This window comes from Panthera onca, chromosome A2 (assembly GCF_046562875.1).
Source record: "Panthera onca isolate mPanOnc1 chromosome A2, mPanOnc1 haplotype 2, whole genome shotgun sequence".
NCBI classification, from domain to species: domain Eukaryota; kingdom Metazoa; phylum Chordata; class Mammalia; order Carnivora; family Felidae; genus Panthera; species Panthera onca.
This window is the reverse complement of record NC_138340.1, coordinates 41,428,651-42,005,366: the sequence shown is the minus strand read 5'-3', so window position 1 is coordinate 42,005,366 and position 576,716 is coordinate 41,428,651. Positions and strand designations below refer to the sequence as shown.

Sequence of the window (576,716 nt, the reverse complement as noted above, 5' to 3'; positions counted from 1 at the left end):
TCCAAGATCATTACTCACTTTAAAATATCAAGACTGAGGGGTGCCTGGGTGGCTCAGTCAGTTAAGTATCTGACTCTTGATTTTGGCTCAGGTCTTGATTTCAAGGGTTGTGAATTCAAGCTCCATGTTGGGCTCTGCACTGAGTGTGGAACTTGCTTAAGATTTTCTCTCTCCCTCTCTCCCTACCCCTCCCTCACTCACGTGTGCTCTTGCTATCTGTCAAATAAAAAGATAAAATAAAACAAAACGGCAAGAGGGAATCCATTCTTTTAAGACTGCTGCTAATTTCTGATGTGAATTTCAGTCAATCAGTCAAATATTGCTCTCTGCATCTATTAAAGAAGACTATAAATTCTGGTACTTTCCAGTGGATCAAAGACATCGACAGCTCATGATTTTGTGTCCTGAAGGTTGAAGCTGCCCCTTGAGGTAGGCAGGATATGCAGAATGACAGCTGGTGATCCAGACAAAAACTGCAGATGGTTTGACCCTTCATGGTACATTTTTTCAAAAATCAAATTGCTTTACTTTCCAAGATTTATTTGCAAACAGGTTTCACATCAGCACTCAGAATTCTGTTTTTTCTTTAAAAATTGGAAAAACCCTGGTGTACATTCCATATGTCAATACTCACCAGGGCTTGAGAAGGAGCTGCTACCTTTCTACTGGGCATCTGACCTCCAGTCCCCACTCTGCCTTATGGTCCTCCACCTTGGCCATTTCACTCACTTTCATTGCCCGGCTGGCTCCTATAGCCATTCAGACTTGCAACTTGGGTTAAAAACAGAAATTAATATCAGATTATCAAAAACAGTAGAGAACTACTTAACATTACTTTATGAAAACTATAGGAAGCAGTATTTGTGAGAGAAATCTGTATATTTAAATAGAAATAGAGACACATGCACATGCAAATTTAGGCCAAATAATACATGATATTAAAATAAAATATGTTAATATATTCTGAAGCAATGGCACATTTGCCACCTTAAGTTGAATGTTATTTTTACTTTAAAAGCATTATGTGAAGTGATAAAAGAGTCATAAATTTAAAATTTGTTTGGGTGGAACATTAATGAACTTCATAAAATGTAAAATAATACAAAGGACTGAATATTTTAGAAGTTTTTTTTTTTTAATGTTCTTTTATGGAGACATACTTACTCTTTCCTGAAGTTCAAAATAATTTTACTAACATTTTTTTTTTAATCTGAAAATATTATTTAGAGGGTTTCAGTTAAAAAAAAAGATAAAATTATTAGAACAACAGATGTCTGTTAGTGCATTTCATGGGTGTTGTCACAATAAAAGAGGTTAAAAGACAAATTAATCATATGTTTCCCCTTCAAGAGAAGTACACTTGCATGAGTTACTATAGCAACTACATATGATTCCAACTATTAGCTTTCTTATTGCAGGGGAAAAAAATCAATAACAAGTTAGATTACTTAAGATAACATATAGCTTTGGAAGGTACCTATTTATTTACCCAATATTATTACAAAATCTGCTTTACTCTGAAAAACCAAAGGCAAACACTTTTTTTTTTTTTTTAATGAGTGTGCCAGAAGGGAAGCAAGTGTTAGCAAAACCAGCCAAGTGCCCTCCTCTTAATGTTTCCAACACGTGTCTGGACTAATTATGTGTAAAATATAATCCACTCTGGCCAGTTGTGCCTGCTGTAATTGTGCATGTTGTACTCGTAAAAATCTACCACTAACCTTTTCAATTTTCTTTAAAATTAAAATAGCAGTTAACTTTCTTTTACTTCCACTAAATGTTTATGCCTTGGATTTTCCAAAACTGGGTTAGCATACTAAAATATGAATCAATGAGGGCTTCCCCACCCCCGACCCCAGAAAGCCTGTCAAATATAATGTTATTTATCCTTTGGGATTTATCGAAACAATTGCTTGATCCACACTACACTCAGCAACAGATGTGACTCTTGTGGCTTTTTTTTGTGTTCTCTTTAATTTTTGTCTCACAGATTCGAATGTTTTGTTTTACAACAGAGCAAACAGAGGTTTAGTGGTAGTTGCAGGGGAGCGGCAGAAAACAGAGGCCCAGTTCTAGGGAATAAGAACATTCTCATCGCTTCAAATTAACTTTAATCTATTCACTTCTTATGGCCTCTGACTGTACAGGGTAAGATCTCAGTGTCCCACATACGGTTATCTTTGTTTTGAAAACGAATTGTATGATTGAAAAATACTTTCCACTTTTTATTCCAACCTTATTCATCTTATTAGTCCGAAATATGTTGGGATCTTGTTCATAAGGGGGAAAAAAGGGCCAAACACTGCCTGTAATACTCTTATTCCCTCTTTCCCTCAAAGCAGAGAATCAAAATCAAATAACTTATTTGGTTTTTTGTTTGTTTGTTTGTTTGTAGCCGAAAGACTGAAATAAAAATGAAGCTGTATGGTATCTGCTGGCCAGAAGGGTTGGTTTTATCCTACACACTGAAAATGGGTCTCATGCTTTAGATGTGAAAAGAAATTATTATATTTTTATCTCAGTTCCCTGGTTCCACTCATTGAACAATAGCATAAGGAATTTTGCTTGACATGTCAAAAATTTCACTCTGATTTCAGCCTAGAACTAGTAGAGTGCAAGACATAAAGGTAAAGCACAAGAATGTGTTATAATTCTCTGAATACTCATATCTGAAAAAGCTGGGGCTATTTGTATTATTTTTCTCAGGTAGATGAAGGTAAGATATTGAAGGAAATCAGAAATGTTATTCCACAATAGGCCACTCTGGCATACTGATTTTCTGAATTAAACGCACTTAAGAAACAGCAGGGGCAAAAAGACACTCTGGTCCCTCCTTCTTCTTCCTGAAAGCAGGAGATAAAACTCCCACATGAAGAGTACTCTTCTTGTAGCAGGAAGAAAGAAGACATTCTTACCAACCCAGAAACATCAACAAAGGAAGCTGCACCAAACATTACTTCATTAGTTTCCTACCATATATTTACCTACAGTTTGCCACCCTTGAAAGCCAGACACTGCTTTCTTTTGTCGTGTCATTTCTCTGCAAATTTATTGTTCTTTGTGAAGAGGCTATATAAGATGGAATTGTAAGTTGCCGTTTTGAGTTACTCGCTTTAGGTTTCTCCCATGTGATGTATGCTGTGTGCCTTAATAAACTGTTTATCTTTTGCTATTCTGTCTTTTTGTTACAGGGTTCTTAGCCGAGAACTAAGAAGGGTAGAGGGAAAATTACTTTTCCTCTTCCCCTGTATATAAATAGCCCAATTGGATCCCATTTTAGCCAAGTGTTAAATAATCTCATCTACTCTCATATATTTGGATTCCCTTTAAATAGAAACACAACTGGAGTGGACTATTAGAGATTGAAGAAGCTGTCCTATAATGACTCCTATTATAAGTAAAAAAAACAAAAAACAAAAAACTGATCAATTCAGAATATATCCCAGCTATCCCATTTATTTCCATTGGCTTCATAATCACCTTAATTTCTACCTTACCAGTATACTCCCCAATCTCTTATTTATCCATAATCTTTTCTTCACTGAAACTCAATGGAAAAAAATAATCAAAATAATTCTTACCAACTAATCTAGACACATTTCAACAATGGCTTCTGCTGTATGATAGTTCTACAAATAAGAAAGTCAACAATACTACATCTAATTTGGAGATTAAGTATGAATGGACAAGTACTGCATTCATATCTCCATATGAGACTTTCACTATTGTGAATTTGCTGTTACTAGATCAGTCAAGCAGCATTTGGCTGGATCTGGGTCTCACTCTCTGGGAGCCTGATCCTCTTATAGCAGCTTCCAATGGATAATGATAATCAAAACACATCAGCACCTTGCATCCTTTTCTACATGTCCAAACCATTTCCTTAAATACAGTCAGCGTCTCCTCGTTTTCTCATAGACATAGAAGACTTCCAATTAGTTCTGCTGGCAGCAAATATTATATAGTGTATTACTGCTAAAGTTGAATACCTCACTGCAGGTGTTTTACCAAGGGCTGACATAAGCACCGAGGAGCAGAGAATCTGATCATGCTTATTTAACAAGTTAGCCTTATGTTAACTTTTGGTTACCGTATCATTTTCCAGATGGCAATATTCTTTCTCTGAATGGGTGGTTGATTTGCCTTACGTAACATAGCTATTTTGAGACAAAGATCTCCCTTAATCTAACTGATTTTCCCTTCAGGAGATTAAAATCCCTACCATTAACTTGAAGACTATAGTTTTTCAAGTGGGGCAAGTATTTGGATTTGTCCAGTCTATTCTACATAGGCAGCAAGCACTAGGCTGATTCCCAAAGTAGCCTCCAAGACGTGATAAACTCTATTGCACCATGCCCCAAACCCATGAGTTGACTTCATCTAGTGACACAGAAATCATATCAAATACATTTTTTAATGTGATTGTTTAAAAAATTTCATTGTGTGTTTAAGGGAATTTAAATCCCATTGTGTTCCATTCATTAATCATACATCCTCCAAGTAGTTATGATCATTTTCAAACCCATCACCTTTCATGATTGTTTGTTTAGAGCAATGAATATGGCCATCATCTTCTTGGTTTTGGGTAGAGTTGGAGAAAAGTATGCCCAAATAGCTTGGGACACTTATTCATCTTATTCAAGATGAAACAATACAAAAAATGAAATCAGATGACCAAATTGGAGTATTTAGGATTTTTTTTTGTCACAAGGAATGTTAGTTTTTATTTCTCCTTCTATCTTAAAGTCCCAGAAATTAGTTTCTTGATATTAAACTTTTTTATTGTAAGGAATAGAAAAAAATCACAAAATGAGTATATGCAATAGCTATTCACCTAAATTACACAGATTTTCACTCTTCTCATTTATTCTCTTCAATTAGTAAGTGAGGATAAAACGTAATGTCATTTATCCATGATCCACACATGATATTTGATACATAACCACTTTAATTTGTATATAAAGAGGCAACATATAACATGTTCCAGAGAGTAAAATTAGTATTTTAAAAAGAATTTGCAGAAACATAGTCCCTAAAATCTTGGTTCCTGTTTAGATGTCCCAAACCACGTCCCTCATTCATCATCATCTCTCTCACCCAACTTCTTCTCTCTTGCCTTCCTAATGTTACTTCATGTATATTCTCTAGAAAAGTTATAACTGAAACGCTGTCTTCCACATGGAAGCACAAATAATCAAAGGTTTTAAAAGTAGTGATTATCTTATGACTAGATTTTTTTAATCAAAAAGTTTACTGAATGAAATACTGTGACATAAGAGGTACTTCTATTTCAATCTGCAACCCAATGATAATTAAATAGATTTTTTGATATAATTACTGCAAACAAAACTTACCTGTAGCTAATTATTTAATAGCTGTATTTCAGGCTGTTGATATTAACAAAAAAAGAAATACTGATCTGAATTTTAAAACTTTAATGACCAATGTCAAGCTTCTGAAAAGTAAAGGGGATTATTCGTCTTGACTATTATAACACTGTTAAAAGTTGAATTTTGAAAATAATACAGTGCCAAGTTCAAAAATAGAGGTGATCCATTTATTAAAAAAATTTTTTTGAGAAATTTTGAGGCTACTTTTAAATGCAGCTCCTTCTACTTCTGTTTTTTCTCGCCTTTTCAAATCAATGGCTCACAAGTTAGCTTATCTTGAATTTTTATATTTAAAAAAGAAATACTTGTTTATATACAATAATTCTGCTTTTGATTCTTCTGTTATCTTTCACTATACATTTATCAAGGTTAATTTTTTTGCATCAATTGATTTGAACATTTTCATTAGCATTCACCATTTCAAAACATTACACTGAGAAAAAATGCCCTGTGTCATGAATCCAGAAACTTCTTTGAATGGTAACAATTTGAACAGATGAGAAAACTTGAAAGCAGTTATCCAAATATACCAATTTCCAGCTATGCAATGACAATTTAATCTTCTGGCAAAAATTAATTTGATGTTTCTATAGAAACAACCTGGTGATCACCTTCCTTTCTTCCCGGATGCACAAATACAGTTGTATAATACATTGACCTGGGACACACTTTAATGTGCATAAAAAGCAGCTGGTATTTTCCTTAAGGGGGAGAAGAAGAATAAAAGAAAAACAGAAAAGGCAAGACTTTCAAAAAATATCTGTTCACACATTAACTGCATTTTTTAATCCCTCATAAAACTGCATATATTGAAAACTGAACACATATTTTGGGGACAGTATTTTTTAGGAAGTTCAAAGATCTTGCGGACTAAGACTACTCCAGTCACAGGGTAAGAAAAAACACTTTGGAATGAAGGTGCTTACTATTTTGCAGGGAGGCAAATGGCTACAATTTTAGAATCTTAGTCTCTGAACTTGAGCCTAAACCCATAATTCCAGAGAAGATAACTGCATATTTCTGGGTATGCATTTTCCTTGCATCTTTTTGGGCTAGAATTTGGTTTCTCACCCTCAGCACTGCTACTATTTGGGGCCAGATAATTCTTTCTTGTAGGAGCTGTTCTGTGCATTGCAGCATGTTTAGCGCCATCCCTGGCCTTGACCCACTGAATGCCAGGGGCGCCTCCCATCCACCTTTGTAACAACCCACAATGTCTCCAGATATTGCCAATATCCTATGGCAGACAGGAGCACATTTGCTTCCAGTTGAGAAGCTCTGATATGAAAGGAGGAAAAATTAACAGTCCTTAACAAAAAGAAGAAAGAAAAACCTAGAAATTATAGCCATAACACATGCCTTAATTTAGGTTCTCCCAGAAGACTGTGATATAAGGGTTTGAGGAAATGTAGTTCATTTGGGAGGTGGTGCCAGAAACTGCCAGTAGAGGAAGAGGAAAGCGAGACAGGGAAGGGAAAGAGGCAGTAGAGATTAGTTAATGAACACAATACTGCTGTGTGCCACTGGGAAGACCTCTGGGAGATTGTGCAGAACCTTACCTGAGAGGTAAGAGACATGAGGTATTTATTTACCTATTCCCTTCCCTAATCACTACCCCCTACTGGCTACTCCCAGGTCACTGATTTTCTAACACTTTAAGCCTGCTTCAAGGGGAAGAGTGCCAGAGAAAGCCTTCAGGAAGAGTGACAGGTGTTTGTAGCAGGAAGCTTTTGGTATCTACAGCAGGGGTTCTCAAAGTGTGGTCACTGGACCAGTAGCATTGGCATTACCTGAAAATTTAATGGGAATACAAATTATCAAGCAGCACCCAAGACGTAAAACAGAAACTCTGGGGTTAGGGCCTAGGTGTTTCTGATGCACACTCAGGAATGTGAACCACTGGTCTAGCTCAGTGGTTCTCAACCAGAAACAATCAGGCAACTTCTAGAGATACTTTTGTGGTTGTTTTAACTGGGAGGAGGAGGCAACTATCGGCATCTGATGGTTGAGGCTAGCGATCTGGCTATACATCCTGTAACGTATAGAAGAGCCTCCCACAACAAAGATTGAGCCTGCCCCAAATGTCAATAGTGCCAAGGTTGACAAAGCCTGAGGATGAAAAGTGATAAGGAAATAAAGGCCGGGCATCAACAGCGTCTCCCATATGATAAGTTTCACTCTTTTGTGTGTTTGTTTCATTTTCTTCCAAGTGCATATTGCAAACCTTAATAAACATCCACTTAATCGGTCTAGTTTTTCTGTACACACTGCCGTTACCCTTACATTTTTTCACTCTGGATAAAGCTCAGTTACCCTTCCTTTCTCCTCTCTTTGACTATTCTCCTTGGATGTCCTTTTCCTTACCTTTTCTTGCTGTACACAGCTAACGTTGCTGTCACCATCCCAATGCCTCCTGTCACATTTACCAGTGATTTCTAACCTAAGGGCTCCCTCGGAAATGCAGATTCTTTTCCCTGTGAGCACAACAGTGTCTTGTTCTCAATCTGCTCAGTTCCCATCTCCCTTAAACCTCAGAAAGGGCATAAAGGTTAACACCCCTCTCTAATTTTCATTCCTCATTTTAGTTGAATAAAGTTGTCATTGAAATATTCTGGTAGTGTCTAACTTCCTAACAAAGCATCTTAAAAGCGTCATAGTAAGTAACATGCCTTGGGATTTACTTCAGGCTAGCACGCTTGTTTAGAATGCAGAGAACACCCACATCATGAATGTGTTGTCCTCATGTTACTGTAAAAAAAAATAATCAGGATTCATTCTGTTTTAAGCAATGCATGCCAAGTATTTTACAAAATGTGATACGCAGAATTTTACACCCCGCCCCACAACTCTGCTCCTTGGTGTTACCTCCGAGACTATGTTACATGGCAAAATGTACTTGGCAGATGTGATGAAGGTTAATAATGATTTGACCCTAAAGAAGCCATAGTAGCCTGGACTATACAGGTAAGCCCTATATAATAACACAAGCTCTAACAAGCAGACACAGAAAAGAGTGTCAGGTAGAGTCTGCAGAAGGGAAGACAAAGAGATGCCCAGCACCAGAAAGGTTCAATGTATTGTTTATTATGGCTTTGAAGATGGACAGAGCATGAACCAGGACATGAAGGTGGCCTTTAGAGGCTGAGGATCTTGCAGCCAATAGCCAGTAAGCAAATGAGGACTTCAATCCTACAACTACACAGAACAAGTCTAGCAGCACCCTAAATGAGCCCAGAAACAGATTCTTGCCCCACCTCCCCAGATAAGAGCCCAGGTGGGCCTACACTTGACACCTTAATTTCAGCCTGTGGGACCCTAAACTGACCATGCCATTGAGCCTGCCTAAACTTCTGACTTATAGAAGTGAATGGATAAGAAAACGGGTGTTGTACTAAGATACCAAGTTTGCAGTAATTTGTTGTAGGAATTGAAAGTTATGGGGCGCCTGGGTGGCTCAGTCGGTTGAGCGTCCGACTTCGGCTCAGGTCACGATCTCGCGGTCTGTGAGTTCGAGCCCCGCGTCGGGCTCTGGGCTGATGGCTCAGAGCCTGGAGCCTGCTTCCGATTCTGTGTCTCCCTCTCTCTGACCCTCCCCCGTTCAGGCTCTGTCTCTCTCTGTCTCAAAAATAAATAAACTTAAAAAAAAAAAATTTAAAAAACTCTGACCCTTCCCCGTTCAGGCTCTGTCTCTCTCTGTCTCAAAAATAAATAAACTTAAAAAAAAAAAAAAATTTAAAAAAAAAAAAAGAAAGTTAATGCAAAACGGTAATTCCCTTTCTGCTTATGGCAACACTATAAGGTAAAGTCTTCTATTTCCATATTGAGAAAACAGAGGCTCAGAAATACTGCATTTATTGATCAAGATTGAAAAGTCGATAATTCAGAGCGTTGGGTCAGAATAAAGATCTGCTCGCCACCGAAGACCACAGCCTTACCAACTCCTCAAATTTTACCTTCAAAAGGCAAGCTATCAGAGTTGAGAACAACTTGTTTTAATTTATTGGTTTATCTGGTGGTGATTCCTAATGGGTTTGAACAATTGAATTACTCACACTAAAATCAGATAAGTGTAGTAAGGAAAAAAAATAATCCAGAAGTTGCACAGGCAACAGCATAAATGACTTTCATTCAGTTTTGGTTTACTAAATATTATCTAAGACTGATCTGGATAATATGGTCATAAAATAAAGTATGTCACCCATTTGAAAGAAGCATAAACAGAACACTATGGTCCATTAAATTTTTTTTTTTCATTTCTCTTAGTACAAAAGAAGTATTATAGTAGACTTATGGAATGGGTTCTTCCATTCTTTCCCCAACCCTTTCAAACCTAACACTAGACAAATTCTTTTGAAAGCAACATTCTTAGTACAAAGTCAACATTAAAGACCTCCCTCCAAAGGCACTTTTAAAAATGGAGCACTTGTCCTAACATTATGCAATGTTTGAAGATCTTTTCTTCATTTTTCAGGTTCTTATTTAAATCCTCAGTGATGCACAGCAGGTTTCGTGAGGCTTTTAGTATAAATACAATTGTACTTAATTCAGTGAGAGAAACTTGAAAGTGAACACATTAAGCACTACATATTTTTATTTCACATATAATGCCTAGAGAAAAGCAAAGGCTACCAAAAGAGGTTAAAAAAATGAAGATGAATAAATAAAATATGTTCACGACAGGATAACAATCTGGGACCAGCTGCTGCTGAACAAACATTTATTATTACCATCCATCTGAGGTTTGTTTCACAGAAAACAGAATTTCCAGAAAGACGGCGAACAGGAAATGTGTATCTGATAATCAAATATGCAAAGCTCCCACCTCCTAAGGATAATTGTTTTCCAGAGAAAGGCTTGAACCTATTTAAGTAACATATAAATAACTCAAAGCCTGCATGGGGATAAGAGGAACAGAGTTCAGGTCTGTACACAAGCAGACCAAGAAATAAGTTCTATATTATTTTTGGCAGAGAAACCTGTTAATTAACTTTAGAGTCTCCCTAGCTTGTCCTAAGCTTGAAAATAATTTTGGGTGGGGAGGGGAGGAGTTGAATGGTTTGGAGATCTGATGTTTCTCAGAATCTGTACTGCCACCCCCTTGGACTGAGCCATTTCCATCTCTCAACCAGAATGCTACAGAGCCTGCGAGGGGGGCTCCTGATTCCACCCTCGCAATGTATCAGTCAGAGAAATCCAGTTAGAATGGAAGTCAAATGTAAGGAGGTTATTCCTCCTCTCAAAACCCTGCATTGGATCCCCATTTCATTCAGAGCATAAGTCTTCACATGTCTATGTCTTCAAACATGCCATGATTTGTCCCATCTTGCACACCCCTTGCCAACTTGACTTCAGTCCCTACTATTCCCCCTTTAATCTCACTCTACCCCAGTCTCCTTGGTCCTTTTGTTACTCCTCAAACAAGTCAAGCAAGCTTCTCCATTAAAGTCTTTGCACCTGCTATTTCTACTTCCTGAAAAACTCCTCCTTCACACCTCAGGATTCTTTGTTCAAGTGTTTGAATTTCTTACAGCCACCTTCCCTCACAGACTGCAGATTGTGTTCTACCACTTGATCCCTCTTATACACACTCAATTGCTATTGGCTCTGGTACTGCATAGCCAAATATGAAACAACCCTGATACATAATGACATCCAAATTATGTTGGTTCAGTTTCCTGGCATTCAATTTGTTGGAAAAAAAAAAAAAAAAGAAGAAGAAGAAATGAGATTCCAGGAGTGTCTTGTCTGAAGTTATCTGTCCTATGGCAATTGATCATTGCTCTGTCCTTGTCTTGACCTGAATTTCAGTATAACAGAACCAGCACCCTCTCCCTCTGTAGCCCATCACATTACATTGTGCTTAGTAAGTCACCACAAGACTTTTCTCTTCCAAGTCCAAAGCATGAATACGTTCTCTAACTTTTCCCCAAACTTGCAATTGTTATCTTCTCTTGGTGCCTGGATGCCTCTTAGGAATATGATGAGAGCAGTTGACCCTCTTCAAAGATAAAAATACATTGACACGCACACCATATTTTGCACATAGTTTCAGGGGCTTCATGAAATACTGGATAAGAACTCTCCTGATAGCATTGGCTAGGAGGTAGGTTTTCAGGAGAGATTCAGCTAAAGTGGCCCTCACAGCTTGCATTATTCTTACCCTCTAAAGCTATAGCCCAGAATTCCAAGTCTATGGGCAACAATCTCTGAGCAATTCAATCCAATCTATCTTTCCTATTCCCACTTTCCATGTTTCTAGTCAGGATTAAGAAAACTCACATGAATTTTCCTTGTTGTCTCCTGACTCTTCCCATTCTCTCAACTTGACTTTGATTCCATTCTTTAAAAAAAAAAAAGTTATTTCTTTATTTTGAAAAAGAGAAAGAGTGTGCAAGCACGCGCACAAGAGAGCATGTACACGAGTAGGACTGGGTCAGAGAGAGGGAGAGAGAGAATTCTAAGCAGGCTCTACACTGTCAGTGCAGAGCCCCATCTGGGGCTTGAACCCACAGAACTGTGAGATCATGACCTGAGATGAAATCAACAGCCAGATACTTCAACGACTGAGCCGAGCCACCAGGTGCCCCATGACTCCATTCTTAAATTTGCAAGTCCCTGCTACTGTATTTCAGCCAGTGTACCAATATTTACAGATACATATTCAAAGGTATGTCCTTTACTCAAAATACATGGTTTTCCAAAATATGTAAATAGTGAGGCAGTGGCTATTCATCACAGATGGTTACTTTTCTTCTAATATTCAATGGGATCTGTATTTTCTGCACTAAACTTCCTAATAATATATATACTGGATTTGCTTTTAACAAGACCACATAGGGGCGCCTGGGTGGCTCAGTCGGTTAAGTGTCTGACTTGGGCTCAGGTCATGATCTCGCGGTTCATGGGTTCGAGCCCACATTGGGCTCTGTGCTGACAGCTCAGAGCCTGGAGCCTGCTTCAGATTCTGTCTCCCTCTCTCTCTGCTCCTCCCCCACTCATGCTCTGTCTCTGTCTCTCTCTCTTAAAAATAAACATTAAAAAAATTGTTTAAAAAAAAACCAAAAAACAAAACAAGACCACATATAGGACCTGAGATCGGCCACTACTTAGGATTGACAAGTAAATCATATATATGTACTATTGGTGTGTGTAAAGCACATGACCACAAAAAAAGGATACATTTTTAGATTCCTAAGATACATCTGTAACAGTTACTACCTGTGCTATACCCATATTCCCACTCTTAAGACAACTACAAGCCCCTACATTTCTTTCTGAGGAAATTTTCTGTCTACTAGAGCCTATTTTGTAACATGCATCATAGACCAGAATTCTTGGAGAATCAACCCCTCAATCAATAACTCGTAAGACCTCGTGTACAAATACATGAGTATACTTGTTCCCTCTTCCTGGAAGGCTCTTCTTCCAGATGTCTGCATGGCTTACTACTTCCCCTCCTTTGGGACTCCGCTCAACTGTGAACATGGAAAATGAGGCATTTTTAAATAAAAAGATTTAAGTTGCATACCCTCACCGACAGCACTGCCTCCTGATTTTTTTCTTCCTTTATTTTCCTGCTAAACTCATCACCATGCAATATACTATACATTTTATATGTATTTTGTTAATTTTCTACTCTGAAATGTAAGGTGCATGAGGATGGGGTCTCGGTTTCGTTTCCTGCTGTCTTTCCAATGCTTAAGCTCAGGTACTGGCACACTGTAGGCAGTCTGATGACTCTACAAATATTTACTGACTTCCTTCTAGTTCTATTCTTTATGAATCAGATGCCCCAGAGGGAGATTCTGATTTAACGCTGAGTTAGGTGGAGAGTTAGGTGGGCTCAGCACTTGGGCTGGGTGGCTGTGTGTTGGTAGGACAGTACCTTCCTGGTCGGAGCTCAGGCAGCAGACACCTTCGGGATTGTAACGAGTTTTGAGAATCGTTCCTAGAAGCTCAAAATAGAGTTTGTTTCTTCAGTCTTCCCAATGATCCTACCACCTATTTAATCCCGTAATGAATCCCTTCATGATGAATCTGTGAAGAAAGGATTCCATTGCCCTCAAATGAGAACCTTGGCGAATAAAGCGTGATAACACTAGAAGAAAATCATGCAGTCATTTGCCATTCCCTTTAATGAGTTGTCCTATTTATCAATTAGACTAATAACTGATATCTCAAGAGTGCTTGCTTCTGTAAAAATGTATCATTGGATGCAGGGAATTTCTGCTTCCAGCACCCCTAGGCTATAAATGTATTACTTTAAGAAAAGTGCACTAAGTTATTAAAACATTTATTCCCCCAAAGTCAGTAATTTACTTGCTTGTGCTGGATAGTCGAATTCTCATCCGTGCACAGCACTGTTTAGTTAGTCCTAAATATCACGTCCCTGCATTTCTGTATCAGTTAACTATTGCTGCCTAAGCCACAACCATGGAATCTTAGCGGTGACCGTAAGCGATCTGTCATACATATGAGGGTCCATTGACTGGTAGTTGGCTGATCTAGAGAGAGACCATCTGAATGACTCTAAAAGAAGCTGTAGGTCTGGCTAATCTTGACTACTCTGTCAGGTCTGCTCCATGTGGCAGCGGCCGATGGCAGGGACAGATCTCTTCATACGATTGGAGAGGATCCTTTAGAAATGCACAAGTCTTAAAAAGGTCTAGCCTCAGAACTGCCACTGCCACTTGTCTACCTTCCTATGGGTAAAGGCCACTGTTCCAGCCATAGGGTCAAGAAGTGGAAGGGCTACCATCCCATCTACTTGTGGAAGATTCTGACAAGTTTCTGGCAAGGCTTATTAGGAGATTCAGAGCCATCAGGAACCAGTTCTAACTGTATTGTTATTTTTAATATATTAATAATTTAATTTTATTTATATTTATGAGAGACAGAGAGAGAGAGAGAGAGAGCCCACGAGCAGGGGAGGGGCAGAAGGAGAGGGAGAGAGAACGAATCTTAAGCTGAACATGGAGCCTGACTCAGAACTCGATCTCACAAGCATGAGATCATGGCCTGAGCTGAAATCAAGAGTCGAATGCTTCACTGACTGAGCCACCCAGGGTGCCCCCCATTGTTATTATTAATTTTAAATAATTAAGGAGATACATTCTATAGCTTTTGTTTGAAAAAATTACCCATCAAAATTCACATAATGGTTTTCGAGCTTAGGTTTTATAAATCATTTGCATGTATTTTATAAGGAAGTGGATGGAAATTCCTGAATACCACCCGAGAGTTCATTTCCCTTTTCTTTAATGAATGAATACCTTTACCCAGCATGTAGGTTGAGTTGAATTCTGAGTCTTTCACTTTCAGGAAGGCACAGAAGATGACCATAAATTTATAAAATGTGACATTTTAATCAAACCCCAAGCTGTTGGCTAATTACATTTCACTGCACTTAAAGTAAAAACAGGAGATGTCAGGTTGGTGTAGAGATGAGCACAAAATTGCCCTTAGTACTTCACTGATCATTATGAATACCACAGTATCAAATTACCCAGAAAGGAGAGAGTAGTAAATCCTTCTAAAAGTCATATTTCCAATTTTCTTTTCAATTTCATTTTGGAGTAAATTTGGACACAGGTTTATTCAAAAGCTGACATTTTCTTTCAGTACATCTTTTCTGTACAAAAATATGTATAATAGATCTACTAGAAGCATTGGAGACCATTAAGCTACAGAAGCATGAAATCAACTAGAAATTATTATTTTAATTCTATGCACTTGTGCATAACAGGATGAACACTGTGCCAAATAAACTTTCATCAGGACTCTACCTAGTATTCTACATGCTAATGGGGCTTGAAGTTTAGAATACAGATGTGTGGCGATACAGCCAGGGAAATGAACTCAAAATCAAGAGATTCGTTGCCTGTCTCCAGAGAATTATCAGCGACAGAACTAACAACTGAGGTAAAACATACACCACCCCTCTACTGTCACTTGGCTTTTCTCTTTGGTCAGGTAACTGAACTAATCTGACCTGGTTTTCTAAGGACCTAACATGTGAAATACTTAAAAGAAATTGCTGTTCTACAGAGAGATTTCCCCTCGCAAAAAGAAACTACTGGTAAACACTATATCCAAACACAAAATAGGTAATAAGTAAAAACTGGCCTTTCTTGCTGCTCAAGGAAGCAATAACTGAGGTTTTTGACATCACTTCACTCTACATTTTTTTTTTCCACAAGGTAAGATCACTTTCTAATGAGCTACTGGCTGATATGAGTATCAGTTTAAAGTAGAGGATAGTGACAAGGAGCCACGTTATTATGTATTTTGTCACTTTGGTGTCTCCTGGAAGGAGGAGGGTCAGTGTAGATAGCAAGGAGAATTGATACTCAAGTAAAAGCACTGTGGCACTTACCAGAAAGCACGTTGTGTGAAAAGCAGGACATGTTTACCTTCTTTAGACTTATATCACATTTGGAAATGAAAAACAGCACAGGACTAGAAAGGGCTTCAGAAGGTATATTTTTTTATTCTAAGGCTAGACCACAAAGAGACAAGCAAGGAAGTGATTAAGACTTGAACTGCAATTCTGTGATTTCCTCTCCTACATTCTGGAAAGCCCTTGGTTTAAAGAAATCAGGGTATTTTATGTTGCTTATTGACTGAAACTCTCAGAAAAACTGCATTTTTGATACCCCTCCATTCTGTACTTAAATTCTGGTCGTAAAGGAAATGAATGAAGAATTTAAAATTATGAGATGATTGTTATTTATCTTTTTTTTTCTTGCCAACATGGGGATTCAACTTACCTCCTTCTTAGGGATATTCGCTAGACAGACAGACATACGGATAGATATGCATCTTTAAAAATATTGCAGTCAATAATTTTTAAAGTGTTTATTTATTTTTGAGATAGAGAGCGAGTATGGGTGGGGGGCGGGGCAGAGAGAGCAGGGAGAGAACATCCCAAACAGGCTCTGTTCTGTCAGTGCAGAGCCTGATGCGGGGTTCGATTTCAGGAACCATGAGATCATGACCTGAGTCAAAATCAAGAGTCGAATGCTTAACAGACTGAGCCACACAGGTGCCCTGTAATCAATAATTTTGATGAAGAAAAACCATTATTATTTCTTTAATCCAACAATAGTTCTTAGAATGGTCAAAATATGTTCGAAAAAAGACAACAACCTAAGAATTCATGCATCTCCCACCTCAGGTTATTCAAGATTATAGGGATTTTTCCAAAGACATACTTCTTGGTAAGACTTTTTTTTTTCTGAATAATTATATTTAGACAAATAAGATCTCACAATGATATGATTTCAGGTCCTTTAGAAACAATGTTCAATGACCTTCTGCCTTATTTTTCAGCGTTTCAACTATCAATTCACAGCAGGAGCAGTAGATTAAAATTAGACTCCTATAAATTTTGCCAAACAACAACAAAAGGATGTGCAATCATACTGTTACTGATGGCATGCTTTCTGGAGTTACCACAGAATTGAATTGAAACATGTGGGATACGCTACGCTGAATATAAAAATGATTCTAAATAATAAGCTTTTCCAAAGTAGTAACACAAGTCTATGAAGGTAAATCTCTTGAACTACAATTCTGGAGAATTAAATCACATCGTTCCAAAATATCATTACAAACACTATAGCAAAATGAGCTTTTACATTCATATCCTTGAATTCACCAATTAAACATTTATTTTTTCCCCCTGAAATGTATATAAATTGTGTAGGTTTGTTTGTCTTAAGATGAAGTGTGTCAAACTAGGATTTATAAACTTCTTTCAGTTTTAGCTTTCTGTCCAATTGTTACAAAAATATGGTGCTTATATTTTGTTCACTCAAATTTATTTATAATGCAATTCATTATGTACTTGAAGCTACCTAAATCGTGCTAAAGATTTTCAAATGCCTGATCTAAAATGGAAATTACATTCAGAGACACAAGAGAAAATTACTATTATATACATATGGTTTACTAAGCTAAGAAAACTCAATAACCAAAACCCTCAGATACATCCTGGAAACTCAATGTGTCAAATACCAGGGTAGGTTTCTATGTCTATTTGCAAATAAATGACATGAATCACAGTTAATCCTTGCTGTAATGCCTGCATTCTTCATCAGTTATTAAAAAGCTAGGGAGACAACTAGAGGCAGCAGTGAAAAGGGCCTGGAATTATTTGGAAGAGATATTCCATGCTATAGCCTTAGGATAAAGGCTGAATTATAAATGAACCTGAGAAACTTTGTAAGGTACTGTCTGTAAGCCCCATGCTGTGCAGTATGCCTGTGCAAAGGAAAATCCCCTTTGAAGAGATTAGAAGAGGTGGATGGTATGTGATCACAGCAGCCAAGATGATGTGTGACTCTTGCCTAGCTTAAAGTGGATTAGCAAGACTTAAAAGATGGAAAATTGTTTTGTGTGAAGCTCTCCATGCTTTCGGAAACATAAATGAAATCACAGTCCTATGAACTTAAATCTGATTTCTATTGGTTCAATATGATGAAAATCCCCTTCTAAAAGTATAAACAAAAAAGAAATTGTGGCTTGCCAATATTCACATCGGCTAATAATTGTAACAGATTTGAAAACAATTTCCTAGGATTTTTGTTTTTATGCACTTCGAGTTCATCCACGTAGATGTCACTTTATGTGTTCTGAGAGCTAGGGCAATGAAATAGAACACTGAGTAAGAAATAAAATAATCTGATACTGTTCCCAGCTAGCCACTGACTATCTGGATGACCTTGGAATAAACACTTAACCTTTCTTAGCTTTTGTATTCTTATCTATAAAATAGGAGAATGTGCACCCCATAGCCCTTACGATTTGGCCGGGTATATATCCATTATACTGTGATTTTGAAAGAGCTTGAAATGCAGTGAAGTATTCTTTAAGCTTTAGGCATTACTATTATTCACCTCTTTGGTTGTAACTACTGATAACAACATCTACCATTATCACGTAATAAACCTATGAATCAAAGTATTCTTTTTCTGAAAACTGTCTGATTCCATAACAAAACCAGAAAGGCCAAGGATGAAAGACAGAAGAGATCACTGGGGTGTGCGAATGTTGTTTTATTCCCCTTTTCCACCAGCAAAATTTATCATCCTATCTCAACAGAAAATTTAGGCTGCCTGTAAACGATCAGACCTCACTTCATTTTTCACACACACACACACACACACACACACACACACACACACACAAAAGTAAAGCTAGAGTGCATGCTTAGTGGTGACCCATGGACTATAGGTCTTTTGACAAGAAATAAACTGTCTTAACAAGGCAAGAGAGCCTACCAGGGGCATTTGTCTTTCCTTTTCTATTGGCCTCCAGATGTCTAGCATTTGATGCTCTCTTGCTTGCCAATCTTGACCAAGAGCAAGATACTTTTCAGCAAACTATCAAAGTCATTAAGATTACAAAAATGATTCAACCATCTTTTTTTAACCTCTTTTTCTTCATTGGCTTTTGACAGGTACTTCGAGAAAGAAATATTTCAGACCTCTTGACATTTTTGTGAAAAATAAAGAGGTCGACTGACCAAGTACTAGGACACTTTGGTAAAGGTTAATCTCAGCTTTTAGAATTTGGGGATTTTGGAAAACAGCAGCTGGTCTGTTCTGTTACCATGCTACCAGCCATCGTGTTTCAATGTAGAAGAAGAATCTCCCCTTAACAAAACTCAAAAAAAAAAAAAATAACAAAACAAAATACACCACAAAAGAAGTTTAGTGGCTTAGACAGAAGTTAGAAATTATGAGAAAAAAAATGCACACCCTCAACCACTGATATTTTTGTGAAATTGTACACTTTTGACCGGGTTCAGACTTGTACCTTAGGTATTTGTACCAGTTGCAAAGTGGAAACTATTAAGAATTCATATATTCAAAATGGAGATAATGATCCTCAGGTAAGTATGCCATTAAAATCTTGGCAAAAAAAATAATACAAACTGATGAAGTTTTGGGATGATGGTGGGTGGTCTGGAGCTGAAGGCCAAGAAAGAATTCTCAAAGACATCTTTGGTGCAGAAAAGGGATGTTATTGGAGCATGGGACAGGACCCGTGGGCAGAAGAACTGCACTGGGGTCATGACGGGTAACTCATTATATACCAGGTTGGGAAGGTTGGGAAGGGGTCAGGGATAGGCTAAGTCTGTAAGATATTTTAGAAGCAAGGTTTCCAGGACCTTGAGGGACTAGCTGTTGGGAGTGAAACACCATTTATTACTGTTTAGTAAAATCTCAGTCATGACACCCTTCAGATGTATATTGGGGGGCCATGAGCTTGGCACATGATTGATGGCATATATCTTGGGGCAGTTGAGATAGAGGGAGTAGACTTACAGGATTCTTGAGGTTGGGATAATGTTAAAGTAAGGGTTTCTTTTGCCCCCAGCAAAGTGTCATCATTGAGGCAGCTGAGCTCGTAGAGGGAGGTCACTCTTCCTGTTTCAAGGACTTGTCAGTGGACTATAGGCAGTAAAAGAATTTAATTTTTCATTTGCCTTAGTTTCCCACATGCCATGGCAAGCACTTAAACACCTTTCCTTTGTTATTGGGTAGCCAGGAGTGTCTGAGGAATCCACCTGGGGTGGTGCCAGCCTGTATTTTGCCCTCAGCTTGCCCCACGCTCCTTCATTACAAACCACATTGATCCTTTTCATTGACTATCTCGATTAGTAATTTAATCCGGAAAATTTTGTGTCCATTTTTGTGGATTAACAGAGGTTGAAGCTGACTCCCAAAAGTCTAAATCCAAACATTACTCAGGCTATAATAGAATATATCACGATGAAACAAGTTGGCCATTTTTGCCAACCAGAAAATAACTTAAAGTTATAATACTACAAACACATTTACAACATATTAAGTGCAAAAATATGAGACCATAATAAAAAAGCAGAGTTATAGAATGTACAAATGATACATGATATTCATGAAAAATTACAGTAATAGCATATTATAAAATGCATATTATAGTTATATTATAATTATATAATTATATATACTGGACTCAAATCCATCCACAATTACTGAGTAACTGCTGGAAATCCCACATCTTCAATGAAAAAAGTCAAAATAATATGTAAGTTGAAGTTTTTGTAGTACATATATATTTTTTTAAGTTTCTTTATTTTTGAGAGAGAGAGAGAGCTCACAAGCAGGGGAGGTTCAGAGAGAAAGGGGGACCCAGTATCCCAAGCAGGCTCTGTGATGAGAGCAGAGAGCCCAATGTGGGACTCGAACCCACGAACTGTGAAATCATGACCTGAGCTGAAGTCGGACGCTCAACCAACTGAACCACCCAGGCACCCCGTGCAGTGGATATTTAAGTGATGTCCAGCAATTCAAATAATATCTATCACTAGGCCTATCACCCATAAATCAGGTTGAAGGCCTTTGTTCAAACTGTTGAGAAGGCAGCAATCTCTTTTTTAAAACAAATTTGCCCTCAAGAGGACAGAAGCCTGTTTTAAGGACCATGTGACTCTGATAATAATTTAGCAGGTGTGAAAACTAAGAAACCAGGTAACAATGATATCCTTACAGCACTTGGTTTCAGCCATGCCAGCAGATAGGAATTCTATTCTTGGGTTTCTACTTTAGATGAGTCAAATAAATTAACTTTTTATATCTATGATAGTCTGCATTGTGAGAGGATCCTGAATTTCCTCAAAACATGAAGATTATGTTGAAGAATTCTTCACTAACAAGCACTGGTTAAAATGGAATGGATCAGTCAGTTAAGTGTCCGACTTTGGCTCAGGTCATGAGCTCATGGTTCGGTAAGTTCAAGCCTCGCATCAGGCTCTATGCTGATGGCTCAGAGTCTGGGGCCTGCTTCAGATTCTGTGTCTTCCTCTCTCTCTGTCCTTCCCCTACTCATGCTCTGTCTCTCTCTCTCTCAGAAATAAATAAACATTAAAAACTTATAAAAATTGAATGGATAAATGTAGTAAGTTGCTGTTGCCAATGCCATAAAATAAACAAATAAATATGTTCTTGGGAGCAAATCTAAGATGATGTGAAGACAAATAATGTAACAGGGCAGCAACAGCTTAGGTACAACATATTGTTATTAGAATAGAGGCAAAAGAAAATGCAAAACTATTTTGCAAAAGAAAAGCAATGGAGGGGCACCTGTGGTGGCTCAGTCGGTTAAGCGTCTGACTCTTGGTTTCTGTTCGGGTCATGATCTCACGGTTTGTGACTACGAGCCCACATCAAACTCTGTGCTAACAGTGCAGAGCCTGCTTGGGATTCTCTCTCTCTCTCTGCCCCTCCCCTGCTCACACTCTTTCTCTCTCAAAATAAATAAGTTAAAAACTATTTTAAAAAGATTAAAAAAAAGAAAAGCAATGGATGGTGGGAAGAAACATATTCATAATGATTGATTTCCACTTTTAGGGTTAAACATTTCATCTTTGTAGCAGAAGAGAATGGAACTAAAAGGGAAAAATACAAGGAGTAAATATGAGAGCTGGCAAGAGTGAAACTTCCAGTCAAAATGATGTGTGCCATTTTAATGTTATGTTAAAAATATTCAAATATAATCAACCTGTAGGCTAGCTCCAGATGGAGAGAACAGAACCGATCACACTGTAAGATATTTTCTGCTTTGCTCCCAAGCATCTTGCTCGGAGTTGAGGAATCTCAGAATGTCACTGAGGACAGACGGTCGGCCAGCAAGTTTTCAGGTGAAGTTGTCAGATACGGATTATATCCTGTGCCACTGCAGACTAAATCTGACTCAGAAAAAAAAAAAAAAAAAGAAAAAAAAGTTTCTCACCAAGATTAATAAGCTCTGAATTTAGAAATTCATAAATACACTCACTTCAAACAGTATTCACTGCATTTTGCCACATCCATCCACATTTTGTCTTCTAGCTCTTATTCTGATGTCTGATATTTCATTGGTGTCCCATGGCAAACCTCAGAAACCCTGATTTCTTGGATGGTTGTAAACCAGGTAGGGAAAACAGTTATGATTCACTCTTCCCACTCCATTAGAACCATGCTTTACCAAAAGCTAAAAGAGACTAGAGATGTGAAATCACGTTCACTAAACAGAAACGAAGTCGATTCGTTAGGAAAAAAGAGAAAAATAATTATAAGTAAATGAAAGATGTTATCCAGATGGACATCCAAAAGCTCTTCTGCCTCAAAATGAAAAATCTTTGCACTCTTGGAAATAAACTCTAATTCTGTTCATCATGATTACCATATTATGGTTTATATAGTCTTACAGTGCACTGATTACTACCTGGCAATGCTTTCAGTATTTCACACAGGGTAACATTTTACGTCCTCACAACAACCCTGTGAAGGAAGTACCATTATTATTTCCAGTTTGAAAAAGGGGAAGGTGACTTAGAGAGGGGTGATATAGCATGTCAATGGTCACATGGCTGTATTCCTGGTTCCATAGCTGAACAGCTGTACCATCACTCCAAAGTACCAAAAAATACTCATGCAATTGGTCTCCTGGGCTCTGTGAATAGAACTGAAATGTTTTATTCAGGCTAAGTCCATGTTGCACATACCCAGTCACCTTGATGGTACTAACCTGAATATATCTTTTGGGGTCTGAATTATTTAAAAAAGAAAGAAAGAAAGAAAGAAAGAAAGAAAGAAAGAAAGAAAGAAAGAAAGAAAGAAAGGAAGAAAGAAAGAACATAAATGTTAGAGGACAGTGCACCATATATTGAATGCTAGCAAGTTAATTAAAATTAATATCTGTAACATCATTTATACGTGAAGGTTTTTGTTTATGTTTGTCTTTTTCCTTCTCTCATTAGTACCAGCCCCATTGAGCTTCGGAATGCATCTCATTGTTTTTGCAAATTACAGCCCTCGTCTATTATGAAATCACTCACTGTGTTAAAAGAAAAAGACACATTCTCCAAAAAAGTTCATACTCAGAGTGGAGGTTATGGGCAACTAAAAATCACATATCTCCTAACCTATCCAGGATACAAACCCTGACAACGTTTTGAGTTGCCTTTATTTCTACCAGGTAAATCCCATTACCTACACAGACATAAATATGTGGACTTAATACATGCAATGAAATACTCAGTTCCAAGCAAAAGAACTGCCTTTTTGCATGATATTTAACAGTAAGCTGATAAATGAGTCGTAAACATCACTTAAATTTCAGAATTTTATGATTGAAGCTGACCCCTCCCATCTCCAAAAGCCACTAGACGAATCTCATACCTGCATAAGGTTATATGTCGTTATGCAGGCATTGAATTATCAACTACATGCTCGTTTAACATGAATGTGTACTTGATGCTTGAAGAAGCTCTCTTTCATTCATTCAGTTAGCATTTCCTGACTGCCTACTATGTGTCTGGTCTCATCCAGGGACTGGTGATAATAGTTGAGAGCACAGCAGATGCACCCAGGACACTATCAACCCACAATTAAACAAGAGAATAATCCCCACAAGTAGAGGCTGTGTAAAATGTTATGAAGTTGTAGTGGGTTGAATAGTGTCCCCTCAAAATTCATGTCCATCTGGAACCTATGAATTTGATCTTATTTGGAAATAGGGTCTTTGTGCCTAATCAAGGGCACCTAATCTAATTACACTGGATGCGGGTGGATGAGGGTGTGCCCCAAATCCACCATTACTGTCAATCGTATAAAAAGAAAGTAATTTGAATACAGAGATACAGACACATAGGGAAGACGCCCATGCAAGACACGGGCACAGATCTCAGTGACTTTTCCACCAGCCAAGGACTATCTAAGATTGCCCAGAGCCACCAAAAGTGCTATGGCCACCAGGAAGAGGCAAGGAAGGATCCATCCCGGGAGCCTTGAGAGAGAACATGGCCCTGCCATCACCTCTATTTGAGAGTTGTAGGTTCCAGAACTGTGAGAGTATAAAACAGGTGTTTTGAGCAACCAGTTTGTGGTACCTGTTACAGTAGTCATGGAAAACAGAAGGCATGAAGGAGATGAACAGATATGCATAACAAAAAACAATGTGGCAAGAGCTGTTAGGAGCAAGTATTCAGGGAAAGCACATCTATGAGAGGGTGATTTCTAAGGAAACAACTGAGGTATAATCAGCATTGTGATGGAGACAGGAGGAAAGCATACCAATCACAGAGAATAGCACGAACAAAGGGCCAGAATCAGAAAAGAGCCAGAGGGAGGAGCTTAAAGGAAAGCAGTAGGGTAGAAGCAGAGACAAAGAGATGGACCAGGGGATCGAGATCCATGAAAAGAAGAGGCAGAGAAAGGGAATATGGTATGATAGGGGAAGATAGGATTCAGGAGGCAGAAAGGGAAAGGCTAGGGCTTCTGAGGGGGGAAACACATATTTTAAAACATTTCTTCTGGGAAAGTCTGACCTTGAGCAAACTCTATCACAGGTAAAGTTCCTCTTGAGAATGTGACAGACACCATCTACGCCCCCTTAGGTTTCCCTCAGGAATGTGACAAAAGACCTGACTAAAAATGACTGGATTGTAAAACGTATGACCCACACAGAAAGGTATGGCCAGAGACCACCACTTATACGATGGAAGCGAGCCTATCAAAAAGGAATGACTCGCATGTAGTTACCTACCCAACAAGGGTGCAACCTGAGAAGGACCCAGCAGCCAGCAAAACCCTGTAAAACAGAATCCCTTGCCTATTGTCGTGGGCATTCACTTTCAAATGACCCCTCTCTGTAAAGAGAACTTTCATACTATTCTTATTTTCTGATCTTAAACTCTAATAAACTTTTGCCTGCTGCTCATTTTATTTTGTGCCCATCTCTATTCTTGGAAGCAGCGAGACAGTGAACACTGGGTATTTAGGTAAGGAATCCTCCAACAATGCAACAGATGATACCAACTATTTCCTAGTCTCAAGAAGAATCCATGCTAGTGTGGAGCAAACCCACATATTAATAGTTGTAATTCATGGTAGGCAATAATAAACACCCTAAGGAATGTACAAGATTCAGAGAGAGAAAGCAATTATTTCCTTCTGTGAGATTAGTAGGAGATTCGCTGACAAAGTACCATTTGTTCTGGGTTTTAAACACACAAATAAAATGTGCATATTGTTTTAGGTCTGATTTCCTAAAAGCAAAGCCTGAGAGGGGGATTCTCATGCAAGAAATTCATTAAAGGGAGCGCTCTCTAGAGAAAAGGAGAATCTAAGTGAGAATGTGGTTTCAAGTGATGGCTAGCTTTAGTCTGCTCTCACAGAAAGCAAGGAAATAGGAATCACACAGGAAATCTCTTTTGCCCCGCAGCTAATAGCTGGGCTGTGTATCTCTGCTCTAAGTAGTCTTTGGCTCCAGATCAATTGGGAGGCTTTGTCCCCAAGCTACTTGCCTGAGAGTAGCTTCTATTACCCATGGGCAATTCTGTGAATAAGAATGTGAATGGAATCCTTTGGCATATACTCCTCTAAAAGGGATCCTACAGATGTGAGCAGGGCAAAAGGTCATGAGCTAGAAATATGAAGACAGGAGCTGGTTTTATAATTATTCCAGGAGGAAAAATAATAAGGGCCAAGACTCTCCTATGCAAACTGTCTCCAGATAACTGAAGTCACATGATGAGTAAGAAGGGACTGGCCAACACTATTAGGTATTTACCCAAAGGATACAAAAATACTAATTCAAAGGGATACATGTACCCCGATGTTTATAACAGCATTATCAACAATAGCCAAATTATAGAAAGAGCCCAAATGTCTATTGACTGATGAATGGATAAAGAAGATGTGGCATGCATACACACACACACACACACACACACACACACACACACACACACACAAAATGGAACATTACTTGGCCATAAAAAAGAATGAAACCTTGCAATTTGCAAAATGTGGATGGAGCTAGAGAGTACTATGCTAAGCAAAATAACTCAGAGAAAGACAAACACCATATGATTTCACTCATATGTGGAATTAAAGAAATAAAGCAGATGAACAGGGAAAATAAAGACAGGGGAACCAAGAAACAGACTCTTAACTACAGAGAACAAACTGAGGGTTACTGAAGGGGAGGTGGGCAGGGGGATGGGTTAAATGAATGTTGGGTATCAAGGAGGGCACTTGTAATGAGCACTGGGTGTTGTATAGAAGCAATGAATCACTAAATTCTACACCTGAAACTAATAACACATTGCATGTTAACTAACTGGAATTTAAGTAAAAACTTGAAAAAAAATTAAAAGAAATAAAAAAAAAACAAAAACAAGGGACCAGCCAGACCCAGAATGGGGGTCTCTGGAGATAATCTTGACTAACTTTCTTTTTAAATTTTTTTTAATGTTTATTTATTTTTGAGACAATGCAAGAGACAGAGTGCAAGCAGCGGAGGGGCAGACAGAGGGAGACACAGAATCCGAAGCGGGATCCAGGCTCCAAGCTGTCAGACCAGAGCCCAGAGCCCCGACGCAGGGCTCAAACTCACGAACCGTGAGATCATGACCTGAGCCGAAGTCCGACGCTAAACCGACTGAGCCACTAAGGCACCCCTCTACTGGTTTTCTTAATCTCTCCTTCACTGTTGCTACATTCAACTTCTTCTAAAAGGATAACAGGAGAAAAGGGAAGAAAAGCTTTCCCCTTTCGTTTAACGTCTCAGAATGAAGTAAATCGATGACAAGAATTTTTAAGTTTTAACGTTGAGAACAGATGCTGGATCAAATAACATAGTGGTCATTTCCAGACAAAATATCTACAATAAGCAAAAGAAGGCAGGGCACACTGTCCCTTTGTTTTGCCTCTGTCCCGAGAGGCAGATGGATGATTAGTTATCCCATCCCTTAAGAATTCCAATACCTATCTCGATTTCCCTTCAATAAATTCTTGAATTCATGAATTCCCTTCAGTAAATTTTGTTCCTTTAACTTGTGGCCACTGAAATTTATTTATCACCCAGCAGATATCATCAATCCCAGGAAACTAAGTTAAAGCAAAGTAAAAATCATTTCACTGAAGTGTTTTGCCAGAACAAAAATCTGAGTAACCCTATTCCTTATATGAAACCAAGCCTGTAATATAATGAAATGCAAATAATGCCATTGTGTTTAAAGATGTTAGCTTCCTAACTTATTTTGTTTTTAATATTTATTCATTTCTGAGGGACAGAGAGACATTGTGAGCAAGGGAAGAGTACAGGGAGGGAGACACAGAATCTGAAGCAGGCTCCAGGCTCTGAGCTGTCAGCACAGAGCCCGACGTGGGGCTCAAACCCACGAACCGTGAGACCATGACCTGAGCCGAAGTCAGATGCTCAGACAACTGAGCCACCCAAGTGCCCCATAGCTTCCTAATTTATTAGCATAGTCAAGGAAATAATAAAATAATTTTTCAGAAGAATATATCCTATATATGTGTACACATATAGTAGAATATATGATATATTCTATTAGCAATGATAGGATGATAGGGCTAGGTCAATTTTTAGAGATAACGACAGAAATATGTTGATTCTCAGCATGAATACCAGTTGTGCATTAAACCCAAGGGGACTTCTGGGTTTAGAGTAATAGCAAATTGGAGGAATATCAGAATTAGGAGATTTGTTTCCTAAAGTCACATTAACTGTTATTGCCTTCAATGTCCGCAGGGCATTGTCTGTAACTATTTTGTCGCATGTGATTTTTTTCCTATCTAATGGGAGGAAACTCTCGACTGAATAGCCAGCTACTATTATCTTTGCATTTATATCACCCACTGATCATTGTGCTATAACTGTTAGCAGTTTTCACCTCCTAATAAATCATTTATGGTTATTTTTTAATACAAGCAGTTATAAATGACTACTTACAGTTAAAAACCTAACTCATTATTTTAGTCTATTTTAGAATATTCTCTGGGATAAAAAACATGATTGACTGTAATGTTAGTGCTAACAAATCTTTTGCTAATGGAACAGTTTTATCAGGTCTGTGTCTTTTTATGCTCCTACCCATACATTTCAAAAATCGTTTGTAGATATCATGGAGATTTTAAGTAGTTTGCTTTAGTTGTAAAAATTATTGAGGAGTATTAACTATATATTTTACATATTTTAAATGTTTCCTTATAAAAATTATTTGGTGGGAGTACATAACATTTATATAATGAGAACTTTACAGACAAAGTACTTGGCCTGAAAATTAGCCTATTAATTCTATAACAGGCTATTGAAATAAGGAAATGTGGTAAATTACATTGAATCATTATTTAAATATGTAATTTATGGGGCGCCTGGGTGGCTCAGTTGGTTAAGCGTCCAACTTCGGCTCAGGTCATGATCTCACAGCCCGCGAGTTCAAGCCCCGTGTCGGACTCTGTGGTGACAGCTCAGAGCCTGGAGCCTGCTTCAGATTCTGTGTCTCCCTCTCTCTCTGCCCCTCCCCTGCTCATGCTCTGTCTCTCTCTGTCTCAAAAATAAATTAAAAAAAATTAAAAAAAATTAAAAATAAATAAATAAATATGTAATTTATTTTATAATTCTGTTCATAAAATGCAGTAGCCATAATCAGATAAATATTATCTTTCATTTTTAGAGAAATATTGGGTTTATTTTATAATTTTCCCCATATTTTTAAAGATCTTTCCCCCCTCTGGAAATTCAATTCTTGATGAACTAAAAATTACATTATTTCCCTAAAATTCATATGTGGCCTAGACATGTAAACATTTATAATGCAAGGACCCATGTCTCAGTCAATACTAGAAAACCTTTAATAAACAGAGCTATGCAAAAACGTTTTCAGTTAAATTCTTATTTTAAACAAATATTAATGGGTTTATTGAGCATCTTTGTTGAGAGGCAGAATAACAGTTAACATATCAAAGTTAAAACCCTCCATTTCAATTCAGTTGAGTGCTCTGTCACTTATTTACACCTTCTTCAAGCCATTTTATGTTCCAAACTTCAGCATCGTCATTCATAAGGTGATGAAAACAATAGTATCAAGTGTACATGGTTGTTATGGAGATCAAATGAGGTATTGGATTTTTTTTTTTTGAACGTTTTTTATTTATTTTTGGGACAGAGAGAGACAGAGCATGAATGGGGGAGGGGCAGAGAGAGAGGGAGACACAGAATCGGAAAGAGGCTCCAGGCTCCGAGCCATCAGCCCAGAGCCTGACGCGGGGCTCGAACTCACGGACCGCGAGATTGTGACCTGGCTGAAGTCGGACGCTTAACTGACTGTGCCACCCAGGCGCCCTGAGGTATTGGATTTTATATAAGGTATCTGGCCTAGTGTCTGGCACAGAGTAAGTGCTCATTTAATGTCAGCTACTATTACAGACTTTAGCCAGTGTCTAAGTGCAGAACAATGAAAACATTTGTCTCATTAGTTAATAATCAGAAGGATGTACATAATTTAATGCCTCAAAAATACAAACTATCATTTTCTAGTAAAGACAAGGTAAAAAAGTGAAAATGATTCAAAATTTAAAGAAGCTACTGTGTCAGAAATGACAACTTATTCACTTTTCAAAGATCGATCCTTCCATCTCATATAATCTTCCTGATGAAATTACTTTTGTAACTCCAGAAATATCCTGGCATACCTTAAATAAAACCTGTTTTCTCACATTCATCTATTATATTAGGACTTGAAGTTATTCATAATCGTTGAATTTATAGATCCAACTTTTTAGCAGAGTATAATATAGAAAATGAACAAATTGGGGGTGGCTCAGTGGCTCAGTTGGTTGAGTGTCCGACTCTTGGTTTCAGCTCAGGTCATGATCTCATGGTTCAGGAGTTCAAGCCCTGTATCACATTCACTGGTGATGGTGTGGAACCTGCTTGGGATTTTCTCTCTCTCTCCCTCTCTCTCTACCCTTCCCCTGCTTGCTCTCTCTCAAAAAAAATAAATTAACTTAAAAAAATCTTAAAAAAAAAAACCCAAAACGGACAAATTGGTGAATGTTCCATTCACTGACTTTACTAGAGTGAATGCTCCCATATAACTACCAGTAAGATTTAGAAAGAATTTTACCAGCACCCCAGTAGCTCCTATCACACCACTTCCTAGTCAGTAGCTCCTAAAATTAATTACTATTCTGCCTCCTACTGACAACATTTCATTTCTCGTATTTTTCAAATTTATGAAAGTGAAAGCACAAAGTGTCTATCTTTTGTTACTGGCTTTACTTGCTTACTAGTTTGTTGGTGAGATTCATCTACTTTATTGTCTTCATTTTCATTGTGGATAGTATTCACTGAATGAATGCATCCTGATTTATTTATTCATTCCGTTCCTGATGCAAATTTGAGTTGTTTTCTGAATTTAGTTATTATGATAATGATGCTATGAACATTGCTATGCATATTTTCTAGGATATTTACGTATGCACTTCTGTTAGGTTTATACCTAGGAGTGGAATTCCTAAGTCAGAGGGTCTCAGGGAATTCCTGAGTCCAATTGCATTTATTTAGCTTAAACAAATACTGCCAAAACGAATCTATGTTAATGGAAATGGGACTTCGTGATTACCCATTTTACAGATGGGAAATCAGTGGTCTGTGTGGTTAAGGGACTTGTCAATGGGTCTAAGAAGTACCAATCAAAAGTGTGGGGATAAAAGAAGATCAGGGCACCTGGGTGGCTCAGTCAGTTAAGTGTCTCACTCTTGATTTCAGCTCAGGTCATGGTCTCACAGTTTGTGAGTTCAAGCCCTGTGTCAGGCTTCACGCTGACAGTGCAGAGCCTGCTTGGGATTCTCTCTCTCCCTCTGCCCCTCTCCTACTCTCTCTCTCTCTATCTTGAAATAAAATAAAATAAAATAAAATAAAATAAAATAAAATAAATCCAGTATGTGCCCAGCATGTGCAGTGTTTGAGATAAAATGGCAAGAGAAAGGAGCCATGATCTCTGTTTTCACAGAACACAAAATCTAGTACATGAGACCAATACAAAACAAAAAGTCAAAATGATTGAGTGTATAATTATAAGAGTCAAGTGCTCTGAATAAAAGGAACATGATCCTAAGACACCATATGACTGTATCACAGCTTCTAAACCAGTAGTTCAAAGAAGTCTTCCCTCAGGAAGCAAGGTGAAGCTACTATTCAAGGAATAAATAATAGTTAAGTGGAAAAAGAGGCAGCAGAGGGCCTTCTAGACATAAGAAACAGTATTTGCACAGAATACATGGTGGTGAGGAGAATGGCTTTTATATGAAGACCTGGGAAGGGGGTGGTAGCGTGGGTCTGTAAAGATAGGTAGCAATGAGGACATACTTGGCCTTCAGTCATTGCTAAGGATTTGGGATTGTTTCCTAAGAATAAGATGTTATGTAAAGGCTTTAATGTGGGGATGAGGAAAGGTACAGAAAAGATCATGCTGTCTGCCATGTAGAGAGTAGACCGCACAAGGGTAGCATGAATGTAGTTGCATAATCACAGAAGAGTTGATGCCATTTTCAACAAAGGTGATGGCAGTGGAGATGATAGGGAGCTGGTTGTTACATGAAAGGTAGTGAGTGAAATCAATGGCACTTGGAAATGGATTAGGTGGGGGCCATGTTAATAAAGAACATGTCAAAGATGACTACTGGGCTTCTGGTTGGCTCACCCAAATAGGTAACTAACTGGTTAATTCTGTGAATAAAATCATTCTAGCTGTTGATATAGCTAAATCTAATGTAGCTTTTGGGAGGAAAAGAAAAACTACATTTAAATGCTGAAATTAAATCCAAGAACAAATTGAACTGTATGTCTTTTGTCACCTTCAGAAATGCTGATTCTACTGACATGGCCCCAGATGCTGCCAGCTCTTTTCCATTCTTGGCATCCATCTCAAGTTTTCAGTCTTTTCAAAGACTATTGATTGTGGATGTCAGCATGAACCATATTTTTGGAGGTGTTTAATGATAACATCTGTTTTATGTGCATATGAAATAGATCAATGATAATCACCCACTCACTATCTACTGATCAACTTGAATGCTATTGAGATATCATTATGAATTTCTTCTCATTTCATTTCCTATCATTACACACACTCTATAAATTTGTTCTGGGTTTGGTTTATTATCATAAACCTAATGAAAACATTTCATCTACATGAGCTGTCACAGAGATGTCTATGAGTGTTTTGTTTCAATATAACAGTAAGGAAGAAGTGTTTAACTACATATATCTTCATAACCAAAAATGTCTCTAAATCATACATCTGCAATTTGGGATGCATTTAGTACACACCTTGTCATATTTAAGCTGTGAGTGATTCATGCATTGTTCTAGTTGGAAACTATGTTTTGGATGACTAAAGACTGCTTTTAAAAAGCTACAAATTCTTAAGAAAAGAAGAGTTAAACATATATTTTTACTTCCCTTTCCCTAACTCCTTTTTGCCTTTGTTAATGAATTCTGTGTATCACTGCCAGATTAATTTTTCTAAAAATACATGTTTCATCACGCCATCGAATTACTTAAGGACAAAAGATGCTTCCGTATTACACACTGCATGAAACTGCTTCATAATTAAGGTCGTCCATCAACTTTTCTTACCCAAAAAGCAATACTTTGTTTCTTTCCACTTCTTAGCAGGCTGGCTCTACCAGGTTCGACCAAATTTCTTCAGGTTCCCTTGCTTCTTTGAAGTCCGAACTTTTGTGCGTTGCCCCCTCCCATTTCCACCAGCTCCTAAAAATTCCATAACCTCTGTAAATACTACCTATTCATCAAAGCTAAGATTAAACCCAAACTCTTACATCAAACATCCATCATTATCCTAGCTCACAGTGTTTCATTTCTTAGTTACCTTGATTACATATTTAATTAATGCTACTTGGCTTAAGCAATTAAATAATTGGTTTGCAGCACAACATTTTCACCATTAATAGATACTATATATTCTCTAAAGGAAGGGACCTTTTCTTATGTATTTATATACCTGTATCACAATACTGCCATAGGCTCTCATTAGACAGATGGTCAATTGATTATTGATTGATCAGAATTCTCCAAGCTGTTAAACACAGTTCTGCAATTTGGGGACATTATTATTTTCAAGGTTATAAGAACTCTAGGGGATAGAAGACATTCCATTTATGTTGTCTAATCTTTCCTTGTATTTCTGACTTTAATTCTGTACCAACTGGAGAGAAACTTAAAATGAAAGTAACTGAACCATTTAGAAATTCAAAGTTATTGAAAGAAGAAGCTGCAGAGATTAGTCACACTCTTACTGCAATTCTGAAGAAGCATACGGCTAAATATTTCCTTATGAAGTTTGCTCATTGAACTCTGCAGCCTAATATAAGCACCACAAATGCACATCAAGATGTCATCCAACAATTACCATTAACAATAATAGGAATATGTACAACTCAAACGCTACAGAACTGAATATCAATTTAGCAATGTGTTTATATAAATAGGTATGATGCACATCTTATAAAGTACTTATATGTTACTGATACCAAGATATACATGAGATACCTATTTATATAATATATTCATTAATTTGTCCAATAATTATATATTGGGCACCTGCAATGTGACAAGAAATATAGTAGTTGCTAGAGATTCAATAGTGACCAAGAAAGAAGCTTAGTGTTCAGGTGTGCAGAAAGAGAAATAGGAAAGAAATAAATACAAAAATGATAAATCTGGATTATTTCATTTATAGGAAGTAAACAAGTGTCATCATAGAAAACGACAGGCCAAAAGAAAGAAAGAAAGAAAGAAAGAAAGAAAGAAAGAAAGAAAGAAAGAAAGGGAAAGAAAAGAGAAGAAAAGAAAAGAAAGAAAATGACAAGCATAGTGCACTGAAAATCCTCTCTGAGGAAATGAAATTAACTTGATCCCTGCAGGATGAGAAGGAGCTGGCCATGCAGAGACCCCTTTTAGTATTTTCCTTACTATGTCAGTAAGAGTTATGGTGAGACACAAAACAAAAATTTTATTTTGTAGGATAATAACCTGCTCTTATCCCCAAACAAAGCCTGTTAAGCAAGATGATTAAGTTATATGAGCAGCTGATTATTTGGTGTTTCTCAAAGTAATTATAGAAATCAGTATTAAGAAGGACTATAAGAATTTAAGAGCAAGATATACATCATTATGCCTCATACTTTTCTTTTTCTACTTAAACCTCTGGTTCTTCCTCAGTACTTTCCAATTCCTTTTGGCATGCACCTTATTTTTCTTAAAAAATAAAAAAAAATGGTGTAATAATTAAAGGATCACACTAAAGTACAGTAACATTTATAAAACATAACGGGGCTTGGAGTGCAGGCATTTGTATTTTGGTTTAATCTTTATCATTCAATGGCTGTTGGGTCTCAAAAACTGACATTAAACTCATCCATGATCCGTAACGAGCTTGATCCTCTGAAGTTTTCCATCCTCACTCCTGAAGACCTTAGGATTTCAGATGTCTCAAGGACCACCCATTTGGGAAGGGGAAAGAAGATAAGAGGGATATTGGAGCGGGAAGAGCTGTATGTCTCCCTCTCCCACTTTAATAAGGTAAGTTCTGATATTACATATGTTATATGTTGGGATATTGAGTGAGATTTAATTGGAAGAACACAGTCTATGCATAAAACAACTTTGTAAACGTTGGACTACTTGATCTGAGAAATCCATTTCCAAAGAGCATTTTAAGAAACCATGCCCTTCAAAACTAAGACTAAAATGATCATTTTCTTAAGATGAAATAAATGAACTGGAATGATAAGATCCAGGTGTTCTAATATGGTTCAATCTCTAGCTTAATCATTTGAGTTAAATCATTAGTTTGACTTACTTTGAAATGAATCAGACCCCTTAATCTGAAAAAGAGGAGGATTAAAGGTAGGGAAGGTTCAATGCACAAATGTTTGTATCTGCAAACCAAGTTATACTTCCCATAGGCCATGTGTGTGCCACATACCGGCTACTTCCAGCAACAATTATGTCTCCATCTTGGCCACCCCAGGCTTCCCTCATGCCATTACCATCTTCAGCCACATCCTCAGAACTCAGCATTGACCTGGCTGACCCTAAACAAAGTTGAAACTTGAGTTTTCACTTTGCCATTTCCATTCCCACATTTTAAAGCCTCACTCAAATGAACTGTATGGTTACTTGTGTGACATTAATAAAGGCAGATAAAAAATGCGATTAAAATTTTAAAACAATAGATTTGCCCATCATTCCTTCCCCAAACATGTAGCATATCTTATTCCTATAATGAATGAAGTCTGATGACCAAGTTGTACACAGACTGCATGGGAATCCACTTCTTCTCAGGTATATTATAGCAAAAAAAAAAAGAGATCATTGTGGTTATTTCTGGCTGGTGAGTTTCTGCCAGAAATAATGGAAACAATTTGGAAGGAAACCATTCCATAGCAATAATTCATTTTCAGCAATATTAAAAATATATGTACATATTTCAAATAAACTACGTGTGAAAAAAAAAAGAAAAGATCTAATAAAGCTTTTGAAATAAAGCCAGGTTCATACAAGGTATGTGCTGTGAAGAGTGTCTTATTGTTATACAACATTGAAAAAGGAGAGAATAAGATAGATAGTAAAGAAAATAGAAGCTGTTTATCTTTAAAAATTGAATTACTAAAAATGTTTTGTGCCAATTTATTCTGTGGAAAATATAGAGAAGGTGCCTTTTTCTCTCCACCTCAGGTGATAAAATGTTCATCTGAAAAACCAGAAATGTTTTCATATTTCATATGAGCCCTTAAGAAACATCCTTTCTTCAAAGAATTTTTTCCCAGTTGGCTTTAATTAAGTTTAGAATAGTGTACCTAGAAACTAAAAACTGAATGCAAATCAAATTACTGTCTAGACCAACAAGTTCTAATATTTCCCCTTACAGCTATATCCCACTTTCAATGTGTTCATGAAAAGTTTCTCCTAAATCAAATTTCTGATAATCAATCACACTTTAAATGTACTAGAATTTGTTATTTAAAGGACTCTCCCAGAGTGAACTCCAGATGTAATGATCCTTGGAGGTAATACACAATCTTCAACAGCTCTCACTATTATATAAATATGCCTTCACACTTAACAAATCTGCTTAAAGTCGGAGCAATTGAACAAAACAAGTGCTCCAATATCTTACAGTGTGATCTAGGTAGATACTGTCAGTTAAAATTTTAAGAGGTGTATTCACCCCCACCTCCTACACCATCCTCCACAAAACTGTCCAGAAGGATATGCTGCCAGTGCCCCCCAGCCAAAGCACGTCACTATTGTGGCTGTAGTTGAACAAGTTGGGTTTATCAGCGGTGGCAGTGAGGGATGACATTCATCATGGGTAATCACAGGACGGCTCAGTCAGAGGGTATAAGAAAGGACTTGTTAGAGAATTTGGGATTGTGTGAAGTGATTTGAGGAAGAGTTCAACAAAGTAGGGCTTTGCTCTGGATTGCCTACTCTCAGGAAGCGGGGGTAATTCTATGTGCTAATTCTTATCTAAAAGAAGGGAAAGCTAGATTAGTTAGCTGTAACCAGCAAAAAAGCAGCACTTGTATCAGATGGGAGAGGGGGTGTTTGGTATACGATGGTATGGATGATGTCCATGTTTATTTTGTGTTCAGACAAGATTACAGAGTGGTCTTATTCTTGTCTTAATCCATCATGCTCATAGACTTGCCTTGTCTGGCACTGATGTTCTGTGAGATTGCTAATGTTCCACAACGGAATAGTGAAGTCTGACCGTGAGTATCAGGCCAGCTTATAGTAATACCAAGTTCTGGCTAATACTCTGCCAGGCCAAATACTGAATGTCAGGGGCCACTTTTCTCTTCCTCACTACAAAAGTATTCAAACTCTGGCATAGCATTTTATGGTTTCCCACAGTGTCATATTTAAGTCACCATCTTCTTTCTCATTGCCAAGTAGTATTCCATTGTATATATAAACCACATCTTCTTTATCCATTCATCAGTTGATGGACTTTTAGGCTCTTTCCATAATGAAATCTGGCCACTTGTAGCAACATGGATGGAACTGAAGGGTATTATGCTAAGTGAAATAACAGTCAGAGAAAGACAGATACCATATGTTTTCACTCATGGGTGGATCTTGAGAAACTTAACAAAAGACCACGGGGGAGGGGAAGGAGAAAAAAAAAGTTACAGAGAGGGAGGGAGGCAAACCATAATAGACTCTTAAATACAGAGAACAAACTGAGGGTTGATGGGAGGTGGGGTAGAGGGCAAAGTGGGTGATGGGCACTGAGGAGAGCACTTGTTGGGGTGAGAACTGGGTGTTATATGGAAAACAATATGACAATAAATTATATTAAATAAATAAATAATCACTAAGCCTTTGTGTTTAGTGAACCCGAGTAGTCCAACTATCAGTAGACTTCCAATGGTTTTTAAGACATTGATTCAATAAATCTGAACTCATGCTATGCATAAAGTGTCCATATGCTGTTGATTTTCCAGGACATTGTGATTTCAAAAGTTTTGCATCTGGTTTGGCCTACATGCCTCATTTCAATTTGTAGCCTATAATTTATAGGACTCTACCTGTGTTGACATTATAGACACCTTAATTCACAAATTATCAAAAACTTCATTATCAAAAGCCTATTGCTTTTAATGTGCACTCTGATGTCCAAATTTAACCAACCAGTTGCTAAGTGTAAAATGCCACATTATTTACTCAATATTTGTTTATTAAATGACTGTTTTATTGTTTATTGAGTACTATAAAGTATGTACTATTCCAAACATTTTATGTAAAAGCTAATTAAAGCTCTGAGCAGCCAAGACACCCCAATTTCAGAAATTAACATTGTGGTTTAGACACATTGTCTGCGGCCCCAGGTGAAGAGATATGAGAGTGACAGATTTGAACCAGATAGTCTGATTCTTAAACTCATGCCCTTGAGCACCATGAGATACTGGGCTATGTAATCTGGGAAAAATGAAATATTCTGATAACTCATCTCTTAATTCCAATATAAATGTTTACATACAATGTTGTAAGAAACAGACACAACATATAAACTATTTACAGAAAAGATGAAGAATATTTGAAACTGTCTACTTAAAGATCTTTCTAAAGCAAAGAATTGACATAAATTGATACATTTTGAAGGTATGTATAATTTTGACCGGGGAAAGACGGTGGAAGCAAAATTTGACTTGGAGAATGAGATGTCATGAAAAAAGAAATCATTTCTTTTAGGGAACCCAGCATTATTTAATATGTTAGCTAGAGTTGGAAGGGAAAAATATAGGTGGGATGAAGGGTTAAAAAGATAGCAGAAGATACTACATAGCAATTGTTTAAATTTTCTCTATAAGAGTGTAATGCTTTCGTGTTGTATTCTTTTAAGTAATTTAAAAAAAAATTAGAGAGAAAGAGTGCACAAGCATGGACTAGGGGCAGAAAGAGAGAGAGAGAGAGAGACAGAGACAGAGAGAGAGAGGGAGGGAGAGAGAAAGAGAATCTTAAGCAGGCTCTACACTCAGCACAGAGCCTCACACAGGGCTCGATCCCATGACCCTAGGATGATGACCTGACCGAAATCAAAACTCCAATGCTCAACCGAATGAACCACCAAAGTGTCCCTGTTGTTTTAATCAAAAGACAAGATTTTATTTTAATCAAAAGACAGATGATAAAAGAAGTGTATTAAGAAGATTAAACTCATTTTTCTACAGATCAAATTTTACTTAGCACAACAAATATTTATGTAGTTGGTATTAAATTTCAAATATTTCACATGGAGCAATCAGCTCTAGAAGTTTCCACCATAGATGACAGCCCTGGCCAAAAGGCCAAATAGCCCATGAGAGAACTAAATGAAAGAAGATCCACTTTCTGAGTCAAAACAAACAAAACACAGCCTAATGTGAGAACAAGGCGTTCTCAAAGTGTGGTCCCTGGGCCAGCAGCATCAGCAGCACTTAGGAACTTGACAGAAAAGCAAATTAACAGGCCCCACCACAGACCTCCTGAATCAGAAACTCTGGTGATGGAGTGCAGTTCAACCTGTTTTAAACAGCACTTTAGGTGATTTAAATGTACACAAGGCTTTGAGAATGTCTGCGTTAGACATTGCTACTCCAATTATGATCACTATCAGTGTGGCACAGGCACCACCTTGGAGCTTATTATGAATACAGATTTCCAGAACCCACTCATGGTGTACAATGTCAGAAGTGACCTATTCACCAACTCCTCCAGGAAACCCATAGGTATGTTAACCCTTGAGAACCACTGACCCAAAAAGTATACTAGCAAATATGTTTTCTGGATTCTTTTCTGTCTTGTGTGGAGGGACCTTTCTACATAGGTCATGGTAGGTAACAAATCAGGGTTGTTTCACTGCACTCCCTAGACCACTTGTATACCTTCATTTCTTTCCCTTCTCTGTACCTGAAGTCCAGCCAAATAGTCCAGTATCAAGCTCCACGTGCCTACTTCAGGAAAGAAGTACCAAGTCTACATTCTTCTGCCGAATATAAATGTAAAATATTAGTCTTTATGTCTCACTACTTGATCAGTATGTAATCATAATGATTCCTGGTTATAGGAATAATTATAATCATTCCTGGTTATAGACTCATATCACTGCTTTTTATTATTTAAAAAATACTGATCAGTCCCCTCCCCACTCTACACACACATACTGAATTAAATTTTTGGCAAATGACCCAGCAGTATATATTATTAGAGATACCGCAGTGAAAAACCTACACCATTTAAAGTTTTTACAAAATGTATTCTGATTGCAAAACTCAATCTCAAAGTAATTCAGTTTTGTTTCCAAATGCAATGTAATGTTTTTTTTTTTTTTTTTTTTTCTCCTTTAGACCTCCTTTGGCATTCTACAAAACATTCCACCATGGACCCCCATCCATATTTTGTTTAGAAGCTCTCACCCTTGGCTGACCGATCTGTCAATAGTCTAAATAATCTTTGGCTGGATTTTGTTATTTGTTGTCTCCTAACCATACTTACTTTAAAGAAGATTATTTTCACTCTTCAGTAGTTGACTTTTCAGAATGAATTCCTCTATCCTATTATTTAAAAAAAAAAGTCCACAACAACCTTCCCTTCCTAATTAGTCTTTCTAAACTTTGTACTACATTTTTGAGAGGCCAATTAATCTTAGTACATCCTGTGTATCCTACTTTAAAATAGTACTTAAGTAGGTGATCTCTAAATTACTTACCCTAACTTAATTTCCCTGAATTTTCACTTTTTTCCTCAGATTTTTTAAAAATTTAAAACAATTTTTATTGAGGTATAATTGACACACATTATCTTAGTTTCAGGTGTACAAAATAAGGATTCATTATTTTATATATATATATATATATATATATATATATATATATATATATAGTAACATGATCAACACAGTTATGTCCAATTGACTTCTATCACTATATAAAATTACAATTTTTTTCTTGTGATGAGAACTTTTAAGTATTATTCACTACAGTTACTATGCTGTACATTACATCCTCTTGTTTATTTTATAAGTAGAAGTTTGTACATTTTGATCCCCTTCATCTCTTTCTCCCACCCCCTACACCCCACCTCTGGCAACCATCGATATTTTCTCAGTATCTCCAGAATAGGCTATTTCTCTGTCTGACGTATTTTTCACTTACCATCATGTCTTCAAGATCCATCCATGTCACAAGTGGCAAGATTTAATTATTTTATGGCTGAATAATATTCTATTGTATATATAAACCACATCTTTTTTATTCATTCATCCATCAGAGGACACTTGGGTGGTTTCCATATCTTGGCTATTGTAAATAATGCTTCAATAAACCTGGAAGTGCATATATCTTCTTGAGTAACTGTTTTTTTGTTCTCCTCAAATAAATGCCCAGAAATGGAATTGCTGGATCATATGGTAGTTCTATTTTGAATTTTTTAACAAATTTGTCTCAGTCTAAAAGTTAACCATTAAGAGAGGCATTCAGGAAAAAAAAAAGAGAAGCTTTTGAATAAGTAAGTCCTTTTCTTCAAATTACAAGTAACTCTGAGAAATTTATAGACAAATTGTTATTCATATTTTTTTACATAAATATGTAAAGAAGCACTTTTCCTAACCTCTTCAGAGAACCAAAGAAATTCGGAATTTAGATGTTTTGATAAAAATGGAAAACTACTGTAACTCCTTTCCATTACCTGCATTTATAATATTTTAATGACATTAACAGTTGGCATTTCTCCATTCTGGAACCTTGATGAGAATTTTTCTTAAGACTTTCCATGTCTGAACCCAGCTAGATTTAGTCACTTAGAAATTTCAAGCCAGGCACCTATGTTACTGAATTTATCTACATAGTACATCTGAACGCAAGAGCATCAAGCACTGAAACACCAGAATATCATATTAGAGAACTCAAGAGAGAGAGAACAGAATGACATTTTATTTAGTGGTTTAGTCTAGGAAAGAAAACAGGAGACAGAGGGAGACTAGTGATGATTATTTCCAACCAGATGTAGTAGGATCTTCATTTCTCCTGCTCCAAGGGGCAAAAACCATATGATAATATGTTGATTACACAATGGGTAGGATTTCGTCATTGGAAGTTAGACTGATGAGGTTAAAAGTTCTGTTCAAACTAAGACTTTGGGAAATGGTCTGGAAACACAGACAGTGCTTGGTTTAGAATGTAATTATTCTAGGCCATTTTGACGCTCATTCAAATATTCATCAGGTGCCAAGCATCATACTCGATGCCAGTGATGCACCAGGGAAACAAGAGACAAAGTGTCTGTCCTTTTGAAAACTATTTTACAGTACCCCCGCAACACACTCTACAGAGATAAACATATAAATTAACACAGTAAGTACAGACTGTGACAAAAGCCATGAAAAAAAATAGTTTAGCAAAAGAGAAAAGTCAAGCCCATCTTAGTAATAATATTTAAACTTTAACTTAGATGGTTACATCATGGGTTAATGAAGTAACAGGTAACTTCTCCTACTCCTGTTTTTACATTTTTGCTTATTTTTCACTTTCAACTTTGCTCTCAAGTACAGATCATTACCACTGAGGTGATTTCATAGGAGAGTATAAAGAAATCAATGTAAATAAGTCTTTATTATTGAAAAGAAAAAAGCAATTTAGGTATTAGATCTGCCGAAAATTTGTTTGATTTAGAGTATCAGCAACCTCTAATGCAGCACAAATATGTATCATAGAGCCATGATATATGGCCTTCTCAGAACATTCTGTTTCTTGTTCTAGAAATCCTTGCTGTTCCTGGCAGAGAACTTATACTGATAATAGTTGTATTTATTTTCAGTTTCTTGAAGAATTCATTCCATGGAATACGAAGCAAATGGTTTAACACATCTTTATATGATCTTAAAAATAATACTTGCATCCAAAGTATAAAGACAACTAAACAAATTCCATATCACAAAGTAGCACAGGTAATTTAGTTGAATAAAGCAGAGGCGAATGGATAAATCCCTCTTTAATAAGGTTCACAAATCCTTCACTTAAACAGGGGAGAAGAATGGAAACAGAGCAAGAAGAAAACCACATGTTTCTCACCAGCACACAGAAGCTACTGTGAAATTGATTAAATGGGGGATTTAGATCTACAAAAACAAGATTCAACAACAAAAACACCATCACCACCACCACCAACAAAACACAAGATTCAACCAGAAAATCTCTCGTATTACTTTAAATAAAAGCCGATAGGATAAGGTGGGATTGTCCCATGAGTCAACCTAAGCCAACAGCTTAAGTTTAAACATCCATCATGAAATAATGTGTATTTAGAATTGTGCTTTTTATCATGAAGCATGTTAACCTACATCTTCAAAAACTCCATAGAGTTTCCCTGTGTTAGCAACTTATAAGTATTAAGGGTTTTGTTTTATTTTGAAATTTCATGAGCAACTTGGGCTTTTTTTTTTTTTTTGGAGAATAAGTGGTATCAAAAGACACTGTTGACTTAAATTCTCATTATTCACGCATCTGAATAGTTATTTACCTCCCACAACAGATCTAGATGAAAGAATAAAAAACTTGAGGCTAATCCATGTATCTTAACTATATAAGCTGAACCTTGTTGTCTCAATTTATTTTACATTCCAATATTCTTCCCGCCAAAATGAGTGTAAATTAGGATCAAAAACATTTTTATCTAAGAAACTGTGTCCTTTTAACTGTATCCTTCTAACTGAAATATTTGATTCCAAATCAATTCACTGTTTATTCAACTAGATTTCTTTCTCTTCATTGTAAGCACATAATATAATTTTCATAGAAAGTTATTTTTTTAATTCCTTACTTTATTCCAATTTATCAGTATTTATAAAAGTCTTGTTGATTTTTTTTTACACTATTGTGTATTACTTCTCATCAGAGAATAATTTTCTCATTTATGGGACACTAAAAATGTTCAGTGATATTTATTTAAAAAACATTACATTAAGATATGTTTAATTGCCTTGCTGTAACCCAAAATTTTTCCCTAGAAGATAAATGCATTCAGGTCTGTCCTCTTATATTCATGATAAGCAGGATGAATTTCTATGATTAAAACAACTGCCTTCCAACTGAGGCATCCCTACATTAATTTTTATTATTATTATTATTTAAAAATTTTTTAAATGTTTATTCGTTTTTGAAAGACAGATAGAGCACAAGCAGGGATGGTATGGAGAGAGAGGGGGACACAGAATCTGAAGCAGGCTCCAGGCTCTGAGCCATCAGCACAGAGCCCGACATGGGGCTCAAATTCACAAACTGCGAGATCATGACCTGAGCTGAAGTCAGACACTCAACCGACTGAGCCACCCAGGTGCCCCCATTCCTACATTAATTTAAATAATGTATGGATATAATAATTTATCTTGCCTATCTTAATTTTTAATTAAAACAAATAACAATGTTCACTTCTGACCCAAAGGGCACATCCCTCAACAGATATAGGGAATGTGAATTTTACTATGGTAGCTAAGGAAAGAAATAATCCGTGATGAAATAATACATTTCTAAACACTAAGCCAACAAGACACATGCACCCCAATGTCTGTAGCAGCATTATTTACAATAGCCAAATTATGGAAGCCGCCCAAGTGTCCATTGACAGATGGACAGATTTTTTACAGATTCATGAAAAAGAATGAAATATTGCCATTTGCAATGATGTGAAAGGAGCTCAAGAATGTTATGCTAAGTGAAGTCAGTCAGTCAGAAAAAGACAAATACCATATGATTTCACTCATATATGGAATTTAAGAAACAAAACAAATATGCAAAGGGAAAAAAAGAGAGAAAAGCAAACCAAGAAACAGACTCTTAACTATAGAGAACAAACTGATGGTTACCAGAGGGGAGGTGGGTGGGGGGGATGGGTGAAATAGGTGATGCGGATTAAGAACTAAACTTGTCCTGGTGAGCACCAGGTGATAAGATGAAATTATTGAATCAATATAGTAACCCTGAAACTAATTTAATACTGTATAGTAACTATATTGAAATTAATGGGAAAAAAATAATTTCTAAATGTAAAGATTCAAACTTATTATACTTTTTAGTTTCACGTGGAATGAAGTTTCATTTATCTTGTCACACAAAAGGAAGGCAGGGAGCCTGGGTGGCTCAGTTGGTTGGTTAAACAACCAGCTCTTGATTTCAGCCCAGGTCATGATCTCACAGTTGGGGAGCTTGAACCCCACATCAGGCTCTACACTGAAAGTGTGAAGCCTGCTTGGGATTCTCTCTCTCTCTCTCTCTCTCAAAATAAGTAAAAAAAAAATGTTTTTTAAACTATTTTAAAAAAAGGAAGGAAGGAAGGATGGCAGGCAGTCAGACAAGCAGGTTTCCACATAGTCTGTACGGAAAGTAGAAATGTTTTCAGAGAGACAAAATCTTGATAGGAAACTACTATGCAGTGTTTCTCAACACGTGATATACGTATTATTTAGGCTGAACATGAATATTTTCATTTTAATACTTATTATAGAAGCCTATTAGAAAAATATCACTAGAAAATCAAACTCATAATTAATGTTTATTGCTGCTTAGGGTAAAACAAGAATTATTTAAATAAAAAGATGAGTCGCATTAGGAAGTTATTGAATAAATGATAGTTCAGTTGATATGGAAACAATCTATGAGGATAGCCCACAGGAGAGAGGGAAGATGGCGGCATAGGAGGACGCTGGGCTCACCGCGCATCCTGCTGATCACTTAGATTCCACCTACACCTGCCTAACTAACCCAGAAAACCGCCAGAGGATTAGCAGAACGGAGTCTCCGGAGCCAAGCGCAGACGAGAGGCCCATGGAAGAGGGTAGTAAGGGCGGCGAGGCGGTGCGCGCTCCACGGACTGGTGGAAGGGAGCCGGGGTGGAGGGGCGGCTCACCGGCCAAGCAGAGCCCCGAGTCTGGCAGGCAAAAGTGGAGGGGCCAGACGGACTGTGTTCCGACAGCAAGCGCGACTTAGTGTCTGGGAGGTCATAAGTTAACAGCTCTGCTCAGAAAGCGGGAAGGCTAGAGGACAAAGGGAGGGAGAGCTGCTGAGCCCCCGGACGACAGAGCTCAGTTTGGTGGGGAACAAAGGCGCTCGCCAGTGCCATCTCCCCTGCCCATCCCCCAGACAAAATCCTAAAGGGAACCAGTTCCTGCCAGGGAACTTGCTCTCTCCAAGCAAACACCCAACTCTTTGCTTCTGCAGAGCCAACCTCCGGCAGCGGATCTGACTCCCTCCGGCTGCCACAGGGCCCCTCCTGAAGTGGATCACCTAAGGAGAAGCGAGCTAAGCCTGCCCCTCCTGCCCCCGTGCACCTTGCCTACCCACCCCAGCTAATACGCCAGATCCCCAGCAACACAAGCCTGGCAGTGTGCAAGTAGCCCAGACGGGCCACGCCACCCCACAGTGAATCCCGCCCCTAGGAGAGGGGAAGAGAAGGCACACACCAGTCTGACTGTGGCCCCAGCGGTGGGCTGGGGGCAGACATCAGGTCGGACTGCGGCCCCGCCCACCAACTCCAGGTATACACCACAGCACAGGGGAAGTGCCCTGCAGGTCCTCACCACTCCAGGGACTATCCAAAATGACCAAACGGAAGAATTCCCCTCAGAAGAATCTCCAGGAAATAACAACAGCTAATGAACTGATCAAAAAGGATTTAAATAATATAACAGAAAGTGAATTTAGAATAATAGTCATAAAATTAATCGCTGGGCTTGAAAACAGTATAGAGGACAGCAGAGAATCTCTTGCCACAGAGATCAAGGGACTAAGGAACAGTCACGAGGAGCTGAAAAGCGCTTTGAACGAAATGCAAAACAAAATGGAAACGACGACAGCTCGGATTGAAGAGGCAGAGGAGAGAATAGGTGAACTAGAAGATAAAGTTATGGAAAAAGAGGAAGCTGAGAGAAAGAGAGATAAAAAAAAATCCAGGAGTATGAGGGGAAAATTAGAGAACTAAGTGATACACTAAAAAGAAATAATATACGCATGATTGGTATCCCAGAGGAGGAAGAGAGAGGGAAAGGTGCTGAAGGGGTACTTGAAGAAATTATAGCTGAGAACTTCCCTGAACTGGGGAAGGAAAAAGGCATTGAAATCCAAGAGGCACAGAGAACTCCCTTCAGACGTAACTTGAATCGATCTTCTGCACGACATATCATAGTGAAACTGGCAAAATACAAGGATAAAGAGAAAATTCTGAAAGCAGCAAGGGATAAACGTGCCCTCACATAGAAAGGGAGACCTATAAGACTCGTGACTGATCTCTCTTTTGAAACCTGGCAGGCCAGAAAGGCTTGGCACGATATCTTCAGTGTCCTAAACAGAAAAAATATGCAGCCGAGAATCCTTTATCCAGCAAGTCTGTCATTTAGAATAGAAGGAGAGATAAAGGTCTTCCCAAACAAACAAAAACTGAAGGAATTTGTCACCACGAAACCAGCCCTACAAGATCCTAAGGGGGATCCTGTGAGACAAAGTACCAGAGACATCACTACAAGCATAAAACATACAGACATCACAATGACTCTAAACCCGTATCTTTCTATAATAACACTGAATGTAAATGGATTAAATGCGCCAACCAAAAGACATAGGCTATCAGAATGGATAAAGAAACAAGACCCATCTATTTGCTGTCTACAAGAGACTCATTTTAGATCTGAGGACACCTTTAGATTGAGAGTGAGGGGATGGAGAACTATTCATCATGCTACTGGAAGCCAAAAGAAAGCTGGAGTAGCCATACTTATATCAGACAAACTAGACTTTAAGTTAAAGGCTGTAACAAGAGATGAAGAAGGGCATTATATAATAATTACAGGGTCTATCCATCAGGAAGAGCTAACAATTATAAATGTCTATGCGCCGAATACCGGAGCCCCCAAATATATAAAACAATTACTCATAAACATAAGCAACCTTATTGATAAGTATGTGGTAATTGCAGGGGACTTTAACACCCCACTTACAGAAATGGATAGATCACCTAGACACACGGTCAATAAAGAAACAAGGGCCCTGAATGATACATTGGATCAGATGGACTTGACAGATATATTTAGAACTCTGCATCCCAAAGCAACAGAATATACTTTCTTCTCGAGTGCACATGGAACATTCTCCAAGATAGATCATATACTGGGTCACAAAACAGCCCTTCATAAGTTTACAAGAATTGAAATTATACCATGCATCCTTTCAGACCACAATGCTATGAAGCTTGAAATCAACCACAGGAAAAAGTCTGGAAAACCTCCAAAAGCATGGAGGTTAAAGAACACCCTACTAACGAATGAGTGGGTCAACCAGGCAATTAGAGAAGAAATTAAAACATATATGGAAACAAACGAAAATGAAAATACAACAATCCAAACGCTTTGGGACGCAGCGAAGGCAGTCCTGAGAGGAAAATACATTGCAATCCAGGCCTATCTCAAGAAACAAGAAAAATCCCAAATACAAAATCTAACAGCACACCTAAAGGAAATAGAACAGCAAAGGCAGCCTAAACCCAGCAGAAGAAGAGAAATCATAAAGATGAGAGCAGAAATAAACAATATAGAATCTAAAAAAACTGTAGAGCAGATCAACGAAACCAAGAGTTGGTTTTTGGAAAAAATAAACAAAATTGACAAACCTCTAGCCAGGCTTCTCAAAAAGAAAAAGGAGATGACCCAAATAGATAAAATCATGAATGAAAATGGAATTATTACAACCACTCCCTCAGAGATACAAACAATTATCAGGGAATACTATGAAAAATTATATGCCAACAAATTGGACAACCTGGAAGAAATGGACAAATTCCTAAACACCCACACTCTTCCAAAACTCAATCAGGAGGAAATAGAAAGCTTGAACAGACCCATAACCAGCGAAGACATTGAATCGGTTATCAAAAATCTCCCGACAAATAAGAGTCCAGGACCAGATGGCTTCCCAGGGGAGTTCTACCAGACGTTTAAAGCAGAGATAATACCTATCCTTCTCAAGCTATTCCAAGAAATAGAAAGGGAAGGAAAACTTCCAGACTTATTCTATGAAGCCAGTATTACTTTGATTCCTAAACCAGACAGAGACCCAGTAAAAAAAGAGAACTACAGGCCAATATCCCTGATGAATATGGATGCAAAAATTCTCAATAAGATACTAGCAAATCGAATTCAATGGCATATAAAAAGAATTATTCACCATGATCAAGTGGGATTCATTCCTGGGATGCAGGGCTGGTTCAATATTCGCAAATCAATCAACGTGATACATCACATTAACAACAAAAAAGAGAAGAACCATATGATCCTGTCAATCGATGCAGAAAAGGCCTTTGACAAAATCCAGCACCCTTTCTTAATAAAAACCCTTGAGAAAGTCGGGATAGAAGGAACATACTTAAAGATCATAAAAGCCATTTATGAAAAGCCCACAGCTAACATCATCCTCAATGGGGAAAAACTGAGAGCTTTTTCCCTGAGATCAGGAACACGACAGGGATGCCCACTCTCACCGCTGTTGTTTAACACAGTGCTGGAAGTTCTAGCATCAGCAATCAGACAACAAAAGGAAATCAAAGGCATCAAAATTGGCAAAGATGAAGTCAAGCTTTCGCTTTTTGCAGATGACATGATATTATACATGGAAAATCCGATAGACTCCACCAAAAGTCTGCTAGAACTGATACATGAATTCAGCAAAGTTGCAGGATACAAAATCAATGTACAGAAATCAGTTGCATTCTTATACACTAACAATGAAGCAACAGAAAGACAAAGAAACTGATCCCATTCACAATTGCACCAAGAAGCATAAAATACCTAGGAATAAATCTAACCAAAGATGTAAAAGATCTGTATGCTGAAAACTATAGAAAGCTTATGCAGGTAATTGAAGAAGATATAAAGAAATGGAAAGACATTCCCTGCTCATGGATTGGAAGAATAAATATTGTCAAAATGTCAATACTACCCACAGCTATCTACACATTCAATGCAATCCCTATCAAAATTGCACCAGCATTCTTCTCGAAACTAGAACAAGCAATCCTAAAATTCATATGGAACCACAAAAGGCCCCGAATAGCCAAAGTAATTTTGAAGAAGAAGACCAAAGCAGGAGGCATCACAATCCCAGACTTTAGCCTCTACTACAAAGCTGTCATCATCAAGACAGCATGGTATTGGCACAAAAACAGACACAGAGACCAATGGAATAGAATAGAAACCCCAGAACTAGACCCACAAACGTATGGCCAACTCATCTTTGACAAAGCAGGAAAGAACATCCAATGGAAAAAAGACAGTCTCTTTAACAAATGGTGCTGGGAGAACTGGACAGCAACATGCAGAAGGTTGAAACTGACCACTTTCTCACACCATTCACAAAAATCAACTGAAAATGGATAAAGGACCTGAATGTGAGACAGGAAACCATCAAAACCTTAGAGGAGAAAGCAGGAAAAGACCTCTCTGACCCCAGCCGTAAAAATCTCTTACTCGACACATCCCCAAAGGCAAGGGAATTAAAAGCAAAAGTGAATTACTGGGACCTTATGAAGATAAAAAGCTTCTGCACAGCAAAGGAAACAACCAACAAAACTAAAAGGCAACCAACGGAATGGGAAAACATATTTGCAAATGACATATCGGACAAAGGGCTAGTATCCAAAGTCTATAAAGAGCTCACCAAACTCCACACCTGAAAAACAAATAACGCAGTGAAGAAATGGGCAGAAAACATGAATAGACACTTCTCTAAAGAAGACATCCGGATGGCCAACAGGCACATGAAAAGATGCTCAACGTCGCTCCTTATCAGGGAAATACAAATCAAAACCACACTCAGATATCACCTCACGCCAGTCAGAGTGGCCAAAATGAACAAATCAGGAGACTATAGATGCTGGAGAGGATGTGGAGAAACGGGAACCCTCTTGCACTGTCGGTGGGAATGCAAATTGGTGCAGCCGCTCTGGAAAGCAGTGTGGAGGTTCCTCAGAAAATTAAAAATAGACCTACCCTATGACCCAGCAATAGCACTGCTAGGAATTTATCCAAGGGATACAGGAGTACTGATGCATAGGGGCACTTGTACCCCAATGTTTATAGCAGCACTCTCAACAATAGCCAAATTGTGGAAAGAGCCTAAATGTCCATCAACTGATGAATGGATAAAGAAATTGTGGTTTATATACACAATGGAATACTACGTGGCAATGAGAAAAAATGAAATATGGCCTTTTGTAGCAACGTGGATGGAACTGGAGAGTGTGATGCTAAGTGAAATAAGCCATACAGAGAAAGACAGATACCATATGGTTTCACTCTTATGTGGATCCTGAGAAACGTAACAGAAACCCATGGGGGAGGGGAAGGAAAAAAAAAAAGAGGTTAGAGTGGGAGAGAGCCAAAGCATAAGAGACTGTTAAAAACTGAGAACAAACTGAGGGTTGATGGGGGGTGGGAGGGAGGGGAGGGTGGGTGATGGGTATTGAGGAGGGCACCTTTTGGGATGAGCACTGGGTGTTGTATGGAAACCAATTTGACAATAAATTTCATATATTAAAAAAAAAAAAAAAAAGATAGCCCACAAATGACTAAGGTTTAAAAACCTCACCATAAGTCTGTCATTCAGAATTGGGATGAGTAAACTGGAAAGGTTATCAAAGAGGAGATAATAAAACTATGTTTAAATAGTTACCTTACTGATTCCATAGACTTGAACTCAAGATTGATGGGAAGAACCTGCACGGTGCATGTTTCTACTCAACAGAAAGACAGAGTTGCTATGAGTCAAATATTGTCAGAAGATAAAATGTGCTGATTCCCATTCCTTGTCTCCCCTGGAATTTATGAACAGTCCTGGCATACATTCAACAGAGATGTGTAGATGGGAGTTCAACAACTGGAAAGTTATTGGACTCACATCATTTCCCAACCCAGAAACTTTGTGCTAAAAACATAAATACACTATTAACTCTTTTTTCTACATTTGTTAGGGATAATGAAAGCAAAAGTAATTTAAATGCATAGAACTTTATTATCTGGTAAACTCAACCTTCATAAAAATATAAAGTGGAAACACAGATTTGAGTTTTACGTTGCTTGCACTATTCATGTTCTGTCTCCGAGGGAAACTTTGAGAGTCTGCACAACTCTTGTCGTTTAAGACGAGTCTTCCATGATGGGATTTCTGACTCAAACAGGTACTAAACTTATCAAATTATACTGTTCATACTACAAGAATCCATCTTCATTTTTGGTAACTTAATTATATGCTTTCTTACATTGTCATTCAAGAATTTTACACATGTAGCCTTTGTTCATTGGAGATTTGGGTGCAACAAGTAACAAAAACCCAACAAAGAGTGGCTAAAACCAGAACTATGGTTATTTTAGTTCACAGGAAATCTGGAAATAGGAAGTTAAAGGTTAGTTCAAAAGTTTGATGAAGTCATCAATAACTTAGACTCTTTCCATTTACCCATGTTCTTTGACACACTGACTTTTGTTTTGTTTTGTTTTGTTTGTCTTAGGCTTATTGCCTTATAGTTGCAAGCTACAGGCATCACTATTCAAAATCAGAAGGCAGTGGGGGGACAGGACTTTCTCCTCCTTGGCCTATGTCTTCTTCTCAGGAAATAAAAGTTGTGTTTGAAGGCCCCAGAAGAGTTCTGACATTTTATGGGCCAGAAAAGGTTTACACTCCTGTAAGTGATGTTGAAAAAGTTATAGATGGCAAATAGGAAAGGCAGACACTGGAGTTAGCTTAGATCAGTTGTTATTTAACCCAATATTTGATACACTGCTCTTTCTCTAAAAAGCTGTGGTTATGATAGCAAGAAAGAATGGTAGAACTGTTGGATCAGCAATAAATCAGGTCTATCACATAAAACTTAAAAAATGAACTGAAATATATATATGTGAATATATATATCACATAAAACTGAAAAAAAAGTTAACTTCAACCAAGATACTTAAAAAAATCAATTTAAATTAAAAAATGAGTATCAAGAAAGTTGATAACTCTATCCATTTTTCCATCAATAATCCCATCTATCTACCTATCAATTTATATTCATTTTTGGAGAAGGGGACATATTTATTTTTAGGGGGGAAGGGAGTTTCAGCAAACAAACAAAAGGATGAAAGAACAAACAAAAACATTTGCAATGAGATGCAACTGATGATTCGTCAATCGATGGTGCGTCAAGAGCGTCAAGATGGTACGTCAAGAGCGAGGTCTAAATTTTAAGACTAGGTGACTGGAACATTCATGAAGATAGAAAGAAATGGGGGAAATAGAGGAAATTCCTCCAAATTTATAAAGGTACATTTTATATATTAAATATTTAAAACTCACAAACTTTAACTTCTGTATGTGGATGTTTGCTTTGAATTTTAAATTAAACACTAGTTAGACTCGCAAATTATGACAGGCATAAAATACATCAATTTTCTATTAATCATTCTTTACACTCTTTGCTTTTATTCAACCTTGTCTAATCTGCTCATAATTACAGTCAATGATGTTTTTAATAATTTCAAATATTGCATTTTTTAGTTCTGGGATTTCTAATTAATTCATCTTGGTAATTTTAATTCCTTTCCTGAAAATCTCAGGCCTTCACCCATTATGTCCATCTGTTCCTGTACATTATTTAACACAAGTAATTATAAAACCTTTGTACATCTGAGTCACCACTGGATCTGTTTCTACTGAGTATTCTTCTCTTGAATATGGTAACTTCCTGAATTTTTCATAAGTATAATACTTTTTTCAATATTATTAAATTGAAAATTGAAGATAATACTTTGTAGAGATGATAGACTTTGTTAGATTTCTCAGAATAATTTTTGTCTATCGTGCATGTATACTATTTGTGGATCACTTAAATACTGTGAAATGTTTTAGTGAGCCTTGTTAGGGCCAGGCTAATTTGACTTTGCCCTTGATCCTCAGTCATGGCCTTTACTGTAACTTTTATTCCTAACATGTATCCCTTTCTAAGTTTTCTACAGAAAGCAAAGTTTTTATGAAGCCCCTCCAATTAGGCAGGACATCAACACAAAACTTATTCCCCAATGTGGAAGCAGATGAAATTTCTTCTCATATTTAAGTCTTCTATCTGTTACTTTCCCCACACAACTTTAGAAAGTCCCTCAGGAAAAACCGATTAAATGTGGATCTCTCTGAGCTTACTTCTTTCCTTTCAATGATTCTATTTATTCTTATTTTTTCCTGTTTCTGGTGTCTCTTGAATGCTTTCAAACAAATTTTTTCTTAAGATTTTGTCTAGAATTCATAATTACTTCAATAAGAGAGTAGATAGGCTAGTAGAAGCCCATTTTGTTTTCAGATGTGATAATGTGTTGTGGTTATATTTAAAGAAGAGGTACATTCTTTAACTTCAACAGCCATATATTTAAATATTTATAAAGGAAATGCATATGTCTGGGATTTGCTTCAAAGTATTACCAAAACAGTGGAAGTAGATGAGGGAGTTGATAGGGAAAAATTAGCCATTGTTTGATGACTCTTGGTTTTGGTGATTGGTAGATAAGTATTAATTATTCTGCTTCCTATATGTAGCATCAAAATTGATTAATAATTATTTAAAAATTCTATCTACCATGTGAAGGCCGATCTCAAGGGATAACTTAAGGAACAGAAGTAGTAACAAGTACAGAGCAGAAAAAGGGCAGTTCTTCACACAATAAAGTCATTCATCGAACAGGTATTAGTAAATTTTAAAAAATACACATACAGATACACATGGAAACATATACACACTTAAATAAAACCTCCATAGGTACCTATACATATGCACACACAAAGTATTTCTTTTTTTCTGTATGTTTAACATTATTACAATATTTACAAAGTTGTAAATATACAAGTGCTTTGTGTGTTACATGTTTAGATATATTTGTATTATCGCTTGAAGTTGGTACTCAAGAGTCAATATCAAAGAGAAAAAGAAAATAAACGTAAATCTATGTTTTAGGTTGACGAATGTTAGATAAAAACTTTTTTGTATGAAAACGGTATTGACCAGAAAGCCATGTTGATTGTTCTTTAATGTGCTGAACAATTTTAAATAATTCTTTAGATACGTCAAACATAGTCATAAAATTTACATTAAATTTTGGTGTTCCTTTTTATTTGTTTGTTTTTGCCTTTTCAAGATCTTGGACATTGTCAGAAAGAATTAAAACACAATAATAAGCTGAGAATTAGGGAGTAGATGAGCTTTAGTCATTTAATTCTACCACAGTGACAAATGTCTAAAAAATAGTTTTTAAAATACTGAAAATAGAATCCAAGCATACATAGCACAGTAAAATATAAGTTATAGAATATTAACTACAGAAGACAAAAGTTTCTTTTGTTTTAAATTTTTTTAAATGTTTATTTTTAAGATAGAGAGAGCACATAGAGAGAGCTCTAGGCTCCGAGTTGTCAGTGCAGAGCCCGACATGGGGCTCAAACTCACAGATGGTGAGATCATGACCTGAGCCAAAGTCAGACACTCAATCCACTAAGCCACCCAGGTTCCCCAGAAGACAAAAGTTTCTAAGGTCTAAATAGTTCAGTCAAAATATCTGGCTGTCAACTCAAAGATAAATCAGGACCATAGATTGGCAGGTTATTGTGTTTTTTGTTTTGTTTTGTTTTGTTTTGTTTTAATGGCAAAACACTAATAAGTGTAAATATACTTAGCATTCTTTATCTGCAAATGGCAGAACTTCATTGGAAATAAGAAGGCGTTTTGAGGGAGAATATGGAGTAATTCACAAGTTTGAAAGATAAAAGGCGTAATCAGGGCTCAATAATTTCAAGAACTACATTAAGATCTACAAAATAGGAACCAGTAGACTTTCTCAGAGCAAGATGGAGTACCTGAGTTGGCAATCTCACCAACACTGCAAGAAATGAGAAGGAACAGTTTCCTAAAGGCAGAGATGAAGTAACCAGAAGAAAGTGAAATGAATGTGGGTAGGAAAAACCATTAGGGACCAATATCAGTGTTCCAAGAAAACAGGAACAATTTTGCTAAGACGGCATTAAAAACAAACAAACAAAAATACAATTTTACTTTAAAGATACCAACAGTAGAGCAAAATATGCACCAGCATATTCATAAAAGGGACAGATAGAAAATGCCCACATATCAGCCAGTGGAAATAGATTTTTTCCTTCAGCTTCAACTGCAGCAACTGGTTGAATGACTCAGTAGGGTAATAGGAAACTGGCAACATGGAGACTCATGCAAAGAAGAGAGGATTCTATTCAACTCTACAAAGCAAAAAAACCAGATTTGTCACACTTTTGAACTACAAACTGAGATTACTTTCCTTTAACAATCTTAGAATCATTTTTCTTTGCAAGTACTCAAAGTCAAGGCCAAAATATCCATTCATTTCATTTGGGGAGGGGAGTGGTGGTGGTGGTAATCTGGCCATGAATAAAGGGGCTCGTTAAAATCCTTCAATTAGGTCAAAGAGGGTGCTTCATGTTTTCTCCTGTAAAATTTTGATGGTTTTCTGTCTCACACTTAGCATTTCATGCATCTTGTATTTCTTTCTGTCTATTGTGTAAGAAAATGGCTGTTTCATTCTTTTGCATGTTGCTGTCCAGTTCTCCCAGCACCATTCACTAAAGAGACTTTTTTTCCATTGGATACTCTTTCCTGCTTTGTCGAAGATTAGCTGGCCACATATTTGTGGGTGAATTTTTGGGTTTGTTTTTGTTTGACCTATGACACAACAACTTCTTACTTGACATGTATCTGGAGGCAAGGGAAATAAAAGCAAAATGAAGTATTGGGACCTCATTAAGATAAAAAGCTTCTGCACAGCAAAGGAAAAATGAACAAAACTAAAAGGCAATCGATAGAATGGGAGAAGGTATTGCAAATTACATATTGGATAAAGGGATAGTATCCAAAATCTATAAAGAACTTACCAAACTCAATACCCAAAAAGAAATAATCCAGTGAAGAAATGGGCAGAAGACATGAAAAGATATTTTTCCAAAGAAGACATCCAGATGGCTAACAGACACATGAAAAGATGCTCAACATCACTCATCATCAGGAAAGTACAAATGAAAACTACAAGGAAATACCACTTGACACCTGTAAGAATGGCTAAAATTAACAACTCAGGAAACAACACATGTTGGCAGGATGTGGTGAAAGGGTAACACTTTTGCACTGTTCGTGGGAATGCAAAGTGTTACAGCCACTCAAGGAAAACAGTACGGAGGAGGTTCCTCAAAAAATTAAAAATAGAACTACTCTATGGCCCAGCAATTGCACTACTGGGAATTTATCCAAAAGATACAAACATGCTGATCCAATGGGGCACATGTACCCCAATGTTTATAGCAGCACTATCAACAATAGCCAAATTATGAAAAGAGTGCAAATGTCCATCAACTGATGAAGGATAAAGAAGATGTGGTGTATACATATAATGGAATATTATGCAGTGGTGAAAAAGAATGAAATCTTGCCATTTGCAACAACATGAATGGAACCAGAATATATTATGCTAAGCGAAATAAGTGAGTCAGAGAAAGACAGGTATCATATGATTTTGCTCATATGTGTAATGTGAGAAACAGAACAGATGAACATAGAGGAAGCGAAGGAAAAATAATATAAAAACAGAGAGGGAGGCAAACCATCAGAGAACAAATTGAGGGTTGCTGGAGGGGAGGTGGGTGGGAGGATGGGTTGAATGGGTGATGGGCATTAAGGAGGGTACTTTTCAGGATGAGCACTGGGTATCATACATAAGGGATGAATCACTGGGTTCTACTTCTGAAGCCAAGACTACACTGTATGTTAACTAACTTGAATTCAAATTAAAAAAAGAAGCAATAAATATAAAAAAAATTAATTAAATATACCAGAAATCAATTTGAGTTAGCTTACAGAAATATAATGGGATCTTATTATGAAGACTCAAAGTGTTTTCCATTTTCCAAGGGTGAGGATATAGTAAGGTCACAGAAAAAGATGGAAACTGGGAAAGGAAAGGTATCTGGAACATAGGAATTATTTTACTCTCTGCACAACTACCCATTCTTCTTTGCTTCTGATTGATAAATAAGGGCTGCATGATAGCAGTTTTGGAAAGAGAATACGTCTGGCCCGGTTTGAGACAGTAACATTCTAAGATGAAATCAAATGAGTCCAGGAAAGTAGTCTTTTATTTCAAAACTAACTGTAGCATCCCATTCCTATAGGTAAAAGTGTTCATAAATGGATTGTAATGAGCCTGGAAGGTGTTGTAAAAGTTACCTTGTTCGGTGGATAGAAGCTGTGAAAATTCAAGCCAGTTTTGCATGTATGTATCTTCTTCATTCTTTTTTAAACAGACAGAAACTTGTGATCTTTATCACAAGTTGAAAAGAGTGAGATAAGGAATGAGAGCCTGACTGGGGAGTTCACCAAAGAGAATTGCTTTTAAGAACAGCGGGACCACAGTTGCCTTGTAGCCAAGAACAAGAAGGTTGGTCACTGAATGTGAAGCTCAGAGATATAGCCAGACTTCAGGGTGGATCTGTAACACCAGCAACTATTGAGGTGGGACTAACTCATCAAGACTGAGCTAAGAGACCAGACCCCAGGGTCACCACTGATCCAAGAGACCAGACCCCAAGGTCACCACCGATCCAAGAGATTGGACCCCAATGTCTTTGACTAGGTGGTGGAAGAGCTGGCTGCCTAGGAATACAGCTCAACTAACTGCACCCCAGGGACACCACCAGTGAGCACACAAATACCAGATAAGTCACCATGAAAAGAAATCCTTAGTAAGTAAACCCCAGACAGCTTTTCCTCCACGAAACACAGGGAAGACCTTTCACTTACATCCAGGTGCCATCTTGGGAAAGGCTGCAGCAGGTGTGAGGGTGAGTAGTGGGGAGATGAAGCATCCCTAAAAGGAACTTGACCACTAGCCTCATAAATATTCAACAGAGAGGGTCTCCTTAGACCTGGAAGGTGCTGTTAAACTGGAAGGTACTCAGCTCTTGCTGATAAATAGCATGCCTCTTCCCACTGCCTTGAAGGATAACAATCTATGAAAAGTTTAGTTCAGTTACATAAAATAATTTGGCTATAAATTTTTGGGCACACCTGAGCATATGTACACTTTTACAACCCAGCTACATTGATAAAAGCCTAACAACTTGGATCCAAATTACAAAAAGTAAACATAATATTTTAAAAAGGAGGAATGAAACAAGAATGGTAAAGGATATGAAGATGTCATGGCAAACATAAATATCTGCAGTGGGAGACACAGGAGTGTCATAAGAGAAACAGCTGAGTCACATCTCACTGAGTCAGGTGAGATGAAAATGAAGAGCAGTCAAATTTTCTTGTAAAAATCCTTGGGAAGGCAACTGTGGTGTTCCTGTATCATCTCTCAATAAGGAGAATTAAGGATGTCGTACAAAGTCCTAACACTTTAGCTGCTAGAATCCCTAGTCCACAAACGATCAAAGACATTAAAAAGCACTCAATTTCCATACTAAATATCTTGAGAGAAAAAAATTTAATGACAAAATTTGCATTTTTTTTTGCATTTGATAGAATGTGGCCACAAGTGACTAATTATATTTCTAATTTTCTTTAGTTTTTAGGATCCTGCCTATTCAGGAATTGTTGCAAATAGATAAAACACATTACAAAATTATTTTTAATTTAAAAATCTAGTACAAATATTAAGTTTACAGTTAAAACAGTTGAATTCATGTAGACATTTAATTCAATATTGACTTTTTAATTTTTCAACTGACTGTATTTTGAGGTCAATAAATTTTAATTCAAGGGTTATTTTCAGAAGGCTCCGAAAAAATCCAAAGCTTAAAAACAGCTTGCTTCAAAGATAAATCAGCATTGAACCCAATGGAGGAAACATAAGAAATAAGAATAATAACAACCACCAATATCACCCTATCACAGTTTTTCAGTTGAACACTTTATGGGCAATTTAGTTAAGTTTGAGAGCCATATAGTAAAATACAGATATAGATATATTTATAACCCTATATATATCTATATCTATATTATCTTTATCTCTCTCTTTCTCCCCCCATATGTAAGTATGTATGTATGTATGTATGTATGTATGTATGTATGTATGTATATCTCTTAAATACTCAAATTAAATACAACAGAGTGAATAGTCAAACTAAGCTACACATGTAGGAAACCTGATCACCATAAGAACAACAGATACCCTACATCTCAGCCTACTTTGTGCTATACACTTATTGACTGAAATGGTAGGCAGAATCAGCTTCATAATTTACATGTTTTTCTTCAGCTTCTCTCTGTTGATTTCTCTTCTCTCCTCCATGACTCCCCATTGTATGCAATATAGTTTGGTCTGGGAATCCAACTTGAAATCTGAGGAGCTACAGGAAAGTCAGGGGAGAGCACACTCAAGTGGGGGATGTCAAGGATAATTCATAAAGAGGAGACCTTTTGAGGGTGGCATTAAAGGAAAAGTACCATTTTAACAATACTTTTTTTCAGGAGCACTGGCATTCTTGGTGATAAAAGAGCATAAACAATGGAATAAAAGCGGCAAAGGTTGGGCAGTTTTGAAGAGTAGCGAGATCAGAGTATGCTCAGGAAAACAGCAGGAAATAAGGTTGGAAAAAAGAGATCACAACATAACACAGACGTTTTTTTTCCTAGCATTATTCCCTACCATTTAGAGGTGTGTGAAAGACAAATGTTTTCATTGCCTCTCCTGCTGCCTTTAAACAACTTCTGAGTTTCTACCTTAAAGTCTGATGATTTTATTAAGGCTAGTAATTACTACTTGCTGCATTTCACATTCCACACTGCCTTGCCTTCAAAGTTGCCTAATTAATACGAAGTCTCATTTCCACATGCCTTGTGCTACTCATTTGATGGTGTTTGCTGTAGTATTCCTTGCACCTTGCAACAGTGATGCTGGGAAGAAGGAAAGGAGAGAAGGAGCGGTCACTGTCAGATGCACTAAAAACTAAAATCTGAAGACCAGGTGCATACCATCAGCTGTAAATACCTCTTCAATGACAGCCGAAGGAGTTCAACCTTTACCCTTTCTACATAATCTTTCGTACTTTCTGTCAAAGCAGTGTTAGTCTGCTGATGAGTGCTAACCGGTAGGGAAGGTAAGACCAGCATTCCTTTGCAAAGCTTTAGATTGTGAATCCTGGGATGGAGCCGCTCAGACGGAAAGGCCCGTTTCCATGGCAACGGGAGCAGTTCCTATTGTTTCAGTTTGTCACTCATCACAGTGATGTTTGCCTTGGGAGACTGTGCTAAGCATTTGTAGCTGCATTTTGTTGTGGATTCAAGAGATCGGATGAAAATGCTGCTATGGTTACCGGGGTTTTTGTCTTAGGGGAGATCCTAGAATAAAGTAATCTCTCTGCTTCCAAAAGAAATTTTAAATAACTAGTAGTGGAATAAAAAGAACAGTTGTGATAACTAACTCCCTTCTGGGACAATGGCAACAAAGTCTCACTTCCTTGTATGTGTCTATGTGTGTATGCACGCTTATGGTGATGGGGTGGTAGGAAGTGAGAGGTGGGAAAGGTTAAGATTAGAACAAGAAATAGAACATAAAATGATCATTTACCATTCCTTTTCAAAACAAGAATAGAAAAGAGAATGGCTTAAAAAATGGACAGTAAATATTCACATTCAAGGAATTTCTTTTATCAGTCTCTATATAACTGAATCCAAATGAATTTCTCCCAACACTTATAAAAATAATTCATTTCCCAGCCAGACCATGACCCCTTCCCTAGCAATGATCACTCAGGATGATGAAGGAATATATGAAAACTGAAAACCTTTGAGTTAGCAACACTTTAGAGATTTTATTTGCTTCTTGTTTCACTCTTCATTCATGGGTTTCGAGATTGAAGCAAAGAAATAGCCTTTGACAATTACAGAAAAGGCCACAACCAATATTGTCCTCTTTTTTTCCAATTATATAGTTACTATTATACCTCTAGCAAATCAGACCACTACAAACATGATGACCATTGGCATAATTTATTTTATAGAGAATTATTAAAAATAAAATTATAACACAGAGATGGACACTGTTATTTTATAATTTGATTTTGATTTTATAATTCCATCTCAGGATTTCTCTTATATTGGATTCTGCAATGTGATAAGGATTTCATCAGGTGCATTACTTGTGTTGTTTCACTAAAATTTTTTAAGGAAATTATTATTATTTCTATTTTCAGAGAGACTACAGCTAGTGGGCAGAACTATTTGACATTAGGCATTGAGTCACACTACTTCATCTATCCAAGGATAGAATAGTCTCATTTTTTAAAATGTTTATTTTTCAGAGAGAGAGAGAGGGGAGGGGGAAGGGTAGAGAGAGAGGGAGACGCAGAATCCAAAGCAGGCTCCAGGCTCCCAGCTGTCAGCAGAGAGCCCGATGTGGGGCTCGAACTCATGAACTACAAGATCATGACCTGAGCTGAAGTTGGATGTTTAAGCAATTGAGCCACTCAGGTGCCCTAAAATATTCTCATTTTTTAATTCACCCCAAATCAGAACCCCACTATAAGTACACCCTTATTATTTCCTGAGCCTGAGAGACCTGTGAATTATCAAGAAGTTGTCAATAGCTCCACAGTATTTTAAATGTCTATAAATAGTGATGATTTCCCACTTCATTTGTGGACCTTGGTAAATCATTTGTGTCTATATAGTTATAATACATTCTTTCAATCTTAGCAAACATTGAATCAGGAACTAACTATTCTGTGACGATTTAAAAGGTTATGAATATATGATATGTATTGTTTTCACAAAGTATTTTTTTTGGGAAATATAGCATAAGATATTTAACTAGATTTAATTTTTTGTCTAAAAATTGAATGGATGCAGCCAAGGTTGATGGGGTACGAAATAGAAGGAAGACATCTGGAGGAGACACCAGTTCTGCCCATAGGGCAAGAACAGGTTGTTCACCCCAATAAAATGGGAAGTTGGTTTTACCTCTCTAGGGACCTACATAACAGTGTAGATTCTCCACAAGTTGTATCTCTAAATTCTTATACTGAGATTAAGTAGTATGGATATGTAAGAAAATCCAGCTTTTCTTCTTTTTTCTTTTCCTACATTTTGGTCACATTGCAATAAAAATACTTTTTAAATGCTATTTTTCTTCGATAAACATTTGCACTATTTCATTTAAATTTCACTAAAAACTTTTAAAGGAATTGTTATTATTTCTATTTTTTCTATAACAATAATTATTATTATTATTCCTATAATAAATATGTTCAGAGCTTTTAAAAGAACTTAGCTTGAAATTCAAGGCCACTTTGTCAGATGTAGTCAAAGAATATACAGTACAGGAGTCATACTAATTGCAGGTGTTGAGGAAACAATTCCATCCTGAATAGACCTATTTTATTTAAAGAAACTTAGTGCATGTTTGTGCACGTATATGTGTGTTCATAATCGTATATGTATGTAAATATATACATAGCTAATACAAAATTTTCAGATTTAACCAGAAGCATAATGAAAGCCTGCATTAGTGCCTGGTGCATAAATAGCATTCTGCAGCTATGCTTTGAATGCATGAATGAATGACTGTCAAGAAAAAAGGATGAATATTGCTTGACTGCCTTAGTTAAAATGGAAAGTTATTACAGGGCTTAACTCAGAGTTTTAATATTTTCATGATCATTTTTCTTTATTGTATTTCTCATTTACTTAATATTCTAGTTGCTCATACATTTTATGGTTAAAAGGTAATTATTTTGTTATAAACAAGCAGTACTCAAGATCTATTTTATGCTTTGCATACATACATTATTGAGGTTGGCAAATTATTTACTCTCTGCTTTCTATCCAGTGCCACCCACTTGCAACATTCATAGATTTTTTTTCTTTCATGTGAGAATTATTTATGAAGGCTTCTCTATGCACTGTGTTGGGTATTGATGGAGGAGAGATGGACTGGCCATACATACATCTGTGAACGTTCACCCAGAGTGTTGTGATTAAAGGTCAGTGTGTTTTAAATTATCTTAATGGATGAATATATTAAGATTAATCAAAAGTAAATGCCTGCTTAAAAGAAATCAGTGCAGGGGTGCCTGGGTGGCTCAGTCAGTTGAGTATCCAACTCTCCCTTTCAGCTCAGGTCATGATCCCAGGGTCGTAGGATCAAATCCCTTGTCCCAGTCCATGCTGAGCATGGAGCCTGCTTAGAATTCTCTCTCTCTCTCTCTCTCTCTCTCTCTCTCTCTCTCTCCCCCTGCCCCTCTCCCCTTCTTGTGCCATCTCTCTCTCTAAAACAAAATGGAAAAATTAATTAAATAGCCCTACTTGTAGTTTCCAGGAGTAAACTTGTGTCATCTGACTACCCACAAACCTGTACTGAGCATCAGTTATGTGAGTGAGGCTTTACTGTGGAGAACAGAGACATGAATCATAGACTATCTTCCAGAACATGCACTGTTCCATAACCTGTCCAGTGTTCCACAGTTTTGGCTCTTGATATTCCATCACCTTGGCAGAACATTGTTCTCTTGTTTCTCTGTTTGATATTTACTCTACCTTCAAGACCCAACTCAAAATACGTCCGTGTGAAGTTTTTCATGGCAGTTTGGTCTCCAAAAAAAAAGGTATATGATACCTTTCTCTTTATTTCCATAGCAATCCAACTACAACTCAATCATGGAAGAGACCAGGTTGGTATTTAAAAAATTTTTTGATAATTTAAAAAACATATGCAGTTATAAGAAATAACACAGAGAAATCCCATGAGCTCTTTACTCAGTTTCCTTCAATGGCAAAGTCTTACAACATCACAACTAGACTATTTACACTGACACAGTCAAAATACAGAATATCTTTATCAACAAAAGGATGCCTTATACATACAACCACATCTGTATCCAGCTCATGTCTTCAATCTCTACCACACTCCATTTCTACAATTTTGTCATTCAACTGTGTTATATAAATGGATATATAGGGGAGCCTGGGTGGCTATATAGGATATATAGGGGAGCATAGGTGGCTCAGTCGTTTAAGCGTCGGACTTCGGCTCAGGTCATGATCTCATGGTTTGTGGGTTGGAACCCTGCATCAGGCTCTGTGCTAACAGCTCAGAGTCTGAAGCCTGCTTGGGATTCTGTGTCTCTAATCTCTCTGCCCCTCCCCCACTCATGCTCTATCTCTCTCTCAAAAATAAACACTAAAAAATTGATATATAACATCATATATATAATATATAAGCAATTATACAAGTATGAAACTACATATATACAGTATACAAGCATATAATCAATTACATTATTATTATATATAATATGCTATTATATGTCTATATAACTTAGTATATAATCTATATATCTATAACATATTATTATATACGTATAATAAATACATATATAGATAATATATAAACGGATATATTAAATGGATAATAAAGTATATAATCTTTAGGGATTGTGTTTTAACTAACCATGATTCTCTGGAAAGTCATCCAGGTTGTGGGTATACCAATAATATGGCTGTACCACTGTTTGTTTAATCATTCACCTGTTGAAAGACATCTGGGCTATTTCCAATTTTTGACTACTAGGAATAAAACTGCTATAAACACTCATGTACAGGTTTTTGTGTAAAACTAAATTTCATTCCTCTGGAATAAATGTTCAAGAGTACACTTGCTGGGTCATATGGTAATTACATTTATGTATTTAAGAACCTGCCAAGTTGTTTTCTAGAGTGGCCATATCATGTTGCATCCCCACTAGCCATGCATGACTGCTCCAGTTCATGTGCATTCTTCTCGGCATTTGGTATTGACACAATTGTTTATTCTTTAGTCATTCGGCTAACAACAACAACAACAACAACAAACAACGTACAAAGATTATCACAATACAATATAAGAAATGCTAAGGTAGCATTTTCAATAAAGACAGGGTTCAAAGAAAACATGTAGAAAAAACTTCTAATCCAATCTTGGGTGGGGATTTAAAGAAGCCTACCAGGAGAAGAAGTTAATTAGGTGGAATAAAGGATGAATATCATCCATTCAGGAGAAAAGATGAAGGAAAACTTTTGCAAGAGGAGTCCTATGTGCCAAACTCAGGGATAAGAAGTAGCACCAGGCAAACTAGGAAAATGCAAATAGCTTGCTATGGTAGCAGGCGATGAGGAATTCGCTGAGAAAAAGATGGGAAGGTAAGAAGAAATCAAATAACAAAGTACCTTGCATGACTTGTTGAGACTTGGCTTTCATCCAGATGGTAAAGGCTTGACACAGAAATGATGGTCTCATTTTGAAACACACCTACTTCTTCCCACTTGGCACCATCTTAATATAGACAGTTAATGCGTGAGCAGGAAAAGAAAACCCAAGGAGACAGAGGAGGAATGGTCAATTCAGTAGATGAATCCTCTGTAGGCAGAAAGCTGAAGGACAGATACCCACTGCAATGGGAAGCCGGTGAGGGGTTCAGAGTAGGGGTCAGCAAACTACCCCTGTGAGCCAAATCCAGCCCACTACCTGCCACTGTAAATAATGCATTACTGGAACACAGCCACATTTATTCATTTATATATTGTCTGTGAGCGTTTTTACAGATGATAGCAGAGTTGAGTAGTTGAGACAGACACCATCTATCCCACAAAACCAAAAATGTTTACTGTCTGGTCCTTTACAGAAAATGTTTTCTGATCCTTTGTTTAAAGCAAAGGAAAAGCTGATCATGAAAAGGATAAAGTGTCCAAGTGTCCTCTGGATTTATCAGAAAGTAGGTTTTTGGCGACTTGGAAAGCAGTTTTCAGTGAAACAGTTGGTGCTAAGTATGAAGAATGGGATTAAAGGAAATGTAGAGAGTAAATGCAGCCAACTCTTCCAAGATATATTCACCTTCCCACCACCAACTCACCCCTGCTCCAATCTCCACCACTAGAATGTATCATCTCTAGGGGCACTTGGGTGGCTCCATTGGTTAAGCCTCTGACTTCAGATCAGGTCATGACCTCAGGGCTCCTAGGTTTGAGCACCAGGTTGGGCTCGGTGCTGACAGCTCAGAGCCTGGAGCCTGCTTCGGATTCTGTGTCTCCCTCTCTCTCTGCCCCTCCTCCCACTTGCACTCTCTCTCTCTCTCTCAAAAATAAACATTTAAAAAAATGAAAAACAAAAAGAATGTATTATCTCCATTCACAGATGCAGAAACAGTGATTCAGAGATTTTTAACAATTTGGCCAAAGTTGCACAGCAAGTAGACAGGGATCAGAACTGGAAACTAATTCTATTTAATCAATATCACATACTTTCTGCTAGATCATATTTTTCCCTAAAATTTAAGACTCAGGAAATTGTCTTAGATTCTAAAACTTATGAACTTATTAGGCAAAGTATTCTTGTAGCGAAAATGACATTTTGAAACCTCATACGTTATCCCTGCCAATGGGTACACTAATGGAGCGAGATCATTTGATAACTATGTTCAATTAATCCAAAATCATTCCCTCTCCAAATGTAAAGGATTCTTACTCCCCAGACCCTTCTAATTTCCTGAAACTGCCTACTCAGAGTAAGTTTTGTAGACATAATGGAGTTCACTTTCAACAGCATCTGTTCTAAAATATTTTGCACAGCAAAGACAATGAATAAATGCAATCTTTTAAATTAATAGCTATTAAGGGAACAATAATAACAACAATAACAATAGGGGGAGGGAGACATTCCTAAAGAAAGGAACAGAGACACTTGGTAGACATTAATCTCACTATCCTATTAAGCTTAAATGAAAAACCTGAATAAAAGGATAGGAACATGTTTTACTAATATGTAATTGATTACTTCCCAAATTCATAGGTTAGTATTATTTTTTTAATTTCTTTTTTGAGAGTGAGAAAGACAGAGTGCAAGCAGGGGAGGGGCAGAGAGAGAGGGAGACACAGAATCTGAAGCAGGCTCCAGGCTCCATGCTGTCAGTACAGAGCCTGACACGGGCCTCGAACTCACAAACCACGAGATGATGTCCTGAGCCCAAGTAGGCCGCATAACTGACTGAGCCACCCAGGTGCCTCTCCTAGGTTAGTATTAAATGAGACATTGGATTCACTTTTTCCTCAGTTCTTTGTTGATTTTCTGACCAACAATTTCATGTAACATTAGCAGGGCAGAGGAAGAGGGTTGTTATCATACATGTCACCATTCATTAGAAATCATCTTAACGTTGGGGCACCTGCGTGGCTCAGTCAGTTAAACATCTGACTTCGGCTCAGGTCACGATCTCACGGTTCATGAGTTTGAGTCCCGTGTCGGGCTCTGTGTTAATGGCTCAGAGCCGGGAGCCTGCTTCGGATTCTGTATCTCCTTCTCTCTCTGTCCCTCCCCAGCCTGCACTCTGTCTCTCATAAATAAATGTTAAAAAAAATTTAAAAAAAGGAAGAATTCACCTTAATGCAATAATACTCGGTATAGTTTTGCCCCTCTTTGTCCCAATGTCTAGGGATGTCTGGCTATGTGTGGAGAGATTTTTGGTTGTTACAACCTGGGACAGAGAAAAGTGCTACTAGCATCTAATGGGCAGAGGCCAAGAGGTGCCATTGTACATCCCACAGTACACAGGACAGTCCCCTACACCAAAGAATCTTCTGATCTAGAATGCCACTAGTGCCCACGTTGAAGAATTCTGCTTCAAAGGAACACCATGTGGCACATTGGTATTCCAGTCAATGACACAGTCACCAAAATTCCCAACATACTAATTCTACATGGGCAACCTTTATTTGCAAAGTCATGAAGTATAATTCTTAAACTAGCCTATCCAATTATTAAAGTTGGATGGGGCAGCCCAAAAAATAAAAATTAAATAGGGATGACTGAAAGAAAAAGATAGTATTATATCAGTATTACCAAATATGATGTCCAATAAAAACTGGCCTCTGCTTCAAAGATAGCATTACATACATGTGTGACTGTGTGCAAATACCCTTTATACCAGCAGCTAGGAAACACAAAAAAACAGTATAATAAAAATACCTATATGAGGCATGTTGCCAATTTATCCACAAAGAATAAACGTGTGATCTTAAAGGTATTTGTTAGACAAGCTGCAGCTGTGTATAACTAATACCTAACTGCTCATCTAGAACATATTATCTATCAGGCAGAACAAAGGTGGGTAATTTGCTATGATCTACTGAGATGATTAACCAAATTACTGCATAAAAATACACTTAGCTCATATTATAGTTATGACATAAAACCAGTCAAACCACAGAGTACTCAGAGTTAATGGTGATTTCACCTAACTTTCCTTATGGGTTTTAGAAAATACACTCCAAGGGAATAAATCAAAGGTATTATAAAAACATCAACTCAAAACTGAAAATTGACATCTGAATTTTTCTAGAACTACCATAAAGATTTCAATAAAGTTCGGTACTCAAAAACTGTAACATGGGAAAATGCCAATAATAATTTTAAACATGAATTAAATTTGCTATTGCATTGGTTACTATTATAAAACAAATTACATACAGATATTAGTGTGTAATTTAATTTGAACAGAAATTTACCTTCTTGGATCTTAATAAAAACTCTACAAAAAGGAAATGGAGAAAAATCTTCTGATAGCTGAATTTGTCATCAAGTGAGCACCAGAAATACATTCTGGTAAACTGGACCATTGCTTTCAATTTTTCGTCCTTGTCCTATATAAGAATTATATATCCTATGTCCTTTGTCATATGACTTCTCACTAATAGAGTATATTTCTTCACTCAATTGATGTTGGGTTTAGGCACATGACTTGCTTTGTCCAATAGTATGTGGGGTAAAGTGACAGTCCTAGATACAGGCTGAAGCCATAAAAGGCATTTCATAATTCTGCTCATATTTTTTGTTTTTATGTCACTTACCACTGAGAGATATGTCTCATATAGCTATTAACTCACTAAAGACATGTAGAGCTGACCCACAGACTTGAAAACCAAAAAAATATATTTGTTGTTATAAGCCAATGAAATTTTTGAGGTTGTTTGTTAGGCAGCAAAAACTGACTATTACATTTACTATAGACTTTCCTAGCAATGTCTCTACTATGGATGTTTGATACTTACCTTCCCCGAATTTGTCTCCCTAATTTTCAGTTGGACACCCATCTTTAGTCCACATAGTCTAGTAAGAAGTGCTGGGGTGAACATGATTTGATATGCATCATGGATGCATGACTTTAGAAGGGCCAATGAGAATACATTTCAGAACTTTTGGAAGATCTACCAAAAAATAATCTCACTGTTTTCTCCTAGTATTTTACTAAAAGAATGGGAAGTTTAGGCTCCTGCAGACATCTTGCCCACATAAAGAGAAGCCCAGAATTACCAAGAGTTAACTGAACAAAGTTGAAAGTAGAGTCAAGAGACAGAGACACAAATTTTAATGATGTGGCCCAGTTCCTGGGCCCAATTACACCTGAAGAAAAATCTAGCTTTGGATTTTTTTTCTTTGTATATGTTTATAATTTCTTATTCCTTGAATTATTAACCTTGGACCACGGAGAGATTCTTAATGAATACATTATCTCTGATTTCAATTTAAAGGACAGGAAATAGAGAAAATATATTGTTTTAAATGCAAGTTTCTTTTATTCAAAGTGAAATAGTCAGCAATTCTGCAATGTGTATAGAAAGAAGAATTCACTGTAGAAAGAGAACAATTATACAAGCTTCTGCAAAATAGATGCCTAAATCTTCTTCCATTCATATAATTTTCTTGTAAAAGTGAGTATCATTATGACATAATTATAGCTTATCCAAATCCCAACATGAAATTAACATTTCAAAGACATAACAGAATTAAAACATTTTCCTACAGGACAAAATATTTTATCAATTTAGACTAAATTTGCAATCTTCCAAACTTCACAGGAAATAAAACAGACTATCTAAAACTCTACTAAAATTAAAATGAACGAGTTTAATCCCAGTTTTATAAATAAGACACAAAAGTACCTCTGATAACAGGGAAAGTGTGTCTGTCCTGAGTTCAAGTCTGCATTAAACTATTTTTCCCGGTAAGACAGGCAAAGTATTTGTTCTGTAATTGAGTAAAAGAACCTCTTATTTCTATCACTTAATCAGGCTGCCTCAGACTCACTTAAAATTTCCCTTGGTGGGTCACCTGGGTCGTTTAGTCAGTTAGTGTCTGACTTTGGCTCAGGTCATGATCCCACAGTTCATGAGCTTGAGCCCTGCATGGGGCTCTGTGCTGTCAGTGAGGAGCCCAGTTAGGATCCTCTGTCTCCCTTTCTCTCTGCCACTCCCTTACTCTCTCTCTCTCTCTCTCTCTCTCTCTCAAAAATAAATAAACATTAAAAAAAAAAAGTTTCCCTTGGTGACCATCAGTAAGGTATACACATTGCCTAAAATGGCTAAGTGTTTGATAAGTAAATTATCAGATGTTAATATTTCATTTCTGGTTGCTTAGATACCACCTACATTTTAGGAAATAATATTCTATTTCTGTAACTGTAAATGAGATACATACTATTTTATATAATTTGTAACACACTGAAAGGTACAAAGAAGATAAAAGCCAGCCATGTTCTAATCACAGGGTATTTAGTCCTGTTAGTATGTTAATGTATTTCTCTTTAGAATTTATTTCTAGAATTATATTGTTTATACTATTGTGTGCCTTTTGTATACTTACTATATTTGAATATTTTCCTATGATAATCATTTGTTAAAAACAATTTTAGGGGAGCCTGGGTGGCTCAGTCATTTGGGCATTCGATTTCGGCTCAGGTCATGATCTCAACAGTCTGTGAGTTCAAGCCCCACGTTGGGCTCTGCACTGACAGCTCAGAGCCTGGAGCCTGTCTTCGATTCTGTGTCTACCCCTCTCTCTCTGTCCTTCCCCCACTCATGCTGTCTCTCTCTCTCTCCCTCTCTCAAACAAACAAACAAATAAAAACAATTTTTAAAAACCTCACATCTCACTTTAGGAGCCAAATTCTGACAGTAATCTTCATGAACTGCATCTTCTCATTATCTATCCGACCCAACTATCCCCCTTCTTTAACTTGACACTGGTCAAAACAGACTCTGCACTTCCTCCAACATGCCATGATGGCCCAACCTTAGTGCCTTTCTACTTATTGTCCCTTTCACCGGGAATGCTTTCCCTCCTCATGTGCATGGCACATTCCACCACCTCCTCCAAATGGCAAATCTCCGTGAGAGGCACCATGGCCCACCAGGTGACTATGGTCATAGTTTCTGGAGTCAAAATTCACATACTAGCTGGTGACCCTGGGGAAGCTGCTGAATCTCTCTGTGCTTTGGGGAACAATACCTACCTCATGGGCCTGCTGTGAGAATTAAATACATCATATTGCAAAACCTTCCTTACCAGCATTCTCAGTGTTCAAGCCAGCTCTTCCTTCTAATGTCACTCTTTCCACAGTCCATGTGACATCTGAGAGTATACTCTACTACTTACTGGTTTGTATTGTCATGACAAATGACTGATGTATCATGTGTATTGTGTAATGTCTTATCTCCTCTCACCAAAGTTCTATAGATGTAAAGGTTCTCACCTTGAGGATCACCTCAAACAAAACTGTGCTCAAAAACAAAACAAACAAAAAGTTAACACTAATATAGAACCTACAAAGCCATCACTATCCTAAGCTTCTTACAACCTATTTTTTAACTAATTAATTAATTAATTAAATTTAGGTAGTCTCCATGCCCAATGTGGGGCTTGAACTCACAACCTTGAGATCAAGAGTCATATGCTTTACTGACTGAGCCAGCCAGGCACCCCCTAAGCTTCTTAAATAAAGTAATCATTTGTTTCTTGACATAACCCTTGGAATAGGAATTGTTATCATTATTATCTCAATTTTATAGATAAGAAAACTGAGGCATTCAAACACTTAAGCAATCCTCCCCACTAGTGATGCCACTAAGTGGTGAGAGAGGATTTGACCCTAGGCAGTCTGGCTTCAGAGAGAAGGCTCTTGACCACTATGTAATGCTTCTAATGAACATGCAATGATGAGATGTGCTGAATAAATTAAAGAACGACACAGCATCATATTAACAGGATCAAGTTTCTTTCCTGTGCCTGACCTCCTTCTGAAATAAAGGTAAATTTTAGTCCCTCCAAGACACAGCTTCTTCTAATCAGAGGAATGTAGGCAAGAAAGTAGAATAGTAAGGCTTTTATTTCTCATCTCTCCTTCAGCAAGAGAGGAAGAATACCTTCCTTCTGGCTGGGTATCCTAGTATGTTTTCGGGTTTTTTTTCCCCCTTTCATTCCTTCTATCACCTTCACTTGGCTTCCAGCTTCACAGTGATTTGCATCCCTAAAGCAAATGACCTTTGCTAGCCAATATGTGTGTGTGTGTGTGTGTTTGTCTTTTACATATTATAGCACAGCTTGTTAGTATACTATTAATAGCAGCAGTTTTCAAGCAATTACATCATAGTTTTAGTCAATTCACCAGAATACTTTTCTTCCCACTCCATATATATTGCATCCTAATATAATTTCTCTTATTGAAATAAGTTGTTTGCTGAATGCATTATGAAACTCCACAAGGATGTATTATGAAAGCAATACTTCCTAACTGTGCTCAGCTCTGCTCTGGCTTTGCTCAAATAGTCGTGGGGGTAGGAGAAGGGCTCCTCCTTTAATCTTGAAAGGGTGTGAATAAATCAATGTTCACGCCCTTTTCATCAAAAGGAGACTAAAATACACTTACACTTCACTGTCCTCTAGGACTACCCAGAACACGATTTCTCAAAATAGCACCCACAGAAAACATCTGCATCAGAAATAACTTGAATGCTTGATAAAAATGAGGACTATTATTTCCCATCTTAAATTTTTTTTTACTGAATTGAAATTTCACAAGGCAGGACAAAGGAATTTTCACTTTTAACAAGTACCCCCAAGTAATTTTATGTGTGTATTAATATGTATTAAACAGTATTACTCAACAAATAAATGTGCCATTTCTTACGCTGATTTCTGGGAATATAATGATGAACAGAAAAAGACAAAATCCCTGTCCTCATGGAATATCAGCTTAGCGGGGAGACAGATATTAGTAAATGACCACACAAAGGCACAGAGAATCTCTACTAGAATAAGGGCTATGAAGGGGAGAAAAATCCAAACATGGATGCTTGGCCTTGCCAGGAATTTCAAGGAAAGTGTCTCTGAAATGAAACCGCAAGCTGTACAAGTTAACTCAGGAAGAGGAGAGAGGGATTATGTTCCAGAGAGTAGGAAAGTGATGTCCTAAATCATGCAACAGAAGGAGCATGGAGAGAGAAGGACGGGCACAGGAAGCCCAGGGTGATGCTAGCAACTGGAGGGGCAGATTGGGAGAAGAAGCAAGATTGGTGACATGTGACCCCACACCAAGCCTGTAGACCAGCTCTGCCTATACTTAATACTAATTCAATGGGATCCCCTTAGAGGGCTGATGTGGGGAGAGGACACTGGCAGGGTGAGAGCTGAAATTATTCTTATTGACCCTAGAACTGTGCAGTCCAACAGGATAACCACCAGCCATATGAGGCTGTTTAAATGTACATGGAATAAAGTGAAAACCTCAATTCCTCTTTCACACTGACTTCATTTCAAGTGCTTAATAGTCACATGTGGCTGGTAACCACCTATCAGACAGCACAGATACAGAATATTCATGGTCGTGGAAAGTTCTAACAGCAATGCTGCACAGAGGTGGTCTGCAGACCCCAGCATGGTAACCATCCTTTGAGAGCTGGTTAGAAATGCACAATGTCATGTCCTGCTGTGCATGGTAAGATGATTCTTAGGTGACCTATATGCATATTACAGTTTGAGGACTATAATTCTGAAGGGTAACTGACCATTTAATGAAATCCTATTAAAAATCTGAGGCTTTGGATGGGGTGAAAATCACAGATAAACTTCTAATATAGAGGATAGTGGTTAAAGAGATGTTAATATTGCCAAATAAGCGACAAGCGTGAGCCCCAGTTTCACAGGATCTCTACCAGACCTTTTAGGAACTTGGTGAAATATACACACCAAATGCTTTACATTTGGGGAAAGAAGATTGTCTTACAGTTCTTTCCAAATGTGATTTTGAGGTGTTCCCCCACTGCCCTCCCTTCCCATCCACTCCCCTGTATCATCGCTCTCTAATGCCTCACTGTTGTGTGTAGGACGGCTACATTTCATACGAATAGAATCCAGGCTGTGACACAAAAAGCTTAATTTTCTTTTTAGGGTTCCCGGTGGAAGACTATAATATGTGAAATGTTATTTGTTAGATCGTTAAAAGAAACTAATGAACTCGCTGGCTTCCTGAAATTGTATTCTATTTTTCAGGAGTATGGTTGCCTATTTATTTTTAACTGTACTATTATCATATAAATAGATCAACTTGTGGTTGTTACCGATTTCAGACACGCACTCCACTCCACTTTTATTGCACCGTCTGTTCCGTGACAAAATACCTGAGGAAACTCACCAAAATGCCAAACTTGTAAACAAAGCATTACCACATATGTGAGGATGCAAAAAACTTCCAAATAGCTTGTCTATGCTGAGGGTTAATTTTGAGCTAGAAAACAGCTGTAACAGCAACATGATAATAATCTTAAAATCAACACTTATGTGTAATAAACACTTATCACGATGGACTGAATTTCTGTTGTCCCCCAAAAGTTCACACGTTGAAGCCCTGACCTCCAACATGGTAATATTTGCAGACAGGGCCTTTGGGAAGTAAAAAAGTTTAGATTAAGTCATGAACAGGGACAGATTCTCTCCTTGACCAAACTTTAGTCTCTGTGAAAACACAGAGGAAAAGTCCATGTAAGGACACAGTGAGGCGAGGTGAGAATGAGTGTCGGTTTTCCAGGAATACCTTTCTCACCAACAACTGAATTTACCGACACCTTGATCTTGGACTTCTAGGCCTCCAGAACTGACAGAAGTAATTTTCTGTTGTTTTACACACCATTGATAGTAGCCTGAGCAGACTAAGACACCAGATCTAACAGACTCAGATACTAGACCTGAGCAGACTAAGATACTAGCCCAGAGCCACAAACCTCACAGATTATCTCATTTATACTTACTTACATTACTAGGCAAAAGTGATAAATATTAGAAATGCTTTACAAATGAGGAAACTGAGGCTCACAGAGATTAAGTAACTTCAAGGTCACTCTGTAATTATTCCAAAGTCATCTCATATTTCCCTTTAATTCAAATCCAAAGAAAACCCATGTAAACTTTTAAGCAATGTATGGGTAAAATACACCAGCTAGAGAGTGAACCAAAGCATGGACAATGTTGCTAACAATTCTTGACAGCTGTATTAAAGTACTACCTGCATTTAAACATATGCTATTATTTTATGGATATAATTAGACTGTGTGTACAAAACAAATATATCTGTGGTTGTTTCTGGTTTTTAATCTGAGAAATCATACTCCTTTGGATTCATGCAGCACAGACAAGATGGCCTACTAAACATATAAATGCAACTCAAAAGGAAACTCTTGTATGGATAGGAAACCTGAATCCTAATCCTTTTTCATAACTAATTTTGCGACCTTGGGCAGGTCACTTAATCTCTTAGGACAAAATGTTCTCTTGTCAAAGGGGGGGCTGGTCTTGAATATCCCCCCCCACCAGGGTTAACACTCTGATTTTGTGTTCTCAAAGAAAGCCTTATCAAGAACTCCATTATCTCAGCTGACAAAAAATAAAATGTTTGATCTTTATAACAGATGTAAGTCTTGCTGTGGGATTACTTTGAATTTTGATCTATAGGGTCAAAACTATAAAAGAATTAAAAAAAAAAAACAGAGAAAAAGAGAGAGACCAGAAAGAGACAGAGAGACAGAGGGAGAGAGAAAGAGAACCAGAGGTAGAGTAAGGGGGAGAGAGGAAAGGATGGAAGGAGAGAAGGAGGAAGGGAAGAAGGAAGAACAAAAAAATATAGAAAAAAAGATCAACCATATTATGCTGTTCTACTAAAAAGAAAAAAAAAATTCAGACATTGTTTAGCTGATAAAATCTGCACTGCTAGGAAATGTAAAATAATCAATTGTACTGGCCAGGTCTCATTCAGTTGCAAGTGACAGAAACTCATCTCAAAGTGCATAAAGCAAAAACAACAATAAATTTATTGATTTACATAGATGAAAAAGTTCATGGGTGTGTATGGCTTTAGGCAAATATCTCTGCCAGCAACTCTAGGCTTACATACTCTCTCACTTTGTCTTTCTAATAAAAGCCCCAGAATTAAATCTCCTTGGCAAAAAAGGGGTCATGTGCCCATATTTAAATCAGTCCTATGGTCAAAGAAGGTCATATGCCTATTCTTTGAACCAAAGATGAGGGCAGATTCACTCTTAGTTACCTAGAAACCACAAGAAAAATTCTACCTGGATTTTACCATAAGAATGGAGAATTGATAGCTGGCAAGCAAAAAACAGTAGTCATCAGTCTTACCAAGAAAGATATTAACAGTACTGGAAAAATAATGATATGTGACTGGGGTGCCTGGGTGGCTCAGTCGGTTGACTGTCTGACTTTGGCTCAGGTCATGATCTCACAGTTCATGGGCTGGAAACCCGTGTCAGGTTCTGTGCTGACAGCTCAGAGCTTGGAGCCTGCTTTGGATTCTGTGTCTCCCTCTCTCTCTCTGCCTCGCCCCCACTCATGCTGTTTCTCTCTCTCTCAAAAATAATAAACATTAATTTGTTTAATTAAAAAAATGATGATATGTGAGTTGTTTCCCCAACTGACTAAAGACAATATAATTATACAGGCATACCTTGGAAATACTGTGGGTTCAGTTCTAGACCACCGCAATAAAGTAAATATGGCAATAAGGCAAGGTAAATATTTTTTTGATTTCCCAGTGCATATAAAAGTAATGTTTACACTATATTGTATTCTATTAAGTGAGCAAGAGCATTATGTTAAAAAATGTGCATAACCTAACTAAAAATATTGCTAAAGAATGCTAACCATCATCTGATTTTTTAGCAAGTCATAATCTTCTTGCTGCTAGGTCTTTACTTGATGTGATAGCACTGACTAATCAGGATGGGGGTTGCTGAATGTTGGGGTGGCTATGGCAATTTCTAATAACAAGACTACAGTAAACTCTGCTGCATTGATTGACTGTCCCTTTCACAATTTCTACGTAGTATGCAATGCTGTTTGATAGCATTTTACCCACAGTAGAACTTCTTTTGAAATTGAAGTCAAACCTCTCAAACCCTCTCTGCTTTATCAGCGAAGTTTATGTAATATTCTATGCATACTATGAAATACTCTTTGTTGTCATTTCAACAAGCTTCACAGCGTCTTCACCAAGGGTAGATTCCTTCTCAAGAAACCATTTCCTTTGCTCATCTATAAGAAGCAACTCCTCATCGGTTAAAATTTTATCATGAGAGCAATTCAATCCCATCTTCAGGCTCCACTTCTAATTCTACTGCTCTTGCTATTTCCACCACTTCTGCAGTTACTTCCTCCACTGAAGTCCCAAATCCCTCAAAGTCATCCATGAGGGTTGGAAACAACTTCCAAACTCCTGTCCATGTTGTTATTTACACCTCTTCTCATGAATCATGGATGCTCTTAATTCTATCCAGAATGGTGAATCCTTTCCAGAAGGTTTTCAATTTACTTTGTCCAAATCTATCAGAAAAATCACTCTCTATGGCACCTACAGCCTTACAAAATGTATTTCTTAAATAATACGACTTGAAATTTGAAATGACTTCTCGACTCATGGGTTCCAGAATGGATGCTGTGTTGGCAGGTATGAAAACAACATAAATTCCATCATACATCAGAGCTCTTGGGTGGCCAGGTGCATTGTCAGTGAGCAGTAATAATTTGAAAGGCATCTTTTTTTCTGAGCAGTAGGTCTTAACACTGCACTTAAAATAGTCAGTAAACCATCTGGTAAATAGATGTGCTATCATCCAGGCTTTGTTGTTCCATTTATAGAGCACAGGCAGAGGAGGCTTTGCATAGTTCTTAAGGGCCTTAGGATTTTCAGATGGGTAAATGAGCATTGGCTTCATTTGCATTATCTCCTAACCAGGGAGTCAGCTTGTCTTTTGAAACTTTGAAGCCAGGCACTGACTTCTCCTACCCACAAAAGTCCTAGATGGCATCTTCTAGTCCTAGTCCTATCTACCCACAAAAGTCCTAGATGGCATCTTCTTTCAATAGAAGGTTATTTTGTCTACATTGAACTTCTGTTCTTTAGTGTAGCCACCTTCATTAATTATCTCAGCTAGATCTTCTAGAGAACTTGCTTCAGCTTCTACATCAGTACTTGCTGTTTCACTTGTACTTTAAAGTCATAAAGATGGCTTCTTTCTTTCAACCTCAAGAACCAACCTCTCCTAGAGTCAAGCTTTTCTCCTGTTACTTCCTCACCTCTCTCAACCTTCAGAGAACTGAAGAGAATTAGGGCCTTGCTCTGGATTAAACTTTGGCTTAAGGCAACCTTGTGGATGGTTTGATCTTCTAACCAAACCATAAACTTTCTCCATATCAGCAAAAAGGCTGTTTTGCTTTCTTATCATTTGGGTGTTCACTGGAGTGAACATATTTTTAAATGTTTATTAACTTTTGAGAGAGAGAGACAGAGAGTACAAACAGGGGAGGGACAGAGACAGAGAGGGAGACACAGAATCTGAAGCACAGAGCTGTCAGCATAGAGCCTGATGCAAGGCTCAAATCCATGAACCATGAGGTCATGACCTGAGCCGAAGTTGGACGCCCAAATGACTGAGCCACCCAGGTGCCCCTGGAATGAACATTTTAAATTTCTTTCAAGAACTTTTCCTTTGCATTCACAACTTGGCTAGCTTTTGGCCTATCTCAGCTTTCGACATTCATTCATCACTAAGCTTAGTCATTTCTACCTTTTGATTTAAAGTGAGAGATGTGTGATTCTTCCTTTCACCTGAACAGTTAGAGGCCACTGTAGCATTATTAACTGACCTAATTTCAATATTGTTGTGTCTCAGACAATATGGATGCCTAGGGAGAGGGAGAGAGATGGGGTAAGCGCTGGTTGGTGGAGCAGTCAGAACACATACAACATTTTTATCAATTTGCCATTTCATACAGAGGTGGTTCATGGTGCCCCAAACAATCACAACAGTGACACCAAAGATCATTTATCACAGATGACAAATATAGTGAAAATTGGTAAAAGTTTGAAATATTGAAATAATTACCATAATATGACATGTAGGCATAGAGTGAGCAAATGCTATTGGAAAATGGTGCCAAGAGACTAGCTTGTTGCAGGGTTGGCACAAACATTCAATGTGTAAGAAATGCAGTATCTACAAAGCACAAAAAAGTGAAGCACAATACAAGGAGGTATGCCTGTAGTTGTAAATTACTGAGCATTCCTTATATGCCCCAAATTGTGCCAAATGCTTTACACACATTTCCTAATTCATCTTACACACAGATGAAGAAATAGAAGCTCAAAAAACTTATGTCACTTGCACAGAATCCCAAAAACTCGTAGGAGGCAGAGCTAAAATACAATATGGGTTTATCTCATTTCCCAGTTCATGATCATAGGAGTCTTAGCTATATGCTATTTTTCTGAGAACAAATTTGATATCTTATTTTCAGAAAGTAAAAAAAAAAAAAATGCAAGTTTTGAGTAAAATAACTTCACAGTGTGGCTTCAAAAAAGAAAGATTTTTTTTGTAAGAACAAGAGTACAATCGAATATGGTTTATTAATAATGTCCAAAATGGATGTGTGACATCATCAGTATCATGCTGTTTTAAATAATTCAGTTACCTTACTTCCAAAGTACATGGTCGAAAAATAATTTTCAGAAAATATGTGCATATGTATATACATATATATGTGTGTGTGTGTGTATACACATATACATAATCAGAATTCAACAGAATTCAATGCACACAAAAGAGTTATTAACAATCAGAATATGTAAACCTCTGAAAACCATCTGCAACTTTCATTTCAGAAATACTAGTTATATCAGTTACTAGTGATATTCCGAATTATTTCAAGCCATGCAGCTCAGGATACTGGGACACCACTAACCAGTCATTTGAAAATTGACTGTTCATATCACCCATAACCACCAACTTCTACAGCTAGTCATTGAGTTAGCACAATGGCACAACTCTGAGCTAAATGATTTTCTATAACAAGGTTGACAAATGGTGGCCTATGGGTCAAACCAGCCTGCTACCTGTTTTTGTAAATAAAGTTTTATTGGAACACAGCCATGATCACTGATTTACATATTGCCTATGACTTTGCACTACAATGGCAGAGTTTAACAGCTGCTCCGAGGGACCTTCTGCCCTCAGGGGTCGAAAATATTTATTATGCAGTTTTTTGAAGAAAAAGGTTGGCAAGCTCTGTTCTAGAATTGCATACGTGTTGCAAGGAGGTCTTGAATTTTAAATTTTTTCTTTTAACGTTTATTTATTTTTGGGACAGAGAGAGACAGAGCATGAACGGGGGAGGGGCAGAGAGAGAGGAAGACACAGAATTGGAAGCAGGCTCCAGGGTCTGAGCCATCAGCCCAGAGCCTGACGAGGGGCTCGAACTCACAGACCGCGAGATGGTGACCTGAGCTGAAGTTGGACGCTTAACCGACTGAGCCACCCAGGTGCCCCGGAGGTCTTGAATTTTAAAGAGAAACTCCAAAAACACCAATTTTTTGCCTCTTTTCTAAATCATAGGGAAGGAAGCTAATAGTTTATGAATACAGACTGAATTTCTAATGCTATAAAAAGAACATGATATCACACCTCAAACCACACTTTGAAAATGAGGTAATGAACTGCTTACCAGGCCAGCTGCTTCTGAACAATTGAGAGTTCACCTGGATGCCTGGAGGGTCCTCTCCTGCTTTTACTCCTTTAAATTCTGGTGTTATTCTGCCCTTAAAAAAGGAGTTAATGAGGTGGAATCTTTTCATTTGTGCTCTTTAGGATGCTGTCATTTAGGAGCTATGACATGAACTTTCTTTTCTAAAAGTTCCTTGAAACCTTCTAAACCTTAAAACCTTCTGTAATGGTTTCCCTTTCATTGGTTTCTACAAACCATGTCTTGTTTCCTTCCCACTAAATCATGATGACCCTACAGTCATATATGAATTAGACATGTTCAACCCTTAATAGGTATTCACAGCATCATGTGGCTACTGAGGGACTTTGCTTACCCACATGTCCTTTGAAAGATTAACTAGGCACTTGGCCTTCATTGGTCTGTACTTGGAATTATTGCATTTCATCTGTTCTTCTTTAGCAGCTTGGGCTCTGGATGACCCACTTCAGGTAAGGAGGGTATTTGCTTAACATTACAGCATATTGTATTTTCCTTGATTCTGAATTAAATTCTAGGGCTAATGCTTGGGTTTTCTATACACAGACTGGTAACTCCAATCTTATTTGATTGGATGGAAAGAAGGTATATTGGATGTGAAATTCTTGTCTTGATCCTTTATCCTCAAGTCTAGACTGCACATGGAATCCCTGATCAAATTTCTAGAAGTTACATGCCAGTGACCTATTAGACATTAGGGTATACCACTGAGAAATATTTCCAATGGTCGGGCATTAGAAATGCTGGATATATTTCACTTGTGCTATTTAAATAAACGAGTCATGTTTCATTGTGCACCATAATGTGTCACTGTGGCCACACAAGCTTTAGATTTTTCAGATTTTCAACAAATTCTTGAGTGAAGACATGAATGTGAACACACACAAGAAATATTCACCCCAAGCCAGGACAGAATATATCCCTCTCAAAGAAAGAACACATTTCTGGTTGTAAAGAGACCATATGGCTACCAAGAAGCAAAACAAACAACAACCCTTAGAATATTTTTAAATCAGCACAGGAAAACTGTTGACAAGGAAAATAGGATTGCAATGTGAGTGAGAAAATCAGAACTCTTGAGTTAAGATCATACTGAAGGACAACTCATTCACTGCTCCAGGCTGTTCCACTTAAAGGGGGCAGTTGCCCCTCCCCCCATGCCCCAGAGTCCATATACTCCCAAAAGAGCCTTCATATCTGTAAATTCCCCTTCTGGAATGCCAATTCTACATACTTGAACTCCTGAAATGCAAATGGAAAGCCTTCCACTAACTCTATGGTTACATACATTTTGATATGACTGTCTTAAAGCTTGTTTGAAAATACATTGCGTGTGTTCACTGTATGCTTTTTCCCTATCAAACATTCATCCAAGGTGAAGACCTTGTCACCAAGAGGTGGTTATCTGTTCCAGGAGTCAGTACATGCCTAACAAACCAGTTGGAGTCAAGGTCCCCAGGTCTTTTTCTCTACAACTCCTAGAAAAGATGTATCCTCCTTCCACTGAAAATGCCCAGCTGCTCCCAGGTAAGCCTGGAAAGATAGGCATACTGGCTCCAGAAAGGCAGACTCTGTCTGACAATGAAGTCAGCACAGACAGCAGAGCTAGGAGACTGGAAAGATGAATCCCAAATACCATCATTTGAGTCCAAGAGTGAAGTGCTCTCTAAAGAAAGAACTGGTGTTGCTTGAGTTACCTAAGTCACTTTCTGTGTAAGCTGCTTAGAGATGTCACGTGTAGAATAGGCACAGATACAAGGTACTTTTTTTTTAGTGATCAAAAAATAATAAACTCTGATATGTTTATATCAGAATTTTAAAGACATGTGCTACTTGACAGGAAAATGTTGATATGTGAGGAGGGAAGAGGAAGAAGAGTCCGTAGGTCTGAATGGAATGCAGAGTGACCAGGCACACTGAAAGGAGAGGGTGGTGGGCTATGATGGGAGGAGCATTTCAAAAGGGAAGTGAGCAGACATGGAAGACAAGCTTTTCATGTACTTGACCACTATGTCTGAGGCTAGGAATGATTTAGCAAAATGGGAGATCTACAGTTTCATGTAGGACTGAAGCTAAAATATCCCAGCAAAAATATATCCCCATTGATATTATCTCTGTCATGAGCCAGAGGGTTTGATATGTTAATATTTATTTCATATTTTTGACTTATTAACAAATTCTCTACCATAGATACCAGCTCAGAACTTTGCAGCTACTACTGAGCCACTTATGGCCCCAGTCTCTAAAGATGAACCTGTGGGTCCTGAGGTGGCCAAACCCTGGAATAAGTCATTATCATCTATGAAAAGCTATGAACAGCAATGGTGGGAATCTTAACAGTCATGTGTGTTTTGTTCAAGTCATTTTATCTCCCTGCTACTGTCTCCTCATCTGCAAAAGGGAATAGAATATGGAGATAATATAGAGATTTATACTGGAATATTACACTCAATTTAAAATAATACATGAAAACTGTCTATTTAGCACCATACTATGGAAGGTACTAATTAAATTATAGCTGCTTTATTTTCTATAAACAAATTTTACATTTGTTTGCTGATCACATTTGCATTTGTCTGTAAAGGCACATACTTAAGACTGAAATTATTTTCCCCAAACAGAATGTATCCATGGAAGTATCTTATAAAAGGAAAAGCTTTGACTTTTCAGAAAGCTGTATTATTGGCATTGTTGAAATACTGGACTTAGAGGAGAAAGATGCATGGAATGATGTATATATCTAATTATTCCATCCTCTTAATCAGGTAATTTGTTTATTACAAGGCAATTATTCACACTGGAATTACTAGATGATGCCAGAGAATAAAATTGGGTTTCAACAATAATTTGAGGCTATAGTGTTTTTTATGAGGAAATAATATGCATAAATAAAACAGATTAATAATCTACTTAAATTATTACTTCTTTTACGGTCTGTTTATGTCCCAGTTTCAAAAATATATACGTTAATCATGCTACTCAGCAGTGCAATCATTAAAGGTCAGCATACTTTTATAAAAGCTGAAAGGGTCTAACGGACTTGGCAAAAAGTATTAGCCTCACCAGAAAGCTAGCATTTAGGAGTCAATGGAAAACCCAAGAAGTTGTGAAAGCAAATATAGAAAGAAGTGCCTATGCATAAAATATTCAGCAAGATAATAAGGTAATATGACACTGGTGAACTGTAAAAAGGGTATTTCAGAGTGCAGATGGGAGAGAAGAACAACAAATATTTCAACGGCCTTAAGATTTCTGACTTTATTCTGGTATGAATACAGTAAAAACCAATGAAGAACAAAACTGAACAAAGGTATGAAAGAGATACTTGTGTTTTTTTCTGTTAGTGGAAATGGAGACTAAACGTAAAATCATTGCTTCTTGTTGATCTCTCCTCCTCCTCTTTACTCCAAACCCACATCACAGCCTAGGCTCTCCCTTCTGACGTTCATAATTCACTTGCTAAAACTGAAATAAAACATGCAAACAGAAAAATGCAGAGCAATTTACAATTATTTTTGACACTTATATACATAGACTCACGCGGTATGTGTTCTTTCTTTTTGAGTTTAATTTACAAAATATAATGGTTTTGAGATTTTTTTTTTTTTTTTTTTTTTTTTTTGCCTATTGTTACATACAATGTAGTTTTCACTGCTGGATGGGTATATACCATACAAATTTTAATATTAAAGTAATACTGTTATAAACTGCCTTGACCAGCCTTTTCCACTCTTCTTTTTTTAATATATCCAGGAGTGGAATTTCTGGGCCAAAGCTTTGTGCACCTTTCCCTTTAAGTTTCCAGACTAGTTGTACCAATTTACCTTACTACTTGCACTGCTTGGCTGTTCCCATGGGTCCATAACTCCCTCAGTATTTAAGATGAGCATGTTTATTTGTTTTTTTCTTAATTTTAGCCATTTTTACATTAATGACATCTCATTAGGTTCCTTTTTTTTTTTACTAACATATAATATACATGCAATAAAACATACAGGTATCAAATGTTCAGTTTGATGGGCTTTGATAAGTTTATTCACCCATGTAACTACTATCCATTCACCCATGTAACTACTATCCAGAATTGGGTACTACTATCCAAAGTGAAATACCCTAAATACATTTCTATCACCCCAAAATCACTCTCTTGCCTTTTCCATTCAATCCCATGCTCCCCCACCTAAAGTATTACTGTTCTAATTTCTATCACAGTAGTCCTCTTCTTGGATTTCAAATAAATGAAATCCTACAGAATATAATCATCTATGCATGGTTTCTTTTGTTCAAAATTGTGTGTTTAACACTGCATCTATAAGATTCATTATGACATGGATTGTATCAGTACTGTTCATTTCCTTTTTATTGTCAAGAAATAGTCCACTGTATGAGTATACTACAAGGTGTTTATTCCATTCTCCTGGGCATGAGCATCTGAGTTGTTTCAAATTAGGGGCTATTTGATGAGGCTGTAAAAAACAATTTTATAAATATTTTTATTGGACATGTGTTTTTATTTATCTTGTGTAAATGCCTAAAATGGAGTTCCTGGGCTGTGGGATAAAATGTCTGTTTAACTGTATAAGAAACTGCAAAACATGTATTTGTATAATTTTATATTCCCATCAGCATTTATGAAAGTTAATTGTTCTACATCCTTACCAACAAGTATTCTTATTTCTCTTAATTGTTTTCCATTCTAGCAGGTGTAAAATGGTTTGTAATTGTGTTTTTTCTTAATTTTTTAAATTGAATTACAGCTGATATATCATTGTGGTTTTCACTAGTATTTCTCTGATGATTAGTATACAGCCTTTTTTTTTTTACACATTTGTGCTTATTGGTCATTTTTGAAAAACATTTATTATTTATTTAATACATTAACAACTTTGTCTCCCTCACTACCTATAACTGGGATTTCATCTTATTTCGATCCTGAATAATGAAACAATGACAAAACTAATCATAATAAGCTACTTCAAAAAGAGAAGCTAACACAACTCATTTTCTTTTAACAGGCACAATATAAACATATGCCCTCTAGAATGCACAATGCTTTAGTCACTAAGAAATTCAAGGGGTTATTGAAGCATGCAGGCAAGACCAGGGTGTGGTAAAAGAGCAGTTGAGATGCTGTGCAACTGTTTAAGAGTTTTCGACACTGCATCTTTCTGCCACTAGGTGAATCCTGACACGGGGAAGATTTTAGCTACTGCCGAAGGGAGACACAGTAACTGCTAAGTTGACTTAGGGGCTGCACACAGGAATCAATAGCCAGAAAAGTACTAAACATGGCTGACTTTATCCTCTGTGTCCATTTGGCACAGCAAGTGGCAGTGTCTCTACAATGGTGATGCAGCCCCTGGAAGTGGCTTTCAACACTTTGTCCATAAGGGCTTTGATTCCTTGGGCAAAAGCTTCCCATTCGAATACACCCAGAGGTCCACTGCACACAATCTGCTTAGCCCCAGCAACTGCCTCTCAGGACCACCTTCCAAGCCCATTCAGCCAGCAAGTATGCCAGAGGTCACCGTGCTTGGCTAGTCCTAGCATTCTCATCAAACTTGTCAGCAGTGACAAAGCCAACATGCAAGGTAATCTTCACACTGTTCTTCCCAGCTTTGGACATCAGGTCTTTGATGATCTTGGCTCCCTCATCATCAAAGTAGAAACGTGCCATTGTCCATGTCGTTGAGCACCTTAAGGAAGGTAAAAGCCATTCCAACACCAATAAACATCTCCTTGACTTTGTTCACCATATTATTGATCCATTGGGTCTTGTCTGTAACTTTAGGTCCACCCAGGATGGCAGGGAAGGGTTGCTGGGCTCTCCAAGGCCTTGGTAAAGTAGTTCAGTTTCTTCTTCATCAAGAAATTTCCAGCATTCTGTGGCAGACTAAATCCCACCATTCAACTGTGGGCTTGGTGACCAGTGCCAAAAGCATCATTGACATAGACATCCCCTAGCTTGGAAAGTGAAACTCAGAAGGCTTCTATTTTGGCTGGCTCAGCTTTAGCCTTGTTCCCAGAAATATCTTTTGCCTTCCCTTAGTCCTTCACATGAAAGGGAAGGTTCTGCAGCAAGATGACAGACCCAGAAGAAGGATCAGCACAAGCTTTCTCCATTTCCAGGCTCATACAGTCCTTCAAGAACAAAATCTCAGCTCAGCAGAGATTTGAATTCTATAGCAACTGGCTCCAAAGAGTATTTGTCAGGCATGGACAAACCATCAGACCAGCCCAGATGGCTCATAAGAACAAGTGACTTGGCTCCATTGTCCAAGCAGAATTTGATGTTTGAGATGGCACCCTTGATTCTCTGGTTGTTTGTTATCTGATTGTTCTTCACAGGTATATTGAAGTCCATTCTCATGATGACCCACTTCCCCTCTATGTCCAGCTTGTCCAGAGTCTGCTTGTTAGAAAGCAACATCTTGGCAATACAACAGCAGCAAGGTTGAGAGCTTAAATAACACTGTCATTCTTATATCATCTTTTGCAAAGTGTTTTTTCAAAAGTTTTACCCTTTTTATTGGATTATTTGTCTTCATAAGATTGATTTGTGGAATTCTTTATATATTTTAGATAAAAGCCATTTGTCAGATTTATGCATATAAATATTTGTAGTGTGTGGCTTCTATATTCATTTTCTTAATGATTTCTTTTGATAGAAGTTTTCTCTTTAATATTGATATAGCTCAAATTATCAATTTTTATAATGACTGGTGGGTTTTTTTGTTTAATAAATCTTTGCCTACTCAAGGTGACAAAGACAATTTCCTATCTTTTCCTCTAGAAGATTTATGGTGGTAGATTTTATATTTAAGCCTTTGATACATCTTGAATTAGTTTAACGTTGGTGTGTGGAGTGTCATATAGAATTGATCCAGCACTATCTGTTTAAAGAGACTTCTTTTGAATGGTTTTAAGTTAGCACCTTGGCTGAAAATAAGTTGACTATATAATTTATATCTGTATCTACATCTATATTTAGACTCTGTTTGGTTCTACTGATTTGTCATTCCTTATACCCATAATATAGTCTTAATGTAGCTTTATTGCAGTTTTAAAAGAATTACGAATTTAAAAGAATGTTTTTCCATTTTGTTCATTTTAAAACTCCCTTTGTTAATTCCATTTTAATTTTAGAACAATTCATAAGTTTCCCTCAAAAAAACCTTCTGAGATTTTGACTAGGATTGAATGAATCTGTAGACCTCTGATTGCTTTTAAGATTTATTATTTATCTTTTGTTTTCAATAATTTTACTATAACATACCTCAGTATATTTATTTTGATTCTATGAGTTTTACAGAACTTCTCAAATCTCAGCCTTGAATTCTCTAATTAGTTTTTAATAATTCTCAGTCACAATCTTTGCAATGATTGCTTCTTCCTAATTAACTCTTCTCTAATTCTAAGACTTCAATTGAATATTTGTTAGATGTTTATACCATATTTTAATTGTCTATTACATTCTCCATATTTTTGGAGCTCCTTGCTCCAAACTGAGTTTGGACATTTTCTCTGATCTATCTTCTAACTCACTTATTCTTTCTTCAGCTACACTAAATCGGATGATTAAACTCAATTACTCAGTTTAATAACCTCTCAACTACAGGAGTCTTTTCTGTTTTAAAAAAAAAATTAACATTTATTTATTTTTGAGAGACAGAGAGAGACCGAGTGCAAGTAGGGGAGGGACAGAGAGAGAGGGAGACACAGAATCCAAAGTAGGTTCCAGGTTCTGAGCTCGAACCCATGAACTATGATATAGTGTCCTGAGCTAAAGTTTGACACTTAACCAACTGAGCCACGCAGGTGCCCCTCAACTACTAACATCTTAACTTGTTATTTTAAGTAACAGAATTCCCCATTGTCAAATTTTCCTCTTCTCTGTCAAAATATTCCATTTTGTCAATTTCTGAATATATTAACTAACTTAAAAGTTATGTACTATCCCTGTAATATGTGGTTATTCTCTTGATAAATCTTAATTGCCTGCTTTTTCTCTTGTTTTTTAGCCAATTCTTAATTTTCTGTGCCTGATTACTTTTTATTGTTTGCCAACATTATATATTAATAAATAGAAAATTTATATCAATCATTCAAAGATTTAGCTAATGCCATTGCCATCTTTTTTTCAGAGAGGAATTATTTCTGTTATCATCAAGCAGCTGGGTGCATCACCATAATCCAGTTAGGAATTCAGATTATTTTATTTTATTTTATTTTATTTTATTTTATTTTATTTTATCTTATTTTATTTATTTTTGAAAGAGAGAGGGAGAGAGAGAAGGCAGGGGAGGGGCAGAGAGAAAGGGAGACAAAGAATCCAAAGCAGGTTCCAGGCTCCAAAAATGTCAGTGCAAAGCCAGATGCCTGACCCAGGTCTTGAACTCATGTGCCATGAGATTATGACCTGAGTTTAACCAACTGAGCCACCCAGGTGCCCCAGGAATTGAGACGATTTTAAACTGGGCTTCAGTTATGAGAATTGGTCTAGTTCCCATTTCCTGTTACATATAAAATGTAACAACTTCAGATATCCACAGAAAACTTGGGTACTTACAAGAACTTTTAACTCCACGTTTTCCCCAGTATGTGAAAGTGTCAGTGTTTTGCTCAGTGCCTTATCCTCTCACCAATGATAAATTTTTTACCATTTATCATTATTTTTAATGGAAAAGGTGGTTCCAGACACTGAAATAAAGTTCCTTGGTGTTCCTCCTTTTGGGTTCTTGGTTCTTTCAGTTCTGAATGCATTGTAGTGTTTTTGGGTCTTAAAATAGATATTTAAAAACATATTTTCCTAAATTACTTAGCTGTTCTCAGCAAAAAGGCTGTTCTTAAATGTCCTAGATAGTCATTGCTAGAAAAATATTTTATCTCTCTTTAAAAGTAGATTTTTACAAGTTACTGAACCAGCTTTAAAAATATATATTAAAATATCATTCTCTCTGATAAATTTAGAATAGGCAAGGTTTTCCTTATTGAGATTCAGTTAATTTACATCTGGAATCTTTAGTTGGGATATGTCAATTTTTAACTGGTAATTATGGACATTGCTTGATGACAAGGCAGGTGTGACCCATAAGTGTAACTTACTGGGAATAAAACAGGATGCTATGATTACTTAATGCCTGGATTTACCCCTGAAATATATATGCACAATGTATGCCCAAACCAGCATAGCAAAGGCTGAAAAAAATGAGCTGAAATTTAAACCATTACCCATAAAAGATGAGACAGATCTTATAGTCTGAACATAACTGGACTGATTTCCTCCTACGACAAAGCCATCTACATCCCCATGAGGACTACAGTAGCCAGAGAATCTGTAAAACATAACATCAACAGTGACTAGGATAAAACCCAAAATTAACTGATAATTAATTCACTTTTAAGAAAAAAGACAACAGGTATGAAATCCAAGATGACCCAGATTTTGAAATTATCATGATAAGGACTTTACAGTAACTATTATAACTACTACTGTTATAACTTTTATAACAAATACATATAGAATGAATACAGAGATAGAAAATACCAGCATAGACACAAAAAATATAAAAAAAAACAACTAAATGAAGTTTTAAATCTTAAAAGTACAATATCCTAAAATAAAGTTTACTGGATGGGCTCAATAACAGAAGATATATAACAGAGGAAGGTGTCTACAAACTCAAAGATAGATCAATAAAAACTACTCAAACTCAAGAAAACAGAAAAAATAATATTGATTAAAAAATTAAACAAGACTTAGGCACATGTGAAACAATGATAAAATATCTAAAGTGAGTGGCATTGGATTTCCAGAAGAAGAAGATAAAAAGATTAGGGCACAAATAGATTTTTAAAAACAACATTTGGAAATATCCTAAATTTGATGGAAAACATAAACTTATAGCATCTGGAATCTCAGTAAATACTACAGGATAAATTCTAAGAAAATCATGCATAGATACATAGTAAGTAAACTGCAAAATACAAAGGTATTTCAAACAAAACTAAACACATTACACGGAGAAGGGTGATAATTTAAATACTACGGATTTCTCATCAAAAATTACCAAGAACATTTAGTATAATGACATTGGTAAAGTACTGACATGAAAAACAAAAAATAACTTTCAACCCAGATTATATATCCAACTAAAATATTTTCAAAAATAAAAGATAAATGAAAGCATCAAGGAAAATATCTCACATCAAGGAAAAATGAAGACAGTCTATTGCCAGTCAATCCAAACTACAAGAAAAAAAATTAGGAAAGTTCTTCAGGATGAAGGAAAATGAAATCGGAGGAAAAACTGAATCTCCAGGAATGAATGAAGAGACTGGGAAAATTGTAAGAGGATGTGTCCTGAAAAAATCCAACTGGCTGATTTTGATAGCTAGATACAAATATCAAAAAGTCTTACGTGAGATGTTTGCCCCTCATGATTGAGATTGGTCAAATGTGTTGTGTCACCGAGATGCTTCCTTTTAGAATAGAAAGACTCATTTCTCCAGTTGCCAGGGCTTGTTGGCTACTAAAGTATCACAGGTGAGATGTACTCAAGATATGCCCTCATTCAAGGGAAGCTGCCTCATCCACTATGTGCCTTTCCCACGGGTCACCCACATTCAATGACTGGTCTACATTGGGGTATAAAACCCCATCTGTCTTGTCTCCACTTGGGACAACCCTGACCTTTCAGCCCCTCAGCTCTCCACACAATCAGCTGATAGCCCTTGTTCTAATCACACCACATCTCTCTACATCATCTTATTTCATCACTCCCTTGTAGATGTGTTCCAAAGGGCCCTCCCCAACAAACTCTGTGCATGCAAATCTCTGATTCCAGTCTGTTTCCCAGGTAACTTGTCCTAAAGGAGTTTAACATATACAGAGGCCTTAGAAAGCTGAGTCCTTTGAAAAAACTATGAGGGTGAGGGGGCGAGGAAAGAACACACATCAGAGGAATTTTCAGCTGACGATAATCATTTACATTGTTTTTCTCAGTATGATTGGCTAAATAAAACACATTCACGGAACTGTGCTGAAAGGCAAATGATAGCGTTGAGACCTGCTTTCTATCAAGACTCCATCAACTCTAAGATACTGTATGGGATCAGTCTACTACCAGTCTAAAATGCCAAAGATTAAAATAAATAGAACACAAGTGGAAAATGAAACAAATGAGGCAATGTTCTCCTAAGCCATAAAGTGTGGAGAGAAGTAGGTGCTGAATTATTGTAAGGAGCCATAGTTATTCACTGGCATTTGCGGCAAACAGACCAAATCTTCTTTTAGAAGCAATGACAAATTTATGCTGAACAAAAAAATCTCGCTTTCTTTAGGTCAAGCACATTAAAACATACACTTCCCCTCTCTCTCTCTCTGACTCTAAAATGCTGAGGATAAAAAGTGTTTTTGGTTGAGCTTTTGCTTATCCTATTTCTACTGTTTGAAAAAAAAATTCCAGTCATTCTTAATAATCCCTTTCATTACGGAGCTAGGGTTGAGAGTACCCTATTGTATATAGTATCTCATTTATGTTTTTGTTATTGCCCACACAGTATGTGATCATTGTAGAATTAGTGAAAGATATAAAGAAGCAAAAATTGGATAGCATATTAGAGGTAATCCTAAATATCAAGATAAGCATTTCAGGAATCATGCTTTATGTTGCCTTCCTAGTATTTAGTCCTCCTAAAGAACATAATATTTTCCTTTGGGAACTTCCAAATCCTCATTCTCCAAATGCAGTGTAAGTGTGGATATGACTTACCTTACCCTTTACTTAAAAAAAATAAGGTGCTTATTCAGGCCTAAATAATCAAATCCTAAAACGATTGGTCCAGGGATAGTACATGCATAATGACAGGCCAATGAAGGATGGAGCATTGGAGGCAGCAATAAAAAAGGATTTTTTTTTCCTAGCTGGGGATGTTAATCTGGTAGGAAAAGTTTTTATGTATTGCCATCTTGGCCACCATATGTGGTAGTCCTTCCTGAAACTAAAGCTAACACAAGCAAAAGCAGAATAAAGCTAAAGCCTTAGAGCTCATGACATCTAAGCCTTTGAATTCAGTCATACCTGAATCTCTTTTGAACTTTTTTGTTTGTGTAAGCTAATACAGTCCCTTTTTTCTTAAGCCTACTTGAATTTTGTTTGCATTACTTACAACTGAAAGAGCTCCAATAATATATAACTGTTCCTACTGTTGATTATTTTCTTCTGACTGTATTTAAATAGATGTACACAGTTTAACAGATAGCAGGAAAACAACAAAATCAGGAAATATTTCATTTTCTATATATAAAACTATCCAGCCTAGCAGACAATGTAAATATTATTACTCATATTTTACAAAGCAAGGAATAAGGGACAAAATCAGATATTAAACTAGAACCCATGACTTGTTAACATTTGGTAATATAACATGACACTGTGCTTCAACCCTCTCTGTCTTAAAAATTTATTTCCAGGATATTAATAAAAATTACCTACATGTGAGAGTGAAAGAAGAAATTATGAGTTTATAAAAGATGATCAATCCTCAAAATTAGAGACCTAGAAAATAATGATATTGAAAAAAGAACCAGGACCTGCAAGAGTGTGGATACAGTTTGAAAACATCCATTTCTTCATTCAACATATGTGTGTCTCCTACCTTCTTCATGCCAGGGCTTGTGTCCGAACATGGGGGACACACTGTGATCAGATCCTAATTGGCCCCTGCCCTCACAGTGTCAGAGAAAGAGACAGAACATATCCAGGGTGTACACAAGTGATAAGAAAATTCCAATTCTGGCATGTACAAAGTAGGGGAGATATTTTGGTGCTGAATGTGTTCATAACAACGCGATTTGATGTAATGAGAGCCAAGGAATGCCCTTGAGTGAAATGATGCTTCAACTGAAATTCTGAGGATGAGGGTGCTTAAAAGGATGGGAAAATGGTCCAAACTGAGGCAACAGAATATATAAAGATCCTGTGAAGGTGGGAGGGTCTGTGAACAATACTTAAGACCACGAGATGCTCTGTGGATCTCATCTAGTTAGAGTAAATGGTACTATGGCTAAAGGTATAGCTGGTTTTGGTATTTTTCAAAACTGAGATTTCTAAGACTAGACGGTATTTGTTTAAAATGGACTTACTTTATTCTCTCCCAACACATAAGCAGACAAAGATTTTTTTCTACACAAATGAGCTTCCTATTGTTAAAAAAAAAATAAAACGTGGAGAAAGAGGTTGTTGCAGAAGAATATAAATGAGTTAACGTTCTTTTTTCTGCAATATGTAGCCTTTCTCTTGCTTCAATTTAAACTATTTTAAGACAATACCTTTTCTGTGCAAATCTTTCCTAAAATTATACAATTCAGAAGCTTAAGAGATCTTAAAAAATCTTCTAAAATCATCCTTCACTTTTAAGGATGGAGAAACTATACCCCCGCCCCCAGTGTGATTTGTACAAGGGCACCCAGTGAAAACGGCACAGGTGACTAGTTATTTCTCAGAAAACAATTTTTGCCAAACTAAATCCCAATTTCTATATCCAACCATTATCTTGTCAATCTTTTAATTCTTTCATTGACTCTCCAGTTTTCCCATATCTTTTTTAAGCTGCAGAGCTCAAACTATGTCACATAGTACCTGATGACAGCATGCTGAAATAAAACACAGTTATGTTAGATTCCTGCAGAGTTTTTCACATGATATATTTGTGCCTGAATGTTGAGTGCATTTGATAACCCTATCTGAATAACCTTATAAATTTCATACAGATATGGAAAATGCTCAGTCATAATACAACTATAATTGATTCTGTATATCAAGAGGTGTAGATTTTTCAAATAATCTATTTTTAAGAGTCAAAAGAATCCGCAAAGTACCTATGAAAAGAGATCATAGATAAAACAGCAACAAAGAAATGACACTTGTAACCACAGAGTGAAAACCATTGGTAATTACAGTAATTGTTGAAATGTTTCTTTGAAATAAGTTAAATATTTCACAATTGATTGTGTAATAATTAACAGATTTACTGAGAGCCTCAGAATTCACATTGGTTATAAGTTTATTCAACCACTTCCTCAGGCTATTAAATTATTTTCAGAATTAGTTTTAAGGTTTAAGTCTGCCTTGATTTTTGTCTGTCATCTTTCCTTTATTTTCTTTTTTGATAATGGAAGGGATTAAAAATTCCAAGCAATTAGAAATGGAACCATCCTCCATCTATGAAATAATTATGCCCAGAAAAAATACTGCTTTTGAATAAAGTATCACATAAGAGATAAAGTAACATAAAAAGCAAACTATTGCTTCTTCATTATTGTACAATTACTATATTTATTGGAATATAGGCCTAAAATAAAAATTAAAGAATGCATACAAATGTATAATGATGAGCAATCATCCTCCCAATTCCACAATTTATATCATCGTTGTTATTTTTATTCTTTTGTAACTTTGAACAATGTTTTTACAGCTCTATTTTTTTGTGCCATCACCCCTAGTTATTAACATGGCAGCTCGTTGAGGTAAGCCCTCTAATCCATGTTCTCCCCCTACTTTTCACCTTCTACCTTTTCTCAAGGATATGAATATTTTTAAGGTTAAAACTAACATTACATCCTATGTTCATAATCTTACCTGAGCTTTTGTATAGATTTATTAATAAAGCTGAAGAACAATAAGTTGTATAAACATTATTATGAATGTGTTCAGTTCATTTAAGGATTTTACAGATAAAGAACTTTCTACTTTACTGCTACAATGTTATGATCCCCAACTACCTCTGAGAATAATATTCCTAGGTAAACAGAACTGCTTTTCTTATACTCCTTTACTCCAAACCATGCCATCTATCAGTTTGCTTCATATTTGCTTAAATCATGACTTTTTTACACAAAATTTGATTTTGCCTGGCCATTGTAATTGCCTTTCCTTTTTCTTCCTGACCAAAAAACAAAACAACTACAAGCTTTGCCATAGCTCCAGTTTATCACACAAATATTGATAAAAATATCATATATAAGGTCTTTTCCTGCAAATACACAAATTCCAAAGTGCTCTAATCTGTTCCAATTTAAGATGAGAGTCACTTGGTCAAAAGCTATTAACCCACAACTTCTCAGCTCTCCTAAGTCACATCCATACTTTGTGGATCTCAAGAGCTTTGTTCCTTTGCTTTTCTTTCTTATTTTGCTAGTATATTTCAAGCAAACCCTATGCTGACAAACGGTAAATATTAAGAGTCTTGAATATTTTAAACGTTCTCAATTGACTGATATTTTGGATGATTATAGAATTCTAGATTCGATATAATTTTTTTTTCTCAGAACTTTAAAGGCATTGCTTCATTAACTTTTCTCATTCCATATTCTGATTCCTATCTCCCTTATTTGTACAGATCCTATCTTGTCTTTTGGTATTTTAAACTTAAGTTGTAGGATCTTCTTGTCATTAAAGATATCACATGTGACTATGTATAGCTCTTTCCACATTTATCAATGAACCCTTTCATTTTAAAGACCTAACTCCCTTCCTCTCTGGGAGATTTTTCTTGTGAAATTTATTTGACGATTCTCTCTTCTCTATTTTCTTAATTCTCCCTCTAGGACCATAATTCAGATGATTAATGTCCTTAATATTTCTGTTACTTCCCAAAGAAGCTACCTACACTCAAATAATTATCTCAAGTTCTGGCTCTAGGGGAAATCAAACCAAGACACCATGTAACACAGGGGTTCCTGGGTGGCTCAGCTGGCTAAGTGTTTGACTCTTGATTTCAGCTCAGGTCATAATCTCATGGTTTGTGAGTTTGAGCCCTGCATAGGACTCTGTGCACTGACCGTGGGGAGCCTGCTTGGGATTCTCCCTCTCCCCCTCTTTTTCTGCCTCTCCCCCATTCACACTCTGTCTCTCTCAAAATAAATAAATAAAAATTAAAAAAAAAGACACCATGTGGGGCGTCTGGATGGCACAATCAGTTAGGTGTCCAACTTTGGCTTAGGTCATGATCTCACGGCTTGTGAGTTGGAGCCCCATGTCAAGCTCCGTGCTGACAGCTCAGAGCCTGGAGCCTGCTTCAGATTCTGTGTCTCCTTCTCTGTCTGCCCCTTCCTCTCTTGTACTCTCTCTCTCTCACAAAAACAAATAAACATTAAAGATTTTTAATAAAAAAGACACCCTGTAATATAAAAACAGACTTTAAATTGTCTTTTATAATAAAATAGTAAATAAAATAAATAAAATTGGACAAGTGAGAATGAAGTATTTGTATGTTGGAATAATTATTTTTATTATTTCCACTTCATTCAAGTTTTCACCTGCAATTTTATGGTTTCTTTCATTTTTCTGAAAATTACTATCAGAAATCAAAGGAAAAAGATGAAAACGGCTGTATTACTTTTTTAAATAAAAAAAAGAGGGGCGCCTGGGTGGCTTGGTCGGTTAAGCGTCCGACTTCGGCTCAGGTCATGATCTCACGGACCATGAGTTCGAGCCCCGCGTCGGGCTCTGTGCTGACAGCTCAGAGCCTGGAGCCTGTTTCAGATTCTGTGTCTCCCTCTCTCTCTGCTCCTCACCTGTTCATGTTCTGTCTCTGTCTCAAAAATAAACAAACGTTAAAAAAAATTTAAAAAGAAATTAACCTATATTTTTCACAAATGTTTTAAGTAGTTCTAGGTTCTGATAGGGGAAGTGAAGCAAAAATAATATAAAAACAGAGAGGGAGATAAACCATAAGTGACTGTTAAGTACAGAGAACAAATTGAGGGTTGCTGGGGGGGGGGTGTTCGGTGGGGGGATGGGCTAAATGGGCAAGACACATTAAGGAGGACACTTACTTGGATGAGCACTGGGTGTTATATGTAAGTGATGAGTATTAAAAAAAAAAGGGCTACACAGAATTACCATTCTCTAATGTGCACACAAAAAATGAACTACCACCCTCTCAAAATAAAATAGCAGCAAAACAAAAATACAAACAAGAAAAAGGGGATAACCTAGCAGAATATGCTTGAACAACTTGTAGACAAGGGGGAAAAACACAGAAGGCTCTTTAGCAGATAATATTGGTGACAGGACAAAGGCCACTTGATTCCTAACACTGCTCTCATGCTTTAGCCCCTTTACTAATGAGTAAACAAAATCCCATGACTATTCACTATAAATTCTTTCCAAAATCTGGAATGAAGCAAGTGAGTGGACAGCCATTTGTTCTTTCTGTCCTGAGGAGTAATGAATCTAATGGTGGACATGAGGAAGAAAACAAAGAGAATGATTCAATCAGTTAAAGACTCCAGGGGTACATATCAGATGAGAAAAAGGTCCAAACCCAAGGGTAGTCCCGCCATGAGAAAAACATCCAATTAGATAGATGGAGATGTGCTTCAGGACTTCAGCCCAAATCTTCTCAGGGCACCTGGATGGCTCAGTCTTCTGACTCTTGATTTCCATGTAGGTCATGATCTCATGGTAGTGGGACTGAGACCTGCATCGGGCTCCGGACTGAGCATGGAGCCTCCTAGGGATTCTCTCTCTTCCTCTCTCTCTGCCCCTCCCCTGCTCACAGTCTCTATCAAAATAAATTAAAAAACAAACACTAAAAATTCTCCACTGAGTTCTCCTGACTCCCGTCACCTTCACATCCCTTATCCTACCGCTCCATCTCAATCTGCAGAAACATGGTTAAGATAACACAATCTCCAACTTTCATCTCCAGCTTGGAGGGGAACATAAACTAGATACTAGAGGAGAGGAGTCAAGATCCATTCACTCTAACTACGAGCAAAAGAATTTATGGACAGAATATCCTAAGCATAAACAATATGAAAGAAACATGGCAAGAAAGCAAATACACTACGAGAGAGCGAGAGAGAGCAAGAAAGAAAAAAAAAGAACGGAGGGAGGGAAGGATAGAGAAATAAAAACAGAGGGTAAGTATGACATAGTAGGAAAGTAAGTAACCTGATAGAGCAAAAATTAAAATCTCAACAAACAGAATGAAGTTCCTCACAAGTGCTTCACAAAAAGAGGACAAATTAATAAGAACACAAATTTAATAAAAGAGCATATACAACAACAATAAAATGACAGTATGAGATTAAAATCATATTCTCAGACCCCCCCAAGCAAACACTGAAAGGTAAAATGGTGTCATCATAGCAGAGCTAATCAATAAATTAAAAAATAGGAAGGAGCCAAATAGAAGCCATACAAAAAACTGGATTGTTGACATAAAAGGAACTGTTAAGGTAAGCAAAGTGAACACAAATGAAAAAGTCAAAAGGGCTTGAATTACAGTGACATTACTTAATAGGAAACTAAAGAAGTCAGCAAAGGAGATAGAAATATGGAAGAATTCTTTTTTTCTTTCAATGAAGAAAAACTACAAACTTAATAACCCATGATATTTCAGAGAAAGTTGATGCAGATACTTCACACTTAGAAATAGCTTAGTTAGCATCCCAAAGATTACAAGAAGAAGAAGAAGAAGAAGAAGAAGAAGAAGAAGAAGAAGAAAAGAAAGAGAGGAAGAAAGAAAGAAAGAAAGAAAGAAAGAAAGAAAGAAAGAAAGAAAGAAAAGAAAAGAATTCTTTAAGCACTGAGAGAGGAAAACAAACTAAATTATAATGGAGAAATATCAGGCAAGCTGGCTATCACATCTGTGGCAGGACTGGATGCCAGAAGATAAAAGAGCGACATCTACAAATGTTGAGCGAAAGCAAATATAAACCAAGAATATTATCTGCACTGTAAACATCATTCAGTTATTTACAACAAAAACAAAAACAGTTGTGGGTGAAAAAGAGACCTGTGGGAATACCTAAGTCTTTATTGTTCATGATAGGGAAATACAAGGTAAAGAATAGAATCCAACTACTAATGCATTTTATAATCTCTCCCTCTCTCTCTCTCTCTTTTATTTTAGAGAGAAGGATAGCACACAACAGGGGGAGAGTGGCTGGGAAGGGGGGAGAAAATGAGAGTGAGAGTGAGAGCGAGAGCGAGAGAGAGAGACAGAGAGAGAGAGAGAGAGAGATTCTTAAGCAGGCTCCATTCTCAGCACAGCCCAACACTGGACTTCATCGTACGACCCTGAGATCATGACCGGAGCTGAAATAGAGTCAAACACTGAACTGACTGAGCCACCCAGTTGCTCCTATAATCTCTTTTTTAAATCTAATGGATCATTTGTGAAATATTTCCGGTAATGAAAAACAAATTCTTTGGAATTAATTTATTTACTCAATTTTAAGAGAGGTTTTTATCTGCTATTAACTTTAAAATTAGTGCTCCTAAATTAAAAACAACAGTAATTGTATGCCTGCTTAATATCTATTTACCTTTCTACAGGTAAAATATTAAATGATAATCACCTAATGTTCTTAGTGGTGGGTAGAGTTTATAATGTAATTTATTGTCATTTTTATTTTGATCTTGCAATCACTGTATCATTGTTTAATTATTTAACTGTTTACACTCTGCAGGTATAATTTTAATAAAATCAATAAAGTTGTAAGTTCAGAGGCAGAAAGGAGCAAAAAAGGAGAAGAAGGAGAAATGAGGTAAAGAAAGAAAGCAAATAGCATGAGATCTCCAGAGCAATGGAAAATATGGATCATGTTTATTTTGTTACATGTATTTTTCTTAACTTTGTAAATATTCAGAATTTAGATAAAATAAAACATTTTTGAAACGCTCCTTTCGGCAGCTAATTGTTCCTACAATTAAGCTTCTAAATAGTTCATGAAATAGCTAAATGTTTTCAAAATATTGTGGAAGAGCCATTATGCTAACCTAACACAGCTAGGAAGGGGTTAGGAGAAAGAAAGGAGTGAAAGACGTTTTCCCCCCACTTTTTCATCACAAAATGTATTAATGGCTGATTGTATATTTATGAAATAGCAATGTCCAATGTCAGAGAGAAGTCAGTCTTCTCGTCTGCCCAAACTGATTCTACCTTGCGCTTGCCTCAGCTATGACCTGGAAACAAGTTCTCTCACTGGTTTCCACAAGAAATTTGAACATATTAATTTTCGTTCATAAATTTTATAGCCTTTACCAAGGTCTTAGAGTTACTAGATGTGCTCACATTACACTGCAACACATTTCATTTAGCAAGTATCTTTTTAACTTTTCAGGTCTCCAAGTTTCCTTCCTTCTACGCTTTTGGCACTAAGTTCTTTTTCTTTTCTTTTCTTTTTCTTTTTTTTTTTTTTTTTTTTTAAGTTTTTAAGTAGCTCTCCAGTTTTCCCAACAACATTTATTGAAGAGATTGTCTTTTTCCCATTAGATATTCTTTCCTGGTTTGTTGAAGATTAATTGGCCATACAGTTGTGGGTTCATTTCTGGGGTTTTGTATTCTGTTCTATTGATCTATGTATGTGTCTGTTTTTGTGCCAGTACCATAGCGTTTGATCACTACAGCTTTGTAATATAACTTTAAGTCTGGAGCTGTGATGCCTCCAGTTTTGCTTTTCTTTTTGAAGGTTGCTTTGGCTATTCTGGGTCTTTTGTGGTTCCATACAAATTTTAGGATTGTTTGTTCTAGCTCTGTGAAGAATGCTGTAGGTATTTGGATAGGGATTGAATTAAATGTGTGGATTGATTTGGGTAGTACAGACATTTTAACAATATTTTTTTCTTCCAATCCATGAGCATAAAATGTCTTTACATTTCTTTGTGTCCTCTTCAACTTCTTTCATCAGTGTTTTATAGTGTTTAGAGTACAGGTCTTAAACCTCTGTGGTTAGGTTTATTCTTAGGTATCATACTGTTTTTGGTGCAATTATAAATGGGGTAGATTCCTTAATTTCTCTTTCTGCAGCTTCATTACTGATGTATAAAAATGCAACAGATTTCTGTATGTTGATTATGTATCCTGTGATGTTAGTGAATTAGTGTATCAGTTCTAGCAGTGTTTTGGTGGAGTCTGTAGGGTTATCTATATAGAATATCATGCCATCTACAAGTAGTGAAAGTTTTACTTCTTCCTTGCTGATTTGGATGAATTTTTTTTTCTTTTTGTTGTCTGATAGCAGGTCTAAGACCTCCGGTACTATATTTAATAACAGTGGTGACAGCAGACATCCCTATCTTCCTCCTAACAGTAGAGCAAAAGTTCTCAGTTTTTCCCCATTGAGGATGATATTAGTGGTACATTTTTCACATATGGCCTTTATTACTTTGACATATGTCCCACCTATCTTCATTTTGTTCAGGGTTTTACTTTGTCAAATGATCACATGGTTCTTATCCTTTGAAATGATCATATGGTTCTTATCCTTCCTTTTATTAATGTGGTGTATCATGATACTTGATCTGCAAAATGACATATATGATGAAGGGTTAGTATCCAAAATACTACAAGTTTCGTATGAAACTTGTAAAACTTAATATCGAAAAATCAAATAATCCAATTACAAAATGGGCATAAGACATGAATAGACATTTTCCAAAGGAAGACATCCAGATGGCGAACAGATACACGAAAAGATACTCAACAGTACTGATCATCAGGGGAATACAAATCAAAACTACAGTCAGATATCACTTTACACCTGTCAGAATGGCTAATAGCAACAACACAAGGAATAACAGGTATTGATGAGGATGTGGAGAAAGGTGGACTCTCTTGTAGTGTTGGTGGAAATGCAAACTGGTTCAGCCACACTGGAAAACAGTATGGAGGATCCTCAAAAAGTTAAAAATAGAACTATTCTATGATAGAGCAATTGTACTACTAGGTATTTACCTAAAATATACAAAAATACTAATTCAATTAGGTACATGCACCTTTATAGCAGCATTATCTACAATACCCAAACTATGGAAACAGCCCAAGTGACCATCGACTGACAAATGGATAAAGAAGATGTTGTATGTATGTATGTATGTATGTATGTGTGTGTGTGTGTGTAGGTATATATATATATATATATATATATATATATATATATGTGTGTGTGTGTATATATATATATATATATATATATATATGTATATATGATGGAATATTACTCAGCAATAAATGAAAGCTTGCCATTTGCAGCGACATGGATGAAGCAAGAGAAATAAGTGAAATTGGTGAAATAAGTCAGACAAAGATGAATACCACATGATTTCATTCATATGTGGAATTCAAGAGAGAAAACAAATGAGCAAAGGAGAAAATAAGAAAGAGACAAATTAAGAAACAGACTCTTTTTTTTTGAGAGAGAAAGAGAGAGAGAGAGCATGAGTAGGGGAGGAGCAGAGAGAGAGAGGGAAAGAGAGAATCCCAAGGAAGTTCTGCACCATCAGTGCAGAGCCCAATTTGAGGTTCAAACTCACAAACCATGAGATCATGACCTGAATCAAAACCAAGAGTCAGATGCTTAACCGTCTGAGCCACCCAGGTGCCCTGAAATGGACTCTTAATTATAGAGAACAAATTGACAATTACCATAGGGGCAGGGGTGGTGTGATGGATTAAATAGGTGATGGGGATTAAGGAGTACACTTGTCATGATGAACACCAGGTGATGCCCGGAATTGTTGAATCACTATAACACTATATGCTAAATAAGTGGAGTTAAAATAAAAACATAATAATTCCACAGAAATCTCTGGTTCTAGATCCTTTCACTTATAAATTCTATTAAACATTTAGGATAGAAATAATACCAATCTTACATAACTCTTTCAAATTAAAAGCAAGAAGAAATAGTTCAACTTGATTTATGGGATTAGTATAACTGATATCAAAACTTGACAAAATAATGGTAGACTGTTTATCACTCATGATCATAAATACAAAATGCTTAAGGCAATACTAGTAAATAACACCTAACAATATATGAAAACATAATATATCATAAATATGTAGAATTTATTCCAAGAATACAAGGTTAATTTAACATCAGAAAATTAATCAATGTAAATAACACTGTTATCAGATAAAAGGAGAAAGCGAAACATAACATCATTATAATAATTGGAATGAAAAAACTTTTCAGGAAAATATAAATAGAAACATAAGTCTTGAATCTGATAAATAGCACTGATAAAAACCTTAAACCTCTACTTAAATGTGAAACATTGAAGGCTTTGTCCCTAACATAACAAAAAAAACAAGGATAACTTTTCTCACCACTTCTATTCAACATTGTACTAGGAGTCTAGCCACTAAAATAAAACAAGAAAAAGAAATAAAAAAGAAAGTCAACATTAAGATTTTTATTATTTATATATGATGTAATTTTGCATATAGAAAACACCAATAATGTTTTTTTAAATACTGGAATTAGTGACTTTAGCAAGGCAAAGTGATCTAAAGACAATAATCAAAATTCAATCATAGCTCTATATCTTATTAGTGAACAACTGGGAAATAAAATTTTAACATACCATTTGCATGTCTAAATACCAAATACCTAGACATAAATTAAGATCTCTACACTGCAAAACATTGTTGAGAAAAACCAAAGATGATCTAAATGAACAGAGAAATATACCATAGTATGGATTAAAACACACCACTTACTTTTCTCACCAAAACCAACAACTGGTTGAGCTGAATCCCAACCAAAATCATAATAGGATTTTTAAAGAAATTGACAAGCTGGTTCCAAAATTTATTATGAAATGCTAACAATACAAGATACCCAAAGCATCTTGAAAGAGAAGTACAATGTTGACTTTTACCAACAATTTCATGACTGTGTATGAAGATTTAGTAATGAAGATACTGTTCTACTAGTGTAAGTAAACAGATCAATGTAACAGAATACAGAGATACCCACACATATTTTGCCAAGTGACTATTGACAAAGCTCCAAATCCTTTCTGTAAGAAAAGGACAACTTGTTAATGAACACTGTTGGAAAAGATGGATATATGTAAGGAAAACAATGAACACTGATCGCTATCTTACACCCAAAATTAATTTAATTAGATCATTTAAAAAAAGAGAAGAATCATGAATTAATTATGAAATTTAGAGCCATAAAGTCTCTTGGAAGTATCTTTATGATCTCTAGGACACATAAAACACTAACCATGAAAGTCTTTTAAAATGGGGCACCTGGAGGGGCACCTGGATGGCTCAGTCGGTTGAGCATCCTACTCTTAATTTCGGCTCAGGTCATGATCTCAGGGTCGTGCGACCCAGCCTCACATCGAACTCCACACTGAGTGTGGGTCCTGCTTAAGATTCTTCTCTCATTCTCTCCCTCTGCCCTTCTCCCCCACACTCTCTCTTTCTCTCTAAAACAAACAAATTGTTTTTTAGAAATCCGTTTAAAATGGATAAATAGCACTTCATCAAAATAATACAATTAAGAAAATAGGGGCGCTTGAGGGGCTCAGTCAGTTAAGCGTCCAACTTTGGCTCAGGTCATGATCTCATGATTTGTGAGCCTCACGTCTGGCTCTGCGTTGGCAGCATGGAGCCTGGAGCCTGCTTCAGATTCTGTGCCTCCCCCTCTCTCTGCCCCTCCCCTGCTCATTCCCTGTCTCTCTCTGTTTCTCAATAGGAAATAAACGTTAAAAAAAATTTAAAAAGAAAATAAAAATGGAGGATACAGATTTACAGAAAATATCTCCAATATATACATCTGACAAGGGACTTATGTCCACAGTATGTATTTTTTAAACTGCTAGAAATCAATTATAAGAAGAAAAATAACAAACAAAAAAAACCGGTGCCTATGTCTGAATAGACACTTTACAACAGAAGATGTACAAATGTCCAGTAAACAAGTGAAAAAAATGGTCAACACCATCAGTCATCAAGCACATGTAAACCGAAACCTGAATTAGATTCCATTTTGTATACACTTAAATGGTTGGATTTAAAAGGCTGACAATAACAAATGTGGGTAAGCAGGTGGAGTAACAGAAGCTTTCATACACAGAAGCATAAAATATTACAACAACTTAAGATACACGTTTCTTATAAAGTATACCATACCTTATGACACAAAAACTCCACACTTAGATCTTCACTCAGCAGACATGAAGACACATCCAGAAATAATTTGCTGAAGAATGTTCTTAGCAGCCTTATTTATATATAATAGCTAAAAACTAAAAACAATCCAAATGTCTATCTTCAGAAGAATGGTATTCACAATGTGTAGCATATTCATAGAGTGGAATACTAGTCAACAATAAAAAGGAACAATGACTGATACATGCAGCAAAATGGAAGAATCGCAACATTATGTGGCATGATAGAGGCCAGACACAAAAGTATACATATTCTAATAAGTGATTTCTATGAAGTTGAAGAGCTGGCATCAATAATCTTTCATGAGAAAAATTAGACTGGGTGGCCTCAGTAAGGAAACCGACTAGAAAAGGGCAGGAGGATAATCATAAAGTTCTTTGCCTTGTTTTTGGGTGTATACAACTGTTAAATGCAGCAAAATTTGACATCTGTATCTTTCTTTTCTTGCATGTGAACTATAACTCACTTCTAAAATGTGAATGGGATTCTTTCACAGACATTTAAGAAGTGTTACTTTTTAAAATTCTATTATTAATTTTATTTACGCATACAGATTGGTCTTCCTCTTAAAAGCATTTTTAGTCCTTCAGTAACAATATGCCCTGACTGGAATAAAGTGCTATTATGATTCTGCCAGAGAGAAAATACCGTTATCATTGTGTCTCCTTAAATATTGTTATATGGATAGATGATTTTATAGAGGTGAAATTACCCATGTCTTTAGTACTAATTCTGACAGTCACAACAATACAAGTAATTGTATCTATCATTTCTTTAAGTGCTTGGGTAAGTATTAGGCACTTGATCTGTTATCTCTGGTAGTTCTTACAATGATCTTATTTTGGCAATGAGGAAAATAAGCTCAGAGCAGTTATATAACTTGTCCAGGGTCACATGGCACATAAGTCTGAGTTTTTGAAACCAATCTGACTGCACAGCCCTTGTTCTACTTTTTCTAACCAGTATACAACACTGGCACTTAACTGGACACTTGATATAATTCCTTTGATATAAAAATTTTCGTTGATTTTTTTAAATTGCTACAGATTAATCTATCAGTCAGTGTTTAATCAGAGATGAAAAATCACTAAGGCATACACACACACATGCACACACACCCACCCACTCACCCACACACACACATTTATACATACATATAACAATTATCCAGTATAAAATTATAGTAATACATTATAAAATTATATATGCATCTAACAATGATTATATATAATATTTATAATGGAAATTTATACAACAGAAATGATGTAATAACAATGATAATATCTCAAGGCATTTGACCTTACTTAATTGTGGAAGCTGGGTAAGCAAACTCCATAAGGCTGTCGTCTTGACGTCTGATGGAGACCGCTGGGAAAGGAAGATTGTAAAATGGGGGAAATCTAGCAAGCTGAGATCCACAAGCGTGAGCTGTAGCTCATGAGGACTGGTACTAGGTTGGCACAAATTCTTGCTGACTTTGATTTTGATGGTGTGGGTGTCCAGCAAAAGCCAGAACCCTTCATCACGGAGTTAAACCCACATAGATATAGCCCAGAGTAGGAGAAAGTGAAGGAGGAACCAGGGAGAAGGAAGAGCAGCTGTGGGCCCATCTGCTATTTCAGGATGAGAGCTGAAGGAGCAAATAAGTGACAATATGTCAAAATGGCTACTGCTTTACTTTTGCTCCTCAGCTTTCTAATAAGAACCTCCATTATGGCCCACATGAACTGGAAACATGCAAGAAATGGAATTCTGAGAGATGTGGTTTAGCTGAGCCAAGTTGACACATTATGAAGACACCATGAGCCATTTGCACATGAATGATGCCTATAATTAAGTCTACCCAATTAAAACATAGTGTAGAATTAAAGATGGCAACCTCAAGTGTCATATCCTGCTTCACTGTTGTTTAGCAGTGTGACCCTTGGACAAATTACTGGAATTCTCTGGGCCTGAGAATCATCATATAGAAACTGAAGATAATAACAGCACAATAATTAACACTTCTGTTATAAGAAAGAATATAAAAAAAAAAAAAAAACAACATCAACTTAGAACAGATCTTGGCACATGACAAGCAATCAGTAAACGTAACTATTGTTGGGGTGCCTGGGTGTCTCAGTCGGTTGAGCGTCTGACTTCAGCTCAGGTCATGATCTCACCTTTCATGAGTTGAACCCCCCCATTGGGCTCTGTGCTGACAGCATGGATCCTGCTTTGGATCCTGTCTCTCTCTCTCTCTCTCTCTGTCCCTCCTTAACTAGCCCTCTGTCTCAAAAATAAAATAAAAACATTAAAACAAAAACAAAAACTGGGGCACCTTGGTGGTTCAATTGGTTAAGCATCTGACTTCAACTCAGGTCAGGTCATGATCTCATGGTTTGTGTGTTCGAGCCCTGCATTAGTGTCTGCACTGACAGCTCAGAGACTGGAGTCTGCTTCGGATTCCGTCTCCCTCTCTCTCTGTCCCTCCACTGATCACTCTCTCACTCTTTCTCAAAAATAAACATTAAAAATATTTAAAAAATTAAAAAAAAAAACAAAAAGTAACTATTGTTAATACAGAATGAACAAAATCTCTCAAATCTCCCAAGTAGAATCTTATGTTTTACTTTAACTGATAAACTGAAAATAATTTACAGTGTCTTGTAATTGTGAACCTATAAACTTACAATAGAACATACCTTGGTAGACTTAGTTTATGCATGTAAATGTAAATATAATTACATGTGCTTACATGTATAAGTAAAAGTTCAGTTTGAAATAAGTATTTATAAAGTAAGTCACAGTGCTAATAAATCCCATTTAATAGAAGAATCTGTGTAAAATAGCCTATCACATGAATGCTGCTCTACAGGATCCATATTGAGAGCAGGGCTGTGTACTTTATATACATTACATTGCTATACAAGCAGAGTTTTCCTGATATCAGTCTACTTAATCACGTTCTATAACAAAAGCAGTTGGCTGTGGGATGATATATAGCATTTTAGACAAAGAAGGGTAAGAATACTCAGCTAAGTTACAGCTAAATTATTTAGTATTCTCTTTAAGAAATAGGAAAATGAATCACTTTTTTTTTATTATCTGCAGTCTGCATGTCCATTCACATCTGCAAGAAAAACCTACCTGATATTCCATGCAACCTAACTAAGCAAAAAATGCCTGTAATGGTTCATGAGAAACGGATATACCTTCATTTAACTATATCCAAATACATTTATCAATGCAGAAAATGCTAAGGACCCTTAAAAAAAAGCTAAGAAAAGTAAGGTGAGTTTAGCAAGAGCTCAAAATATAAGGTCAATATGCAAATAAATTATATCTCTGTGTCCTAAAAAATCAATTCAAAGTTTAGATATATATTTAAAAATTGCTATTTCTTGGGGACCCTAAAACTAAAATGCTCAGAAATAAATTTGGCAAGGCATGTTCAAGACGTGTATGCTGAAACTACAAAATACTGCTAAAAATAATTAGACAAAACCTAAATAAATGCAGAAGTGAACCATGTTCATGGATCGGAAGGCTACATATTATGATGTTGACTCTCTCCAATATGGTCTATAGATTCAACATTAAATCAATCAAAATCCCTTCAGGAATTGTGTAGAACTTAATAAATCAGTTCTAAATTTTATATGGAAATGTAAAAGCCACAGCTAAAGCAAATTTGAAAAATGAATAACAGAGGTGAAGGACTTGTGCTATGTGGTTATGAGGCTTACTACAGAGGTACAGTCCAGAAATAAGTCATTTGATTTTTCCCAAAGGTGACAAGGTAATTCATTTGGGAAAGAATAGTTTGACAAATGGTGTGGGAGCTACTGGATATCCATATACAAAAAAATTCAATCTTGATCCTTACCCTCGATGATAGACAAATATTAACTTCAAATGGACCATAAACTAAAATATTACAGGTGGAAACAGAACATTTCCAAAAGAAAACATAGTAGAAAGTATTTATGACCTTGGTTTAGGCAAATATTTCTTAGATTGGACATGCTAAGTCCAAACTATAAAGATAAAAATGGTAAATTAGATGTCATCAAAATTAAAATATGTTCTTCTTCTGAACACCTGGGTGGCTCAGTCGGTTAAGTGCCTGATTTCAGCTCAGGTCATGATCTCATAGTTTGTGGGTTCGAGCACCGTGTTGGGCTCTGTGCTGACAGCTTAGAACCTGGAGTCTGCTTCCGATTCTGTGTCTTCCGCTCTTTCTGTCCCTCCCTTGTTCTCTGCCTGTCATTTTCTCTCAAAAATAAATAAACATGAAAAAAATATGTTCTTCTTCAAAAGGCACTCTTTAAAAAGAAAAGACAGGGACACCTGGGTGACTCAGTCAGTTGAGTGTCCAACTCCTGATTCCACCTCAGGTCATGATCCCAGGGTCGTGGGATCCAACCCTGTGTTGAGCTCTGCCCTTAGTGTGGAGACTACTTAGGATTCTCTCCCTCTCTTCCTTTGCTACTCTCCCCCACTTCCATGCTCTCTCTCTCAAATAAAAATAAATTAAAAATAAATAAAAAGGAAAGACAAGCCACAGAATGGGAGAGGAAAAGAATTTATGCAAATCATAAATGATAAAAGCCTTGTATCTAGAATATAAAAAGATTCTTAAAACTCAGTAAGAAGACACATAACTCAATAAAATATAGGCAACAAACTTGAACACACAAACTAAATACAATTACAAATGGCATCTCAATATTCTCAACATTATTAGTCATTAGTGAAATTCAAAGGTGAAACCACAACGTAATACTCCTATACACCCACTCAATGGGCTAAAATTTTTAAAAGGATGACAGTATCAAATGTTGCTAAGAATATGGAGCCACAGGAACTCTCATGTGTTGCTGCTGGGAATGCTAAATGGTACAGCCCCTCTGCAAAACAGTCCGGCACTATATTAACATGTAAAATATGCATTTTCCTAATTACTAAGAATTTTACTCCTAGATATTTACCCAAGAGAAAATAAGATATATGTTAACACAAACACTTGTACATACTTTTTCACAGCAGCTTTGCTCTTAATAACGAAAAACAAAAGGAATCTGCCTCTCAAATGGTGAAAAGACATGTGTGTTACATGTATAAACATGCTGTCACTTGGAAATTCACTACAAGAAGTCGGATAAGTACTTGGTGTTAGTGCCCATGGAATACAGTAGAATGTTAAAAAGCATAGTCGTTTAGAGGGATAAACCTGAATTTGAATTTGTCATTATGCCCTTTACTGACTGAAACCCTGGCCTGCTCATTACTAGTGAAATAGAAATACTCCTGTACAGGGGCGCCTAGGTGGCTCAGTCGGTAAAGGGTCCAACTTCGGCTCAGGTCATGATCTCATGGTTTCAGTTCAAGCCCCGTGTCTAGCTCTGTGCTGACAGTTCGGAGCCTGAAGCCTGTTTCAGATTCTGTGTCTCCTTCTCTCTCTCTCTGCCCTTCCCCTGCTTGCGCGCTCTCTCTCTCAAAAATAAACAAACATTAAAAGTAGTACTCTTGTACCTACTTCATAAGTTTTTTATAGGGCAAGAAAAGTACATAGCCCATCATGAACATGAATATAGTAGATTAGCTGTTATTATAACTGTTATGAATATTAGTTGAATATTAGTTATTATAATTGTTATTGTCATTATTATTATATCTAAATAATTCCTGACAATGTATTTATTAAACACATTTCCATCACCATGAAACAATTTGGTGTTGTATAACATTTGTGAAAGCAGCCATTTCACTTGACCTGAAGACTATATATAAAGCTAAAAGTCAGAATAATTATTCATTACATAAATCTTTTAGATCTAAAGCTACCCAAACCTTCAATCCATCATTTGCCCAAAATTGCTAAATGTGAGGGAATCAAGAACTCTTTGTCAATGAACACTTTCTTTTCTGTTATAACTCTTGGTGATTCTATTATAAAAGAAGACAAATACTGTTTTAGAATTATATTTTCAGATGTATTTTAGCTCCCAGGTTACCGGTCTTTTTTTCTCAGATGTGTCAACTATGAAACACATTTGATCTTACAGCGAACTGAAGATAATGGGATAGAAATATACTGTAAATATCCTTACCCAATATTAAAAAGAATGATGATAGAGAGATGATAATGATGACGCTGATGATGAATATACATAGATCTTACTTTTCTTGATGTGAAAATCCTCACTTGGAAATCAAATCCAACAAACTAATATGTAATGCCTTCTTTTCATGCCTAAAATAATTTTCTCTTTCCTGAAATCTCTCACTTTGAGATTAGATCTATCAAAAAAGTCACTCTTGGTTTGGAAGCCTGAAAAACATTTTTCCATCAACCATAACCTAATCCATTTAGCTACATGAGTATTTGGTGAGAAACAGAGTTTCCCTCCCCTTCCTTGTTACCACAGGAATCAAACTCTATATTTCATTCCAACATGAATTTTTGTGATTTATACATTAAACATAGCCTTAAAAAAAATCCCAGATGTAGGATAAAGAGGGAATATAAATCTGTTTTACAGTTAGGAAAATACAAAAACAACTACCTCAAAACATCAAGTTAAGGACATTACAAAATTAAAGCAGTTGAGAAAATTAGTTATTTGTTATGGTAAGAAAAAGGTGGAAAATCTTGTCCTCTTCATCTCCTTACCATCACTTTCAATCCCATTCTACTAGAGCTAAACTAGGTATCTGGAATCCATATTTCACAATCTTGTTTGGGTTGAGGTGTATGAAGCCAGTTTTAGCACTCAAATATTAATATTTTCTTGGACAGTAAATTGATTAAATACTATCAGCCATTGATGAAGGCATGAGTTAATGAAGGATATACCATACTTACGGATGGCAAGACTTGGTACGATAAAATCTAAGTCTTTATTGACATTTACCTACAATTCTGATACAATCTCTCAATATCTCAGCAGATATTTATGAAAGAAATTGAGCATAGACTCCAAAATATGGTAATGCAAAGGCAAGGATAGCCAAGGACGTTGTTAAAAACAAAGACAAAGGGATTTTGGTACCAGATGGCAATACTTAAGATGACAATAATTAAGACAATGTGGTATTGGTACTAGGATATGCAAATACGCCAACAAAACAGAACAGATCTGATAATCAGATCCACACATATATGGTCACTTTATTCGTAACAAAGGTGAGAGTGCAATGCACTATAAAATAATAGCTTTTTTTAGGCTTACCTGGGTGGCTCAGTTGGAACTTGGCTCTGATCATGATCTCACAGTTCACTGACAGTGTGGAGCCTGCTTGGGATTCTGTTTCTCCCTGTCTCTGCCCCACCCCTGCTCTCTCTTTCTCTCTCAAAATAAATAAATAAACTTTAAATAATTGCCTTTTTAAAAGTGATTCTGGGTCTGGGGTATTCACGTGGAAAAAATAATTTGTGTTCCTTTCACAAAATACACACAAAATAACTATAGACCTAAACATGAAAACTAAAATAAAACTCATCTGTAAGATAACCAAAGGGTATATCCTCATGACTCCGGGTGGTCAGAGTTCCTTTAACAAGACACCAAAAGAACCTACCATAATTATGTTCAAACATCAATAAATTGGACTTCATGAAAGATAAAGATCTAATTTTGTAAACTTAAGGATGGATAATCTCCACAGTGAAAAAGCAAGCCACAAATTTACAAGTTGTATTTTCCATACATCTATCTGACATAAGATCTATATATGGAATGCATTCCTTCATATGGACACACACACGCACACTTGCATATATGAATATATGTGTATATGCATACATGTGTATATATACATGTATTTATATGTATATATATATATATATACATATAAATACATGGAAACAAATTAAAGATCAGCAAAATTTTTGAACTTTCACTATACATACATACGTGTAACGTATATATACATCGTATACATATATATGTATATACGTACATATATGTTACATGTATATGTATGTATATACATATAAATGAAAAGATGTTCAATTATTATCATCATCAAGAACATATAAATTAAAACCACAAGGTAATATGATTATACAGACCAAAGGCTAAAACAAAAAAGGCTAACAATACCATATGTTGTCTACTACGTAGAAAACCAAGAATTCTCATATGCTAATGGTATGGGTGTGAACTGGTATACTATTTTAGAAAGCTCTTTGCCACTATTTAATATATGCATACTCTATTACTTAGCAGTATGTCTTCTAGAAGAACATCCAACAAGAATGTGTCTATATGTAAAGGGAATCAAATGCATGAGAATGTTCAGAGCTGTATTATCAGAAATTACCAAAACCTGGAAACAAATGTAAATGCTCATGGACATTAGGCCACATAAATACAGTATTATCAAAAACTGGATACTTTTACAGCATTAAAAATACAAATTACAATTACATAATAATACAGACAAAACCCTAAGACATAATGTTTAGTCAAAGAATCAGACCAATCAACCAAAAATGTATAGTTCCATCTATGAAAAATTTTAAAACAGGCAAAACTCATCTTGTATATTAGAATACAAAGTAGTAGTTACATTTTGTGATGACAGAGAAAAACTATAAGGAAGTTTTTTGTGGTGCTGGTAATGTTCTAATTCCTGATCTGGATTTTGATAGCATGGGTATGTTCACTCTGGGAAAATAGTTAAGCTGAACACTAAGCCTTATTGCTCTATGTTAAGTTTATAAAATATGTAAAAAGAAAATAATCAAATTAAAAAAAATTAAAAGTGGTTACTTTAGGAATGGTATATTTTATTTTCATTTGGTATCATAATGATCTACCTGAATATGTTTTATCAGATGCAAGTTTTATTTTTATATTAAAATTCCTATGTACATTTAAAAATAGAACCTAAATACCATTTGTTTTCCATGACTGAGAAATCCACAATCATCTGACTTATCCTTACCCTCAGGGATCACTCTTTTGACAATGACAGTTGGACTACACATCCTTTTCCCCTTATTGATAAAGGGCTTATTGATAAAGGGCCAGACAACTAATACAAACAAGGGCCAAAGTCTGCATCCCATTGATGTGTAACAAACATGAAATTGAGAGTTCTGGTGTGAACACATGCATGCAGGAACAAAAAGTTGTCTACAGACATGAATGAACAAATTTTACCATGTTTTCTAAACATAACAAAATGTTATGTTATTGAAGAATCAATAGCTTTTCAGTTCCTGATTCTAGCCAGTCCTTGAGAAGTCCTGTCACATTTCTTGCCCTTGTGTTCAATAAAATGGCATCCTTATGCCCAAGTGATTAAGCATCTACTTTTGCTTACAAAAATATACATCAGATAATTTAACTGATACACTGGCACAGTCAAGAGGAAAGGCAAAGGACTGATAGATTTTGATGGAAGCATCAACGAATTTCAGAAAAAGTTCCTAAAAGTGGATTCAACTCCGTGAGAGAGCAGGGTTTGGTGAGGGAGTTAGGAAGCTTGACAGCAGAGGGTCTTCTGAAGGCACTGACAGTTAAGGAAAGGAAGAAGACCTAGAAGAGAGGACAAGAGATTGAAACGAGGGGCAGCAGTTATCTTCAAGTAAAAGCTCTCAATGCATCTAACACAATTACTCTTTTTACTATTAAATCAGTGGTGGTTACAAAAAATGACTGCTCAAGACTCATAAGTTAGTAACGACTTTAGTTGCTGACCATCATACAGTTGTCTGTATGTCTTGTCTTTTGGAAAAACTGAAGACCTGGCTATTTAAGCATATAGTATAAGAGCATGTACTAAAATATAAAAAAAATATAATTACATGCCAACATAAACAAATGCATAATTGCAAATAAAAAACTTAAAAGAGGGTATTCAGATGATCACAAATACAAAAATTATAAGCTAAGTAAGTCAATTCAAATGACCAACAAAAGTAAATCCAGGTCATAACATTATTAAGAAAAAAGTGAAAAAATGAATGAAAGAAAGAATAATCATTAGCTAAAATTTTAGAAATCCTGCAAAAACATTATACAAATTTATCAAACATTATATAAGTCAAAAATCAAATGTGACAATGAAATATGGACCTAGTTTGAAAGAATCAATGGCAGAAGTTCACTCTAGATCACTACTAGAGAATATAAAACTAGATAGATTTTTAGAAAAATGATAGCTAGCTAGAGACAATTGATATTATAAGACATAAAAACATTAGAAAAAGATCAGGTAAAGAAAGGCTGGAAACACAGTTAACAGCATTTGTATGGCAATAATTCCCAATATCCCAAGGGCCAGAAATCAAGGGATCAGTTAAGGAAAAATGGATTTAAAAACACAATGCAAGGTATTACAAAAACATGTAAATTTCAAATAGAATATTTTTTGTAGAACCAGTAGTGAGGACTAGGAAGATGGGGCAGGAGGCAGCATTGAGTGAAGGGCTCAGGCCAGGAGTCAAAGTCATCATTCCCCCAGGGTGTCCTTCAATCTTCTTAAAGCCCTTGACAGATTAAAAAATACATTAAAAAGGGGAATCTGGGTGGCTCAGCTGGTCAAGCATCCAACTTCAGCTCAGGTCATGATCTCACAGTTCCTGGGTTCGAGCCCTGCATCGGGCTCCGTGCTGACAGCACAGAGCCTGGGTCCTGCTTCGGATTCTGTTTCTCCCTCTGTCTCTCTGCTTCTCCCCGCTTGGGCGCTCTCTCTCTCTCTCTCTCTCAAAAATAACTAAATGAATAAACATTTAAAAAATACATTTAAAAGCAGGGAAGGCTTCATGATGTATTGCAATGGGTGGGGGGAGAAAGGGGTGGTGGGAGGACATGATTCAGACCTTTATGTGTCAGTGGACAAGTTATTTAGTGACAGAGTCTCATCAAAGCCTAAACCATCTGCAGCACACAAACATTTCCATCCTTTCATAAACGTGATGCTACTTGGTCTTTCCCAATGATAAGGGACTCGTAATTTTTTAACTCCTGTAGGTAGAAGTAGATCTAGCAGATTTGTCTTGAGATTCAAGATCATTAGGACTAGTGAGCTAGGGTGGGTAAGCTGGATTGCCAAAGTCAAGAAAAACAGGACTAACCTAGTGTAGATTATTTATGGAAGTCCCTTACCGTAAAATAGTCTCCTATTACTTTCTGTGGATTTAATACCTCTAGGTGTAGATTTACACCCACACAAAGGACAAAAATAACTGTGCAAATGAACAACAGAGAAAGATGGACTAAATTACTTAGAGCAGTAGTTCTCAAAGTGTGAACTGAGAACCAGCAGCATCAGTACCACCTAGAAACTTACTAGAAATGCAATCTGCTCACCTCCTTTGACCAAACCCATTTCCCTTCTGATATAATTTAGAGCCAAAATTGGGACACAACATTACATCAGATTTTGATTAAATGAAATCAGAATGCTCCCTGAATCACTGGCACCAATTTACCAAATTTCTCTACTTAACAACCAGAGTGAAATCTTATCTCTCTAAAAATATTTCTAATACAATAGAATTTATCATTATTGTACTATTTTAATTGTGAATAATAATTACAATCACAATTTACTGAGCAGTAGTTTAATATGTCATATTTACTTCCAAGTCATTATAATTTAGTATTGTCTTAGGGTAACCCAAGTACAGTTGTATGTGTATCAAAGGTACACAAACATTTCTTCTATTAATATGTACGTGTTTCCACATGAATTAGAAAAATACTGCTTCTCTTTATAGTTTTCTTTTTAAATAAAAAAATGTGAGTACATTCATAGAATTATGAACAGGTGATGTGAAAATAAGGTAATGACTAGGGAGGTATGTAGGGGGAAGTAATATTTGGGGGGAAATTGCTTTTTGCCATTCAGTCATCAAAATAGTGCCATGAAAAAGGTATTATCTCTGAGGATCAGAGAGTTTCTGTAACTTCCCCAAGACTCTATAGCTTACATGTCCAGAGGTAACATTTAAACCCAGGACTAGTATCCAAACTCATGTCTTCAATTTTATGTTACAACCTCTTCCACATTTCCAGTATTATGCTTCCAAAATATATAAATATATATGTACATATATATGAATATATAATTAAAATAATAGTTTACAACAGAATATTTTACTAACATTAGTTAGTTCTAATCACTCTATTCTGAACTATGTGAACAATATTTTGGATGTTCTCTCTTTATATTATATCATTATGTCAGAGTTAAACAGAAAGTCTCTTCATATTATAATTTACATTTCTAGAAATTGGGATTGTGTCTGCTTATTTGTATTATAAAAGAGAATGAGTATAAAGTAAAATGTGCAGACAGTGTTTGGTGATAATTAAGTATATGAATACATATATGTGTATTTATGTATTTACACACATGTACAAATACTTCAGCAGTAAGAGTTGCAGCAAAAATCCTTAAACACAAACATATTGGTAGTATATAGTACTCTGCTAAACAATCAAGAAATCATTTTAGATAGCATTTTCTTTGGGAGTGGGCAGTCTTTGCTGAACACATTGATTCCATTCATTGTAAATAAGGAGTGAAGTGCTGGATGGAGAAAATTATGTTTCCTGTCTGCAAGGAGTTTTCCATTATGAAAGAGTGAATAAAAACTTACAACACACAATTACAAGGAAACTGTGAGCATATGTATGCTTTAGGTGTGTATGTGTGTGCACATCTGTAATGTAGAAAAGTAAGAGTAAAGAAAAGAGGGGAGGAAAAATGAATAAATGTAAGAATTGAGATTCTCTATGGAAGTGCAATAACTCGCTCACACTGTAAGTGATTTAGTGATGTTGAATTCTGTGGCGAGCAAAGAGTAAGTAATTGGCATAGGGAACTTGGAGAGCAGACAAGGGACTTCGGGCTTTCATTACTTATTTATTGCATTTACTCATTTATTCAACAAATGCATAATGAATACCACTACAGTATGTGCAAAGTGAATTGGGAGGTGCCGGAATATAAATAAATCCATGTCTGGAGTAAAACAGAACAGATTGTAATGATAGGGAGATCTTTGGAGAAATACAAATGGTGGTGAGCTTGATTATAAATAAATATTTATATATATAAAGGAATTATAAATGAAGAAATATTTGTCCTCACAAAATAATGATGTCAATAACTATAAAATGAAAATAAATAAAAGACAGTGAGATATGCTACATGTTTCTAAGATGAGCCTTTGAAATCTCAAAAGGATATTGAAAGTAATTTTAACTGAAAAATGTTTTTCATACTCCTGAAAAAGCTTCTAGCTTTAGCTTTTAAGGTTACTTTTTCAGGAATGTCCTAAGTCATACATATTAAATTCACATTGTTTTCTTTTTCAAAGATAAATTAGCATTTATTTATACTTTCCTGGGATAAACCTCAGTTCATATCCTTATCCTAGAGAACATACAATCTTTCTAAGCATTTTGTGCCTTGTGGGTAAAGTGGTTATAAAAATAATACCTACCTTAACTGTTCTCTCATATGTGATTTCAGGTACAATTATAACAACAGCCATTAAAGACAGTGTAGAGTTTCAATAAAATAAAGTATGTAAATAGTCAAGCTCACTGCCTGGCACATAATTTGGGTTCCATAAATATCCATTAATTTATTGTTCCTGTTAACTTCAATCTATTTTTGTTAATTTTGAAAGTATGCTAAGAAATGTCGGGACTGAAAGCCATCCATTGCCAAGTAATTGAATAATTAAAAACAGTATTATGTGAATGTGCACAGAACTCCAACACCCACAAAATTAAGAAATTACTTTTAGGAATAAAATTGGCGGAGAATAAAGAAACGAACAAGTTCCTTAGAACTTATCCAATAAATCTCCATAAAGTTAAAGTTACTGTGCAATTCCATGGTGCCCCCGAATTTATGGCAGTTTACATTATGGAAATCCAGTGACATTGAAGCATAATTTAGAACTTTTGCTTCTGACTATGAAGGAGTAACTAGTATGAAACTTGCCCTCTTGCAATAAATAATTAGAAAACTTGACTGAAAACAGGAAACAATTATTTTGATACATTTGAACAAGAAGCAGTGAAGGACTGTGATCCTTGAGGGAAGAAAAATAAATGATACACCTTAAAATTGACACGACTTCCCATCTGAAGACAACTTCAGGACAACAGCATGAGAAGGAGGGCGCCAAGCGGAGAAAGAAGGTCTTGATATATTGAAGGGATAGTGATTAGACTTTAGGGAAGCTAAATCAGCTGTAAATTGGCAAATATAAATCAAAACCACATTGAGATACCACCTCACACTGCTCAGAGTGGCTAAAATGAACAAGTCAGGAAACAAAAGATGCTGGTGCAGACGTGGAGAAAGGGGAACTCTTGCACTGTTGGTGGGAATGCAAACTGGTGCAGCTGCTCTGGAAAACGATGTGGAGGTTCCTCAAAAAATTAAAAATAGAACTACCCTATGATCCAGCAATAGCCACTACTAGGAATTTATCCAAAGGATACAGGAGTGCTGATGCATAGAGGCACAGGTACCCCAACGTTTATAACAGCGCTTTCAACAATAGCCAAATTATGGAAAGAGCCTAAATGTCCATCAACTGATGAATGGATGAATGGTATATATAATGGTTTATATATACAATGCAATACTATTTAGCAATGAGAAAGAATGAAATCTGGCCATTTGCAGCAATGTGGATGGAATTGGAGGGTATTATTCTAAGTGAAATAAATCAGTCAGAGAAAGACAGATATCATATGTTTTCACTCATATGTGGAACTTAAGAAACTTAACAGAAGACCATGGAGGAAGGGAAGGGGAAAAACAGATTCAAACAGAGAAGGGGGCAAACCCATAAGAAACTCTTAAATACAGAGAACAAACTGAGGGTTGATGGGGAGGATGGGGGAGAGGAGAAAATGGTGATGGGCACTGAGGAGGACACTTGTTGGGATGAGCACTGAGTATTGTATGTAAGCGATGAATCATGGGAATCTACCCCCAAAACCAAGAGCACACTGTACACAATGTATGTTAGCTAACCTGACAATAAATTACATTTAAAAAAATTAGCTGTAATCTATGGGACAACGTACTGGATAGGAGGGAACCACAGTGAAAAAGGTCTCTAGCAGTCTTTATAGGAAGTTTCTTGAGTCTTCAGATAAATACTAGTTATCCCACTGTCAAAGGGAAATATTTTATTGGCTGAAGTAAAACAAAAATCGTTGGAAATTTATATGTAGAAACTTCCAGAACTCACATAGAATACAAAGACCTTGTTGAACACTGAGACAGAGTTAGAGCCTAATATTAAGATTAAACTCATCCTAATGTAAAGGTTACTACTGTAAATATGCTCTAACAAAGCATAAAAAGACGGCTTTTCAGAAGAAGTAATGGGAATGGGTTCATGAGCAAATAAATGAATGGTCTGACTAAACACACTTCTAGAACAGATGTGCAAGACAGTAGCATACATTTTAATTCATAATCACAAGGAAAACTAGTCAATAAAAATAAACTAAGAACTGGCGTAGATAATGGAAATAGCACAAAACGAATTTGAAATGGCAATCATAAATATCCTAAATATGCTCAAGCATTTAAACAAAAGCAAATGGAAGATATAAAAAAGAACCAAATGGAAATTCTGAAGGTGGAAAACACAATATTGCACATTTTAAATTCACAGGATGACTCACCATCAGACAAGATATTGAAGAAAAGATAAGTGGACTTGAAGTGAAAATGATAGAAATTACCCCCAATAAAAGCATGGGAAGATAAGATATTAAAAAATAAATGCACAAACTTCTGTTTCTAGTTCTGACATGTGAAGAGCTTAGAAGTCATCACTCTTATGCTTATAACAACAACAACAATAACAACAACAACAACAACAACAACAACAACAAAAGCTAAACAAACTGAAAATCAGTGAAGCTTCCTGGACCCATAAGTTAACCAAGCTTGAAGACAATCTGGAGAGAAAGGGAAATTAAACGAAATTATAGCCAGCATCTACCTATTTGGAAACGAAGACAAAACTGGTACAAAAACTTAAGTGGTAATTTTAAAGAATTGCTGGGGGCTCATTGTGGACTAGTGTGGAAATAAGCACTCCTGGGGCCTCAGTCAGGGAGTCCTGACACTTTAGGAGGCTTTACCAGGGTCCCAGCTGGGTTCTGATGGGTGAAGTTCAGAGAAAGAGCTTTTAATGGCTCTGGACAGAAAAAAGATTCATCACAGTGAAATATGCCCAGAGCATTCTACAAAACAAAGGTGTACTATCCAAGGCTGGAGATTTTGCTAGAGCCTTCTCTGAGCTGATAAAAGACCCTTTTGGCTCCCTCCAGTTTTCCTGTCTTCCTTAAGGTGTGTGTGTTAGGGTGACGGAAAGACCTTTACCACTGAAGAAACACTGGTGAAGGTCAAAGCCAAACCCAGAAACACAGGTCAACTAAAAGCAGATTTAATCATAAGATTATACAGTGCTTCCCCTTTCTCGTATATTACCACCACACTAACAGGCTCCACATAATAATGTGGATTACAGCTAAAAGAGCAGAGAGACACAGAGTGTCTCTGAGAGGGAATACTTAGGAAACTCAAAGTCAACAGAAGAGCCAAAAATGACACTAGAGGAATTTAAAGTCTCTGTCACCTACGGGTATAGCAAACACTAAATACAACCCAAGTCCTAGCCAAATGAACGTAAATCCTCACATTAAAAGCCTGTTTATCTTTTTTTTTTCAACTAAATAAGGTGATCAATGTTAACTAAACTTGCTATGGTAATCTTTACACAATACATATATCAAGTTATTTTTTCTGTACACCTTAAACTTATACAGTACTATATGTTAATTATACCTCAATAAAACAAACAAAAAATAAAGTGCTACATGTGAAAAATAAATATAAAAATAAAAGTCAGTATTTATTACTAATAGAACATATCCAGCTTTCAAGAAAAAAATTACAGGTACACTAAAAGGCAAGAAAAACACAGTCTGAAAGACAAAGTAAACAACAGAACCAGATTCAGACACGACCCAGATGTGAAATCTATCAGAAGATAAGTTTAAAATTTAAAGTAAGTATGATTAATTTCAGGGGCTTTAATGGAAACAGTGAACAACATGCAAGAACATACAAGACGGCGGGGGTAGGGGGATGTTTGCAAAAAAAAAAAAAAAAAAAAAAGAGAGAGAGGTAACAAACTCCAAAATTTGCCCCTACATAAAAATAACTAGAAAACTGGCAACATTAACCCTTTTCAGAACCTGAAAATGAACAAAAAGCCTGCAGCAATTCAAGGACTGCCTATAGAACTCACTGAATCTCAGTAAGGACAGCAAGTACCATGATAGTATAACTTACCCTATCCCCATCCACCACCACCATCCACTGACCCAGTTCTGTGCTCCAGTTCATCAGTAGCCTGGAAAGTAACAGCCTGCATTCTACCAGTGTCCAAGGGACCACAACTGATGTCATTTCCAAAGATTTGTCCTTAGTTTCTTTGTCTGGGGGACTTCTTAGAAGACTGGCTCAGAAAGGTCTGTTTCTTTCTGACTAACTCTAACGATAAAGCTATCCAGGGGACATTTGTGGAAAATATTTTCAGGAAAATGTTTTAGTCTTTGCTTCCCAGAGCAAAAGATAACAGTGGGAAAGACAAACAACAGACTAAGGCTGGGGGGATGTGGTGCTTTGAAAAAGAAGAGCCTTGAAAAGTTCTGTGACATTCCAGGGAATATAGAGACCAAATGCATGTTCAGGGTTAAAATCATGCTCAGAGAAGAACTGAGAAGGTCTAAGGTCTCATATCTGGATAACTTTCAGAATCTGGACAAACAGGAAGTGAGAGCTACGACAGAGTTGGAAACTTCTTGGCTAAGAGTTTGAGATGTACCCTAAACACATGGAGTAGATCTACAAAGACTAGAACATTCTTTGTTTCAGGTATTTAAAGAACTATCTGTCTAATCATCACCTGACTAATAACATTACAGAACAGATGTCAGGAGCCACAAACAGCAAAGAATACAGACTTTAAAAATTAGTTCAGAAAAGTCACTAAAACATAAAACACAAACAAGCAGTGATAACAAATTCTGTAGGAGGAGAAGAAACTATTCCAGAGTTACATTATAATATTCAAAATGTTGAGTTTTCAACAAAAACTTATGAGGCTTGAAGGGAATGAAAACATATGTCCCATACAAGGAGAAAAAAAATGAACAGAAAATGTCTCTGAAAAAATCCTGACATTGTAATTATGAGACAAAGAAGTTAAATCAGCTATTTTAAATATGTTCAAAGAACTAAGGAAATCACATCAAAAGAGCTGAAAGCATGGAGATTATATTTTACTAAATAGAAAATATCAATAAAACATTTAAATCATAAAAAGGAAACAACAGCAATTCTTGGAGTGAAAGTACAATAATTAAAATGAAAATTTACCAGAGGGGCTCAACAACAGATTTGAGCAGACCAAAGAAAGAATGAGCAAGAGTGAACATAGGTTGTTTGAAACTATCCAGTTGGAAGAATAAACAAAAAAAAAATTAAGATAAATGAACAGATCCAAAGAAACAACTGGGGCACAATCAAGTATATCTATATATCTATATATCTATATATCTATATATCTATATATCTATATATCAGCTATATCTATATCTATACCTATATCTATATCTACATCTATACAATAGGAATGACAGAAAAAAGAGAAGGGGAAAGAAAGAATACTTGAAGAAAGAATGGCCCCAAATTCCTAAATATGATGAGAATATTAATTTACTCCATCAACAGGTTCAACAAACCCCAAGTAGGATAAACTCAAAGCAATTCACACTGAAATACATTAAAATCAAACTGTCAAAAATCAAAGACAAAGACAGGATCTTGAAAACCATGAGAAGCAATTCATCCATAAAAAATATACTCAATAATTTTAACAAACGGTATCTCATCAGAAATCATGGAAGTCATAGCTCAGGGAGACTTTGTTCTCCCAGCTGTCAAAGGCAGAATTGTAGCCTGGATTTAAAAGATTAAATCAGTTCTGAACTTTGGTACCAGTGAATTCTATGGAACAAGTTTTAGGAATTCCTCTCTTGGGACTTGAGTCTACTCTGAACATGTCCTGTCTCCATCAGTAACCATTGGCACTCTGTGAAAGGAAATAGAGAAAGGCTGGATATCTCCCCAATTTCCATCAGCACCAGGTTGTCAGCTGGATCAGGTCTTCCTCCAAAACATCTTCCATAAGAAATAATGTTTAGTATTCCCTCCCTCCATCCTAGTGGTACCTGGTATTTCTTGATATTTCTATTGCCATTTGATCAAAGTCTATCTCATATCTGTAACAGAACAACATGGAGATCATGTATATAGCTATGTAAGTATATATAAACTCCAGTTTGTAGCACATCATTTTTCCTACCTCATTTAAAAAGCAATCACATAAATAAATACATACAAATCTATGTTGATGAGCGCACAATGTATAAAGATGAAATCTGCAACAACAACAGCTTAAAAGAAATGCCAGCTTAAAAGTTGGCATATATGAAAACTAGATTGTTTAAAATTAAGATGTTAGGGGTGCCTGGGTGGCTCAGTCGGTTGAGTGGCCGACTTCAGCTCGGGTAATGATCTCACGTTTCGCAGGTTCAAGCCCCCATCAGGCTCTGTGCTAACAGCTCAGAGCCTGGAGCCTGCTTCAGATTCTGTCTCCCTCTCTCCCTCCCCTGCTCACTCTCTGTTTCTCAAAAATAAATAAATGTTAAAATTTTAAATAAATAAATAAAATTAAGATGTTAATTATAATCTTTAGCAACCAATAAGAAAATAACTCAAAAAATATATAACACAAGAAAGGATCATAGCATTAAAATGGTACACTACTACTAAGTAACTATTCAATACAAAATAGGCAGTAGTGAAAGAACTGAGAAACAAAAACATACGGCATATAGAAAATAAATAAAAATATATCAGAAGTTCTTCCTTATCAGTAATTACATTAAATTTACATGGATTAAACTTACTGATTCAAAAGCAGAAGTGAAAAGAAAAGATATAAAATCATGGTCCAACTATATGCTCTACAAGACTCATTTCGGTTTCAAAACACAAATATGTTGGAAGTAAATGGATGGAAAGAATAGATATGCCATGCCAACGATAACCAAAAGAAAGTCAGAGTTGCTGTACTAATACCAAACAAAACAGACTCTAAAACAAAAATTATTAGGAGATAAAGAATGACATTATGTAATGATGAAAAGATTAAATCCATGAACACAATAAAATAATTACAAACATATATACACCTAGAAACAGAGTCTGAAAATACACAAAACAAAACTGACATAACTGAAGAGAGAAGTAGATAGTCCACTAAGAGTGGGGATTTCAATATCCCATTTCAAATAAGGGATAGAACGTCTGGAAAAAGATTAATAATGAAAAAGAGAACTTGAACAACATTATAAACCAGTTACACTTAGCAGACATCTACATTACATTCTACCCAACAAGAGGAGACTATGCATTTTTCTCAAGTGGTCATGGAACAGTCCCCATAATAAACTAACTACACGTTAAAATGACTTTCAATAAATTTAAAAAGACTGAAATCATACAGAGTTTTTTCTTTAACAAAATTTTAATGAAATCAAATACAATAACAACAAATTGGGGAAATTCACAAATATCTAAACATAAACACACTCTTAAATAACCAATAAATCAAGAAGAAATTAGGAAGGAAATTACAAAAAACTTTGAGATGAATAACAAGGAAAACACAACGTACCAGAACTTATGGGATTCAGAAAACGCCAAGCTCAGAGAGAAATTCATAGCTGCGTACTTCTGCATTAAAAAAGAAAAGAATCCCCCAAATAAAAACCAAACTGTACACCTTAAAGCACAAGCAAAAAGAAGACACTGAAATGCAAAGACAGCAGAATGACAAAATTATAAAGATCAGATTGGAGATTTTAAAAAACACAGATGATAAACAAAAATGTAATACATCATATTAACAGAATGGAAGAGAAAACCTGTGTGATCTCAATATATGGAGATAAAAGGTTTGACAAAATGCAAAACTTTTTCATGATAAAAACACTCAACAAACTGTGAATAGAACTTTCTCAATCTGATACAAGGCCACTATGAAAAACCCACAGTAAACATCATACTTGGATCAAAAACTAAAAGCTTTCCCACTAATATCAGGAGTCAACGATGTCTTTGTTTCTTTACTTCCACTCAAAATTGTAATAGAAATTGCAGACAAGAAAATTAGATACAATAAAAAACAAATCCATATTGGAAAAGAAGAAGTGAAGTTATCTATTTTCAAATGACATATATTCATATATAGACAACTCTAAAGAACTCGGAATAACTATCACAGCTAACGTAGTAAGTTCAGCAAATTTGCAGATACAAAGCCAATATAATACGGTGATTTTAGAATACCACTCAATATCCAAACTTGCCATAAAGATAAGAAACAAACTACATTTCAATCACAGGAATTTGTAGCTATCAATTATTGTAGCAGTCACAACTCCTTTCCTGAATGCCATGTCATAGACAAAGAGTAACAGAACATGGCAGCAGTGACACTGTGGAACTTCCATCACTAGTTGACAAAGTGCTGAGCAGCTGTTCACTACACTCTGGGGGAAGTCTGCTGCCATTAAGAGGTCTGATTATTCTGGGTCCACCATGCTGGAGAGGCCATGTGCATTCCCAGCTAACAGCCAGCATCTATTGCCAGCCAGCTGAGTGAGCCATGCTAGACACAGTCTAATTGAACCTGCTGATGACTGCAACCCAGCTCTGCCATCATCTATTAATTAAGTGCTTTATTTGCATCACTTTATGTAGTTTTTATGGACATCAATTGTCCCCTTCTCTGTTAACTAATTCACCCACACTCTAAAGTGAGTAAAGGGTAGAGAATTTGGTGTCTATATGACCTCAAGGCCCTCCCTGGAAGACTTTACGAGGTATAAAAAAATGACAGAGTTGGTGAGAACTCAAAATTTTGGGAAAAAATTGAGGGTATGTGCTTATTTCTGTGTTGGGTTATGGATTTTACAGTTAAGTCAGCAGGAGATGGTAGCTCATGCAGGCTTTTGAGAAGGAAAACACAGGAAATTATGTTCTGTTTTAAACAACTAAAAATTTATATAATATTTCAAAATATATCTAATACTGAAACACATGTGGTGATTATATAATCTATATAATCTGCCAAGGACAGCTGAAAAGTCAAGGACTTTAACTTAATACACATGACAATTAGCAGAAGTTCAAACTGTTCTTTGGTTTCTGACATTTAACTCTTGCCCTACAAAATGACCCTTTAAAGCTGAAAGTAACTCCCTGATGGCAGTGCCCAAATTGTCCATTTAGACCGATGGTTCTTGTAAAATACTGGGTACCAAAATCCTTTTGAAGTTAATGGCTTTAAAATATTGGCTATTAACCAGAATTCACATTTATCGCTGGTGGGAGTATAAAATGATACATTGCTTTAGGAGCAAGTCTAGCAGATTCTCAAAAAGTTAACTATACACAAACTATAGGCTCCAGCAATTTCATTTCTGAATATTTACCCCAAAGAAACAAAGCATACATGAATAAAAATGACTTGTACAAAATGACCCTAAGGACTTACTCATAATAGCCCCAAATTAGAAATAACCCAAATATCCATTAACAGGAGAATGGATAAACGAATTGTAATATAGTCGTGCAATTGAACATTATTCAGCAGTCAAAAAAAAAATGATTACCTATATGTGTATGAGGCTCACAAACACATTGATAAGCTAGGGAGACTAGACACAGAACACAGTTTGATTGTATTTATATGAAGTCCTGGAACAAGTCCTTTGTCCACAGACAAAACTAATCTATGATGAATGAAATAAGAACAGTGCATGCTTCTGTGGGGTGCAGTGGGACAGGTACTGACTGAGGAAGGTCATGAGAAGTTTCTGGAAAAATGGGAAAGTTCTGTTTCTAGATAGGAGTGTGGAATACATGTGTAGGCATTTGTCAAAACTCCCTGAACTTAAGATGTACCTTTTTCGTTTATATGTATTTTAAAAGTCTTAAAACATTTGCTAGAACATCGCTTTGTAATCAACAACTTTAAAAGTTTAACAACTGAAAGCCTTCTGGGATGAACGCTGGAGACAAACATTTTCCATTGGCCAACCAAATTTGGATCTGGACATAGTCTTACTTAGTAATGTTTGAAATATTTAAAAAATACTCAAGTGAAGATTAAGTTGCTGTGTGTGTGTGTGTGTGTGTGTGTGTGTGTGTGTGTGCACGCATACATCTATTCTGTAAATCCATTCATATCAAAATCTTTGAGTAATATCTGACATGATACCAAAGTACAAGTGTGAGCTCCCAATTGTGAAGTCCCAGTTGAACAGTGGGTACTAGGATGCTAGGAAGGATAAGGAGGAAGTATTACATATTGTTCAAACACTTCAAAAGAATACCTTAATTTACAAAAAAAAAATCATGATTTTTAAGAAAGAACTTTCTAATGTTTATAGCAAACAAATTATACATTTTTAGATTACTTAGCAATAGGATAATTATTTCTTCAGGCACACACATAATTCCACACCCACAGATGTAATGACCTGGAAAACTTTTAAATGATGTTGTCAGTTTTATTTTAGTTATATTTTCACTTCTTTGGGAATTAATTCTCAAAAGACTTTTCCTTTGGTTTTTAAATATACACAATGTGATACTTTCCTTACTGAACACAGAAAAATAATGTTTTCTACCTGAATATTTCTTTCAAGACAGGCATCTAGTATTTCAAAATCACTTTTATTAAACTATAGATTGCATATAATAAATGCAATTATTATATGTACACAGTTAGTGAGTTTGGGCAAAAGAATATGCCCATATAACTCCCATGAAATTCAAAATATAGCATATTCACTGCCCCAGAAAGTCCTGTGTATCCCTTACCATCTAATACCCAATACCCAGCCCTATTCAACCACACTTGTTTTTTGTCACTATAGATCAGGGAACTGAGTTTGCAATGTCCATAACACATTCTCCATTTTAATCCTGTTAAATGATTCAACTGATAAGAAGTAACTAGTATGCAATCCAGAAAAGATTTCCTTCTGCTTCATCTTTCCATGACAGTAGCCCCATCTATGTATACCCTGCTCTGTGCAGAAATGTGGTGAGGGAAAACAATGGCATCTGCATCAGAATACAGCATATGTTAGCATACCTGAACATTCCTTTCTCTGTTCACACTTCTTCAGCCTATGAAGTGGTACCTAAATATACCATACACCATAAACGTATATGCATTTTTCCAGAATGCACAAATAAAATAAGTTTTGTCTCCAGTCATTGGAAATATTCTTAATTCCTGTTGAGTTTGTTTAAGGGTGGTTGGTAAAGACTCAGGAGGTGATAGCAGAGTTAAGCTAATATTTAGTTGTTACATTTTAGGCAGAGAGATTTGCTTACAGCCTCACTAAAGACTCTTCAACAAACCAGACACATAAAAACCTAAGGTTCTTTTCACCAAGTCGGTTCTCAAAAGCAGCTAATACAGAATATAGACAAACAGTGGAAAGTTTCTTTCAAGTTTCTTCAAAAAATTCTGTCAGAATCTTGTTATACGATCCAAAAGGGATACATAACCAACTGATAATATGCGTACATCAACACCATCACTTGTACTGACTTAGTCATTCCCATTTTGAAAAGCCTCCTCATTTATTTCGTACTGAATTTGCATGGTCTGGGGAATCCCTCTCTGTTATCAAACATTTGTAATGAAAAAAATGTTCCCAGGTGAGTAAGCAAATAATAGTTACTGGCACAGGGCTACGACTTATGGTAGTGGAAGTTTTCCTGTGTACAACATTCTGCACAGATGATAATGTAGATGGTGACACTTAGAGTTGTGCAGTACACAAATGACACAACCACACATAGTGGCCCTATGCATATCCTTAGCATTTTGCAATAGAAAATGATCTACTAATGACTGCTGATTCTCCATTCCATTTTATAGGGGCTACTATGCACTAGATGCTACTATGCATTCATGGTTAGCAAAATTATAACTTTATGTAGAAATTGCATAGCACAAGAGAAATGAAGTATTATTCCATGAAACCTTCCAAAATATGATGCTGATACACTCATTGCCAAACCAACCTCTATGCAAGTAGGGATGATAATCTCCATGAACTGCATTGGCATAGCAAGACCTGGCTGATACAGCGAAAAAATTTCAAATACTAAGCCAGTCTCTACAGTTCTGGGATACTGTATGGCATTGTAAAGTAGCTTGATGTGCATGAAATATTGACAGCACTATAGACTTACCTGCTATTTTAGAGTTTTTGAGAAACAGCTTTTGTAGTCTGTGAGGTACATTTAATTATTCTTTTACTTGTGACATATGCATGCCCCCCTATTTCTACTGTAAACTCTTGAGCATATTTAATACCCTTTGCAGCATTCACCATAACTTCTAGAATCCCTCAATAAATTTTTGGATGACTAATTGAGACATGAATATGTACATATGTTTTAGTCTCCCATTGATTAAATGGCTCATTATCCCATTGTAACAGAAAAACGCATTAGTACAAAATGAATTATTATTAAATACGGCACAACACAAACTCACAAAACACTTCAACTCACTTTTATAAGGAGAAAAAGTTGAAGCATGTCAAAAGCATCTGCTGTATTCTGTATTTGACAACTGAATTATTAATAAAACAGACATTTCTCAAAAACTACGTCTCAAAGCCTATATTGTTTTTATTTTTGTGCATAGAGATAATAGCAGACATTATAATTTTTATTACTTTTAAGCATTAAAAATACCTCCAATATTTCCAAAATATCTTCCACATTAGCATCACACAGGGCTTACAACAGATTTTTTAAATATTGTGTTAAAATTAAAGTGGGTCATTTGTAGTCGTCATATGTAATAGATATTATCACTTGTCTGTAACTGAATCATGTTTCTGTATCATACGTTCTAGAAGATCAACTCATGTTTCTGCAAACTCATTTTAGACAGTAAGCTACCAGATAGTAAAAAATGAAATCTACTCTATACCATTTCATGTTTTCTCTCCAGCACAGTGGCAATATTCAGAAAAGCAAAACTTGAGGCTCCTGGCTGCATTCTGAAGGCTTCTGCACGTGTTACTAAGTTAGACTGCACACTGTAAAGGATGGATTATTCAATGAAATCTACAACAAGTACCTCTGGTTATCCAAAGTTTGCGTTACTCCACTTTACTTTTATGAAAGACTTACATCAGTACCTGTTTTTGCTCACTGATAGAAATCCAAAGGGAAGTTTTGCTTTTATAAAAGAAGGAAAATGAAAACAGCATTTGGCATTTGTTTTTGCAGTGAGCCTGTTATAGAGGCAGCGCATAACGTGAGCAGCTAGAGTGGCCTGGTTTAAGCTCCTTCCCTGGGAACTACACTCAGCACCTCAGCATCAGACCACCACAGCTCTGGCCTGTGTCTGGAACATGTGTGCTGTATCTCGTTTTATATGTGCATTTGTCCTAGTTATCAAAAAAAGCCTAACAGAGGTTATTTTTTGGGTCTAGGAATGCTTCAATTTTTTTCCATATAAATCAATGGTAATTTTCTTCTTTGCTTTAATACCATTTCAGCTTACAGAAGATTACATAGAAACACTCTGCTTTCAGATACCAGGGTAAACCTGTAAAAGTAAAGATCATGCTGTCCTTTCACTTGTGACTTTCATATGCAATCATGGCTTCTTCAGTAGATGCATCTGTAAATTCTTATTGGTTCCTACATTTCATGTCTAAATGCTGTAGTTACTCTGAAAATATATTTATAAGGTCTAACATTTTCAAGTGTTTACCATAGGCCAGGTATATTTAAGTATTTTATCTTACAATGCTTTTGGCAGTCCTATAATGTAAGTACCCAATCCATCCCATATTACAGATGAGGAAAATGAAGCTCAGGAATTTAAAGTCTTGCTTGTCCAATAGAGACCTGATCTAAGTTAGTGTAACTCCAGAGAAAACTCCTAGCTTTTATATCACACTATTCATTTGAAAGAGCCCACATATATCATTATATTATCTCTTGCTTTGTAAATATAACTGTTTTGGAATCGAGTAGAAGCTGTAAAGTCACAGCAAAAGAGAGACATAGGCTTGATTCACAAAATCCTTTCACATATCTTCACATGTAGAAATAGAGATGAAAATTCCAAAAAAAATTGTTTTAACTGAGAAATATACATAATGAGGAACAAAGCCACGTATCAGCAATTATACGATAGAGAACGATTACATAAAAGATGCCTGGGCCTGGTTACATGATTTGGCCAGAGCATAAGTCATCATGAAACTTAGGTCCTTATTATATCAGAGACTAATGGTAAAAACTCTAAGTTATGGGTTTTGTGATTACTTTGGTGATCTCATCCAAGTAAAGTGAGACGGTACAGAAATGTGTCAATTACACAGACATGTTAGACTTTCAAGAAAGAGCTTGCAATGCTATTTTTATCTTAGGCAGTCATGTAAATCATAATCTGTAATGACTAAACCCTGTCTTTGCAGGTAATGGTCAGATTTGGTTTGTTTAAATCTACTCATTAGCCATATTGTTGGCACAGCAGTCATAGACATTAGATCAGACACAAACTCTGGCAACAGCACATAGTGTCCTTCATAAAATATTGTTATGTATCCAAATGCCATGTTACATAAAATTGGCATAGAGAATTCGGGTTTTGGTAAGCTAATAAAATTGGTATCCAAAGGCTCTCATTTTCATTACAGGAACACTGTGTATATTCAGCACTTGGAAAGCCAGGCATGGCCAATGTTCTGAAATGGTTCCAATAAGAGAAGGAACAGAAAAGTCTACCAATAAATACAGCCAAGAAGAACTAAAGAAGAAATGTTAATCCAAGCAAAGACTTGCTCTTGTTGTCTAATAATAACTAACAGCCAAATATGAAATGTATGAAAGCCAAAAAGAGTCTGAAAAAAAGTGACAACATGAAAGAAACAAAAATGGAAGAAAGAAAAAGCAATGGACAAAATGTAAAGAAAACAATGGTTGTAAAAAAAGCCAGTAGTCGTGGCCAGTGGAGGTATAGAAAGGCTGCAAAAAATTACTTGAAAAAAAAAAGGAGGTCGAAGAGACAGCTTTAAGCAGAAAATACCAGTTGTAACTGTATTTTCATATGGTAACTAACTGCCCCCAAAAATCTGCCCCCAAAACTGTTTTTTTTTAATGTTTATTTATTTCTGAGACAGAGAGAGACAGAGCATGGGTGAGGGAGGGGCAGCGAGAGAGGGAAACACAGAATCTGAAGCAGACTCCAGGCTCTGAGCTGTCAGCACAGAGCCCGATTCGGGGCTCAAACTCACAAACCCTGAGATTGTGACCTGAGCCAAAGCTGGTTGCTCAACCGACTGAGCCACCCAGGCGTCCCCTCAAAACTGTTTCTTTATACAACTTCCATTAAGGAATCAATGTTTATAAAGATGACCCTGATTTTGGGGTCCTTTCAAGTAAAGTTGACTGTGTCATGTTTTTAAGGCACAACAGAATATAATACAATGAAAGAAAAAAAATTTCATCCAAGAGGATAAGATTTTAAATTATGCCAATTAAAAATAATATAAATTAAAAATAAAGTTATGCCAATTAAAGATACAATGCTCAGTTACCTAGAAGTTTCATTGTTCTCCAATTTCTGGTATACGTGGCATGTCATTAGAAGTAATACATCACACAACCATCAAAATGCTCAAGAAGAACACGGGCAACAACCTCTTTGACGTTGGCTATAGCAACTTCTTACTATAAATCTACAGAGGCAAGGGAAACAAAAGCAAAAATCAACTATTGAGACCTCATCCAGATAAAAGCCTTCTGCACAGCAAAGGAAAACAATCAACAAAGCTAAAAGGCAACCGTTGGAATAAGAGAAAATATTTGCAAATGAAATATCTGATAAAGGGATATAAAGGGATGTTTTTCAAAATCTATAAAGAATGTATTAAACTCAACATCCCCCCAAAACAAATAATCCAGTTAAGAAATGGGCAGAAGGCATGAATAGACATTTTTTTCCAAAGAAGACATCCAGATGGCCAACAGATACATGCTCAATATCATTCATCATCAGGGAAATACAAATCAAAACTACAATGAGATGTCACTTCATACCTGTCAGAATGGCTAAAGTTAACAACACAGGAAACAACAGATGTTGGTGAGAACGCAGAGAAAAGGAATCCCTCTTAAACCATTAGCAGGAATGCAAACTGGTGCAGCCACTCTGGAAAACAGTACGGAGATTCCTCAGAAAGTTAAAAATAGAACTATCCTACAACCCAGCAACTGCACCACTAAGTATTTACCCAAAGCATAAAAAATACAGATTCCAAGCGATGCATACACTCCATTGTTTATAGCAGCATTATGTACAACAGCCAAATTACAGAAATAATCCATATGTCCATCAAGCGATACATGGATAAAGAAGCTGTGGGACACGGACAAACACACACACACACACACACACACACACACACACACACACACACACACTGAAGTATTACTCACCCATAAAAAAGAACAAAATCTTGCCATTTGCAATGACGTGGATGGAGGTAGAGAATATTGTGCTAGGTGAAATACATGAGAGAAAAGACAAATACCATATGATTTCCCTCACATGTGGAATTTAAGAAAAAAACAGTAAAACATAGGGGAAAGGGAAAAAAAGAGAGAGGCAGGGAAACCATCAGAGAGACTCAACAATAGAGAACAAACTGAAGGTTGCTGGAAGGGAGGTGGGTGGGAGATGGGCTAGATGGGTGATGGGCATTAAGGAGGGCACTTGCTGGGATGAGCACTGGGTGTTATATGTAAGTGATGAACCACTAAATTCTATTCTTGAAATGAATATTACACTGTATGTTAACTAACTAGAACTGAAATAAAAACTTGAAAGACAAAAAAAAAGAGTAAACTGTAATGTAAACTATGGACTTTGATAACAACAATAAAGCAATGCAGGCCCATGGACCGTAACAAATGTACCACTCTGCTGTGGGATGTCAGTAGTGGAGGAGCATGGGAGCTCCTATACACGCATGGGAGCAGAGGATATACGGGAATTCTGCATTTTCCACCTAATTTTGCTATGAACCTAAAGCTTCTCTAAAAAATAAAGTCTATTCTAAAAAATTCAATGAAAAAAATAAAATAAAATTACTCTCAGGTTAAAAAAAAAAAAAAGAAAAAGAATACATCAGAGTATATAACCCCGTGGCTGAGATAAGGATCTTAGATTTTCACCAACATTCTCAAGTACAAACGGAAATTATGTAGCAAAAAAAAAAAAAAAAGAGAAAAGTCTACCAATAAGCTTAAGAAGAAATTCCATTGGGAATTTTAATGTTATTTTTACCATATAGTATGTAGACCATTTATTTTTTTAACAATATGTTTAACACTATAAGATACACAAATAATACTTTTATGTTTCTATAAATGACGTTTGCGCATAAAAATAAAATCGCATCACATTCTTGAAGCAAAAAAGTAACTGAAAGTCCAGTTTTTATCTGATTTTTAAAATAACTTATCCATCAACAGCTGTACTTTCTTCACAAGGCTTGCCAAAACTCTAAAGACAGAAACCACTGGGGATTCTTGGAGAAGTACCAGAAAGAATTCTTTCCTTTCCTGACACACCAAAATTTACAGCAAAACTCCCTCTGTTCCCTACCCTTTTGTTCTTAAGATAACAATATTGCTCACTCTGTGTGTGTGGTTTGGCACAGGGCAGAAGAGGGAGGAAGAGGGTAATAGGTGAGTTGCATAGACTGAAATGTGGCAGGTACCAAGCACTAGTTGAGGCATGCATTCAGTTCTTCACCTCCCCTTCTGCTGATCTCCAATGATGCCGTTAGACAATTGTGTTAAGTATCCTAATGACAGCGGTTGAAATATTTAAGTCTATCTGGCACACATAAAAGAGCAGTAGCTGTGCAAACATAATTGAAGTTACAGAGAAAATTTACATTATTGTTATAAATCAACTTGAATACTTTTTTTAAAAAAATCAAAATGGTAGACATGAAAAAACTCCAAAGCATGCTAAAATGCATGTTTAAAAAAGGTATCCTGGTCTTGGGAAACCTGACTGAACTACTCTGAATGACAAAAGGAGCTAATACACTTACTTATCTGATTCTCCTGCTGATAGCTTACAGGAATTATTTAGCTATTTGAAGGAAACCTTCCTTGTTTAATTGCAGCAGATGGTCTCTGTCTTTTTCACCTGCTGATCATGGAATGCTCATGATAAAATCCAAACAGATGATCTTTTCTGTGATGGCTTTTAAATATCAGAAACAGGTTCCCTCATTTGAAAATAATTGTTTTCACGAAAAGGGAAAATCTAGATATTGCTCAGACAGTTACTAGATTCCATAAAACCTAGGACACCATTAATTATAAGACAAACCAATAACTCATGTTCTACTAAAAAAAGTGAGAACATTGCCAACTTGACTGATTTTATATGCAAACTACCTGAAAGTTTTATTTTAAAATATTGCAGAGCTCTTTCAGACTGAGCTGACTTCTTTAATGTATCGCTCACATACTATTTCACACCCTTTCACATACTATCACACACTTTATGCAAGTTTTGAGTTGCTGATTTCTCGCCTTTACATAAGCAAACAATGAAATATTTCAGATTACAACCAGGATTCATATTTTTTCTTTAAGGGTTCACTAATGGTGCATTAATTGAAAGACCAACGGTAATGGTTTCCAACGAATGAAGTCCAAGTTTGTGCATTCACAGCTGGTGACAGCTTGCATTGTACTCGCCACCCCTTGACAATGAATGTTATATCCTTTTGATTAATTTATATGGCATTTTCAGACCCACTAAACACGTGACGATATGTGCATCTTAGGAGCAATAAAGTATGTAATTTGGGGAAATAAACCTAGAACTTATTTTGTATTTTTCAAATATATTTGCATATTCAACATGAATAATAGGAATTATTTTTTTTTTTTTTAATTTTTTTAACTTTTTTTTTTTTTAAATTTATTTTTGAGACAGAGAGAGACAGAGCATGAACTGGGGAGGAGCAGATAGGGAGGGAGACACAGAATCTGAAACAGGCTCCAGGCTCTGAGCTGTCAGCACAGAGCCCGACGCGGGGCTCGAACTCACGGACCATGAGATCATGACCTGAGCCGAAGTCGGACGCCCAACCGACCAAGCCACCCAGGCACCCCAGGAATTATTTTTTTAATTGCACCCCAAATTGCCCCAAATACGTCCCTTCACCAGGATATAAGTTTATTTGCCTAGAAGGGGGAAAACAGTCAAATACTGTCCACTATATAATTTACTTATTTATGATACTTAACCATTTATTTTCCACCTATCTCCCCCTACTACCATGTTAGCCTTATCAGAACAGGAATTTTGTCTGTTTTATTCACTGATACTTTTCTAGTGTTTCAAATAAGACCTGGTACATAGAAAGTACTCAATCCATATTTGTTGAAAAACGGATCACAGAGAATTTTGATGATTTATTCTTTATTGTGACAGCGTGACATGAGTACTTCTCTCCTTTTTTTCCCCTTTGTCATGGCTCTTGTCATATCATAGATTATGAGGGTTTGAATAAAACTGTGAGGTACTGAGGTCAGGAATGGTTTCTTACAGGTATCTTTATGAGTAGGCATTTACTCAGTGCCTCCCGTGGTGGCAGGCATACAGCAGGAGCTCAATAAGTATTTGGAGAATTCTAATCATTTAGCAAATTTTCATAGTTTGGTGAAGTGTTATGCTAAATAAAAATTAAAAGAAACCTGGCTAAAGTAATAGACTAGAGAAGGCAGTATTCATCAACAAAAGGAACATATTAAATATATAACTCTAGGAAAATATTCAATATCTATACTAAATTTTGAAATATTCTGGGAGTCCTTATCAGTCACTGAATAATCTAACTGCCATTGTTACTAATTTTGTACACACTGGATTTTTATACTATGAACTGTTAGGTAACCATGTATTATATTCAGAGATTCTTTTTTGTGATGTTAAATGGCAAGAATGCAAACACAATTTAAAAGGGTCATGGTACAGCTACGAATTAAACCTATTATTGAACAAGAATAATAAAAACATTAACTAAAACAACAGCTTCATGAATGAGTTTGGTCTAGCCAGAAAATTACGTTTCTCAGTGTTTGGGGCACCTGGGTGGTTCAGTCGGTTAATCCTCCGACTTCTGCTCAGGTCATGATCTCGAGGTTCATGAGTTCGAGCCCCAAATCTGGCTCTGTGCTGACAGCTTGGAGCCTGAAGCTGTGTCTCCCTGTTTCTCCACCCCTCCCCCACTTGTACTCTGTCTCCCTCTCCCAAAAATAAACATTATGTGTTTTCAGTGTTTAATGTTTATAGGCAGCATTACTTATGGAAATGAAATTATTACATTATAACTCTAAATATTCCTAAAAGATGTGGGACCCCTTTAGAAAATATCAGAAGAAACACCCACAATTTTCCCTGTCACACATTAAATCAATGTAACAGTCCGGGCTGAGACTAAAGAGCCCAATCTCCACAGTCACTGAGAAGGTAAGGTTAATCCCTCTCACACAGCTCATTCCTTGATTTGTGGTCTTTATTACATGACGCAAACAGCATCATATTGCAGAGTGAAAAGGGTGAGTTAAAATAAAACACACCAAATATATATGCTTGAAACTCTTTTGTAGATGAGATATTCAAACAGTATCTGGGAGGAAAGAAAGATAATACATTTGAGTGTGTATGTTTTATTCACTTAAAATAGGTAGCATATGGTTAAGGCTGGCATTTGGTTTGCCTAGAGGACTTGATCTTCAGGTACAGTTGCCATTAATACTGGAAAGAAATGCATTCAAGAACTCTAATTCTTCAAAGTGAAAGGAGATTAAATATATATATTTAAGCTGCATAATGTCAGTTTCAATTGAACTCCATCTTTAAAAATAAAGCAAACTCCTTCAGAATAGTGAAGTGTCTATGAGAATGTCCCTGCATCCAAAAAAGTTATTATTAATCATATTAAATAATAATGTTTAACAGCCATAGCTCCAGAAAAAAAAGTGTAAAAATTGACAAGTGGGCATTTCATTAGAACTTGTCAAAAATCTGCATTTAACTAAACATAATTATATACAATAGAGTGGAAATATGGTGTATAGAATAGACGCTCAGGTTACAAAATGTAAAACTTAAAATGTACAAGACTTGAGTTCCTGTAGTAAATATTTCTCTTAATGATGCAGCTAAGTTAAACTCATACTCAGTGGAGAAGCCACAAAGGATAAAACATCTTGGATTGCCTTTCATGGAACACCAGAAATTTAGAACATTGATTGAACTGTATAAATATTAAAGGTTCTTTGCCACCTCCTTAATGTTACAGCTTTATTCATTGTGAGGTGTAGAAAGTAAGAGGGAAGAATGAAATCAAGATAGCCTATATAAAAAACAGTAGTCAGATCTGGCAGTATATAAACTCACTGTAAAAATAAGCATAAGGGAAATTCATCAAGAGCTATACAGGAGAATACAAATGACCGATGGCTGGTTCAGTCAGGGATCACTGCAGGGAAACAAAACCATCCGTGTACTGAGCAGGTCTCAGGTAATCTATGACTTCTAAGTTGTTCAGCTCTCCTCTTCCAAAATACAATGCTCAGCCTCTCTATTCTGCCCACTGATAAGATTTCCTGAACTGAAAGGAACACCAAGAGAGAAATAAAAGTCATGCGTTCATGGTTCTCGAAGGCACGAGTTAAGTCCTAAGTTCATTCCCTGAAAATGAATTCATCCAGCCTCATGTGCCTCTCTTGTACTGTGCTTTGCCATAAACGCCTCACATCCATTTTTGATACTGCAAAGCAGCATATTTCATGAAATATGCGATAAGTTCACACATCTGAGATTAGAATTTGGCTGATTGTCCTTTCAAATGCTAAATAAAAACCAGGTTGATTGCTATAGCACTTTGTCACAGATACCAAACGGAATCCATATATCACAAATGGAACTAGGGCATACTCACGCCAGATTCGCTGTCTAAATATACAAATTAATTCTTCAAGAAATAGATTTCTGTAAAATACCAATAAAATGGGTGTCTTTCATAGTGTTAGAATCTCTTCTGTAACATAATTAGCATAAATTATTTGAAAAATAGTTCCAATGGCATGATCTAAATGTTCTAAATAACATTTTTAATGTTTTTAATAGTACCGAACTTTTCATCTGAAATCAACCTTGTATAAAATATTTATAAGATAACATGTAAAGTGTGTAAAAGTCTCTATCTCCTGTTCTTTCCCTTTGTTAACTCTCTACAGAGTGACATAAACAATAGCAGTGCATAAAATGTGAGATAGATGCTACTGTGCACAAAAATTACACTGCGTCTAATTAAACTTGGAAGAAAAAAATAAAATGAAAGACAATGCATTTATGGCATGACAGTAAATTGTTGTAGCAATCATGAAATCATTGATATTAACATTCTTCCCGAAATTAAATTTAAAATAAATTGAATGGTTGTCTTGGTAACTTTTTGGGGGGGGCGGTAATAGTTTTTTGAGAAGTTGACATACACAGTTCCTTTTTGTGTTCCAAGACTTAAAAAAGACTTGTAAGAACACGAAGAGTGGATTGATGTTCAAAATCTTAGCAGGCAAACTTTTCCTGTTCAAGATTTGTCAAATCAAAGAATATCACTAGAGTATCTGATATGCCTTTCTAGAAAAGTTATGACCTATCAGCAGTTATTCAAATAGGGTTGAAAGTGGTCTTTACCTGATTGGATAATATAAATCTTGAGATGATAGTAGAAAAACGATGGGGGAGGAGAAATAAATCCTTCAGATATCCCATAAATCATGTAAAAGAGCCTTCAGCTCCTATGTATCAGGGTTAAATTTATACATTTTAGCACACTTTAATATAATGTGTGGACAGAGATGAATATTGCATTGAGAGTTGATTTACATGAGTTTTAGAAGTTTCTATAAAACTAATTTTGTGTTTCCTTATAATTTAGTATCACACACCTATTTGGAATGAGTATTTAATGGGAAGCTTTAATTAATATTTAAATTATAAATGTAAACAAAATATGGAGACTTTCAAACAGTCACCATCTTCTGAATAAAATTTTGCCAGTTCTTTTGGGTTTAATATATTTTTCTAAAAATAAATCAAGAATTAATGTCAAGGTATTTCTGAAAGCAATACATCTATATGTCAAGGACAGTATGACATTCATTAATCCATAATCAAAGTAAAAATACAAAAGAGAACACACTATTTCTCATTTGGCATTAATTAGATTAATCAAGTACTTAGAAAGTAGTGGGGAAAAAATACTTAAACTGAAGCTAAACATCTGTTTGTCCAAGTTATGGATGAGGTTGGGTCAGACATACTGAAAGGCTTCAGGATTCTATGATTCTAAAGTATCAAAAGGATAATGATAAGGATCAAGGAGTACTGAGTCTCCAGAAAGAAAAGTTTAATAAAAACTCACTGTAAACAATCTTAAATATACAATTCCACACATGAACTATATCATGATGAAGTAGCTACTGTTCTTGCCTGCCATAATTGCTGGGCCTTACCCTGTCACACCAAAGGCTGCTTAATATGAACACCTGTGATTCTCTACCTAAAGTCTTTATCTAGCTGTGGAGTACACTTGCCCTGGGTGGAGGGCAAGCCGTAAGTACTTGAGAGTTAGGGCCCGTGAAAGCAGCTTTCAGCCAATGATGAAAGGGAGCTGGTGGATACATACCCTAGGATCCTCACACCTCGGCTGGGGGAACTTCGAGCTGTACTCTGTCTCCCAGGGTTCTCCAGTATGACAGCTCCAGTAAGTCACAGTGGTATATATCTTGATCATACTACACTATGGACTAGCTTACCCTTTTTCCCTGTCTCAATTCCCTGCTTCCTACTGCTATTCCAATGATCACCTCTCAAATTACTTGTGTAAGACGACCCTTTTGGGATGGCTTCTGGAGAAACCCAAATTCTGGGCACAAATTAACTCTAAAATGAATCAAATAACTTTATGTGTGATTAGTTAAGTGAGACTAATGTTGGGGAAATGTAGCAGCGTTTCTCAGCCTTGTCGCTTCTGACACGCTGACATGGACAGTTCTTTGTCGTGGACAAAGTGTACTGGACATTGTATGATTTTTAGCAGCATCCTAGCCTCTACTCACTAGATTCTCCATCCTGCTGTGACAACCAAAAATCTCTCTAGTCATTGAAAAATGGTGGTGGTGGGGGTCATCTCCCATTATCCCCTTTCAAGAACCACTAGATTATAGAAAAAAAAACTTCATTTAACAAGTTCAATAAAATTCACTCATTAAACTATCACATACAGAATATTATGTAACAGGCATTGTGTTAGTATTTACTAACACATGTGTTTAAAAAACACATGTAAGTTCCTGATTTCAGAGTTTATATTCTAGTCAGAGGAAAAGAATTAAAACCACCTATTACCTCACAGTGAGAAATTTTCCAAAATTCAGAGGCATTTTCCAACGGAGGCTATAGAATGAATAATTTCTTCCAAAATTATATGTATGTGTGTGTGTGTATGTGTGTGTGTAGATATATATTATATATCTATACATATATATTCATGGTGTGAGTGTATGTCTGCAAATTGTGTATGATTTTAATTCTGATGAGGCAAAAGACTGTTAATTTTCACAGTGTAAGTTCTGCATGGTGGGAGTGAAGGATGAGATATCTGCCCTTGGTTTTTGTTTCATGCCTTCTGTGCTGAAATACTGTGAGAGATTGAGCACATTTCGCTTTCTTTCACTATTGCAATTTTGTTCTTTTTCTTTCTTCCTTTCAGGAATATGGCGCATAACTTCTACCTACATTCTCCCCCAAGTTTTTTTTTGTTTTTGTTGTGGTTGTTGTTAAATAACATGCACGTTTCTGTTGAACAAGTTCAAATGATCATAACTGCAAAAATTCAAGAAGCACTGGCAGGTAAATTTTCTTACTTTTTAGTCCACTTTTCTCAGAATTGCTATAATATTTTCTCTCCTAGTCTCATGTAACTCCTTTTTTATGAGTCATATAAAGTTGTCATCACCATGACCTAGTATGACAGTTGTATGAGGCACACTGGGTTTCCCCAATATCTCTTTGTGCTTATCAGTCCTGCAGGTGTGGAAGGCCTTATCCTGGGATCACTTGAGTCTCTGTACCTGAGGGCTTCCTCTTCCCCTGTTGACCTGTGGATGGGACCTATGAAAAGTGACAACTGCAGCACATTAATGCCTCCATAGCAGCTCTAGGCCAATGACGGATTAAAGCTGGAAAATAACTATCCAAGCTTCTGACGTGTTTCCCACACTCTTTTCCAGAATTTTCCAGGGGTAGTGAGCCACTGTGTACCCTATTTCCCTTCCCTTCCCTTTCCTTTCTTTTACCGTCTCAATCCCTCACACCCCTACGATACTCTCTAGTGTCCATTCATCCTATGATACACTTTTGGATGGGTTGAAAGAAAGATCACCACTTTTTGGAGTTTATAATCTAATGTGAATGGTGGAAATCATTACTAATGTGCACATGATTATTAATGTATAAAATATCACTATTCTCTTAGACACTACATAGGATCTTCTGTTAAAGGGAGAGATGCAGGCTAGGGATATGAAATTACGGTATCGGCATACTTGCTCCATATTGATTGATTTTTTTTTTCTTCTTGCAGGGGTAGGAGAAGGTAATGCTATAACAGTATTAAATAATATCCTTTGGTATTTTACCTTTTAATGGCTTGATTATTTTTTAATGCCATACTGCTGTCTTGAAAGTCAGAGTTCTGATAATCAGTTCTCAGGGAAGCATGTAAGAAAAAAATGTAATTTGTTCAGCAGAGGCATAATCCTTACTCACACTCTGATCAGAAGAAAGCCACATCAGTACAGAATATCATCACACCGATCATTTCGATGACACACAGAAGCACCTGGTATATTTGGAGTGACTGCTTCTTTGTATGAACTCACAGCTGACATGAAGGTTAAAACACTGGTTGGTATACCAACAAGTAGAAAACATAATTTGGGCAGTTACAGCAGAGAACAACTGTGTACGTTTGAAGTAAAAGACTCATCAAAGTCCAGGCCTACTATTTAAAATTTCACAGTTGAATGTTTTCATTTTGTCCAGGTTTTCAAAACCCATATTGTATGTGATTTGCACGGTGCTATTTTGCTGTTTTCAAATCTATGCAAATACAGTGGTGGGTGTAATAAATTCTTAATACATAATTTTAAACCATTTTGTGCTCCTTTTAGCTAATGTGTTAAAAGATAAAATGTGCATATAAATGTGTTAGTGAGAAAGGTGCTGTTAAGTAAAGAAACATTCACTAAAGGAATAATGTTGCACTTGGGAGATAATAATTTCCAATATGCTTTCTTTCACTGAAAATAAATATTACATGACAGTACCGAATTGATGACAGTACCAAATATGCTGTTTTGAACTAATAAGTACTTTCTTTACATAAAGAAACGTGGTTTTAGAGCTGTAGTTTTTGTTCTGTTTTGTTTTCTTTCTTACTTTGTTTCTTTCTTGCCAAGGTACTTCTCAGAAGGATGTTAAGTGTATGAACTAAAACACAAGGGATTATAAAAGATACAAACGAAACAAAGTATTCTGAAATACAATTATCCAAATATTATTAGAACATATTTGTGACAGAGCAATGTATGCTCTTGAATTCCAGTAAGATAACACAATCTAGCAGTGGGTTTACAACAACTATAATTTCAAGGTAAAGATGAGCAATACTTCAAGACATCTGCAGAAAGGGTAATAGGACTACAAAATGTGTACCTTCTAGTAGCGATGGAGTATAGGTTCTAATACTGCTGTGGTTTGTTGCCTACATTCATAATTAAAGAACATGCTGGAAATAAAGATCCAATTTGTATATATTACTAATCAAATTCACAAACCTCCTAGGTTCTGTTTGAAAGTAATAATATGACCTTGGTTGACAGTGTTATGACAGTGTTAAAGAAACCTGACAGCAGTATATGACAGTGTTAAAGAACCCTGAGGAGGGGTGCCTGGGTGGCTCAGTCGGTTGAACGTCCGACTTCCGGTCAGGTCATGATCTCATGGTTCATGGGTTTGAGCCCATCATCGGGCTCTGTGCTGACAGCTCGGAGCCTGCAGCCTGATTCGGATTCTGTGTCTCCCTCTCTCTCTGCCCCTTCCCTGCTTGCACTCTGTCTCTCTCTCTCTCTCTCTCTCTCTCAAAAACAAACATTAAAAAAAAAGAACCCTGAAGATCTCTCTCAAAAACAAACATTAAAAAAAAAGAACCCTGAAGATCTGCTAACCCAAACTTGTTTTCACAAAGAAATGACTGGAAGAATCCACAAAATCAGTTTTCATTTTTTACATTAGTAATAATTCAAATGGAAATGCAAATCAATAAAAATTAATAAAACAGTCTAACAGCACAGGAGTTGTAAAGAATATGGTAAGCTGGAGCACAAAGGCTCTTTCTGAAAGAAATTGTATATGCATGCCAAAAAAAAAGTCTTAAAGTCCAAGTTGGGGCCACCAATTTGTGACCTCTGATAAAATGTGTAAAACCAAAAGACAGTTTTAAATATTTTATATTTTTGAAAGCTAGTAGCAAGTGTTATCTTCTGTCTTTATCACCCACCCATATCACTCTAGGTAAGCAGAAAATATTATCGCTGTTTCACAGGAGGAAAATAGATGAAGAACAATCTCTGTCACATATCCAGTTAGAAAACCTAGACATAATAGCCAGTATTCGACTTTCCTCTAGAGAATAAATAATTCCCGAGACCCTGTATTGGTAAGACATTTTTAGAAAAGAGAAGAGAAAAGAAAAGAAGAGAAGGGAAGAGATCAAATTTTGTGTAGAGTAGGAGCAAACAGTAAAACTTAACTTGCAAATGAATGCATAAGATAATAAGTCCCTGTGTGCTGAGTTGTCTACTCTGTGCATTGTGCTCAATTCCTGACTGGTATATATTCCTAGCCTTCATAACGATTCTGCAGAGTAGGCCTTGGCATCAATATGAGACACCCAGACTTGTATGAGACAAGAAAAGGAGTTCAATTATGGAAATCCCGAAGTGCTCACTGTCACCGTACAGGCAAAACATCATCATAACTGTTCTCTCTCACTCTTACTTCCATATGGGCCTAAGCTAAATCTTCTAAAACCAATGCTAAGACAGAAATAATAATTTAATCAGAATATTACTACCTCAGTTTTGGTAATTAAACATGCCACAAAACATTTTGGCCTCTGTATCTGTTGACTTTAACAATGTCAACTTGTACAGTACAGGTTAATTTTACCCAACGGATTTTTAAAATTGAAATTATGAAATCCATACTTTATGGAAGAGAGAAGCAAAAATATGGCAAAACTCAATTTCATACAAAATGTTTTATCATTATTTAGTCGATTGGAAATAAAATTAAAATTGATTTATCTAAGCATCAATATCAAGTAAGTATTAAAATATTTAATTCTCTTAATGCACTATTGGGAAACTTGATGCTATTTTCACTCTTTTACGGAAACAAATGTATATTGATAACATAGTTAATATATCATGTTGAATTGTCTTCACATTACATAGCTTTTCATTTTTTTTCAAATTTCAAATAGTTAAAATTAATGCTTTATTACATTCTATTGTCATTTAAATTCAAATTTTAATGATATATATTTTATTTGTGTTTGAAACTTCATAAATGAAAGTAGAAAACAAAATAAATTAATATTTACAAAGAAAACCCTGGGAAGTGTTAAATTTAAATGTTTATGTCACTGCAGATAAAAGTCATTTTTCTTTTATCTATACATCTTCTAATTTTCCACAAAAGCTTGTATTACTATCATAATAAAAATTAAGCTTGTGTTAAAAAAATATGTTAGAATTTCTTGCACACTTTCTTATTGTGCCCACAGAAAAATAATAATTTTTTTATTTTCCATAAATGGAAAAAAGTTGTGCAGGACAATGGACCAGGGTGAAAGTAACTGAGATTTCACACAACGTGGTAGAGAAAGGCCTCTGTGACAAGGTGACATCTGAGAAGCAACGGAACAAGAAATAGAGCCGTACAGGAAGCAGAGTGTTGGAAGAGGCACCTGGGTGAGAGAACAGAAGTTGTCAGAGAGGATGCATGCTTTCAAATAATATTTATCAGCACGTGTTATGTATGTATGTTATGTTTTTCACTGTTGTGAAAGTACCAAACAACCAAAAGGCATGATTCCTACCCTCCAGGAATTTTAACTTGAGTCAGGTGAGAAGTGTGAGAAACAGAAAAGAACTACAAAACAATTCAAAGTAATTTCTCTTATTTAAAAAACAGTCCATATCAATTAAAACGCATCATCTATTCCACTTAATTTAGGGTATTAAAGACAGATTTTATATTTAGATGATACTAAAGCTTGCAATATATTCTCCTATAATTAAAAGCCATTGGCTGTTTGCATTTAAGTCTTTTTTAATGAGTCAGGATTAAGAGTCTATGCTTTGTCCATAGTTTTAATTTTTAAAACTACATTATATTTCCTTCCATGGTAATACAAAAATAGATCCTCTAACCGTAAATTACTTTGGACAAATCTTTCAGCAAACTCTAAAACATCAAAGCAACAAAGATGCAGGAGATTTAACATTTACAAAATGTTCTTTGGATCTTTTCAGATACTGCCATTATCTCTAAATTTTTAAATGTATTCTTTTAATAAATATTTTGCTGTTTTGCATTATGATGCCATGGCACTCCAGTTAACTCGATACCTAGTCCTTTGTGTACGAACAGTTTCAATCATGTGCCAAATTTATTTCTGCTGCAAGTAAAGATCTATCCTTTTATGGACACATCTGTTAGATGGAACGTTTAGTTGATCAAAATGTATCCTGGAGAGCGGAATAGTATAATATTAAAGGGGCATGATGTCAAGCCAGTCCAGAAAAAGACCACATAAATATAAGACTAAAAAAGAACTTTGACTTGGGAGAAAGAAGAGAATAATTATTGGATTACTAAACATTTGTAAACCGATGGAATCAAAAGGTTAATAAACACCTTGTGGGAAATAAGTAGGTTCAATCCAGATCCCTTTCAAGTGGCTAACTGATACACTCAGGTGTCCCTCCAACAGGAAATAATTGAAAGTGTATTGACAACTATGGGATAAGCCTTTTGAATAAGATGTGTACAGTGAAAATCTATTAAGTTTCACATATTCATTCAACAAATACCTCAGGCATGAGGCTAGGAAAGACAATTATAAGTAGATTAGACATTATCTCTACCCTCAAAAGGCCTATAATTTAGTAAGGTTATAATCAAGGAAGAACATTATTATAAGAATGCTCACTTTAGCAGCACATACACTAAAACTGGAATGATAGAGAGAAGATTACTATGGTCCCTGAGCAGGGACAACAGGCAAATTTGTGAACTGTTCACTATTTTAAAAAACTTGGCTCTAAAAAAGTGTTATAGAAATTAATATGAAAAGGGCTTTGACATATATATATACATATATATATATATATATACACATACATATATATATATATATACACACACACATATATATATATATATATATATATATATATATATATACACACATACACATAACATGATGTAGGATGCATTTTATGCACTTCACAAGAAATCTGCTTTAATATAAATACACAGGTTAAAGGTCAAAGAATAGAAATAAATTTACCATCCAAACACTAATTAGAAAGGAAAATGTGAGGATGGCTATAATAAATAAGACTGGAAATAATACTTGTTGCTAAGGATGTGGAGAAACTGGAACCTTCATAGATTGTTGGAATGGAAAATGAGGCAGCTACTTTGGAAAACAGTGTAGCAATTTCTCATAAAGTTAAATACAGAGTCACCACATGACCCAGCCATTCCGTTCCTAAGTATATGCCAAACAGAAATGGAAACATTTGTACATGAAATGCACAAGTATATTAGTCATGAAGACCAAAAAGTGGAAACAGCCCAAAAGTCCACCAATAGATAAATGGATAAATCAATGTGGCATATCCAAATGGGGTAGGCAGAATAAAGGCCTCCAAATATGACCATGTCCTAATCCCTGGAACCTGTGAGTATGTTTCCTTACCTGGCAAAAGGGGCTTTCCAAAGATGTGCAAGTTAAGGGCTTTGAGACGGGAGGTTACCCTGAAAGATCAAGGTGTCCAGTGTAATCACAAAGCTCCTTAAAACTTGAGGAAGGAGACAGAAGAGTCAGTCACAGTATTCCATGTGAGAACTCCACCTGCTTTTGTTGGCTTTGAAAATGGAGAGAGAGAGAGGGCCATAAAGCAAGGACCAGGGGACATCTCTAAAAGATGGAACAAACAACGAAATGAATTCTCCTCAGCTTCCATACAGGAATGCAGCTTAGCCATCATCTTGATTTTAACAAAGTGAGGCTCGTACTGAATTTCTAATCTGTAGAACTGATAGACAATACATTTATGTTGATTCAGGCCACTAAGTCGGTTACATCAGCAATAGGAAATAAATATGTTATTCACTGGAATATCACCAAACTATGAAAATAAATAGGCATTGGTACCTGTTACACCATGGATGAAGATTGAAAACACTATGCTAAGTGAAACAAGCCAGTCACAAAGACCACATATTGTATGATTCTACTTACATGAAATGTCCAGAGTAAGCAAATTTATAGAAACAGAAAGTAGACTAGCGGTTGCTTGAAGTGAGTGTGGGGGTCTATCAGGGACAGGGGTCACTGCTAATAAATAAATACAGGGATTCTTTGGGTAAACAGAGCCTTCTCCAATTAGATTATGGTATTGGCTTCACAACCCTATGTGTGAATGAATATACTAAAAAAAGCACTTTAAATGGATGAGCTGTATGATGTCTGAATTACATCTAATACTGTTTTCAACACAGAAAACAAAATGAACATTGGAGTGACTCTATTTAATATTAAACAAAGTTGACTTCAGAACAAAAACATTACCAGAGGCAAAGAGGAACATTTTATAACAATAAATGGGGCAGGTTACCAAAAAAACACAGCCATCCCAACTGCTGCATCAACAGAGTTTCAAATTACATGAAGCAAAAACTGATTGAAAAATAAAAGTAGTCAAATCCAGAATTGTAGCTGAAGATTTCAAGTCTCCTGTCTACCTGCTAGGTCTGTTTGCTGAAAAGACCTGAAAGCAGTGAAACTCTAGTAGAAAAAAAAAAAAAAAAGCAAAAACAAAACCGAAAACAAACAAAAACAAAAAACACACACACCTAGCACTGAGATCTTGATTTCAAAATACCATCTCCAATAAAGGGAACCAGGGCTCCTTGAAAAAAATGGCTGATTCTGGAGCTGGGATATGAAAAGTAAAAGACAAACGTAGAGTGCCAGACTGCAAGAAAGCATTCAAAGATTCATGGGGACATATCAAAATGACACTGGAGTCAGCTTGAAAAGACTACCACTGGCCTAGTGTGAGATGGTAGAGGCAAATAAATCATTATAGTAATGAGTTACAACCCACATAACAAAATAGGAATCCATGAGTCCATACTAATAAAAATAAATGTGAGAAAGTATCTCTTTATGAAATACTTATTAATTATAAACAGTATCTCGTGAGAAAACTAAATGAATAGATAAGAAAGAAAAACCTTCCTTAGGACAGAATTACACTAATAAAGAGAGACAAAATAAATTAGAAAATCACTATTTGGCAACCACCATAGTAAGCGTTTTTCAGGCAAGGACCACAAATAGAGGTTAAAACTAGCAGGCAAGAGTCTAAAAGTATCTCTTTATGAAACACTTATTAATTATAAACAGTGAATTAATAACTTTATAGTAAAGAAAAATGGTAGTTGCCACCTTAGCCAAGTGACGTCAAAGTTAATAAATATCACCAGTAAGTGGCCCAACTTGACAACGTCTGCCTACTGGCAGGATGTGCTGAGGACACATCTGTGGTATTTCTGCCAACAATGCATGGCCTGAATCAAATCCTGAGGAAACATCAAACTGTGGGATTTTCAGAAAAATACTCAGCCTGTACTTTTCAAAAACATGATTGATGCAAACGACAAAGGAACGAGAAAATGTTGCAGAAAAGGCACATGAGAAAGACAGGAAAACTAAATGCAATGTGTGATCCTGGATTGGATCCTTGACCAGCGATAAATAAATAAATAAAAGCATGCTTTGACATTAAGGGCATTAATGAGACAATAAAATTTGAATAAGGACTACAGACTGAAATATTGTGTTAATATTGTCCTAGTATTAATTTCTAGATTTTCATAACTATCTGTGATTATGTAAGAAAATGTGTCTGTTTTGGGAGCACTGGGGTGACTCAGGCGGTTAAGTGTCTGACTCTTGATTTCAGCTCAAGTCATGATTTCACGGTCATGAAATCTAGGCTAGCGACAGGCTCCATATTGGGCATGGAGCCTGCTTAAGATTCTCTCTCCCTCTCCCTTTGCCCCTCCCCCTCACCCATGTGCATGCTCTCTCTCTCCAAATGAATGTTACTATTTTTAAGAAAGCCATGCTGGGGGCACCTGGATGGCTCAGTCGGTTAAGCCCCTGACTTCGGCTCGGGTCATGATCTCGAGGTCTGTGGGTTCAAGCCCTGTGTCGGGCTCTGTGCTGACAGCTCAGAGCCCGGAGCCTGCTTTGGATTCTGTGTCTCCCTCTCTCTCTCTCTGCCCCTCCCCCACTCACGCTTGCTCTCTTTCTCTCAAAAATAAACATCAAAAAAAAAAAAAAAAGAAAGAAAAACATGCTAAAGTATATACAGATTATAAAAGCTGTGGACAGGGAGCTGAAGAAGTGTATGAGAGGGACAACTAAACAAGCTTGGGACATGATGGAGAGATTCCCACAGGAACAGCTAACTTAACGGCATTTTACTTGTCTATCACTATTGTAACAAATTACCACAAACTTGATGGCTCCAAACAACCTAAATTTATTATCTTAAGTTTTGGAGATCAGAAGTCCAAAATGGGACTAAAATCAAGATGATATAAGGGCTGTGTTCCTTCTGGGGGCTTAGGGCAGAGTCCATATCCTTGCGTTTCTAATCCCTAGGGATCAGTCACTTTCATTGGCACTTGGCTCCAGACTTCCATCTTCAAAGTCAGCAATGGCTGGTTGACTCTTTCTCAAGTTGAATCACACTGACACTAACTCATCTTCTGTCTCCCGCTTTCAATTTTAAGGATGCTGGTGATTACTTTGAGCCCATCTTGAGGTCAGATGGTTACAATCTGAGTTCCATTTAGAATCTCAATTTCCCATTTGCCATATAACAATCGAGTTATAGGTTCCAGGGATTAAGGTGTGGAAATCTTTTGTTGGCCATTACTCTGCCCATCACAAAAAGCTTAGTTTTCCTTCAGTAGCAGGTATGATACTGTTACTTATTACAAAAAAAAAATGAGTAATATTGGCTTAGCAGTTAAGGAATGTATATGGTTTATGTAACTGTAAGTGCAAAAGAAGGAGCTGGACTTACGATAGGCTTGATAATTTCAAATGACTGGTTTCTGCCAATCTCTTTACTCTGCTGTTTTCAGCACTGATGTCACCCCTCTCATGATCCCAACATGGTAGTTAATAGATCTCATAGATACAAAATCATTCCTTCATATCAGTAGTAGAGAGGGTGTTTTTGTCCCAGAAACTTGAGCACACATCCAAAGGTTCACTTTGGTCAGATCAGATTAGAATTACATACCTTTCACTGCACCAATTCTGTGGCCAGAGGAATGGGAAATGGTAATTGGCTTAGGCTTGGTCCCAGGTCCCAGAGGTAGAATCCGTTTCCCCAGAACAAACAGGATCCCAAATGGAAAATTCTTGAGAAGAGAATAAGGAGGAAAGGACTGAGTGACAGATGTGATAAAATGTCTTTCTCTGTTTGACTTACTTCATTTAGCATAATATTCTCCAGGTTCATCCATGTTGTCACAAATGGCAAAATTTCATTAGTTTTTATGGCTGAGCAATATTCCATTGTATGGATATAACATCTCTTCACTATCTGTTTATCCATCAATGGACAATTATGTTGTTTTCAGCTTTTGGCTACTGTGAATCTATTTACTTTGAAGAATCCTCAAGTAATTGATCCATCCATACTGTTCAGGTTTTACAGTTGATTTTGGTGACAGAGATAGGAGGGCGTATTCTCACTCCATATTATCAACAACCAGAAACCGATGAGAAGTTTCATTTTAAAATCCAAGAAAGTGACTCGTTAGGAACATAATAGAAATTGTACTTTGGTGTTTGACTTGAAAGGTGGCATCCAGTCAAATGTGTCTCCCACTTGTACCACCAGCTAGAGCCTCTTTATCTAAATTAAAATATTTCCACCTATAGACATTCTGTTTGAAGATGCAGACAATCTTGGAAAGAGTAATACAAAAATTTTAATACAATTTTAGTCATTGATATCTTAAAATGACTTAGTTTATGGGTTCTTTCTTCTTTACAATTAGTTAAAAAGTAAGGCACTGAGAGGCTTATGAATAAATAGCAACTCAAGATACAAAAACTCCTGTCCTCTCCCTCTACTTACTACCTCCCATTATCCTTGAATAACATTGATTAACTTTATTTTATTTGAGATACTTACATATTACCACAAGAATCTTTGTGAAAAGGATATTTCTATCAATGGGAGTACCTTAATTCCAATCACCATGTTAGGGAACCCAGAGCAACTTTTAGATTCCTTTTAGGATTTATTTAAATTAGGCACAAAAAATAATTGTAAGCCAGAAATTTTCCACAAATGTTCCCTGATCATTCTGAATTGGAGATTACATTCATAGGACTGTGGAATTGACCATCCCAGTAAATGCAGTCTAGTTACTAGGGAGTAGTCAATCCAATTACCTTAGACTTAAGTAGTTTAAATTAAGCCTCTCCTGATGTGGGGAAGGTTTCAATTGCTAATAGGATAATTGCACCTGATTTCAAAGTACAGACTGTAGTTTTCTTTTTTTAAGAACTCATTTTTGGAAATAGAGCAGTTCCCTCAGTGGAAGGATGATTAAAAAAACAAAAACAAACAAAAAGAAAAACACCACCACCACAACTGACTTTTCCCTCAGCCTCAAATTTACTGCCACATCTCATACTGAAATAATAATAAGCAGACCTGTCTTTTTCCTTCTTTAACTTTTGTGTGTTCCCATACTGTCTTACTGTATTATGATTATATTAGCAATTAGAAAAGGAGGAATTAGTGCCACTTCTACACATTACCATCAACCTATTAATTTACATTGGAAATTCCCTCTACGCTTTGACATTCTGTGCTATTCTGTGTTGAGTCATCTGAGATTTGAGAGAGAACTCTAATTATCAAATTAATTCTGAAAGAAGGAAGCTTTTGCCCTTCCCATTTCTTCAGGTGAGACCTACTAACAGGTGTTCTTTTATGTTACACACATACCTCCGTTTTCCACTTTGGGGTGTGGAGGGACACATGACTTATCTGCTTTGTATGATGCAAATGGAAGTGAGCATTTGGAAAAATGGTCTCACGGATTGCTTTGTACTTACTTTCTTAACCTTTTAAATTTTAATAGAAAGTAACCTTTTCCTCAATTTATGTTTAATTAAATCTCTCCCACTCTTCAAAGAAAACCATTTTTTTGTTTCCATAAGGTAAACTTGAGGTTGCTATTGAACACTTCTCCTCCGTCAATAGCTCTTTAATATTCTTGTCTCATTCAGCAAATATGACAGATAAAGTTGCATTTATTGCGAGAATGCTTATTAATTCTGTGTTTATAGTGAAAATGACTATGTCTCAAAAAACAGCATTTTAGGGGCACCAGGATGGCTCAGCTGGTTAAGCGTCCCACTCGATTTCGACTCAGGTCATGACCTCAGCCTTCATGGGATCAAGCCCTGTGTCAGCTCTGCACTAACAGCATGGAGCCTGCTTGGGAATTTCTCTCTCTCTCTCTCTCTGGCCCTCCCCAGTTTATGCACTCGTGCACATACTTTCTCTCTCTCTCTCTCTCAAAATAATAAAACAAAATATATAATACTATAAATTTAATTTATTTTCAGGTTAAAAGTTTATATTTATTTAGATTTCATGTGAATATATACACTAGACTGTAGTTTAAGAGAGATAAAAGTAGTTTCACAGCAGTAACTTTTAAAAATGTGATACATTCATTTTCAACAGCATCTGCAATTTGGGTAAAAGACTGCAATGCAGGAAACCAAAGTTATTTGCTATGCTGGTTGAAACACTCCAGCTCTTTAAGGAATCACAATCTGCCTTTTATTTCAGATGTGTATCATTACAAAACTTGCACAACACACCTGCTTCTGCTCAGAAAATATTTCGATGATCTACAATTTTATTGGTGCTAAAATGTTAGAATATTTTTACTGCAATAAATACAATTATCTAATGGTATTCCTTCTAAAGAACAAAGCAGGTATCTAAATGTTCTTATGATTTGGGGCTAACAATACAAACCGAGCTACCATATCACATTTGTGATAACTATTCTTTAGTCCTCAGTAATTATTTCATGCCCTATGCCAAACTCTATGCTTTCATACTAACTTCTAATTAAAAATAATTAAGAAAATTTTAGGTATCTTTTGCTCTGCAATGGAAACAAATCTACCACATCAATTAGGTCATATGAAATGACTGATTCATTCAACAAATATTAACTGAGCTCCTACTGTGTCTCAAACTCTGTCCTAGGTGATTAAAATGTACCCATGAACAGTTCAAACAAATATCACTGTCCTTTTGAGGGTTATACTTTAACATGGGAATTAAATCCATGAGAAATATAATCAATAAGCAAATTACCTAGGGTAAAAGATGATGAGTACTATATATAAAAGAAAAAAGAAAGCAAAATGAGAGGACCAGGAGTTTGCAGTGGGGTGGGAGCAAATGTTTTGGGATAAAATAGATGGTCAGGATGGATGATTCAGGACAGACTTGAGGATGGTGACGAAGTTAGCCTTGTAGATTCTGGGGAAGGGCATTCCAGTCACAGAGATGGTTGAGAAAAAGCTAAGGAATAGCAGAGGAGGAAAAGAGACAGCATATTATTTAAGGACAAGCAAGGGAGAGAAACTGCAGATGCTTTGGGGAGTTCAAATGAGGAGGAGGGGGCTTGAATGCTGTGCATAAGTTGCAAACTCCCCTCATTTCAAGAGTCTTAGGACTACATGACTTTCAAAACCTCAGCTTTTAAAAAGTTCTCCATCGATCTTTGGTAATCAAATATTATAACTGATTACTTAGATCATGCTACATTATTGTTTAGCTTATTTAACAAAATAAAATTGGGTAAGACTTCATCATTAAAAATAATGAATCAAATACGTTCTGTCCCAGGGCGCCTGGGTGGCTCAGTTGGTTAAATGACTGACTTTGGCTCAGGTCATGATCTCACAGTCTGTGGGTTCGAGCCCCACGTCAGGCTCTGTGCTGACAGCTCAGAGTCTGAAGCCTGCTTCAGATTCTGTGTCTCCTCTCTCTCTCCCCTCTCCTACTTGTGCTCTGTCTCTGTCTCTGTCTGTCTCTCTCTCTCTCAAAAATAAATAAACATTAAAAAAATAAGAAAAGATACGTTCTGTCCCTATTTTTGTGTGGGTGTGGGGGTAGGGGGGAAGACCTCTGTCTGCAACAATCCTCCCATTTTGATTCCAACACCTTATTCTGACAGGTTGCTGCCCTGGATGAGAAGGCTCTGAAGGTAAGTCAATGTCTTTTGAGTTTTATAATTGAGAAGATGTTACCAAAAGTTGGATCCTAACATTAGCAATCATCATAGAAACAAACAGTACATCAGATGCCTTCCTCTCATTTCCACTGAAAAGAAAGGAAGGAAATCAGGAAAGAAGGAAGGTAGAGGGAAGAGTGTGGTGAGAATCCTATACGATAGTTGAACAAACCGGATATAAAACACAATATGGTCTAAAATTTTGACAAGTTTTGCGCACCATCTCAACACGGAAATCAGATCTACTGGGGAAAAAAAACATGAAATAAGCAACTGTAAAAACACATTTGCATCTCCCACAGTACAATTAAATGGTCACAGTGTACTGGAAACTATGCAGACATTAAGATGAAATGCCTCTGGCAATATTCAGGCAACAGAGGGAAGTTTAATTGGTGATACATTTAAAAAGCATAACACACCGAGCCTACCTGGTTCAAAGTAAAACCTTTTGTTTTCCAGTGCAGAAATGACCCAATCAGCTATTTGTTTCTTACCATAAATGTCAATATACTTCATAAAAAGCCAAGCTTACCCAGGTTAGTATAATTTGGGAGTTTAATAATTGTTAGTTCTCTTCATCAGGCCTAGGAAGAAATCTACTGACTGGATTTTAAAAATTTTATAAACCTCCAGATTGCAACCAGGGGTTCTATTATTTGAAAAGCATCAACATGGGGTGCCTGGGTGGCTCAGTCAGTTAAACAGCTGACTTCGGCTCGGGTCATGATCTCACGGTCTGTGAGTTCGAGCCCCGCGTCGGGCTCTGTGCTGACAGCTCAGAGCCTGGAGCCTGTTTCAGATTCTGTGTCTCCCTCTCTCTCTGCCCCTCCCTTGTTCATGCTCTGTCTCAAAAATAAATAAAATAAAATGTTAAAAAAAAGTGTCAACAAACTTGAATATACTTTGAATAATCTCAAGTTTGAAGTCCAACAGTGGGAACCTTTATTAAATTCCCTCATTAGTAATTTAGAAATAGGCATCAAGTTAAAATCAACTATTCTTGTTGAGTGTAACAAAACCACAAAACTAATCTGATGATAACAGTTGAGGTTCTCTCTTATAAAAATAAGGTATTTTATTGTATCTATATCATCTGTTTATGCATTTTTAAACCAAAGAGAAAATTGTTTAAATATTAACTAAGCTTCAACTTTGCTTTGGTCTCCAACATAATATTTAATTCTCAAGCAGTTAACTCCAAACCATGACAAGCTCGAAAAATTAGTAATTCTTATTACATATTATGACAATTTTAAAACATTGCAATAAATATTATCCTTCCAAGACACAGTAATTACAGGTTGACCAGACTGATTGCTAAGAATGTGATTCTCACCTCTACGACAGCAATGGGAAGTGTGTGCATAAATTAATATGGTTGTTTTACCGACTATTCTCAGTTTAATAATGGGGATAATTCTCTTCCTTTGAGCATCTACAATAAAGCACTGAACTTCTTTTATAGTAAACCCTGTGGTCCATAAAACCTTGTTATGAAAAGATGGTGTCAAATCCAGAAAAACACAATCAATAGAGTTTGCCTCTCTACATTGGCAATTATCTAGAGTTGGCATTTCTGTAATTTCCCTACACTCTTGGTCTCAACCAAATGAAATATGTTTTTCTTTAGAAGTTCAGTATAAATCATAAATAGAATCCACTAACAAGGAAAAGTATTCCAAGTAACTGACAACTATTATCTTCCCAGAGTAGAAATGAAGAAATGTTTGCCAAAACAGCTGATGTCACTTCCCCCTCCCTTTTTTTTTAAATCATAGAACCATGGTGTTTATAGTATTCTCTATTCCGTGATACTGATGTACCTCTGCAAATTTCACTATGAATCACATGCATTTAATAGGGATAGTGAAAAAATACAAAAGATATTTGTAGTCTTGAAATATCTGCAGAAAAGAGATATCTAGTCACATTCAGCACAGAAGTTAATACTTTCTCTTATCACCTTCTTTTCAACACAGATGTTTGCATATAGAAGAATGTGCGTGTGTGTGTGTGTGTGAGTGTGTGTTGACAAAACAAATGTTTTGTGGAGCTTGGAATATAAGGGAGATGAAGAAAATGAAAAAGATAACCTAATGGTAAGAAAAGAAAAGAAGGAAGTGTGATGCAGGCAGATATTAAATCTCGAGTCTACTAAAAAGTACAGTACAGAAGACTCAACTTTTGGAAATAAAACAACTTCTGGAACATTAAGAAGCCTAACATTTAATAAATGACTACCTTAATGCCTGCAATACAATCAGACATCCATTCCCTTCTCTGGAGACAGATGCTGCTCCCAACATATCTAGTTTATTTTATCCTAAAATTCTCAGCTCATCCAGCACTTTACCATTCCTTTTATAGCTGTTCGTTCCAGATTCTTCACGGGTATCACTTTCAGCAAATCTAATGAGATATTTTTGGGCATCTAACAGAGGTAGTCAATATAATCTTCTTAATCTTTGCACTCTCCATTTGAAATTTATGGCTAAAGAACATTATCTCAATACTTCATCCTACCCGTAGTTCTCAAAGACTGGGGGAGTGAAGTCACAAACGCAATGCCTCAATGTTTCAGCTTTTCCCTCTGAGTGTATAAAAGCACCAGTGGGCAATGCGGTCCTCTTCTGACTCATGATATCTAATTCCTTAGCCACATGAGTAGCTTACACCAGATATTATTAATAAAGGACCAAGTTTATATACATTTCAGTTAAGGTGTATATATAAAGGTATGTAGGAATATTTGCATACTAATGGTAGGGGTTTACAGACCATGCAGAGTTTATCACTGAAGTCCCAAGTCATCCATGTCCTTCAGGTTATGAACTCTGCGAGAAATCCTTAGGAGCACTTACTGCCTACTTCCGGTCCCATCAATCACCACACAGACCAGAAGCAGAGGCAGCTGTGCTGAGAGTTGCTTTTCACTTGTGTCTACAAGGAGATGAATTATGACTCCAGCACCTCCAAGAAATGGGACAGTGTTTTTGTTCAATAAGGTTTACCTTCCAGAAGTCAGTGGATAATATTTTCTCAGTGTTTTTTGTGTATGAGAACTTACACTTGGCATTTTGGGGAGAGGTCAAAAATAAAAATAAAAATAGAAACTCAGAGGTTTATTTTTCTAGGAACAAGCTCAAAGTATAATTGAGCACCAAAAATTCCTGTACTTCACACAAGTGAATAGTGTCTTTATAGACTGATGTGTAATAGAAAAGATTTGCACCTTTTAAATTGGGTTTATCATTGGAAAAATGTTTTGCTAAGCAAATAATCACCATTGAATTAGGAATTCCAAGGGGGAACCAAATACACATGGTACTCACCTTAAACAGACTCTTATTTTAAAATGCTGTGGTTTGTAGGGTGCCTGGGTGGCTCAGTCAGTTAAGCGTCTGACTCTTGGTTTTAGCTCAGATCATGATATCACAGTTTGTTGAGTTCGAGCCCCGCGTCGGGCTCTATGCTAACAGCACAGAGGGCTTGGGATTCTCTCTCTCCCTCTCTCCCTGCCCCTCCCCTGCTTGCTTGTGCTCTCTCTCTAAATAAATAAAGTAAAACAAAAAAAATTTTAATACAAATAAAATGCTATATCTGCAAAGCATGTTCTTTTGCTAATATGTTTCCTATATATAAACCTTTTTCTTTTCTTGCTACATTTGGTTGAATTGTTCTCCTCAGCTAGTTATAAAACACTACAATGCTTATGACAAAGTTGACACTTATCTACTGACTGAAGAATTGATGGCATGAGGCATACTTTGTATCCAAAATTTAAAACTACCCACCATGGGCTGGCCCAAGCAGTCTTGAAAGTCAAAACCAGACTGGTGTGATAAGAAGAACACTGAATCTGGAGTTCAAAGATGAGGTCTGCGTCCTGCCTACCAGTGACTACAGCTGTATGACCACGGGCAACTAACTTAACCTATCTGGGACTATTTCTCATTTTAAATTGCCTATAATTATACCTGCCCTATATAATGCACAAAGATATTTTGGAGCTCAAATTAAAGGATGAGCTAGATCTCCTGTCCCAGATATGAGGGAAAGAAAGAGAAGAATAACAAGTATAAGAGAGCAGATAAGGTAAGTTAGAAATCTTTTCCAAATGACTACTTTTATGTTGGCTAGAGACTACCAATGGAGGAAATGAAGGCCAGAGAATATTAAAAGGGGTCATCAAGGAAACATCATTAAAAATTTGTATCCTCTTTAACAAACTAATTTTGTTTCGTATATCTCCATTTTCTGATCTGCTTGATTGAGGGGAAAATGTGCTGCCTCTAAGATGTTACAGTTCTAGAATATAATTCTGCCCATTTTAAATAGTGTAACTAATTTCACCATATGCATGAGAAAGAATTTTAGCATATGATATGTAATCAGTTCACATTCTTGTACATTTCCTCTCTAGGAGTTTTGATCACTTTCAACACTTACATGAGTTCTCACTCTCCCCACCCCGACCAAGGTGATGACAATAGAGATACTGTCACCACATTAACAGATGTTGTACAGTGTGGACATTACTGAGCTAAATTCTTTGTATAGTTTTTGTTATCAAGATTCAGTAGTAACCTTGACTTTGGTATTTTTATTATTGAAGACTTGTATATGAAAAATGAGGCTTGCCCTTAAGTATCAGAACCTAGATTTTAATTTGTATGTGAACCCATGTCTTTCTGACCACAAAGCCCACATTTATTACTAAAAGCTACACAGTTTCTCATTGTATAAGATAATAAGCATTACAAAATAAAGTCAGGGAAGATAAAATCCATGCTCCTTAGAAGTTTACTATCTTGATGAGGAAATCAGGTGAATACACAAATTATAAAACAAAACCAAAAAAAAAGGTTAAAAGGAAAGTAATATAAGCTATTTTCATCCAGCTTTATTGAGATATAATTGACATACATTGTGTAAGTTTAAGGTGTAAAACTGTGATGATTTGATACATTTATTTTACTGCACAATGTTTACAATAAGGTTAGCTAATACATCCTTTCCTTCCCGTAATTACCATTTTGTTGCTGTTATGGGGAAAGCACCAAAGCTCCACTCTCATCACAACTTTCAAGTATGCAATACCATAGTATTACCTACAGTCACCATGCTGTGCATTAGATCCCTGGAACACAATCATCTCAAAACACCAAGTTTATATCCTCAGACCAGCATCTCCTCATTCCCCTCACCCCCAGCCCCTGCAACCACCATTTTACTCACTGATTCTGTGAGTTCAATGTTTTTATATTCCACATAAAAGTAAGATCTTACAATATTTTCCTTTCTATGTTTTAATTAACTCATTTAGCCTCAAGGTACATCAATGTTGATGCAAATGTCAGGATTTCCTTTTTTATGGCTGAATAATATTATATATACAATGAATATATATATATACATTATATATAATATTCTATTACATATACTTATGTATTACATTATATGATACATATGTGTTGTAATATAATGTTATATAATAAATCATGTTATATTATAATTTTGTATTATGTATTTTATACATTTTCTATTTTGTAATATAAGTATATGTAAATACTTAATTTTATATCATATAAATACATCCATATAATTTATATTACATTTTATATATTATATACCATTTATATATTTTATATTAATTATAGATAGGTATATATTCATTATATGTTACATATATAGGCTACATTTTAAGAGCTAATATTTAATGATTAATGATTTTTTTTTGTTTGCTTTTAAGTGTATTTACTCATTTTGAGAGAGACAGAGAGTGAGCACGTGCACAAGTAGGGGAGGGGCAGAAAGAAGGAGAGACAGAATCCCAAGCAGGCTCCATGCTATCAATGCAGAACCCAATGTGGGGCTGGAACTCCATGAACTGAGAGATCACGACCTGAGCCAAGATCAAGAGTCTGAAACTTAACCCACTGCACCACCCAGGTGCCCCTAACGATTATTTATACGATGCCTATAATAGGCATTCAACATTCCCCAACAATCTTATGAGATCTGTGTAACTGCCATAACGATTTTACTGATGGGGAGACTGAGGTGTCAGAAAGGTTATATAATTTGTCCTAAGTCGTAGTCCTTTATCTTTATTCCCTACCTTTAGGGAATATACAGCCTGTTTGGAGATATACACCCAGGCACTAAGACTCGGGGGACAGGACACCTGGGTGACTCAGCCAGTTAAGTGCCTGACCCTTGATTTCACCTCAGGTCATGATCTCACAGTGGTGAGATTGAGCCCCGGGTTGGGGTCCATGCTGGGCTTGGAGCTGGTTTAACATTTTCTCATTCTCTTTCTCTCTCTTCCCCTCCCCGACATGTGTGCGTGCATGCTCTCGCTCGCTCTCTCTCTCTCTCTCTCTCCCTCTCTCTCTTTTTAAAAAAATAAGAAAAGCCTGGGGGCATCTTGACAACTAATAAGAGTAGCACAAAATTCAAAGAAGAATAGAGAGTGTGAGCTAATGAATGTTCATTTACGGAGGCAGAAACATAAAAAGATTCATGATACATAAATATTTTTATATTTTCATTGTAACATTATGATATAATAAGAAACATATTTTGGTGTTAATTGCCAGTCCTGGCAAGAGCTCCTAACACTTTTGTAAAGTGTTCTTAAGTCATACAGGTGCTAAGAGCATCTTTTGTTATAATATTTGATCTTTGACCCCATTTGACCCAGAGCTCCGAAATCCCTTGGAATTTCCTTGGTGATAGCAGCACCTGTTGTTCTAATGAGGCAACTGTTTGTGGCTCCTGGATAGCTTCATCAGGGTGACTGGTCACCAGAAAGTCCAAGCCATAATCAGAAGACTGAAACTTTCAGTTTCATCCTCATGCTCGGGAGAGGAAGTAGGGCTGGAAGTTATAGTTAATCATCAATCATGCTTATGTGATGAAATCTCCAAAAAAACCCTGAGCTCAGGAGATCACATAGCTTTCACGATGGTGAATATATCCATGTTCTGGGATGGTGATGCCCCCCTCACCCCAGCTGCCTGGGGATAGAGGCTCCTATGCTTGGGACCCTTCCAGAACTCATTGCATGTACCTCTTCGTCTGGCTGTTTGTTTGTGTCCTTTAAAATATCCTTTGTAATAAATCAGCCATAATAAGTGACTTTCCTAGGGTTCTGTAGACTCCTGTAGCAAATTATCAAATATGAGGAGGGTATTGTGGGAACCTTCCATTTGTAGCCAAGTCAGACAGAAGTTGTGGGTGATCTGGGGATCCACCGCTTAGAAGTGGCATCTTAAGCAGGGGAGGGGGACAGTCTTGTGGTACTGAGCCCTTAACCTGTGGGGTCTGCCTTAACTATAGGCAATGTCAGAATTGCTAGGTGTGAAAAACCCATGCATCTGTGGTCAGAAATGTCAACAGTTTGCAGGTAAAGGAGAAACAGTGAGCTTTTCCTACAGGTGCATACACATGTATACTAACATGCCTCTATGTGTATATATAACTTGAGATTTTGACTTCTTATGTCGTTATTATCTATCCAAAATTCCTGAAGAGATGTCCAAGAAATCGATTGCTTTTGTCTGCCAAAATCTAAGTCTGGATTTTGGAGCAAGTAAATAGGAAATGAGTTAGACAACATGACTGTCACATGAAACCACTGCTCAGAGTGCCTGATCCTCCCACAAATACCAAATCACTGTCCAGACCTCCAGGCACTGCCACTTTATATAGGCATCATCAGGGCTATGATCTCTACCTCAACTTCAGGATTGAAGGTGAATGTCAACCAAGAAAGGAGAGGGAGCTGGTCCTAATCTGGAAGAATGTCAAGACCAAGTTTCAGAGGTTAAAATATTCAGTCATGCTATATTAAATTGAAGTTGCTGAAGCTTTACAAAAATGATCAAAATAAAAGAAAACTCAGAGAAGGACGGAGGGGGTGTGAACATGAACCTGAGCATTCACAGTGGCTGTGAGCACCAGACTGCAGTGTTATAGTTAGCACTTTTTAACAACATTAGAAATGAAGTTAGGTCCAGTTGAGTCCCAGAATATGCACATATAACATGAGCAAATTAAACCTGAAGAAGTCAGCAGAAAGAGGGAACCATTCCTTTATATTTGCCACCTGCACCCACCACTTTCAACCACCTCCCCCAGGTAAATCTCAGCCCCCCAATAATGCACATCAGTGAAGAGAAACAAAATGAGCTAGTGTTATGACTCTTAAACCTCTAACAATCCTGGTCCAAGTCACTGTGAGCTATTTAATGCTCACTTTCTAACTTAATCCTCAAAAAGACCACAACTCCTTTGTATGTATCTTCATATTCTCCATGATTCCAAAACTTCCATGTTAATACATCAATACTATGTATAAAAGTTAAGTAGACTGCCTTACAGTGCTATATCTGGATATGAGATCTAATACCTTCATTAGTTATATAATTTCCATGAATGCTGAACGTATCTAAGCAACAGTGGGGTGGTTGAACTAAAATAAATTAAGGATCCTTCCAAGCCTGTTTTTTTTGTGATGCTAATACAGAATATATGTATATACCCACACATACCTAAGAGAGGTTATTTTACTCTCCATTTATATACATTCTAATAGAAATGGAGTTTTACAGAAACAGATTGCATGTGTAGGGCATTTTATTTTTCCAAACTCCATTAACATGTGGTTCCTTTTATTCTTACTGTAGGAGGCAAATAATACAGGTATTACATGAGTTCTCCCTTAGAGACTTTTTCTTGTTCAGAAATGAGAGAAATGCCCATGTGTGCGAAATCCAATTTTCATATTCCTCTTTGAGAATATTCTGCCATTCTTATCTATGCTACTATCAGCAACCTTCAGATCTCAGTCACCTCTCTGTGACACATTAATCAAAGACAAAAAAAAGAAGAAGAAGCCACTCACAGGAGAGAAGACATGAAGATGGAACACGGGTGAAGTTAGAACAACAACAACAAACACTGGAAGTTTAATTCTGTGTCTGTACCCACAAGGCATAAGGTGAAATGATCAAACATTGGCCCTCTCCATGTGAGAGGTTAACCAAACTCAGTGCAATCCTGTGTCAAGGTGACCTTGACAAGACGGCAATACTTGGGGTCCAATCCAACCTTTCTTAACTGTTACATTCCTCAGTGGTTCAAGAAAGAAGATAATTAATAACTGCTAAGTACCTGAATGCCCTACACTGATTACCCCCATCAACACCAGCCAAGCCTCAATAAGTTCAGTAGTAATCTGTGCTTAAGGAACCTCTCCCTACAATCAAAAAAACTAAAAGCCAACTAACAGAATGGGAAAAGATATTTGCAAATGACATATCAAACAAAGGGCTAGTATCTAAAAATCTATAAAGAACTCACCAAACTCCACACCTGAAAAATAATCAACTGAAAAAATGGGCAGAAGACATGAATAGACACTTCTCCAAAGAAGACATCCAGATCGCCAACAGGCATATGAAAAGATGCTCAACGTCACTCCTCATCAGGGAAATACAAATCAAAACTACACTGAGATATCACCTCACGCCAGTCAGAGTGGCTAAAATGAACAAATCAAGAGACGATAGATGCTGGAGAGGATGTGGAGAAACAGGAGCCCTCTTGCACTGTTGGTGGGAATGCAAACTGGTGCAGCTGCTCCGGAAAACAGTGTGGAGGTTCCTCAAAAAATTAAAACTAGGTCTACCCTATGACCCAGCAACAGCACTGCTAGGAATTTACCCAAGGGATACAGGAGTGCTGATGCATGAGGGCACTTGTACCCCAAGTTTTATGGTAGCACTCTCAACAATAGCCAAACTATGGAAACAGCCTAAATGTCCATCAACTGATGAATGGATAAAGAAATTGTGGCTTATATACACAATGGAATACTACTTGGCAATAAGAAAGAATGAAATATGGCCTTTTGTAGCAACGTGGATGGAACTGGAGAGTGTTATGCTGAGTTAAATAAGTCATACAGAGAAAGACAGATACCATATGTTTTCACTCTTATGTGGATCTTGAGAAACTTAACAGAAGACCATGGGGGAGGGCAAGGGGGAAAACAAAACAACAGAGAGGGAGGGAGCCAAACCATAAGAGACTCTTAAAAACTGAAGGTTGATGGGGGGGGGGGGAAGTGGGTGATGGGCATTGAGGAGGGCACCTGTTGGGATGAGCACTGGGTGTTGTATGGAAACCAATTTGACAGTAAATTTCATATTAAAATAAGTAAGTAAATAAATAAGAAAAAAAAAAGAAACCTCTCCCTTATATCTCATAGTTTTTGTTAAGATAATTTGACATAATGGCTGGGAAGGTATTACTGTAAGTTACAGAGCATTCTATTACCCATTTTCAAAACTTGGGGAGTTGATTTGGTTACTGATACTAATACTGAGATCCAAATAATATTCATGTTTGCACTTCTGTTCATGCATGTGTTGCAAAGTTTCCCCTGGCTTTCAAAAGAAAAAAAAATGGACTCAGCAGACTAGTTACCCCTCAGTCACCTATTTTAACAAACCTGTCCTTTTAGGAATTCCAAGTGTTATATTTGAATTGTGGATTTGAGCAATACTGATTTCAAAAGCATTGATGAAAAGCAGTTCATGTTTTTTAATGAATTCAGTGGATTCAATGAATTGAATTGATTAATTTCAATGAATTATACCTTTTTCCTTTTCATAGACTTGGGCTTGCTTCTGAGAAATAACCTGAGGTTTGTTTCTAATTTGTGTCTAAATTACCGGTATATATGTTAACAAAAGAGACTATGAATATTAGCTTTTAAATATGTATATGAATACTCCTCATGGCAATTAGCAAAAAAAGAGCTAATTTTAGATGAATTAATCTTGAATAAACTAGATTCACAAAAAAAGTTTTATTATAAAGTAATTGGTTTCTACCAGAATCAAGGATCAAAGTTTTTTGATCACTCCAAAACTTTACAGTCCTATCTTTAATGCGCTCCAATTAAAAATAGTCTTTCGTTCCCAGAAAACTAAAGGAATGTGGTGTCAATGTTCTTCTGAGTATATCACCTGTCTTAACGATAATAAGACCCTTTGGAATTCTTGTCAAAAATTTTAATTATAAAATTCCTTCCTTAATGGCACTATATTTAATTTAAATTTCCATTTAGTAAATGTATCAATAGACTTATGTCCATGAATTATTATCTGATATAGATCTATTTAACTAGAAATTAAAAGATTATTTCTTTGTTTTGTTTTTGTTGTTGTTGTTTGGTTTTGTTTTTTGTTTTGTTTTGTTTTTTGAGAGAGAGAGAGAAAGAGAGAGAGAGAGAGACCCAGCACGAGCAGGGAGGGGCAGAGAGAGAGAGGGAGACACAGAATCCGAAGCAGGCTCCAGGCCCTGAGCTGTCAGCACAGAGCCTGACTTAGGGCTCGAACCACAAGATCATGACCTGAGTAAAAGGTGGACGCTTAACAGAATGAGCCACCCAGATGCCCCTGCTTCCCTCGGATAAGCACTTCCACTGATAAGTCCCATATCAACTTATCCATGTGATCCTGAATGTGATGTGTTACTGACACTTGGAAATGCATGATGGTGACATTCCTCCTGGGATTCAAATTGGAAGTAGACATGCATACAAGGTCAACTGTGATGTAAACATCAAAATGTATTCCTAGATCCCATCCCCTTAACTGACCCCATACCTGAACTAAGAATCACTTGCTATGTAATATGAATGGCCATAAACTGGGAGTTAGGAACATATTTTTACAACTTATTTACTGTGTGACCATGGATAAGTCACTTAGCCTTCCCTACCTCTATTTGTCTATCTACTGTTTGATGCTCCTTTTTTCTTAATATCTCACAGTCCTTATTTCCAATATTCTAATATTCAAATATCCTGATTTTGCCAGGGAAATTAACAAGTACTTTGGATAATTCTGATGCAGGTAGTACACTAGGTTTTCATTTTTAATTAATTTATAAATATTTTATTAATTTAATTAATTTATAAATTTCTAATTGCCTGTTCTTAGCTTCTTATAATTGGAATAACTTACATATAACTTGGAGGTGGCGGGGGGGGTCTGGCTTCTTGCTCTCAGTGTAATGCTTTTTGTATCAGTCCTTGATACAGGTAGATCATGCTCTTCAATCTTCCATTTGATTACATTTAAAGTCAGTTTCTTATAAACAGCACATAGTTGAATCTTGCCTTTGTATCCAGCCAGAGAATCTCTGATATACATTTTTTTGACACTTTATTAAGTCAGGTAGACACGTTCATTGTAAATAAAATTAGCATATTTAGATAAACATCAAAGTAAATCATATTCCCAAATGCAGTAATAGTAACTTAAGTCAAAGGGTTACTGTGATAGTTAAACAAGTGAACACAAGCATTAGGCAGTTATAATGCCTGGCCTAGAGCAAGCAAGAGCATATGTGAGTGTTAGCCACGATCCTTATCAGATACTTTGGTATATACCCTTTCGAATTCTCCTCCACCTGTTCCTCCCTCAGTATTTCCTAACCCAGTAAATGTCATCATTTCAATAGTTATTCACTTAATAGTTATTCATTTTCAATAGTTATTCAGACCTCCCTCATTCCTTCCCCTACCTCATGCAGAATCCAATATATTAGATAAACCTGGTGGACAATCTATGATTTTTAATTAGAGTGTTACCTCAAAATGTTTTTGAACCCAACAACAACAACAACAACAACAGATGAGGTCCCTGTAATCTAATTCTGATAAATGTATGAAAATATACCAAGACCACATCCACTGGCCTGTATACCATCCACCTTTTCTGACCACACTGACATATCAAATTAGTATTCTTGCCCATCAGGTGGTTACAAAGACAGCAGTAAAATGTTCATAAAAACAGGTGTTGGTTTTTGCATTATGGTGTCAAAGCTTCATTATGAAGTACAGGAACATAAAATCTTCAAAACATTTTTTAAAAAAGAGAAGAAATAGAAAGCATTTGTAAAACTGCAAAGTTTGTAAGCCAAATGAATAGATACAGTTGTCAAACTAAACTCCAAGGATTTTGTTTTAAAAGTATCCTTTAAAAGGAAAGATAAATTTTGTAATAAAGCAAGAGGTAAAAGACCTCATTGGGGGAAAAAAAATAAGTTACTACCAGTGGAACATATTTTTAACTAAGCGGAAAAGGTAATGGTTGGGTTAACACAATAGAAATGACTTTTGGGAAGTTCTGATAACAGACTCTATTTTTTAAGAGTCGTTATTAACTATCTACTAGAATTAGCGATTAATTATACATATAGGATTATGTTTAAATCCTTTGTCTAATATATTAAATCTTTAGTGTGAAAATGGAAATATTCCATTTTCTTTAGGAATGTCTAATTTACTAAGTAACAGCAGGAGGCTCTATTATCCAATATGTTCAGTAATATTTGCAAACTGTTTTTCTAAATCCTCAATATCTTTGGTTGTTATAAACAAAGAAAGCATTTGAAGGGGATTAGAAATATGTGAGTGAATTACCATTTAAATAAAGTTGATTCAGCCCAGAAGGGACAATAGAAAGGCTTTCAGTCTCAGTAAATCCACTTTAATGTCAGTAAACAAATGGCCCAAAGTAGTTTTATCTGGTTCTGACTGTAAAGGATGAAATGCAAGAGACAAGATTGGGAAAACAATCCTGCTGCCAGAAAGAAAGAAATGACTTCTACTGTGTGCCAGTGTGGTCTCAGCTCCCTAGTTCGGATGCTATCTGTTTATATAATCTCATAACTCCATTTATCCATCTATTTTAATGTATTTAAATGTAGCTTTCACACATGGCCTCAATTTCTTATTTAAATGGTCATAATTAACTAGTATTATAAATGACTATGATGGCACTTTAAATCACATCCATTAGAGATCAAAAATGTATTACTCATCTTAATGATTTAAATTCTAGCAAATGATGTTCACACTATTAATTGATTTGTATATTGGCAAAACCATGCAACACGTTTCCTTCAAATGTCCCCAAATATTTATTCACCTCTGCAGAAAGACAAGTTGAAATATATTTACTTTGAAATATGAAGGTTATGAGACTCAAGCTAAATATATATGCATAGGGGCGCCTGGGTGGCTGAGTCGGTTAGGCATCCAACTACAACTCAGGTCATGATCTCAGGGTCCATGAGTTCAAGCCCTGCGTCGGGCTCTGTGCTGACAGCTCAGAGCCTGGAGCCTGCTTCCGATTCTGTGTCTCCCTCTCTTTCTGTCCCTCCCCAACTCATGCTCTGTTTCTCTCTCTCTTTCTCAAATATAAACATTAAAAAATAAAAATAATATATATGCATATATAATAAAATTTACAGTTGACAGAATTACTGCAAGGATAGTTGATAATGGAAGTGCTAATAATACCAAGTTAGGCATATATATCAAATGACCCTTGGGGCGCCTGGGTGGCGCAGTCGGTTAAGCGTCCGACTTCAGCCAGGTCACGATCTCGCGGTCCGTGAGTTCGAGCCCCGCGTCAGGCTCTGGGCTGATGGCTCGGAGCCTGGAGCCTGTTTCCGATTCTGTGTCTCCCTCTCTCTCTGCCCCTCCCCCGTTCATGCTCTGTCTCTCTCTGCCCCAAAAATAAATAAAAAAAAGTTGAAAAAAAAAAAAAAAAATGACCCTTATAATGATGATGATAATACAACACCTAACATATACTTACTCCCAGCTCTCTACCAACTGCTGCGTGTACATTATCCCCATTAGTCTTCCTACTCTATAAAGTACTATTCTTATCATTCTGTTTCACAGTCAAATAAACTGAGGCCAAAAATAGTTAAATTACTCAAAGGAAACTGAAGAGTTGGGCTCAAACAGCCAGCCTCTAAAGCACATACTATACAATGTAGACACATGGCTATTAATATTGCCAGTACCTGGAACATGGTGAGATCTCAAAATTTACTTTGAACGATGAAAGGATTTTAAATAATTTAAAAGATAATTTTTTCCTCAAATTAATCTGGAATTCCTAAAGTGAGGGCTCCTAGATTAAGAGTAACTAATTATATTTAGGATAACTCCCAGGGGTTCTGCTACTTTCAGTGAATCACTGATTTTCAGAAAGAGAACTCTGCATTGTACAAATGGTGTTCTGTCTCTTTCTCTGTCGTAGATTTTTTTTCATGTGGGAATTATTTTAGATATCTATTTAGATATTTTAGATAACAGAAAAATTACAAAATAGTACAGAGAATACCTGTCTGTACACCCTTTATCCCGCTCCCCTTTGTCTTACAGAACTATAATGTACTTGACGAAAATAAGAAATCAACATTGGTCCAACACTGTTAACTTAATTACACGCATTATGTGGAGTTTATGATTTTTTTTTCATTAATGCCTTCTTTGTGCACTAGGTTCTAGTCTAGATATTGCATCAGACTTAGTCCTCTCTGATCAAGGACAGTCTTAATCTTTTTTTGGTTTGTTTGTTTGTTTTCCATGGCCTTGACATTTGTAACACACACTGATCAGGTATGTGGTAAAATGCCCCTCAGTTTTGGTTTATGGGATGTTTTCTCAGGATGAGGCTAGGGTTATGGATTTGGGTAAATAGTATCAGAGAGGTGAAGCTTCCGCTCATGATACATTATTGGTGGGTACATGATATCAACATGAGTTACCACGGAAGATGCTAACCTTGATCATTTGAGAAGGCTGCATTTCCCAGGTTTCTCAACTGTAAAATTATTCTCCTCCCCACCCCCCCATGTCCTATTCTTTGGAAGATATGAAGTCTGGCCATATTCAAGGAGAGGAGAATCACTTCCCCATTCCTGGAAGGGACAAAGTATCTACATACATTATTTGGTATTCCTCTGCAAGGAAAATGTGTCCTTTTAAAAGAATGCCACATTTACAGTTGAAAAAACAATGAATGAAAATTTTAAAATAAACAAAATAGGCAATCAGTACTGGTCATAAATTTATATAAATCTGATCCATCACCAGGGTCAGTTTAGAAATGTGGACTTGCCACCTCGGTGACCTTTTTCCATTATTTAGCCATCAAGCAGATTTTCTCCCTATAGCTCTCTGTCTCTAAGAATTTGGGAGGAACAGAAGGCCATCATCTTACCCTCAGCCACATTCTCCATGCCTTCTAAGATCAATCTTAAAGGAAAACCTTCTTAAAAGCCTTACATCCTTGGCAGGGGTAAGATGTCAAAAAGAAAGAAGGAAGCAAGGATAGGGCAAAGAAAGGAGACAGGCAAAGGATGGGTTCTCAGTTAAGTATACCTTTGCCGGATCCATGCACACTGTGAACATAAACTGCATCACAGAGATAAGTCACATTGAGGGGAGGTGGTGACCCTCAGTACCTCCAGATCAGTGATTCACTGTGTGACCTCCTTGGTGGCATGGCCTTTATCAGCTCAGGCAGTTCTTTGGAGAAGGGAGGCCAACTCTTTGGGGTAGTGAGCCATGAGTTGTCATCATTCACAGCCCCTGATGAATGCATATACTGGGTTGGAAAAGCAGGCTGTAGGTGGGGCAACATCAGCATCCAATACACTGCATGCCTTACTTTTCAATCCAAATGATGCGATATTTTTGGAGAATAAATTATGGTCTATGTACAAGTAATTATAATAGCTACCTTGTACATCTTTTATGTAACTGATGCATGGTTCAAAACTCAGGAAGAGATATGCATGATATACTACACATTACTAACAGCCTTCCTTTCCTTTGTCTGTTTTCTCATGAAATATAGATTTTAGTTTGGAGGATGGTTTATTTTTTCTCTTGCAGAACACAGGGAGAAACCTACTGTGAGTGAATACGGTCAAAGTAATAAGACAGAATTTTATAAAATAGATTAAGATTTAATTTTTTTCCAGGGGAAAAATCCTCCAAGGCAACCGGGTACATTTTTACAATCTCTGGATCTCTGGAGCACTAAGAACAAAACATAATTCTTTATGTGAAAAGCAAATGCCATGCTTTTCCTGTCTAAATGGCATGAAATTACCCTTATAAATAGGGTATCTGATAGCAAAAGGGAGTCAAGTTTGCTTAAACCGAGCATTCAAGATAGATGGCTTAGCATTAAAAGAATTCAGAAAGCAAGGTCTTCAAACAACCAGTGCATGAGCAACCCCCAGAGAATACCTTGTAACAGAAAAAATGTATAAAGATCTGTTGTGCAATAATAAATCAACCCTTTGGAGAAAACAGGAGGTGCCAGAGACTGTAACTGGGTCACACACAGAATATAAATCCTATCACTTCTGGGTTACTGGTTCAAATCCAGAAAATTCTACAACCCAGCGATGGGCAGAGGGTCTCAGAAGTCTTGCTGAGAGTAAAATGTTAAACAGCCCAACAAACCTGGAGTGACATTATCCATTTTAAAGAAGCATTTGTGCTCTTTTGAGCATGAAGAATAAAATTGATTTTAGAGTATAAAGGTGCTAACACCAACTAGCATTTATTTTAAAGTCTCCAAGGCCTGAAAGATAGAAAACATCCTGAAGTTTCAAATGAGTACCTAAATTTATGCCATAATTAACACTCTCCACAAATGTAGAGACCATGTCTGATGAGAGTTCTGTCCTTATGACCTACTTGAAGGCCAGAAATACAGAATATTTTCCAATATCTGCTGAGTGAAATAATGTGAGAACAAAGGAATGGAAGTAGATGAGGTAGCTATAAGCCATCATCCTTTTCCTCTGCCCCTGTAAATGTAAATAGCTCTGGTCCTCCGAAGGCCTTGGTCTCCATCCTGCCTCTGCTAATAGCTACCTCTGTGACCTTAATCAACAGCCTGAGCCCTATGGAGCCCTCTTGTTTCATCTGTAAGATAAGTTATTCAAAAAGAGATTAAAGGTCTTCAGGAAATCTGAGTTTCTATCACTTGTTCTTTAATTATTATCTTAGTGCCTACTAGGGGAAATGTAAAGAAATGATGAAGAATGGCATTCTGGTCACCAAATACTTGGATTGGAAACCAGAATGTTCAGACAGACACAATTTCAGTACCGTGGCTACTGCCTTTGAGCTTTATGATCTTAACCTGGCTGTTTAACCATCCTTTATTTGTACAACTCTGAGGTGATAAGGATTAAACAATTTAATAATGTAACACATTTAGCATAAAACGTGGCACACAGTCCATGTTTTCAACTATTGTTACAAGGGCTGCTGCTGTCAGAGGTTTAGAGAGTGTAGTGGTGCTCTTGCAAAGCATAATTGTTCTCCTTGCTTTCTTAAGACTGGCTACTTTTTTCTTTTAGCTTATCAAACTAAGAGTGTCATACAAAATCAATGTTCTGAGAGCCGAAACACATCATTTGGATACTGCCCTTAAGAAGAATTAGACAAAAGTAATGACACCAACTAGATTCTTGTCCACACCTTCTCTTTCTTCTTTTTTGTTCTCCTCTCTCTCTCTCTCTCTCTCTCTCTCTCTCTCTCTCTCTCTGACACACACACACACACACACACACACACACACGCACACACACAGAAAGTTTGGTAGCTTTTTGGATGGCGTGAACATTCCAGATCAAGCATAATGATTTTATGTCCAACAGTGTTCCCCTAGGGAAAAGAGAAGCCACAGATATTTTCCTGAAGAAAAAAAGTTAAGTATTACATGGTTCATAATGGTTGCTGTTACAGTAAAGGCCTATTGGTTTTTGGTGACTATTATTAGTACTATTTCTCCAAATATGCCTCGGTTTATGCTTCTAGACACATTGTCGGTATTTTAGTCAGGGTTTTTCAGGGAAACAGAACCAATACGATATATACATCTATAAATGTAGATACAGAGAAAAAGATTTATTATAAGGTACTGGCTGCCATAATTATGGAGGCTGAGAAGTCCCACAGTGCACCATCTGTAAGCTGGAGACCTGGGAAGGCTGGCCTTGTAGCCCTGAGGGCCAGAGAGCTGATGAGAGGTGAAGATTCCAGACTCCAAGAGCCTGAAAACCCAGAGCACCAAAGGGAAAAGATCAATCTCCCAGCTACGCAGCTAGGCAGAAAGTAAATTCAACTTTCCCTCTGACTTCCTGCTTTATTCAGGACCTCGATGGATTAGATGATGCCCTCCCACATTGGGAAAGTAATATGGTTCATTCAATCTACCAATTCGAAATCTCATCTCTTCTAAAAACCCTCACGTATATACCCAGAAATAATGCGTAACCAGTTCTCTGGGTATCCTTTGGCCCAGTCAGGTTGACACATCAAATTAACCATCACAGTAGGATTATATTTCCTGAACCTCTGGATACTAGGCAGGGCCATGAAATTTGGTGGGGCCATTACTATGTGCAGAAGTGATACATGTTGCTTCTCAGCTAAAGGATTTCACTGCCAGCCCAAGACCTCCCAGAGCTCTCTTTTCTTCTGTCGCAGTGATGAGCAACCAATCAGTACTGTCCACTAGAATTTTCTATAAAGATGGAAATGTTCTCTGCATAGCCACTAGCTACAGTACACGAGGCCACTGAGAATGTGACACATGGCTAACAGGACTGAAGAGCTATATTTTTATTTTACTGCAACTATTTTAAAGTTCATTTTAAAGTTAGATTTAAACACCTGGCTAAATGCTACTATATTGGATAGCATATATCTAGGTATAGACTGCTCTCAACCTGGGTCCTTGAGTGAGGATGATGGACAACAGAGCTACCCAGGCACTCAGCAATGGAAATGGGCTAAAAGTAAGAAATAAAACTTGTTGAAGTCACAACGACTTTGGGGTTATTTGTTAGCACAGGATAGTTTAGCCCTTTCTGACAGAGATGGGGTGTCTTCCAGCTCTTTAAATTGCTATAAACTAGGTGCCCTACCCATAGGGATAGACTCTTAGCAAATGTGTCACTAATAAGTGGTACTTCCCCTGGCTACAGCTAATTGGTCCAAAGGGAGACAACTCATCCAAGCTGGGCTAATGAGATGCTCTTTTTTGAAAATTTAAAGACAGACAGACTGAGAGCTGTTGGCAGCTAAATCATGAAAGAGCTCTTGAATTTCCCCTTTTCCTTGCCCTTTGTTGTCAATTTTTTTCTTTGCAATCAGTGAGGTAAGCCAGTAACTTTCTAACAGACTATGCTTTGTTGTCCCTAGAATAATAACGAATACCGAGGAATATAGATTGATACATCTGCAATGAGGAAGACAATCATTTGAAAATGTGACAACAGATCTGCTAATGTTTTTCAGAATATTAAGAAAGAAGAGGGGGTAGGATACCTGGCTGGCTCAGCAGGTTAAGCATCTGTCTCTTGGTTTCAGCTCAGGTCATGACCTCATAGTTCATAGGACTGACCCCTGAGTAGGACTTTGTGCTGACAGCGCAGAGCCCGCTTGGGATTCTCTCTCTCTGCCCCTCCCCTGCTCACACGTATGCTTTCACTCTCTCTCTATCTCTCAAAATAAATAAATTTAAAAAAAAAGAAAGAAGAGGGGAGTAGTAATTTATCAATGGTATTACAATTTCATGTCCTCTCTGATAAATTTATTCAAGAAATACATATTTAGGGTTTGTTATATCCCAGACTCTATGCTAGACACTGAGTATCTTGTGGAAAACAATATGTTGGTCCTCGTCTACAGGGCATAAATAAAATACAAATAGGTCTTAATACTCTGATGGAGTCCAGTGTCTTTCATTTCTAAACTCTGTGCATGAAGCCCCCATTGATGACTTTATTTGAGGTGACTTTATCACAGTCCAGGTGGATTTTCTGTGCTTAAGAAAATCCCAGCAAGTTTAGCTGAAGGTTGGGATTTGGAATTTGGTTATAAAAATGAAAATCTGCTAATATACCTTATCCTTACTAGTTTTCCCAGGCATTCATAAGTAATTAATTATTAATATCTGACAAAATCTGAATTGTGTGATTGCCTGATTAACACACCATCTAACCCCAGAAGTTAACAACACCACCACCACCATCAGAATAGTAACAGTATCATTAAGGTTTCCATGGCTTTCAGCCAGGCAGTATTCTAAGGGCTTGTGTATATCTGTCACTTTATCCTGACAAGAACCCTACAAGAATAGGTATTTTTGTCTCCATTGTGTAAATGAGAAACTTGGTCTGAGGCTAGTAGGAAGTATAACCAGAATCCAAGCTTCATTGTGTCTGACTTTGAAGCTTCTGTTTCTAATCTCTACCTAAACAAAACAAAACAACAAAAAAACCTTTATGGGAAGAATGAAAAGTAATCAACTACTATGGTCTCCAGAGCTCATGTTTGTTTGTTTGTTTGATCAGTTTAAGCACACTCAAAGCTCAAAAGTGGCTTTTGCTTTCTGTATGTTACCAGTGCTAGCTCAGTAAATATACATTAAAAAGTTAAAAATAAGTTTCAGGGGTAAGTACTATAGTATGTGGCACCCAGAAATGCACACAAATTTCATCTCAAGGATAGTAAATAGTGTCAATTTCTGTTGCCTTTAATAATGATCGACATGGTATTGTATTAAATATTAGTGAAGATAATTACTAATCTTTCTGAATACTCTCTATAAAAAATCATCCCTTAGAAAATAATAAACACATAATCCATTCTAAAGATTACAATGTAGAAAAATTATAATATGGAAAGTATTTTGCCCACATTACAAACAGCTAATCAAAACTTGGAAAATATTACTAACTAGACAAAATAAAGAATATTATATTTGGTAAATCAAATATAAAAGTGTCACTTGAAAAAATATTTATAAACTACAATAAAGTACGGCACCACTAATAGCACATGATGCCATTTTCTCAAAGATGAATTTAGAATCAATAAATACACTTGGTTTGAAGAAAATGAAACTTGTAGGAAGTAAATGGATAAATAAAAATAATTTTCATACCACTGATGAATATATGTCTGTAGGTACATATGTAAACATGTTTGAATTTGGAACGTTTTTCAAAAAACATTCTAAGAATTCATAATTATTCAATGGAAAAAAATTCATCAAAACTAGTTTCTTCTAAAAGCAGAATGGATATTGCATGATAATATATTTTTTATTATTACAACCTTGTATCTCAATATCTATTATAAGCACGTACAATAAATTCCATATACTTTCTTTCAATCAATTTACTTGAAAGCATCTATTCATAACTAATTTCAAAAACAAATCAATCTACTGCTAGTACATTTCTCTAATCAGATTTTATCCTACTTTAATAAGAATCAGCCTCAAACACTGTTTTTATCCTTTCCAAGCATCCCACCTCTTATCACTGCAACACTGCTATGATAAGGAGAGACTTCTAGAGAGAGGTAAAAACTCCTTAGTGACCAGAAACCTGCTTAAAATGTGATCAATCCCATGTAGGTAACATTTAGAAAAGTGTCAGTCTTGGTGGGACTAATCACACTGACAAGTCTTCGTACAGAATATATCAAATACAATATGCTTCCTTAGATGAAGATATTAACTTTTTAAAACACACATCTATATGGACAGTAGTCTAAACACAGTTCAGAAGGATGATGGATTTCTGAGAACACTCCTCAAACATGCTAACAAAAAAATGCTCTGCTCTAAGCCACCCTATTCATTACCACTGTACTCTCTCATTAAATTGCATCTGAAGTATTCAGAAGGGGACCATCCCAAAAAGTAAGAGAAAAGCATATGAAAATATTTCCAGAAAATAAAAATCCTCCGTCTAGTATACTGCACCAACGAGTTGCAGTATATTGCTGGAAAAAGAAGGGTTTGCATTTTTCTTTATGGCCATTCTTTAAATCTTATTCTAAAATATTGCTTAGCAGTGAAAACAAAAATGATTGCTCTTGTCATATATGTCCCACATAAAAAAGTTTACAACTATAACAAACACAGGTTGGCCTCTGCTATGGAACCAGCTAAGCGTGGAAATACAAATGCTGGGGAGAGGTGTCCATTTCAAGTCTTCTTCTGATGTTGAATTGTATAGATTGACTTCCATCTTGTTTATTTAGTTTTGCTTTGCTTTTTATCTTCTTAGTGTTTTCAGGTGAGTTTTGTTGTGACTTCGAATCTATTTTTTAAACACATTAAAAGAGGGAAGCTCAGAGGAGAAAGATTGACTTTCCTGAACGAAAAGGATTTCATCACCTGAAAGATTCCTTCACTTTTGAATCTGATCTAAAGAAACACTCCCTTCTGATGCTCCCCTAAAAAAGTGTGTGTGTGTGTGGGGGGGGGGGTTTGGGGGGTAAACACCAAAGCAAATTTAAGATGTTCCAAAGTAAGATACTCATTTTCTCATTTTATCTTTCAGTTCTCTTAACCATACTGAAGACCTGAACGTCTATATATTTGTTCCATGCTTTGGAATCGAAAGTGTTCCAAAATCTTATCTGAAATGTTAGAAGGCAGAAAAGCCAAATAACCTTCATGAGGTGGATTCATTTATTTTTCCATTATTGTTGCTTCCTTGATTCCAACTACTACACTTCCTCCCCCCACCAAAATTAGTTTCTCTCACAGACCCTCCCAACTTTTAAATTAATTCTAATTCTTATATTGGTCCTTTAACCAAATGCATTTTCTTTTTTTTTTCAACGTTTTTTTTTTTTTTTTTTTTTGGGGGGGCGGACAGAGAGAGAGACAGAGCATGAACGGGGGAGGGGCAGAGAGAGAGGGAGACACAGAATCGGAAACAGGCTCCAGGCTCCGAGCCATCAGCCCAGAGCCTGACGCGGGGCTCGAACTCACAGACCGCGAGATCGTGACCTGGCTGAAGTCGGACGCTTAACCGACTGCGCCACCCAGGCGCCCCCCAAATGCATTTTCTTAATGTTGAGACATACTCCTTTACTAGTAATGGAAGCTAGTTTTATTTAAATAATACCTCATACCGGATTACTGTTGGCAAAATTGATTCATATTGATTATGCCAACCCTGTGATTATTATTTATGAGTTACAGAGGAGGAAATTAAGACCTTGAGAGCCAAATGCATTTTTAAATGACATATACAGTTCAATTATCAGAAAAAAAATTATGGCTTAGTCTTTCAGTTGGCCTCTTCATCATCCCTTCCTTTGGGGAAACCATGCCCTCTCTCCCTATTTTAGAATAATCACTTTCAGTCATAACATTAGAGTGGACCCAATCTTCTCCTCCTAAACTAAGTGCAAGTGGTTCTGGGTTCTAATGTTAGACAGCCTGAATTAGAATCTGAGTTCCAACACTCACTAACTCAGGTAAATTACTTCTCTGTGACAGTCTTCACATCCCCCAAATGGGACAATAGCAAGACCCATCTCACAGAACTATTGTGATGATGAAGGTGTTAATTCATGCAGAGCACTTAGAACATAGTAGATACTTAACAAACTATTCTCAGTATTATCACTTTGATAATAACTGAGTTGCCAGCTATCATTTAGCTCTGCCAAATGGAAAAAAGCTTGTATTGATAATGAAGCCAAAATCAGACAAGTAGAGGCAACATAGGCAAAGAAAGTCTCATGACAGTATTTGAGCTCTTCTGGAGCCAGCGGACTTGAAGCATGCTTCTAGACTTCTAATGATGCAAACCAAGAAGACCACCCCCTTCTTTTCCTTTTTCTTTCTTTTTTTTTCTTCATAAGCTCCTTTGAGTTGTATGTTTTTATCTGTAACTGAAAAAGTCTTGACTAATACAAAGTGTAAATTTTCACACAGAATACGGGGTTTGTTTGTCACCCTTATAAAATATATTAACTAATTAATGACAAAAGGTTTTGTAGGATTCTCTGCCTAAACAGAGAGCCTGGGTATAAAATTATTCCCAGCTTTCCTTTAAATCAATGTAGGAAGAGAAGCTTCCATTAATGGAGTCACCCAGAAGCAAGAAGCCTCCAACAGGGTCACAATGTGGTTGTTTTTAAATTATGATTATTAAGCTAGATATAAAGGGCCCTGAGAAGTATCATGACCACTATTGAGTATTGAGCCCTACTTAAATGTCTATTTACCTAGTGAATCACATTATTATTCTGTATTTGTCTTGTGTTTTGTCACCAAAATTCCCATGATGGCATATCCTAAGATCTATACTTCATTAATCTATCTTCACTAGCTGTTATTTTCCCACAAGTTTCAGATTCATCTTTTTGTTGCTTATATATGAAGAGTGCATGCATGCCATATTCCCTGCATGTTTGAAAAGCTTTTCTGTGATCTTTTTAGAACTCCTATTTTATTTAATCTCAGAGAAATGTCAAGTCTAATAGGAACATATGATTCTTTTATAATTGTTTATAATGATTTTGTGTTTTTCATGATGAACTTAAAAACACGATGTATTTTGTAGCTGGATCCGGTCCTCTTATAACTTCTTAGTGTCATACATTTTATATCTTGGAGGAAACTTCCAAAAAATATGAATCATTTCTGTTTTCTAATCTGGTATTCACAGAGTCCAGAACCCTTTCCTCTGAGATTATGATTCAATGGATTTGGTGTGCAGCACAAGCACCTGCTTCTCATAAGCTCCTTGGATAATTCTAATACACCATATTGTGTATTAATGGATGGATGAGGAATCCAAGTCCTGGCCTGAGAAATTAAGAAATTTTCTTAAGAACTTAGAGTTAGTTTGAGCCAAAACTAAATTATAATTCAGTGTTGTAGTTGACAAATCAGGACTCTTTCTATGATTCCATACTGGTTGAATCTGGATAGTGGTATCTCTTATAGCCAGCAAGTCCTTCTAGAGGACTCCATTTTTAAGGAGGGGTGGGCAGTGAGGGAAAGAGAAAGGGTGGGAGTGAGGGAGAGAGGGAGAGAGATGAAGAGATGAAGGCAGGAAGGAAAGGAGGAAGGATGGAAGGACAGAAGGAAGGGAGGGACAGTATTGTTTTAATCTCTGGATTCCCCGAAGTCAGTTCCACCACTAAGCTTCACAAGACATTAATCAATAACTTCTCTCTCTCTCTCTCCCTCCCTCTCTTTTTCTTAAGGTAATTTGAGTTGGGTTTCTGTCACTAAAGAAAGTGCCCATATAACATATGCTCATTCTGAATGCTAAGTAGGGTAAAGACAGAACTCAAGTTGGAGGCACAGAATAGGTCAAGAATGGCATTATAATAGATCATCGTAATAGATCATGAATTGCAATAGGACATAGTACCAGCCAGGACACTGCATATGATACAGAAAAATGTAGGAATCCACAGAGCCAGCAAGAATGACCCTGTGTGCCAGATTTAAGCAGTGGCTCTTGGGTGAAGCATATACCCTCCTGTATCCATTTTTTAACTTTCTTCTGAGATATGGGCACATTAGGATCACACATGGTGATTAAAGTCAGCAGGTGGTCAGAGGCCTTGCAAGAATATCCGGGTCCTGAACAAGCCTAGAAAAGAGATGCTACATTTGGAGAGCGTGGAGATCATGAATCCGATTTTGTTCCTCTTTATATACCCAAGCCTTCCTGGCATTGTATCTTTGAAGCAGTGAGGTGTTCTTTTAAGTGCTAATGATAATATTCCTATCTGGGAGAAAATAGTCTTTGTCCAGGATCATTCCTGAATGCGCACATTACTTATGAAGATGAAATCTCCCGAGTTCTGGCTAGATGGCATTGAGATAGAAAAGACATGAAACAATTCTCTGCAAGAAATAAACTGGGTTTGGTGGGGGAGGGCTGAACCAGGAGAAGCAGAGAAGCAAAGAGACTGTGGGACAGAGAGAAAAACTGAAGGTGTGAGATACATGTCAGCAGGTGCTGGCCTCAGGAGAAAGGACAATGGGTTATATACCTCCGGTGCTACTGGAATGGCTTTTAAGAATGGAGATGACTGGTACTTAATTTCTATTCATTTCATAAATTTCTAATATATAAATGTCATTTGCTGGGTAGAACTGGGATGTAAACTCTCTAATTCCCACCCAGAAGGTCCCCTTTATGCTTGCCACTGAACGGCATGAGTCATGTTAGGAGTGTGGTCCCTGTTTCATCAATAATGCAGGGAGGACAGTACAAGTCTGCAGGTGCACGGCGAGACGGGGAGGCGCGGATGGACCAAGAAATCAGAGTGCAAGGTTACATGAAAGCATACGCTCCTTGGGATTCAGACTTCTTAGAGGGAATATTATACTTCCTAGGGACAGCAAGACAGGTTTGAACTAATTTTATTTGCATCTCAAAGGACAGAGTGAGTGACTTCAGTTGTTATCTGGGTTACCCTGGAACATAACTGGCGCTCAGGAGTTCTTCCCGAATGACCTACTTTTAAGTGGATACTTTGAAAGTTTGAAAACCTACTTGCTTTTGACAGTGAAGACTTGCCCAGAGTATTATGCATTCTGTCAGGCATTTCAACTGGCACTAAATGGCACTAAATGGCACTAAATGGTAGAGTCTGAAAGGCAGAAAAATGCCATTTTGCACTTATTGTATCGGGAAACTTTAAGAATAATAAAATTTATTTTGATTACCTAGTGTTGTCTGGGGAAAGAGAAAGGAGCGTGTTTATGAACTGGCATCGGTAAAAACTTTCTGGAGAGTGGTTCCATGAGATCAAAAGACAAGTATGAGTTCTGACTAAGAAATTCCGTTACTAGGAATCTGCTGTAAGGAAATGTTCAGAGCTAATAAGAGTGCAAAAATTACTACAATAATTAATGAGTTAAGTTTTTGCCATATCCGTACAAAAGTTAAATACACAGATATTCAAACAGCTTTTACAAGACTGTTTAATAACATGGGCAAATATTTTATATACTATGCTTAAAAAGTCATAATATATATTAGGACTTTTATAAACATGTATGTGTGAGTGTATGTATATACACGTGTGTATATGGATACACATATATGGACACATGTAGAAATTAGAAATATATAAATATGTACATATAACCTGAATTTAAAATATTTTATAGCATATATGAGCATACATCAAAGACTAGAAGCATATACCTGATAATTTGCACATTATTTATCTTCAAGTGATTTAATAGTGAGTGCCCTCTATATGTGTGCACATGTTTTGTGTTGTGATTTATGTATGACATATGTGTGCATGATAGCTTTACAATCAGAATCTTTCAGCATGTAATTTATAATATAATAAATCACTACTAAGTGGGGAGATAGCAGATTCCAAAAACCTGGGCTTAAGTTTAGGAGATAGTCCATTTTCTGATTTTGCAAAAAGCTTGGTAAGTCCAAGGCTCAGTGTCTTTATCTTTCTGTGCAAATGAAATACTGTATTTTGGCTTGATTTCTCTGTTATCATATGCACTTAAGTATGTTTTCATATCAAAGTAAGAAATTAAGGCATTCTGATTTTATAATATTCACAAAATATGGAAATATATAGATTTTAATGTAAGTATATCAACTCTCTCCAAACTTCTAACCCCTCAAGACATATACACATGTACACACACATACACATACACATGCATGCACACACATGTGCACACATATACACACACACACATGCATGCACATGCATACACACATATATATACACCCACCATCTCTTTTCTTCCTCTGAAGTAACATTATTAATAGGTATTAATTTACATATATGTGTAAATACAAAGTTAATTTAAAATAAAAATTGAAAAGCTCTATATTTTTTCTTGGCACTCAAAAAAATGTTGACTTATTTATTTTGAGAGAGAGCACACACATGTGTGAATGGGGAGAGGCAGAGGGCGAGAGGGAGAGAGAGAGACCCAAGCAGGTTCTGTGCTGTCAACACAGAGCCTGACATGGGGCTTGAACTCTTGAACTGCGACATCAGGACATGAGCCAACAAAGAGTCAGATGCTTAACCAGATAAGCCACCCAGGCACCCCTCTCCTTGATTTGCTATTTGAATTTTATGTTCTGGGCATTCTTCTGTGTCAGTATATAGAGGTCTATCTTATTGTAAAATGTCTGCATATTATTATATGGTATAGGTGCACTGAAATTTCTCCAGTCATCTCACTGTTGGACATTTTATTATCCCTATGCTCTGGAATCATTTATATAATGTAACAACATGTGGTTTTTTTTAATCATTTAAAGTACTTAGCTTACTTTAGCCTATGCATATTTTAGGAGCAAATTTGTGAAAGATTTTCCATTTATTCTTCAGATAGTCCTTTTACAGGCTTGCTACTGCTTGAGTCAATTAGACATATTTTGATGAGACTTTACCTCCTCATAATCAAAATAACTTCACATATAAGAGAACTCCATGTCTTAAGAGTTAAAAACATAAGGAACAAAAACAGGTCTCAATGATTTACTCTCTTGAAAAACATCAGGACGCTTTTACAGATTTTCAATGTAAAACTCCCCTCTGACTTCTGAATAAATTCTCTGATTCCTCAAGCTTTCAAATGCATTTGACTTCTTTCCAGGTACGTAGTAACAGTGGTTTCCTTTCTAACAGCCTTTTAAAAATGTGTTCATTTCATGAGTAAAGGTCCTTCCTCCACTATAATCTCAAAGGCAATCTGGAGAAGTTTTTTGGGTGTGTGGGTCCATGGGATAAGGTCATGTATATGTAGGGAAGGAAAAAGTTTTCCTTGATCCTCTTAGGGCTCTGGCTGGTCTGAAAATTAAACTGGCAAAATACATATTAAGAGGAAAAGAGGGAAAACACATATAAATTTATTTAATCTAAGTTTTATGTGACTGGGGAAAACAGACAATTTTTATGTAGGTTTGATGAGGAGTAAACATGGAGGAATACAACAGGTCAAAGATTATGAGGTAAGGAGTCAACTGGGGTTAACTTAGCAAAGCCTGTTACGACTTTTCTTGGCACCTCCTTGTCTTCGGAGATAAAGATGTTGTTTTCCTCTGGGTATAAGGGGGAGCACCTCTCACTTCAGAGTTTTCGGACTTGTTTTAAGGCAGCAAGGCAAGGGAGGTCAGAACGACCTTCCTACTTCTGCTGTTAAAACAAACTCCTTCAGCTTAACTAATTCCGTACGCCCAGGTGTGATAGTTTGGGGTAGAGTGTCCTGAACCTGTTCACATAAAAGAGAACTTGCAGTGTTAACAACTGGTCCACTGGCTTCTAATTCATGGTCATTCCCTACATTCCTCCTTCCATGCAAATCTTTAAAAAAATTTTTTTAAATGTTTATTTATTTTTGAGAGAGACAGAGAGAGAGCATGAGAGGCAGAGGGGCAGAGAGAGAAGGAGACACAGAATCTGAAGCAGGCTGCAGGCTCTGAGCTGTCACCACAGAGCCCAACGTGGGGCTCGAACTTACAGAGTGCAAGATCATGACTCGAGCCTAAGTAAGCGGCTTAACCGACTGAGCCACCCAGACACCCCAACATGCAAATCTTTAAGGAAGCAAGGTAAACCCTAGTCTTTTTTTCACCAAATTTCACAATTTCATATCCCTGGTCTTTTTTCAAAAAATATTGTTTAGACACTCAGGCATTTTGGTAATATAGCATTTATTTATTTTTAAATCTCTTTTATATCAATTTATGTTCCCTTTTCCCACCTGATTTTTATTTATGACTGTCTTTTCTACTTTTTCTAGCTCAGACCTGATATTCATTTTCACATGTACATACATTTTTTTTCCTATGTAGCAGTACAATTTAGATTCAACCATAAGGAATTTTTACTATTTATTGGATTATTTACCTACCAAAATCTCTAGTGACCAAGCTTCTAGATTCTATCTTTTTTTTTTTTTTTCTGGTACAGGTCCTTGAGTAACTTTTTCACATGTGATAAAATTCAGGGTCTTTCTATGACAAAAAATTTGGGGGGCACCTGGAGGGCTCAGTCGCTTAAGTGTCCAACTTCGGCTTGGGTCATGATCTCACAGTTCATGAATTCAAGCCCCGTGTTGGACTCCTTGCTGACAGCTCAGAGACTAAAGCCTGTTTCAGATTCTATCTTTCCCTCTCTCTCTGGACTTCCCCTACCCCCCCTCGTGTTCTGTTTCTACACATTAAAAAAATTTTTTTTTAATGTTTTTTAAATCATACATGTGAATCTCAGTTTGGCAGAGGGAATTCTGGATTTTCAATTAATTTCTTTTCATTGTTCTCTTACATTAATTGTTATTGAAAATAACCCTGACAACATTTAGATTTTCATTTCCTTTTAGGTAATTTGTTTTGTTTTGTTCTGTTTTTATTCCTCATTGCTTCTCTTTTTACTGTTTTTGTGTTTAATCCTTAAATTCTGGACTTTTGCCATGGTCGTTAAAAAATGGGTATTTTTTATTTCATCCATCCTGCTGGCTGCCCATTGAGGAATTTCTCCATCATTATTTTCCACTGTCCTTCCTTCATCTCACTGAAACTTCTAGATGTGTCCTCATATATCGATTACCTTCCTGTGCTTGCGGTCCATTTCTCTTGTCTTTTGTAGTACATTTTCAGAAAATTCCTGAGCTTCCTTTTCTGATTCTTTAAATTCCTCTGTATTTGTATCCATTCTATATCCGGCAAACATTTTCACTTTTATTATTAGTAATACTATTTACAGGATTTTCTTTTATTTATTTATTTATTTATTTATTTATTTATTTATAGAGAGAGAATGAGCTTGCACACACAAGAGTGGGGAGGGACAGAGGGAGAGGAAGAGAGAATTCAAAGCAGGCTCCACATCCAGCACAGAGCCCAGTGCCAGAGGCTTGATCCCATGAGCCTCGGATCATGACCTAAGCTGAAATCAGGAGTTGGGCGCTCAACATCCCCCCCACCCCCACCTACCCCCGCCATTCCTATCATCCTCTATTCCACGGCTTTTTTTGGGTGGTGTGAGTTCTCCTAAAATACGTAAAAATTGTGTTCTGACTATTCTACACTGAAATCTGAGCGGCTGATTATGATTACAAAAGCCTGCCCTCAACAATTTTAGGAGAAGAGAACATGTTTCTTGATGGGATGTACCAGTAGCTTGTGTGCTGCAGAGAGAATTCCTGTTCCTCCTGGGAATTATGAGCTGTCGGATCCATAAGCCCATTTCCAGCCTTGAACAACCAGCAGAGACTGAGGAAGGCCCAGGGACCCTAACCCAAACACCATAAAGGTATTTGCTCAGTTAGCCTCTCAAATAACCCCCCAATTTTCCTTCCTACTCCATTGACTTTAAACCTGAAGCACTCCTTATTCAGGCTTTAGAAAAAACTCACCTCTCTTATAAATTTTGCCCTTTTTTTCCTTTGTGTCTCTGTCAATTTGTATCTGTCCTCATGTTTCAGTAACATATAAAACTTATATATTTATATATGTGTGTGTATCTATACACACACACACACACACACATATATACATATATTTTCTAATTTAAAGAGAATTGGAACACAAGGGGGGTGTTAGAGACACATGCTCTTTTGTCCTCTGAATCTAGATTTCCAGTATTTTATGCATGTTTTTGCCCTTGGATTATTGCCAAGACTGCCTCGCTTATATCTATTTTAGAATGATAACAGTGGGTACATTTTTAAAACCATCACAATTCATTTCCAGTACCAGCAGCAACAGAAATAAATATATAATCTTGAAATATATAAAACATAGGCCTACATCTTCCTAGCAAGGTGCTTATGAGCATTAAATAGGGCAATGTATAAAATAACAGTATACAATAAAGAGTAAATATCATTATTAAAGTAATAACATTCATTTTTAGTTTCTAGAAAACATGAACCATGATTTTAATTCCCTATTTTATTAAGGTGGGCTCTCATATTCAACTGATGGATGAGTCACATCAACTGATGTGATTACCTTATCTACATCATATTTCATTTTAAATCATATAAATTATGAGAGAAATATCACATTTTATAGGCACACAAAAAGCACCTATTTTTAAGAATAACTAATCCATACCAGTTTAATTTTATTCTATACTTAAGAAGTATGAGATACTATTGTGGGCTGAGCTACAGTCCCCAAAACTCCTTTGTTGAAGCCCTAACTCCCTGTACCTCAGAATGAAACTACATTTGGAGATAAAGACTTTGAAGAGTTAATTAAGTTAAAATGAGATATTTAATGTGGGCACTAATTCAATATGATTGCTGCCTTTAGAAGAAGAGAAAGTTTAGACACGTACCCATGTATACGGAGGAAAGACCAAACAAGGACCCAGAGAGAAGGCAGCCGCCTACAAGCCAATGAGAAAGTGTCAAATGAAACCAAATCTTCCAACACCTTGATCTTGGGTTTCTAACATCTAGAACTCTGGGAAAAATAAATTTCTGTTTTTTAAGCAACCCAGTTTATGGTATTTTGTTATGACAGCCTTGGCAAACAAGTACGGATACCTTGCTGTGCTTTAGAACAATATCTTTTTAAAATCTCAAAACAGCACGACTGAAGCAGATGCATGAATCTGGCCCAGTTTAAAGACACAGTTACTCAAGTTTAAAGTTACCTACTCCAGAGGTAGTAACTCCCCAGGTAAGTAATGGAGCCAGGTTTGTCTGATACCCATCATCAGCAGTTTTAAATACCATGCTATGCTAAATGACTTTATAGAGCTTTCAGATGGTCAAACAAACACCATTTTGGCTTTTTAAAAAGAAAACTATGGGAAAGTACACACAAAATACACATAACATAAAATTTACCGCCTTAACCCTTTGTAAGGTTATACAATTCAGTAGTGTTATGTACATTTACACTCAAACCAATCTCTGGGAGTCTTTTCATCAAATGGAACCTCTATATAAAGAACAACTCTCTATCCCCCCTCTTCCAAGCCATTAGCAACCTCTATTCTACTTTTTGTCTCTATAAATTTGACCAGTTCAGGTATCTCATATGAGTGAAATCAAACAGTATTTATCTTTTTGTGACTGGTTTGTTTCACTCGGCATAACAGCCTCAAGATTCATCTATGCTGGTAGCATGTGTCAAAATTTCTTTCCTTTTTGAGGCTGAACAACAGTGCATTATATGTATATACATTCATTCATTCATTTGTCAGTGGACACTCGGGCTGCTTCCACCTCTTGGCTATTGTGAATAATGCTACTATTAACACTGACGTACAGATACCTCTTGGAGACCTGGCTTTCAATTACTCTGAGTATATATCTAGAAGTGAACCTGCTAGATTACATAGTAATTCTATTTTCAATTTATTGAGGAACCACCAATTTTTTGAGCTGCTTTCCATAGAAGGTGTACCATTTTATATTTCCACTGAGAGCATACAATAGTTCTAATGTCTTCATACCTTACCAATACCTGTTATTTTGGGGGTTATTTTAGAGTAATCATCCTAATATGTGTGAGATACCAATTTCACACTTTAAAAATTTTAATATTAACATAAGCTGACACTGACATCTAAAGTTTAAGAAACATAGTTAATAATAAAGACACAAATTTGACTTTAAAAGCAAACAGGGGCGCCTGGGTGGCTTGGTCGGTTGAGCGTCCGACTTCGGCTCAGGTCATGATCTCACGGTCTGTGAGTTCGAGCCCTGCATCAGGCTCTGTGCTGACAGCTCAGAGCCTGGAGCCTGTTTCAGATTCTGTGTCTCCCTCTCTCTCTGCCCCTCCCCCGTTCATGCTCTGTCTCTGTCTCAAAAATAAATAAATGTTAAAAAAAATTTAATAAAAAAAATAAAAGCAAACAACTCCCCCAAGAGTATGTCACATGTTTACCAGCAATTTTCTTTAAGTTACTGGGATTTAAGTCACTTTCATAGCAACAAGTGACATTTATATATATGTTCCCCTACTTACAATATTATTTTTTCTCCCATCACTCTTCACTATAAACCTATGGGAATATTACTCTGCTTAGGTTATAAATGAGGAAACTGACATTCCTCAATTGAAATAACTAATCCCATGGCCATGTTCATGACCAATGAACAGAGAAGCTACATTGTGACTCCAAGACCCCAAATGCAATTTATAGTCTTTTTCCATGACTCTGTGTTGTCATCCTCCTTATGTATTCTGACTTTAAAACATAAAATATTTCATTACAGTGCAATATGTGAAAGTAGACAGAAGAAACATCAATAGTAAAAAAAAAAAAAAAGGAAGAATATAAATTCTTTCCTTCATATGTGTGAAAACAAAATACCAAAAACGTACATATTTTGTCAGGTATTAATGTCAGGTATGACGCAAAGTACGAAAACAACAGATCTATACAAGTTTTCTTTTAAAAAGGTTGAAAGTATGTGATGCAGTAAGATGAATGCATTAAAAATATCAAAGATCCATAATCCATATGCTGTTACAATGTAAATTGAGGCGAAGATACCATATCTTTCAAGACTAATTATTATGGTTTAAATTTGGTGATTAATTCATTGTGTGTAGAATATATAGGCAAAATTGTCCTGCCATTTCCACAGAGGCATCTGAGTTTGGCCAATGATCGGTATATTACTTGGCTTTCTATCAATTACAGTAATAGGAACAAGATAGCAAGAAAATTCATTAAGCAAGTATTATATATCATTACAACAACCTGTGATCTGGGTATTATAGTCCTCATTTTGAAGGTGAGAAGATGAGGCTTAGATATTTGTCCATGCTCACAGATCAGGGACTAAAGAGTTAAGGTTACAGTCAACAGGTGCCTGTCCACAAACCTATGTTCTTCACCACTGCAAGAGGATGATTGAACTGTCATATAAATGCAACACGTGTCCCATCAGACTACCCAAGTTTTTCTTCAAATTGATAACTCCAAATGAAATTTTAAAAAGCTGTTATTAAATTCCCTGTCTTCTTGAATACATTTCAATGCAGATATTATTATGTCATTTGCTAGTTAGTACTGACAAATTCTAAATGGAGGAAAAAGTAATAATATAGATTCATTACCGAAAAAAAAAAGCCTAGTTGTGTGAATGTCATTAAAATAACTAGTTCATATAGGTCCCTAAACATTTGATTTCTTACAACTTTCAAAGTGCTATCTGCTGATAGGAGAAAAAAAAGTTGCTTCAAAACAAATATTCAAATTAGAAAATCAGGTGATTAATCAGAAGAGAGAGATTTTACATTACGTTAATGAAACAATGATCCTTTAGCGTGGCATCTTACCAAAAATCTGCTGCCCAATTCTACAAGTGGAATAAAGAAAAGGGTCTTGAATAGAAAAAAATATATTCTTGTGGAAGAAAAAGAAAAAAAAGCATAAGATCGACAGAAAAAGAAATAAAGGCAGATGGGAAGGAAATTAACCTTCAGGTTCACTGCAACATGATAAAGGAAGATAGAACTGAAAGTTGGATTCAACATTTAATGCCAGATTGTGAGGAAATATTCTAGCTATAAATGCTCTTAAGGTGATTTGTTACCAGTAATGAAATGATTATATTTAGACTTTAAGTTCGAGGTAGAATAAATCACTGTTTCACAGTTAATCAGGGAAATGCTCATTCATGTAAGATTTCACAAAGGGAGGTTCAAAACATCTCTTGTAAAATATTTAATAAGTACAGTCATGTAGAAGTTTAGTTTATTTTTAAAATAACTTATTGGCAATCTGGCTACAACACCTGTAATATTAAGGGATACATTTAAGAAACACGATGCTGGTCCTTTAGTCAACCTTCAAAAGAATCTTAAACAGAAGTGAGCGTTTTGGAAAAATTGAGCTCAACTACCATGATTTCATGTTCACAGGCAAACTGCTTCTTTCTAAATTCTTTCAAGTCAACCACTGTGAGAGCAGGATGTAAAGGGCTGATGTGGGCCAAATTGCAAAATTCCTCTCCTTTGGGTATGATAGAAGCACTTGTCCTACCAAAGCCCACCAAATATGCAGCTAGTGTGCTACAGCTTTCGTGTCCTTCCCCTGAAAAAGCTTTCTTATTCCCTGGGTTTGAGGAGGCACTCTTTTTGAGAGCATTTCCTGTGGCAATGACCTGAATAAATATACTCATTCCTGTGCAGTTTGAGTCTCAGAATTTTTGAGAGTTCAACACAAGTCATTAAACATGACAACTTTAAAAGACACACAATATCATAATCTCCAATCTATCACGTGAATGAAATAGACTTCTTAGATATCTCTATATTTTGATACATTATGTAAGAGGTAAAAACTATAGAGATCAAAGTATCTTAGAAAAAATGCATTTATGTAGAGATACATAAGCAAAATTGAGGAAGAGTCCTCAGGGAGCATGTAGCAAAACTCAACTGTTTATTTGTGTTTTGACATCATAAAGTCAAGATGAAAATCTACACCCATAGCATAGAAATTCTTTTTCCTAAAAATAATACATTATCGTCCCTCTATCAAAGCAATCAATATTTTGCACCTCTTCACAGATGGTAACCAAACACTAATAATATTCTCATATGTTCTTCCTCATTAAAAATCACACTAAAAATTAATGTGACTATATTCAGTCAAATCTCTAGCTTACACTCTTCAAAAGTCAAGTCCTATCTTTCTATTATTTCCCCGAAATTGTTGAGGAGTTAACAAACATATTTTCAGGTCAGGGACTTAATTTTCACGCTGCTTATAAGCTCATGTGACACTTTACTGTTCATGGATGCTGGCTAACACACAAGACTCCTGAGTCAGGGACAAATGACCTTATTACTCAAAGCACAGCAAGCAGCAAGAGCATCAACATATTTGTGCCAGTTACCTTTGCGACCAAGTCCTATGTGGGGTGATGTGTTGGGTGCTACACACACAGTGGGTTTGTGTCACAACTGAGAACACTTAGGTTGGGGGAATCCATCATTTTTATAGCGAATGGTAAGCAAGCCTGCTCAGTGTCCAGTCAAGATGTAACCTCATCTCTCAAGGTTGCTGGCTGAATAAATAACCCTGAGAAATGCTGGAGACTGGCTGTAAAAGCTAGTAGCCTTAGCATAGCCAGTAAGACATGAAGGAGAGCAGGAGACCCAAGGAGGACCACCTCTGTCTTTTCAAACACAGGTCAGATAATAAAGAAGAACCAAGGAAGGGAAAGAAAATCTTCCCGTTGGAAACAAGCCCAAGCCCTAGCCTCAAAAAGTCAGTTGATCTTCCCCACCTGCCCTGCTCACTGAACTCCAGCCCTCTGTGGACCTTGCACTATTTCTCGTTTTGTTTTTAAACTTCTTTCCCAACTCAGGGCCTTTGCGCGTGTTGTCATTTTCTCCCCATTACGCAGATGCTCATATCTTCAAACTCTGAAAGTCTCTTTCTCATCATTACATGTAACCTACCAGAGAATAATTCCTGATCTATTTATACTGGTTCCCCCATGTTTTTTCCATACCCCTTATTATTCTCTACCTTAGCAACCTCTTAATTTTCTTAAGAGGGCTTTTCAGAACATGCAATCAGTGAGCTTATTGGTCTTTGATTGATTGATTGATTGTGTGTGTGTGTCTATGTTTGTTGCCTTCACTGGTGTGTATGTTTCAAATTTGGAACAATTATGGCATCTTGCTCACCTTTGTATCTACAGCACCAGTGTTCTCTGGTCACACAGTAGATTCTCAACAAGTACTGAATAAATGAAAGACTAAACATAGGTTTTAATCTCTGTGCACGTTAGTAACAAAAATTACATTAATTAAACTTACAGAAAATAATCAAGGTAAAAAACACACTCTGCCTTCTTCAATGTTGTTTGGTGTAGAGAAGCAATGAAATGTCTGAGGTTCTTTGTAAAATGAATATTCTCCCATCCAGGTACTAACCAGGCCCTACCCTGCTTAGCTTCTGAGATCAGATGAGATTGGGTGTGTTCATGATAGTATGGTCGTAGACTAAAATGAATATTAAGAGTGGGATCTGGGTGGCTCAGTGGGTTAAGCATCCGACTCTTGATTTCGGCTTGGGTCATGATCTCACAGTTCATGGGAGATCTGCGCTGATAGCATAGAGCCTGCTTGGGATTCTGACTCCCTCTCTCTCTGCCTCTCCCCTGCTTGCTCTCTATCTCTCAAAACTAAATAAACTTAAAAAAAAAAAAAAAGATGAATGTTAAGAAATGTTACACAGCCTTTTCAAAGGAAAATGTTGTTCTGGGGTACATACTGACTTAGTATATTGCATTTAATTCCACTAAATCCATTTAAAGGGTTGCTAAATTTGACAATGAATGAGATCCAATATAGATTTGATTTTTCTCTTTTAAATAAAATATGGTAAAACTATCAGAATGGGATTAGTGAGTCCTGGGTTTTATACATCTCTTCCTAACTAGCTAGATGTGATCTTAGGCAAGTTAGTTAACCCCTTTAATTTTCACTTCCATCTTTTAACATGAAGTGGGTATCACCAGGCCTTGTATTGCTTTTTTTTTTTTACTTATTTCTTTCACATTTAGCATGTCAGTTACGATATGTTGTCTCACAATTTGTTCACCAAAGCCATCAGTGAAATGGCACACAACTAGCTAATTTTCCATATACTTACAGCATTTTTCCCCATAAAAATAATTACTTCAAAGTGAGTTCAAACATTAACATTATTTATTCTCATTCACTTGATATTACTATATGAGCTGTCTATTTTGTTCTGGGTTCAGTATTCAGTGTTGAGTACAAAACAATGAACAAAATTGGTATGGCCTCAGTTCCTTTAGGGAGATCTGGAAGTCCCACTGTGACCCCACACACATATCTGGACTGCAATGTAAAGTTACCCTTTGTCCACTTATAGCTGTACTTGGGTACATGGTACCACTGCAAGAAGCCACTGCTCTTAACAGCAGGATAAACAAATAAGTTACAGTATATGTCCAGGGGGTTCTCCTATACGACTTTAGACCTACATCAAGAATGACATTGTGGGGGCACCTGGGTGGCTCAGTGGTTAAGCGTCTGACTTCAGCTCAGGTCACGATCTCACAATTCGTGAGTTCGAGCCCCACATTGGGCTCTCTGCTGACAGCTCAGAGCCTGGAGCCTGCTTTGGATTCTGTGTCTCCCTTTCTGTCCTTTCCACCGTGTGCTCTCTCTCTCTCTCTCTCCATCTCTCTCTCTCTCAAAAATAAACATTAAAAACAAATTAAAAATAACTTAAAAAATAAAGAATGACACTGAGGGGTCGGCTGGGTGGTTTAGTCAGTTAAGCATCTGACTTTAGCTCATGTCATGATCTCAGGGTCCATGAGTTCAAGCCTTGTGTAGGTCTCCGTGCTACCAGGTCACAGTCTTGAGCCTGCTTTGGATTCTTTGTCTCTCTCTCTCTGCCTCTCCCCTGCTCTGCACTCTCTCTCTCTCTCTCTCTCAAAAATGAACAAACATTAGGAAATTAAAAAAAAAACAACAACAACAAAAGAATGACAGTGAGTTGCATACTGCATGAAGTCAATTTGCAGAATTTGGTATAAATTTCTCTCATCGGACTAAGAGTTTGAATCGTATGACACTGTCAGTTCAGTCAGTCAAAAATGGTTGGATATTGGCATTTTACAAGGTTCAACCATAAATCGATGTGCTCAAATGGAATAAAGTTGCTACTGACCTGTACTCTTGAAACTTACAAAATCCAGAGGAATAAGATCAGTCTTATACCTATATATCTCCTATTATATGACCCTAAATACATAAGGCTCATTTTTAAAGACAGAATAACGGTTTTGAAGAAGAAGACAGGAAAGATTTCAGAATACTGTTCTCAATTACTTGAAAATTGGATGAGAAATAGTATATATGATAAGAAATTTAGCCTATGAAACATGATAATGAAGATTAAAATCCATTTTAGAAAAAGGATTCAGAAAAAAGAAAAAAATATATATCTAGAATGACTTCCACCATTCCAACTAGGACCACCATAGCCTTTCAGATGCTTGGAAACAGAACTTCTGCCCTAACAACTTCAGAGCAGTAAAAGCCAGGTTTGTATTGTACCACGTATATTTTCATGGTTTCAGTCTTCATATAATAAAGATTATATTATTGGTTTTAAGTTAGTGAAGTACCTAAAATATTTTTTACTGAAACTACGTAATATCTAATTTGTTGGGTGGCTGACAGTTCTCTTACCTCATTCTTCAGCTCGCAGCAAAACAGCACCTGGCCCCAATGGTAATGTGTGACCCAAGCCTGATCCTTATTGGGTTGAACCATAAAAAAAAGAAGAAGAAGAAGAAGAAGAAGAAGAAGAAGAAGAAGAAGAAGAAGAAGAAGAAGAACCCGCCTATATTTGACCATTTTAAAAGCCCAGAAACAAGAATTACACAGGGTTTAATCTAATAGTTTTTCGACCCCAGGAAATTGGTCCAACAGGTGAATATGTGAGTCAGGGTGGAGCCAATCAGATGCCTTCCCCAGGTGACCATATAATGAGAGACTTGACACTTTGCTGGTTTCTTTTTTTCCCTTAATGTTTATTTATTTAGTTTGAGAGAGAGGGGGAGCACGCAAGTGGAGGAGGGGCAGAGAGAGAGGGAGAGAGAATCCGAAGCAGGCTCTGAGCTGTCACTGCAGAGCCCTATGCAGGGCCCAATCTCATGAACCATGAGATTATGACCTGAGCCGAAATCAAGAGCTGGATGGTCAACCAACTGAGTCATCCTCTTTGCTGTTTTCTAAACATGTGCTTCTAGCAGCTATAATCCTCACTGGAGGGCAAGAGATGTGCTGAGCTGCAGGAAGAGGCCCATAGAGACAGATGCCGAGATGGAAGACAGGTTCATACAGAATCTCGGAAACACGGAGTCTTCATTTTCAGTTCTTAAGACTACATATCTCTTCCTTTCATTCTGAGAATTCCTTTGTGTCTTTCCCTTCTACTTTCCTTCTATGTCCTAAATAAATTCCTTTTCTTACCTTGAGCTAGTTTGCATATTCTGTTACCTGTAACTGAAAGAATCTTGACTAATAAATACAAGAGTGGAAACGTTCATGGGAAAACATAACCAATTGCAAGTATAAAGATGAAACAGGGGCGCCTGGGTGGCTCAGTTGGTTAAGCATCCGACTCTTGGTTTCAGCTCAGGTTGTTATCTCTCGGTTTGTGGGTTAGAGCTCTGTGTCTGGCTCTGTGCTGATTCTCTTGGACTCTCTCTTTCCCACTCTCTCTGCCTCTCTTCCACTTGCACATGCTCTCTTTCTCAAAATTTAAAAAAAATGACAAAACAAACTCTAAGATCTTTATCTATACTGCAAGAAAATGGGTTGAGAGAGTCAACATAAAGGGTATTTTTGGATGGAATAGTTAGGGTTTTTCTTGCTAGGGAGAAAACTGCATCAGGGATCTGGGTCGGGGAGTATGAAGGTTAACCAACTCCATCCAAAATTGTGTTGAAAGGGCAAATATGTGACACAATTAATTAACTAATTAACTGAAATTAATTAAATAACTAATTAGATTAGTGCTAGCCTCTGAAAAAAAATCCTGACATTTAAAAAAATAAGTTCTTGGGGCGCCTGGGTGGCTCAGTCGGTTGAGCATCCACTTTGGTTCAGACCAGGATCTCACCATTCTTGAGTTGGAGCCCCGCATTGGACTCTATGCTAATGGCTCAGAGACTGGAGCCTGTTTCAGATTCCATGTTTCTCTCTCTGTCTCTGCCCCTCCCTGACTCGTGCTCTGTCTCTCTCTCTCTCAAAAATAAATAAACATTAAAAATTTTTTAAAAATAAGTTCTATAGCTAATTATTGTATTCAAGCTGAGCATAATCTGATGTAAAGGGGTAGAAATGAGAAGAGAAGATATTCTAGACAGGTTATAACTCATGAAGAAATGGATAAGAATGGCATTGTGAAGAACCCTTAGAGGCACAGGCTCTACCAAGACAGCATATGTTGTGAATCACAGAAGAGAAGGCTGGAAAGAAAGGCCAGATTATATGAAGTCTTCTCATAGCATCAGCCAGCAGAAAATACACCTAAACAAAATTTGTGGCTCTTTTTGCTGTATTCCCATCCATGGCACTATTCGGAAGGGCTATATTTACAAAAGTCGCGTATTTGTGCTCCCTATGCCAAAGTCTAGCAACAAAGATACTGAAATATAATTTTATTCATATTCATATTTTACATTTTGTTAAGTGTGTGGCTTTATGAAAAGAGAGAGAGAGGGAGGGAGAGATTTGGAGAGAGAAACAGATTGCAAAATCACAATTTACCATTTTGCCCTCAAGGTCCCTTCCTTGGAGGTAAACCATTCTATTTTTGATTTAACGTCTAAGGATACGTGTTTTACTTATCAAATGATGTCAGCCTGGCTTAGCCAAGTTCTACTAGATGTGATTCAGAGAGCAACAGACAAGGTCTGTGAAAGCCTGCTTCTGAACTTGTTACAAGTTGAGGAGAAAATTGAAGTCATAAAGATAATGATCGATAGATGTGCCACCATTTTAATTAAGAACACCAGGGTCTGTCAGATGTTTGGAAATAGAATTGATGACCGGAAAAATAACCTTGGATTAGAAAATATCAGGTTTGTGTTGCTCCAGAGGCTACTGAGACAGCCGTGTCTGCTGAAATATTTTTTTTCAACAGTGGATTATAAAAGTGTGGGAAATGGATGTCTGACCACTTTCAACATTATGGCACTCAGCATTAACTAGGACAGTCACACAGATGTTTCTACATGCACAGGTATAAGGCTTTAGAAATTAGACCTGTTTGATTCTAATATTCCTCCATTTAACGTATTTGTCATTCTATGTGATCATTCCACACTGATGAAACTTTTCACCTGTTAGGAGTAAGAGCTAGAGAATGCTTCTGAGATAGCTACTGTCTTCCATCGTATGAAAAGCATTATGAAATTCAGATTTATATTATGTTTGAATCTACCCTGAAGTCATTTTAGGCTGTCTTTGTCATTATGGGGAGGCCTTTAAATGAAAGTATATGCCAGTGGACACTGCCATTAGCATTCTTAGTAATTCACAGGAACAGGTTACACCATTTAAATTTACTTTTTAAACAATAAAATATTTGTTTCCTTATAATTCAAGTACTGCATAAGCCGACAACCTCTTTTGTGGAATACAGAACAGAAAATTACCAGCTTGTTCCTTTCTTAATGGAACATACTATTTAAATCTCATTTCTTCAGATACTTAATATTTCCTTTTTTTGATATTTTGGGTTCTTACCAACAAGATTTAACCTAAATATATTCCAAAATTCATCCACAGGGAAGGTGTGGGAGGGATTTTTCATATCTCAACATCCCCAAAATTATAAACTTGGATATTCTCAGGCTAATGTTCATGAATTCAAATTTTGTAATATATTGTTTATACAGCAGAGTTACAAAAACATATTCTCAAAATAATTGTGAAATGAAAGACTTTTATGAACCAAGTACTCTTCTAACCTAAGGTTTTCACTTCATATCCCAAACCACTTACTTCTCTGTATCTGCTGTAATTCTCTGTGTTTTTCCCCCAGCAGAGGGTGCAAAATATTAAACCTTGGAACTGCTGCATAAACTTGCATTAAAGTCATGCTCACTTACAAATAAAAAAAAAATATCCTTAACTGTTCATGGAGTTTGACTTGATTATGAGGAAAAAAGTTATTAAATAGCATTGCCTCTGTAAACAATCATGATTGTTAGTAGTTTTTAAGGAGGCAACTTCATTAGGGAGATTTGCAAAACCAGGGTCATAAAGACAATCTAGTCATGAAAGAGACTAACCTTAAATTTAGTAAGCATAGCACAGCAACATTTGGATATCCATAAATGTATACAGTTTATATTTTAAAGGCTGTAAGAAGACAACTCTATAAGCACCAACTCAAGAGATCTTCAAATATGATTTAAAATAGAATCATCCTTAGATATCTTGGGTACTGAACACAAATAAATCCTCGAACAGCAATAGCTAAATTAAACTGCCCAATTCTAGGATCACTATTTCTTTAACAAATCTTCTTTAAAACCTGAAATGGTGGAAGGAAATGGGGGCCACCATTTTCAACCCCTGCCTGTATCTTTGTCCTTTACCCCAAGAGTTTTTAATTCTTACAGACTCAAGGTGTACTTCCCACCCTATGACTTTAGGTTCAGCCATTAGGCTGGCTGGCTGGCTGGCTGGCTTGCTTGCTTGCTTGCTTGCTTGCTTGCTTTCTTTCCACCAACCTAATGCATACAAAGGCTTGAAATATGTTTATGTGGTAGGGCTTCCTCCCTTACACTTCTGCCATAGTACATAAAGAGTTTCTTCGGGTAGCTCACATACCCAAGAGTCAAAACACTTGGTACAGACTGACCCCAATATGTGGTAAGGAGCCACACCCAGCCAGACCCACCCTTGGAAGCACAACTATCCAGCTAAACACTGCTAGATTAGTCACACAACAGACACATAAGCATGAATAAATGATTGTTATTTTAAGCCACCATGTCTTGGGGCAATTTGTTATCAAACATTATCATGGTGATGGTTCACAATGATACCAGAATCCATCCTTACTTTAGAACATTTGTCTTGCATTCAATCCATTGTTCTTTCCACTTAGTAAATATGAAAAATAATTATAGAGCAAAAAATGATCTAGGCACTAGGGATATAATAATGAAAAAAAAATAGTTCTTGTCTTTTGAAGGGTTCACAGGAAAAGAAAGTACAGCAGGCACATAAACTAATAAATGCAATATGATAAAAAATATGTATCATAGAATGAAAGACATATCAAATGTAACTAAGAAGGGTGTTGGTGAGGACTATCTCTTAAAGGGAAACCCTTTATCGATTCACAGGAGCAAAGGCAGAGTGTGGATTTCATTACCAACCATCATTTAGACTCTGAAAACACACACAAGACACAGACATTTCTAATACAAATTCAGACTAAAAGATTCACGCCATTTCAACAAAAATGAATTGTATACCTACTTTGTGCACAGAATCCTTTGCTAGGCTCTTACTAGATACATAAATGAACAAAACATAGGTTCTGTCCAGGTGACAGTGACACTATTAAGGCTTAAGCAAGTACACCATAAAAAATATAAATATCCCATAGGCAAGGTATAAGAAGTCCTTGAACTCAAAAGGTTATTATCTAAGGCTTGCACACAACGACTCTAATTCAAGGCAGAAAATAACGAAGAGCTGGTGAGAAGTTCAGAACTTGCTATGAGGGTTTAGAGGAAGGTGGCATCTGGAATGTTTCAAAAAGGAGAGATAATCTTAAAGGTGTTTGGAACAGAGGGCCAGAGGCTGCTTCCCTTTTTTGAGGCTTCCAGGATATTAAAAAAATTTTTAATTCCAAAAGTAGGTTATAAAAGTTTGTGGTATTTTGTAATGTTTAATTTTTACCAAACTAGTGCCAATTAAATAAACCCTCAAAAGGAAAGAGTACATGTAAAACTTTATAAACTTACTTTGCAATCATATTAAAAGGTCAGCTTGAGGTGTTTCATGACTGTGAGATCCGAATTAAATGGCCCAGTTGATCCTCGCTGGGTCAGGGGCTGGTCAGAGAGCAGGCTGGGAATACGGTAGGCAGGGTAAGGAGAGTGTGGGAATGGATCTCATTCGGGTTGGAGTTTTGACTGTGAAATCATCTAAGATGATTTGCAGAAGCCCTCACCCTAATGTCTGCCGCAATGCTTGTACTGGTGTGTGCAGAGCTGATTAATGCTGATGGCCAATAATAAGAATAAAAATAACATATGCATCAGAAAGAAGGCACCCATTGTTGACTAAGAAGACTTAGATTGCTGTGTGCCTAATGTGAGAGCATAGGAAGACAATAAAAGTAACCTGATGTACCAAGATGGACAAATGTGATGAAGGCACAAGCCCTTTGGTCAGGTTTATCATGAAAAGTGGGACAAAACACCAAATCACTGCCGAATGAACAAAATGAGTTCTGCTGGATGAACAAAACAAACTCATGAAAGATGATTCAAACATGCCAGGGCAAATGAGAATATAAAAAACTTATTTCAGGGTATGAAGGTAGTTCTCCATTTTTGCATATGCTTTGGGTAGAGAGCTGACCATGGGTTATTCTTATCTCTGATTTCAAGCACAGGATGATAGTAGTAATTAGTATTATATTCTAAAAACTCTTGTTGAGAAATCACTATGTGCATTCTAATTTCTTATTACTAATTACTTATGTGCATTCATTCGTGTAACCCTCACAGCAATGATATGAGTGGGTACCATGACTATTCCCATTATAAAGCCAAGGAAATCAAGGCACCGAAAGATTAAGGATTGGTGGTCTTGCTCGAGAGCCTGGCTCTTAACTATTACAATGTACTGCTGCAAAACTATAAAGCTCAGGTACTAAAAAGACTCTCTGAGATAGAACCTAAGATTTTGAATTTCTAATAAGCTCCCACGTGATGCTAATGCTGAGGAGCAAGGTTCTGTAAGATATCACATTGTGCCTAAACTGCTTGCCCAGGTCTCCCCTGAGGCAATGACTAATGCAAACAGCCACAGGCTGGTCTTCAAGGATCCTTCTACACTAAGAAATTATCTTTGCATCTTGTGTTCAATTGGGGGATTCACTGCTTAGCAGAATCATACCCTTAAGAAATAGCCTTTGGCTAGGTTAGGAGGGGTAGACAACCGGCTAGCTGTATTGAGAAGTCTACTTGACCACTATACTGCAGTGAAGGTTTGAGGGTCTTAATTCAAATGGGAGGCTCCCAGTATAGGAACAATGATCTTGTCATCTGCACTCTTCAATGTTCAACATATGATTAAACCTATGTTGTACGCATAAGTAAACATCTCAGAGAGGCTGCAGCCACTAAAACTGTGGGGGCAACAGAGCTCCAATATCTAACAGAGCTCCAATATCTCCAAAGGCAACTGTTGTTGGTATGAGACTTCATTTCAAGACTAGATTTTGAACTCAGAACTAGGAGAAAAAATTGCTGACTATCAATGTGGCTGAGGGCATTCTCTCGGAAAAAGGTCTATAGCTCCTGAAACCATGGCTGAAACTCATAACCTCCAATTAGCCACAGAATCTACAGTGCCATCCCTCTGTGTGGTGGCTGATAAAGGCAAGGAGGTCTTGACAAAAGGTTTTTTTTACAGGGATAGAAAAGGATCGGACAAGAAATGCAGGCTGTGGCTTCTCATAGACCTATGTTGTAACTTCCCGTCCAGTATCAACCCTCAACTCATTTGTCAATAGGACTTTATTTCCCCTACACGTATCATAGTCCACGTTATTCTGGGGAGCTGACTCCATGCCTCGTTCCAAAGGTATAAATCACAGCATCACCTCCTCTGGTTTCAGAGATGGCTCAAGGAAAAGCGGGTTATCCAAGGTAGGCAACTGAGTACAATAAGACTTCAATCTGGAACTTGTGTTGGAACTGTTGGGGTTAAGAGCAGTCTCACGTGGAAAGATGTGAAGCTCGGAGGATGTAAGCCTGGAGCTTCTAGGCATCACTAATAGCAGAGAATGTGTTTGATACTGAATCCAACTAAAGAAAAGTAGAGGCAAGGAGACCAAGACAAAGTGAGTGTGGATGAGATGTTTTGAGGGTATGGATCTAGCTATGTCTAAAGCCAATGCTACTTCTGTATTTTTTCAGTTCCATAAACAACACATTTCCCTTTTAGTTTGGGTGTCTATTGTTTTGTCCCCAAAGCATCCTGACTCCAGTAGAGTCCTAATGAGAAGTAGAGTTTCTATTTAATTTAGTAGGCAAGTATCTTGAATTGAAGGTTGGGGGCGGGGTGGGTAGGGTGAGGAAGAAGTGACAGACTGTGAAATGAATTTGCTGTAAGTCAACCGCAATTTAGTTTTAAAAAAAAAAGTAAAGACAGAGAGATGAGTAGATGATAAGAGTGTTAAATGGATAAATGAGGAGATTCCCTATGGATTGACTCTGTATACATTAAAATTACTTAGAGGTCCTCTGAGTCTCTCTTACAGTTTCATCATGCATATGAGCGGAGTGTGTGAAGAGGGGAAGTAATTCATACAACCAGGGGTGTCCTGTTCATAGTGCATACCTACAAAATCGTTTTTAATTGCCTGGGTTTCAGAACAGAGAGAGGATCACATTTAAGACAGATTCTGAAAGACAACAGTGCTTTCCAAATATCTAATCTACAAAACATTGCAACAGATGCAGGAGGTTGGAGGCTTTGACAATTCTATTTAGCAAGCAGTAAAGGGAGAAATAAGGAAGAACAGACACATTTTCCCCTGCTCTCCCAGATTTAATGTCCAGAATACTTCCTGACTCATTGTAGCCCATATGCCTCTACCCACTTTATTTTTTAAGCCCAAATATTTTACTCTCAAATTGAGGGTAGTCGAACCAAGTGGTTTTCCAGTTTTCAGGATGAAATGTTCTACTACAAGCCAGAAACCATTTTAAAAATCACCTACCACCTTCCCATGAGTCCTGTAAGCAAACAGATGTGCTATACAGAGAAAATGCATGTATCTTTTTGCCGTCTGTGGCATCTGAACACACAGTTATCCAAGTAGAAGGGGGAAAATGCTATATTGGGAAAAAGAGGTCTTTAAAACAGATATTTATATTTAAAAATCTATATTTAATCTCAGTGGGGGAGAAAATAAATAAAACATGGAATATAACAGAAACATCTCTAAACTGAGATAATGTTCTCATAACACTACTCTTAGCCTTTTACAGACATGCTTCCTTTATTTTGCTTTTGGAAATGGGGTTTTGTTTTTGCATTGATGGATCTCAGTCAATGATGAGATTCCCTATGACTATTCATTACTTGTTACATACAGCTAAGTCTCTGGTGAGATGTGAATATTTATGAAGGCTGTTCCTTTTTTTGATTGGCTCTGATTCTGGTAGCCTTATTAAGAATAAGGCTTACACTAGATGTGCACTCCTGGTAAGCAGGGCAGCATACCAAATACAGGGTAGAGTTGCAGTGTTTTCAATAAAGAAAGCACCTGGGAGTATTAAAATTTGGAAGAGTATGTGTAGCCCCCAGGCTGCTTTCTTGTAATGTATGCCAGTTTTGAGATTCTGCCATTTCTTACTTAAAGTTAATGATCTAAATTTCAAATGCAAGAACCTTCTAGAAGGGAGTGGGGGGAAAAGTAAGTGAATGGGCAGATTTAGCCTCAAAGGACCTATCAATGAAAGAGCCAAGTGGCTAAGCACCCTATGGTCACTTTTTAAACATGTGGTATAAAACTTGTTCCCTAAGAAAATAATGAAAATAAATGACTACACTGATTCTAAAAATTAACTAAGTGCATATAAATGTATGCAGAAGAGGGAGGGTGTGACTGCATGTAAAATTATATTGTTCTCCAGTAAATATTAATTGCCCGTGGCTTGTTAGATTGGGGATCCAGAATAGATTGTGAGTACTTCCCAATAGTAAATGTATGACATGAATAAAAAAAAAAAAAAAAAAAAAAAAAGACACTCGGGGCACCTGGGTGGCTCAGTTGGTTAAGCACTGACCTTGGCTCAGGTCATGATTTCAAAGTTTGTGAGTTCAAGCCCCATGTCAGGCTCTGGGCTGACAGCGTGGAACCTGGAGCCTGCTTCGGGTTCTGTGTCTCCCTTTGTCTTTGTGTCTCTCTCACTTGCACTCTGTCTCTGTCTCTGTCTCTCTCTCAAAAATAAATAAACATTAAACAAAATTTAAAGAAAAGACACTGACAAAGGAAAAATCTGAAAACCTACTCATGGACACCATGCTTACTATTTCATATGAGAAAAAAATCTATTTTTAACCAGTCAAAATTAGGATAGAACAGCAAAAAAAGAGGACTATCTTTTTAATACATTTCAAGTAACTTATGAGATTGAAAGTCTTTAGCTATCACCCCAAAGCTTTCATATAAGTCCAAGACATCATATGCTAAAAAGGCAGAGCTAAATTTGAAAATTGTAATTATAGGCTCATATTGGCTTTGCCCAGGGCAACCAGCATTACCTATGTAGCTGTCCTCTTTTTGGTTTAATGCTATGCTGTGGCTGTCTGGAAAGCCTTGGTAATTTTATATTTGAACATGTGTTCTGTAAGTGAAATCCACTGGACAATAGGGTATGTGCATCAGCAGAGGATATATGTACAATCTGAATGTCTGACATGCACCATTCACCGAGCTCCATATGCACAGACTTCCAGCACACCCATTCTGCGTGGGAACTCAGTCAGACCCAAGCTGAGTAAAAAGCAAGCTGATTATGTCTACAACTGAGTAAGCAAGGTGCTGACAGCCCTGAGAGGCCACATTTTCCATTGTAATTAGAATTTTGCTTCAAATGCAGAAAGAGAGCAATGGCATTCTCAGAAATACTACCAAAGAACCTATGAAGTCTTTTCTTACATGTTACGACTTCCCTGTACTAGCCAACATGCATGTGAAAATTATGACAACGGAGGAGAGTGAATGCCAGGACAACCCATGTTGCCTTCTCCTTTCCTTCTTTCCTTCTTCATCAATGAGCCAAAAATAGAGTATGGGTAAAATGTATGCAAATCAGATTAAGTAACAACAGCTGAGTTAGCTTTGTCCAGTGTTTCTATTGTTGTGGGAAGAACAAAATACCTATGCTATGCATGTAGAAGCCACAGAATACAAACCGTAAATTCTGCATGTAAGTTAAAAGCTCTTATACATGCATTTGAAATTGACACCATACAACATAAAAAGACACGGTGAACTTCATGCTAAAAATTAACAATTTAAATTCTCCTTTACTTAGAACAACATTAACCAGCAAATATAAAACATCATCACAACTCAAGAGAGACAGACCATGGGAGAAAGAAAAAAGCGTTTATTGGTACACACACTTTTCCCCTTTGTTTTGAAAAAATGGTTCCACAGTTTTCACTTCACACCTGGAGCCACACACCATATAGTCAGTCAGCCATTAGCTGTGTATAAAATACTTTGGCTCTTAAAGCATAAGAGCTCTTTTCCTAGGCAATCACCTGGGTAATATTATTCCTCCACCTCCCTTTTATTATGTGTGTTTTTCCTGCTGGGGATCATGAGAATATAAAAGCCAGGAACAGCCCCAACGAAATGCGTTTGCCTGGTGGTCAAAAGAGAATTAGCCAAAAATATTAGTAATGCTTATTTCAAAGATTTAGCAATCTTTGACAAGAGAAGTTCGAAGGTTTCTCTCCCCCAGTGGTACTTCATCCATGTGACTTCCTAACCCCTAAATGTAAGTTATTTCTATTTTGAGTTTTTTAACTGTCAAAATAACACATCACTTGATAATTCTCCCAATGCTTTTATGATTGCATACCTGCATTTGTAGCTCTAGTTTCTGTTCACCGGGGTGTCAGACACACAACAGTCACTTTGGGGGTTCTAGCTTATAAACTTTCTAGACTGGCCCTGAAGTTTTGCACACATTCGAGCTATAACCAGAGTATCATCTCCATAAGAATATCATGTCACACTCATAGTTACTCAGTTATCTAAAATGGCTTATTGGGAAGAGAGTTGCTTTTGATTGCTAACTTTTGGCATCCATGACCAACTCATTCCTACACTTGTCTTTCCAGTGATTGTGGAAAACTGTGCTAACAGTTTGAAGATGGTTAAGCGTCACCTAAACTCTCCTTCAATCTCGCCTTTAAATAGGTTGGTTTTTAGGTTCATTTCATAATAAGTAAAGAAACAATAGAAGAGATGGTTTTATGGGAAAACATATTTGGGAACTTATTATCTGAGCCAAAAGATTCGAGAAAAAGGAGGCTCCCTCATCTTCTTTGTTTTTGACCTTAAAATGTTTTGGTTATACTGACTACATTCTGCAGCAAGTAGACTTGGTTAGAAAATATGAGAGTAATGTCACTCACACAGTATTTTACGGACCATGATAGAAGTGTGTAAGCAAGCAAATGCTTGGAATAGCAAATGGCAAAATCTAATACCTATAACTATAATGACCCAAAGAAATGTTTCATCAAAATAAGTGCTTAGAATTTTTCTGCCTGACTTAATGGCAGTGGTGGGGCATGAAGGAGGAAAAAGGAGGTAGCATATTTCTTCTGGCATAGCCCGTGAAAACGGCTATTAATTTAGAACCCACCCACTAATTCAACTCCATGGCTAAAGGAGATGAAAGGAGGAACCACATACTGCAAGCCAGCCTGGTCCTTGGCTTGACTAAGAAGTGCTGTATTTGTCTGCTAGTAATAAGTCACCACAAACTCAGTACCTTAAACAACAGAAATGTATTTGCTCACAGTTCTGGAAGCCAGATGTCCAAAATCAAGGTATCGGCAGGGTGGGTTCCTTCTCGGTGGCTCAGAGGCAGAGTCTATTCCACGACGCTCTTCTGACTTCTGGTGGCATGTGGAAATCCTTGGTGTTTTCTGGCTTGCTGCTGCACAGTGCTACTCTCAGTCTCCATTTCCACATGGCCACCTTCCTTCTGTATCTGTCTGTCTCTATGTCTTCACATAGAATCCCCCTGTCTCCACATGTCTGTATCCAAATTCCCCTCCTTATAAAAGCACAGCAGTCACTGAATTAGGGTTGATCCTAATCCGTTAAAACCTCATCTTAATTTAATTACATCTGCAAAGATCCTATTTCCAAATAAGGTCATGTTCACAGGTACCGGGGGGTAACACCTTCAGTACACCTTTTGGTGTGGGGGGGTGCTGGCTAACTTAACCCATGATTCTTCTCAAACTTTGCACATAGCTGAATCACAAGAGCATTTTTAAAAATACTGATGCCTGGGTACAAAACCCCAGAAATTCCAAACTAATGAGCATGAGGTACAGCCAGGGCATCTAGATTTTTCAAGTCCCCCAAGTGATTCAAATGTGCAGCAAAAGTCTCAGAACCACTAGGCTAAAAGATTCTAGTTATTAGTTTCTCAAAAGGATATTTTAGCATAACGAAGTATGTGTTTCAATGAGAAAAATCTCTTTTCCTTTAATCATTTTGACAAGAATGAAAAAAAAATATCAAAAGTACATGATCAAAATGAGTGACATGTAATCAAAAAGAATTTTAGAAACTTACCACTTGATGCATGTTCATTCCATGAACATTTTTAATGTGTATGGTGCGCTGGGCCATGGGAAAGGTCCCGAGGTAGGCATCAGAACCTGAGATATCAGCTGCTCACCCACCAACCTGTAGAGGAAGGAAAGGGTTCATGGTGTTTGGCTGGTTGTGACTAGGTACAGAAATGATTCCTTTCTCACAGTAGTGCTCAGTGACTAGCAAATAGGGGAAACAGATCTTATTTTTGTAGATCAAGTGGCCATCATGAGATATTCTACAATGACGACAGAATGGATCACTCTGTGTTAGTTTATATCTAAGGCTACTCATATTAATGGCTCACCAGATTATTACAGAAAAAGTATTTCAGTGGGGTAAACTGGATGAAATAGAAAACTACTTCTTATGTTGCCTTTTTCAGAGACTGAAAAACCCATTTGATATAGATGCCTATAAATGTTGTCAAATGTTATTTCATACTACTCTGTAGGCTCATAAGGATCTGATGGTAGCCGCTAAATCAACACAAACTTCTCCTTGCTTGTCTCTTAGCTGGCGCTACAATGTTTTCTATCTAGCACAGTAGTTCACCTCAACCTACTCTGTATCATTGTTATGGACTGAATGCTTGTGTTCAGCCAAAGAATTCACATGTTGAAATCCTATGCCTTAATGTGATGGTATTAAGGGGTAGAACCTTTGAGAGGTGCAGAGGTCATGAGGGTGGAGCCCTCCTGAAAGGAATCAGTGCCCTCTACAGGAAGAGACCAGACAGCCGGCTTGCACTCTCCTGCTCCCACATGAATACACACTCTCTCTTTGCTCTCTGCCATGTGAAGATACAACAAGATGCCATCTGTAAACAAGGAAGAGGACATTCACCAGAACCCAACCATGCTGGCACCTTGACCTCAGATTCGGAGCCTCCAGAAGTATAAAAAATAAATGTTTGTGGTTTAAGCCACCCAGTCCGTGGTAATTTGTTCTAGCAGCTAGAGGCAACTAAAAGAATCATTATTTTCATTCTTTATACTTCATACAAATACACTTTAAAAAAAATACTTAAAAATACAAGTTCCTTTATTCACAAAGGAACACTTTTTGTTTTTCATTCTCAAACTCCCCTGTGAAGCATTTTCTTTTGCCTCAAGTTTAGAAAATGCCCTTTATCTCAAACATATCAGCTAAGCTGTTTTTAGGTATGTAAAGAATTTCAAAGATACACATAGAGCAGAAGCCCACTTTTAATGTCAATAAATTTACCACTGTCAAAAAATTAGCATCATAATAGCAATGTGAACAGAATTAAAATATAAATATATAAATAATATTTTCTACATTTTAGCATATGAAAAAATCTTCATCTTTATTCCAAGAAATGTTGGCAGTCTTGGGGAAAGCATTTTAGATAGACTGATAAAATAATTATTAAAACCCATACTAAAGAAACAATGAAATAAAATCATGGAACGTAAACCCACTTTGAACAAAGTTCATATTTTCAGTGAAGTGACATGTATATAATAATTTCTTTTTTTTTAATGTTTATTTATTATTTTTGAAAGAGAGAGAGAACAAGAGAATGAATGGGGGAGGGGCAGAGAGTAGAGACAACAGAATCTGAAGCAGGCTCCAGGCTCTGAGCTGTCAGCACAGGGCCAGACACAGGGCTCAAACTCATGCACGTGAGATCATAGCCTGAGCCGAAGTGAGACACTTAACCAACTGAGCCACCCAGGCACCCCAATAATTTCTTTTTTAAAACATGATCATATTTAAATGGGAAAGACAGTGTTATTCTCATTTATACCTGAGGAAAAGAAAATAACATAAAGTTACCAAATTTGAAGCCTACATTGCTTTTGTATAGTCACATACATTAGGGAGTCTTTATATGCAGTTGTCTTTAGGGTGCTAGGTTATAGGTTTTCTTTTTTGAAATTTTTCTTTCTTTATTTTGTGTGTGAGAGAGACAGCACAAGCAGGGGAGAGGCAGAGAGAGAGGGAGAGAGAGGGAATCCCAAGCAGGCTCCATGATCAGCACAGAGTCCAACTTGGGGCTTCATCTCACAACCACGAGATCACAACCTGTGCTGATATCAAGAGTCGATGCTTGGTTGACTGAGCCACCGAGGTGCCCCTAGGTTTTCAATTTAAGAGCTGTGAACTTCAAACGGCCCCATTTTTTCACAGTTTGCAACAACCTCATCCCTACCAAAGTGCAATCGCTAAATTGCTAACTACGTTTGTGGACACCCTCTTCACCAACTTTCTTAACCTTGTCACTGTGTTACCATTTCAAATTTCCATGAAATCTACCTTCAAGAAACTGATGGAGAGGAGCCAAAGACTTCTGATCAGAAAGAGAAGAGGACAGGTAGCAGGCTCCCTTGCTCTACCTTCCCTGAACTGGAGAAAGTTACATAAACTTTATGTGCCTCAGTCTCTTCCTCTGTATGAGAAATTAATATTTATTGAGATTGTACTCGACTAGTCACTGTAAACCTAGAAGAAGTAAGTTGAATTCTATGGTTTCATAAGTAATTCTAAATACTGTTTTTAACTCCCATTAATTTATATCCCTAAAGTTTGGAATGTGCCAGCTGGCTTATATGTTCGCATGAAATTTCTGGACCATATCCTAGCTCGTCAAAGTCTAGTCTGGGGACCAGCAGCACTGGCATCTTCTCGGAGCTTGGTAGAAATGCACAGTTTTGGGCCTTACCCCAGGCCTGCTCAACCAGATTCTGCATTTGAATCAGATCCCCTGTAGCAGGCATTATTAAAGTGTGAGAAGGGCTGGACTAGATGGGTAACAAAATCTACTCAAACTTACAGGGATGTACACAGAGCAGAGGCTGGCATTCAACCCCTGGATTCAAAGCCAACTCCTGCTACCCATACCTCGCGCAATCTCCGAAGAAAGAGCTTCCAAATACATAACTTCACTTTTGTGTTTTAGTGCCTTCATCTATAAAAAGGTGGTAAAACAACAGTTATTCCACGGGGCTGTTGTGTGGGTTGCAAAGTACTGTGTATAAGCAATTAATACAGTGCCTGGCACATTGGAAGTCCTTTCAATCATTAAACATTTATGGTACACCTATCATGTATATGTCAGGTACGTGCCGGGGGCTGTGAACGCAGCAGTAAACAAAACAAAGTCCCTACTTTCGTGAAGCTTTCATTCTAGCGAGGGATTCTGGCAATACAAAACAGATGTTAAAAAAAAAAAAATGTCACATAGGGATATGTTCTGCGAAGTATAGAGAATGACAGCAGAGCCACTGTAGACAGGAAATTCAGCAAACTTCTTCAGAGGAGAAAACAAATGAGTAGGTACCTGAATTTGTTATGTTTGATTAGTATTCAGAGCTAAGTCCCAGGCACAGTGCTAAGCATTTTATATGCATTCAAGTTTCCAGAATCCTCCAATTTGACCCTCTCACCAGAAAAGTGGAGAATTTGCTTGAATAAGGATATTCACTACACAATGAGACATTTAAAGTGAAAATTTCATGAAAAGATTTTTTTGCTTGTCTTATCCAGTCATCGCAGCCATCTTATTTTTACTCTGGCTTGGATTCTGACAATGTATTAATACTTTTTAGTTTGACTGAAAGAACCCCCTGAAACACGCACCCCGGCACTAGAGATAACAATTCCATATGCTCAGCAGCATGATCGCTACATCTGGACATGAGCAAGAACTTTGTAATGGTAACGTGGCACTGTCCACAGGACCTGTCTTTCCACCCATGGAAACTGAAAGGCTCCACACCTCTTTTTATAGAAATAGGTATGTTTTAGTAACTTGGCTACATTCCAATTTATACTTTTACCCGAGAGTGTCAGGCTGTGGCTTTAGCAGATATTTTCCTTCTTTTTCTTTTGCTACACAATAAACAGGCAAACAAATAACTGTTATGTGGTGTCAGTGGCATGAAATGGCTTCTATATTCCAACACAGATGGGGTATCTTAATAATGGGAAGATGATCGCACACTTTAAAGTGCTTTGATATAAAAGGTGCCATATAAAAAGGAAGTTATTATTCTTAGTTATAATACCCTAAAAAAAGGATTTGCCATCTAAATGGCTGCTGAAACTTAACTGCAGAATTGCTTATAATGCTACAATCAGTTGAGGCCAAATTCAATAAAAACTCCATCCGGCATTCACACTGAGAAGACCCACATGTGCCTTTAATTTTTTTTTTTTTTAATTTCCTGGGCTTCCGGCCCAGAAATTGGATGGGAATTTTATTTAAACCTGCTCTTGTGTATCAACTTTTGGTAAATATCAGGTTTTCAGTTGACTCACATTATGCTTTACATTTTGAGCAAAGAGAGGAAATAAAATGATGCGTATCTCTCTAAATACATATATTTATACACCTCTTACCTGTTCTGCCAATGAAACTGTGGCTCACACTAAATGTTCATCATAACTCCTCCAAATTTAAGATGCCCCCCTTCTGCTGCAACCATAGATTAAAAAGTCCATTAAATCCCTTTCCAGTATTAATCAGTTTTCACCAGCATAGGGAATGTAATCTGAGTTTGGAAATGACTAATTATTTGGAGAGGGTGGTGAGGGGTTCAGCTTTAGATTTCTAATTTCGGAAGCTTCTTTCCCGTCTTCCCCCTGTCATTGTGCTGCCTGGGGCCACGTCCCCCTCCTTGATGAAAATGCTCTTTCCCTTCCCGCCGGACAGGGTATACACATATGCATTAGAAGGAAAATGCATTATAAGGCATCAACTTGAAAATATTAAGAAAAGAAGCACTCCTTTTGATGGATGTGGGCATGGCAGTAATTGCACCTGCTAGGTGCCAGGCATCAGCATAATTTGCATGTGAAATTTTCTCAGTTCCTTCCAGAATACACCAGTTCTACTCAATAAAACATTTTGTCACACTCGGGGGGGTTGCCAACATGTTCCCAGATTGCAAGCAAAAAGATTATTTACAGTAACCAATAACAACTGAAACGACCATAAACAACCTTTCCATACCTGTTCTATTTTTTTTTCTTTTCCTAAGTAGAGAGACTTTAAGGAGCCCAAATTTACTGCAATTTAATTCTGATGGGAAAAAGCACATTATTTTATTTATAGTAGCGTGCTGTATCTATCCTTGCCTCCCCCCTTTTCAAACATAAATAAAGCCAACTTTTGTTGCTGTTGTTTGTAATCCAGCCATGACTCTTAACAGGAAAAGTTTCTCGATAAAGTGAGAAGTTGGACAAAAATGGCCAACATCAGAGAAAGTGACCCAGTGTATTCCAGGACCCTAATGTGTGTTCATGGGGGGAGAGAAAATCACTGCTGAAGTAGTTTTGAGGGGAACCCTGTCCCGCTCAAGCCTTTGACGCAATTTCTTCTTGCCACCGAGAATAGTCAGTGCCCTGCCTGTGGGGATGATTGTAGGGAGCCCTGCCCTACACCTTACAGACCTGGGCTCTGCCTTTTGTTTTTTACCACCCTCCCCCCGCCCTTAACCAGAGTTTTCCCGGCAATTCGAATTCTATTCTGAATTGCAGGGGACCAGGCAGGTAAAAGAGCAAGAATGAGAAATAGTCAAAACAGTCATTTCCCTTAAACCCCCTCTCAGGTCTCTTTCACCCAGAGTAATGCCCTTGATGATGAGTTTTGTCCCCTGACAGGAGGAATCACCGGGAGAGAAGAGGAGACAGGGCTGGGAATTTGTTAGGCCTAATTAAACAAACATGACTAGAATTTTTTTTTTTTTTTTTTTTTTTTTTTTGTACCACAAAGGGAAAGTAAACTTATGATACCTTTTTAAAACAATGTCAAAGAATTATAAAATTCAGCCCCAATTACAGTTTTACTCACCAGGAGCATTGTTAAAACGGTATCCTAGGACATCCTTCTAGAAACTGTGCACACATAAGTATGCATACAGAGATGCGCAAGTGAGCACAAAAACTGTAACTATGTTTCCAGAACTAACTTTTCTCCTGACAAGACCTCTTGAAGGTCATTCTATGCCAATAGTAATACATGTACCTCCCTCTCTATAGATGCTGCTTTATATCCCAAAGTATCCCACTGTATTTTAATTAGACGCTCTGTTAATAACGGACAGGAAGGTTGTTTCCAAATGTTTATCACTCACAAGTAAAGCTCGCTGAACAACCTTTGCCCGGGCACTGGAAGGAAGTTTCCCCAATGAGAGGGCTTACGAATCCAGCAGGCTTTCACCGGAAGTCAAGGTGTTCTCACCAACCACTGCCTGCATGTACTTAGCCAGATGCAGGTAAGACCCACTTCACAGGGCCCTTGTCAGAACACAATTGTGATTATTCTTATAACTGACGCATTGAGGCCTTAGGCAAATTAATTTCCTCATCATTAAGTCAGGAGACAATAATAGATTCAGAGTCGCTCCGGAGACGCCGTGAACCAATTCCCTTAAATTGCGCTGTCCACTACCTGGTACACAGCGAAGCCTTAATAATTATCCGCCTTAATAGGACAGTGGCAAGCTCTGCGCACTTTCGGCAGCGCAGCTGTAGGAGGCTTTCCTAGAAGTGGAATTCCTACCTTTAACCCCGTGCTCCCCAGGCCCCAGCTGTGCGCGCACGAGGCCACCAAGCGGTGACAGGCTGACCGCCGCCCCATCCCGCGCCGCCGCCCAGGGCCCTGCGGAGGCCGGACGCACGTGGGCGCACGCGGCAGAGCGCAGGGAGACGCGGGCTCCTGGCCGGCGCGGGGGCGCGGGGGGCGCCGCCGGCGCTAGGCGCGGGACCCCGTTGGCTGCTCTGCCGCGCTTCCCGCCCCTCCCTCCCGCCCCTTCTCCCCTCCCTCCAGTGGCCGCGCTGGAGCCGGAGCCTGGGCGGCGGAGGCGCAGGCAGCGCTTGCTCGGCGCCGGCAGCAGCCACAGCAGCCTGGCGCGCGGCGGCGGCGGCGGCGGCGGCGGGCGGGCGCCGCAGGCTCGGCCAGGAACGGCGCGGACCGGGGAGCTGCGGCGGAGGCTCGCGCGGGCGCGCACGGCGGCCCCCCAGGCCCCGGAGAACGGCGGCCGGCGCACCGGCGGAGCGGGCGCCTCGTGCACTGCAGAAATCAGGTAAGTCTCAGAGTCCCGGCTCCTTGCGCCGGCCCCGGGCACTACGGTGAGCCACCTGCCCTGGCAAACTTTTCGCACTGGCTTCAAGGCTCCTAGCCCTAAAGTTTGTTTGCGGGGATGTGCCCCCGACGAGTGGAGAATAAGAGATGCGTCTCGGAGCAGATTTGCTCTGGGGAGATAATTTTTTTCTTCTTGCGCGAGGATTGGTTTCCAGGATGGGAACACTTTGCATCTCCAGCTCCAGCGTGGGGAGGTGCGAGGTGGGTCCCACTGGCTAGCCCTTAGCTCAGCGGATTTGGCTAGTGAAGTTGGAAAAAAAAAAAAAAAAAAGTTGTGAGATGCAAGGGTACTTAAGATGAATCCTAGGTTCGCGGTGCAGGGGGTGGAAATGTGATACAGCTTTTTGCCACAAACCTCTCCCTGCTCTCCAGCTCTGGGGAAACTCGGGCGGAGGATTCTTCGATTAGCGACCAAGTTTTCCAAGCCTCATTTTCTTTCCACTTTTCAATCTGCAGTCTTGGACAGAATCTTCTGCCGCGTGTATTTGCCAGGTTTTGTCTGGAATGGGCTATAGTCCAGCTTTCCTGAGCTCGGACCTGGTCTTGGCTGCTTTTCTCTTCTCTAAGGAGCCGTGCAAAGCTAACCAAGCGGCTAACAGACTACCAGGAACGGAAACCAGGAAGTGTCAACTGGGTACCCCAAGACACAGCACCATTAGAAAATTTTTTGACTGATTGAGATGAATGAACAGCTTATGGGCTGTGCTTGTGCAAAGCCCCGCACGACCCTCCAATCCGCCTGTCCTTCCCTGTACTGCATTTACTTATTGATGTACAACAAGGAGATGTGCCCAGAGGAATGATTTAGTAACAAAATGGTACCGGCTATGGTGAAGAGAGTCAGTTTCTGGTCCGAGCCAAAGAGAGGAGGACAGACAGCTCTGGGAAGGGGGTGGCCAGTTTGTTCACCTGAAATCATGATGTGAGGAAAACAGAGCTAGAGAAAGCAACGCAGGGAGGGGAGATGTGTGATGTTCAGGAGGGAGGTCAGAAACCCCAGCTCATATGGTGAGTAGGTAAATCCAGAAATAATTTAAAAATGATTGAGCAGGAATATATATATATATATATATATATATATATATCAGGAATATATATATATATATATATATATATATATATATATATATATATATTAAGTAGGAGGACTCTACAAGCTGTGGTTTCTGTTTACCCCCACAGAGATGAATATCACACGAGCTGAAAAAGAATCTTGATCTGTAAATAGATTAAAAAACAAGAATTAATCAGAACAATGAGTCAGAGCCCTACAGTGTTTGAAAGGAATAATTGCCTTTGGAAGAGCTATTATGTCTCAATACTGAAGTCAAATCTGTTACTTTTGCTTTGCTAGTTGTGTTTACTAACAGTAACATGGCTTTGGCTGCAATTACCTGACATCTGAGGTTGTGGTTTTAACCCTTGGTGGGCTGTGGTACCAGGGAGGAGGTTCTGTAGGTTAATACTCATATCCATTTGAGCAACATTTACGAAGTGCCTAATATGTGCCAGTCACTGATTGCAATGGGACAGGTTCTGGTAAATGTGGTTCATAGAAGATATCTGATAGGGTTCAGCCTTGCCAGTGGAAATATATTTGCTCAGAAATTAATGATCTTTGAGTGTTTGCTTCAAGTCAGTTGAGATTCAACATGTAGTTTGAGGACCCTCGAAATGATCACTATCCACCCGGGAGCTAGAGTGAATTGCTACACATTTTTGTTTCAGCTAAATGGTGAGGCTAAATGCATATGTGTGGCCCTCCTGTCTGAAGGTGGTATAACAGACACAGTGGCTAATTGATTTGTAGGGCAATAGATGCAGGCACTGGCTGCCTCAGACAATAACATTCACCTCCATGTTCTTCTCAATGTCTGGATATCAGTAATGTTAGCACAAAGACATGAAGGCATTAAGTCCATTCTCCAAGAGAACTCTCAACTTTTCAGCATCCTTCACAACCCACCCGGATAGCCTGATTATTCCTTAAAATGGCAGCAAAACATTTAATAGGACCAAAGTGCTGAGCAATTTCACTTGGAGCAAAGATTAGCTACGGACAGCAAGCTGTAGCCTTTCCATTGCTGATTTATGTTCAATTTTATCACTGTCACATTTCATATATGCCCAGTTATTACAAACTAATAGCCTCTTCGCTCTGCTAGCAAAATAAGCGTCCTTCTCTTTTATAAGTTCCTAACTCCTCACACATTCGGTATGCATCTTCTCTCTTTGTTTTTACTGCGTAATTTAAGTGTGAAACTTGAAGTTCTCATTAGCTCTTGAAATGTTTTGTGCCTAAATGGTATACAGATATAATTGCCCCTTTAAAGCTGCTAGTTCTGTATATCACTGTATTATGCACATGGCTGGTTCAGTGTTCTGTGTTTTTCTAGTCACCGGTTAGTAAGGTCTTAGCAGTAAAATAATGTTAACTCCTGGTATGGAGACAGTTAGATGGCAGGAGGATTAATTGATGCTGGCCATGTTTCCTTGCCATCTCTGATTCAATTACTGCCACCAGTTCACTTTCAAGCCTTTTGATCTTAGGGAGTTTGTCTCTTTGAAGGTGAGTTTTTCAGAGGTGCTCCTATGGTTTTAAAATGTATTTACGAGTCACTTAATGCTGGTAGACTAGTTCTTATGCTTGATAACACTGCCTGAGATACTATCCTTTTTGCAAAGATGTTTGACAGTAATTAGAGCATTGGGCTGGCCACAGGATAGTTGAAGACAGAACATTTCTTTGAAATTAAGGTGTAACAGATCTCAGTCTCAGATCTAATTTGTGTAAAAATTTCAGGAACAAATCAACTATGCTAAGTGGTTTTTGGTTTGTAGCACCACTCCCCCATTTATCTACTAAATATAGCGGAACATTTCTTTTGAAAATTTGCTGCAGGAGCAATCCTTCCCCTAGTCGAAACTTTGTATGCCAGGTTCCAATCCATGGTACATTTTTATTTCTCCCCTTTTATGTACATGTTATAAACAAGAAATAAGGGTTTGTAATAGAAGTGCTGGCAGAACTTTATGGCATCTCAAACAGCTCTGCTACTTGGAATGTAAATATTTGTAGAATCTTTACTGTGCAAGAAGCTGCCTTGCAAAAAGTGAGAAAAAATGACTCTTTTATTAAGTAGGATAAAATAATTCAGGAAGTATGCATATTCCTTATTGCAGACATATTGGCATTCTGAGTAATAGATTATATATGTTATAGCAATTCCATAGCCCTCTCTTAGATGCCTTTATAACTCAGATTGTAAATTTTCTGTGTTCTAAAACAGGAGAACAAATTTGTCCCATTTGTTTTTCTAACTTGCTTGACTTTGATTGCCTTTTAAATGTTCAGGGATGAAATCTGTAATTCAAAAACCACTTTGATTATATTGCTGATAAATGAAGCTGTCGGTATGCTATCTTTGGGAAAAAAGAGTGCTTGGGACCATTGCAATACTTCAAATACTCTTATTCTAGGGAATTAGTCCAACTCAGATCTTGTGCGTCCTTTCGATTGTGATATTTCTCAGATTTGTCCACTTCTGTCCATCTCCACTCACATGATTCTGTTTTATTCCAAATCACTATCTCCTCCCAAGGGAAAACTGTGCTGGTTTCTCTGCCTCCTCTTTTGCTTCCTCCCCCAAATCATTATCTGCATGCTAGTCAGGGCAATATTTTTTTCTTAAATGTAAGTTAAATTAATACTCCTCTCCTCAAAGCACTTAAATGATTTTATATTGCATTCAGAACTATTAAATATCTACAAAGCCATGTAGGATTTAAACATTACCCCTGTGTCCAACATCATCACATGCCATGCTTTGGGGAGAAAGAACTTCATAGGCTTCTCTCCATTGTCTGCAGTTTTGTTGACCTCCTTCCTATCTTAGGGTTTATTTTATCCCTTTGCCTGGTAGCCCATTCTATCCTTTACCCCCAAACACACACACACACACACACATACACACACACGCACACATGCACACCCCACATAGAGTTTGACAGCTGATCACACTTTTGGTCACAATATAAATATTTATTGAAAGAGTGCTCTCTAATCCCTCTGCTTGTCTCTTTTTGTCCATATCGCCCAAAGCGCTTATCATAACTTGAAACTATCTCATCTGATTCCTTGTTTACTATTCTGTAACCATCTTACAAACAGTCACCACATCTGTTTTACTTACTATTGCAAAGCAGCTTCTATCACAGGACGTGGCTCACAATGGAGTTTGATAAACCCATGGGAACTATGCTCTGGGGGTGCTGAGTTTATAACATGTGGCTGGAGCACCTCTGTGACCAGAGATCCTGTCTGTCATGTTCATATTCAGCAGAGGTCTGCAGCTGACTTTTACAGAGTGTTCTGTCACCTTGCTCTAAGATCTCTTAGAACTTTTGGATATCTGCTACTTCAAAGCCATTGTGTCAGAATGGGAATCATCATTTTTCCTCCCAAGCTGGTTGTAGCATAAGGTGATACTTTCTTTCATCTTTTCTCATTGTGGTCCTCAAGGCACATGGCACCAAGTGGTCTTCGGTACTGTCCTCTTTTGTCCCTGCAACCAGTCAACTGATTAAAAATACAAGAACTTTCATTCATGTGATTATCCACCAGCCAGGTTCCAAGCCCTTTACTGCCTTTGCAGTTCTTACCTAAAGTTCTTGCTAAATGCAGCAGATCAAGAAACCACCTTCTGCTCCTCTCCAGTCTTTCTGACACATGCTGCTGTATTATTCCATGAACCAGAAACCTTGTATCATTGGACACCCACAGCCTACAGAGAAAATGCCACTGATGGAGCCTGTCTGCATGAGACTTCTCTTTTCTCACCCATCCTTGAACTTCCAACTTAACAGAGCTTTTTAAAACTTTCTTGAAAACTCAGAATGTTGCTTTTGGCTTCAAGATTCCTGTACCCTTGGCTCTAACTCCAAGCCGCTCATTCACATACCAACTCATGTCCACCCTTAATTCACTGTTATTTTTGCCAGGAATGCTCTTTAATTCTAATCCTACTGTTTCTGGGAAGCCTTTAGTGTCCTCCAGATTAGGTTTGGAGGTGTGGCTTCCACTCTCAACTATGTTTTAAAATTTTCTTCTTTAGAGGGATAATGGATTTGAATTCAATTGATACTGTGCATTTGTTTAATATCTGTCTTTCCTGATAGTCTGTGCATGGAGCGGCACGGCATATTAGGGTTTTGGTGACTATTTGCACAATCAAAAAAGATGAGTTGATCTCTTTTATTCACGTGCAGTTATACTGTAGTTATTTATGTTATGGCTTCTTTTTATTGGACTTAAAATTTTTAGTGTATAATTTAAAGATTTTATTGTATTTTGCACAGTTTTGGGGTGGCAAACTATTAATTGACAACAGATGAATATCTTGATATGGTCTGAACTTAGAAAAATTCTGTGACAAACATATGCCCTAAGGGAGCATAAGCTTTGGTTGTCGGTACTGATGGCTGGTCCTTGATGCAAGGGTCTTAGTTTAGTGCAATGGGAGTAATTTTGGAATTCTCAAGATCCATTATTTATTAGAGTAAAACAATGAATATGAAAGAAATAACTAAATGCTTCACAACAAATCAAAAGTACATCTTCCTAAACTATCAAGAGCTACATAGTTATAAATGGGGGAAGACAGGCTTGTGGGCATTTAACAGTCTTACCAATTGTCCTTCAGTAGAAAGCCCCCTTGGGGCACCTGGGTGTCCCAGTCCATTAAGCATCCGACTCTTGATCTCAGCTCAGGTCTTGATCTCAGGATCATGAGTTCAAGCCCCGCAGTGGGGTCTGCACTGGGTGTGAAACCTACTTAAAAAAACACACACACACAGAAAGCCCCCTTATCCTTATAGAGATATTCCATATCTCTCTCACTGCTTCCCAACTAAGTGATCTTTCTAGAAACATTAACCGTTCTGTTGAAATAACGGGCATTCCTTGATCCTTTACAGGATTTTCTGAGTTATTTGTCGGTGATGAGACCTGGTGACTAATATTTTTAAACTTTTTATTTTAAAGCAACTACACTCATAGGGAGTTTCAAAAAATAGTACAGAGAGGTCTGTCTGTCCTTCACCCAGCTTCCTCCCACAGTGGTATTGTGTTTTGGCTAAAACCAGGGAATTGACATTCGTGTGCTACTGTTAACAAGACAACAGACCTTATGTAGTTATCAGCATCTTTTAAGCCAGACTACATGAGTGTGTGTAGCTCTGTGCACTTGTACCCCATGTATGCAATTGTGTAGCTAGGCTTTGAATTTAAAGAACAAACACCCTGATAGCTGCAGTTCCCATGTTAAACACACTCTGATGTAATATTTTTGCAAGTAGCTTCTAGGTTTCAAGTAGTCCACTTGGATGGACCTTTTCCCATGCAAATGTTTGTCCTGTTGCTCTTAAATATCATGAACTCATTCACCTTGGAGTTGCCTATATGTAAAAGTTGCCATGGAAACAGAAGTCTTGGCATTTTATAAAGCAGGATGTGACATTTGGGTGGTTCTCTGTGGTCATCAGCTTGGGAATCTGTGTTTACTTGCCATATGAGTTTTAAAAAGTTCTGCAGGTAAGTGTGTGTGTTTGTCAATGTAATCAGATTTGGACACGATTTTTATGCCACCAGGGCCACGATCTTACTGAATATTTCCTTACACTTTCTAGCACTAACAGACTCCTGGTCCATTTTTGTTCTTACATAGAAATAGTCACTCTTTAAAATAACTTAACATATTGCAGAAGATGGTAATGACCCTTTTCAGGCAATTAAAATCAACCCGAACAATATAGCTAGTGATCTAATCTGATGGCTGCTACTCACTTGGGCTGGCCGCTTCTGTGAATGTAAAGCAGCAGAAAGTTGCTGATTACCAATCGTTACCAATTGCAGTGAGTATTCTGAAGGCTCTGGAATACAGATAAGGCCCATTTATACCAAAGTCCGGCGTGTGCTACAGCAGACAGCACTGCTGTTACCACTGCCCATTCCCTTTGCCTACAAAAGTGTTTACGTTTATATATGCTAGGCAATTTGTCGTATTCTTCAACTATTCTTAGTGAAGCTTTTTTGTGTTGCTAAGAAAAACCATCCAAAACCTGTGTATCAGCTGGATAATTTTGAAGTTTGAATCTTGCAGGCCAAAGGTTTTCTCTCTTTCTCACTTTCTCCTACCATTAGAAAAAATGTTCTAATGTGCAATGGAAAGATATACATGTTTATGTTTAGTACTAATTTACTGGATTATTTCACCAATATTAAACAAAGATCACCCCTATGGAGTTGATTCTGTAGCACTTAGTGGCAATATTAGTTTTTAAAAAGAACAAAAGAATGTCTACAAATATATATATATATATATATATATATATATATATATATATATATATATATATGTGTGTGTGTATTTGGAAGGGTTTTATTTGAAACAAGCCACATATTCTGTGAAGATGCTTGTAAGTGGAAGGCGTATTTCCATATAATGGGAAATTCTGGAATATAGATGTTTCTCTTTTTAGTCAAATATTGCCATGATTGTCTGCTGCTATAAATGGTTTTGCATTATGACTTGCTTGGAAATATCTTCTGTCGTTTTTCTAGAAATTAGTCACAGGGTTTTCCTCCTGAATCATTATTTTTATTCTTCCATTTTATTATTAATAATCTGATTATGTCTTATTATTCCTGTTCCCGTCCCACTTTGACCACACATATGTAGACATTGACACACACACCACCAAAGTCATAGACTGGAATAAGGAATAGAATTAATACCAAATTATAAAATTCAGAAGGTAAGAAATACAAATGTTTTGTAAGCATTAACCAGAAGAGAATAAAATCAAATGAAGGGGAGGAATTTTAGATTGTATATCAGATTAATACACCATGTTATGTAAAGTTAGCCCATTTCTTCCTCCTCCTCTTTCTCAGATGAGTTCTTAGTTTCCTTCCCTTCTCTCAGGTTCTATTTTTGAATTGACTCTTCAGTACTGACCCCTAGTGGGTAAATGTTTTCAACTGTCTAATTGAAAAGATTACATCTATTTGGAGGGTTCTTTACAGGGGCAAGGAAGGTGGCTATAAACGTGATCAAACTCGGTCTTCAGAGAAAAATATTGGTAGAAAAAGAAAAAGCGCACATCAGCCCCTTGGGAGACTGTTTGCAAAGCTGGCTGCAACCATACCTTTCTTGGCACTTTGCGTACTTGCTCCTGTCTTCAAGCAAATAAATCAGTTTCTCTTCCCCTTGAATCTGGGCTGGCCTTTTGAATTTGAGCAATAAAAACAATGTAGCCAAAGTGGTGTTATTGGGAATTTTGAGCCTAAGCCTTAGGGTGATGGGGGCTTATGTTCTTGTTCTCTTACTGCCTTGAAACCTCCACATAAAGATGTCCAGGTTTGCCTTTTAGAGATTGAGAGGCCACCTAAAGACAGAGCCTACAGCCAATATTAGCTAATGGCCAGAATTGGTAGTCAGTCACACAAGACCATCAGTCCCAGTTAAGCCATTGGATGATTGACTTACATGAATGACATCAGGCAAAATTAGCAAACAAACCACAAAGCTGAACTCAGGTCAAATTCAGAATCATCAGCAAATAAGTTATGTTTAGGTTATTAAGTATTAGGGTAGTTTATGCAGCGGCAATACACACAAATACATGTTCATAATTTTAAAAAGCACGTTTAAAAAATGTAAGTAAAGGGGCTTCTAGGTGGCTTATTTAGTGAAGCTTGTACAGACCCTTGACTTTGGCTCAGGTCATGATCTCAAGGTTGTGAGATCAAGCCCTGTCTTGGGCTTCATGCTGAGCATTGAGCCTGCTTAAGATTCTCTCTCTTACTCTCTCTCTGCCCCACTTGCACATGTGCATATATGACACTTTTTCTCTATCAAAAAATGTAAGTACATATTTTTAAAATGTGAAGTCTAATTTCTTTTTGTTGTTTTATAAGTATATACATCAACTTTTCTTTGGTAAGAAATAATCCAAAAATTTCTTAGGCTTCGGAGGACAGATATTATTCACCTGCCTGAAAAGCTGTGGGTCAGAGTTGGGTCAGCATGGTTCTCTTCCATGCTATGGATTGACTGTGTCCCTGCTCCATGTGGCTTTTCATTTTGGGCTCCGGGCAGAAGTACAGCCACACAGTATATAGCATGGCATTCCATCCAGGTCTACCAGCGTAGGGCTTTAGACACCTACCCATGTCTGCTTGGTAGATAGGCTGCTAATAGCTCACAGGGGAACTTCCCTTTGCAGAGGGAACTGTCTCAGGCAAGGTTATGCTTCCTCTTAGGTGGTGTCCATGCCAATGAGAGGCTGCTGCCTGGGTACAAAAACCTGATCCCTTTGCTTTAATTTAGGACAATTCTGAAGCCTATACCAGCTCCAGAAAGCCCCTGAGGATCAACAGAGGCCTCATGTACAGTACTTTAAATTTCAGGATCCTCCTTTGCCTCATCATGCTTTTTTTTATACTTTTCTTTTGAGAGCATTCTTTTCTTTCGAGAGTATTCTTCAGTAGACCCTTCTCATCTCAGATTTTGTTTCTGGGGAACCCAGGTTAAGAAAGGCCCTTATCTGGTACACGTTCTCACAGCAGAAGGCAGAAACCCAAGAGGCTTACTTGAACTGTGAAGTTGCTTTTAAAACTTTTCCTAGGACTGGTCATATGTCAGGTTTTTTGTTTTTTTGTTTTTTGGGTTTTTTTTCCCACACTTTTTTTTTTTTTTTTTTTTTTTTTTTTTTGCCAGCCGTCATAGTAGAGCTGATAAAGGACAAAGAGGATAAGTGCATTTACGAATAATAATGTAATCCACCATAATCTACCTCTCTTAGTCTTCTACACACAAAATACACTTTCAGTCTCTTGTACACTAGTTATAATCAACCCTTCCACAAGAACTGTACCCCCAAATCTTATCTAATTATGAAATAAAGCTGAAAACCTAAGATTTATTTTAGTCACCACCTTCTGGCACAAGTGCAAAACGTTGAACCAAACTGTTCCCAACACATTAGAGCTTCTGCTGAGTCCTACCACAGGTTGATATACTATTGACAAACTACATGCCCAAGGTGAGGGGCAGAAACATATTTCGCATATAGATCTAGGGGTGAGGAAGGAATATTTGTGAATCAGAATGCAGTTCACTTATATGAATTAGCTATTAAGTGCAATAATCCTCTACAGAAACTAACCAGAAAACTTCAGTAACCTAAAATAAGAGAAATTTATATAGTTCTCACTTTTGTGAGAGACTGGGGTAGCTCTCCTGAACTCAGTTGGTCTTGCTTATGTTTTTATGGGTCAGCTAGGAGTTGGCAGAGCTTGGCTTGGGCAAGCTGGGTTTCTCTGCTCAAGCTTCACATCTGAATGGCTCAGATAATTCAGCATCTTATTCTGAGGCACAGGCTGAAGGAGAAATCCTTTGGTAGAAACTATTCTCATGCCAATTGCATAGGTACAAAAGGACAGATGGAATCATAAGAGATCTTGGTCACTCATGGATTATTATCACTTATGCTATCTTCTGTTGGCCATAATGAGAAACATGGCCAAACTCAAAGCCAAGGGTACGGAACTGTCCTCTGTCCATTTAATGGCAGCTATCGCAAAGTCACATGGCCAAGGGCATAGATACAGGAAAGGTGAAGAGTTGACGCCAGTAATGCAATCTGCTATAGCACCAAACCTCATCTCCTATCCATTAAGCGTTGTAAATGCCCTCTAGATTTTAGTTGCATTTCAAATTAAAAAACGGAAAATGTAAAATGTCATTTTATTGCTTATGAATGAATTATAACTCTCTAATTGCTGCCTAAGTGAAGGAGTCCTGTGTGAAGCTCAGTAATACTCAGAGGTGGAAAAGACAATGAAAGTTCTCAGAGCATGTACAGCCCAATCAGAAGAACCCATATGTACTTGGAAATCTAATGAATACTATTAGGAAGTTTTGCCCAGTGGTATGTGTATGCTTCTCAATTCAGGCAAACTCTGTCTGCCACTTAATGGTTTGTGACCTTGGGCACATTAATTGATTCTCCTAAGCCTCAGTTTCTTCATCTGTAAAGTTGGAATATCGGTCCTACCGTATAGATTTGTTGTAATAAATATGCGAGGTAAGGTGAGGCCCTTAAGACAACCCATAGTTCTCCTACTTGTTGCTTGTAGCACTTTTACTATTGATGTCTGTGTTATTCATTACATACATTTTATATATATTCATAGAATAGTGGAGGTATGGTATATGAAGAGAACTGAGAAGAATGAGAGGTAACTGGTAGAACTATCAAGCATGATTAGGGAAGGCTTTATATTAATCTATGACTGAGCTGAATCCTCAAGGGTCAAAAGTAAAAGCACAGTCTGTCTGCTTGATAAACATTGGACTGACCAGTTTTGGAACCAGTGAGTCATGTCCATGCTTGTTGTAGTTGAGAGTGTATTTAAGGACATACCTGGTGAGTTGTAAGTCGTGATATGGAAAACCATGATGTGGGCTGAGTGCAGGATACTCTTAGGGCATAGAGGCAGATCTGAGGCCATGCCCTGTTATAAATCTAAAGCTATAGGAGACTGGGGAGACTGGGAATAGATAAAAATCTCTGTAAAGAGCTTTTTTTTTGTACAAAAATTTTTAGAAAGCATAACATCTTAAAACACGTTTTGCCAATGAGGCCAAAAAGATTCATAGAATGCCTCAGGTCAAGTACAGGTTAGTGACCTAACCAGAAGTGGAATCCATATTTCCCATGTCTGCAAGTAGTACATTTTTCACTCTGGAACAGCCTCCACTTACAAGAAAAGTTTATATAACTGGAAATGGAAACTATTGCCTTATCCTCCATAATGATTGTGAGTGAACTTTTTTACTCATCTCAGACCCCAGGTGGACTCACTTTTCTGTCTCTATGTAGGCTCTCATCTCTAGGACTGAGATTGAGTTCACTTTTCAGAATCTTTTTCTGCTTCCCTATTAGCTTAACTCTCCCTCTTTCCCTATTTCCAAAGCTGGCCCTCATCAGCTCTTTTTATGCCATGGAGCCTTTGGTTGTCTCATTTTCCTGTTCCCTCATATGAAATCATTTATTTTTTCCCCTCTTTTCCTCCTTAATATAAAGAGAGGAACACAGAAACTGACAAAAACTATCTATCATAGGTGATTTCCTTACCACTGCTCCACATCAATAGCTGGAATCCTCTTAATGATTACCTTTACTTCTGTCAAAATCATACCCATCTTTTTTCAAGTTCAACTTAACCTCTCTCGCCTCTCATTAGCTCTAGTTAGCTTTATCCAAAGATGTAAATTTGCTTTATTGCTGTTCAGAAACTGTTGAGAATCACTCATTCATCCTTTCCTGGAGAAGGGTGTTTCTTTCCCATGCCATTGATGATGACATCATCATCAAGGTTTGATCGTTATCAAGCTTTGGCCAATGAAATGTGAACACTTCATGTTTAGTCACTTCCTACAGGGGCTTTCAGAGCCAGTACATGGTTCCTTGTGTTCTCATCTGTTTCTGAGGCCCTGAAAACCCATGTTGAAACGGAGTTTCCTGGAGTCTGGACCTGAGTGGCTGCCATGAAGAGAACCCTGTGTTGACCAGCAGTTGACATCAGACATGAGCACAAGATACACTTCATTGTCACCAGCCATGGAGTTTTCACATTGTTGGTTACTGCAGCATAACCCGGGCTATGCTGATGAGTAAACCACTCCTACCTGGATCTCTCAGAGCCTTTCAGCCCCAACACTTATAGAACTGACTTCATGATGGGGCGCCTGGGTGGCTCAGTCGGTTAAGCGTCCGACTTCGGCTCGGGTCACGATCTCGCGGTCCGTGAGTTTGAGCCCCGCGTCGGGCTCTGTGCTGACCCCTCGGAGCCTGGAGCCTGTTTCAGATTCTGTGTCTCCCTCTGTCCCTGACCCTCCCCCGTTCATGCTCTGTCTCTCTCTCTCTCAAAAATAAATAAACGTTAAAAAATTTTTTTTACTAAAAGAACTGATTTCATGAACATCCTTGCCAGCGTTTTGTTGGTACCAGTGTTCTCTACCTTCTCCCACCACCGGAAAACAATATCAGCATCACACCAATTGCTCAAACTGTAAACTTGGGATGTATTTTTGATCTCTTTGCAGCCCATATTGAATACCATGCAATTCTTGTCTTTACTACTTCCGAAATCTGCACTGACATTGCTCAGTTCTCTCTACCTTTAGTTCCAGTATCTTCACTTAAACCACTATCATCATTCTCCTTAATTAGTAAAAAAGCATCCAGTCTGGTTTCCTGCATTTGCTATCCATTCATGATTATTTTGAACCTATTTCCATTCTGCAGCCAGTGTATGATATGAAATGTAATATGAAACCCTCTTTCAGACCTTAAAGAATTTCAGTTGGCTTTAAGGTAAAGTTCAGATTATTTGACAGGGCTTACAGGGCCTCAATGATTTTACCTCTGTTGCCCTCCTGGCCTTATCATAGGGAACTCCAAGCTCTGTTCTCTGATTCTAGCAGTGAGGGATCTCTTCAGTTTCTTGGGTGAGTCTTTGCATGTGGTGTGACCTCTGAGTGTGTACACCTCCCCATAACCCCCATTCCTTCCACCCCACCACACACACGCATTCATACATATGCACTCACCCAGCAGCCTTTGCCTGGCTCACTCCTGCTCATCTTACAAGTCGCAAAGTAAGTGACACTTCCCGAACAGATGACAGTTTCTGCTTTACTTTTCCGTATCTGTCATCATCCTTATTACTGTATGTTTTCCAGATTGGGTAGTTTGAGGGCAGGAAACCTACCTTTCTTGACTACCTCTGTACCCCAGTGTCTGGCAGCAATTAGGCTCTCAAAGATATTGAACCAATTAGATAAAGACCACAAATAGCCTTCAAACCACTCATGATCTTTCCCTGTTTGAATTCTTGTAACTCTTTGTATAGCTTAGATTTTTCAGTACCATTTAATGTGGATTAATTATGTGCTAAGTGCTATGCTAACCACTCCATTTAATGCTTACAACAAATGAGCAATTCAGCCACTTTTCTTACGATATGCATCATGTTGCCTCAACATAGTTATTTCTAGATTTTTTTAAAATCTCCACACCTAGAATTTAACCCTTTGTTACGATAGCAGTTATACTCTATTATAATTGTCTTTTATTTTCCTGGAGACCCCTCTCAATTGTGAAATTTCTCTAAGTGTTGCCACCTGTGCCTGGCACATTACCTGTGTCTTTGTAAGCATTCCCTACATATTTAATGAATGAATAATCATACTTAAGCTCCCATTAAACACTTGGTATTAGTAGTATTAATTTTATCTATGTGCCTTACACTTAGGAAATGCCTCAGGAAGTATTTGTGGATTGATTCTTTTGTAGAATTAATATGAGTTGCTTGCTATACGAAGGAAGGAGTACAACTCTGGGAATCACACCGTACTTAATTCAATTATAAATCTGTTGGTTATTTATTGCTGGGTAACACCACTCCAAAATTTAGTTGTTTAAAACAGTCTTTGTTTATAGTTCTGTTTGAGTGCATTGGAAATTCTAACAGGCGTTTCAGAAACAGTACATCTTTTCTTGGAGCCATGTGGTGTTGCCTGGGGTGGCTTGCCTAGGCCTGGAGGATCCAAGATGCTTTCACTTACAAGTCTGCTGCCTCTTTGGGGTACCTGGAAATAGTAGGACCAGGATGGGTTGCCCTGTCTTATGTCATAATCATTTCAGTAATCCGGACTTGCTTTTCTTTCATATTTCAAAAGAGTGAAAGTGGAGGCTGTAAGGCCCTCATAGGTCTACGCCTGAGACTGGCAGAACATTACCTCTACTACATTCTGTTGGGTAAAGCATGTCGCAAAGCCACTCCAGAAACAAGACAAGGGGAAACAGGCTTTACCTAATGATGGGGAGAGGCAGCATGGACCTCATTAAGAGGAATTGTTGGCTCCCATCTTTACAGACACCTCCCACTTCAAGGAAACTACCTATGCATGTTCTAAAATTTCTTCTGGAAGTTTCCAAGACACCCTTAGTTGGTATGGGGAGTAGAAAGTTTGTGTTTTAGGATTTTATTATTTTTTAGGATTGCTAGAGTCATCTAATTTTTGTGATTAAGAAAAATAAGCAGAATTTAATCTTGGTGAGCAAAATTAGGATGAAAAGTGTCACCTTCAGAAGATGGCGTTTAATATTGTAACCTTGTTTTAATATGTACTCGTGCTATTTGGCTGCTTTTAAAGTGTGCATATGCAGAGTACAAATCCCCAAAAAAGAAACTCCACAGTCCTCAGTGGTACTAGATAGCAAGAAGTTTTCTTTCTCTATGAGTGCTGCTGTAACTTTATCTGTTTTTAAAAATAAGTGTGCTGATCAATGTCATGAATAATTAAGCGAAAGGAGTTGTGGGATTTGGGGCTGTTTTCTCTTTAGTGATTGTAAATTCCATTTCACAAAGCCACAGCTCAGTAGCTAGGAGGAACAAAGTCTGGGTTACTCCTTATTCATTAAAAAAATAATCATCTGCTTGATGCAATATCATTCTAGAAAGAGTTTTGCTTAGAGCGTAGAGAATTTTCACATACAGTATTAAATCATTTGGAGGGATTTATATATCTAATGAAATCATTGTCCTAAGGATAATGATAAACGCTTACTGAAATGGTTGTAAAGTGTGGTTTTCTGGTTCAGGACCAAACCTAGAATAAGTGATTTAGACAACCTTGTGTGCAATCAATGTACATTGACCAATCCCTGATGTCAGTCCTTTGAACTGTCTGAGCGAATGGAGCCCTCTTCCTCTCATTACGTGGCTGCCCTAGAATTCTGGTCGAATGAATGGATGGAGTGTTTAAATTGCCTCACTTCTCCTGGCAGTATGGTTAGGAGAATGGGGAGGACCTGAATTCCAGGGGCTACTTGGTTATACTTCCCTTGAAGACAAAAGGATTAACCCCAGGTCATTTGCTGTTCTCATCAGTATGCTGGCACATATTGATGCCATGTTGAAGACATTGGAACTTTGCCTCTTAGACAGTAGTGTCCCCTGATGATGGAATTATACCATTTCCAACCGGCAGGATCCAAGGTGCTCAAGTCAATTGGACTCTTATATGAACTGAGTTGCTCAGGGAATGGAATTCATTGATTTCAGTGTTGGTAACACACTGTGTTTTTGTTTCTTTATTTTGTTTCTGTATACATTGTTCAATACTTTTCTCAGGTAGGAAATACTGTTTGGAATATGTAACAGTGGTACAGTGTGTTTACTATAAGGGCAAGACTGGTGGAGCTGTGTACTAGCAGACAGCCCTGTAGTCTGGCCCTGTCACAGCAGGTGCACTAGCAAGTTACAACAGACCTGCTGCGTGCAGCCTGTTGAGAATCTGCCTGTACCTCTCATCTCGTGTTTGTCTTTCACTAAGCATGTAGCTAGGAGAATGGAACATTCCCTTTGGACTGTAATTTCTTCTCTCCCATGTTCCCTATGTCTTTTATCCCTCTGTGTCTACCATTCAAAGTGCCACGTCTCCTCCTCCACCTCTAGAGAAGGAATGGCCACTCTGTGCCAGGTTACTCTGGTTACTCCACTGTGCTGTGGCTTGATGTTGGGTAGGTAATGGAATACATATTTGGTATTTCTTTTCTACAGACCTTTTAAGTCAGTGACGTACCTCTTACTGTCAAGGTGGGCTTCCTCTCAGCAGATGCTAAAATAATACAAATAGCAGCTAATATCGATCCTATTCTTACAACAATTCCAACCAGTGAACAGGGTAAAGGTGAGGTTTTTATCCCCTCACTAAGATATATGTATAATATATATAGATGATATAGATATAGATGTAGACGTAGATACAGACACAGATAGAGAGAGAGTGTCTTGGAAAGTTAAACTGAGTGAGCTTCATTTTCCTTATCTGTAAAGTCAATTTGTCAGATTGAAAAACAAACCATTGCCGGCATAGAGACACTCGCTTTTTGGTAGTTGTTATTCTTCTCAAATAAGAATACCAGTATTTATTAGCATTAATGAAAAAATTTTCCCTTCCTGTGAACACTTAGACTTTATAACATCATTAGGAATTCTAGACTAGTATGTTTTTGGACATTTAAAGTCACATGTGATGATGTCCCTTCAATCTTCCATGTCTATTCCTTGTTCTTTGATGTTCAGTAGCAAATCACCTTTGCACCGTAAGTGGTTATGAAAGAGAAGAGAAAATGGAATTTCTATTCTTTCAACCACTTACATGTTTTGAAATTTTAGAGGAGATGACTCAGCAGGATCTGAGGTGAAACCATCAGAAAGCTAATGTATTATGTATATCAACCCCCCCAAAGCCATTAATTAGCCACAATGCATTTTATACTTATTGTCATAAATTGTTCTAAGTGAAAACAAATTTGCCAGACTATAAAACTCTCAGTTAGTTTTCTGGCCAGAATTTGTGACATCTAAAAAAATAAAAAATCAAAACCAAAAACCCTACACCTAATAATATGTATTAAGATATTGAGCCGGGGTGCCTGGGTGGCTCAGTCGGTTGAGCGTCCGACTTCGGCTCAGGTCATGATCTCACGGTCCGTGAGTTCGAGCCCCGCGTCGGGCTCTGGGCTGATGGCTCAGAGCCCGGAGCCTGCTTCCGATTCTGTGTCTCCCTCTCTCTCTGCCCCTCCCCCGTTCATGCTCTGTCTCTCTCTGTCTCAAAAATAAATAAACGTTAAAAAAAAATTAAAAAAAAAAAAAAGATATTGAGCCAATTTGCTTATTCATTTACATTTTAGGAAGCTAAGTTTATTTTATTTTATTTATTTTTTATTTTATAGAAAGAGAGAACAGGGGAGAGTGGCAGAGGGATTGAGAGAGAGAGAGAGAGAGAGATTGAGAGAGAGAGCGTGTCCAGAGAGGGTCTTAAGCAGGCTCCACACTCAGCACAGAGCCTCCCTCACACAGAACTTGATCCCATGATCCTGGGTTTATGACCTGAGTGGAAATTAAGTCAGATGTCCAACAGATTGAGCCACCCAGGGGCCCCTATTTTAAAGCTATATTTGTGCCTAAAACATAGTAGCCACTCAATTGTTGCTAGTTTTATGAAGTAATTAAAGGTAACAATCATCGATTCATAAAATTCCACATACTTTTTTTGCAACCTTACCAAAAAAGAGATTTTTTAGAGAGAACTTAGGATCCATGAGAAATATAAATCCAGAGTTGTGCTTTACGCTCCTTAAAAAACAAGTTTATTAAGAATACTGGAGGTCAGTCTTCAGTTGGATGTGACCCACAGTTATTTGCTGTGATGGAACATCCTAGTAAGAACCTGCTCTTTTGCACTCATTTTCGTTCAGTAAAACAAGACCCAGATGTCTCATAGCCAAGCCGTTTAGGATGGCCACATCCTGAAGGTTGAAGACTTAGAGAAAACATTTGTGTTACGTTAACTTTTTAAAGTAAGAATCATCAGATACAGTCGATGGATGGATATATATATATATATATATATGTGTGTATCATAGGTGTTATAAGTATATATGTATATATATACATTATACACATATAATGTATATGTATAGTGTAACATAACATATGTATAATGAGTGTGTGTGTGTGTGTGTATATATATATACATATATATATATGTATATATATATATATGTATATATATATAATGTAAGTTTCATTTTGGTTTTCTCTTTGTCCAGTAACATTTTGGAGTAGATGTGTTTTCCCCTGATTCTCAATTCCAGAGTAAAATCCCTGTCTGTGTGAATCAGCATATCTTTTCACAGTCTAAATGGAAATCAGTAAACAGTACTTGAGGTTTCTTCCTGTTGCCCTCCCTTACACCACTGAGCTTCTAGAAAAGGCGACCTGCACGTGCTCCTCTCGGTTTTCATTGCTTTCCTGTCTGCCTTCTGCTCTCACCGCTATGGAAGTGGCATTCCTGGTATCACAAGCATCTTATTTCTGGCAAGGCCAGTGGTTGTGTCTCTGTCCTTGTTGTTTTAAGCTCTCAGTGCTGTTCGCTACTTCTCCTCACCCGCACTTTACCTGTTTTGACTTTCCTACCACTGAACTTTTGGGTCTCCAAGCACTGCTCTGATGGACTTTTATCCTTCTCCCCTTACTCAATTGTAGATGTTTCCTGAGCTTCAGCTCTACACTGCCTTTTCTGTTTCCCCTCTTGCTCCCATCAGAGAGTGCATCTTCTCTGTAACTCTTAACTCCTGTCTCGATTGCTATTGTCAACCTTGGATTTTTCCTGTGCTGAGTCCCAAATAGTGCCATATCGCTGTCCACCATTTTCATCTGAATGTCTTGATGCTGATCTAAACTGGAAGGTGTCTGAACTTGAACTCCTCTTTCTCCCCACATGTGGCTTCTTCTCTCAAAGTTCACTATTTCTGTCTCAGGACCATCTATCTTCCCTGTCAGGGAAACCAGATCCCTTTGAGTGACCATTGATTCTTCCCTCACCTCCCAAACGCCATCACTTATCTATCATGCTGGAGTCTTCTTTGCATTGTTTCTCAGATGCATGTGCCCAGCTCTTCCCCCAGTTCAGGCCTTTATCACACCACCACCACCACACCTGCTGCCTCCCTGTTTTCTCTTCTCTTCAATCACCCCACATGGTACCATATTCATTATCTTTGAATGACCACCATCTCTACACCACGTGATCACTGCATAACTATAATACCTTCTTGCTGTTTGTGCAAAGATGTAAAAACAAACAAACAAAACAAAGCAAACAACAGCTCTTAACCTGGCATTCAAGGGTTTCTACATTTTGACAATAGTATGATTCTTTCAGTCAGTGGTTCTCAGACAGCTTGGGTGTAACTAATATTTCGCAATATTAGTTGATACACTGATGTGAAATTCATAGGTAATACAACAGAATTACATGATTTCAGAAGAGCCAACCTGAGGCCCTAAGTGTAATAAAAGGAGGAATATAAGAAAATTAAGTCATAATATAATCTGTTGTTTTAATCTACAAATAAATGCTTGCCTGGGACCATCCTAGAGAATACGATGTGGCTACCTGCTCTTGCCTGTACACCTGTAGTAATTAAGCTTGGATTGAAGAGAAACAAGACATTAGTCAACTAAACATTACAGTCACTTTTCTTCACCTTTAATATTTAAAATGAGAGCTAAGTGTGTATATGTGAATATATTCATAGAATCAATGTGAACATTGTGGCTCCAGTTGCAGACCAATCATCAGTGAGTCAGGTTGTCGACCAGATTCCTGTTAGGGGTGATGCCACTGGTGATGTGATTTTCTGACGTGGGGGACAACTTTGGGTGACATCTGAACAATTCAAATTCAGTTTTTCTTTAATTTGTGTAGGAGTTGCATTCTTCTTTATTAAGACTGCACAAACAACTCTTTTGAAGCTTGGATAATGATGAATAGGTTTTTCTCTTATCTTCTTGTTTGAAAGCCACATGGGGATCGCTTTGCAGGACATCTAGCCTCCATATCCTCTGCCCTCTAAAGACCCTGGTTCTCTCCAATGAGCAAATTAAAATGCCCCCAAATGTTTCCCAAAGTGTCTGCATAGTAGGACAGGTAGTCGCTCCAAAATCCACTGCTCTAAGTCCCGTAGTTATCACTACCTTTGTGCTATCGCTTTTACCCCTGTGTGCCCTTCTCATCCTAGGGAAAGTCTTTGCTCTCATCTGTTTGCTTCTGAGAATCAAGTCTATGCCTAAAACTTACACTGTGATCTTTCACCTGCTTAAAAGCATCCCATGGTAATTTAGCATCTGTATTATAGTTGTATATGTTTATTTTCTACACACACATATATAGCTTCTCCCTGTACTAGAAGGCCGAGTTTGGCTTGCAAATGTCAGATACCCATCTCAGACTCACTCAAGCCTCTATCCTTGGCTCCCTCTAAATGCATTGGTGCTCTATATCGAAAAGTCCAGGACAGATGCTATTAGGCAGAGTGAGATCCAGGATTTAGCGATAGTCATTGGCTAGCTCTCTGCCTGTATTTCCCTCTTTCCTTCTCTTTTGGCTCATGTATCTGTCAGACAGGCCAACTCCTCAAAATCACTATAGCTTAATACAATTAAAGCATACTTCCTGTTCATGCTACATATCCTGTGTAAGTGGCAGGTGGAATATGTTCATTGGAGTTACTCAGGGGCCCAGGTTGACAAAAGAACAATTGTGACATGTGCCTCTCTTTTGCAAATGATACGGAAAAAGGAACATGGCAAATTATGCCGTTGTCTTCAAGCTTCTGCCTGGAGGAGATACGAGTCACTTCTGTTCATATCTCATTGACCAAAACCAGTCAGATGGCCATGCCCATAATCAAGGGGGGGGGGGGGGGTGAAGTCCCCCTCTGTACCTGAGAAGAAAGGAAAACCATGGTATTTGTGAACAGATAAGCCCTGATATTGAACTCAGTTGGATTTCCTTTGTGTCATTATTATCCGTCTACACTGTCTCCATGCCCCACCCCTAGCTTTTCCCGAGTCTGTTCTTATGTTTTTAATGCTTTTTAATTCCTACATGGAAGAAGCAATCATTTTCTTCCTAATGGGTACCAAGTTCTGAAATTGATTTATTTTGGTCTGGTATGGGCCATGTGCTTATCCTTGGATCTTTGAAAGAACAAAGATAAGTCAGAAATATCCCACCTGAATTATTTGGAATGAGACTGTCTGAGAGGGGCAATTCATCAAAGTAAAATCAAGGCAACAGATGCTAGGTGAAGCTGAGACAATACTGCAGATACTCCTAAGCTTCCTAATTAGATAAACATTACTTGAGAAAAAAGGAGTAATAGCTTTGGGTTTTTTGTTTTTGTTTTTTGTACTTTGGGTTTTGGGGTTTTTGGTTTGTTTGTTTGCTTGTTTGTTTTGGTATGCCCCAGGTAGGGTTTGAAATAGCAGCACTTACAACAATAGCCAAATTATGGAAAGAGCTGAAATGTCCATCAACTGATGAACGGATAAAGAATTTGTGGTTTATATATACAATGGAATACTACTTGGCAATGAGAAAGAATGAAATACGGCCTTTTGTAGCAACATGGATGGAACTAGAGAGTGTTATGCTAAGTGAAATAAGTCATACAGAGAAGGACAGATACCATATGTTTTCACCCTTATGTAAATCCTGAGAAACTTAACAGAAGATCATGGGGGAGGGGAAGGAAAAAAAAAAAAAAGGTTAGAGAGAGAGGGAGCCAAAACATAAGAGACTCTTAAAAAACTGAGAAAAACTGAGTTGATGGGGGATGGGAGGGAGGGGAAAGTGGGCGATGGGCATTGAGGAAGGCACCTGTTGGGATGAGCACTGGGTGTTGTATGGAAACCAATTTGACAATAAATTTCATATTTAAAAATAAAATAAAATAGTGTCTTAACTTCAGTTATTACTTTATCCATTCATTAATTTATAATATTTTATTGTTAGTTAGCTTGTATATTTTATTATGCTATGTTCCTTCCAAGTACCTTGTGTATATGAATTGATGGAATTCCACAAATATACCATGAAGGAGATGCTGTTATTAACTTCTTTGATCTTCTGGGAAAGATGAGGTTGAAAAGGTGAAGTAACTCAACCAGCTTTCTACTAAGGATTTGAACACTCCAGGCCAGTTCTGTGATCCATCACTATATTTCTCAAGCAGTCATGTGATCTATTTTCTTCATACCTTTTACCTCAAACTGTGCATTATATCCTTCATTGTTAATGCAGGTTAAAATACAGAGAAGAGGTGTTAATTCATGAGATCCAGGGGAGTGTTTCCGGTAGTCAATCCAGAAAAGGAAGTTAATTGGGTATACGTATTTTAGCATTCTCCCTTCCGTCTCTCACTTTATTAATGGCTTTTATGTGTTTTCTTGATAAAATATCCATTACATGTTTGGTTGGAAACCTCCTCTATCACTATAAAGGAACAAATATTTTGATAAGTGGTTTTCTAAGATCTGGAATCTCTATAGAGAAATCATTGCCCGAGGCTACACACCCTACTTTGTTTGCTGTCTTGTCCTGTGCCTGCCAAAATGAGGATATTTTGCTTTTCTTTATAGTTTGAAGACCTCTAGCAGCTTGTCACAACTTCCAAAATATTTGAGGAAATGAAGTCTGAATGCCAAGACAGTAATTTTACCATTATCCCAGTGGGTTGGTATTCTGCCTGATAGATTGTAATTTTAACAAGGAAGTTACAAGAAAAGAATTTCATACTATGCCTCTGCAGAAAGGTGAGATAAGATAGAATGCAATTCCCATTTGTTCTTCTGTAGCTCATTTTGACAGCTAAGAAACCCTTAAATGGGCATGAATAGATCCCTTTTTAATCCCTGTATTTATCTGACATTAAAATTACATTTTTAGTTGTGTTTATTTGAAAGAGTAAAATCATTAGATTCTGTTAAGACAGCCATTTAGTATTTCAAGATGGTAGATAATAATGATTTTGCAGAGTTAATTATGTTTTAATTTTATAGTATGCCTTAAAATGCATGTATACTTAATATTTAATGATCAAGTTAGCATGATTTTTTTTAGTATGACCTACAAAAAGGACAGTATTACACCATAAGAGATTTTGAGTCAAATATAAATATAACTTTTATTTCAGTTTATTCTAGTAGAAAAGATGGTAAATTTTTTGTAGTGTTTTACTTGTCTAAAACCTGACTTCAAAATTAAAAAATCTAATGCAATTTAAACCCAGAAATGTCAGTAAATGATTAATTCTGTAGTTTGCAAGGACTTAATTCCCACAGTTGTTTTACAGAAAATCCATAGACTCTGGATTTATGAACCGTTATTCCTTAACATTAAAGTAATAGGAATTAGATATTCAAAGTTATATATTGATCATATATGAAAGCACTATGGGGTTTACAGCTTAATTTTTGATTCTCCCTGTCATTGTATCTTGGATTCATTTGCACAGACCTCACTTATAACTGGTACATGACTGACCCATCAAAATCACTAAGTCTAATGACTTTCCATGCATATGAAAATCACACCTATACTAATTTATTAAAGCTAGATATGCTACTTCCTACTTCTTTTTCCTTTCAAAGGATGATAAAAAGGTGGAAACAATCCTTGTGTTCATTACTGGACTGGTTAGATTAAAAAGGGACAAAGAAGTTCCCTCTTTCTTCCTTCTGGATTTTAGATTCTGTGTGAATATGTAACTCCTGATGGAAGACAACCATCTTGTAGTCATGAGAGGATGAGCCAATTTGCTGAGGCTGTCAGGATGGAAAGATGGAAAGAACCAGCATTCTTAATGATAAGGTTGAAGTCTGGGCTCTGCCATTTATCCACTTGTCATTCTTTGAGCATGGCATATCTCTAAGCTTTGGTTTCCTCAGCTGTCATATGAGAATAATAATATCCATTTCATAGGCATCCTATAAGGATCATATGTAATAATACTTTCAGAGCACATTGGTGATATAATGCCTCAGTTCATACCTTTTGAGAAAAAAGATTATAACGAACATGACATTTTCCTATATTTTATCCCATTTGAATGTCAACACCTATATGAGATGTCACATTTATTGTAAGAAATAAAATACAAAATTCATCATGATATAGAAAATACACTTGAGGACAATGCATATGATATATACTTGTTCAACCTAGCGAAATGTTTGTTGTAGTGATTACTGACTATTATCAGTATGTGGCTCACTATATTGTGATATTGCCAGACTATTTAGGTAAGAAGTAAGTACTATTTCCCCATTTTTTTTTCAGGTGAAAAAGCTGAGGCTTAGAAAAGATGACTACCTTGGTAAAAAAGTCACACAGACTTTCAGATAAAAACCAGGCATATGAGCCAGAAGTGGAAACTAGGATTGTCTGCAAAGCCTGTGATTAAAACAATTGTAATTAACTGTTTCTTACTGGACTCTAAATAAAGGATGAATGTGAAAAGTCAGCAGTAAAAATAGACAAAGCGATTCTGTGCTTCAGGTGTATAACCTTCTCTAACAGATTTTATTTTTAATTGAAGTAGACATAATAGACAACTAAATGCACAGATCTTATGTGTTCAGTTTGATGCATGTTGGCAATTGAATACATCCGGGTAGCTACAAAAAGGCACTCATAGCAAGATGTTGGTCATATGTACTCCCCCAGAAATTTTCCTTATAGCCATTTCTAGGCAATTCCATACACACCCCCCTCCCCAGTTCCCAAGATAGGAACTTGTTTTATTTCCTATTACAATAGAATTCTGCCTGTTCTCAGACTTCCTATAACTGGAAAAAAAAATACATATATATATATATATATATATATATATATATATATATATATATATACATATATATATATTTTAAAGTCTGGTTATTTTGTTCTACATCATATTTTTTTCAGATTTATTTAGGTGGTATTGCATCTAGCAGTATTTTTTTCAATGGCACTCAATTATAGGGACATACCACAAATTGTGTATTCATTTGTCTACTGAAGGACATTTGATTTGTTTTGCAGTCTTGGACTATTAGTCTTTGTCTTCTTAGATTGTCTGTTTGTCTATTTGGCCTCCATTGATTACAGGATCAAACTACTGGCCAAAGTCATTTGGCTTTGTGGCATAACCCATGCTCTGAATTATCTCCTTCATCTATGTCCGACATACTAAGCCAGGATTTCCCCTGCCCTAAATCAGTTCAGAACCACATACCACACAACTAGGCAGAGCTCCTGTGCCCCAGAGTCCTCCATGGTCATTCTAACTAGCCGTTTCTAAGCTGCTTATTTGGCCCACTCTTGCCTTTTGCCAACAAAAGTTGTGGCCTGTGCCTTCCTCTTGTTCCTACTTCTGCTTCGTTTCTAAAACTGCTGCCTCCCCACATGGCCCTGTGTGGCATGGTATACCCCCTTCTCTTGGGAAATGTAAGGACTAAGTCTTCTTTCAAAAAAATATATTTCAATGGCATTAACCTCTCTGTGATGTCACTCAGTCACCGCCATAAATTCCCACCAGTACAAATGAGACAGTTTAAATACAGATTATATAAACATTTGTGTATCATTTATTTTGTGGACATGTTTTTATGTCTCTGGGGGTAAATGCCTATGAGTAGAATTTCTCTGTCACAGGTTCTTCCCCACCCCCCCCACCCCCCCCCGCCAGCCCACACACGCACTTGTTAGTGGTTGTACCATTTTACATTCCCACCAGCAATGTTTGGGGATTCCTATTACTACCTTCTTTGCCAATATTTGTTCACGTTTATTTTAAACATTCTAGTAATTGAGAAAGTGTATCCTATTGTGGTTTTAATTTGCATGATGAATGCTGTGAAGCATCTTTTCATATGCTAATTTATCGTTTATATATTTTCTGGGAAGTGTTTGTTCAAACCTATTGCCCATTTTTGTAAAATTAAAAAAAATCTTTTCATCATTTTCATATATATTCAGCCTGTGTACTGCTAATATTTTTCCTAGACTGGCTTGTCTATTAATCTTAATGATAATATTTATGACAAAAAATTGTTAATTTTCAAGAAATCCAGCTATCACTTTATGAAATTGTTAATGTTTTGTGTGTCCTGCCCATGGTCATAAAAATATTCTTCTATGTGTTCTTATAGAAGCTTTATGGTTTGCTCTCTAACATTTAGATCTGTGACCCATGTCAAATAAATGTTTGTGAATAGAGTGACAGAGATTGAGGATTTTAGATATAGATATCCATTTTTGCAGTAACATATATTGAAAACAGCCCTACTCACCCATCCACATGAACTGCTTTGGTACTGTGGTTTAAAAAGGAAAAAAACATCAATCTAATTGGGGTGTGTTTTTGAATTCTGTTTTCTTCCATCAATCAATTTGTCTACCTATGCAAATTCAACACTGTCTTAATTTTTGTAGGTTGAAATCAGTTAGGGCAAGTCTTTTATATTTATTTTTGTTCTCATTCTTCTCCATCCTTTGCAATTTACATCCTATGTGAATTGTTGAATTATCTTATCTTTTTCTTCAAAAGGACTTGTTGGAATTTTAAAACGAATTGCTTTGAATCTCTAAGGCAGTTTAAAGAGAATGGACCTCTTAGCTGAATCATTCAATCAATAATTATTGCTTTTATTTAGGTCATCTTATTTATCTCAGCAATATTTGTGGTTTTCAGTCTAGGGGTATTGCACATATTTGTTAGATTTATTTATGGCTATTTGATGCTTTTTTATGCTATTGGAAGTATGGTTTATGAACTTTTTATTCTCCATTTTTTTACTGTTAGATTTAGAAATACAGTTCGTTTTAGTATATTGAATTTGTAGTCTGCAACATTGCTAATTCACATTGTAATCTAAGCAGGTTTTGGGTTTTTTTTTTTTTTTTTGTAGCTCTTATAGGGCTTTCTAATACATAATGATATTATTTATGAATAATGGGATTTACATTTTTTTTCCATGTGAATATGTTTTATTTCCTTTGCTCGACTCATTGCATTGTCTAGGATCTCTAGTACAGTGGTGAATACCTGTGGTGAGAGAGGACATCGGGCCTTCCTCATAAAAGTGGGAAAAGGTTTAATTTTACTCTTAAGAATGATCTTAGCTGTAGGTGTTGTTACTCTTCATGTTATTGAGAAAGCTCCTTTCTATCCCAAATTTGCTGACAATTTTATCATGAAGGCGATGAATGTTATCATATGCATTTTCTTCATCTATTGAGAATGTTTTTTCTCTTTGTTAATGTGGCATATGACACTAATCGGTGTTTTTGAAGGTTAAGCCAAACTTATATTCTGGGATAAACCCCATTTTTCATGACTTACTACCCTTTTTATACATTGGTGTGTTTGATTTGTTAATATTCTTTTTTTTTTTTTTTTTTTCAACGTTTTTTATTTATTTTTGGGACAGAGAGAGACAGAGCATGAACGGGGGAGGGGCAGAGAGAGAGGGAGACACAGAATCGGAAACAGGCTCCAGGCTCCGAGCCATCAGCCCAGAGCCTGACGCGGGGCTCGAACTCACGGACCGCGAGATCGTGACCTGGCTGAAGTCGGACGCTTAACCGACTGCGCCACCCAGGCGCCCCTGATTTGTTAATATTCTTAAGGATTTTGCACTTTTAGGATTTTAATGGATTTAATTTTTTTTTCACGAGAAAATATTGGTCTGTCATTTTGTTGTAATATTTGTCATATTTTTGATATAATGAAAATGCTAACCTCATGAAATCATTTAGGAAATATTCCTTCTTCCTCTATATTCTGAAACAGTTTGTGTAAAATTTGCTTTGTTTTCTTAACATTGGAATTCACCCATGAAGTCATCTGGCCTGAAGCTTTCTTTACAGGAACGGTTTTGATTGGAAGCTTTTTAAATAGGTATAGGGTTACTTTGATTTTCTACTTTACCTTGCATCAGCTGTTGTAGTTGTATTTTTGAAGGAGTTTGTCCTTTGTATCAAATGTACTGGATTTATTGGCATAAAGTTGTTTACAGTATCTTACTTATTCCTTATCTCCATTTTAATGTTTGGAGGATCTGATGTGATGTTGTTCTTTTCATGTCCTGTTGTTGGATTTTGTGTTTTCTCTTTTTCTTGTTCAGCACTGCTAGTGATTCATCAATTTTATTAGTATATTAAAAGTAACACTATTTTACTTTGTTAATTTCCCCTATCGGTCCTTTAAAACTTTTATTTATTTGTGCTTTTTTTGTATATTTCCTTTGTTGCATTTATGTCGAGCTTCATTTGCTTGCCTATGTTGCTTTTTAAAGCAGGGCCTCAGATCATTAATTTTAAACTTGTTTTCTTCTCCTTTAAGAGTTAAAACTCTACACTTCCAAGAACTGCTTTCTCTGCACTGCACAACTTTCATATGTTTTCACTGTTATGAACTTTTACACTTCCAAGAACTGCTTTCTCTGCACTGCACAATTTTGATATGTTATGTTTTCATTATTATTAATTTTAGCATATTTGTGTTTAATTTCTTCTTGAATCTGTGGGTTATTTAAGAAGTACGTTTTACTTAATATTTTTGGATTTATCAATTTTTTTAAGTTTATTTATTTATTTTGAGAGAGAGTGAGAGAGCACGTGTTTGCTCCAGAGGGGTGGGGAGAGAGAGTGGGAGGGAGAATTCCAAGAGGGCTCTGCACAAATAGTGTGGGGTCACACTCACGAGCAGTGAGATCATGTCACCGTGGGGTCTCCGTAGAGCTGGGACTCGTGAATTGTGAGATCATGACCTGAGTCAAAATCAAGAGTCAGATGCTTAACCAACTGAGCCACCCAGTCACCCCTATCAATTTGTTTTTTTATTAGTTTCTAGTTTAATACTTTTATTGTTAGAGGAGATAGTATTTATCATTTCAATTCTTTGATGATTTTAAAACTCATTTTAGAGAGCAACATCCGTCTATCTTTGAATGTCTCAGTGAATTTGAAAAGAATATGTGTTCTGATGTTAGATTAGTATTCTGTTAATGCCAGTTAGAACCAACTGGCTAATTCTTTGTTTCAAATTTTATGTGGCTCTACTGATTTTTTTTTTCCTGTCAGGTAAGAGGAGGCCTACATTTTCTATCCATAACTGCGAAAGTGCTTTTTAAAATCTTCAACTATTACTGTGTATTTTTCTGTTTGCCTCTTTGGTTTGTCAGTTTGTGCTTCCTATATTTTGAAACTCTGTTTGTTAGGTGTGTACACATTTAATATTGTTATCTTTACCTAATGATGTGATCCTTTCTATTATGATGGAATGCTCTTTTTATTCTTAGTAATATTCTTTGTCTTAAAGTCTACTTTGTCTTATTTTGGTATATAACACTAGCTTTCTTATGCTTAGAAAATGTATAAATGTGTTTTTTTGTTTCCTTTCAACCTATTACCTTAATTTAAAGTGTATTTCTTGTATGGAGTCTACAGTTGCTTTTTAAAAGAAATTTAGTCGAGGGGGGCAGGGTGGGTGCGTGCCTGGGTGGCTCAGTCAGGTAAGCATCCCAGTGATGCTGAAGATTGGTGAGTTCGAGCCCTGAGTTGGGTTCCGCCCTGGCAGCACGGAGCCTGCTTGGGATATTCTCTCTCTCTCTCTCTCTCTCTCTGCCTCTCTCCTTCTCACTTTGTCTTTCTTAAATGAATTAGTTTAAAAAAATTAGTCTGGTAGTCTTTGCCTCCTAATTGCAGCAAGTGCTTCCTAATATCTAATGTGATATTGATAGGTTTCAGTGTAAGCGTCATATATTGGTATACATGGGTTCATTCTTCACTCCAATTAAGGCAGAGGGCACATTCACAGGGTGTTTATTTTTGTTCTCAGTTTTATTGAAGTATAATTGATAAAAACAGAGTTTTTAGAATAAAGCCACTTAAAGGTTTTAAGTGTTTTGTAATTAGTGATTAAAACCCTGTAAATTTTGGCCCCTTCCCCAAGTCCTTTCCAAATCATAAGGAAAATGCAGTAAGTCATGAGGCCCTTTAACCTTCGTCTTTTTGGGAACATACCACTTTAGCCAACTCTAAATTCTAATAATTCCTGATTTCTTGACAGAATACTCTAAGGGATAATGAATGTGCTTGTAAATGAACTTGCAGAATGGGCTTGTAGAGAACAGACCTCTGTATGGAAGAGTAATCCTTTCATTTAACTCTAGGTGACCTGCTAGTACTTTACAGAACCTGATTTCATGTTAATTCATAAGTGGCTCAGTTGGTTAAATGTCCGCCTTTGGCTCAGGTCATGATCTCAGTTTGTGAGTTCAAGTCCTCGTGAGGCTCTGTTCTGTCAACTCAGAGCCTGGAGCCTGCTTCAGATTCTGTGTCTCCCTCTCTCTCTGCCCCTCCCCAACTCATGCTCTGTCTCTCTCAAAAACAAATAAACATTAAAAAAAATCATTAGTGGAAGTGATACCTTACATGAGAATCTTCTTAAGTTGTGTGTTACATGTAATTTTTTTACATTAGGCTTTTTTTTATTTGGGAATTAGTAAATAACTTTAACTTTACCTTATAAGGAATTGATATTTTCACTGTTTCATTTGCAAATTGATAAGGATTTCTCAGAAATTTGTTGTAATAAAAATATGGAATATTTAAAATAAATGCATCTTTTTTTTAAGTTTAAAATAAAACTTCCATCAGTTAGACATTCATTTCTTTTTTTCATTCAACGAATATGTATGGAACGCCTGCCTTATGCCAGGCACATTTCCAGATTCTGTGAACTGCATATGTGTGGGCAACATAATTAATATTAAAATATCTCACCATAGATTTCAGTCAGTGACAGTCATCACTGGCTCATGATAAAACTTTTGGCTAAAATTAATGGTAACAACATCTGACCCAAGCATTTAGCTTTTGCCAATATTATAATGATTATTTTTTTTGGAAATACTCAACCTTCTTTCGTTTTAAAGAAAGGTGATAGGTTGCAAATGGTACTAATCAAAAATGGAAATAGCTTTTCTCTTTTGGGTGAGTGAGAACATATGGATGTTACTGGGAAGGAGTGATTATGAATAATTTAGAATAACTGGAGATCTTGTGTGGTAGTAGAAATGAAATATGCATTGGTTAAATGAGAGAGACTATGCTATTTGGGTTTGAGGTCATTTCAGTAACATACACGTACTATAATTCCGCCCCCCCCCCCTTGAAAATATATAATAGAATAAGTAATGCTGTGAAGCCAATTGAAGAATGAAGCCAGATGCATTTTAATGCAATCACTTGGGAAGTTTGAATAGTCAGAAATCACAACTTCCAAGGGGGAAACTGCTGATACAACTTGGATTAATGATCTGTTTTAGTGAAGTATCTCTTCATCTTTATAGTGCATGGAAGCATTTGATACTCATTTGATATTAGTTTATCCATTCATCTAAAACATGTTGGGCATAATTCCCTGAACAGCATTTTCCCTAACTCCAGGTTGTAATGACTTGACTTTGTGTTCTGGGCGTAGTAACTGGATCTTTCTCCAGGGAGAGGTGTGCATTTTGTTTTCCTTCCTGAATGAAGCTTGAACACAGTAAACCCAGTGGAGGTGTTTGTTTACATTATTCTCAGGTATAGTAAGCAGACCTCTTACAAATTCACAGCGACTGCTCCTTAGTAGTAGAGATGGTCTGTAAGATTCTGTAAGAATTGGTGGTTAATTTGAGAAATAAGTAAAACAAACTGAAAAGTGGAGGGTTATAACTCATAAAATAAACACTCTGTTTTCAGTAGAGAAGTAGGATTTAAAGCTTTTAATTTTTTTTTAATGTACAGTTGTTTAAAAAGTACAAAAGAATACGTTTAATTTTTTCAAAATAGGAAAAAAAAATCATTAAACACCAGGGCAAGTGTTTTGTTTCCCTTTTACTTAGTATAAATTTAAAATTATTGTATGAGAAACACAAAAGCTTTTCCAAAGAATAGATACAATTTAAGGGCATTTTTAATAGAATAATGTATGATCACTCCGATTTTTATCTCAGCCATAAAAATAACCTCTTTTCTGGTTTACATATAAATGATTAATGTAATTTCAATTCTTATTGATTTATGAAATTATTTCCTCCTCGCTTGTGGCCAGATTAAGAATTTTTTTTCTCCACTCAAGAAATTGTATGTAGTCGGTTTTGGTTTTGGAAATGAATTTTTCTTGTTCCATTTTAACTAGATACATTATACATAATACTGATTTTTTTTTTCATTTTTAAATGAGAAGAAGCTACTGAGATTAGCTGTGTAACTTCTTTCATTTTATTGATGAGAACATTGGAAGTTTATTTGATATTCTCAAGATCACAGAACGGTGTTTGTTTTCACATAAATGCACGGTAGGATAATTTCTGAAGATATAAATCTGTATTATATTCATTTGTTCTCTCTCCCAGGAGAAAATTGAGACTCTTGGCTTAAGGGAATTTAAAAAGAAGAGGACAGGAATGTGGAAGGAGGGGGATGAGGGGATAAGAATAAGGAGATGGAATCTTGGCATTGCAAGGAGGCAGAGGTCTTGGGTGTTAAAAGGAATAGGTGCATTTTGAGGGAAGATGGCGGCGTAGGAGGACACGGGGCTCGCAGCGCGTCCTGCCGATCACTTAGATTCCACCTACACCTGCCTAAAGAACCCAGAAAACCGCCAGAGGATTAGCAGAAGGGAGTCTCCGGAGTCAAGCGCAGACCAGAGGCCCACGGAAGAGGGTAGGAAGGGCGGCGAGGCGGTGCGCGCTCCACGGACCGGCGGGAGGGAGCCGGGGCGGAGGGGCGGCTCGCCGGCCAAGCGGAGACCCCGAGTCTGGCTGGCAAAAGCCGAGGGGCCGGACGGACTGTGTTCCGACAGCAAGCGCGACTTAGCGTCTGGGAGGTCATAAGTGAACAGCTCTGCTCGGAAAGCTGGAAGGCTGGAGGACAAAGGGAGGGAGAGCTGCCGAGCCCCCGGACGGCAGAGCTCAGCTTGGCGGGGAACAAAGGCGCCAGCGCCATCTCCCCCGCCCATCCCCCAGCCAAAATTCCCAAAGGGAACCAGTTCCTGCCAGGGAACTTGCTCGCTCCGCGCAAACACCCAACTCTGTGCTTCTGCGGAGCCAAACCTCCGGCAGCGGATCTGACTCCCTCCCGCTGCCACAGGGCCCCTCCTGAAGTGGATCACCTAAGGAGAAGCGAGCTAAGCCTGCCCCTCCTGCCCCCGTGCACCTTGCCTACCCACCCCAGCTAATACGCCAGATCCCCAGCACCACAAGCCTGGCAGTGTGCAAGTAGCCCAGACGGGACACGCCACCCCACAGTGAATCCCGCCCCTAGGAGAGGGGAAGAGAAGGCACACACCAGTCTGACTGTGGCCCCAGCGGTGGGCTGGGGGCAGACATCGGGTCGGACTGCGGCCCCGCCCACTAACTCCAGTTATACACCACAGCACAGGGGAAGTGCCCTGCAGGTCCTCACCACGCCAGGGACTCTCCAAAATGACCAAACGGAAGAATTCCCCTCAGAAGAATCTCCAGGAAATAACAACAGCTAATGAGCTGATCAAAAAGGATTTAAATAATATAACAGAAAGTGAATTTAGAATAATAGTCATAAAATTAATCGCTGGGCTTGAAAACAGTATACAGGACAGCAGAGAATCTCTTGCCACAAAGATCGAGGGACTAAGGAACAGTCACGAAGAGTTGAAAAACGCTTTAAACGAATTGCAAAACAAAATGGAATCCACGATGGCTCGGCTTGAAGAGGCAGAGGAGAGAATAGGTGAACTACAAGATAAAGTTATGGAGAAAGAGGAAGCTGAAAGAAAGAGAGATAAAAAAATCCAGGAGTATGAGGGGAAAATTAGAGAACTAAGTGATACACTAAAAAAAAATAATATACGCATAATTGGTATCCCAGAGGAGGAAGAGAGAGGGAAGGGTGCTGAAGGGGTACTTGAACAAATTATAGCTGAGAACTTCCCTGAACTGGGGAAGGAAAAAGGCATTGAAATCCAAGAGGCACAGAGAACTCCCTTCAGACGTAACTTGAATCGATCTTCTGCACGACATATCATAGTGAAACTGGCAAAATACAAGGATAAAGAGAAAATTCTGAAAGCAGCAAGGGATAAACGTGCCCTCACATATAAAGGGAGACCTATAAGACTCGTGACTGATCTCTCCTTTGAAACTTGGCAGGCCAGAAAGGCTTGGCACGATATCTACAGTGTGCTAAACAGAAAAAATATGCAGCTGAGAATCCTTTATCCAGCAAGTCTGTCATTTAGAATAGAAGGAGAGATAAAGGTCTTCCCAAACAAACAAAAACTGAAGGAATTTGTCACCACGAAACCAGCCCTACAAGAGATCCTAAGGGGGATCCTGTGAGACAAAGTACCAGAGACATCACTACAAGCATAAAACATACAGACATCACAATGACTCTAAACCCATATCTTTCTATAATAACACTGAATGTAAATGGATTAAATGCGCCAACTAAAAGACATAGGGTATCAGAATGGATAAAAAAACAAGACCCATCTATTTGCTGTCTACAAGAGACTCATTTTAGATCTGAGGACACCTTTAGATTGAGAGTGAGGGGATGGAGAACTATTTATCATGCTCCTGGAAGCCAAAAGAAAGCTGGAGTAGCCATACTTATATCAGACAAACTAGACTTTAAATTAAAGGCTGTAACAAGAGATGAAGAAGGGCATTATATAATAATCACAGGGTCTATCCACCAGGAAGAGCTAACTATTATAAATGTCTATGCGCCAAATACCCAAGCCCCCAGATATATAAAACAATTACTCATAAACATAAGCAACCTCATTGATAAGAATGTGGTCATTGCAGGGGACTTTAACACCCCACTTACAGAAATGGATAGATCATCTAGACACACAGTCAATAAAGAAACAAGGGCCCTGAATGATACATTGGATCAGATGGACTTGACAGATATATTTAGAACTCTGCATCCCAAAGCAACAGAATATACTTTCTTCTCGAGTGCACATGGAACATTCTCCAAGATAGATCATATACTGGGTCACAAAACAGCCCTTCATAAGTTTACAAGAATTGAAATCATACCATGCATACTTTCAGACCACAATGCTATGAAGCTTGAAATCAACCACAGGAAAAAGTCTGGAAAACCTCCAAAAGCATGGAGGTTAAAGAACACCCTACTAACGAATGAGTGGGTCAACCAGGCAATTAGAGAAGAAATTAAAACATATATGGAAACAAACGAAAATGAAAATACAACAATCCAAACGCTTTGGGACGCAGCGAAGGCAGTCCTGAGAGGAAAATACATTGCAATCCAGGCCTATCTCAAGAAACAAGAAAAATCCCAAATACAAAATCTAACAGCACACCTAAAGGAAATAGAAGCAGAACAGCAAAGGCAGCCTAAACCCAGCAGAAGAAGAGAAATCATAAAGATCAGAGCAGAAATAAACAATATAGAATCTAAAAAAACTGTAGAGCAGATCAACGAAACCAAGAGTTGGTTTTTTGAAAAAATAAACAAAATTGACAAACCTCTAGCCAGGCTTCTCAAAAAGAAAAGGGAGATGACCCAAATAGATAAAATCATGAATGAAAATGGAATGATTACAACCAATCCCTCAGAGATACAAACAATTATCAGGGAATACCATGAAAAATTATATGCCAGCAAATTGGACAACCTGGAAGAAATGGACAAATTTCTAAACACCCACACTCTTCCAAAACTCAATCAGGAGGAAATAGAAAGCTTGAACAGACCCATAACCAGCGAAGAAATTGAATCGGTTATCAAAAATCTCCCAACAAATAAGAGTCCAGGACCAGATGGCTTCCCAGGGGAGTTCTACCAGACATTTAAAGCAGAGATAATACCTATCCTTCTCAAGCTATTCCAAGAAATAGAAAGGGAAGGAAAACTTCCAGACTCATTCTATGAAGCCAGTATTACTTTGATTCCTAAACCAGACAGAGACCCAGTAAAAAAAGAGAACTACAGGCCAATATCCCTGATGAATATGGATGCAAAAATTCTTAATAAGATACTAGCAAATCGAATTCAACAGCATATAAAAAGAATTATTCACCATGATCAAGTGGGATTCATTCCTGGGATGCAGGGCTGATTCAACATTCGCAAATCGATCAACGTGATACATCACATTAACAAAAAAAAAGAGAAGAACCATATGATCCTGTCAATCGATGCAGAAAAGGCCTTTGACAAAATCCAGCACCCTTTCTTAATAAAAACCCTTGAGAAAGTCGGGATAGAAGGAACATACTTAAAGATCATAAAGGCCATTTATGAAAAGCCCACAGCTAACATCATCCTCAACGGGGAAAAACTGAGAGCTTTTTCCCTGAGATCAGGAACACGACAGGGATGCCCACTGTCACCGCTGCTGTTTAATATAGTGCTGGAAGTTCTAGCATCAGCAATCAGACAACAAAAGGAAATCAAAGGCATCAAAATTGGCAAAGATGAAGTCAAGCTTTCGCTTTTTGCAGATGACATGATATTATACATGGAAAATCCGATAGACTCCACCAAAAGTCTGCTAGAACTGATACATGAATTCAGCAAAGTTGCAGGATACAAAATCAATGTGCAGAAATCAGTTGCATTCTTATACACTAACAATGAAGCAACAGAAAGACAAATGAAGAAACTGATCCCATTCACAATTGCACCAAGAAGCATAAAATACCTAGGAATAAATCTAACCAAAGATGTAAAAGATCTGTATGCTGAAAACTATAGAAAGCTTATGCAGGTAATTGAAGAAGATATAAAGAAATGGAAAGACATTCCCTGCTCATGGATTGGAAGAATAAATATTGTCAAAATGTCAATACTACCCAAAGCTATCTACACATTCAATGCAATCCCTATCAAAATTGCACCAGCATTCTTCTCGAAATTAGAACAAGCAATCCTAAAATTCATATGGAACCACAAAAGGCCCCGAATAGCCAAAGTAATTTTGAAGAAGAAGACCAAAGCAGGAGGCATCACAATCCCAGACTTTAGCCTCTACTACAAAGCTGTCATCATCAAGACAGCATGGTATTGGCATAAAAACAGACACATAGACCAATGGAATAGAATAGAAACCCCAGAACTAGACCCACAAACGTATGGCCAACTCATCTTTGACAAAGCAGGAAAGAACATCCAATGGAAAAAAGACAGTCTATTTAACAAATGGTGCTGGGAGAACTGGACAGCAACATGCAGAAGGTTGAAACTAGACCACTTTCTCACACCATTCACAAAAATAAACTCAAAATGGATAAAGGACCTGAATGTGAGACAGGAAACCATCAAAACCTTAGAGGAGAAAGCAGGAAAAGACCTCTCTGACCTCAGCCGTAGCAATCTCTTACTCGGCACATCCCCAAAGGCAAGGGAATTAAAAGCAAAAGTGAATTACTGGGACCTTATGAAGATAAAAAGCCTCTGCACAGCAAAGGAAACAACCAACAAAACTAAAAGGCAACCAACGGAATGGGAAAAGATATTTGCAAATGACACATCGGACAAAGGGCTAGTATCCAAAATCTATAAAGAGCTCATCAAACTCCACACCCGAAAAACAAATAACCCAGTGAAGAAATGGGCAGAAAACATGAATAGACACTTCTCTAAAGAAGACATCCGGATGGCCAACAGGCACATGAAAAGATGTTCAACGTCGCTCCTTATCAGGGAAATACAAATCAAAACCACACTCAGATACCACCTCACGCCAGTCAGAGTGGCCAAAATGAAGAAATCAGGAGACTATAGATGCTGGAGAGGATGTGGAGAAACAGGAACCCTCTTGCACTGTTGGTGGGAATGCAAATTGGTGCAGCCGCTCTGGAAAGCAGTGTGGAGGTTCCTCAGAAAATTAAAAATAGACCTACCCTATGACCCAGCAATAGCACTGCTAGGAATTTATCCAAGGGATACAGGAGTACTGATGCATAGGGGCACCTGTACCCCAATGTTTATAGCGGCACTCTCAACAATAGCCAAATTATGGAAAGAGCCTAAATGTCCATCAACTGATGAATGGATAAAGAAATTGTGGTTTATATACACAATGGAATACTATGTGGCAATGAGAAAAAATGAAATATGGCCTTTTGTAGCAACATGGATGGAACTGGAGAGTGTGATGCTAAGTGAAATAAGCCATACAGAGAAAGACAGATACCATATGGTTTCACTCTTATGTGGATCCTGAGAAACATAACAGAAACCCATGGGGGAGGGGAAGGAAAAAAAAAAAAAAAAAAAAGAGGTTAGAGTGGGAGAGAGCCAAAGCATTAGAGACTGTTAAAAACTGAAAACAAACTGAGGATTGATGGGGGGTTGGAGGGAGGGCAGGGTGGGTGATGGGTATTGAGGAGGGCACCTTTTGGGATGAGCACTGGGTGTTGTATGGAAACCAATTTGACAGTAAATTTCATATATTAAAAAATAAAATAAAAAAAAATAAAAAAAAAAAAAAAAAAAAAAAAAAAGAATAGGTGTATAAGCCAATGGAATAGAATAGAGAACCGAGAATTGAACCCACAAATATATGGCCAACTAATCTTTGACAAAGCAGGAAAGAATACACAATGTAAAAAAGACAGTCTTTTTAGCAAATGGTGTTGGGAGAACTGGACAGCAACATGAAGAAGCATGAAACTAGACCACTTTCTTACACCACATACAAAAATAAACTCAAAATAGATGAAAGACCTAAATGTGAGACAGGAAACCATCAAATCCCTAGAGGAGAAGGCAGGCAACAACCTCTTTAACCTCGACCGAAGCAATTTCTTGCTTGACACATCTCCAACAGCAAGGGAATTAGAAGCAGAAATGAATATTGGGACCTCATCAAGATGAAAAGCATCTGTCTTCACTGTAAAGGAAACAGTCAACAAAACTAAAAGGCAACTGACATAAAGGGAAAAGATATTTGCAAATGACATATCAGATAAAGGGTTAGTATCCAAAATCTATAAAGAACTTGCCAAACTCAACACCTGAAAAACAGATAATCTAGTGAAGAAATGGGCAGAAGACATGAATAGACACTTTTCTAAAGAAGACATCCAGATGAAGACAGACTCATGAAAAGATGCTCAACATCGCTCATCATCAGGGAAATACAAATCAAAACCACACTGAGATACAACCTCACACAAGTCAGAGTGGCTAAAATGAACAAATCAGGAAACTACAGATGCTGGCGAGGATGTGAAGAAAAGGGAACCCTCTTGCACTGTTAGTGGGAATGCAAACTGGTGCAGCTGCTTTGGAAAACCACATGGAGGTTCCTCAAAAAATTAAAAATAGAACTACCCTACAACCCATCAATAGCACTAGTAGGAGTTTATCCAAAGGATACAGGAGTGCTGATGCATAGGGGCACATGTACCCCAATGTTTGTAACAGTGCTTTCAACAGTAACCAAATTATGGAAAGAGCCTCAATGTCCATCAACTGATGAATGGATAAAGACGATGTGGTTTATATATATAATGGTACGCTACTTGGCACTGAGAAAGAATCAAATCATGCCATTTGCAGCAACGTGGATAGAACTGGAAGGTATTATGCTGAGTGAAATAAGTCAGTCAGAGAAGGACAGATATGATATGTTTTCACTCATATGTGGATCTTGAGAAACTGAACAGAAGACCATGGGGGAAGAATAGGGGAAAAAATAGTTACAAACAGAAAGGGAGGGAGGCAAATCATAAGAGACTCTTAAATGCAGTGAACAAACTGAGGGTGGATAGGAGTGTGGGGGAGAGGGGAAAATGGGTGATGGACATTGAGGAGGGCACTTGTTGGGATGAGCATTGGGTGTTGTATGTAAGCAATCAACCACGCGAATCTACCCCAAAAACTAAGCGTAACTTTACACACTGTATGTTAGCCAATGTGACAATAAATTATATTTAAAAAAAATAATAATAGGGGCGCCTGGGTGGCTCAGTCAGTTGAGCATCCGACTTCGGCTCAGGTCATGATCTCACAGTTTGTGGGTTCAAGCCCCGCATCAGGCTCTGTGCTGACTGCTTGCTCAGAGCCTGGAGCCTGCTTCAGATTCTGTCTCCTTCTCTCTCTGCCCCTCCCCCGCTCACGCTTTGTCTCACTCTGTTTCTCAAAAATAAATAAAATGTAAAAAAAAAAAAAAATTTTTTTTAAATAATAATAAAAGGAGCAGGTGTCTTTCGCCAAGACTTCACAGGTGATAGACTCTTCCAGGGTGAGGAGGTTTGTTTGGGTGGGAGTATGTGTGATGGAACTTGGGAAGTTGGGCTCTGAGTATCAGGATGGCTAACCCAGGAGATGTTTACCCCCTCAGGCTTACCTCTGAAAAAGTACAAGTGCAGGATTCCCAAGAACACTGTGGGCTGGGATAGTGGGTATCTTCTTAGTAATTCAGTGAATGCCCAGAAAGTGAACTAAGAAGCCTCCCAGAAAGATTTAACTTGCTCTAAGCCAGGGACACCAGAAAATGAAGGAGTATGAGGAAGAAGAAAGCCTGGCATTAAGGTCTTTCTCTGAATATCCTCCCATAAATCAAGGGACCACAAAAGACCTGACTACATAGTTTGAAACACTGTGTGTGTGTGTGTGTGTGTGTGTGTGTGTGTGTGTGTGTGTGTGTGTGTGTGTATACATGCGCATGTGCACGCGTGTTGGGGAGAGACTTAAGGGACAACAAATCACACTTGAATACCTCAAACATTATGTAATGACTTTATTTTAAATAGTAAATGCTTCCGAGAAAGCATGTATTTTTTCCATTTCAATGAGGAGTTTGCTCTCTAATATTGCATGTTCACTTTATCACCACAGTTTTAGTATTTTCAGTGATAAGATTGAGTATATGAAGGTAATGCAGATCCTTCACGAGATGTCTGGTAGAACTTATAACCTTAGATTTTTCCAAGAAACTTCCAGAATGGAAATTGTGGTTACCCAGTTTGTTAACATCCGATTCCAGAGGTGGCTGGTGCATTTTAATGATTCAAAACATACATCTGACACTGGGGAAAATAACAAGTTTGTTATGGGGAAATAACATAAATTCCATGGATGGATCTTTAACAGCAAACCTTAATGGCTTTGGTTTAGTTACCATGAAACATAAAGCAGGAATTTTAAAAGATTTCAGTCTTTAAAAAAAATTTTTTTAACATTTATTTATTTCTTGAGAGACGGAGAGAGACAGGGCATGAGCAGGAAAGGGGCAGAGAGAGAGAGAGTCACAGATTTGGAAGTAGGCTCCAGGCTCTGAGCTGTCAGCACAGAGCCCGATGCATGGCTTGAACTCAAACCGTGAGATCATGACCTGAGCCAGAGTTGGATGTTCAACCGACTGAGCCACCCAGGCATCCCAGATTTCAGTCTTTAAAACTGTTCTAAGCAGTTTTTATTTCTTGAAATATAATTTACATACCATATAATTCCCTTTGTTAAAGTGTTCAATTGACTAGGGTTTAGTGTATTCACAAGGTTGTGCAGCCATCACTACTGTCTAGTTCTAGAACATTTTACTCATCCTAAAAGAACCCTGCATCCATTAGCGGTCCCTCTCTATTCCCCCCACCCCCAGCCCCCACCAACGGTTAATCTACTTTCTGTCTTTATGGATTTCCATTTTCTGGGAATTCCATATAAATGGAATCATATGATAAGTGGCCTTTTGTGTCTGGTGGCTTTTACTTAACAAATATTTTTAAGGTTCATCCTTGTTGTAGCATGTATTAATACATTACAGCTTTTACTTCTGCATGATATTTCATTGTGTATATACGTGTGTATATACATCTACATATGTATTACACTTATTCATTCATCAGTTGACATTTGGATTATTTTCACTTTTTTGGCTATTATCAATGATACTCTTGAATATCAGTATACAGGATTTTATGTGAACAAGTGTATTGGATTTTCTTGGATATATAAATGGGAATAGAATTGATGACTCAAATGCTAACTCTGAGTTTAACTTTTTTTTTTAAATTTTTTTTAATGTTTATTTATTTTTGAAACAGAGAGAGACAGAGCATAAACGGGGGAGGGGCAGAGAGAGAGGGAGACACAGAACCGGAAGCAGGCTCCAGGCTCCGAGCCATCAGCCCAGAGCCCGACGCGGGGCTTGAACTCACGGACAGTGAGATCGCGACCTGAGCTGAAGTCGGACGCTTAACTGACTGAGCCACCCAGGCGCCCCTCTGAGTTTAACTTTTTAGGAAACTGCCAGATTGTTCTCCACAGAGTCTGTGTTGTTTTACATACCCATCGGCAATGCTAGAGAGTTCCATTTTCTCTATGTCCTTGCCAGCACTTGTTATTTTTCTTTCTTTTTTTTCTTTTCTTTCTTTATTGTAGCCATCCTTGTGGGTGCAGAGTGGTTATCTCATTGTGGTTTTGATTTGCATTTCTCCAGTGATCAGTTTTGTATGGTTTCACAAGCTTATTGACCATTTATATAACTTCTTTGGAGAAATGTCTGTTTAAATAGTTTGCCTATTTTTTATTTTGGTTATTTGTCTCTTTATTTAGTTGTAAGTATTCTTTATATATTCTGGGTACTAGACCTTTAACAAATACATAATTCACAAGTAATTTCTCTCATTGTGTTGTTTTTTTAATTTTCTTGGTAGTGTTTTTGACACATAGAAGATTTTTAATTTTGATGAAGTCCAGTTTATATATATTTTTCTTTTGTTGCTCATGTTTTAGGTATCATATCTTTAAAAACATGGTCTAATTCATGGTCACAAAGACTTACACCTGTCCTTCTAAGAGTTTTATAGCTATTGCTTTTACAAACAAGATTTTTTATCTGTTTTAATTTTTGTATTTGTTGTGAGCTAGGGATCCGAATGTATTCTTTTGCATGTGGATGGCCAGTTGTCCCCGCCCAATTTGTTGAAAAGACTATTCTTTCCAACCTCAATGAACTGTCATGATACCCTTGCCAGGAATCAGTTCTCCATGGATATATGAATTCATTCCTGGAATATCAGTATTATTCCATTTATCTATGTGTCTAACCTTATCCCAGTACCACCCTGTCTTGTCTACAGATTTATAGTGTGTTTTAAAATTGAGAAGTGTGAGTCCTCCTAATTTGTTCATTTACATTTTCAAGATTGGCTATTCTGGGTCCCTTGGATTTCTATATGAATTTTAGGATATTTTTCGATTTGTGCAAATAAGACAACTGTAACTTTGAAAGAATTCCACTGAATCTCATCAGTTTGGGCAGTGTTGCCATCTTACCAGCATTAAGTCTTCCAATATATGAACAAGTAATCACTTTGTATTTCTGTAGATCTTCTAGAATTTCTTTCAGCACTTTTAGGTAGTTTTCAGTGTACAAGTCTTATACTCCTTTTCTTAAATTTATTTCTAACTGTTTTCTTATTTTGGGATAATTTCATTAAATCTTACTATGTTATTTTTGATGCCATTATAAATAAATGTATTGTTCATTTTCAGATTGTGCATTTCCAATGTATAGAAATGCAACTGATTTTTCTCTCACAATCTGGTATCCTGCAACCATGCTGAGCTGGTTTATTGACTCTAATCGTTTTTTCTGTAGATTTCCTAGGGTTTTTCATGTCATCTGAAAATTCTAACCATTTTTATAAACTCACGAAAGAAAAGTAAAAATTGACATGATCCTTTCCTATCCATCCCATATATTTAAACCATTTGATCTTCAATTCATTGGTCATAGTAAATTATTTTTAAATAGATCTTCTATTTCATTCTAACTTAACATAGCTAGGAATTTGACACATTTGGGGAAGATAAGGGAATTTGACAAGTAAGGGAAGCTTTAGGCACAGAGAGATTAAGTGACTTTCCCAAGGTCACACAGCTAATAAGTGGTCAAGCCAGAGATTGAACTTGAGCATTCACTTTTCAAAGTCCAGGATCCTAACACTGTCCTATTCAAATTAGCAAAGACAAGAAATAAAATATTTCCTAGAGTACTCAACAACAATCATTAGTTGTATCTTTTCAGTTGTTTCTATATCACTGAATATTGAAACATGCATATATGTCTGTGTTTGTGTTTGAGTTATTTTTATATCAATATGGATTATGTATAAATATATCTATATTCTTTTTCAAAATGGGAAAATGTCCTGTCAATTTGAGAGCTGTTTTCATTTAACAGCAATTTTTGAATAATGGTAATATTAATAATAGGTAATATTTATTGACTAATTACTAAGTGTCAGGCACTCCTCTGGGGTCTTTATGTATATATTAATTTAAGCCTTACAACAATTCTGTGAAGCAGATGATTTATTATATCGAGATACAGTTTAAGAATCTTACTAAAGTCTTCGCTAACAGTCTTGGTAGGAGTCTTGCTAAAGTATCCATAGATCAAAAGCAACATATCTTAGACTCAATCCCACGCTCTCATCAAGGGTACCCCTGTGGAACTTCACTGCTACTTGACTCTTTTGAGCAATTTTTCAAGTTAAATAACATATCTCTGTACCAGACCTTTAATAGGAACATACTATTTCGGAAGTGGGTATACCATAATTTACTAATCAGTCCCTTACTGTTGAGTATTTGGGTTATGTATAACTTTAATGTGTCCTGGAACTTCAAAAACATTTTTGTGTAAAGGTAGACCATGAATTCTGAAATTTCATGTGGTTTGGCTTAGGCATTAAAAGCCCAAAACTCTCATTTATGCAGACATTTGTCTTCCACATTCAGAATACCGATGGTGATTGTGACTTTTCATAGGGATTCTGAAATACCCAATACAGAGAAAATGCATTGATCTTATTCTGTGACAGCCCCGTGTGTGGGAACCAGTGCTTATGATGGCTTGCGTGGTTGAAGAGCTTTTCCTTTCTTTAGCCTACCCATATCTCCTGCCATCCTCATGCATACTCTGCTGTGCCTGGCCCTTCCATCCTTTCTCCTAAGGCTCAGGGTGTCCTAGAATGTTGGGGCCAGGAGGATGCTCTTACATTCAGGTTGAGTAGGTCTTTTGCAGCTCACTGGAGTCCTGTTGACTCTTTCCACTGGTTTGGGTACAAAGCACACAGCTCTGGGCTGCAGGCATTGAGGCGAAGAGTCGTGTGTCCCTACTTGTCTTAAATGCACTCTCTCCAATCTGGTCTTAGCACTAACTGTATCCCAATATGGTGTTTTAAAGATGATTCTTAGAATCCCTCTGGGCACTCACATAGACCTACCTGGAAGGTAGATGAAGTCTTAGACCTTCTTACTTTTCTGGATTACAGGTATTCATCTATGTATGTGGGCAGTTTCCACTTGGCTGGGCTTCACCTGGCTTCTTCTAAAGCTTCTCACCCATTTCCAGGTTGTCTGCTGCAATAAATGGAGCAAAATAGAGGTATGTTATTATTCTTTTGGAAAGTAGAATTTTATAATTCTACTTACACAGGTAATTAATAGATATATCCTTTAATAAAACCCAAACAGTATAGGTAAGAGTCCCCAACATTTCAGAGACAAATTCAAGTGTTTCATCTGTGTGTTGTGGACCCTTTGTGATCCGCCCATACACACACATAGAAAATATAAGCTATTATTGTTTATTGTTTTATGTCAATGATATCACAGTGTGTAATTTTATATCATCCTTCTATCACTTTACTTCATGTTTTATTATAAATAGCTTAAACTTTTCCCTTTTAATATTTGAGTAGAGTTTCTTAGTGAAATATATCATAGTTTGATTATTCCCTTTCTGATAAGCACTCACATTAAATTTTTGTTATTACAGACAAACTGCAGTGAATATCATGGGCTATGCCTCCTCCTTCTTTTTTTTTTCCAATGTTTATTTATTTTTGAGACAGAGAGAGACAGAGCATGAACGACAGAGGGTCAGAGACAGAGGGAGACACAGAATCTGAAACAGGCTCCAGGCTCTGAGCTGTCAGCACAGAGCCCGATGCGGGGCTCGAACTCACAGACTGTGAGATCATGACCTGAGCTGAAGTTGGACGCTTAACCAAATGAGCCACCCAGGCGCCCCTCCTTCTTCTTTTTTAATAAAGTTTTTTTTAACATTTATTTATTTTTGAGAGAGAGTGTGAGCGGGGGAGGGGCAGGGAGAGAGAGAGAGAGAGACACACACACAGAATCTGAGGCAGGCTCCAGGCTCTGAGCTGTCAGCACAGAGCCCAATGTGGGGCTCGAACTCATGAGCTGCGAGATCATGAGGCAAGCTGAAGTCGGATGCTTAACCGACTAAGCCACCCAGGCATCCCAATGCCTCATTTTTCAAATGTGGCAAGATTTCTTCTACATTAGATATTCCTAAGTGCAGTTGTTGGTGTATCAGTAAATGCATTGTGCAAGGATAAGTACTTTTTAAACTTTGATGATTTCTAATTGCCTTCTACAGTAGCAACACTAGTTTTACTCCCTCTAGCAATACCAGAGAGTTCTCATTTGCCTACTCTCTACCAATGTTTGGTATTGTCAGGTTTTAAAATGTTTGTTAACCTGATGGGTGAAAAATAGTGTTTTCTTTTGACTTACCTGTCTCAGGAAACCCAGGGACCTGAAATATGTTATCTACACAAATTGGTAAACTTCATTGCAGATCTAAGTAAAGAGAGTAGAAGTGCGAGGCAAGTCCATATATTTTATTGAAAAGTAACTCAGAAACACAAAGAAACTGATGAAAAGTGCAATAGCTTGGAGCCCATGGCAGGTGGAAGGCAGACTGTGGGGTACTTAAGAAAGAGGTTAGCATGTGACCCAAAGCCACCACTGAGACATGTAATAGTATACCCTAATTGGTAGGTGGGAGTAGCTGCAGATGAGCCCAGAGCCAGAGGGAGCAAAGATGAACTTGGGCAACTAGTCATCAAACAAGAAGAAAGTTACAAAATATGGTAACGTGGTGTTCATAATTGGCATTAGTGAAAGAGAGAGCTGAGGTCTGTAAGTTTTGTTTCCTAGTTTCCAAGGATAAAATGACTTCTAATGCATTGCCTAAAGAAATGACAAGATTATTTTGATGAAAAGTATCAGTAAATATCTGATTTATACATTCCCCGTGGTAGGTTTTTTAGTATGTCTGAATAATAGCTTCCACTTTGTGATCAGACACAACAGGCACTTGGCTAAGGGCTTTTCATACAGTGTCCCATATAATCCTCATAACAACTCTATGAATGCAGAGAAAAGGATAATTCTTATATTACAGGTGAAGGAGCTGATGTTCTGAGAAGCCTTAGTGCCTTGTCCAGGGTTACACAAGCTACAAATGCCACTTCACCAATCGTTACCACTGAGCTGATCACCATTTTCATAAAAGTCTTTACCCCTTGCCAGTCACATTAGATTCTAGGAGTGTGGAGGGTGATGAAGCAAACCTCCTCAGGCAGTTTAAAGCTTTCCAGATCACTCAGTTTCCCACCCAGGATAAGAGCTGCTGATACTGATACAGGAGACGATAGGAGCATTGGCTAAAATATACTGATGCTTATTATGTACACTTATTATACACATTATATATATTAAATGGCTTTCAACCTACTCTTACTGCAGCCTACACTCAGAAATCTATTTTATATGACCAAGCACAAGTATACAAATATATGTAATTCAGAAATTATACTAAATGTAAAAAGCATTTTATCGGTGCAAATGTGACACACCATGTTTCTATGCTATTGTAGTCTATTCTTTATTATTTTAGAGATGCCTTAAACTCCAGTAGGAATAATTGCTCCATTATCTTATTCTCCAGGAAAAAGTGAAATCTAAAGGTTCAGTCCCCTTAGAAGTTAAATACCAAACACATTTACATTCATATGAATTAAAGTCTACCATCCAATTTCTTCTTTTTAAGTTACAATTTCAGAATCTTAAGAATCCCACCTCCATCCCCTCCTGTTTATTCTAAGCGATGCATTGGAAATTGGTGATCTTTCAGCCCTTGCAGCCTGGGGAATACCTCAAATTGACGCCAAGTCTCTTGTGTCCTTTGTTTTTAAAGAGTCAGAGACTTGGGGCGCTTGGGTGGCTCAGTCGGTTGGGCGTCCAACTTCAGCTCAGGTCACGATCTTGCGGTCCATGAGTTCGAGCCCCGCGTCGGGCTCTGACCTGATGGCTCAGAGCCTGGAGCCTGCTTCTGATTCTGTGTCTCCCTCTCTCTCTGCCCCTCCCCCGTTCATACTCTGTCTCTCTCTGTCTCAAAAATAAATAAACGTTAAAAAAAAATAAAGAGTCAGAGACTTAATAGGACACACAAGATTATCATACAACATTGGCTCCCCTACAACATTTTCTGAGTTAAAAAAAAAAATCCCATCTCTACAGGGAAGTCATCTCGGGCAGTGTTATGATTGCAGAGCCCAGCATTTAATGTTGCCAGAGAGCTAGTGCTCTACAACCAAGAAGGGCTGATAGACAGCATCTTGATTTCCACTTCATTGCCCAGTCCTCTGAATGAACAGAAATTCTGTGTCCTAGTAAGAAGTTAAATTTGACACTGTCCATTTGCTATATGTGGTGGAAACATCCACGTTTGCATAATGTTTCCCAACTTAGGGAATTGTATTCTAGACATTATTGTCGCTTGGTGAATATGGTAAGCAGGATTCTAAGGTGGTTGCACGATTCCCACCTTTAGCCTAGTGTTCATGCCTTGTATAATCTACTTGGATATTGGCAGCATCCTGTGACTATAATGAGATATCACTTTGGTGATATTGGTACATTATATAGCAAAAGAGAGAGTATCCAGGTGGCCCTGACTTAAGGAGGCAAGCCTTCTGAAAAGCAGAACATTTTTCTGGCTAGTTGCAGAGGGGTGGGAGGTAGACTGTTGAGCTTCCTTTGGCTCAGAAAGAAGCAAATGTCCAGGTTGTGAACTGCCTCCATTCACCATGTGACAAGGACCTTATTGCAAGCTCTGGGAGCTAAGAGGAGTCCTTGGCCAACAGCAAGATAAGAGGCATCTCAGTCCACCAACTTCAAGGAACCAAATTCTGCCAGCACCTGAGTCAACTTAGAAGAGGACCTTGAGTCTCAGGTGAGATTGCATCCTCAGCTGACACCTTGGATATCAGCCTGGTGAGACCCAGAGCAGAGGACAGAGCTGCTGCCCGGACTCCTGAACCATGGCAACTATGAGAGCATAACCCTTGTGTTGTTCAAGCATGTGGTAATCTGTTAGGCAGCAGGAGAAAATTAATATGTAATGTTAAAAAAATTTGCAATGATGGTGGTCCTTACATACTTAAGATATGTTACGTTTGTGTGTGTGTGTGTGTGTGTATATATATATATATATATACACATATATATGTATATATATATCTTACTGATGTGTGTGTATATATATATATATATATTAGTGAGATATACAGACATATATATGTGTGCATATATATATGTGTATATATATATGATATATATTTTTTTCCTCCAGTAAATATCTCTTCATTTCACTCAGTACAGCCCTGAGTGTGGTCTTTACCTCCTGATGGAGCTTCTCTTTTGATATTGGGCATTTTCTTTTCCTTTTTTTTTCTTAATTTTTAAAATGTTTATTTATTTTAAGAGAGAGAGATAGCGAACGGGGGAGGGGCAGAGAGAGAGGGAGACAGAGAATCCCAAACAGGCTCTTTACTGTCAGCACAGAGCCGGACATGGGGCTCAGACTCATGAACCTGAGATCATGGTCACAAGATCATGACCTGAGCTGAAATCAAGAGTCAGATGCTTAACTGACTGAATCACCTAGGTGCCCCTGATGTTGGGCGTTTTAAGTGCCATGTCTCAGTAGCTGCCTCACTGCCTGTCCCCCCGGGAAGGTTTCTCCCTTTTCCTCCCAACTGTTTGTGCTGCTGACTGGTTCTTAACCGGCCCCTGCACTTGTGGCTCTGTTAATGCTACTGAAAACTCTTTCCCAGGAACTTTGGAAGACCAATATTCTTTTGAATTCTGTTTATTTTTCTGGCATGTTCCCTCAGGGCCCAGATATTACCATTGTAAGATCGTACTTTTAAAGTCATCGATTTTGAGCTCTCCATTGTTGAGCCTGTGGACAAGCAAGATGAATTCAGCATATGTCTTACCACAGCTCTCTGCCTTTGGCCCAGAATACAGAATGACTTCTAGGGCTCTGGATGTAGTGCTACTTCCTGAGGCCCAGTACTGTAGTTCTGTGTAGCAAATGGAGAATTACTGTTAAAAGCAGCAAAATTTGTTTTGCGTACCAAAGCCTAAAAGGCCCATCAGTGCTGTCTTCCTGCCGTGTAATCTTGGTCTCCGTCTGGCCTGCCCGGGAACAGCAGCACCGCCTTAACCAGCTGGCCGGCCAGCACTTGCAGCTTAAAGCTGTGCACCTCATCTTGTCAGAGCTGTATCTGGCACCCTCCCGTTCGCTGCCATCTGCCTTGGGCTGTCCTGCGCTGGTACTTCTGCTGGAGGCCCACAGGTGGTGCTTAGTTCCTGCCTCTTTGGAGGGAGCTGCTCGCCTGAGGCAAAGCTCTGGTCCCTTATTCTTTGGTTGGATTCCCCTACAGCTGACCCTGAGGTGAGGACCTTTGTGCTAGTATTTTGTTTGAGGAAATGCTCTGAGGGGAGACTGGTAGGGAAGCAGGGGAGGAGGACGGGAAAAGGAAAGAAACTAAGGGGTGGGCAGACCAGGCAGAGTTCTGGCCAGGCCTGATCCTACAAGGAGCTCTGACATATAAATTACACCCAAAGTCTGTTCCGTCTTAAGGTCAAGGAGCTGGGCTTTCATCCTCCCATACCCTTAAGGCATTGGCTTTGTTCTGCCCCAAGGGATGTAATTCCCAGGTGTTCTCTCTTCTGCGCTTGCGAAGGTGATACAGCTCCAGTAATACCAAGGCAGGCCTTTAGAGGTTATAGGTAACAGGTATGAGTTTTCAGACGCAGCATACAGAAACCGGGAGTGAGGCATACAGAGCCTGTCCGAAGGATCCAAATGGATTTTGGTAGAATATTAACTGTATCACTAAATCCTCTGAATTCAAGATACTGTATGGCCCCAGGCTTGAAGCAAGCCCCTTTCGCAGAGCATGGCTTTTTAACCCTCCTGGCCTCATACAGGCTTTATTCCACCATCAGTGTTTGTTTGCCTACACACTGAAGTCCCACACTTGGCCATCAACATTCATTTCCTTTGGCCACACTCTGATGTCCAAGACTCTAAGCCACAGGTCTTTGTGTCATCAAAGCACCATGTGCTTCACCAACTTTCACATTTAGATGTATATTTCTCTTTTTTTAATTTTGTTTTTTACATGTATTTATTTTTGAGAGACAGACAGCACAAGTGGGGGAGGGGCAGAGAGTGGGCGAGACACAGAATCTGAAGCAGGCTCCAGGCTCTGTCAGCCCAGAGCCTGACGTGGGGCTTGAACTGATGAACTGTGAGATTATGACCTGAGCCGAAGTCGGATGCTTAACCGACTGAGTCACCCAGGTGCCCCAGATGTATATTTTATCGCAGTCCAAGGTAGCTCACCAGAGGTTGAAACCTTTGAGAGAGCCTCCAAGAAACACTGGGGAGCCCCCCATTGCCCTCTCACATTCTGAAAAACAGTGGAAAATAGAGAAGAGGCTGTAGAAGCCAAGTGATCACCTTTGTTACTGATGTAGGCCACATTGGAGAGCAGAGCTTTGGTTCTGTTGGCTAAGTTGAGTTGTTAAGGTTTCACCTTTGAATTAGCAGATGTATTTACATCTCATAGACAGAGATGGACTGGGGTAGGCCTCACCTCGCAAAACCTGTTCCAGAAGAGCAGAGAGTGAAGGAAGCATGGGAAAGGAAGGGAAGGAAACCAAGGGAAGGAAGCATGGAGTGAGCTGATTGTGTTCAGTTGGTTTCCAGCTCTACCAGGCAGTTAGATCATTCCACATCCCTGAGAGCAGAAGAGTAAGAAGGTGCCATATATTAAGTTAATGGGATCTTGTCCACATGGAAGGAGTGAAGGAATTGTTTTCCCTGAACACATATATGTGTGCTCACATTCATGTGCATACGTATAGACACAAAGTGCATAGATAATTTAGAGTCTGAATTAAGGTTTCTTTAAATACAGATGAAAACATTCCTATTTGCCTTCATTAAATCATTTAGGAATCTCTACTCAAATGTCACATAAATTTTTAAAACAGTTATTAAATGAATGAGTTTCTGTATTGGACAGCACTGGTATAATATTCTCAGCCTTTCAGAGAAAATTGATATTGATGACTTCTAACATGCTTAGGAATTTCTTACTCTTTTGGTTTAGAAAGTTTAAGGACTGTCAGTAGGCATAGTTTTTCAGAACAATCACCAAGTGTACTTCAATTAAGAAGTCCCGATTTATAGAGAGTGACCGAGAACTGTTCACATCTTGCTAACACAGATTTTCCATATTTATTTTTCATAGGTTACCCATTTTTCAAGGTATGGGATTTTAGTGAATTATAACCAACAGTGTATTGAGCCCTGCTAATTGCTCCCTCATTTGTATTCCCTTAGCTCTTGTGCATACTCCTAAAATTCCCACAGAATTATTTTTGTTTAGCTGTGTGTCTCCTTTGTTTATTTCTGAGCATCTTGAAAACATGTACCCAGAAGCATCATCAGGTTATCAGTAGAGGAAATGATCATTTGAAAAAAGGCCGCATCCTTTATCTTCTCAAGATTTGAAAAGGCAGGTGCCCCCTTCCCCCCAGTAGCTCAGTCACTGGGAAGATGCCATATTTGTAGTCACTGTGGTACTTAAGGTAATATGTATCACACAGCAGGAACTCAAACATGTTGAATTGATTTAGACTGTTTGATAATCATCTGTCAATGTTTCAGAAACCACTTTAGGGGTTGTGTTCATGAGGATGCCTGTGGCAGAGACATTGAATGCTCTGTAGTGTAGACTTTGTTTGCTTTTCCACATCCATTCTACAAGCCTGTCCAGCCCACTCTATACCCTTCTAGAAGATGCTGACTTCTATGGATTGCTCTTTTGGACTTTCTTCTTGCCTCTCAGCTCCCATTGTAATTTAATTCAGCCAGTGGATGGCAGGAGGTCAGAAGGTAAGAGGAGAGTGCAATCAGTAGTTATTACAGCAGCTGCTTCCATGTTGAGTTGACATAACTTGGCTGTGTTCCTCTCCTGGAGGTCACAGACTCTCTTACCAGGCCCCTTGTAAGCTAAAATCCCCTGTTCCAGTGCCTGGTAATCTCCTCTGTTATGGGTGGATTGTGTTCCCCCAAAAGATATGTTAATGTCCTACCCCCCTGTACTCATGAATGTGACTCTATTGAAAATAGGATCTCTGCAGACACAATCAAGTTAAGATGAGGTTGTACTGGATTAGGGTAAGCCTTCAAACCAAGGACTGGTGTTTGGTGTCTTTAAAAGGGCAGAGAGATTTGAAGACCAGAGGGGACACAGGGAAGAAGACCAAGTGAAGATGAACATGAGGATTGGAGGTGATGCTGCCACAAGCCAAAGAAGGCCATGGATTGCCAGCAACCACCAGAAGCCAGGAGAGACAAGGGAGGATTCTTCACTGAAGCCTTTGAAGGGAGCCTGGCCATGCCAACATCATCATTTTGGGTTTCTCTTTTCCAAAACACTCAGAGAATACATTTCTGTTATTTTAAGTCACCTGGTTTGTGATCATTTATTATGGCAGCCTTAGGAAACTAATATACCTGCCTTTGCCACTTTGGATATAAAAGTGGTAAGAACCCTCCGCTACGGCTAATTTTAGGATAATACATCATGATGATTTCCTTTAACTGTGTTCATACGTTTGTGAATAGTCCCTTTCTTACACTCTCCTGAATCATGCCATTAGACTGTGCTACCTTATTACCACCAGCACAACTGATTGACACACCCCATCTCCAGGCCTCTTGCCTTTCTTATCATTAAAGAAACCCTCACCCTTTACCATGATCTCTTAGTTTTGACAGGGCACTTGCCCACGAGGTTGACTGACATTTCCAGGCTCCTTTGCAGCTTACATGTGGCTCTATGGCTAATTTCAAATTGGTGGGATGTGAATGAAAATGATAGGTTCCTCTTCTGGGTTCTGTTCTGTGGTTAATTGAATAATAGTTCCTCAAATATGCCCATGTCCTACTCACTTAAACCCAAGAATATATTTGTTACCTTGAATGGCAAAAGGGACTTTCTATAGATGGTATGGTGGAATATCTACGTGGATCCCTTATAATCATGAGGATCCTTCCTTATCAGAGGGAGGCAGGAAGATCAGAGTCAGAGAAGATATGATGGTGAAGCAGCAGGTAGAGTGATGTTGGCTTTGAAGATGGAAAAAGGGGCCACAAGCCAAGGACTATAGGGAGCCTCTTGCAGTGAGTAAAGATAAGAGAACAAATTCCTAGAGCCTCCACAAGAAACACAGCTCTGCTGACCCCTTGCTTTTAACCTAAGAGATCCATTTTAGACTTGAGACCCCCAGAACTACAAGATAACATATTTGTGCTGTTTGAAGCCACAGAGTTTACAGAACCATTTATAATGGTAATAGCCAACGACTGCAAAAATGAAAATCACTCATACTCTGCTCAGTTTTTTTTTCCTTTTCCTCTGCATTGAAATGAAATGGTGGAAGGTAGGTTTGATCTTTCAGAGGAGGACTCTGGATTCCTGGGTGACTTCGTGGCACAGAGCTACTGAAGTCTAAATTATTACGTAGGAGTGAAATAAGCTTCTGTCTTATTTGGGGTGCTGGATGTGTTTCTCTGCATCAGTCTCTGCTCTAACAATCACATGTTATTGTTCTGCTCTGGCTGTATTTGTCAGGGTTCTTAATTTGCAAGCAACAGAAACTAACTCTCGTTGTTTAAGCAGAAAGGGAATTTATTTAGAGGATGCTGGATAAATCAAGAAGAAAATATCTAAAAGGGTAGAGAGCTGAGCCAAGAATTTACACAGCCGAGGACATCAAGCACATCATGGACCTCAGAGCTTGTATCATGTGTGCCACCACCGATGTAAGAGTGAGGTGTGGAAGTGTTGCTGTGTGTTCTGTGGAAAATGAGTGACATATCACCCCTGTCACCACGCTCCACTACGATGAATGCTGTGTGCTCTAAGCTCCCCATTCAAAGTCTGGGGTGAGTGTATTTGCTTGTCTGAGCCTAGGTCCTGTGCTATATCATAGAATCATAGCTGCAAGGGAGCCTGGGAAAATAGGTTTCTGGCAGTTGGAGGTCTGTTCTGGAGGATTCTGCCTCAGGCCTTCCAGGGAGTTTTCATATACAAGCAGCGAGGATGCCGACTGCCCAGAAAGAATGGGACAAGCCTGCTTCACCTATAATAGGAACGTTGGGCTTCCAAATCAGATTCTATTATTACTTAGCAAGAGCATTGTGGACCATGGCACTGGCAGGTGTAACCTTTCCAGTTGGCAATGATATATCAGTTTTTAGCTCCCATGATTTCAAGAGCTAATGTGGAAATTTTTTCCCCCATCGTGCTTATTGGGTTTCAAATGAAAAAGGTATTCTGAAGAGGGGAAATGAGAAAGCAAAACATCTGCGACTTGGCAACCGAAAGAAGCACTAAAGAGAGGTGGATTGAATAGCGGAATGCAGAGAAACAAATAGATGGTACCCGGCAGCTGAGTGGGTACGCTGTTGAATGCCATTCCCCCAGAAAAGGAACAGTGGGATGAGCCGTGATTGAGCTGCCTGATGCCGTGGAATGTCGAGCTAATCAGGCAGTCTAATTGACTGAACATCTGCAGCAGCTTTATCATTATTCTCAGATGAGCATTATCACTTTGCATGCCAGGGATGCCTTCATGTCTCTTAGCCTTTCTAATAGAAGCTCACTGTGGGGTTTACATTTCGACTGATTTTAATTGCACGGAAATTCAGGTGATCAGCTTTCAGGTCAAATACAGTACTTTTTTTTTTTTCTTTTGTCTGAACCTGCTTTGAAGGTAGGGGTTGGAAAAGTTGATGTGTCCAGGAGGGAGAGGTGCTTCCAATGGCTTGAATGAAAGCACTGTGGAATCATGTTAACAGAAAGCATCCAGCTAGAGTTCAGTGCTGAGCCGTGATAGCAGAGGGAGAAGCAGAGAAGGAAAAGACACGTGTGGCCAGTGTTTCCAAGTGCATAACAACTTTTATGGCTTTCCATCAACTCATCTTTGAGCAAAAGGATTTACCTTCATGGGCCCATCTTCAGTGTCTTGTTTTCCCTTTTGAGTTTATTACATGGATATAATTTGTGTTTATGTCTGAGCCCTAATTATTTTCAATAATCATTTTCTGGACACTGTTGCCATAGCATCGAATTCTTTGGCGAACAAAGAAAAAATCACCATGATGTGTGCACTTTTTCAAGTTTGTGAAGCACACAGCAAAATAAAGAATTAAAAAGGAGGAGAATAACACAACGTGAAACATTTAGGAAGGAAGGAAAAGAGTGTATTTGGGGAAGTTATGAAAATAAAACCAGATGCAACAAAAGCTGGTCTTAGTTTACTTTTACTTGAATCCGTGTAAGAAATGAATGTGTTTATTTTCACAGCTAGTCATATATGCTAGAACCCATTACCTTCACACACATTAACAATTTTGTTTCATTTGATTTGTTTTGTCAGTAATTTCTACTGGGAATGAGAATAAAAAATGATGTGGCTGGTGGAAGTGTGGGGAAAAGGCCAAGAGGCGTATAAGATCTCAGTCTCAAGGGTTTAGGTGAATTACTCTCCTGGATGAGTCAGATTTGTGAGAACAGCTTACTTCATAGCTCCTAGAAATGTTTTCTAAAGCTCTTGTGGGCCTGCAGTTTTGAATGCCAAATCCATTTCTACCTTTCTGATTTGTGAAGTATGTGGTCAGTAGAAATAAATAAACATAAACATAAACATAAATAAATAAATATATACACACACAGGTATATATTTATGTAAAAAAAAGATGATCATATGTTGTTTTGTTGTATAAGAAGGTATTTCCTTTTTTAAAAAATTATTTTAAAAATTCACTCATTTACAAAGAAGCTAGTGAGTTTTATCTAATGATAACATAATTGTAGAGGGCACTGAGGATATGATAACAGTACCTAATCCCTCTTTCATGAAGCTCCCATTTTAGTCAAAAGGAGGGAAGTGCTACACGTAAAGATAAATGTAATAGATTCAGGGAGTGATAATGGATATGAGCACCATACAACAAGGTTTTGTAATGAGGACAGGGAGGGAAGCAGGACACCCTGTAAGGGAGGCTTGTCCTAAGCAGAGACCAGAGGCATGGGAGGGAAAGCAAGCCCATGGGAGTTTGGGGCAGAGGGAAGATTTGCAGACTGACATTAGCAAGTGCGAAGGCCTTGAGGAGGGAATAAAGGTGACTTATTTGAAAGTGAGGATGAAGGCCAGTGGCTGGAATGCAGTGATAAAGCCCAAGAGTGGAAGAAGGGGAAGTTACAGGGAGATAGGCCAGAACACGTGGACCCTAGCCAGGAGCCGGATTTTATTTCAAGGACAATAGGAAGCCACTGGAAAGTTTCAAGCAGGGAATAAAAAGTGCTGAGCTAGGGTTTAAACATTGGGTACTGAGAGGGGAATGGTAAGGAGGGGAGAGCAAGAGGAGAACCAGAGAAGCTAATTAAATGTCAGTTTCAATAATCCTGTTGGGAGATTAGAGTCGTTTGGACTAAGGTGACAGCCTGGAAATGGAGAAGCATGGATAAATTATTTCTAATTTTTTTATAAATATGTGCATGCCTGAGTACATACACACATACGTGTATGTATACATGTAATTTATATATTTTATTTTATACATAAATTTTAAAAATTTGAGGTATTTATAGGCTAATACAGCATCTAATGCATATAAAATTAAATCTGCCTTCTGTTGAGGTTACCATCCCTAATAGCATCTTCCACAATAAGCAGTAAACCTTATCAGGCCATCAGTCAGCCTGCATTCAGGGCTCTATAGGTATTAGCTCATCTGGTCGTCAAAAGCTAGGTGTTACTATTAAATTCCTGTTTTAGAGGAGGAATTAATGTTTGAAAGAGTGCAGTGACATACCTGCTGGCATCTAGCCAGTGAATTCAGTGCTGACATTTGCACGCAGAGTCATCTGGCTTCAGAGGCTGAGTGGTGCTGACACTGTATATTGACATCATTGATGATCATCCAGTACATATGGGTGACTGTAAAAATAAAATGTTATTGAGTTGCCACCCTTTAGGTGAATGATACAAGATCTTACTTTCCCTAGAGATGCATATTCTGGGCTAAGGGAGTTATTTTGGATTTAGGGACATTACCAGTGCCCCAGTGTCTCAGACATTAGATTTCATGATAATTGGAATAGTTGACTCCGTGGTTCTGGCTGTGGGTCACTGAAATACCCTTTGGGAAGCCACTATTTCTGTATATTATTATATTAAGCAATTGCATAGTGTGATCAGGAAGCCATCTCAAGAAGAGAAAAACCGTTAAATAAAGTAGGAGGGTTGTACCTTTATTTCTTCTAAGGGGGCAAGGATTTTTTTCTTCTTTTTCTCCTTTGAGCAATGCACAAGCACTAAAATATTGCTCAGAGTTGCTATTTTTTTTTCAAATTTAGGTTGGTTGTGGGTGTCTTAGTTTATTTTAATCTTCTTTGCTTACCCTTCAATTCTGTGAGGACTGACTGGCAGCCACAAAGCTTCCTGCTGGTCGAGGTAGGCTGCATAAGTCACAAGGTACACAGCCACTGCCACATGCCAAAGCTCCTGAAGGATGAGGAGTCTTCTGAGCTGATGAGGAGCAAGGCTCTAATGAGGCCCCAAAGGAGCAGGGGTGGCCACTGCCTCCCCTTCATGGTGGAGGAATCATCAACATCTTAGGGACCGTTAATACCAAAAACCGCACTAGTGCAGATCATTTGGCTCCCTGCACCTAGAGTCTGTTTTTTGAACGAAAAGATAGCTTAGCAGCTTTTCATCTACTCTCTTCATTTTGCTGTTACAGAATCTGAGGTCCAGTGTAGACTGGGAAATTATGTATTTAAATCCATTTGTATCTATTTTTTTCCCTAGTAATTATTTTCATTATGAAAATGAGCTAATGTTTACTGAGGCTTTGTGTTTTTTACTTTTCTATGCCTTAGGTTATTTAGCTCTTAAGGCGACCCACAGGGTGAAGTTACTATTATTAACCCCATGTTATGGATAAAGAAAATTGGCTATAAGATGTTAAGTAATGTACCCAAGGTCAAAGAGACAGTAAATAGTGATCAAAGACTCAAATCCAAGTCCAATAGATCAAAGACTATGCGAATCAACTATGTGATACTCTTTTTTATTCTGTTTTAAAGTTTATTTATTTCGACAGAGAGACAGAGTGGGGGAGGGGCGGAGAGAGAGAAAATCCAAAGCAAGTGACACAGGGCTTGATCCTACCAAACATGAGATTATGACCTGAGCTGAAACCAAGGTCGGATGCTTAACCAACTGAGCCACCCAGGTGCCCCTGTTCTTTTTTTTATTCTTATAATGATACAGATCTGACTTTAAATATTCACAGGAGGGCTTTTCATGTCACAGGTCATAATATTTTTTAATTTTTTCAGTTTATATATTTTGAGAAAGAACAAGCAGGGGAGGGGCAGAGAGAGAGAGAGAGAGAGAGAGAGAATCCCAAGCAGGCTCTGCACTGTCAGCACAGAGCCCATATGGGGCTCAAACTCACGAACCATGAGATCATGACCTAAGCTGAAACCAAGAGTCAGACACTCAACTGACTGAGCCACCCAGACGCCCCACCGTGGGTCATCATTTTAAATACATGGCACAGGGATACATGGATTTGCTGCTAACAGTTCTTGACGAGTTGCAAAGATTTACTTCTAAAATTGGAAGGTGTCTAGATTGTCTTCCTTGGGGGAATGACTCTGAGACACAGAGGACCTATAGGGACTTTCTTTAGGAGTGTTCTCAGGGTCCAATCCTGTGAGAGAATAAGGGAAATAGGATTGAGTGGAGGGACAAGATCAACTGTAATCTAGTCACATCACATACCTCAGTCTATCCTGTGGAGAGATCTGGGCTGAGATGAACTTTAGAGGTTGCCTTTCCTTGAGGTGGGGGGCTAGGCCTTTATACACCATACAGAAAGCAGTGATTGCATGCAGGTTGTCCCTAGAGACGGAAGTACAGCTTTTAGTAAGGTGATTCTCTTTAGCTGAAGGCAGTTCCTGGAAAAGGATTCATCACCTATATTTTCAGCTGCTGGGGAAATGAATGCCTCATTGTTCAGGGAACTTCTACAGTCCACCCCTTGTATTGAACATAAACACTTGCTTTGTGTAGTAGGTTTTAGAAACATCTTCTGTAAGATTCTTCTGGGTCCCTCGGAGAAACTTATCAGGGGACAGTTAATAGGAGAAATACATTCTTCACCTCTGCATCTGGTTTTCAGGTGCAAAATTTGTATTTTATTATACAGATAATACATAAAAATACAGATAATATAAAAATAAATGTGTAGATAATGCCTCTCTCCTTTCGTATCCACTCTAGATTCTCCTTGGCAGACATTTCTTTTCCTTCTTTCTTTGGTGATCTTCTGGCATGAGGAATCTGAAATGACAAGATGGAGACTTTAAAGAGTGGGACTCTGTGTGTCAGGTCGAAATCTTTCCTCTCTAGAAGCAAAGATTCTTATATCCCCAGAATTTCAGTGAATGGAAAAGAGATGTTTTCTAAGTGAGGCAACAAGGGTCATAAGTGAAGCTGCTTCCACTTCTACCCCTTAATGTATGTATTCTACCTGTTAAGGACACATCTTCTTATATAATGGTCATTAACTTAGGGTGTATCCTGGAGGATGACACTCTTTCAGGGAGTCTTCTAGAAGCTGATGCCTCCCATGCCTGCAGAATGCCATGACGGTGCTGGAAGAACTGAGTATACACGTGCAGATGAAGTCAGACCTCCACCTCACACAGTGAAACACATTATTTTAAAATAGATCAAAGGCCTAACATAAGAGTTAAAACTATATAAAATATTTAGAAGAAAACTTGCTTGTCAATTTTCATGACTTTGGAATAGGCGGTAGTTTCTTAGATGTGACATCTCAGTGACCAAGAAAAGAGACATAAATGGTACTTCATCAGAATTATAAATGTTTGTGTTTTAGAGGATACCACAAAGAAAGTGTGAAAAGACAACCCACAGAACAGGATGAAATATTTGAAAACTGTTTACCTGATAAAAGACTTGTATCCAGAATGCCTGAAGAATTCATAGATTGGAACGACTCAAAAAAACTCAATTAAGAAATGAGCACAGGATTTGAATAGACATTTTTTAAATGCATACAAATGGCCAATAAACACCTGGTAACATTTTCAAGAAAATTAGAAGACATGCCACAGATGAGGAGAAAATATTTACAAAAAACCTAACTGATCAAAGACTATTATCCAAAACATATAAAGAACTCTTAAAATTCAACAATAAGAAAATGAACAATCTGTTGGAAAAATGAGCCAAAGATCTTAACAGACACCTCACCCAGGGAGATATACAGATGGTACATAAGTGTATAAAAAGATGTTCCAAATTATGTGTCATCAGGGAAATGCAAATGAAAATAACTGTGGAATACCACTGTACATGTATCAGAATGGCCAGAATCTGGGACACTGATAACAGCAAGTACTGGCAAGGTTGTGTAACAACATTAACTCTCATTTATTCCTGGTGGGAATGCCAAATGGTAGTCACCTTGGAAGATGGTTTGTCTGTTTATTACAAAAGTGAACATGCTTTTACTGTATGACCCAGCAGCTGCACTCCTTTGTATTTACCCAGAGGAGTTGAAACCTTACGCAAAAACTTACACGTAGATGTTTATGGCAGCTTTATTCATAGTTGCCAAAATGTGGAAGCAACTAAGATGTCCTTCAGTAGGTGAATGGAGAAATTGTGATATACAGAATCAATGGAATATTATTCAGCTCTAAAAAGCTCTAGGTGGCCTGGGTGGCTCGGTCAGTTGAGCATCCAACTTCAGCTCAAGTCATGATCTCACAGTTCATGGGTTCGAGGCCCACATCAGGCTCTGTGCTGACAGCTCAGAGCCTGGTGCCTGGATCAGATTCTCTGTGTCTCTCTCTCTGCCCCTTCCCTGCTTGTGCTCTGTCTCTGTCCCTGAAAAAATAAATAATCGTTAAAAATATTTTAAAGCTCCAAAAGAGCTATTTCATGTCATGAAAAGACATGGAGGAACTTTAAATGCATACTACTAAGTGACAAAAGCTGGTTGGAAAAGGATGTATGCTCTATGATTGTAAGATAGACATTCCAGGAAATACAAATGTATGGAGACAATGAAAAGATTTTAAGGGGATAAAGGGAAGAGACAGATGAATGGGCATAGCACAGAGAATTTTTTGAGCAGTGAAACTACTGTGTGCAATTCTATGATGGTGGATACCTGTCGTTAAATATTTGCCAAAGCCCGTAGAAAGTACAATCCCAAGTGTGAACCCCAAGGTAAACTATGGACTTTGAGTTATCATGGTGAGTCAGTGTAGGTTTATTGATTGTAACCAGTTGCCCTCTGGTGTGAGATGTTGATAGAGGGAGCGGCTGTGTGTGTGTGTGGAGGCAGAGGGTATATGGGAAATCTGTATTTTCTTCTCAGTGTTGCCGTGAACCTAAAACTTCTCTAAAAACTTAAGTCTGTAAAGGAAGGACACTGATGACTATAGTGCTTCGTCGGGCTGATGGCTTCTGGGTAGTATGAATTGTGTTAAGACAAGTGGCACATGTGCCAGCTGTTCCCACTGCTGCATCTCCATTACTGGAAAGTACCTTTTTTGATCCGATCTAGCGATATAGTCTGTGATCTCGTGTTAGATGATTTCAGTGCTGTGTAAGACCTGTAATGGTGCTTATTAAGACCTCTGGGCCAAAGAGGCAACTCTATAATAGAATATTCTATTCTATATAGAATTCTATATAGAATATAGAATATATATTATATATAGAATATATATTCTATAATATATATTCTATATATATTATATATAGATATATATATATATAGAATATATATTCTATAATATATATATCTATATATATTATATATAGATATATATATATACTATATATATATTATATAATATTATAATATAATATAATTATAATTATATAATATATATAGAATATAATATATATTCTATATATAGAATTCTATATTATATATAGAATATATATTCTATAATATATATTCCATATATAGAATACATAGAATATGTGGAATATAGATCAGTTTCTGTCCAGATGAATTACTGCACCTTCAAGGATGGAGGGAGTCTGATGTAATCAACATATTGCCAGCTTGCTTCTTGTTTGTGGGATGCAGCCATATTGGGGTCTCAATATTGGTCTCTTGATGGCAATTGGCATAGAGTTGGTGAGTGGGAGACCGTGCTTTTGAGCCCCATCCATGGCCTCCATCTCTGCTGCTGACCCATTTTGTATATCCATTGTGCCAGCACTGATAACTTGCTAATAACTGGTGAGCTCTTCCGCCTTACTAGGTGGTTATTGGGTGCCTCTCTGGGGTGTAATGCTTGCAAGACTAAGACCTTCACCTTTTGTGTCCACTCCTATATTTCTTTTTTCACGTTCTTGTTCCACAGGTCACTCTGTCCCCATGTACTACTCTTTCCCATTTTAGTTTTATAACCAACTAGCCACGCTATTAACCACTGCCTTTTACTCTGGGTATATTCTTACCTTGGGATGCTTCTCTTTTAACAGAAAATGGATGCTCTGCCCATTGTGAATATTTCCTTTCATCGCTGTCTTTGAGGGCCTTCTCTGATTGAAGATGTGGTTTATTTTTGACTTGCACACACATGCACAGCTGGCGAGTCTGGCCCTACTCATGCTTCATCCCAGAAATACCACTTCCATGTTATGATGGATTTCTGCTGTGCCTGCCTGACCATATGACTTGGTGGGGCTGACTAAACCAGGTTATGATAGGGAGTTATATCAGAATGGTTATATAATGTCCCATGATCAGGCATCTGTCTTTACCAGGGCCCAGTAGCTCTCCAGAAGCTATTTTTCAAATGATGTATAATTTTCCACTGCAGAAGGCATGTCCTTGCTCCAGGACCCTGAGGGGATATATTGTGATTCCCTTATTGGGACCTGCCAGAAACTTTATGGTACATTTACCCATCACTGATACTGCTAAAACCATAGCATCCACTAGGTTATATGGCCCTAAGAGAAGGGCCACTTGCTCTATTGTCCTGGTCTGGTGTAGTATTTTCTGGCTCTGGGCCCACTGGAAACTGGAAATTTCTGTATCATCTGAGTAACAGGTCATCAAATTGTTCACAAGAAGTAACCTAACTGGTGAGGTTGGTTTGACAATGCAGTAGTCTGTCCTTTACTTTGGTAGAAATGTCCTCACATGTTCCATATCACTGGACCTATAAAAATTTTTAAAAAGTTCAGCTATGAGGCCAACCATTGGATGTATGTAGGGTTTTCCTCCTGCTTTTTAGAATACTTGTATTATGTCAGGGCCTCTAGTATCCTTGCCATATGTTGCTCATTTGATCTGATTAACATGCTGTTATTAGTAGAATATGTTGTTCAGAATGTCCACATTGTTTAGGTCCCTTGAGACTATATTATGTCCATGGGTGGAAGAGTTATCCTATCCCTGGAGCAAGACCATAAATGTGTACAGTTGTCTATCCGCAGTGAATGCCCTAGAAAAATACAGAAAGCTCACAATTTGTATTATGAAGCCTACCTAGTTTTAATGTCAGAAGCTGTTATAATACATAAGGAAGAAATGACCAATATACGTGTGATTTTAGGAAAGATAATTCTAAGTAAAATATAAAATTTGAACTCAAATATTAGCAATTAGGATGTAGCACTGTATTAAGAGGATTACTCTGACCAAGGAAGGTTTATTTCAGGAATGTAAGACTATTTTACTGTGTCACCAGAATCAGCAGATTAGTTTAGAAAATACATATGATCATAATAAATACATACTGAAAACCATCTGATAAAGATCAGTTGCTATTCCTCATTTGATATGTAGATAAAATAGAAATAGAAAGTGTTTAGATAGGTAAAGGCTCTATACTATTAAAACTAACATGTATTAGTCTAAATGACCAACCACTGAGATTAAAATAAAAAAATATACAGGGATGTCTTTGATCACCATTATTTCCAAAAGCATGCTACAACCAAATCTACATGATTTGGCATAAGAAGAGGCAGATTGACATACAGGAATGTAGAATCTAGAAATATATCCTAGGATGTGTGAGAATTTAATATATACCAAAGGTGGCATTTCAATTTAGTGGTAAATAGATGATTCATTTAAGAAGTGGTGCTGGCACAAATGTCTATCCATCTGGAGTCAAGATGAGATTGGGCCCTTACCTTACAGTGTATATATTAAAATAAATTCTGTATGGGTGAAGGACTGAAATATGAAAATCTTAGGAGGACATTTGAGAAGCTATATATTTAATAGTGGGGAAAATATTCTTAAGATAGCAACCTGGTAAAAAAATAAAGAAAATGCAGGCATATTATCTGTGTAAAACTTAAAAACCATTTCTTAGAAAATAATAGCATGGAGAGAATCAGTAGAAAATACAGTGAAGAAAATTTGCAGGTAAAGGCCTAATATCCATAATATACAAAGATTTCTTACTGTTGACATTCGTTAGTTCTATTTCTATATCAATATCTCAATAGAAAAAGGAATAAAGAAATAAACAGGTAATTCATAGAAAAATAAAACCAAGGAGCTAGCAACTGTATAAAAGGAGGTTCAAAATTTGTGAATTCATAGCAAAAGTGAAAACGTGATGTCATTTGCTTGTCAGGTAGAAATATGAATTGTTTCGTCCTTTTAGTAATGTGTTCTGGTGCTATATATTATTTTAAAAATCATGTATATGTTTTCATTTCTGGGAGTCTATTCCATACAAGTGAAATTGTGTGTGTGTGTGTGTGTGTGTGTGTGTGTGTGTGTGTGCACGCGCACGTGAGAGAGAGAGAGAAAGAGAGAGAGGGAGAAAGAGTTTAGAAAAGATTGAGTACACTTCAATGCATCTGCTTATATTACATAGTTGACCCTGAGCAACCCAAAGGTCAGGGACGCTGAGCCCTCCCATGCAGTTAGAAATCCATCTGTAAATTGTGACACCTCCCCACCAAACTTAACTACTAATAGGGTTCTTGTGACCAGAAAACTTACTGATAGCACAGTTGATTAACGCATAGTTTTGTATGTCATATGTATTATGAACTGTATTCTTACAATAAGGTAAGCAAGAAAAAATATTAAGAAAGTTATATAAGAAAATACACATACAATACTAAACTGTTTTTATAAAAAAAATTGCATATAAGTGGACCTGCATAGTTCAAAACTCATAGTGTTCAAGGGTCAGTTGTATACCTGTTAAGATTGATGTGTTGGGGCGCCTGGGTGGCTCAGTCAGTTGATTGTCTGACTTCAGCTCAGGTCATGATCTTGCGGTTCACGAGTTCAAGCCCCGCATTGGGCTCTATGCTGACAGTTCACAGCCTAGAGCCTGCTTAGGATTCTGTGTCTCCCTTTCTCTCTGCCCCTCTCCTGCTCATGCTCAGTGTCTCTCTCTTTCTCTGTCTCAAAAATAAATAATAACATTGAAAAAAAAGATTGATGTATTAGAGCCATGCCAGTTGACTTGGAGAAAGTTTCACTGGGTATTACTGAATAATAATAGCAATTTTCAGGGAAAACTATGTAAATTTTGCAAATGGATGGCCAAACACTTTAGGTAGTTATATATTTGTGTATTAATATATATGTATGAATGTATATAGTTTAAATACCGTTAAAGTAATACAAATGGGGGAAGCTATGGAAGGATACCTGTTCCATTGGCTTGTTAACCTGGAATAAGTGGGTTGGGAATGGCAAGGTGATACGTATAGATGGGGAAGGGAGTAATGTGCAGAAGAGAGGTAGTGAAAGAAAAAATTGCACTAAATGAATAAAATTTAAATAAATAAAATGAAAGAAAACAGAGTAAGTGGAATTTAAAAATTATTTTGGATGCTTGTGAAGGTGATATTTATTGACTGTTTAAAGTGTTAAGAAATTAAACAAATCAAAGACTTCAAAAAGGTACTAATGTAGTTGAGTGATTAATAGCAGAGATTGGGACCAGTTCTCAACTCTGCCTTTTATCTCCTGACAATGGTACATAAAGTACAGGCTACTGTAATCAAGACAACTTTATTGATGTGATCTCAAGGTCACATTTAAAAAAATTATCAAGGGGGCCCTCAGTCAGTTAAGCATCCAGTTTAGCCTCAGGTCATGATCTCACGGTTTGAATCATAGGTTGTAACCACATATAAAGCTAAGCGTGCGCTGACTGAGCGGAGCCTGTTTGGGATTCTCCCTCTCTCCTGTCTCTCTGTCCCTCCCCCTCTCATGCTTCCACTCTCAAAATATATAAGAACTAAAAATAAATAAATAAAACATAAAAAAAAATTATTAAGGTACTTTTTAGTGGCAAATGGCACAACCCATTTATATCATTTGCATCTTATCACAGAATATCAAGAGTATACCTACGAAAGTAAGTTTCATACTTAAAAATTCTGTATGTTTTGTTAGGGAAGAGATCAAGAACTTGTCCTTGTAATAAAATTTAAGTAAAGGCCTTTCCCTTGACCTTAATGAATTTATTGTCTATGTTAAGGCAGCTACTGGATCTGAGAATATATAAGTAAAATGCTTACTTTAATGCTTGTGGATACGAGCACTTCAGACATAGTGGAATTTGAATGTGATAAAACTGATACCAAGTAGATTTAGTGTTATTAAAATATTAAGGGGAGTAGTGGGGATTCCAAAAGGGTAATTTTCACAAAGTCCTACAGGTTGAGTATGCGAGTGGTCAATTAGCATGTGTTCATTTGGAAAATTATTTTGAGAGGATTGAAGATTCTAAACAGGCATCCATCCCATCAGAGATTAGAGAAATTTTAAGGATAGCTTTCTACTTAGAAAAGTTTAAAGTAAACTATAGACATTTTAATTTCAGTTTGGGATAATAGCCACTAATTTCTGTGCATTGACTAGTGGATATTTGAAACAGTAGCCCTGCAGGGCACACATCCCAACCACTGCCTCCCAGGAACTTTTGTTGTATTGTATGTGTTGTTTTCTAATGATGTCAGTTTTTTGAAGGTCCCTTCTTGCATGCCTGGGAATTGTTTTTATAGGTTTTCCATCACTTCTCAACTGCATTGTACCAGGGAATCACCTAGGCTGTATGTATAAAATGTAGATTTCTTGATCTCACACTGATGCCGTGTGTTAATCCAAGGCATGGGCAGGGAGGGGGGACTTTATAATTGACTTTTTAAACAAGAAGCACAAGGATTCTGAAGGAGATGGTTAAGACCATGTTTTTCCAGAAGGATTAATACAGTCTTTATTTTAGAGTAGGAAATGGTCTATATTTAGTAATTTAAACCTTAGAAAGTTTATGTACTGGTAAATAACAGTTCTTAGATAAAATTAAGATGTGTATACATCATTAAATAATTTTGAGTACTCATAAAACTACATTGTAAATACTACTTAAAAGCCGAACTTTTTTACGTATGTTCAGTGAAGGGTTTGACAATACAATCTGAGGATGAATAAGGACTCCTTTAAACTTTAACGTTTCCCAAAGTCAGGCGTGTAATACTCTTAAACTGTTCAACATATATTGTTATATCATAAAAGTTGTGAATTCATATCATAATTTATTGAGAAGAAATTCTAATAATGCCTTTCCCCTTTCAATGCCAGCTTGACCTCCCATGTCAGTTCACCCAATTTATTTTCTGCCTGTGGTCTCTGATCAATATAGAAAAATCAGTCTGTGTTCTTTCTGACTCTTGCATTCCTGGAGTTTCTGATTAATTTATCCTCAATGACTGTACAAATTCCACCATTGCAAATTGAAAGTTTAACTTGAACTTGTCAGTCAAATATGATTAAAAACCACTTGCAAAGAAGTAGTAATTTTTTTTATGTGTTCTTTTTAGCAGTCTTTGTACTTGACCTTCATTTCCACTGGAAAAAACTCTTAATTTAACAACTTAGTTAGATGGTTACCAAATTGCTACTCTGTCCAATTTCTTTTCCTATTCTTATACTATCTCAGTTTTTCTACCCAGCTTTGGCATTTCTGTGATCTCAGAATAAAAGTGGGGGGCTCTGAGCCCTCCATGAAGTTAATCATGGAGTACTTATTTATAAGTGTGATTATATTAATGCTCATGTTTGTGCAGTTGCTATGATGAAACTGTCCTTAGTGTTTTTCTGGGAGCGAGGGAAGTATAAATTAATGTCTGTATGTAAACTATAAATGTTAATATCTTCTAGGTAAAATGAGAGAACAATATTGAACATATAATTGTGGTACGTTTTATGATACTCTAAATTACTTTGTATCATATGACTCAGAAAATAGCTTATACTAATTTATGTTTCTTCTGAATGCATATTTTTATCTTTCTGCATTCTTAATCTCAGAGTATTTTCACTCTAACCCCCTTTTGGGAGAAAAACTGTAAGTGTCGTAAGCAGCACATTACCTGGATCATTCCAAAGCCTTAGCTTGGCCATATCATTTGCGGAGTATTCTCAGATCTGTCACCAACAGAGATTGTCATTCCTAAGTAATAAATGATATGCTAGTTTTCAACCGTGTTTTTTTCTGGTCGTATTGTCTTCTAAAATGCCTGTGTATTCTCTCTCATCTTGATTATTTGTGTCTCAATTTTCCACTCATTCCATTTATTTTCTGCCTGTTGAATCCTTTGAAATTCAACACGTTTTGCTTTTTAACTGTTAGGTAAATTTGGGTAGCAGTCATTCTTATTCTTTAAAAGAAAAAAACCTGAGAATTTATTATTTTAATCAGTACTTTTTATGTTATAAAGAAAATGTAAAGTCATAAGGGAACCTTTTCAATTGTAAAAGTAGAAGAGAATAAATAAGATAAAAATTAGTGAATATTTTGAACAATATCGAAACGACATGCATGATTGATAAATTTACATTGTTACCTACAGTCAAGACCGTGTGATCACTGCTGAGTCATGTCAGATGGCAATCATTGTTTCTGAGTCATCGTGTTATGTCATATTACTTAGCGCATTTTAGCTGAGTAGTTAATAACTCACTTAGTGATTCTCAAATAGCTATTTGGATCAGAATTGCATTAAGAACTTTTTGAAACATGTACATTCCTAAGCCTCAGATTTTGCTTGGGTAGAGCAAAAACATGTGGACTTTGAAAAATCTCCCCACTAGTAATCCACTATTTTAATGGCCTGATTTATGTTGTTTCAGTTTTCCAAGTGGCCACTAGGTTAATTTTCTAAACTGCAAATTATTTACACACACTTTTTTTCTGAAGGCTTGGTTGCTTCTCATATTTATAGGATGAAATTCATGTTTTAGTGTTTGATTAATTCTCTCCTCACCCCAAACTAGGCTGAGAGATAGCCACAGGTATAGCCTTAATTCCTTGCGTCACACGCCAGCAATGGTGAAACTCATGAGACTCAAGTCACTGGCTTCTTCCTGTACCCGTGGCAGACCCCACCTAGCAGGAAGGCATGGATGGCACTGTTTCTAGCAGAAGTCAGACTTGGTCTTCCTTTTTCGCATCATTGTATAGTGGTGAGAGTGGACCAATGTGCCATCATATTCTACCTGAACTCTGTTCTAGTCTCCAACATTATAGAGTCTAGAAAAAAAAATCTGTAGTATTTGCTTTTAGAGTGAAACATTTCATGTGTACAAAAGAATGCATGTTTCATGTTCATACTGTATAAAGGACAATAAAGCCTCATGGGTCTTCTACACAACTTACAAAGTAGAAATTATCAGTGTCTTCTGAAGGCTGTTATGTTTTTCTGTATTCTGCCTCTCTCTTTATCTTATGGTGTGGCACCATTTGAATTTCTCATTTATCATTTTCCTGCTTTTTGTTTATTGTTGCTATGTATTCCTGTAACTCTATACAACTCTTTAAGTTTTAAGGTTTTTTTTCCTTGATTTCACGTAAAGTGTATACTCTATTCTTCTGAAGTGTGCTTTTTCATATAATGTATTTTTTAAAGTTTGTTTGTTTGTTTGTTTTAGGAGGGGAGGGACAGAGAGAGGGACAGACGGAATCTAAGCGAGCTATGTGTTGCCAATGCAGAGGCCGACACGGGGCTCAAACCCATGAACTGTGAGATCATGGGTCGGATGCCTAACTGAATAAGCCACCCAGGTGCCTCTAATTTAATATATCTTGAGATTTATTATGTGGATATGTAAAACTGTACTTTCATCAATTCTTTCTGCTTTGTAGTATTCCATTGACTGAATCCACCACAGATCATTTATCAACTCACTTTGACATTGATTTGAGGGACATCAGTTTGTTTTATGTTTTTGCTATTACCTGCAATGCTGCTAGGGTTATTTTTGGACACATTAAATGGTGTATGTGTGCAAGAGTTTTTCTTTTTTTTTTAAATCTTTTTTTTTTTTAAATTTTAGAAAGAGAGCTCACGCAATGCTGCTAGGGTTATTTTTGGACACATTAAATGGTGTATGTGTGCAAGAGTTTTTCTTTTTTTTTTTAATCTTTTTTTTTTTTTAATTTTAGAAAGAGAGCTCACACAAGTAGGGGGAGAGGGACAGAGGGAGAGGGAGAAAGAGAGAGAGAGAGAGAGAGAGAGAGAGAAAGAGAGAGAGAGAATCCCAAGCAGGCTCCATGCTCAGCAGAGAGCCTGACACAGGGCTCTAACCCACAACTCTGGGATCATGACCTGAGGTGAAATCAATATTGGACACTCAACCGACTGAACCACCCAGGTGCCCCAAGAGTTTTTCTAGTATATACACTGAGGAGAGAAATTTCTGTGCCTTCGTTTACCAAATGATACACATAGGAACCTATAGGCCAACAGTCAGGGTATAAAAATAATTTTCATTTCACTGACTTACCAGCACTCGATATTCTCTAAATTTTAAATATCCTGCCAATGATTTTATCTATATTGTGGAATTTTTGGTAATGTTTGATTTTTATTCTCTTTGATTTGTTATAATTTACACAGTGGGTTTGTTTTATTATTAAAATGAAAAGTATAGAATATTTTATGTTATTTATTATTTTATTTTATTTTAGAGAGAGTGAGTGAGAGCAGGGGAGAGGGACAGAGGGAGAGAGAAAGAGAATCTTAAGTAGATTCCAAGCCCAGCGTGGAGCCCAGTATGGGGCTCAATCCCACAACCCAAGGATCATGACCTGAGTTGAAACCAAGAGTTGGACATTCAACTGCCTGAGCCACCCAGGCACCCCTAGAATATTTTAAATAGAAAAATAGGGTATAGGACAATCTGTATATTATGACTATAAACATGTAAGTAACATGTACTGCCTTTTGTGTGTGTGTGTGTGTATGTGTGTGTGTATTTCAGTATATATATACACACATAAAATAGATGAACAATCACTTAATCATTATTGTTTGATTCATTCAGTGATGCCACTTGGCTGTATCATTTCTTCTTTGCATACTGGTGAACCTGGGATTAATGATGTAGTTGGGGCAGAAGGAAGGAGCAGGTCTTTAACAGGAGAGGTAGTGTGTAAGCAGGAGGAAGTAGAGCTGCTGAGATCTTCGCCAGCTGTGTCGCTTAATGAGCCATATGCAAATTGCTTTAACTCCCAAACTCAGATTCCTCAAAACTCAAACTCCGCCTCCTCAACCTGAGAGTAGTGCTTACCCTGTGTGTTTGAAGATTCATTGATAGAATCCACATGAAGAATGTGGCGCATAGTAAATGTACATCAAACTTCAGTGAGCATCTGCTTGGAGAAACAGGACATACGTAAAGAAAATATCAATAGAGGAAACATGCTAAGTGCCGAAGTTCAACCGATGCACCCTTTATAACCAAGTCAGTGTTCATGTAAACTCATATGGTAAAAAGAGAACCGTTAACTCTTAAGCAGTACATGAAAGGAATCCCACAAACTTGAGAATCTAAAACTGTTTCTTACTATCTGACTGTTCATACTTTTCCATATTCCCACACCCCTTTTATTGAAAGATGAGAAGAATCTGTTTCGGGAAAAAAGAAAGTGCAAACAAAAATAGAAACCATAGAGGAATTATAGTGTTTATGAAAACAGTGTTTGCCGAGCGACTGGCTTTTTATTTCAAGTATATGCTTCTTTGAACAGGGACGGCTGCCAGCTCTGAAAGAGGGAAGTGTTTTGCTAACTATGCACTTTTGCTAGTTCTTAGAGACATTGTCCCCTGGAGTGGTAACCTTGAAGAAGCCCAGCTTCCCTAATAGAATGTGCTGCATGACAGGTCACACAGGTCTAGATTTTATGTGAGCTGTTCTGGAAGGCTCTCTGCCAGGTCATTCTGTCACCTCTCCTCAGCAAATGGAGCCTCTTTCTGAACAAATACAACGTGGAAATGGGAAATAATGCCTTCATATTTAGACTCTAGTAAAGAACTTTTCTCTGTGTCAGCATGCTGTTTTATCCCACCTGCCGCAGCCACCCCATCCTTCTCTTCCTCAGAGGCTCAAAGGAGCAAGAAAAGTACAAACATGTCAGTGAACTCAAATGTACAAATAAGAAGAAATGGTAACCAGAGCCTAACAAAGCAGCACCAGAATTCCACACTAGAAATATCAGTATAGGGACTGCCTGGATGATATTGTATTAAATTGTTATTATTATTATTTTGTTGTTGTTCATCCCGGGAGGAATGGGTGTTTTAAACTGGTTAAGGGGCCCAGGAACATTCCAGGCAGTGGAAATAGAGCAGCCTGTGCCCTCAGGTTGCACTGGAGTGGACTCCAGACCCCTCGTCATAAGCACAGTGATGGCGGGCAGCTGACTTCCCTCAGCATCCATTTGCTTCCTTGTAGGTGGCAGGAATCATAGCCCTTCCCTCATAAGGCTCATGGGAGGATTAAATGAGCTCAGTGCCAAGCACGTGATAGTCAATAAAAGACCGGAATTACTATCAGCATTGGCTTTTTAGTACTTTAAGAGAAACATTTTTAGCACCAGTATTCGGCACTAAATACTTGTAATAAATCGAATTCTGAAATTTCTAAGTGACACTCCTGCCCCAAAGGGCACTTTAAATAGTTGACTCTCATCCCCCTTGTCCATCCTGTGCTAGACATGTACGTAGTCACGTATGTCAGGCCGTGTCCATGGTACACCATGTGCCGAGAGGAAAATGTCATGGCACGCATTGAAATCAGTGTGGGCTTTCTTCTTAAAATATTAGAAGACCATTTGTATGGCCCTATATAATGTGAAAAGCCCACCAAACTCCTTTCTTTTAAGGTAGCAATGGTGATATTCAAAATATTTATGAAGGAGCCTGGCGCTTCAGATCAGAATGGGCAAAGCTGTGCACAGTGGCAATGGCTGTGCAGTGTGCACCTGAACTAAGTATCAGCTGAGACTGTGGTGGGGACAGGGCTCGGATTGTGGCTACAAATCTTCAGAAATTTCCAGACCTTTAGTTACTAGTCCCCATAGAGCCAGCAGCTTTGTTTTTGATTTCTTTCCTCCGTTTCTGCCTTAGGGAAGAGCGTTTCACAAAAAACAAACAAACAAACAAACAAACAAACAAAAAAAAAAACCAAAACATAACATACCACCAACCAAGGAAGTGAATGTTCACACGTCCTTTGTACCATAAACCACTTAAGTCTTCAGAATGCCCAAATGATAATAAGTATTATCTTTTCACATATGCATGCTCTGAAAAAAATAGGTGGTCTCAAAATGAACATGAAGCAGGAAGATTTTTATTAGGATAAATTGGAATCCATCTTGTATGTTTCCCAGCACCACTTTTGCTACGTAAAATAATAGATGTCTGACCCTGAAGTAATTGGGCTCAGGAGGAATTCATGGGGAGAGAATTTCAAGTGAAGTTCAGTATTTCTCAGCTTCCTTAGCTTGTGATCAAACTTTAATCACTCTGCTTTCAAACTGTAAAATTAGTAGATTATGTAACCAAATAAAGAGCGTTCTTATTGCACCCACCAAAGTGTTTCACAAACAGTGACTAATCTGCACAAAATTCTCTCAACTAAGTATCACCCCGAGTTTGTATAAAAAGCTTTCCTGTGGTTGGGTGTTAGGGGTTGGAATGACAACCCATGAGCTCTTACTGTACAAGAAAGCCTGCTTCCTATAGTTTTATAATTCAATTTAAATTTGTTTGTTTGTTTGAAGTGGAAAACCCTCATTTTGCCTCCCCAGGTGTCCTGTGATATTGCCCAGACTCCTCACAGAGCCAGTGAATGGTGAAGTGGGTGATAATGAGCAGGGCTTGGAAGGATGGGGTGTAGATGGCTCATTCTTCCACCTTGTTTCTCCATGTGTCCCTGCCTGTGAGGCTGCCTGCCCCTGCTTCTGTCTTGGAATCTTTCCCAAGTCCACCTTTCTGGGAACTGTGGGTTCTTCTTCTCTTCAGGCTTACTGCCTCTCTGTGGACTTGAGACCCCCATGCCTCCCCAGCTGGAAAATACCTTTTTTATTCTTGAAGGAAATTCTTCCTTCTCTGTTAATATGTTTCTAGCTGAGGCTTTTGTTGAATCTTCTCAGTGGTTTCTTTGGAAACATCCTGTGCATTTGGGGAACAACTTGAACTTTCCATTCTGCCTCCTCCTTCCCTGTTAACAGGGGATCACAGAACCGACAAAAGAGGGAGATTCAGGGAAAATAAACCCAAACTAAACAGTTTAAAACAACCACAGAGAGGAAGACCCCTTTCCGTCTTGGTCCTGACAGCTAGGGCCGTAACTCGGAAGCTCCCTGTGTCCTGGCCCTTGGTTTCTCAGTGCATCAACGACCCTTCAGCAGAATTACTTTGGGAAGTTTAAAACAACAACAACAACAGTTCCGGGCCTGGTGCCTGGAAATTATGATGCAGTGGGACCAGGGGATCAGCGTTTTTGCAAAGCTCCCCCAGATGGTCTGATATGGAGCCAAGCGTGGCGACTGCTGCCCTAAATCTGATATTCATTAATTCAGCACATATTGTTTTGAGTGTCTGCTGCGAGCCCAGCACCAGGATAGGCTTTGGGGCATACAGTGGGGATGTGCACGGAAATGGCTAAGCAGAAAGCGTGCCCAGCAGAGTTTATCTGTATTTGAAAAAGAGGGGTTTTGTGGTTGTTGTTGTTGTTGTTGTTGTTATCCTTGTTGTTCTGTTGTTCCTGTATGACTGTATGTTCAGAAACCTCAAACTCTAGGCCTGCAGGCCACACCTTGTCTAAGGCAAGTTTTGTTAGATCAATTCTGTGTTAAAAAAAAAGAGTTGCCAACATGAAAACAAAAAGGTTAGCAGCTATTGTGTGGAAGTGAGAAGTAGCTGACCCTTTTCACTGCATGGGCTTTGGGCAGCCCCTCACCATCCCCATCTGGCACTTGTCACTAACTCCTCACGTCTGTCTGGTTCTTTAACATCCTCATCTTCTGAGTATATTCGGAAAACTGGAGTATGTATTCGCGAAAACTATCACTTGTTTTTGTTATTCTGGACTGTTAAGCCCTGGTGACGGGAACTCGATCTGGTTCTGTAAAATGAGATATAACCTCATATGTCCACATGGTGGACACTTTATTATCTTGAGGGTCTCGAGAAGCCAAAGGAAGCAGAATCTGTGCTTTGAACAAACCGGGAACCACAGAGTCCATTGTTAGAAGCTTCTTTATCATAAATGTGGGCAGGCAGATTTCTAGGTCGTCAAGAGGCAGCACTGGTGTTTAGAGTTGGACGTTTACTTATAAATCTGCATGTAGCTTTTTGGTAAATTCAGCTCCACCCCCTAAATCAGTCTGTGGGAAGATGGAAACATATTGGTTACTGTTGTGTGAACTGGAGTGTATCAGCCCTTAGTTGCACTTCATGGCCTTCATTAAGGTCTTCAAATTTTTCCTGCCAATAGTTACAAATGCTCTTCTGGTATTTCACATATGGTGTGCATAGAAAATGCTAATATTTGGATGGCATGCTGGGGTCCAGAGGAGAGGCTCCTTGTGGTCTGAGGCAGCCTGTGTACACAGAGCTGAGGTATCCCCCAGCGTGGGCACGGTCTTTGGGACCCTCTGATCTTTGGTTGCAAAGTTTTAGTTCTTTGACATCAGCTTTCATTAGTGGGTGGATGAGAGCCATTTCATTGAATAAAGTTGAATATCTTCTGCCTAACATATTTTCCCCTTTGACCCGTGGGGAAGATGTATCCTCTCCTTCATTGTCACACTCCCTCCACCCCCCATGAAAAGATAAAATGAAAAAATTTTCAAAGAAATGTTCTTTTTTATTTTTTTAAGTTTTTAATTTTAATTCCAGTTAACACACATTGTATCTTAGTTTCAAGTGTACAGTAAGGGAATTGTATTTCAGATTAGAAAAAACATTGACATGCTTCTAATACACAGTGTTGTGTATTTCTTCAGGAGCAAGAAAGTGATCAATTATGCTTTTCAAAATGTTTCAGCAGGAAAGTGCAATTTGGTCAGGGATTTCAAGATGAGCTACATCTAAATGGCAGACATATTTTGTTTGATCAACACAAATGTTTTGAAGTTGTGTGTTTAATTAGTTTGAAACGTTTGAAACACCAGTTTGAAACACCAGTTTGAAACGTTTGAAAACAGGGAGATCTCTTATAAAACTCTGTAGGTCCCGGCTCTTCCTAAAAATCAGATTGGCTGGCAGTCCTGGACTCACATTGCACCATGTGGACAGCCCCCAAGGCTGAGGTAAATGGGCACACATGCTCCTGTGCTCAGTCTACACCCCTCCTTATGTACATTCCAGATTATTCCATATGGGCAGTCAGTTTGAGGATCCTCCACCCACCGCCGCTATTGTGAGGTATGGGCTTTGTCTGAACCATTATTTATTTGTATGAAAACAAATAGGGGCGTGTTGTGATTGGGGAGGGTACCCAGGGTACTTTTCCTCTGTCTCCTCAGCCGAAATTGCTGTGGGGATAAATTCAAGCTGCTATCACAGTTTGCCTCAATTTAGATTTACACTTCTATGTTGATAGAGTGGATGTTTTATACACCTAGATATAGCCCCTAATAGGTGTGAATTCTAAGCAGACAACTATTCATAGCCACAATTAGCGTTTCCAAAAGGTGTCAAAATCACTGCTTTCATTGTGATAAAGCAACTTTAAAAAACACAGTTAAGCAGAACAAGTTTTTTTTTTAAGATGTAAGCAGTTAATGTCTCCTTAAAATGAGTTAGAGACCTCTGTTTGAGTGAGTATTTTGTCCTTGATTTCTCTCCAGTCAAGGTGTCAATTATGTTTAATTTATTTGAAATAATAGCAGTAACTATCATATCTTGAATACCAAGGAGTTGGCCCAGCATATAATCACAATCTTACTTAATTTTTACAATGAACCAATTATGTACATCTTTACCACCCCTGTTTTACAGATGAAACATTTGAGAGCAAAAGAGGTTTAAACAAATAACTTGCCTGCAGTTATACAATTGTGTGTGTATACACATATGTGTTTATGCCACATATTTATGTACATGTACACACAGTTAATGTACACATATTCTGTTTCTTCCACATCTCATGATTTTAAACTACTCTCGGGGCGCCTGGGTGGGTGACTCAGTCAGCTCAGTCATCCAGCTCTTGATTTCAGTTCAGGTCATGATCTCATGGTTCGAGATGGAGCCCCACTCTGGGCTCTGTACTGACAGCATGGAGCCTGCTTGGGATTATGTTTCTCTCTCTCTGTCTCTGTCTCTGTCTCTGTCTCTGTCTCTCTCTACCTCTATCCTGCTCGCATGCACCCTCTCTCGCTCTCTCTCTCTCTCTCCAAATACATAAATAAACTTAAACTATTCTTAACCACCATTCATAGTAAGAAATGCTAGTTCATTTCAGGGCTTAATATTTAATACATTGTACTTCCATAATATCATGGTACAAACCAGTCAGTACTAACCCTTATTAAATTCAGTACATTTTGATCATTTTTTCTTTCCTTCATTTGCCCCCAAACAAACACACAGACAAACAAAAAACCAATGCATAGCACCTTGAATGGAACATAACCTGAAGTTTGGGAAACACTGACTTAGAAGCTAGATATCAGGGAAGCCATTTTTGATGGAGCAGGTGAGAGAGACCTTGGGTGAGAGACACTTGGTAAAATGAGGCCACACTACAAAGGGATTTTCCTAGTAATAATTCATGTAGGCAAACATTTGTCTTTGTGTTCATATTTTACCTTACAGTAGAAAGATCTTTGCTTTATTTTCCACTAAAATGATTACTCGAAATTCTCTATTAAACATTTTATGGTGGTTCTTATGTATGCAAATTATACCTAAAATAGACAATAATAATCAAATGGGAGACAGGGTGAGTAGAGCTACAGACACAACAAAAATATCAGGGTATTGATACTGTTGAGGCTGGGTCATGAGTATACTGGAGTTCATTTATTTTGTTTACTTTGTATGTGATTAGAATTTTTTCTAATAAAAAGTTACTTTTACAAAGTAGGACCACCATGGTCTTCTGTTTTTTACTAAGGTTCATGGTTGAGAACGGACACATCAAGGTTGGATGTCTTTACTTTCCTCTGTAAAATATGAATAGTAAGTAGCCAGGCTGACAGAAACTGGTGGTTTTAGGGTCTTGTGATGCCAAACTTCTCTAAAGTTGGGTTTCTCAAATTGACACAGTTCACATTTCTGGGTGGGTAATTCTTTGTTTGTGGGGACTGTCCTGTGTATTGTAGAGTGTTTAGTGACTCCCTGACCCCTACCCTCGAGATGCCAGTAGCATATCTATAGTTTCCCTTTCTCAGTTGTGACAACCAAATACCTCCTCAGACATTGACAAGTGTCCATTGAAGGGCACAGTCTCCCCCAGTTGAGAACCACTGCCCTAGGGCCTGAACACATCACCTCACCTGATGTATATGCCTGGCTAACCTCTGATCAGAGATCTCAAGCTTCCAAGAACCACATTCTGCCCACGTCTCAGGCTAAACCAATTACAGATGAGGCAGAATAACAACAACTAGGGATAGATTTAAAAATACCAGACTTAGCTTAGGCCGGGTCATTTATGTGAAATTGGGCAAGTTAATTCACCTTTATCTATTTTAGTAACCTCATGTGTGAAATGGGGATGGTTACAGTACATGTGTTTATAAAGCACTTGGAGTCTTGCCTCACACACATTAAATAATGTGTGCTATTAATGTCTACATAGAACCCATTGCTGCCAACATGATGGTTTGGAAATCTGGGAGATGAAGAGGTCCCCCAAAGTGCTGTATTAGTGTCCTATTTAGTTATTAGTGTTTGTAAATGTTTCTGAGTGCTTTGAGAATGTTCACGTAGAATGCATAGTCAAATTTGCTCCCCAAGTAACCTGTGATGTAAAAGGAGGAAGTGTGCTGCAGTGCAGTTGGTTTTTAGAACTCCTTAAAATAGGGGCGCCTGGGTGGCTCAGTCGGTTAAGCTTCCGACTTCAGCTCAGGTCACGATCTCATGGTCTGTGAGTTCGAGCCCCTGCGTCGGGCTCTGGGCTGATGGCTCAGAGCCTGGAGCCTGCTTCCGATTCTGTGTCTCCCTCTCTCACTGCCCCTCCCCCGTTCATGCTCTGTCTCTCTCTGTCTCAAAAATAAATAAACGTTAAAAAAAATTTAAAAAAAAACTCCTTAAAATGGAGTGACTTCATTAGATCAAACCATACTTTCTATATGAATTTACCTATGAAAATAAAAATACAACCAGCCACAGGCAGACGGCATGCTGAGCACTTGGTCACTGGCCAGGCATCAGTGTTTCTGTGACTGGATATAAGGAGCCACAGAGCCCAGCCTGGGATACTCCAGAACAAGATGTCTCCATTCAAAAGTTCATCTTTTCTCTTTTAGACGTGGGACAGTGGTGAATCACTTCTCTTTCCTCTCCACTGTTGTACCTTCAGTCTTACTCATGTGATTTTGGCTGGGGCAGAATCAATACCATGCAAGCAAACTCCAGGAAGATTCTCTTCTCTGGAAAAACACACCTTATCCTTCCTATATTTCTTCCCCTCCATTTATAAATATGCTCAAGAACTTTGCAACTTAAAAGTAGCTTTCATTGACTCTCCATCGACCCTCCACCCATCTCCAACCACTATCCTGTCTCTCTCATTCTAAATTATTGAAAGAGTAGCTGATTCTTGCTGTGGCCACTTCCTTGCCCTCTCATTACACTTCTACTCTCCTCCTCAATGTGGCTGAAGCTTCCCAAGGACTCACTGAACCTGGCATGATAACATCACTGAGGGCACAGCCCCAAAGGCATCTTGAAGGTCTTGATTCACAGTATCTTGTTCATGCTGTCTCTTTCTCTTTCTTATTCTCATTCTTTCTCTCCCTATATGTGTATTTTTTAAAAATAGCTTTAGTGGGATAAAATGTACATACCACAAAATTCACTCATCTAAGTGTACAATTCAGTGAATTTTAGTAAGTTTACAGAGTTGTGCAACCATTACCATAACCCAATTTTAGAATACTTCATCTCCATAGAAAGAACTCTCCTGCCCACTTGCGGTCCCTGTGCATTCGTACTCCCAGCCCCAGGCAATCAGCGTTTTAAGTTTTTCTCCACTCCCTGGCAAAATTACACACTCGCCATGCCCTCTTTGCTTTCATAATGTGGTCCATCCATGGGTTGTACTCGGCCTCTCATGGTGATCCCTTTCTGGCTTTAAGGAATTCATCTTCCTCTGCTCACATCTTAAACATTGGGCTTCTTGATCCTTCTCTCTACCCCAGTGCTTTCTGGATTTCCGAGTCATTTCATTCCCTCCCATGAATCACTTACTGTGCTGGGCTTTGCCGACGTTATGGTGCTCTTCCATACCTGCCTCCTTCCTTGTCTGCTAGGTAAACCCTTTTTAATTCAAGAATTACATTGGATGCCACCTGTTGTAGGCTGTCCTGTGAAGTCTCCTCATTTCCTAACCGTTGGTCATACTTCTCCGTAACTGTACATTGAAGAGGTGTAGCTCATGAGCTCTGACCAGAAGGCAATCTTGTTGTCCACTTTGTCCCCTTAGATGCTTTCTGTGGAGCCCTCTCCTGCTCCTGGATGAAAACCCAGGTAGCCCCATCCCCTCTATTTTTGACGGTGCCTAAATATCAGACATAATCTCCGTCAAAAAATTAAAGTCCCCTGTCCCATGTAATAGTTAAAACTCAGAACTTGATTTGAAGACAAAACTAATCTCCCTCCAGTGCTTACCTGCTGCAGAGGGGAAGTCTGCAGTCCAAGAAAGATAGAATTCTTTGGCTTCCCCTTCACACCTGGCACCCCTAACTTGCTAATTCCAATTCAGTTTAGTGTTTTGAATGGGAAGAGAAGAGGCCAGCCCCTTTTACTTGATTGATTCCATTATAGTCGTTTGGGATTATGGCACTTCACACTTGCCAGGAATGCAGAACTGATATTTTCTTTCATGGGTTCATTAGAGATCCCCCCAACTTGGGGTATGTTTCCCCCTCTAATTGTGGTGATGGACTCCCACCCCTATCTGGTCACCTCCTACTTTCTCAGCCACCAGAAATCCAGAGGTACCCTTGCTTCCTTGTGGAAGGTGTCCTCCCTCCCAGCTCCCCAACCCCCCCAGCCCCCCGCAACCACCCAGGTGCTTCTCCTGCTTGGAATGTATGGCACTGCCTTTCCCCAGCTGCTCCCCAGTGTGTGTCTGGCTCGTAGGAGACGACATGCACTCTGTGCCCCTAACATCTTCTAAGATCCATTTCCTGTTCTGCTTCAGTCTGCCCTTACTCTTTAGTATGGTCCTAGACCGCTGCATCCCCCACAATGCGGTTCTGTGTCCTTAAAGCACAAACCCCGTAGGTTAAAAGAAGTACCTTTCTTCCTCCCTCCAAGGGGGTGGAACTTACCAGAATTCTCTTCAAGGAAACTTCTCAAATTCTTCACTCAGTCTCCAGAAACCTCTCATGCGAGGAAGGTCCTCAGAGCCAGACAAATGGTTTTGCAGTATCTCCTTTGAAAAATTGTTCTTCATTCTGTTCTGTTCTGGAACCTCCCTTTCATTTGGGATGTAACACCTGCTATATCTTGGTGACCCAAGGAACTTCACATGAACATCCTGTTGCAGACCCCTCTCCTCCAGTTCAGAATCTTTTGTTAAAATGTTTCTGGATCAGCATGCTTCTTGAGGGCAAAGATGATGTTTTAATTCCAAACGTCTTCTGTATGTGTGTACCTGATATGCTTGTAGGCCCTCAGTGACTGTTCTCTACCCAAAATTATGAGGGAAGGAATAGAATGGCTTTGCTGGGAGTGCAGACCTAGGGTTCCTGTTAAATGCTGCTTATATTCTAGCTGAAACACCCTTTCTAGCACTTTTTAACCCCCTTTTACCTCTTTCTCCTTGATTCTGGGCACCAAGAATTTTTTTGATTTTATTGACAATGAATACTTTTATTGATTCCAATAAAATCATTTACACATTTTTGACCTATTATCATGTTAGAAATGACTTTTTTGGGGGGCACCTGGGTGGCTCAGTCAGTTGGGTGTCCGACTTCAACTCAGGTCATGATCTTGCAGTTCTTGAGTTCAAGCCCTGAGTTGGGCTCTGCACTGACAGCTCAGAGCCTGGAGCCTGCTTCAGATTCTGTGTCTCCCTCTCTCTCTGCCCCTCACCTGCTTGCTCTCTGTTTCTCTCTCTGTCGGAAATGAATAAACATTAAAAAAATTTAAAAAAGAAAGAAATGATATTTTTCTTTGAAAAGTATTTGTTAATGTTTTATAATTATATGTTTTTGTATTGAGAAATCAATATATGTATGTACATTGAAGAAAATGTATAGAAATATATAAATATATAGTTATATATAAATAATATATATTATAAATTATATTTATATATAAAATAATGCAGAGTGAAAAGTATTTTATTCTTCTATTCCCTGTTCCCAAGTGAACAGTTTTCTCCCCAGAAATAGCTGCTCTCTTCAGTTCTCATATCCTTCGAAACTGTTCTCCGGGCTTACGAATGTATATAGATGTATGTTTTTTGTCCGCATACAAAAAGTATCAGACTTTTCACACACTGTTTTGCACTTTATGTTTGTGACTTTGTGTGTCTTTGAGATACCATGATTTAATCCCAGATACAGTTGATGAATTCTTCTTAATTCATACCTGCAACAGGGAGGGGGTGTTATCACAGTAAAATGCTTAAAATCAAGCAAAAGAGTTGTTTACTTAAATAGCCCAGTCCTTTCCCTTTATAGAAGAAATTTAATTTCTTAAAAATGTAATAAATTTTAATGCATTATCACTTATAAAACTAGCTTCAATTACCAATTCTATTAATACAGACTTTTAAAAACATACAAACCACCAGCTCCTACTTTCTGGTTCCCTAATGACTCCATTGCTTCATTCCATTTGACACCTAATATGTGAAAAAAAATATGTAGAAGATACCCAGCTTCTGGCATCATTTTTTAAAACAAATATCTTGACCCATCTGTGTCTCGCTTTATTTACCAAAAAAATGGGAGTGATATTATTGAGCCTCGTGGATCATTGTGAGGATGAAATGAGTAGATGTATGAAGCAGTGCCTGGCAAGTAACAAACACTCAATAAAAGGTTATGGTTATTATGTTACTATTCATTTTCCTTTCTGAAATTTTGAGAATTGTCTTTGTAGAAATCATTTCCATCATGTTGTTACTTAGCTATTTTAAAATTCTAAATAAATGTACGTGGCAAAGACTGTTGTTATACAGACATAGGAAAGGTGCATTGTTCCTCATCAACATGTCATGAGATCTGCAGTAATTTCCCATTTGATAAGAAGGAAAGAAAACTCATGTGACATGTATGATTATGAAAATTTGTCTTTGTACATTTTATTCCTGTTTAATTTGGAAAATCTCAAGGGTAAAAAGATGTCATAGAATTTGCTTATCGTCTAGTTTTCCTATTATTACTAAATGTGGTAGGGCCCAAAAACCTAAGTCCCTTAATTAGGGCAAGGTTCCTTTCAATAGAGGTATGAAACTAAAAAAAAAAAAAAATCCCAAAGAGCACCTTAGGTCTGACTGTATTATAAAAACATTAGATAGTGTTGATCTTTTTCAGGGATGAAGCTTCCACTAGAAAATCCACAATTTTGTTGAAACTTGGACTTGTTCCAAAACAATAAGTATTGTCCTGAACATACCACAGCGGTCAACATTGCATGCCAAGTAGTCACTCTTTGTTGGAGAGATGTTTGTAAAAGAGAGTGCCCTGGAAATACCCATGTTCTTTTGAGGCTTAACATCAAGCAAGAGAATTGAAGTAAGCCCTCTCTGGAGTATGCTTAAGAAGGGTTGACATTTTGTCTAATATTTTGAAGCAGGAAGTGGGTTGGCATGTTTTGGTGGCTGTGTCTTTTCTCCTCAGTGTGCATTTGACTGAAGCCAGTGGAACCAACTGAGAAATGGATTTGTAATTCTTCCTGACATATCGTCAGTGAAAATCTCTTTGAATTGAGGATAGAGAGATCTCTTCAAGTTGCCAGAGAAGATCTCTTTGAGTTGAGGACAGAGTAAAGGAGACTCTGATACCAGCACACGGCAGTTCACAGTGTTTTGGCAACATTTTTATATAGCTGACTCATGGACTCGATGTGTGCACAACGTGACTCCGATTCTCTTTCTGCCTGTGTACACCGATTGCTAAAAGGACCAAAAGAAAAAATTAACTGGATGGCAGAGATAACATGCCTCACTATAGCAAAACAGCTTCATAATTTCAGCTTCTTTGTCAAGCCTTCAGCAGTAGCCTTCTCAGAACATTTATATTTTTACAGATTTTTTTCTCATTTCAATCTGTATAATTTATATTTAATTCTATTTTGATAAGCTTCTATTAATTTCTCCATGACAAAAAAGCAAGAAATTAATCTCTAAATACATATACATTCATATGCATTTGTGTACGAATACATATGTGTGTGTGTGTATATATATATATATATATATATATATATATATATATATATATTCTATCTGTGTGAAAGAAATTATTTTCTATGTAATAAAGCAATTGTGTACAAAACAAAAGTTAGGTTATATCAGTCAGTGTGTATTTAGGGTAGTAAGGTGGGTGGATCCATAGGTTTGGCTTATTCTCGGAAGGGTCCTTAACCCACAACAGGTAATAAATCACTGTCGTGGTTGTTTTTTTGTTGTTTTGTTTTGTTTTGTTTTGTTTTCAGATTGTAGTCTAGTTCAAGAGAGAAGCCATAGTCAAAACAACCATGATGGAAGGTATTGGAAGTGTTGAGCTTGAAGGAATATCAGGTACTGTAGGGGTCCACAGGAGTGCAAGATGACTTCCAGCTGACATTTGCTGTGTTTGCTGATTGTGCGGTGTAAACGCAGAACTGCTGGTGTGAACTTAACATCAGACTGAGCACATTATTACGTCCCCTCTCCTTAGCTACTAAACATTTGTGAGCTGTAGGGAGGACGTTTGTGGAGTTGTCAAGAATCTGGGACTTGGAGCCCAGCATTCATGTAAATTGAATTCCCAGCCAGTTTGGTTCCAGCAGGAAAGAGGTTTGGTATGCAGAGTAGATCACAGCATTTCTGGAAGATGTGAAGATTATGAATGAACGAATGATAATGATTGTGAATGAAAACAAAGTGAGTAGACGATGCCTGATTTCTGATCTGGCAGGATGTGCAGTCTTATCAAGCCCTTAAACTTATTTATTAGTTGACTATCATAGTGTTATGGTTGCATTCCATGACAGTGATGTCACACAAATTCTGGAAGAATCAAAATACAAACTCCAAAGGCATCAAACTTTTATCCACTAATAATTGAGTATTTTACTACACAAGTCTCTAATCTGCTCAAAGGTGTTTTTTGGTTTTTTTGGGGGGAGTGGTTCATGGGGCTTGGAAACAATATGCACTCAATGAATGGACTTTGTTTCTCAGATGTCATAATTTGAGGGGTCTTTTTGCAGATGTGAGAGATATGCTAAGCAATCCTTCTAGACAAAATTGCTGTAGGGTTTGTCTCAATGAAAAAAAGAATGCTCATTTGGTGCCTATTACTCTGATACAAAAGAAGCCAGATCATTCTCACGCCTAAACTTCCACCACATAAAGAAACTTAACTCTGAGCATTTGCCAAGAGTACATTCAAAGTTGCTCATATACTTTTAATATTGTAAATATATATCAATATTTCATGATCTGCAATCTTAGTAGCAATTTCATAAGGTATATGACAAAAGCCACAAATGGCCTCTTCTTTTAGAGCAACCAGGAACAACTATTTAAAGCATTTTTGGTTTTGAGTCCAAGGTCTAGCATTTTTTAGCTCAGCTGACATTAAGAATAGATAGTACAGTTGTCAATATGTACTGAATTTGGGGGCTATTTAAAGATTGCCATGAGAAACGTGTTGTGAATATATTAAGCTGTTGCCCCCAGATGCAAATGCCTATTAGAGAAAATTCTAAAGGCTATCTATTTTTTCTTTGATTTAAAGCATTCCTTTACTAGTTGAATATTCCTGATATGGCAGATGACATTGTGATTTGTATTTGTCTTGCTTAAGTAGCTTCCTTTGTATTTATTTTAGCTTGGTGATTTCACAAGTGGGACAAGATTTTATATGTCCTTTCTCTCTGTAACAATACATGGCAATGATGAGAAGTCAGATCATGATTGTATTAATTACTCTCATTATTTATAAAGTTAATGCCCTACTTTAGCACTCATTAAAAATGGGCAACGTCATTTTTAAAAATAATGGTCCTGAATGATGTTTTATCTCCAAACCTTATACAGTGTATTTCTGTGTGTGTGTGTGTGTGTGTGTGTGTGTGTGTGTGTGCGCGCGCGCATATAAAAGAATATTAGGATATATGTTTTGCTTCTCTTACGTCAGATAGATTGCCTAATATTGCTCAGCCTCTGATTTCTATGAATTTGAAGGTAAGAATGAAACTGGCATGTTGCAAAATGTTTTCTTTTCATCCTTTTAAGCCTGATGCAGGCTACAATATGTCTGATTTGAATGTTTGCTACAAATCCTATCATGGCAATTACTGGTTAACACTGCACTGACTTTTCAAAGGGCTTTATCTTGATACTAATATTCTTAGCCAAGCAAAGAAGGTCTATAGCCAGGCATTATATATCTGCAGTCTCATTTTATACCACACTCAACCTGGCTGCCTGCATTTCATCTCATTAGCTTTCTTTTTGTTTTAACAACAAGCCATGAACCCTTAAGACCCAAGGCCTTTGCATATTCTATTCCTCATGTCCAGAGATGAGTGCCAAAATATGTAACCAGCAGTAGGGCATGGGCACTGACCAATCACAAGTGACATGGGCTAGAGCAGGATTCTGGAAGCCCCCTGCAGAGCCAGGTATTAACCCTTTAGGTTGTGGATCCAGGGTGTTGGGGTGGGGTTCTAGGGAAATTCTTGGGAGATGAGGTGATAGGTGATTGGACAAGGTCCAGAAAGTGACTACTCACCTGCCTCCTTACTATCTCAAAGCCATACCAGATATTTGTCTATAGCTGAAAAATCACAACTCTGATTATATAGTCTCTTCTTTTCTCATTTCTTCATAGGACCTTTCCCTGACCTTACTGAAGGGGGCCATGGTCATTGAGTCTTTCATACAAACTTCTACTTCTTCATTATACCTTTCATAGTGTCTTGTTTACAAATACTTTGTAATTATTTGAATCGTGTTTCACTCCCATTAGGTTATGGGCAGGAATTCCTGAGGGCAGGAATCATGGAATTATCTGACAACCCAGTCCCCACTGTGTCTTCCTTGAGAATTGAAATCCCAGCCTCTAATAGGTGCTCAATAAATATTTGTTGAATGAATGAGTTTACAAAAAAAGACTTTATAGAACTTCTTTGAACACATTTATACTTTTAAAATGCAACAGAGATGCATGTTACTTTGGGGATGTGATGTTGGGAAGATAACATTTTTTTTAAGTTACCATCTTTTTAATGCCTTTAAATACATTTTCCGGAAATGATTTTCAAACGGTGGCTAGATCCCAAGCTGTGACTTATCTTTTCGTTCTAGTAGAAATGCTTTCATTCACTTGATGTCCGGTACAAAGATTTAATCTCCTGAATTGAATTATTCATTGTTCTTAAAGCTCAGCAAGAAACATTAAAACTTAAAACTTGAAAGCTACTACTATATATACAGGATATTTGGAACATTGGAGCAACCAATGATGAATGAGCTACTGTCCTACCTTCAGAGAGTTATCAGTCTAGTAATTTTCTCCTTATCCGAATTACAAGTATTCAGAACATTTTATTTCTCCATTGCAATGTCAGAACAGAGGCCATTTATTTTGTTCGCTATATGGTATATAGCAAAGCCTCTCATATATATGTGGATTTTTTAAAACTCAACTTGGGGCTTAAACTCACAACCCTGAGATCAAGAGTTGCATGCTCTACTGACTGAGCCATCCAGGTGACCTTGGATGCTTTTTAATAATGATTATGTTGATGGTACTACAGGATGCTTTGCTAAAGTTTGTCTTTTTGTTTTCCTGAAAATTCCAACTACTTGTACTTTTTACGTCTGTTATTTTGTTATTACCAAATGCTTTCCAAGTTTGATTTAGTGTATAAACTGGATAGCTTTAACTCCTCAAAGGAAGAGATAGCAATTCAATTACTGTTATACTCCTCAAGCCCTTCCTGTTTTTAAGACTTACCCACTGTTTCCAGACTGTAATACATCTTGCAATCATTCCAAAACGTTTTATGAATCTTCGACACATCATGTATAATATTACTGCACTTCATGTTCCCACCTCTTTTGTGACTGTCATTCTATTTTATTTGAGAGTTTATTTCTTCCTTTTCTACTTTATGTGTGTGCACGTGCATGTGTACATGTGTGTGAGTTTGTGTAGTTTGTGTTACCTTCTCATTATTTCTGGACTACTTTCCTCATATGCATGATTATGGTGTTTATAGTTGTCAGTTATAAGTTACCTGTAATCTAGAATGATTTAAGTTATCATTCAAGTTAGTAACTGAAAACAATCATGGACACAAAATACACAACTGATTGAGAAGAAATAAAAGAAGGAAGGCTCGGTATCAGAAAGCCTTTGATCCAAGTAGGGAAACTCAACCACTGGAAATACTTGAGAAGTGTAATGATTGATGGGGACAGAACATGTATCTCCACTTGTATGCTTAAATTGTTGAGTAATTTCAACCATCAGTCTTTTGGGGTCTGATAGTATTGAAAATGGCTTCAAAAACTCTCAGGTTCATGTGCCTGCTGTGACAGACACTATGCCTTCCCCAGACATACTGTCTAGTTTTTTTATCATGTCAATGCACACACGACTTCCAGTTGTCACAATATACATTTCTTTACCTGAAGGCATGTTTTTAGCAGTGGAGCCATTATGCTCTCCCAGGGAGAGATTAGAAGTGTTGGGTAATTAATACTCCCTGAGGATAGCCTCCAAACAGTGACTAATGGGGACTGGTGTATAAGTACCCCAGCTCCCTTGTCTCTGGGCAAGGATAGCTCTGGGCAACTCCACGATAACTGTTGGATGACTCTGTGGTATCTATTCTGCCTGGGCTGGACCTCCAGAGTCATCCCCAGTGAGAGTAAGCTCTAGTCCTACACAAGGATCAGTGACTTTATTTCTTACCCTTTATTGGCTGCCTTCCTCCCCTGTCTCATTGCTTCATACCCTGACTCTTTTTGTCCTTCACCACCCAGGTAGATTGCTTGCACTTGAATTCATTTAGCAATGTTTGCATTAGGGGAACCCAAGACACAAGCAGTTGGTAGTAATGGGGCAAGTGAGAGATGGTCATAGATACCATGATACAGTAAGTTACTCACCTGCAGTTCTTAGAACAATTGTAATTCCACCTGTTTCATATTCCCATGGATCAAGTCATACTTAAATCCTGGCATTTTTGTTGTGTTTCCACCACTTACATCCCCCCCAAGAACATATATTAGATTACAAGTGCATCAGAATACCACTAGAGGAATGACTGATTTAATATTTTAAGTGTGTAACTTACAGGTTATCACATTTTCACTCATGGCATTGTTATTATTTGGACACACTTCATTCTGACTGAATACATCACAGTGCATGTCAGGATCCCATGATAAACCACCATTGTCTTAAGAAAGCTGACATTTTCTCTCTTGCTCAGCAACAAGTAATGTCGCTCAATTCATAGCAGCTGCTGAATCACAGTTGTACACCTTTTCTGCTAACGTGGATGATAGTCAAAGTCATTAATTCCCCTGTGTGGAACCAGCTGAGTGTCAGCAGTCCAGAAAAGATTCTCCAATTTTAGGTGTGCATATCTAGCTTACTTGATCATTAACCATAACATTAACTAGTGTCAAATGGTGACTGAAAGTGACACAGGGTATTCAGATAATTATTTTCTCTCAATCAGCACATTGAAGTTTATGAGAAATCAAGAAAGAAGAAAATCATTTCATTTGCAAGATTCTCAGACCAAACAATTTCCACCGTTCACATTTTTGGATCTGTTTTATGTAGCATATGTAATTAGGGGATTTCTGCAATTGTATCTGAAAAACAGGCTTAATTTGAGTATTGATAATGCTATTTATAATTTATATATCTTATTAGGGATTCAGAGACACTGCAAATGGTGCTTTAAGATGTTTGCTGATTTGACTCTTAGTTTCACCAAAATGTTATCATTAGAGAAAATGAGAAAAGTTAGAATTTTAGGGTAATATGTTATTTGTTCTAATTATTATCTATCAAAAGTTTTAATATTTAATATGTTAATATTTAATATTTTAGTATTGTGAACATCTATAATTCTGTGAAGCTGCTTCTATCTGCATATCCATTATATAAAGTGTTTTTAAAGTCTGTACACTTCATACATCTCTTTTGTATCAAAACAGATTCAGTTCATTTCAGAATTTTGAGTGACCATGATGAATATAGTTTTATGAAAAGAAGAAAATCTATTTTTAAAAGCAGTATGTTTTTTTTAAGCCTAACTTCTTTGTACATATATTTTACAGATTAAAGGATTTACCTGAAGACAAAGCATTGTGTTCATCAGAGACTGGACAAGAGTTACTCTTGCTTTTGGCAATTAAAGATGATGTTGTCATGGAAACACTTGATCCTGCTTTCATTCATTGGCTGCCTAGGAGGTAACAATAAGCTGTATTTTCTAAATTGAGGTTGGAACTCTACTTGAGTCCTATGTTAAATAATTTTTAAATGTTGAAGTAATACTCCACCAGTAGCAAAGAAAACAAATATTTTTCCCAGAAGGAAATTTTCATTCCTTCTGAAAATTGGATTCTCTTTCCGTCCCCCCCGTTTTTGCAAGACATTTTATCCTCATAGCAAATATAATGACACCTAAGAATATAGACCTACTGTAGTAGTATGATTGAAGAGCTAATCAGAATTTGAGAATGTTAATTCATGACTTTTTTCGCAAAAGGAGCTAAAATTTGTAATCTCTCATATACAAAGGAGAATATAAGTTTTAACGCCAGTATTTTCATATCTAATCTTAAAAACAATATGATTTTTACTTTAGCAAATAACTTATTTTAGGGATCAAAAATTAACATAGGCTACTTTTTTTTTAATTTTTGGGAAATTTAAAATCTAGAACAAAGTACAAAAATGGATAATCTCATGTTTATCATACAAAAGAATCTACTGTAAATTATTTGACCTTTCCTTTTTTTTAATTTTCCTTTTTTTTTTTATTTTCTAAGTTAGAGAAGGATTTTTTAAAATAGAGTGGTATATATACCACAATTAGTTTTTTTGGTTTCTTTTATCATTTTCCTTCTTTGCACCTATAAAGGTGCTAACCAGCACCTACAAAGTTGAAGGAATAGTGTAATGAATACACACATACGCACCATTTATATTTTCTGTATTTGAATATTGTGCCATTTTAATGTATTCTGTGCGTATGTGTATAAGTGTGTGTGTGTGTTTCCTTTATTTGGCTAACCCATTTGAAAATAAATTACAGGGGCCATCACCTCTTACCCCTAAAAAACATAGCACCCATCTCCTGAGAAGACAACCAATTTTCTACCTAAACACAGTTTCTTTATGATACCTAAAGAAACTAATTAAAAAAGCACGCTGTCATTTTTCCTTTCTAAGAAGACAAATTGGTGTGGAATGAGGCCAAATGCATTGTTTTTGGTTTTTGTTTTAATGTTTTTATTTATCTTTGAGACAGAGAGAGAGAGACAGAGCATGAGCAGGGGAGGGGCAGAGAAAGAGGGAGACACAGAATCTGAAGCGGGTTCCAGGCTCTGAGCTGTCAGCACAGAGCCTGATGCCGGGCTTGAACTCACAGACTGTGAGATCATGACCTGAGCTGAAGTCGGACGGTAAACCAACTGAGCCACCCAGGCGCCCCCAAATGCATTGTCAAATAAAACACGTGTTACTTGAAGACATGCATATATTGGAGTAGATTTTTGAGCTCTCATGTCAGACTTAAAACATTCTTCAAATAGTTAAATGAAAATCTATGGCAAAAAAATTCATAAATCAGAGATTATAAATTAAAACCTCTACCTTTTAAAGTAAAGTTTTTGGTTTTTCAAAGTGGGTGTTCCTTTTTAATGTCTCAGTCTTGTTTTTTTGTTTTGTTTCGTTTTTAAAACTTGTTTATTTATTAAGAGAGAGCAGGAGCATGGGTGGAGCAGAGAGAGAGGGAAAGAGAATCCCAAGCAGGCTCCACACTGTCAGCGAGAAGCCAGATAAGGGCTCCATCTCACGAAATGTGAGATCATGACCTGAGCTGTAATCAAGAGTCAGATTCTTAACCGACTGAGCCCCCCAGGTGCCCGTCAATCTTGCTTCCAAATCACTTTCTTTGACTGCTACTAATCTGCATTGAAGAACAAAGGACCAACTGTTTACAGATTTCTGCCTTTTCAAGTGATCATTGGAGAAAGATCAACACAGATATCCAGACTAAAATATTTTTTTTCTTGAATTCTTTTCTTCATTTACACAGTTTCAAATTTGAGTCCTGTTGTTGTAGAGGGACCAAATTGAAAGAGATTGTACTACAGCAATATTATTATTCACCACAGCAACTTTCATAGGGCAACCCTGAAATTTTCCAATTTTTTGAAATTTTCCAATTTTTTCCAATTTGCCAATTTTCCAGTTAATTTCCAATTAATTTTCCAAATAATTGAAAAGAAGAAGATACGCTCAGAAAGTGAAAGTGTAGCAACAGAAAATGAGATCAGTTTATCAGTGGTGTAAAATGTTAAGTTATAATTTTATATAGTGTTCAGGTTGTATGTATTGTTTCAGCATGTTTGAGAAATGTTTTACAAATTTTGTTTTTGCAAATTTATAGAAAAAGCAGTGTCTGTTTTGCTAAAATCTTAGGACTTCATAAAACAAGTTAAAGGTCAACTTGATTCTCTGGATAAAAAAGGTTTTATATTGATAAAAGTTTGTTGATAAAAAAAATTTAAGAGGGAGGCACCTGGGTGGCTCGGTCAGTTGTGTCTGACTCTGGATTTCAACTCAGATCATCATCTCACAGTTTGCGAGTTCAAATCCCACGTTAGGCTCCATGCTGACCGTGTGAAGCCTACTTGTGATTCTCTTTCTCTCTTTCTGCTCCTCCCCTGATATCTCTTTCTCCCTCTCCCTCTCCCAAAGTAAATAAACCTAAGAAAATTAAATAAAAATAAAAAGCTTTAAGGATTTTTAAGGAAGAATTATATTAATTGATATATGATACATTTATACAGAATGTTATTTAAAGAATTGATCATCTTTATAATTATGGAGAAGAATTGGGCTCTTACCAATTTTCTAAAGACTGTTGATTATATATAATACTTTACCTACTTTAGTACTCCTCTAGGATTTATATAAAGCTTACTTTAAAAGATTGGTTTGTGAGTGTGATATTCTGCTAACCAGTATGGGTCATCGTCTATGTTTTAAAGTTAAAAATCTGTTCATGATTTAGGGGCTACCTCGTAACAATGGCAAGTAAAAACCCACTGTGCAAATTTGCTTACTTAGAGTAGTGTTTAGCCAATGATATAAATCCAATAAATGCAGCAAATGCTTGATAATACGTGTTTGCTGTCTTCTCATATTTCAGCTTTTCATTATCCATTATTTTGTGCAGTTTTTCATTTCCTTCTATTGTTTTATCTCTGCATGTTTCCCCCACAACAAAGAGGCAAAAGTAATTTCTAGCCAGGACTTTTATTCTAGAATAAATTTGATTGATTTTCTTCTTCAAAAAAAAAAACAAACCACTAAGCTTCATTCATTCATTTTTTTAAATTTATTTATTTATTTTGAGAGAGAGAAGTGTGTGTGGGGGGAGCTCACATGAGTGGGATTGGTGCAGAGACAGAAAAGAGAGAAAAAGAATCCCAAGAAGGCTCTCTACACAGAGCCCTGCATGACGCTCAATCTCTGGAACTGTGAGATCATGACCTGAGCCAAAATCAAGAGGCAAGATGCGTAATGGACTTAGCCACCCCGATGCCCATAGGCTTCATTCATTCTTAAAGAAATACTTTTTTGGCATCTGTTTATTCAACCCATATTGTTTTCAGTGAGGAAAATGGACAGAGCTCTTTGTCCTTGGTGCTTACATTCTGGCATGTAACGGGGAAAATGCCATTGAATTAGAAGATGCTAGTGCACTGGGGAAGAAAAACAAAATATTGTGAGTGTGGGAGATTGAGATGTGGGTTGCCATTTTAAATAAGATCAGTCCTCCTCGAGAAGGTGATATTTGAACAAAGACATATAGGTGAACAAGTTGACCTTGTAGATATTTAGAGAAGAAAGCTCCAGGCAGAGTCAATAGCCCATGCAAAGGTTCTAACATATGACAAGCTGGGTGTTCTAGAAGCAACGGGAAAGCTGGCATGGTCAAACCAAGAGAGAAGCGGTAGGTGAGAGCCAAGGGGCCCTGTGGCAATGGATGCAGCAGAAAATAAAGCAATGGCTGACAATGAGTAAATGACAATATTTAGAGCTTTTGTCCTAAATGGCCCCTAGTAGACACAGTATGTTTGAGCAGAGAAATGATGTGATCTGACTTATCTTTTAAAAGGACCTTGCTAGATGCTGTGTTGTGGATTAATTGTAGAGGAGCAGAGACACTAGTTACAAGTTAATGTAATAATCAGGCAGGGGGTGATGGTGGCTGACTCCAGGCTGATAGCAGCTGGTCAAATTTGGGGTGTATTTTGGAGGTAGAATCATAAAGATTTGCTCGCAAAATAGATGTGGGTATGAGAGAAAAGGATGAGTCAAGGATGGACTCGAAGGCTCTCTGTCACCTTGTGTTTAGAGCAAATTATCTCTGTCCATATCCAGAAGTGTGCCTCATGGAAGGAATGAAGACCCAGCCCAAAGCACAGGTAACAGTTTTCCACTAAATAGTGGGTAACAAAAGTCAATGTAATGGATCATGACCACTGTTTTTTATTAAAGTAGGTAAATTAGAATTAAAAAGGGATGGAGTAGAATATATCAGCATGCACTGGTCATTCAGTAAATATTTTCTGCTGAACACTTCCAGACATTTGGAATACAGCAGTGAAACAAAACCAACAATACCCCAGTCCTCCTGGTGCCTTCCTTTTAATATATGTGTGTTGAGTCCTCATGTTACATATATTTCTTACTGAGTTGCTGTCAAAAATGTTTAAGAGCCAGAGACCTAAGTAGAAACGAAAGACAAAAGAGAACCCTCCAGCATTTTGAGAAGAAGCCAGAAAAGGAAGGAACATGAGGGTGAAGAAAAAATAGTAATGACAGCAAAGTTAATAATACTAACAATTTTTTAATGTTTATTTTTATTTTTGACAGAGAGAGAGACAAAGAGCAGGAGGGGGAAGGGCAGAGAGAAAGAGGGTGAACACAGAATCTGAAGCAGGCTCCAGACTCTGAGCTGTCAGCCCAGGGCTCAAACTCACGAACCACAAGATCATGACCTGAGCCAAAGTCCAATGCTTAACTGACTGAGCCACCCAGGTACCCCAGTAATACTAACAATATTAATAAATGGAACCTCATTCATTGAGGTGCTTTACTTAGCTCATCTAATTTACAAAAATACAATGAGATAGATATTATTTCTATCTTAGAGACAAGGAGAACAGTCTCTAAGTTTTTAAGTAACTTTCCTAATCTGTGTGGTTATATCAAGATTTTTATTGTCTTTGAAACCAAAGTGTAGTCCCCTAATCACTAGTATTTACTATTTCAATAATTTATTTTCTGGAATAAAGTCAGGGTATAGGCCGTGGAGTAGGAATCCTCAAGAGCTCAAGGAGATTGTTGTCTCACTACTGAATTACTTATTAGTTAATTGCTTAACTATAGGAGAAACTCTAGATGTTCACTGTCCAATGTGGAAGCCACTAGCCACATGTGACTAGTCCATATTGAGATGTACTGTAAGCACAAAATGGGCACACGAATTTTCCTACCTTGGTACCAAAACTTTTAAGATTTAAAAACATCTCAGTAGTTTTATATTGATTAGAGGTTGAGATGATAATATTTTAGATGTATTTCATAAAGTAAAAATATTAAAATTTCACGTGTTTCTTTTAACCTTTTTAAATGTGGCTCCTAGGAAATTTAAAATATGTGTGTTTTCCATTATATTATTTTGAACAGCACAACTCTAGACATTTATGAAATAGAAACCTGGCCATTTTGCAACTGTTTTTACCATGTAACTAGCCCAACAGGAAACCAAATGAATTAAGGAATTGGGATTTGTTGATTTCGTATGAAAAGTTGTAAATACTTCCTGAGAGTGTTTTGCCTACAAATACTGAATCCTTTGTAGGTTGAGTTCAGATTTCAAGTGTCGTAGCTTGGTGAATGTAGACAAGTCCTTAATGAATGCATTTGGAAATTCTAGACTTCACAGTCTATATTCTGTTGTGGTTTTAGTTTTAATTTCCTAGTGGGACTAGCTAAGTAAATATGTCTTTTGGAAAGAGAAATTTCCTTGGATAACTAAAATTATTGTCGATGCCTAGTTAAAACACCACCATGGAAAATACCGTATTTCTGTAAAAGTTCGAAGTTATTCTTATTTCATCAAATTGTTCTTCTAAAATTTTAGTGAACAACCAATACATTGGGATCTACTAATACTGTGTAATACCTAGAAATGAGTTGTGAAAGTAAGTAGCCAATAATCTAAGAAGAGAGGATGATCTTCAGGTGTCCTTGACCTTCTTTTCATGGATATTGTGGTAGTGTCTCCAACGTCTACTCTGTTCTGCAATCATGAAACAGCCATGAGATTTGGAAGAGATTGATACCCTGCAAATCTCCAAGATGGACCTGTCTCATTTGCCCCAATGATTAGCCTAAGCTACTGAGCTCATGGCAGTTTTTTTACCATAAGATTTTATGTTCGCACTTTGTGGAAAGTGCCCTATATCCTAGTGTGTCCAAGTGAGGAATCCTGAAATCCTGATTGCCGTAGGTGGCCATCCTGCAATCACTGGCGGGGGCGGGGGGGGGGAGGGGGGGACAAAAAAAAAGCCTGAGGGAAAAGCTGATTCTATGCATACAGATCAAACATAGCAGAAAGAACCAGCTCTTCAGTGATACTATACTTCCATGGCCCCACCCTGGCTTAAACAGCATAAAAAGCAGTAAATGCCCTCCTCCAACACATGTGCCCTCCCCAACCTGGCCCAGTCTTTATTCTGCAGAGCTACATTAACCCCTGAACTTCGTTTGCCTCTTCCAAGACCTATGAAGATAGCATATGTTTCTCATTGCATCCCGAAATCTGTTATAACTGAGAACATAGATCATGCTTTATGAGATGATTTAGATCATCTTGATTAAATAATTGATTTTTATTTATTTTTTTATTTTAGAGAGAGAGCTCATGAGCTGGGGAGAGGGGCAGAGGGAGAGAGAGAAAATCTTAAGCAGGCTCCATGCTCAGTGCAGAGCCTGATATGGGGCTTGATCCCATGACCCTGGGGTCATGACCTGAGCCAAAATCGACAGTTGGATGTTTAACCAACTGAGCTATCCAGGCGCCCTGATTAAATAATTTCTTAAAAACTGTTGATACTGTAATTAAGATGAAATGTATGATCACTAAACATGAGCCTTGGCTTCCTTTAACAGTACAGATTTAGTAATGGACAGCATCTACAAACAACAGCCGTACGTTTGGGCTGCGTTTGAAAATCATACGCTCTCCAATAGTTTGTGGGTAAAGGATACAATGTCTTCATGTGCCCCAATCACACATGCCATCCTGTTCTTTGTCACCTTAATGTGAATCACTTTCTGTGCCAGTCTTTCATCCCAATCGTGGTTAAGGAAAGCTTTAAAAGCAAAATAAACTTGTTAAGTCCCCCCTGAAATATTTTTCATTTGGTTTAATGATGCCACACTTGTAATCACTGAGAAAACGAGTTTGGTGTTGGATGTGGCACTTCAAGTAAACTGTTGCCATAATCTCAAATGACTGTCATTTCTTCTGCTGTGTTTGTGTGCAGTGTAGTATGATTTGATGGCACTGATACTGGTGAAATGGAGATGTTGCTGATCTCTGCTTATAAATCTTGACATCCTCCCTGTTTTCACCGATAAACTTATTTCAAATCATCCCTCTCAATTGCAGCACCCTAAATCTTGAATTGCTTTTCATTTATCCCATTTACATCTTGACAGTCTATCAGAGTTTGAATGTGGAAATCTGGAGAAAAACAAGGCAGGCATTGTTGGTGTATTTTGTTCTTATAACCGTGATCATTGATAATTCCACCTATTGGATTTTTGTAAGCTTGATGGTGAGTAAGAAAGAGTTTGGGGGACTTAAAAAATAATGTGTATTGGAAATGCTATTAGAGTTCAGTAAACACATAAGATTAAATAAAACCCACAATTTTATTTAGCTCTTAAAGTGGCTGTTGTCTCAAATGCATCTGTTGATTAGTTCACTGACTCCTAGAAATGCAGTGCTAACCAATTTAATTGACTGTTGCCTAAGTGATAAACTGTCTTAAAGTACTCATCACATAAAAGTGTTTCTAAGTACCCTTGTGCGTATTTTGTCTTTGCATGAGATATATGAGCAGAGCTAGATGGATTGGGCTCCTATGTAGGAGTACAGTCTTAACTCATGAATGATGGTGAACTTTGAGTATAAAACAAACACACGCATGCACAAACATACACATGTACATGCATGCATTTATACAAGGCACAACAAAGGGAAAATCTTGATATTCTGGTCAGAAATATTTATCTAACAAATATATCTATAAGCAAAGAGAAGGCAGTGTCTATGCTATGATAGAGGGTGCCCCTGAATTACACTTCCTTGTCATTCTTCCTAATTTTCACCATTTCCAGTACAGTTTTTCATGGTCAACCCGTCTTTATAATCTTTCACCCGAACTATCACCTTGGCCTTGCTACTCATCTCTTTGCCTTCTTTCCCTTCCTTTCTCTGGCGCATCCCACACCTTGCAGCCCAGATTATCTTTTTGAACGGCCATTTAGCGGGCATTTCCTGAGTGTTTTGTGTAAGGCATTGTGATAAGTGGTATAGAGGAAGGTAAGATGGATTGGGTTATTGCCTCTAGGAAGGAAAGGAGGCACATGTAAACAGTGAGAGAAGAAAAATGCTAAAGATTTAAGACACTATTTAAGAAAAGTGCTGGAAAAAGAGACTGGAATGGAAGTTCTAAGAAGAGAGAACTTAGAGAAACGAAGAAGGAAAAATATTCATGGGGAAGACTGTTTGAGATGGATCTTAAAATAATAATATTGAGAATGAACATGCATTGAGCACGTTGTACCAAGCATTGAGCTAAGGGCCTTGAGTGGATTATATTGTTTAATTCCTTCAGCAACCTCTGTGCCAAGTACTATTGTTATCACTATTTTATGAATGAGGGACCAATGGCTCTGACAAGTTAAGGAATTTTCTAAAATTCACATATCTAACAAGGGTTTGAGCTGGCATTTGAAAACCAGTCTGGAAGACAGCCCTTACTCCACAGCCCATGGATATAACCATTATGTTACAGTTGGACATGATGTAAGAGAATGGGGCAATGTCTAACTTAGTATGTTGAAACTGCATAGACTGGGTGACTTAAACAACAGAAATTTATTTCTCATAATTCTGCAGGCTGGGACATCCAAGGGCAAGGTGCCAGTTGATCCACTGCTGGTGAGCTCACTCTTCCTAGTTTGCTGACAGCTATCTTCTTGCTAGGTCCTTACATGGTAGGGAGATAGAGAGATTAAGCTCTCTGGTCTCTTCTTATAAGGACACTAATCTTATCATGAGTGCCCTGTCCTCCTGGCTTCATGTAATCTTCATTACCTCCCAAGGCCTTGTCATATCGGGGAATAGGGCTTCAACATATGAATTTTGGGGAGGACACAAACATTCAGCCCATAACGGGTAGGAAAGATTATTTAAGTCTGGAGAAAAGTGTAACATAGAATTGGATCCCGGTCATACATGGCAAGTATGTAATAGCTTTGATAATAATGACAATCAATGTATATTGAAATGTTCTTGCGTGTCAACCCCAGCTTAAGCAGTCTGTTTGTATTTAATTATTGCAGTGATCCTTTGAGCTAGGTATTATTACAAATATTATTACTTTATAGAAGGAAACCGAGGTACAGAGAGATTACTACCTTGCCTAAAGTCACATTCCATTATTAAGTGTAGCCACATTTCAAACCCAAGCCGTGTTTCTATAGATCTATGCCGTGCTGTGCAGAGTCATGTGCAACTATCGGGCACTTGAATTATGGCTAATCCAAACTGAGATTTGTGGGTTGTTTTTTTTTTAAGTTTTTGTTTATTTATTTTGAGAGAGAGATTGGGGTGGAGGGGCACAGAGAGGGGGAGAGAGAGAATCCCAAGGAGGCTCCTCACTGTTAGCACAGAGCCCAATGTGGGGCTTGAACCCATGAACCCTGAGATCATGACCTGAGACGAAACCAAACGTCGGACGCTTAACCAACTGAGCCACCCAGGTGCCCCAAACTAAGATTTAAGTGTGAAATACTAGATTTTAAAGACATATTTTGAAAAAAAGAATAGATGATATCCGATTAACAATATTTATATTGATTGAAATGTTGAAATATATTTGATAATATTGGGCTATATATAAAATGTGATTAAAATTAATTTTACCTGTTTCAGTTTCCTGTTTATTTCTAGACAATGTAAATTTTATGTCTCATTTTTTTGTGTGTGAGAACATTGAAGTTCTACTCCCTTAGCAAATTTCACTTATAGAATACATTATCAAGTATAGTCATACTTCCATTATAAATTAGATGTAGAGTCTGTGCCCTTAGCACAATTGAGAAGTGGTAGGGAAAAAATGAGGTTGGGGCTAGAAATTGTTAAGCAAGAAATGATGCCATCTTAGCTTTGCTGTGAGACCAGTGTCTCCAAAGGATGTTTGTAGGATACACTGGAAGGAAGAAAAACAAAAAGGAAAGATCTGCCTGTGGGTTATTGTAGTACATGAAGTGAGAGATAACTCATACCCAAACCAGGGTAGTTGGAATCACAAAGTAAAGACTAGAGATGAGAGAAATTACAGTCAGAATTGAAAGGGTATGATGAACAATTGGATAGTTCTACCTGGTGAAAGAGAAAAGATAGTGGAAGGGGACTCTCGAGGTTTCCAAATTGAGTGGGAAGATAATGAGACACTTAAAAGAAATAATAAACACAGAAGGAGTCAGGGATTTGGATGTGTTTTGAACATACTGAGTATGTTCAGTACTCAGTATGTTCTTTGAGATGCTCAAAGATTGTCAGGGTGGTATGAGCTGCAAGTCACAAGATGAGATCCCAGTGTGTGGGGGTGGGGGAGGGGTGGGCACATGGTATCCCAGCAGGAGATTCAGATGGTGAGGGGTGTTGATTGTGATAGCAACTGGTGAGACTGTCTAAGGATGATGGATGGAGAGTCAGACCAACCCCAAGGGCAAGTGTGAGGAGTAAGGAAAGACAGAATACAGCTGTGGAAGGACTTTCAAGTCAACAGGGTAAGGTGGAAACTGAGGAGTTATTTCAGGAAAAAGGAGGTGGAAGGAGATGGAACCTGCAGAAAAGCTGCTTTTTCTTGTGAACAGGAAGCCCTGAATTACCAGAGCGCAAACCTTTAAGGAAGAAATACTTGGCAAGAAGGAAGAAAAGACATTGATAACAGTAATCTTTGATAAAATGGATTTATTTGCATACATACACATACATGTATTTTTGCACATACACTCATATATTCCAGGCTATGCCCATCTTGTAAAAGAGAACAGTGTGGATTAGAACATTTGGGGCCCTTATCCCCAGTCACATGACCAATTACTGGTCCAATGGGTTCTTGATCTAGGTTGTCTGAATTTTCCCCTGTGAAGCTTTCACCTGCAGTAAGCCTTTTTTGAGTATGGTGTATTGTAGATCCTTTCAGAGAAAAGAACCAAATGGTTTCTCCTTGATACTGGGTAAGGGAGAATATTGATACTGATCAGTGTTTGGAAGACGTGACAGCCCAGGTACACATTGGAATGAGTTGCCTATTAAAACCATTTACATGCATTTGCCATTTTCTCCAGCTACGCTTAAGGTGAATAGCCTTAAGAGAATGGACAGAAACTGAAGTGTCCCAGGGAGGTTGGGCTACCGAAAGCAAAGTGGTTCTTTGAATACAGAGCTGTTCCTGAGTCAAAAAACTTCAGACTTAATTAGTATTACCTGTGCAGGAATTGCCTTAGTGTGCCAAGTGGCTTAGGGGATCAGAATCCCATTTGTTATTCAATGGGATTGATAATTGGTAAGTCGTAGTCCTGGCTTCTGTATTTATTTCTTTTGTCTTTCCTTCTTAAAAACTGTGCATTGCTGGGGTGCCTGGGTAGTTCAGTCAGTTACACGTCTGTCTCTATAGGTTTCAACCCCACGTTGAGATTGTCTCCATCTCTCTCTGCCCTTCCCCCACTCTCACATGTGTGCACGCTGTCTCTCAAAATAAACACGTAAGCAAAACAAAACAAAACAAAACTGTACATTGTTTTCCTGGGATGAATTGTGAACACGTACTAATGTTTATTGCTTCAAGTAACTTGCTGATTCATCTTACCTACTGCTGAGTGTTTGGGAGATTGGTTCCTTACACTGATGTGCATTTCCTTTATACTATATTTGTACCATCTTGGTAATCATTATATGAGTTTGATTAGATGGAAATACTCATCAGTGTGGAAATAGACTATTTCCTCACTATTACCAGTTGCCAGTCCGTGTCTTTGAGCTTGCATAAAAATATGGACCATAGCTACTTGGCTGTCCTTATTGGCAGGCACTGTGCAAGGTTTTGTTTTTTTTTAACATGTTTTTCTATAATTCTCACGTCAACTATGTAGTGTCCAGTTCTCCCACATTTTCTATCTTTTGTTTCCTCCAAGTTTTAAAACTTTTCTTTTTGCATGCTATGTCTTTGAGACACTCCAGCAGTGAAAAAGCCTGCAAGGATATTCCTTGAGGATCCCTTCCCTCACTTTCCAGGGCAACCTTCCATTGACTATGCATTCTTTCCGAGCCTTACCCACACCCCAACCCTGTCCCTACTTGTGTAAATTCAAAACTTGGACAAAAAATGTCCATTCACAGGGACCAGTTTGCATCCGTATTACTTTCAAAGCAAAACCCTAACTAAAAAACTGCAGAATATTTTAGTTTGAGAAATAGCAGGGTCTTTGTTCTTGTTTTGTCAGTGAGCCCTAGCTTGTCATGTGCTTTTTTTATCCCTCATGAATGAGATCTGCAGGTAAAATTTATGTTCACTTCTGCATGTTGCTTCCTTTGAACATCAGCTGACACTTTCAGTTCAGACAATGTTAGATGACAGAACCCCATGATTAGATATGCAACATCGGATGCTATTTTAGATAGAGATACTGTAAATTTCAAAGTACTTGATGAGAACAATATGCAGTAAGGAACAATCAAATTATGTATGCATCTTAACGTGTATCTGTGCATATAATTTGAAGAAACTTTGGGAGGAGATAGTTATTTTATGTTTTGTGATATGACTTTCATAGTTTAAAGCACTATCACATAATTGAACAGATTTTGGAGTTTTTATTTGCCAGCCACCATGGCAAGAAGAGGCTTGGCCCATTTTGCGAAATGTCCACTGCTGGCCAGTATTTTTTTTCTTTTTCCATAAGGTCAACTCCCAATGCCCACAAGGAACACCACATTAATTTCTTTAAGCAGTGTCAGTAAACACAAGGAGGCAAATGACTTACAGAAATGGGTGAGATGTTAGAATTCATTTGTCCATCTGTACACAACCATATAAATGAAAATGATTGAGCAACCTTTATATTAATTTTTTATCGTTAATCAAATCACTGATGCAACAAATGGAACCAATAATAACTGCCATTGCACTACAAATTCAATTGTGAAACTGTCCTTCTGATACTACTAATCATAAAATTCATGTTACATGGTTAAGATTAAGACACTAGCGATGATGAGGGGCACCTGGGTGGCTCAGTTGGCTCAGTGTCTGAATTCAACTCTGGTCATGATCTCTCAGTTTTTGAGCTCAAGCCCGACATCAGGCCCCCTGTTGTCAGCATAAGCCTGCTTCTGATCTATTCTCTTCCTCTCTCTTTGCCATTCCCCCACTCACGCTCTCTGTCTCCCTCTCTCAAAAATAAATAAATATTAAAAAAAAAAAAACTAGCAATAGTGAAATGTTTACACAACAGTCTGTTTTGAAAAATACCTACTGAGTGTAAAACAGTGTGCATCTTGGTCATGCTACGTTGTGGATATTTATTGATTAAAAAGAAGAAAAACAACAAACTTAATGTTGGAAAAAAAAAAAAAAAGACAAAAACTCCCCGTACTGCCAGCAGGCCATTAGATTTACCAAAATGCTTCCTCTTCCACCTTCTGTTTGGCAGCTGAGGAATTAAGCTCTTCTGTTGGTATTTGACTTACTACTTTCTCTTTGTATTATCCGGGCTTACTTTTCTTATTTTGGGGACTGCTGGAGACAAAACTAATATTCCCACCTGTCACTTAAACAGGAGGCAATTTGTTCCTTTTAACTAAAAGGGCAGTTGAAAAAAAAAGGAAAGGAGCATGCTCTCTATTCATTCAGGTAGGCCTGAGCCCCAGCTCGGGATGTGTGACCTTGGGAGCCTCTTGCACAGAAGAAACTGCTCTTTTCCTGGACTTACTGCATAGTGATCGAAGGCTCATCATCTGTTTGTGGAAGGTGGTTAGGAAAGAAACCTCAAGGACCAATTGTGGTGGTGTGTGACGGTGTGGTGACTCATGAATCCATATTCTCTGAACCTGTTACTCGATTCAGTTTTTTACCTGGACAGCATTATAGGATCTGCTGGTCTGAGAGAGTGAAACGTGAACACCGCTGTTTACATTGGCTCTTGTGACGTATTCATGGTTTCTTACAAGCATGTGAACATTATTTGCTCTTTCAGTCCTACGAGCAAGAAGGGTGATCAAGGTTGCCCTTGGCTGGACTTAAAGAACCCAGGCTAGTCTGAGGTCATGGGCTGCCCTTCTGACATTGTTTGGCATTGCCCATTGACATGCAGCCCTACTAAGTTTCAAGTAATATTCAAAGAATATATGAATACTGGGGGTAGTATTTCCCTGTTGCGGATTATTCATGGCAGAATTTCCTATGCCCTCTTGTTCTTAGAACGTATGCAGCAGAGAGGGCAGTCTGTATATGCCCCCCAGGGAGTTTTCAAGGCAGATAGCAATCTGCATGTGTTTTCATATCAGCCTTAAGTTTTTGAAGCAGAACTCCTGGATTTTTCATTTCCATATAAGGTTTTCATTAACAAGTGTTATTTTATAGGTTTTTAAAATACCTTCTGTAATTTTAAAAAAAAAACTTTTTTAACGTTTATTGATTTTTGAGAGACAGAGAGATAGAGCACGAGAGGGGGAGGAACAGAGAGAGAGGGAGACACAGAATCTGAAGCAGGCTCCATGCTCTGAGCGGTCAGTACAAAGCCCGATGTGGGGCTCGAATCTGGAAACTGTGAGATCACGACCTGGGCTGACGTCGAATGCTTCACTGAGTGAGCCACCTTGGCACCCCACCTTCCATGACTTTTTGAATAGAAAACAGAGCTTTTCATTCTCATGCTGTGAGTGTGTGTACAAATATGAATGACACATAAACTCAGACATATGTATAAAAAATACACGAAGAGGTCATAAACAGAACATATGTATGTGGATAATTATGAAGAAGAGGCTGTTAACCAATGTACTACATGGGTTTCTGAGTACCCATGCATCTTTCAGTTAAGGAATGATTATTTACTGTAGCATATACAATGCCACAAATGCCTTTTTTTTCTTTTTGCTTGATTACACAGCAAAGCAAATATAAAATACTCGGTGCTGTGGACATTATTCCTATTATGGGAGAAGAGAGAAAATAAACATTCAGCTAATGACAGTATAAAAGGAACTAATACTTTTTTATGCCTCCTGGGGTTTTTGAAAGCCCTTTGCTGGTTATTTTGTTAAGTTTCCCATTGCTACTACTTTGGCGGGTAATTATTTGAACACAGAAAGGAGGGTAAATACCTGTTAGAGAGTTGTCTCTCCATGAGAACTGATGTAGTAGGTGTTATAAAAATTTCTTTTTTTTCCGTCTTCTTTGGAGTTACCACCCCACATAGATTAATAAGGGCCTTTTGTCTTAGACATAATACTTGCAGTTATTTGCTCAAACCCGATAAGTGAACACAGGGGGCAGTGTTCAAAACTACCATGGAGATAAGGACAATTCCATTCCATTTTTCATGCCTTGTAGACGCTCTAATGAGTGAAGCCATTTATTAGACTAAGTTCTCGTAAATTTTTGTTCCTCAGTCAGATTAATTAAAAGTTTGATGCAAGGGCTAAGTAAAAATGGGCAATAATATCAAATTCCATTTACTGTACTACTGCTGCATTTAAAATATTGATTATCTTTGCATCAAAAACCCTATAATATTGATATCATTCCCATAACTCCGTGGCTCAGAAAGCTTAAATGTTTTGCCGAAAAAGGTAGATGGTAGTATTGAAGGGGAAAAAAAACATGTCTATCTCTATGCAAAGTCACTGTCTCCCCCAGCCCCACCCCCCAGTTAAACATATTCCTTCCTGAAGCAGGTGTTGGCAAACTTTCTCATGCAATATTCAGGTAGTAAATATTTTGGGCTTTGTGTACCATATGGTCTCTGACTATTGTGCTGTTATAATGTGAAAGCAGCCATAGACAGTACATAAATGAGTGAGCATGGCTGTCTTCCAATAAAACTTTATTGATGGACACAAACTTGAATTTCATATAATTTTCATGTGTCATGAAATATTATTCTTCTGATTTGTGGGCCATACAAAAACAGATGGCAGTCGAATTTGGCCTATGGGCATAGTTTATCGACCTCTGTCCTAAAGCATAAATACATTTTTTTAAGATTATTTTTTTTATCAAGGACTTATGTTATCATGTGCAAAGTATTTAGCAATGTGCTGTTAGAGAATAAAAAAGGGCACAGTTTCAGAAAAAAAGGAGACAACCTGTGCACAAAATACTTATTATACAGATGCTTTGGGAGAGTTATAATCCAATGCACTAAATTGAATTTCTGATAAAGTGGGATTAATTTTGACTGGAGTATCAAAAGATACTCTCTGTCTTGAAGGATAGGAGGCAAAGCATTCCAGGAAGAAGAATTGTGTAAATCAATTCAAGATAATTTAGTTGGTAAACAATTATGGGTGAATTCCTTGCTAACAACCTGATATGTCTTACTCCCGGTGGGGCTGCCTTCTGGGAAGACAGAATGTTGCTTTGTGTGGTAGTGCAGTTTGGGATTGCCATGGGAAGAAGCTCTGATTTTTTCTTAAGGTTAAATTTGACATTATACCTAATACTTTTGGACTTTTGAATGAGGCTATTTCAGGGACGTGTTTGTGTGTGTGTGTGTGTGTGTGTGTGTGTGTGTGTGTGTGTGTGTGTGTGTGTTTTCCTGAACATTTTATGATCTGAGTTTAATAATGTTGCAGGGTAGATTTGGCCCAGGAACCACCCGTGTATAGGTCTGTAAACCAAAATCCCCAAATATATGTAATGAGTTGCATCTATACATTTCATATAAGTAACGAATCTCAAATTTGAAAAGTCCTCGAAAGACAGTCTTGCTCAGGCCCTCTCTGAAAAGCAAGTGTGTTTTCTAAGTCAACCTCCCGTTCTGAGTTGAAGATACACAAGTGTGCAGCATGCGCAGGCAGCCAACAGGTGACAGATTCAAATCTGAGCATTGCATCCTAACCTTAGGAGATTTAGACAAAAGGAAGAAAGTAAGAGTTGTGTGTCAGTTATGTGAAGTAAATTCATGGTTCGCTTAAACGATTTATCCTGGACCTGAGGATATTTTGCAAAGGGAGTCATTTCATGGATAAGTAAGATGTATACAAATGCTGGCCTCTCTTGAAAGTAACTTTAAACAACTTCTTTTTTTTAATGTTTTTAATGTTTATTATTTATTTTTGAGGGAGACAGAGCAAGGGTGAGGGAGGGGCAGAGAGAGAGAGAGAGACAGGGAGACATAGAATCCAAGGCAGGTTCCAGGCTCTGAGCTGTCACCACAGAGACCTACATGGGGCTCAAACTCACAAACTGTGAGATCATGACTTGAGCCGAAGTCAGATGCTTAACTGACTGAGCCACGCAGGCGCGCCCCCTTTAAGCAACTTCTTTAGAAATCTGAGTAATGAAGCAGCCCATCAAAAGCTCAACTTTTTTTTTTTTTAATTTTCATAGCCTAGGCAGCTGTTACATTCAAATAAGTCATTGAAATCCAGAAATGGGGCTTTGCTTCACCACTCAGAAGTTATATAAGAGATGACTGGTAGAGTATTGCTTTTAGAAGTGCTCTGTATGTGTGGTTTTGCTAAAGCTACTCTTGTGTAGTATCAGTATTTTCAGTATTCAGGAGAGAGTGGATGAATTGTAGGTGGCCAACATCCTGCAAATTTCTCAAACAGAAATAGCCACCTAATGATGAGACGATATTTTTTAAGAGTCATAGATGCACTCATTCACTTAAAATATGAATCTATATTTTTATATGGTGAATTATTGCAGTTGGACACATACATTCCCATAGGAGATAGGGTGTTTGCTTAGAATTATCTTGAGAATGCCAAATTCCTTTTTTATTTGATCAGCATTAACATTTTGTAAATTAAAACAATTTGCAAAGAAGCATAAACACACACATGTTTCTATTCTGACACCGAGTTATCAAGTACAATATGATTGGCATGATTAGGAGGTAGAAATGTGTGTTGAATATATTCAGTGTCTTCCAAAGTTTCAAAACTGGGATAAGGGAAATGCGAGTGAAAAACAAGTCAAGGCAATATATAGGAGGATAGGGATATCATGATGAATAAAGTACACAAAAATCGTGCTAAGAATTCTGAATGGAGAAAGGTTACTAAGTGGCAATACTGAGTAAAAATGAATGAAGGAATTGAGTGATTTTCTTTAGACTTCCTGCATAACTGTGTCTTTTCATACATATCGCCAAATGCTTCTCTAGGATCATGGCACCAAAAGTGTATAGAGAGCGTTCATTTTAACTCATCCTCTGCAGCCCTGAGGATCATTTATATTTTGTGTTAGTTATTAAGGAAAGCATAACATAAAAATGAGTTTGATTTTTTTTTCTTTACCCAGAGCATTTAATATTCAGTTAGAATTCGGTGACTCTGTAGATGCAAAGTGTCTAGTACAGAGCCTGGTAATCAGTGTCTGTTTTACCTTCAGATGTTGATGTTTCAGACTGTGCATGTGTTTAATAAGTGTATGTAATGAGGGATTTTGCTCCATATTATACAGAACTAAGAAGCGGTGTTTTTCAAAATAACGTAAAATACGTGTTATTTGCCAAGGTTACCAGCAAAGCATAATAGTTTTTGCTCCCCTTTGCAAGACTACAGAGGATTTAGCAGTTCACAAGATTTAGGGAAGGCCCTCTTGTCATTTTTACATCTTGGGACCACAAATACTCTTTCCATTTTGAAAGTAGACAGTTCATTTCCTTCATTGGCAAAGTTGGTTTCATTCCTAAATGAAGGAAATTAAATAGCTTGCAATCATAACAATTCCCCCTGCCAAAAAAATAATCTGGGACCTTGATGGAAAGAGAGGCATGATTCTAGACCAGGGATTATCAAATTGTTATCAAAATCCCAGGGATAGGTGATGAGCTTAATATGGAAGCTTATGTCTGGCATTAACAAAAAAAGGAAAATATTTTAAAGCAGATGGGATAAAATAGAATTGAAAAACATGTTATGATCTAGAATGAAGTAAAGATCACTATTCTTTCAGGAGATTTTTTTTTATCAATTATATGTATGAGTACACATGCTGTGTCTACAATAAATCATGATGAAAAATAAAATTTAGTTGTGGGTAAATGATAAATTATGAGTAAATTTGAGAAATTATTTAGTTATTCAGATGGAGGCAGCACTGAGATTCTCCCCCACCTCAACCCCATAGTTCCAGACACAGTTTTGGCAATGGTCTTCCTCTGTCCTGTTTCCCTGCATCTCTATACCTACTGCACAACCCAACTTAATATCCCTTTGTGGTCTAGAAAGAAAAAAGCAGGATATACACAAACATTTGCAAACACTCAGCTAGCTTCTGCTTACCAAGGTATAGGCCAGAAACAATTATGCTCTAGTCTAATAAATGAGATTACACTGCAAAAATACTACAGAAAGCAATCACCAGCTAGTATTACTTCTTTTTGTTTTTTTTTTTTTGTTTTTGTTTTTATTTTTTAATATATGAAATTTACTGTCAAATTGGTTTCCATACAACACCCAGTGCTCATCCCAAAAGGTGCCCTCCTCAATACCCATCACCCACCCTGCCCTCCCTCCCACCCCCCATCAACCCTCAGTTTGTTCTCAGTTTTTAACAGTCTCTAATGCTTTGGCTCTCTCCCACTCTAACCTCTTTTTTTTTTTTTTTTTTTTTTTTTTCCTTCCCCTCCCCCATGGGTTTCTGTTACGTTTCTCAGGATCCACATAAGAGTGAAACCATATGGTATCTGTCTTTCTCTGTATGGCTTATTTCACTTAGCATCACACTCTCCAGTTCCATCCATGTTGCTACAAAAGGCCATATTTCATTTTTTCTCATTGCCACGTAGTATTCCATTGTGTATATAAACCACAATTTCTTTATCCATTCATCAGTTGATGGACATTTAGGCTCTTTCCATAATTTGGCTATTGTTGAGAGTGCCGCTATAAACATTGGGGTACAGGTGCCCCTATGCATCAGTACTCCTGTATCCCTTGGATAAATTCCTAGCAGTGCTATTGCTGGGTCATAGGGTAGGTCTATTTTTAATTTTCTGAGGAACCTCCACACTGCTTTCCAGAGCGGCTGCACCAATTTGCATTCCCACCAACAGTGCAAGAGGGTTCCTGTTTCTCCACATCCTCTCCAGCATCTATAGTCTCCTGATTTCTTCATTTTGGCCACTCTGACTGGCGTGAGGTGGTATCTGAGTGTGGTTTTGATTTCTATTTCCCTGATAAGGAGCGACGTTGAACATCTTTTCATGTGCCTGTTGGCCATCTGGATGTCTTCTTTAGAGAAGTGTCTATTCATGTTTTCTGCCCATTTCTTCACTGGGTTATTTGTTTTTCGGGTGTGGAGTTTGATGAGCTCTTTATAGATTTTGGATACTAGCCCTTTGTCCGATGTGTCATTTGCAAATATCTTTTCCCATTCCGTTGGTTGCCTTTTAGTTTTGTTGGTTGTTTCCTTTGCTGTGCAGAAGCTTTTTATCTTCATAAGGTCCCAGTAATTCACTTTTGCTTTTAATTCCCTTGCCTTTGGGGATGTGCCGAGTAAGAGATTGCTACGGCTGAGGTCAGAGAGGTCTTTTCCTGCTTTCTCCTCTAAGGTTTTGATGGTTTCCTGTCTCACATTCAGGTCCTTTATCCATTTTGAGTTTATTTTTGTGAATGGTGTGAGAAAGTTGTCTAGTTTCAACCTTCTGCATGTTGCGGTCCAGTTCTCCCAGCACCATTTGTTAAAGAGACTGTCTTTTTTCCATTGGATGTTCTTTCCTGCTTTGTCAAAGATGAGTTGGCCATACGTTTGTGGGTCTAGTTCTGGGGTTTCTATTCTATTCCATTGGTCTATGTGTCTGTTTTTATGCCAATACCATGCTGTCTTGATGATGACAGCTTTGTAGTAGAGGCTAAAGTCTGGGATTGTGATGCCTCCTGCTTTGGTCTTCTTCTTCAAAATTACTTTGGCTATTCGGGGCCTTTTGTGGTTCCATATGAATTTTAGGATTGCTTGTTCTAGTTTCGAGAAGAATGCTGGTGCAATTTTGATTGGGATTGCATTGAATGTGTAGATAGCTTTGGGTAGTATTGACATTTTGACAATATTTATTCTTCCAATCCATGAGCAGGGAATGTCTTTCCATTTCTTTATATCTTCTTCAATTACCTGCATAAGCTTTCTATAGTTTTCAGCATACAGATCTTTTACATCTTTGGTTAGATTTATTCCTAGGTATTTTATGCTTCTTGGTGCAATTGTGAATGGGATCAGTTTCTTCATTTGTCTTTCTGTTGCTTCATTGTTAGTGTATAAGAATGCAACTGATTTCTGCACGTTGATTTTGTATCCTGCAACTTTGCTGAATTCATGTATCAGTTCTAGCAGACTTTTGGTGGAGTCTATCGGATTTTCCATGTATAATATCATGTCATCTGCAAAAAGCGAAAGCTTGACTTCATCTTTGCCAATTTTGATGCCTTTGATTTCCTTTTGTTGTCTGATTGCTGATGCTAGAACTTCCAGCACTATATTAAACAGCAGCGGTGACAGTGGGCATCCCTGTCGTGTTCCTGATCTCAGGGAAAAAGCTCTCAGTTTTTCCCCGTTGAGGATGATGTTAGCTGTGGGCTTTTCATAAATGGCCTTTATGATCTTTAAGTATGTTCCTTCTATCCCGACTTTCTCAAGGGTTTTTATTAAGAAAGGGTGCTGGATTTTGTCAAAGGCCTTTTCTGCATCGATTGACAGGATCATATGGTTCTTCTCTTTTTTTTTGTTAATGTGATGTATCACGTTGATCGATTTGCGAATGTTGAACCAGCCCTGCATCCCAGGAATGAATCCCACTTGATCATGGTGAATAATTCTTTTTATATGCTGTTGAATTCGATTTGCTAGTATCTTATTAAGAATTTTTGCATCCATATTCATCAGGGATATTGGCCTGTAGTTCTCTTTTTTTACTGGGTCTCTGTCTGGTTTAGGAATCAAAGTAATACTGGCTTCATAGAATGAGTCTGGAAGTTTTCCTTCCCTTTCTATTTCTTGGAATAGCTTGAGAAGGATAGGTATTATCTCTGCTTTAAATATCTGGTAGAACTCCCCTGGGAAGCCATCTGGTCCTGGACTCTTATTTGTTGGGAGATTTTTGATAACCGATTCAATTTCTTCGCTGGTTATGGGTCTGTTCAAGCTTTCTATTTCCTCCTGATTGAGTTTTGGAAGAGTGTGGGTGTTTAGAAATTTGTCCATTTCTTCCAGGTTGTCCAATTTGCTGGCATATAATTTTTCATAGTATTCCCTGATAATTGTTTGTATCTCTGAGGGATTGGTTGTAATCATTCCATTTTCATTCATGATTTTATCTATTTGGGTCACCTCCCTTTTCTTTTTGAGAAGCCTGGCTAGAGGTTTGTCAATTTTGTTTATTTTTTCAAAAAACCAACTCTTGGTTTCGTTGATCTGCTCTACAGTTTTTTTAGATTCTATATTGTTTATTTCTGCTCTGATCTTTATGATTTCTCTTCTTCTGCTGGGTTTAGGCTGCCTTTGCTGTTCTGCTTCTATTTCCTTTAGGTGTGCTGTTAGATTTTGTATTTGGGATTTTTCTTGTTTCTTGAGATAGGCCTGGATTGCAATGTATTTTCCTCTCAGGACTGCCTTCGCTGCATCCCAGAGCGTTTGGATTGTTGTATTTTCATTTTCGTTTGTTTCCATGTATGTTTTAATTTCTTCTCTAATTGCCTGGTTGACCCACTCATTCGTTAGTAGGGTGTTCTTTAACCTCCATGCTTTTGGAGGTTTTCCAGACTTTTTCCTGTGGTTGATTTCAAGCTTCATAGCATTGTGGTCTGAAAGTATGCATGGTATAATTTCAATTCTTGTAAACTTATGAAGGGCTGTTTTGTGACCCAGTATATGATCTATCTTGGAGAATGTTCCATGTGCACTCGAGAAGAAAGTATATTCTGTTGCTTTGGGATGCAGAGTTCTAAATATATCTGTCAAGTCCATCTGATCCAATGTATCATTCAGGGCCCTTGTTTCTTTATTGACTGTGTGTCTAGATGATCTATCCATTTCTGTAAGTGGGGTGTTAAAGTCCCCTGCAATGACCACATTCTTATCAATAAGGTTGCTTATGTTTATGAGTAATTGTTTTATATATCTGGGGGCTCGGGTATTTGGCGCATAGACATTTATAATAGTTAGCTCTTCCTGGTGGATAGACCCTGTGATTATTATATAATGCCCTTCTTCATCTCTTGTTACAGCCTTTAATTTAAAGTCTAGTTTGTCTGATATAAGTATGGCTACTCCAGCTTTCTTTTGGCTTCCAGGAGCATGATAAATAGTTCTCCATCCCCTCACTCTCAATCTAAAGGTGTCCTCAGATCTAAAATGAGTCTCTTGTAGACAGCAAATAGATGGGTCTTGTTTTTTTATCCATTCTGATACCCTATGTCTTTTAGTTGGCGCATTTAATCCATTTACATTCAGTGTTATTATAGAAAGATACGGGTTTAGAGTCATTGTGATGTCTGTATGTTTTATGCTTGTAGTGATGTCTCTGGTACTTTGTCTCACAGGATCCCCCTTAGGATCTCTTGTAGGGCTGGTTTCGTGGTGACAAATTCCTTCAGTTTTTGTTTGTTTGGGAAGACCTTTATCTCTCCTTCTATTCTAAATGACAGACTTGCTGGATAAAGGATTCTCGGCTGCATATTTTTTCTGTTTAGCACACTGTAGATATCGTGCCAAGCCTTTCTGGCCTGCCAAGTTTCAAAGGAGAGATCAGTCACGAGTCTTATAGGTCTCCCTTTATATGTGAGGGCACGTTTATCCCTTGCTGCTTTCAGAATTTTCTCTTTATCCTTGTATTTTGCCAGTTTCACTATGATATGTCGTGCAGAAGATCGATTCAAGTTACGTCTGAAGGGAGTTCTCTGTGCCTCTTGGATTTCAATGCCTTTTTCCTTCCCCAGTTCAGGGAAGTTCTCAGCTATAATTTGTTCAAGTACCCCTTCAGCACCCTTCCCTCTCTCTTCCTCCTCTGGGATACCAATTATGCGTATATTATTTTTTTTTAGTGTATCACTTAGTTCTCTAATTTTTCCCTCATACTCCTGGATTTTTTTATCTCTCTTTCTTTCAGCTTCCTCTTTCTCCATAACTTTATCTTCTAGTTCACCTATTCTCTCCTCTGCCTCTTCAAGCCGAGCCATCGTGGATTCCATTTTGTTTTGCAATTCGTTTAAAGCGTTTTTCAACTCCTCGTGACTGTTCCTTAGTCCCTCGATCTTTGTGGCAAGAGATTCTCTGCTGTCCTGTATACTGTTTTCAAGCCCAGCGATTAATTTTATGACTATTATTCTAAATTCACTTTCTGTTATATTATTTAAATCCTTTCTGATCAGTTCATTAGCTGTTGTTATTTCCTGGAGATTCTTCTGAGGGGAATTCTTCCGTTTGGTCATTTTGGAGAGTCCCTGGCGTGGTGAGGACCTGCAGTGCACTTCCCCTGTGCTGTGGTGTATAACTGGTGTTAGTGGGCGGGGCCGCAGTCCGACCCGATGTCTGCCCCCAGCCCACTGCTGGGGCCACAGTCAGACTGGTGTGTGCCTTCTCTTCCCCTCTCCTAGGGGCGGGATTCACTGTGGGGTGGCGTGTCCCGTCTGGGCTACTTGCACGCTGCCAGGCTTGTGTTGCTGGGGATCTGGCGTATTAGCTGGGGTGGGTAGGCAAGGTGCACGGGGGCTAGAGGGGCAGGCTTAGCTCGCTTCTCCTTAGGTGATCCACTTCAGGAGGGGCCCTGTGGCAGCGGGAGGGAGTCAGATCCGCTGCCGGAGGTTTGGCTCCTCAGAAGCACAGAGTTGGGTGTTTGCGCGGAGCGAGCAAGTTCCCTGGCAGGAACTGGTTCCCTTTGGGATTTTGGCTGGGGGATGGGCGGGGGAGATGGCGCTGGCGTGCGCCTTTGTTCCCCGCCAAGCTGAGCTCTGCCGTCAGGGGGCTCAGCAGCTCTCCCTCCCTTTGTCCTCCAGCCTTCCCTCTTTCCGAGCAGAGCTGTTCACTTATGACCTCCCAGACGCTAAGTCGCGCTTGCTGTCGGAACACAGTCCGTCCAGCCCCTCCGCTTTTGCCAGCCAGACTCGGGGGCTCTGCTTGGCCGGCGAGCCGCCCCTCCGCCCCGGCTCCCTCCCGCCAGTCCGTGGAGCGCGCACCGCCTCGCCGCCCTTCCTACCCTCTTCCGTGGGCCTCTAGTCTGCGCTTGACTCCGGAGACTCCCTTCTGCTAATCCTCTGGCGGTTTTCTGGGTTCTTTAGGCAGGTGTAGGTGGAATCTAAGTGATCGGCAGGACGCGCTGTGAGCCCCGCGTCCTCCTACGCCGCCATCTTCCGGAACCCCCCCTAGTATTACTTCTTAATAGCTTCTCCATTACAACTGATTTATGATAGAAATTCTTTATTGTATAGTTATTTTTTTCATAGAAACAACAGCCTTGAACTGGAGTTCAGTTTGAACATTCTTTCTCAAATACATGAAGGGAATCATGCCTGAGTCCCATAAAGCCTTGACCCAATCTTTTTGGTAAAGAATAGAAACCACAAATACAATAATCTCTATTAAAACCTTTGAGGGAAGGATGCTAAAAAAATGTTTTTAAAGGAGTTGATTAATGAAGTCTTCAATTCAGTGTGATTGGCGAGAACCTTGTGAATTTGCATATGTCAGAGATGGTCCATGAAAATTGGTATAATAGAAAGTGGGGATGTAAGTGTTTTTCTTTTCAGACAAATGAGCCATGGATCATACACTCCTGGATGTATTGTGCACATTGAACACTGCATCTAACAATAGCACTGAACTTTTTGTTTGTCAGGTAGAGTTGCCATTAAACCATCTAGCGAGGAGAGTATAACTATGGGCTGAGGATTATGGAAGGATGTCAGGAAGGTTCTAAAACACTATAAGTAACACTCATATAGAAACAAAACATATTGTATGGAAACCAATTTGACAATAAACTTCATATATTGAAAAAAAAGAAACAAAACATAAATTTAAAGGAAGAAAGCCATAAAGCATTATGAAAGCATTTAGTATGCCAGGAAATTGGTTAACTATTTCATTTAGCAGTTCGGACAATTTAGGGAGGGCCCTCTTGTCATTTGTGCTTCTTGAGAGCACGAATACTCTTTGCATTTCGAAAGTAGACAGTTCTTTTCCTTCATTGGCAAATATCAGAAACACAGATATCAAATATAGGCACTGGCCTAAAAGTATCAAAGTAAAATGTTAGGCACCCTCCAAATAATCCCACATTCTCTTTTTTTACTCAACTATAATACAAATTGAATATTAATCCAGTGAAATAGATCATAACTTTCATCAAAGTATGTGATCGATGTGAAATATTTTAGAATATGAAAATTCTGAAATCCAGATATCTTAACCTTCAACATGACCAGAATGTACATATATGTTAATGAGCATGGGCATTCTTCTGGGTTTTTTAGACCAGTTGCAATGAGAGAAATATGTGGTTTTTGCTAAAGTTTTGTCATGTTTTGAAATAGTTCTGCCACTCCACAGAGAATTTTTTTATTGAACATTTATTTCTAGCACCTATAAAGCTTAAACAGTACTTTTCAGTTTTTAATTCTCTAATATTGAACACTGCTTCCCATGCAGTTTCTTCATTTCTGTTTATGGACAAAATGTGAAATACAAATTGTGAAAATAATTTAGTAAACCATTAATTTAGCAAATTAAATAATTTTATTGCTTTATATTCGTCTCTCCTATGCTCTCATACTCCAGGTGTCTGTCTACCATACTCCAGCCTTTTTCTTGTAATTTAATTGCTTGATAACATTTCCAGATGTGGGAAATGGATAAATTAGTTACTCCTGGTAAGCTTTTCCTTTTTCGTTTTCATCATAACTCTACTGTATTGGTGTTTCCCTTTTTTTCTAGCATGTCGGTCATAGTACATTCAGCTGCACATGACAAAAACCCTTTAGAGGTTCGTTTTTCTAACATTCAATGTTTGGACTTAGGCAGTTCATTTCGGTTCAGGAACTCAGCGATGTGAGGGCTCTGGATTAGCTTTTCTGTGGTATATGTATACTTCCTCTCATGGTGTCTAGATGGCCATAGGGATTCCCAGCATTACATCCTTCCTCACAATTTTCATATCAAAAAGGAAAGGAAGCAAGGTCAGCATTTCTTTCATTTTTGTTTCTTTGTTTCATTTTGTTTTCCTCAAAATCAGGATAGAGACTCTTTCCTAAAAGTTTTTAGCAGATTGTCCCTTATCTTTTGTTATAAGGTCGAATTATGTCCCCCTCAAAATTTGTGTGTCGATGTCCTCAGAACATGACTTTATTTGGTCATAGGGTCATTGCAGATGGGATTAGTTAAGATGAGGTTATTAAGGTAGGCCCTAATCTGTTATGACTGGTATCTTTCGAAAAAGGGAAAATTTGGACACATAAAGGGAAAATGACCTGAAGGGACAGAGGGAGAAGACAGCCATCTATAAGCCCAGGTGACAGGCTTGAAACAGAATCGTCCCTCATAGCCCTCAGAAGGAGCCAGTCCTGCCCATGCCTTGACTTGAAATTTCTAGCCTGCAGAACTATGAGACAGTAAATTTCTGTTGTTTAAACAAGCAAGCTTGTGGTACTTTGTTGTGGCCAACCTTGCAAACATATGTACCCCTCTTTGGCTGTTACTGGTCTCATACATAGCCCAATCTTCCTTGTCTGCCCTGCTCTCCAGTCAAGAACTACCAAGAGTTCAGGGTACGTAATTTATCTGGTGCTTTCTGTATCTCTGATGAAAGGCAGATTCTGAAGGCAAGGGAAAAAAATAGGTAAGAGATGTTGAGTAGACAGCCACCATTGTGCCACAGCTAGTTTTTGACATGCTGCATGGGTTAGACATTCAAATATTTGTTAAAGAAATGAATTATCTTAAGATTGGATTCTGTATCCTCCCTTGACTTGGGAATATAAATGGAATTTTATTTTTGTCATTTCTGTTTGGTTGGCATTTTCTAGCTTTAAGCCACCAATGCCAAAAAAAAAAAAAAAAAAAAAAAAAAGATAATGCCCCACTGCTATAAAATGTTTTCATCTTTTATTTGTTTTTTTCCTGTAGAATAGTAGGACCAAGATCTCATTTCATTGGTGACCTATAATTTTTACTTTCTCTGACCCAGGCTAGAGCTCATTCTGTTTGGTTTGGGTGCCTTGTAAGTACATTGGACTATTCCTTTCTAGCTCCTTGTCTTAAATTCTGCTTTAAATAGAAGGCCTCACTCTAGCTCCCTTTTGGGATTGACCCTCTTCATTTCTAAATATCTTTCTGTTTTTGCATCATGTAAATATGATATAAATAAGTGAGGGAAAATAGGATATGCTTTCCTTTTTTCTATAGGAATTTCAGAGATAACATTGTGGTCTTTTAGGAATTTCATTTCTTTTAGTAAAAGTAATGCAACTGCCTGGATCCTTTGTCTATTTCTCTATGTCAGTCTTCATAAAAACTGTATAGAGTATGACTATTAGGATTGATTGGCTGCAGTTTGATCTTTTAGGTGACATTACCTTAGGAACTTATAAAGCTGGTACTTACATTCAAAGGTAGTTATTTCAAGTAGCCTGTGGGTATTTGGGGGAAAAAATAACACCTCGTGATTGGGCTTTTGGACTGATTAGTCCTGTTCGGAAATGTTGTATGCCCTTTATTTTAGGCTGTAAACTTAACATGGAGCTTTGGAGCTAGGCTAGCATATCAAAAAAATGCTCCTGTCACAAAAAGTAAAGTTTAGCATCAATCTAAATGTTACATCGAATCCATTTAGCCAGGCAGGAGGCTTCCTTCTGTTCTCAGCCAAGCTTCTCTTTGCTGGTTATGAATATCCATGTGAATTGTCAAGGTTCTGTCCTTTTGAGGATCAAAATTCATTTTTGAAGAAAATGTGGGATAATTTCTTTTCGATGAGCAAAGACTTCAGAACCTATTCCTTTTAAGTTTATATTGCTGCCAAGAGACTACATTATATCCCAAGCAGCTCTCATCACCGGTTTCATTCTGGTGAAGCAAGACTGAGTGGCCTTTGTCTCTTTTCAGAGTATGAAACATGGACTGACCTGTCATGTTTGATTATGAATTTGTACTTACATTTTAGGAAGCTTTCAAATGGCTGCTAATGGTCTAAAAAGCCTTTAGGAGCCTTAAATTTCAGAAATGGTGGGTGTGCACCTCACAGGCTGGGAGCCCCACTGTTAGCAGAAAATATTGAAGTTGAAAAAGGAAGCTGATGGTTCGTTTTTGTCTTTGACCATATTTAGAACTGTGTGGTTTACTGGGAAGGGAAGCGCACCCAGAACATGAGCGCTAGGGTCTGATCACAGTCTCTCACAAAACAAAACAAGACAAAACAAAACAAAACAAACCTGTGTTGCCACGGTTAGGTTGTCTAATCACCCTGTGCCTCATTTTCTGCTGGAGAGACCAAACAACTATAAGGTGAGAACATAATCTCTGAAATTAAAATCTCAGCTTTGTCAATCACTAGCTATAAAAAAGCATCTGCCTTAGGGGCACCTCGGTGGCCCAGTCAGTTAAGTGTCCATCTTCAGCTCAGGTCATGGTTCTTGGGTTCGAGCCCCATGGCGGGCTCGGTGCTGACAGCTCAGAGCCTGGAGCCTGCTTCAGATTCTGTGTCTCCCTCTCTCACTCTGCCCCTCCCCTGTTCATACACACACACACACACACACACACACACACACACACGCCTGCACATACTCTCTCTCTCTCTCTCTCTCAAAAACAAATAAAATTAAAAAAATAAAAAGTATCTGCTTTATAGAGAGTTATTGTGAGAATTCCTTCATTCATCTTATTTATTCAACAGATTGATAGGGAATATCTCCCATGTTCTAGGAGTTGGGGATAGAGCAAAGGATTAGACCCAAATAGCAAGCACATATGCGAACATGTATGATGTTCACATATAGTGAGATACAGCAAGATGTGCTTTGATACCTCTGTGAAAGGTGGAAGTGAGAGGTGGGTGGATGGACAGTCACATGTAAGCTGAGAAGAGTTCTGAATGACAAAAGGAAATCAGAGTAACAAGGGAGGTGGTGGCTCAGCCCAGTGTGACAGCAGTCATCATTGTCTCAGAGGCAGAGACAAGACATTGGTGGCACAGGGTGCCAGTACGTCTGGACCTCATAGCACAGGAGATGGGGTCAAACGTAGCCTGGGAATAAGAGAGGCAAGGCTTATACTTTCCTTAGTACAGGGCCTGGCACATAAATATTAGCAAATTACCTATTGTGATCATTTTCCCAAAAGGGTCTCAGTATGAAAAGTTTTCTAGTTATTTAACACCTTCATTTAAAATTAATATGGGTCTCTAGAGAAGAATTAGATCACCATTTTGGGATATGACTTATGTTAGATGGTGATTGGATTGCATATTTGGGTTTTCGTTGTGGCCACTTATAGGAAATTATTAAAAACACCTCTTTTTATCTTTTTCATGGAAATCATTCCTTTCTTATCTCGAGCTAATTTTCCTTCTGTCAGCTTCTCTCCCCAATTTACCTGGAATTTTTAAATCTACACCATTATGTTACTATAGTATTGTTGTCAAGTGCTACATATGTTAAAGTTTTTCAGAAAAATAATGGCAATCCCATATCCTAAGTGAAATAAAGTGGCCACTCAAAGTAAATCAAGAGCTGTTCCACCAGAAAAAAAATGTTATGAAAAATCCACCACATTTGTAAATACTTACAAATAGGCATTAGAATTAGTTTCAGCTTCCCAAGACCATAAATTTGATTAATGAAGCTGATTATCTATTTATTTATTTATTTATTTTTATTTATTTTTATTTATTTATTTTTATGCAATAAACTTACTTGGGGGAAAAATTTAAGAAAATGACAACATTGGATCTTTTGGATTAGGGACATTAGTAGCTATTTCAAAATCCATTTCTTCTGAAAGTTCTCCTTTTCCACAAAGAAAAGTGAGATTTTTTACCTTGTGTGATTTTCCCCTCAGAGGTAAATAAAGTCTGGGGACTAGAAAGTATAGCAAGCTGCCTTTTTTTAATGTTAATTTTATTTTTAAGAGTGAGAGAGAAGTGTGAGGAGGGAGGGGCAGAAAGAGAAAGGGACAGATAATCTGAAGTGGGCTCTTTGCTGACAGTAGAGAGCTTGATGTGGGGCTCGAACTCACAAACCTTGAGACCATGACCTGAGTTGAACTCCAAGCCTAACCAACTAAGCCACTCAAGTACCCCAAGCAAGCTGCTTTCTTAAGCAGCTTGTGGTAGGTAGTATTAAGGGTTAATGGCATGTTGATTTTGCAGGGGAAAGGTGTTCAGAGTTAGCAGACTTTGAGGTTTGAGTGCACAGTCCCTAGACTACCTGCATTTCTAACATCAGCTGCAAGTTCTGGCTTTGATAATTTCCTAGGACTGACAGACATCACTGAAAGCTATTATACTGATAATTCTGACTTATTTTAGGGAAAGGATACACACTAAAATCAGCCAAATGAAGAGACACATCAGACAGTGTCTAGCACAACCCCAAATGCTAAGCTTTTGTTGTCCTCAGGATGAGTAAACCTCCTGACATTGATGTGTGGTAATACACAAGGACTATTGCCACCCAGGGAACCTTGCCAAGCCTCAGTGTCCAGAGTTTTTACTGGGGCTTCATTACATAGTTAGGACTGATGAAGGCACATGCAGTGGAGCTCAGTTGCTCAAGTTAGATCATACCCTGTGAATCAAATCTTTTACCTACAATTACACGGTTGATCTTTGTGATGTCGCCAGTCCCCATCCAAGACTATCAGCATGACTGGTCCCACTCTCAGATGTAATGTGGCCATCACCACCGTAAACAAAAGCATTTCTATCATGTATGACTTTGGTCACCTGCCAGAAGCTGAGAGCAATAGCCAGATGAAGGGCAAGGCTACATTCTTGGAGCAGAAGGCAACAGGCATCACTGCCTGGATTCTGAAATCAGATGTTCTAGAGTGTGTACATTCTGAAATGCAGTATGTGAACTTGCCCCTCGCTCCTGGCCACTTTTGGGCCCAGTGCTCCTCTTCTGTTCATTGGAAATCATTATCTCTGTGAAGATTAAAGAACGTGTAATGGCCACATAAGATTCACACACTGGCTTTCACTACTGCTGTTTTCATCATGTCAATGATTATTTACAGTATTATTTTATTATCCTCATAATTATGGTAAATCTTTGCTTCAGCAGGAATTCCTCCAATTTTACTGAGCTTTCCAAGATAGGAGAATGAAGAGTTTTCTTTTCTTTTTCCTGTGGATTCATTTGTTTTCAGAAATGCACTGGCAATGATTGTACAACTAAAGTAGCATAAGCATTTGTTGATGGCGTTATCTCGTTCCTTTTTAAATTCATAGCACAAAGACAGATGTGTGTGTGTGTGTGTGTCTTTGTGTGTGTGTAAATTCTCAGAAAGTACTCAAATTGCCTTAACTAAAGTAGAAAACCTTTTAAAAGATACTTGCTTAGGGTTGTAACCTTCTTTTAAATTGGCTGGTAATAAAATGGAAATACCACCAAATGTTGAGTTTTGGAGGTCAAAACAGAAAAATAATATTGTCAACATTCTGATTTGTATGTATGGCAGATTTTATGAGAAAGATCATACTCAAGTATTCAACTTATTTTGAACACAACTTTCATTTTGTAAAGACCCTTATGACAAAAAGAGCCCCTGTAATAGGATATGCATCAGTGAAAAGTTAGGTAGAGTTTATAATTTTAAAAGTAATTACTAGAGGGGTGTCTAGGTGGCTCAGTGGATTGAGCATCCAACTCTTGATTTCAGCTCAGGTCACAATCTCACAGTTTGTGGGATCAAGCCCCATGTCAGGCTCTGCACTGACAGTTTAGGGCTTGCCTGCCATTCTCTGTCTCCCTTGCTCTCTGCCCGACCCTCCCCCCCCCCACCCCCACTCGTGCATGTGTGCGTGTACACTCTCTCTCTCAAAAGTAAATAAACTTTAAAAAATATATTTAAAAAGATTAAGTAATTAGTACAGGCTTATTTATGCTTTTAAGGTTTTATTAATATAGCAGTGGTTTTCATACTAATGTTCATTCTGTCATACACGTTATTAGGCTGTTAACGGTGTAACTGAGCCTCATTGACAAAGTAATACCTGCAGAGCACGTATTGTAGACCAGGGAAGCAATCCCTGCTTTTTCTTCGTTTGCTTTAAAGAGCAGATACTGGTTGCTTATTTTTATTCTTCAGTTCTAGAATACCTTTTCCTTATTATGATTGCTTTTTGGATGTCTCCCACCCCTACAGGTGAGCTTCTCTTACAAGGTCCAGTGTTCATCAGAGAGCCCAGCAACAGCATTTTCCCTGTTGGTTCAGAGGATAAAAAAATAACTTTAAATTGTGAAGCGAGAGGCAACCCTTCACCTCATTACAGGTACAGTGGAAAGTTTGCAAATCCAAATTAAGAAATAACAATGTGGCCATTGTGATTTTGGGGTTTTTTTTTTGCTTCAATATATGTATGGCATCCATAAGAAATAATACATGAAACTGCAGTTGTATGCTATGTTCAGCAGTTCTGATACATAAACATTGGATCCATACTGTATATATTTGATTCATTATTCACTTTACAATGAGATTCCTTGTTTTAAAAAAGACGTAGCAGAATATCTTAAATAAACAATGCATTTTCACTGATTTATAGTGCAATTTAATTTATAAACTCATTAGTTTACGTGCACTTGTTGGGAACATATCCATGGTGGGGATAAAATCAAATGTTTCAAAGGTAGTTAGAAGTCATAGTTTTTAAAAAAGTTACTTTTTGGCTATTTGTACTTCTTTCTTTACCATTTTACTGACCATGTGTGTGAAGGTTCACTAAGTATAGGGGAATAAAGTACATTCTTACTAAAGTTATTTTCATTATTCTCAAAGAGAAATTATATTAGTTTAGTAGATTTTTTTTCATGTAAGAGTATGTATTTTTCAGATTACATGAATAATACTTGTTCACTGAAAACCGTCAAACATCACAGAAAGGTATAAGAGAAAAAAGTCTGAATTCCCATCCGCTTAAGATAAAAATATTAATATTTGGAGGTTGATGATGGATGATTTGGATGGGATGGGTATTTACTTTTTTTAAAAAAGCACAAGCTTAACTATTTTTACTGTTATGTGTGCTTAGGTGACCCAATTTAATGAAGAAATGAATTATTTATAAACAGCATATGCTGCTTTCATATAAGTGGCAATGAGAAAGTGCTCGAGGCACCTTGAGAACAACATGCTCTTTTGGATACTGTGAGCATTTGTCTCGAAAACTCTGTTTACAATATTAGTTTCTTGGCAAAACCTCCTCTGTAATCTGCAGAACAAGCATACTTCAGCCTGTGTTAATAAAATTCTAAGTGGTAAGAGTACTAATGCAGACCTTATAGAACTTCTATTGTTTTCTTAATCCATGTAAATAATAGAAGCCAACATTCATTGTTCAATTGGGTCAGCATCGGGTTAGAAGGTAGACCTTTGTATTTTTACATCTGGAAGTAACCTAAGTCAGTCTCTTTCAATAATATTCAAAGATATATTTATTGAGCACCTGCTGTGTACTTTCAACAGAATACACAATGATTCCAGGTTACTGGTCAGAATTGACAGAGGTGTAAAAAGTTTTCTCTCTGCCTCTTCCTCACGCTGTAGAAATAAGAAAAGTATAACATAAAGTTAAAAAAATACAAGAATCTGTATTTTATGAGTTAGTTCAATTAGTCAAACTTGAGCACATGTAACATCTGAAAATATTTTCTTCTTTGGGAGAAAGATGAACACATCAACTTTAATAAAAGACGTTATCCTAGAAACATTTTTTTGCCGGCATTTTCATTCATCTATTCATTTCTCCCTGAAACAGAAGATTATCCTTTTAGATATGACTGTAATATGATAAAGAATCCATATGAATGACTCATCTGTGGGCTGTTTCTCTGTTGTCAGTGAAGTTGTATTCCTAGCATTTATCTTATGAATAATTTGATGATAAATGTGTTCAGGGGAAAAAGATTTAGTCAGACAAGAGTGTTTTTCTAAATTAACAGTTTAATTGTATTTGTAAACTTTTATCAAGTAGCAAGAAGTCTTGAGGTCAGAAATCCAGAAATAGCCTGTTGTTGTGTTAATTTCTTTATATATCAGGTATTTATTGTAATGCCAGAGAGTGTCTTTAAACATACTGATGCCATGTGTAAAATGTTGATGAAGAGGTCCTGCCATTTACACAGTGCCTCTTAGGTTTTATGTTGTGGCCTGGGATGTGGTGTGTTCCAATTTAAGCAGAATCTGTACCTGAGACCAGGAGATATGCGACTTAAATTGATCCATCAGTTTTGTGTCTGATAAATGAAGAAATTTAACATGGTAGATATGGTTCTAAAATACTTGGTTTGTAGCCAGATTGAGCAGACACTTTCATTATAGCTCTAAAGATTCTCTAAAGTTAAGACTTGTAACCAGTATAAAATTCCACTTAAACTGAAGGTTTATAGTCACTAGAAGTCGAGACCTTGAAAAAAAGCATAAGGGAACCTCTTTACATTGTGAAAATACAAGGCTTTCCTGTAACAACAACTCCCCGTTATTCATGTTATCTGTGTAAGAGGTTATGCTGAAGGAATAAATGGGAGTATACAACCCTGTAGGCTGTAATTATGACCTTATCTACTTAGGCAACACCTTCAGTTATGACCTGATTTTTTTCTCCTATCTTTTGACTTCAATAGTCAATCATGGAATAGTTTGTAGAATTCTTTAAATATTTCAGGAGAAAATATGCTTGCTTGTTCTTATTTTTTAACTATCCTTTAGAAACTACAGATAAATGGTATAAATATGGAAAAGCACTGAAGTTGGGGATTTGCTTTTTGACATGACATCAGAGAAAGGATATATTTTTATAAGGGTTTATAAGGATAAGCAGTTAGATAGATGGATATCAAGGGGAAAATCAGTGGTTCATGTGAAATTTACAAGTTGAAGACAAATCCAACCCTGTTTCCCAAGATTTGAAATAAAGTTTAAGAGTCTGATAAAAGAATACCCTTTGAAAGCCCACAGCCTATCTTGTAGACTGGGGCAAATTTGTCTGATGAGAGATATATTCTTGGTTCTCCCATTGGGTAAAAAGAACTCTTAATTGGCCATATTAGATATCCAAAAGTTCAGAAACTCTCAAGAGAAATTACTTGTGTTAGGGTTTAATTGAGACTTTTATTCTTCTCCCCACCCCATCTCCCCACCTAAGCCCCAAAGCCTATATTTAAAGGTTAATTAGTATGTATTCTCATTGTAATTGCTGATGATGACAGAAGAGATTACCCTGAGGGAGTATTAGTAACTTTCTTAAGTGGGAGGGATTTTCCCTGACTTTTCGTAGGGTTATAAATGCCCATTATTTCACAGTTTGCTCACATGAAAGACCCCAGCTAAGTCACTTCTACGGATGCCATTCAGCCTTTAAAGGAACCACATGTTTGAGACAGACTGGGGCAGAATATGTAGATATCTAATGGCGACCAGGCAGGTAAAAAGCTCAAAGAGGTGGATGTGCCTTGAGAACATATAGATACATTGAGTAATGACTGGAAACTATCCAACATTCAGCCACAAGCCTTTTGAATGGTGACAACTGCTTCTCAGCACTAGCCAGTGATTACCATCCAGGTATCCTGGTCCAGTACAACAAAAGCTTTTCAAGAGATGTTTTAAAATTCAGGTGTTTTCTCTTTGGAATCTCTTGTAATGTAGGCCAAAGAAAATAAGTCTTAAAGTGAAATGTGGCCCACGTGGGTTTTATGTTTTCAACATTTATTCTAGCTTGAGACTTACGAGTTGTATTGTCCAATGTGGTAGCCAGTGGCCAAAAGTTGACCCGGGAGATTTAAATCAGTTACGTTAAAAATGTATTTCCTCAGTCAGAGCAGCTTTATTTCAAGTGCTGAGTAGACATGTGGGGCTAATAGTTACTGTATTGGAAGGAACCAAAGACCATTTTTATGCTTCCATAAACTTCTGTTGGATGGCTCTGCTCTAGACTGATCCTTGAATCCACAGCTTTTCTGTTTTTTTTGTTCTCCCAAAAAGGAAGTAACCACAACCTTATTGTCTTCCAGCTCTATATAATAAGTAAACTATGTTAATAAAGTACACTGTGAACAATATTGGATATACAAGTTATATGGACTAAGTATCTTTGCAAAATATCATCTCCCCTGGCCACGGTTTCTCCCTTTTAGGTATGGTTCCCTGTATTGGAATTTACTGAAAATCAACTAAATGCATTCAGTTTAAGGTAGAAGAGGAAAATAAGAACCACTAATTGCTGCTCACCATTTATTGAAAGAGTAAACTGTAAGGAAGAAAAATCTGAGTTTTCTTGTTGCCCATATATACACAGTCACACACACACACATATGTACACACACACCACGTATTACTGTACATGGTACCACATGTGGTAATACATATGGCTCCATATATGTACTACATTTGTATGCACTATATATGCTATATATATTCTACATGTAGAGCATGTATAATATTTTGATTGTATGCACTTTTTCCCTTACATTATCTTGTTGGCATGTAAGATCTGATGTCACTGTTATTTCACTTTTATGCTGCAAGACAAATAAGTGTTTTTGTTCCTCTAAGTTCTTTTGGCCTGGGGCACCTGGGTGGCAGCATAGCCACCGGTTGAGCATCCAACTTTGGCTCAGGTCATGATCTTGCGGTTCATGAGTTCGAGCCCCGTGTCAGGCTCTGTGCCGACAGCTCAGAGCCTGGAGCCTGCTTCAGATTCCTAGTCCCTCCTCTCCGCCCCACCCCTGCTTGTGCTGTGTCTGTCTCTGTCTTTCAAAAATGAATAAACATAAAAAAAAATTTTTTTTAATAAAAAATAAATTCTCTTGGCCCTTCGGGAGACAAAATCCTTTCTGCTGGATTAGTAGGCCTGATTCTCTGTGTTTATCTTCATGCTCAACAACTTTTAGCATCCCGACTTCTCCAGCTGATCAGTTCTGGTCCCCACACCTACAGTCAGCTGTATGAGCAATGACATGTTCTCATGGTTGGCATGATTGCTAACCATTAAAGAGTAAAGAATATCTATAGTGCCAGAGGGAAGTGGAGGTAGACAGCATCTCTTACAGAGCATTTTAAACTTGGCTATGTTACTGCCTCTCTCATGAAGCCTTCTTAATATCCGCTGTACTGGGGTCCATGCTCCAATGATATAGTGCCCATTTTACTCCATACCTACTTGTATGATAAAACTTACCAAAATGAAATGTGTGATTGTCTTGGTAGGATGTAACCCCCTTAAAGGTGAAGACGGTTTGTTCTTCACCCTCACCTTCCAAATGCCTAGCAAATAGTGCATGCTGAATTGGAGCATGAAAAAAAAAAAAATAGAATGAAGTTAATGGGGGAAAACAAAGCAAATTTGGGATTAGGTCATGTTTAGGAGCCAAGAATGTCATGAAGGATCAGACGGTTAGAAGTGGTCAATAGTACATTTTAGAGCGTATTCTTAAGTGTGGATCGATTCCTTTTTTGGGCTCCATTTTAAGACACATCGCCCATGAGGTGACAAAGCTGATTGCATGGAACACAAAGCTTACTTATATCCTCCCCTTAGCAGCTGGAAAAAGAAGGCATCCTTCCTACTAGTGTCATCAAAAGTTCTGAATAGTGTCAGAAAAAAACATGACATTTAAAAACTGCTAATAGTGTGAGCAATCAATATCCAAGAAAAATGTAGAAGTTAGATGTTACAGACAGAATTATAAAAAATAATTCACATCACATTTGGTGCTGTTCTTTCTTGTGTGTTTGCAGTGGAGTGAAAAGACAGGATAACACATAAGGACCAAAGCCAGGTTAAGTCAGTTGGGCCACATTCATATTCTTAACTAAGCACTGAGGCCAAGACAAGGATTGTTCTGAGTGGTCAGGTCAAGTCATGTGAGGAGTGGCCTCTTCAAAGGGAGTGAGGGAGCACTGCTACCAGAAAAAAGCAAAAACAGGTACAGAGAAAGCCGGAATGGCAAACCTCTTTTATTATTCTTGTACCAGTAATTTTAAGGCAATCAGTGATCAATTTGAATGAGGCTATAGCTATGTAAACTAAACAGTTGCTTTTAATCCCAGTGTTTTTTTCTTAAATATGTATGTTTAAAATTTATCTATGAGTGAGAAGAAATGGAAATCTATGTCATAAGACACATCTTAAAAACTTAATTTTTAAAAAACACAGCATTGCAATTTAACTCGTTTATATCTTTGGCAATTATTGCCGAAGCCTAACTAGTTATTTTTGGATAAAGTATTGAATATGCAAATTTAGACATTCATTCTTTCAAGGGCTGCAATTATTCTCATCACTTCAGTAAACATATTAACAAACATTGCATTTGAACACAAATGCATTTGCTTATTAACTTGAAAGCCACATCTAAAACCACAAATTGCTTCTGTGATTAAATTCCTAATTTTCCTGTCAGCCCCCAAATAAAGTATTGCCCGTTGATTTAACAAGTGTTTAGTGTGGGCTTATTTCCAAAACTTAGCCCCACTCCCTAAAGATTTCAGCAAATTATTTTGTTCTCTTCACTTTATGTTCCAGTCTAACGTGTGATGTTTTTTTTTTTTTACCAGCTTATTGTTTGTATTTCCGTTTTCCTGACCAGATTTTGTGTGATAGCATAGCTATCCTGAAGGACATTAGCTTTGTATAAACAACTGTGAGGTGAATTGTATCCAGGGATTATTTTGAAACTACCTGATGTCAGTCAGTTTAGTTAGTTTCACTTTTTAAAGGGTGACAGTCTCCAACCTTGTTATCAGGTTCTAGTGAAAGACCCGTTTTAGGGCTTGGTGCCTGAAATTATAGTGGCAAGATATGTCTATGATTATGTTCATGATTGTTGTTCATGCCATTGAGGTTTTGTGTAAGGGTTGCCATATCATCGAATAACTAGAATGGTAAGTAAATAAGAACTAATAAGTAAGTGAAAATAAATATGCATTCCTTCCTCATCTTTGAGATGTTTGTTACTAATGTGGCTGACCACAGGGAGGGACGACTATATGGAAGTTAGTTATGGCTAAGTTACTCCACTCAGGAAACTTCTATGAGACCCTACCATGCACCAGCTATTATGGCTGATGGTGGGAATTCAGCAGTGATTGAAACACTCATCAGGCATTGGAGGTCATGCTTTCAAAAGCACCTTTCAACTCTGAAAGTGTAGGCTTTTTGTACTGACTTAACTTCTTACATAAATTCATGTTTGCATGCACACACGCACACTCTTACACAGTTTGTTCTTTGTATTGGAAGGCAGTGATTCTTGTACCCTCAGTCACTGATGTTTTAGCATGTTTTCCAGAAGTAACAATTATAGTTTTCCTCATGAAAAAGCAGTAACTGCCAGTTGTAATAGCCCCTGTGTCAGGTACCTTTTGCTGTTATAGTCAAAATTCAAAACCTGTTGGCTCAACGGCATGCATGATGTTTTAAAGAAATTGTATTCAAAAAACGTTTACAGGGAAATTTGCCATAGACTCCCACCATTCTATTGTACAGGCTTGGCCCAACCTCCTTATCCCCACCTGCCCAGTGTTTCTCCAGTGAGGACATAACCAGCGCCCTGTTGTGTAGACAATGCAGACATGATTTTAGAAGTTGATAGATCAAATTCATGTTGTCTCAGCCTAGCAGAGTGCACAGCCCAGAACTTCTCATTCCAGCCCTCAGCTTCTACTCATTGGCCCAGAAAAAAATTCACAGATAACCTCCACACAAAGAAATGCGAGGGGATGAGAGCTCATTGCGTGAGAATGAGTAGATTTGTGAAATATGAATATTAGACCATTTCTCACTTGTGGATTCTAAAAGCAAATCCTAATTTGTGTAGAATGAGCATTTGAACACTGGAGGCTGGCAATGAACTTATAAGATCATTCAAGAGTGTTACAACATGATGATTATACAAAGGTGCTTAATCTTGTGACATTTACCACTGAGCTAAATCTACAAGGTTAGTCTGTTTCTAGAGCACAATGTAAATGTTATATGATTGAAATACTGGTATATGCAACCCCAAGAGCCACTGGGCTGTCTTTTCTTGCTCCAGATCACTGCATTAAGCCTTTTGGAATGGAATTTGGGTGCGCAAATGTTACTTTTATGAATTTTAAAGCAATTTTGATATTTCAGAAAGACTTTATTCTGAAACTTTAGAGTTTCTCATGAACTTCACACTTCATTCTTAAAAGTGGACATCTGCACCTTTTACAAATAATTGTGTATGTGCAAAACTAAAAGTCAGTATCTGCCTCTAAAAACTTCCCAAATTCATGGCCTCAATGTGCCACTCACCTGTCACACTTTATTACTATGTGTTGTTCTTGAACTCTAAGCAGTTGATTACAATTTACTGCAAAGAAAATTAGTCTAATTTGTAGATTTATTGGACACATACTTTGTAAAAGGAGTAAGTGTGTGTATGCCTTCAGTTTTCTTGAAGGTTTCTTATGCAGAAGAAAGTATCAGAAATATTTAGAAATCAGGCTTAAATATGAATATTTTGCATTGGGAACTTAAGTACACTATTTTCTCAGGATGTGATAATTTTTTGGAATTTCAGGCCCAGAGATTCCTTACACATTTCAGAGTTTAAATAAATACAGACCTTTTTAATTCACATACTTTCAGTAAGAGGAAAAATAATCAGTGTTTAACAAGATAACTGAGGACTTTTATATCATCTGGGGATGAAGTCCATTTAATAATAAATAGTGTTAAGAAGGAGGGAAATAATTGTATCACTTCGTTAAAAGAAAATTAACATTCTTTTGGGTATGTCTTAGCTCTGAAGAGTTTGGTGAAGCAAAGCACTTACTTTTGGCATAGCGGAAACATATTTAAAAGGGAGTAGATTTTGCCTTTTCACATAATGCAATAATCTAGGCATTCAGTCTATGTGATGAAGATCGAGCTAAAGAAAGTACGAAATATTTATGCATGAAAAAATCTTTTCCATTTTAGTTGTTTAGTCAAAGCTTTGGGAAGATAGCTTTCAGATCTTAGACACTTACTGATATAAAGTATTTTCCTACATACTTTATGATATCTTAAATCTTTCCAGCTACTAAGTAGGCAAGAAGAATTGCTTCTCCATATTTTTATTTATCTTTTCAATTTTCCACATAGCCACTGTACCTTTATTATTCATCAGCTAAACACAAAAACACAATTTTCAAATTAAGCCTTCAGACATGTTTAGTCAGGCCATAAAGATTCTAACTCTAGAGCTAAAATCCTCTTTTCCCCCAACAAAGTGTATTTTCTGGGTAACAAAAATACAAGTACCCTTTGTCATGAGAGTCTGTCGTTCAAAAGTGTATGAAATTAACTACATCTTTTCTGATTTGAGTTTAGAGTTTTTCCCAATGCAAGCATTAAGATGCTCAGAAGCTTACAAACCATTCATTGCTTAAAAATTCAACCCACCACATGGGGCATCTGGGTGGCTCAGTTGGTTAAGCATCCAACTTCAGCTCAGGTCATGATGTCACGGCTCATGAGTTCAAACCCACGTTGGGCTCTGTGCTGACAGCTCAGAGCCTGGAGCCTGCTTCCGATTCTGTGTCATCCTCTCTCTGCCCCTCCCCCACTCACACTTTGTCTCTCTCTCCTTCAAAAATAAGTAAAAATTAAAAAGAATTTCAACCCACCCACTTGTGATTTACTGTCATATTTATTCTCTGAAAGTCAAACCCAGCATGTGTAGGACTGTGTCTTCCATGTGGTTTGTCTGCATTTGTACCTGCCTGGAAACCATTGAAATGTGGGACTAAACTTATACATTTGTTCATTTCCTATGCTTCCATCATTAAAACTTTATTAGGTATTATTCAGATATAGAAAATGATATAAACACATAATCTAGTGTAATGATGAACACTCATAAAACCACTACTCAACTTAAGAAATAAAGACAGGGGCATGTAGGTGGCTCAGTTGGCTAAACATTAGCTTCCATTCAGGTCATGATCTCATGGTTTGTGAGTTCAAGACCCACGTTGGGCTTTGCTGTCATCATGGAGCCTGATTCAGATCTTCTGTCCCCTCTCTTTCTACCTCTTTCCTGATCTCTCTCTCTCAAAAATAAATAAACATTTAAAAAAAGAGAAAGAAAACCAAAAACCTAAATTTCCTCGTATTGCCCCCAAACATACCCCACTTTCTTTCCATGAGAGCTTTAAAATACCTTAAAGTGGAGGTTTTTCATTTTCACGTTTTAAAATATGTTTAGTGCATTGATACTACTTTATATGTTTTAAAACTTTACATAAATGGTATCAGACTGTATTTTGTGTACTTTCATTTGTGATAATATTCACATTTCATGTCTTTATTTGTTTTCAGAGCACGTAATATGTCCAAGTTAAATATTTTATGTACTAATATAACAATTTTTAGATGACACATGACATGAGTAAAGAACTCTGAGCTGGGATTCAAAAATGAGTACTACTTCTGGTCCAGTAATGAGTTATTTGGGAACAGCTGACATCTCAACTTTTTTATTGAAATCCTCATCTATAAAATGAGTATTAGATTACCCACATTCTCAGTTACAATGAGCAACTGAGATGATTGTTGTTATAATATACAAAAATTTATAGAATTGATAGTATAATTTTACTGTAACAATTAAGTCTTCCAGGAGGAAGACGGCTTAATTTATACAACAGATGTGTTCTTGAGACTGTGGGTTATTTCTGAGTTTTTCAAGGTGAAATCGACTTTGATGTGTCAAGTATTCTCCTCTTTTAAAAACTGTTTTTTCTGTTTAAAAACTCGTGTTTAAAAACCAGCATCTTTTTTCCTTTCTTATTTTGGCTTCCTATTGATAAATATGGCTCTGGGGTTAATGCCTTTACTGTTGCGGACCCCCTTGGTGGCATTTAGGGTCTTTTACTGCAGTGTGCCATTTAGGAAATAGCATTGTGATGGCTGAGAGGAGTGGAGAGTGCCTCAGGGATAGGTATTTACCCAGACAAATTGAAATGGATAGTTGAGCACTTATCCAATTAATTTATTAAATGTGCTCAGTCGGTCTGAATAAATCAAAAGAAGTGTGCTCTTTCCCCCCTTCATTGGCAGCATGAGATTGGCCTGAAGTACATGAGATAATTACCTCAACTTTCTACTTCCTATTTGCCTATGCAGACCCAGCCTAAATTTTCCCCCCAGTGAACAGATCATTCTTACCTCTTCAGAAAATCTTGAAAAATCCTTAACTTCTAGAGGCTATTCTGTTATGCTTTCTACTATACTTTAACCATTTGTTTCCCAGCTAAATAGCTGGGCCATGCTTCAATTCAGGTATGCCACCATGGAATAATATATTTATCGTCCTCATTTATGAAAGGTGATGTTTAAAGTAGATTTTATAATGTGGATTTTTTAAAAATTTAAAAAATTAAATTAAGAGGGGTAAGAGGGGAAAAATCTTGATATTTATTTTACAGATGGCAGCTGAATGGAAGTGATATTAATCCGAGTATGGAATATCGCTATAAGTTGAACGGAGGAAATCTTGTCGTTATTAACCCAAACAGAAACTGGGATACGGGAAGTTACCAGTGTTTTGCGACAAATTCACTTGGGACAATTGTCAGCAGAGAAGCTAAACTCCAGTTTGCATGTAAGTTTACATTTGCAACATCTAGCAAACCCAATATTTTAAAATATTTAACTGAGTTTGTGTGGTCATTTTGGATTTCAGAAACAATACGTGGATTTTATTAATTGGATAAATAGGTTGAGGAGACAATTCAGTATGATCTTTTGGATCTCTATGTACTGTACAAATCAGAGCTTAAAATGCGTGGGGGTGTGTTTTCCATTTTGCTGTTTTTGTAAGGATTCTGTTTAGGAATGGAAAAAAGAATCCAGTTAAGAATATGTTCATCAAGTAGCTACTCTGTCTGCTACTGCGTTTGAACTGAAAAGAAAATGAAGGAATTGTCAGACATGATCCTCGCTCTGGGAGAACATTGAAATTAGAGAAATTAGAGAAATTAGAGAATTATGTCTGAGAGATTTGAAAAGATTTAAGGAACCAAGACAATGAGAAGGAAAAGAATCTTATTGACCTCCCTTGTGGTTTTGCCCAGCTCACAGTGACCTTCAGGGCAACCCTCACTGAGGCAGGGCTCTGGAGGCCAGCTTTGTACCGTGTTAATTGGACCTGGGTGAACTTGTGGCCCAACCTGAGAAAAATCACAGCCTTTCTCCAGGGAATTCTGAATTGGGACCAGAGATCTCATTTAGTTTTTATCTTCCTGATAATATCTTGTGACTACTTTCTACTTTTTGCTTCTTTTAGTTTCTGTTCCTTTGCTTTAGCTGTATATTTTGTATGTAATGCATCTTAGGGTTACCTTGGTTGTAAGGTTTCTCTTAGTTCTTTACATATACCTCAGTAATTCTGAAATTGGAATGCATGTGTTCTTATAATGTGGTAGTATTGTCTCCCCACAGCCACAAGCCATTAAGAAATTGATGATGTGTCATTTAATGCATGGTTTATTCTGCAGCTTTCTGTTCTTTATAATGACAATGGTTGGTTTTGCTCCTGATACTATATTCTGCATGCTCTGTTTGCATACTTACTTGCTCTTTCCATTGTTTTCACTTTGTTATCTTCGATGAACAGTGTTTCTGGCTCTCTGATTTAAAGCTGTACCTTCCTGAGTACTTTGAAAGCTAGATTTTATATCATACAAATTTAAGTTTGCCTTGAAGTTTACCAATTAGTATTGTATATGTTCTTTTAATAGCCAGAATTTTAAATCTAAATTGTTTTTTCAGAGTTACTCCATTTTAAACAATAAGTTTCGTTCCTTTTTTCCCTTCCTGTATATTTTGCTGTCCTGGTGATTTCTGTGGTTATTGATTTAAATTGTTGTTCTGCCGTTTTCATAGAGGGGTGTGTGTGTGTGTGTGTGTGTGTGTGTGTGTGTGTGTGTATACACATACAGGGCAAGCATATATATTAGGCACTATGTATATATGCATGTATGTGTGTATATACTAAGTATACATATAATATTTTTCTCATGAATGATTTAATATGTGCATATTGTCTTTAACCAGAATTTTGCCAGAATCTATGAGGTATCAGTGTTTTTACCTAGTTTCAGTGCCCGCCATGAGACCTCTTCCCATTCTTGCATTTTTATTTTTTTAGTATCTCCATTTTTAAATATTTACTATTTAATAACTCACGTTTAAAAACGGAACTATGTATCATCATATTTTAAAATTTATTTTGAGAGTGCACGCATGTGTGAGGGGCAGAAAGAGAGGGAAAGAAAGCATCCCAAGCAGACTCCGTGCTATCAGCATAGAGCCTGATGCAGGGTGAACTGTGAGATCATGACCTGATTTGCAATCAAGAGTCTTGATGCATCACCAGGTGAGCCTCCCAGATGCCCCTGTTTCATCGTATTACATTTTAAAGAATGTCATTATTTTGACTTGAGTATGCAGATACCTTCTGGTTAGTACAAAAGTTGAATCCCCAAACTGCCAAAGAATTCCCATATGATGTCCTATTGTCTTATGGAGTTAGTGTTGCTGAACACAAGTCTGAGATCAGACTCACTTCCGTTTCTTGGGAGCTCACCACCATTTCCTTTTTTTGTTGCTTTTTTGTCTCACTTGGTTGCATATGTGATAATTTTTCTTCATCCCTTTAGTTAAAAACATGCATATTTCTAGCATACAGCAACGTTTAGCTCTTTTTAAAATTACTTTGCTTAGAATTTGAGTTATTATTATAATTGCATGTTTTGTACACAGTTTAGGAAATTTTCCTTCTTTTATATCTTTTAGTTTTATGTTTGATTTACTCATATTTAAAAGGCACTGATACTCTGTGTACTGGATTTTTTTTGTCCTATTTTTTGAAATACGTTTTACCTCAGGCTGTTCTTTCCTTTGAATTTCTGTTCGTCCTTCGATGAGGCCACATCTATTTGTTTGTATTCTTTTGAGGATATAGTCAGTTTTCTGAAATGCTCTTTTGGATCTACAGGCAGTGTTTGTTCCCACTTCCATTTGGTGTTTTCATTTTTATGCTTAATATTTTAAATATGCTCTAAAGCAAATTTTATCCAAACTCTGTTTTTATCAACAGATGCTACCAGTGGATTACCCTGACTCTGTTTGCTTTGCTACATGCAGAGGTCAGATTCTTTGCTCTGATCTATAGCAGAATGTACAATTCCCAGTCTAATTCCCTATTTCTAGGAGTCTTTCACCAAATATATTGTTCCCTTTATGCAGTGATATTTTTCTATTACAGATTTTTTAAAGATTTTTTTTCAGTCTATCCTTCATAGAGAGTATGGCTTGTTTGGAAATACTTCTGAAATTATATCATGCCTCTTCTAGTCTCCCTGTCCAGTACTTAACAGGCCAAGTGGGATAAAGTTGTTAAGTCTAGGATTTTATTTACCCTACTTACAAGCTAATAAGTTAGCCTGCTGCTGTTTCACTGATGATAGCAGAAGACACGATATTCCTGGATCAGTGACAGAGGGCTTTATTACTCACAGCTCAGCAAGCAACATGCCTCCTTACCCTCAAGTCCCACAGAGGTGTTAAGCTGTGGCTGGAAAGATGCTGCACACACAGCTGAGGAACACTGGGCTTAGAGACCCCACCTCTCTTATAGCAAGCAGTAAGCAACCTGCTTTTAATCCTAGAGAAAGCCATTACCTTATCCTTCCAGGCTGCTCTCTGCAGACACATCCTGAGAAAGACCTTTCAGCCTTGGCACACCCGGCAAAAACTTGCAGAGAAGCTAACAGCACATGGTTGATTGCCTCTCTCAAAAAGGGTTGTCAGTTTTTTGTTTGTTTGCTACGATCCTTGAGTTTTTCACTTGGGTGCACCCTATCAGGATACATGTGGTAACAGCCTCACATACATTCTTGTTCTGGTGCTTGTCATGAGTTGCTTAGCAGTGCTGGTGTACAGGGAGTCTTTGGTTTGCTTTGGTTTTGCAGTTTGAGGAGGGGACGGTTCATAAGTGTTTTTTGGAAATAGACAAGAAGGAATTTTGGGTATTCTTTGCCTAATGCCATGTTAGATTGGAAATGTAAAAGGTGCATTTTTAAAATGATATAGTTGAGATATAACTGGTATCTTTTGGTAAAGAGACCAAAGACAGTGGAAAAAACAGTGGAAAATATTTGCTAGATCAGAGATTTCAAACCACCAGTTTTAAAAAAGCCTCGCTTTGACTTGGTAGCCTTGAAAGGATGTGGTGCATTAACCGAAGATGGAATTAGGATCAAGACCCTTGTATTAGTAAGATGCTCATGACTTCAGGGCATTTTGACTGTCTTTGCTGTAGACAAATGGATGGTAACTGGGTTGTCACTGAGAAACATCCAAATTGTTCACTATATGTCTCCTCTCTCGATTATGTTTGCATGGTTAGTGATACTTTTTGTTTGTATTAGTTATGGAGAAAGTATTTAAAATGTGCTTCATGGATAAATGAATATATGAAAGGATAGTCAATGCACCACTTTTAACACTGGAGAAAATGCAAGGAAATGTTATCTTAATTTTCAAGTTGCTTCGAAATCGTGTTTGTAATAAAATGAAAATGAAAAAGGTCATTCTTAATTTAAGAGGTCTCCTTTTTGTAGCCATTCTTAACCCTTTCCAGTAGATTATTTGTGGAATAGTAAAAAAACTTCTGTGGAAGGGAAAAATTTTTAAAATGATGCAGTGTTTGAGTTATAGATTTCTCAGTTATTTGCTATTATGTGACATGTGTATAATCTTTGATACGTGTTTAATATATTTGAACATTTTTTCCAGATTCTTAATTCCAACCACAGCAGTTTAGGATAGCAACCCCAAACCCCCAAATATCTTTGCTTCATTAATACTCAGTTTTATTTGTCTTATTCCTGAATTTCTTATATTTCTTTATTACAATGTTTTTATTTTGGTCATTTTGTGGTGCATTATATTTTAATCATGAATTATGTTAGACATGCAAATAGTAGGGAGAAATTGGAAAGAATTTCAGTGTAGCCACCAGTTAAGATTTAAAGCATTTGAAGTTCAATTAAACCTACCTGCTAACTCACCCTGCTGACATTTCCTTCACTGGCTGCTCCTCTCAATAGTGATTCACTGCTGTAAATTAAGTGTGGTTTTTATCCTTAGAATGCACTTTGGTTTTTCTAAGCAGCAGGCGAAATTGTTGTACCTTTTTAATCTTTTAAACTTTTATATAGTGGCATCATACAGTATGCGTACATCTGCAACATTTTTGTCCCCTCAGCATTAGGTTTTGAGTGTCTGCTGCTCTACATCCTTGCCAGTGCTTGTTATTGGTCTGTTTTTTAATTTGTGCAAATCGGGTGAATATAAAATTGCGTTTCACTATGGTTTAATTTGCATTTCTGTGATTACAATGACGTTAAACTCCTTTTCTATATTTGGTTGATGTAGATTTTTTCTTTTTACTGTATGATAGCCTTTTTTTTTTTTTTTACAGTTCTTTGTATACTTTGGATTGATCATCTTTTTAGTGGCTAGTTGTTTTTTTCCTTGAGTCTGTCAAATGATGAACAGATGTTCTTACTTTTGAATTAAGGTATCCGTCTCTTTATAACCTGTGTTCTTTTACGAGTTGTTTAAAATTTTTTGTCCCTCATCCTTAAATGGTAAAGACATTCTCCTAAAGGTACTTATAAATGTTTAATGTTATGCTCTTTACATTAAGTATTTAATTATCTGGAATTGATTTTGTATATCATAGGAGGTGTAAGTACCCATTTATATTATTCCAATATGGGAAATCAACTTTAGCAGCCCAATTGATCGAAGAGTCCATTCTTAACCAACCCAAGTGCAACGTGTGGTCATTGTTTCTGGCTTCTTTGCGCTTTGTGTTTGGAGAATCGTATTATCGGCAAATAATGAGAATTTTTGTTGCCTTATCAACACTGCTCTTTCTCTAAGAGCCTAATAGAGTGTTAAATTAATAGTTTGATGGTAGATATTCCTATCTTGATCCTGATTTTATTTATTTACTTTTTTAATGTTTATTTTTGAGAGAGAGAGACACAGAGAGATAGAGAGAGACAGAGAATGAGAGGGGGAAGGGCAGAATGGGAGACACAGAATCCAAAGCAGGCTCCAGGCTCTGAGCTGTCTGCACAGAGCCTGATACAGAGCTCAAACTCATGAACCATGAGATCATGACCTGAACCGAATTCGGATACTAACGGACTGAACCACCCACGTGCCCCTTGATACTGATTTTAAAGAGAATAAATTAAGAGTAACATTGCATCATTTGATAGGACATTTTCTATGGATTTTGTAAATACTAATGCAGATCCTTTTCAGGTTAGTTTTTATTATGAATGTTTTATTCTTTTAAGAGCTTTTCCTACTTTTACTGAGATACTCCTTTTGTTTTTCTCCTTTAAACTATTAATGTAGTGAATATTTTTTAATATTAATCAAACTACTATTCCTGGGTTAGTTTCCTCTTGGCTTTTATGTAAGTTTTTTAAATACATGGATGCAAGTAGGTATTTGCCAACATTTTATTTTGCATTTTTACATATATATTCATATAGGAGATTTTCTTTTTATTTTCTCTTATACTGTCCTTTCTTTGGCTTTAGTATCAAAGTTATGTGCATCTCTAAAAATGAGCTGGAGAATATTTCTTATTTTTATATTCCCTAGAAGAATGTAAGAAAAATTGGAATTATATATTCCTTGAATAAGAAGTAGAACTTACAGGGGTGCCTGGGTGGCTCAGTCAGTTAAGCTTCCTACTTGGGCTAAGGTCATGATTCACACTTGGTGAGTTCAAGCCCTGTGTTGGGCTCTGTGCTGACAGCTTGGAGCCTGAAGCCTGCTTTGGATTCTGTGCTTCCTTCTCTCTCTGCTCCTCCCCCACTTGCACTCTGTCTGTCTCAAAAATAAATGAACATTTAAGACAAATTTAAGAAAAAAAGAAGTAGAACCTACAAATAACAACTGGGCTTGGAGTTTCATTGAGGAAAAAAATTTTTGAATGCTTATTTTTTTTTGAATGCTTATTTTTTTTATATTTTTTTAAATTTTTTTGAGAGAGAGAGAGCAGGAGAGGAGTGGAGGGAGAAAGAGAGAGAGAGAGAGAGAGAGAGAACCCTAAGCAGCTTCTGCTCTGTGGATGTGGAACCTGAGGCAGAGCTCAATCCCACCAACAATGAGATTATGACCTAAACCGAAATCAACAGCCAGAAGCTTAACTAACTGAGCCACCTAGATACCCCGAGGAAATATTTTAACTATTAATTGAATCTCTTGAATAGTTACAGGAGTAATCATATTATCTTTTTCTTTATGGAAAGTTGTGGCTTCACTAGGAATTTCATCCATATTTTTATATTTTCTAGTGCATTGGCAAAAGTTATTTCAAAACCTTTCCTTTTATTATTATCATTCTTTGTATGTACAATCCCTGTTTCATTCTAAGTATTATTTTACTCCTCTTTTTAATAAAACTTGTCAGAACTTGGCATTATGTTCACTTTTGAATCTTTATATGTCATTCATTTTATTTTTATTGTTCTTTCCAACTTCTTAGATTATTTTATTGTTCTTTTTTACATCACTTAATTTATATGGTTAACTTATTACTTTCTTACCATTCTTCTGTTCTCATATAAATATGTATGGCTTTAAATTTTCCTGACATCAGTTTTAACTGCAAACCAGAGTTTGACATAATAGCATATTTATTATGTTCACTTCTATAACTGTTATAATTTCATCATGATGAATGAAATTTCTCTTGGATCTGTGAGTTATCAGATTTGTGTTTTTGAACTTCCAAACATATAGAGTTTTTCTAGTCACCTTTTCTTACTTGTTTCTAACCTAGTGTCCCATAGATCAGAGAGCAGTGTTCTCCATATGTTCAGTGGGTTAAACTTGTTAATTTTGTTGCTGAAATTATATTATCTCATTACTGATGCTTTAGCTAAACAATCAGTTTCTCTCATATGATAGTGGATTTCACAGTTTATCCTAGTATTTCTGTATTTTTGCTTTGTATATTTAGTGATTTCTTGATGCATAAAAATTTATAATCGGAATATTTTTGGTCCACATGAGGTAACCAACTATCTTTTATTAATTACTTGCCTTAGAATTTAGGTGTTCATATGCTAATATTGCTTTCTAATTCATTCTGCGTTTTTTGTGTGTACTTCGCATATGGATTGGTTGAGAATCTCTTCCCCACTCAATAACATTGGAAGTTATACACCTTATTTATTTTCTTCTAGTAATTGCCCTAGAAATTTCAGTATGCATGTTTAACAAAGTCTAAAGTTAATTCAATATTTCTAACAATAGAGTATTTTGCAGTACTTTAAACTATATTGTCCTCCAAAATGCTGAAATATTGCTGACAAATATTTTTTGTTGAAATTTTTAATGTCATCAATTAGACATTACTGATACAGTTCCTTTGATTTTCCAGGGTTTTTTAAATGTCAGAAACAACATAAGCATGTATTAACCTGTATGTACTTTTTTATTTGTGTCTGGTTTTAAGGAAAACTTCTGGGGGACCTGTGGCTGTGTACTGACAGCTCAGAGCCTGGAGCCTGCTTCAGATTCTGTGTCTCCCTCTTTTGCTGCCCCTCCCCCACTTGTTCTCTCTCTCTCTCTCTCTCTCTCTCTCTCTCTCTCTCTCAAAAATAAATAACCATTAAAAAAATTAAGGAAAACTTCAGGCTTCTGCACATTTCCTCTTTATGTCTCCTTTCCTAGAGGAAACTACTTTCAGTTTACTTTTAAGCATTGTTTGACCATCAGCTCTGAACTGATGCCCTAATACTCTCAGAGCACCACCTTGCCAACCACAGCAATGTGAGATTGCCTTTGCATAAGGTTTGTGAAATCCAGCATTTTAAAGTCATAACTCTTATAAAAGCACAAAATTAAAAATGGGGAAATCGACATTACATCCCACCTACTGTACTTTGACTAGAGAGAGTTTCAAAAGAGCATAAGCCTGTCAGTTTTCTGGCCCAGCCATCATCCAAACCTCCAAGGTAAGTAAACACTTCACCTGCCTTTGTTTGAAGCTGGGGCAGGAGTTGGGGGGGGGACTGAGAAAAAGCCAGTTGCCAATTAATATTTTCATATGCATTGTCTTAGGGCGTATTATCAAAGGATTTTATTAGATCAAAATTTGAGACAGGTCACTCTTCAGTGTTTACATGATGATGACTTTGCAAATAATGTTTAGAGCTGAGATTCGTAGCAAAGTATAATTACTAATTATTTTTCTTTCATGCTTAATTTTTCTTTTCCCACAAATAAGTAATCTTGTTTGTTTGTTTTACTTTCTTAATTTTCTGTGGTTTTATGCTTACGTCATCCAAAACTTTGGCTAGTTTTCTGAATGTCCTCTCAGATATTGAGATGCATCAGATACCCTGTCGGTTTTATCTTCTCAGAGAAATCTGTTCTGGAGGTCTTTGGAGTGCTCCCATGTAAACTAGCTTTTTCCTGCACATCAGAGGCCAGAGTGGCTTCCTGACATCTCACTTCCTCTGTGTTGGTATTTGTTGTTTTAGAATGCCATATTCTCAAGTGTCCTAAGAAAGGATGAATAATATCTATGATTTTTTCCAGATCATGTGTTCTAGAAATTCTTTAACGGCATACTTAATTGAGAGACTCAGCCTTCTAGGGATTTGATATTAAAAATGATTTTCCTTCAGTACTCTGAAGATATTCTCCTGTTATTCAGCACCCAATGTTGCTGTTGAGAAATCTGATGCCACTTTGATTCTTTACATAGAGGGACCTGTTTTTCTCTGGAGGAGGTTTGTAGGATTTTCACAATGATTTGATTTTTATGAGTCAAATTTTATCTAACATAAACTTTTTTATGTTAGATAAAACATATGTTAGATAAGATATAAACATATCTAACATTTTATCTAACTCTATGGATCCTTATAGTTTTAGGACATCAGTCCTTTACTTCTGAGAGATCTTATGATTTCCTCTTTTTAGTTTTTTCTGTTTTCCTTTTCACGTACATTGTTATTTGCATTTTGGATAGCCTAGAATGGATTGCTCCTCTCCTCTCTTCACTCCCCGACCCTCACTACCACTAACACCCACACACATTTCTATCCGAATTTATTTCTTTGGGCTTTTATCTGTATCTCTTGGTAAATATTTTCAACCTTTTCTTTGAACACTTCTAGTGAATTTTTAATATGTGCTGTCTAATGTTTGCAATTGAAGAGAATTTTTGTACTCTTAATATCCTCTATATCTTTTTTTGGTTCAGTAGTTGTAATATCTTTTCATATACATATGAAGATATGAATGATAGATAGTTTTCTTCCTTTGTTTTCTTCCCCTATACAAAATGTTTTTCCCAAGTAGCTTCGTTTCTGTTTTATGCTGGTTGGTTTCTGTCTTTCAAATGAGAAATTGTCTTGCAGATATCTGGTTATTTTGGGTTATTTGCACAGGCCTAAGAGTGGGGAACCAATACCCTAACAGAAATCTCCATTTTCATGGTGGATCTTGTCATTGTGAGGTAACCATATTGTTGCTCATTTCATTGGGAGCCCCTTAAATATCAGTGCTTTTAGTTCTTCCCTTTTGAGCCAGTCAGATTCTTCAGAGGGGAAAAGAATCCAGTCTTCCCCCTGGTTGGTAATAACATTGCCACTAGTGTTCTATGAGCGTGGTGGGAGAAGAGGCCTTAGAGATTGCAGTATCCAAGGTGTATCTATTTATTTCGTCCACCTGTTTTCTCACAAGATGCTTCCCAAGATCAACCGAGTAATGTCTACTTAAGGCATCCAGTGTTTCATCCTCTAGAGAATAAGCCCTTTCTCTGTTGTGGAATGAGACTTCCTTGGTTGTAGGTGGGCAGACCAGAAATCTGGGTATCTGCTGCTTAAAGTTTTTATTTTACCACCCCCTCCACTTCCTTTCCTTTTCCAGATGTGCCTGCTACCTCCATTCCTAAGGATTTTGAGGATTCTTCCTGTCAGTCTGCTCATTTCGGGGATTTCCTCATTCATCTTTCTCCCATTTTGTGAAACAGTTAACACCATCACTTCTGTTTTCTGGCTTGTAAAATTTTAGTACACTTTGCTATTCTGTTTCCCTGCCTTCAAAACATACCTCTATATTGCAAGTAGATCTTAGTTTGGAGACTATCTCCGAGGAAGAGAGAAATTAGATATGTAGGTGTTTCTCTGGAAGCCTTACTGTTACTTCACGCAAATCAGTGTTTCTTTTTTAGATTCACTCACACATTTACTATTGCTGTTGGGCACCCGCTTTCTTGCATCTGGACTCATTTTTCTTCTTTGAGACCTCTATTAGAAATCTATTTAGTATGTTTCTGTAGATGATCAGTGCTATTTTGTTTTCTCTTTCCCCCCATTGGTCTGAAAGTGCGTTTATTTGCCCTTGTTCTTCAGACAATAATTTCACTGCAAAATGTAGTGTTAAAGACACTCCTAGACTGGAGCCAGACCGCCTGGGTTTGAATCGCATCTCCACAGCTTGTCAGCCTCATGACTTTGGACAAATACTTGACCTGCTTGTGTTTCTATTTCTTCATCTGCAGAGCAAAGCTTCACGGTGGAATTTACTTCACTGGGTGTGAGGGTTAAATGAACTAAAATGTGTCAAGCACCCAGAACAGTGCCTACCACAGAGTGCATGCTATCTGTGCACGATCAGCTCCTGTCATTTCTATACGGTTCCAGGGAATGATAACTGGATCTTGGGATACATGTCTTATGACAACTGAAAAATTTTTAGCAGATATCTTCCAGATTCATTTATCCCCATGGCAACTCCACTCCTTCTCATTTTCTTTTGAATATATTTTGAAACTTCTCATTCTCTCCTGCATCTCTGTTAACTTGCCTGTCTGTCAGGTTTTCTATCTCCACATCTCTTTGCACTGTTCACAGTTACTTACTTCTTTCTAGCCTTTACATCACTAATTAATCTCTGCCAATTTACTATTAAATAATCCTTTGAGTTTTTACTTCTAGTGATTGTATTTTCCCTGTCTAGACATTCTGTCTGGCTCTTTTTTCTATGTTCCTGTTCTCTATTCAGAGCATCTTGTTTTTTTCTGATGGTTTGACATGCAACCCCATTTTTTCTTTATTATTTTAATTGTTTAATGGCTTAAGTATTTAGGTATTCCTTCATAATGTTTATTAGCTCAGGACATTGCCTGTGTGAACCTGTGATTTGTTGGTCTGTTGGGAATATAAAAGTGTTCCCATTTTTTAAAAATAGTTTTTTTAATGTTTATTTCTTTTTGAGAGACTGAGAGAGACAGAGAATGAGCCAGGGAGGGGCAGAGAGAGAGAGGGAGACACAGAATATGAAGCAGGCTCCAGGCTCTAAGGTGTCAGCACAGAGTCCGATGCAGGGTTCAGACTCACAAACCATGAGATCATGACCTGAGCTGAAGTCGGACGCTTATCCAACTGAGCCACCCAGGTGCCCCAAGAATCACTTTTTAAATAAAAGCCCCCATAAAGTAGAAACTACTAATAGAGAAGTTATTTCAGGTAAAACTTAAAATTTCAAAGGTCAGTTATTTTAGAGTATTATTTATATTATGATTAATGACTTGTATGTATATTATGAGAAAATTACTTTTCTCCTGTCTATATTATATATTTTGTCTAATTGTGCAAAGAAAGGATAAAAGGCATTTTAGTCTTAGTATACGTGCTGCTGAAGCCAGCACAGGGAAATTTAGTCTTTGTTTTTTAATAAGAAATTTATTGTCAGATTGATTTCCATACAACACCCAGTGCTCATCCCAACAGGTGCCCTCCTCAATACCCATCACTCCCCTCCCTCCCACCCCCCATCAACCCTCAGTTTGTTCTCAGTTTTTAGAGTCTCTTATGGTTTGGCTGTCTCCCTCTCTCTCTCTTTTTTTTTTCTCCTTCCCCTCCCCCATAGTCTTCTGTTAAGTTTCTCAGGATCCACATAAGAGTGAAAACATATGGTATCTCTTTCTCTGTATGACTTATTTCACTTAGCATAACACTCTCCAGTTCCATCCAAGTTGCTACAAAAGGCCATATTTCATTCTTTCTCATTGCCACGTAGTATTCCATTGTATATATAAACCACAATTTCTTTATCCATTCATCAGTTGATGGACATTTAGGCTCTTTCCATAGTTTGGCTATTGTTGAGAGTGCTGTCATAAAAATTGGGGTACAAGTGCCCCCATGCATCAGCACTCCTGTATCCCTTGGGTAAATTCCTAGCAGTGCTGTTGCTGGGTCATAGGGTAGATCTATTTTTAATTTTTTGAGGAACCTCCACACTGTTTTCCAGAGTGGCTGCGCCAGTTTGCATTCCCACCAACAGTGCAAGAGGGTTCCCGTTTCTCCACATCCTCTCTCCAGCGTCTGTAGTCTCCTGATTTGTTCATTTTAGCCACTCTGACCAGCGTGAGGTGATATCTCAGTGTGCTTTTGATTTGTTTTTCCCTGATGAGTGACATTGACCATCTTTTCATAAATAATTTTTGATGTGAATATGATCTCCAGTAGAATTTCTGCCTACCCAGGCCAACATGAGACTCTCTTTAGCCTTGGGTTAAGGAGTGTCCATACCAAGAAGATTTTATTGCTTTTTCCAGGAACCTCAGGGGTATAACCAACCTAGGAACTGTTTTATGTTACTATATTGGTTCTGGGTAGCCCAATGTGAATAGTCAGTTTTCACTATTTATGGTAGTTATCTTCCATAAAGTCACTGTTGACACAAGTTAGCGAATACTGAACCATTGCTCCTCAGGGAAATATAGGGTTAGATTCCTGCAAACCTCTGGTCACAACATTATCTTCAGCCAATCAATTCATAACCTTGTTTTATGTATGTTTCTGTTTAAAGGAATCTTGCGGAATGTACAGTGTTGATTTATTAACATTAAACTCATGGTCAAGAGCTCTATTATTCATGCTCAAACAAAGCTTTTCTAACAAACATATTTTTCCCCCTAAGGCACAGCACAGTTTCCTTATGCATAAGAACATGAGATAGATTTCAGCCCTATGTTTGGGGTCCATTGAAACCGTGAGGTCAACCAAAAGCACACAAGCGCAAAAACCATGGCATTAAATATACAGAAATAAAGGATGCTTGTTTACAGTATGAGAGCTGAAACAAGAAGGCAGAGACCATTGCTTCCTCAACCTCAATTGGGAATGTGCACAGGGTGTGACTCAGACTTTTCAACACTTTGTGCATGTGTTCAAATGACCGCCAAAGTACTGCAAATACTGATTTGGGGGTTACAAATAAATTTTAGGCAGTAGGTGAACTTACAGACATGAAATTCATAAATAATGAGGGTCAACCATCTTAACTGCACAGGAAATCCCGAACCATGTGAAGTGTTAGGTCCCACATTGTGAATTCTTCATTGAAGTGTCTCTGCCCTACAAATCCCTCACGGCCACCACAGACCCACCCTAGGAGAGAGAGGACAAACTAACTCCCTAGTCTTTTCCCTCATTCCAGGGATGGGTTTAGCCATCACTGCAGCCCTGCAGACGTGCAGCTGTGTGCGAAAGGGCTTATCTCCAAAATGCCACTTCCTAGACCCAAAACCTATTTCTGTTTTCACATGGTCCGTTCAAGCCTAATGCTCTCATTGCCCACACCCTCATTCCCAGCAACCCCATCAAAAGCTCTAGAATTAATTGCTCTGCTTTTCGCCTTACTTCTTTGCCCAGCTATGCATCCAACTTAATTTTTGTTGTAACAAACGCTGCAAGGTAACTTGTAGAACTAGATGTCTCCTATCATTTCTTAGGCTTTTTTATAATTCTGTTCAATTTGGTCACCTAGGATGATACTGTAAATGAGTGAAATAAGCTTGGTGTAAGCAATAAGAATTAGTAGGGTCTGAGATGGGCTGGAGATGCTGGCGTGCTTTTCCTAAAGGGAGTGCTCACTGCTCCCTTCCCTAGTTTTTGTCATTTATTTACTCCTAACTTCGTACTTCCAGCTTGGACCTGTCCCCCAAACTTGTGGCTCAGAAAACCACCTGCCAATTCTACTCTGGATATAAGCTGACATCTCAGAGTTATATTTCCAAACCATAATCTTGATTTTCCCAGAAACCTTGCTCCTCTCCAGTGTTCACCACTTTGATAAAAGACACATTTGTTTGTTTTCTGGGTTAGTTGCACTGATGTGGCTGTTATCTAGATGTATCAGTGGGACAAGGTGAGTTTAGGATTCTCCTACCCCACCATCAGGACGAGCACGGAGTAACGTCTAGAATTGTTGAATCACAACATTGTACACCTGAAACTAATATAATGCTGTATGTTCATTATACTTGAATAAAAAAATGGTAATTCATTTGATGCCCATGGAAAAAAGACACATTTATTGCATTGTTCAGCCCCAAAAGCGGAGTCATCTGTGAGCTCTTTTTCCCCTTGTTTACCTTCCACACATATTCTTTAATCTGTCCTTTTAGTTTTACCTTCAGAGTATACCCAGAAGCTGACCACTTTTCATTCTCCATATTGCTGCCATTCAAATGTAAGTCGTGTCTGCCTCTCACCTTTCTACTCCACATCTCTTCCTAGTGCCACCTACCCTCTTCTCCCACCCCTGCCCCCACCACTGTGCACAGTGTTCTGTTCTCCACCCAAGAAGATTGATTCCACACTTGTCAAATCAATCTCTTCTGCTCAAACCCCAAGCGGTTTCCCATTAGAATAAGAATAAATCTCACTGATTATCTTGGCTCCCAAGGCCCTCTCCTGCTTCCCATGTGAGATCTCTTACCGTTTCTTACTGTGTCTTTGAATGCAGCCCCTCTAACCTTGTCCTTCCTTACTATGCTAAGAATGCCCTCACCTCAGGGCTTCTGTCAGATCTGTACAGCTTGCTCACTTCATCCAGGTCACTGTTTTAATGTGAATTCCTAAACAGACTACTGAAAAGCAAATCCTTTCGATCCTCTGTATGTTCACCATATTCTTGATCCTTATCTGACATTGAATGCGTTTTTAGTTTTCTCTTCCTTACTGTACTGAAAGACTGTTGTTTTTCATTGCTACATCTAGAGTCTGACAGAGTGCCTGGAATGTAGTAGATACTCAGTATTTGTTTAGTGAATGATGTAACGAGTGAGGAAATGCAGGAACATTGTTACCAAAGCTGAACACTTTTCAAGATCAACAGGAATCCATTCTGAACATGAAATGTCTTAACTTTTTAAATGTTAGAGACTAAATTTTTTTATGAAAACACTACATGGGCCAATTCTGCTTCAAACAAAACAATTCTGAAGGCCAGATATCACCCAGGTGTCCCCAGTTAGTGACCTGTAACCTAGATGCTGAGAGCAGAGACACTGAAATTAAAAGGATTGCACTGGATTGTAAATAATACTACTTCATTCTCTTAAAAAGAGAGAAGACAGTGTGTCTCCTGAGCCCAGAGTTCCTTTTTTCCCTTTTTTTTTCCTTTTTATACTGTTATCCATTATCCAGTCTTTGTGTAAAACAGAAATTGACCATATCGCTCCTACAAAGGATTACTCTTTCCTCTGCCAGCAGAAAAGGTAGCACATTTTTCACTTTTCTTAGATTGTAATCTGTAAAAGCACATTGAGATTTGGAAAAAATAAATTTGAAGAAAGATTAAACAAATGTAGAAAATTTTAAGGATGAATCAGTGTGCTGGCAGGATCTGAAAAGAGAAATTACTAAAGACTAATTAGCTTAAACTGTTGTGCTATAATTAGTAGGAGCTTAGTTTGCTGTGTGTTACAGGCAGTGCTATTTCTCATAACTAAATAGTGCAGCTAAAAACATAAAGTTCATCTTTGAACATAATGACTTTGATGACGTTCAAAGCTGCTTTGCTCTGATGGTCTAAAAACAAGTTAAATTTAAAACAAAAGGCTGTAACTTTATCAGTTTGCCATTCATGCTGTATGAATTTAAAAAACAAAGCAAAAGTTTCTAATCAAACACAATACTCTTCAACCCAGTCACATAGGAAAGTTGTGATTTTTTTAAAACTAAGATTCTGTAGAAGTCAACAATTTTTCGGTAACTTCTCAGTGTGTTTTATGCTTTTCCATATGGACGAGATATATTTGTTCTTTGTCTTTTGAATCATAAAAAATGTTTTAATTCATAAAATATCTGCAGGCTTCCAAGGAGATTTAATATATGACAATATTGTTTCAGGGCCTATGTTTTGGGAGGAAATCTTGCTTAAGAAGATTCCATAGACGAGTATCTTAATCTAATTTTACCCACTGATTCTCATGCCTTTGAGATGCTTATATATGAATGAGAGGGATGATGTGATTGAAGCACCTATGACCAACATGTCTGAATTAATCAGAAAATTTCCAATCCATTGTCCCCTAAAAGCATATGGACGTGAACGTTCCCCAAACACTGTCTTATGTTAGACTATTGGATAGTATAGCTTTATCTAGACCATTGAGGTTATGTTGGACTTGGAATCTTTATCACTCAGATCTTCATTACATGGGGCTAGCATGGGACCATGATTCAATCAGGTGGCTCAATCATGACAGCAAAGCATCCAGATGTAAAGAAAGCATGTTTTTAATGTTTATTTATTTTTGAGAGAGTGTATGAGCAGGGGAGGGGCAGAGAGAGAAGGAGACAGAGGATTTAAAGCAGGCTCTACACTGACAGCAGAGTTCGATGCAGGTCTCGAACTCGTACTGTGAGATCATGACCTGAGCCAAAGTCAGTCGCTTAATCAACTGAACCACCCAGGCCCTCCAAGAAAGCATTTTAATTGTAGATTTCATAATAGCAAGAGCGAGCCACCACAAGAGGTTCCTGAGACCCCATGAGCAGAGTTCATCCATTTATCCAATGTTATTTAATGAGTATTTGCTATTGATAGACATTTTACAAGATTCTGGGAAGGATCTTATTTTCATGGAACTGAGGGTCTGTCTAGTGGAGAATAGAATTTCAGCAAATTAATTCAAAATTATACACTAACTGTGACAGTTCTATAAAGGAAAACTATAGCCTCCCCTTTCCCCCTACTGTCTTTGGTGCTTGAAATTCTACAATTCAGTCTTCACTGTTTAGCCTTAAAGAAAATGAGGTGAAAGAGAGCTCAATATGACCTAGACATGACTGAAGGTCAACACACTATATAGTCAGTGAAGGGAAGAATGGCATGTGGCGAGGTGACAGAAGTATTTGCAGGGATAGTTTGTTCGGGTTCAGAAAAGCTATCTTATTCCAAGCAGCCAATAAACAAGGTTTGATTTATAATAAACATGCTTTGATTTATAAAGATCACATGGCTGACTTCTTTGTAGCAATTAGATTGAAGGGTGTAAGAAATGTCAACAAGGTAACCAGTAGGAAACTATTATTTGTGTTTACACAGCTGATGATTGTTGAGGGGGAGCTGGTGTTTCTACAGCTTGAGGTAAAAATGACATCACCTGGTAAGGGGTTGGATGTGAGGGCTGTAGAATGTTTTTCTCATAGGCTTGACTCAATGGTGGTACACTTCACTAAGATAAGCAACATTAGAAGACCAGGATATTTGGGGCCTTGGATGGTAAGAGGAGGGGAATGGGAAGATCACGTGTTTGTTATTAAGCACACTGATTTGATGGCATATCTGTAGGTCATCTGAAAGGTATCTTTTCCATCTGTTTTGGTAATGGTAGAGTGATGGATGAGCACTGTGTCGTAAATGTGTCATACATATTTATGCAGGCCCAGCCCTGCCCAAGGGCTCCTGGATGAAATCCATCTGAGGCTTCCTTTTCCAGCAGTGCAGCTTGCTCTAAGTCTGGCTGTGTCAGTGTGGAAGAAAGGGTGGCTTTCTTTCTGGCCCAGAGAAGGCAGCTTTTTATAATTCTTACACAGGCACTGTATGTGCTAACATGGTCCTGCCATTAGCTGAGGGCATGGTGAGTTGGGACGGGGGACAGGTCTAGATATTTTATAAAAATAGCTTGATTGAGATATAATTCATATACCATATTAATTCCCCCTTTTAAAGTATGTAACCCAGTGGTTTGTGGGGTATTCACAGAGTTGTGAATATACAACTTCACTTGTGTATTGTGTACAATATCCATGTTCACCATCACCACAATTAGTTTTAGATCATTTGCTTCATCCACCAAAGAAGCTCGGTACCCATTCACAGTCAGTTTCCATTTCCCCCAAGGGTCTCCCACCTCAGCTCCTGGCAATCACTGAACTACTTTCTGTCTCTATGGATTTGCCTGTTATGACACTTTATGTAAATGGGATCACACAATACGTGGTCTTTTTTATTAGCTTCTAACACTTAGCAAAATGTTTTGGAGATTCACCCATATTGTAACATGTATCCGTCCTTCTTTACTTTTATATTGCTGGCTAATACTCCATTGTGTGGATATACCACCTGGTATTTATCTGTTCATTAATTGGGGGTCATCAGAGTTGTTTCCACTTTTCGTCTGTTTTGAATAATGTGCTGCTATAAACTTTTGGGTTTACGCTGAAGACTGGCATTGCTGGCTTATATGATAACTTAATATCATATAAAGTGTCACACCATTTTACAAAGTTATTGCACCAATTTAGAGTCCCCCCCCCCCAGCAGTGTTATGAGGGTTCTAATTCCTCCCATGTTAGCTAACATTTGTTATTATTTGTATTTGTTATTGTAACTCTCCTAGTGGGGAGGCATTGGTATCTCATTGTGGTTTTGATTTGCGTCTCTCTTCTGACAGATGATGTTGAGTGTGTTTTCATGGGTTTGTTGACAACTTGCATATCTGCTTTAGATAAATGTCTATTCATAGATTTTGCGCATCTTTTAAATGGGTTGTCTTTTCATTATTGAATAATAAGAACTCTATACATTCCATATGCAAGTCCTTTGTCAGATATATGCAAATTTATTTACATTTTTTTGTATCAGATGAGTTTTGAGTCACTTTAAAACTCTGGGGTTATTTATAGAAATCTTCTGTGGTTACTTGGCTGAAAAAGAGGTACCTTCAATTTCAGAGTCATTCAACAGGGTTAAAATCAAATACTGTGACTAATTTATTAGTCACACCAATGTGCTAGAGTGGAATGAATGCAAGATTAGAAGTTGAAGACCTTGGTCTAGTCTTGGCTGAGTTAATAAATGGGAATCACTCAGCTCTCCGGGCCTCGGTTTCTTTATTTGTAAGGAAGCACTGGGCACCGAAAATACTCTTCTGTTTTACCATTGTATGATTTTAAGGTTATAAGTTAACCTGAACAGAATGAAGCTAGTGTTATTTTCAAGACAAAGATACGAACATCTGGATTTTGATACATGTGAGTGTTTTGCATGTAATATCCTTTTTTCCCCTTCTTTTTTTTTATTGAGAATACCCACATACCCCTTTCTGTAAAGATGATGTAATTTATTGAGAATACCAAATACCCCTTTCTGTAAGGATGATGTAATTTCACAGTTTGAAGAGTAATGTTTAAACTCCTCCAACATCTGTTATCTGAAAGAGATTCTTCTGTTTTGTGTGTATGGATGTTGATTATTGGAAGTGGCCCTTGTTTGCTGTAACCACAGCATTGTCACTGTGGAGAATCTAGAAACTTTCCTACTCCTGTTTTGAAATATGGTAGTATTCATGAAATTCTGGTTGATTATTTAGTATAGATTTTTTGCTTTTTCCCCAGCTGTGGTTGTGTCTTATTCAGTTGGCTTTGTTGGTTTTAACCAATTCCATCATTAAAAATGTGATCAGTTAATTCTAAGAAGTCAAATAGGGCATTTCCTACAAGGCTATTGGTATTAGAATGGAGTCATCTCCATCAGTACGGGCCAATCACTGGGCATTATGTGAAGTTTATTAATTTAGATTCTCTGGTAATGATGACAATATGTCTCAAGTCTGGGGATCTAGAAGATTTCTGATCTCTTAATTATGTGTACATTTTACTTTTTATTTGATTTCATTAACAAGAAATCTTTGATATTAAGCCTTGGCTGGATTTCAGCCCACTTCCCTTTTCTTCAGTTACCAATCATGATTAACTTCTAGACTCAGGGTTTTGCTTGAGATAGCAATGGTATTTTATTGTAACTTCTTATACATATTTTTCAATACAAAACATGTTGTATGTGTCATTGTAGGGATCAAAGAAAAAAATGCCGCTTAGCTGATTCTGATTCCTTTCAAATTGAATGCAATTGTGTGTGTATATATATATATATACACACACAATATATACATACGTATATATGTGTATATACAATATATACACATATATATGTATGTACAATATATACATACATATATATGTGTGTGTGTGTGTGTGTGTATATATATATATTATTTTATATATATATATATAAAATAAGTCCTGTGAAATCCTGTCTTATCAGAGGCCAATATCCCAGACACTTGGAAATTTCCTGAGGCTGGCAACATCACCAGCCCATTTGGCCCTTTGATTAACTGGCATTCTTCCATACGGGTTTTCTTCTGTTCCAATATAATGCCATTACAGTAGAAGTAGATTGAATGCTTCTCAGGATAGATCAGTTTTATTTCCTTGAACCTCAGAAGAGTTCTTGCTTAGAAATCGTCTTCCTGTTGCTTTGTTTTACTTTCCCTCTTTGGTCACTGTAGGAGAGTATTCTTTCATTGCTCTTCTGTTGGGATTTTTTTTTTTTTTTATCACTTTGTCTTAACTCTAAAAGCAATTTCTTATCTATAGCAGAACTGTTAGGGCTCTTGTCTGTGAAAGAGAATGTTGCCTGGTGAAGGGAGCAGCTGCTTGGGTGGAATATTTAAAGTTAAAACCAAATGGCTTGTGAAAAGGCTAGATTGAACTCAACCCTTTAATTTCACATAAGGCACTCATATGTGTGTGGTGTTTTATAGTGTATTGTGTACCATAATTTTTAGGCTGCTGTGTTATCCTGCTGTAGCATGCTAAAAATATTCTTCAGTTTTCTCTTCTACAGGAGCATCTATTTAATTGGTTTAATGCTCATCCATTATACTGCTGCGTTTCTATTTTGCAAATGTTGGAAAATGTCTTTAAAATCATAGCTGGAATCCTGTAATTTTCAGAGTAATGATCTCTTTTGGTGGTTTTCTTTCTTTCCTTCTTCCCTCTTTTTCTTATTTTTCCTCAATTTGGAGTAATGACTTTAAAAATCAAAACACCTTTTGAAAGTATATAATATTACACTGTATATCTTTTTGTAATTCCACATTTGGTAAGGCATCGCTTTTCATTAGTTTTAGAATGATTTGATTTGCAAAAGACATACTAATATCACTTTTTTTAAATTTTGTGAATTGTCTGCCCTAATCTTTCTGTGATAAAGCAAAGCATATGCTACATCATTTTAAAAAATTCTGTTTGCTATAAATTATACTTCCAAGTTTTAATATCAACATTTCAAAGAACAGTGTATTATAAAACAGAATGTTTCATCACTTCAGTTGTTCGACTTGGTAAAGTTATTGATAAAAATTACCTACAGTGAACACTAATTAATTAATCAATTTTTCTTCTTTATATGTGCAGGTTTTGATTAACAATGCTGTCTCTTTCCCACTAAAGTTGAATTTTCTACTCAAAAGTTGTACTTTCTACTCAAAAGTATTAATATACAGTGACTTTAAGTGAATCGATATATTTTTTATTTTGCATTCCTGGTATCTTGATTATGACTTCTTGATTTTCAAGTGTGCATTTTTATCATAACTGCATTCTCAAAATGTTAGATTTGTTTTAATGCACACACTTAAAATGTTTCCTAAAAATCTGTATTTTAGCTTGCCCTGTAGACCACTTGTTAATGAAAGGTCCACCCATAGTCTTTAGACAAATTTTCTTGCATGACAGCTTATCAAGCTTTCAAGTTCCCATTTGGAATATGTATTCAATGATAAGACATATAATTATACACATTCTAGTTTTTTTCCCACCATCAAAATAGTATGTCTCCTAATATACAATAGTATGTCTCCTAATATACAATAATAGTTTCAGTGTAATATTTTAGGAATTGATCTCAATTTCATGATTATATTTTGCTTGCTTTCTTGATTGTGAATTTCTTTGTTATTAATATTTTAATTATGCTTCTTTAATACCATGTTCCCCTGGTATCCGCAATTCAAAATCCTTTTTTCTTGACGAGGCCTTGGGTTCCTCTGCAAGGAATTCGGTGTCCAGAAAGACTAATATTAGGCCACTTAACGTGTTTATCCTATCCCTTTGTCAATTAGTGCCTCCTGACTTTCCTGCTGAGTCACTCGCCCTTCCACCAAGATCACTTGTTTTCTCCATCTTCCCCTCCTTCTGGTACCATTTTTGGTGTCTTTTCAGTCCCCGCTTGTTTTCATTGGACTCTTTCAGTGACTGTGTTAGAAATCCAATTTAGAATTGACTCGTAAAACTCCAGAGGGAGTTTTTGGCCCTTGCAGCTGAGAAGTCCCGGGTAAATTGGCTGTTACCAAGGCTGGATTTATGAGTTCGGATAATGCCTTCAGGCCTCAGTACCTCTGATTCCTCTTTCCTCTCTGTTGAACTCCTCTCTGTTGGCCTCGCTCTGGGGCAGCCTCTGTCTCTCTACTTCCTGTCTGGATCGCTGCCTGCCTGCCAAAGCTTAGGCATCTCAGGACAAAGACACTTCTCCTTCACGGTTCACACAGGAATCCCAGGGGTAAGCCTTACCCACCTGGAACAGGAGACCACCTTGCCCGGTCCCTACTTTCTGACCATGTGGCTGGCCTATCCCAATTGGCTGAGCCTCATTCCGTCCTCATACACTGAGGTGGAAAGTGAGGAATGTGCCCTGAAAAGAAGTTAAAGGTTCTTTACCAAAAGGAAGGATGGATGCTACGCAGGCAAAAGTCAGGTTTCCACTATTACTTTTTCTCAGAGAAATTTATTTTGTGTGCAAAGATGACTCTCAGTCGAGAATAAGAAGGTATTTAATTCCCTTGGAAACAATCACTCTACAGTGGTTTCTAGATTCTCCCTTTTAGAGGAACAGCACAGAAAAGCTCTTTTCGATGTGGTTGGTTAATTGAGTCCAATTGTTTTCTTTCTTTCTGTTGCAACCTTTACTACCTAGTTCTCCTTTTCCACAAGTAATGTACAAATCCTGGGACATCTGGGTGACTCAGTCGGTTAAGGATCTGACTCTTGATTTCAGCTCAGGTCATGATCTTGTGGTGGTGATATAGAGCTCCACATTGGGTTCCATACTGAACGAGGAGCCTGCTTGGGACTCTGTCTCTCCCTCTCCCCCTCCTCCACTCTCTCTCAAACAAAATATTATATATGTATTATTAACATATATATTATACATACTTAATATATATTATATGTATATAATACACACACACACAAATCCCTACACTCCTTAACTGACCTGTTCATGTAATAGCAATGTTACGGACCTTCTCTTATTTTTTTGTTTCTCCTGTCTGTCTGCACAATACTTGGTACTGTGTTTGGGATCACTTTATATATTTCATTTCCCCAGAATGGTACACAGTAAGAAAAGAATTTGCAAGCTGGCTAATAATTATTGAGAACCTACTGTGTACCAGCCACTTTCCTAAGTGCTATGGGAAGCATTTAAGGCCCAGCTGCATTTAATAGGAAACTGAGGTTGTCAAAGGCTTCTTAGGGAATGTGTGTTTACATTTTCAACAGTATCACATGTAACAGAAACCGTAAAATGCGGTACATATACTCTTGGCTGGAAACCACCATTTGTGTTCCCTGTGGGTTTTTGTTTTTAAGTTCAACAGTTATGTAATATGAATTTACTATATAAAATGGATTTTTTTCCTGAGTAGGCACTTTGTACATACCGTACTCTGAGTCTAGTAGCTCTTTAGTAAATGTTTTTGACTTGCTTCCTCTGCACGGGGGTGTAAGCACTGTGGCTTTGGCAGCTGGATTTTTAGCTGTCAGCATGTTCTGCTGTCACTCTTTCATGTAAACCACTCTCCTCCTGTCATGCCTTAGCACTATTTTTCTTTTTTTTTTTTTTTTTTTTTTTTTTAATTTTTTTTACGTTTATTTTTGAGACAGAGAGAGACAGAGCATGAGCGGGGGAGGGGCAGACAGAGAGGGAGACGCAGAACCGGAAGCAGGCTCCAGACTCTGAGCCATCAGCCCAGAGCCCGACGTGGGGCTCGAACTCACGGTCTGTGAGATCGTGACCTGAGCTGAAGTCGGACGCCCAACCGACTGAGCCACCCAGGCGCCCCTATTTTTCTACATTCTTGTCCTCATACCTGTATATACCATCAAGTATCTCAGCAAAGAAGAAGTTAGAATACAGTAAATAGCTTGGGCCCCCTAACCAAGATTATTTGGGGGCCAAGATATAATACATTTGTTTGGCAATATTAAGTGCTGCCTAATAAAAGCATGAATTTTGGGCATGTGTGTTTAGATATAGCAATTATAAATAATATCTGTTGAGCCTTTACTTTGGACCATGCATAGTGCTAATAAAATTATGTACATGGCCATGTCATTTCATCCTCATAAAAACTGTCTGAGGTCACACAGCTGGCAAGAGGAGAGCCAGATTCTGAAGCCAAGCATTTTTTATCCAAAGTCCATGCTTTGACTATTCCATAGATTTTGACTGTAGGTAAAAACAGCTCTGCAAAACATTGGGGTGCCTGGCTGGCTCAGTCGATACAGCATGTGACCCTTGATCTCCAGGTCATGAGTTTGAGCCTCATGTTGGGTGTGGAGCCTACTTAAAAAAAGGTGGGGAGGGCCCCTGGGTGGTTCAGTTGGTTAAGTGCTCAACTTTGGCCTAGGTTATGTTCTCACAGTTAATGGGTTTGAGTCCTGTGTCAGGCTGTGTGCTGACAACTCAGAGCCTGGAGCCTGCTTTGGATTCTATTTCTCCCTCTCTCTCTGTCCCTCCCCAACTAGCGCTCTCTCTCTCTCTGTCTCTCAAAAATGAATAAAAACGTTAAAAATTAAAAAAAAAAAAAAAAAAAAAAAAAAAAGAACTGTAATAAAGGATTGAAGTCCCAGCTAGGTTTAGTAGGAAACTGACATTGTCAAAGGCCCTTATAGAATGTCTATTTACAAATTTTAACTGGATCAAAGGTAATAAAAAAACACTAAAACCAGGTCCATATACCTTTGGCTGGACACCACCATTTCTTGCCCCTCTGGGCTTCTCGCACATTCAACAGATTTGTAATATGGATTGATTTTAAAATGCTGGTAGACAAGGTTATTTAGACCCCAACATCATTTCATTGGAGAGAAAGTGAAGGGTGTGAATAAGACATGCTGACTCTCCAGGAGATGTTGACCTGAGAACACGACAACAACAACATGAGACATGTTTTTCAGGTTTCCTTAAGTAACTGACCAGGAAACCAGCCAGAACAGTGTTAAACTGGAAACATGTAACGTTTTTAAGATAGTCTTGTCCCTGCTGTGAGATATGTCTGCATGAGGTGCAAACTCATTTGACATCTTGTGCAGGAAATCTGGAATCCAGAAAACCAATTAGTTGCTCATAGTGGCATTCACAAAAGGAGTCGGCTTTATAATGAGAGAGAGAACCATGGATTCTAACAGCAGGAGGCTAGAGTAGGTATGCCTCACTCCCTTTCCAGCTGCCAGGAATCCTACCTAGTTAGCTTTTAATCTTGCGCTTTTACTTACCAACTGAAATTCATGTCTATTGGTATTGATGTTATCTATCACTCATTTCAGATATTCATGGAGATTCAGCACTAGGTGAGAGACAAAAGGGACATAGCACTGACCCATGAGGTTTCAGTCATGTTGCCGAAAAGAGACATAAACAAAATGCAAATTAGCTGTCTACACATTGTAGAAATCGAACACTTAATGGATCAGAGTTGTTATAGCCCCTCACTGAACCGATCACTACTGAGGTCATTTGATAATTCCTTTAAATAACCTTTTATTGAGCAAGTTCTATGTGCCAGTCACAGTGCTAAGTATGGAGGTTATAAAGACATGTTCCCATGCCCTTAGTTGACTCATAGTTTAACAGGAAAGACAGATTGATCTACAAGTAACAATTTGAAGAAATTATGGAAGCACAAAATAAGGAGAGATTAACAAGGCCTGGAAGGATATGAAAAGTTGCACTTTGGAGATGTCATTTGAAGTCTTGGACTTCAAAAACTTGTAAGTCTGTCTTAGACAAATGAAGAATAGGCTTTATCGTAGGGATGAATCAGAGAGTTCTTAACCTTAGGAAGTTTACAGACTAGACAGGGAAATGAAATAACTATTGAAAAGGAAATGATGTGATCCTTACTTTAATGTCTGTATGGGACTACGGGAATCTGTGGGAATGAATCGAGATACCATGGAAGAAGTGTCCTAAGATACAGTTTCCTAAAGAATGCTGAAGCTTTGTAACAGGACTGCTGTAAACTGGTACCAACGAATGAGATTTACTGGCTGACAGTCAATCTAATTTGTTGGTGCCCATGTCACATAGGTCATCAGATACTTTGGATATTGACACTGCTATAGATTTTGAAGTTAGTATTCTAGGCAGTAGGGTCCCCCCCACCCCCCACGGACAGCCTAATTTTATTTTATCTTCATATTAGCCCTTTTTTTATTGCAGGATATTTTTCTCCTATTACATATGTATTTTTAGACAACATTATTCTAATTTTGCATCAGCAATGCCTGCCCTCATTTTATTTTTTTTAGCTTTACTTTTTTTTTTTTTTTAAGTTTAATCTACAGTCCACTATTGGTTTCAGGAGTGGAATTTACAGTAGGGTTGTTGTTGTTGTTGTTTTTTTTTAATATTTATTTTTTGAAAGAGAGAGACCGCGCAAGAAGGGGAGAAGCAGAGAGAGAGGGAGACACAAAATCTGAAGCAGGCTCCAGGCTCTGAGCTGTCAACACAGAGCCCTGACGCGGAGCCTGAACTCATGAACCACAAGATCATGACCTGAGCTGAAGTTGGACACTTAACCGACTGAGCCACCCAGGCACCCCAAACAGTAGGGTTTTTTTAAACAAAGGGTAGACATATGGATACAAGGGAATAGTTGTTTTTGTTTTTCTTTTTTTAAAGTAAATTGTACAAGAAGAAAAACATTGAGAAATAAGATTAGATGACACAGGACGTCTATGACATTGATTGGAATTTGAGACCTAATCTCTAGGTAATGGAGAGCTGTTAAATATCAGAGCTGACAGGATGACCAGATTTGTGCTCCAGGACTTTGAATCTGGCAGGAGGATATGATGATTTGGAGTTAAGGAGTTTAGAAAAGGGTGCTATTTAGGAGATGCAGATAAAGGCAGAAAGAAAAGAGGATACATTGATTTCTGTGATACACATGTCCAAAATAGATCCAACTGAACTTGGGTAAGAAATAAAGAAGCAAGATGACTCTAAGTTGATTCTTACCTTCTGAGTTAGTTTATCTACGAGGAAGATTGAAGGGTGCTGTGATAGCTGGAGAAGACTGAGTAAAATAGGGTTTTGTTCTTGGAGACATTTAGGAAATTGTTCAACATCCGGTGTTTTTAGTTGTTGTAGGCACTTAGAGGACAGACTTGTAACTATGCTATGCACATAATGTAAGGGGAAGACCACACTGTTGCTGTTGCTCTCCCCCAGGATATTCTAACTTAGTAGGAGAAATCATAGTGAAAGGGCATTGGAGATAGATCATTTGAGCGATCCGATGGCTTCTCAATACTCATGGAGCCATTATCGGATTCCTTGTAGTTATGAAGTAAAATTGAGTAGAAAGTGTGATTTGAACAAGAAAATATTCATTAATGAATTGACCATTTGTAAAATCGCTCCACATCGACATATCACTCCCTAGCAATATCGCTAGTGTCAACCATACTCATTCCTCATTTTTTTCTTTTTGGCCAAGACATCTCAATGATCGATCATTTGTTTAACTATCCAATAATACAATGCAAATTAGATGCAAATAGACTGACAAGTGCAATTGTAATTTTATAGAAAATCCAGATTAGTGGCGATTAAAGTATCCCTGTTGGGAAGTAGATAATATCTGAACCTACTGGTCAGTTTCAATATCACCTAAAAGGGGGCTTCCACAATTAAGTGCCTCTTGATTTGAAGCCATAGAAAGTATACAGTGCCACCTATGAAAGATAGTTAACAAAAAAATAAAATGTTTTTTAAATGGTTAGTAACTTGACTCTAATTAAGTCTGTCAGACTACCAGTTTAGGAGCTAGAAATTCAAGCTAAAAGAAACCAAAGAGATGAAATTAACCTAAGTCATACTGTAATCAAGTCAGTATCACAAATGACTGATTTTCTTCAACAAATTAATGACATGAAAAAGAGGGGAAAAAAGAGGAATAGGAAGAAGAGGGAAGAAAATCAATGAAACAAAAAAGCATCTGGGCTACTATAGCAAATATTGCAGACTGGATTACTTTAAACAACAGAAAGTTATTTCTCACAGTTCTTTTTCTTCTTCTTTTTTTTTAATTAATTAATTTGTTTATTTATTTTAACGTTTATTTCTGAGACAGAGAGAGACAGAGCATGAAGAGAGGAGGGGCAGAGAGAGAGGGAGACACAGAATCTGAAACAAGCTCCAGGCTCTGAGCTGTCAGCACAAAGCCCGATGCAGGGCTGGAACTCACGGACCGTGAGATCATGACCTGAGCCAAAGTCGGACGCTTAACCGACCAAGCCACCCAGGCGCCCCTCTCACAGTTCTTGAAGCTAGTAGTCTTGAGACTGAGAGCCGACATGGTCAGATGAGGGCTGTCTTCTGGGTCTCAGACTTTCCATTACATCCATGTATGGTGGAAGGGGTGAAAATCAATCAGTGTATCATATCAACAAGATACAGAATAAAAATCATATGATCATGTCAGGAGATACAGAAAAAGCATTTAATGGCGTTCAGTCTCGATAAAATCTCTCCCCAAGTTAGGAATCCAAGGTAAGGGCCTCTACTTGATGAACTGCATCTTCAGCCTACAACTGACACTATGTAATGGTGAAATACTGAATGGTTTTCCCATTAGATCAGAAATCCAAGGATATCCATTTTACCTCTCTTACTCAACATAGTACCAGAAATTATAGCCACTGCCATAAGGCAAGGAAGAGACATAAAAGTCATACATATTGAAAAGTTAAAAAAATTATGTCTATTTGCAGATTATATGTTTAAAAACTAAGGAATCTACAAAAATCTTTTACATAGAAATAAGTTCAGTAGGGTCAGAGAAAACAACCTCAACACAGACAAACAGACATATTTTTACCTATAATAAATGGACTGATTGGAACCAAAATTACAAACACAATACCAGTTACAGTTACTCCAAAGAAAACGAAATACTTAGGTATACACTTTTCAAAACATGTTCAGCGTCCCTTTCCTGAAAATGGTATAATCTGTTGAAGCAAATCAAAGTATACTGAACTAAATGAGGAACATACCATGTTCATAAATTGGAAAACTCAGTGAAATAAACATGTCAGTTCTCTCCAGTTTTGATTGATAGGTTTAATGCTCTTATTAACAGAATCCTAGTAAAGTTTGTTTTGTTTTGTTTTTATATAGAGAAAAGCTTATTCTAAAGTTTATGTGGAAAGACATAGACCCTAAAGTAGTTAAAGCAATCTTGATGTAGAAGAATCAAGTGTAAGAAATCACTGTATCTGATATGAAGGATTAGTATTTAGCTATACTAATGAATACTGTGCTGTGTTGGGGAATGGGTGGACACAGATATCAAGGAATAGGACGAAGAATCCAGAAATAGGCCCATACATATACTCTCAACTGATTTTGATGCATCTGCATAGGCAAAACAATGAATCTTGACTTAAACCTCATCCTTCAAACAAAAATTGCCTTGAAATGAATCATGAACTGGGGCACCTATGTGGCTCAGTTGGTTAAGTGTCCAACTCTTGGTTTTGGCTCAGGTCATGATCTCACAGTTCATGGGTTCAAGCCCCACATAGGGCTCTGTGCTGACAGTGCAGAGCCTGCTTAGAGATCTCTCTCTCTCTGTCTCTCTGCCCCTCCCCTGCTTATGATCTCTCTCTCTCTCTCTGTCTCTCTCAAAATAAATAAGTCTTTAAAAAATGAATCATGAACTCAAGTATAAAGTGTGAAACTATAAAAATTCCAGAAAAAAATAGGAAAAAAGTCTTCAAGATATAGAGCTAGCTTAAGAGTTCTTAGACTTGATGCAAAGAACATGATCCATTAAAGGAAACATTTATAGATTGAACCCCATTAAAACTTTAAAAAAAAACAGCAAAAAACAAGAAACAAAAACAAAAAAATATACCATGAGAAGAGGATGAAGAGATACACTACAGACTGCAAACACTGTGTGCTAATGGTGAAACCTAGGTTAACTGGAAGAAAAAGTTGATAGCTGTGGGAAATAATCCTGTGGTATTTACAATAAAACAATGGTCTGTTTGTATTTGCTTTAGAGTACTCCAGCAAAAACAGAAAAGCCAGAATTTATGCAACCTAACTAAACATGTGATTGGAGTTAATAAAAGAAGGGTGCAGTCTTTTTTGAGAGCATTTAGGCAGGCTACCTTCATGGTTAAATACCACTTTTAACTGAGAACTAATGGATGAGGAGGGGGTGGAAGAGGAAAGTAGGTTAGTTGGAGGTATCTTTAGCAGAGGGAGCAGTGTGTGTAAATGTTCAGCGGCAAAAAAAGCAGCAAGCATAAGACATTCCAGAGCCTGAGAGATGTTTGATGGTTGGACCCTAGAATTTATAGAGATGAGTAGCAAGGGAGGAGATTGAGGAAATAGGCAGGCAGAAATCTTGCAAGCCTTTTTATGGAATCAGTTCACTGGGAAGCCATTGGGGTGATGTAAGCAGTGCAGTAGAAAAAAGGAGGTCTACGTTTGGATGATGGGCAGGGCTGTTTGATAGAATGGGTTGATGATGGTAGCCTGAATAAGGATCTTAGCCCTGGAAATGTAGAGGAAGAGATCAGGAGGTATTCAGAGAAAGAAGTAACAAAGCGTGGTGATAGACTAGGTGTTAGAAAGAAGAATGAGTGAGAAATGATAGATAGTGAAAGGCTTCTGGATCTGGGAGAAGAGGCAACACGGAGAAAAGAGAGCAAGCAAGCTCAATGGAGTACATTGCACAAACACCCTAAGATAAGGCCAAAACATGAGGATTCGAGGAGTCCTGAGGAGTCCAGTCAGTGCAGGATGGCTATGGAGCACTCAGTTAAGTCAAAAAAAAAAAAAAAAAAAAAGGCTTGTTCAGCTGGTCTTCACAGGAAGCAGGTGAGGTCAGTGGTCTTTAATTGAATAAAAGGTAGCTCTTGTGTTTAAAGATGCCTGAACCGACACTCGGGATTTACAGTTGGTGTGTAGTTTCCAGCTAGAAGAGAACAAAACTGGAAAGAGAGAAAACTGTGGTCTGTTGAGTCTCTACGGCTATGGGGTTTAACCAAACAGGCAAGTTTTTCCTTCATTATATACAGTTTAATTCACACTATTTCCTGTATAGATCTAAGGGTGTTGAAAGTTGCGTCAGCAACACAACTAAGATCTCCAGCTATCCCTTTATAGCCAAACTTGCCCTGTGCCTTACTTTTGAAAACCATCCATCTCTTTTCTGTGCCCATACTTAAACTTCTTCCAGGAGGTCATATACATGGGATCATATAGTACATAAGCCTTTGAGTCTGGCTTCTCTGCGGCCCATATGGTCTCTGTCACAACTACTCAGTTCTCCGCTTGTAGGAGATGAGCAGCCATAGAAAATGGGTGTGGTTGTGTTTCAATAAAACTTTACTTGTGAGCACAGAAATTTTCATTTCATATAATTTTCAAATGTCAATTTTCACATGTCACATTTCACATGTTTTAGCTCCCAGGCTGAACAAAAATAAAATAGGTGGCAGGCTGGATTTGGCCCTTAGGAGAGAGAGAGAGTTCATCCACTCCTGAAACTATTAGTAACAGGCAATTAGTAAGTCCTGGAGAATGTAAGCTACTTTTATGGTTTATGCTTTTGTAAATTCCCATTGCTAATTAAAAGGGAATATGTGTGTGTGTGTGTGTGTGTGTGTGTGTGTGTGTGTGTATATATATATATATATATATATATATATATATTACTCTAGCAGAGAGCAGTTTACATGGATCTCATCAAATTACCAACCATGTCCTCCCTCAGACTCATAGAATTACTTTTACTCATAGATTCAGCAAGGTTGACGATTTGTTCCCATTTATCTGGGACATTTTCCATTGATATCTGTTTTCCCTGCATCATGCCTAGTTAATGCCTGGGTTCATGTTCAAAATTGTTTTGGTATAGGTGATGTTGCATGGTCAACCCAGAACGTTAGCCCAAATAGTAGATCCTGTGAGAGGCCAGCCTTAAGATACTCACCATTGTGTGCCTCGGGAATTTGTAGGTCAGAGAGCTGCATTTAATACCAGTAGATGGATCCTCTTTGTGCGAACCTGTAGGACTTTTTTCTTGTATTCTTGGTATCAGGTGTGGTTATGTTTTACTCCCTGAATTAAATAAGAAAAACTTTCTGGACGTTGTGAATTGTTTAACCTAATACATGCCTCTTTTCTTCATAATTGTTAGAAAGCTCAGAATGCAATCTGTGACCTGAATATAAGTAGATATGACTTTATAATGGTTTCTAACTCTATTTTGTATAGTTTATACTCTTGCTTTTTACTTTTTAAATTTCTTAGATTCTTCAAATTTGTTGTCATCTATTAATTTATCCTATGAGCCACGCAAACTTTTTTTCTTAAACACGGGAAAACATTAACAATTTAATGAAATTTATGTTCTTCCAGACTTGAAAATGCTAAATGTGAAACATTTCCTACATTAGAAGTCAAAGTAAACATTTTTTTCATTGAATTACTTTAAAGGAGTTGAAGCAATGCTTCCATAACATCTCCTTTCCTGTAATACTACAAAAATATTTCATATTTAAATGGCATTTTTTGGTTGGGGGGGTACACAGGGGGAGTGGTGTCTTTGAACTTGGTTGAGATAAATTATATTATTCTATATCCCTATTTTACTTATGAGATACTGAGTGTCAGAAAGTTGAGGTAATTTGCTTTAGGCCCATAGTTGATGATAAAATATTCATGCAAATCTTGGTCACTAAACTATAAATCAAAGGCTGTTAACACCTATGCATATCTGCCTTCTAAAAATTGTATCTTAATGGAGAGCTATTTTGTGAAAACCATTACCCACTTGGAGTACATTAAACTTTTACAATCAAAATGCTTTTTAATTTTTTTTTTACTCTACACTAAACAGTCACTTCTTTTTTTCCCCAAAGCCAATTATATAATCTTGTTGATCATAAATTCTGTAAGATACCAGATTTTAATAATATTAAAATAAAATAGACTATTGGCTCCTGGAACATTAATTTTATCACAGAACTTTATTAAATACAGTATTTTTTAAAGTTTATTTATTTTTGAGAGAGAGAGAGAGACAGAATGTGAGTGGACAAGGGGCAGAGAGAGAGGGAGACACAGAATACGAAGCAGGCTCCAGGTTCTGAGCTTCCTGCACAGAGCCCGATGCGGGGCTCCGACTCACTAACCGTGAGATCATGACCCGAGCCAAAGTCAGACACTTAACTGACTGAGCCACGCAGGCCTTCCTATAAAATATAGTATTTTAATAGTGTTAAAATAAACTCTACCCTTATCATGTTACAGCATGTTTGTGGGAGAAGTTTTATAACCTTGATATTTATTGACCTTTAGAGTTATTTTATTTGCTGTACTTTTATGGCATTTAGAGAAAAACTTCATGGTAAGTAGGTTTTGTTTTTTGGTTTTTTTGTAGTCTGCTTTTATTCATTTGCTATTTCAACGTAAAAGGAATATTGCAAATTCTCAGCCAGGTGAAATGAACACCATATGTTCATCTGCCAAAAAAGTTTAACCTAAGTCCTAACAAGGAAAATTGAGAAAGCTTTGTGTTTTTTATTGAAAATGTGAATTAGCTGCAGTGAAACTTCCTACCAGTCATTGGCTCCCTATTTAAAGAAACGCTCAAGACAATATACTTTCCAGCTCTGAAACCTGTATGGATATCAGGTGCTTTCACCAGCACATACCACCTAATGGTAAATGAGCAGATGATCTCTTCCTGTGTTTTCATCTGTGCCTACCTACTGACATTAAGTTACTATTTTAGTACAATACAGTACAGTACAATACTACTTTACTGTTCTAAAAGAAACTTGTCATTTTTCATATCTGCCCCCCTCATTCTGAGCCCATTAATGCAACATAATCCTAATATGATGCCAAGAAACTGTAGAAATGGAGCTGGCTTTAAGATACTCCAGATTTCAAGTTTTATACTACTGCGGTACCTTTGAAATAAGATGCTCCTGGACAAACAAGGTGATAATGGGTTTTCTAAATCAGTAGAGACTTAATTAAGGTTGAATATTCTTGAATTTTTCTTTTTTTTTTCCAGTGGCTACATCTTCATTTAAAAAATAATATATGCTCATGTAAAATGTTAAAGTCCTGTAGTGAAGAGTATGCCCTCTTCCCACCCTTATATCCATGGTTGCCAGGCCACAATTCTCTGCTTGTTCAAGTGTATATAGGTACACAGCTTTTAAATGTTAAAACCAAACAGACTGTCCTTAAAATTCCCATTCAACATATTTTTGAGATTGTTCCGTATCAGAACATATGGCTCTGATTTCCCCCCCTCCACAGCTGTGTGATAAAATTCGTGGCGTAGAGCAGTAGATTCATGGCATAGAGCAGTAGATTCAAAGTGTGGTTCCCAAATCATCAGCATCAGCTTCACCTGAGAACTTATTTTTAATGCAGATTCTGGGGCCCTACCTCAGATTTAGTGCATCAGACACTGTTGCGTTGGACCCAGGATCCATTGTTGCTTTAACGAGACCTCATATAATTCTCATGCTCAATAAGGTTTGTGAACAAGAGCTTCAGATTAACCATGTTCTTTATAATAGTTTCTATTAAGGACAAGTTTAGGTTTTTTTCTAGACTTTTCCTCTTGTGAATACTGCTACAGTGCTACAATGAGTATCTTTGTATATAGACCTTTTATGGAGATTGATAGAAATTTGTCAAATTGCTTTCTAAAGTTACGCCAATTTACATTTCCAGCAATGTATGAGATTTTTCTTAGTATTTCTTAAGCAACTCTTCTTGAGATTTTTGTATATATTCTTATAACTGGAACTTTAGAAGATTTTTTTTACTGTATCTAAAAAAGGTTATATGCTTAAAATACATTTCAAATAGCTAGAAAGCAGAATGTAAAATCTACCCTACCACAGTAATAGACATTTAAGAGTTACCATTCCCTGAAAGCCTACTATGTGTAAAGAATCAAGTCATTTAATTTTCATAAGCCTATAAGCAAAAGATTATTTTCATTTTTTGGGAAGAGGTGAGGTGGACAGACTCAGCATGATTCATTCTTTTGCTATTAAATGATTATATAACTACATATGATCATGAAAAATTATTTTTTTTTAATTTTTTGTTTAACGTTTATTTATTTTTGAGACAGAGAGAGACACAGCATGAACGGGGGAGGGGCAGAGAGAGAGGGAGACACAGAATCGGAAGCAGGCTCCAGGCTCTGAGCCATCAGCCCAGAGCCCTACGCGGGGCTCGAACTCACGGACTGCGAGATCGTGACCTGAGCTGAAGTCGGACGCTTAACCGACTGAGCCACCCAGGTGCCCCGATCATGACAAATTATTATAAAAATAAGAGATGTACTTTAACATGCTCTTTTGAGAAATAGGTAATTACACTGCCTTATGTGTCCAGAATATTCAAACAATTATCTTGCTTAATAATAATGTTCTGAGAATATCTCTCAGAATGTTAGGGTCCTGGGTAAATATTTTTGGCATACTCTATAGTAGAGTATTCAGCTCTTCTCCTGAATATTTGGAAGAAGACCAATTAATGCCAGATGGCTTTTGGTAAATGTCAGAATCGAAATGACTTCAGTCAACTCTGACTTACCATTTCATGAAGGATAAAATATGTCAGATGTTTTTTGGCCTATCTGGTATACTACCCATTCACACAAAATTGCAAAATGTTTCACCCTGAAATCACTTTCTGGACTTACCAATTTTATATTTATTTGCTATGCATTTTATATTTAAAATTTTTTTTCAACGTTTTTTATTTATTTTTGGGACAGAGAAAGACAGAGCATGAACGGGGGAGGGGCAGAGAGAGAGGGAGACACAGAATCGGAAACAGGCTCCAGGCTCCGAGCCATCAGCCCAGAGCCTGACGCGGGGCTCGAACTCACAGACCACGAGATCGTGACCTGGCTGAAGTCGGACGCTTAACCGACTGCGCCACCCAGGCGCCCCTGCATTTTATATTTAATAGATCCGAAGCCCCTCCACCACCCTGCCTCAGCAGAATCTTTAGGGCCAGGCCCTGGGAGTATTCACTTTAAACGTGTGCCCCTGCTGATTATTACAAACCAAACTGGAATTTATTCTTCTCTCTATTAAAAATAATGGCTGGTTTTCTTTTTAATTGAGTAAAGATGACAAAGTAGATTGTTATTCTAAAAGAGTATATAAATAATTCAGATTTAAACTCTTTACTACAATAGTATGATTTACATTAAGACTCAGAACCTCATGTAAAAATGATTAATTTAATTTCAATCTTCTTATTTTACTTTGTCTTTCTTGTGGCAGGATGTCAGTTGGCAATGAAATGGCCCCAGAGCAGGCCCAATAAGAACCACAAAAAATCTACATTAATTTTTATTATATAATACATAGATATTACTTTAAGATTTATACTCAATGGCTTCCGAAAGACTTGAGTTCGCATATGGAAGGAAATTAATATAAAATAGGACAAGCCCAGATAAAAATAGAGACCATTTAAAAGGATTGGAGGCACCTGGGAGATGTTAATCCTAACAGCTGGGAAGTATCCTGATAGCTGCAACCAAAATGAAACATGATGGTTTATAAATTTTTAATCTTGGATATAGAAAGCATTTATGATCATCAGAAGAGGCTAACTTTTTCCTAGAACCAAGCAGGGGTAAATGTGGGATGGATAGTGATGGCTATTGTGTAACACAGAAGACAAGGAATGTTTTGCAAAACATATAGAAAAATAGTGAAATGTACCTTTCTGGTAGACCCTGCGGACCTTTTCATAGATATAGTCATGGAAGACATTTCTAGTGGGGCGGATACACTGTAGGAACACCTGATATTTACTGTTTGTGTTACCCCTGTATATGATATCTCACTGAATCTTCACAACTCCAGAACTGTATGTAGTGCTGTTCTTGTCTTATAGTTAAAGAACCTTAGTTGTTTGTTGGAAGGCTACGTAATTGGAGTTGGCTCAGGTTGGCGAGTGGCATTTTGACTTCAGAGCATGTTATTACACTCCATAATTTACATACATGTCAGATTCATCCGAGAGATTTGCTTTCTGATACCGTATGCTAAATTTATAAATTATACATATTAGAAAATATGGATGAATAAAGGGCATTTACAATATCACAGTCTCTTTCATTTTCTAGGCCAAGTCAAATGTCTTAATCCTTTAACTAATGCCATGAAATGAAACTACTCTCCAGTGGTTCTGTTGTTATTCTATGCTATTGATTAAAATAAGCCTGTCTACATACGTCTCCCATGCCAATGTACACAGCATAAAATATGTGTTCAGAATGGATATAAACAACAAGGAAGAAGGAAGCTGCCCTCTTACTTTCACCTAGGCACAGGGCTTAACCACTTCCCTGTGAATGCGAATCATGGAATTCCTGAAGGTAGAATGAGTAAGTTCTCTGTCCATAGAAGATCCACGTATCATATTGATTATGTGTGTAAGTAATTGGTCAAAAACTCTGGTGTTCTGCCCCATGTAGCATAGAAGACAGAGCTGTAACCTGGAAAATCTTAAAGCAGATGTTCTCAGCTGAGTGCCCCATCCATAAAGTGACATCAGGCAGTGGGCTACAATGGATCATCCCATTTTAAGCTGGGCTGCACCCTGATGGGTGTGTCAGAGTGAGTTATGACTCAAGTAGCTGGGGGGGTGGGGGTGGAAGACCTTTAGAGATTGTTTTTATCTCTTCATTATAAAATGGGTTGTGTTTTTCAAATCGAGCAATTTAACTTGGGGTCGAGAAGATTCTTGTTCCAACTGTCAGTATCTTGGAGCAGTGAAACTCTTTATGAGCTCTCCAACTAAGGGATAATAACCTGTGCACACTAGATCATTCACCCTAAGAGAGAAAACAGATGGTAAATCTTGAACTTGAAAACAGGACAGTAGTAGGAGTATTACTCCGGGCTTCCTCATACCCTGCTCTTTGTCATACTGTCCTTCATTTACCCTACTGAAGTCTGTCGTCTGTAGTACCAAGTTGTTATACAGATGGCATGGACTTCTAAAAGTCTGATGAATATGTGTCCCTGAAATAACTTTAAATGGAACAAATGAAGCAAAATGTCTTTGGGACCTTCAAGCAACTTGGTATTACATTCACATATAATAAGGCCTAGTGTGGAATATGTGTATAGAAGAAATTAGACTGAAGTTACTGACGTGTCCTACAATGCAAGTCTGTTTGTCTGTCTAAAAGTCAAAACCCTACCATCTGACCCTGATCTCTGGAAGTATATATATGAGTATTTTGGCTTCCTGAAGCAAAGTACTCTAAGGGAGCACCATCTAATAAAAATATAATGTGAGTCACATATTTAATTTCAAGTTTTCCAGTAGCTATCTTGAGAAAAGCAAAAAGAAATAGGTGAAATTAATTTAAATAATACATTTTGTTTAATATAATATATCCTAAATTTGATGTCAATGTGTATTCAGTATAAAAAAATTGAAGGAGATACTTTCATTGTTTATATTGTCTTTGATATCTAGTTACAGCGCATTTCAATCCAGACTAGTCACATTGCAAGGGCTCAGTAGCCACATGTGACTGGTGATGCTGTATTGAAGTCTACAACTCTGGGTCTTACAGTATCATTTAGTATAGAGCCTGTCTTTGTCTCTCTCTCTCGCTCTGTTTCTGTCTCTTTTTATACACATATATATTTATATTATAAGTACACATGTGTATATATTCATATAAGTATTCTTATATACATACATATTTTTACATACACACACACACACACACACGTGCAACAATGCTTACAGAATCCTTTTCACCACAGTAAGATATTCCCCTGCCAATCTAAATAAGCCCTAACGGCCTCATCTGCAAATTTGACTAAAACTTGTCCAGGTAAGTATTGCTTTCATTTTACAGATGCACAAACTGGGTCACAGAGGGAATAAGCAGCCAGCCCAGCGTGACAGAGCTGTGAAGGTCTGACTGACAGTTCTTCTGACACTAACACCAATGCACTAGGAGTCAGATGTCTGACTCCTACAGGTCAGACTAGGGGTAGGTATGTTTGGTAGCAGTTGACAGTGGGAAAGTGAAAGTAGTTCAGGGCTGGCATTTATTTGCCCTTGCCCCAGGCAGCAGCACTGTGAGTTGGTGTGGCTTGGGGTAAACAGCAGGGCCACGAAGACTTGGCATTTAAGCAGAACTTCATTGTATGGTTGTGACAGTTGAGCAGTGCACGTATCCTCCGGGCCCTAGTCACATCCTTGTCCATGTGAAGGATGCCCTCCTGAGATACACAGGGCACACCTGTGCCACTCTGGGCTGCAGCCCTGGCTTTAGGTTCATCGGTGGCCCAAACTCATAGGTAGAGGCAAGTTATGAAATCATCCCATCTGGTTTTTCAAACACAAACAAAGAATGTTTGCTGACTCCATCGCAGAAGCTCTGGCTGATGGAGCACATCTTTCTCTACCAGCATCACAGCGACATCCCTCACTGTTGTCACCCTGGCTCCGGCAGTACTCAAGAAGCTGCCTAAAATAAATTGCCTTTCGAATTAATGCTTTAGCAGTGCTACTTTTGCTTACTGTCATAGTTAAATACATATCTTATTATAGCATTTCTCTTTAATTTCATCGATTCTAGTAGAAGGCATTTATAAAACAAGAGGAGTTTTTAATGTTTCCATATGTTATTGTCAAAAGACCGTGATGTTCTAGAAAGTGCTGCACTACAAACATCAGTTAACCTTCTAACTAAAATATATCATGGGTGCATTAAACATTATGAATGCATTTAGTAGCATCAAGCATACCAAAGGGCAATATTCATCATAGAGTAATAACGCAGTAGCCATCTAGACACTGCATACTTTATGGAAGCTATTCTGTTTGCTGGCTTCAGGAAAGATAGCTGTATTTAATTCCTGCTAGTATATAGTCGTGTGTGTGTGTGTGTGTGTGTGTTTAAACCATCTCTCTGTAGCAGCACGTGTGGCATCATGAGTAAGATATTTTGGTGGCATGTAAAAATATTCAGGATCATTTATGTTCATCATTGCCTAATTTTAGCCATTTGTAGATTTTAATGAATTTTTTATGGTTGATAATGTCCTTTAATTGAGCAGTAAAGGAGCGGGCCATATTCAGCTAGTTCCTGACAGGTTTATAATTGAGAAAATTTAAATTTTGGCTAAAAGTGCCTCAATTAAAATGGTTTTCTTAGAAGTATATCAAAACTTAGTTGAAGTGGTAATTTAAGAAAAAAAAATTCAAGTGAAGCTTAGTTTTTAAGTGCTGTTTGGGTGAGGAGTGCAGGACACCAAGAAAAAAGATTTGCTGAAAACCAGAAAGGCAGCAGTGTTGGACAGAAGAAGAGTCTAAAGAATTATGTCATAATCTTGAAGCTTGTGATGAAACAGGGTCCACTGTCTGGTAGGTGACAAGTTCTGGGATAAGACATGGGAATCCTGGCTTTCAGTGCCGCTCAGCATTCTGAAACATGCAGAAGTAGTGAGAAATGCTCGTCCATTCTTGAATGTTCCCTCTGCCCTACACATAACCTTTGGACCGTATTCATGATATTGCCCACCACCTATTCTGGGTTAAAGTCCTAACCCAGAAACAGAGTAGTCCCTTTTTTGGAAATAGGGTCGTTGTAGATGCCAGTGGCTAAGATGAGTCATTCTGGAACAGAGTGAGCCCCTAATCTAATGTGACTGGAGTTTCTGGAAAGAGGATATCCATGTAAAGACAGATGCACAAGAAGAATGCGTGTGACTTTGGAGGCAGAGACTGGGGCAATGGTATCTACCAGCCATGGAGTGCCACAGGTTGCTTGCCGGCCACTAGACCTGGAGGGAGGCGAGGACGGGTTCCCCTACAGGGATCACGGGGAACACTTACAAACACTTTGATTTTAGACTTTCCAGAGTCCAGAATTGTAAGACAATAAGTCTCTGTTGTTTTAAGACCCCTAATTTGTGGTTTTTGTTACAGCAGCCCTAGGAAACGGATACAGCACCTACTACATGCCAGGACTTGCCCAGGAGTCCCCTGCCCTCATGAAACTGTCATAGTATGTTCGGTGGGGAACAGTACCTAAGCTGGGCTAGAGGGGTTAATGGTTGTTAGCCAGGTGGAAGGAGCAGGAGAAGGAAGTCCTGAGAGGCAGGACAAAGCCATGCTGTAGGCAACCTAGAGAAAAGAATTCCATCTGACTAAATTGGAGGAGGGCCATGGGCAATGGTGAGGTGCTGCAGAAAAGCGAGAGTTCACATCCCCCTGGACCACGTAAGTCGTGCAAAAGAGCTTGGGGTTTCCTCTAGCACTTTCTTTTCTTCCTTATCAATGTTGCTACACATTATCAATTGCATAATTTTATCTCTTGGAAGTATTCCTAAAATCTCTTTCTTCCTCTCTATTCTATTTCCACAATCTGAATTCAGACCTATTTCCCATCTATTTTACTACAAAAGCTGCCAATCTTATTATGTAATGATTAAGGAAAACACTGAGTAGAACAGAAATATAGAGACCTCATTGTTTAAAAACTCAAGCTTATGGAATATATACTCATAGGGCAATATTTTCTAAGAGAATGGTAACCTAATTGATAACGTCAGCTAAATGCAAAAGAGAATTTATTATGGAGAGAAACATATATAGGATTGATGGAGTGCATTTCTCCTCCTAGCTTCATGATTTCTGGCACTTTTAATAAACAAACAGGTCCGAGGTACAATATATCACTCATTTAATAAGGTGGCACATTTATTCTAACAATAACTATATTTACATTTGTCCCATTTTCACTTTATTTTACCATGTGCATCAGCACATTTGCCCTAATTGCTTTCTAATTTGTGTATATTTTTGTGCTTTAAAAATTTAAACCAGAAACCTTTTTCAAGGGCTCCTTAAGTATGAGAGGGTGGGAGGTCTACTAGACTAATGGATCCATGTGTCACCTAGTATCATGTGTAATGCATTTCTGAAGCACAAAATTGCATTCGTGTTCTTTGCTTATTCTGAATCTTGGATGTAACTTACAAAGAAAACAAGTAGTATGAGTGTGTGTTTGCTTAGCCAGAGAAACAGGCAAATGCATATTCAGAGACACACTGATAGTGGTGTTTCCATGGCAACAAGCAGGTTATCATAATATTTATATCCATCTATTATGCTTCGGTTTATTTTAGGGTATAGTGTTAAAATGACAAAATAATACATGCCTTAATTTTCTTAAACAGCTATAATAGGTTGTTTTTTTCTGGGTTAAAATTTTAAAGGCCTCATAAATTTAATAAATCATTATTAAAAATGTAACTTTTTAGTATTCCCCATTATTGTAAGTTACTGCCTTTTTTATTTGTAAAAGTTTTGATTTTGAGGTACATGACACAATAAGTCTGACCCAGTGTTAAATTTAGGGGAAAATACACACATTTCTTTCTTATTTTTTTTCCTTTTTTAATTTTATTTTAGGGAGAAATATACACATTTCTTCAAACTTCACAGTTACATTTTGTAGGAGGATTTTTTTTCCTAACTACTTGCGTTGTAGGCTTTAAAGTTAATAATTCAAGAGATCTGCTGCAAAACAACAGAAATGAACTGTGCGAGGTAGTGCTCTAAGATACTATCAGGCCCCACTGTTGTTTTCTGTAGGTTGATGTAGAGATATGCAAGGGTGAGATGTCTTATTGAAACCATAGGATAACATCTCTTTATATACTTAATACATGCAAAACACCATTCTGTGTGCCTAGGATAGAAAAATGTAGCAGAATAAAGTCTATAGTCTTGTGAAGGCCACTTTCTAGGCAGGATGGGCGGGGAGGTGGGTACTAAATAAACAGTGACTACACCCTACATACAACAGTGGATAATAATTTTGAAGAAACCTAAAGCTACATAACATTGCAGAGAGTGATACCTAAAGGGAACATTTACATATAAATATGGTGCTGTCCTTTACATTTTGAAAGCCCTGTTTCATTGATCAGTGCCTTTGATCCCTACATCAGACTCCCAAGGGATTCCTGGATGGATGGGCTTCTTATTTGTTGAGAAAGAGGGAACCAAGACACCCTGTGGTCAAGGAACCAGCTGGCATTTCCCAGGGGAACACATCTTTTCCCTCACAGCCTTGTAGGCACTTAATAAGATTTGTGGGATAATTGAGTGAATGATTGAAAGAATGGACATACCTTAAGTATGACTTTCAAACTGAGCAAATATTATTCATTTCACTTTCCTAAGGTAGACTTTCTAAAGACTGACAAAGAGTCAGAAGCTTCAAATTTAATTTGGATGTGACGTTCTGCCTTTTTTTTTTCTTGTTTTAGAAATCAGAGGATGTGCCATCAGCCTAGTTCTGACACTTAATTAGCAGTGTGACTTTGGGCAAAATCTAACCTCTCACAGCCTTGATTTGCTCATGTAAAAATTGTGAATAATGATATATATTGCCTATCTCACTTTTTTTTTTTTTGAGCATCATGTGAGATAAAATACATGAATCTCTAGAGGTTCATGCACATCTAAAGTCATTTTGGTCCTTTAAAAAGTAATCTCCATTTAAATTGAATTGGGTAAATATTTTTCTCAGGCAATCCATAAGTAACCTTTGATGTCTCTTTCTCTTAACGAGAATTTTCAGTATGTGGTGGTCATATAATTAAAGAAAAAATAAACCTAATTAGCTTCTTTCTATGTAGCAAGGGTACTCCCCTCACCTGTGAGCCTTGCTGTTAGTGTAGAAATGGTGCTGAGTGAATCATTAAGAAATTAACATTTGTAAATAAGTGTAAGGGTTCCATATTTGATTTTTTTTTCCTATAGTGTTAGGAGAGTTACTGCATTGTGCCAGTTTGTTTTACTTTTATTAATCCTATGACGAATAAAGTATAGAATGTAACATCATATATTCGTTGCTAAAATCACAGGTATCTTTTTTTTTAATTTTTTAATGTTTATTTATTTTTGAGAGAGAGAGAGAGCGAGTGGGAGAGGGGCAGAGAGAGACACACACACAAGGAACTCAAAGCAGGCTCCAGGCTCTAGGCTCTGAGCTGTCAGGCCAGAGCTCAACACAGGGCTCGATCTCACAAACCACAAGATCATGACCTGACCCGAAGTCGGACACTTAACCGACTGAGCTGCCCAAGCACCCCTGAAATCAGGTGTATCTTAAAGACAAGTGTTCTGTGACGCTTATAAACAGTCTCAGTGTCTGTTCTCCTCAGATGGCCACGGATACCAAAGATCAGGGGCTTTTGAGACTCATTTCATGTGTTGAATTTAACAAATATTCCTTAGCAACTACCCCATTAATTGCGAGTGGCAAACAATAGAGATTATGATGTTCCTGGGGAAAGGGTCATACCTATGAAAAGCAAAAGGCTAAATATAGATAAAAGGGAGTAATTGTGGAAGGCTTCAAAGGAGAAGGAAAAATTCTGGCTGGGCTCGCATGGTGTAGGTTTGGCTAGATGAGGACAGGGACAAGTCGGGTTTGAGCTAGCCTGGGCAGTGAAGCAGCCTGCTAATACTTGCTGGGGACCTAGTATATTCCAAGAACTTTGCATATTTTTTTCATGTAGTCCTCTGAGTGGGCTTCTAACACAGGTTAAATTACCTGCAGTTTTCAGATAATCTTAATTTTTCGGAAGAATCAGAGCATCCAAGAGGCTGAGAATTTGCAAAATCATGGAGCTAGTTTTAGTGCAGATACTTACTCCAACTGAAGTCTGACTTCACATTCCTTGCTGAAGAAGCCACTGACGCGTTTTAATTTGACTATTAAAGAGCTTTTCAAAAATGTTTGAGAGTATAATTAAGATAACTACGCTGAAGTGCTGTATGTTCCCATCTTCAGAATGTTGTCAGTTTATGTGATTTTTAAAAATTTTTCAAATTGGCAAATAGATGTTTCTAAATGAAAGGACCAAGTATATTTTTATATTACTAATTATTAAAATTCCTCGATGGCACACCCAACATGATGGTTCATTTTTGAAATATAACACATTTTGATAGTGTTGAAAATATAGCTTGCTTTATTTGTTAATGTTTTGTATAAGAACACTTGCTTTTCCTAGGGTCTTATTAAAATCAAATTGACTTTTAAAATACGGTTTTCATGCAGATTTTCTGAATTCTCTCAAATCTCTGGTGTACCTGGAGATCTTTGTTTCAAAGAAAAAGAAAATGATTTATAATATTGCCAGATAAGTGTTTAAAATTACCGTCTTGATGACAAGCTAGGATTTTGTTAAATTCATGAAGAATACGAAGAAAAACATTGTTGGGCAGTAAAGATTTACTTTTATTCTTCAGTTTACATTAACGGTTCATATTTTAAACTTTTGTATTATATGAGAAATTAACATTCATAATCAAATGGAGATAGTTCCTTTATTTGTTTGTTTGTTTTTCCTGGATTCAAATACTAAAAGAGCAAAACTGTCAATAGCATTGATATTAAAGTATTCTTAATTTTTTTGTTTAATTTAACTAAGCAGCATTTACTCTTTTCTAAATCCATACGGTTTTAGTTGCTATGTCACTCCAAAAATTCTTTTAAAACAGGTCATTATTTTTAAAAGGGTACATATTAATCATAAAAATTTTATTTTTGCTTTGGGTGCATAATTGTATGTGTTATTTGCTTTTTGGTTTTTTTTTCTGTTTTTTAATGTAGTGTCAAGCACTCTTCTTTGGTTCAAGGTTGGATGTACTATATTTGTATAAATCACACACCCATATACATCTTTTGAGACTTCCAGTTATAGTATTTTTTTAATTTGAGTCATAATTTTTAAAATATTTCTGAGGCATCCTGGGTACAGAAATAGTCTAAAGATATTTATTTTCCATTTTCAAGATTTTATGGTTATCTGGCCCCTTCTATTCCACCTACTTTGGCATCAGTTTTTGGAAAAGTGTAAATTTTCATTTTTGAGTTTTACAAAAGTCTTGGAGTTTATTTTTATATAAGCATAAGCTCCATTTCTTTTTTTTTCATATACCTATTTCCTCAACTTTCTTTATTATTTCTCTAGTCACATAATTTCAACAATAACAATTTCTATGCCAAGCAATTAGTTTTGTTAACAAATACAACAGCAGGAAGCAGAAGGGCATGGTAGAGAACAGCTACGAGGCACAAGCATTCTGTTTGCTCTGGACAGCTGACAGTACCTTTTATAGAAGGATCATGTTGCCTAAGTTGAAGCCATTTGTCCTGGATAGGTACAAGGTGAGGTCTGTGAAAGGCTAAAAGAAGAGATGAAGGAGGTCCCAGGCTTCCACTCTAGTCTTGTTGGACAGACAGATCTAAAACACAATTACCAGGGGCGCCTGGGTGGCTCAGTTGGTTAAGCCCCGTAACGTGAGTTTGAAACCCGTATTGGGCTCTTTGCTTACATCCCAAAGCCTGGAGCCTGCTTTGGATTTTGTATCTCCCTGTCTCTCTCTGCGCCACACCTGCTCTCTCTCTCTCTCTCTCAAAAAGATAATGTATAAACATTTAAAAAATTTAAAACACAGTTACCAGAATAGTTCACAATTACCAGAGAATGCTTCCTTCACATAGTATGAACATTTCAAACTAGACCTTGAGATACAAAAACTTAATATAAGTTTAAAGTAGAAGATGGGGCCCAAGTTTGAGAAGCAGAAATACTCAGAGTGACAGATTGTGCACTCATGTCCAACTACCTAGGACATAGACACATACTTGACATACATATACATATATATCTGTTGAATGAATGACTAAATATCGGGATAAGGAATGTGGGCTTTACCATCTAGGCAATGAGAAAGAATGGAGACTTTTGAGCAGATATTGAACATTGGGGGTGGCACAAAAACAGACACATAGACCAATGGAATAGAATAGAAACCCCAGAACTAGACCCACAAACGTATGGCCAACTCATCTTTGACAAAGCAGGAAAGAACATCCAATGGAAAAAAGACAGTCTCTTTAACAAATGGTGCTGGGAGAACTGGACCGCAACAGGCAGAAGGTTGAAACTAGACCACTTTCTCACACCATTCACAAAAATAAACTCAAAATGGATAAAGGACCTGAATGTGAGACAGGAAACCATCAAAACCTTAGAGGAGAAAGCAGGAAAAGACCTCTCTGACCTCAGCCGTAGCAATCTCTTACTCGACACATCCCCAAAGGCAAGGGAATTAAAAGCAAAAGTGAATTACTGGGACCTTATGAAGATAAAAAGCTTCTGCACAGCAAAGGAAACAACCAACAAAACTAAAAGGCAACCAACGGAATGGGAAAACATATTTGCAAATGACATATCGGACAAAGGGCTAGTATCCAAAATCTATAAAGAGCTCATCAAACTCCACACCCGAAAAACAAATAACCCAGTGAAGAAATGGGCAGAAAACATGAATAGACACTTCTCTAAAGAAGACATCCGGATGGCCAACAGGCACATGAAAAGATGTTCAACGTCGCTCCTTATCAGGGAAATAGAAATCAAAACCACACTCAGATATCACCTCACGCCAGTCAGAGTGGCCAAAATGAACAAATCAGGAGACTATAGATGCTGGAGAGGATGTGGAGAAACGGGAACCCTCTTGCACTGTCAGTGGGAATGCAAATTGGTGCAGCCGCTCTGGAAAGCAGTGTGGAGGTTCCTCAGAAAATTAAAAATAGACCTACCCTATGACCCAGCAATAGCACTGCTAGGAATTTATCCAAGGGATACAGGAGTACTGATGCATAGGGGCACTTGTACCCCAATGTTTATAGCAGCACTCTCAACAATAGCCAAATTGTGGAAAGAGCCTAAATGTCCATCAACTGATGAATGGATAAAGAAATTGTGGTTTGTATACACAATGGAATACTACGTGGCAATGAGAAAAAATGAAATATGACCTTTTGTAGCAACGTGGATGGAACTGGAGAGTGTGATGCTAAGTGAAATAAGCCATACAGAGAAAGACAGATACCATATGGTTTCACTCTTATGTGGATCCTGAGAAACGTAACAGAAACCCATGGGGGAGGGGAAGGGAAAAAAAAAAAAAGAGGTTAGAGTGGGAGAGAGCCAAAGCATACGAGACTGTTAAAAACTGAGAACAAACTGAGGGTTGATGGGGGGTGGGAGGGAGGGGAGGGTGGGTGATGGGTATTGAGGAGGGCACCTGTTGGGATGAGCACTGGGTGTTGTATGGAAACCAATTTGACAGTAAATTTCATATATTAAATTAAATAAATAAATAAATAAATAAATAAATAAATAAATAAATAAAATAAAACCATCCAATCCAAAAAAAAAAAGAACATTGGGGGTACGTTTTATGAAGAAAGCTGAACTCAACACTATGAGTATAAGATAGATACATTGGATGAGTGAAAAGGGAGGAGACCACAGGTGGGAAGAAAAGCCCAAAAGTTTGGATGGACTTATTGTACATATAAAGTTAAAATGAACTGGACCAAAATCAATGGAACTGGCTTCACCGCTTATGACATCACCTTTGTCCAATTCCGTGATAAGTTTGAACCACAGCTTTTTGGAAACTGCAAATAAGATGTCTTTATAATAGAGATTTCTTGAAAATCAAATGAGATAAATTTCAAAAAAGTTTTCTATTACAGAGCCTAGCAATTTCATTCATCCATTAAGTCCTTCCTATATCCATTTAGTCAATGTTGATAAAATGTATTCTTGTAACATTGGGGATGCCGAGGTATAAAAAAAAGACAGACGAACATACTGGAGTCATAGGCTTACTGTGGACAACAGAATTTTCATTGTAGTGTAGTTCCAGCAACATTAAGATGGTGGCAGCGATAGAGAAATGGGAAGAGAGAGGATAGAGTTTGCGGAACAGTTAACATGATCAAATGGAGTGAATTGAGCCAGTGTAGGAAAGAGAAGTGGCAGATTGGATTGGAAGTGTAGGGGGCATCTGGAGCATCAGAAAATGAAATGTCACATATGAGGTGGCAATTGGGTATCCAGAAAATGCTGGAAGGACGGGAGACTAAAAGCCCATTTTGAATCACAATTTTCATAGACACATCACTGGTACAGACATAGTGATAGAAGCTTCAGACTTGATGAGGTTCTTGAAAAAAAAAAGAAAAGCAAAATGAGAGCTATCATTTGTTGAACACTTAGAAGTTTTCACACTGTAGTAAGTAACTGGCACGAGTTTCTTCCTCACAAATACAGCAGATGTAATTGCTATTATTATCCTTAGTGTACACATGATGAAATTGTTGATCAACAAGTGACGTGATGTGCCTCAGGTCAAACAGATAGTGTCAGAGAAGGGATTTGTACCTGGGTTTGTCGAACTCCAGAAGACAGAAACCCAAGTTGACCGCATGTTAAAACTTGGAGGAAGCAGATGGTCAGGGTAGAGAGTGGAGGGATGTTTCAAAAAGTCAAGTATGAGGGTCCCTGGAAGATACGTTTTGTTTTCCAGGTGGGGTGATGCGTGCATGTTTAAGACCATAGAGGAGGCATGAGAGAGACTGAAATAGGGAGAGGTATAAAAGCAAAGACTGAGAAGGAATAGGAAGAGTTTGCACTTCTATAGTCTTTTTCATTTTTCACAGGACTTTCACATCTGTGATGCTAGAGATCCTTTAAGAAAAAAAAAAAACTTAGAAGTTCAAAGGGCAGATGTTGTCCTCACTTTTTTGGATGGAAATCTGGAAGGCACAGAGCAATGAAGTGATACTCCTTCAGTCACGCAGATCTTGATTGTGACAGAGCAAAGACATGTTTCTCGTGTTCCTATTCCTGCATTCTTCCCCTAAGCTTCTGTGACAGAAAGTTCAGAAGTCTACAGCACAGGCACAGAGGCTTTGATTAGTTGGGAGACTTGCTATGGAGATTCCAAGAAAGGTGACGTAATGAAAAGACAGTTTAAGTCATTTTAAACTACTATCGATGACCCACACAATGCCAAGAAATATGCTACTGTCCAGGGATAGTAAAGGTGAAAATGATAGTGCTCTAACCTTAGCACAGCCCCCCAAATAGAACAGGATGAGCAAATGCAAAAGTATGGGAAGTTCAGAGACAAAATGGTTGGAGATATTTTCAGGAGTTTCAAGAAAGGGTTATGTGGCTCAAGCTAGGTTTGAAGATGAATAAAAGTGTGCTATACCCATGAAGAAGTGGGAACACTATTTGCTTGACTAACTAGACCAGCATTTTGTGTTCAGGAAAAACTAAGTAGTTTGCTATTATTTCTGGGTATGTGGCTGAAAGTTGGGGGTGCCAGAGCGTTGGGGTGATAGGAGACAGAGAGAAGGTGCACTGGGAGACACCAGTGTGGATGGTCTTAGAGAGGATGTTGTGGTCTCACCCTTGACGCCAAAATTCCCAAGCTGTATTTAAAAAACAAAACTAAACAGTTCCTGAAGACATTAAGATCTTACTAGGTGCCTCCCTATATCCTGAGTAGGCTTAGAAAATACTGAATACTTACGTCTGCTTGGAAACTAACAATGCACACCTGTTTTAAAACCTCTTAAAAGGCCAGGCTCTAAATAAGAAAATCTGTTTTCAGTAGACATTTTTGGGACCCAATATGACATCCTCTTTGCCCACCTTAATTCATTTGCAGGAGGGTCGACACTCCCTTGCAGGTTCATAGTGAGCTAATGCGTGCTCAAATGAGTATGGGGGAATTCTTGCCCCCTGGGGTGGGGTGGGGGCACCCTCCATTGTTGAAGTTGGGAGCCTGTGTATAAATACCCCAGACTCCCATCTTGCAAAATGGCAGTTCCGCAAGGCGTTCCATCAGCTTATTGGAAGCTTTTATGCAATCAAGCCCTCCTGGACTCCAGTAGCCCCTTCTCATTGTCTTCGCTCCCTCCCTCCTACCTCCTGAGACTGTCTCCCACACACACTAGATCACCTGAGGCCCTGCTTTTGCAGAAACAAAACGAAGACACTACGACCTTTGTTGAACAAGCCATTGTTTTTACATAAGGGAACATTTTTATTTTCCTAAGACACAAATGTTGCCATGGTAGAATTTTCCCGTAGAGACTTCATAGTTGATTAAATGTTTTGAGAACCGGACTGATATATTAAATAAGAAAGGCAACAAAAGATAAGAGGAGACACTTTGAATTTGGGAGTTGGGATATAGAGCAGGAAGTAATGGTTATGTTGTGGACTTGCTGACACTGAAGATGGTAAGAGAGTCACTTGGCTGTGTCTTAATATTCTGATTTGGGAGATCTTCCAGAGGCTTCTGCATGTGTCAGAAAAAAGGAAGAAAACTCATGGTCATGCACTGAAACACAGGGTTTTGTTTGTTTGTGTTTGTTTTTGTTTTTGTTTTTTTCTTTTCAGAGTGGAGTATGCTTTAATGAGATTTTTCAACTAAATGAAGTTCTACCCTTGATAGTAGAAGCTGAATCATTGCATGAGATTCTTCTTTATTTATAACACCTGGTACCACGGAGATGAAGATGAAAACCTTAACCGAACTGCAATTTTGATTTTTATTGCCTTTCCAGATGTTTTCATTGAGTTTTGTTTTTTTTTTTTTTTGTTTTGTTTTTTGTAGCTTTTGTATAGGAGTGCGCAGCTTTCTTTTACTGAAAGCTATCTGATTCTTTCAAAGACAGTCTCATCATTTACACTGTTTAGGCAGTGATTTAATTTGGTAACTACCAACCACTAAGCATTTCAACATTAAACATTAAACGTTAAAGACATTTAAAGGATTATGCATGGTACTATTACTCTGCCTATCTGTGTTCCTTTGACAATATATTTATCACTACTGGGTAATATTTTGCGTTTTAACTGAAAAGGTAACACTTCACCTCATAGCATCAAATACAGTTGAGTTACACAACTAGTAAAGTTCACTTGCAGCTTTCAGTGATAATGATTTTAATAGTTCTCACGCTCTAAGTGCAAATGATCACAAGGTGTTTGGAGGCAGAGGTCTAAATTTTTAAGTGTTAAAGCTATTTACTCAGCTGGCCAAAATTTCCGACATATTGCCACTTTTATGCTTCATTTTAATCCTCTTAGGAAGAAAATGGTTTGTTTTATTTCTCAGTCTTCTATTGGCATCTTTTTTTTTTTTTTTTGGTATTTATGGCATACCCAATTGCACATATGTGTACCTAATTCAACATATGGCCTTTTCCAGCATTTCCCGTAAAATGTTCTACACAGAATTCTTTGGTCAGATATGTTTAGGATGCTCAATTTCCATCTGACATTAGTAGACCTCATGAGTGTGTATTTTATATTAAGGTCACTGATTTATTCTGTATAAAGAAACTCATTTAATTTGGCTTAACCCCGCATTTCCCTAACTGACTTTGGTAGGAAACAAAGCCTTTGTTTGACTCATTTTAAGTCATGCAGAGGTACACTTGTGCACAGTAGCCCTGCGGTTATACTCAGTGACATTTCACATTCTGCTTGCTAGGTGATTACCTGAATTAATCTACATGGAGAAAGCAACACCCGCAATATACAGGAAGTGGAATCAGATTCCAAACTGAGCCCAAGATTGTCAGAAAATCAGAGTCACCCCAGTCTTTTCTGTATATGTATCACTGGTTTCTTGTGGTCTTGTCTTCCTCTCCACAGCTTGGGGAGATCAGCCTAAAAGTAAAGTCCTTGAGGGGCACCTGGGTGGCTCAGTCAGTTAAGCAGCCGACTTCGGCTCAAGTCATGATCTCATAGTTCGTGGACCCCCCCCCCCCCCCCGTCAGGCTCTGTGCTGACAGCCCAGAGCCTGGAGCCTGCTTCAGATTGTGTGTCTCCTCTCTGAGCCGCTCCCTTGCTTGTGCTCACTCGCTCTCGCTCTGTCTCTCTCTCTCAAATAAATGGTAAAAAAATTTTAAAAAGTAAAGTCCTTGAGAAGTCCATGGAAAATCTGCTCAATCTAGAATATTAACAGACAGGCATCAAGGTAGTTATTTTATACTCCAGGAATGATCCAGGTGAATGGATGAGAAAGCATTCTGAATAAGGAGTGTACTTCTTTCCTGGCTCTACACATCTCCCTTTGATGCCAGCCTTGGAGATACTGGCCCCATGGTGTGCTTAGAGCTTTGGAATATCTGACTGGGGGGGGGGGGGGGTGTGGAGGAAGAGTAAAATAAAATAAAATGAAATATGGAGAGCTGGATTTTTTTCTTTGTTTTTCTTTGTTTCTCACTCATATTTCCCCAATTTTACATGTACTCATCTGTGTGTGTGTGTGTGTGTGTGTGTGTCTGTGTGTGTGTGTGTAGTTCTATACAGTTTTATCACTTGTGTAGTTTGTGTATCTGACTACAGTCAGTATCCCCGACAATGCTTTTATAACCATACCCATCTCCCTGCTCCCACCTTCCCAAACACTGGCCACCACTGATCTGTTCTCTACTTCTAGTTTTTTTATTTTAATTAAAAAATAATATCTAAAGGGAATCATACAGCAGGTAACCTTTCAGGATTATTTGGGATTTTTTTTCACTCAGTATAATTCTGAAGATCCACACAAGTTGTAAGGTGTATCAGTAGTTCATTGCTTTTTATTGCTGCATGGTAGTCCATGATATGTATCTACCAGTGTGAGTTTAACCATTGACCCATTGTAGGACATCTGGGTTATTTCCAGTTCAGGGCTATTGCCTATAAAGCTATATGAACTTTTGTGTACAGATTTTTGTGTGAAGGTATGTCTTCATTTTCTTGGGATAAATGGATGATATGGTATTTGTGTGTTTAGTTTTATACGAAACTGCCAAACTGTTTTCCAGAAAGGCTGTAACATTTTGCATTCCCACCAGCAAAGTACAAGTGATCCAGTTTCTCCACATCCTAAACCTTCAGGGTTTAGTGTTGTCACTGTTTATTAGTTTTAGCCACTCGGATATGTGTGCTGTGCTGTCTTATTGAGGTTTTACTTTATATTTCTCCTGAACATCTTTTCACATTCTTATTAGCCATCTGTGTATTCTCTTCAAGGAAGTGTCTGTTCAGGTTGTTTGCCCATTTTCTAACTGAATACTTTAGGTTTTTATTACTGAGTTTTGTGAGGACTTACTTATTCTAGGTACTATTCACTTCCTGGTCAAGTGGTTTGCAAACATTCTTCCCATTCTGTAGTTGGTTTTTCATTTTCTTTACATGGGCTTTCATAAGGCAAAAGTTTTTAATTTTGATAAAATCCAATTTATCAGTCTTCCCTTAATGATCCAGGTACTTGTCAGGTCTTTTGTTGTCAAAAACTCTTTGCTTAGTTGTAGGTCACAAAGATGTTCTCCCTATGTATTTCTCCCAAGTTTGTTTATATATATATTATATATATATATAATATATATATATAAAATATATATATATATTTCATTTAAGTTTATGATTCATTTTGAGTTAATTTTTATATATGAGTGAAGGTTAGGTCTTTTTTTCTTTTTTTTTTCTTTTTTTTTTTTTTTTGCGTATAGTTGTCTAGCTGCTTTGTCACCATGTGATTGAAAGGCTCTCCTTCCATTTAATTGCATCTGCCACTGTTCAAAATCAGTTGAGCATATTTATATGAGTCTATTTCTAGCCTGTTCTCTTCCATTGACCTGTGTACCTATTTCTCTGCCAGTACCACAGTGTCTTGATCCTTGTAGCTATAAAATAAATCTTAGTATTAAGTAGAGTGATTCTTCCCACTTTATTCTTCTCAGTGAAGACGGTGTTCGCTATTCTCAGGCCTGTGCTTTTACATGTAAAATTTTTAAAAAGCTTGCCAGTACCTTCAAAAAGTAAGAGAACAAATGTTTTAAATGTTCTGGAATTTTAATACTAATTGCATATCATTTGCAGAGTTCATACTATGTTGAGACTTCCAGTCCTTGAACACAGTATGTATGACTCTCCATTTGGTTACATTTGTTTTCTCTCAGTATCTTGTCTTTTTCAGCATATAGATCCTTCACATGTTTTATTATCTGTATGCCTAAGGATCTAATTTTTTTTGAATGATTGTGAGTAGTTTTGTGTTTTTAATTTTGGTTTTTGCATGCTCAGTGTTTGTATGTAGAAATTGCATCCTTTGACCTATTTAGCTCACTGATTTATACTGAGAGGTTTTGTTTTGTTTTTGTTTTGACAGATTACTTCTGATTTTAATTTAGACATGTCATCTGCAAACAGGGGTAGTTTATTTCTTCATCTCCAAACTGTATATTTTTAATTTCTTTTCCTTTCAATATTGCAGTGGTTAGAATTTTAGTGGTAAGAATGGACGTCCTTGTCATATTCCTGATGTTAGGGAGAAAGCATTCAGTCCTGCACCATCAAATATGATGTTAACTGTACTTCTTTTAGATGTTCTTCTATCATGTTAGTTTGTTTTTAAAGTCCAGCTAATTAGAGACTCCAAAATAATTTCAGAGTCTGCAAGAATTGGAAAGGAGACAAAAATAAAATTCTTAGATGTTTTTTAATCTACTATTTCTACTAACAAATTCTGGATTTAGTTTTTATTTATTTTGACTCCTAAGCAGAGTTGTCCTAATACAATTCTTGCCAAGAGTGGACTACAGGCATCCTTGAGTTTGGATTACACATGTAACCATCCAATAGGTATTTCAGTAATCTAAAACTTTGCAGACGTTTATGCTACCTTTATCTCTGTAGTCCTTAGTGTTACCCCCAAAGGGTGGGAATCTGGCTGTATTTTGAAGGAGGTGTTCTTTTGCATCAGTGGTTTTCCTTTGTTGATTCCTCTGTCTGAACAGAATCTCCCCCTCAACACCCCCACCCTCTGCACCCCATCCTGGATTTGACTGGCTGATTGCTACTCTTTCAAGGCATCTTTTCCGTCTCTCGGTTGAATGTTTGTTCCTCTGTGTACTTACCACCAGAAGAGCAAGGTTCTTGCTGTTGGTCTCAAGTCTCTTACCACACAGGGCTCTCTTTGAAAGGAAGCCCCAGTGATTGGTATTTCAGAACCTAGCATGCAGCAGGCTGAAGTCTTAAGTGAATACTTGTTCAGTTAGTGACAGCTTCACTTTTTATCCCTACTGTTAAATGGATGTTTAACAGATTCTTTATCCCATGGGCATTTTCATATGCTCCAAAATATTTGAGATATGTTTTAAGATACTTAATCTGGATTGAACTTAGTACATCTTAATAGGAAGCCACAAAGTTATATTTTGTGTGCACAAACTTTAGCCAGTAAGGTTGTTAAAACTGCAGATCTCCTTCTAACTGACTAGTTTTAAGCAATTTCCCAGGTATCTGCATTTGTAATAAGAATCGTAGGTGATAATAATGCAGGTGGTCCTGGACCGCACTTTGAGTAACATAAAGTAAGAATTCAGAGGATTGTGTTTTAAAGAAAACAAAACTTCATTGTAGTCACAGTTTGCTAGCAACAAAGCCCTGGAAAACATGTTAAAGCCAGTACAGGTATTTTTCTTTGCTATCCCTGATGTATATGCTCCACAAACTGGCTACAGATATCCAAAAAAATAATGTTCTTTGTCCACGTGTAGCATAGAGACTGTTTCAATGCAAGTGTCTAGAGCAATGGGCTCATCTGTTGCACAGTATCAGTGCTTTAGGCAAAAGGGATTTTTACCTTTTGGGGAAAAAAGACGTTATTAGTTTCCATAGAACTGGTTTATCCTTTTGTGCATATTCCAGCTAAAACCAGGGATGAATCACTTCCATGGTGTGAATTTATGTAACAGAATAAAACAAGAATTGGGTAAGAAATAAGAAATGATGATACATACTTGGTTGCCAGAAAATCATTATTTGATATTATTTTTCCATATATAGGCTACATTCTGATATGAAGTACTCCCCTGTTTAGTCACTGGGAAATATTTGGATGGTACAATTTTGCAGTTCCAACTCAGGTATATTTCAGGAGGCTTCATGTTTTGATTATGTTGCATTTTACTTACACATTGAAGATAATATAATGCTCTGTTGTCATATCATTTTTGTAAGGTAACTTCTGGTTAAAATAAGTCCAGATGTAAAATTTTTTCTTTTATGGGCATACATAGTGAGTTTTGCTGAATAGCTTTATCCCATGCCTATAACCTATTCCATGCCTGTTAAACCTAGTAGTTTAATACTATTTTTCAGAAACATTAAAATGAAGCAAATAGACCCTCTTATTTCCTTCCAATGGGCTGATTTTAAGTGCTTAGAATATTCATAACTGCCTATAGTTTGTAGTTTTTATCCGTTTGAAGATAATTATTTTGCTTTTTACATTTTTCAAGACAAAGTTGAAATTTTCCAGGTCGTGTTCTGAAATACACATATTGCCTCACCACTTAAGCAATTTATATGAACACTTATGAGCTAGGAAATGAGTGTATTCTTTCACAAATTGACAGTGCAATTGTTCTGATACAGAAAGTGACACCATTGAGTATATTAAAAGTGGAATTCACAGTTTTTGGGTTCAAAGAAACAGTAGATTTTTTTCATGCTTTTTATTTCCCCAAAAGGCTTAAGTTTTGTTCAAAATGAGCCAATGAAATTTTCTCCATTCTGTAATTTATGCTGGAGAATAAGAATCAGAATTTATTTTCCTGGATTATTACTGGAAGAAATTAAACAATTTTTAAACATAATCACTGGTGGTCATAATAGTATTTGCCTTGATTCCTCTATTAAAAATTTGGGGGGAAAAGTCTTTGGGCAGTTATAAAAATTATTTGCATTTTTTTCACAACTACAAATAAAAAGGAGTAGGTGGATTTAATATACTGTTACCCTTTGAATTCAACCTGCATGGTAATTTCAAGTGATGCATATCCTGTATAGAACCCTTCAAGACTTAGAACAAATAGACTTGTATCCAGAACCTGATTATTTTCAATTATTTTTGTAAATAACAGCAATAATTGTAGGTAGGATAAAATTTATTTAGGCTACTGATAATAAAGTATTTGGGGAGAGAAATTCATGAATAGCTGGCTTTCATTATAAGGTAAAGCTAAACGTCTTCATGATTTGATGAATCACTGTGGCATATGTGGATATTGGTTCATGTATATTTTTGGTTCAAGATCTTTCATTTCTGTCTTTGAGTCATATTTTCTAATTACTTAATTCTAATACCTGATTTGTCCTTTGGGGTAGCCTAGGCCATCTGACACTGTTAAAACACCACAGGATTAGTGAGTTTATATTTTTATTGTATTGCTGGATTTCAAAGAAGCATTAATAAATCAAAACCCCCAATTTTCCTTCTCAAAGAAAATGTTCTCCTCTTGAGATTCCTGAGAAAGGGTTTTATCGTGCAAAAGAAAGGATCGGCTCTGTGTTAACATTTTAATTTGTAGTGTTCTTTCTGAAATTCCTTTCTGTTTTGTTTTCACAATAGATCTTGAAAATTTTAAAACCAAAATGAGAAGTACAGTGTCTGTGCGTGAAGGCCAGGGAGTCGTCCTGCTCTGTGGCCCGCCGCCACACTCCGGAGGTGAGAAGTGGTCTGTTTGTGTTTTTTTATATTCATTGACTAAGTTTCAGTGCAAGACCAACAGCATATGTACTGTTATTGCTTCCCTAAATTACCCTGAGAAAATTGATAGCCCAAGTATTGGATTCTGTCAGCTGAGTTGGAATATAAGAAACTATACAAAAGATAGTCCATCCCGAGAAGTTTATAAACATAATTTATTTCAACAAGGAGTGCTGTAAAGGGAAGTGAGATCAAGTTTGTTTCAATTACCTAATGGTGCTGAACGGTGCTTCTACACCATATCATTTGTTATTTCGTTCTAGAACATGACCTACATTAGAGTCTTTATGGTTTCCCCCTTCTCTCCCTACCTCTCACTCTCCCCCTTTTCCTGTCTCTCTCTCTCTCTCTCTGTCTCATACACACACTTCAACATGATTAATATATGACATTGGACCTCTGTATCCATGTGATGTATGTATGTGTATATATATATATATATATATATCAAAATAATATGCGTATGTGTATTCACATCATTTTCGTTGGGGCGTTGGTGTTGCACGTTTTATGCTACATTGCTATAAATTGAAATACTGCTAAAAACTCAGAGTGAAAATGAACTTCAGTACATTTGAAAATAATTTAATAAGCATTGCTCCCTAGCAAGAGCCTGGAGTGTTGGTTTTATTTTGCTCTTGTGCTCACTATTGCAAACTTGGTCACTTACAGGAATAGAGAGGGCATTATTAATGTATAAATCACTGTTCTTGAAGACACAAACAATTCTGTTCTTGAGAGGATGGGAATTACTGAGAGCTAAACAGGTTAGAGAGGATCTTTCTGGCCAAAGGCAAAACTGAGAAGTCTTCTTCTCATCGTGGTGAAGTTTATTCAAATGAAAATATGTTGGACTTTATTTGTTTTGTGACATACAAACCAAAGTCCTTTTCCCTCAGTGACTTGCCAGTTTTAATCATCAAACCCTCAGTCCAATGAAACAAACATTTGCCATCATCACTCTCTGATCACTTGAAATGTATGAGCCAGCTGGAGGGCTTGATTAGCACACATGATTGCCATGATGTTGGGGGAATGGTTTACATCGGGCTCCCCAAAGCACTTGAGTAGTATATATTTTCTGGAATCTTGAAGTTACAGAGGAATTTTAACTTTGAAGGGAAACAGAGTCTCTTGAATGCAAATAAGAGGAACCGAGCTCAAACCCACTTGAAGAAAATAGGGAATTTACTGGCCCACATCACTGGGATGATAAGTTGGCTTCTAGTAGAACTGTGTGGTTGTCACAGAGATACACCACCTGGAAAGACTTACTGCCTCACTGTGCATGGTAGAGTCAGTGGATAGCCTCTAACTCTCAACTCCCTTTCAATCTCCTCAACTGTAGAGAGTCACCTGCCCATAATCTACCCCCTGTCTTGAGAGCCCACATCTGGTGACTCATCAGGGAAGGATTGAAGAGTCAGCCTTTTCTGCCCAACATTTTGGTGGGCAGTCTTCCAGAGCCTGCTGCCAGGATGTACAGGGCATTGTTGGGCCACATCACACTTGGACTTCTTTCTCTTCCCAGTCCTGTTCCTGTTCCTGCTTCCTTCCTTTTATAAGCTTTGATCATTGATAAAAATATCCCAAACTCTATCTCAGTGTCTCCTCCCTGGGAACCTAGTCTCCCAGTCTGCTGGAGCCACAGGTTCAGCCAGTTTCATGAACAAGTGTCCTTTCTTTGGATATCTTGGCCCTGCTTCCCTCAACGTTGATACTATGTAATGTAGACTCCTTGTGGTGGCAAAGGTGGTCTCTTTTAACTCCAAGCTGTTGTGGTCCTTAATGCTAGCGATCCTAATGAAGCAGACAACCTGTTGTTCAATGGCTCTTGATTTTAACCCGATTAACCTTATTTAAGAGATTATTCCTACAGCAGAGGGTCAGGGCCAGCTGTGTCTACTGAGAAGCACTTGTATGAAAAAGATGCATTTTCTAAAAGAAGAGAAGGGTTTTGTTAGGAGAAAAAGCAAGGCAATGTATTAGAAACAATGGCTAGAAGTACACCTACCAAGGAAGTATCAAAATAAATTTATTTTTTAAAATGAATATAAAAAACAACTGGAGAATCTTGTCTGTGAGGAGCTTTGGAAATGTTGTCCTGACTTAAGATCCTGACTGAGTGATATTTAAGTATTTTTATGATTAGATATATTTGCTGATAACAAAGGAGGGACCTTTCAGTTGACTAACCTGTTGCATGAGACATGCTACAGAAGATGAATTCTTTTCTAATATCATGCACTTGGGGAACTATTGGTGACTTCATGTATTTCTCTTTTTATGTTTGAAGCACATGGGTTGGGGTAACTGTGAAAGTCAAGTAGGCTTGTAGATGAAGAAGGAAAGAAATTTCCCCGGAGAGGCCACGTTAGCCCTCAAGAGCCTAGACCATGCATGGAATTGTAAAGAACTGAACAGAAGCATACCTTCTTTAGTGCTAGATTGTACAGGAAAATGATGAGGGCTACAGTGTCAGAGTTAGATGCTGAAAATAGGATTCTCATTGATCCAAGTCTGCCTAATGCTAAGATACTCAACAATTTACATTCACTGCCCTGACACATTGGCTGGTGAACTCCTTGAAGACAGAGTCCAAGTTGCTCTTTGTTCTGCACCCAGGTGCCCAAGGGAAGGCAACCTTCTTCAGCACATGTGAAAATAATTTAATACATACTTGCTAAGCCACAAAAGGCTGGTTGATAACAAGTAGACAGTAAATATTGTTTGAACAAATGGACACATTCATGGAATGAATAAAGGAATCCTTTTTAAAGATTTGGTCAGTCATAAATGCTTTTTTGAGAAATCACGAGTAACTTTGTTTCTAGAGGTATAAGCATCTAACAACCAATATGCCCTGGGTGCCACCCAGACCGGTGCAGGCACTGACAAATGAGAGTGAACTCCAGCCAGAACAGCTGATAATCAGTTCTTCTTCCTATCGCCTATTGATTTAGGGAGTTTTATTCAGTGGAAAGTGTGAGGCAGGGCATAAAACAACTGAAGCTACAACACCAGGGTTTATCAGAACATGTGATATGTGGCATTCATGGCCCATTCTGTGACTCTACAGGACACGCACTTGCCCTTCTCTGTCTTACCACCCTGCTCTACCTTCATTCACTTCCCCTTTTTTCATTTTTTCTTGGTCCCTTCTCCATGGCCAGAAATGTTTAATTGTGTTGTCATTTTCTAATTACTAAAGACACCGTCGTACTTACTCATCCACCATATTCCCTACCTGAGGAATACCCTGACATAGTAGGCTCAGAATGGCAAATAATAATCGTAATAGTAAAAACAACAGACATAGTCACAGCAACTCTGTTCACGGAGTGCTACTTAGATGCTAAACAGTGTGCTGGCTCTTTGTGGAAATCTTCTGCCAGGAGATTCCTTTGATTAAAAGTATGAAGAGGAATTGGATGAGTGACAATCTAAGGTAGAGTCAGAAACTTTAGTCCTGGAGATGCCAGGAGGCTCAGCTCTCACCCAGCCAATACCTGAATGCCTTGAGCCCAAACTTCTTGTTTATAAATATTTTTAATGTTTATTTTTTTTGAGAGGGAGAGAGAGACAGAACACAAGTGGGGGAGGGGCAGAGAGAGGGAGACAGAACTCGAAGCAGGCTCCCAGGCTCCCAGCTCTGAGCTGTCAGCACAGAGCCCAGCGTGGGGCTTGAACTCACAAACCACAAGATCATGACCTGAGCCGAAGTCGGACGCTTAACCAACTGAGCCACTCAGGCTCCCCCCCGCCCCAACCTTCTTGTTTATAAATGACAGATGAGGCAGGAGGCCAGAAAGTAAGCTTCAGCCCTGAGTCTCCCAGCTGTTGTTTAGGGCTACAATTTGGGAGTTCGGAAAGTGTGTCTGTGAGAGGAAGCAGTCTACCTAAAATCATAGAACTCTGAGTGGAGTGGAATGGCTGGCTCCTGGCCGGGCCTCTTTCTATTCTGGCACAACCTAAAGCAACCCCCAGTTGCCATTCTCTACATGATGGTGGTACAAAGGCACAGAGTCCTCGGTGAAAGTGTCACTATCCTAAGCCAAGGGCTTCTGACATTTCATACCAGATGCAGCAGAGTTAATGGCTCTGTCTTAATATTCAAGGCCATTATTTATGTGAGCACAACAGATCAGCAATGCCAAAGTCTCCTGAGCAGAAACCTCTCCAGAGTTCAACCAAATGCCCAACTGAGGTATGTTCCAGTCCAGTACTTCTGAGACTTTGCTTGCAAATGAATCAACTGAGGACTTGATAAAATGCAGATTCTGATTCACTGGGTCTGGTTTGAGACCTGAGATTCTGCATTTTTAATAAGCTCTCTTCTGAAGCTGATGCTACTGGTCCTTGGGCCACACTCTGAATAACAACACCCTACCCTGTCTGTTCCATTAGGTGGAGTCCCTGAGGATTTCCTGTTACCTACTTCTGCCCTCACTCCTTCCCTTTTCCCTACCCAGTTTCTTGGCCCAAACACTGGAATAGGTTTGTAACTTCAGAACCAAAATAATTACCTCCCCGCTGAGGACATCACTTTTTTTTTTAATTTTTTTTTTCCATTCAAGCCTAGAGTCTTTCTCAAGATGCTCTTTACTCAGATTTATTCCCTTGCTTTGTGGCCTTCCTGGTCTCAAACAGATTTATATGTAATGTCTCATAAACTCTTTTTTTATGGGGTGCCTAGATGGCTCAGGTTGAACATCTGACTCTTTTTTGTTTAATGTTTATTTCTTTTTGAGAGAGAGTGGGGGAAGGGGAAGACAGAGAGGGAGACAGAGGATCTGGAGCAGGCTCTGTGCTGCGAGCAGAGAACCCAATGCTCATGAACAGTAAGATCATGAGCTGAGCTGAAATCAAGAGTCAGATGCTTAACTGACTGAGCCACCCAGGCACCCCAAGATTCAGACTCTTGATTTCTGTTCAAGTCATGATCTCTCAGTGAGGAGATCAAGCTCCATGTCAAACTCTGTGCCGACAGCATGTATTCTGCTTGGGATTCTCTCTCTCCCTCACTCTGCCCCTCCCCCACTCACATTCTGTCTTTCTCTCTGAGAACCAGTCAATCAATCAGTCAATCAATAAGTAACCCAACTAACAAACAAACAATAAAAAACTGTTTAAAAATACTCTTTTTTCCTAAGTCCTAGGGGTTAGGGCACTGTCCTTTTTAATGAAGGTCCCAGAGTCCCGAGCATAAGAAGCAATCATGGTTTTCTGTCTTGACTTCTAACCTCCCAGGTGTGATGTGAAGGGCCAGCCTAACCTCGAACTTGACTTTAGTTTAGATCTAAGAATTCATCGAGAACCTCACACCAAGAACAGACTTCAGACTTTAAATTACATGATATGGCGTACCTTAGGTGTTGACGGTTTCCATCATCCGTTGGGTGTACTAGTTTCTGCAAAACCCTTCTGGGAATGCCTCAGATCTCTGAGTGTGATGATGCTTTTCCTCTTTGGATCACAATAAGATGAACATAACAAGGCTCAAGGAGATGTCGGTGAGAGTGTGCTGTGCATTTTTAAATCATCGACAGATGCAGTATGCAGCTTTATCTTTTCCCACACTGCTGTGCCTTCTTCTTCCACGGGGACACTTCAGGAGTCTAAAGCATCCTACACTGGAAAGGCCTTCCTCATTGCGTCGTGTGGAGGTCATAGAGGTCTTTTGTTTGGGTTTCAGTTGTGTTTTTCCCATAGCCAGCCATGTGATCTGTAAAGGTACTTCACAGCTGTTTATTGAAGGTCGCAGTAGCTCTTCTTACCTTTTTTTTTTTTTTTTTTTTTTTTTTTTTTTAATTTCTGGCTTCTATTTCTTCTGTTACTGGCCCAAGTAAAATGATGGTAAAATCTCTTCTCTTGTCAATAAATTTTTTATTGTCTTTTGTTTATTTGGGATAAAAATCAGAAATACTCTTCCAAAATAGGCTAGGGAATTAAACACGGAAAGAGCCAAAATCAGGGTACCAAAGCTTGGAAACTGCATATATTATTTATATTCCCTTAATTCACCAATGCAGATAATTTATAAGAAAGTGGCAGCAACCTGAGGCTGCTTTGCTTAAGAGCAGTCGCCATTTATTTGATGCCAATAAGAAGGAAAAACTGTTTCATGGTAGATGACAATTAGAACTTTCTCTTAGGAGTCCATAAAACTCCTAAGTGACACAGGTCACTGTCACTTGAGAGGAGTCTTATCTTCTACTCATTCTGTGACATTTTCTGCCACTTCCTATTCATTGGCTTCTCTACAGAAAAATCTAGTACCTCTCCAAGGCAAGAGGAATTAGCATCCCCTTGGAAATTAGTTGGAAAACTAGGAATTGACAAGTCAGAAATAAGAGACTGGGCATGGATTATCTATAGCTTAATTATCAGTCTAGTTATCAACAGTGTGAAAATTAGCTGGGAATTAGTGTAATTACCATGCCATTACTGGTATCACTACAAAATTATTAGAAATTCAAATGCACCAGAAAAATTACCCTATTATAAATAAGGTTACAAGATTAGTTCATGGGCACATCATGATAAATATTAATGAAGCGGGAATTCATAGGCTGATCAGGTTCTTGCATGCATGCATGTTAATAAAGAGTTGATTTTTGTCCGAAGATGGCCGATGATATTTATTCTGAGCGGAGAATAGGTTGTAGTCTTCCGCCGTGTTTGGTGTCTGATCCAGCTTCCCATGTCTTTGTTGCGTGCATGCTCTTCTTGAAATGACAGTCCCAGACACTGCCATCCACTTACAACAACACAGCCTTTGGGTTGTTCAGAGGACAATGTGAGATGCCAAACAGCAGGTAGTGAAATGAAGTGACTTGATGCTAAAAATTACTTTGAAAATCCTGGTGTGACAGAGGTGAGAACTGTGAGCAACATAACCAGATGGCATGGGATTTACACCCTCTGTATCAACATCGTTGGTTGTTTTTTTATTTATTTTTTTTTTCTTTTCCTTCCTTTACCCAAGACTGAAAAACAAAAGTCATCTCAGGTAGCTGAGATGGGGCAGGCCTGAGGAAAAAGTGCCAAGTAGGAGTTTTCTGGAAAGATGTGTCCCATGGCTAGACCCTTCATTAAGGTGCCAAAACATATCACCTGGTGTGTTTTGATGTGATTAACTCAAAAAGAATAATTTCTGCAAATAATCTGCAAACTTAACACCGTTTTATCTTGGGCAGTCATTTTTCCTTCAGCTACACTTTTGTTTATGTACATGGACTTCTTGGTTTCCATCACATTTGCATCACTGGTCCCTGGGAAATGTTGCTCTGAGAATTCAGAGGTGTCCCTTTCTCTAAAGCTGAAAAAGTTGCATCTTCGCAGGCATTTATACCATTACAAGTTGTGAGATCAAGGTGAAGCATGTGCACGGGTGGCTTACTAAGGAATAGGGATCTGTCCCATAGAATATCATTCTGAATTTACTGCTTCTAACTCGGGAAAGGGGAGTGGATGGGGCTAGGTTAGCATGTCATGGCAAAAAGTTGGAGAGAGTCCACCTGTAGACTGAATGAATAATATATCAAATTGTAAAACTGATTTTTAATATATGTCAATTCTGATGTGACTTGACATTTAGAGGAGTCCAAAATATTAACAAATTCATAGTAGTATTCAGACAAGTATGTTCTGAATCTATTGACACACAAACTTCAGCTGCTATTATATGGATGAGGCAAAATATTTTGATCTCTGCAGAGAGGATATGTTTTAGAGAATAGTCTTAATTGCTGAGCATCCATTTTGTAGTTGGAAATGGAGATGAACACTCATGTTTCTCTGAAGTACTTGGATGTAGAATCTGAGAATTCACTGAGTCTGCCTATTATCCGTTTATTCTTTTTCCCATCCATACATCCATCGTATGTCCATCCATCTATCCATCCATCCATCTGTCCATCTATACATCCATCCATACATCCATCCACCTGTCCATACATACATACATGTGTACATACATACATACATCCGTCCATCCATGCACGTACCCATCCATTTTATTCATCCATTGATTTACTCATGCATCCATCAAATATCTGTTGATGTGTAGAAGGCATTTTATGTCTTATAATGCTATTTTACTATAATAAATATGGCCATTTACCTGACAAATCTCTTTTTTTTTTAATGTTTTTATTTATTTTTGAGGCAGAGAGAGACAGAGCATGAGCAGGGGAGGGGCAGAAAGAGAGGGAGACACAGAATCCGAAGAAGATTCCAGGCTCTGAGCTGACAGCACAAAGCCCGATGTGGGGCTTGAACTCACAAATTGCGAGATCATGACCTGAGCTGAAGTCGGACGCTTAACCGACTGAGCTACCCAGGCGCCCCTTACCTGACAAATCTTAATATTAAGTAGAGAAAAAAACTGAGAGCATTGTTGATAAACTGGATAGGAATTCAAACCAATATTAGTTGAGGCTTACCCCAAACCACTCTCCAAGTGAAAAGCCTGAAATTATGTAAGAAATAGAAAGATAAATAGGAGTCCTCTTGCCCTCAGGACCTGTGGTCCCACAGGAAGTGAGAAAAGTGGGTTTGCTGATGACTGGTTATGCCTGAAATAACAATAATAGTTATAGTTGCCATTTTTCAACCAGACACTGGGTTTATTGCTAATAACATCAAGGAAGGGTATAGTTCTCATATTCTGTATTGACAAGCTGAAGCTGAAAGGAGTTAGCTGACTTGTCCAAGGCTGCCCAACAGTGGATTTGGGCTTCAGACTTAGATCTATTGCTTTTTTTTTCTTTTTAATGTTTATTTATTTTTGAAGGAGAGAACATGACTAGGAGAGAGGCAGAGAGAGGGGGGTATCTAGGATCCGAAGCGGGCTCTGCGCTGACTGCAAGGAGCCAAATGTGAGATCAGGACATGAGCTGAAGTCAGATGCTCAACCAACTGAGCCACCAAGGAGCCCCGATCTGTTGGTTTTTGAAAGATTTTCCTATGTTCATAACAATTACAGGCTTCAGGGGTTTTTTTGTTTGTTTGTTTTGTACTTTTGTTTTTTGTTTTGATTTACATATTATCTGCCTTCTGTGATGGTGTTCTTCAAAACCTTTTGATATATGCAGTGATATACTTAAAATGTTTGTAAACACCTCCTTTCTCTCTGTCTCACTGTCTCCCCACCCCCCTCAGACATACTTAGGAGGCATAGTGGGTACAAGCCAGGCATCTAAGAGCTAGATTGCTTGAGTTCCAGTTCTAACTCTTACTACAAACTTTGGGCATGTTGCCTAACCTCTGAATATGTTTATTATCTGTAAACAGGGAATAATCACAGAACTTATCTTTATAGGGAGGTTGTGAGAATTTAAGAAGATAATGTATGTGACTTCTTTGACATGTCTGATTTACTTTTTAAGCAAAAATATGCTATAGTCCTAATAGTTTGAGTTTATGGAAAAATATAAAAATTAAATAAAAGTAAATCTATAAAGAGGGTTTATTGTGTTTTTTCCCTGTACTCCAGAGGCTTATCTTGCCTGGCATATTTGTACCCCACTTTAGAGAACATTGTTCCAGAAAATGTTTGGGTTTCCCTCCGAGTTGGTTAATCTGTGGTTAGGGATGAAGGACTTGGCTGTTTCTTGTTTAACAGCACAGTGACACTTAGAAATAGAAAAATGGGGATGTCTTTGAGATGCTTATCCTGTACAAGCATCAGTGACTGCCTCTCCCCTGGGACTTACCCCCCCCACCCCAACCATGGCCTCCACAGGCTGCACCTACCTATAGTATGTTCCAGCATTGGCTCATTGGCCCAGAGAAGGAACCTGACCAAGCTGGGCCAATCAGATGCTCTCTTCTGGAAACTTGGTATTTGACCCGACAGGAAAGAATTCTGAATTTTAAAGTTTGAGGCAGACTATTTCAATTAAGTAGGCTAGGCAGCCAAGAAAGCTGATGCACGTGAAGCAGAGATGTAGCCCTGTGAGGGATTAGGAGACCAGGGGCCGAGAGTAAAGACTAAGGACCCATTAGCCACAGGCTCTCCAGCCTGCCTTCCTTTGCAGCTGCTTTCTTGACCTGGGGTGCTATGCACCAACCTTAGTACAGGGACATATATACTGCATTCCCACTCTGGTGGTCTTCTGTTTCTTACAACCAAAGGCTCACAGCTAATTCAAGGGACATTACTGTAAAGGCCATACTAGTCCTGGGGTAGGGGAATGACACTGATACAAGGCTAATAAGTAATTTAAAATAAAAAATAAAGAGGGCTGCCTGGGTGGCTCAGTCGGTTAAGCTTCTGACCCTTGGTTTCGGCTCAGGTCATGACCTCACGGTTCGTGAGTTCCAGCCCTGCGTCGAGCTCTGCACTGACAGCATGGAGCCTGCTTGGGATTTCTCTCTCCCTCCCTGCCCCTCCCTGGCTTGCTCTTTCTCTCTCAAAAAATAAATAAACATTTAAAAAATAAATAATGAAAAATAAAATAAAATAAAAAATAAAGAAACGGGTGTCTGCGTAGCTCAGTCAGTTAAGCGTCAGACTCTTGGTTTCAGCTCAGGTCGTGATATCATGGTTTGTGGGTTAAGTCCACACATCTGGCTCTGCACAGACAGTTGGGAGCTTGCTTGGGATTCTCTCTCTCCCCCTCTCTCTGCCCCTCCCCCACTCACATGCACTCTCTCTCAATAAATAAATAAGCATTTTAAAAAATAATAAATAGAAGCTACATGTTTCAACAAATGTCCTTGGGCTGTTCCAGCATCCTTTTATGATTGAAGTCAGCAGTGAACATACCACAATGTCTCTGGAAGGAGGCAAGGTCGTAGAAAACAATTTGAAAAAACTGTGCATTCATTGTTACTTACATTTGCGGTCTCTGAGTGAGTTTCCCCAAATTCTCAGGGATGCTACTGACCATTTCCACATAGATTTTATCACAGCAGCATGGCTTCATGCTTCTCCCTCCCATTTCATTCTCAGATCCTCTAAATGGTCTTCCCTAGTACAATGAGAAAATCACTTTTTCCTACACTAAAGGCTGCAGTTTTCCTCACTCGGATGCCATCCACCCACAGACAGAAGTCAGAAGGAGCCTTAAGCCCATCAAGAAAATTACATGCATAAGCTGGGAGTTTAAATCCGCTGTTACAGTGGTAGTGCTTCAACAAGAACTTATTTAAAAATTACAGAGCTCTGACTGATGTTGTCTGCTTTAAGTAAACATAAGGTTGTTAATTTAGTGCAAATCAAGGATGGTAAAGGCTTTGTTTCCTAACATTCTAAGCAGAAATTGAGGATGATCATTAGTTGGTACTTTTTATCATTAAAAACAAACAAAACAAACATCATAGTAGCACTGGGTAAGAGTTAAGAAGTAATCTGTGCACTGGCAAGAGAGAGAGCTAAACATTGGTTGCTTTGCCATGCAAATGCATTTATATGGACTTAGTGTTTTAATTAAGATTACAAGACCTATGGTAACAAACCTGAAAAGGTATTAGCACAAGCCAAAATGTACCTCTTGCTTAGATATGGTCCAAATCAAGCTCTCTGGCTCCATCCATTTATGCCCATTCATTACAATGTCTGACATCCATGGTCACTGCCTTTATCTCCCTCAAGGTGTCAGAAAGAAAAGGGTGAAAGAAGCCACTTGTGTGCTTTTTGTGGAGTAGGTCCGTATGGCACACGTTACCTATGTGCACATTCTATTGACTGGTCTCCAGTCACGTGGTCACACTAAGCGCAAAAGAGGTAAGACTGTGTAGTCCTGTCTATGCCAGAGAAGAAATGAGAACAGGTTGGAAGTATGGCTAGGCCGTCTCTGCCATACTTAGGTAGATCTGTGCTTTTGAAAATATGCACATGAGGACCTGAGACATCGGATAGAATCTCATGTCTTAAGGAATTGTTTGGGAACTCTAGTGGCTATGTGAGAAGTTTTATTTTGAGGACTTGTTTAAAATCTTCATTCCACGGGGTGCCTGGGTAGCTAAGTCGGTTAAGCATCCGCCTTTGGCTCAGGTCATGATCTCGCAGTTTGTGAGTTCAGGTCCTGCGTGGTGCTCTGTGCTGACAGCTCAGAGCCTGGAGCCTGCTTCGATTCTGTGTCTCCTCCTCTGTCTGCTCCTCCCCAGCTTGTGCTGTCTCTCTCTCTCTCTCTCAAAAATAAATAAACATAAAAATTTTTAAAAATGTTCATTCTGTGATCTCAATGACTAAATAATATGGGGTCTTTCTTGGGAATCTGCACCCTTTATAAATGACTCAGGGAATTTCTTTTAAGTTTTTTTTTAAATTTATTTTGAGAGAGAATTAGTTGGGGAAGGGCAGAGAGAGAGAAAGAGTGAGAGAGACTTCCGAGCAGGCTCCATGCTGTCGCCACAGAGCTACAGCTCAGAACTCAAACTCAGGAGCCACAAGATCATGACCTGAGCTGAAATCAAGTGTTGGGTGCTTAACCAACTGAGCTACCCAGGTGCCCCAGAGAATTTTTGATTCAGACGGTCTTTGAGCAACATTTTGAGACACGTTATCATCAAGTCATACACATTTAAATGTGTTAAGGGAATATTTCAAGGAATGGAAGAATGTCATGATGGGAGAAGTGTAAGCATTGTAGTATTTTAGTGGTTGCAATTTATTATTAAGGACAATTTAGATTCTGAAAGGGAAATGGAATTCTTGGCTTGTATAAAACATTAGTGTTCATTTATTTATAAACTAGGCAGTTCTTAGCTAAGTTTTTTCTTCATTCACATTAGCTGCCTTAAAGAGCATAGTTGTTGGTATGCCATGTATAACTGAACATCCACCTTCCCAGGTGTGGGAAAGTTGTTAGCGCCCACAGTCAACTGTTCTTGTTGATAGTCACGTGAACTGAGCACCACTCCTGGCATTGGTTAAGATCGTTTAGCCTTTGATCCTCATGGGTACTGCTTGGCATCTCACCCTGAGTAGTTTGGGTCTGTTTATCTTTGTTATGTGGAAGCATGTGTGTGTGTGTGTGTGTGTGTGTGTGTGTGTGTGTGTGTTTCACGTCAAGGGGAGTGTACCTGTCTAGCATAAAACCCAGATTGATCGTGTAGGGAAGGAATTTCAAAATTGATCAGTTTCTCTTATAGGCCTCACCCTTATTTAAAACATATTTTTCCCTATTAAATATAGCAAGTTGGAATTTAAAATGATACCAGGTTTGGGGTGCCTGGGTGGCTCAGTTGGTTAAGTGTTGGACTTCGGCTAAGGTCATGATCTCATGATTCTTAAGTTCAAGCCCCATGTCGGGCTCTGTGCTGGCAGCTCAGAGTCTAGAGCCTGCTTCAGATTCTGAGTCTCCCTCTGTCTCTCTGCCCTTCCCCCACTTGTGCTCTGTATCTCTCTCTCTCTCTCTCTCAAAACTAAGTAAATATTAAAAAAAAATAAAAATACCAGGATTTAACTGTAAGAAATTGGGAAATGAATCATGTGCAAAGTTTTCAGTAAGATTACAAGAATCAGGTTCTTTTTTCTTTCTTTTTTTTTTTTTTAATGTTTTTTACATTTATTTTTGAGAGAGAGGGAACACGAGCGGGGGAGGGGCAGAAAGAGAAGAAGACAGAGGATCCCAGGCAGGCTCTGCATTTTCAGCAGTGAGCCTAATGTGTGGCTCAAACTCACAAACTTTGAGATCATGATCTGAGCTGAAGTCGGTTTCTTAACTGACTGAGCCACCCCTGCCCCAACAACATTCAGTTTTTAAATACAATCATTGAGATGCCCCACTGCTTGCCTTTCCGTAAGCAGGGGCCAGTCAAATCATCCAAATGAATGAGCAGGGGCAGGTTTTGAGGCTTGAACAATTTTTTTTTCCAGTTACAAAGTTAAATCTTTTAACAGCATCATTTACTTTATTTGCATTTTTTAAACAGAAAGTACATAGGTTTTTTTTAGTTCATTAAGTTTTCTGTCACACGTATTTTCCGTTTATGGATTACACTTCTCACCATGGTGTTTCTCCTAATGTCCTCTTAAATTCATTAGACACAGGCATATTTTGCATATTAAACACATGGAGAGATTTTTCTTGCTAAGTGCTGCTGCAGAGCAAATAAATCCAAAATCTCATGGCTTATAATCTTACAGTTATATATATAATGAAGGTTTATTTCCTATTTTGTAGGCTCTCAGGAGTGGGTTGACTGCAGCTATATTGTATGTCACTTCTTCACTTTAAGAAAAAGCAGCCTCTATCTGGGATAAGCCATTCTCATGATAGTAAGAAAAGAAAATTACAAGAACCATTCAATCTCTTTATAAGTTCAATCATTTCCACACTCATTCTGTTTTGCAAAGCAAGTATTATGACTAGTGCTAATCAAATGGTTTAGGAACTATAATGTCACATAGATAAGCAGCAAATAATTTTGATAAAACCATAATCAACCATATGCTCTCTCTTATTTATTTATTTGTTTGTTTGTTTGTTTGTTTGTTTTTTAGCTATTTGGCTTTTATAGCCGTCCTTTCAATTTCCCTACATTTGATTGAGATCTAAATACAATAACTAGTTTATTAACGTTATCCTGACTATACCAACAAGAAAACACAAGAACAATATATCTTGGTGAAAAATGGCACCCAGAGGTTTCAAATGCTGCTCACCTCCAGCTGATTATTGCCATGGAGAAAGTATGTTGAGATTTTTTTACCAAAAGCTAGAAACTTTATGTTGGCTAAATTTTCCAAAAATGTTTTAACACTGTGGGTTAAATAATACATGGTTCCAGGGCGCTTCCTGCCTGTAGGCCATAGATGGAAGCCTCTTCTCAGGGACATAGAATTAATGCGAATTTTAAAAAATCAGCCTCATTGACTCAACAATCTGCGAGAATACAAATCTGAGAGACAGTTAAAGTTACGGTTTATGGTCTTTAAAAATTCACTTTTATTAGATTCAGGAGTATATAAAATAATGCCAAAGTTAATTAAAACCGCTAATTATGAGTTCCCGGGGGCCTGCAGTGTTTGGAAGTCACATCTCATTCCTTCTAGAAATAGTTTTCCAAATTCATTTTACATACTTTTTCTGAAGTAATTAATTAAGCGTTCCCCCTTCTAGTCTGTTTTACGTCATTACTTTTCTTATCAAATGTTTTATGCCCCCAAAGTGGGGATAAACCAGTCAGCTAAATACAGCGGAGTTGTAGGGGTTAATGTGTGAGTTTTATTACACATAAGTACAAACTCAAAAGTAGTTCTTGAGACTGTATTTGTTATTATCTGGACAAAGGTGATTTTGGAAGATTAATGGATGTCCGCAAAGCTCAGTTCCCACGAAGAAGCATCAGGTTCCCAAGAGTAAATACGATAACTCAGGAGAAACACAACTAATTTTTCTGTTTGTAGCTTTAAGTGAAGTGTTGCTCCTGAGGTAAATTTTTATGTAAATCCAGAAATTAAATTTTTTCCTCATTTTTCTAACATTATGTTGGCCATGATATTATTGTAACCGGAAAATACTATGTATTTTGCAACTCACTCCTTTTACTTCTTTTCATTTCCCATTTGATTTCTATACAACGTGTCACATATTCCCTATACTGCCTTATAATGATTACCTTCCACGGCTAAGGAACTTGATTATGCACAGACCACCTGATATGACCATCTGATTAATGGGTTGATACATTCGGTATAATTGGTAAAGTTAAGTTCTGTGTTCCACCATAGACTCCTTATTTTCTCTTGTGGTTTTAAATTTTATCAGCGTATGTTTATACTTCAGAGACCCTTTTGTGTGACATTGAGCAGCATTTCTCATACTGTGTTCTTATGGAACAGTAATAAGCATCATGTACAAATGTGAGGCAGTTTAAAAAAAAACACTTTTTCAAAAATATTGGGAAAAGCAAAAGAAAACGTTGTTCTCTTATTTCTCAGAGCTTTTAAGAGTAAGGTGTTAAGTTCACATATCCAAAAGGAGGACTCTAGCATGCAATTTTTCCTAAACTTACTTGACAAATGAACCCTTTGTTTACGCAGCATCTTGCAGGACCACATGTTTTGGGGGGGCTTGCTGGGGGAGATGCTCACCTAGCTTGAAGCTGGCGCACACCAGTCATTTTCAAAATGTCCTCCCCCAAGTGCACTGAGGGTTTGTGAGCGATCTCAAGGGAAAGCTTGGTGTATATACCTCTCGTCTCCTCTTCGTAGACAGCATTTCTGTTTTTACCTCTTTTAAATTTGTAGTTCCATCTGAATACCCTTTAAAGGCAGGATTCTCGGGGTGCCCGTGTGTCTCAGTCGGTTAAGTGTCTGACTCCAGCTCAGGTCATGATGTCGCGTTCCGTGGGTTTGAGCCCCCCACGAGGATCTCTGCAGACAGCTCGGACAGCTCGGAGCCTGGAGCCTGCTTCGGTTTCTGTGTCTCCCTCTCTCTCTGCCCTTCCCCCATTCGCACTCTGTCTCTCTCTCTCAAAAAAAAAAAAAAATAAGCATCAAAAAAAAAAAATAAGGGCAGTATTCTTTATTGACAGATTATAAGGAAAAGGAAGGAAGAGAGGGAGCAAAGGAGGTTGAGAGAGAGAGAGAAGGAGAGGGAGAGAGGGAGAGGGAGAATACATCTTTTATCAGTAAACAAGTGGAGTCAGTTGCCCGAATTTATTCATATTTATTTTGCCTGGAGAATTCTTGATACGTTTAGGGGTGGTTTCTTCATTATATCATTATGAAAACTGGGGGAGAAAATTAAGGGATGCTTTGAGTAGTTAATGTATTTCTGGCATTCTGTAAATTCAATTAATTATGTGTGGATCACATTACATCTGTTACAGTAATAACAACAGGCTGGTGTTTTCTGGCGGGGAAACTAGTCCATCAATCATCCATAATCATTGATCTTCAGATAAGGGGATCCATTCTGACTGGCTTACAGTAACCAAAGTGTGTTTTCAATGTTACTGCCAAAACATGTTGTATTTCACAAATCTCTTAAGAAGGCCTTTTCTTTTCCACTTGAGATGTGAAATGACATCTGAAGTGGTGATATATGTAGACTTAAAGCAATCTTTTTCAATCATTATAACCTTTAAGCACCACTAGCATCCCTCAGGATTCTGTGACCTTTTCTCTCTGCATTATGCTTTTTGACAGCTCAGTATACCTGACATCTGGTATAAACATGAAATGTTAATTCTTGACACATACTTAATATTTCCAACCACGTACAGACACTCAGCTGGTATATTTTGGTTTTTCCCATGACTGTAACATGAAATCTAGATGAGTTTTCTTAATCCAGGGGTAGAAAGCAGTAAAAGGTATTTTCTGGTTTTCCATAGCTGTGGTTCTGTCCTGGATGCATCGCCATAGATTAGGCAGAAAGCAGAAGTTCAACAGCCCTCAGCCATACAGAGACAGGATTTTGTTCTCTGCAGTATCTGAGTAAAGAATAAGGGGGAATTCAAAGAGTCTTAGAACAAAGCACAGGCACATAAGCAGAACTGTAACACCCAGAGGGTGTTACATGATTCTTAAAGACATTATTAATCTATTAGGGAAGTAGATCAGAAACAAAATTCCATATCTCTAACAGGCACTGGGCATATTAAATAATGCATCTATGACTTCTTTCTGATTCTTAGTGATTCTTAGCATATTGGAAGGACGTATTCCAAGCTATAACGCATCAATAAGAATCCTCAGCTAAGTTGAAAGAAGAGCTAAGTTGCTAACATCAAGTCATTATGGTCAGAATATCATAATGCAGTGAAGGAGTTCTTCAGAAAGTAAAAGGACTGGATGACATCCAGAGCTCAGTGGATATCCAGGTATCTCCAACTTGGAAGAACTTCAAAACAAGCCATGAACTGACTTCCTAGTAGAAGCACACAAGCATTAAACAGCTAGCCTGGAAATTTCATTTGGAAGTGTTACATAGAGAAAATTTACAGCCAAAATATAAGAAATTTATCCCCCCAAAATAGTATCTATATTTTTTGTTATATTTGTTAACTTCAAGGTCTTTTGCATATTATTAGGAATAGATGTCTTAATTGATTTTAATAGGAATTGATACAACTAACAATTAGGTTATTAGTGCTGTGATAAGACATCCTGATAGGGCATATGACATACCACCCTTATATATATCCAAAGTTCTTGAACAATTTGTGGCATGGAAAACTGCTTCTAAGCTGTGTGTAGTGTGTTGGCAAAAGGACTTGAGAACCTTTATACTTGGAATTGAAAGAATATTCTAGAGTTGATAATTATATAAGCAGCCATATTCTATCTCAGTCCTAGTACAATACTAGTAAAACTCAGGGAAACACCCTTCAAATGGTCTCTCTGTGCCAATGAGGGGGCTTCATTAGAAGACAGAAGGAGAGTTGAATTATATGAAAATTGTTTTGGAATCACAGAATTAAGAGCCTCCATTGCAGGGTAAGTGCCCTGAGGAAGGCCTACAAGTTTCCACATGGTAATTGGAGACATTTCTCCAGAGAATTACAAGTGACTTTACAAAGGTTCTGCATGATATCTACTAGGAATTGCAGAGTGGGTACATATTTTTGAGAATGGCTCCAGCAATCTGGCCCAGTTGGAAATGCATCAAAAGAGATTCAAATTGCAAGCCAGTTTCATGCCTCGGTTATGTCCCCTCCAAGGACAGGAACAACTTCCAAATCCAAGTGTAATTGAAAGAATTAAAACATGTACTGCCTCCTGAGCGTACCCTTTTCTTGCCTTTCTTATTTTTGTAATACCTTTTAAAAATGAACCCCAGTTGCTATGGTAGGGAGATAATCCAGGGATAAGATTTACTCAGTGCAAACCTTTTATTAAAGGCCTATAGCATTGTGTTCTGGACCATTTTGTTTTCCTTTTCTTAAACACTAGTTCGATCAGATTTTCAAAAGCACATCAGAAATATTCCTAGTCTTAAATCCAGGGATTTATAGAACACAAAGTTGCAAGACCAGTGGGAAATTAATTTCCTTTGAAGCACATTAGCTTGAAGTTTTCTGCCTCCCACAGGGGAGCAGAATTTGTTCAAACATCGTTGTTGTTCCTACTCCAAGTTATAAGCCAGCTGCAGGAAGCCAATGATTGCCTGGGCCATTCTGGCTAAATTGGAAAATATCGGGTCAAAGAAAGGTTAACTAGAGACTCATCATGTAGCTCACAACTACCACCACTGGAGAACCTGTTATGTATGCATATAGTTATACATTTCCTGTTCTAATAGGAGTGGCAGTAGGATTGCTTTGAACATCAGCAAGGTATTATACTTTATCAAATTGACATACCTTTGAATGAATGCAGTATGCTGTTACATTTTACCATCAAGTATTTATTTACCACTATATTCCAGACAGAACTATTTTAAAAACTTCTGTGGGTGCAGAAAATTCTGGGTCACCTTCTTAGAACGTTTAGCATCCCTGTATTTTACCCACACCTTCATGTTTTCTCAGTAAAGATTTTTCTACTACCCACAGAGTATATGCATTCTTCAGTTCACTGTTTTTCTAAAGTTTCACTTTGCTTTATCTTGAGTAGTACCTGGGAAAAAATAAAACATTCCAGTTCAATACGACAATTTAAAGGAGAGTTCAGTGTTCATTTGCAAGGGACAAATGAAGGACCCTTTCAATTCTGCCAGATCATTCTGTAAATCTTCAGATTTACAGTGAGAACATGCTGCTTAGCACCAGAACTTTTATTTTTCTTTTATATCTTTGAGAGATTTTCAAGATACCCTGTAACAACCAGCATAGAATTGTCATTTTTGGCCCTCAAAAAATTAAATAAGAACATGTTCACTGCTAAAATTCTCCTATATATCTTTTCTTTATTGCTCTTCTCCTCTGGCAGAAACAAAAGGATTACTAGCAATGAGAAATAATGTAGCCATTTTATTTTAGCGATTTATTTCCTTTGCGCATACACACCGGTATCCACATGGTTTCTTTTCCTTTTGGCCAAATTATAGATTTGCTAAGAAAGAAAACTGGATGAGGGAAAATTACTCACATGGGGAAAGGAGGTGTTTATTGGCATATAGTGTCCACTGCATATAGTTAAACTAAGGAACATATAAAAACTAAGATTTCAAAATGTACAAGACTTTCCCTTGAAGATACTTTTAAAAAACTAGTTCACAGTGGATTTTTTTCTTCCAGATGATAAAAGCAATGATACGTATTACAGAGCATTTAGAAAATTTAGTCGGTTTAAATCACAAAGGTAAAAATTACTCATATTACCATGCTGCAAGATAGCCATCATTTTGGTCTGTCTACTCAGTCCTATTTTTTTCTTACACATATTTTTTCATAATTGAGAAACTGTATTTTTTCTGTTAATGTTATAGCTTAAGCATTTCCCTATGTTCTTATAAATACCTTACAAAGTCTTTTTGTGAAAAGAAATAACTGTAACTATAAAAATAATATCTTTAAATCATTCCTTATATTTTAAGATGATTAGAATTTTGTTTGTCATTTTTGGCACATTTTTTCCTAATCTGTCACCTTTTATTATTATGTTTAGTAGACTTCATATTTGTTTGCTTATTTTGCCTTTTTACTTTATTAAAAATTTTTATAGTTAAATCTCTTTGATTTATATATGATTTTCAGTCTTACATATAATTTTCATTCTTGATAAAGTCTGCATATTACAGATTTGTTCATCTGTATTTTTCTTTTAGTGTCTTTATGTATTTTAAAATTTTCATTTCCACCCATCCAAAATTTGGTATAATGTGTAAGACTGAGATCTGACATCATTTTTGTTAAATGGATACCCATTTATCCCAGCACTTGCCAGTGGATAATCCACTGTTTCCACCACTTCTTTGAAATGTCACCCCAATCATTTAAAAATATCATATAGAGGGGTGCCTGAGTGGCTCTGTCAGTTAAGGGTCCAACTCTTGATTTCAGCTCAGGCTGTGATCTCACAGTTTGTGGGATCAAGCCCTGTGTCAGGCTTTGCGCTGACAGCATGGAGCCTGCTTTGAATTCTCTTTCTCCCTCTCTCTCTGCCCCTCCCCTGCTCATACTTTTTCTTTCTCTCAGAATAAATAGATTAATTTCCAAATAAATAAATAGATAGATAGATAGATAGATTCATACCTACATACATATGTACATGCATAGATCAATTTTTTAATTATTTATTCTGATATTCGCTTCCTACAGCATCATTACAATATTTTAAATGCTACAATTCATAATGTTTTAATAATTTGCAGGGTATGTTCCTCTATTATACAACTTGTTTTGCCAAAAAAGAAAAAAATACTGTCTTTTAAATATACTCATTCTTCTAAATGTGCATCAAAATCATCACATTCAAAAACTTTTTAAGATTTTAATTAGTTATTTGATATTTGCATATTTTTTTGGGAAAGCTGATATCTTTATACTGTTGAGACTTTACATTCATAAATATGGTATATATCTTCAGCATTAAAGTCACATAGTTTTTTCAGTGTTCTTTTCTACATAAACTACACATATCTTTTCAAATTGTGTTGTCTAGCCATTTACATATAATTTTTCTAAAGACTGTGGTTAGTATACAAGAAGACTACATAGCTTTTCATATTTAATATGTTCAGATTTTCTGGACATTATGTTAGGATTCTCAGGTGATGCTCCTGTGATCCCACAAGATACTGTGACAAGAGTTATTTTTTAAGTATATGTGAAGAGAATCCCATTACTTGTGTATCACTAAGAGTACTGCTTTCTGCTGTTCTCATAGCTACTCTTTATCATGTTAAGAAACTAGACCTTCATTTCTCATTATCTGAGTCATTTAAGTTGTTTGTACTTTTGCTATTATAATTCTATGATGAGTTTCTTTGAGTGTAACATTTAGTCTGCAATTTGGGTTATTGTGAAAGGTTTTCTGTGTTTGAATTTTTCAAAAGCACAAGTAGTAAGGACTGTTAATACAATCTCTATAGTTGGAATATGAACCATTCTTGTCTAATCCATCTTTTTTTCACTTCTTTTCTTACTCTAAAATGTCCCTATAGATAAAATACACATAAGACAACAACAACAAAACAATAGCTCCAGAGCAAACTACAATGTTTTGTAAACATGTCAGTATTTTTCCCTAGTGTGCTAGCCATAAAACATACTGTAGAAAAATCTACTTTAATTTCTTTATTTTACAGATGAGGCAACTGAGACCTCTGTAGGTCAATTGATTTGAACAAAATTACATGGTATATGGCCATGCCATGTTAAATCTCAAGTTTCCTGATAACTAACCCTTTTCACTATAGTAGTCTGTGTCCTGGGTTATTTTAAGAACATGTTGAGTTCTAAGAGAAAATTCTTTTTTACGTTTCTCTCAAGAGGAAACAGACTTTTAAGTTTCAGTTGGGAGGAAGAAGTCGGGTTGTAATCAAAGAGAGACAGGCATGGAAATGATTTATTACGTTCAAGTTCCCCCAGTTAGATAAACCAGAGGAATAGACATTGAGAAGACTTAGCCATCTTCCTTTCCTTTTATGTGTTTCATGTGCACAACATCTCTAGCATCTCTGAAAGGCTTGTAAACAAGTAACAAGTACTCGATGAAATAACAAATGATTGTCCATTCCCTTTCGCCCACATTGAATTAAAAAAGAAAATTCCTGATCCCTTGGCATCTTCTCTGAAATGGAATGAACTCATCATAGAGATAAATTTAGCCTAGTTATTTAGGTGATCGTTTATTTTGTATATATTTATTTTGTGCCTGCTCTTTTCAAAGTGAGTGTACTAGGGGAGAGGGTTCTATCAGAAAGTTAACTCAGAAAGTTTGTAATGTCTATGAGGGGTTGTCAGATGTGGGCCTAAGTAAGAAAATACAGAGAACGGTAAAGCCCATAAGAGCCAAGTGGATGAAAAGTATTATGAATTTGGAAGTAGGAAGACATCAAGGAGGAGAAGGCTTGTAAAAGATGGTTTTTCATGATAAAGAGAAGTCTCCTGGTTAAGTAAGCCTTAAGGAAGCAGAACATGGAATATCAATAAACCTAACAACAAGAGAGAAAAGAGAAAACGAACTAGAAGAGAATCAGAATCAACTCCCTATATGAATGGGTGTAATGACAAACAAAAATAAGGTCAGAATATTTCTCAAAGCCCAGGAAGTTCTGTTTGGTTGCATTATCACCTTGAACAGACTTCTGTTGCCTGTAACATTTTTATGGGTCTATACTCTTGAACAGAAAACAACTGAAAATTTAAAATACTGAGCACAAACAGCTTTGCAGTCTGGGGTAGAAAGAAGTCAAACACCAGGTCAGGCCATGAATGGATGAGACCTTCATTCTTTTAGGGCTGTGTCACCTTCCAGCTGAAAACTAGAGTTTCTGAAGTGACCAGTATCCATTATAAACCAGTTTCCAAATTGTTGTTTCAATCCTGACTTACCCACCCAGCACTTTGTGACCTTGCAGGAGGGAGGATCATTGCCCTCCTAACTCCATAAGTTCTTAGGAGGAGTCCATGAGGGAATGCATGGTAAGCATGCCATATGCTTCTCTTTCCCTTACATTTCATATTCTTCGAGCAATTACACTCAACAAGATCATGAGGTTGGTAGTTCACCAAATCTGGTTGAAACTGCCAGTCTCTGTCACTGGAAGAGTCTCCTCTTGGCCTCTTTCTATTCCAGCCTCTCTCATTGTGCACACAATAGCCAGTTACTGCTTTAAAATGCAGATTCAATCATGTTAACTTCCTTACTTAAGGCACGTCAGCAGGTGCTTAACACAGACAAAGTCAAGTCCAAATTCCTTATGCTGCCCACAAGGTCCAAAACACATGGTCTCAGCCGACCTGAGGACCCCTTCTCATTCCACTCTCCCAGCCTCCCATTCTACCCAGACTTGCTGGCCTTGTGCTCCCCCCAGAATTCCCAGCACTTAGCATCCTTGCCCTCGCTTTCCCTCTGCCTCCGCTGTTCACCCCACCCCCAGTCTTTCCCTGGCTCACTTCTCCTTGCCGCTGAGGGCTGCCCTGGGCTGGCCTCTTTCCTGCCCATTGCCTCTAAAGCAGCCTCCCCTCCCTGTCACTGTTGCTATCCCACACTTTTATCTTCAGAGCTTTTATCATTCTCTCCCATTTTATTGCTTATTGATCTTGTTTATTTTAAAACTTGTTGCCCCTGTGCCAATGCAGTTAGAGTCTATCTCCAGGTGAGTTAGGACTTTGCTTAATTTTTTAGTTCTGTATTTTTAGAGCCAAAGTTCATGCTTAGTAGGTAGCATACACTCAATAAACAAGTGCCAGATACCTATTGGCACGCTTAAAATGTTATTTACTACCTACTTATCTAAGGCAATGTGGTGTAGGAGGCCTCTCTGTTTGTGAATTAGAAGGAGAAGATTTTGAGATACAGAAGGAGAAAAAGGCATGGCTCTAAGTAAGACAAGGTAGCAACTGATGAGTTCCAAAGATTGAAAGTTTTATGAGCTTAAATGAGGCTTCATTTGGTGGACTATTATTAAAATGAAGAAAAAAAAGACCTACCATTAAAGACCTTAGATCATTAGAAACCTCATGTATTTATGACATAATTTGATACCCATGCCTTAAGCAGTGCTTCTGTATTCCTTTTTTTTTTTTTTTAACTAGGAAGTAAAGAGAAAAACATAGACCTTAGGGGTTCTGGGACATAGCCATGGGAGAACAACCATAAATCCAAGAATCCTTTGAAGTCTCAAATCTCACTTTGAAGAATCATGTAGTTTTTGCCTTCTACTCTATGATATTTCCACGTGGTAAAATTGATGCCCCTGGAAGATGTGCCGTGGAAACCCTGCGGCCTCACATATCCCCAGCACCCAGGCTTCTGCTCCTGGGGAACATACCCTCCAGACTAAGAAATATAAAAGACCTTGTATCTTTTGCAAAGTTTATTCTTAGAGGAAGACGGGTTTCATTCATAGTGCTTCCCAGCAAAGCCTGTGCTTAAAACTAGATCTAAAATGCTGGTTGCTGTACAGGCTTGGGTATTGGAAGATGGTCAGAAGAATGAGCGACCCACCTAGTGGCAGAAAATGAGGCAAATGAGAAGACCGGGAAGCGGACAGCACACTGTGTTCAGCTGTGCATGTCTGGGGCTTGCACGAGTGTCTCTGGGCCTCATGTTATTACATCACATGACATTGTATTGCCTACTGCTCATGCGGTCAGTTAAATTATGTTCCTCAGGCTCAATTTACTAAGAGAAAGAAGGGTGTCATACATTTTAGAACAGTTCTAACAAGTACTGTTTTTTAATGTTTAATTAGGCCCCTGAATCAGTTTGTTTCAGGTAACTGTGGGAGAGAATGAATGGGAATGTGAACAGAGTGTTCACATTCAGATAGAGGGATTAAAGACTGTGGCTGAGAGCTGAGTTGGGGGAAAAAATGTCTCTGTAAATACTGTTTTCCTAGTCTCTCTTTTATCTTGAGTACATGCTTTTATGAAAACTAATTTGGTTATAATAAGGACAGTTTGAATCTCTTTTTTAGTACGAACAGTGAAAAAAATGTAGTTAAAGAAAAACTCATCTTGTGTAGTGATTGAGATTCAAGAGTAAATTAAATTGGATCTTATTAAGTAGTGGAACCAGAATGCATTTTTTTTTGATATTTTCATTAATAACGAAGCTGGTTTCATAGTCTCCAGCCACATATAACCTGTCAGTTATGAAGCTTTTTTCTTCAGCAAGGTCACACGTTTATTCCTCCTGAGTTTTTCTTCCCTTCTCTTCTTATACAAATATTAATGTATTTTTAATAGAGGTATGGAAAATTATGAACTTATTCTTATTTGGAAACCCAAGATAAAGGAAATTCTTCTTTGCTTTGATCTCATAGCTGATATTAAACAGTGATCCACAAACTTATGCAAACATAAATACTATATTAAAATATCCTTTGGTGTGCAAATCAGTCCTTAAAATATGATAGTTACTGCTGGATTATTATAAATAGTTTCTAAGAACTGAAATGTCCATGTATACCTATGTAACCCAAAGTAATCACCAACACTGATTTATAAGGGTGAGTACCCAGAGCTTTTATTTTATCCTTTGTAAAGGTCAGCTGATACAGCATGCATGGTAATCTTAATCCTTAAATAGTCCTCCAATTCCTTAAAAGTAAACAAGTAGAAAGGGGCACATTGTGTTGCCATGGTTGCGGGGAATTGTTGATCACAATTACACTTTTAAACCTAAAATGGCACAGTGATTTTCACGATGGCCTGCAATCGCAAGTCCTTATAAAACTTTCCAAAATAAGTCTTTTCTCAAATAGGAATTTTCCACACCGGAGCTCTACAAAGGATGATTATTTTGCAGGCTAGAGAGAATGTGTTAATTACCAGGAAGCAGATTCTAATTGAAAGAGTAATGGAAGATACAAAACTTCTATCATGACCCCAACTGGGTTGGTGCTCTTGCTTGAGAAAGCAATTTAACAGCAGCTCTGAACTTCAGTGTTCCCATCTGTTAAATGGAGATTATTAGGAACACCTTATGTTTGAAGATAAACAACTGGGAAAGTTAAAAGGGAAAGTAATGGGATCTTTGAAGGAGAAACTCAGAAGAGCCTTATGTTAATTTGGAGAATCATTTCTTTGCATAAAACGTACTGACAAATTTTAATTAGAGACATTGTTTAGAAATTTATTTTTAACTATTTTAAAACCCAGTTATAAATCTCTACCCAAAACAGCCTAACCTTTTTATTTGTAGGATACAACCAGCTATAAAGAGACTAGTCATGATTATTTGAGATTCCTCCACTGTAACTGGTTCATTTAATTCACCAAGCATTAATTTTAATTTTTGTAACATTTATTTTCTTACTGAGAGACAGAGCATGAACATGGGAGGAGAAGACACAGACTCTGAAGCAGGCTCCAGGCTCTCAGCTGTCAGCACAGAGCCCGACGCTGGGCTTGAACTCAGAAAGCGCAAGATCATGACCTGAGCTGAAGTCAGACGCTTAACCGACTGAGCCACCCAGGCACCCCAACCAAACATTAATTTTATACCCACTCTGTTGCCGAGCTTAAATGATACAAACACTAGGGCACCTGGGTGGCTCAGTAGGTTGAGCATCCGACTCTTGATTTCAGCTCAGGTCATGATCTCAAGGCTGTGGGAACAAGTACCACCCTGGGCTTCATGGTTGGCATCAAGCCTGTTTGGGTCTCTGTCTCTCTCTCTCTCTTTACCCCTTCTGCCCCTTCCTTGCTCACACTAGTTGTCAATCTCTCAAAAAAAACAAAAAAACAAAAAAAAAACAAAAAAACAAAAAAACACCAGATATAAATATAAACACCATAGTTGCGTTCATGCTGCTCATAGTGTAGTGCTGGAGAGGCATATAATAAACAGCTAAGCAATAAATTGAGGCTCCTACAAATTGTGTTGAGGGCATACATGTGCACCGGCAGGTTAACCAACTACTCATGTTCCATCCCTTAGCTAACAATCCTTAAAACCTTTCCGATCACATAATACCCTTACATCACTGCAATTCACTTTACCAAAAGTTAACTCTTTCAGGACAAAATTTGAAGAATTTGAACACACATTAAAATGGCGTTAAAAATTTAGAAGCAGTGGAGAAAAAGAAGTAATATTTTTTGAACACCTGCCGTGTTAAATACTTCTCTGTTCATTTCCACATTTTCCTCTTGACAAACCCAGTGAAGGAAGAAGTATTCATTCCATTTCTAGGAATAAGGAAACCCAGACTCAAACAGGAAGATAACTTGTCCAGGGTTACGCAGCTGTTAGCCAGCGTGGATATGGCCTGAATTCATTGCTTTTCATTGTTTGTGTTGTTGTTGTTGTTGTTTGATTAAGCATTTATATAAATCTTACTAAATGCCAGATACTGTCATAAATGCTTTATAAATATGTATTCATAGGGAGTCCAATTCAAGTCTGCATTGTTCCAAGCTGAGGGCTAAAAAATTAAGCAAAGTCCTAACTCACCTGGAGATAGACTCTAACTGCATTGGCACAGGGGCAACAAGTTTTAAAATAAACAAGATCAATAAGCAATAAAATGGGAGAGAATGATAAAAGCTCTGAAGATAAAAGTGTGGGATAGCAACAGTGACAGGGAGGGGAGGCTGCTTTAGAGGCAATGGGCAGGAAAGAGGCCAGCCCAGGGCAGCCCTCAGCGGCAAGGAGAAGTGAGCCAGGGAAAGACTGGGGGTGGGGTGAACAGCGGAGGCAGAGGGAAAGCGAGGGCAAGGATGCTAAGTGCTGGGAATTCTGGGGGGAGCACAAGGCCAGCAAGTCTGGGTAGAATGGGAGGCTGGGAGAGTGGAATGAGAAGGGGTCCTCAGGTAGGCTGAGACCAGGTTTGTGTTTGTGTGTGTGTGTGTGTGTGCATGTGCACAGGTGTGTATAAACATATGGCAGGCAATGATGAAGGCTTTTAGCACACTGATTATAGATCCTTTGAATCAGACAAATCTTGCTTTTGTTCTCCAAAGCCTATGTGTTGCACTCAGCTGATGATTAGGTATAGTTGCATGAATTCTCACATTTCTTAACCCTCCCACACTCCGGGGCCATAGAGATAAGGGTGATGTTCTGGCCCCAAGATGCTTAGGCACTAGTAGGAGAAACAGAAAAGGACATGAACACTTTGCAGGGAAACAGAATGAAAACTATAAATGTGTGCAAGCAAGTATGTAAGCAGACTTTTCAGGCTACTCCGTTAATTCTATTTTTGATTATTGTATCAATTTATATTATTTACATTTTATCATATTGCTCTATTAACATATTTCATTTTCATTGCACATTAAACATTTTTTCATGTATTTATTTATTTGGAATAATAAGAGCCCTGTATTTGCAGACTTTTCTGTGAGTACAAAGCACTTTCATGCACATCAAATTACTCATCCCAGCAGAGTAACAAGGAATGATTACAATCATATCTTTATTTGAAATCAGAAGCCACCAATGAGGAATAGAAGGAAAGCAGAGGTTTTCTTGTTGGTGACAGTTATTTTAACATTTATTGCAGATGCCTGAAAACTTGCTGCAGTCTAGCTTTGCTGGCTCCTCACCATCTTTTCAAGTCAAATGACTAAAAAGAGAGATTAACTTTCCTTTTAACATTTGACAATTTTCGTGTGTTTGTAGATAAAATAATACTTTCTTCAGTGTTTGCTTTCCTTGCTTCCTTTCATACCATGGAAAGTTTAGACGATGATGAACATCATGACTCTACTGTTAGGCAGACAGACGAATTGAGATTGGGCACCGTGTGTCTCGATAAAATGTACACTCTTTTTTTTTTTTTTTTTTTTAATTTTTTATTTTTTTTTTAACGTGTTTTTTTTTTTTTTTTTATTTTTGAGACAGAGAGAGACAGAGCATGAACAGGGGAGGGGCAGAGAGAGAGGGAGACACAGAATTGGAAACAGGCTCCAGGCTCTGAGCTGTCAGCACAGAGCCCGACGCGGGGCTCAAACTCACAGACCGTGAGATCATGACCTGAGCCGAAGTCGGACACTTAACCGACCGAGCCACCCAGGCGCCCCAAAATGTACACTCTTGATGTCACTCATATGATAGGTCCTTTGCTATTTTGCTGTATACCAGATGAACATAAAAATAAGTCTTCTGTCTCTGTTCTCTAAGAGCTTTGTAACACATTGCTTCCAAAACACACTATTTTCTTTTTTTTTTAATTTTTTTAATGTTTATTTATTATTTTTGAGAGAGAGAAACAGAGCACGGGCGGGGGAGGAGCAAAGAGAGAGGGAGACCCAGAATCTGAAGCAGGCTCCAGGCTCTGAGCTGTCGGCACAGAACCCACCGTGGGGCTCGAACTCACGGACCACGAGGTCATGACCTGAGTGGAAGTCGGACGCATAACCAACTAAGCCACCCAGGTACCCCAAAAGCACAGTATTTTCTAAATGCTAGATGCTTAATTAACATCTGGAAAGTGTATATGTTTTATTGAGACTCAATAATGTTTGCCCTAATCAGATGGAGGCTTTTTTCCCCCATGTTATAGCTATTAACTACCCTTTGAGTTTTTGACTTAATAAATGAGAAAAACAGTTTGTCCTTAAATTTAAAGCTCAAAATCCCTTACCTTGTAGACCTATTTCTATATTGAGATGAACATCTCCACAGACTAGCCTAATGAAATAAGTGTATTATTATTATTCTTTTTGGCTTTTCCCATGAGGAAAAAGCAATTTTCTGGGTTCTCTCAGTGATGTGTCTTACTCTGCTACACAATATCCCCTCTACCTAATATGTAATCTTTTAGCTCTTTGTTATTGAGATTTTTATAGAATGTACTTTTATGATGTTCTGAGTGCTTTGAATCGCAATTGTTGATCTACTTTTATTACTATTAAACTCTCAGAGGTATATCAGCTACAATTGTGCTTGTCATTCTCCATTCATTGATGGCTGGTAAAAGGTCAGGTTCAACATTAAAATTTCTGCCAATGGAACAAGAAAACCTCAGCACTGTCTGGCAGATTTTCAATCACAGGACTGTTTGTGGCCCTTCCTCACTGTCTGACCTCATCTGTACCCTTTTCCCCCCTCTCCCACTGTGTTCCACCCACGCCAGGTGCTCTTGCTTGTTCCCTCTATGTGGCCATCTCAGTCCTGCCTTAAGCCATTGTTCTCCATGTTCCTTCTGCCTAGAACTTGCTGATCTTTTCAAGGTCTGCTCCTCCCTGTTAATCACACCTCAGCTGAAGTGTTACCTCCTTAATAACACACCCCTTGCAAATTGTCCAGAAAGGGATGGCCACGCCCTTTGAGAAATGTGCCAAGGGAAGGAGCAGCAGATTTAAGAGAAGGAAAATCAAAAGTTTTAGTATTGTGCGAAAAGATTTTCAAAATTATGAGACATCAGAGCATGCAAATCTAAACAACAGCAATCAAACACACTGCTCGTGGGAGTACAGCATGGTGTATGTTCTGGAAAGCAGTCTGTCATTGGTCAGTCAGATTACTGTTCTCAGAGACCCAGACACTGACTTTCTCCTCTCATCGTGTATTTAAAAAAATTCCCACATTGCTCAGTAAGCGTTCATGTCTGAGGATGTTCATTCCTGTTGGAATGTTGGAAGCCACCTTGGGGTCCACAACTGGATTAGAAGGTTAGTAAATACAGTAAAAAATGTGGTTGATACCTATCGGGAGGTATGAACAGAAATTACAAGCCACAAGTAAAAGGCATAATATGGAGAGACCTTAAAACGGTGCCTGAAAAATTAAGAGAATTAGGGGCACCTGGGTAGATCAGTTGGTTAAGGGTCCATCTCCGGCTCATGTCATGATCTTACAGTTCATGAGTTCAGACCCTGCATCGGGATCTGTGCTGACAGCTCGAGGCCTGGAATCTGCTTCAGATTCTGTCTCCCTCTCTCTCTGCACCTCCCCCACTCACTCTTTCCCTCTCTCTCTCTCTCTCTCTCTCTTTCTCTCAAAAATAAACATTAAAATATTTTTTTAACTGACAGAATTAAATATATAATACAATATCACTTATGAAAAAAATAAACCAAATTTCTGAGAATGTTCTGGACTTTGATCTGAGTGCTATTTGCACAGATACATACTTATATACTCACCAAGCTGTATACTTAAAATGGAACACTCTACATATGAATGTTAACCTCAACTCAGAGTTAAATGAACCCTATTCTTGTCTACCCTGCCCAAAGCAGTTCTCTTGAGTTCATTTCTATGGCATCAACCTCCTAACATTCTTTTCATAGCCACTATCATCATTTGATACTTTCTGATATGTATTTATGTATTTGTTCCTTAAAGCCCTCCATCTCACTAGTAAAATACAAGCTCCCTGAGAACAGAGAATTCCTCTAACTTGTTTGTTCCTACATAACTCACTTGTCCTACGTAACTTGTCTTGTTCAGTTATGTAGTTTCCTCTGTACCTAATATCTGATCTTTTGGCTTTTTGATATTGAGTTTTTGTAGAATGTACTTTTGTTATATTCGAAGGATTTAGTGATTACTGAGGAAAGAAGGAAGGAAGGAAGAAGGAAAAGAGGGAAGGAAGGAAGGAGGTATGGAGGGAGGAAGGGAGGGAAGAAGGAAAAGGAAGAAAACAGGGAGAGGAGGGAGGGAGGAAGTGTGAGTAGAGATAGGAGAACCCTGGGCATTCTTCCCTTACCTTGTTGCCTCCAATTTACTCCATCAGTAACCTTCATTTACCTAACATGATCCCTTTCTGTTGGAGTAATGCCCTTTATTCTCCCTGCTTCCGTTAAATACTCAACATTTCCAGACCCTGATTTGGATTCTCTGTCCTTCTTTCCCTCCTCCCTCTTATTCCCTCTTCGTCTCTTTTTCCATTCCTTCTCATACCTCCTTTGTCATTCCAGGGCCTATCTCTACTTCTTACATGAGGAAAGTTACATAACAGTGCTCATAGAAATTAAAAGGCAGTGTGTTATTTAAGATAAGTATGAGAGTGCAAATTAATAATAATAAATATAACAATAGCTAATGTTTATTGAGCATTCAGTATATGCCACTGAGATTATTTAGCTATTCAAAACAACTCCATAAAAGTCAGAGATGTTACTGTCTCCATTTAGCAGATGAGAATAGCTGATGGGCAGTAGATTCAGATCAGTTCATGGTCTCTAAACCCAGGAAACACATATTTACTCTTTATAGAGTGTTCACAGTCTTGGCAGTTTTATGTCTTTATGATAGGAGAGTACTTCCTATCTTCTGTAATCTGAAACAGTATTGTCCTAAGGAGGAAGCATGTGGTTAGGGAAAGCACAGATGATTCACGTGGAGCCTGTTCCCATTAAGCAGGGCTGCTAACTTTAGTGTAAATCTCAAGATGATCATAATGTTTTATCGGGCTGCCAAACTCCAAGTTATTAAAACACCTTCATTCATACTAGAGGCTGTTACGTGTTTAATTCCTCTAGTAAGACATATCTCCGGTAATTCATGACCAGGAATGGGTTCTTATTAGACTTCAATAAATAGAGTACTAGTGGAGAAGCTAATAAATGTAACGGGAAATACTTTCCGAGTGCATGGTGCCTTTATAATTCTACCTTTTTGCCTAAATTAACCTTTGCATTATAGTTTTGATTGCTCAGTTACATTTACCCATTTGTCTGAACACTGCTAAATCTGACTTTTATTGTTATTCCATTACTCCCTTTATAACGGCGTGATTTGCGCTGCACCCAGTGCTATGTATGTAGAACATGTAGGTGGGTGGATACTGCTGACTGGGAAAGACACTGCGCTGACCGGGTTTGCCTGGCAGGCTGTGGCTGGTTTGCTCCTGATATTAATCATGAGCAGTGCCCCCCGCCAAGCACACCTTTCCTTTTGTGACTTTTGCTTTGTTTACTGTGCCTAACTTTGTTTTGGGACTGTGCTGTGGAGCTTCCAAATGGGTTGAGTCCATTTGATTTTCTTCTATTTCCCATGCAACTCAAAGCTTTCTAGGGCCTCATGGAAGGAAGCACATTGACATAGAGAGCTGTGGAATCAGAACCAATTATTCTGTCACGAAATAGCCTTTTCTTCAGAAAGAGCAGGCTCTCAGCAGCAAGATAAAGTATAAAACGGCACACTGTTAGGGCTGTTTCACATTTCCTTTCTATTTAGTCATACCCTTTAACAAAAGCCAGCATTCTGGGCCTTGGTCCCACCCAGGTCAAATTCTGCAGGATTTGGAATCCAGCTCTATTAGAGCTCTGAGTCAACGGTTAGAGTAATGCCCCTTAATGAGATCACTTGACTAACAAATGACACTTTTGTTCTTAATAGTTCGAAGAGTACTTTTTGAAGACCATTGCCTACAGTTCCCTGTACCATTTTGCTGCAGCGAGAGGTGAGGTTAATCTGTGAACAGGGGATGAGTTTGAGAAAAAAGAGCTGAAAAAAGGCAAAGGTGTAGTGTTGACTCCTACAAGTTATTATCATGCTTGTTCCTGAGAATCTTAATTACGTCTTTCAGAAACTCATTATTTAGTGCACAGAGAATAATACGGCTCTCTTCCAAGTCGTTAGGCTTGTGATCTGAAGTTTAGGCCTTCAATTTTTCTCTTTTATCTGGGCGTATGGAATAGGGCTTAAAGAGAGAGGGAAGATTGATGGAAGTGTGAGTTAGTGAGTGCACAACTATTCACTACTCAGAGCTGGGGCTTAGCAGTCAGCTGAGTTCCAACCTTCCTGGCCTGACTTACTATTTGTGAGATCTTCTTTAACCTTGATGGGCCTCAATATTCTCATCTGTAAAATGGGAATAATGACTCCTACCTCATGGAGTGGTATGAACATTAAAGAAGAGATCAGTATGACAGAATACGTGGCACACAGTCATTTCTCATTAAGTAATAGCTACTGTTACCACTACTGTGACTATTTCTGCTGTTATTATTATTATAAAATACTCAGTACATGTCAGACTTTTCAGAGCTTAGCATAAGGCACAAAACATTGGCCATGACCCTTTTGTGAGTCATTTTATTTATCATGTTTGTTTACATAAAATATTTTTTGAAGTAGATTTTGTGAGGCAGACATATTCTTCTCATTCCACGTTTTCTCTTGTAACTAGAAACCTAGGCCTTCCTGAGCAGTGTGTTAAAATAATTTCCAAAAGTAGTCCAGACTTAAATCAGTGACACTGTCGGGGTGAGTTAGCCTTTCTACGAATATAAAAGCCAGTGCAATTCCAGAACGTTTGCCTATAAATATCTAGCATATAATATTTGAGAGATAAAGGTTAACAATTTTAATAATTAAAATTATATTTTTTATACTTTCATTTCCTCTGTCAGTAACTTGGATATGATATCAGTTGGAGCTGCATGCTGACAGTGTGAATACAAACCGAACATTTAATCTGTGTTTGGGACAAATGTCAACAGAGTACACATTGATTTCTAATATGGAAAATAGTGGGAATTAGCTTCAGTAGTCACATGAAAACTTGGTAACTAACATAAGAGATTTTTGAAAAGAAAGTCTGGCGGGATAGTTTGTCCTCTAAATATGTATGTGCAAGGCGGAATACTTTCGGAATCTTATTTTCCTGATTTTACCTGGGACTGCGTGTGGCAGGACTACAGGAGTGCTTTCTTTGTTGAGGTTGTAAAGGCTAGTTGATTTTCTCTTGCCTCTGTGTCTCTAGGCAATTTTGTGAGATATCCTGTGAAGACAAATGGTTAGAATATATTATGTATCTAAAGACTTCTAGCTGCCCCTTAAAATGTAACTTATCGAGAAATATTTGTCAAAATAAATATAAATATTAGCATTTATTTTATAGCTTTTTTGGTAGGAAAGTTTTTATTAAAAATAAATATATTACCAGATTCTAAAATCTCTTTTCTACATATCTTCATTTCTTTTCTTTTTCTAAAGTTACGAACACCAAGTAGGCGTATGCTCTAATTTTTCTTGCCCTGAGTTTTTCAGTCATGTTTAAAATACTTGAAATTCTCGGAGCGACTGGGTGGCTCAGTCATTTAAGCGTCTGAATTTAGCTCAGAGTTTAGCTTGGGTCATGATCTTGTGGTCTGTGGGTTCGAGCCCCGCCATGTGCTCTGTGCTGACAGCTCAGAGCCTGGAGCCTGCTTCGGATCCTGTCTCCCTCCCCTCTCCCCCTCCCCTGCTCATGCTGTCTCTGTCTCTCTCTCTCAAAAATAAATAAACATTAAAATACTTTAAATTCTAAAATTAGTGATGTGACAGCCACTCAGGTGAAGTGTATTCTTATTATAAGAATTATGGAATTAATATTTAAAAAGATGTTTGTCTACCCAGTAAACGTCTCATCTATCAGGTTCTCAATAAATATTTCCAATGTAGACTTTTATTTAAATTCATGTCACTTTTTAATTTGTCAATATTAACTTATTTGTTTTACTATCTCTTACGGGCCCACCTTTTGAGAAATACTGAGGTAATTTTAAGTCAGGGAATTGGTTTTTATCAGAAACCATTGAGGCACTGAGCCGGGCTAATCCCTGGCTACTCAGAGAGCCTGTAGTAGACCATCCCGACTCTTGCAGCAGCCAGCACAGCTGCTATGAGCTGATCATTCACTGTTAAACATTCCCCCTGTCACCACAGAATGAGAATCCATCAATCAAAGAAAAGGAGAGAACATTTTGATTACCAGGATCTCATTTTCTATGGATGATGTTAAAATGTAAAATATAAATTGTTTCTTTTCCTACCTGTGTCACTGTGTTTTCATTAAGGTTCAAGAGTGAAGTAGAATGGGGACTTCCTCTCATATTCATTTAATATCTGCATATCACCCAAAACAATGGCACGGAGATGAGCTTTTAATTAACAGCTTTTCTGGTTTTAAAGTCAAAGCAAGCTCTTGATATCCTCATAGGGATGTGATGAGATATTTCCATTATTTAAGATTAGAGACCGTGAACTGACATTTAGAAATGATTGTTCCCATTTGGAAATATTTCCAAAAGCATGTTAGAAATAGGACTCCATGTCATTGATAGCTTCCAGTGCCCTGTGGAGCAACGTTCCCTGGTTCACCTGTACTGAGAAACCTGCTTTGGCTACAAAGGTAGTTCATCTGATTAATTTAGCGGAAAGGATGCTGTGTTTTCTCATGCCTGCATTTTGCATATTTTCAGAATCAAAGCTTGGTCCTTTTGGCTTTTGACTCACATGAGACCAGGTAACTTTTTCAGAACAGTTACGGTAGCTTACGTTTTCTCTTAAGAAAAACATTTTAATCCCAATTATTCTAATTATTTTATTCTTCTGTCTCTGGTTCTGTCAGCTGTTCTGAAGAAAGTTTATTCTTGCCATGTTTCCCTTCTCTTTTTAGATGTAATAGTTTCTATCTATCCAGTAGTATATGCCTCAGTATCTCCTAAAAGTGTACTAAAACACTATTAAAAAGCAAGACCCACCACTCAACCTAGTTGGTCATAGGGGTCAAATATCCATGCGCACCATCATTTTAGAGCTTCTCACCATCAAGAAAGCAGAGAAACTCTGACAGATACTTGCCATGGCCTCCCTACCAGCATTCTAAGCTCTTCCATTTGGCTTGGTCTGCTCCCTAATTCTGCCAGGGAAAATTCAATCTTCTCTCCTTGCATCAAGGTCAGCTGGTTCACTTCCGAGCCCTTGTTATTCAGCCCTGCATCTCTGCTTTCTTTACAGTGCCAGAAATTTGCATATTTAACTTCTTTGTAGGGTTCCAACCTACAAAGTTTTGACCCTTGGTCAAAGAGGACCAAAACAGCACCAAAAACAGTGACAATAACCACAAACATTTATTGGCCACTCATTATTTATCATGCATGCCTGTAAGTACTTTGTATTTTACTTAACCTACACACCAAACCTATGGAATAGGTACTGTTATCTTTATTTTGCAAAAAAGAGAACTGAGGCATACAGAGGAAAGGAAATTTTCTGGATGTTTCATCGCTGGAAGTACCAGAATCAGGAATGGATCCTAGTCATGTTTGTTTGTTTGTTTGTTTGTTTCTGTCATAGCTATTACTTGGTTTTGCTTTGTCTGTTTGCCATTGACTCTTGTTTTTAAACAATACCGTAGACCGTATATGTAGAAATTAGACTTATAAAGGAGATTTAGTATTTTAAGGGATAGAAGGGATCATAAACAGCATTACTCCCCAATCCTTTTGAATTGATGGATTCATTTGAACTGTCGAGACGCTACTATCACTCACATGATTGAAAAGATAGAACAGGAAGACAGTCCTGTGAAGTGCTTTAGGCTCTGTTCCACACTGCCAGGATTCAAATCCTTCGAACTTTCTTATAACTTGGGACTTCCCTAACTGCCTTGGTTGCCTCATCTGTGTAAAACAGGATGAGTATATTTGCCTCATAGAGTTTTGTGAGGATTAAATAAGCTGACATGTAAAGGCGTTATCAGTATCTAGTGTTAAAATCAGTATCAGTATCCAAGTTTTCAACGTAGCTGTTTTTCTTGCGTTTTGTATTTTTGAGAGAGAAAATACATGATATACAAAAGCCCTAATGAATTCATTAACACTTTTTAACTGAATATACATTTTTGTCAGTCACAGTATAGCCCACACATTTTAAGTAATAGGACCTGTGTATATGTTATGTAACGTATAATTTGTTCAGTCTCCCCATCAAGTATAGCAGGCATATGGATTGTCTAATCTTACGGTAATTCTGCAGTTTCCAGAGGATCCATATCCCACAGAATGGCAACCAAACCAATTCCATGCAACCCTTTCCTTCTTGAGGAACAAGAATGTGAGACTAGAGAGTTTAAGATAATTTATCAAAGACGCATACCAAGAATGGACACAGTAATGTCTAAACCTCAAATCCCATGACTACAACACAGAAATCCTTACTTCCAAGGATATCCCAAAAAGCTTATTTCAAGTTGTTTTTACAATCAGAGAGAAAGCTTGGTCAAGCACTGTTGTGTCCTTAAACAGTACTTTATGCTCTCCTTGAGATTCTGTTATCCGCATGGTCTTTGCCGTTTCTCCTTGTTAAGCAGTAGAGAAGTGTTCCTTTGTATCTTCATATGTCAGAGCCTGAAAGGAAATTTGGAGTACCACAGAACAGTTTCCATGTCCTGTCTACCTGCCGCCATCATCAGGTACCCTACGGGACTGATAATCAAATTCTTCTGGCTAAGACTATTCTCGCTACCTTCTTACATTTTCTCTGGTGAACAAATGGTACAAAAGCGGATTCTCTAACTAAAATTTGAAAATCTTTCTCTAAAGAAAAGCAATACAATTTATTTTTTTTTACCAGAGCCCAAGTATGATAAGTGTCTGTGAGTGACAGAAATAGAATATAGCCACAAGGTTGCTTGATACAAAACATGGCATGCTAAATACTCTTTGATGTGACACATTCAAATTGGAAGCTAGAAAAGCCCTTCATTTCATGCCAGTGGAAGGTCAACTAATTGAATTAATAAAATAAAGAGATGAAAGAAAAGAGCATGCTCATAAATTTTCCAAAAGATATGCAATTGAAATTAAATGTGGTATAAAACAGGGGTGCCTGGTTGGCTCAGTCGTTTGAGCATCCAACTCTTGATTTTGGCTCAGGTAATGATCCCAGGGTCATGGGATTGAGCCCCACATCTGGCTCTGAGCTGGATGTGGAGCCTGATTGGGACTCTCTCTCTCCCTCTCTCTCTGCCCCTCCCCCATTCATGTGTGTGCACACGCACTCTCTCTCTCTCTTTCAAAATAAATAAACTTTTAAAAAATGTGAAATAGGGGCACCTGGGTGGCTCAGTCAGTTAAGTGTCCGACTTCAGCTCAGGTCATGATCTCACGGTTCGTGAGTTCGAGCCCTGCGTCAGGCTCTGTGCTGACAGCTCAGAGCCTAGAGTCTGTTTCAGATTCTGTGTCTCCTTCTCTCTGTGCCCCTCCCCCACTTATGCTCTGTCTCTTTCTCTCTCTCTCTCTCTCTCAAAAATAAATAAACATTAAAAAAAAAATTTTTAATTTTAAATATGGTATAAAATAAATATGAGCAATTTCAGTAATTCCCAGAGCCTTAACAACATATGGTCTCAAACAAAGACAGAAAAAGTGTCTAGAAGCAGAGAACTAGAGTTCCACAGGGTAACTAAAATAAATGCATTGCTTTCACTCAGACTATTGACTGCTGAAACAGAACTGGCAAAGAGATATTTATATCACCTCAAGTAATAGTAAGGGAAAAGAATCAAAATAAGCAGGGGTAAATCAGCAAGACAACTTGTTCAACATGAATTTTTTTAGAAAGTAAAATCACAGTATTTTTAGGGAGAGTAAATAGAAGATATAGGGGCACCTGGCTGGCTCAGTCGGTTAAGTGTCCGACTTTGGCTCAGGTCATGATCTCAAGTCTCCTGAGTTCAAACCCCATGTGAGGCTCTGTGCTGACACCTCGGAGCCTGCTCCTGCTTTAGGTTCTGTGTCTCCCTCTCTCTCTGCCCCTCCCCTGCTCATGTTCTCTCTCCCAAAAATAAATAAACATTAAATTTTTTTAAATAAAAGAGTTAAAAATAAATTAAAAAAGAAGATACAATATTGAATTAGGAAGGAATAAAGTTCAGTATACCTTCAGTGTAAAGAGGATCAGTGAACATTTCTGTCACACATTTTAACATTCCTGTATAAGTTATCTTTGACTGTGACCAAGACAGAGTCTAATATTCTTATACTGTAGGTGTGCATATTTACTTCTTGGAAAGAAAAGCTTCTCATTATGTTGGCTGAAGAGCACTTATATGATTGCTGGTTTTTCTTCACCAGGAAACCTGTCTCCTTTACCAGAAGTGCTTTGTACAAAAACATCAGAAAGAGGGAGCAGGTGGTTGCTTTGCATTTCTTTGTATTGTTTTAGGTAAATACATTTGGGAAAAAAGGAAGGAAGGAAGGAAGGAAGGAAGGAAGGAAGGAAGGAAGGAAGGAAGGAAGAGAAAACTGAAAAGCAAAAGAAGGAAAGAAAGAAAGAGGGAGGGAGGGAGGGAGGGAGGAAGGAAGGAAGGAAGGAAAGAAAATCGAAAAGCAAAAGAAGGAAAGAAAGAAAAATAATGGAAGAGCCAGTGCTCTTACAACTTCTATTATAATTTGTTTCTTATTTGAAAAATGTAAAAAGAAAGAGATGAAGTGTAAACTTCATAAACTTGACTGCATTTTAGGAACAACTGTCAATAGAACCATATACTTAGATTATATTAAATATTTGAGGTGGTTGGTTTTACCAACTGAGGTTTATGGCATGAGCTTTGTAACCTTACACATGAGGTACAAATGAGCTCAGCTACTAATTTTAAGTGTAATTAGGATGCATTTTTAAAACGATTTGCCTCAGTGGATTCCTATTCTACAGTTGTGAAAATCACAACGAAGCCAATATTCATTCAATATCTTTATATTAGAACAAGATCCTGATTAGAATCCTAGTGATCCTCTTAAGAGTGAATAGAAGGATCATTAATCAGTGCACCTGGGTGGCTCAGTCCGTTGAGCATAGGACTTCAACTCAGGTCATGATCTCACAGTTCCTGAGTTCAAGCCCCATATCAGATTCTCTGCTGTCAGCGCAGAACCTGCCTCAAATCCTCTGTCCCCATCTCTCTCTGCACCTCCCCAGCTTGTGCTCTCTCTCTCAAAATGAAATAAACATTAAAAAAATAAGAAAGGTCATTAATCCATTAACCTTAGATACAGAAATGTAAGAGCTGCATAGCCCTGGAATATAGCATATTAAAAATGCTGCCTTTGACATACTCTACATCAGTTTGCTATTCATTTATTCTTACATCTCTGTATTCATTGACCAATACAATGCACATCTATTAGTTAAATGTGACATTTGTAAACAGGTAGCTGGGAAGTTGAAAAATAAAATGGGGATAAGGAAAACGTACTGAAGTAGCAAGGGTAAATCTACTAGAAATTAATATTCAATCAAAAGTTCTTTATTTAATATAGACAGTCTCACATATTAAACAGCCATCATTTTGAGGAGCTCATAATGATAGAGTAGGGTAGAATGAGAGCAATATATTATTTTCTTTCTAACTTTTACCCCTTACTGTTCCCTTTACCTGGATAGTGTAAGTTGTGAAAGAGTCCCTAAATTAGGGACATTCATATACTTCTTTAAGTATTGATCTTTCATTGACCAGAAATTATTCTTTGCACTGACTTGGGTTTACTGTAAAGAGAAAACAGTTAATAAAAAGGGATCGAGTATAAGATAACGATATTCAGGATTTGATAGATAAGCCAATTGGTCAACATAGTAAATGTTTACAGAGAAAGATCAGAGAGGTGATTTCTAAAAAAGTCAAACATTAATACACAAATGAGAATTTTAACTAAAGCATTTGAGCAATAACCTTTTATTTCTTTATGTTTATTTCTTTCTAACATCAGTAAATTATTAAATCATAGCAAAAGCTGTAACAATTTTTTTCAGGCTTTGAAAGACATTCTTACAGAGTTGATAACGTGATAGATTTTTCCCTGGATATATGTGCATAGCCACATAGGCAAGGACTAGAAACACTATGGAGGCAGAGAAGAAATGCCTGTGTAAACGTGTATTTATAAGTTAGTGTAACAAGTGAAGGAACATGAGGTAGTACAAATGCTACTTTCCAAACTCCTATTATTTTTTTCAAAGCCTGCAAACTGTTATTTATATTTGACTTGAACCTGATGCTGAAATCTGAGCACATCCTTTAGAGCCCAAAGGAATTGGCATTTATAGAGCCCTACAGATGTGAAGGCTGGGAATTACTTTTGATTATTGATGGTGGGGGGAGGGGGGCATTGTTTTTTGTTGTCAAGTTTATTTTGGACATCCAGGCATAATCACATATCCTGGCATAATTAAACATTTAAATAGTCATTTTTAAAAATCATGTGACTTTGTACTATTTCAGAAGTTTATAACAAAGCTACTGCTATTTAAAATCTATTATTCTGAAACGTTACAAATCAGAGAGAGTAAAGATCCGTTTTAAGACAAGTTTTTTTAATAGTATTAAACTATTTTGATGAACAGTTCGATGTGCTAGTAATGGCAAGTAGTAGTACTCTGTGTGTGTGTGTGTGTGTGAGAGAGAGAGAGAGAGAGAGAGACAGACAGACAGACAGACAGAGACAGAGAGAGACAGAGAGAGAGAGAGATTAATTTCTCCAGCTTCCCGAGGACTCATTTATTGTCCCCGGTAAGAAGCCCCCTGTGGTTTGGCAGCATGACTTCATCTTCCGCTAATAACCACATTCTATTTACTAGTGAAAGTGGACATTTTATTCTGCTATAAAAAAAAAATCACCAGCATGGCAAGAAGAGAAATATCAAGTCCCCATGACATTCCTTAAGGAAAGAATAAAAGAAAATGAGACGTAATGAGGAATGGACAGTTACTGTGATGCTGCTACTTTATTCACTAGTCCTTAATTATTTCAGTTATTTTTATTGCACCTTTTCCTCATCCATAGAGTTCTTTTGTATCATTTGCAACCCAGTGAGGCCCCTCTCTGGAATTAGCTTCTGAGAGTTGATGTGGGAATTGTAACCCAAAAGCACCACCTTTGGATTCGTTAAAGGATGGGCTTCCTGTAGTTAGCTTGTACTAGGAAATTACCATTTTGCAAGGGCAGTGTAAATTTTGCATATCATTTTAATAGCAAGGCAGGTCAATCAAATTATAATTGGCTCCAATTAGCACTCCCATGAGCTATAGGATTCTTTAGCATCTCCTGGACTGCACTTAAAAGGAAAATGTTGTTTACTGTCACTGAAGTCATAAAAATTGTCCATTATTCAGTGTAAGTGATGAGGAAGGTACAAACCTGGCGAGAGGAACTTGGCATATATTTAACGCATACACATTGCATCAAGCGTGGCATTGTGCAAAATGTGCAATTACAAAGCATTTTCTTTTTAGCTGCACAGGCAGGTCTTGGTGATGAAACTTGTAGTCATCCGCAGCATTTGAGTTTTGAGCTAATCTTAATATTGCTTTCTAACATTTTCTGAGTCTTAAACTCCTTTGAAAAGCGTATTTTTTTATAATAGGAACAAGGTATCAGAAAAGAAATGCATTATATTCCCAAAGTCTCTCTTATCTTAGGATCTGACTCTGTCATCTGGGGGGTTTCTGCTCAAGGTCCATCACTCTAGCAGAAAGTCCACATACAACCAAGGGGTTGCAGTGACTGTAGATGTGTCTGTGACATGAGAGGATTGTCCTGTCGTCATGAAACATTACCGTAACTGACCCATCCTGATTAGGTCAGGAAATTTTCTTAGGAAAATTTAAAGTCCTTTCTTTAACAATGCCATGCTTCCTTAGCACCTTGGCCAAAGGAAGAAGGTCAGTAAATGTCTTGCCAGTGTTTTCGCTCCTTGGTTCCCCTAAATCATTGCTGGACATTAGAGTTTGAGTGTCACTAAATTTGGCCCCCACCTTGCACGTCCTCATCCTGAGATATCCTTGGAACAAGGGGAGACAAGGGTAGGGTCAGTCCACTGAAACAACTTGAATTAAGGTTGGGAGAATGTTGGTTCTTTGGGGAAAATTTAAAAAGTTCTTCATGAGAAAAAGGAAGAATGTATGCATCCAAGCAAAAATAAGGAATGGCCTCTCGAAGGCTCTCTCCATTTCTGCATCAACAGATATGGAGGAAAGAACTTCACTTTAACACCACATCAGCTTTAGCAACCATAGTACCGGGAAAGAGACAGAGGCACATGTTAGAAGAGCTACCCTGGTGGAAGCATTGAAAATGAAGACAGAAGGGCACCTGGGTGGCACAGTCAGTTAAGCATCCGACTTCCGCTCAGGTCATGATCTCACTGTTTGTGAGTTCGAGCCCCGCACTGAGCTCTCTACTGTCAGCACAGAGCCTGCTTCAAGTCCTCTGTCTCCCTCCCTTTGCTTCTCCCCCTCTCACGCTCTCTTTCTCTCTCTGAAAAATAAATGAACACCTTTGAAAAATGAAGACAGAGCCTTGTGGAGTCTCGATATGATGGAAGATGCAAGTGCCTGCTGAAAATATTTCTGTTTCTTAAGGAAAATGGTGGTCCACAAAATGGTGGTCACAGAGCACATCAGGAAGCTGCATTATTTCCATTTCTGCAATGGAAATGACTTATGCGTGCTCCCAAAAGGCAGCAGGCTAAAGCAAGAGAGACAGGCATAGAAGATTTAGGAGACTAGCTTACACTTTGTGAAGCTTCGTGTACTTAGGACATATGACAGCCTCATAAGGAAAAGAGGAGTAAAAGTAAAGTAAGTCAGGTAAAGATCACCAAACTCATAACTTGGTCTCAGGCTAACACTGACCTAGAACAGGTCAGCAAACTTTTTCTTAAAAGTTGAGTCAGATAAGTATTTTAGTCTTTATGAGCTGTATAGTCTCTGTTACAGCTACTCAGCTTTGCTTCTGTAAGCATAAAAGCAGCCACAGATGATAAGAATTGGATGGGTACAAGTCTGTTCCAAAATATTTAGTTTACAAAGCAGATAGCAGGTTAGATTTGACCCCCTAGCTATACTTTGCTGACTCCTGGCCGAGACTCAGCCCAGAAGTATAAGGATAAAGGAATGTCATTTTTAGTTTTTGTTTTCTTCCCTGATCATTGTTCTCTTTATCTGAGGACCCTCACAAGTCACATTTATTAGTACCCTAAATCAGAATGGATGAGTCAGACATTTACCGGCTAAGCAAGGAAGTATACCCTCAAACAACAACTTACAAAACAGCTTTTGAAAGACAACACACTGAAATGTTGGAAATGTCCATAGATACCTTCTGCTTTAAGGGTACAGATTTTTTTCTGTCCTTACTATTGACCTTTTCTTCTTTGAACCTTACATTATCTTCATTTTTCTACATGGCTTTAGATCTTTGAGTATGTACTCTCTCAGACCCTCCATCAGTGGGTGATATCTCTAAGCTCCATAGCAAAATTTCCTTCCCAGTTGTATGAATCAGTGATACAAATCTTGACTAACAGCCATCAAGTTCCCACAACCTTTTTTTTTAATATGCCTTATTTTAAGTAGGTCAAACTTCCCAGTTGGCACCAGAGAAAATAGCCAAAGTTACTTTTACAATTTTGTTCAACTGCAATTTTGTTTGACAACTTCTTCTTGAAAATCCCCATACAAAGGATTAAATCTCCCTCATAATAGAATTTCATAATGGAACTAGAAATAAACCCTTAAATGTCAGTAGTATGTGTATTAATGTATCTCCAGGTAAACACTAGAGTGACATATTTCCTGCTAAATTGACTGGCCTTACACTTAAGTGACCTGGGAAAGAATATGGCTAGAGGAGTGATGTCATTCATCACATACTACTTTTTTAGAAAGCAGTTTCAGGACTTCATTATCTTAATTTATGGCTCTGATTGGCAAAATCTCTTTTCTCTCTTCTAAAAAATATTTCACATACCTAATATTAATGTAGAGTTGTTAATAGGAAGCCCAGAGGCCAAGTAGTTTGGGCATAATGTGTTTGTGATTTACACCACAAGTTGTGAAAGGTTTTGTAAAGTCTAGTTCATTTGAGTATATAAAATTACCATTTTTAGTGTAGCTTTGTATTTATCATCATACATAAAATGATGTTGAAAAATCCCTGAAGAATGCCGATTTGATATATATTTTACTTTGCAGTGTACAATTAATCTTTATTGCAAATGCAGATTTTTATGATAAGTAAACTCTCATAGTATTACAGCAGGTATTTTTTTACTTTATTCAGAATGCAGTAAATCACATAATTCTCTAATGTTTTCAATCAGAGTGATGCCATATATTTTAACACAGTTATGCAGGCAATAAATGAAATTGTGCAGATCTTCTCTCTAGGAGATAAAAGTTATGTATCATTCCATCTCAATAAGTAAGTCTATAAAGAAAGGTGGGTAGGTCCTCCAAAGTTCTGCTGTGCCTGTCATGACACTGTATTCCATATTAAGCCCAGATTTGATTTCTTTCCATGAGTTGTTAAGGGTCTGTATCTTTATATAAAACAACCGAACACGAATTCATTCGTTTTGGGGTGGTTGTGGTTTGCTGTCTCTTTTGGAACACCCCACCCCTGCCATTGTATTGGTCTTACAATCATTTTGTATAACATATGATTCTTCCTTAGGCCTTATCAGGCCAGGATTTCTCCACTTTTTTGTCTCTAATCATTTGTTTTTCTTTGGAAGTTTTGTGTCTATCACACAGCACTGCACCTGGGCTTAATAAACACCTCTTTGTTAGCTATGATCGTTATTTCTGTTAGTTTCCTGTTGCTCGTGTGACGAATTACCACAAATGAAGTGACTTAAAACACCACAGATTTACTGTCTTACAGCTCTGTAAGTCACAAGTCCAATACAGGTGTCACTGAGCTACAATCAGGTGCCAGATGTCGACAGGGCTGCTGAAGGCTCTGAAGGTTCCGGGGGGAGAATCCATTGCCTTGCCTTTTCCAGCTTCTGGAAGCCACCTGTTTTCCTTGACTCATGGCTACTTCTTCCATCTTCAAATCAAGAGCATAGCAGCATCCTCAAATAGCTCTCTCTGGGTAAGACCCCTGCTTCTGAGGTCATAGTTCCGATTCTCTGACCCTGCTGCTTCCCTCTTACAAGGACTCTAGTGATTACATTCTCCCCACCCCTGATAATCCAAGATAACAGTCTCATCTCAGTGTCCTTAATTTAGTCACACCCGCACTGTTCCTCTAACCATGTCAAGTAACATGTTCAAGATTTCAGGGATTCGGGTGTTAACATATTCTGGGCGGCACTATTCTGCCCATCTTGCCATTGTTAGTCCCAAACCCTCTGGTAAGCGTATCTTTAAAGGTCTCATCCACCCTTTGGCCATTCACTTCTAGGTTACCTGCCTGAGTCTCACAAGTGATTTCCAGTACAACCTCTTCCATACCTTGAGTGGCTCTTCTTCCCACTTTCCCGTTTCTCCTGTTTATCCCAGCTGACAACCTTACAGTTAGATTTTTGTGCTGTTCACCAAAGATTGTTTTTATTCTTGATTTTCTGAGTATGTATCTGGGAGAAATAGTGGAGGAAGACCATTAATTTATTCTGGTTACCTTGTATTCCAATATGTATGCTATATTATTGTACTTTTAATTGAAAAGTATACGTACTGTGACTTTAGAATGTGAAGAAGGAGGAAATATTATTGACAAGTATTTAAAATGGCTTTCTAGGGGCCACTGGATGGCTCAGTTGGTTGTGTCCAACTTCGGCTCAGGTCATGAGCTCATGGTTTGTGGGTTTGAGCCCCCGCATCGAGTTCTCTGCTGACAGCTCAGAGCATGGAGCCTGCTTAGGTTTCCGTGTCTCCCTTTCTCCCTGCCCCTGTCCCCTCTCTCTCAAAAATGAATAAACAAAAAAAATTCAACAATAAAATTAAATTAAAATATTTTTCTATAGTGTATAATATGCAGAGCGCATATTGTCCATGTGACCATGTGAAGATCACATACATGATGTCCGTTTGGTGATGGTTTACAAATATAAAGCATTTGTAGCTCAAGAGCTACTAGTATGCCAGTCTAAGATAGACCCTCACATTTGCCTGATGATACAAATTCTCAAAGGAGAATACAGGAGTACTTATTTCTACAAAACAGCAGCTTTTCTCCATGGGATTCTCAAATTAAGAATGACAGTTTAAGACTTCTGCTCAGGAGATGAAGGTTCTACAGTTTCTTCTCTATTTGGTGAGGTCTCAGGATGGGCTTACAGTGTTCTCCTCTGGGATGCTGATTTATCTGGGCTTGTCTGGAGGGTAGTTACTAAGAATCAGTTAGGTCAGTTTGTAAATTTGAAGAGCCTGAAGGTCTTAGACAGTTATTGAAAAGGAAGGTCAGTTAAAGAGGCTATTTCCTTCAGGTCTAAGGGAAGGGGCAATTGGTAATACAGAGGAGAGTCTGTTACTCAGTTTCGGCAACACCATATACATTCAAGTCTTCTGAGAAGCAAACCCCAAGGTGAGATTAGAGGATCAAACTTGTTATTAAAAAAAAAAAATCTGGAGGAAATACCTGTGGAGGATAAACAGGGAGGGAGCAGAAATTGGTGGAGGGGAGAGTCAAGTCCAGTATCTGTGAGCAAAGAGAGGAAGAGACAAGTCACATAGGAAGAAAGCCAGACCGCCTCACAGCTCTGAGAACAGTGTGGCCATTATCTGATGGGGCATCTCCAACCAGAGTTGCCCTTGGAGACATTTGGTACCGGGGTGGGGAGCGGCGGGGGCGGGGGGGGGAGAGGGGGGGCGCGGAATGGGCAAGCATCAGCACCGCAGTGGAGTTCATCAGTTAGTTGGAAGTAGCCCCCTCGCTCTTGTGCCAGTGGGTGGTTACCACCAGTTAATTGTGTTTCCTGCAGTAAGTTCTCCTGAGGTGAGACCTAAGTGGGACACCTCCATGTTCACCACAGTCCACCCCTCAACTCTCCTTGCTCATTTCGGGAACAGCCTTCAAATGATTTTGATTTTTACTTTCTTCTCTTCTATCATTTGTTGCTAGATCACACCACAATATCTGTATACAGTATGTTAATAGTACAATATTGAAGTCAATGATATTGATTTGGGATTAAAAGAAATAATACAAGTGGAGCCTTGTAACTTTTCAGTCAAAATTACATTATGTTAGAGTTGTTCCAAATTTTGCATCTGGTTACTGATCATATATTCTCCTTGCTACATAATATTTCTTATATGAATTTACATGATTTTAGATTTTCCAACTCTAAATCTGAGTTCTTTCCACCAACCATTCTTACTTTAGTAGAAACTGGTTTAACAAGGTTGACTTCTTGTCCTTAATACCAAGCTGAGGTCTATTATGTTGGGGAGCAGTGGAAGTTTCGCACTCACTGGATACAAGGGACATATTTAAATAAGAAATAAAAGGCAGAGGGACAATTATATGAATTTCAGGAATAGAACACTTTAAAAAGCAGAGGAGATGGCTTTGCCTTCTTTAAACGAGGTGATGTTACAGGGGTTAAAGGATTATGGGGTGGGAGATGCTTAGAGTAATAGGAAGAGCCTAAAGAAGTAAGGCTTCCACAGCAGTCAGTTTCAGCAATTGCAGAACTGATTCAGCCGACCTGACCAGCTTTCTCCAGCTCTATGGTTTATTTCGTACTATTGTTGTTGTTTTTTAATTTTTTATGTTTATTCATTTTTGAAAGACAGAGACAGAGCACAAGCAGGGGTGGGGCAGAGAGAGAGGGGGACACAGAATCCGAATCAGGCTTCTGAGCTGTCAGCACAGAGCCCCATGTGGGGCTCGATCTCACGAACCGTGAGATCATGACCTGAGCCGAAGCCAGAAGCTCAACAGACTGTGCCACCCGGTGCCCCTATTTAGTACTATTGTAAGAGAAAAAGCACTATCAATGTAGGCATGAGGCCAACTGTGGAGTGGATGTTTGAGACCCATTTTTTTTTTCAAAGTCTGACAACTTAAATTTCACAACCTATCACATGACAGATTGGAATTTTATGAAACACTCTACTGAAATGATACAGCATGATGTGAAGATCGATTCAAGGTTAAAAATCAGTGTTTCTTAACATGTGCATGATATGCCATTGACTTGCTAACCTTTGGAATCATGAAACATTTGCATTTCCATTGAAGGCAGAAGAGAGTCACTTGTGTCTCATTTCCACCAGGTATTTACCATGATCTCTCCCCAACTTGCTTTTCACATGCTCCTCACTTCATTTGGAGTGCTTTTATCCCTGCTGTCAGAATATTGTTGTGTCCTTGAAGACCTCTTCTTCAGTCATGAGAGAATGTCACCTCTTCTTCCTCTAAAACCCAGAGTAACTCTCCCCCAGCCCTTTTACATTATCTCATTGTTATTTGTAAACGGACTTAGTGTCCCTTTCTACAAAATGCAGAGATCCTTCATCCCGGAATTATGCCTTGAATGTATTTTGAACTTGTTATTCACTAAATTGATTTTGATTACATGTTTTCGGAAAATTCTTTTGAAAAAACATTACAGTAATGAACCACTGCAATAATGTTGATAAAATCATAAAAAACAATAGGACCATGGAAAGAAGGAATCAAAGAAGTCAACTGCGGTAACTGTGCTTAAGTAACAACTTGCCTGTGAAAAATATGGGCATCTAGAACAATGCAGCATCATATTATTTACCCTCATTATCACAGAGTAAAAAACATTAGTTCCTTGGGAGAAAGTTGGTTTACCTTGACCCTAAAAGTCAAGAAAACTCTCATATTAGACTTTACAGAGGAGATAGGAGCATAATTGTATCCTTAATTAACTCAATAAATGTTTATTGAGGACTATTAAGTGTCTCTGGATGTTTCATTTTGGTAATTGGGCGGGGGAGGGCAGTCAGGATAAGAGTTGACATCAGTGTTTACCCAGTGGTGGGAGGGTGGTTACGTAAATAGACCATTACATATACAGCAGTAAGTGTTTTAACTGATAGAAACTTAGCGTTGCTCTATCAAGGAGAACCTACCATGAGACAAGGATGAAGGAAGGCTTCTCTGTAGAGGTGGTTCCTGATGTTTGGCACCAACCTTTGAAAACCATGTGGAAGTTGTTGTGGGAGAATGGGGTTTAGTGTTAAAAGGGGAGGAGGCAAAGGAGTGGACAGAGAACAAGGATACTGCAGGCTCCCAGAACAGCAGGTGCCAAGACCCAGGGCTCAGACTTGAAGCAGGGGCTTAACCATGTGGAGTCTCTTATTCAGGTTAAGAAATGTGGCATTGTTCCCAGGAGCTCCAGGGAATTGCAGGTAAGTGTTATATCACAAACTGACATGATGAGGTTGGTAAATTTGAAAGATCATAGAATATGCGGTGTGGAGATACAAATTAAAAAGGAGAAGGACTGAAACCAGAGAAACTTGTCAGGAGGTGTCTGGAGTAGTGATAATGATGATGGTAGTAATATTGCTCCTGCAAGAATGCTAATCAGCACTGTCCTCCACTGTAATGCAGACTGACTGCAGAATCAGTTCACAGAAATGTCTCTCTTCATGACCTGCGATAGAACCACTCACCATTACTTTGTCATAGAGGTGGTTTTGTGTACGTATTTTTAGTATACTATGGAAAACTTGCCTTAATGATGGGATTTCTTTTCTCCAAAAATTTTATAAGAACTATCATATGCTTGGATCTTCAATGAATATCCATCATTTGTTGAAGAAGACAGTCGGAGATTTGTCTCTCAAGAAACAGGCCACCTGTATATTGCCAAGGTCGAACCATCCGATGTGGGTAATTACACGTGTGTGGTGACCAGTACGGTGACGAACACCAGAGTGCTGGGCTCCCCAACTCCTTTGGTGCTACGTTCTGACGGTAGGAAATATTTCAAGGTGCAATTCTAAATGTAAATATTGTGAATCCAAGCAAAAAAAAAATGGGAAAAAGTGAAAAGTATACCATGAAGAATTATTTCACTTTGCGCTGAACAAAAAAATATGAGTACAGTGATGAAGAAAGATCATTTCATTGACCATAGGTCCCTGTACCTAATCCTTACCCAGGACCAGCTTTATTGTTTTCGAGGACCAGTGCAAAATAAATATGATGGACCCAGTGTTCAGAAATTATTAGGAATTTCAAGATGGTGATGGGAGAGCATTCAACTAAGCTTGAGGTTTTTCTCAGCCTAGGTTCAGGTTACATTGTCATGAAGTCACCTGTCCTGATTTTGGCCACCGTGAGCTTCTTTAAGCTCTGGATGTATTTTTATAGTATATAAATCATCTCTTAATTTTTTAAAAAAATATGCACTGGATTCCCAAAACATATTCATTTTGTAACTAAAAGTCCATTCTCTTTGATGAACCTCTCCCCATTTCCCTGCCACCAGCAGCATAGTGATGATAGTTAATAATACTGTATTGTATTCTTGAAATCCGCTACAAGAGTAGACCTGAGGTGTTGTCACCACAGAATATTAAGAAATTAAAAATAGTATCTGTGTGAGGTGCTAGATGTGTTAACTTGATTTGAGATAATCATTTAACAATGTATATGTATATTAAATCATCACATTGTACATAGTAAAAAATATCAGGTTGTACATGCAGCCTAAATATATATAATTTCTGTTTGCTAATCATACCTTAGTAAAGTTGAAAAGAAAATAAATGTGTTTTCTCTACCCCTTCATGGCTGTTTCAAGGGAACACATGAGCTTTAAAGGAATCAGATTTGTAACCCTGTGTAACTGCCCCACTTACACAAAACCGTATCTGATACAGCACAATGTCATGACCACATATTACCTAAACATTTCTTTCCAGTCAGTTATAATTGAATTTGACCTTTCTCATTTATGAAGTTACTGTTTCTTGTCTCCAGGGTGCCATTTAAGAAGTTTAAGATTGGTTTCTTTGCTACCAGGGTACCATTAAGTAAATTCCCTCCCATAATTTTTGCTCCTTAGGATATTTCAAGAAGTCATAATACATTGTATATTTCAGTTTGACCAGAAATGTCCAGATTAAATACAGAATAAAAAAGCCTCCCATTTTATACAAGGTAAAAAGCATAATGGCTTTCTCGGAACCACTCTGTAAACGGTAATTTATGAATCATGGAATCCAAGGTCCCTGATGTTTAATAATGTTGTGTGTTTGGCCCACTTAGCTCTGCTTTTAAAAGTTCCTAATGAATGGCTAGTGAGCAATTTAAATCATTAGAGAAACTGGTTCAAAATGGATAAAAAGAAAGTTTTATTTAAGAAAAATGAGACAGTTCCACAGGAAACATTGAAACTATTAACTTTATATGGTGGATTTACAGGTGTGATGGGTGAATATGAACCAAAAATAGAAGTGCAGTTTCCAGAAACTCTTCCAGTGGCTAAAGGTGCAACTGTGAAATTGGAATGTTTTGCTCTTGGAAAGTAAGTTTTATAACATTTACTACAGGGTGCTGAAGTATTAGTTTTCTGAAAGAGATCAAGATAGTTTTTGACAGACTCTTCTTTTCCTTATTTATTTTCTAAAATTTTCTTTCATTTAGAAGCAAAGGAAAAATAAAATATAAGGAGAATGCACATATATAATTTAGGCTGAAACCATAAAGGCAATTTGCAGACAATGACTAGGCCTGCCTAATTTCATGAACTAGATTGGTGTTATTTTTCTTTTGCTTGTTCATTTGTTGTATTTTAATACAATGGATATGTGTTCAGCTTTTTCTCTAAATCATGATTTAACTCAAGAAAATGCAGAATTTATTTTATTAAAATAGCAACTGAGGTTAAGCCTTGTATCAGGTATATGTGATTAACAATTGGAGATGTTCTGCATTTGAAAACGGGTGCCTTTTTGCTCCATCCTAACAAAAGCTTTATTTTGTCAAGCCTAACATGCATCCAGACATCTGTTTAAAGTAGCAAATAATGGGGTGCCTGGGTGGCTCAGTCGGTTAAGCGTCCGACTTCCGCTCAGGTCATGATCTCACGGTTTGTGAGTTGGAGCCCTGCGTCGGGCTCTGTGCTGACAGCTCAGAGCCTGGAGCCTCCTTGGGATTCTGTGTCTCCTCCTCTCTCTGCTCCTCTCCTGCTCATGCTCTCTCTCTCTCTGTCTCTCAATAACAAACATTAAAAAAAATTTTTTTTAAATAAGAATAAAATAGCAAATAACTTGACAATTTTCTTCTTAGTCCTGTACCTCAGATTAATTGGAGGAGAAGTGATGGACTGCCCTTTTCCAGTAAAATTAAACTGAGGAAATTCAATGGTGTGCTTGAAATCCCCAACTTCCAACAGGAAGATGCCGGTTCCTATGAATGCGTTGCTGAGAATTCACGAGGAAGAAATGTCGCCAGAGGGCGTCTCACTTATTATGGTGAGCTTCTACTTCGGGCTAATTGGATTTTTAGCTTTTGTTCTATCAAATGTTGTTGGGCGGTGGGAAATTATGGCAGAATCCCAATGTCCACTTGTTCAGTCCTGCATTTTGTTAAATGGCGATAAATATTTGTCATAGGAGGAATTAAAAACAGTAACATTTTGCCGTGAAATCAGAAGCATGATGTCTTCTTTTTTGCATTTTAAAATTATTCCTACAGTAGTGAAATATTATCCTTTTTTCTATGAGTAATGTTTTATGCATTGAATCATATCAAGGAGCGATCTCCTCTGTATCTGTCCTCTCCCCTAGAAAATGTGATTTTGTATCTTTCTTTCTGATCTTCACTAAGGAGAAAGAAAGTGTTGATGGTGAAAACTTGCAATTACTGCATTTGACAAACCACATGAACTCAGACTCTTGAGTTCTTCAGTGTTTTCCTATCCCTTCCAATAATGTAACTGTGCTGTTTGCTGCCTTTAATTCATAATGACATTTATTTGATATACTGTTTGGTTGGGGTAAGGAAAGGATTATAACATTACCTTAATTTAGAGTCTGTTGGTAGGAAAATTAAATTATCTTTTTTTTTTCCAAAATTTGTTTTCAAATCTTTTTTATTACAAAATACATTAGGTTTTTTTGATGAAAGCATGATTTAGAAAGTATAAATATATGATTTTATAAAATGTCCTGTAGTTTATGTAGTTTATGTAAAGATGTATGCTCAATGAATATATACTTGAATTTAATCATCAGAAACATGGTAAAACTAGTGGGAATTGACCACTTGTGTGAAAGGCAAATTGCATTGTATTCTTTTTATCTTAGAATGTGGCAATGGAAACAGGCTATACACATAAATGTTTCAAGGAGGAAAATGTTTGCAAAGACAAATATTAAAATTAGAGGGCTTTTTCTGACCTCCTTCAGAAAAATTTGCATTATCTCTGTGTAGACTGACACCTGTTCAACTATTTTAACATTTTGGGATCTGTCAGGAGCAACATGGGAGGCCTGGTTTAATATTCTGAGTCATTCTGTGTTGTAACTCTTGTTATGTGATTAGGTTAGAATACACAGGACCAAGTTAATGTTACCCAGGTGTCAAGGTCTACATGCTGGTGGGATGATGTAAAGGTGGGTTGATGAACACTTAAGCCATGGGTCTGTACAGATCACTCACAGCAAGTCCTTTTTTCTCATAGAAGAGAGCTTCAAAGGAGAAGCTTACTTACTCCTTTCTGAGAAACCATTACCTGACCCAGGGTAAGAGGTGACCATTACAAGAAAACACAAAATCAGAACACCTGCGTGGCTCAGTCAGTTGAGCCTCTGACTCTTGATTTCAGCTTAGGTCGTGATCTCCTGGTTCATGAGTTTGAGTCCCACAAGGCGCTCTGTGCTGACAGCAGGGAGCCTGCTTGGATTCACTCTCTCCCTCTCTCTCTCTGCCCTTCCTTTCTCTCTCTCTCTCTCACACACACACAATAAATAAACATTAAAAAAAAGAAAACTTGAATATTCCAACTGTCGTAATGTTACAACAGCAATGTTTGAGCTATCTGGAACAGCAGCCCTACCTAAATAAACAATTATATGCCTCATGGGGCAAGAAATCCAAAGCTAAGCTAGTGTTCATGTACCATATAATCAGGCCCTTGCTCAGTTTCTCTATGATTTGTTTCTGCTCTTATCTGTCTTTTCCCTTACTCTGCATGTTGCTCTCCAGTATAGACACACAATGTCTGCCCACAGTAACCACAGCATCAATCTTGTTCATCCTTACTGTCTCCAGAACAGTGTGCAAATCTCGTTTCAAATCTCATTGCCCAAAAGTTCATTCCTCAACCAATCCTTAGCAAGGAGAATTGGCTTAAAACAACTTAAGGGCCTCTGTTTGGAACAGGGAATATGGTCAGATATTCCTGAATTTTATGGACAGTGTGAGGCAATGGAAGAGAGGATAATTCAGTGAGAAATGGGGATTATTTTATAAATAAAGAAAGGAGGAAATAGATGCACACCAGACAACCGACATCATCCACTCTACTGACTAGAGAAGGTAGAATCCTGCTCTAGTCCATTGGGTTGGTAATATGATATATGCCTGAGAAATATATCAGAAATTAATGAGATGGGGTGTTTGATGAAAGTTACTCTACACTTCTGGCTTAAGAGTAGTATATTCAATCCGTGCCATGAAGTTCTCTGGTTATCCACTCTAATATTTCACGTAAAAAATGGCCAGATAGAATATTTGGATTAAATATGATAGAATAAGGGGGGAAATCACCATTAACATGGCAGTTGTAATCTCAGGATTGGCTTCAGTCCAGCAAATTTTCCTCCCATTTGGAGAAGAAGAACAGTAGTACTGAGAAGCCAGTGCAATTTTTTTGCTAGAAACTTGAATCTCAGTCAAGGGCTCATGTGTGAGTCTCTTTGTGGTCTTATCCCAAAAAATGCTTGTAATTCCTGAAAGAAGAAAAACATGCTTTAGTATAAATAGAGTGAAGTGATTTTGCACTGAACTACACTTCAGACTGGGAAAGTCATTTATTTGATAATAATAATAATAATAATAATAATAATAATAATAATAAGGTAAAATGCAGACCAGTATGTTTTCTCTAAGAGCTAAATAGCTGTATTTTCATTTCAATTTCTTTGATTAAAAAAAAGCAATTTTATGAGATAGAAATGCAAAGACAAATCTTCCCATGGTTACAATTAGATAGAAATAGATACACTGTTTCTCCATATGGAGAATGCACATGTGAATCACATTGTAGACATCACATACATAATGCAATGTGAAACCAGTAAGACATCTCACCTCCCAGTTTTGGGTCTACGATGCAAACTGAGACTTGGCTGAATAGATTGTGTATATTGAGAGGCTTTAGTTTTAACTGGTATGTTGCTTTCATCTGTAGAGAGAATTTTCCAAATATCTTCTAAAATGTAACAGAAAATGATAAATCCATTTGATGCTGCTGATTTGCATACATAATTTAAGGTTGCACGAGCTCCTTCTTTTTCATAATAAGTCATATGATTCAAATTGAACCAATTTATCCATCTTTCCCTGCTTTCATTTTAATTCACACAGAGGTTCATAAGATGTTCATCGGCTTGTATTTAATTAAAAGTTATTTCTAATTTGAGGAACGTATTTTTTTCCTCAGCTATAGAAGTTTCTCTTCTACGGATGTTAATTCTTAGTGTGTAATTAAGACTAGTATCTGCTGTCATTCATGTATTAAGTTGTCATCAATTGTGACCTCATGATTCACAAATGCACTTGGAAAGGAGTATGTTTTGTGTACCTGCATTACTATCTACTGCTAATAACCCATCTGAGGAAATAGAATACAGTGCCCAGAATTTTGAAAACAGAGAAAACATAATGAGTTTGGCTTAGGAAGTGACAGATTGCATCATCCATCCTCAAATCTAGAAACATTTCCCATATCCACTTAGTAAATAGGGAATTAAATGTAATTTTAGCCACTATGCTCACATTAATCCGTTGCTCACAGTGTTTATATCCATTTGTGTAAAGCATTTATTTTTTACTTGCTGGGTGGTCTGATTTTTTTTTTCTTTCATTGCAGCAAAGCCTCATTGGGTTCAGCTCATAAGAGATGTAGAAATAGCAGTGGAGGACAATCTTTTTTGGGAATGCCGGGCAAGTGGTAAGCCCAAACCTTCCTACCGATGGTTGAAAAATGGAGAAGCCCTTGTGCTCGAGGTAAGGTAATGAGCCCGGTTAATCCTCACTCTCTTCATTTGACATTAAATAAATGCCTTCCTCGTACCTAGTGCCAAAGTAGACTCGAGTTTGCAAGCATTCATTCGCACCTTAAGAAGTGTCAAAGAGGATAAAATATAAAATCAAGTACCCAATCTGCCAAGAAGAAAATATTTTCAACATTGAATGTCATTGGGAAAAGGTGATTTTGTGAATTTAGTCTAACTATGGTATAGTTTTTTTGTTTCTTTTGTTTTGTTTTGTTTTTTGATTTTTGTTTTTTGCTTTTGAAATTAGGGAAGGCCTTACCTTGATCAAATGTGGAATATAATTTGCTTTTCCCTGTCTGACAACCTGGTATGGCCTCTGGAGAATAATTGTTATGTGGTTACCTTCTCACATACATACTTATTTTCTCAATCACTTTCTTTCTTAAGCCATGTAATTTTTGTTCTTTTAAAAAATTGTGTACTAAGTCAATTATATTCCTTCCAATTTCTATATATAACCTGTCATACTACCTAAAAACCCTTAATAAATGTGTTTCCCAGAACTCTTTTTAATGCACAGAATTTATAATGTGTTTGATTTGTGTGATTAAAAAAATGGTGAAAACCTTTCCAGTTGACGGCGTGGAAACATGATACATTTTTTAAAGTCTGCAACTTTAGCCACGGGGAAAAATAAAATGGCTGCAATGTTGTACCTTTTTCTTTGTTATTTATTTTACCAATAGACATTTGGACTGAAGGGTGTTTATTAGTATTACTAATGTGTGGCTGTTATGTTAAATCAGTCACAAATTTTTAAATAAGGAAAAGTTAAAATTTCAAGTCAGATTGCACAATCCTCTGAGGAAAAATGAAGGAGGTTTGTGTACGACTGAAATAATAGTGGTTTTCATTTTTCTTTTCAAATTATATATACATTTATATGCAAGACATTTTTGTTATCACCTAGGAGAGAATACAGATAGAAAATGGTGCCCTTACAATATCCAACCTAAATGTGACTGATTCTGGCATGTTCCAGTGCATAGCAGAAAACAAACATGGGCTCATCTATTCCAGTGCTGAACTTAAGGTTATAGGTAAGACTAAGCTTCTCTTGTCATATTTTTTTTCTTAAATCCTCCCTTTTTGCTAGAACAAGAAGTATTTACTTCTCATATTACATTCCTATTGTTATAATATCATTCAGGGGTTTTAACCCGAGAATATATTTTAATGATTTCTAAAGGAAAGCCACAGTTGTAGGTGGAATAAGCCTCAAAGGTTGAAGTAGGGCAACAGTAAGGAACAGTGTCAACCTAAGACATCCTTAGGCAACTCTAATATTTTAAATGGAGCAATGCCTTTTAAGAGAATAAGTAAATTTGGTGGGTTTTGTTGTTGTTGCTGTTGTTGTTACTGGGCCAGAAAAGTAAATACTGGAATTCAAAACAATCATATATTGTTCCAAAAGGAGTTGCCTTTGGTTTGAATAACCCTGCTAGAAGCCTCAAACACTGGGCATACTGAAGTTTTCATTTAAAAGGCTCAACCATTTGAGATTCTGAATTATTTTCTTCTTGCACTTTAAGTATATGAAAAGACAGAAAATGTTATATGTTATATTGTGTTTAGGGCAGTTATCCAGAAAAACACTTTGTAAGTTGCAAATGCCTGAAAATCAACCAAAAAATTGTCAGGGCATAGCATAGTTATGACATAAATAAGAGAGAAAGTAGAAGGGAGATTTATCGCTACATGTAATTAAAATATAGATTTGGATCTGAACAGAATTTGATCCTGGCAGGACTCAAGCATCATCACCATCATCAGGCTCTATATGGTGTTCCCCAACACATTCAGTTTCCAGGAGCACAGTCAATACAGTGGAAAATACATGGCTTTCTGAATTGCTCATATAGAAGTCACAGTCCTGCATGTCATTGGCCTTGTGTACCTGATTTGGGCCACATACCCATGGCTGGTCCAATCCAATATGGCCCAAAGGTTGTAAGCACCTGCTAACTCAGCAGTCCTTAGCTGGGGATGATTTTGCCCCCAGGAAATCTTTGGAAATGTCAGGAGACATTTTTGGTTGTTACAGTGTTGGTGATAGATAGGGGAAAAGGGAACCAGTGTGTGTTACGGGCATCTTGTGAGTATAGGCCAGAAAGGCTACCCACAAATAATCCTACAATGTAAATATCCTACAGCGCGCATGACAGCCTCTCACAACAAATAATTATTCAGCCCAAAATGTCAGGTGCCGCACTGACATTACTGGAAGCAGTTCTCTCATCCTTCATGCCTGGTGGTTAGAAATGCATTCTCTGCAGTAGGAGGCCTGAAGTCTGGGAAGGGCAGATCATCAGCTGAAAATCTGGCTACTGTTATCCATGACAGGGAAGGTGGGGTATTATAACAAAAAGAGAGTAGAATTTGTACACAGTCTTAAGTTGAAGCACTACTATCTCTTGTATTAAATTAGCCTTATGAGTGATAGTTTATTCATCTTAAAATGGATGATTTCCTACCCAAAATGCTATATGAGGCTTTTGTATGGGAAAAATACTTTTAGTCAAAAGTGTCCTTTTAAGATCTTAATTTTTAAGGCCAACAACCCCTTGATAACGTATCTTCTTTATCCACACTCTTATATAGAATCACACGATATAATTCACTATATGATCTCCACTTACGAGAAAAATAAATTATATTCACTCGGGTTTGCTATAAGGCAGAGTATTAGACATTAGGAGAAATGCACTATGTTTAGTTAACTTTTTCTACATTTGCAATAAAAGACTGATTTTCTGATTAACGTATCATTTCATTCAAAGATACATTATTATGTATCTTGAATGTTCAGGTGTTGTTTCAGGATCAACATTCTGTTCGTTATCAGCAGACATAATGTTCTCTACATGTTATCATATTTAATGTGATACTAGAACATTAATATAATAATGCAGATTATAGATTTCTCCAACTCAGAAGTTAAACATAAGCATATGAAAATTTTATAATGGATGTTGATCAGTTTTATGCAAGACGATAATAATTCAGTATACTCAGCCTTCCTTCTAAAAACATTTACTGAGCACCTAAGTGCCAGGCACTGTGCCACATGCTGGGTCTTGGAGATCACAAGGGACAATGAACCTATTGTTGTCTGCATGGAACTAACTTTCTGTGATAAATGTTTTTCATTTTGATACGCTCATGATTGAGCTATTTTAAAACTTAATGGTGAAGTTTAGAAATTTCTACATAAAAAATTATCCCAAGATTTAGAACTTCTAGGAACATACAATGATTGGAATTACTTTTTGAGCTTTGAAATCCTGTGAGTGGTGCCCACTCAATTAAGTAAATCAAGTACTGACATCTGTGTGCCAGGAAACTTTGAATGTAGTTATAACCCATGCGCCTGGGTGACTCGGTTGAGCATCTGACTTCGCCTCGGGTCATGACCTTGCAATTTGGGAGTTCCAGCCCCTTGCCTGGAGCCTTCTTTGGATTCTCTCTCTCTCTCTCTCTCTCTCTCTCTCTCTCTCTTTGACCCTCCTCTGCTCACACTCTGTCTCTCTCTAAAAAATAAATCCACCTTAAAGAAAAATTTTAAGTAGTTGTAACCAATATTAGGCTGTATGTTAACCCAACTAAAATTTAAATTAAAAAATAAATAAAAGTCATTATGAAGTCAACCTTTGAACCCACAGGTATTTTAAAATGTTAAATTGAAAGTAAATTTTCATCCTCTCTTCCCTTTCAGCTTCTGCTCCCGATTTTTCAAAGACTCCAATGAAAAAGTTGCTTCAAGTGCAAGTGGGCAGCATGGTCAGCTTGGATTGTAAACCTAGAGCCTCTCCCAGAGCACTCCGTTCATGGAAGAGAGGAGATGTGATCGTGCAGGAGAATGAAAGGTATTTTATTGTCCAAAATAATGGTGATGTACTCTTCTTATTTTCCATAGTGATGTCAAAGTGGATTCTTAGTATGAAATGAGAAGCAGCAGCATTTCAGTAGAATATGAGGTGTTGAAGAACCAAGACAGTGGTAACTTTGAGTCTGTAATACTTTCTCTTTTTTTATTAAAAAAAATTTTTTTTAACGTTTATTTATTTTTGAGACAGAGACAGAGCATGAATGGGGGAGGGTCAGAGAGAGAGAGACACAGAATCTGAAACAGGCTCCAGGCTCTGAGCTGTCAGCACAGAGCCCGACGCGGAGCTTGAACTCACGGACCGCGAGATCATGACCTGAGCGAAGTCTGACGCTTAACCGACCGAGCCACCCAGGCGCCCCGAGTCTGTAATACTTTCATGAAGATAGTAATAAATTTTTGAAATCGGAAAAGGGTTGGATATATCATCTAGCTTCTTCCCACATAGAATACCTTATTTTATCAAGGATTTTCTCCTCAGTCACCTGGTAAGACTCAAAAGTAGAATGATGAAAGGTCTGTCCTAGACTCAGATGAGCCAATGTCCCAGGACAAAGTAGAGAAGACATAATGAGAGTATATGCCAAATAAATACCAATATTGCCATTTCCCTGTATTGAAATAACTTCTCATTCCTGGTTTTAGTTTAGACAAAGGCTTGCTTGGTTTCCTGACTATTGTAATAATGAAGAGGAAGAATGAGACTTAAAGGTATCACTTATAGTGCGGACTGACTGCCCAGGTTCAAATCTTCATTCAGCCTTTTACTTCCTCAGTGTAAAGCTTTCCATTTGGTGTCTCATTTTCTCATTTTTAATGAAGATGATAATTAGTATGTTATGAGGCTTGTTAGCTAGATGAAATACATAAATATCTATACAGCACTTAGGTCATTACCTGTCAGTGAGTAAGTGTAAGTATTGGCTATTATTATTATTTATTGAGTACTTAACTGCATGCCAGGTATTATGCTCAGAGCTTGTGATAGGTAGAATATTGACCCCAAAGATGTCCGTGTCCTTTTCCTGTAAACCTTTGATTGTGTTACATAGATGACCAAAGGTAATTAAAGTTGAAGATAGAATAAAGGTTGGTAAGCAGATGACTTTAAAATTTGAAGTTTATCCTGGATTATGTGTGTAGGTTCAAAGTAATCACCTGAATACTTGTAAGAGGAAGAGGAAGGCAAAAGAGTTTGTCAGAAACATATGATAATCAAAGATAAGGCAGGAGAGATTTCACACTTCAGAGGGACTTCAGTTGGTATTTTTGGTTTGGAAGATGGTGGAAGGGAGCCATGAGCAAATGAATTTGCCGTACTCTCTAAGATGGGAACAGCCCTCAGTTGACAGCCAATAAGAAAACAGGGACCTTAGTCCCATAGCCACAACAAACTGAATTCTGTCAACAACATGAAGGAGTGTTTAGTAATTCTCAACCTTCCCAAGGAATGCAGCCCTGATAATACCTTGATTTTGGCCCAGCAAGACCTATACTGGACCTCTGACTTCCAGAACTATATTGTAATAAATTTGTGCTGTTTAGGCCAAATTACTAAATTTGTAGTAATTTATTATAGAAGCAAGAGGAAATTAGGGCACCTGGGTGGCTCAGTCAGTTAAGCGTCCAACTCTTGGTTTTGGCTTAAGTCATGATTTTGCAGTTCGTGGGTTCGAGCCCCACATCAGGCTATGCACGGTCAGTGTGGAGCCTGCTTGGAATTCTCTGTCTCTCCTTGTCTCTGTGTTCCTCCCCTGCTCATGCTGGCTCTCTTTCTCAAAAGTAAATTAATAAATTAAAAAAAAAAAAAAGTCAAGAGGAAACTAATATAGAGCTCTGTGTGCATTATCTTTTTTAAACATCTCTGCAACTCTGTGATGTATAGATCATATTATCATCTCCATTTTACTAATGGGGAAAATAAAACTTAGATAATACAATTTGCCTAAAGTCACATAAGTCAAGATTTTAATCCCTGACTCTAGATATAACCACTAAGTATTTTCAATGTCACATTTTGTATAAGGAGCCCAGAATTTTAGAGGCCATCTCAGCCTTTGAAGTCATGGAATCCAGATTACTCTTTTGGAGATGAGGGAAAACAAACAATAAAACATTAGGTCAAAAAAATATGGATTAATTTTTTTTTTAATTACAAAGTCTTATTGCCGACAACCAAGTTGAACTGCTTTTATATTACCAAGACACCAAGGTATTTTTGTGAGTTGGTATGATAATACAATCTGCAATTCCTCCAGTATTTAATGGGAGACACTTCCATTAAAAAGGAGCCACAGCAGGATGACAAGGCAAAATTGTGAACTGAGTGATTAAACACAATCCAGCTAAATGCTGGGCCTCACAGAATAGATTTCTGGAATAGGAAGTTAATTAGTGATTTGGAGTTTAATTTTGTAAACCAGTTGAAACAAGTAAAGGCTTGTGGCACAAATTAGTTACTTGTGTCTGTACTGGAAGTTAAGTCTTCTCATGTAACTGCTGACTTTTCGTGTTAAAAAAGTTTTAAATAGTTTTAACTGTGTACATAAATTAAATAGTAGTTAAGTCCCAAGGATTTCAATGTTTTACACAATAATAAACCCACTTGTCCTCGCAGTAGTGCCTATAGTAGGCAGAGGTTTTTAATCTTAATTTCAAAAGAGGATAAGAAGATTAAGAGTTTTAGCAAGAGGCACACAAAGAGGGATTTACTCCCACATAGAGTAATGGGGTAATACAGGAAAAGAGAGTATAAATTCCAGAATCTGATCTGGGACTTCTGACTCGGCTCCTTACTACCTTGGTGTCATTAGATCTATTATGTAACACCTTTGAATCTTAATTTCCTCACTCACAAAAGAGATAATAATTCCTATGTTGCATAGTTACTATACAGCTAGCATTTAGCATAATGTCTGATATTTGCAGATATACTAATTGGTAAGAATAAGGATATTTTACAAATAAGATGTTGAAAGTAACAGTGACTAAGAAAGACAGATGCCTTTTGGTTGGGTGATTCGTTGGCTGGTTGATGTCTCTCAAGGTAGGCAGTTGGGACTATCTGGAATCCACAGTTGTCCAAAACACAGACCTCTTTTATCTTGCTTTACTCTCTTCACATCCTGAACCAAGATGGTTGCCATGGCTTTAGCTCCTCAATGTCATCTCCCAGTGACAGGAAGGAGGCAGGTAGAAATCAGGGTACACTTCTTCCTCTTTTTAGGAACGTCTCAGAATACGGCTATTTCCTTTATGCCTTATTGGGCAGAAATTAGTTAGCTGACCAAACTGAAATGCAGGGGAGATTGGGGAATATGGATTTTTTTTTTCTTTTGGCAGGACTGTATGCAATGAGAATTTGGGATTACATTTTTGTTTGTTTGTTTGTTTGTTTGTTTGGGTTTTTTCAAACTGGCATTATGTTTTAAGTAGAAAGAGGAAAACGATTTACTCTAACATGTATCATGTTCATCAGTGTTACTTCTATCCATTTCAGGACTACTGACCCTCCACTTTGTTTTAAGTATTTGTAACATCTCTTTGATGAATAAGAAAACTTTTAGATGTAAAAATAGGGTTAAAAAGAGGAAACATGTTTATGAAGAGGGTCCATAGTGTTGCAGTCCCTCCCAAGTATCTTAGTTTGAGCTTTTATAACACAATACCATAAACCAGATGGCTTATAAACAACAGAAATGTATTTCTCACAGCTCTGGGTGTGGTCATCCAAGATCAGGGTGCCAGCTTGGTCAAGTTCTGATAAGGGGCTTCTTCTCGGTTTCAGATGGCAGTCTTCTCCTTACATCCTCACATGACAGACAGAGCAAGAGAGCCCTCTGGGGTCTCATAAGGGCATTAATCTCATCCAGGAGGGCTCCCTGCTCATGACCTAATCACCTCCCAAAGGCCCAGCCTCTTAATACCATCACATTGGGGATTAGGATTTAACACATGAATTTTGGGGAGACTCAAACATTCAGTACATAGTACCGGGTCTGATTATTTGGATTTTGCTTTTATCTCTTTGGACAGCAAAAGTACTAATGAGTCGGAGCCTTGATGCTTAGGGGAAACGCTGCTAGAAGCAATTATTGAACAAGTTACACTTTTGAATCTTCTCCAAGTTCATGTGAAATCAGAGTGGGCCTCAGCCATCACTTGGCAGCAAAAGCCCCATGTCTGTCCCTCTTGACTTGGTCACAGCCTTAAGCCAAATTGAGGAAGCACTTTAAATGATAGATTTATTGTGGTTGTTGAATCATTGGCTGTTCTGACTTAAAACATCGAGATTCAAATCTCATTTGGGGGAACAAATGACACATTTGAAAATAGAAGACAAAATTTTTGATAGGGTATTTATGGCAGGATTGTAAATCCATTCGTTTTTTATGTTTTTTTCTTTTCCTTTTTCTTTATCTTTTGTATATGAACTTGGGTTTGTCACTGCATGAGGAACTTATAAATAGGAAAGCTTTCTCCAGCCTAGCGTAGGAAATGCTGGTGGCAAATACACTTTTGATTAAGCCAGTATATACATATACTTTATTATTTAAAGCCCAAATCAAGAAAAATAAATGTAAAAAAATAAAGTCTAAATCAGGAAAAGAAATTAAGGATTAAATATGTCTTAAAAATCACAAAAATTAATAAATATGTCTACTGCGTAAATCACACAATCACACAATGAATAATTATCTTCTACCTGGTTTGTAAGGTTTTATATCAGCACAATAACAGCTTTGTAATTAACGCATCAGGCATAGTAATGAGAATCTAAGTCACTGAGACAACTAAATTACAGAATCGCTTTGAAGAAATCAGGGTTATTGCTTTGAGGTCGAGAGAGCATCTCAAACTAAGGTACTAAAGGAATTACTTCCCAGCAGAGGTCTTAGAAAAGCTGTTCTGAATAGATTACAAGAGCTTACAATGTAAATAGTGATTCTTAAGGTCTTAAAATCAAGTGGTCATTCAGTCATTGGAAAATATTTTGAGCACCTACTCTGTGCTAGGAACTAGATATTTAATTTTTGTCAGAGAAGTCCATCCTCTTGTTGGTAGCTTTTCAGGTATACAGACAAGCGCAGTAAAACTCAATTGGTAAAGTACAGTATGTTCTGTGATTACCAGAGAAGGCTCCATCTCCAAATTAGGGATCTGAGCAGACTTCTGGAGAATGTAATATGTACAGCAAGACTTGAAAAATGACTAGAGTTCGCTGAAGAAGAATGCTTCAGAGGAAGGCATAAATACCTGAGTAGCTTCAGTTTACTTCAAGTGTGAAGTGTCTGGCAAGGGGGAATGCAGACAGAATAGGGCTATCGAGGTGAGCAGGAATCTTACTGAGAATGATGGTAAGCTAAATCAAGAAGTTTGGGCTTTATTCCATAGGCACTGAGAAACAACAGAGTAATATCAAAGTAGCAGAATTAAAAGATCAATTTTAATTTTGATTATTTTCTTTAAAAAAGCACAATGGTGGCAACAGAACATGGATTGGAGTGGCAGAAAGACTTGAGGGAAGAACCTCCCTTAGTAGTAATTCACCAGTCTGAACATGAGACTATTCTAGCCTGAACTGAAGAAATGGCAGTGAGAATGGAGAGAAGCATTGAGTATGAGAAGGGGTTAAATCCACAGGACATAGGAGTTGTTGATGAAATTAATGATTTGACAAAAACTTGAGAGGCAAGAATGAATCCTAAATTTCCAGCTTAGACATCACGGAGCATGGTAGACCTATTCAGTGAGAGAGAGAACATTACAGAAAGAGCAGAAGTCAGTGCAAATCCAAGTGCTATTTAGGATTGTTTGTGTTTGAATTGCTTGTTGGAAACCCAACTGGATATATGAGCATACAGAAGTTGACTAAATGAACCTGGAATTCAGGAGAAAACCTTGAGCTATAGGTAGAAATTTAGGTGTTCTGAGCATGACATGGTAGCTGTGAAACCATGGCCTTAGAATTGTCTTGAAACATACCTAACATTACCTGGTAGAGCATCAACACCTTACTTCTGAAGCTGATGGAAATTTACGCTGAGTAGAGAATCCTGTTTTTACAGTCTTTGTTAAATGACTAACAGTCATAATTTATAAAGAATCAATTTATTAAGTCAGGCGGAGAAAGAAGATACCGTATGTTTTCACTTATATGCGGAGCCTGAGAAACTTAACAGAAGACCATGGGGGAGGGGAAGGGAAAAAATAGTTAAAAAGGGGGAGGGAGGCAAACTATAAGAGACTCTTAAATACTGAAAACAAACTGACAGTTGATCGGGCATGGGGGAGAGGGAAAGTGGGTGATGGGCATTGAGGAGGGCACCTGTTGGGTTGAACAGAGGGTGTTGTATGGAAAACAACTTGACAACAAATTATATGTAATAAATAGATAGATACATAGATAGATAGATAGATAGATAGATAGATAGATAGGTAGATAGAAGCAAAAGAATCGATTTATTAAGTAAAAGTCAGCATAAGTCTCCTAGTATGCAAATATTCTAACCTTTGAAATTACTAGCATCGGGACTGGGCAAAGTTGTTGTTGTTTGCTATCTTGTTGTTTTGTTTTATATCTGTATCATCCAGTACTGAGAAAAGTTACTGTGCTTTTTCTCCCTGCAGGAAACAGCGGTTTCTGAATAAACAGAAATGCCCTGCCCCTTTGAGTGTTCAGTGGTATTACACCAAGTGTTGGTGTTTTACTGTTCTTTGATTCATTCATTCATTGGCTTATAATCCACATATTTTCAAAAAAGACTGGAGTGAAAATAGAATGTTTTTTCTCCTTAAGCAAAGTAAAATTGGAAAAGACTCTAGAGAATGCGAGCAGGCATGGTATTCAAGAAGAAATAGCCAGTTGGCATATTTTAAAGAATGGTTAGCTTTTCTGTATCACTTAGTGGTACTTAAAATGCATTAACCAATTATTTTTAAAAATAGGGCTTTCAGTTGAATGCTATTACTTACAGTAGTAAATATTTTATTGCAATAGCCTCAATTCAAAAAAAGTCAAAGAATGGCCCATTACTTCTAATTAAACACATTAAAATTGTTTCATATGTTCTAGGCAGCATTTAATATTATAGAAGTTTAAATGCTTTTTAAAGAAAAATAGTAAAGGGTTTTTTTCCAAATATTAATAGCCATAATCCACACAATGCTTTTAAAATGTATTAACCAATTCTTAGCATACATTTTACATATATTTAGAAACTGGCTTTCAAGTGCAATGAGGACGATGTGCTGTATGAATCCATTTATATGACATTGCTGAAAAAAGTACGGCTTTAGAGACAAAAAACAGTGATCACTGTTGCCAGAGTGGATGGAGAGGTTGACTGTTTAGGCACCTGGGAGAACTTTCAGGGGTGAGGGAATTATTCTAGGTCTTGACTGTGACAGTGGTTACATGTCCACATTGATTTGTTAAAACTCACCGAACTGCATACCAAAAGTGAATTACAATAAATATAAATTATACTTTCGTTTTTTTAAGCAAAATTTTACATGCAATCTTACACTCACCTCATCCTGAATTTGTGAGTAGCTTAAAGAAATTAAGGGCTCAAGAAATGCTCCCAGGAGGCCACTTTTGCCTTCTGTAAAACATTGAGCAATTCCATGACAGCACTTAGAAGCAGAATCAAAACTTTTGCCAGTAACCAAAATAATTCTGTCAGAGCAAGAACCACTTGGCATTTCTGCTCCTGCTACTACTAGTCACCACACTCTTGCTTTGTAAAGATGTGTCTAGGAGCTCTGTTACTATTCAGCAAATCTGTTAGATGGTGCTTCCCCTTATTTCAAGCTCTTAGACGAAGAAGAATGATACCTTTGCCAAAGTTTCAGTCTCCGTCCCTTCCCTATTCAACCACCTGTCTTGGCTCCTCTCTCTCTTATCACAGGAGAGTCTGTATTTTTTTTCATACTGTTCAAAATGCTGCTCCCTTGTCTATCTGCCTTCGGTTACCACCTCTCACCCAAAGAGCTGGATTTTGTTATCTTCCCCTTCATCCTAAGGCTACCATCTAAACAGCTGTTACTTCACAACTACCCTATGGATATGGAAGCTCAGTGGATTTTAGTTAATCTACCCTCGGGCAAACAGCTAAAATCTCAGGTAATTCTTTGCTCCTGTACCATTAGTTCCAAATTAATCTCTAGGTGGTAAATTTAGAAGATCAAAGGAGATTTTTATTTAATATGTGTGATGTTGCCACTTTCAGGACTTGGCTATTAGTTGAGTAAAGATTGACATTCCTGCTCCCTGTCTATAGGGAAGGTACTCGTGTTATCCACTAATTTGTCATATCTTTATTCAGCAGTGGGGGCTGCCCTCAGCACTAATACACAGATGAATACAAAACAGTAAGGGCCCTTAAAGAGCCCACAACACAATCTGTTTAGAGTTTGGAAAACTTAGCCATCAGTTACACTGGGATCGACTATATGGTCAAGGTGACCATATAATTTATTCTGTAAACTGAGAAGAGGAAGGGGGTACTGCTAGGAATCACCTCCAGGACAAGATGGATAAACTGGACATTGCCACCTTGCCTGCAGTGGAGGCGTACAGAAGCCAGTGAGAAGCAAAGAGAAGACATGCCAGCTCAGCCTTGGGAATTGGGAGAGCAGTTCCATAGAAGGAGAGGCATCTCAAAGGAAGTACCCCCAGAGCTATGTTTTGAATGATATGTAAAATCCAGCAGAACAAAAGAGCAGGGAAAACACCATGTGAACAAAATGGTTGATGACATAGACAGGAGGCGAAACTACATATTCATTCCAATTGTGTCCGTGCTGAAGTTCACAAATGATCAGGAAAATAAAAGAGCCTGAACTGAGTTCTTTCCCACATAGACAGCCATCTCTCTCCCTTCAAAGGAAATGAGCATCGGAAGATCTTTTTAATTAAAGGGGAGATTGAGATAGCTGGGTAAAAATACAACCATCTTAGAGAATAGAGAGCAGCCCTCTTCCCTGTCTGGGTTCCCTAATCCACACCTCCATTTTTCTCATGCTTCCAGCTGTTAAGGGAAGAGGAAAGGGCACGTTTGCCCCTTAAGTCCCATACCCTATGAGAAGATTAAGCTATTACTTAACAGTGAAGTTAAGAGAAGAATCAATGGAATCCAGATTTTTGGTTTTGGATGGGCTCTTAGGAAGCCATCCCAATCACTTCCTCTCTGCTGCATCCCACCTGCCAACCACCAGTACATGCCCACAGAGCTTCTCCCATTAACTATGGACATCTAAGTTTCCGAATGTGTACTTGTATTAGTATTTACATCAATTATTTATGCCTAATGGGCATGCAGCATACTAAATACTGTACACATTATTCACTGTGTCAGATGAAGGTAAATCTATGTTTAATTTGTTTCTTGATTTAATTGTAACACATGGAAAGAGCAAAGCATCAGAATCAGAAAGGTGTGTGTCAGATTTTGGCCCTTTCACTTAAGACCTAGGTGGAGCTAGACAGGTTATTTAATTTCTGAGTCTTGTTTCTTTATTTGTGCCAGAAATTCTTTTTTTTTTAATTTTTTAATGTTTATTTTTTGAGAGAGAGAGAGAGAGAGATAGAGACAAAGTGTTAACTGGGGAAGGGCCGAGAGAGAGAGGGAGACACAGAATCTGAAGCAGGTTCCAAGCTCCAGGCTGTTAGCACAGAGCCCAATGCAGGGCTTGAACTCACGAACCGCAAGATTGTGACCTGAGCCGAAGTCGGATGCTTAACCAACTGAGCCACCCAGGTGCCCCTTTTGCAGAAATTCTTATTGCAAAGTTAGGCAGTATGTTAGGTGACATTTGCTTGGCACATACTCTTAGCAAAGGTTGAACAAAAATACTGACCTGTCCTGACAAAGAAAGAAAGGACCAAGTTTCCTTTGGAAAGATTATTTCCAACTCTGTCCCTGCTCCATTTCTCTCACATTTCTTTATCTCAGTGGACTCTAGTTATAAAGATAAAAATAAGGTAGTATGTTTGAAGCATCTCCTACTGTGGCTTCTATATATATGCTCTCCAAAAAAGCACCTGTTGATGTCGTTTTTAATATTAACTTTTTTTATCATGTTGCTCAGATGCTTTAGGAGTAATAAGACTGAGTTAAAAAGAAATGTGAGCAGGGGCACCTGGCTGGCTCAGCTGGTAGAGAGTGCAACTCTTAACCTTGGGGTTATGAGTTCGTGCCCCATGTTGGGTGTGGAGATCAAAAAAACATTGTGAGTAAAGACATTTGTTTTCTATAACACTCAGTTGAGTTTTCCATTATCTAAACTTCCTAAACAAATAAATTTTACCTAAATGTTATTAAAGAAATTGCTGTTTTTATAAATCATATCTGCTAAATTTTGCAGATGACCATGTAAAAACTCAGATTGATTTTTAAGAATTATAAAAGTTAAGGCCACTTTAAAATATTTTGTCAGTGTCATGATTTTGGTAGGAGAAAGCTGGTTAATGAATTTAAATGTGCTGGACATTGGAATCTACTTCAAGCCAGTTGCTTGTTACAAGCGGGTAAATTAATTCATACCCATACTCAGCATAAATGTTTATTTACTGGGTGTCATCACCCAAACCACATTTCTTTGGTCATAGGGCATTTCTTGCTCAAGCCCACAAATCCCACACTCACTTGCCTAATAGCCCAGTCAATGTTCTGTATGCCACTTCTCAATGAAAATTGAAAAAATAAAAATATTAATGCTATTATAGAAACATGCATTATCATTACATACTACTTTTGCATTTTTTCTGCTAATATGTTTAAGATAGGAAAAATCAGATGCTTTCTCTCAAAGTACGAATATTGACTCTTAAGACTATCAAGTTAGAGGGGCACCTGGGTGGCTCAGTCGGTTAAAGCACCTGACTTCAGCTCAGGTCATGATCTCACTGCTCATGAGTTCGAGCCCTGCATCAGGCTCTGTGCTGAAAGCTCAGAGCCTGGAGCCTGCTTCCAGTTCTGTCTCCCTCTCTCTCTGCCCCTCTCCCACTCATGCTCTGTCTCTTTCTCTCAAAAATAAATAAACGTTAAAAAAATTTTTAAGACTATCAAGTTAGAGGACAGGGCTGCATACCATTGCCTTTTGATAATTTTTAAAAGAAGGGAGAAAGAAACAAAATTCTCATTTCATCCTGCCTTTTTGCTCCTGCAATTTCCTCTGTCTGGAATATCTTTTCTTCTCAACCTAGAGAACCCTTCCTTATCACTCAAGGTACAGCTTTTTGTTACTCATAATGGGAAGCCTTCCCCCAAGCCAGGAAGGCAAGATTAATTTCTCTTTCTTCTGCGTTACCCTTGTGGTTTCTTTATCCAACTGTATCATCTAGCAGGACATATTATAACTATTTGTGCAGAAGGCCATCTTACCTGGATTCTCAGAGAGCCTTTTGCTTATCTATTTTTATAGCCTCAGACTCTGCTGCATACATGTTTGTTCATTTCAAGATTCATTTATTCATCAAATATTTAACATCCACTGTTCCCATTAACTATTGTTGCATAACAAATCACTCTGAAAGCTAATGGTGGAAAATAACAGTCACTTTGTTCGATTTCATTGTTGTATGGGTCAGAATTGGGAAAAGGCTTGGCTAGGCTTGACTAAGTGTTCTCTCAGGGTGTCTCCCATTATTGCAGTCAGGAGCCAGAAGAATGGGGAGCTATCTATGCACTGCGGTCTCTTTGGCAGCCCCAAGGCCCTTCCATGTGATATCTCTACGTGGACTAGTTTGGGCTTCCTTACAACATGGTGGCTTTGGGGAGTTGAAATGCTTACAAGAAGCTGATGGGTTCAAGAGTGAATATTCAAGGTAGCAAGATGGAAGATGAGTCACCTAGGCTCAGAAGACACAACACCTCACTTTTCTAGCATTCCACTGGTTATAAGGGAATCACCAAGCTAACTAGATTCACAGGGAGGGGAATTAGACTCTACCGCTTGATGAGACAGTAGCAAGATTCTAGGGGAGCATGTGGGATGCAAAATCTAACTGTGGCCACCTTTGGGAAGTGCATTCTGGCACACCTACATCATGCCCTGGGCTTTGAGGAAACCACGCGAACAAGGCAGCCACAGTTCTTTCCTCATGGGACTTGCAGAAGGGAAATACAGAATGCAGATAAACTGAAAAGACCTCATAGAGATTCCAGAAGAGAGAGGAAGAATACATAGAAGTTAAAAAGATTTTTTTTTTAGCCATAATGAAAAAAATATATGATTTTATAGAGTTTTTAAAGAAAAAGCATCAGGGGCGCCTGGGTGGCTCAGTCGGTTGAGCATCTGACTTTGGCTCAGGTCAGGATCTCGCAGTTCGTGAGTTCAAGCCCTGTGTTGGGCTCTGTGCTGGTGGCTCAGAGCCTGGAGCCTGTTTCAGATTCTGTGTCTCCCTCTCTCTGCCCCCTCCCCGCTCATGTTCTGCCTTTCTCTGTCTCTCAAAAAATGGACAAATGTTAAAAAAATTTTTTTTCTAAAGATAAGGAAAGGAAAGAGAAAAGAAAAAAGAAAAGAAAAGAAAAAAGAAAAGGGGTCATTGAGGAAGTAACTTTGGGGCAGATAACTAAATGGTAATAAAGGATCATGCCAAGAATTGGGAGAAGTGCCTTCTGGGAAGACACCCCAAAAAGGCAAAGGCTTAGAGATGGGAATGAGATTGATGAAAGCCAGTGTCTCTGAGGTGTCATGTGTAAATCAGGAGAGTAATAAAATATGAAGTCTCAGAAAGACAATAAAATAAACAAATAAATAAAATATGAAGTCTCAGAGATGAGAGCCTTAAAGACCATGATAAAAATGTTGGATTTTATTTTAAATAGAGTAAGAAGTCATTTGAGGTCTTTTTTTTTTTAATGTTTATTTATTTTTGAGAGAGAGAGCACATGTGTGAGCAAGTAGGGGAAGTGAATGGGGAAGGGGCAGAGAGAGAAAGAGAGAGTCAGAACCTTAGGCAGGCTCCCTGCTATCAGCACAGAGTCTATCACAGAGCTTGAACCCACAAACCCTTGAGATCTTGACCTGAGTTGAAATCAAGAGTTGGATGCTTAACCAACAGAGCCACCCAGGTGCCCCGAAGTTATTGGAGGTCTGTATGCAGGGATGTGACATGATCTGGTTAAAAGATAACTCTGGCCGACACGTGTAAGGTGGATTAATGAAAGAAAGGAGGGGAGCAAAAAATCTGCTTAGGAAGCAGTTGTAGTTGGCAGGACAGGATTTACTGGAGGCTTGATTTAGGGTAACAGTAAATGAAATGGAGAAAAGAAGAGACTATGTATTTTGACAACGGAGTTGGATGAATTTGTTCATTAGATATAAAAAATTTCATGCCAGATGATCACATTTTACAGTTAGTTGTGCATGAGTTATATGTATTTCCCGTCAGCCATTAGACTGTAAATTTTCAAAGGGTAGGGGCTAGTTCTTATTTTCCAAAACACTTAGAGCATCGTAAGTCCTCAAAAAATATTTATTGAAGTGAATTTCATTCTTTATTGAGTAGCTTCCATTTCTTAAAAATACCTATAATTTTCTTATTTAGTGTACCACAACGTCTTACAAATACATAAAATCGTTTTGTTTTTTTTTTACATAGAAGGTTACTTGAGTCTTCCTACTGAAAATAAGAAAGGTTCCATATTTTAATTCTTCCTCCTCGCTGAACCCTTAACAGAATTATGGGTAGATAGATGGGTGGATGGATGGTTGATTAGGTGAGGTACCATTCCACTTCCATAAAAAAGAATAAACGTGTTTCAGAGGTGATGGTTGCTACCTCCCACATTTCAATGCTAGAAGGAGTTATTCATAATTTAGGATCTGTTGTGTAAGTTCTAATGAGTTGGTGCACTGAGTTAAATTTCCTAGTGGCCAACAAACTTAAAAACAATTCAATTTGCACTTTAACCTGTTTTCCACTCCCTGATTTTATTTGTGATATTTTTAAATTCTATCTTAATGAAGATTTCATTGCTAGAGCCATTTCTGTGGGAAGATGAAAGCATTTGACCATTTGTGAGTATGCCATCCTGAAAAAAAAAATCTTTAATTGAGGTTGAATGTATAAGTCTATCTTGTTTGGGAAAAAATTATTTCCTGGCCTTTTACATTCAAATACTAAAGAAAGAGACATGTTTAACTTTACCTTTAAGATTTTATTAGGCACTTAATTTTCCATGGTATTTGTTAATTTACTTAATTGGGAAAATGGTAGTATTTTAAAACTTGATATAAATTACATGTTTTTCTAGGTGCTTAAAATATTTTCACCTCTCTATATTTATTATTTCTTTATTACTCAAGCCTCATTTTAATAGCTTGATGTCTTCTATATTCTAGTTTATTTCATTTACACATAGCATATTTCATTCTTAAAAGAACTTGAGACAGTTTATCAAATGTACACACAAAGTGAACACTGAGGAGAAGAAATTGAGGAGAAAAAAAAAATGCCAGCATTCCATTTGTCTAGAATGTAAGTTATATTAGGACAGCCTGAATTCTTACCAGTGAATCCTTACTGCTTATTACAGAGCATGGTCCATAGTACATGTTCAATAAGTAGTTGTTGAGTGAGTGTCTGAGTAAGTTTACAAAATGTTTGCCAACAGATCTGTTCACTTTGTTTAGATGCACAATTTTGGCTCAGAGATTTCTGCTAACAAAGGAACAGAGAGAAATACTGCCAATTATATAATTCAGGATGTCCATAAATGGTGAAGCGAAACCATTTAATAAGGAGATACGCTACTCGTCCTAGGCAGAAATATACAAAAGTGTATATCTGAATCCAATGGGTTGTCATGAAGAGAACACTGAGGAATGTAGTACTAACAGTCAACATTCTTAAAATAAAAGAAAGTGACTTCTCAATGAGTAATAAAGATTTTTTTTCCTTTTTCTTCGCAATCCAAAGGGTAACTTTGAGTATTAAGACTCAAGGTTCTTGAGAAAGAGATAGACCACATTTCTCCTAATTTTCCATGAATATTATTTCTCACATGTATGCTTTTAGTAAGCTTGGAAGAGAAATTGTTTCAAGGTTATGTTCAGTGCCAAGAACCTAGAGTACACAGAAAGGGCTGCTATGAAAATGAAGAGTCAGTGCTTAAAGAGTTAATTATGCTAGTATTAAAGTTTATATCATCTTACTGAAGGTGTGGTGGCTTAGCAGAACCTGCGTGATAGACAATGATCACAGCTCTGCATGGTGGAGGGACAAGAAAATACAGATTATTAGGATTGAGATTTTTGTCAGAAAACAGTTTGGGACCCACCCCAGGTTACGGATGAATGTGTGGCCTGATAATTGTACATTCTTGAGCTATGCAACATTACTGTTTTTTTTTTTTTTTTTTAAGTGAGGCTTCGTTGAGGGGCACCTGGGTGGCTCAGTCAGTTAAGAGTCTGACTGCAGCTCAGGTCATGATCTCATGGTCTGTGCATTCGAGCCCCACATTGGGCTCTGTGCTGACAGCTCAGACCCCGGAGCCTGCTTCGGATCTACGTCTCCCCCTCTCTCTCTCTGCCCCTCCCCGGTGCTTGCTTGCTCTCTCTCTCTCTCCCTCCCTCCATCCCTCACTCAAAAATAAATAAATAAACATTAATTTTTTTTAAATAAAAAATAAGTGAGGTATAGTTGGCATACAATGTTACGTTCATTTCAGGTGTGCAACATAGTGATTCCACAAGTCTATATGTTAGGCTATGCTCACCAAAGGGGTAGCTACCATCTGTCACCATACAATACTATAACAATACCATTGACTATGTTCCCCATGCTGTGCCTTTCATCCCCACGACTTAAGCATTCCATAACTGAAGCGTGTACCTCCCATTCCTCTCCATCCCTTTTTCCCATCACCCAAAACCCTCCCCTCTGGCAACCACCAGTTCTCTGTGTCTATATTACCCCCCCATTTTTGTGCAAGATAGTTTTTAAGGAGCTAATCACCAAATGTACACAGTCATCATGAAGGAAAATCTTGATAAGGTGCATCTAAAAAGGCTAACACTGAAGCATCCAAGACAGAGAGGTTTCAAACACAATCTTGTTATCATTGGATGAGTTGAATTGCTAACAGGAGCTGCCAACGTGGTGTCCACAGAACCTTAGATGATTCATCTTGAATTTTATCACATCTGTTGTAATTGTTTTGTATGCATGTGTATTTGTCCTGCGTAGAGTCCTCCAGACTTTTCAAATAGTCGAAGAACTCTGTATCTCAGCAAGGTTAGTCACACTGCAAAAGTAAATGACCACTTATATATTGATGGGTATCTAAAATAGAAGATGGCCTTGGATTTGGAATAGTGGGGCCAAAACCGTCCTATGTTGCAAGAGCATGATATCACGGCAGGTGTTTCGGGGGCCACTCCTGATTTGTGATAAAACTTTGTACTCTCTTTATAGAAGATTGTCTCTGAACCTTTCATATTGGTTAAGACAGCAAATATATATTGAAAAAATATTATGTGCATGGCACCAACTTGTACTTGCTTATATATCCTTTAGGGATATGGGAACTATAGCTGAGGAGTATTTTAAGGATATTACTCAGAATTATTAGATAAGTTGCAGAAACTGACTCAAGGATGGATAGAAAACTGGGTGGCTCCAGAAATCCCGGCAGAAGGAATTGTATCATCTTCTCAGAGCAAGGGCTGGAAGGAATGAACCATCATTTTTGTCTTTGCGTCCCGAATTAAAGTTGAAGGAGGGAGAATCCAATGGGCATAGCTTAGAATACTGTTACTGAAAGTGTGGTTCCCATATCAGCCACACCAGAAATCACCTGGGAACTTGTTAGAAATGTAAATATTTGGGCCCTATCCCAGATCTAATGTGATGGTGGATCCAGCAACCTGTATTTTAAGGAGTCCTCAAGGTGACTGGGATACAACAAAGTTTGGGAAACTCTATTTGTGTCATGTATCTATCCCTCAGTATGGAAAGCACAGGGGATATTGAGACATATCCCCACCAAGACTGCATAGAAGAGGTGAAATGAATTCCCCAAAGGAAGATCCATGTCATTTACCAAAGAGGAATCACTTCTGGACAGCCAAAAACATCCGGCATCTTCCATATCCTTTGAGTTACTGAATTTTCCTTTTGCACATAACGTGTCTTGCATGTTAGTATTCTTGATGGGGGTGAATTCCATTCCAGAGAGGCTAAACTCTGAGAAGAGCACCCAAGCAAGTAACACTTGGATCGCTTTTTGACCCCTCCCCACAGAAAGTGTCTGACTCTTGAACTGAGTGGAAAACATTGACATTAAAACTCAGCCCCCTCCTTTCTCTTTGGTGTCTGCCTGCCTACAGAGAACGCATATATTTTGCTGTTCTCTTTGCCATGCGGTTAGGGAGCTTGTGCTTACAGGGAGGGCCTGGGGTTGTCCACCTGTGCCAAGGTGCTTAGGTCTGTCTAATTCTGGGATGAAATATCAGGAAACCATGCTACTCACTTAAGCAATTTTCATCAGCTTTATATGGAGTATAAGCAAGAGAGCTGACATTTGATTGTCCTTGATTTCACTTATGAGTCTCTGTCTCACGCAAGGGAGAATAGTGTCAAGTATGGCTACCCTTTGAGCCTTAATAAGTATTCCCTTTGAGACTTTCTTTTAAATATGTGAGCCATCGGAGAGTTGTTTATTTGCCTTGTTTGTTTTACTCCCTCATACATCTAAATATTTATCGTTTTTGCAGACACTTCATTGATAAGGATTTGAATGTTTCAAAGGAATTACCTCTAGCCCATGAATTACTTAGATGAGTACTTCTATATAACAATTTGAAGTGGAAATCCCCTTTTAGGGGCCTATTGTTCTTTTGGCTTGATTCCATTTTAGAAGAAAACCTATTGCATCACTGTTATAACAAAAATTTAGCTCTAGATGTATTTGTCATGATAGACATGGTTTTGGAAAGGTTTTATAAAAGTAATAATTATGCTCCTGTATAATCGATTCTCTTCTTATGGATATGAAGCAATGTTCATTGATATGAAAAAAGGACATTTCTCTAGGACCTTGGGTGCCTGTTCCATGTAATGTGTGTGTCCAACAAAATAACAACGCCGCATATTATTAGCCTACTGCTTGTTCAAAAATAGGATAATTAACTGCCGAATCTTCTCCTCTCTGCCTCTCTTTTCCTTGGAGATGTGCCAACCAATAAATCACTAACCTAACACTGTTGAATTTATAAGACGAAAGCCCAAAATGGCACAGCTAAAAGAATGAAAATTCTAATATTATTTTCCTAAATAGTGTGTGTACGTTATCTTTGAACTCAGGGGGCAGAAGTTATTTCACCAAGCATTTGGGGCTGAGAGGGAGCTGGAAATGAGAACATTACGCTCGGTGCTCTTTTACACCGACACTTATTTTCTCATGCATTTTCATCAATTTATACTTGTTTTTCTTAACTGTCATTATTTATCCTGTAATATATGCATTGTGAGTACTTTTCTCTTATGGCTAATTGTAAGCATCCATCTTTTTGAATATGTACTTGAACAGTGAAGTCCAAAATAGGTTTGTTATTTTCTGTACAGCTAGTTTAATCATTACGATCTCATGTGATTTCATCTCCACTGAGATGTGTTTCCTGAGAAAATGTAGAGTTGCAGCATGTTTGTTAAAATTCAAGTTGAATAAATTACCGTAATATTCAGAACACAGGCAAAGGTACAACAATGTATTCAGAAATCCTGCCTTGTATGCATGATATACCACACTTTCTGCATTCTGAAACACACTGTGTTATTATGGATGATTATATATCTTCATAAAGTAGAGGTGAGTGTTGCCTAGATAACAGTCAACTTTCTGAACAAACAGTGTTGCTTAACAGTCAAATTCAATGCCATCACTGCATTACAGAATGGACCATTAGAGCAGCTGAGAGCAATTAAGTGTACTTATCCCAAACTAACCATAGACTGCACAAAGTTAAGTGAAATAATTAACCTCTTTTATTACAAAAGGAAAGAGTAATAAAATGGGATATATAAAGGTATATTGTAAAACTGATCAAGGAGTTAAAATGCCACAGTGATTTAAAGTCTGCATTTTTCAAAGGAAACTGGAGTACCCCATTTCTTAATGTTAATCTCATAAATCTTTGTTTAACTTTTTGTGCCAAGACTTAGAGTTACTCATTGTTATCTACATTTTCAGCTCTATCCGTTTGCAGCAAAACGTGCTCCCAGAAAGCTTAGAAAGCAATTTCATTTATACTGAAGTGGTATAAAATTTTCACTTTGGATCTCTGTAGGGAAGCTTGGGTTATTGAAGGTTTTCTTTTGAGAAACAATTATTCCATCCATTTACTGAATATTGTTTATTTTTATGTTGTGTGAGATGCCCTGTGGGCCTCTTGGATCTTACTGGAAGAACCAATTTAGGAAGAAAATACCCAATTAGCTCAAAATTTTACAATGTACAGAGTTTGCATTCTTTGAGAGTCAGTATGTTTGTTTTGGAGTCCGTGTGATTCCTGAGTTGTTAGCCTTGCTTTTGAAACGGTTCCTCATCTCAGCATAGTCACGAGGATAGGATTGTTCATTTACAGCTATTAAACCTTACACACTACAGGTTTTGTGATTCTTCCAATATCCCTAATGGTTCTATATTGTATTGGAAGTTTAGCTCTTACACTAATTCATAGCATGTGAAGGTACTGAAATGGCTTGTCTCCATTGTGTGATACCCAAATCAGAAGGTCGAAGCTGAAGCTGAGTATTTGTTCAGTCAACCAGAGACATTTTTTACTTTGGTTTCATGCTTGCTAATCTTGGAAGTGGTCAATTGCCCAGCTTCCTGGAGCTTCCAGTTCTACCTCCACCCTCTAACTCAGGGCAGATGAAGTTGCCCCACTATTTAAATGTCTTTAAGACTTTCTGATATCATCTTCTAGCTTGCTGTCTTTACATATTAGCATCTCCAGCAAAGCTGGAAAATTTTTTTTTGACAGCAACAGTAGGTAAAATTTATTGAGCAGTGCTCTAGGTCACATCCTATTCTCTTTGAGGGTCATGGCCAAAAGGTTTTACACATAGGATTAGCAATCATCATGGATCGGGAGCATTGCCCTCGTTTGTACTCAGTCTGAGACTTTTCTCAAGTACTTGAGTCTCACTGTCTTTCTTTTCCTTCCTCCTTCCCTCTCTCCCCCACTTTACTTTCATCCCTCCCTCTAATTAATTTCTTCCTTCATAGTAAAAGTACATTTGTAGTCCTCTTATCCTAGGAATTTCTAAATTCTCTCATCCTGCCTTCTATTGTCTCATCTTTCTCTGTTTTGCTTATATATTTACACAGTTGGCCCTTGAACAACTTGGGGGTTAAGGGCACCAACCCCATGCAAAGTGGAAAATCCAGTGTAACTTTGGATTCCCCAGAAACATAACTAAGAGCCTGCTATTGTCTTAATAACTTTTACCAATAACTTACACAACACATACTTTGTATATTATATGTATTATTTACTGTATTATAATAAAGTAAGCTATAGAAAAGAAAGTATTATTATGAAAATCGTAAGGAAAAGGGGTATCTGGGTCACTTAGTCAGTTGAGAATCCGACTCTTGATTTTAGCTCAGATCATGATCCCAGGGTCATGGGATCAACTTCTGCACTGGGCTCTGTTCCAAGTGTCGGGCCTACTTGAGATTCTCTGTCTCTCTCTCTCTCACTCTGCTTCTCTCCCCCAATCATGCTTTCTCTCTCTCCAAAATTTAAAAAAAAAAAACATAAGGAAGAGAAAATATATCTACAGTACTATACTGTATTGAAAAAAATCTGCAAATAAATAGATCCACACAGTTGAAACCCATGTTGTTCAAGGGTAAACTGTATGCATATACATGTGCATATGTGTGTGTGTGTGTGTATACACACATATATATGTGTATAATATATGTGTATGTGTCTAATAGTTTACACACTTTCTGAATTTATTTCCTTGAAATTTACAGCGTCTTCAATGCTCTGCAACCTGCCTTCACTAATCCAAGTTCTTCTGTAGTGACTCTCTAAATGCACAGTCATTTGTTCATTCAACAGGTATTAATTTTGAACATTTAGTCCATGGCAGAAATGGTTCGAGGCTCTAGGAGTTTAACAGTGAGTAATTCAGACACTGTCTAGACACTCTTCCTACCTCCAGAAAGCTTACAGTTTCTGAGCTTACTAGGGGAAGAAATTAGTCAAGGACGCACACAAATATGTAATTGGCCAGTTGTCAGATGCTGTAAAAAAGGCACAGGAGATCTATCATCATTTACAGGAACACCTAATCTGACCCATGGTTCAGGAAAGTGGCCAAAATCTGAAGGATAAGTACACATTAATTACACATAGGAAATAGTGTGCACAAAGGTCCCAAGACAATAAGAAGCATAAAAGCATTTAAAAGAAGGTATTTGTGACTGGAGAAAAGCAAACAAGGGGTAGAATTCACAAGGCCTTCCAAAGTTAGAGGTAGGGTCCCAATGAAAAATAGGTATTGGGCTCAGGATGTAATTTTTCTCCTATAGGCAGTGTAATGCCAGAGAAGCGGTCTAAGCCAGGGATGAGGGTTATAGCAGAATTACATGATCAGATTCACATTTGTTTCCGTTTACTCCCTATGTTTATGAAAACATTCTCCATATCCTAAGTGTTTTATTTGCTTGTGCCCCTCTGCAGAGTCTCCTCTTTCAATTATTATTGCACACTGTCTAAGAAAATCTTTGTTCTCTGATATGCTAAGGTATAAAGTGATTTTTCTTCGATCATCTCTTTGAGAAAAGTGATCAGCCTGCATTTCATACCCAGTAAAGTGGTGAGGGTTCCATGAAGGAAATCAGATAAAGCACCTTTGTCCCAGCTACCTAGGAAAGTTCTTGGCATTTTTAACCTTTCTGCTTTGCTCCTCAAATTAAAATACAATGTTCTGTGTTCCCTGATTAGCTTTCTAGGGCATTGTTCTCAAACCCTTTTGTTTCAAACATTTCTTGACATACAAACAAACAACAAATCACCTGAGCAACAAACATTCATGGATACTCTGCCTAGAATCATGAGCAGGTCTGTGTGTGCTGCCTCTGATTCCACCACTTTCTCACTCAAGAAAATGGAACTAGGATTTGAGTGAATGTGAATGACAGGCCATCAAAGGAATGTACATGTATATGTAATATAAAAGACATGAAAAATAGTTATATGTAATATAAAAGATATATCTTGTATATTTTTGAGACATAAACTCGGACTGTCCACACTTCTGACACTTGCCTCAATATCTTCTATCAAACAGGATAATATCCAGAAATTGAGTTGAGATCATCCCATCATAGTCTGAGGTCCTCAGCATCCTTTCATATCTACTGTATAGCCTAAAAGTTGCAAACACCTATTGACCATGGTTTACTATATCATGTCATGCTGACTCGGGGTTGGAAACCTTTTTAAGAAATTTACCCTCTCTTTAGATTGATATGACACTCAGATACCAAAGATATGAACCATACAAGATAAAAGGCATCCTAAGTGTTAAATGAATGATATGGGTAGTGAAGATTTTAGGAATTCAAAGAAAGGAAAATAATTACAGGTCTACAAGATAGGCAGTAAAGATTCATGGATCTGACTAATGACGGACAGACCCTTTCTCATTCTTTATTCTTATTCCAAATGATACCTCTTGTCAGAGGCATTTCTGAAGCACCCTATCAAGGGAACATTCTTTATAGCTCTGACTGTTTATTGTGTCATCCTGTTTGTCTCCTTCAGAGTATTTCCTAAATATCTGAACTTCTCTCACTTATTTATTGTGTAAGCTGCTCATTAGACTTATTTCCGTGAAGGTGGAGACTTTCTTTCTTGCTCACACTGTAATCCCAGAGAGTCTCATAATGCCTAGCACGTGTAAGGCACTCATTTGTATTTCCTTAATGAATTAGTTAGATGCAAAAGCCTTAAGTATCTTAAGCATATGCTCAGAAACTCTAATGTAATGTTCATTTGTATTGCCCAGATTCTTTGCAGTAGCTCACAGGTGACCATAAATGTGTGATTTTGTAAAATTTGAGTTTATATGGAGTCAAATGTGACTCTCCCAAGTTCATTATGTAAAGGAAAGAGAGTTTCTCCTTTCTCATGAACTGTTTTTTGTTTTTTTTTTTAATTTTTTTTTCAACGTTTTTTATTTATTTTTGGGACAGAGAGAGACAGAGCATGAACGGGGGAGGGGCAGAGAGAGAGGGAGACACAGAATCGGAAACAGGCTCCAGGCTCCGAGCCATCAGCCCAGAGCCTGACGCGGGGCTCGAACTCACGGACCGCGAGATCGTGACCTGGCTGAAGTCGGACGCTTAACCGACTGCGCCACCCAGGCGCCCCACTCATGAACTGTTTTAAAGTTAAGCGAGTTAGTGTCCTGTCTATTTTCTATTTTCTCCAAACTTACAAGGCTAACCCATCATGAGCAATCTACCACACCATATATTTTTAGAAAACATTTCACACTTATTTGATAAAGGCATCCCTGAAAGTAAGTGTAATGTTAAGTAATGCTGTTAAGTAGGGCTGCATAAAAAATATCAAGAAAATTTCCAATTGGTAGAGCATCTTTTCTTCCTCAGCTCTGTGTGCGTGTGTGTGCACGCGTGTGCACGTGTGTGTATGCGTATAACTTTTCTTTTAATTTTCTTTATTTCCAAGAAGGCTAAGGACTGGACTTAAAAATACTAGCTTAAGGGGAGCCTGGGTGGCTCAGTCGGTTAAGCATCCGACTCTTGGTTTTGGCCCAGGTCATGATCTCGCAGTTTCATTGGTTCAAACCCAGCCTCGGGCTCTGACCGACAGTGCAGAGCCTGCTTGGGGTTCTCTGTCTCCCTCTCTCTCTGCCCCTCTCCCACTTGCGCTGTCTCTGTCTCTCTGAAAATAAACATTAAAATAAATAAAAAATAAATAAAAATACTAGCTTAAGGCAATACTTTTATAAAAATTGCTATTTGGTGAAAATGACTAATATACACTTATTTGTCTAATTTGTATTTTCTTTAGAATTTCTTTTTTAAAAGACGGAGGACTTCAAATAGTCAATGTGACTAAAGCTGACGTTGGAACTTATACCTGCATAGCAGAAAACCAGTTTGGGAAAGCAAATGGCACAACGCGCTTGGTTGTTACTGGTAGGTACATTTCCCAAAGATTGCTTTATGTAGAGATGGGCTGTATGGTATGTTATTAAGAGCAAAGAAAAAACCAGGTTGTTTATACTATGCAGTGCACTATGAAGATAGAACCTGTATTTGCACTGTTATTTTTAACAGGTGGAAATAAAGAGAACAATTCTTATTATTTCTTTACGTACCATAGTATGCACCAGGGAACATATCAGTTATGTGCAAGTACGATAGGCAAAAGAATTACAAATAGCATATGCTGATGACCTAATTTTATGCTATTCTGTTATGTCAGATCTTTTGAATGTACTCTTGCCCAATATCATTGATATTTTCTGGAGTTTTTTTCAATGTTTTTTTTTTTTTTAATTTTTTTTTTATTTTTGGGACAGAGAGAGACAGAGCATGAACGGGGGAGGGGCAGAGAGAGAGGGAGACACAGAATCGGAAATAGGCTCCAGGCTCCGAGCCATCAGCCCAGAGCCTGACGCGGGGCTCGAACTCACGGACCGCGAGATCGTGACCTGGGTGAAGTCGGACGCTTAACCGACTGTGCCACCCAGGCGCCCCTATTTTCTGGAGTTTTTGACGTCCATGAAACAATCCTTACCATCAATGAAAGTCATTTACAGTTGCACATGTATGTTGTTTATTTATTTGAGAAAAAAAAATGAGTACCTGCTGTGTGTCTGGTGTTTGACTTATGTTGGTAAATAAACGGATAAAGATTCTGCCTTCATGAATTTTACCTTCTACTGGAGGTAGAAAGAAAATACACAGTAGAATAAAAAATGAGGGAATTATCCAAGGGGAAAAAATGCAAACAATTGAGAAAATACAGAGTAGTGTGTGGGAGAGGTCAGCTGGAGCAGAAAGATGGTGATTGGAGTACGCCCAGTGAGAAAGAGAGATTAGGCAGAGATTTTGTGGACATAGAGGAGTTAACTAATAGATTCCTTGGGGGAAAATCGTGGAAGAACTTTGTAGACCTTGTGAGGACTTTGGCTTTTAGTAGAAGTGAGAAGTAGAGGCTGGTGCACATTGGCAGAGAGTGGCATGATGTAAAATATATTTTTAAACTTTTGGTGTAGCTGCTCTGATGAGAACAGACTGTGGGGAATCAAGAGTAGAAGTTGGAGAGATCTCAGAAGACCATGGCTGCAAACCAGGCAGGAGGCAATAATGACTCAAGTGAAAGTGACAACAGAGGAGTTGATGGAAAAGGATCAGATTCTGCAAATACTGGGCTTGCAGAGTCAACAGGAGTTACTGACCAATGAGGCCCAAGAGAAAGAAAGGAGACAAGGATGGTTGCAGGGCGTTTGGCAAATAACAGAAGGAATGACCATCAAAACAACTGAGATTGAAAAGGCTGAGGATTGCACACTTTGGGGAGGAGGCAGATCGGGAGTTCGGTTTGGATGTGGTAAATGTGAAATGTTCACCAAGCTCTGTTTGTGGAAAGCAGACCACAGTATTCTGCCATTAACAACAATATTAGCATAAGCTAATACGTTTTGCTTATGTCACAGTCCATGGTGGGTCAGCTATGCTGTCTACATTAAGGAATAAAGGGTCCTGGTGCCTCCATTCTCTTGCACATTGCCCATCACAGTGGAAGAGGAAAGACTACGTTTCAGATGGCCTCTTACTTTTTTCCAGGCTTCTGCCTGTCAGTGCCACACATAGCTCCATCTTACATTTCTTTAGCCAAAGCATTAGCATTTGGCTGTGCCTGAATTCAAAGGAGAGATCAGATAGAGGATAGAAACACACACTTGGGAGTTGTTCCCATACAGATAAGTACTTGAAAAGAGAAGTCTAGATAAAATCACCAAGAGTGAGTGAAGACAAAAGAAGAAGACCAAGGATTGAGCTTGAGGCAATCTAACATTACGAGATGTAGGAAAAGAAGAGGGACCACAAAGCAGTGACCAGCACAGTACTAGAAAACAAAGAGGGTTTCGTGTTCCAGAAACCAAGCAAAGAAAGTGAACTGACAGGAAGACAGTGATGAAAGGGAGCAAATACTGCTGAAACATCAATTAAGTACATGAAATTGAAAAATGTGCCACTGGTTTGCAACAGGGTGATTCCTGGGAACCTTAAAAGCAAATAAGTTGCGGGAAGCCACAGCCTAACAAGAGTGGATTAGAGAGAGAATTTACTAGAGGAATTGTAGACAGTATACATAAATGATTCTTTGGAGGACTTTTGCTGCAATATGGAGTCAACAAATGAGTAGCAATGGAAAAGTGGGGTCAAAAGAAGTTTAATTCAGAACAGCTGGAAGGGCTGTGTTAATGATAGGAAGAAAGAAATGCACATGTGGACATTTGGGGAAAAACAGGCATTTAATTAGCATTTTAACTTAGTATCCCTCTTACAGTACCTGTTCTGGATGTCTTTTGTGTGGCCTTTCAAATGTTTGAGTGTATTTAAATTTTGGTAGTAATGCATTTGAGTCATTCAAAGTTAGTGAAAATTCAGTGGTTTCTCTTTCTACCCCTATATTTCACAAAGCAGTAAAACTAAGTTAAAATTGATTTTGTAGTAGTATTAGAACCTTGTTTACAGGTGACTTTAATTTTTAAACTGATGTATCCTATAAATTCAAATTTCCTAATTCTTTTAACAAGAATTTGTGGATCCAAAGAAATACATTACAAATCTGCATAAAAATGTCTATATTAATGTTGAAGACTTTCAATTATGCACACTACATGTTAGGTTAGCAATCAGCTTGTGAAAATGCTTTCATCAAAATAAAAACACTACAATTTTATTTAAAACTTTATTGTTCCCTTAACAGAACCAACGAGAATAACTTTGGCACCATCCAACATGGATGTCTCTGTTGGCGAAAGTGTCATTTTGCCGTGCCAAGTGCAACATGATCCCTTGCTAGACATCATGTTTACCTGGTATTTCAATGGAGCCCTCACAGATTTTAAGAAAGATGGATCTCACTTTGAGAAAGTTGGTGGGGTAAGTTGTGCCACTTCCTTCCTGATGTTTCTATCACCTGTGGCTGTGTCCCTTCATCCCTAAAAGAACACCTGGCACATATGTGATGCTTGAGAATGTTTGCACTGTGAGTAAATCTTCATTCCCAGTTCTGTTGTGATCTAATTTTATTATTGTAGTTACCAGAAAGCAAACACAGTGACTTCTACCTGTGAATTATAATTTTAATTAAAAGTGATATTTGTTGTATTTATATTAAATACTTAATTATACATATCACCATGAAAATTTGGTCACTAGCACCCTATGGAAGAAGAAAGTTTTCTTATAAGGTGTTGACTTTCAACTTGCCATATATATTATGAAGTTGAACCAAGTCACATTTACTCAGTGCCTCCTTTGTATCAAGCCAGGAGCTTTATCCACGTTGATCCTTGAAATCACTCTGGGCATTAGCAGTGAGGATTTTCATTTCACAGATGCACACACTAAGGATTTGAAAAGCTTATTAACTTTCCTGGGGTCACTGTGCTAGACACTATGGAACCTAGATTCAAGCCTAAATCTGTATGTGCCCAAAACACAAATATTTTCTTACGTTCCACTCTTTCTCCTCATTTGTGATGGTTCTATCTCAGAAATAATTACAGATTTCAAGGAAGAACTGATACTTTGAGGAGAACTGTTAAGAAGTGACTCGGTGCTGGGGTGCCTAGGTGGCTCAGTTGGTTAAGCATCTGACTCTTGATTTCGGCTAAGGTCATGATCTCACGGTTCATGAGTTGGAGCCCTACATCAGGCTCTGTGCTGACATCCTCTTTGGGATTTTCTCTCTCCCTCTCTCTCTGCCCCTGCCCTGCTCTCTCCCTCTCAAAAATAAATAAATAAACTTTAAAAAATAAAAAGAAGTGACCACAGTGTTTGGTGGGCCACACAAACTAAGAGCAGACCCTCCCCCTCCCCTCCAGCTGGGCATATGTCTGTGAATCCAGAATCACAAGGCCAGTTGCCCTTGGAGGCCTCTTCATTTTGACTCAGGGAGAGCTTCATTCTGTTTGGCTAAGACGTCAATGGTATATAGTAGAGTTCAAGTTTTGTCCTTTGAATTAAAAACAAAAATGACACGATGGACAACTCAGCTGTATTCTTTTGACAAAGATTTTATTTTTTATTAAATGTAGATACACATACAGACAGGTGTAACAACGCATTAGTACCGTGTGCAACTTAAAAGGGTAATGTTATGACTTCAATTGTTTGCCAGCCCCCAGAAAAGATTAAGTCCTGAAGTCTAATTGTGAAATAATAAAATATATTGGTTACTGCCCCTAGTTTCTGCCACAGAGCTCCTAAAACCCTTGGAATTTCGTGGGTGATAGGAAGTTTTTTGTTCTAATGAGGTGACTCTTGTGAACTGCTGAACAGCGTGAGGATGAAGGCTGGTCACCAGAAAAACCATGATTAGAAGCTTGCAAGTTTTAGCTCTATCACTCGTCCTCTGACAAGGGAAGAGGAGCTAGAGATTGAGTTCATAATTGATCAGGCCTACTGTGATAAAGCTTCTACAAAAATCCCAAAAGTGTGGAGTTTTGTAAGTTTCTGGTGTGGTAAACACATCTACCTGCCAGGAGGGTGGCACCCTTCAAATCCCCTGGGACAGAAGATCCTGCACTCAGGACCCTCCTGAACATCATCCTATGAACCTCTTTATCTGGCTGTTCATCTGCACCCTTTCTTACATATATATCCTTTACAATAAACAGATATATGTAGATAAATCTTTCCCTGAGTTTGGAGAGCTGTACTAGCAAATAATTGAACCCAAGCAGAGCGCCATGGGAACCCCGATTTACAGCTAGTTGATCAGAAGATTAGGTAAGTGTCTGAGACTTGTGATTGGTGTCTAAATGGTGGCCAGTCCTCTGGGACTCAGCTCTTAACTCATGGGATCCAGTGCCAACTCCAGGCAGATAGCATCAGAACTGAATTATAAGGCATCCAACTTGTGTCCAAGGATTGCTTGGTGTGGAGAACCCACACACACGGTGTCAGAAGTGTTGTGCTGTGTTCTAAGTACGAGTGTGGTAGTTGACAGTAAACGAGGTGCAGAAAATATATTTCTTTACACCAGTACCTCAGAAGGTGACTTTATTTGAATTATGGCTGTTGCAGATACATTTAGTTAAGTTGTAGTGTTGTCCTACCAGAGTAGAATGGGCCTGATATGGGCCCGATATGACTGATGTCCTTATAAGAAGAAGATTTGATGAAGGGGATAAAGAGGTACAAGCTTGAAATTAGAAAATAAGTAAGTCCTGGGGACGAAAAATCCAGTGTAGGGGAATAGAGTCAATAATATTATAATAACTTTGTATGGTTACAGAAGCTAACTACACTTATTGTGGTGAGCATTTTGTAATGTATATAACTGGAGAATCACTATGTTGTACACCTGAAACTAATATTATATTGTATGTCAACTCTACCTCAATGAAAAAAAAAATTTAAGAGGGAAGTTTGGACACAAACATAGGGAGAACACCACGTAAAGACACAGACACAGGGCTCCTGGGTGACTCAGTCGGTTGTGTCCGACTTCAGCTCAAGTCATGATCTCGTGGTTTGTGAGTTCAAGCCCTGCGTGGGGCTCTGTGCTGACAGCTCAGAGCCTGGAGCCTGTTTCAGATTCGATGTGTGTCTCTCTCTACCCCTCCCCCACTTGCATGCATGCACGCGCTCTCTCTCTCTCTCTCTGTCTTAAAATAAATAAATACAATTAGAAAAAAAAAAAAAAAGACACAGACACAGAGGGGAAGGGCCAGTGTGAAGATGCAGGCAGAAATTAAAGCTATCTTTCCATAGGCCAAGGAATGCCTAGAGCTTCCAGAAGTTCAGACGGGACAAGGAAGGGTCCTATCCTAGAGATTTTAGAAAGGGAGCTTGATTTCAGACTTTTGGCCTCAAGAACTGTAAAGGGAATAAAGTTCTGTTGTTTAAAGCTGCCCAGTTTGTGTCACTTAGTTACAGCAGCCCTAGTAAACATTGCAGATGGTTTCTTACAAGAAATAAAAAAATGGTGATGTTTAGATACCAGCCGCAGTTATGTGCAGTTTCATTGCCTTTTCTATTTTCTCTTACCTGGCTTATTCCATTTTAGAAGTTCTGGTTTCTCTAATTATTCTGACCAATTCAAGGCCTGGGAGGACTTCACCAGTGGCTACAACTTACTAGCATTTCTTTCACCATTACTTTAAATACCCTTTAAAAAAAAAAAAAAAAGTCACAAATTTCTTCTGTCGCAGTAAGAAAAGGTGTATGCCAGTATTCTCAGGCAACTCTGTTCCATGCTTAGGGTTCGTCCTTTCCCTGAGGGAAGGCAAAGGAAAGGAGAAAAGACTAGAATGTTACCTTCATAAAGTCCCATTATCAATTCTGGAAAAAGCTTCTTTTCTAACTCAGCTCTTGTCCTAACCTTAGTTCTTAGATTTGAAACATTAGTTACCTTTGCTGTCTAGTGTAGATAACGGTGTTTGTGATTTACCTGGATTTTAAATTGTTGATGGTGTTTTATTGCATAGAGTGTCCTCTATTTTCACTAATGCTAAAGAAATAACGAGAGACTAAAAGCCCAAAGTAATTTGATTTTAATATTCATCAAACATTCTTGAGGAAGTGCTCACTTAGGACTGAGCCAGATGACTGCTTTCTATAAGAGGAGCTTGGAGTTAAGAATATTTGAGGTTTTAATGTAATTTACCTGTTCTTAGTTGAATGATAGGGCCCACATCAGGTATAAAATCATCTGTTTACAAGAGTCAGGTATCTAAAACATGACATTTCATAAATTAATGCTACTGCCTGCCAAATCTGTTCTTTTTCTAGCATGCTAGTTCATGGCCTATGAATTTTTTTTATGGACTTACGCCATTAGTAACTTAATATTCTCCCATCAGTATAAAACAGTAAGCCATAGGGGCGCCTGGGTGGCGCAGTCGGTTAAGCGTCCGACTTCAGCCAGGTCACGATCTCGCGGTCCGTGAGTTCGAGCCCCGCGTCAGGCTCTGGGCTGATGGCTCGGAGCCTGGAGCCTGTTTCCGATTCTGTGTCTCCCTCTCTCTCTGCCCCTCCCCGGTTCATGCTCTGTCTCTCTCTGTCCCAAAAATAAATAAAAAAAAAAAAAGTTGAAAAAAAAAAACAGTAAGCCATACAAGATGACATTACGCTTAAGCACAGGCAATTAAGTAAATTGGTTTTCTGTTGCATGAGAAGGGAATCACACAACAGCTCTTGTCCTCTGATTATAAATTCATCGCAGCTTTCACATTAACCTGGAGAGTCTGCTTCTCTTTATCCAGTATGTTCATGGATATATCACCTGTTTTGAAAAGCAGCAAAGTGTGAGTCAGGAAGTTGCAGAAAAAGGTAGATGGTAAGAACGATATTTTTATTTTTTTTTTAATTTTTTTTATCATTTAAACAAATTTTTAATGTTTATTTATATGTTTAGAGAGAGAGTGTGTGAGCAGGAAGGGGCAGAGAGACAGAGACACAGAATCTGAAGCAGGCTCCAGGGTCTGAGCTGCCAGCACAGAGCCCGATGTGGGGCTCGAACCTGTAAGCTATGAGATCATGACCTGAGCCAAAGTCAGATGCTTAACTGACTGAGCCACCCAGGCACCCCTAAGAACCATATCTTTAAAGGGGGAGGCATAGTTTAGAAAATGGAAGAGGGGCAGGTGGGTGGTTCAGTTGGTTAAGCATCTGACTTCAGCTGGGGGTCATGATCTCATGGTTCCCAGGTTCAAACCCCATGTCAGGCTTTGTGCTGACAGCTCAGATCCTGGAGCCTGTTCCTGATTCTGTGTCTCCCTCTCTCTCCCTCCCCTGCTTGTGCTCCCTCTCTGTCTCTCAAAAGTAAATAAATAAACACTAAAAACATTTTTTAAAAAAATGGAAAATCCACTAAAAGTTCTTAACTGATTCAGCCAGTTGTCATTGGGACTATACAACAGGGTATTATTGGACCATACCTTGAGTATTCAATACTCATTCATTATTGTAAAAAACACATACCTTTGGGACAAATCTATAAGCTCAGAAAACTCTAACAATTTAGATCAGATACATTGTGTAGGGTTGAACATCCTGCCAATCACAGGCTTCTGCGTGGTTATACATTCAGAAAAGCTTGTTAAACCAAGTGATTAAACCAAATTGGCATATCACGGGACGAGGTATGGATCCAAAGACAAGCTTCGGCCTGTGCCTGTGGGACAAACCAAAGTTGTATAAATAAATGAGCAGTAAAAAAATGCCACTTAAGCCCACTATTTGCCATGCAAATCTGAAGTGTAGGCACAGTGTGGTGTGACTGGGAAAAACAACCCAGTTGTGTTCAGATACATATGAGTTTTAGGTTCTGTGGCTACTAGATGATGCCATCAGTGAGTCGCTTAACATTTTGTCCCTCATTTTCTGGTCTCTTCTCACATCAGTTTTTAGTATATGCTGTGTTCACTCCCACCATGAGAGTTCACAGACAGTGGTCTCTTCCTGGAACACTGTTCTCTCCCCATTTCCCTATGTCTACATATCTTTATACATTATTTCTATGTATGTAAGAAGGTGTATATTCATGTGTATACACTTTTTTTTCATATATATGCAGCTATAAGAAGAGACATAGACTCAGCAGTATGTGTACAATAACATTTTGTTATAATCCTGTTTAACTGACATAATTCCACACCATACACTCAGTCAAAATATAAAATAAATAAAATAAAAAAAATAAAATAAAATAAAATAAAATAAAATAAAATAAAATAGAAAGCAGAGAGATTCCATCCTTCACCCCAGTAAAACATCTTTCTCTACTTTTAAATATACCATAGCTTCCCCTAACAGGATAAAAGAGATAATAGCCCAACGTTCAAGAAAAACAAAAGAACATTACTACCTGGGACCTTAGTATCTGGGGCATGGCAATTTAAGTATAATTTTAAGAACATTCAAGGACAATTCTGACTTGCCTAATAAGTTACCTTTTGGACTTAGATATATGATATGGAGGGGGTGCTCACTATAAATAGAAATTTTCAAACCAAAACACAGCAAGGGTTCAGTGTATATTGTAATGGATGTTTCAATGGATATGCTTTGATAAGCTCGATGTGATGCAGGTGCTTTAGAAATGAAGAATGTATAGAGCCAAGCTGTACAGCTTTACAAACATTTTGTGGAATTGGATCTATGATGAATTAGAATGTGTGTGGATAAAAGTCACTGGAAGCAATAAGAGGTTTAGTGTTGACAACCAGTCTGCCATTCACTTGAGTGGCTGACTTCAGTGTGATTTATCTGTCACAGCCCGGACTCACTCTTGTTACGGCAGCAGTCATGAGCGTCGAGACTTGATGCATTTTCCAGCTCTTGGTGGTAGAAAAAAATATCCGTGAAAGTAACCCTTTGTGTGTCATAATACAGTGTGGTCACTGGAAATTGATTTGTGTCATGAAATTATCAGGATATGAGGACTCAAAGTTTGAAAACAGCAGTTCTTTTATAATACAAAACTATGTTTTAAAAAAGGTACGTATGCATATATATGTTCATCGTAAATACAGATCTCAGCCAAAGCACTTATTCCAAACACTAATTGCAGTGACACTCTGAGTTTTTAGGCACCCCCCACTTGGAGTGTCCTATAAATTTTATATATTGTCCAAATTCAAAATGTCTCCTGACTTGGAAGGATCATTAAGAGAATATACTCAGGAGGGGTGCCTGGGTGGCTCAGTCGGTTGAGCGGTCAACTTCAGCTCAAGTCATGATCTCACGGTTCCTGAGTTTGAGCCCCACATTGGGCTCTCTGCTGTCAGTGCACAGCCCACATTGGATCTTCTGTTCCCCCCTCTCTCTCTCCACCTCCCCTGCTTGCTCTCTCTCTCTCTCTCTCAAAAATAAACACTTAAAAAAAAAGATAATATACTTAGGAAGGAGTCTATAAAACTGGGATTAGAACAGAGAAATCACTCTTACTCATCTTGAACACTTCCCTGAAATCCGTCTCCTCCCACAGTGCTGCTCAGGGATGAGTAAACAAGATTCTACAATGCTTCTAGGAAAAAGGGAGAGGCACAAAATAAACTCAAGAGGTTGAGTTTATTTCCCTAACTCATCATTTACTCAACCAGGCATATAGAGTCTCAGTTTCTACTTACAGTGTGATTGGCACCCCAGGGGTGTGTTCGTCAAGTAAAATGTTTATTAGGATGAATGGTCCAAATCCACCCCTAGTGGAAACCCTGTACGATTTAAATTTATAAGAACACTGGCGGAAGTCAAATCAAGTAACATGTTGCTTGAGCTAAAACCCATAAAAATATCGGAGTTACAACAACGAAGGCTATAAATAAAAGGATATCAGTGAAAAGATATGCAAATATTTATCTGTCAAATGCAACAAGAAAGAGAACCAAGTGTGATTTTGTGAAAGTCATAATTGAAGGCAAATCTCAAGAGTAAGGAGGATAAATATATTTTGAAAAAAAATTGCTCTGTAAGGAAGGTATAATAATCACAAACTATAATACTGTAAATAATGTACCATTAAAATATATCAAGTCAAAAGCAAAGAGAAAAATGAGAAACAAAATTGGTGTGTAGTCTGAGAGTGCTTCTTCTAACTGCCAACAGATCAATTTGCCAAAATTAGAAAAAGAATCTTTTGATGCTATATTATAATGGAAGAAACAGATACATATGAAAAATTTACCATACAAATGGAAAATACACATTTCTTTTCATTCTTTTCACACCCTTGTAGAATTTAGGGAAAAAATAGCAAAACTATTGTATACAAAGGAGATAGAAAAACAAAAGGGATAGATAGAATGTCAAAAAGTAATGGATAAGCTATAGAATATATCCGTGAAGAATAAAGATACAGCTAAAATTAGAAATGAGAAAGATTATAACAGATCAGAAAGAAATATCTTAAAACAGAGCATTCCATGTTCAACTTGTATGTATTTAATGGAATCCAATTAAATGGAAAGTTTATAGGAAAATATAAATGATCAAAATTAACAAGAATTAGACAACCTAAGTATATCCATTAATATAAAAACATGTAAATCAAGAACCATCACCAGCCACCCCCTCACTAAAAATAAAATGATTTTAGGGCCTGATAATTTTTTAATGTCTATTTATTTTTATTTTGTGCGAGAGAGAGAGGGAGAGAGAGAGAGAGAGAGAGAGAGTGTGTGTGTGTGTGTGTGTGTGTGTGTGTGTGTGGAAGGAAGGGAAGGGCAGAGAGAGCGAGAGAGGGAGGGAAAGAGTCCCAAGCAAGTTCCACGCTGTCAGCACTGAGCTGGACACAAGGCTCCATCCCAGGCACCATGAGATCATGACCTGAACTGAAATCAAGAATCAGACACTCGGGGTGCCTGGGTGGCTCAGTCGGATGAGCGTCCGACTTTGGCTCAGGTCATGATTTCGCGGTCTGTGAGTTTGAGCCCCGTGTTGGGCTCTGTGCTGACAGCTCAGAGCCTGGAGCCTGCTTCGGATTCTGTGCCTCCTTCTCTCTCTGCCCCTCCCCCGCTCATGCTCTGTCTCTCTCTCTGTCAAGAATAAACATTAAAAATAAGAATAATAATAATAAAAGAATCAGACATTCAATGGACTGAGCCACTCAGATGCCCCTGGGGCTGGAAAATTTTACTGGTAATTTTTCTCAAGTATTCAGGAAACAGATAAATATTCTGTTATATAAACTATTTGACAACATAAAAATTTAAAAATCTTTTCAATTTATTTTGTGAAGCTAACATACTCCTAATAACAAAACCTGGCAAGATAGCAAATAATTTGTAGATATAAATTAATTTTGTGAATATAGTATGAAAACCTAAATGAAATTGTATCAAACCAGACTGAACATTATATTAAAACAATAATAATAATAACCTTTGTAAACTACATGGGGATATTCTAGCCAAGGTGCATGCATCATATCAGTAGAACTAATAAAATAGACCACACTATTTTTAATGGGTACCTAGAAGACATGCAATAAAATTAATGACCTATTACAGACACAGAAAAATACTTCCTCCGCATCCCAAAAGTGTCCTTAAAGAGAAATACTAGGAATACTTTTATTTAAATCAGCAACAAGAAAGGAAACGCACAAATACCATTATTTTAAAATCATTTGGAAATGTTTGGACCAATGCAATAAAGTATGGACAGGAATAAATGATTTAACTCTGAAAATAAGGAAACAAAGATACCATTATTTGAGGACAAAATGATATTCAGGCTACTCAAGATCCAATAGTGTCAATTCTAAATTTTAAAAAATTAATCAGAGTTAAGTCTACTACTTATATACAAGGTAAATTTACAAAAAGTAATAGGTTTCTTATGTACCAACAGTAACCAATAAGAAAGTATAATAGGACAAAAAACTCCCTCAAAAGATAAGATACATGTTGGGGCGCCTGACTGGCTCAGTCGGTTAAGCATCCGACTTCAGCTCAGGTCATGATCTCGTGGTTTGTGAGTTTGAGCCTAGCATTGGGCTCTGTGCTGACAGCTCGGAGCCTGGAGCCTGGAGCCTGCTTCGGATTCTGTGTCTCCCTCTCTCTGGTCCTTCCCCTCTCGAGCTCTGTCTGTCTCTCTCTCTCAAAAATAAATAAACATTTTAAAAAATAATAAAAGATAAGATATATGTTAAGATAAGATACACATTGGTCTGCAAGACCTAAATAAAGAAAACTACAATACCGTCTTAATAGGAAAGGAGAGATGGATGGGTGGCTGAAGGGAGAGAGGAAGGAATGGATGGATGGGGAGAATGACAGGGAAAGAATCATAATAATTCACTGCTCCTGTATGAAATAAAGCAGCTATGTATTGTGAGCCTTTTAATTTTTCTTAGATTTTTCAATGGTGTTAAATAACTAACAATCAGATTCCAGTTGAAGTAATTCTGAGAGTGTTTAGAGTAAGAAACTAGGTAAGGAAGAGAATAGCTAATAGTGTTTTGAAGCAATAATAGTGAAGCCTTGTCAATAATTCTCAGAAAGTTTTCTGAGGATATTTGCTCAGGTAAGGAATTGCTGGATCTGATTCGAATTATATAGTTTCATCATTAAAAAACCTGAACTCAGAATTGCAACTTCTAAAACCAATTTCATTCCCTTATGAAATGTTGATCTTTATCTCTCTTTGCCTCAGTTTATTATCTGTAAAACTGAGGTGATAATAGTACATTATTCAGAGGTACTACACACGCACATGCACAAACACACACACACACACGGTACTTAGAATAACACATGTTCTTGTTCTTGTTATTGTTATGACTATTACTACTATTAGCAATAATGGTAGCGTTGTTTCTAAATTGTTCTCCAGGAAAGGGGCAGGAATTTATGTTTCTATCAGCAGAACCTAAGGGTGTCTGTTCCCCAAATCCTTTCCCACACCTGCTTTTTCCTCTTAAGTTTTATTTGTTTGTTTGTTTGTTTGTTTGTTTTTTATTTATTTATTTATTTATTTTTGTGCCAAACAGATAATTGAGAAGTGATATCTCATTATTCCCAATTCTTATTTCTCAGATCGGTAATGAGACTGAGAATCTTTCTATGTGCTTATTAGTATTTTGGATATTAAAGAAGAATTTAGAATTATATCTGACTCCCCCAATCGCTTCTCAGACTTTTGGCTAAGATCGAGTGTATATCTGTCTCCCGCAAATCCAGTTGGAGACTTAGTACTTACTCTTGTGAGATGGAAGATTACTTCTGAAGGAAAAAGAGAGAAAAAATTATCTTTTTATACCAGAATACCTTGTATTCTAAAACATTTCTATAATTGCTTATTTGTTCCAGGCATTTTGTTATGTTGATTCTTTCAGATTTTCTACATACACAATTATGTCATCTGAGAAAAAAAAGACCATTTATTTTATTTTTTCTTCCCAATATGTATACCCTTTATTCCTTTTTCTTTTTTTTGTCTTCTTGTATTACTAGGATTTTTAGAACAGTGTTGAAGAGTAATGATGAAAACAAATATCTTTGCCTTGTTTTTGATCTTAGCAGGAAAGCTTCAAGTTTCTGACCATTAATTATGATGTTAGTTGTAGGTATTTTCTAGATGTTTTTTAATCAAGTTGAAGAAATTTCCCCATTCTTTGTTGAATATATCCAATGAAAGGTTATGATTCAGAATACATAAAGAAATTATAAAACTCAACACCAAAGACAAGAATAATTTGATTTAGAATGGGCAGAAGAAATGAATAGACATTTTCCCAAAGATGTTTCCTTATCAGATTCTTGATGTGATGGATTACATTAAGTGACTTTCAAATACTAAACCAGTCCTTCCTAACTGAGAGAAATCCTGCTTGGTTGTGTTGTATAAATTTTTATACATTATTGGATTTGATTTGCTAATACTTTGTTGCGGATGTTTGTATTGATGTTTATGAGAGATACTGGTCTGTAGTTTTCTTTTCTTGCAGTGTCTTTGTATGATTTCAGTATTAATTAGGGTAATATTGGCTTCATAAAATGATTTGGCACATATTCCCTTAGCTTTTATCTCTGGTAAGAGATTATAAAATTGGTATAATTTCCTCCTTAAACGATTGGTAGAATCATCCAATAAACCCATCTGGGCCTTTTGCTTTCTTTTTGGGAGAGTTATTAATTATTGATTCAATTTGTTTAACAGTATAATTCTATTGAGACTATTTCTTCATGTATGTGTTTTGGCAGATTGTAACTTTCAGAGAATTGGCCCATTTCATCTAAGCAATCATATTGGTGAACATAGAATTGCTCGTTGTTTAATGTTCATAGAATCCATCGTGGTATCTTTTTTTTTTTTTTTTTTTGTAATTTGTGTTTTCTCTTTCTTTCCTTAATTAGCCTAACCAGAGGTTGATCAATTTTATCGATCTTTTCAAAGAATCAGTTTCTGATTTCATTAATTTTCTCTATTTATTCCCTGTTAACAATTTCACTGATTTTTAATTTTATTATTCCTTTTCAGCTGCTTACTTTTGATTTGTCTCTCTTTTTAAATTTTTTTTAATGTCTATTTATTTTTGAGAGAGAGCATGAGTGGGGAAAGGGTAGAGAGAGAGACACACACAGAATCCTAAACAGGCTTCAGGCTCTGAGCTGTCAGCACAGAGCCCGATGCGGAGCTCAAACCCATGAACCGTGACATCATGACCTGAGCCAAAGTTGAATGCTTAACCCGACTGAACCACCCAGGCACCCAAATTGTCTTTTTTAAATAGTTTCTTAAGATTGAAACTTAGAGTATTGATTTTATATCTTTTTTCTTTTCTAATATATGCATTCAGTGCTGGAAATTTCCCTCTTAAGTATTGCTGTCTGTACATCCCACACATTTTTTGATGTTATATTTTCATTTATATTTAGTTCAAAATATTTCTAAATCTGTGTTGAGGTTTTGTTCTTTGACCTACATGTTTTTTAGAAGTGTGCTGTTTAATATCAAATATTTGGGGAGTTTCAGATCTCTTCATCTATCTTTCTGCTATCAATTTCTACTTTAATTCCATGATGTTCTGAAAGCAGACATTGCAGAATATCTTTCCTTTCAGATTTGTTAAGGTGTGTTTTATGGCTCATTATGTGGTCTTTCTTGGTAAATGTTCTATGTGAGCTTAAATAGAATGTATAATCTGCTATTTTTGGATGAAGTAGTCTATAGATATCAATCATATCCAGTTGATTGATAGTGCTGTTCATTCAACTATGTTCTTACTGCATTTCTACTTGTTGGATCTGTTCATTTGATAGATGGATTTTAAGTTTTAAAGCTCTAATGGTGGATTGATCTATTTCTCCTTACAGTTTTTATCAGTTTTTTCCTTTATGTATTTTGGTTCTTTCTTGTTAGGTGTATACATTAATGGTTGTTATGTCTTGAAATATTGACCATTCTATCATTAGCTAATGCCTCTCTCTGTCCTTGGTAACTTTTCTTATCTTAAAGTCATTTCTGTTTGAAATTAATATAGCTACTCCCACTTCTTTGTAAAAAAATTAGTATTAGCATGGCATATTTTTTCCATCCATTTATTTTAATCTAGATGTGTCTTTATATTTAAGTGGGTTTCTTATAGACAAGATATAGTTGGCTCTTGCTTTTTAATTCACTCTGATAATATCCATCTTTTGCTTGAGATATTTAGACCATTGATTTTTTTTTATTATTTTTTTAAAATTTGCTTTAATGTTTGTTTATTTTTGAGAGAGAGAGAGAAAGAGAGAGAGAGAGACAGAGAGAGAGAGAGAAGCAGAGTGTGGTGGAGCAGGGACAGAGAGAGAAGGAGACAAAAAATCTGAAGCAGGCTCCAGGCTCTGAGCTCTCAGCACAGAGCCCAATGTGGGGCTCGAACTCACAACTCACGAGATCATGATGTGAGCTGAAGGTGGACACTTAACCAACTGAGCCACCAGGTGCCCCTAGACCAGTGACATTTAAGGAGATTATTAATATAGTTGGATTAGTAGCTGTCATATTTCTTCCATTTGCTATTTGTTGCCCTTGTTCTTTGTTTTTGTTTTTATCTTTCACTGTTTTTTCTGCCTTTTGTTGTTTTAATGGAGCATTTTATGCTCACTTAGGACTCCACTCTCTCTCCCTTTTTAGTATATCAATGACAATATTTTTAAGTAGTTATCCTAAAGTATGAGGTATGTATTTACAACGAATCCAACTCCACTTTCAAATAACGCAAGCCAACTTCAATGGTAGTGCAAGTACCTAATAATAACAAAATATTCCTAATTCTTTCCTCCTACCCCTTATATCATTGCTGTCTTTCATTTCACTTATACATATGTGTATATTTATATATCAAATTAAATTCACTTTTGATCATAGTATTTTGAACAAAGTGTTAACTATTAGATCTATGAAGAACAAACAAAATCTTTATTTTGCATTGACTTATTTATTCTCTGATGCTCTTCTTTTCTTTATGTAAATCTAAATTCCTGACCTATATCATTTTCCTTCTCTCTGTAGGATTTCTTTTAACATGTCTTACAATGCAGGTTACTGGCAACCGATTTCCTTAATATTTTTTTATTGCCTCAGTAAGTGTATATTTCTCTTTTTACTTTTCAGGGTATTGAACTCTAGGTTGGTGGGTTTCTTCTTTCAGCACTAAATATTTCATTCCATATGTTTTCTTGGTTCGTTTTTGAGGAGACATTGGATGTAACTCTTTTTTTCTTTCTCCAGGTTAAGTGCTTTTTTTCCTCAGGAATTTTTCAAGATTCTCCTTGTGTTTTCTGAGGTTTGAATGTGATAATGCCTACGTGTAGTTTTTGTGGCATTTAACCTGCTTAGTTTTCTGTGAGCTTATTGGACCTGAGGTTTGGTATCTGATATTAATTTGGGGAAATTCTAAGTCATTTTTGCTTCAGATATTACTTCTGTTCCCATTCTCTCTTTTACCTCCTTCTGATATCCCTATTAAATGTATATTATACCTTTGTAGTTATCCTACATTTCTTGAATATTTTATTCTTTTTTTCAGTCTTTTTCTCTTTGATTTTCAGTATTGGAAAATTTAATTGTCATATCCTCAAGCTCAGAGATTGTTTTTTCAGCCATGTCTACTCTATTTCTGATCCCATGAAATCATTCGTTACCATATTTTTGATCTTTGGTGTTTCTGTTTTATTTCTTAGAATTTCCCTTTCTCTGCTTACATTGTCCATCTGTTTTGCATATTGTCTGCTTTTTCCATTAAATCCCTTATCCTATTAATCACAATTCTTTTTAAATTCTTTGTCTGATAATTCCAACATTCCTGCCATACATGGTGCCTCCTCTGATGCTTATTCAATCTCTTCAAACTATGTTTTTTGCCTTTTAATGTGCTTTGTCATTTTTTGTTGAACGGCAGACATGATGTGCTAGACAGACATGGGGCAGTAAATTGGTCACTACTAATGTGGTATAAGGTGTGGGACGAGGGAACGCATTCTTTAGTCCTCTGATTAGGTCTCATTCTTTGGGTCAGCCTGTTCTCCTGGACTGTGAACTTCTCAGTGCTTCGTGTTCCCCTTCACCCATTTGGTGAGATGTCTGCAGGGCTCAGATTTTGTCTGTTTTCCTTCCCCCATGTTGAAGGCTAGAGAGAGCTGGATTTGGGTATTCCCTTTCCCTCAGAAGTATTTATCTCTGACAAAAACCCCAGCAGGTTAGTCTCTGATAAAATAGTTTCTCCTGAAAGCAAGCCTTGTTAAGAACAGAATGTTCTTATTTCAAAATGCTACATGGTTTCTATTCCTTTCCCCTGCCAGAAACACAGGGGGATTTTTCTCTGCTATTCACTGTGAGAACCTGATAGAGCTCCTGGAGGTACAGCTCACAGAAACATAGGGAACCACCTATGACTACGTTCCCTAGAGTTGTAGCTCTCCGGCTTGTCCACACTGACCCTCCAGCAATTCATAAATTACAGTTCAGGTTTGTCTACCCCAGTACTAGCTCCTGGGGCACTTCCTACTCATGGGTTTCAGCTCCAATAAATTAGGATCCTCAGGATTTACATGTGGTTTTTTCCAGTTTGGGAGACAGTGATTTCCTCTATGACCTCAGTCTTAGATGTACCACATCTAAGAAGAGTTGTTGATTTTTCAGTTCATTCAATTTTTTACTTGCTTTTAGGACAAAGTGTGATGGTAAGCTGCTTATACACTGAAAACCGAAAGTCAGGGTGGCTGGCCCATTCTTTAATTGGGTTATTTGCCTTTTTATTATTGAGCTGTAATTGTTCATGCTGGCTTAGAGTTTATGTCCCAATTTCAGAAAGAAAATCATTCTACTTTACAAGGCATGACATTTAATTATACCATTTAATTGATCTGAAACTAAATAAGAAAGTGAAGAATAAATGTTTCATTTGGGGCAATTTAAAATTTTAGACTCAAAAATCAGGATTTTAGGTGTTCTTTTATTGCCATAAACACTCTGATTTTTTACACTGTTTTTCTTATACAGAGTCTAAAATTTTAGATCACCGTCTTTACCAGAAAAATAGCCTAACAATAGTCATATTTGACTTCAAACCTAGTCTCTCATACTTAATCTTCTTCAGTAAGACTTTGAGGTGAAAAATCTACACTTCTGAGGTGTCAGGAATACTGTTGAAACATATCGGTCTGCTATTATAATAAACATAGGGAGCTATCTTTCCCAGCATTTCTCCTGGGAGAGGACATAATTGTATTCTCTGTGAGTGCTTAGGCGTCCTTTTTCTGGCTCACACATAATCTACTGACATGAAAGGAAGGGTGTCTAGACAAGGGCTGTTGTTGTTAACTTATTTTGAGTCATCAGTACAGCCCCTCAAAACAACCCTGTAAGGATAAATTTTAGTGAATAATTACCCCATACTCACTGTTCTCGCTCCCTCAGATCTCTTGATGGGAGGAACCCAAGGAAAAGGCAGAGGATGAAGGAACCATTTTAGATATAGTGCATATAGGTTCGCTGCCCAAAAAGGAGGCAGTATTTGTAGGTACAGAGAGATCTGGAGGAGTGTAGCCAGTCGTGTTTGCAAAGTTGGCTATAACAACATCCCATATTCAACATCTTCTTTCAGTATGACTTGAGACCCTTCCCCATTGAGTGGTAAAATCTATGACTTTCCCCTTAAAACCTACTCCTCTATGACTTCCTTGAGCAATAAAGAACAGCAGGAGTGACGCTATGTGATTTCTACGGCTAGCTCATAAAAATGCATGCATTTCTATCTTGTTCCATCAGCACCATTTCTCTTGGAATCCAGCCACCATAATATGAGGAAGCCCAAGCACACTGTGGAGAGGTCTACCTCAAGAGGAACTAAAGTCCCCAGTCCACAGGTATGGCTGAATTCCCAGCCAACAGCCCACCTCAACTTGCCAAACATGTAAATGGGCTTGCCAGTCCCCTGCCAGCCACCTCAGCTGATGAGATTTATAACAGAGATGACTTTCCCCACTGATCCCTGTTTAAATGACATATTCTAGAGCAGAATAAATGATCACTGTTATTGTAAGCCATTAAATTTTGAGTAATTTATTACATAGCAATAGTAATTGAAGCTAGAAGTAAAAATACATTTGACACACTCGGTCAAGGTTTCATGAAACAATTACTTTTTATTCCTTTGTATGAGTAGATTCCTGTTCTTATATACTAGTCTTTTTATTCTACAATGGATGAATCTACTATGTCTAAATTTTAAGCTCTGATACAAGGATTTAAAAAGAGAGAGAGATTTGATCCACAAGTTAAATTTTCACTCAGGGTAGCCTCTCATGATGTGAAATGCTTTCATGCTATGTCAGAATGAACCCCTATATCCAAAGGAATCCTTGGGCTTTATGCTGTTGGCATGGAGTCTGCTTGGGAGTACCTCTCACTCTCTCTCTCTCTCTGCCCCTCCTCTGCTTGTGCTCTCTCTCAAAATAAATAAATAAACTTAATTTTTTTAGAAAAAAAGGAATCCTGGAATGATTCATGTTGACAAATAGTAAATTTTTGTATGAATCTATAGAAATTTAATCAACGTGTTGAATTATTTCAGTATCTACTGTCTTTTTTTTAATTATGGTGAACATACCAAGGCAGTCTGATTACAAGGAAATAAGCCTTGTCATTGACCTCTAGTACCTGTTTCATAAATACTGGTTTTCTCACCCATGCGCTGTTCTCAACTTATGAGCCCATCAGTAAACAGCCTAACTTCATGCTTTTCTCATGCAATTATTAGTTGCAGAATTTTAGAGTTAGGGAAAGACATGAGTGATTATTTAGAACGTTTTAGTTGTAAATGAAGTGAAGATGAAGAATGGAAATGTTAGGAGGTATCAAGATCGTTAACCCTGACTACACTTTAGAATCAGATAAAGGGTCTCCATTTCCTAGTCCATTCCGATTTGATTGTTCTGGAATGTGGCCCAGGCATTTCTGGTATTTTTTAAAACACTCTTCAGATGAGTTTACTGTACAGCCAGCATTGAGCACTGCTGGATTTAGTGAACTGGAGAGCCCCATGTTTTGCAAAGCACAGACCATGTACTCATAGGCCATATATAACAAGGTAGAATGTGAGAGATCTATTATGCTTTTAATTGTCTTTCAATCATTAGGTTAAATCAAGGAGAATTGTTCAGTATGATGTTCAGTTTGTCACTAACGATTCTCTAATACTTGCTAAAGTCCCCTTTTAATTAAAAGAGCAAAGGTCTCAGTCTCAGAGATTTTGAAAGTGTCCGGCTAATACCCATGTACATTATTGTGGACAGTGTGTCCTTTGTGCTGTTTTCTACTCACCGTATTCATTTTGGCAGGTAATGATTATTTTGGTCAGCAGTTTTCTGTTTAAGATGAAAACATACATTTTCCATATCAATTTCCATATAAATGTAAGCTTAAGAAAGTTTATAATTTTAAGAAAAAAGTAAGGGGCATTTGGTACTAGGATACAGGAAACCAAATTGTGGAGGTGTGACTCTAGTGAATGAAGTCACTAGAAAACATTGAGTTAAAATTACTATGGGAACAAAGAGTAAGCATCCTGAAATCACGGATGCTTAGTTAGGTCCTCCATCAACACACCGCCCTCCAGAAAAAAAGTGTCCCATATCGTTAATATGAACTTGATTTGCAGTAGAAAAGCTGATACCTTGGGGCGCCTGGGTGGCGCAGTCGGTTGAGTGTCCGACTTCAGCCAGGTCACGATCTCGCGGTCCGTGAGTTCGAGCCCCGCGTCAGGCTCTGGGCTGATGGCTCGGAGCCTGGAGCCTGCTTCCGATTCTGTGTCTCCCTCTCTCTCTGCCCCTCCCCCGTTCATGCTCTGCCTCTCTCTGTCCCAAAAATAAATAAAAAATGTTGAAAAAAAAAATTTAAAAAAAAAAAAAAAAAAAAAAAAGAAAAGCTGATACCTTACAGCAAACGAGCACTTGACATGACCTAAAATATGCATGAAGTGCCTTTGCCTGAGTTTTTGTCATCTTTTATGTGTCACTCTTCCAAAAACCATTATGATGGAACAAGCTGGAGCTCTCAATCCAGTAAGGGAACAATTATTCCAAATTGTTGGTATCAAAGAAAATAAAGTAAATTTTGATATGAACAGACAACACATTTTCTGCCTTTAGTATCATCTGTTCAGACAGCTAGGCTTCAGAAAACTTCCAAGGAAGATGTTAATCAGTCAAGAAACTAAGACTGTTAGTGTTAGGACCTGTTTTTCCGGTCTCAGGACTGCTAATTATTTTTCCTCCTTGCCTGAACAGTGTACATCTGAAATGGAAGTGACCTTACTGCAGCTGTTTTGGATTGATGGTGGGGGCACGTTGTAATTTGGTTGGTCAGACATTCATGTCTACCAACAATTCCTTCAGGGACCTTCACAGAGGAAAACACCACCCAGGTTCCAAAAGGAACGAGCAGGTTTGACTGTTTTCAAGGCACCTGCATATGATTTACATGCAGTGTCAGGATTTGGAAGGCAACCCAGCGATAGGATGAATGATTAACATTGGAATCTACGCAATAACAGGCCGTGTAAAGCGACAAAAAGGAGGTGGATCACTTATTCGACCTCGCCTTCCAAATAGCCGTCAAAGGCTTTTTTCCCCCCGTAAACTGGAAAATTATGCTTCTTGGCAGTCCAGCAGCAGCATTTACATTCAGAGTGCTTACTAGGAAATTAGTTTTTGCTGATAATTTGTTATATTAAAGTTTATGCTACATTTGCACTGTTCAAGAGGTTTCCTGAGCTCTAAGGTTTATTTTATACCTTGATTTTTAGCATATGGTAGATATCACAGTGTACTTTCAGCCAACCTATAATTATTAATGATCTGTCTGCTTATTTGTTTTTGCCTGGCATGGGTTATCACATCATGTAGTATTTTTTTCAGAGCAGAGCACTCTTTAAATTACATCAAAAATTCCATTAGCATCATCACCTAAGAAAATATAGGGAAAAGTTAATAAGCTCCTCTTCTATATTTCATGCACCCTGAATTCTCCCTTAGCATTTATTTCAAAGATGATTTGGCTTATAAATCCATTTACTGTTTATACCTGTAACATGTTCTAGATGTAATTTTTTTCTAGGGGACATGTACATGATTAGATGAACAAATAATTGGATAATCAAGTAAATCTAGCAAAGCCTTAAATTTTTTTTTTAAATAGAAAACACTTAAAATTTCATTGTCATCAAGGTGTAAATATGAACCTGAAACTATCTGCAATGAGCTTTAAGTTTTCTGGGGACAAATCAACAATTTGTGGATTAACTATACCCCTGATATCCTCTCTCCCCTGTACTCCTAAATAGTCTATGTTCTCACTTGCCTTAGCATTTTTGTATATGTTTAAGTGCCTTTTTCTTAACCCTCTTTTTCTAGGTAGCTTGTACTCGTATTGCAAATATCAGTTCAACTATCACTTCACCAAAACTCCAGAAAATCATAGATACCTCTATGTACCTCGAGCTTGCGTTATTACTTTGTAATTTTACATCGGTATGTTGTAGTCATTTGATTAATGACTGTCTTTCAACTGCAAACTCCATGAACATATGGACAGTTATTTTTTTCACTGTTGTATCCCTCGTGACTGAAGTACAGGAGGATGCTTAATCAGTAGTTTTGAGTAAATTATCTTATTTTTAAAAGATAGGGCATTTCAGAAAATCTACAATTCATATAACTTAGTGAAATGTCTCCTGCTTTTCAGAGTCCTGTAAGTGATTAGAATAGGCCTGTCCCATTAGTAAAGGCTCCATTTCTGAGTAAATCTCTGATCAATGGCACTGAAAAGGGAAAGACTGAGGATTGCACTGCTGTGCTTTGAGAGGGATCTAAGGGAAGTAGGGATGGGGAGATTTTTTAAAAAATGAAGCTTTGACTCTGCATCTGTCCAATTCTGGTCCACTGTATTTGAAGGAAGAGGAGAAAAGGGTGAGTTCAGGAAAACAATACAAAGAAATACTAACAGACTAATTTAATAGAAAACAAGCTACAAGCTATTTTTTTTTTATTTCGATTCAAGTTAGGTAACATACAGTTTAGTGTTGGTTTCATGAGTAGAATGTATTGATTCCTAACTTACATATAACATCCAGTGCTCATCCCGTGCTCATCCCAACAAGTGCCCTCCTTAATACCCATCACTCATTTAGCCCAGCCCCCCACCCGTTCCCCTCCAGAAAACTTCTGTTGGTTCTCCGTATTTAAGAATCTCTTATGGTTTGCCTCCCTCTTTGTTTTTTATCTTTTTTTTTCTTCCCTTCCCCTATGCTCATCTGTTTCTTAAATTCCACATATGAGTGAAATCATATGGTATATGTCTTCTTCTGACTGTTTTACTAAGCGTAATACACTCTGGTTCCATCTGCGTGGTGCAAATAGTAAGCTTTCATTCTTGTTGATTGCCAAGTAATATTCCATTGTATGGATGTATGTGTGTATGTATATGTATATGTATATGTAAGTATATATATATATATATATATATATATATATATATATATATATATACCACATTTTCTTTATCCATTCATCCGTCCAAGCTATTTTTTATTCAAAGAATTAATAGTGTTCCTAAGAATGTGCTTGATGATTTTAATGTTCCTAAGTTGTTTCATTTGAATCTAAATATATCTAAGTAATGGATGACATTTTATTGATAAATATGTTAAGAAAATAATCTAGTGAGTACTGCTTTGCCACATTTTGACAACTTTTTTCAGTTTTCTTGAGTACTACTTTACTAATTTTCCTGGTGTTTTTCTGGACATACCTCTTCTCTCACCTTTATCACAGTCAGTCAGCAATCAACTATATTGTAACCAAGAGCAATGAAAAACTGATGAGGACAAGAACTGGTTTGACATAAGTGAAACTTCCCTTGGGAATTTTCTTTTCCTTTTTTATCTTTTTGCAATGTCAGAATATTCAATTACATCTTGATAAGAAATTATAGGATGTTCTAATTGGCACAATTACTTACATTATTATTATCAAATATTTCATTCTTGTGAAAGAAATTGGAGTTTAGAATTAGAATCATGTTATTTTACAACTTCAGCCTATGCCCCTTTTTAATGTGGAGCATATAAACATATAGTCTTATGTAGTAATGACTGAATTTTGAGAGCTATTATATTCGACCAAAAAATGCACAGATCATAAGTGTATAACTCAATGACTTTTTACAAAATGAGCACACTCAGGTAACCAACACTGAAATCGGGAAACAGCACGACCCATATCCTAGAAATCTTCATGGTGCTACCCATCCTTTGAAAGAAAACCACAATCTACATCTGTGATACGACAGATTACTATAATGTTATCTCTTCTGATTTATGTCTTTGATGCTGAGACTCAGCCATGTTGACGTATGTAGTTATGGTTCATTCATTTTCATGGTCTAATAGTATTTCCTTAAGTGAGTGTTCCACTACTTATTTATTGTGATGGACATTAAGTTGTTTGTATAGTTTATCTCTTATGGACAGTGCTGCTACACACGTTTTTGTAAATGTCTTTGATGAGCATAGGCATACATCTCTGTAAGGTTTATACTTACGAATGGAATTCTTGGGTCATAGATTATGCTTATGTCCTGCCTTGGTGGATACTTCTAGTTTTCCAGAATGGTTGTACTAATCATCATGAGTTCCAGTTCCTCCCAAATCCTCAGCAGGGCTTGGAATTTTCTATCTCATTAATTCTAAAGTTATCTACAAATGGTCTGTGGCATGTAATTTAGTTTAACTTTCAATACATAACTTTTCTATATTTATGAAAATAATTTGTTTCACATGTATATATCTGTTACCCTGGCATGGGTTTACATTCTAGAGAGCAGAGACCATGTATTAGATACTTTGCTATCCTTGAGTGAACCTAACATGGCAAACATTCAATGAACTTTTGTTAAGATGAATCTTAATTCTCTGTACTGATCCATTAAAAAAATAGAGTAAGAGAGAAGAAACAGTTGAAGAGGAACAATACAAATATGCTTTATTGAGAGAGACAGAAATTAAAGAGAGCAGCCATCTTAAATTTTGCTAAATTTTATTTTCCATTTACGTATTCATCCGCTCAACTTTATGTTAGTGCTGGAAAAAAGTCACTGGTTCCTGCTGTCTACACCTCTCAGTTAATTGCTTCTTTTTTCCACTCTACATTGTAAAAAGATAATTAAAAATTCTATTTTCCCTGATGGTGAGCCCAACTACATTTCTTCAGGAAGATGATTTGGTTTTGACATAAGCAAACTAATTATTTCTTTCTTCACCCATTCATACCATAAGTGAAAAGAAATGACAAGTCAATATCTGTCTCTTCCTTACTCTTTCAACAGATACAAACAGCAAGTGTGCCTAAAAGATGTATTTATATGTCTAAGGGCATAAAGAAAGTCCAGTTCCAATTTTCTTTTACCGAACTGCTTTCAAAATAAGCAAATAAACATAAGCAAGAATAAGAACTGACCTAATGCCTTGATGGAATTTAATAGTAACGGTTCTTACTTCCCTGAAAATAAGAGATTTCTATAGAAATGATAATCAACCTCCTGTGAGTGTATGGAGCTCATAAAACCTGAAGAGTTTCTAAAGGTCAGCAAGCATTGAAAGTTTTGTCCTGGGGATAAATTTCTAAATAACCCTGAGGAGAAAGAGAGAGAGGGAAAGAAAAAAGTTCAACTGAAAGTAAAATGTGCAAACTTAACAGTTTTTGGATTATCATTTAATTACAGCCATCAATCACCTCACATCTGCTTTCTCCCAGTACTCAAGAAATTCAGGCTAAAGCCACAGAATCTGACCAACAGAGAATATATAGCCCATTAAGAATCCAAAGGATAGGAAGCAATATTTGAGGAATTACCCTGTAGGAGATCTTAGGAAATTACCTAGAAGCACAGTAGTGGAATCCATCTTTTAAAAAATACTAGGAAAACTTAAGAGTAAAACTGTCCTTTTAATTAATACGATAAACACTATTGCTTCCTCTTATGTACCAGTTTAGAGATTTTTCAGTAAGTGATCATGTTCAAAGAGCTTTGCTTGCCAAATCATTTTATTTTAATCCATATTTTTACTAATGCGTGCAACTGGCCTGCAGTAAATACTTTTATGAACATGATTTTATATTCTTTTAAAATGAGGACATTTGAAGTTGAGCTTTTAGAAATGCATTTGCTCCATTAATTGGTGCTAGAGGATGCCAGCAAATGTCTTTATGGACAGCTGTTATTTTTCAGGTTTAAAGTGTTTTAATTTCTTCTTATTGAGGGGTTCATACTGACTGTTCCTAAATTCTGTATTGAAAGAATTAAATGGCTTTAGGCTTTTTAAGCTCCAATGTGTTCAGAAAAGTGTTTCAACCACGGTAATCCTCTTGTCCTGCTGTATTTATCTCCCACCAGATACCTAAATGCTTCTCTCCTCTTCTCAGGCAGATAATTGCAGAGAGGTTGGAATCAGAGAGAAGAGTTGAGCCGGTGCTGAGCTGTGGATATAAAAAGAAGTGTCATCCTAGTGGATGGAAGTAAATAGACTCTGAGGCCATAATCTCTGCCCTTATTTACTTTTGAAGCCATAAATGCCCAGAAGGAAGCTTGTCATTTATTTAGATACAGAAATCTATATCTGCAATCACATATGGTTTTTAACATGTTTTTATTTCCATACATTCCATTGTAGCAATCTACAGTCTTGAACCACCTTGGTCTTCTCTCTAAATATGGGTTTCATCTCCATGGTGTTGTTGGCTACAGCCTTCAAGACTGTCTGTGTTTTCAAAATGACAGTGTGTTCCTTACCTGTTTTTTCCCAACAGAGTTCATCTGGAGATTTAATGATCAGAAACATTCAGCTGAAACACAGTGGAAAATATGTGTGTATGGTGCAGACGGGGGTGGACAGTGTTTCATCTGCCGCCGACCTCATAGTAAGAGGTAGATATGAATGCCTCAGTGGTTTTTTGTTTGTTTGTTTGTTTGTTTGTTTGTTTGTTTGTTTTACATCTCCACTAATAATTTCATACTGGAGGAAAAACCATGAGACCACATATGAGCATGTGAGTTATGTTATTGATTTGATCCCCCCCCAAATAGTCTATAGAGGATGTGACAATACGGATGGGTGCTAATTCAACAAAATAAATATCTCAGCTCTGCCCTTCAAATAGCTCTCACTGTAATAAGCATTTCACAGCTGCTGCCAAGCTGATGTGTTTTTGAGCATGTCATTAATACAGCGACAGTGTTTAATATGAAAGGGAATAGTGATAGTATATATATGACAACTTCCAGAACACCAGGATCATCCAGAATGCCTGAGAGAATTTGCCAATCCGAGGTACTGTCCATGGTACTGCTTTGCTACTGGGCTGAAAAAAGGACCAGAGGACATGATAGAATAAAACAACTCCAGACAGCAAGCTAGGAACTACAGATGTGCATCAGTAAATTAAAAGAAAAGAAATCATGCCAAAAGTAAAAGATGCAGAATTTGGAAAGGTGCAGTAATCCTACTGAACAGAGGCCTCAAAAAGCGGGTGTCATTTGCAGGCCTAGAATACCATGATTTTGAAATTACTGACTCACATCCAGATTGAATATCTAAAAGCAGAAATGTCAAAAAGAAAAAGTGGTTATTGTATTGCTAGGCAGATGCCCTTCTTCCCAAGTAGTTTTGAAATTAGGATCAGTTGTAGGTATTGAATGGATCATGTCACACATTCTTCACTTTGGTATAAAAGATGACATTTATGGAATTACTACCGAGTGTTTGCATTTTTGTCTTCCTTAGGTTCACCTGGACCACCAGAAAATGTGAAGGTAGATGAAATTACAGATACAACAGCCCAACTCTCTTGGAAAGAAGGTACAGATAACCATAGCCCAGTTATATCCTATTCTGTCCAGGCGAGGACCCCTTTCTCCGTGGGTTGGCAAACTGCCACAACAGGTAAAAGAAGAGAGTCAAATGCCATTGGTACATATAAATGGATTTTAAGTCAGCACCAAGACATGCAGACTGTCACTTCTCTGATATATTCCTTTTTAGTGCCTGAAATCATTGATGGGAAAACACACACAGCTACTGTAGTCGAGTTAAATCCATGGGTGGAATATGAATTTCGGGTTGTAGCCAGCAACAAAATTGGAGGTGGAGAACCCAGTTTGCCCTCAGAAAAAGTAAGAACTGAAGAGGCAGGTTAGTGTTTTTGTTTTCTGAGTCAAATGGGTTAATAGGGTGTGTATGTCCATTTCTCTTGGCATTGGTCTCCAGGCCAGCAGGGAATCAACCTCAAAAATCCATTATTGCAATTATCTGACCTATCTAATGGCAGAACTGGCCATATGGCATTTGTCAAAAGACACTCATATAAGTGATTCTAATGTAATGTGACGTTTCCAAAAGTTCAGTCCATCATCAACGTTTATTAGTGCATGTTGAGTGAATATGTTTTTGTCACTTAAGGTTATAATTACTATCTGACATAGTCACCCTGTTAACAAGGGAAATGCTGTTTTCATTTATAACAAGCATTGACAAATTGGTAGGATAATGACATTTGGGAGTTCTGCTGCTAGGAAATCTCATTTTGCCACCATGCTCCATGAATGAGCTCAAGTTACTGGTGATTATGAATATTTTGACCCCTCAATGATTAAGAGAGAATCACTGTTAAAATTTTATATTTGGGGAAACTATTAGTATTAACCATAAGACTTCTTTTATAATATCCTAACATTGAAACTGGAAATTAGGAAGTGTACATAGTATCACATTATTGAGGCATTTGAGAGAATCAATAGACTTTCCTTTTCAGAATCTTTAATATTAATTAATACTAATTAAAAGGATGTTTGAAGTACAGCTCACATATCACTTTAGATACTAAGCCAAAATAGAAGTCAAGGAATACATTTCAGTAATTTTAATGATGGTTTTTTACTTAGGACAATGCATGTGACATTTCCGGCAGGAATTATGAGAAATAGGGGAACCTTGCTGATCTTTGTAGTCCATTTATTTATTCACACAACACATATTTTTTTTAATATTTATTTATTTACTTTGAGAGAGAGAGTGAACGAGCATGGGAGTAGGGGAAGGGCAGAGTGAGAGGGAGAGAATGAATGCCAAGCAGGCTCCACACTGTCAGTGCAAAGGTAGAGGCAGGGCTTGATCTTACAAACCATGATATCATGACCTAAGCCGAAATCAAGAGTCAGATGCTTAGCCAACTGAACCACCCTGGTGCCCCCCCACAACACATATTTAAGGAGTGTCTACTGTGTGCTCAGCATGTTCTAGATATGGTGGATACAGCTGGGAACAAAGACCACCTTCAGGGAACTTCTATTCTAGTTATGTCATAGAACTTAGGAAGCATGAAGTTCTCAGTGTAAGTAAGGAATCTGACACCTGTGTGAGGTTTATAAAGAGCAGGTCTTAACAAGATTTGAGGATTTGAGTCTAGGTCATTTTTTTTTTAGGTAAAGCCAATGTTGGCTCACCAGTTAGATCTCTACTGTGGAATATTCCCAAGTTAAATGTTCATGCTGGATTCATTTCCCATCATACCTAGTGAACCACTTTCCCCTGTTGTATTAACCTTTATACAGAGTCATTTTTTTCTTACTATTTGAGATATTTTGAATCTTTGATAATTTCATGCAAATGTAAATTATTTGATCTCCCCAAAGATACACACACACACACACACACACACACACACACACACATTGCATATATGTTTTATATGATCCAGATACACACATACGCATATGTATAATGTGCCTGTGATCAGATTACTTCAACTATTAGAAATAAGCAGCACTGGGGCGCCTGGGTGGCTCAGTCGGTTGAGTGGCCAACTTCGGCTCAGGTCATGATCTCGTGGTCCGTGAGTTCAAGCCCCGCGTCAGGCTCTGTGCTGACAGCTCGGAGCCTGGAGCCTGTTTCGGATTCTGTGTCTCCCTCTCTCTGACCCTCCCCCGTTCATGCTCTGTCTCTCTCTGTCTCAAAAATAAATAAACGTTAAAAAAAAGAAAGAGGCAGCACTGAATCTTCTTTCACATAAGTGTCACCAAATGCAAATAGGGTTTTATCTCTGTGTCTCTAACCTACACAGTTCCAGAAGTGCCTCCTTCAGAAGTCAGTGGAGGAGGTGGGAGCCGGTCTGAGCTGGTGATAACCTGGGATGTAAGTGTCTGGCCACCATCCTCCCCCACGGGGGGTTGTTGTTCCCACCATGGCCTCCTGAGTGGCACTGGTGGTGGTACTGGAGGGGGTGGTAATGCTAGTAGCTCAAATTTTTGAATGCTCACTCTATGCTGATCACTGTTTCCAGCATTTTGTGTATGGTTTTGTTTTGTTTTGTTTTGTTTTCCATTTCACTCTTGGAACATTTTATAGATGAAAACACTAAGGCATAGAGAATATTAAATAATTTGCCCAGGGTCATTTGGCTGGTAAACATAGGGGTGAGAGTCAAGTCCTGGCTGTTTTCTCTCAAGCTGTCCTCACGGCTTTCCATGCAGCTGTAACCCCACTGATGCACACCCACTGATTCCAGCAGGTGCTTGCTTCCTGGCCATGCTCTCAGCTCTTGCTTTATGTTGTAATTAGGAAAAATTTTAATTAACACATTTGAAGTCAGAAAGCATGAGAATTGGCTGTGTTGTTTGAAGATGTTGATGAAAAACTAGAAAGTTAAGAGATCATGATGGAGTGTCAGTAGGAATTTTTGACATGATCTAAACACAACTTTGACCTTAATACACTGTTTTTACTTTCTTTTTTTTTTTTATAGTTTTACTCCTTTTGTATTTAACCATCTAATCAGTGGGCAATTTCTTTCCTTAGACTCAACATTAGGGATTAGATGATTTTTATTTGATTTAAGAGATGAGGTATATTCAACTAAAAGCGTATCTTATGATACATAAGTCACATTGGAGCTACAGAGTGCTCAAAAAGATTTGAATAACTTTAGAAAATTCTAATTAGTTATCTGGATGGCTATGAAAGAGTGGCATATGTCTGTTTAAAAGCAGCTGACTGTGCCACTGACCTTTTCCTCCTTTTTTTTATATAACTGCTTAATACGATGTCAATTATTATTCGATGGCTTTTGCAAAAGAATAAGGATTATAGCTCCATTTATTTTTATCTCACTCTCATGTGTAAGGGTAATTTAATATGTCTTTCCTTTGTAGCCAGTCCCCGAAGAACTGCAGAATGGTGAAGGTTTTGGTTATGTAGTTGCTTTCCGTCCCCTTGGAGTCACCAACTGGATCCAGACAGTGGTTACATCTCCTGATACCCCAAGATATGTCTTTAGGAATGAAAGCATCGTGCCATTTTCACTGTATGAAGTTAAAGTGGGTGTTTATAATAACAAAGGCGAAGGACCATTTAGCCCGGTGACAACAGTGTTCTCTGCAGAAGAAGGTATGGAAAACATTTTGATTATATATCAGTTCCAACCTAATAAACCACTTATGCTCCAAAAACTGATTTGGAAGTTCTTTGTGACTTCAGATAAATTTCTTCCAAAGGATAATAACTGAAGTCACAGTGAGATTCACATTTCAGGTGGTAAACATCAACCATGCCTACTTGGAAGTACCAGACTCACTAACTAATCAGAGGATATAACTATTGGTTAAGAATCTCTTGATAAGCTGGGGCACCTAAGTGGCTCACGTGGTTAGGCAGCCAACTCTTGGTTTCTGATCATGTCATGATCTGATGGTTCGGGAGTTTGAGCCCTGAGTCAGGCTCCAACCTGACAGCATAGAGCCTGCTTGGGATTCTCTCTCCCTCTCTCTTTGCCCCTCCCCCACTGTCAAAGTAAATAACCTTTATAAAAATCTTGATGAAGAGTGCATTCAAGTCCCAGTTTGTGAAGCAAGGAACAACACAGCTTTCCACAACTTTCTTCTTTTGGGGATAAGATTAAGATACTCTCTTGGGAATGCCCTAATCTCAGGTTTTATAGTGTTTCCTGTGACCTGCAAATAGGATGTTAGCAGGGTGGACGGAGAGGACGGGAAGTGTGACATGGAGAGGTGTGCAATGGGCAGACTCGAGAATGTGATGCACCAGCTCCAGCCAGTCCACTCTGGACCCATTCCACTTCTCTGCCTTTCTTATACACCTGCCCCAACTATGGTATCTCTTTAGAAAATATTATTATTAGGAGAATCATATGAAATTGCCATTTTATGGGACAAAAGCAGCTGAATATTGGCTCTCACATGGGGTTCTACTTAATAAGAATGACAGGAGCTAACATGTATTGAATACTTACCATCTGCCAGACTTTATCTAATTTGGATTTTCCAAGGAGGAATTACATGTAGGCACTATTATCATTGTCCATTTATACATAAGAAAATGGAAATTTAATAAGAGAAATTCATAGACTTGCCACACTCCATACAGACTTGCTAAGCTAGTATTTTAACCCAGAGCCTTCGCTCTTAACCATTCTGAACTCATGAAATGTGATTATACGGTGTCTTCTCTACCCCCAGCACCTTGCAGTAAATTGAAAAACATGGTCCACAGTTGTTGTGTATAAAATAATAAGAAGACTCAATTTTTTTAATACCCCCGACACTATTCTTATCCTCTCTTTTTCTACAGAGTTCGGAGAGAAAAACAAACAGGTAGTATAAACCGTTGCAAAAAAAAAAAAAAAAAAAGCCTTCATATTAATAGCCAGACCCCATTTCCAAGAGTTGCCAAAGATTTTCATTACAAAGGCAGGGATCTGTGGAAGGATGGCAGTTAACCGGGGAGTTTTCAGACACTGCCTACCCTGTGCACCGTGGATTGGAAAGGCTGGCAATTAGAAGGAGGGACAACTACAGACTTTCGCCCTCTCCTCCTCTGCCCTTTCCTCCTTCTGTTACTATTCTTGCCACTAATGATGAGTTCGGTAAAGGTCTTTCTATTTCAAACATCAGAAACAGATTTGACTTATCTGTGAGAAAGGTAAGGGATTTGGTGGAAATATACTAGGACTTATCCAATCAAAGGAAGTTTTAAACAGCACACCTCATAAAGATCATTAATCAGAGAAGCTCTGGGGCCTCAGAAACCATCTACCTTTGTAGGGTGTCACACGAGGTTGACTGACCTCAAGTACTCCTTCCTTATTTGTCCAAACCAAATTTCGAATACTCAGGAGAAAAAATCCGATAGGTCCTTCCTTGGACCAAGACTCTGTCTCACTATCAATAAGCATGGCCCAGAAGAAGGATCATTTAACACAGAAATGGATATCAGGGCAGGGGGAGCCTCTGCTCAGAGCTGTGCCCTGAGAGGAGAGAATCACTGTGAGCCCCTAAAGCTGCTAAGAGTTGTTTATTACAAAAGGATCTTTTTGTTGTGTTATAAGTTCTGTGCATGCCTGTCTACTCCTTCAGAACAGTGAACTCCTGGAAGTTGGCCCATCTTACTTGAGTGTGCCCCTGTTATGGGCCTTGAATACAGAAGGCACTCACTAAATGCTTATTGAATAAATGAACTCTGTAAAGCATGACTTTGTTTGGCAAAACATAATAAATAAATAAACAGACAGCCTTTGTGGGCATAGGAGTGCCCAAGCAAGAGCTGTGGGATGAAGGGGAGAGAACAAAGGAAAAGAAGGGAAGAAAAGGTACCAAGAAAAAAAGTACAACAGAGGAAAGAACAGGTTCCTGTGGCTGTTTAGCAAGGAAAAGCCCATTGACTCCCAAGGAATGGAAATAGACCAAGACATGGTTCATGTTTTCAAATAATGTTATAATCTACTTAGTTGAATTTTCAAATACATTATAGTACTTTTTTGAAAACAAAAGCTTCAATAGATTTTTGAATTAAGTACCAAAATAATAACTGTATTTCACTTTCTGTTGCCAAACAGAGCCGACAATAGCTCCATCTCAAGTGTCTGCAAATAGCCTGTCTTCCTCAGAAATTGAAGTGTCATGGAACACCATTCCTTGGAAGTTAAGCAATGGACATTTACTTGGCTATGAGGTAATTTCTTTTAAAACTAATTAGACTGTATATGTATGTTGCTGTGGTACCTTGTCTCCTTTAATTTAAACTTCTTTTTAACAATGACATCTTAACTAAAGTCTGACTTTTATTGAAATTTTACCACCACATTGTCCCATGTGATTATCAGTGGATATTGAGTTTAACTCAATGAGTTGAATGAAAATAACTTGGGATAGAAAAGGAAAAAAAAAACAGTAATATGGAAGGAGATCATATATCAATCAGATGGGCTAAATCTTTTAAATAGATTGACTAGAAAATAAGAATGAGATTGAATTGCATTATTAAGTTCAAAGATATTTATGCCAACAGGAAAACTCTTTCCTCCAGCTCTTTGTCTTACTTTTTTGGTGGCCTTGTTACATTGCACTCTTTTAGGTTCTTGAGAAGATAGCTGTCTGTAACTTAATTCTTGCCTTAAGTCTGGGACCTAATTCTTACTTTCAAAGAACTCTGTTTGGGGGCACCTGGGATTAAACATCCAACTCTCCGTTTCAGCCTATGTTATGATCTCAAGATTTTGTGAGTTCGAACCCTGTGTTGGGCTCTGTGCTGACAATGCAGAGCCTGCTTAGGAATCTCTCTGTCTTTTTGCCCCACCCCACTCTCTCTCTATCTCTCTCTCTCTCTCTCTCTCTCTCAAAATAAATCTAAACTTTAAAAAGGAAAAGTAAGCAGACACAGAGAAAATGGAAAACATTCCAGATTAAGGAAGGCATGTTGGAGAAGTAGAGGAGTAGAAACTTGCCTGCAGAAGAAAGATCCTGTGGGAAGGACAACTACAGATAGACACAGGAGAGCCAGGCTCCAATGGCTTTGAATGTTGAGAAGAACCATCCAGACTGGGCGCCATGTTTAATAGGGAGCAATTGGAAGTGGGAGCAGTTGAGCTGAGAACTCACAAGATGAAAAGTCTTAAGACTTCTCTGACAGTGATATTCCAAGAGTTACAGTTATGATTTCATCCCGACCCAGAGCCATCTTTTTTGGAAACTTCCCTCACGTTTGTAACTCCTGATTCAGTGACAGGTTTTCACAGGCACATTTGCAACACAGGACCATAGACCCCACCACTTGCCTAAGTAACCTCAAATTATTGCACCACGGTGGCCATCAGATCCATAGACAGTTAAGCTGAGCTAGTCAGATTCTTATTTATTATGTTGCACTAAGCAATATAGAGATTGTAATCACTGAGTGTAATGCAGCGATATGTCGAATTTAGGACTCGGTTAAGGCTTCTCAAGTGAAGGCCGTGGGCAAGCAGGACAAAGCTGGTCTGCAGAGATGAGATGGAACAGACATATTCCCATACAACTCCAGTGAATGGAGGAGACAGAGACCCATGAAGGCTTAGAGAAAGCAACGCAGAATACCTCTTTGACAATTGTGCAATTCTTAAGTCACCTCACTGTCTTCTTTTTCATAATGGCACCTTGCCCTTCTTTTCAGTAAACTCCCTTTATATTTGAACTTAGAGAGTTTCTATTTCTGGTAACCAAACATTGACTTGAATAAATATTGATGATAACATAGAGAAAAAGCAGACTAAAGCAGTGATGCTCTAAGAGGGCACCATGTGCTACCTGCACCAGAATTACCCAAATTTTTGCTAAAGTTGAACCCCCAGAGCCCTCCCTGGACTCCCTGAACCCAAACATCTAGGAATGAGTCTTATTAATGTATATTTTTAGTAGGCATCCATAGGGAAATATCTTCTTGCCCCTTAAACACAGGACACTCAGGTCCTGACACGAAGAAACTTAATCAGAGACAGAGCTGCCCAGACTTAAAGAAGTAAAACCCCACACAGATACAGCAAACCAACTTTATCAGCATCTTAAAGGAAGCCAAGAACATTTAGTTGGAAAGTTCCTTTAATTCCAGGACAGTGAATGGAAGCACTGAAAGGTGGTGGGCAGCCCGTGGTAGCTCCCAAATGATTACAGCAGTGGCATTGTTGGGACAGATAGGTCGGATGGAAGGAAATGCAAAGGAAAGTAGTTCTGAGCTCAAACCTGAGCTCAGGTCCTGACTCTGTCATTCCCTGGATGTGCTAGAAAAGTTGTGTAAACTTTGTGAGCCTCATTTTCCTCACCTGCAGAATGGTGCAGTAGTTGGCTCAACCTCATTAGGATTTGGGGAGTATTGAATGATACTAGACACTTAATATGCTTTTCACAGTTTCTGGCTCATAATAATAACACATAAGTACAAGTCATATCTCAGAAGAATTTTGAAATATCAACTTATGGAATTTTCCCCAGTAAATATCCTCAAGCAGTTCTTCAACTCTAAGCTTCTTTGCCTCCAGAGAGTTTATGATGGTTGTCAAGAGAAGTTGCCTGTAAGAGCCCTTTCTTCCTAGCTTCCTAGATTCCAAAGCTCAAGCCCTTAAGGAGCTAGTTTCATGTATCCTGGAGGGTAAGAAGAGAGAAATGCCACTGAGGAAAAAATGTAAGAGAAATTTTGGGTGACCTTGGTGGAAACAAACATCTGAGGCTTATAAAATCTTGGGGGCCTCATAGCTTTCTACCTGGCAGTGTCCATGTTGGTAGCAAGACCACAAGGAGGGAACAGATGTATTTTCCATATGCAGCAATGATCACTGATTTCCCATTTTCCAAGCACGGTCCAGGAACTGACGGGATCAAACCAGTGTAATAGTAAGTTTTCTTGGCGAGGGTTTGGGAATAGGGACCCCCGCAGTGATTGAGGTTGAATTTCCCATTAGATGAGTGGGATATGAAGCTCCATGGTTAAATCAAATTAACTTAAATAAAATTTAAGAAAAAAACATATTTTGCATGCCTAAAAAAGAAGATGGAGATGCACATCCCCCATTCATAACTTTGTGATTTACAAACCATTACACAGGATCATAATTTGAGAGCTGGTTGTAGTTTGTGAAATAGTTAAGAGAAATAAGCAAGGGAATATGTGGGAAAGGGCTTTGTGGGTTTTCAAGCACCACAGCAAAGCTAGCCATTGCTGGCAATTGTTTGGCAGCATAGAGGCAGAGAGATGTTAATTTTGCAATATATAAATTTAAGCTGATAAGAATAGTCTATAAGAGGGGCGCCTGGTAAATAAACATTAAAAAAATTTTTAAAAAGGGGTGTCTGGGTGGCTCAGTCGGTTGAGTGTCTGACTTCAGCTCAGGTCATGATCTCACAGTTCATGGGTTCGAGCCCCACGTTGGGCCTGTGATGATAACTCAGAGCCTGGAACCTGCTTGGGATTCTGTGTCTCCCTCTCTCCCTGCCCCTCCCCGGCTCACACTCTGTCTCTGTCTCTCTGTCTCTCAAAAATAAATAAACATTAAAAAAAATTTTTAAACAAAAAATAAAAAAGAGGGGTGCCTGGGTGCCTCGGTCAGTTAAGCATCAAGCTCTTGATTTCAGCTCAGGTCATGATCTCACACAGTCATGAGATTGAGCCCCGCATCAGGCTGTACAGTGGGCGTGGAGCCTGCCTAAGATTCTTTCTCACCCTCTCCCTCTCCCTCTGCCTCTGTCTCTCTCTTTAAAAAAAAAAAAAAAAAAAAAGAATATTCTATAAGAAAGCTGAAGCATACCTCTGTTGGTCATGTCAGGAAAGAGAGAGTAATCGAATGAAAGAGAAAACCAAATAATGGAAGTAGAGCCAGCATAGTGTCTTACAAAGTCCACACCATCTTAGAATGAGACAGACTTGCATTCATCCCCACTCGGATCGAATGGAAGCTCCATAAGGGACATGGAACTCTGCTGGTTTATTCAGTGCCAAGAGTCCTATCTGGTACACAGGAGGCATGCAAACAATATGTGTTGATTGGATAAATGCAGTTTTGACTCCACTCTCTTACTGCTGTGTGGCCTTGAGCAAGTTATTAAAGCTCTCCAACGTTCAGTTAAAATAAAGATGGTAATAGTAAATAACATACTGGAGAATCAAATGAGATAAAGCCGTTACTGTCAAAATGGCCCAGAGAGACTTGGGCTTTTCTCTGTTTTGAGTATTGGTCATTGGCATAAGATTTCTTTGGAGGAAAAAATTTGAAAAGCAGTGAAGAAATATGGAAACAAACACTTACACAGTGACTATTGTTTCTGTTGGTGCTGTTGTTGCCGTTGGGGTAGGAAGCAAAAAAATGAGACAGGCAATGAGAAAATGGGACTTCCTTGAAATTAATTGTGAGTTGGGATGCACTGGCTCTGCCCTGGGTATATAAAGAACAGCAGACCTAATATCCAAATGCGGCATGGATATGCATGTTGAAAGGAAACAACTAGTGAAAATGTCTTTCCCGAGTGCTTGTTAGGTAGGAAGGCAAAGAAAACAAACTAAGAGAAAGATAGACTAATCGGGAAAATCTTAAGAAATAATTTATATAATTACACCAAGATAAGAATATATATTTTCTTAGGTTCAATAATGACTCAAGCACTAACATGGAGAGACAAACGACTTAGCAGAGTGTTTAATTACCAGTCATGTGGCTAACTTTCTGGGTTGCAGTTTCCCCAATATGGCTTTAAAATTGTTAATAGCTCCTGCTTTTCTCTCATCTCAGTGAGGGTTGATCATGTGCCACCTGGCATGCTGAGCACACATCATCATTAGCATCTAGACTAATTTTCTTTCTGATTTGACCAAGTAGTAGTTGAGGAGCTCATTTCCCTGGGCTCCAATTTATTTCATCTGCTAAGCTATAACACTCAGGCTCAGATCTTTTCTTGTGCCCTTTGGATAGGAACAAGAGATACAGATGTGATAAAGAAGATGCGGCATGTTTAAGTTCATGGGTAGCGGGTGCCGGAGGAGCAAAAGCTCCAAAGTTAGAGCATAATATATACCATCAGTTTCTTTAAAGCCATTATGTGTCTTGAAAAAATAAAAGTTGGGAGAATGACCTTGATAAGTGATTGAAACAGAAGTCTCCAAGTGTGAAATAATACAGATTAGCATATTTGGAGGAAACCTCGTAGATTTTTTCTTAAAGTGTATGGGGGGAGCATAACCAAAAATGTAAGCAAAATGCCAAACTGTAACTTCACTGGTACCTTCGTCCCGCCTCCTGTTCTAAATAGCTCTACAGAATATGCTTAGTTCCTAACATTGTAATTACAATGGGAAAAGTTGTCAAATATTTGAGTAATTTTTGGAGAGTATGAAAATTCTGTCAGAAAAAAAGAAATATGTATTGAGTCTAATTCCTTACTATCAGGCAAAGAATTAACTTCATCTTAGAATGAGTTGAATGTCCATAGGAAAATTGGAGAGACAATTAAGATATATTTAAACAATTAGAAATCAGGCAAAAATGAATTCAAGTAAATGAAATGTAGACCTTTGGCTCAGGGGAAGGATGGGTTATGCTAGAGAGAACAGCAACTAATGTGTAAGTGAGGGTTGCCCAAATGGAGTTGTGTGTGTGTGTGTGTGTGTGTGTGTGTGTGTGTTTCAGATATAACTGACATACATTATATTAATTTCAGATATACGACATAATGAGTTGATATTTGTATATATTGTGAGATGGTCACCGCAGTAAGTCTGGTTAACTAACATCCATCACCACACATACTTACAAATCTTGTATGCATGCGATGAGGACTTTTAAGATCTACCTTCGCCATTACCATTGCTTTACATTAGGTCCCCATGACTTTTATTTTATAACTGGAAGTTTGTGTTCTTTATTAGACAAAGGTGATCCCTAGAAAACTGGGTCTCAGCGTTGAGGGATCCAGCGGAATAAATATCTTGGCCTCTCTCCTCCCATATTCTCATCTGCCTTCCATTGGCCAAATCCAGTGAGAAGGCAGGGCCAGGGGTCGAATAGCACACAGGTCATCCTGAGGTCTGAGAACCAATTAAAGAAGAGTAGAAGACAGATCTGGATTTGTGTTCTAAAACACTGTTGACTGCATTTTTGCTGCTTTATGTTTATTTAAGTATGTTTGGTGTCTAACAGCTAAATTGAAATATTTGTCACTCTGAAAATCTTTATGCATACACAAAATTATTTTAGTCTATTAAAATAGTATTTCTGACTTAATACCTGTATTTTAATGGCTGAAAAAGTGCCATTTTTTCAATAGATTATTTTTATAAATTGCATCTTGTGTTAAGTTTTAATTAAGTGAAATCCTTTGTGGAATGATATTAAGGACTCCTCACAGCAGGGACATCAGTTTTTGGAAGGACCAAATTACTTGCAGAAACAGAGGTAGCATTTTAAATCCTGACATTCCTCAGGTTTGTTTCTGTTTACTTATACAGATAAAAATATTTTGGCTTGTGATATGGTTTTATGGTTCTGAAGAAAAATAATTATTTTATCTCCTCAAGCAGTTAGAATTCCAGTGTCTCATAGATGCACAGAATATTAGGATTGAGTACTTAGCTTGGTGGATGAAAGGAAAAAACCATCTCTTCGTCTCTGCTGTATCCGCCAAACACTTCTTACGCCAAATATGTGAGGGGTTTTCTCTACACTGATCAATTCTCTGATGTCTGTTGGGTGTCCTAAAATTCAGTTCAGTTCTGACACCATAAACCTGGAGTTAGCTTCAGATCCCACAAATTAAGGGCTAAGTCCCTAAGACTACCTGCCTCCCCCACGCATACACTTCAGATGCGTCTAGTACGTCTGATTGGCTGAAAATCAGGGGTTCCACAACCTCCTCCTTGGGTTTGAGATCTTGCTGGTACGATTCACAAAACTCAGGAAAGCGCTTTATTTACTATTATCCGTTTATCATAAAGGATACGACAACCAAATGGAAGAGATTCATAAGACGTGGTGTGTGGGAAGAGGCACAGAACTTCCATGCCCTCTCCAGGAGCTCTACCGTCCCAGTACCTTGGTGTGGTCACCAAGGCTTTCTGAACCCTTCCGGGAGGGCTTCTCATGAAGGCTTCACTACCTAGGCATAGATGATTAAATCGGTGATATTTAGTCAACCTGAGTAACTCAACCTCTAGCCTCTTGTCAGTAGGTGGGGCTGCAAGTTCCCACCCTCAAATTATATTGTTGGTCCCCCTGGCAACCAGCCCCTTTCTTAAGGTATCCTGCAGCCACAGATAGCTCATTAGCATACATACTGACACATCTCTTTGGAGATTCCAAGGGTTTGGAGCGATCTGTATGCCAGGAAACCTTGGCAGAGACCGAATATGTATTTTTTAGTATGTCCCAGTGAATCTCTGTAGTGGGAAAGATGGAGATGGCATTGGTTCAAATCATCCAGCAATACCGAATGCTTAGTATGTGCAGGCTTTGCTGTGAGTGGTAGAGCTCTGGTAATGACCAAGACAGACACTGCTTCAGATGTGTGTCCCCAGCTTGGCATCTGCCTCTCCTGCTGTCCTCCATGCCCAGAAATGCAGTGGTTTCTCTTCACAGGTGCACACTCTGCACTAGCAAACCAAGGCACAGTGACACACAGCTGTTCAAGAGGGTGAACTATAACTCAGGTCTATCGTGATAGGAAAATGTTGAGAGCCAGCTATTCTTATCACGCTGTCCTTTGCAGTAGATTTACCTTTTATTTCCCTCCCACACACTAAACTCAGAGTTTACTTTGTGAACATTTCTGTGTGTCTTCAGTTCTGGACATTTTATTTCTCGGACATTTTATTTTCTCTTTTGATTGTTGCCTTTTCCTTAATCCTTCCTGGAACTCGGGTTGGAACTTCTCATTTGACTTCGATATCTCTTAACTTTGTTTTCATTATTTTTTATTTTTTCCTCCATGTTCAGGGTTTATTAAATCTCTTTTCCATCATGTAGTCTTCAGTTTAATTCTGTCACTGATTTTACTTTTTAATACTGTATTTTTCTGGTATTTTTCAAATACACCCAATTTGGGTTTCTTTGTTTTTAATCTTCTATTCTTGGCAAATATAGATTCAGTTCCTTCTTTAATAAATCTGGACATTTTAAATATACTTATTTTAAGATCCACTTCAGATCACTATCTTGTAGCTAGTCTCCCACTAGTTGAATCTCCTAAGTTTCTTTCTTGTTAGCGGGTTCTTCATGTGTTTTCTAATATTTTTCTCTGCTCATCTTTAGTAGATGCAACTTTCATGTTCTGTCTTTGTTACATTAACTCTTTTACACCAAATATAACATATATTTATGTATGCATATATATTTATATATACACATATATTTATTCTCTATCATCTTTTTTTAATTGAAGTATAGTAGACACACTCAAAACAGTTATATTTGCAGAGATTTTCCTGCAATGTAGATATTTTTCCTTTCTTTTTCCCTGCATTGTGGTTGTGTCTATAAAATCTGAATTAGCACAGAGTGATATTTTGTTTTCTCAGGTGTAGGACTTTTACCCAGAACACAGCTGGAAGGAAAGACATGGTCTTAGTCTTTAATAAAAGATGATTTTCCCTCCTTTATTTTTCTTACGTTATTTTTTCCCTTTCCCTCCTTTGAAAAAAGACTATCGGGGCACCTGGGTGGCTCAGTTGGTTGAGAGACCGACTTCAGCTTATGGTTGGTGAGTTCCAGCCCTGCATCGGGCTCACTGCTATCAGCACAGAGCCCACTTCAGATCCTCTCTCCCCCTCTCTCTTTGCCCCTCCTCCACTCATTCTCTCTCTCTCCCTCCCTCTCTCTCTCTTTCTCGAAAATAAATAAATATTTTTTTAAAATGTAATTATCAACCCTTACAAATATTCTTGACCAAAAGTTTATAGAACACAATTGATTAACTACTCACAGAAAATTGGGAATATTAATGTACTGCCTTGTTTCTTTATGTTTGAGTTAATACACATGTATTCAATTTTTTAAGTAAAGCTATGTAAGAAGATTACATAATCAATTCTAACTAATATATTCCAATTTGGCACAAATTTTCTCCACTGTCTATATATTTCTAATATGTGTCAGAAACTTAGATCTAAAAATAAATCTCTCGTTCTGGTACACGGAGTACTTCAGAAGGATAGTGCTATCAAGGACTTTTAAGTGCTTTCTATAAATTTATTAACGATATTCTTTATGCCAGTTGAAAATTATTTTCATTTCTTCTTTGAATTAGTCATGTAAGGAACACTTCTGTAGACAACTTATATTGAAGTGATTTGACATATCAGAAAAAGAGTGGCCCATAAGAAGAGGCCAGATTGCCCTGATTGAGTTACTTAACTCCTGAATGCCTCTGCCGTCCCATCTGTTGATATTTTAATAACTCATAATTTTGTGATTTCCCACCCCCCAATGTATACTATAGCAAAGGCCACAAGTCAATCTGTCTGTAACATTTTTTTAAAATTACTGGTTATGTGTCATTCTTCTTTAATAAGTAGATAATGCTTTCAAGGGGAGGGAATGGTGTCTTGCCATTTGGGAGTTGTCTGAACCTACCACTACCTAGTATTTATAATTGTTGAGTTCAGAATGTATGCCGGTTTTTGGTATCCATTAGCAATTTACTTGGCTGTGGCTTTATAAAAGACAGTTCTTTTGCATGTTATCTTTAATTAATGAATAAAATCCGTGGAGTTTTCATTTATGATGGTAAACGGGGTCTGTTAAGATATGTAGATTTTTTTTTTTTTTTTGCTAACATGTCATCATCAACTTTCAGTGTTAATTCAGTGCTTTAAAGGTGTAGAAACTACATATTCAAGTTAGTCCTGATCATTTGGGCTTATATTCTTCTTTTGAGGTTTTTATAAAAATTAACTCATGTCCAAAAGAAATCCACATACACCTATATATGGATGGACACAGCATTTTACATGAGTTTAAGGGGTCCTATATATAAATATAATGTGAATAATAGAAATATAAAAATATAAACACACACATATACATGTGTATGTATATGCATGAATATGTATATACGTACATACATACATGTAGGGAAATAATTGTTCTCATGTAATATTTCTGGGAAAAGTATTATTCTTTCCTACAAAGCATAGTAATACTTTAGAGATAGGGAACATGTATTTTTATCATATTTTTCCTACCCTTATTTGTTTTTTTAATTAAATATCCCCCTTAACTTACTTTATACTTTATACTACATATGCATTTATCTTTAACATCTCATCATTTTGCACGATTCATAACTATGTCAGTGGCTTTCCTTTTCTCCTCCACAGCTCTGCATGCACAGGTGGGATTGTTGACAGCTGGCCATCACTGTAGTACAATCCAGTGGCCAGCTGGCTTTTGGATAGTGCTTTCTCTGACAATTCACTTTCTTCACAGAGGGAACCTCCACCATCCAGTGGAGGTTCATGAGGGCTGTCAGCATTCTGGAGTTGAGCTCGGTCCTGGCTGGTTAGGGCCTGAGAAGTGAGAGCAGCTTGCTCTTTCAAATTTCTTTATTTCACCCTCATTTCCCCTTTATAAGCTATAGTCTAGTAGTATTTAGCACTTACTCTCTTTGACTTTATCTGGCTTCTTTGTGTACTTGTTTATTCTCTGTCTTCTCCTGGAGTCCCTTTTTGTCTCACTTGATAACCTAATGGAACACCTAGCGCATAGTAGGGCCTTAATGAGTCTATGTTCGAATAGTTGAATATAAATACGTTACAGTGCCGATCTTAATGAAAACCACCTAATATAAAAGGTGGTATTGTTTGTGTCAGCCTTTTGCATCTTTTCTGTTTTTCTGTCTACCAGGTGCGGTACTGGAATAATGGAGAAGAGGAATCGTCGAGCAAAGTGAAAGTGGCGGGAAACGAGACGTCAGCCAGACTCCGTGGCTTGAAGAGTAATGTGGCATATTACACAGCTGTCCGGGCGTACAACAGTGCTGGTGCTGGTCCCTTTAGCGCCACGGTGAATGCAACCACAAAGAAAACTCGTACGTATATTCCGATTTTTTTGAATGGTAGGGAAGTTGTTTATGATAGCCTTCTTTATCATTTAAAATGGACAACCCAAGTCCCTAAGCACAATGAATATTACAAACCCAGTTCCAAATGCTTGTAAACTGCAAGTCACCCTTGTCTTTGTCTTTGTGATATCCCTGAATCTTCAGATAGAAACCCAAATGAAAATAAATGTGTACCTTTTGAAAAAATCTTAATGTGAGATGTTTACTCAAGTCTATGTACTTTTCTTTTAAAATAAGTAAACTTAGGGGCACCTGGGTGGCTCAGTCGGTTAAGTATCTGACTTCAGTTCAGGTCATGATCTCATGGTTCATGGGGTCGGGCCCAGTGTCAGGCTCTGTTCTGACTGCTCAGAGCCTGGAGCCTGCTTCAGATTCTGTGTCTCTCTCTTTCTCTCTGCTCCTCCCCTGCTCGCTCTCTGTCTCTGTCTCTGTCTCTCTCTCAAAAATAAATAAACATTAAAAACTAATAAAGTAAGTAAACTTAGTTTATTTTCATGTTTTTTTTAGTTCCCTAAAGCTTGATGATTTCTGTTAAACATGAATAAGTTAAAGTTCACACCGAAGAGTCGAGAGTGATATTCTTCCTTTTTTTTTCTTTCCCACCTTATTCAAAAGATGGCAATGTGCATTAAAAAGTTACCACCAGAAGTTGTTGGTCCACATGAATATACTGATATTTTAAAAAATATAATCAGAGATGTCAGTGTTGCATTCAACGCTGAGTCTTTGTTAGCTAAATATTCACAGGTAAATTCACAAGCATCATTTACAAACTATACATAACTTGGCTTTAAATTAGACCACAGGAAAATCAGTGATTTGCAATTCCATAGTCTCCCGCATATATATCAATGAAACTGATAGCACAAGTATATTTTTAATCAGTGTATTAATAACTTCTTGCAATACAACCATTTGGATTGTCCTTATCCTTGTAATCATCATAGCTGATAATAGTTAAGAACATTCTATGTCCCAGGTGCTTTACATGCATTCCCACATTTAAACTTCCTAACTACCAGATGAGGTAGGTATCATTACTTTTTTCCAATGTACAGGTAAGGAAAGTGGGCATGACAGATTACATACTTTTAACATAATAATCCATTACTTTTATTTACAGAAAACTATTTTTTTCTTGTTTTCAAAATTTATTAACTCAGTGAAAATGTTTGCTTAACTGGCTTCATATGGGAATGAGACATTAATTTTGCTTCATTTCTAGTTTCATTACTGCATTTCTCTCTCCATATATAATATCAAAATTTTTGTGGAGAATATACACTTATTAAATAAAATTGCTAAGTATACCAATAATATAGGGGTGCCTGGGTAGCTCAGTAAATTGAATGTCCAACTCTTGATATCAACTCAGGTCATGATCCCAGGGTCATGGGATCGAGCCCTGCATTGGGCTCTGCCCTAAGCATGGAGCCTGCTTGAGATTCTCTCTGCCTTTCCCTCTGCCCCTGTCCCCAGCTTGCACTGTCTCTCTCTCTCTCTCTCTAAAATAAAATAAAAATAAATAAATTTTAGTAAAAATTACACCAGTAATATAAAATTAAATATAATTGGCTAACATTGTGGATAAGTTAAAATACATATAAAACATAATTCTACTACTTTAGATTTTAATTAGCCAGTGTTAATTTAATCAGTGAAGTTCACATGTTCATCTTTGTATTATCTATATAAAAGAGAACTTGGTTACCAATTTAGTATAATGAGATTGCAGAGCAAAAGTTTAGCAGCAAGCCATTATAAATCTTTGGTGGCATACATGTACAAGCAACCAATACATGTCATAATTCAGTATTATCCCTCACTAATTATTAGGAGAATCCTGACCCAATCTTTTACTCATACTACACATCTAGGGTTAGATGAAGGAGTATTTGGTTTTGGAAATACTTGAACTAAAAATATTCGGTGTTTAGAACTTCTTGCTAAATATGTTTGGTATTCTCAGTAACAATTCTGAATTAGTAAGATTTAAATATACATCATCATTTATATATTCAAAGCACAGCATCAATCAAAAATTCTGATTGCAAGAAGATATGCAAACAAGTTTATCTGGCTCTTTCCTCTGACTTAATAATTGATGTGATTACTTGCTAGAAAATTATGATTGTAAAAGCCAGTATGACATCATGGAATCAGTGAGGAACTTAGCAAATTGGTAAGGCACAAGGAAAAGACTTACAGATCAATAAGAATATTATGATAATGTACAATGAGTGAAATAAAACTGTAAAAAGAAGCAAAACCCTTGTATGATTTAGGTGTAAAATATAAATACCCAGTCTAAAGTAGAAGTTTGCACCAAGAACTTTGGTGATTATGAGTTTAAAAGCTCACACTTACTGCATAATTTGCTGTGACTGTTCTAGGTATGTTTCATGTATTGATTCTCAGTTCTCACAGCAACACCATGGGTTGGAAGGTGATGGTAGCTTCTCTTCAAGGATAAGGATGCTGTGGCATATAGAGGTTGTATGACTTTGCTGAGACCACAGACTAAGTAGCAGTATAGGCATCCAAATCCAGACATAGTCTTAATCAGCGTGCTATCCTCTCTTTCAACCATATAATTAGGATATCCACATCCCGTTTAACACCAGTATTTACTGGGATTTTACTCCACGCTTAGGAAGTGGGTAAGGTGATCAAAGATAGACTGGACTCCTTTGTTTACAGAGCTTTTAGTCTGACGGAAATCCCAACAATTGAATGAAATCCCTCTGAACGTGATGCATCCCTATTGCTGCAATTGAATGGGAGTGTGCGTGTTGATCTGTAAGTGTTATTAGGGGAAAATTTCCTATATTGGGTGGGAAATGCTTAGAGATAATTGAAATCCTTAATTATTCTAAGTTTGGATATAAATAGCATGTGTTAATTTTTCAATTTTATGTTAATAATTTTTCTTTAAAGGTACAAAAATGCAAGTAAAACAGAATCCTTTAAAGCTGGTGTTATTACTGTTACTGGGAGCTTTTAATAGCCATCCTAACCTTTGACGTGGATTTAGCTTCAAATCCTATTTAAGAATTTTGGTAAGGTTTTTGTGATTATCTCTCTGAAGAGCATTATCATCATGCTTCAGGCATAAAGAACTAGCATAACATCTTTGATTCCTTTCTTGCTATCTGTTTTCCCCTCTGGATTGTAAACTTTATGGGGAAAGTATCCTTCTGTGTCTTGTTCATCCAGCCCCAGTACCCAGCATGGCGCTAGGAACCACTCATTAAATATTGAGTGGGTAGCTAATTGGAGGAATGGCATCTAAAGAAGCAGGCCAGCCTGAAGTACTATTATTAATCAAATATACTTCCTCTTGACTGAGCATTGTGAATTCAAAACACTTACGGTAGTCTTTTACCATCTTGCTTAAAATGTGCAAGTTTCATATACTTGTAATCATGGAATTCAATATGCAAGACTTTATAGCAGTACGGATCTTGTGTGATTATTTTTGATTAATGTAAAATAATACAAGGATTCTCAAGTTAAATACTGTAGCTTCCATTAAACACTTAATTTTTGATATCCAAATACTTGGTGTTTTTTGGAAGCATTTCGAAGGTAATTAGCCTCTTTAAGTAATCTAAGATGGTTACTTGCAACCCAAGGAGAGCTAACTCTTAAGAACATCTTGTGTCTAAAGGCACTGATGAAGAAAAATTGCAGATGGCATGTAAGTGATGAAATTTCTTGGCTTCTAAAAGGAAACAGACTGAGAATTTTATGTTCAGAGATTGCACAAAAGAATTTGTAGGGCAAATATTCTGCTTTGTATAACTAAAAAGTCAAGTGGTAATCCTGGCTTTCAGTATGGATGGATTTAGCACTCAAACAGCGTCCTCAAGAATCATCTAGTAAGACCTCAAACTGAATATTCCTAAAACTAAATTCTTGACTGCTCCATCCACTCCATTTAAAACATTTCCTTTCTACAGTATTCCCTACCTCAGTGAATTAAATCCCAGTGTTTGAGTTGCTCAGGCCAAAATTCTTGGAATAGGCCTCAACTCATCTCTTTCTCTCAACCCCAACAACTGATTCAGAATCGGACATGTGCAAGCATCCACCACATCATATTGCTTTCACAAGCTGCAGATCCTCACAGGAATCAGGGCAGTGACCCCTTACTGCTCAGCCTGTTTCCACCCTTGCCTCCCTAAGGCCACAGTGATGCTCAGGCTGTCCCCTTTCATCTCACTTCAGATAAGTACTAAATCCTTATAATGCTCAACAAAGCTTTATATGATCCATCCTCCAAATCCTCCTCTGACTCATTTTCTATTTTCCTCCTCACTCGTTGCACTTTCACTTCAGAGCCTGTGCATTTGCTGTTCCCTCTGCCCAGAAGGCTCCTTCTCCAGGCATCCAAATGGCTTACTCTGTCATCTCTTTCAGATCTTTGCTCAAATACCAGCTCGGTGCCATCTGACCGCCATATTTAAAAGTGCATCCCTCATCTCCTGACACTGTTTCCTTCCCTGCTTTGTTCTTGGGCAGAGCCCTGACAACTACCACACATTCTGGAACTTGTTCTTATTTATTTGATTGTTGTCTCTCCAGCTTGCTTTGAGTGGAAGGCAAGGTCCTTCAGGGCACAGATTTCACCTGTTTTGATCATAACTTTATCCTCAGAGCTCTGTCTCCACTGTTAAAGTAATCATAGTTGGTGCCCAATAATATTTGTTGAACAGATAAGACTCTCCATCTCTTGGTTCTGTTCAGTGGTGGAATCATTTTCACCATGTTCCCTTTTCAGGGTAGAAGTATTGCAGTTAGCACCTCAAGGCTTATTTCTGTCAAAGAAACACCCTGGGAAAAGTAGACCGCTCCTTCCTGATAACTCCATTCAGAGCTAAGGATGGTTCTTCTTGGCCTATCCCAGAACCAGTTGTTACAGCCAGTTGACAGAAAACCTTCACAGGCCTGGCCTGAATCACATACCCAGACCTCACCCTGGAACAAGGGGAACCTGTATTTTTATGCCTTCAGTGATGATTATGCATGTATGTCCACTTGAGAAAACAGAATAATATTAAGTGGTACAACATTTTGCACCTGAGTTTTTGCTTTTCTAAATACAATGTTTATCCATGTAAGTTGAGCTAAAATCAATTACCTAAATTTATGGAAACCAATTAAGTGTGTCCTCAGGAAATGAAAAGGTATATGAGTAAAACACACACACAAAGAATATGAATAAGAATATTTCAGAGGTTTTTGATAAAATGAATATTCCTGCTTCAAATACATAATTTGGAAGTCCTAGAATTTTTGTATATATAATTTAATTAGATAATTATCCACTCTACGTTATGACTTAGGAAATATATCCATACAAAGGTTCCCAAATTTTGTATGTGATCTGTCTTTTCAATTTTTGCCATTTTTGTGGGCCTCTTCTAATATGCACCTAACAACTTTTCTTAAAAATTAACATACAATTTTTGCTTTCATAAACTTAAAAATAAAGCAGAAACTAACTTTCAGAGTATGGAAACTAGTGTCATTGCCATAAACAGCTACTAACAAAATAATAAGTTAAATAGTAATAATAATAATAAATACAATGAAAAAATAAGTTACTCTCTATTCTTAATACTAGGATCATGTGCTTCCCTGATCAGGCCTCTAAACCTGCTTCCTCTTTGTTTATGATGTTAGTAGTGAAAGGAGGTTAAAGACCTAGTATCCTCAAATCCAACTTTCTCTTCAAGCTAATGGGAAAAGTAAAGGGAATTTCTCTCTAGATGACTTAATGTTATTTGTTTAATTGGTTTTATTCTTAAAGGTTATTTAATTTGAGAGAGAGAACACACAGACGCACACAAGTGCATGTGCAAAGGGGCGGGGGGGAGCGGGGGTGGGGAGGAGAGAATCCCAGGCTGGCTCCATGATGTCGGTGTGGAGCCCAGCACTGGGCTCAGTCCCGCAAACCATGAGATCATGACCTAAGCCAAAATCAAGAGTTGGATGCTTAACTGACTGAACCACCCAGGCGCCCCTATTTGTTGAATTTTCTATGTATCACATCCCAGATATGTATGTAAACGACTCATGTCTGTGTATGATGTACCACAGATCAGATATAGCTATAGAATACATTGTTCACTAATGCGTGTTCCTCAGATTTCCAGTCAGAATTTCAGCGAGTACAGAATCAAGTAATTCCTTTGGCCAAATGTGTAAATCTTACAAATTTTACTTTGTAAGAACTTTGGCACTTTTTTGGAAATCTTCCACTTGCCTACACATTCTCTAGAAAAGTTTAAATGTTTTTCTTACAGTTTACAAATTGTAATATTTTTATTATCCAAAGAAGAAAATATTTTGACCGAGGAAATTTCCAGTCATGTAAAAGAAAGAAAGATATTCTTCCCTGGCATTCCAGGTTGGACCCCAAGAAAAGTCTTTCCTGAGTTGCAGATGAGTTAAGAAGTAGATGTTTTTGTTGTATTGTTAAAAATTGAGTCACGTTCCTATTATAAGTCATTTGTTTATTTGCAATAATTCTAACGGTTCCAAAGAAAATATATCTCATTACTTGGGAGCAAATACCTTTTGGTGATCTGATTCCTGCACAATGTTACGTGCTTAAGCAGTTTGATGTCAGGTGCTGAAGTTCAACTCAACTCCAACTGCAGAGTATAGTGTCTAGCTCTCGGTAAGAACAACCACTTGTCATTAATTCACCTCACTATCATCAAGGAGCCAAAAACAAATTAAGAAATCTACTTAATCTTGCATAATTAATCACAGAAAACATATGTTCTTAACATTCCATATTTGTTCAAAATATGGAATACCAGTTTTACAGTCACCACTATGGACATATCACCTTTGAAAATTCTGGACAGTATTGTAATTAATATTAAGTATTTATTAATAATTATTATTAATTAATATGTATTATAGGAAAATACTGTATACAATTATATTAAAATTATTATATAAAGTTAATAATAATTAATAAATATTAATATTCTTAATTTTAAATTTTAACAACCTCTACTTTTTATTATATAAAATATTTTAATTTTTGAAAATTTGGGAAAAAAGAAAATTGTAGAGAAGAAAATAAAAACCACCCATAATCTTATTACTCAGAAATACCATCATTAATATTGTGGGGCTTAAGTTCTTTTCAGACTTAAGTTCTATAGAATGTTTGTTTTATACAGTAGAAGTATGCTATATATTTAGTTACCTGTATGTCATAGCAATTTCCCATGTCATTAATAGTTTTCATAAGTATGTTAGTGTATGTATAATATTCCATGGTGATAATATGCCACAATTTAGCCCCTCTCCTATTGGTAGACATGCCTTATATTCCTTGTTTCATCCGGTAGCAATGTTATAGTAATCTCTTGCTTGCAGACAAGAAGATGCGGACGATGTGAAATCTATAAACCTGATATTGAGGAGTCTGTTAATCAAATACACAAAGGATATCATGATGGGTGCTTAAAGAACAATAGTAATAAAATTCTTGAACGTAATATTTTTTTTGTCACATTTGAAATTAGTGAAATAATTTTCCAGCCCGCCAATTAGTGTTGTGCTGTAAATATAGCAACCTTTCTACCAAAATTAAATTCGTTTTTACGATGTTTTAATTTTTTAAAATCTTTTGAAATGTTTATTTATTTTTGAGAGAGAGAGTGAGTGTGAGCAGGGGAGGGGCAGAAAGAAAGGGAGACACAGAATCCAAAGCAGGCTCCAGGCTCTGAGCTGTCAGCACAGAGCCCGATGTGGCACTCTAACTCATAGATGGTGAGATCGTGACCTGAGCCGAAGTCAGAAGCTTAAATGAGACACCCAGGTGCCCCTATGATTTTTTTTCTATTTTAGCATACCATCAACAGTAGAAATTGAGCTGACAGGGGAAAAATCTGTAGCATGTGAAAGTTGAGATATAATTTAGCAAAAATTTAAAAATGTAGACCACATGTCAAGTTCTAATAAATGTGGAACTCAATCAGCCTATTCTGGGTTGGGCTTCTGCATAAGATAGTATCTGGAAAGTAAAATTGGAAGTCCTAATCGATAAGTTATATTAATATGTACTGTTTTGTGTCTCCATTCCTTTACAAAAATGTACTGTGGTGCATCAGAGCTATTTAGAATACTGATTAATAGCTATACCAGTCAGATTAGGCTAGTGCAGGCCACAGTCTCCAACCTCCAGATCTCAGTGGCTTAGAACTGCAAGTGTTCCTGTCTTATTCATAGTCCATGTCCACTACAAGTATGATTCTGATCTGATCCAGGTTGTGTTCACACCAGCACCCAGACTGAAGGAGCAGCCACTCTGTGGGCCATGCTAGTCTCATGGCAGAGGGAAAAGACAATGGCTAAGCAGATTCTTTGATGGCTTTTGAAGCTGCCACTTGGGAATGGCCCGTTTCACTTTTGCTTGCATTCCATTGGTTGAAAGAAGTCCTATGACACAGCCTGATGTCTATAAGATGCCAATGAGAAGGGGAAGTATCTCTTCCTACATCCCTGGGAACCACAGGCCCCATGGCCAAGCTGAATGTCGTGAGAGTGAGATAAATATAATCTTCCCATGAGAAGTAACAGGCAAAGGAATTACAAAGATTTTAAACCACCTCAAAAAAATTTAAACAATAAAACAGTCGACCCTACCAGCTAATATTAAGGATCATGAATGAGATGTTTCTAGAGGATCTAAGAATATAGCTCAGGTAGCTGAGAGATCTCTAGAGATCCCTGAATTACATTTTCATCTTCCTTCAGTATCTACACCCTTCCTCCTTCTCATCCTTCCCTCAGCATCCACAACCTCAAGCCTTTAGAGAAATAACAAGTTTAAACAGTTACATCATGTGATGACTGGGTGGCTCCGTTGGTTAAACATCCGACTTTGGCTCAGGTCATGATCTCACAGTTCATGGGTTCGAGCCCTGTATTGGGCTCTGTGCTGACAGTTCAGAGCCTGGTGCCTGCCTCAGATTCTGGGTCTTCCTCTCTCTCTGCCCCTCCCCTGCTTGCACCCTGCCTCTCTCTCAAAAATAAATAAACATTAAAAAAAATTTTTTTAACCAGTTACATTGTACAGTTTTATTCAATCAAGATGTATTAATTATCTAAATATGCCAATTAAATGTCCTTAAAATATATATAAACCACCCTAAACTAGTATTTGTTTTTTCTTAATTAAAAAAAAATTTTTTTTGACAAAAAGAGACAGCGTGGGCAGGGGAGGGGCAGAGAGAGAGAGAGAGGATGAGAGAGAATCCCAATCACCCATGCACCTCCTAGTGTTTATTTTAAAAGAGGAATGGGCACCTGGATGACTCAGTCAGTTAAGAGTCTGACTCTTGGTTTCTGCTCAGGTCATGATCTCATGGTTTCATGAGTTCAAGCCCCACATTGGCCTCCACGCTTACACCGCAGAGCCTGCTTGGGATTCTCTCTCTTCCTCCCTCTCTGCCCCTCCCCCACTCCTGCTTTCTCTGTGTCTCTCAAAATAAATGAATAAACTTTAAAAAAATAAAAGAAAAGAAGAATGTGAAGTCAGACACCTTTAGTAGCCAGACAGGTAGAAATGAGCAGGGGTGGATGGCTGGGACAGTCTTTCCTTAGGTCCATTCCTAAGGTCCATTCCTTCTGATCTGATATTACACAAGCAATTAACAATCAGAAATCCAGAACTTACAGGAAAGCTCCTGACTTTCAAATATTGGCAACTAAGCAAAATTAAAGTGCAATGGGTTAAACAAAAAAAAAAAAAAAAAAAAAAATTGCAAGCTGGATTTAGCAGATGCATTTTTAGTTTGCAGCTTTTGATTTGAAGCTTGACAGTCCTAGAGCAATTTCACTATCTTATAGGTTGTCATAGAACAATTGCTCTCTTATCTCTTCTTCCTTTACATGTGAGACACTGTGGCTTTTGTTAGGCTAGGAAGCTAGTTCAGGACATGTGCCATGTGAATGGCCACATTGCTTCCAGGCTTCTGTCTGAAGTATTAGGTAGATCTTTTCTGTGTCATGCCAGGATGACTCTTGGCACACAGGAGTAGGCAGCCTTTTTATAGAGATTGTGGAAGCAAAGCGTTCATACTTGAGGTTTGACCCTAGGAAGATAGAAAAGAAGAGCATTGAAGGCTCCATACAAGGGAACTAAATGTTGTAAGGATGGAAGCCATGAGTAGCAATGAAGATGCAGAAGGGAAGTCTGGATCATGGAATAAGCAAATCAACCTGTGCAGAATTTTCCCAGCATTTTGCTATCTCTAGTCACTCAATGATGTTTGCATGATTTTACTCATGTGTGCAAACAAACCATATGATTATTTTCCTAATAGATTTAATTTGATAGTTAAATGTATTTATCTTAAAAGCAACTATACCATTACCATAAACAGAAAATCACTATTTCTCTTGATTACAAGATAGTAGCTATAAGACTTTCTTCATAAAATGAAAACAAAGCAATTATTTGAATAGAAAAAGTTTTAAAGTTAAAGAGCACAATGAATTGCAAAGAAAAGTAAACTTATTTTAAAAAAATGCATACCTGAAGATAAGTTTTGCAATGAGCTAATCAGACTATCTGTGATTGTTATTAATAGAGTGATATTCTTTTCTTGATCACTTAGTTTAAGATGAATTATATGTAGTAAGTATTCCCTTAGGTCAGAGTTAGTTTGAATTGTGACTGTGTATTTTGGGATGCTTACCACACATCTGTGTACAGCTGAAAACATCGGAGTGATTTGTGTTTTCATAATAACCTTTGTTCTTTATCATTGTTTAGAACCTAGTTTTAATGATCTGTGTGTTGTGTGTAAAGTAGATTATTACAGATGTATCAATGTTGGCCTCATCCAGAGAATCATATCTGTGAATCAAGAAATGGATGTTAGTTCTTTTTTTTTTTTTTTTTTTTTTTTGGCTTACGTAAAAATATCTAAATATTTCCAATTAAAAATGTCATCCATCTAAAATCATCTCTAATGGTAGAAATATTGATCCTTGGGAACCACTGATAGACCCTGTGGGTAGAAGTCAGAGAACATATTAATCTCTTTGTCTGCTGTACTCAGAAGGATCCCTAACACACAATAAAGTTATTAAATTTGTGGCCGAAGGGAATTCCAGGTATAGATGTTGTTCCCCAAGGTCTGTGTTGTCAGCCAGAATTAGGTTTGTTTTTATTGCCAGCACCCATATGATGTCAGCCATCATGACTTGTTGAGGCTCCACAAATATCATTTGTTCCATCCCTCCAACTCCACTACAATCATCTTCGTGTGAACAGACCTTTAATTCTCTCTTACACTAAGTACTACCATATTCTCCCAACAGAATGCCTGCCAAGATTCTCCTTCTCCCCCCCTATTCCCACATTGATCTGTGAAACTACAAAATTGATAGTATCACTTCCCTACTTTTACTTAATCAATGCCTTCCTAATTGCCTATGGAAAAACTCCTTTCCTGGTTCTTTTGGTCTCTTAGACCCATTAGCATCTGGCTCCTGCTTGCGTCTTCAACTACATCTGGTCTATCCCTACCCTTCCCCACTACCTTGTAACCAGTCACAACTGAGCTCCCCACTGAAACTTACTATTTCCTGCCTTTGTGTCTTGGCAGGTGTTTATTCCTCTGCTGGATACCTTTCCCTCTCTCACCTCTACATGCAAAAATCGTATTTGCCTTTCAAAATCTATTCCAGATGTTGTCACCTCCTTCCTTTTTTTTTCTTAACCCTTGACACATAGATGTCTCTTGAATAAATCATTTAAGTATTCAATTAATACACCAGTGTTGTTGATGTTTTTCTTGTTTTCTTCTTCTTTGGGTTCTGTTCCTTATCACCTTAGCCTCGGTACAACTGGGCGTATTCAATTTCAAGTCTCAAGGCTGATGATCAATGGATGTTACCTGTCCTAGTTTTGTCTTTATAGACATATAGCATTTATTAGGATGGCTTGGAGAACTTTCAACCACATAGCTGGAAAATTCATTTTGAATTCTGATATGCTGCATTTGAAAAGTGTGACCAGCCAAATGTTGTCTTGCTGGTGTCACAGTGAATTATTTCACTAATACTTACTCTGAATCTTTACTCCATTCAGAATGTTCATTGCATGAATCATTCCTTAGGAATGCAAAGGGAAAGGTTTCAAACTTATTTTCTGAAAACACTGTAAAAGTGTCTCCTTAATCCTTGAGTTTTTTCTTTTTTACATGAAAACATCAGTCATATACAATATCCAATTTGATATCTACCTTTGTCAAGGCATTGGGCCAGTGAGTACATCTACCATTTCGACTTGTCTGTGTCAGAGACCTTACCAGACAATGTCTCTGCTTGCAAAGATCTTACAGATTAATAGGAAAACTGGCTATTAATAAAAACAGAACCACAACTAAGTGTACAATGTACCTTTGATGAGGATCATGAAGAAAGTGGATCAGGTAAATGAAAAGAGGCCCCACTTTTGTCTGAGAAATCAGGAAAAGCATGATACGTTTTCCTGTGAAAGTGGGCACTGAGCATATTTTGTGACATTCTTGTTTCATATTCACTTTTACATCATTAACAAACCTGTGATTAGTCATTCAGGAGCTAAATACGATCTCAGGTAGTCAGCACAATGTAATATGGGAGGCATAGACTTTGGAATTAATCAGAGCTGGTTTGAATCCACATAATACTTCTTAACAAGTTGTTGCTTTTGATTTTTAATTGTGGTAAAAATACACATAACATGAAATTTCCATCTTGCCCATTTTTTTAAAAGTAGGCTTCACGCCCTGCATGGAGTCCAATGCAGGGCTTGAAGTCACAACCCCAAGATCAAAACCTGAGCTGAGGTCAACAGTCAGATGCCTAAGGGACTGAGCCAGACAGGCACCCCTTACCCATTTTTAAATGTATAGTTCGGTAGCATTAAGATTGGTGGTTGTGTAATGGATTCTAGAATTCTTTCATCTTGCAAAACTGAAACTTTTCCCATGAGCTACCCTGGGGCCCCTCCACATGATGTCGTTCTTATCATTGGTGATAAGAGAGATGACTTCAGGGTGGTTCACAAATATATTTTTTTACATTTAATAATGCTTCATTTACTTTAGAGGGTACCATAAGAATGTAACGAGGATATTAAGCCAATGATTGTGTGAGTATTAGTGTTTGGGATGAGGCTAAGTTAGATTTTTTTTTAAGTCAAGTCCTCTTTTTAAAAATAGCAAAAGTTATGAAAGTGTACATGATTATCTGATGCTCAGGAAAAACTGATGTGATTCAGAATAAGGGTAATCAGACCCAGAACAAACCTTAATTTTGTCTTCTTTCCCCTGTTCCTGTTTCTTTTTTCTTTCTGTGTATTTAAGAAGTATTCAATTCAGGCTGAACTCATTCAACTCATCTATTTTTGCACTGATACAAGATATTTCTCAGTGTTATACTAGCAGTCATTTCTTCTATGAGGCTAGTATTGGAATAGATGATTCAATCCAAATTACTCAAGTTTCCTGTAATCTCCGGGCACACATCTTTTGGTAGAACCACTATGCTGCCTGTGTTAGATATCTGAGTTGCATCAAATGAACCTGTCCTTTTGTCGGACCGTCAGGACACAGGAAATCAGACTTTGAGAAAAGGTCCTGACAATTGTGCATTCATATCGTTTGAATTGAGACAACAGAACATGGTCATTAGTGTTTCAACCGTAAGCAACTGTCATTATATATATTTTTTGTTATCAAAGCAATACAGGTTGAACTCTCTGAACTGACCTGAAGCCGTCACTAATGCCAGATCGCAAATTGAAAAGGCAGTGTAGAATAGTGTTCAAGAGCGGACAATAAGCAAAAGAATCTGCAGGGAATACAATCTTGTTTGGTGTCATTAGTCACGTAAATGTATCTGGAGAACTCTTCCCATCTGTAGGTTCAGCCGTCTTTCACTCATGGCGTGAGTCAATGATGTTTAGAAATTTCTCTGCATAGCCAATATTTTATATAATTTTCCCATTACAGATTCAGTTAGCCAGATCACATTGTGTGGCTAAATCCACAAGTACGGCGTATTTCAGCACTGCTTTGGGCAACTGTGATGCTGTTGCCACATGGATAAAATTGTGTTTGTTTTGTGCTTGATGAGAAACTGAATTTTAATGTTCTGTCTGTGTTGCTGTTGAACCCCTTTGCCCGGCATAGTTTACTAACTGGAGTTCATGAGAGGGAACTAAGCTATGAATCCAAGGTTTTAAACCTCAGGGAATTTCACTCATTATCTAAGGGAATTCTCATTAATGTTTTCGGGTCTTGCCTTATTTTTCTCAAAAATTGATTTAAAACTTGAAAAACGAAGAGTGACGTGTATTCTCCCTGCTACATTTTTTCACATGAATAGGTATTAACTTCATGGAAATAAATATAAGTAGCCCTTATCCTTGATTGCCTCCTATTTTGCCTGTGTCATCACACAAAGCTGGCTTAAAAATCATCCATACTTCATTTTTTTTTTTTATTTTTTTTTAACGTTTATTCATTTTTTGAGACAGAGAGAGACAGAGCATGAACGGGGGAGGGTCAGAGAGAGGGAGACACAGAATCTGAAACAGGCTCCAGGCTCTGAGCTGTCAGCACGGAGCCCGACGCGGGGCTCAAACTCACGGACCGCGAGATCATGACCTGAGCCGAAGTCGGCCGCTTAACCGACTGAGCCACCCAGGCGCCCCTCCATACTTCATTTTGTGTGTCTTTACTCAGTTGGCAATTTCTCTTTGCCTCTGTCTATATGTCAAAATGGTCACACTGCCTGCCTTTCTTGGTGCATCAAGCAGCATCCCTCTCGTGGTGGGTAAAGGAATTTCTATATCTCCACCATCAATCAACATGTTTCCAGAAAAGGACCCACAGCAACAAGGGAAATATATCCTAAAAGATATGATGAATGTCATGAAATGAATTATCTCACAATTTAATTGAAGAGCCTTTTTTAAAGGACATTTAGTGGTGTGCCTGGGTGACTCAGTCTGTTAAGCGTCTGACTCTTGATTTTGGCTCAGGTCATGATCTCATGGTTCATGGGTTTAAGTCCTGCATCAGGCTCTGTGTTGAAAGGGTGGAAACTGCTTGAGATTCTCTCTCTTCACTCTCTCTGGCCCTCCCCTGCTGCACACACACACACACACACTCTCTCTCTGCCTCTCTCTCAAGATAAATAAGCATTAAAAAAATAAGAAAATAAAATAGGAACGCCTGAGTGGCTTATTCGGTTAAGCATCCGACTTCGGCCCAGGTCATGAACTCACGGTTCGTGGGTTCGAGCCTTGCATCAGGCTCTGTTCTGACAGCTCGGGGCCTGGAGCCTGTTTTGGATTCTGTGTCTCCCTCTCTCTCTACCCCTTGCCTGCTCATTCTCCCTCTCTCTCTCTCTCTCAAAAATAAACATTAAAAACAAAACAAAAAATAAATAAATAAATAAATAAAAGGATATTTAGCTACTCTTATTTTTTTCTGATTCCACCTATATGCTCTTACCAAAGAGACTTTGCTGTACTTCTGTAAGCCTCCTGTAAGTGTCATTTATATGTTCTATGTAAAATATCACTCATGTTCAAATCCGTTTTAATTTCTCATTTTGCATTTCAAGCTCCCAGTCAGCCACCAGGAAATGTTGTTTGGAATGCTACAGACACGAAAGTGTTACTTAATTGGGAACAAGTTAAAGCAATGGAGAATGAATCAGAAGTAACGGGATATAAAGTAAGATATTTGCAATGCTTTCTTTTCCTATTCCTGGCAGAACTTTCCAAGGGAAGCTAGGCTCGAATGGTTTTTCTAACTATGATAATATGGTTGCTCTAATCTAATTTTGACATAGAGATACCAACTTCTTATGAAAAGGGTATCTCCCCCCCCCCCCAAATATCTGATTTCTTAAATATAAATAAAAGGGAAGTAATTCTGGGTATTCAGGGATGTGGGATAAAATATAAATTGTTCATAATGTTAATTAATTTGTTACTTCTGACGAACCCCAATATACTACTTAAAAAGCAACTGAAAGTGTTGGCTCTAATTTGTTGGTCTGGTTTTCAAGATCAATAGAGTAGGGGCTTGCCCCATCTCTCTAACCGTACAAATGCCCAACCCAGATGAACTCTTCCACAGAAGAAGTTCACTTCCATCTTCCTTACCTCCTTGATTTTGAGGACTTGATGATTTTGGTATGTGCTAACCCCCAGTCTAAGACCCATGGAAAGAGCTATGAATTCAATTTATATTCTGGTGAGTATAGAAAGACAATGTAAATGAAGTAACATCCGGGTAATCAGTTCTGTGAAAAATGGAAGAGTAGGCAATGTAAGAAATGAGTGTATTTGTTCATGCGTTTCAGGTTTTCTATAGGACTAGCAGTCAAAACAGTGTACAAGTGCTGAACACAAATAAGACTTCAGCAGAACTTTTGTTGCCCATTAAAGAGGACTACATTATTGAAGTCAAGGCCACAACAGACGGAGGAGATGGAACCAGTAGCGAACAGATCAGGATCCCAAGAATAACCAGTAAGTTTGTCAAAGTCAACATTTACTTTATTGATAACACCAGTGTTACGAGCCTCCAAGAGTGAGTCAGTCAATGCCCTTCTGTCCGTTTTCCCCCACCATCTCCTCCATCTAAATGCTAAGAAAGTTTTGGAATAGGAGAGATGAAGGCAAGAAAACTTTCTCAGGAGTGATACAAAATATGAAGAAAGGTAATAACAGAAAGAAAAGACATCAAAAAACATTTAGCAGAACTTTATTAATTTGAATCTTTTCCTCATTATGAGAAATGCCTAAATTTGCTTTTGGACTGCCTATAAAAAACAATTAAGCATTTCTCAAGGACAATGTTAAAACCACAAACTAGTTTTAAGATCTTAGTTTGCCTCCTAGAAATTGTAGATGAATCTTATCAATTCTTCGAAAAGTGGGAAATCTAACATTGTTAAGGTCATAAACTGCTGACCAAACCAAAAGATACTTCAAAAACAAGTCTCAGTTTCTGATTTCGAAGGAGGTTCGCACTAACTTTTCTTTTCCAAATCCAAAGTAAACCTATTTTACTATAGAAATTACACTTTTAGAGTTAAGGGGAACAGACTTGCATACATATTTTATCAGTGACAGTGGTAAAAGAAATTTTATTTGTTCTTGCAATTTCCAAATCTGGAGTTTGGGGACCTCCATTTAAGTATGGTAGAAGCCATCTTGTCTCCATATCCTAATCTGTAGTTCTTAGTGACATTAAAAACCTTGTACCCTGTTTCCTTCCCTTGGGCGTGGCCTAGCCTGTAGTCTTGGAAATAAGATTAAAACCTCTCTCCTTAATCTTAGAAAACAAAATGACTGACATCATTAGGAAATAACGAGAAAGAGGGATATGGAAACTTGGAAGAATTTTATCTTTATGTGAAATCATAAAGAATGCCATATTTAGACTAAAGCAAATAATTAAACTATCCCATGAAAGCAGAAAGTGTTTATCTCAGAACTGAGTTCTGCAGCATAGGAATCTATAGGCTGCTTCAGGTTCTTGGTCTCCCTCTCTCTCTGCCCCTCCCCCACTCTCACTCTGTGTGTGTCTCTCTAAATAAATAAGTAAACAAACAATAAAAAATTTAAAAAAAGACATGCTCATATTCGTACATTACTGCAAGATGTAGAGATAACATGATAATATGGCCAGAGTGTAACTGTTAAAAGGAGTAAGTTCTATGCTTTTGCAGAAACAGCCACTATTTTCACATTTTAGGGCTGCTGAGTCAAGAGTAGCCTTTTCATCTGACATATGCTGTCTGCTGAGCTTGCATAGACTAGTGTAGACAAGGCCATCTCTGGGAAAATGGAGCATTTATTGATTGCTTTTTTTAAAGATGATGTTTTATATCATGCCTAATAATTTATCTAGAAATGAATAAAGTAGAAACCAACAGATTTTTCCAAACTCTCATCCAATGAAGCTTTCTTTAATTAAACCATTGAATTATCTCAAAAGAGTATAATTGTTTTCAAAGTGATTAAGTTGTTTTTGCAATTTCAATTAAAGTTAAATAATACTAGATGAGCACAGCCTAGATTCATTTATTTGAAAAACTTAAATACGTCAGTGCTTTCAGAGATATTCTTGGCAACTAATATAGGCAACACTGACAAATAAAATGAGGATTAATCATAACTCAGGGTTTTAGGTTGGGTTCGTGGTATGATTTGACTTTGATAGCAGAGGCATTACTTTTGCCCTGATGATTTATTTCGGTACAATCCTTATTAATGAGCTGTTTATCATCTTTGACAGATATGGACGCAAGAGGTTCGACTTCAGCCATCTCACATGTCCACGCTGTGTCCAGTTACGTACCTGTAGTATTGTTCTTCATTGTAAATGCCCTGTGGCGGTACTAACTTTTTTTTTTTAATTGTTTACTAGAAAGTTAATTGGTTACAAAAAAAAGTGTTTTCATGAAATGCAGTGATTATGCATGTTTTTTTTTCAACTCTGTATTTTTAACTTTCTATAGGTAAAATATGAATATAATAAAAAAAAAACAGTAAATCCTTTTAGAGGAATCTGAAATGCCTTAATATTTACTTGATACACCAAAGGAATTTACATATTAACTACATTAGACTTTTGATAAAGATATTCGTAAGCTATGATTTTGAGCACTGCCTTTCGATAGACTCACATGCTCTCATGTCTATACACACACATATGCCCACACATGTTTGTTGTTTGTTTGTTTGTTTAATGTGGAAAAACTCATTTAATCCAAATGTTATTTCCCCGTTATAACAGCATTGGTTGGAAGACTTGATCAGTACTATTCCGAAATGCTCATTTGAAATACTCAAGAGTGAAAATACATTTTAAAAATTACCTTGCTTGGAAGAGGGTGCATGTGACTCACAAGAATGTTGAAAAATGCTACACCAGAGGTGGAAACGGTGCTGTTTTGTTTACATCTAACAAAGTTGTGAGATTCTTGCTCTCTCTAGTTCTCAATTTTTCATCTATAAAATGTGGAAATAATGCCCAGTGTACCTGCCTGTGCCCCATAAATTATTTGTTAAGAGATACAGAAGGACATGTGAAAGTGTTTTTGCTACCCCTCATATTTTGGGTCTGTGCAAAATATTAATAGGAATTTACCTAACTATATAAAAGAAGAACCAGCCGCTTCTTTAAGTTTGCATTCCGTTATGGGTAACGCTTTCTTTTTTTGTTCACCGATATTTTAAAATTGAAATGTTCACATTTTATTATTTCTCAAATATTAAAAAAAAATATTAGAAAGTAATTGTTTCCTTCACATCTATGGACAAGCTTTCAGGTTTTATTAAAACACAGTGGAGAAAATAAGGAATGACCTGAATCTCAACTCAGATATTAAACAAAATTCACACAATTCTTCATTTCCAATTTCTGATTCCATTAAGAGGCCCTCTCTTTTTTGGATGGTGGAGATGGTTTTTTAATGAAATCCAACCGTCTATCAGAGTGAGTCTGGCAGGCTTTTTAGTTCCTGAGTTAAATTTGTAATAGAACCATGGCAATGCTGCTGACTTTGATATGTATGACTCAGTCTTTCAATATGTGGTTTTCAAAAGATTGTTGAAGACATGACTTCATAGCAATATGTAAAGAATATATGAAAATCGACAGATTGAGTGTTAGACATTGGAAAATCATTTTTTTACTTCTTTCCTACAATGTCACATTTTGCAGGAACTCGTTCTTCTTTACAGATATATCAGAATTTGACAACAGTTCAGCTATCAAAAAGAATAAAAATTAGCAAAATTCTGGTATCATCATGAAGTGTTACTTTATGTTTAAAGATTACATTTAAGATTAAAGTCATTATACACAAAGGAGAAAAATATTTATAACTTTCTTTGCAAGGTCTGTATATACTGTATATATCTAGAAAAAATCTGAATGACTTAGTAGATTTCATATGACCATTGTTATTTCCAGTCAAAAAGTGGGGAAACGCTTTCTCCAATACCTGAATTTTATGCTACATGTAATGGAGTTGTACCTTTTTATTATTTAGTAATTCCTATAATATGTTCCTACACTTTCCATTTTCAAAATGATTATTGTTTCTTGGCATTTGTAGCAATATATCTCCATGAGATATGTACTTTGTTTCATATTGAAAAGTATAAGATTTATCTTTAAATTCTGTGTGTGTATCCTATGGTTATCTGTATGTATTATTTTCTATTATTCAAATAAAATTTATAACAATCAATGGCCCCTGCATGATTAATTGTGGTATGGTCAAAAAGAATATTTTAAGGGGGGAAATAGGAGGGCACCATAATAGTTATGCTGATATTTTTTCAGCCAAAATTTAGTCTTTCCATCTTTTAAGAGGACATTTTAAAAAATTATTTTTAGACCCCACTGACTTAGTAAAATCTGCAGTTTAAGGCAAGGTGCTTTCTGGGGCACCTGGTTGGCTCAGTCAGTTAAGCTTCTGACTCTTGATTTCGGCTCAAGGTCACGATCTCAAGGTTCATGAGTTTGAGCCCCACGTTGGGCTCTGCACTGGCAGCTGAGAGCCTGCCTGGGATTCTCTCTCTCTCTCTCTCTCTCTCTCTCTCTCTCCCTCTGTCCCTCTCTTTCTCCCGCCCATTCTCTCTCTCTCTCTCTCTCTCTCTCACTCTCGCTCTCGCTCTCAAAATACATACACTTTAAAAAAAGGGGAGTTTCCATGAAAGATACTTTACATATGGAGAGAGAGGGAAGGAAGGAGTAGCAGAAAATTTACTTTACTTAATTATGGTATCTAGTTTCTAATGACTTTATTTAGTTGATGGTGGCTATAACCCACATTTTTGACAACTATTTTCTTAAGATTAATAACAACTTATCAAGTCCTTCATAGACTTTCTCACTGGCATCAGTGTTTGAGACTTTCTCAATAATCCTTGTGGTGTAATGTATTCTAAATATTTTTTTTAAATTACTAGAAAAGATTGGTTTGTAATTAGCAAAGCATTTTAAAAATTATTGCTGATGTGAGGAAAATTCATTCCAAAGAAACAATTCAGTTATTTTCTTACATGAAAACTCAAAGATATATTTAGAGGCAGGACAATCAAGTGGGGAGAGTATGTGTAGGGCTTGTGCCAGGTGTGTGTGTGCATGTACCTGTGTGTAGGGAGGTGTGACTTTATTTTTTAAGCTTATTTATTTTTTGAGAGAGTGGGGGGGGAGGGGCACAGAGAGAGGGAGGGAGAGACCCAAGCAGGCTCCACACTGTCGGCACAGAGCCCAACTTGGGGCCCAAACCCACAAACCATGAGATCATGACCTGGGTTGAAACCAAGAGTCAGACACTTGACCGACTGAGCCACCCAGACGCCATAGGAGGTGTGATTTTAAATTTACTACAGTTTTACCAGGTGCATTGGTGTACCCTTATGAAGGGAAAGAACTAGGGAATATGGAGAAACAGATTATGCCATTAAAACCAGTGCCTGTGTTCTCTCTCCTGAAGCCAGGGCTGTTTGGCATGGCAGAATCAGAAGGTCAACTTTAAATCCTATTGCCTTAGTCTGAATTACACCGTCACCAATTAGTGGCCATGTACCTTTGCTCCCAGTCAGTGGGCTCTCTAAGCCTTAGTTTCCCTATCTGCAGATTGGGGCCATGGTAGTCTTACTCTCCTAGAAATGTCAGATCTGCAGTGACTGCCACACCCTCTGTGCCGAATTTCATCTTTTGTGAATTGAGGTTATTGGTATTTCCCACTTGAAAGGATGGGAGTTCATAAATAAAATGATGTGTATGAGTGCTTAGAGCCATACTCTTACTATTATTCTCATCAGTATGTAAATATGTGACACTGGAAGACACAAGTAAAGATTTGAAGGTGGCTTTGTTTTAATATATTTAGAGCTCTCCTTTGATCTCATGAAGAATGTATGTACATGCCACCAGAAGTTCCTAGAAGAGGGGGTAAAGTGAGTCTGGCATCAGATTTTTTTTAATAGGAATATAACATTGCTAATGTCAAATAATAGATCTTCCCTGTCTTGGAGCCAGACCCTCAGTCACTTTATCACTACTAAATTGACCATCCTCGAAATCTTATTAGTTAGGTACTGATGTCAAGCCCATTATACAGATAAGGAAACCAAGGATCAACAAGATTAAGTACATCATACAATGCCATTCTAGCAAGGGCAAGTAAAATAGGATTCTAACCCAGGCGAGCTGGCTGCAAACACTGAGCTCGAAGGCATTAGATCCCTGGCAAAATCTGATGCATCCGAAGTAGAAGTTTTAGTCAACATTTATAGTACCAACTTGCAGTATAGTATGTTCTGCCTCTGTTATTGATCATAATTCGAATTGAGGAATGGAATACCTGGGAAGCTTTCCTTTGGTTATTGTCAATTTAATATTTGCTAATTCTTACGTGGAAAGCTATCTAAGATAAAACTGACCCAGCTTCAGAATTCTTCGAGTAAAAATTATAAATGCTTTTTTTTTTAAAGTTTATTTGATTTTGCAGAGAGAGAGCACAAGTGGGGTAGGGGCAGAGAGAGATGGAGAGAGAATTCCAATCAGGCTCTGCACTGTCAGTGCAGAGCCCAATGTGGGGCTCAAACCCACAAACTGTGAGATCATGACAGGTGCCAAAACCAAGAGTTGGCCATTTAACTGAATGAGTCACCCAGGCGCCCCATTCAAGTAAAAGTTATAAAAAAAAAAAAAAAAAAAAAAATTTGTGTTAAAAATATTTTCTAGGCTTTATGTTTAATCTTCATCGTACATTTTCTTTAATCTTTGAAGATGGTTTGTGTTGATTTTCAATAATTTAACCATTTTCAATGAAAATGTAACAGTATAATTCAATAAAATAAAAAATGCAAAATGATGAGGAAGCTACAAGTTGCTTTTTTTTCCAATTAAAATCCCCCCTGCCGTTTCATGTTCTTACAATGCCATCTTTTTTTAATTTAAAATTAATCTTAATTGGGTTTATTTTTTTCTGAAGTATTGTACCCTCTGTAAAAATGAAAACTGTACTGCTATTCATCATAAATTGGATACACTTCAGTAAATATTGGAGGTAAAATCAACCCACAGCAGCAATTACAAAATTAGCAATTAGTAAATTGTACCATTCTTCTGAAAGAAATTATATAAACAGATTGGCATATGGTTTATTTAAATGGTTAGGTTTTTCTGCTTTTGTTTTTATTTGAACACTGTGCCCTAATTTTGCATGTCTTACTTTATATGTAGGTGATAATTACCTCTTGAACTTGCTCACAAAATAAATGCACTGATACAGAATTAAATATTTAAGAAAAGATGCTTCCGTTGTTTGCTGGTTTTCATTCCTATTCTTTTTTTTCAATTTTTTAAAATTTCTTTTTAATGGTTTTTTATTCATTTTTGAGAGACAGAGTGCAAGCAGGGGAGGGGCAGAGAGAGAGACACACACAGAATCCAAAGCAGGCTCCAGGCTCTGAGCTGTCAGCACAGAGCCCGATGCGGACTCGAACCCATGAACCATGAGATCGTGACCTGAGCTGTAGTGGGATGCTTAACCTACTGAGCCACCCAGGCGCCCCCCCCCCCCTTTTTTTAATTTTTTAATGTTTATTTTTGAGAGAGAGAGAGAGAACCAGAGCTTAAGTGGGGGAGAGGCAGAGAGAGAGAGAGGGAGACACAGAATCTGAATCAGGCTCCAGGCTCTGAGCTGTCAGCACAGAACACAACACGGGACTCGAACCCAAGAACCCAGAGATCATGACCTGAGCCGAAGTGGGATGCTTAACTGACCGAGGCACCCAGGCGCCCCTTCATTCCTACTCTTTACTCTTACTCTGCCCATTGAAATTATCTTAGAGCCTGATGTTTCTACCTTGATGATTAGTACTGTGTGGAAGACAAAGAATTAGAAACTGTATAATTGGATGTTTCCTGGGAAAACTCAGGGAAAAACAAAACAGAGACAAAGATAAGAATGGCAAATTAGCAGATGCATTTTGGCATCAGTGACAAACACAAAGCTAATCTGAAACGTATATCTAGACTGGCTAATGAGGAAGCGAAAAGTCCATTCAATGTGATTGTTGTAGTGGTCTTTCCAAAACATCCAGATGAGAATGGCTGCCCTTCCAAGGCTAAATGTCAAGCTCACAAGTCAAAATGCTCATTGGGATCATAAAGTCTGTCACAGCAAAGGCCCTCGTTCATGGCTCATCTTTATCTGTTCAGTACATATTTGTTGAATTACATCAGTGGATTTTTCACCATTTCATCTTACTCTCTCCTGTTTGGCTTGCTTATTTTTCCCTCCTGTGCTGCCTCTGGAGATAATAGATATGATAATTAGGAGAATAAGAGGTATTATAAAATTTTATTTGAAGTAATATATAAGCAGTAGATCATTTATATTCGGAAAGTTGACCAAACTGGAAAAAAAAAAAAAAAAAAAGCAGTATAGCTGAGTGGTGAAGAGCATTTGTTCCCAGTCATAGACGTGGGTTGGAATCCTAGCCATATTTTAAATAACTGTGTGACCTTGGAGAAGCAATCATCCCTCTAAGACACAAAGTTTCTGTAAAACAGCACCAATGGAAAGACCTCACTAGGAGGAGTATCCTGGGAGATGACCCCATGTAATTACAGAAAGCCTTTATCATAGTTTGGCTCATGGGTAATCAATAACAAAGTTTAATAGGCTATTATTATTATTATGCTTTAAATGTCAAATCATTCATCAAAGAGTACTTTTCAAACATATATAATAATGCTACCTACCTCTAAGGTTGGTTCATGAATTCATCCATAGTTTCAGACACTGATCTTTGCATACCAGATATAAGATCCCTCTTCCCAGGGATCTTATATGCAAGTACTAAAGCAAGAGAAGGGACTAGAGAGTAATTTGAGGATGAGTAAGATATTTTAGAATATATACTCTAGTAATTGTTATAACTAAGATAATGTTTATCAAGTTTGTAGCACAATACTGGGCACATGTAAGGAACTCAGCCTCTACCAGCCCCAATCTGTATTCTCTCAAAATAAACCCAAATGGCAAAAAGCTCAGAATGTTGCCACAAGTCCATGCCAATAATAATATTCAGAGGATGTTACTCAGAAAGATGTTAAATCTCAGACTAAAAGCTTTACTTTTACTACCTTCAAGTAAACAAGGCCTGTTTGTGACCTCATATATGTTCCTCCTGAATCATAGCAATTAAGTTTAAACCAGAGTCACCTGACCTGTTCTGGCTCATCTAGGATGCCGAGAAGGTTCTGGAAGTTAGTCTGGAGGGGCTGAGGAATTTTTAGAGAGCCTTGGCAGAAAGGAATATGTTACATAAAAGGAAATCACTTGAAGAGTATCCAACAGACAGAAGAGTATCCATGTTGAGAACATTACTATTTTTGTGCTCTTACCTAAAGCAAGTTACCTAAAGCACGTTACCTCCAGCCGCCAGGACCACTACCCAGGGACAGACTGTCCCTCTGGGATTTGAAGAATCAAAGAGACGTCTTCGGCTGCTGCTACCACCGGAAGAAAAGATTTCACCCTTCAGAAATTATGTTTCCCTCTATGCAAGGCTCTTGTTCATTAGGCCCTTTCTTTGGGGCAAAACAAAGCCCTTCTCTTCTGTTTCCCCACCTCTGTAAGAGGAATGCCCTTTTTTTTTTTTTTTTTTTTTTTTAAATCCATTTGCCTCCTGCCATAGCTCGGGAGATTCATTTCGAATAATGAAATAATCTTGAAGAGAGAGAGAACAATAGATGCAGGTCAAGATTTGAATCTAAAGAAATGGCAAGAGGGAAAATAAGTGCTAGGTATAGTTTCCAAGGTAATAACAATGGAAAACGTTTCACTTATTTTCACGAATATTCACCTTTCTCTGAAAGGTCCTTCAGTACCTTCAAGGAAAATTTTCTTGAAAGCCACGCATGCCCATGCTTCTACTCATAGACCTGTTAAATCCTGTGGAGAACAACCGTGTTTACAGCTGTCACACTGGAAAAGACAGCGGGTGGGTCCAGGTGGTTGTGAGGGTAGATGAGCCCCAGGTGCTCAGGAGAGAAGGCGGAACTGGGAGTGCTGGTTAAACTGGTAAGAACCTGTTGCAGGTGGTAGGTAAGTTGCCTACTGGAAGAGTTTCCAGATCTGAGCGAGGCACTGGTGGGAAGGAAATTATGCCAAGCTGGGAGCCGAGTCTTGGTCTAGTCTTGGTAAGTACATCCAAGTTGTATGTTAGAAAAGATGATAGAACATATGGGAAATGACTAAGATTATGTGCTTGGGATCAGATCTCCCCTGAGTCCTGAGTCTGCCATTCACTTCCTTAGTGGTTTCGCGCACATTACTTGATCACTCCAAATTCCTTTAAAATTCCTGCAAAATGGAGGTGAGAAGTGCCTGCTTCTGTTGTGTGATAATTAAATGAAATAATAACTAAAACATGGTTAGTGCTTTACCTGCAGAGGTTGGTCCTTAATACTGCATATTTAGGACCGATTTCTACCTTTCTTCCCAGCCAGAATGAAGTTAGTGCTAATTTCTTTTTTGTTTTTTTTTAATATTTATTTATTTTTGAGAGAGAGAGAGAGAGAGAGAGAGAGAGAGAGAGAGAGAGAGAGAATGCAATCAGGGGAAGGGGAGAGAAAAGGAGACAGAGGATCTGAAGGGAGCTCTGCCCTTAC

General features: G+C 37.6%; 1 protein-coding gene, 1 long non-coding RNA gene, 1 other non-coding gene and 1 pseudogene across 4 annotated transcripts; 2 read left to right on the top strand and 2 right to left on the bottom strand.

The window, feature by feature from the left end:
• Nucleotides 1–87,086: 87,086 nt before the first annotated feature.
• Nucleotides 87,087–88,234, bottom strand: LOC132674178 (phosphoglycerate kinase 1 pseudogene; annotated as a pseudogene).
• A 62,195-nt stretch (nucleotides 88,235–150,429) lies between these two features.
• LOC132679950 (U6 spliceosomal RNA) lies at nucleotides 150,430–150,536 on the top strand. Its single transcript, XR_009610435.1, has one exon. It is a non-coding gene; the product is annotated as a U6 spliceosomal RNA (small nuclear RNA).
• A 59,904-nt stretch (nucleotides 150,537–210,440) lies between these two features.
• LOC132678763 (uncharacterized) lies at nucleotides 210,441–219,414 on the bottom strand. The gene is made up of 3 exons (XR_009609805.3): nucleotides 219,295–219,414; nucleotides 212,742–212,855; nucleotides 210,441–212,211 (listed from the first exon to the last, which is right to left on the bottom strand). It is a non-coding gene; the product is annotated as an uncharacterized LOC132678763 (long non-coding RNA).
• A 291-nt stretch (nucleotides 219,415–219,705) lies between these two features.
• CNTN3 (contactin 3) lies at nucleotides 219,706–570,264 on the top strand. Of its 2 annotated transcripts, XM_060631568.3 has the most exons (23): nucleotides 219,706–219,817; nucleotides 312,781–312,915; nucleotides 346,642–346,768; nucleotides 357,940–358,115; nucleotides 417,455–417,550; nucleotides 469,322–469,525; nucleotides 470,981–471,083; nucleotides 471,848–472,032; nucleotides 475,656–475,792; nucleotides 476,753–476,882; nucleotides 479,558–479,708; nucleotides 503,807–503,934; nucleotides 506,741–506,916; nucleotides 531,840–531,957; nucleotides 532,814–532,972; nucleotides 533,072–533,221; nucleotides 535,149–535,219; nucleotides 536,236–536,470; nucleotides 538,935–539,050; nucleotides 549,732–549,915; nucleotides 565,612–565,724; nucleotides 566,359–566,527; nucleotides 568,302–570,264. In XM_060631568.3, exons 2-23 carry the CDS (start codon nucleotides 312,861–312,863, stop codon nucleotides 568,406–568,408), a joined length of 3,090 nt encoding a protein of 1,029 aa, XP_060487551.2. In that variant the 5' UTR covers nucleotides 219,706–219,817; nucleotides 312,781–312,860; the 3' UTR covers nucleotides 568,409–570,264. The 2 variants fall into 2 exon arrangements, with proteins under 2 accessions (XP_060487551.2, XP_060487552.2); XM_060631569.3 differs by lacking the exon at nucleotides 533,072–533,221 and having other exon boundaries at nucleotides 532,814–532,888.
• The last annotated feature ends 6,452 nt before the right edge of the window (nucleotides 570,265–576,716 follow it).

What these genes read in the sequence shown, in the direction of transcription:
- CNTN3 (XM_060631568.3), top strand. Translation starts at nt 312,861, where the DNA reads ATGATGTTGTCATGGAAACACTTGATCCTGCTTTCATTCATTGGCTGC. An exon ending in GACATTTACTTGGCTATGAG is followed by an intron (nt 539,051 to 549,731) that starts GTAATTTCTTTT and finishes TCTGTCTACCAG; the next exon opens with GTGCGGTACTGGAATAATGG. An exon ending in TGCAACCACAAAGAAAACTC is followed by an intron (nt 549,916 to 565,611) that starts GTACGTATATTC and finishes TTGCATTTCAAG; the next exon opens with CTCCCAGTCAGCCACCAGGA.